Source organism: Ovis canadensis, chromosome 5, assembly GCF_042477335.2.
Source record: "Ovis canadensis isolate MfBH-ARS-UI-01 breed Bighorn chromosome 5, ARS-UI_OviCan_v2, whole genome shotgun sequence".
NCBI lineage: Eukaryota > Metazoa > Chordata > Mammalia > Artiodactyla > Bovidae > Ovis > Ovis canadensis.
The window spans coordinates 114,183,181-114,675,629 of NC_091249.1; the positions used below are offsets into that span (position 1 = coordinate 114,183,181).

A 492,449-nucleotide genomic window follows, 5' to 3' on the forward strand; every position below is an offset into this window, starting at 1 on the left:
AATAGTTTAATATATGAGTGAGTAACCTTAAAAGAATCATCAGAGAAATGGATTATGCTTTTCCTCTGTTCCAGCCCCATCCATCTCTACAGGATGTTGTTTCTTTTGAAATCAGCTGAAGATTAAATACGTTTAAGGGACACACTGCGGGGGGCACTAAGAGAGGAGAATCAGGCCCCAAGAGCTCAGATGCTTTGAAAATGAGTAACGGTAATTAAAAATAATATGTCTTGACTGCATGGAGCAGCTGTCTACCTCGGAGCTCAAAGAGCTTCCTTCATTATCTCCTTTATCCTCCTTACTTCTATCTAACCGTGACAGCAAGAATGCAGTGGACACACCCATGGTTTAGTTTTGGTTTGAGTTTGGGGGACTCTAGGCAGGAAAAATCTCTCCTGATACAATAAATTTTCATTCATGGTTACAACTGCAACATATGTAAATACACAGTATGTTTTTTAAAGTAATGGAACAAAAACATTAAAAATCACAAATGTGTAGAATCGCTTGAACTGCTGGGGAAGGCAGGCAGAGGAGCTTGAAAATATATGTTATGGAAATTCAGATACAAGAATAATTTGCAAATAAAAACAAAAGTAAGCAAGTGGGACCTGATTAAACTTAAAAGCTTTTGCACAGCAGAGGAAACTATAAGCAAGGTGAAAATACAACCCTCAGAATGGGAGAAAATAATAGCAAATGAAACAACTGACAAAGGATTAATTTCCAAAATATACAAGCAGCTCATACAACTCAATGCCAGAAAAAAACAAATAATCCAATCAAAAAGTGGGGGAAAGACCTAAACAGATATTTCTCCAAAGAAGACATACAGATGGCTAACAAACACATGAAAAGATGCTCAGTATTGCTCATTATTAGAGAAATGCAAATCAAAACCACAGTGAGACATCACCTCTCACTGGTCAGAATGGCTAACATCAAAAAGTCTACAAATAGTAAATGCTGGAGAGGGTGTGGAGAAAAGGGAACCCTCTTGCACTGTTGGAAGAAATGTCAATTGATACAGCCACTATGGAAGACGGTATGAAGATTCCTTAAAAAGCTAGGAACAAATCCTCCATATGACCCAGCAATCCCACTCCTAGGCATATACCCTAAGGAAACCAAAATTGAAAAAGACACATGTACCTCAATGTTCACTGCAGCACTATTTACAACAGCTAGAACAGGGAAGCAACCTAGATTTCCACTGAGAGATGAATGGATAAAGAAATTGTGGTACATATATGCAATGGAATATTACTCAGCCATAAAAAGGAATGCCTTTCAGTCAGTTCTATTGAGGTGGATGAACCTAGAGCCTATTATACAGAGTGAAGTAAGTCAGAAAGAGAAAGGTAAATATCATATATGAACAAACGTATACAGAATCTAGAAAGATGGTACTGAAGAATTTATTTGCAGAGCAGTAATGGAGAAACAGACATAGATAACAGGTTTATGGAAATGGTGGGAGAGGAGGAGAGGGTGAAATGTATGGAGAGAGTAACATGGAAACTTACATTACCATATTAAAATAGATAGCCAATGGGAGTTTGTTGTATGTCTCAGGAAACTAAAACAGGGGCTCTGTATCAATCTAGAGGGGTGGGCTGGGGAGGGAGAGGGGAGGGAGGTTCAAAAGGGAGGGGATATATGTATACCTATGGCTGGTTCGTGTTGAGGTTTGACAGAAAACAGCAAAATTATGTAAAGTAATTATCCTTCAATTTAAAAAATTTTTAAAAACAAAACATACCAAAAAAGAGAATAATTTGCTATATATCAGATAGTTTTTAAAATATGTATTGAAAATGAGATGACTTTTTCCAGTATCCAAACCAAGAGGCAAGGTGTCTGATTATAAAATTAGAGAATATTGTGCTTTCTTTTTTTGTCCCACTGAAACTGTGCTACCTTCTTCCTAGAATCCTGAGTCTTATGAATATTAATAAGACTTAAAATATACCCCTTTTTCTAAGAAATTCTAGCACTTAAAAGCATTTGCTAACATGTTATTCTAAAGAGAGGTTCTAATTTTTCAAACTGGTTTACTGAGAAATTGCAAGCTGATAATATTATGCCATCCTGGGAAGTAAACTTTTTATAAAATAAGTTTTAAAATGTGACCCCTCTAGAAGAAATTAGCTTAAAAATTTGTGTTCCATACTTATACTAAAATACTACCTCAAAAGTAAGAACTATGAATGTTAGGGGGCCTACCAGAATATAGTGAATCAGATCTGAAAATCCTTTTTTTTTTTTTTAATTTCTGGGAAGATTTCTTTATCCATCTCCTTCTCTTCCATTATCTAAAATATTCGTGCTCAGTTGCTTCAGTCGTGTCCAACTCTTTGCAATCCTATGGACTGTAGCCCACCAGGCTCCTTTGTCCATGGGATTCTCCAGGCAAGAATACTGGAGTGGGTTGCCATTTCTTCCTCCAGGGGAATCTTCCCAAATCAGGAATCGAACCTGCATCTGCCAGTGCCTTTTGCATTGCAGGCAGATTTTTACCTACTGAGCCAACTGTGCATGCTAAGTCACTTCAGTCATGTCTGACTCTGTGAGACCCCATGGACTGTAGCCCACCAGACTCTTCTGTCCATGGGATTCTCTAGGCAAGAATATGGGAGTGGGTTGCCATGCCCTCCTCCAGGGGATCTTCCTGACCCAGGGATTGAATCTAGATCTCCTGCACTGCAGGCAGATGCTTTACCATCTTAGCCACCAGGATGCCCCTGTTAATCTAGTGGCTGCTTCCAGCTTTTCTCTCCAGCCCTACTTTCTCCTTCTCCCAGCCCTATTTATTAGGTATATCTTCAGCTCATAAGAACAGCCACCAAATTATTCTCTATATGCTTTTTGCCTTTATTGGACAGAGATCATAAGATGCCATAAGGGGAGAAAAGATAAAAATTTTCAGAATCAGTGTTCAAGAGAAGAGCCCTCTTCTCTTAAAAATCCCTTGATGCTGTTACCACCAGTTTCCACGAGGATTTCTCTGAGTATTTTGAAATGTTATTATGATTTATTTTTCAAATACTACAGATCCCCTCCTGTAGTGGGATTCCAAGAGAAACAGCATTCTTCGTAAATCATCTTATCTATTACTTCTATTTTATTCGAAATAGCTGTAATTCCAAGTGTATCTGCATGGCTCATACAAGGCATTATTGGCCTAAGACCGACGGGTACCATGGAAACCTGAAGAGTCACTGGTGTCTTGCAATCAGTGCCTGTTTGATAAGGAATTTCAAAGAAATCCAAATCATCTCAAGACCTCCTTGTGATCTGGGCCAGTTTCCAGGCTAGTGTCTGGGGTAAGGAACCTTTGGAATGACCTAGCAGCAGTCCAGAATCTTGTAAGTTCTCACTAATTCTGACAGCTGTGTTTGATCCCATGCCTCGTTCTTCGTCTGCTGAGCAGTTGTGGACCCTTCTCCTTCCATGCAGCTCCCACCATCTGCAAATGAAATCATCAATCAGTAAAAACCCTTTATTGAAGTGTCACTGTATTCCAGGCACTGTGCTTGATACATTACTAATAATAACACCAGCAACAAAGAATAAAAGAGATACCCAAGATACCCAAGCTTATATTCTAATGACTCCTGGGGAACGATCAGGTAGAAGAGTCAAGTAAGAGAAGGGTTAACTAGTCTGGATATGAGGACAGGAGCCCAGGAGGACTCCAGTCTATGCTTTTTTAGGTCTCTTTAACTTTATACTTCATATTCAGAGCTGATGCCAGCTACAGGAAAGAGTGTGTTGTCAAATGAGCTCTAATTCCAGGATTCATATTTACTATCGGGTGACTTAGGCAAGTTATCTGATTGTCTCAGCTTTCATTTCCTCATCGGAGTCCTGGTATTGAACAACGGCTCCCTTACCAGATGGCGAGGACTATTAAATAGGAAGGTATCTGGAAGGCACTGAACACAATGGATGGCTTCTATTGGTGACTCACTAAGAACATGGCAGGTTTAGCATGTATTGAGCAGCCTTTTTTGGACCAGGATCATTGCCAGGTTATTGCTCACGTATCATCTCATTATTTCTCCAGAGCAGCCGGAGGGTAAACCTCATTATTCTTATTTTATAAGGAGACTTAGAAAGGCAACTGGCCTAATTTTATACAGCTAGCAAGTTGTGGGATTAGATTCAAAGTCATGTCTTTTCATTTCACACCCAGAGGTTTTTCCTTTATACATTTTTTGAGGAGCACACGCTGTCTTGGAAGAGACATCCATCTCCCAGAGAACTCTCACAAGGTACTCAGTTATTCAGTCCAGTTCTGAAGCCCATGGGTCAAAGCTGTGCAGCTGCTGAAGCAGGCCCTTGTCAGGTTTGTGTAGCAAAGGAGGGTTAGGCTCCTCCCACAGGATGAGACAGACAGCTTTCATGCTTCTCCCTACAGAGGACATGTTGCTGCAGTCTGCAGAATGAGAAGGGAAGAACTAAGCTGATTGTTCTTTGTACAGTAATGAGTGGTGGATTCCCAAAGTTAATGGTACACCAAATGTGATGGAGCAGTTGGCATAGCTGGGTACATGGAAATGTTTCTCTGTATCTGCTCCTTAGGAAAAAAGAAAAAAAAAAAACCCTCATACAGCATGAAAGATGAGAGAGTAAGCGTTAAGGACCAGAAGTCTATCAAAGAAGTGAGAAGCCTTGGAGATCAGTGCTTAGCTCTCCTTTCTCAGCTGTTCTCTGAACTGAGGCCAGGTTTCTCCCTGCATTTGCCTTGGGATTGAGTCATATGGTGAAATGTAGATGTGTCTATTTTAACGTTAATGAACTCAGATCTGGTGCTTGTATTCATATTAGTAAATTTCTTGAGTCAGAAGAATCCCTGGTGGCTCGGTGGTAAAGAATCTACCCGCCAAGGCAAGAGACACAGGTTCGATCCCTGTGTCTGGTCCTGGAAGATCCAACATGCCACAGAGCAACTAAGCCCATGCTATTGAGCCTGTGCTGTAGAGCCCAGGAGGCTCAGCTACTGAAGCCCTCACACCCTAGAGCATACGTTCTGCAACATAAGAAGCCACTGCAATGAGAAGTCGTGCAGCTGGAGAGGAGCCCCTGCTTGCTGCAACTAGGGAAAAAGCCCGAGCAGTCGTGGAGATCCAGCATAACCAAAAATAAAATAAATAAATAAGATGAAATCATTTTTAAAAAGAAGAGTATTGGAAGCAGAATCTCTAGGTAGGTAAGTTATCATTTGGATGCATTTCGGCACCGTAAATCACTATCCATCATTCATGGGCAAACAGCAAGCCGGCAGTATTCTGGGTCCATCTACCACAAGATGATGGAGATTACTAATTGTTCTACCTTCTTTTCACTTTACTCTGATCTTATTTTCCAAGTCTTATCCATCATTGATGACATTTTTAATCCACAGTACAGGAAATTTGATTCTAAACACTATGTACTTCTTTGTACATGTTTTAGCATTACAAACAACATTCTTTGGAACTCTGATTTAAATTCTTTTAAGATCTCCCCCTCATTAGCCCTACAGTCACTCAATTACCTACAGTTTACTCTGCCCTGGATCCATTTTGGCTTTACTCAATCTTTACTCAACAGTCTTTGAAACAAAGTTTTAAATTTTTAAAATATTCTACATGCAAGTATTGTTTGAAACCAATACCCTTTGACATTAGTGAATAAACAAGGATGCATTCTGCTGCTGTTCATGATTTTAACTTTTTAATAGAATTTGAGGTATTGCTGATGAGTATGTGTGTATGCTTGGGGGAGGAGGGGGGCTGTGTGTGTAACAAGGTTCAGAAAACATTAAAATCCCCAGTGCTTCTAGGGAAGATGATTGTGTCTTTAATATATGACCTTTGTTATTCCCAATCCACAGTTTCTGAAATGCTGTTCTCCAAAGCAACTAGTCTTAATCCAGACTTTTTGCTCCCTTGAAAACTCATCCAAGTCAGTTCACAGACATTTTACTTTCTCCCTGCTTCTTCCAAAACAGCACTTAAACTGACATAATTTTCCACTCTGGGTGTCATTTAACAATCAGAAATGAACATCTTCTCTGAGGTTCTTAGTCTTGAAAGCCTTAATGCCTTCCAAAAGTGCTGCTTTTTTTCCTATCACCTTTATAAACATCTGTCAATTACATTAATACTGACAATGCTGCTTTCATGTATAACTTTCATGAACTTCTCCCACCTTTCTAAGTGACATGGTACTTGGCTCCCATTTTTTCCTGCAACCCATATTCTCTGCTTTCATCCCAAGTAGCATATGATGTATGCATGAATTATGGGCCACTTGAACCTCGTATTCTTACTCTGCCTCACATCAGTGATATCCATCTACCTCGGGACATTTGCACTTTAAGGGGAATCAGATTGTCAAAAGGCAATACTCCATGATCAAAGTACCGAGTTCACTGACTTTTTTTGAACAAGAGCCTCTTTTCTCTTATTCCATCGCCGCTCAATCAGCCCTACAGTCACTCAATTACCTACAGCTTACTCTGCCCTTGATTCATTTTGGCTTTACTCAATCTTTGTTGGCTTTACTGTCTGTGGGCTACCTTTTTCAGAGATCCACTTTTCCACTTAAAGTATCCAACAATATGCTCAGACCTATGAGGTACAGAGGAAAAGTAATATGTACTCCCTGTCCGTGTGCAGTTCACAACTTAATATGGAAGGCAAGAAATTCCTACGTGGATGCTTATTTCTCCTTTGGGGAAATGACAATAACTTTTGTTATTCGGCTCATGTTCATGTTGAGCTCAGAAATGACACAGTCATCATTATAGTCACCTCCCTTCTTAATTTCAAACTGCACCTCCATGTTAGGAAACACTTGTACCTAAACTGGGTAGACTGGGAGAAAATGGCCTCAGTTTGCCCTCTCTTCTTATATGGGATCTTACAAAATTTTCTTGCATCTATTCTAGAAAGTTATTCTTACTTTAATTATTCTGAGTACTGGTTTTAAATTTGTGGTGAATTTTGAAATAAGAGCAAGTTAAAAAAACATGACCACTTGAGATGGTTAATTTTATGTATCAACTTGGATGTTTGGTCAAACACCAATCTAGATGTTGCTTTTTAGATGTTAACATTTAAATCAGTAAATTTTGAGTAAAGCAGAATATTTTCCATATTGTGGGTGAGCATCATCTAATCAACAGGCCTTAAGAGGAAAAAACTGAGGTCTCCAAAGGAATAAGACATTCTGTCTCTAGACTGTGATTCTTGATTTGATAGTATGTCAACAACATAATTCTCATTGCTTAACTCCTCTGGAAATAAAAAAGGCTAATTGCAACATTAATACTCAAATATTTGGCAAAATTGAACGTGTTGCTTCCACTTAAATACACCGAATTTATTTGTGTATGTTGCTTCTTCTTAGATAGCAGCATTACCAAGCTAAGCAAATAGCTTCAAATATTACAGAAAGTAATTTAAATGAAAATACAATTCAAAAATTCACATCAATCACTCACTTATACATTGATTTACCAGTGAGTTACCAATACCTATTTTTTCAACATATTAAGGGGTTTCTGGTTTTTTTTTTTTTTTCCGGGTTTTTTTTTTTTTTCCTGTTTTGTTTTTAAAGAAGTATCAGGAAAGCTGTAATATACAAAAGAGAAAGGACGTTTCCACTCTCAGTCAGTGCCAGTCCCCTGAAGAATAAGAAAGACAAGGGTTTGCTATCTCAGAGGGAAACATGACTCTGGCTAAGGATGAGTCATATCTCACCATAGGGATGACAAAGGGGTACATTACTTTTCCCTGATAGTGCAATGAAGATTTGAGTAAAGGAAATACTAAAAAAAAAAAAAAAAAAATCAAGTAGTAAAACACACTGTAATTATATACAGAACAGATTTCACTCAAGATAGAAGGGCAAAAAATTAAGCCACAGTAGGAGGATTCCTGGGAGTAAATTGAATGGGTTCAAGTCTGAAGTGCCTGATTATTTTCATAACAAGTTGTTTATGAAATTATCAGGGTCCTTATGGGTCAACTGGCTGTTGCTGAGTATCTGAACAAGATTGAACAGATTTCAGAAGACAAGAAAGGTGAATCTATTTTTTAAAGGAAAAATTGGATAATTAGAGCAAAAAAACATGTTAGCTTGGCTGAAACAAATAGTGAGAGGAAATCAAAGCCAAAATGATTTGCAAGATCCTTACTGATAACACAATGGATATTAAACCTACTTGGTTTTTTAAATTATAAATAATGATCTAATCTATGTTAAGGTAAACAGGCCTAGTATTTTAAGGCAGAGCTACAGATTCTAATCTCTTACAAACTTGCATAATATTCTGCATGATATTCTTCATAAATGTTCAGGCACTCAGTCGTGTCCGACCCTTTGCGACCCCATGGACTGCAGCACGCCAGGCCTCCCTGTCCATCATCAACTCCCGGAGTTCACCCAAACCCATGTCCACTGAGTCAGTGATGCCATCCAGCCATCTCATCCTCTGTCCTCCCCTTGTATTCAGATACAAGAATAATTTGCAAATAAAAACAAAAGTAAGCAAGTGGGACCTGATTAAACTTAAAAGCTTTTGCACAGCAAAGGAAACTATATTTGACTATCGGGCAGATGCGTAACCAAAAAAGTACAACAGAGTTAGGCCTGAGCCATAGAAATGCATACAAGTCTTTGTCCTTGAGGGAGAGGGAAGGTCTCTGAATGGACGTGATGGAGGAAGTGGTGTTTGAGGGTCGGTGTGCCCTCAGGCTATTGAGCAAGAAGAATGGCGTCAGGCCCAGCCTGAGTACTCACAACATGAAGTCTTTACCCTCTGACCTGGTGCAGCCCCACCTTCCTCCCTGGTATTTAGAACCATGTGCAGCTTTTATGATGGCTGTCCTTTGTGCTCACAGAGGGGTTTTGTTTTGTTTTGTGTGCTTTTAGGTTTAAGCCATGTCAGGTGGTTGAGGTTGCTGCAAGTCTGCCTTTCTGCCTTTATTGCATTATATGGGTTAATAAACGGTTAAGAGTATCCGAGGGAGCAATTACCTGTAGGTCATTATCGATCCTGGAGGAGCCATCCAGGAATATTTCATTGTGACTGATACAAAGTTCAGGTATCCTTGCATTTTTCTTTGACTTGGATAATAGAGACAATTACACTTACCAAATCTAGAGGTGAAAGAAAACCCAGAAGACTGAATTAGAATTTTTACAGTCAGGATAAAATTTGACTGCTGATTAGAATAAACTTGGCTAAGTAAGTTGGAAAAGGTACTAACATGCTCAGGAAGAAAATTCAAATTAAGGGGAAAGAGAGCAGACTTGATTTTATATTAAAAGATACGGTGGACCATCTAGATTGTCGTACTGAGTGAACTAAATTAGACAGAGAAAGACGAATATTATATGACATCACTTTTATGTGGAATCTTTTTAAAAGGGTACAAATGAACTTACAGAAAAGAAATAGTCACAGATGTAGAAAACAAACTTATGGTTACCAAAGGGGAAGGGGAGTGGGGTGGTGGGGGGAAATAAACAGAGAGCTTGAAATTGACATATACACACTACTATGTTGAAAATAGATAATCAACAAGGACTTCCTGTATAGCACAGGGAACTCTACTCCACACTCTGTAATAACCAATACCTGAAAAGAGTCTAAAAAAGAGTGAATCTATGCATATGTCCAACTGACTCACTTTGCTGTACATCAGAAACTAAACATAGTAAATCAACTATCCTTCAATAAAAAAATAATTTTTAAAATACAGTAGAAAGTGTATTAGAGTCACAGCGCATAATAATTGTCCTATCTGCTATAAATTTTTTAAAGATTCTTTTGACCTTTGCAAAAAGTCACATTTCTAAAAGAACATTAAAAACTGGGGAGTACTTAGAACAGTGCCATGGAAACATGCAATGGACACGGGTCTGAGCAAGCTCCGGGAGATGGTGACGGACAGGGAGGCCTGGTGTGCTGCAGTCCACGGGTCACACAGAGCCGGACACGGCTGAGCAGCTGAACAATAATGAAACCAAACCATTCATGGCTCAGGGTTCTTCAGCTTTTCCTGTCTTATTTCCCATAGACTACTCAAAGCATCCAGATCCTACCATAGCATAAATACTAGGCCTATTTCTTTTGATTACTTTTAGAAGCTTATAAGCATCCTGTTCATGTATGTCCTGCTTTTGGTTATAAAAACCCAGTGACCTACTTAGACCGGTGCTTCTCAACCCATCTGTGGTGACAGACTGATTTTCATTTGTAATCCGTTGAAGAATGATGCTTTCATACAATACTCTAAAAATAACATAGAAGGTAAACTAAATTATAAAACCAGACAAAAACAAGTCCAAGTTGTTTATTGTTACATTCAATAGACATAAACTGTTCTGCCCAATTGTGTGTACAAGTTCCTAAATGCTTACTTTAGATGTCTTTACTTGTCTCATTACGAGCTAGTTAGAAACATTCCTGGATCAACACAGGGCCATGAGGCACACTTGGCGTGGCACTGGTGAACATGTATCTCTAATTGGAAAACGCTGGCAGAGCCGAAGAAGCAGAGCAATACAAACACATGGTGCTAAAAGTCCGAGGTCGAGGCTTGGGAACCTTGTCTTCTCTGCTTGCTCTTTTATTAAGTGAAACTCTCCAGCCCTCCAGTTTTCTCCCTTGAAAATCATGAGATTAGCAGATGATTTTAGCCCTCCTATCCACCTCTGAAAGCTTCATGTCTGAGGTTATGACTAAAGATCTAAAAATAAAGACTTCTGAAGAAAAATGAGCCAGGCTCCTTAACACGGAGAAGAAAAAAGTGGGAAATTCTGTTACTATGTTGTCGCTTGGTTGTAGCTCCACAACCTACATAAAGTTACCTATGGCCATAGACATAATGATTCTGCCCCTCAAATGACTACTTTAACTACCTGCAAGGAACTGGATTGACTGGATTGACTACAGTAAATTTTGGGCACATCTAAATCTGTTGATATCTCTCTAATAATTATAACTGTGGTGCTGCTATCAGTGGTCATGTACATGAAGGTTGATAATACTGAGAACCAGGATCACTAGTTCCATGTCTATCAAGCATAGAACAGAAGGGTATAGTCTTTCGATCCACTGTCAGTTATTTATATATATATATATATATATATATATATATATATATATATATATATATATATATATACACACACATATATGTAAGCCCCTTCCCTGTTTAGGGGCTTCCCTGGTGGCTCTGCTGGTAAAGAATCCGCCTGCAATGCAGGAGACCTGGCTTCAATCCCTGGGTTAGGAAGATCCCCTGGAGAAGGGAAAGGCTACCCTCTGCAGAATTCTTGGGCTTCCCTTGTGGCTCAGCTGGTAAAGAATCTGCCTGCAATGCGGGAGACCAGGGTTCAATCCCTGGGTTGGGAAGATCCCCTGGAGAAGGGAAAGTACCCACTCTAGTATTCTGGCCTGGAGAATTCCATGGACTGTATAGCCCATGGGGTTGCAGAGTCAGACAAGACTGAGCAACTTTCACTTTTCACTTTCCCTGTTTAGAGTGTGTGCTGCTCAACTCGAGGATAGTTTACCAAGACAGACTATATACATTCCTTCTTTGAGGATTATTACAAAGAGGACACTTTTTCTTTTCCTGAAAGGCTTGGCAATGACCAGTGGCAAAGCACACCAGTGAACAAGATGGACTCTAGCACTATGATTTGTTGTCACTGTGACATTATGATTTAAGCCTTGAGGAAAAATTGCCTGCTAACAATATTCAGTTTAATTCTCCTGGACTTCTATTCTGCAGTTCCTCTGCCTTTTCTCAGGCCCAGGTTAGCTTCTCAAGTTCTTCGTTCTGTTAAGTAGGTACCAAAAGTTTCTCTCTCCCACTCCACTTCTGATTCTGAGCTTAGATTACTTCCTCTTTCATATGCCTTCTACTAAAAATCAGTTCTGAAGATGCAGATGAGGTATCAGAGTAGGGAAATGCTTTATCACATCACTGAGTATTCATCCCTGTGGAGAAATTATTCTAGTTCAAACTTTCTTACTAATAGCACATCACAGCCCTCAGGACTCAGAGGTGAAAGCAGTCTACCTCTGCGTGTCTGCAAGAATCTTTGAAAAGGTGAACTCTTCTTCAGCTACAGACAAAAAAAAAAAAGAAAGAAAAAAAAGAAAAACTTGCTTAAATAATTTATCCTGCCAACTTCCACACAGTAAAAATAAAGTATCTGCCTTTTTTTGCACAAGATGAAAATATTGTATGGGAACAGCTCTACAAAGGGATTTAAGTTCACCAAATCTGACACCTAATTTCTTTCCTTTCAAGTGCCACAGACCCTTGGAATCAGAGTTTCCAATTACTGATTCTGTACTTGAGCATAGGGTGGAAGGAATTACTGCTCTCTGACTTAGATGAAAATGTGTTCCAAAGGTTCATCCAATTCAATTCAACAAAATGTGTCCTCGCACCTACTGAGAGCAATCCACTTTCGCTGAGTAATACACTCTAGAGCCTCCAATCTAGTTGAGGAGAAGGACCCACATGCACAGATTACTCTAGCAAAGGTCAGACTCTGGTAAGTGTGATGAAAGAGGCTCAGAAACCGAAGCGAATCAAGGGAGAAATTGATATGAGGAAGGATTCTTAGAGGCTGGGGCTTGAAAAATGAGTAAAACTCTCTTACTGTTTCTTACTTCATTATGGAAAATACAAATAAAAAGATAAAAATTACACAGAATCCCATCATCTGAAAATAATTACTTTTAACATTCAACATTTTTATCTATACATATATAAGCAAGAATATGCCTTAAAGAAAATATAATCATCAGTGTATACTCCTTGGTAGACTATTATTTCTCCCCCTTAACAGTAGACAATGAGTATTTTTCTATGTCATTAGCTATTACTCTACAATATGTATGGCTCATAAATTTCCCACTTCCTTTTATTTCTGGTCCGGATAATGGCTTCTTGGAGCTCGATATTAAGAGGGTTCTGAGACCATGTTCTAAGTGAGAAGAATGGCTTTGATCCATTTAGCAATGTCTCCACAATTCCAGGGGCTTCCCACGTGGTGCTAGTGGTAAAACAAACAAACAAACAAACAAACAAAAAAAAACCCACCTACCAAAACAACCATAAGGGACATGGGTTCGACCCCCGGAGGAGGGCATAGCAACCCACTCCAGTATTCCTGCCTGGAGAATCACCATGGACAGAGGAGCCTGGTGGGCTACAGACCAAGGGGTCACAACAACTGAAGTGACTTAGTACCCACACCACAAGTCCAGGTTAGGGGATCTGTGCTACAAACACCATATATTTTCAGGTTCATTTCTTTTTCTCTTTTAATATCACATGCCATTCTATCACATAATTGCATATATATTTGAACTAACATGTATTTGGACATTAAGGTCATTTCCAATTTTTCCCTGTTACACATAATACCATGATGAACATCCTTTTGCAAACATAGTTGCTCATTTGTATAATTATATTCTTAACAGAACTTTCTAAATTATTAATGCTGAGTCAAAACATATGCAAAGTTCCATGGCTCTTAAAAGCAATGCCAAGTGCAGAGAGTTTCAGTTCATTTCAGTTGCTCAGTTGTGTCCAACTCTTTGCGACCTCATGAACCGCAGCATGCCAGGCCTCCCTGTCCATCACCAACTCCCGGAGTTTACCCAAACTCATGTCCATTGAGTCAGTGATGCCATTCAGCCGTCTCATCCTCTATCTTCCCCTTCTCCTTCTGCCTTCAATCTTTCCCAGCATCAGGGTCTTTTCCAATTAGTCAGCTCTTCACATCAGGTGGCCAAAGTATTGGAGTTTCAGCCTCAACATCAGTCCTTCCAGTGAACACCCAGGACTGATCTTCTTTAGGATGGACTGGTTGGATCTCTTTGCAGTCCAAGGGACTCTCAAGAGTCTTCTCCAACACCACAGTTCAAAAGCATCAATTCTTTGGTACTCAGCTTTCTTCAGAGTCCAACTCTCACATCCATACATGACCACTGGAAAAACCATAGCCTTGACTAGACAGACCTTTGTTGGCAAAGTAATATCTCTGCTTTTTAATATGCTATCTAAGTTGGTCATAACTTTCCTTCTAAGGAGTAAGCGTCTTTCAGTTTCATGGCTGCAGTCACCATCTGCAGTGATTTTGGAGCCCAAAAAAATAAACTTCAGTTATCTGCTACATGAAATTAAAGACACTTACTCCTTGGAAGGAAAGTTATGACCAACCTAGATAGCATATTAAAAAGCAGAGACATTACTTTGTCAACAAAGGCCCATCTAGTCACGGCTATGGTTTTTCCAGTGGTCATGTATGGATGTGAGAGTTGGACTATGAAGAAAGCTGAGCGCTGAAGAATTGATGCTTTTGAACTGTGGTGTTGGAGAAGACTCTTGAGAGTCCCTTGGACTGCAAACAGATTCAACCAGTCCACCCTAAAGGAGATCAGTCCTCTTGGATGTTCATTGGAAGGACTGATGTTGAGGCTGAAACTCCAATACTTTGGCCATCTGATGTGAAGAGCTGACTCATTGTAAAAGACCCTGATGCTGGGAAAGATTGAAGGCAAAAGGAGAAGGGAATGACAGAGGATGAGATGGCTGAATGGCATCACCGACTCAATGGACATGAGTTTGGGTAAACTCCGGGAGTTGGTGATGGACAGGGAGGCCTGGCATGCTGCAGTTCTTGGGGTCGTAAAGAGTCTGGCACAACTGAGCGACTGAACTGAACCAAACTGATGAGAACAATTAAGTGTGGGAAATATTTTGCCGGCAAGGGAAGGCTTGTATATATAGCTGGAGATTGGAGTCCACATAGAAATTGCCCATGTCTATTTAATGTAAAACCCTAACATTGATTCCAAACCCTTCTCCTAACTTATACCTTCAGTAAATATGCCACCATAAAACTGTCTTCAGTGTGTGGATTATGGAGAAAGCAAAGAAAGGAGGCTGAATTCTGCTTCATGACTTGGGTAGAGCCAGAGGCAAGAGGATCATTTGATTTAGAAGGTGGCATGCAAATGATACCAAGTGCTTCAGAGGTTAGGAACTTGGAACCAGAAGGCCATGAGACAGTCAGTCCTCAGGGTTCACAGTTATGTTAAAGAAGTCCTGGGCCTTCCCATGGGATGAAAGCTTGAGTCAGTTTTGTTTGAGCCTCAAGATGATTAAGAGTCTCCTCTGAAGTCTAAGTTATAGTTTAAAATGGTTCTCAATCCTGGCAGAGTGTTAGAAATGCCGGGGGAACTATTGATATCAGCTCCCAGTATGTAAGCTACCTCCCAGAACTACTGAATCAGAACTTCAGGGAGAGAGATCCAGGTGCCATTAGTGTTTAAAATGTGCAGCTATGACTGAGTACCACTGGTTTAAGGTGTGAAAGAATCTTGAAGTAATCCCTACTTTTGAACTATGGACACTAGAAGAGAAGTGAGCAAAATGAATGTTCCGAGAGATGGGATCATGCATGCACACTTAGCCACTCAGTCATATCCGACTCTTTGGGACCACATGGCCTGTAGCCCGCCAGGCTCCTCTGTCCATGGGATTCTCCAGGCAAGAATACTGGAGTGGCTTGCCATGCCCTCCTCCAGGGGATCTTCCCAACTCAGGGGTCGAACCCAGGTCTCCTGCACTGTGGGCGGGTTCTTTACCATCTGAGCCACCAGGGAAGCCCAAAAAACTGCTAAATTGAAGCTCTGAGAAGATTATTCAATTCGGTAGTAAAATTGAGTGAATGAGAACAGAGACAGGCCTTCCATGTGACTAAGAGGAGGATACATTTTTGCTCTAAAAGTTCATTAGTGAAATACTGGGGGCAAAATTTAGATTAAAAGATTTGAAAAGTGAGCAAGGGAGAGGAAGTAGAAGGAAAGGCAAGCCAGTTTTTCAAGATAGTAAAAGGCATGATGAGACAGAAGATGGGCACCATGACAGGGAAAGAAGATGGAAATAACTCAAAAAAACGAATGCTAGAAGCATACTTTCATAAATGAAAAACAAATTCAGACCGTGAAAACAGTCTGACTATTCCTGACTCCACACATACTTCTTTATAGTCATAAGTGAAAGGACTGAGAACCATGTTTATTTGAAAAAGAAAAATACTCCTTCACTTTTCTCGACAGGAGAAAGAGGAATTGAGAACAAAGCTTACAACAGCACAAAATATATTTGGCTATAATTTAATCAGTACCCCCATTAATTATAGGTGTCAATAGTTTACCATTGAGTTCAATCTATCATGCACCTATAGCAGGTTTCATAATGTAGACAGCTAGACAATAATAACTCATTGAATTCAAGTAAGTGATTCATGCCAATGTGTGAATGGCTTGAGTTTCCAGACTCCTTGGAGAGACTTAACTTTTAAAATATAGGAAGTTTATTAGTAAAATTGAAGCAATGTGAAGAGGAAATATGAACACCTACACCAAAGTGTGCCCTCGGGCTGGACATGAGTCCTTCTTTGAAATCAGCTTCTGTAAAGCAGCCCTACCTTTTCTCTGCCTCCACTTCGGAGCCCCAGGTTATTTAAGAAGACCGTTTCCCTTGTGCTGGGTTCTGATATGGCTCTGATCCCTGCAGGAGATGATGAAGAGGGAAGGAATGATAGTAGCTATTCTAATGAGCATGTGAGTGGTACTTACAACTAGATTGAGAATTTTAATTAGGAATTTTATTCCAGTACTTTGCAGGGAAAAAAAAAAATAGATGTGGCTCCTTAGAAACCATGCGACTTATTTGTATCCCACTATGTCCGCATCTCCAAACAGCCCTGCAGAAATCTCTCAGCCACCCACGACCACTGGACTTGGCTTGTCTAGAAAGGGTTTCCTGTTTTCCTCTTAAAAAAAGGGTCACTGGATTTCCAGTTTCTCACTGTCTCCATTAGAGTCTTATAATAAAATTGGAAGAGCCCCTGGGGAGAATAAGGATACCCAACAGACCTTAAAGGAAGGACACTGAAAGTTTCCCACAGGGGGAAATGGACTTAGTGAATAATCAGTTAGCTGTAGTCAGCCTTTGCCTAAGGTTAGGAGAATTCCCTGTCAACCAAATCACAGGTGAGCCGTGAACAATTTGCAGGGTAAAGAGTAGAAGGCTCACTTATACATGTATGGAAAGAGGCCCTTCAGTTACCTAATTAATTGGAAGATCTTCCTTGAAGAGCAATTGTCAAAGGTAAAGTGATCTGAGATTTGATGAGGTCATTCTTGATTAGAATTTAAATAGAACTTCAGAATAAAACTAATGTCCACTATATCAGGGATATTGTGAGTCTATACATTATAGACTCTAAAGGAGCTTCTGTTTCTGAAATTTACAGTATTTTGCTCTTCTCCTTTTTTTTTTTTTTAAAGGTAATATCTCTTTATTTGGTGATTTTTTGAATAATCAGTTTCTTTTTTGTTTTTTTTTTTTGTTTTTGAGCATTCTTTTTTTTTTTAATTTTTAAAATCTTTAATTCATTAATTAAATACCTCCCACATCTGAGTACAATATATAGCTTATTTAATCTTCTCACATAATGCCATAAGGTAAATATTTATGTCCCTGTTTAATAGATCAGTTAATAGACTCAGGCATGTTGAGTAGCTTACTCAAAACCACATGGCAAATGAGTAACAGAACTAACATTTTGATCTCAGATTTATTTGCCTCCAAAGTGTGCCTTCTTTCATATATAAATAATATCAATTTTCTGCATGTTTAAAGGAGTTTCATAACTATATAAAAAGGGGCATTTCCTTTTCCACGCCAGCAGAATTTCTACACAGGGCTACACAAAGCAGTGAGCTAATTAAAAAGTTAAAGGAAAGCTGAAGGAAGCTGCTGGTAAAAATAAGGCTACATAAAGAATAAGTAACATCATATCTTAGCCTTAAAAGTGTATTTCTAGAGAGAGAGAGAGGACACACTCCATTATTCTGGGCTAAGAGTTACAAGCCATTTGTAATATCCTAGCTTTGACTCAAGAAATTACTTTAGGAACATTAGGCTAAATTTATGAGATTGACAGGGAAGCTCAAAATAAAAAGAGTACTCTTTGGATGACAACAGAAATAGATAAAGAATCCCTGTTCTTTCCTTCTTGTGACTCTTGGGAGAAAGGGATGGTAGAGGTTTAAGATTTTGAAATCATGATAGACAGATTGGAGGATAGGAAATGGCAAAAATTTTAGTAGAGTAAATAGATTTGAGACCAAAATAAATTCAGTTCTTTATTTTTCATAGACTGTGGGTGAATTCCATTTATGCTCTCAACACTGTGCCAGGTGCTGTGTCGGTGGACAAGGTAAGCAAGGCACAGAACTTTTTCTCAAAGAGCTTGTGCTACAACCAGCAAGCAAACAGTAAACATGATCATGCATAAGTTGGTGCAAAGGCAAAACTGCTGATAACAGAAGCTGTAAAACTCAGAGAAGAAATCAGGAAATTAGGACCAGACCGTGCATTCACTCAACTACTAGTTTGTCGAATATCTCCCATGGGCCAAGTAGTATAAGGTAATTAATAGCTATGGTTAACCAGCAGACGCTTTCAATGGGCGAAGTCAAGTGGGCCTTAGGAAGCATTACTACGAACAAAGCTAGTGGAGGTGATGGAATTCCAACTGAGCTATTTAAAATCCTGAAGATGACTCTGTGAAAGTGCTATACTCAATATGCCAGCAAATATGGAAAACTCAGCAGTACCCACAGGACTGGAAAAGGTCAGTTTTCATTCCAATCCCAAAGAAAAGCAATGCCAAAGAATGTTCAAGCTACCACACAATTGGCACTCATCTCACACACTAGTAAAGTAATGCTCAAAATTCTCCAAGCCAGGCTTCAGCAATATGTGAACCGTGAACTTCCAGATGTTCAAGCTTGTTTTAGAAAAGGCAGAGGAACCAGAGATCAAATTGCCAACATCCACTGGATCCTGGAAAAAGCAAGAGAGTTCCAGAAAAACATTTATTTCTGCTTTATTGACTATGCCAAAGCCTTTGACTGTGTGGATCACAATAAACTGTAGAAAATTCTGAAAGAGATGGGCATATCAGATCACCTGACCTGCCTCTTGAGAAACCTATATGCAGGTTAGGAAGCAAAAATTAAGACTGGACATGGAACAACAGACTGGTTCCAAATAGGAAAAGGAGTACATCAAGGCTGTATATTGTCACCCTGCTTATTTAACTTCTATGCAGAGTATATCATGAGAAACATTGGGCTGGAAGAAGCACAAGCTGGAATCAAGATTTCGGGGAGAAATATCAATAACCTCAGCTATGCAGATGACACCACCCTTATGGCAGAAAATGAAAAATTAAAGAGCCTCATGATGAAAGTGAAAGAGGAGAGTGAAAAAGTTGGCTTAAATCTCAACATTCAGAAAACTAAGATCATGGCATCCGGTCCCATCACTTCATGGCAGATACATGAGGAAACAGAGGAAACAGTGGCTGACCTTATTTTTTTGAGCTCCCAAATCACTGCAGATGGTGATTGCAGCCATGAAATTAAAAAATGCTTACTCCTTGGAAGGAAAGTTATGACCAATCTAGACAGCATATTAAAAAGCAGAGACATTACTTTGCCAACAAAGTTCTTTCTAGTCAAGGCTATTGTTTTTCCAGTAGTCATGTATGGATGTGAGAGTTGGACTATAAAGTAAGCTGAGCACTGAAGAATTTATGCTTTTGAACTATGGCCTTGGAGAAGACTCTCAAGAGTCCCTTGGACTGCAAGGAGATCCAACCAGTCCATCCTAAAGAAGATCAGTCCTGGGTGTTCATTGGAAAGACTGATGTTGAAGCTGAAATTCCAATAGTTTGGCCACTTGATGTGAAGAGATGACTCATTGGAAAAGACCCTGATGCTGCTAAAGATTGAGGGCAGGAGGAGAAGGGGATGACAGAGGATGAGATGGTTGGATGGCATCATCAACTCGATGGACATGGGTTTGGGTGGACTCCGGGAGCTGGTGATGGACAGGGAAACTGGAGTGCTGCAGATCATGGGGTTGCAAAGAGTCGGACACAACTGAGCGACTGAACTGAACTGAACCAGCAGAAGCTTTCAACGGGTGAGATCTTTGAGGTAAACTTCTAAAGACAGAAAACATTGAGTTAAGTAGATAAAAGGGAAATGAGTTTTCAAGAAGTAAAGATTTTAAAAGCCATAAACATTACAGATTTAAACACTTTTTCTATATACATTAGCTCATATAATTATCATAAGAACTCAGCTGCTTAGTCATTAAGTTGTGTCCGACTGTGACCCCAGGGACTGTATTCCACAAGGCTCCCCTGTCCATAGGATTTCCCAGGCAAGAATACTGGAATGGGCTGCCATTTCCTTCTCCAGGGGAAAGAACTCAACTTGGTAGATATTATTAGTGCTGCCATTTTACAGATAAGGAACATAGACTCAGAAGGTTTAAGCAACTGTCTCCCTAAGGCACACAAGAAGAAAGCAGTATAGCCAGATTCAGATGTAGCAAGTAAGATGTTTAATTAGCTTTGTTATGCAGCCTCTCAGGCCACCATATTAGAGAAGCTCTGCTCATGCAAAGAACACAGGATTAGCACTCCTTAGCAAGTCCATCATTAGAAGTTTGAGCAAAATCTTGTCTTAGACCCTGGTGGCTGAGATTAATCTCTAAGACAATAGTTCTCAAATGTTATTGGTGCATCAGATCACCTGGAAGGCTTGTTAAAACACAGATAGTTGAACTCTTCCCATAGAGTTTTCTATTCGGTGAGTCTGTTGTTGAGTCGCCAAATTTACATTTTTCAAACAAGTTCCAAGGTGGTACTGATGCTGCTGGTCTGAGGCATTTGAGAACCAGTGATTAAAAAAACAGCCTCCCTCACAAAACTTATGTCTGGGGCCTACTATCACTGAGCCCAAACACCTCTACTTCCGTATCACAAGAATTGCAAATTCGACATGTTTGGAGTTGAAATCACTATCTCCTCACTGAAAACCTGCTCTTATGCTTTTGCCATGTTAAGTGATGGCACAGATTAACACTTAATACTTTGGAAGCATCCCTGACTCTTTCCCCACCTGCCTACATCCAATCACTGTGCCATGTATATTGATTTTCTCTATTATTAACAAGTACTTCTTTCAACAGGCTTCCCTTGTGGCTCAGATGATACAGATTCTGCCTGCAATGAGGGAGACTGGGGTTTGATCCCTGAGTCAAGAAGATCCCATGGAAGGGAATGACTACCCACTCCAGTATTCTCGCCTGGTGAATTCCATGGACAGAAGAGCCTGATGGGCTACATGGAATCCATGGGGTTGCAAACAGATGCAGACACGACTGAGTGACTAACATTTTTTCCATTTTTCACTTCTTTTTTTTTTTTCAACAGATTTTTATTTATTTATTGCCTTCCTCCTTATTCTTTCAACAGGAATTGAAGCACTACTACGTGCTAGTCTAGGCTAGATTAAGACTAAAGATGCTGCTGCTGCTGCTGCTGCTGCTAAGTTGCTTCAGTCATGTCCGACTCTGTGCGACCCCATAGACGGCAGCCCACCAGGCTCCCCTGTCCCCGGGATTCTCCAGGCAAGAACACTGGAGTGGGATGCCATTGCCTTCTCCGAAAGATGCTGAATACCCCCCAAATATCACCAGTAGACAGTGTCCCTTTTTATAGTAAGGGAGGACATCTCTTTTACAGTCTTAGCAGTGTCACAGAAGAGAAGATATTCAAAGGGTTTGCGGAAGGGGGTAGGGGTCTAGGCTCAAGTGGTTTCAAAAGGGGCTTTCAAAGCAGAAAGTCACTTGGACTGAGCAGTGCTCATGACGAAATAGTTTATGATTGTCATCATAATGAGATTAGGGTCCTGATAAGTGAGCTATTTGCCTGGAGGAGGAGACTATTGTCTCAGATAAATCGATTTGCTGGAACTACTGGAGGCAAATAGCGAGACTATTTATCAGCTTACAGTCTTATCTTTTTGGGGGCAAATGTTTCCTGGAACACAACACTAACTCATGCTGATACAGGTAGTCTTTGTTGTCAGTCCCATTAATTATGTTACCTTGATGTAGGTGATCACTGTTCTCAAAGACATCCTGACCTAGATTTAAGAAACTTAAATTCTGGTAAGCAGGTGGACAATACTTCAGTGAAATACTTCCTGGTTAAAATTAAGTTATTTACGAGGTAGAACATATATAGAGAAGAAATATCTGAATATTCTTATGGAAATCTTCACAGCGGAGCTAGCACTGAGTTTGAATGGATAAGGCAATGAGGATGATCTAGTCCAGGTGAAGTAAGAGGGACATGCAAAGCCCCAGAGATATGAGATATCATGAAGCCATTCCCTTTCTATTCACACAGCCAAGCTTGAATTCAGGTCCTCCTCTTTCTTCAAACTGTTTAAAAGATCATCTAACTGACAGCTCCCAACCAGTCCCCAGTCTTGCACGAACACATACTAAACCACTCAATACTCTTCAGCTAGTATATCTGCAACCCAGGCACTTTATCTTCAGCCCACGGCAGGAGAGGTGTGTTTCACTCCTCTAGAGAGTTGAGGGAGATGGTCAAGGAAGCACTCTGCCTGCTACTCTGGGCGTGTGAAGCCCACAAGCGGTCCTCCTGCTGCCCAATCTGCCATAGGAAAGATGATGGTGTGCGCCACTCTGGGTTCGGGGGAGAGTCTTTTCTCACCTTGCTGACCAGTTAGCTTAAAGATGATCCAAATAACTATTTACCCGAGGTTTCAGAGGATAAAATACAAATTGTATAGAGTGGGGTCAGGGTGGACTTTGGATAACTTTGCATCTTTGTTTTACCTAATCCCCATCCTTTTTTAAAATAATTTTATTTATTTATTTTTGGATCTTTGTTGCTGCAGAGGCTTTCTCTAATTGCCGAGAGGTTTCTCTTGTTGCATAACACAGGCTCTGGGGTGTGCAAGCTTCAGTGTTTGTAGCACACAGGCTTAGCTGCTCTGTGGCACGTGGGATCTTTCTGGACCAGGAATCTAACCCATGTGTCCTGCATTGACAGGTGGAATCTTTACCCCCGAGCCATCAGGGAAGCTCCCTAGTCCCCATTCTTGAAGGTCCCTTCCTGGCTTTCTGCATGCTTGTCTCCGCACGGGTATTCCCTTCAATGGCAGGGTGTCTCTGCACAGACCACTTCTTTTTCTCTCCTCAGGTTACCCTCGTCTTGCCTCCCCCATTCTTGGAGTTTTTGCTTCATCTTTCTCCTCCCTTCTTGTATAGGGAATCTTCCCCAGCAATTGCCACATTACTGGTGTCCTCTTGGGTCTTCGAAATTACTATGGTCTTCCATTGTGTGCTGAGTGTTGCTCACTCTGAGCTGTGAATCAGCCATAGCCCTTCAATCCCTATTCACTTCTACTGCTGACTAAGGGGATGGGGGGAATTTCCACTTCTGAGAAGAGGTGAGAAAGGACATTGGGAGTGATCGTCATTTTGTATTGTAGCTTAATTTTTATTTTTTCTGTTTTTATTAAAAGGTATCTTTAAAAGAGAGAGAGAGAGATATCTTATCCCACAAGTATTATTCTCCAGCCAATAATACTCATGGGTTCTAGGTATGGCATTCATATCCTCTCTCCTAGAATAATGTTTAACCTTATTTTGTTTTGTTTTGTTTTTTAAAGTTTCTCTCTTCTTACCAACATGAATACATTGAAGATCCCTCATCCGTTAACCTGGCTTTGGAAGGTGTCACGTCCAATCATCTCTCCTTGATTCCTGGCCTCCTCTCTCTCAAATGCAATAGGAAAACACAAAGAGAGTCCTAAATATATCCTGCCATATAGCCAACCTACTTAAAACTGCCAAGTTTCCTTATTGCTCATCAACAGCAAGAAATCACAGGCTCCCCTGAGGGGTGGCCTCTGTTTCAACCAATTGATGCCATGAGCAGATTCAGACTCACTGTGGCAAATTTCCAAGAGAAGTCAGAAAAAAACCTGGGATTTAAAGCGGAATATCCCTATTTTTAAGCCTTAGATGATATCGATTAAAATAACACAATACTGAAACAGAAAACTCATTACAAAAACATTCATCTTGTGCTTCGGAACTAAAGGATCAAGTCAAACTTTTTATCAGAGCACAGACTGAGATGAGGAACTGGCCCCTGCCTCCTTTCCTGCCCCATCTCAAATTACTTTTCACAAACAATAAATGCAACAGAAATGTTAAACTGTTATTATTTTTCACAGTTTCCACCTCCTAGGCTATTTCCTTAGTCGAAAGTGCTGTTTCCTCTGCCTGGAGTCCTTTCACAAGTGTTGTCTACCTGAAAATTTCCTATTCATGTATCAAAACACTTTGGAGGTACAACCTCCTCTTTGAAGCCTTCCCTGATCAGCTCACCAAAATCATTCTCTCTGCTATAGTACCTGTGTACCTTATACACAGTTTTTATTACTATTATCTTCCTTTTTTTTTTTTTTTTTGGCAGGGTTATTTGCTCCAGAGGTGGTAAAATGAATTCAGTTCAGTTCAGTTGCTCAGTCGTGTCCAACTCTTTGCCACCCCATGAATCACAGCATGCCAGGCCTCCCTGTCCATCACCAACTCCCAGAGTTCACTCAGACTCACGTCCATCGAGTCCGTGATGCCATCCAGCCATCTCATCCTGGGTCGTCCCCTTCTCCTCCCACTCTCAATCTCTCCCAGCATCAGAGTCTTTTCCAATGAGTCAACTCTTTGCATGAGGTGGCCAAAGTACTGGAGTTTCAGCTTTAGCATCATTCCTTCCAAAGAAATCCCAGGGTTGATCTCCTTCAGAATGGACTGGTTGGATCTCCTTGCAGTCCAAGGGACTCTCAAGAGTCTTCTCCAACACCACAGTTCAAACGCATCAATTCTTCGGCGCTCAGCCTTCTTCACAGTCCAACTCTCACATCCATACATGACCACTGGAAAAACCATAACCTTGACTAGACAGACCTTAGTCGGCAAAGTAATGTCTCTGCTTTTGAATATGCTATCTAGGTTGGTCATAACTTTTCTTCCAAGGAGTAAGCGTCTTTTAATTTCATGGCTGCAGTCACCATCTGCAGTGATTTTGGAGCCCCAAAAAATAAAGTCTGGCACTGTTCCTACTGTTTCCCCATCTATTTCCCATGAAGTGATGGGACCAGATGCCATGATCTTCGTTCTCTGAATGTTGAGCTTTAAGCCAACTTTTTCACTCTCCTCTTTCACTTTCATCAAGACGCTTTTTAGCTCCTCTTCACTTTCTGCCATAAGAGTGGTGTCATCTGCATATCTGAGGCGATTGATATTTCTCCCGGCAATCTTGATTCCAGCTTGTGCTTCTTTCAGTCCAGCGTTTCTCATGATGTACTCTGCATAGAAGTTAAATAAGCAGGGTGACAATATACAGCCTTGATATACTCCTTTTCATATTTGGAACCAGTCTGTTGTTCCCTGTCCAGTTCTAACTGTTGCTTCCTGACCTGCATACAGATTTCTCAAGAGGCAGGTTAGGTGGTCTGATATTCCCATCTCTTGAAGAATTTTCCACAGTTTCTTGTGGTCCACACAATCAAAGGCTTTGGCATAGTCAATAAAGCAGAAATAGATGTTTTTCTGGAACTCTCTTGCTTTTTCCATGATCCAGCGGTGTTGGCAATTTGATCTCTGGTTCCTCTGCCCTTTCTAAAACCAGCTTGAACATCAGGGAGTTCATAGTTCACGTACTGCTGAAGTCTGGCTTGGAGAATTTTGAGCATTACTTTACTAGCATGTGAGATGAGTGCAATTGTGCGGTAGTTTGAGCATTCTTTTGCATTGCCTTTCTTTGGAATTGGAATGAAAACTGACCAAAACGAATAGCAAAGGTTATTTAAAAGAGTAAAGTAGCTTACCTAAAGCCACAAAATTAAAGCAAGACCCAGAGTGTACTCCAGTCCTGTCTATCTCAAAGTCTATACATTGCCCACTGCCACAGTCTACCTCCATTTCTGTATGTATTATTTGTTTATATCAGTTCCCCACCAGCCTTTAACTGGGACTAACTGAAAACAGAAATAGTACTTTATTCATCTGTGTCATCAGAACCTGGAATACAATATACATTCAATAAATGGCTGTTGAACTTAATTTAGTGAAGTCACTCAGTCGTGTCCGACTCTTTGTGACCCCATGGACTGCAGCCCACCAGGCTCCTCGGTCCATGGGATTTTCCAAGCAAGAGTACTGGAGTGGGTTGCCATTTCCTTCTCCAGAGGATCTTCCCAACCCAGGGATCGAACCTGGGTCTCCCGCATTGTAGGCAGACGTTTTACCGTCTGAGCCTTAGGTGAACTGCATTTCAAATGCAAACCATATCGGTCTTACTCAATACTGCTGTATCCTCTCTTCATGAGGTATTTATTGATTTAATTCTTGGTATTTATTTAAATTTATCTTCTTCATCTTGGATCGTTGAAAAGTTCAATGCGGTGGTTTTAAAATTCACTACCTTCCAAAAAGGTAATAAACCAAAAGGCAGGATTGTCATCACTTTAAGAGTGATGTCCTTGATTCAAGCAATCATTACCTGGGCACTTTTGAGAAGCAGAATATTAGCTCCCAAATTCCAAATGTTGAGTTGGCAGGAACTGGCCTAAATTGGGGGAAGAATCTTTCTTTGACATTTCCACTTTTGCTTGTTTATTCTGGCTGTGCTGGGTCTTCACTGCCGTGCGGACTCTTCTCTAGCTGCGGCGCGCAGGGGCTACCCTCTGGTCACGGCGCCTGGCCTTCTCATCGCGGCGACGTCGCTCGTTATGCAGCTTGGGCTTTAGGGCGTCCTGGCTTCAGCAGCTGCAGCTCTCCAGCTCAGTACCTGAAGCTCCCAGGCTCTCGAGCACAGGTTCAATAGCTGTGCCTTTCATGGGCTCAGCTGCTCCGTAGCATGTGGGATCTTCCTGGATCAAGAAGATCCTTGCATCTCCTGCATTGGCAGGCAGATTCCTTACCACTGAGCCAGCAAGGAAACCCCTGGGGGAAAATCTTAATCACTGGCTTCAAATTTACAAAAAAACCATAAGCTGCAATTGTCCTGCCTGCCCCTGTATGCAGAAAGATTTTTACAGATGGGGGTCAAACTGTAATTGTGTCTTTCTCTGTAAGATATTGATAAGTATATGTGCATTTTTCATCTGTAAGAAGATAGTCCAACTCACCCACAGTTGATAGGCATATTTTCACTTTGAGTTACTTCCAGCAGGAAGGAATATTTTCTGCTCAACCATTTATCTGTCTCCTCAAGTTTCCAGCAAGAGAAACTATCTATTTACATATGGTAGAACATTGCCTAAGGACAGAGTCTGGCTTGATGAAAAATCTCAGTGGATGGAAACTGTGAGCATAATCTCAAAGCACCAGGCTCAAACGCAATATTTAATTACCTTTTTTTTCTGCCTCAGCATCCCCGAGGAACCTCACATATTCTCCTCCATAAGGCTGACTAGAATTCTCAGTGTGGGAGGGAAGAGAGTTGGGGAGGGAAACCCACACCTAAGAAGCCCCATCAGGCTGTCAGGAGGAGGTGTGGAATTTTCCTACCTTGTGATTCTCATCAAGCACCCCCATGATGGGCTGACTCCTAGTCTCCTGTTGAGAATTTCCCTGTCACAGAAAGAGGTTTTATTCCAACTGAACATTCAGATACAGGGTTCCCTTAGAGATACTGATTTCCAAGACTGAACTGAAATGCATAAGAATAAATGACTACTGGGCTTCCCAAGTGGTGCTAGTGGTAAGGAACCCGCCTGCCAATGCAGGAGACCTTAAAGATGCAGGTTCTGGGGAGGGTGGGACATATGGAAAGAGTAACATGGAAACGTATATTACCATATGTAAAGTAGATAGCCAATGGGAATTTGCTGTCTGGCTCAGGAAACTCACACAGGGCTCTGTATCAACCTAGAGGGGTGGGGAGGGAGATGAGAGGGAGGTTCATAAGGGAGGGGATACATGTATCCCTATGGCTGATTTGTATTGAGGTTTGACAGAAAATAGCAAAATTCTGTAAAGCAGTTATCCTTCAATAAAAATAAATTAATTAAAAAATAATAAGAAGTAACAAACAAAAAGATGCAGGTTCAATCCCTGGGTTGGGAAGATTCCCTGGAGGAGGGCATGGCAACCCACTCTAGTATTCTTGCCTGGAGAATCCCATGGACAGAAGAGCCTGGCAGGCTACAGTCCATGGGATCACAAAGAGTCAGACATGACTGAAGCGACTTAACACGAACACACGCAGATTACTACTAAGAGATTTACTTTGAACTATTTTGAGAATGACTCCTAAAATGCTATAAACACTTCACCCCTGACATTTTGGTGAAAAAAGGTTAGTATTCCACTTCAAAAATAAAGAAAATGGGTTTTGGCGGAGGGGGGCGCTGTTTTAAGCTTAACTACTCTTATTAAAGTATCACAGCTGAAAGCCTTGCTTCTTTTTTGCTTTATTCATATGGACTGAGTAAGGTAAGCTTGTCCCTCATCCCACTCATTTAGTCACACAGACTGGCAAAGCCAGTGTCTCACTTTTTTTAATGAGTCCCCAAGAAGGAAATTATCCTAATAATCAGAGTCATGCCTGGAACACTGCATTTTCTTTGTTCCAAATTTTACAAACCAAGTGTCAAGCGAAGGAAGTTACCATGAAGAAAAAATTAAGAAACAGAAACTTCGGTTAGTTGGGAGAACAGAAGGGGGAGCTCTCATTCCTTGTGAGGATAGCACAGCAGGAAGAAGAAAGATTTCGTTTTCCTGGCAACGACTCAGCCAATGAAAAGCCAGGGATTCTGTGCTTACTATAGCCCTCCCAGCTTCCTTTTTCCTCTCTATGAAAGAGTTCTTCCTTCTCTTGCTGTACAGGGGAATTGCTTGTGGCTTACCATAGTTCAGTTCAGTTCAGTCTCTCAGTCGTGTCCGACTCTGCTACCCCATGGACCGCAGCACACCACGATAGTTGCAGGCACCAAATGGCAAATTTCTGCTAATCTCAAAACAAAGCCATATTTTTGGCTAGAGAAATAACTGGCAGTCTATTTGTTTTAGGTCAATACTTGTTCTTTGAAATTCAAATAAAATTTGGTTTGAACAAAATGGAACATGTTTCCAAAATGTCTCCAAGAATCCTGTGGACTGCTAGAAACTTAATCTCCCAGCTGCCACTTGGAGCAACTCAATCTGTCTCCAAATTGGTCATGACCCAAACTGCTGCTGACTCCCTAGACAGTGACCCCCATTTACCTCCATCCTTTACAGTAGTGGTTCTCACAGGGTGCTCCCAGAACCAGTGGCATCAACATTACCTGGGAACTTGTCCGGAATGCGAATTCTTGGGCCCCCATCCAGACTTCTGAGTCAGAACCCTTGGGGGCAGACCCCAGCAGACTGTGTTTTAACAAACCCTAACTGATTCTGACGCACACTAAAACCTAACAGTCTATGCTTTCGAGCAGAACTGCTCAAATTGTGACCCATATACATGCAGTGTCAGATGAACTAAATTTCAAGGTGAACTGCTAAATTTCAAGATCTCCGGCCACAGTCTGAATTTACCGAATCGGAATCTCAGAATGCTGGTTTAAAAGTTTTCATTCTCGTGCTTGCTGAAGTCTGAGAATCACAAATTTAAAGCATTTGTGGGGTTCTTCATCTAGTTTCTTTTTAGCTAAAGAGCAGATGGGCTGGAGACCTAGCAATGCAGTTCTTTTACACTTATCCCCTTTTCTCTTCTTATCAATGCATATGGTTGCTGCTAAAATTCTTGATGTGATGGTCGGAACACCACTAGAACGCTGCTGGTCTAGCCCATCCTGACAGATCATTTCTTCACACAAAGGAACATTTCTCTCAAGAGGCTAATCACATCCCCTAAGGATTCTGTGACAGCTAAAGAGGCTTTGGGAACACAGAGCACAAAGAAAGAAAACAAAATTTTTAAAAAGTACTTCTGGAGAGAGAGGGTTTGGACCTGGAGAAATAGGGTTTGTCAAACTGCACACAAATAGTGTTGATGAGTCTCAGCACTAGCTCAGCCAGAATGCCCTGTCACTAATTGAAAGATAGAAGAAATATTCAGACAGGAATTACCATATGTGAATATGCTGGGTTTGGTTTGACTTTGTAAATTGTATTGCATTTTATCAGACAGGATGGCAAATTTTCAACAGAAAGAGAAAATACAAAAACAATAAGATGAAAAAAGAATACACCGTGTCTCAAATTTTTGTCTCCATAAAGGCACAAAGTAGAAGCAATGTAGTCAGCAAAACACAGGAGGCCTTGCACACAACAGGAATACAGAGTATTGATTCGGAATGCTGGGAGGGCTGTTTTGAGAGCAGGCATTAGATAATCAATGAGAAAGATAAAGCAAGAAGACAAACCACTCATTAAAGAAAAAGTCAAATATCAGGATTGGGTCAGCATGGAGAATTTCAGTTGTTACATGCAGCTTAATGACGAGGTTTCATTGTTTAGTCACTCAGTCATGTCTGACTCTTTGTGACCCTGTGGACTGCAGCACGCTAGGCTTCCCGGTCCTTCACCATCTCCCAGAGTTTCTCAAACTCATGTTCACTGAGTCAGGGATACCATCCAACCATCTTGTCCTCTGTCTTCCCCTTCTCCTCCTGCCTTCAATCTTTCCCAGAATCAGGGTCTTTTCTAATGAGCTGACGTTCTGCATCAAGTGGCCAAATTATTACTGCAGGCCATTTCCTAGTAGTTAATTTCAGTTACAATAACCTCATAGTCAGCTTCATAGATGGCTAATAGAACTATCCCACCATTTAGTTGTTATAAAGGTTCTAAGAGAACTTGGAAAAAATCTGCCAAATCAAACAATATTTTGAACAGACAATTTACCTAAAGAACTGGTACATTTGGGCACAAGCTTGAATATTACAAGGTAGGTCTTGGTTTTAACTGTATCTGAGTTCCTTCAGCAGAAATCTGTGCACACATTAGGGGTACAATAAATAACCAAAACATAACCTATTATTGCGTTACCTGGTGGTTCATTTGGTAAAGAATCTGCCTGTTGTGCAGGAGACCACCTGTAAGGCAGGAGACACAGGTTCAGTCCCTGAGTTGGGAAGATCCCTTGTAGAAGGAAATGACAACTTATTCCAATATTCTTGCTTGGCAAATCCCATGGACATAAAGTCTAGCAGGATACAATCCATTGGGGTTGCAATGAGTTAGGCACAACTTAGCAAATAATCTGCCAGCAACCCAGTATTATTTTATGTTTATTGAAGTGTTAAATATATATTTATATACGTTCAACTAAAAGAAGTAGAAGTTTTCTAAACTTCCTCCTCTCCATTCTTTATTGAACTGTTTCTTTGATTCCTTGCCCCATTCTTTTCCATTCTTGCACGTTTCTCTAACATTTTTCAGTGCCCATTTCCTTATGCATTAAAAAAATTCTTTATTAACATTTAATATTATTTAGGAAACCAACAGTGTTTCTTGTAGCACATGATAGTAGAGTCTGTGGCCTAAGTATATGTAATCTGTTTTTATTAGCACAGTAATTTGGTTATTTGGGGTATAGAAATGACTAAAATTTGCATAATTCAAAGACATAAGGCAAAGATGGCCAATTAGGATACACAAATTAGTTTTTCTAGAACTCAAAAGTGACAGGAATTATTAAAAACAACCATAACAGCTAACTCAATTGCTAGTGGCCCGATGATGGAATGACTGCCTATAAATATGTGGTAGGCCTGCCAGAGCCTGCAAAACATGTGCACTCTCTCTTTTCATTTCTCTTCGATTATTTGCACAAGAAGACCTCTACAAACCTTTCTTTCAAAATATTCATCGTTAATTCAGTTTCCTCTGAACCTCCAATTCATTTCATGAGAGCAGCAGCTTCATATGCCCGTGATAGAGAATTGAAAACAGGGACACTGAAAACAGGGACTTTTACTTTTTTAGTTTTTAGTCGCTCAGTCATGTCTGACTCTTTGCGACCCCACTGACTGTAGCCCACCAGGCCTCTCTGTCCACGGAAATTCTCCAGGCAAGAATACTAGAGTGGGTTGCCATGCTCTCCTCCAGGGGATCTTCCCAACCAAGGGATCAAACCTGGGTCTTCTGCGTTACAGGCAGATTCTTTACCATCTGAGCCACCAGGGAAGCCCAAAGTGGGGGATGTCATAGAATAGTAAAAGTATTAGTTGCTCAGTCGTGTCCAACTCTTTGCAACTCCATGGACTATAGCCTACCAGGCTTCTCTGCCCATGGAATTCTCTAGGCAAGAATACTGGGGTGGGTTGCCATTTCCTTCTCCAGGGGATCTTTCCAACTCAGGGATTGAACCCGGGTCTTCTGCATTACAGGCAGATTCTTTACCGTCTGAGCCACCTGGGGGCAATTTGTCAAGGAATGAGAATGGGTACCCACTTTTTAATCCATCTCCCCTTAAGATATTGCTTAAGGATCTAGAATTAACATTCATTATTTTACACTGGGCTTTATAATCTAATCTTCAGAAAATTGTTACTTATCAGAGATAGTGAAACATTTATCATGACTTGTCAAGGCTCAGAACTCTTTGGGAAGAGCTTTCCACTTGCAGATACATTTCTTGTGGAAGAAAGCCCTCCTCCAAAGAAAGTTTTTCAAAAATGGATGAATAATTTTTTTATATGGGGCACAAATAAGTTCTGATTTCAACATTCTACATCTCCCCAGAGCTGGAAAGTTAAAGACAGTTCTACAATATTATACTTCAAAAGCAGCACAGAGTTTAGCTGCTAAAAGAATAAAATGGCTTTTGTCTCAGAAGCATACAACATCATGAATAACACTGTTATCCAGAAAGAATGAACTGATAGGCACCATTCTATGTTGTCACTAATAAAGCCAGCTTGATAGGGAACTGTGAATGCTGTCCTGCCCATTCCACCAAAGTTGTTGACGTTTTGCACAGAGTAGAAGAAATGTGCAGTATGAGATCAATAAAGAAGTAATTAAAAGTAAAAGGCTCTTAATGATTGTAAATGACGCTGAGAACATCAACTCGCATCTCGGTAACCTGGAGTTATGACTCTACAGCCGTGGTCTGTTAACATCTGCTGCTTGGGTAGGAATGTTTTTCTTTCAAAATAGCAATGCTACCTGAATCAACAGCTTCCCAAGGAACTATTTCATGGTATACAACCTTAGGTCTCAGACTTGAAAAAATCTCATTGATCTTTGGTGAAATCTCAGTTATATAAGTAGGAAGTTATTTTTAAAGTCATACCAGATGCCACAGTTCCTCCTCATCTCTCCCACATGGATATGCACTGTTTATTCAAAGTCAAGCCAAAAGCCCTGAAATAATAAAGTTAAGTAGGGCTCCCTGACAAACCTAGGAAACAAATCTGCATGCAGTGGATCTGTAAATATTCCCTTTAGTTTTATTACTTGACTGCTGGCTTTTGAGCTGCCCACACTCACACATACACACACACACACGCACACACACACACACACACACAACCTTCAGAGATTTTTCTCAGGAAGCACATGGTTTTTACTCTGAAACTGATGACAAGTCTTTTCCTTAATTTAAATCATTTTTTACAGTCTTCTTGGTGAAACTAAAACATTAACACATACTACAACCCTAACTCATCATTTTCCTGTAAGAAATGTGCAATAGTCCAAGCTGTCAGAAATAATCTTTTGTTCCAAAAGAGGTAACTAATTTAGTTAAATCAGAACTTAGTGTAAAAGGAATATTTATTGTCATACTTTATCCATGGTTTGAAGCGTTCTTTCCACTATACATATTTTTCTGTAATTTAAGGCTAGACTTTAATCACTGGTAAGGGGAATTTTTTAAAACTTCGATTATCAGGTCTCATTGATAAAGTAAGTCTCTGACTTCATTTAAGGTGTGTCAGAGATGAAACATCAAACCTGAATAGACATATGTTTCTCCAAAGAATGTATTTATTCACTGTTGTTTCCTTAGAATCTAGAATAGTAGTTAGGAAGTGTGAACAAATGAATGAATGGGGTATTGTATCTCCATTATAAAAAAGAATATGTTTTTAACCATCCCTCTTTTAATTTTTAAGTCAACTAGTGAGCATCCTTGCTTGATGAGCAAAGTCATAATTATTATTCCCCACTATGAAGCTTTATGGTATGTCACCTTTACCGACCCAAACATCTGTTTTATAATGAATAAACCCTATCCAATATTATTTACCATGTGTTTTCACATAGAATTACTAATACTATTATCTACTATATTTTCATATAGATCTATAATTGTATCTAAAAATAAGATTGAACAATTCCTCAATATTCTCTAATGCTTATATAATACCTAGAATAAGCTTCATTCTTCTTGCCAAGGCTTTCCAAGCCCTATGTGGTTATTTGTTTATACTTCCAACCTTACCTCCTGTCATTCCTCCTTAGCCTGTATACTGCAGCTCATTTCCTCTGTAGGAATTCTGCATTTCAATAATGGCAAACTAATTTATATTACAACAGTTAGAACTGGACATGGAACGACAGACTGGTTCCAAATGGGGAAAGGAGTACATCAAGGCTGTATATTGTCACGCTGCTTATTTAACTTATATGCAGAGTACATCATGAGAAACGCTGGGCTGGATGAAGCACAAGCTGGAATCAAGATTGCCGGGAGAAATATCAATCGCCTCAGATATGCAGATGACACCACCCTTATGGCAGAAAGTGAAGAGGAGCTAAAAAGCGTCTTGATGAAAGTGAAAGAGGAGAGTGAAAAAGTTGGCTTAAAGCTCAATATTCAGAGAACTAAGATCATGGCATCTGGTCCCATCACTTCATGGGAAATAGATGGGGAAACAGTGGAAAAAGTGTCAGACTTTATTTTGGGGGGGCTCCAAAATCACTGCAGATGGTGATTGCAGCCATGAAATTAAAAGACGCTTACTCCCGGGAAGAAAAGTTGTGACCAACCTAGATAGCATATTCAAAAGCAGAGACATTACTTTGCCGACTAAGGTCCGTCTAGTCAAGGCTACAGTTTTTCCTGTGGTCATGTATGGATGTGAGAGTTGGACTCTAAAGAAAGCTGAGCACCAAAGAATTGGTGCTTTTGAACTGTGGTGTTGGAGAAGACTCTTGAGAGTCCCTTGGACTGCAAGGAGATCCAACCAGTCCATCCTAAAGGAGATCAGTCCTGGATGTTCATTGGCAGGACTGATGCTGAGGCTGAAACTTCAATACTGTGGCCACCTCATGAGAAGAGTTGACTCATTGGAAAAGACCCTGATGCTCGGACAGATTGGGGGCAGGAGGAGAAGAGGACGACAGAGGATGAGATGGCTGGATGGCATCACCAACTGGATGGACATGAGTTTGGGTGAACTCCAGGAGCTGGTGATGGACAGGGAGGCTGGGCATGCTGCAATTCATGGGATCGTAAAGAGTCGGACATGACTGAGCGACTGAACTGAACTGAACTCTCCTGCTTGTAATAACCAGAAACCTTGAGGAAAAGAACTGCTGTTTGAAAGCATGGAGGAGTGATGGAAGGAGACCCAAACTTCAAAAGAAGGAAACCACATAACTGGTGGAGTCACACTTTTTTTTTCACTTTTAGCACTTCCCGTCTACAGCCTGGGGTGAATGGAATGCACGTAAAACGTTACTAGCTTGAAGAGTCAAAGGAGAAAATTAGAGGCTTCCTAGAAACTGAGAGGGAGAAATTCCGAAAAGGAAAAAGCTATAGAAGCGAAAACCCTCAAATACACATACAACCCTCCACTCAAATCCTTAACTGACTCCTAAACTGCAGCTATGTAGGGTATTGGAGGAGGGCAACAGCTAGGAGAGATTTCAGTGAATGAATACTACAAGGCAGTCGGATTTTGGAATTAGAGTTCTGCTGGGTAAGTTAGAGTGGCTTGATAAATACATGATGCTTTCCATTAAAGCACCAGAAGGACCCCATTTTAGGATTAACAACCGCAAACCAGGACTAAATAATCTGCTAGCAATTTAACTGCCTGATGGGAGAAAAATTACACCCTTCAGAAGAAGACAATTGAATCTAGAGTCTCTATAGCGTATCAATGCAGTATACAGTCTGCAATCAATACGAACAGATATATGAACAAATTTTAAAACGTGACCCATAGTCAAGAGGAAAACAACATTACTAGACAAGATAAAATAGATGTTAGAATTGATAGACAACTTCAAAAATAGTAATAATAAATATATTAGAGAACCTATAACAAAAATTTAATATACTAGGTAAAGAGATGAGGAAATTCAGAACAGATGTGGAAACAATCTAAATAAAACATTTTTGAAGTGGGGGGAAAAATCTAAAATAAAAACTTCAATGGATAAAATTTATAGCAAATTGGATATAACTGAAGAAAGGATTAATGAACTTGAAGACACTCAAAATAAATCACCCAAACTGAAGCATAATTGAAAACATAATGAACAAATCCTCTGTGAACTTGGAAAACATAGTGATTGAAATTCTAGAGAGAGAAATGTGAGGGAGAAAAAAACAACTAGATAGATAGACATGTAGATTTCAGTTCAGTTTTAAACTCAGCCCTATCTGAAAATCTAGTTTCTATAGGTAGTAGTTCTCAGTCTTTTGGAGGGGGAAAATGCTTCTTTCCACAAAGGTTCTTTCCTCAAGGTGATAACCAGTTTTATGCTGAAAGCAGTTGGCTGACCCTCTGCAGAGAGGGGTCCTCAGGCAGAGGGTCCTCTGACCTCTGCAATGATGTTCCTGTCCACCAGAAAGCAGCTGCCCCTTCCGACACTAAAGCGCATGTTTAGTGGAATTAAGGTCTGCAGTGAGCAGGACGGAGGCTGACAGAGCCTCCCCTCAGCTCGCGCTCCTACTGTCTCTCAAGTATCTCCCACGTTCTTCTTCCAGCCTCTTGGACGCTGGGTTCAATGCTGGCTTCTCCTGCTATGACAGAGCTGTTGACTCTAGTCACACTGGGATCTGGAGCTTCACAGTCTCCTTTCTAACCACTGAACAGAAAGAACAGTCTCGCTGATATTGCCCAGCCTCCAAGATGCTACAGGTACAACCAGGAGTAACCACTCTTCAGAGTCCCACATGGGAAGCAAGATGACACTTTCCCCTTGTCCCCCAACCTACCCTATCCTCTCCACTCCCAAACCCACTGGTACTCTATGCCTTTTAACCCTCTGGATTTTAGCTCAGAGAGAGGAAATCCTTCTTACTTTCTTGGCAACCTCTAAAAAATTCCCAGGCCAGAAAAAGGTATTATTACTTCTTGTACTTTATAGCCTTCTGTGTCATTAAGCACCATCTCTAGTCTACAGAAGAATGTCATATGCAGAGTTCTACGACTTTAATACCTAAGCTATTGAGAGCAGGAAAGGGATAAACAAAATTAGGAAATCCTGTCTTAAAACAATGGTCTGACTCTTGTGGTTGCTTTATCATCTTATTTTACAAGGCAGAAGCTATTTATTCTGTCTTTGGATTCCTTTTCCAGCAAACTCTGGTCTCTCCCTAGACATCTGGACTGGCGAAGCTGACTAGGACAAAGAAGAAGGGAGAAGTACAGCAATACTTTTATTACCCAATAATGTACTTTATTTGCAACTGTGCAATATGAACAGAGCTATAAGCCAGAAATCCACTTCAGGATAACTTTGCTAGTCATATGTGTCTTGAGGCCCCTTGCATTTCAGATGAAATTCCTTAGCATGAAATTCTCAGATTAGTGAAGAGTGCAGCTCTAGCCACAAGCATCAGGATAATGCTTTATGGAAGCCAAACTCCTACTTTCCCCAACTCTCTGAATCTGAGTCACCATAACACATTTAAGGTTCTCAGGATGAAAGTAAGAATCATTCAGAGAAAACAATGTCAAATTCCAGTATACTCTTGGTATACTCTTGGTATACTCTTGTCTCTGTCATTAACTATTACCTCTTCTGGACTATTATAAACTGCATCAGATTCCATTCACATCAAGCTTTGAATTATGGGTCAAATTATCACACTAAATTATGATTGTTTTTAACCCCCAAATAGGTGCTTATGGTTTAAAGAATTCTCACTTTTCTTTGGAAAGCATGTTCTCAGTTGACTCTAGTGATAAATTTCCAAATTTACTTATGGTAATCAGCAAAAGAGTTTTAACATAATGATTGATGGTATACTCATCCAGAGACAGGTGGGATTTAATTCAAAGAAGAAGTTTTTAAACTTCCCCATTTTGATTATATATATATATATATATATATATATATATATATATATCTGTCTCTCTCTCTCTCACACACACACAGAACAAATTCCCTCAGGAGCAGTGAATTTCAGATGTGTTGTCTCTGCTGGTTTATTAATGACATTGTCTGGTGGGCATCGATGAATCACACAAGGGCTGGAACAGATTCCTGTCTTTCCTTAAATGTCTTGTTCTAATCTACATCAGTATAGCCAGGTAGAAAACAACTCATGCATATAGACCTTGGGCTGATGTAGCAGCTGAGCTTTACTAAATATTTAATACACAGGGTTCTTTCTAATTTCAGAAGAAATATGAAGGCGGTGCTCCTGAAATCCCACAAGCTAGTCTCTCATTTTAAATCCAAATGTGAAGGGTTACGGTTCAAATGACTCCAAGCTGGCATTAGATGATTCAGAAGAAATAAAACCATTTCAAAGAAAATCACACTTTTTTTCTGGAAAGAGGAGATCTTTTAAAAGTGTATTTTATTTTCTACATAGTAGCCATAATATTTCCCATGAACGGAGCATGACATAAATCTAAATAGCACCATGGAAAACAGTCTTTCCTGAGGTATAATATCATTTACTGGACAAAATAGAACTATTAGAAATTTTTGGAAATCTTTTTCTATAATAAAAATATTTATATTATATTATTGTGAAACAACAGCCCAGCTTCTCTCTTCCATAAGCTTTCACATCTATCACAATGCGTAGTCTACTTCCATATAATTGCTTTTACAATAACACAGCATAAAAAATATTCACTGAACAAATACAGTAGGTTTAGCTGTAAAAATTGCCTAGGTCAAAAAAGAGAAAGCAGGACAAGTTTGAATCTCATCAAAATAGCTATATATATTAATTCTTTGGTCTTTTAACTCTGTTTATCTGGAAAACCAAGTGCCCCAAAGTTTATGCCAGAAAAATATTTTAAAGCTGGCTAGAATTATTTAATGAGAAAATCTGTTTCCTTAAGGTAATAGGGACTGATTAGGCATAAAACTGCCAGAAGATAGCCAGGTTTCTTTTTCTCAAAAGATTATCAAAGTACAGAGCCCAAGGCACCAACTAAAGCATGCAAAAAGGAGGATTTATTTAGGTAACATCAAGCCTAGCTATTCAGCTAATATCAGGGTGTTTGGGCAGGAGAAGAAGTAACATCCTACTGTTTGAAAAAAGGAAATGCTATACATTATTAGAAGCTTACATCTCACAAACAATTCCGGAACTAGTTTTCCAACATTTTTCTTAAATCACATTTAAGTCCCTGAATCTCATAAATAAGTATAATTAACATTAAAGGAACACATTTTAATGACATTTTAAATATAAAGCAGCACAGAAATCTGAGGCCTAGCGAGATAGGGACTTAAAATTGACTAAACTGTTTCAAGTGCTATGTCTTTAAATTAATTTATGTTGAACACAGTGGGTACCAGAGTCAATTCTCGTTGCTATGGCAACAGACACTGAAAATTTAAAGATACAGCAGCAGGCTCAATTTCTGGCAAAGAGGGCTATTCTACATTAAAATTACATACCACCACAACAGTTTTGATGAAACATGTTAAACAGACACACATGCAACCATCTTTTCTTTAAGACAACTTAATTAGTGTATGTGAGGTATCACATTTATCATTTTAACTAAATTTCTTCCCAGCTAGATTTAAAGAGGGAATTAAAATCTAAGTTTTAGAAGCAAGCAACTAATTATCAAAATGCTTCACTAGGGAAAGGAAAGATATCTAATCTAACCACGTAATAAAAACACCATAGAGTATCAGTCTATGATACTTGCTTTGCAAATGGGTATTTGGCTGGTGGGCCATTCTCATATGATAGAAACCAAAAAGCAACAAAAGAAGGACGTGCACTCAGATGAATCACTGAATTTTTAGCCTCATAAAATGCATCGTGTTTTCTTTAAAGAGTTTTTTAATTGGCTGTAAGATTGCTGGATTTGAAAACAATTGTGTTTTATGTCATTTCAATACAGTTTTTATGAGATCAAAGCTCCTCAAGTGTACCAAACAATCATACTCACCATATAGCCCCCAAAACAGTCACCTTGTGTGTATAAACCAACTGGAGGCAAGCAAGATGTGAGCGGCTGTCCATCAAGCTGTACGGAAGAGGAGAGGAAGATAGAGTTCTCGGGAAGTAGCAATCCTCCCTGTGTCTCCCTCCACTGGAGCGCAAAGGGCAAGGGAACTGATTGCTGGGTTATGGTTAAATGCACCCTGATAGCCCGGTTTTTCCCAGTCTGTCTTTAAAAATATTTATATAGACACACTCTCTGTGTGTGAATCAGCCATTTTCTTGCTCCTTAGTCTACCAAAGTGTAAACTACTCCTGAGTTGGCTCATCTTGAAGTGAAAGTCACTCAGTCATGTCCGATTCTTTGCGACCCATGAACTATACAGTCCATGGAATTCTCCAGGCCAGAATACTGGAGTGGGTAGCCTTTCCCTTCTCCAAGAGATCTTCCCAACCCAGGGATCAAAGCCAGATCTCCCGCGTTGCAGGCAAATTCTTTACCAGCTGAGCCACAACTGGTTAAAAATGATTCTCCTTGGGGTGTCCCTGATGCCAAGAGTTAATTCCATTTGAAACACAGAGATTTCCTTTTTTGTGTGTCCTTTTTATAATTTAAAATTAGATTATTTAATCGTACTTCATGTTTTCAAATCTTGTTCTAAGAAGGTACAGGAGATGCGGAGGGTTATAGATATGAAAGTATTATTTCTTTCTTTCTGAGTAGGTCCCGTGTACTGAAGATTTTCCTAACTATAAGACTTCTAAGTCAACAAGAGACGTGAAGAGTCTAAGGAATATTTATTCAGTTCATTGGCCGTATTTTTTTTTACAGTTCAAAGAAATGCCTAAAAATTTCATTGTATTGGCCATCCAAACTTTCCTCTTGCACAAAGACAAGAATTGAAAAGAAAGAAAACACTATTTGGATCCAAACGTGCAGTGTCCTTGGAATGTAGACTTTGAAAACAAAAATCAATGAGAATGTCTACATTTCAAATAAATTTCAAAGAGATGGAAAATAAAAGTATTTTAATATGTGAAACCCAATATTGTTTCACCTGTCTGAAATTACAGGCTATTAATTCTGTTGAAAACATGTTCATCGTCAGAATAAATACTACCCATGGTGATTCAAAGGAAAAAATATTTTCCATTAAAAACTATATCAGGTTACAAATATTAAAACTACTTCATGTTATATAAGTTTTCATTTGTTTCAAGTGGTTTGAAATAAAGACTCTGCTATGATCCAGTAAGTAGAGAACTACAAACAAGATTCTAATTATGTGTTTAAACCATCCATTTATATAATCTACAAGGAATAATGTGTGCCATTAAAAGCATCCTTCAGTTTTTAAGAGTCCTCTTTAGGTATTTATAGGCCCAGGCCTCCACTCCAACTGTTAAATCTTGCAATGACTTTTCACACATTCCTCTTTAACTTATCAGCAACAACATTTATAGACATGGCATAAGAAATTATCTGTATTTAATTCATACTTAAAAATCATTCATTGTCCATGTATAACAAATAACACAAAGATGTTCAACATTACTAATCAGGTGTTATAGTTGAAGAGATATATTGCCTCCCTTTTATCATTCCAGAAAATCAACACTGGGCTTCCCTGGTGGCTCAGTGGTCAAGAATCTGCTCGCCAATGCAGAAAACACATGTTTGATCCATAATCCGGGAAGATTCCGCATGACTCAGAGTGACTAACCAAGCTGGTGTGCCACAACTGCTGAGCCTGTGCTATAGCGCCTGGAGCCACAACTACTGAACCTACATGCTGCAGCTACAGAAGTCTGCGTACCTAAAGCCTGTTTTCTGCAACAAGAGAAACCACTGCAATGAGAAGACCACACCTCAACAAGAAAATAGCCACTGCCGCTTTCCAAAACTAAAGAAAAGCCTGAGCAGCAGCGAGGACCCTGCACAGCCAAACATAAATAAAAAAATAAAAAATTTAAAACATCAATATCTTTTGAACATCTGTCATGAGCAAGGCACTGTCAAGGGTACAATCTAATGGAGGAAGTTTCAATACTATGGCTACCTGATGTGAAGAGCTGACTCATCTGTAAAGACTTGGTTGCTGGGAAAGATTGAGGGCAGGAGGAGAAGGGGAAGACAGAGGACGAGATGGTTAGATGGCATCGCTGACTCAATGGACATGAGTTTGGGTAGACTCTGGGAGCTGGTGATGAAGAGGGAGGCCTGGTGTGCTGCAGTCCATGGGGTCACAAAGAGTCAGACATGACTGAGACTGAACTGACTGAACTGAATGGGGGAAGAAGACAGATACCCTGATACTGACCATGCAAACATGCTGAGACTAAGTAGTCAAAGTTTTTCCCTGAACATATCAGGAAAAATTTTCTGAACGACGTGAGGCATTTGTTTCTAAAGATTGAATATGCAGAGTACAGGGGCCTATATGGATGAAAATGAAGGACCTTCCAGGAAGTAAAGACAATACAAAGGTGCAACAGGGGAACATACATGCGGTTTCAGAGATCCTGGAGGGATCTATTGGTAGACTGAGGCTCTGTCTTAAAAAATAGTTTCAAACCCTAGTTTGATGTACACTTATTTTGTTCGTTAGGCAAGAAGATTCTGGAGCAGGAAATAGCAAGATGTAAGGTGTTCTTAGTAAAATTCACACGGCAACAAGTCTGTAGATGGACTGGAAAGTGAAGGTAGGAACCAAATACACATTAGAAGAGTTAGTCCAAGTAAGATTTTTAAGAAATGAACCTGGACTGGGGTGATAGCAAGGAAGATAGCACAAAGGGCTCTTAGAAACATAACAGAGGTAGGAGGACGAGGATCTGGTAAAGGCCAATTTGATATCCCCATTAGTAAGGGTTAAGAGGGTTGATATGTTAAAGAACATGAATATATCAGAGTAGAAAGTCTTATGTCACAGAATATTTTGAAAGCGAAGAGCAAATAATAATGCTTTCATTTTGTCTTTAAATAATGTGGTCTTCCTTTCGATTCCTCATCCTCACTCCTCTGCTAAATAGGAAAAGAATAAACTAAATAACCAGCAGTTCAAACCTTAATAAAACCTAATAATTTAAACAGTCCCTTTAGGTGGTACATAGTCTCCATGAGATTAAAAAAAAATGTTCGTCCTCTTAGATAATCTCACCCTCTTCTTTTAGCCATAAGTGGTAAATGGATATATAAGTGAGTGGATCTGTGAGTGGACAGCCTTCTTTACCTCTCTGTGCCTCTATTTCCTCTTCTGTAAAATAAAGATAGTAGCACCTGCCTTGATCTCCTAAGACGGTTGTGAAAATAGAAACTAAGATCAGGTATTGCTTCTGATTCCTTTGTAAATGTAAAGTGCTAAAGATGTGGCTGGGCATTATTACTTTTCCCTTCATACCTGTAGCTGTTGCTGAGGTATATAGCTCCATATATCCCTCATATTCTGGAGAAGGAAATGGCAATCCACTCCAGTGTTCTTGCCTGGAGAATCCCAGGGATGGGGGAGCTTGGTGGGCTGCCGTCTGTGGGGTTGCACAGAGTCGGACACGACCGAAGCTACTTAGCGGCAGCAGCAGCCTCCCTTGTGTTCACTTCTACACACCCAAAGCTGATCACTAAAAACAACCGTGACTTTCTGATCAGAAGAGAAGCTTGGAGCACCCCAGGCAAGCAGAAAGTACCAGTATCTCAGATGTGGCCATCAGTCAATGAGGAAAGGGAGATTGGTAGATAGTACACCTCAGTTTCCTTGCCCCTCGGATGGAATAACTTTAATTGCACCCTCCAGAGGGCATCCTGTAACTTCTCAGAGGGAACGGGGCCAGTTAACCACAGTAGTATCTTGCTCCATGCTAAACTCTTGGTTGGTTTCCTAAACTTCCCTGTCTAACTTACCCACTGGCCTACTGCTGTTTACTGGGATGCCCTTGACTAAACCACATGCACTTGAATCCTTGTCTCACAATATGCTTTAGGGAAAAATTCAAGCAAAGGTAGTATCCCTTGACCAAGTCTTGCCATCCTTATTTGCCTGGGAGAAATCTCTGAAGCCTGGAAGCCTAAATCACACAGGAATTCAAATCTGAAGTATTCCTGTTCCTCCCTTTTAATCTTTCAATTAAAAGCAGGATGACAAATTTTCCACTAATAAAATACCCTGGGTAATTTTATTCCCCCCGCATGACTCATCCTGTGGTCTAGCTAGCAGAGAGCATTCCTATACCATTTTGAAAAGGTCAGAGAGCTCTGAGCTCATTCTCCTAGGCACATACTTAGAATCAGCAGATTCTTCTGTCCAGACCTTTTTAAAAAAATCTCTTTTAAAGTAATTTTTATTGAAGTATAGTTAATTTACAATATTTTTAGTTTCAGCTCTGCAGCAAAGTGATTCAGCTATATATACATATATAGTGTTTTTAGACTCTTTCATTGCCAGATATTCGGAGAAGACAATAGCACCTCACTTCAGTACTCTTGCCTGGAAAATCCCATGGATGGAGGAGCCTGGTAGGCTGTAGTCCATAGGGCCGCTAGGAGTCGGACACGACTGAAGCGACTTAGCAGCAGCAGATATTACAAGATATTGAATATTGTTCCCTATGCTCTACAGTAGCTCCTGGTTGTCTATCTCCAAACCTGTTTTATATAGAACAATAACTTTAGCTAAGTAAGTAAAGATTTTCACCCTATGGTCTAAGAGCCATAGGATTTTAAAAGTACCAAGTTCGTCCCAAGGGTCATTATTCCAAATTTAATATTGCCTTCAAATTTGTACAAAAAGTAGTACTACCGAGTCTTCCTCTCTTGATGAATAAAGCACAAACACTTGCTCAAATTATGTTCATTTTAACTGGAAATCTCACTCTATGACGTTAGGAAGACCTACTTGGAAATTCTGGCTGCAGCTCTTACCAACTGTGCCACTAGGCACGTTACTTAACGTGCTAAGCTTCTCCTCCTTTATTCCCTAAATTAGAAAAAGTGAAAGTACCTAGATTTTACAGCGGCAGTTAGAAGCAAGTGAAATGAGGTTTTTACAGCCTAACATGCAGTAAGTACTTTTGTTAGTGTATTGTAAAGGGATCTGGTAGTACTTCATTCTCTTATTCAATTGACGTTTTTGATTATCTGTTTATTGCTAGACTCTGTGGTGAATAAAATATAATTTTTCTCTTATTCTCCAGGAGCTTATGGTCTACTGTGGAGACAGATATACTTTTTTAAGTGAAAAAAAATTCTAAAACATATACATTATATCATATTCAATATACTATTGCATATTAGTATTAAATTGAATGATTCTAAGAAGCTAATTTTTTCCTAAATAAAGGAACAGTAAAAGTACTATCTATAATTTCTCTGCTTAACAGACCTTAGTACTATTCATATATTTGTTCCTACTCATCCTGTGTCCAGCAGCGGAAATCTCTTAACTTTGTAATTCTTAGGAACCGTTCTCTTTCCATCACCAGAGTGTTAACATTTGATACTGAACAAAACGAGAATGAGAAGACTGCTCAACCCCGGGTCATGGTAAATGCGAAGAGAAAATTATAACCATGTAGGGCTTTGTAGTAGTCCAGAGAGAAATGAATTGCTAGTCTGCCTAACTTGTCATGTCATTCCACTAAAATTACCATCGGTATCATAAATGGATATCAATTGGCTAAGTGCTGAGGGGTCTGGGAAGTCTAACAGTCTCCTGCCAAAAATATCCAATGGTATGTTTTGTTGATCACGGTGCCAAAGCTCACCCTGCTTCCTGTTCTGCACACTTCCAGCATGTTTTGCCCTTGTCTGAGAGAGCATTTGAGTGTATATCGTGGGCTCTTGACCCAGCTCACCCCAAAGCTGCTAATTTCCACAGCTGACCCTCACATGCCATTCCTCAAATGGGGAGCACACAGCACACTTGCCTCCGGGGCCTCTCTCGCCCTTTCGAGGGTGAGCAGCTTGCCCCTGGCTGGGATGACTCATGAGAGGAAGAGTCTGTTGATGAAGTGGCTCAGCTCCACCAGCAGGTTTAGTGAGGTGTTCAGCTAAGATAAGAAGCGATGGAGCTGACACTCATAACTCAGCCACAACGTGTTCATCTCCTCACGCCTGGCTCTCAGACGTAATTTTTAAACGGCTTGTGCATATTACCAACTCTCCCCAAAAGAAGGATAAAGGATGTTGGTTAGCACTCGGAAGGTCAATCAAACCTTTCTCTTAACCCTCTCTTATCTTTGCAAAAGTGAAGGTTTAAAATTTTTAAGAACCATTTGCCTATCAGATGTGCATTTTTAATAACTACTTATTCCTACTCTGAGAATAATTGCAGCCTCCTTAATTTAGCTCTTCAAATCTCAGAGACATCTATAAGGACAAACACCACTTGACTTCTGCTTTTGAAGAAGTATTCTATTTTCTGTTTATGAAGGAGAAAAAGGTCAATTCTCAGCTAAACATCAAACTATCTTTATTTTAACTCTAGAAGATGCTTTTCCTGAATAATTTAAGAATAAAACTCTTACGTTTGGCAAGGCCTTAGGAATTAACTTTCCTAACATAATTGACCATTTCATGTTAAAAAATTCAATCAGTTATTGTGGTTGAGGAATACCAAAGAGCAAGGAAGAGGTGGCAAGAAACCAAGGAACCAACACCATTGTTTGGAATTTAAAACACACACACACACACACACACACACACACACAAGGAAATCAGGAAACAGAGCCCAGAGCGGCTAAGGTCCAGGAGTTGCCAGACTATCAGCATGGTCCTCCAGGGTGTTATCATCTTGGTCTGCCCCCCCAGGACCAAGACGATCCTCCATGGGGTCATCAATGTGACTTCTTTCTAAGAGCAGTGAAGGAGTTTCAGATACACACTAGCTCACTAGTCTGGACAAAATGAAGAACATCTGGAGAGTTCAGGCATGTGCAGGAGAGAAACATGATTAACTGAAACCGTTCAAGGTTATGATCAGCAGCTCAAGACTGGTGGCCAGCAAGAGGAAGAGCTGGAAGAGATGGCAGATGACAGAGACGGAGGAAGAGTGGCTGCTGGCTGACTTCTTTGAAAAGTACAGTTCCCACCCAGACAGCTACTATGACTTACTGTGTCTGCACTACTTGCGGTTGAGACCCATATACGCCATACAAACCCTTCATTTTACAAATTATAAAACTGAAGCTCAACTTTCCCCCAAGATAAATCCCTATGTGGTTACAGAGTTGGATTAGAATCCAAATTTCCTGCCTCTCCTCTCCATTCCCTTTTCACTCCGCTGTGACTGAAGCACATCTCAGGTCCAAATAGTTTACCATAGTTACAAATAACTACCTTTATTTACTGCTAAGTCGCTTCAGTCCTGTCAGACTCTGTGTGACCCCAGAGACGGCAGCCCACCAGGCTCCCCCATCCCTGGGATTCTCCAGGCAAGAACACTGGAGTGGGTTGCCATTTCCTTCTCCAACGCATGAAATTGAAAAGTGAAAGTGAAGTCACTCAGTCATGTCTGACTCTTCGTGACCCCATGGACTGCAGCCCACCAAGCTCTTCCATCCATGGGATTTTCCAGGCAAGAATAGTGGAGTGGGGTGCCATTGCCTTCTCCGGATTACTGAGTAGATGCTATTCATATGTTTCAGGTGTTATAGTAAGAACTTTATCTAGAATTTCCCATTTAATTTCATGATGATTTAAATGAGATGGACACACACACACACACATATATATGTAACCTGAATAAAGCAATGTTTAGAAAATTATATACAGCATAAAATGTAAAAATTGCTAACTAACAAAACCTCCACTTGGATCTATGTCTGTCTAAATTCCAGTAGAAGTAAGGGGAAGACTGTGGAGATCAGCTGTGGCCAAAAGATCTAAATCTGCACCCTCTCTTCGTCTCCATTTCTGCGGTCTTAGTTCTGCATCTTATTGCTGCTAAGACTATTGCCACAGCCTCCTAATCTGTTTTCCTCTCTTCCTTGTTAGTCCATCACCTACACTAAGATCAGAATCAAATTTTAAATTGTGTAACTCAACATAAAATTCTCCTGTTACATCTAAGACCACACAGTTCAGTTCAGTTCAGTTCAGTCCCTCAGTTGTGTCTGACTCTTTGTGACCCCATGAACTGCAGCACGCCAGGCCTTCCTGTCCATCAAACTCCTTGAGTTTACCCAAACCCATGTCCATTGAGTCGGTGATGCCATCCAACCATCTTATCTTCTGTCATCCCCTTCTCCTCCTGCTCTCAATCTTTCCCAGCATCAGGGTCTTTTCCAATGAGTCAGCTCTTCGCATCAGGTGGCCAAAGTATTGGCGTTTCAGCTTCAGCTTCAGTCCTTCCAATGTATATTCAGGATTGATTTCCTTTAGAATGGACTGGTTGGATCTCCTTGCAGTCCAAGGGACTCTCAAGAGTCTTCTCCAACACCACAGTTCAAAAGCATCAATTTTTCTGCACTCAGCTTTCTTTACAGTCCGACTCTCACATCCATACATGACTGCTGGAAAAACAGTTCATTTAAATAACTGTCAGAATGAGAACCAGAAATCGTATTTATTTTTTTTAGTTCTTTTAGATTTGGGGGTCCTTTTTATTCTTCCTTGCTAATTAATAGCAATATAATCACAAATTACAAATCACTCCATATAACATTTTGAATTCTAAGTGTAAGGACAGTTTCTGAAAGGTTATATAGTTAGAAGGCAAAAGTTGCAGGTCTCTCAAATGCCATTTGAAAGGGGTATGTATGATACTAAACCATTTCAAATGCCTAGAGAAGAATGAGTGATTAATTTTTTAAAAATCAGATAAGGACGTCACAAGAAGCAAAAATTATGGGACAACCTCTTTTATAAACCTGGATATAGGAATATTAGCAAAATTGACTTCAAGAAAATACTTGAGACTATGATTCTTTCAAGAAATGCAAGGATGGTTGGAGTTAGAAACCCTAGTATCGCAACTGAACATAGCCACAGATTAAAGAAGAAAAACTGCATAGTCACCTCAATAGAGAAACAATGTTTCCAAAAATTCAACACCTTATCATATAAATTTTTGAGCAAATTTTAAATGGAATAGAACTAATGATAGGAATTTAATCCTAGAAACCTAACTAAATAAATTAATAGCAGCTGAGTCATTAGGTAGAGGTCTGGAAGAAATTATATGCTGAGTATTTGGGGAATACTGTAAGTGATTTGTAAAAGGTACTTTTAACTAGGGGTTTTCTAGATACTACCTTACCTTAGTAACTAGAGATTAAGAAGGTAAAACTTTTTCACATTTTAAAATTATTCTCCACATTAAACATTTTGTTAAATGCTATCAGGTACTGTGGTTTCATCACTCTGTGAGGCTGCACATTCAGAGAGTTCTCCTGCCCATTGTAAGTCAGTCTTCAGTTTGATATCAATGGATGCAAGGTTAAAAAAAAAAAAAAAAAAAAAAAAACCAAGACAAGAGGTGAGGGAAGCCCAGACCACATGTTCATTTATGAGGCTATGCTGAATACTCTAAATGGGCTTCCCTGTTGGCGCAGAGGGTAAAGAATCTGCCTGCAGTGTAGGAGACCTGGGTTCGATCCCTGAGTTGGGAAGATCCCCCTGGAGAAGGAAATGCAACCCACTCCAGTACTCTTGCCTGGAGAATCTCATGGACACGGGAGCCTGGCTGGCTACAGTCCATGGGGTCACAGTCGGACACAACTGAGCAACTAACACACACACACCACACACTGAACACTTTAAACAGGGAAGAGCCACACAATCTTCTTTTTATCTCTGTTTACTCATTATTTCAGTGGTAAAAACAAACCATATAGTTTAATGTTTATTTTTGCCTTCCGAGCAACAAATTCCAACACAAAGACCACATTAAAATGTCAGGAATGTAATCTTCTATAAGGAGGAAGGAGAAAAAACCCACTTCTTTCCATTTATAGGATTGACAGGACCATAAACCTACTTTTAAGAAAGTTTATGAAAGTATATAATAGAATTGATTTGTTATGGGAGAAGAAACAATCATTCTAATTTGGTCATTTGAGGGAGTCTTTACATTGCTATCTATCAGTTCAGTTCAGTAGTCGCTCAGATGTGTCTGACTCTTTGTGACCCCAAGAACTGAAGCACGCCAGGCCTCCCTGTCCATCACCAACTCCTGAAGTCCACCCAAACCCATGTCCATTGAGTCGGTGATGCCATCCAACCATCTCATCCTCTGTCTTCCCCTTCTCCTCCTGCTCTCAATCTTTCCCAGCATTAAGGTCTTTTCAAATCAGGTGGCCAAAGTATTGGAGATTCAGCTTTAGCATCAGCCCTTCCAATGAATATTCAGGACTGATTTCCTTTAGGATGGACTGGTTTGATCTCCTTGCAGTCCAAGGGCCTCTCAAGAATCTTCTCTGACACCACAGTTCAAAAGCATCAATTCTTTGGCGCTCAGCTTTCTTTATAGTCCAACTCTCACATCCATACATGACCACTGGAAAAATGTTATAGTATATGGATTTTTAACCAGTGTGTTATGCCCTTTCCCAAGAAGGACATTCCCTGTGGTGCAGTTATTAGGAAGCGCAGCTTCTTCTTCCTCCGACATCATCCCCTGTTCTGAGGCTCCCTAAACCCCGCCAAGATGACTCTGTCATTTAGAAACTGGAAGCTAATGAAAAGGCCTGTCAGGATGCAGTGGGCAGACTCCCTGAAACGACTGTACCTGAACAGAAGGAGTCATTTAGGGACCATATAGACTTTACAGTCTGTACATTTTATTATATATTTATAGATTTTTAAATCTATAGTCTGTGGAACTCAAGATTTCACTTTATATTTTATATGTTCATTCCTGTTGTCCTAGTTTGTTTTGTTTTGTTTTGTTTTTTAATTCTAAGCACTCCTGTTCTCTATCAGGAATCTCCCACTTTAGACAGTAAGTCCTATAACTGTCCTATTTATTGGCCACCCACAGAATACCAGTGGCTAAGCCCTAGGGCAAGGAGACAATACTAGAATCAGTTCAGGCTGAACTGTCCTAAGCAGAATGTCATGCAGAGTACCCACTAAACTGTTTTGTGAAAGTGAAGTTGCTCAGTCGTGTCCGACTCTTTGCAACGCTATGGACTGTAGCCCACCATTCTCCTCCGTCCATGGGATTTTCCAAGTGAGAATACTGGAGTGGGTTGCCAAGTCCTTCTCCAGGGGATCTTCCCAACCCAGGGGCTGAACCCAGGTCTCCTGCATTGCAGGCAGACTCTTTACCATCTGAGCCATTAGGGAATCCCTGAGCAAACAGATTATATGAAGTCAAGGCAGGGGCAATAATCTATAAAAGTATAAATTGAGCTTAATGCAAAAAAAAAAAAAGGCAAGAGGAGAGCACTGTAGTAAAACGCTGTTAGCATGATTTTTAATTTTTTTGTATTTATGGCCTCCAAACATACTACGTGGAAAATGTGGGGGAGAATGAGTTAAGGAATCACACACATTATCAGGCATTTTTCCTATGACAAGCATCAGGCCAAGCAATAACAGCCTTCTTGCAGACTCACCACTTACAGAGGATCAGGCATTTTCTAAGGAATTTTTCATGTATATACCCACTTCATTGAGTCCTTGTGGAAACCCTGTGGAGTGATATTATTATTCTGCTCAATTTTCCTGTAAGGAAACAGGGGCACCAAAATGCTGGTTCACCAAGGACTCATAGCTGAGAAGTCATAGAGTAAAAACCTAAGCAATTTAACCTCCTGGTTTGCTTTTTTAACTACTATACTATGCTAAGCCACTTCAGTCGTGTCCGACTCTGTGCAACCCCATAGACAGTAGCCCACCAGGCTCCCCCGTCCCTGGGATTCTCCAGGCAAGAACACTGGAGTGGGTTGCCATTTCCTTCTCCAATGCATGAAAGTGAAAAGTGAAAGGGAAGTCACTCAGTCCTGTCCGACTCTTCACGACCCCATGGACTGCAGCCTACCAGGCTCCTCCATCCATGGGATTTTCCAGGCAAGAGTACTGGAGTGGGGTGCCATTGCCTTCTCCGACTATACTATAATTACCCATAATAAGAGCTAAAGTCAAAAATGCTTTCATTTCAGGTTCATTAGATGGGTACTTTCATTAGAAATAATAATTGTTGGTACGTCGCACTTTCTGACTCCAGAGCTGATGCAATTCTGGTTCCCTATGCAAACACTAGCCCATGCATCTCTGATATGTATTCTTAGATAGCCCTAAGATAGTTGGTCTCTGATATGTGTCCCGAGATATAAGGATACCCAAAAACAGACATATTCTCTAACAGGTCTCTAATCTGGAACTATAGATTTCATTTTATATGTCTCTTTGGCCTACAATAAACTTGATTTCAATTCCTAAAGATATTGACAATTGGATTCTATCCACCAGTATTGTCTAGGCAGATAATAGAAATGGATTCGACATTATATCTGTTAGGAATGTTTTCAGCTACCAGTAACAAATGTCCTGATTGACAATGGCTTAAACAAACTGAGGTTATTTTTCCACAACCGGAAAAAATAAAATAAAATCCAGAGTTATATGATTGGAGCTGCTCCACATTGTTACTGCTGCTCAAAACTGCTGTCAGGGATACAGGTTCTCCCTATCTTTAGGTCCTCAATTTAGAGTGTATTGGTCTCCATCAAGCTTGTTACCTCCTAATATCAAGAGAGCTATCACAGTTTCATAGCATGCTGTGTTCCAGGTAGGAAAAAGACGAAAAGTGGTTTGTACCAACTGCATTTAATCTTTCCACCATCTGACTTTAAAGTACATCTTTTTGCCCAAAATGAGTAAGTGGGGGTTTCTATCCCCTGGCAGATGGCAGTAGAGATGGATTTGAAAATGTGGATGGAGTTAGACAGCCACAGGAATCAATATGTAGCTTAGGACCTGCCAACTGGTGTGAACTCTGCCCTTCCCCTTCACCCTGAAGCATGATAATGGAGAAAACAGAGAAGGGACCTACATTCTCCATATTCTTAGGGACACAACTTTTTTTCCTCACTGCAACCCAGTGTTTCTTTGTTTATAGAGAGAAATGTTCATCAATTATTTCACTTGTCTCCAGCTCTCCTTTCTCTCTCTCCCTTCTTCTCAGCTCCCACCAATCTGAGAAGCTTTGGACTTGAATATCACTATTAATTAAGAGTATTATTAATATATCGATGCATGCATGGGGGGAAAGTGTGGAGGAATCTATATTCCTGTTTGTTGCTGGAGAATGACAGGGATCCTTCCCTCTCTGCATATACTTTCATCACCTGAGTTTCTCACAGAAGCATCTGTCATTCTTTTAACCTGTAAAAGCAGCAGAGATAGGAATAGACAGCTACTAAATTTTTCACTAGCTTCTCAAGTTTCAAGCAGAATAATCCCAGTTCAATTAATCTTTCTGAAGTTCTTATTTTCTAACTGACGATTCAGGGATAAGTTACAAAGTTGGTAAGAAAATAAGGGAAACTTTGTAGTCTATCCCTGAATCATCAACAAGTCCTTCAGATATTCCTTAGTTGAGAGCAAGCTTATAAGATTTAACACACTCAAGTCAGATCACTAAAGTGCTAAAACATTCATAAGCCTTCGTCCCTCTTGCAAACGAGATTGAATGGCTTGCCCTCTGAGGAAATGCCCATGTATCCTCAGAACGTGCTGACCTTGCACAAATAACTGTTTGCCTCAAACTGTCAGGGTACCACGGCGGCTGGTTTATTTTTCAAAAAATGACTTTATCAGACTTTAGGGCAAAGCTGATATCTTATAGGGAAACTTTTAAAATTCTGTACATCAAGCTGTATATATTTCTTTTGATTGATAAGCCTGGTAATTTGTCCTAGAGTTTTTCATTTCAGTGAGTTACATAATAGTACGTCCACCAGCCTTTGTCTTAATATGATGGAAGAAACTGTACATTTTGCCTAATTTTCTCTTCTGAGAGACACAATGTGACAGGTTCACGAAGTCACAGACTGTATAAAGGGTGAGGGTAGCGGGGGGAAGGCTGTCGACCACAAAGTTGAGTTGTGACTTACGTGCTCAGCGGTAAACTCACAAGGTCCACAAAGGTCATGCCCAAGAACAGGGCCCTGATTCTCTTTAGAAAGCTTCTGAACGGCTTTCCCATTATCTTTGATACTTATCCTATGACAATCTGCAGTAATTTTCGGTCTTTTTTACCTAATATTTGATGCTCTGTTTTTATGACACCTATGTAGACAGTGTAGATGAAAGTGTTAGAATATTTCCAGCAATTTTAACGATCCTAAAGTAGTTAAAAAATAATAACTAGCAAAAATGGTTTTCTGAGTGTCCAAAAGGATGTGCTGATGTTGGAACCCCAAATGCTGAGTTTCTTCTCATCAGTATCTTTGTCTTCACTCAGAAGCTATTGGTCTGCTCACCTAGTTCTGACAAGCTTGGTTAGAAGTGACCATAGAGAAGATGTTAATGAAAGCTACATATCCTGGCACTGGCCTAGGAACATTATATTATTTCTAATTATCCTGATAACTGTTTTAACAACCCTCAGTGGAAACATTATATACCCTCATTTTATAGATAAGAAACCAAGCTTGAGAGGATAACTCACCCAAACCAGTAAGGGCAAAGCTAGGCTCCAATACCTCTATCTCTGCTGCCCTAGATAATAGCTTCCCTGGTGGCTCAGAGGTTAAAGTGTCTGCCTGCAATGTGGGAGACCTGGCTTTGATCCCTGGGTTGGGAAGATCCCCTGGAAAAGGAAATGGCAACCCACTCCAGTATCCTTACCTGGAGAATCCCATGGACAGAGGAGCCTGGTGGGCTACAGTTCCTGGGGTAGCAAAGAGTCAGACATGAGAGCGACTTCACTTTCTTTCACTTTCTACTGTCCTAACGGCATATTTGAACAAGATTGCTGTTTACATTTCTCTGTGTTGCATTCCTGGCCTTCTGCTTTTCTCATGCCACCTTTTCTCATAAGATAAGTGATCTCATCTAAATTGATGGCTGCAGCAGTCACCTGGAAGCTAATGACTCCTGGAATTTCCTTCCAGTTCAACTTTCTTCCCTGAGTTCTGGATCTGAACATCAACAGTCACCTCCAGCTCAACAAATACTCAACTAAACTTCATCTTCTCTATCCCTGAACTTCCCTGGTGGCTCAGCTGGTGAAGAATCCACCTGCAATGAGGGAAACCTGGGTTCAATCCCTGGGTTGCGAAGATCCCCTGGAGAAGGGAAAGGCTACCCAGTCCAGTATTCTGGCCTGGAAAATTCCATGGACTGTATAGTCCATGGGGTCGCAAAGAGTCAGACACAACTGAGCGACTTTCACTTCCCCATCCCTGCCCCATCTCTGTTTCTCATTTTCTAGTCCTTATCTTCCTAATGAGTAATATCGGATACCTAGCTACCCAAGCCAGGAGGCATTCTTGACATTTCTCTGTCCTTCAATTCTCTCATACAGTTGAGAAATGAATCCAGCTGGATTCCTCCTCTTGAATGGTTCTTGAACTCTCAAGTACATTCTCCTCTCCATCCCCTCCGCCATCAGTGTAGTCCCCTCTTCTTAATATTCTGCCTACTTTACTGCAGCCAAGTCCAGGATTCAGATGCCACTCCAAATTCATCATGTGCTTTATTTTAAAATTGTTTAACTTTCCATGTAAATGTCTCCATCTCTTCACACTTCAAAGTCAGACAAGTAAATTTTCCAACTTGATTTCTTAAGTTGAACATAGTGACTGTAACTGTATCATTACTAATGGCTTCATATTTTTGTAATTGGAATTTTTCATTTATTTATCTGCTATTCTTGGACCATATACACTGTATACATGTATACACTGTGAATTTCAGAGTATCTTAATGTTTTATTGTACAATATGTTGTCTCCTATCTCAAGCCCTAAAATCCCAAACTCCAGATGGCTGCCACAGTGACCATTTCTAAGATATAAATTTTATTTTCTCATGGTCTTGCTTAAAATCTTGCAATGGCTTTTCACTGGTTCCAAGACAAAAATCCCAACTTGTTAGCTGCCATAAAAGAAAACTCTGAGGCCATTTTCTGGAAAGACCACCAATCCCACATATCAGCCCTATAGGACTGAACTAGAGTATGTTCAAAATGATGACTTAAAATCAAAGTAAAGGTACAGTTCTAGTCACCATATTAAATTTAATGAGTTAAGAAGGTTCTATTTGAAGAGATTTCCTGAAGAAGTATTCACATGTGAACGGCAAAATAAATAAATGCCAACAAGTCAGAAAATCGTGTCACTGTACTTTCAGATTTTATAAGATGGAAAAATTTACATGAGAAGTTAAATGAATTATTTTTTAAAAAATACAAGATTAGTCTGGAATTGTAAGAAATGCTGAATACAGCTTATAAGGGAAATTAAACATTAAGTGACTTAGACCACACTTACACAATATAGGAAAAACTGACAAAACTATGAAATATAAGACATTAAAAGTTCTTTAGTATCTAATTTAGAGGTCACAGCTGAAGGCTTCAGATCAGATTTTGCCTGAAGGTAGATTTTACCTGGTTTGTACATATTTTTAAATTTTCTGAAATTTAATATCCTTAGCCTGCTCTAAGTTTTATCCATAAACTGATGTCAGTCCATGAACTGTTAATTGTCTGCAACGAGCAACAATAGAAACTGAGCCTCAGCTTTTAGGAACTTCTATAGCAATTTAACAAACTGATCATATATCTTTTAATCCAAAAAGGTAGTTTTAAATGCACTGATTTGGTTTACCACAACCTCCTCCATCTCCTATTCTTATTTTAGCTCAGTTTCACTTGAATGCCAGATCCCTGATAGCATCTTACGTTAGGCTTTCTCTCTTACTCAACATAATTCATTCACACATGAGTCTGGAGACCTTCAGTGGTTATGGTAAATTTGCCAGAATCTCAAAGATCTGCATCTCAACACATTGGACAAACTCTGTAGCAATTGTCTGGTGACTTAAAATTTCTAAGCCCCTAAAAAGACAGATAGTAAGACAGATCTCTAACTGGAAGCTGTTAATAATACATCACATTATAGTTATATACGCACCATGGGCTACCTCTTTCAGGCAGACAGTGAGACCAGAATTCATGAAGAAGCAAGGGGATGTGGAAGGGATTAGAAAAAAAATTCATAATTGGGGAACATTTCTCAGACAGCAAGTATAAGTCCAAAACCAATTTAATTCCTCTTTTCTTGATTATCCATTCCTCAAACCAATGTGATCACTTGATTTCAGTTGCCAAAAGTTTGTTTCCCTATAACGATTTTCTTTACTACTTAGGCTTACTGAAGCAATTCATAGCTCTAAATGCTACAATACACAGGACAAAGCTCTGATCATCTAGAGCAATTACCTTACCCGTAACCAAGGCACATTCTGGCTTACCTAGAAATCTGAGGACAGGAATCTTCCCTAATGATTTCCCAGTCTTTTCAACTGTGTTAAATACAAGCATCATCATTTGACTTTTCTCCCTCACCTGCCATCCTCACAATTTTTGAAGACCTCTCTGCATACACACTGATTCCTCTCCAGCTTATTTTAAGTTTGAGAATATAGACTTGAGATTCATGACCAACCATATTAGCTGGAAGAAGAAAATCAAGACTAAGAGAGAATGGAAGGGTAATCCTTCAAACTTAATTCCAGATTTAAATCCATGAGTGTTTTGGAGAGGGATTATAAATTTTAATATTGAACAGTTATAAGAAACATGGGTTCTCAATTCAGAATGAAGTCACTAAAGGGTGAGTGTTCATGCGTAATACTTGTTTATATACTAACACACAGAAAGCACATGAGACATTTATTTAGTGAATAAATGGGTGTGTAAATTATCAATGAACATGCTGTAAAATTCGCCTGAAAGATTCCCAGTGAGGTATGAGGAAATCACCCCTCCTGTCTCAAGCCCAGACTCTGTACCTATGTACCTCACTTCTACATGCCAAACATTTGCTGACAGCTCTCCATCAGTTATTACAGTGCCAAAATTGGGTACCACAGGCCTGCTGCATTGAGGGTAAGTGGAACTCTGTTGTGCCTGTCAGGGAGCTTTGCCTGGGAGCTGACAACTACATGGAATTGACTGACACTTTCTGCAGGTGAAGAATCTTACAATATCACCCAACTTACCAAGGCAATCAAGAGAAGGGATTATGGTCAATTTAAAAAAATAACAAAGAAATTTTCCACATCTGGGTTCATGTTTTTTATATTCTTTTCCACTCAAAGGTCTGCCTCTAAAAAGCCATTATGTAGGAAAAACTAATTTCATTTTCATCATCAATGAAACAACCCATACCTTGAAGTAATTCTAAACCAGATAAGTTTAGGAAAAGTTAACCAGACTAAAATCAGTTGAATCAGTCCTGGCCATTAAAGGAGTAACAGATGTTATAGCCAGGCTGCCCTCACATTTTGCCAGAAAATCAAGTCATGAATTTAGACAGATTTCAAGATATTCAGCAATATTCCAAATGGAGTCATTTTGATCTTAACAACTAATACTGCAGAATTGCTGAGGAGGGGGTATGCATGGAGGGGGAAGAAAAAAAGATTGCTTTAGAGACAGCAAAGAATTTCAGCATCGGATCTTTTCAAATGAGTCAATTCTTTGCACCAAGTGGCCAAAGTATTGGAGCTTCAGCTTCAGCATCAGTCCTTCCAATGGATATTCAGGACTGATTTCCTTTAGGATGGATTGGTTGGATCTCCTTGCAGTCCAAGGGACTACCAAGAGTCCCAGGACTTGTCCTGGACCCTTTCCTTCTACTTACATTTCATTTGCACTTGTGCGGTGCTACGCTTAGTCGCTCAGTACATTAGCACTTACTGAATGCCTGATACATGCCAATGACAATGCTAAACACTTAACATGCATTCACAACAACCCTATGAGGTCAGTAGCATTCTTTACAAATGAGAAACTGAGGTCCAAAGGTAGATAAATAGTAAAGTAGCATGCAGGATTCAGCCTCTATCAACATTCGCTTAATGTCATAGTTTTCCCAGTATCCCCTATTGCTTCCCAACGAAGAGCTTTGTGTAGGGTCTGGCAGTAAGCTTTGGGTGGGCTCTTTTAACCTGTTTTAGCTCTGAATAGCTGTAAAGAATTTATCCAACTCCAACTCCACATTTCTCATTACCTGAGAAAACTGGGATGTTCAGATACGAACTGCAAACCTGGACTTCAGACTCCAGCAGGGGCCTACAGTTTAAGTGAGAGACAGCAGTGAAAGACAGAAAGGTTTTTGTGACGCTAATGAAGCTTAGGGGCTTCCCTAGTAAAGAATCTGCCTGCCATGCAGGAAATGGGGAGACATGGGTTTGACACCTGGGTCGAAAAGATCCCCTGCAGGAGGAAACGGCAACCCACTCCATTAACCTTGCCCAGAAAATCCTGTGGACAGAGGAACCTACAGTCCATGAGGTCACAAAAGAGTTGGACATGACTGAGCAACTAAATAACAGTGAAGCTTAACTTTCAGAACCCTTCACTTTTGTGGGCACTTTCTTGGCCTCGAGAGGCTTTGGTGAGGCAGTTTTATGACTCGGTGCTTTTGAAAATTAGCAAAATAAGTTATTTTAACTGCAGCCATTAATACCATTATCCCTTTCTGCTCCAACTTCTTCTTCATTACACTGTCCTATGTGTTTGGCAGTACTGGAGTAGCCATGAGCTTTTCGAGATTCGGCTAAAGGAAATTTGAGGTGCAAAGTCATTTAATATGGGTTTAGTATGGCTTGCAGTGACTTCTGTATATACATCGGTTTGTGATTTGCATCAGGATATACAGTCACGCTGATGCACAAATGTCTTCTAGGAATGGCTAAATGATGGTTTATCTGTAGGAAGGTACAGGGCCAAAGTTTTTATTGTGATTTATGTATGTTAGTAGTGGATAAGTGAGGTTTGAAAATCTACAGACAGAAATTCTTCTAATCATCAGACTTGCAGAATTGTGATAATAATAATAATTGTAATAATGGGAACCAATTTTCATCAATGATGTTCAAAACTGGTTTGCTCCTGTCGCAAATGTAAACAATACAGCATCTACAATTAAAAGTGGATATTTTATGGTCCAAAAAAGAAGTTCTCAGAATGTCTAAGTTTATAGGGCACAAACTGGAAGCAGTAATATAAAAAACAAATATAGCTGTATGTAAAGGCACATGCTTGATTAATTCCATTCAGTTCAGTTCAGTCGCTCAGTCGTGTCTGACTCTAGGTCACATCATAGTATATGAAATGCACTGTCTTGATGAAGACCAGAGGTTCCAGATGAAATGACATACAAAAAATGCTACCAAGGGAAGAAAATGCCCTGAAGAAAAAGTATTTCTATGACCAAGCACCCACATGTATTTATTCAATGTGTATTATGTAAGAGTAATTTGATTACACAATTATGCAGCCCATTAAACATAGCAGTAATTCTAGAGTACATTTAACTTGCTCTTTGTATCCCTTAATTTCAGATTCCTTTTGCTCTTTTTTCAGAATTACTGAGCATTCCAAAATTCAAATGTATCAAGGAGAAGGTATCCCAGTAGAAACCAAAATCATAAATCAGAGGGAAATACTTATGATATTCATTATCTGCTTTTTACTATAAATTGTTATGATTTATCATTTTAAATAAATGCTCATTTTCATATCTAATTTTCTATTTGAAATTTTATATTCTTTTCCTTATATGTGGTCCAAACAAATTAAGTTTCAGAGCATAGGAAATCTGAATCTGCCACGGAATGACACCAACTCCACAGGTCCTGGTTTAGCTGGCCTGCTGGGTGGAGCACATGTGACTTTTGGGAAGACAGGCTCAGGCCACGCTTATTTCAGGTTACAGTCCCGTAAGCCTTTATTTTAATGACACAATTCTAAAAGCTCTGAAAACCTAAAGATACATTTATTATTTGGCATCAAAATTTATTGGCAACAAAACCCAGCTGGAAATGACATAAGCTATTTATAACCTTAATTTATCTCATTTAGTATGAATATTCATATATTTTGTTGTTGGAGACATGAACATTTGAATTTTATATGATGCATAATTCCCACAGTCTGGGGATTTTACAGAATTTATTTTCAACATGAAAAGAAAATTTTTTCAATTCTGAAGCACATCTGGTTCCAGGGGTTGTGGGTGAGAAGTTTGGCATCTGTGCTTATTTTCCACAGTTGCCTCCCATTGGCAGGAACCTATGGAGTCAAGCAATCTCCTGAGGATTATGATAAAGTTTTTGACAATATTTGATGATATTTGACCAGTAGGTTCACAGCTATCCAACCCCTGCCCTGGGTTCCTAAAGATACTTTTCACAGGAGAAACAGTATTAGATGATGTTTGACTAGTAGATTCATGGATCTCCAATCCTGGCCCTAAAGGTACTATTCAAAAGAGAAAACTGATAGAGTGGAAGACAAAATTTTATCTTATTATTGAGGACTGATGTTGAGGGAACAACACTAACGATACCGGGATACAGAGCATTCAACTTGGGCTTGAAGTCTACCTTAGATCTACACCACCTCTAAACCCAAAGTAAAGGTCAGCACACTCAGGCACATACTATTAACAGCATGGGACCATGGGCAAAACCCTCCCTGTGAAAACATAAGATTATCTAAATATGTAACATATGTAAATTTAAATATTTTACCTGCTTTGTGGATTTGTTTGAGCTTTAAATGGCATAATACAGGTAACATACTTAAAACAGTATCAAACAAAATAGATAGTAACCACTTAGAAAAGCTAGCAATTTTTATTGTATTATAGATGTGGAGAGAAAGTGATGACAAGGTCCCAAGAAGGACCTGCATCCACTTACAGAGGCCACTGGCTCAGCGCTGTATTGCTAAGTTATCAAACAGTAGCCCTAATTCAAACAGGTATTTTTAAATCAATGTTCTTAGCTGATTTATTTACAATAGGCAAAAGCTGGAAACAACCCAGATGTCCATTAATGAATGGATGGGTAAACAAATGTGGTATATACACACAATGGGATTTTATCCAGCCTTAAAAAGAAATGAAATTCTGACACCTGCTACAACATGAACAAAACTTAAAGACCTTATGTGAAATAAGCAAGGCACAAAAAGATAAATACTGCAGGATTCCACTTTGATGAGATACCTAGAGTTGTCAAACTCACAGAAACTGAAAGGAGAATGGTGATTGGTAAGGACTAAAGGGAAGGGGGAGAGGGGAACTAGTCTTTAACTGGCACAGGGTTTAATTTGGGAAGAGAAAAAATTTCTTGGGATAGATTGTGGTGATGGCTACACAACAATGTGAACGTACCTAATGTCACTAAAATGTACACTTAAAACAGTTAAAACGGTAAGTTTTATGTTACTTTTAACCACAATTTTAAAATAAATAAATAAAGGTTAGCCCTAGTTCTTTTCTTGACCTGCCTGTGAAAGTCCTCCAGCCTTCTCATTAAATTGGGAGAGGAACCATAGATCAAATTGCCAACATCCGCTGGATCATCAAAAAAGCAAGAGAGTTCCAGAAAAACACCTATTTCTGCTTTATTGACTTCACCAAAGCCTTTGACTGGGTGGATCACAATAAACTGTGGAAAATTCTGAAAGAGAAGGGAATACTAGACCACCTAACCTGCCTCTTGAGAAATCCGTATGCAGGTCAGGAAGCAACAGTTAGGACTGGACATGGAAAAACAGACTGGTTCCAAATAGGAAATGGTATACGTCAAGGCTGTATATTGTCACCCTGCTTATTTAACTTATATGCAGAGGACATCATGAGAAACGCCGGGCTGGATGAAGCACAAGCTGAAATCAAGATTGCCAGGAAAAATATCAATAATCTCAGATATACAGATGATACCACCCTTACGGCAGAAAGTGAAGAGGAACTAAAGAGCCTTTTGATGAAAGTGAAAGAGAGTGAAAAAGTTGGCTTAAAGATCAACATTCAGAAAACTAAGATCATGGCATCTGGTCCCATCACTTCATGGGAAATAGATGAGGAAACAGTGGCTAACTTTATTTTTGGGGCCCCAAAATCACTGCAGATGGTGACTGCAGCCATGAAATTAAAAGACGCTTACTCCTTGGAAGGAAAGTTATGACCAACCTAGACAGCATATTCAAAAGCAGAGACATTACTTTGTCAACAAAGGTCCATCTAGTCAAGGCTATGGTTTTTCCAGTGGTCATGTATGGATGTGAGAGTTGGACTATAAAGAAAGCTGAGCACTGAAGAGTTGATGCTTTTGAACTGTGGTGTTGGAGAAGACTCTTGAGAGCCCCTTGGACTGCAAGGAGATCCAACCAGTCCATCTTAAAGGAGATCAGTCCTGGGTGTTCGTTGGAAGGACTGATGTTGAAGCTGAAACTCCAATACTTTGGCCACCTGATGTGAAGAGCTGGCTCATTGGAAAAGACCCTGATGCTGGAAAAGATTGAGGGCAGGAGGAGAAGGGGACGACAGAAGATGAGATGGTTGGATGGCCTCACCAACTCAATAGACATGGGTTTGGGTGGACTCTGGGAGCTGGTGATGGACAGGGAGACCTGGCATGCTGCGATTCATGGGGGAGCAAAGAGTCAGACACGACTGAGTGACTGAACTGAAATGAATTACCCCTGAAATTCATGAGGAGTTCCTCATGTGTGCTCCAGAACCATTCTGTTGCGCTGTAACAGAGTATATGTGAATTTTTTTCTGTTCTGTTACTACTATTCACTGAGCACCAGCATCTCCTGTTGGAGTACAAAGTCATGGATCCAAGATGTCAAAACTAAATTGGGAGTAAATTATCTCCTCCCAGCTATGCCTTCCACAAAGGGTGTATCAGTTCAGTTCAGTCGCTCAGTCATGTCCGACTCTTTGTGACCCCGTGAATCGCAGCATGCCAAGCCTCCCTGTCCATCACCAACTCCCGGAGTTCACTCAGACTCAAGTCCATCGAGTCCGTGATGCCATCCAGCCATCTCATCCTCGGTCGTCCCCTTCTCCTCTTGCCCCCAATCCCTCCCAGCATCAAAGTCTCTTCCAATGAGTCAACTCTTTGCATGAGGTGGCCAAAGTACTGGAGCTTCAGCTTTAGCATCATTCCTTCCAAAGAAATCCCACGGTTGAGCTCCTTCAGAATGGACTGGTTGGATCTCTTTGCAGTCCAAGGGACTCTCAAGAGTCTTCTCCAACACCACAGTTCAAAAGCATCAATTCTTTGGCGCTCAGCCTTCTTCACAGTCCAACTGTCACATCCATACATGACTACTGGAAAAACCATAGCCTTGACTAGATGGACTTTAGTCAGCAAAGTAATGTCTCTGCTTTTGAATATGCTATCTAGGTTGGTCATAACTTTTCTTCCAAGGAGTAAGCGTCTTTTAATTTCATGGCTTGCAGTCACCATCTGCAGTGATTCTGGAGCCCAAAAACATAAAGTCTGACACTGTTTCTACTGTTTCCCATCTATTTGCCATGAAGTGATGGGACCGGATGCCATGATCTTTGTTTTCTGAATGTTGAGCTTTAAGCCAACTTTTTCACTTTCCTCTTTCACTTTCATCAAGAGGCTTTTTAGCTCCTCTTCACTTTCTGCCATAAGGGTGGTGTCGTCTGCATATCTCTGGTTATTGATATTTCTCCCGTTAATCTTGATTCCAGCTTGTGTTTCTTCCAGCCCGGCATTTCTCATAATGTACTCTGCATATAAGTTAAATAAGCAGGGTGACAATATACAGCCTTGACGTACTCCTTTTCCTATTTGGAGCCAGTCTGTTGTATAGAAGTTACAATTCTTCTTCCTCAACATCTCAAAGAGTTTTTAGTAAAAAAAAAATTATAATTTTTCCAGTTTTAAGATCCACCAGTCTTCACTTCAAACCTTCCCACCTTGTACTCAGACACACTGAAATAATTACCACTATACTCAAAATTACTTTTCTCTTCACCTTCCATTTCATTAGTCTTGTGAATCTGATTCTCTGTTCCCTTAGGATGAGACATGGCTGATATTCTGACACTAGACTGAACCATTTTGGACATGCAGTTGATTTATATGGAATGATCTTCCTGGGTTACAGATAGCTGCTCTTCTGTGAACCTGAGTGGAGTTCCTCCTCCTAAGTCCCCAACCAACCCAGGCCTCCTTCAGGACCGCTCAAACCTGGCAAGGTCAGTGCATGGCACAGACTAGGTTAGTGCCCAGCACAGACAGAGCTTACACGACCTTACTTCATTACTCCGAGCCAGCGATCATTCTGATTAACCAATTCTGTGTCTTACCAGTTGATAAATATTTAACTTCCACTGAATGCGATATTCCCTTAGCTGGTTCCCTGGTCTCTTAGAGATGACCCTATTAACTCATCAGGCATGCTCTATTTCATTAGCTATCAGGGGCAAGCAAATCCAAACTGCAATGAAACACTACTACCCATTTACAGAATGGCTAAAATCAAAAATTCAGAAAATGCCAACAGTTGACAAGAATATAGAGCAGCTGGAATCTCATTCATGGCCAGGTAATATTTACTAAAATTGAACGTGTACACATTGGCTTAGCCCACAGCCCAGTGTTTTGGACTTCCGGGAGGCTCAAATGGTAAAGCGTCTGCCTCCAATGCGGGAGACCCGGGTTCAATCCTTGGGTCGGAAAGATCCCCTGGAGAAGGAAATGGCAACCTACTCCAGTATTCTTGGCCTGGAGAATCCCATGGACAGAGGAGCCTGGTGGGCTACAGTCCATGGGGTCACAAGAGTCGGACACAACTGAGCAACTTCACACTCACTCGTGGCCCAGTAATTCTATAGTAAACCTGTTTCCCTACAATCCTCCTTCTCATATTTTAACAAAGGGGCATTTAATCAGAGCAACTGTCTACCTACAAGGAGGCCAGGAATACTGGCTGCACTCCGGTCTCAGATCTGCAGTAGGAGAGCATTTGGACACACACATGTTTAGCTCATTTCTCGTGCCTTACAGGCCTCTCTATAGTGCATCTTTCCCACATCAAAGTGGAATTTTCCACCACCTCTCCTGCCTGGTTTCCTGATTTAAAAAATTTGTAAAAATACCAGCATCCAGTGTGGATTGCTGCCAAAGCTCTTTCTTCTTATGCTCCACTTTTTTTTTTTTTTTAATCAACCAGGTTCCAATGTTCACTCTTAGTTCCTTTCTCTCTTTCTGAATGAAAAGATGAAGCAGGGACAAGCATTCACAACACCTCAAAAAGCAGAATTCACACCTTACAGGGGTACCTGAACAACTTTCTTGTGGGTAGAGGCCAGAATAAATGTGTAACTTAACCGTTTTTTCTCGATACAGCTTTGCCTTCTTCCTACTTGGTAAGAACCTGTCTGGGATTTTGACATTAAGTTTTCTGGCAATCTTAGCTTTCAGTAGCAAGCTACACCTTCTGTGCCGTGTGTGTGTAGTCCCTCAATCATGTCTAGCTCTTTGCGACCCCATGGACTGTAGCCCACCAGGCTCCTCTGTCCATGGGGATGGATTCTCCAGACAAGAATACTGGAGCGGGTTGCCATGCCCTCCTCCAGGGGATCTTCCCAACCCAGGGATGGAACCCAGGTCCCCCGCATTGCAGGTGGATTTTTTGCAGTCTGAGCCACCAGGGAAGCCCCTATACCTTCTTCTAGTCTCTAATAATATTTAGCAGAAATATGAGGGAAACTGCATTGAGTACTCGAAGCCAGACACCATTCAAAACGAAACACCTTTCCCTTTTTAGATTATCCCACCAAAGATCGTGAATTGCCGTCTCGTACATTGATACCTTCCCCCTACCCACAGCCCTAGAACCTTTCTGGTCCTGTCTGATATAGCTATTTGGTTTATGAAACTTTGCATTGAATAAACATTTTTATGGAATCTTAGTCTCTTTTAGAATTTGATTCCTTATATCTCTTCTAGGATAAAACTTGAATGTATTCTATCTGCCCACATGACATACTTGCATGTATTGTCCTTCACACATTTGTAATAAAGCACGTTCCCATTTGAGACCCAGAGCCCTTCCCTTTCTGACTATTCTGAGACACATTTGCCAGTTGGCTGTCCACCAAGATTTAAGCTTCCCTCTGCATAGTGTTGGTTCGTCACTGGGCAATACTTCCCATTCCTTTTTGCATCTTGATGAGGTTGTGTGACTACAGCCTCTAATGGCATATGAAGAAAAGTGGTGAGTATGACTCTGGAGCCAAGGAACATAAGCAGTAGGTGCACTTTCTGCTTAATCCTTTCAAAACTCTCCTTTCACTGGCTGAATCAGAAAAGTCTGAGTTCCCTGCTGATGGAAGAGCTACGAGATGAAAGGCGCCTGTGTTTCAGAATCATTATGTGGAGGAAAGAATCTCGCCTACCTGAACCATCTGCAATGGACCATTATGCGAAGGAGAACCAGGTTTCCATTGTTAAACACGATTTAGGAGTTTACTTGTTATAGCTACTAACTTAATTCTAACTGAATAAAGCACTGAGGCGCACTCCATCCTTCACCTTTTCTTCTAGCCGGTATCAAGGGTGGCTTCATTAGAGTCCGTGGGTCAGAGATACCAAACACATTGTCTCAGCAGACATACATACAGCTATCTCTTCTTCTGAAGCTTGTCCTCTATTTGATCTTATTTCAAGCTCCGTTTTCAGAACAGAAGGATCTGGCATTCCAAAGACCAGTAGCTGACCAAGTCCTTTCTGATGGACATTTCCTAAATCACCACTGCTCACTCACCCCTCAGGGGATACCTCCCACCAGCCACCCCGTGCCAAGGGAATGATCTTTTCCAATGTTAAAACACATTCAAATCACAGTGGCCACAACAGACTCAATTTCCACTAAGTGCCAAAAATAAGTGTCTTTCTTGCCTTGAGTATTTTGAATATCTTCCAATAACCCAGCTGTTTAGATATTCACGGCAGCTGTTTCATCTTCTGATGGTTATAAGCTATAATTAATGCTCCAAAGGTATCAGTACCATACACAAGCCTTTACATAAATCAGTCACCTCCAGATATATCAGGCAGAACAAGACTGCTTGGACATGTTAGTCATCACAAAAGCTACATCCACATACGTAAGTTAGAGAGCAAAGTGTAATATTGGCTTCAACTCTAAGGTATGACCATATTCCAGCACCTTACTTTTAGAAATCTGGTCTCACCGTTTGAATTCAAAGTTGCTATGCAGGTGGTGCCAGTGGAATTTTCCCACCAGCCAACTGTGCCCGTAAGGGAGATAGGATTCGGACACAGTCTTACAAGCACCAGCTGTCATCCAGGGCTTCTGTGCATAGCTGTCCTCCCCTACACGTTGGCCTTCCAGAAGACACAGTGACTTCCATTAGGTAAAGTGCCACGACAGCAGTTTTTACAGGAACCAAGAGTCAGGCGTCCCTGAAACATTTTAGCAAATGGATCAAAATAGTCTGATGGCACAACTCACATTCTAAGGCCAAGAACAAGAATTACATGGTTTATTTTAAGACGGCAGGAGAGTTAAAAACAGATTGAAAAACATATGATATCCCCTCCAGCTCAAAGCTCCACAAACAGCAATGGCATTTGCAAAGTTCTGCGTGTCTTCTCAAATGTGGTTTCAGCTTTAATGTGTGTTGACATCTTTCTCTGTGTGCAGAATTAACTGGAAGAACAACAGTTTGTGCTCTTTTTTTTTTTTTTTTTTTTTGGTCCTTTTGCTCCAGGAGGAGAAGAACAGGGAAAGAACTCAGTAACCTGTATTTACATTGAGCTGCCATATATTGTGAATGGACCCTGAGACATAGTTTTCCTTGAATGACTCCAAATTAGCATAATGAAAACAGTTTTATCCCTTGAGTCACTAAATCAGTATAATGCAGAAGAGACGAAGTAACTATGACGCCTCCCTATCTCCTCTGGAGCAGAGGTAAACGAAATAAACAATGAGATGATTGGGGGGAAATCTTCTTTTCCTAAACAAATAAATAGTAAAGAAACTAAATGAGCGTCAAACTTCACAGAACCACGCAGAGAACTGGAACTTCAAACTGTAATTTTAAAAATAGTGGGAAGAAAAATGAAGGAGCTCTAACATGAAACAAATTTAGACAGAAAGAGAAAGAAATGGCATGCCAAGAACTGTACTGATTAGGAAGTGGGCAATTTAATTTCTTCAGGAGAGTAAATCTCCAACATGAATTAATCTGTTTCATGCTGAGTCCTGCTGGTTTTTCTTCTTCCCTCAATCACTGTTTATTTCACAAAATCAGCACTCACCTATCTTCTTTAATTATTTAATTTCAGGAGGATTTTCTCTTCACCAAACAGTTAGCACAGCTAAACTGGGCTCTGCATGTAATGTGTAAACACATTATAGTGGCCTGCCTAGGTGTGGGGATTATTTATTTCATCTTGGAGACAACAGTGTTTCAGGGCTCCATTTCCCCTCAAGTGACATCTCTCAATGACATTCCTGAATCTACTTTCCACCGTGTGCATCTTTCGTTGGCATTTACCAAACGCATAGGTGCTGATACAAAATCAGGAAAGACATGTATTCTTCCTAACGGAGAAGTGGGTCAGGGGATATAGATGGGTCAGGGGATATATATACACAAAATGGCGCTTATAGATGAAAATCGGCATTGATTTCTTTGTTACTAACATCTCTGTGGCTGTCTGAGCTCTTCTGCATTCTCATTTTATGCACAAGGGTCGGCGTAATCACAAGGTTTATTTGGATTCAAGGCTATATAACATTGAAAAAAAGCAAGACTGGTATCTCAATGGGCTTCTTTTGGTAGACTATTTAAATAAAGATTATTTGAAATATGGTACAAACATTTAGAAATAAACAGCTAAATATTCTCTAAGTAGAATCACATAGTGTGTTTTTCACTTTCCCTCAAGGACAAGCAGGACGCATGTAGCCTTTTCCTTCTATCTTTATTTCAGCTTCCTTACTGCTTCTGATTAGTGACCTCAATTGAGACTCATTGCTCATTGCAAAGGCTGCTAATAGATCGTTTGAGCCTGAATATGTTAGCATGGAATATTCCTTCTTCCCAGACAGAAGGCCAGGGTTTTTCCCCACCCCAGCCCCTTCTACCCAGAGTTCTAGATGATGACTGCCAGGTTATTCAAACTGATAATAGTGTTTCCCACCTTTTAAAATAGGCCTCCCTTTATCATGTCCTTTGTAATGACATCTGTAGTCTTTATATTTAATAGCAAGCTTTTGTACTGCCTCAATTTGAGCCAAGGCATTTTCCTATCAAATCCCATCACAGAAGAGCGGCTCATGAAACCAAAGGTTCATATAGATCTTCACAGTGAACTCTAGCCAGAAGATAACCTTTTAGATTACTAGCCTACTGGGATTACATTTATATTTTTCACTCGCGTGCTCTGTCACTTTTAGAGACCTGAAAATGCTATTCATCGTTGCTAGGAGATGGGTGACTATGGCAACAGTGTGGGACCGAGCCAGACGAGTGCCTAAAGCATCGCCGGGTTTCTGCTCTTTTTTGATTGCTAAATGACTCCACGGCAGTCCTGAGCAAGGGGGCCCCAAACCACTGCCTCTTCGGCTTGTTTCAAAAGATAATGCCACCTGATTCCTGCTCGCAGGTCAGCTCTCCTCATTTAACGAGTATCTTTTGGTGGTTAACTATACACCATGAGGTTGTCTGGAAAAGGAACAAAGCTGGATAACAAGGGAGATTATCACTATTTAACTGTGTTTTCATACTGCTATTAATTTAGTTCAGATCGAGGGCCATATGCTTCCCTTCATCATTCCACCGAATTCCTACTGACTTTCATAGAATTTCCATGCAAAGAACAACGGCAACATAAGGCTCTATTACTGGTTTGTTCATTCCTCAAAGATTGATGGGTGTTTTAGAGTCATAAATCATTATCCTTAAGACATCCTTCAATGTCTTCAGAAAGGAGCATTTTCACAGATCTGAAGGAGCCTCGCCACACAGCTGTAATAAGTATGAAACATCCTTTTTGCTTTAAGAACTCAGAAAAGACAAAGAATATTGACTTGCTTCTCTTACAATAGACTAAGAAGGCAACAAAGTATAGTCATAAATGGTCGTAGTGATATAGCTTTTATTTGGTCCTCTGCGATAACCTAGGAAAGGGTGCAATGTTGGGCGGGGGGGGGGGTGGGGGGTGGGGGGGAGCGGCACAGGGAGACCCAAGAGAAAGTGATATACGTGTAACTAAGGCTGATTTGTGTTGCTGGGTGGCGGAAACCAACACAACATGGTAAAGGAATGTTCCTCCAATTAAAAAATAAATTTAAAAATAATTTGCTTATTGGATCATGAAGTCTTAGTCTATTAGCCTGACATTTTTTATCACTCCTCAATAAACTGTAATTCCTTATTACCCACATCAAACCCAGATTCCTGGTCCTTCTCTACTGTGTTGCATCAACCCACCCAGCACAGCTTATTCTCCTGTGTAAGTCTTTCCGCTCATCAGATCAGAGGAGCTGGTTTTGTAACCTCTTCCCTCCCACTGCCACTTCTACTACCTTCCACACAGATTATCTCCATTTCTGAGTCTCCACTGCTGCCGTGTCGTAGAACACCTTCTTCATCTTGAATGCTCATTTTGGTTCAAATATTTGCCAGGGACTCTGGCCCCAGACTAGGTGCTAGAATCTAAAAAAAAAAACACATCATGAGAGCTCCCCATCATCCAAGAAGGGCAACACAGATCCACAAAATCAAGAGCGGACATCACTTCTGCACTGTTCCCTACACGCAGGACTCACTGCTCAGAATGCTGTTAGTATCACTTCCAGGTTGTGGATGAAAGATCTGCTTAACTGGTAAAGGGGAAATGATTTGCCTTAAGTCAGAGAGCCAGCTAGCCGTAAACCTGAGTGTAGAACCTAGGTCTGTCTCATCTTTCAAATTGCATTTGCATTAATGTTTTGACACAATGAGATACTTTCAATGATACAAACCTGTATCCTTTGAGGATAGGAACCACTAGGGAACAGAATGGTCCAGCTCCATTCGGAAGGGTTAGAAAATAATTCCTAGGGCTTAGAAAGGGTTAAGTTATAAATAAGGAGCTTAACAGTGAGCAGAGTAGGCAAAGGACATTTTTTGGAAAAGGTTGCACTTAGAATTTTAAGTCCTTTTCTGCTTCTTGTAAAATGAGCCCTCTCTTTCACCCACTTCCCTGTTCCAAAGTGCAACTGAGGGCCTACCTCTTTCATAATGCTGTCAGTCTGGATGTTAACCCTTGCTCACCTCAAACTTCTCTAAGCTCGGGTGGTAATTCTTTTCCATAAGCCCCCTTCCATCTTGACTTAGGTTCCACCTCAGGCTGCTCTCCATTATCTGAAGCGTGTAGATGCGGAGCACAGGAGACACACCTCTTACCTCTTCTGTATCTTCTAAAAACCTAGAGCTGTATCAGTAACATCACAGGTGATCTGCACATACTTATTGGCAGGAAGTCTTCATACCTGTATCATATTTAAACTGCAAATTCTTTCATTTATGCATTCTTTTTAGGTCCTTGTAACACCCAGGGAAGTGAGCTGGCTTGCTATTTATAATGCCCATTTTGTAGATTAAAGGAAACTATAATTCATTGGAAAACCCAGAATCACACTGGTGATAAAGAAATGATATGTCCAAGAAAAGAATTTAAGTGCTTTCTCCACTACCCAATTCTTAATTCAAAGAATGACTGATAGATGGATTAACTTCCAGGTTTTAGCAGATAAACTAAGCCTCATGTCCATGCTGTCACTACAAAACCTGACATGCAATTTTTCTGTCTTCACATAAGTGTCCAATCCCTTTTATCTCAGAGAGACCTGCAAAATATTTCGCTTAAGCCATTCAACCGTTTGATAGTTGAACCAAGAGCAAAAAGGCGTTTTGAAAATGTGCATAAAGTAGCATGGGAGCTACTCTTTTCCACATGAGATTCCTGGAAGAATCAGCTTAACAAGCCTCAGACTGACCGTAAACAGCAGGTGGGTATTTCCCAGCCATCTGCTGACTTCTCCAGTTGAGAGCCCTTGAGAAAGTCACTAACATGGTTGTGAATGGGATGAATGGTCCTGCTCATTAATCAAGGACTGCAGGAGAAAAAAAGAAAAACTTGATTCTCCCTGCTGAAGGCTGGGCACACTGTCAATGCCCAGAGGGAGGGTATAACACAGGGCAAAATGTCTCCTCTACTTTATATTTTGCTTTCCCTAAAATGAAAAGACCTTCAGCCAGTGGCCTCGGGAATATCCACTTTGAACAGAACCATGCTTTATCTCATTGGAAGTGAAGCCTGAAATCTTCTTGCCATTGCCAGCTCATGAGCCAGCAGGTAAACCATGTTATGAAGCATTCACTGAATCCCAGAGGGCTTCACAGATTGGCCGTCTGTCCTGCTCTTTCCACCCCCAGATCCAGACATACTTCTTCAACACTGACCCCTGGGACAGAATTCAAAGGAGGTGTGCCAGTTCCACTAGCCGGTGCTGCTGCTTAGACCCCAAAAGAGAGCTGCTCTGCAGTGTGTCTTCATGAACACTCTCCCTTCTTTCCCCATTTCTTTCTTTTTAAAAATTTCTATTGGAGGATAGTTTATTTACAATGTGGTGTTAGTTTCTGCTGTACAGCAAAGTGAACCAGGTATACATACACATATACCCGCTCTTCATGGAATCTTTTCCCATATAGCGCATTGCAGAACATTGAGTTGAGTTCCCTGAGCTATACAGTAGGCCCTTATTAGCCGCCTATTTTATATATAGCAGTGTGTACATGTCATTCCCAATCTAAAAGTTTATCCTCCCGCCCTTCCCCAGCTGGAACCTATAAGCTTGTTTTCTACATCCGTGACTCTATTTATGTTTTGCAAATAAGTCCATTTGTACTGCTTTTTAGATTCCGCATATAACTGATATTATGCAATGTTTGTCTTTCTCTGTCTGGTTTACTTCATCTAGTATGATAAAATTTAGGTCCACTCATGTTTCTGCAAATGCGGTACTCCATTCTTTTTCATGGCTGAGTAATATTCCACTGTATATATCTGGACCACATCTTCCTTATCCATCCCTCTGTCGATGGAAATTTAGGTTGCTTCTGTGTCTCAGATATTGCAAACAATGCTTCAGTCGACACTTGGGTGCAGACATCCTTTCAGATTATGGCTTTCTCGAGATACATGCCCAGGAGTGGAATGGCTGGCCCAGGTGGTAGTTATATCTGAAACCTCCATACTGTTTTCCATGGTGGTTGCACCAATTTACATTCCCCCCAACAGTGTAGGAGAACCACCTTTCATCCACACCCTCTCCAGCATTTATCACTTGGAGATTTTTGATGATGGCTATTCTGACCAGGATGAGGTGATACTTCATTGTAGTTTTGATTTTCATTTCTCTGATAATTAATGATGTTGAGCATATTTTCATGTACTTTTTGGCCATCTGTATGTCTTCTTTGGCGAAATGTCTATTTAGGTCTTCTGCCCATTTTTTTAGTGGGTTGTTTGGCTTTTTTTGACACAGAGTTGCATAAGCTGTTTGTATATTTTGGAGATTAAGCCCTTGTTGGTAGCTTCATTTGCAAATATTTGTCCCATTCTGTGGGTTGTCTTTTTATTTTGTTTATGGTTTCCTTTGCTGCACAGAAGATTTTATGTTTAGTTAGGTCTCATCTTTTTTTATTTCATTTATCTTCGTTCATTTATTATTTCATTCACTAGAAAGTGGATCCAAAAAGATATTGCTATAATTAACATAAAAAGAGTGTTCTGCCTATGTTTTTCCTCTAAGAATTTTAGTGTCCAGGCTTAATTAGGTCTTTGATCATTACATCAAGTTTATTTTTGTATATGGTGTTAGGGGGTATTCTAATTTCATTTTTTTTAACATGTAACTGTCCAATTTTCCCAGTCCCCATTCTTTCCTTACTTCCTTCACATTATTCTGTACAAACTGTTCTCCACCCAGCATATGGTTTTAAGAACAAGGATTTGTCATTTCTTTTATTGCTTCAAAGCCCCGTCTCCAAATCATCAGCTCCCTGCTTTACATATAAACAGGAGGTAAATTACATTTACTAAAATTAAGGCATCAAGTTCAATTTGAAAAGGAAAAATGAGCAAAAATTTTAAAAGTATGGAAAATAATTTTACCAGTAAACAAGCAAAAAGCTATAGACCATTTTTACCTATATACTTGGCGAAGATTGTTTTCAGTTTTTTCTTCCTTTGAAAAATTTATTTTGTATTTTGTACTGAGACTTCTCAGTGGTTCACTCAAGAGTACCATGATCCAGGGCTGCAAGAGGCACTTTGTAAGTAAAGCACCAGAAGTTATTCAGTCCTGATCAGATTCCTAGTGACACGCTGTTCTCTGCTTCATGATCAGATACCCACCCCAGGGATCTGGCTTCTTATCCCTGACTTTGCCACAGCAGCTTTCCAAGTCAGCCCTGTCCCTATCTCTTTTGGTCCTGGTGAAAAATCTCTCTCTGTCATTCTCTCAGCCATCCAATCCTCGACATCTGCACCGCAGCTCAGGGGAGTTTCGAGCTGACTCTGCACGCAGACTGCTCCCTCCCCATTTCAACCTATTTACCTTCTACTGGCCATGGAAACTATCAAAGCGTCCTCCTCACAACCACTTTTAAAGTGACTACCTAGTGCCTAATGAATCCTGATTTTTCTCGACCCTACTAAGCAAAAAATTACTCACATAAAATGTAATGTTTTTAAAATGCCAGAACAATCCTGGTTTTCTCAGTAAATGTATCCCAGTTTGGGGAGGGGGAGTGTCTTCAGAGGATGGTTGAAAATCCTTTCAACCTACCTGTACACGAGTTATTGGCAAAAAAGAATTAACTTGCCTCTTGAGCACTTCTGGAGAAGGAAGTGGTAACCCACTCCAGTGTTCTTGCTTGGAGAATCCCATGGACAGAGGAGACTGGTGGGCGACAGTCCAAGGGGTCACAAGAGTCAGACACGACTGAGTGACTGAGCACACCAGCACTTCAATTAGTTCTTAAAGTGCGTCTTTCTTGCACTGCCTTCTCTGCGCTTTTTTCCCATGCAGAATATATTCTTTTCTTCCTTGAAAGTCGGTGGCAGTAAGAAATGAGATGAAAGAAGCATATACAGTACGCATTTGTGTTACCTTGGAAACTATGGAACGTGCTTCTACCCGAGTTCCCTTTCCTTTGAGTTTCAAGCTGTTATAAACATTACTTTCCATAGACCACTAAGGATTCTCTTTAAAGTGACCTGGGCACTTTCAAATCAGACAAAGTCTATTTTTTAAAATGAAATACATTTTTATGAAACCAACTTTTGTTGTACCATGGATCAGTTTTTTAAATTTCATTGTCAGAGCCTCAATTTTATTTATGCCAAATTGGGAATATAAATCTTCTATAAATGAACCCTTAGAAAATCTAAGTACCACATTATGTACCTTTTTCAACTTCTTTTCTCTCCACTAACACATGCACAGACAGGGGAAGCCCTGAGTAATTCATATACTCTTTCACTTTCCTATTTAATCTCTGGTCGTGACAGTTACAAGCAGGGAGGATTACTCAAGGACATGTAACTGCAGGGAAAACAGGAAAAGCAAAGAGCCGATATAATCTTCATATCAGATAAAGAGCTAAAATATACTTATTGTTGCTTTGGTAGATTAATATTTCCAATTAATAATGCACTCCAAAGCATATATCTAAAAAATCTCACATTTTTAAGTTAGGAATCTTTATTGTTATTATTCACACTGATTCAATGCAACCTCTTAAACCTCACCTTGCTTCGTAAACATGACTTTAGTAATAGTTTCTATTTACCACTTTTTTCTTTATTTCTCAAAAAAAACTTTTTAAGTGGGTAGATTCATTCAGTAAAGCATTAAAACACATTCTCAAATGAACCTATGGTTGAAAATTTGATTGAAGAAAAATGCACAATTAGCCTCCTAAGCCTTATTAAGCGTAAGTCACTCAGTCGTGTCCGACTCTCTGCGACCCCATGGACTGTAGCCCGCCAGGCTCCTCTGTCCATGGAATGCCCCAGGCAAGAGTACTGGAATGGGCTGCCATCTCCTTCTCCACCTAACCTTTATTAAACTAACCATATATTCTAGCTATAATGTAATAGCCAGAACTTTAAATATTCAGTCTGCTGATGTGTCTCAATTTTGGGTTCATGATATATGATTATTCCACCTATATGATTGTGCAGGTTAACTTTGGCTGGTTTACTTTCAATTAGTACAGAAATATTCATATCTGAAGATTTGTTAGACAGTAACATCTGTCAACACTATATGAGGCGGTTCTTGGACAACCTTGTAATTCCTGCACTGTAGTTTCACTATCCTCTTATATTGACAGTTTCTGATTGCAGAAATAAATTGAAAAAAACTTTAAGGCAATTCATCTTGGCTCTGCATACTAAAAACTAGCAAGATGGGATGTGCAAAGTACATACCATCCTGTGATTAAAGAAGTTTAATTCAAAATGTTCAAAGCAAATTTTTAACAGAGCAAAATAAACCACGTTTAAATGTCATGTACTTTGACAACTTTTCTGTTTCCCACACCAAGATAATGGACTTTGAAGCCAGAGAGACATGGCTCCATTTTTTCGCTAGCGGCAGGATATGTGTGAAACTTACTTAACCTCCAGAGCTTTGTTTCTTTGATGGTAAAATGAGGTGAAGAGTTTACAGAAGTGCTTGGCAGCTGTAGATGCGCTAAAGAAGTGTGAGGAATGCCCGGCACATTTCCTGGCATACAATACCCAATAAATGTTAGTTTCCTTTCTCATTTCCAAAATACTTCAGTGGTATGTCCCTTAATTGTAATTCTGACCTTTCATTTTACATAAGTCCCTAACTTCGAGATACTTTTACAATTTCGATACCCGTCTTCTCAATACAGTTGACTACTAGCTCATTTTGTGATTTCAACAGTAACAGAGTCCTCAACTCCAAAAATACTTCTCTTAACTATGCTCATGCCTAAATCTTCTTTTGCAGGAGACAAAGGCATTTATTCCAGAACTACAGATGAATCCAAAATTATAAATCCCCCAAAGAGAGATAACAACACCATGACTTAAATTCATACCAGGTTTCATGTGACTGATAGCAGATACTTTCCTGTGATTAATGGGGGAGAGCAGAAGCGAGAACACCAGGGAAATGTGGGAACCTGGGCTGGGAACAGGGTCCACAGAGGAAGGAAAACGATTTTGAAGTTAGAGGTAAATTTGAAGACAAGTTTCAACCACCCAATTTTTCCTTCATACTAGATCCTGCAAAAAGAGACTTGATTTACAGCACAACTTAAAAAAAAAAAAGTTTTGGCTGATGGTGGTAGAAAATCCAGTTTAAATTATAGACTTATTTTGATCATGGTAATATTTTCTGTTTTTCCTGATCAACCCAGGGTATGTATATGATCAGAGATGGTAGAGTTAGAAATATGTCCGTGTCCACAGCATGATAGACTCTGCCCATGGGTGTTGCTGGTAGGTAGAGAGCTGTGTGCGTGTTTAACATTCATAATTTAGTGTTAAGAACTGGTGTTTTCAGGCTTGTTTTCCCTATACTTGGAGGAATAAATAAATGAACTATTGAGTCAAATGCACAGAGAGGCCAGAGAAAGTATTAGACAGCAAGGTTTTCAAATCAATCAGCGTTTCCAACCCTTCGCCCTCTGCAGTGTTTAGTGTCTCTACTGGATACTCTGAAATTGTCCTGGGCTCACCAGGCAGTCAAATAAAGAAAGAATCAAAGGAAGGAAGAGTTTTGTTTTGTTGTAAGCCTCACATCAGTGACTCTGTGGCATGCTTCAGCCCAAGATACATAACCCATTGCTTTCATCAAGAGCAGTAGCCTGGTTAAAAAATATATCAGGTGACTTAAGCAAATTCTGAAAGCACTGAGCTGTCAGGCTTGAGTATTTATGGTCTCTGATTGCAAACTTCCAAAGAACAAAAACCATGTCATGTATTGATATATTCCAAACCAGCACTCTGAATACTCAGGGAATATTAAACAGTTACATTTTATTGCAGAAGGCCTTTAAATGTCCTCTCTTACAGGCCAGGCTCCTTAAATGGTGTTATCTATTTTGTATACATTCTGAAGCCAGTGCCATCCTTGTGTTAAAATACTCTTCCCTTCACCCTTCCACTGAAGTTTAATAAAACCCATTCATGGGGTCGCAAAGAGTTGGACACCACTGAGCGACTGAGCTGAACTGAACTGAGCCATCCTTCATGCTGGGAAAGATTGAAGGCAGGAGGAGAAGGGGATGAGAGAGGATGAAACAGTTGGATGGCATCACCGACGTGAGTTTGAGTAAACTCCGGGAGTTGGTGATGGACAGGGAGGCCTGGCGTGCTGCGGTCCATGGGGTCACAAAGAATCGGATACGGCTGAGTGAATGAACTGAACTGAACTGAAGTCATCCTTCAGTAGGAGGCTAAATACAGTTTCTTCTTAGAAGCTGTCCCTGGTTTTTCGGCTCACGCTTACAACTTCTTTTGTAATTAAAGACAGCATGATAATTTAGTACTTTGCACTTTTATTGTCTGATGTTAATTCTTTTTTCTTAGCTGTGCTATCACTTCACCATAGTGAAGATCATGCTTTATTATTTTAATACCAACCCCATTCCCACGTATTCTCAGCCCATGGTATGTGATTTTTAAAAAATAGTAATAATTTGATCGACTAACTTACAAAGTTGGATAATTAAAATTCACATATCAGCATTTTGTTGTCTGGGTCCCCCATCTCTAAATTCTTACCTGAAGCCCTAACCCCCTGTGTAACTGTATTTGGAGAAAGGGCCTGTGAGGTGAGAGCAGTTAGCTGAGGCCACAGGATGAAGTCACAAGCCAACAGTGCCCACGTTAGAAGAGGAAAGTACCAGAACGCTCTCCTCCTGCCAGTTAAGGACGTCAAGCTGGGAAGAGAAGTCTCATCAGAAATCGACCCTGTCGGACCCTGACCAAGACTTCCAGCCTCCAGAACGATGAGAATAAATTTCTGTGTTTAAACCACCCAGTCTGTGGTATCTTTTTCTGGCCTCCCCAATAGACTTGATACATCATGAAAACAAGACAAAAGAGAAACCCATTTTGAGAAAGCAATATGCAAATCCAAAAGGTATGTTTTCAATTTCAAGAAAGAACTGCATTCAAAGCCATGAGAAATCAATTTCTTGGTTTCGATGTACAAGAAAGAAAACCTTTGTGCAAGAAAGAAAACCTTTCTGCAATTCTGGTAGAAAACTTGGCTTTGCAGTGACAGTTTCAGAAAAAGATCATGACTTGAAGAAATTCCTTATAAATTTATGAAGAAAACCAAGTTAAACATTAAAAAACAAAGCCACTAATTTTAAATAAAATCACTCCATGATTTTATATAATTTTTTTAAAACTTTATAAAACAATTCCATAGGAAGTACCTCTCAAATATTGGCATTAACGTCAAAGATCTTAAGATTTGTCTTCTTGAAGGCCCAATTCCAACAGTCCCTGGTCACCAGTAGGGGGCAGCAAGGCACACGTGATCCCTCAGTGTCTGAAACTCAAGGGAGCCTTGCCAGGTTAACCAGGAAGTGTCTAGGTGAGGCACAAAAGCATCAGATATGAAAAAAAAAAAAAAAAAAAACACCTCTTATAAGTCAGGGCTAAGCCTAGAAAGAGGAGACAGTAGGAACACACAAGTCAGAATTTTGTGTACACCAATGGAAACCTTTGGGTTGGAAATGAGAATGTTTATCCTTCTAGAAATCAATATATGCCAGCAATTTCTTAACGCCTCCACCAAAATCACTAAAATAGCACAGAAGATTGGAGTTCTCCTGCCCTGACTTCTCACAGTTAAATCTGAGAGATTTTCCTCTCTATTCATTGACTTTAAGCCTTCATGGAAAGCAGTTCTACAACATTTTGAATAGTTTGGCGGTCTACAATGACTATTGACTATTTTTCTCCCAGGAAAAGAGAAGAACGACTTTTAGCTGTGCATAACTGCAGAAAAATAATTTGGTCTAAAAGTAGTCTAGCCTTTGGCTATCAGAATATGCCCAGAGTTAGACTGTAAAAGAAATTAAGCTAGATCTAAAAGATATCAGGCAATACGAAATACTGAATTGTTTAATTTCTTATGAGTTTCACTATATTAATATGACACCCTTTTGTAGTTACCATGCATTTGTTAAATGTAGAGCCAGGTTCCTCTGTCCGTGGGATTCTCCAGGCAAGAACACTGGAGTGGGTTGCCATTTCTTCCTCCAGGGGATCTTCCCGATACAGGGATCAAAACCCCCAGTGTCTCCTGCGTTGGCAGGCAGATTCTTTACCACTGTGCCACCTGGGAAGCCCGAATGTAGAAAGAGTTGATAAATATTTTGCTGGGTAGTCAAAAAGGTTTTGAGATAACAGATCAGTTTTCTCCCCTAGCTGCAAAGTAAGACCTTACAGCTTTTCCTACTTGAGGTAACGTTACAGTGTTTCCATGAAGAACATTCCAGTGCTAAAATGATTATAGGGAACCAGAAAGAAAAGTGGTTTGGAGCTTATTTTCTGATAAATCTATATAAACTCTGACTTCCTTGTTCTTTCTCCACTGAGAAAAATCTACATGTTAATTGAAGAAGGAACTCATAGGGCCTGGACTCTATCTTAGGCCTGTTCACCACCTTTCCAATGGACTCTGAACTCTGTGTTTAGTGCCTATGAAAACAACAACAGAAGGATAAGACCCCCTACAGGCAGGGGAACCTTGAAGATTGTATCTAGGTTACTCATCGCCTAAGAGAAACCATACACTAGTCACCCCTTCCTCCAGACAGGCCATAAATTTTTCTGTATCTATCGAGTGTAACATCGGGTTTGTTGATTGTTGGCTAATCGTTTGACTGTTTGAGCACATGAGCACATAGCGCGTGAATGATGGGGTTATTCAGATTGTATTTTCCTTGGTTTATGTAAGTCTCAAGGAATCTGGAGTGGTGGGTTCAGACACGTACACATGGGGTAGAAAAGATTTTCATAAATGCTGGTCGGGGTCCTGGGCTAAGAGGAGACTCTGCCTTGGGCCCGCCGGTGTAATAAACTGCACTCCACTATCTGCATTGTCCTTCTGACAGTTTGTTTCCCAGAACGCATGGCGACAACATAATCATTTTAGAAGGATCAACTTCCACTTAGGACCGAGATACAAAAAAGAAAAGGGAGTAAGTAGGAGAGAGGCTGAAGAGAGAAGAAAAAGCAAGCCAGCAATCAAAGTACCAGCACATATCACCACATCCGACAGCGCCAGGACTGATGCTAAGTTTTCGGAAATGGAAGTTTATACATAGTGTCCCTTTTCTGGTCTCCGATACCTTTGCATCAGAAACATCAGCAAATTCTCCTGTTGGGATTCAAGAAAGAGATTTTCCTTCAAGACTTGATTTCTGCCTGCAGTGAATTTTTATGACCAAGTTATTAACCCCTGAAAAATGGGGTTTATAATGGAAATGCTGATAGATTCCTAATGGTAGCTATGCTGGTAGGCATCTATATATTAGCCTTAACAATGTCAAATTGTGAAACTAAAGCGATTGAAAATCTACAACCTTACGCTTGTGGAATCTCTGCTTCAGTAGTTTTTGATAGCTCCCTCATTTGAATGATATTTTCAGGCTGTTCTAAAGACTAGTGTCCTATATTTGTGAGAACGAGAGTTACGATACTATAGGGTTTTGTGAGCATCATAAACTTAGAACAGCGTATTTATTTCTGAATAGCCCAAGACTCTATGGTCTTTTTCTATTTAGGAAATTTACCTGCATAAAAATCTTGAGTTATGCAGCCAACAATTCTATAGCCTGAGCCCCTTCTCCTTTTCCTCCCATTTTTTTATACATTTTATTCTACTTTCTAGTGGCTCATTGAACAGCTGAGGGGGGTAACAATGTAATTTCATGAACAGTGACCATATATATATATATATATATATATATATATATATCTCCTTGACTTGGATGGATAAGCAGACTGCCCTCACTGTTAGTAGAATTACAGTTAGATGCCAGACCATTGGCTTGATCTCATTACATAACCTACTCCCTGCAACTGTCTTCTGTTATGGCCTGTTTTATGCGAGCTGACAGCCCGTATATAGATGTAGCAGTAAATACATTCTGCCACTGCTTAAACAAAAATTTTCCTATCATCATGTTTATCAGGATAAATGTGTTGCCAGATATATTCTTCTTCCTGAGTTGATATTAGCAGAGCTCGGCAAATGTCATCTCTCTGTTCTCAAGGGGCTCTTCTCAAGCTCTCATTTGGCATTTTAAAAACACTGAACACGGTTGAATGGATCCAGATGCATTCTCTAACAGAAGTTATGGAAACATGGAGAACAGCTTCATTCTATCAAGTATTAGATTATTTCAGGGCTATTCTGACATGGAGCAGGAAACTCAAAATACTTTTGCCCTAAACCAGTTGTAGCATACAGCACAAGAAGAAAAGTCAAATCAGTCATTAGAGAAAATTTTGAAAACTCATACATAAAATCTTTTGGGATGTGGGAAACCATTTCTCACTGATCTTGTGTTTTTTAAGAATGATTTGAACAAAATCATGTAAGCATCATAGATGGAGAAATATAATGCTGGTTCTGATTTCAGAGGCATGTGTTTAAAAGCTGAACACAGCACATATGGAAATAGCAATAGTACCCAGGATGCAAGCAATACATTTACACAGCTCCATTTCAAACATTATACTAAACAGAATTTGTGTGGATAGAGTTTTCCCTTAGCCTTTATAAGCCACTAGGAATAATGCAAGAATTTCAAGTACCCAGCCCCATCTTCCCATTTAAATCACTGAAAGGCTTACCCTTTCCTGCAAACCTCTAGCTGCGGCTGACGGCTGTAAGCCCGTTGTATTTCAACTGCCATCTGGCAGTCGAGATTCAAGCCATTGCTTCAGCCACAGTGGCCTGTCTCCTCTAGCTCTGGGGATTGCACTAAAATGCATGATTTAAATGTCTTCGCTGTCAAATTATTGCTATTCAGTTCATTAAGACAAATTTTAAAAAACCATAGGGGGGAAAGTTTCCCCTAGAGAGTATTATTTGTTGTAGGGAAGAGAAGTCTTGAAAATCAACAGTTGCTGAGACCTCAAATTAGTTTTATTCATAATGCTAGCTCTTCTAAATGTGAGGTAGCAGAACAATAATTACCAAATAAGCCAAATTCTTAACATATAAAAGGCCCGATTCAAACATTCGGGTAGGAAAGTGCAGTGTTTTGAACAATTAGAAGTTTATAAAAACCTTTGCCTTCCTCCTCACTCCCCTCTCAAGATCATTGCTCATTCATTTTGCAGTCATTCGCTGGGCCATTGTTCCATACCCGGCACTGGGCAAGGCAGCGGGGCTAGAAATGTAACTAAGACATAGTCTTTGCCTTCTGAACACTAGCAAGAGAACAGGCTTTGATTTCTGATCCGCTGTAAGTCCCTACTTCTTTATCACACACACGCACACACACAGCTCAGTTGACAGTGGGAACAAGGAGAACCACGGCTGCCAGCTTTGTGTAATCACGCCTGGTTTCTGGCAGGTTTCCCTGCAAACCACGGCATACACCCTCTGAGGGTATCTCTGGTTGTCCTCAACTCTTTACTCACCCAGATGCACCTGAGCGGTGTGACACACTCCTATCCCCAGTCGTAATTCACTTTGGCAGTAACTCAGTAGGGGTTGTTATGCGTGTGTAGGAGATGCGGGCGGTGGGAGAGTGTTTACAAAATTCTGTTTGGAAAAGGCCCAGAGCTGGTTTTGATTATACCCTTCCGCCTCCTTGAGAATCACTGTTCCACTGTGCAAAATTGAATAGTGCAAGGTGGGTGAGTTTCCATATGTGCCCTTGTGTAACTGAGAAAGACAACTCAGAGGCCATTCGTGAGCTTCACGAGGAGCTTTATGTATAAACTGGCCGACTTCACTTTCTGTTCACTAGGGAACACAGGCTTTCTGTTTACGAAGGGCAGATTTTCTCTCTTACCTTCTCACATCCCTCTCCTAAGCTCTTGGCTTCAGTATTTTTCGAGGCCCCATGGCAAACAACACAGACAATTTTAGGTATGGGATGTGGGGATTCTTATTCTGCTTCTGAGAGAATGCCATCAGAATATCTGGTGAAGCCCAGGTCTCCAAGGTTAGTCAGAGAATGAGACTCACTCAGACATCACTACCAAACAGAAGCTTGACTAGATCAGATTGAACCCACAGCAGGCCTGAGAAAAGAAAGCAAGGGGCAGAAGATGCCACAAGTTACTATACCTAGTTATTAAATTCTGAGCTCCCCGTTGGATTGTAGAAGCAAAGGCAGAGACCAACGAAAGGGAAAAAAATAACAAGGGAAGGAAAAGCTTCCACAGAGGATACTGGTTGATAAAGCGGAATGCAAGAAATAAACCGTGTCCCCATCACGTCTCCATTCTCCACAGTGAAGCCAGCAGATCTGACCATTTCACTCCTTTTCAAGATTTTTTAAAATCTGGACCATTTTTAAAGTCTTTACTGATTTTTTTTTTTTTACAATATGGCTTCTGTTTTATATATATATATATATATATATATATATATATATATATATATATATATATATATATATTGGCCTCGAGGCATGTAGGATCTTAGCAACCATACCAGCACTGGAAGATGAAGTCTTAACCACTGGACCACCAGGGACGTCCGTGTTTCATTCCTTCTGAATTCTTCTGTAGTTCCCATCTCTGTAGAAAAGCCAGCCAGCCAGACCATTCTATGAGAGTGCCTAACAGTTCAGGCCCTGTGTCCCGCCTGCCTGCTCTGACCCGTGTCCGTTTGTGTCTGGAAAAGCCCAATTGTTGCCATTCTGCCCACCACTGAGCGTGCAGGTTCCATGCCGTTTTTTGTCCACAGGCTTTCATTCTTGCCACCCCTTCTGCTGAGTGTGGTACCCACTCTCCACTTTTCCTTGTCTGGCTGATTCTAACCTACTCATCACGACTTATTATGATCATCTCCTCTGGGAAGCCCCCTCTTTCTCATATTCCATAGCAACCCAGAATCATTTATGTTTTTTCCCTACTTTATGTACATTTAAATGATCTGTTTCTGCATGTGTTTTTTCATCTGTACTGTGAGCTCCTTAAGGCTAAAAAGCTAAGTACAATGCCTGGGCATAATAGACTTCAAATAAGTTGGTGGTTTGGTCTTTTGTTCACTAAACTGAGAAACAAACATCAAGGGGAAAATCCTGTTTTAATATCCGGGCAAAACTTGTGGATAAGATAATGTTGAGCACATTAATGAAATTCTATGGATTTTCATTTCTAAATAACACAAAAATACAAAACCAAATAACATCAAAGCTCGCGATTCTCAAATGTATACCCCCCTTCCCGTGTCTCATAACCAGAGTAGGCGGTCTGGACTGGAGGTTAAGGTGAGCTCTAGAGACTGCTCACTGGCTTCACCTGCTCCACCACTGCCAGCTGAATATCCTTTAGCAAGCTGCTGAGACACTTCTGTCTCCGTTTTACCTCCGTGAAACAGGAGCAATAATTGTGTTATCATGAGATTTAAACAAAACGATGTATGTAAAACATTATTAAAGCTTATCACTATCACTGTGGTAGTCTTTATATTCCTTTCCCAATCTAGTTCCATCTGTTGTAATGACCAAATATTGAATGGTAACAAATGGTAAAAATATTGAATGGTGAATGCATAAATTACTGCTAATCCTCCCAACCCTGTAACGGAAGTATTGTTAGCTTCCATTTTATAGATGATGACAGAGAAACTCAGATTAAATATAATATATACAGTCTCACTACTAGTGATTGGTAGATCCAGGAACTAAAGCCAAAACAATCCAGAGCCAAGTACAGCACTTTTTCACAACAAAAAGATGCTTTCTCAGCATCATGAAAAATAGAACTGTGTTGATTTTATGAATTCTATAGTCTCCTGTGGTGTTGGAGAAGACTCTTCAGAGTCCCTTGGACTGCAAGGAGATCCAAACAGTCCATCCTAAAGGAAATCAGTCCTGAATGTTCATTGGAAGGACTGATGCCCCAATACTTTGGCCACCTGATATGAAGAACTGACTCATTGGAGAAGACCCTGATGCTGGGAAAGATTGAAGGCAGGAGGAGAAGGGGACAACAGAGGATGAGATGGTTGGATGGCATCACCAACTCGATGGATATAAGTTAGAGTAAACTCCAGGAGTTGGTGACGGACAGGGAGGCCTGGCATGCTGCAGTCCATGGGGTTGCAAAGAGTCAGACACGACTGAGCGACTGAACTGACTCATAGTCTCCTGGAATGTATCTGTATGATTTCAACCAATCTAGAAAATTTTCCACCCGAAGTACCACCTTTTTCACATCCTAAAGTTTGATAGTCCTTTAACAGGCAATGACATTTATAGTCCCACCATCAGAAATTAAACAATAAAGAGCAAGTATTCCTGAGAAGCACCACATTAATGCTCACCTCTACTGTAAATGACAAATATGAAGATCATTGTCCTGAAATCAATGTTACTAGAAAATATCAAAAGAAAAAAGGAAGTATACAAATTTACTGCTGAAGGCAGGAAAAAATGAAAATCAATTTTTAGTAGCTCTTTTTTAACCTTTTTTATTATCTCTGATGATTTGCTTAAAGCTATGAAAACCTTTTCATAAATATGCTCAACAGCACACATATTCACTCATCCCAATTTCCGAATATCTTGTCAGAGGATTCACAACTCATAAAGCCCAAACCTAGGTTTTAGCCCAAGGGTCCCTAGCTGTGGGGCCAGTGAGGTCAACATAAGGATTTTGCACCAGAGAAACAATATGGGGAAAGGAAAGATTAAAAATATCTTAAGGACTCAAATTCAAGCTGTCCCTATAGCTCACAGACTTGCTACCAACGTTACAGATTCTTCACTAATTTTGAAATGACCCATACGTTTCCATGTTATCATCAGGGTAAAAACTAATGACCCAAAACATTAAACTATATCCACCTCCCACAACTCTTAACACTTATTTATTATTCTCCAAAATGTGGGATAAAATTTGTTTTAAACAAGGCTTTCTTGGCCATATGTAACATTCTGCTGAAGCTAAAAAAATAAAAAATGGAAGTATAGTGTTGGACTTTGGGGATTATGTGAATTTTAATTGTCTAGGCAGACTTTATTTTGGGGGGCTCCAAAATCACTGCAGCTGGTGACTGCAGCCATGTAATTAAAAGACATTTATTTTTTGGCAGGAAAGTTATGACCAACCTAGACAGCATATTAGAAAGCAGAGATGTTAACTTTGCCAACAAAGGTCCGTCTAGTCAAGGTTATGGTTTTTCCAGCTGAGCACCAAAGAACTGATGCTTTTGAATTGTGGTGTGGGAGAAGACTCTTGAGAGTCCCTTGGACTGCAAGGAGATCCAACCAGTCCATTCTGAAGGAGATCAGTCCTGGGTGTTCTCTGGAAGGGATGATGCTGAAGCTGAAACTCCAATACTTTGGCCACCTCATGCGAAGAGTTGACTCATTGGAAAAGACCCTGATGCTGGAAAAGATTGAAAGCGAGAGGAGAAGGGGACGACAAAGAATGAGATGGTTGGGTGGCATCAACCAACTCGATGGACATGAGTTTGAGTAAACTCTGGGAGTTGGTGATGGACAGGGAGGCCTGGCACGCTGCAGTCCACGGAGTCGCAAAGAGTCGGACACGACTGAGTGAATGAACTGAACTGAACTGAGGAAGAGAGAAGCATCTGGGTTTCTTCTGTTAGGTGGAGACAGTTTCTTCTCTCCAGTTGATTCCTTTGCCCCTTCTCTCCCACTCCAGCTCGAAATACTGCACTTGCTACGGTATTGCCACCGAGGGCCCAGTGACTCACTGTGAGAAACATCTCTGTTTATCCATTCATTCCACTGGACAAACTGAGCAAATATGCCATCAGACTTACTGCTAACTTCTTTTCATTCTGTGTTGCTCAGAGACGTCAAAACTGAATAGGTTAAGAGAGAAGCTATTCAGCCCTTTGAAAGTCAGATGCTATCTAGGGAGAATCATTGACAGTCATGGTTTGCCACTGATTCAAATATAAGATACTAGTTTTCTCTGGCTTTCATTCATGTCCTTAACCTAACCACAGAGAGATGTGTCAAATGCTGTCATAACCATGGTAACTACAGGCCAAGTTACAGGAAAAAGAATACTCTGGGTATACCACAATTTTTGCAATCTTGAAATTATAATAAATAAGATTGTTCCATTTTTATTAAGCATTCCTGACTCTGCTCTGAACCAAAAGACAGATGTGTAGGAACGTAAGAAACAATGTAGCCATTTAGTAAGGGAAATGGTATCAAAACATGGGCTAGAATTTTGCTTGTGTTCAAGAACATTTAGAAGAAGCACTTACAAGGTCACAAAAGTAATCCCTCCAATTTAAAAAAAACAACAACACAGTTCAAAAAGCTACAGCAATCTTTCAATGAAAGAAGTATCAAGTAGATGTTTCCCCTCATTTTCAAATATATTTAGAATTCTGAGGGAAAATCTCCATGGATGATTTTATTATGCACCTGTTGTGGCCAACATCTGGCACCAGCTCTTGCAAATCCATCAATCCCACCTCACTGTGTCTCCTTTCAGCTTACAAAGAGACTGTAAATAACCCACAGGGTACAGCATGAATTTTATTTTTTTTCTCCTTCTTGCCCTCTTTTTCTTTCTTCTGGCTTTTCTTTCTGGTTTGTGCCTGTAGTAAGATGAAAGCAGCCCAGAAAACAGAAGTAATCTATTTGTACCATTCATAAACTGTAAAGGAAATGTGCCTTGTAAAGAAGGAATTATAAATGCAGTTAGAGGAAGTAAGATGAGAGAATTCAGATTCTTTTTAGAGAAAATGAGTTGTCTTTCATCGGCCAATCTTCCATCATTCATTCATTCATTCAACAAGTATTTTTTAACTAACCAAAAAGCAGACATCACTTTGCCAACAAAGGTCCATCTAGTCAAGGCTATGGTTTTTCCAGTAGTCATGTATGGATGTGAGAGTTGGACTGTGAAGAAAGCTGAGCGCTGAAGAATTGATGCTTTTGAACAGCGGTGTTGGAGAAGACTCTTGAGAGTCCCTTGGACAGCAAGGAGATCCAACTAGTCCATCCTAAAGGAAATCAGTCCTGAATATTCATTGGAAGGACTGATGCTGAAGCTGAAGCTCCAGTATTCTGGCCATCTGATGTGAACAACTGACTCATTGGAAAAGACCCTGATGCTGGGAAAGACTGAAGGCAGAAGAAGGCAACAGAGGATGAGATGGTTGGATGGCACCACTGATTCAACGGACATGAACTTGGGCAAATTCTAGGAGCATGGTGAAGGACAGGGAAGCCTGGCATGCTGAGGTCCATAGGGTCACAAAGAGTCGGACACAACTTGGTGACTGAACAACAGAAAAAGTACACAGTGCATAGATCATAGTACATAGTAGAGCACTTTAGGTCCTATGACGAGCCACACAGATTAAAATAGCCAATCTTTCTCTTATGCAAGAAAAGGCATGAACTCAAAGAGCTATTTTAAAAATCTGCAAGTCAGGGGTCAAGACCTGCTGCTGATCTTATTTTTGAGACTTTTATTTATGTAAACTGAGAGGAATATTTTCAGGCACCAGCACAGGAAATAAGGGGAAACTTTCTACCAGTAATTCCAAGGAAAGGGAGATAGATTAGATTCCATTACAAAGAACATAGTTATCTTCCAAATTATTTTGTGTTTTAGACTTTGGGTAAACAGGTCATTGACTAAAGTTCAGAATTTTATTTTTGTAAAAAAAAAAAAAAAGCACTTCATTGTCACACTTGTTATACTGAATATCTTTGTGTAACAGATTTTTAAAGCCACTTTTTCTCAATTGCCTAAAATCTTAATGGAAATTGTAGGTAAGTGAATAGATCTTTCACTAATCAGTCATTTGTGGGAACTTATTTGTACACATGTTCATACAATTTCTAGATAGAAGTTCAGGATGTGTCTATGGCTCTTAATTTCAAGTGAAGAAACTTGAACTAACTGGAGCAGAAATAGAGGAATTATTAACTCATGACAAACGAAAAAGCAGGAATGGCTGGACCAAAGGACTCACAAACGTCTCCAGGACTCCTTTGCTGTCTGATCTCTGCATCTTTCTTTGTCAGCCACTGCTAATTTCTCCTAGGGCAGGATGATATTTCCATGGCTGTAGGAGACTTGAACATCGGCAGCAAGCTCTGAGTTCAGATTAGCCCAGATTCACCATCAAAAAGAATAAATTCTTTTCCACCATTCTTGACTCTTTCTCACCCTAACCTTAGCCTGAAACTTTTCCAAGTTGAAGTATTAACCTCCAGCTCATTACTAAAGTCTGTAAGACAGTGTTGTGAAGAAAAGTGAAAGAAAGTGAAAGTGAAGTCGCTCAGTCATGTCCAACTCTTTGTGACCCCATAGATTGTGGCCTATCAGGCTCCTCCGTCCATGGGTTTTTCCAGCAAGAGTGCTGGAGTGGATTGCCATTTCCTTCTCCAGCCAATCTTTCTGACCCAGGAATCGAACCCAGGTCTCCCTCATTGCAGGCAAATGCTTTACCATCTGAGCCACCAGGAGAAGAAAGGAAGCCTCCGTTCAAACCACGTGGTGAACTGGGATTGGGGATGGGATCAGGGGAAGAAGAAGAGAAATTCTACAAAAGTAGGAGGAACTGGTCTTCCAAAAAGGGATGATGGACAGACAAGTAGTTAAAATGACTCCAGGAATGACTGGATATCTTAATACATTTTATGCTATTGTGATTGCATTTCTCTGGGCTCCATATTATCTGTACACGGTATGTGTTCATTTATAATTGATAACAGAGCTCTAATTTCCTTTTGTTTTTCTGTTCTGGCACAAAGTACATTACTTGTGATTGGAAATAATGGAATTCTTCTACCTGGGGTTTGTATGATTCTTTATATATTATAACATTTCGGTGAAAGGCAAAGAAGAAAAGGAAAGATATATCCATCTGAATGCAGAGTTCCAAAGAATAGCAAGGAGAGATGAGAAAGCCTTCCTAAGTATTGAATGCAAAGAAATAGAGGAAAACAATAAAATGGGAAAGACTAGAGATCACTTCAAGAAAATTAGAGATACCAAGGGAACATTTCAGGCAAATATAAGCACAATAAAGGACAGAAGTAGTATGGACCTAAAAGAAGCAGAAGATATTATGAAGAGATGGCAAGGATACACAGAAGAACTGTACAAAAAAGATCTTCATGACCCAGATAACCATGAGGGTGTGATCACTCACCCAGAGCCAGACATTATGGAATATGAAGTCAAGTGGGCCTTAGGAAGTATTGCAAACAATGCCAGTGGAGGTGATAGAATTCCAGTTGAGCTATTTCAAATCCTAAAAGATGATTCTGTGAAAGTGCTGCACTCAATATGCCAACAAATTTGAAAAACTCAGCAATGGCTACAGGACTGGAAAAGGTCAGTTTTTATTCCAAACCCAAACAAAAACAATGCCAAAGAATATCCAAATTACCACACAACTGCACTCATTTCACATGCTAGCAAAGTAGTGCTCAAAATTCTCCAAGCTAAGCTCCAACAGTATGTGAACTGAGAACTTCCAGATGTTCAAGCTGGATTTAGAAAAGGCAGAGGAACCAGGGAGCAAACTGCCAACATCCGTTGGATCATCAAAAAAGCCAAAGAGTTCCAGAAAAAAACATCCACTTCTGCTTCGTGAACTAGGCCAAAGCCTTTGACTGTGTGAATAGCAACAAACTGTAGAAAATTCTTAAAGAGATGGGAAGACCAGACCACCTTAACTGCCTCCTGTGAAATCTGTATGCAGATCAGGAAGCAACAGTTAAAACTGGACATGGAACAACAGACTGGGTCCAAATAGGGAAAGGAATACGTCAAGGCTGTATGTTTTCACCCTACTTATTTAACTTATTTGCAGAGTACATCATGAGAAATGTCAGGCTGGATGAAGCACAAGCTGGAATCAAGATTGCTGGGAGAAATATCAATAACTTCAGATATGCAGATGACACCACCCTTACGGCAGAAAGTGAAGAACTAAGGAGCCTCTTGATGAAGTTGAAGGAGGAAAGTGAAAATTTTACTGAAAACTCAACATTCAAAAAATAAAGATCATGGCATTCAGTCCCATCACTTCATGGCAAATAGATGGGGAAATAATGGAAACAGTGAGAGACTTTATTTTGGGGGGCTCCAAAATCACTGCAGATGGTGACTGCAGCCATGAAATTAAAAGACGCTTACTTCTTGAAAGAAAATTTATGACTGACCTATACAGCATATTAAAAAGCAGAGACATTACTTCTAGTCAAAGCTGTAGTTTTTCCAGCAGTCATGCATGGATGTGAGAGTTGGACTATAAAGCAAGCTGAGCACCGAAGAATTGATGCTTTTGAACTGTGGTGTTGGAGAAGACTCTAGAGAGTCCCTTGGCCTGCAAGGAGATCCAACCAGTCAAAATAAAGGAAATCAATCCTGAATATTCATTGGAAGGACTGATGCTGAAGCTGAAACTCCAATACTTTGGCCACCTGATGCAAAGAACTGACTCACTGGAAAAGACCCTGATGCTGGGGAAGACTGAAGGCGAGAGGAGACGGGGACGACAGAGGATGAGATGGTTAGATGGCATCACTGACTCGATGGACATGAGTCAGGAAATGGTGAAGGACAGGGAAGCCTTGCGTGCTGCAGTCCATGGAGTCTCAAAGAGCCAGACACGACCAAGAGTCTAAACAACAACAACAGCACTATATTCAGTTATTGCAGTGATATAATTGCTTAAAAAAAAAACTGCTTATAAATACCAGTAATTAAAAGAAACATATTAGAGATTTCGGCCATATCTAATAGAGTCTATTTCTTTAAACAGCTACAGTGAACTTAATTTTTTTTTAAGTGATTCTAATAAATTCAGACAGACCTAGTCTTACAATGCAATTTCTCTCTGCTGCTGCTGCTGCTGCTAAGTCGCTTCAGTCATGTCCAACTCTGTGCGACCCCATAGATGGCAGCCTGCCAGGCTCTGCCATCCCTGGGATTCTCCAGGCAAGAGCACTGGAGTGGGTGGCCATTTCCTTCTCCAATGCATGAAAGTGAAAAGGGAAAGTGAAGTCACTCAGTTGTGTCCGACTCTTAGTGACCCCATGGACTGCAGCCCACCAGGCTCCTCCATCCATGGGATTTTCCAGGCAAGAGTACTGGAGTGGGGTGCCATTGCCTTCTCCGGCAATTGCTCTCTATATTGTTGCAATCAAAATGTCTTGCTCAAACTACACTTACTACTATGATTTAAGGGGAGAAATTGTAGATAATTTGAGCTTTCTAATGGCAGTTTCTATTCAGGATCAAGTTGGAATTGGTTCAAATGAGTGAAAATTAGTTCCATTAGTTTCCTTTCCTACAATGTCCTTCTGCCATTTGTTTAATGCCATGAGTTATGCATCCTCTATCTTATTTCAAGTATGTTCATATGCATAGTTTCTATTTCCCATATCTGCTATTTTTAATTTCAGAAAGTCTAGATTAGATTCTTAAATTTGAACCTTGTAGCATAAAAATCTAGAAGGGGTCAGACAGCTGAATGTAATTAAGCTTGATTGGCCGATTCAACAGCAAAAACAAGCCAGATAAGGGGTTTAGTGGTTGTGCCAAGCAAGTAAGAAAGAAATCAAATTACCTAGTAGTTGGAATGAAACCCTTGAATTTGGAAAACTAAGACTGGTGATTCAATAAACTCACAAGTGGAATGTCAACATCTATTAAGATACTGCAATGTGCTCTCTTCGGGCCCAGTAAGATATAATACACTAGCTAGCAAGATCCTGGGAGGTGTGTTCAACTACAATCAACTTACTCCAGATTGACCGAGCGACTATAGCACATTTCACCATAGACACGGAGCTCCTGGGTCTCAGAATTCTGTGCTGCCTTTTTCAAGAAACCTTCACATATCATTCCATCAAATTCAGCATGCACACTGCTAGAACCTCCCTGGTGGCATCAGGGGCAAGGAACCTGCTTGCCAACACACAAGGCATAAGAGATACAGGTTCAGTCCCTAAGTTGGGAAGATTCCCTGGAGAAGGGCATGCAACCCACTCCAGTATTTTTGCCTGGAGGATCCCATGGACAGAGGAGCCTAGTGGGCTTCAGTCCATAGGGTCACAAAGAGTTGGACACGACAGAAGCGACTCAGCACACACAGTGGTCATGTGATAATTTTAGGTGGTGCACTGAACATTTTTCTCTACCATTACTCATTTTTTATACATTTATTCTAATATAAACAATAGGATTGTATATTAGGGAAAATGTAGAATTTATCACACCCACGTAATTTATTAGGACTAAGAGTGAAGAAGATATTTAAGGTTAAAAAAAAGGAATTCAGAGAAAAATATTTCATGTTCAATTGTTCATTCTACAAGAATTATTATATTAAGCAGATGGTCAGAGCTGACCTCTTGGGGAAGGTGAGATTTGAGGAGACTTGGAGAAGGTGAGGGAGTGAACTGTATACATATCTGGGAAAGAATGTTCCATGTAGTGGGAAGAGTTAAAAAATTAGGAGAGCCCAGTGTGTGTGAGGACCAATACAGAGGCCGTATAGCTGGAGCTAAGAAAGGAAGTCAAAGAGATTACATGGGGCCAGATCAGAGAGGCGGTGACTGAAATCTAACATACAATCTGGGACCCTGATTGGAGTGAAAGAGGACACGTTTCTTTGATAATCATGTGTGTCGTGCATGCTAAGTCACTTCAGTTGTGTCCGACTCTCTTGGTAACCCCATGGACTGTAGCCTGCCAGGCTCCTCTGACCATGGGATTCTCCAGGCAAGAGTACTGGAGTGGGTTGCCATGCCCTAAAACAGTACGGAGGTTCCTCAGAAAACTAAAAGTGGAACCACCATATGGGCCAGCAGTCTCACTCCTGGGCATATACCCAGGCAAAACTATAATTGAAAACAATACATGCGCCCTATGTTCATAGCAGCCAAAATAAGGAAGCAACCTAAATGTGCTCAGAAAGATGAATGGATAAAGACATAGAACATACATACACTGTGGAACATTGCTCAGCCATAAAAAAGGATGAAATAATGCTGTTTTCGGCAACATGGATGGATTAGAGATTATCATACCAAGTGAAGTAAGTCAGGAGGAGAAAGACAAATACCATATCATATCACTTAAATGCAGAATCTAAAATATGACATGAATGAATTTATGTAGAAAGCAAAAAAAGACTCACAGACATAGAGAACTGACCTGTGGTTGCCAAAGGGGAGGGGCATGGGGGAGAGCTGCACTGGGAGTTTGGGATTAGCAAATGCAAAGTATTATATACAGAAAGGATAAACAACAAGGTCCTATTGTATAGCACAGGGAGCTATATTCAATATCCTGTGATGAAACATAATGGAACAGAGTATGAAAAAACATACATGTGTGTATAGTGGAATCACTTTGCTGTACAGCAGAAATTAACACATTGCAAGTCAACTATACTTCAGTGAAGTAAATTTAAAAAATAAATCACACCAAACCAGCATGCTTAAAGGAGGTCTATCCGAGGCAAACTAGAACGTAGGTTTTGTCTACTTATAGGCCAGTGTGAGGACTTTGGCTTCTGCCGTGAGTAAAATGGAGAGCCGCTGAAGATGCTTTTAAAGGATTGTCCTTGTTGCTACGTTAAGGACAGACCATAGTGGAGCAGGAGTGAAAACAGACAGCAGGTGACAATTCAGGTGACGTGAGGAAATAATCGTTTGGGGCCACTGTTTTAGCACACGTGGCAACGTTAAATTCTCTTGATGCAGGATAATTCTGTCGGGTATCTAGAACAGGTGACGTCAGGATGAGGCATCATCCTGAGCTTGTTCCATACCCAAGAGACCCCCACCTACCTTCTATACCACTGGGCTGGGCGCTAGAACCGTAACGATTAAAGTCGTACACCTAAACTCGAGAATTTTGACTGGAGAGATGGAACATATATTTAAATAACACACACTGAACCCCCAAAGATTAGGATTTGGGAACACTCACAGCCTGATATTCTCCTCCTAAAGTTAGAGGAGGCAGGAGAAAGGACATTCTAGACAGGCTTAGGCAGATGACCTGTCTCAAACAACTCATACCATTTCTCTTCTGAAGCTTCTGATAAAACCTCCAGAGAAAGTGTGTCTAGTTTTAAAGGCTTAAAGAAATCTTCCTGGGCAATTCCAATATCAGTGCTTAGCTTGAGACCCACTGAATTACAGGATATTCTTTAGGGGCCTTGTGTTCCTCACTTCAGAATTAAAAATCAGTGTATAGTTATACCTCACTGTGAAGTATTAAATATGGAAAAACTGGGGTCAAATAAATAATAAAGTGACAAATAAAGTGGGTTGGGTAAAAATCTCAACTGTATAAGAAAACGTAGCCAGATAGAGAAACAGGTTATGGATGGGTAGATAGATGGATGGTAGGTAGGTGATTGTTAGGCTGCAGGTCTAGGCAGATGGTATCTATGTGCTAGTCAGGCCACAACAAGTTGCCACAAACTGAGTGGCTTATGCAACACTTATTTTCTCACCGTTCTGGAGGCCAGAAGTCTAGGATGGGGGTGACTTCAGGGCTGGTTTCTGGGGAGACCTCTCTTCCTTGGCTTCCACACAGCTGTCTTCTCACTGGGTCCTCACACAGCATCCTCTCTGTATGTGTAAGGACAGAGTTATCTCTTAATATCTCTTCCTCTTCTTAGAAGGACACCAGTCTTTCAGATCAGAACCCCATCCTGTGACCTCACTTAACCTTAATGACCCCACCAAAGTCCTTCCCTCTGAATACTGTTCGACAGATGAATTTTGAGGGGGACACAGTACGGTCGATAACAAGATACATCTTTTAACGTTTATATACCCCTCTGTATCTATAAACCTAAATCTATAAACCTGTCTACTGAATTGCTAGATACAGGCAATCCACTAGGGAATAAGTGCTTTGAACTGCTAGGTCTAAGCTAGTTGTTGCAGCTCTTCTGATAGGTAGCAAGCCTGTCACTTCGAGAGGGAATTGATTTCACTTTGACTGCTTTTAATTAACACAAACCGAAAAGAAATAAATCTTGTGTGTGTGCTTGTCCAAGAGCTAATTTTGGGAAAAGAGCTCTGACTCAGAATGTCTGCCAAGTTATATAGCCTGATTGCACTTCAGCAGAGAGTTTCGGGCAAAAGCTTCATCTCAGAGCCCTTTCAGTTCTAGACAAGTATGTGGCGCCTAATAGATGCACTAGCGTTTATTACTGGTAAAAGTAAATGTTTGTCTCCTCATCTTCCTTCAGCATAAGATGATAATTTCGGTGACCTCTGTCCTAACCACCAAACCCTGTTCCCCATTGCTATGCAGTGTGATCGTACAGTTCACCACCTTTTCCCCAATTTGAGTCTTAGTTCTCACTTTAATTAGTTTTTGTTTTACTAGAATGAACTGAACTTGTGACCTTTAAGCTCTCATTTTAAATTGATCTAAACCTTTTTGCATTATACATGCTATTTCTCTGTATTTCTTCAAACGAATCTTACAAACTGAATATTATCTGCATACTTAAAGGAAGGATTTTCAGGGCCTCTCTCGGAAGTTCTTCTGTCTTGCAGATAACAGTGATTCTAAAGTGTGTTCATGATAAATCTTTCCTTGAAAGGAATTTAGAGAATGTTCAAGTTGGCATGCATGTTAAGTTCCTCATTTTATAATGGAGGAAACTGTGGTCAGTAGAGATTCTACGGTCTGCTCAGAATTATTCGGTTAATTAATGTCAGAGCAAAATTCAGAACTCAGGGAACTTAATTCCCAATCAAAACAACATTAAATTAAGAAGAGGGTCATATTGAAAATTTTGAATCTCATGTTTTAAGAGACACTCATTTCCTAGATTAGAAATCTAGAGACCAATGTTTCATCATCCCCATTAATAGGTTTCCACTGAGAAGTATGTTCTTTTGCTCTCTTTCTTTTATCTGCAAAATGAAATAAACAGTCTTTTCAGCCACCTTAAAGGGATATAGAAATTCACAGTACAAGTATTATGTTCTTTGGTGTGCATCTCCCAAGAGTAGAGTTGATAAACACAATCTATATTACATTTTTTAAATGGAATGCACTGCAAAACATAGAAAGTCGTTCTTACAAAGAGCAATGTATAACCTGTCAAGAAGTGATATCCCAACCAAATAAAAGTCAATTCACAAATAGGCATTTCTGGAAATAGAAGTTTCAGTAGATTTAAGTCTTTAAGTATGTGACCTGATTACTGTAATGAGTGACAGGGAAAGCATGCTGATGGCGATGACAAAAATTAACATTAACGTGGTACAATATGCAGGCACATTTTCAAGCATCTAACATTCACTCAGCCCTCAGAAAAGCCAAATCATACAAATATCATTATAATCATTTTGTAAAAAAACTTCTTCATAAACGGCTTGGCTGCATGTGGGTAGGTGGGGAAGGGGGCATTTTTTTAGGATCAATGCACAAGAGAAATGCTCCAAGGGGTAGTTTTGGCAAGGAAACCTCTCTTTTGTATATGAATAATAGGGACTCTTGGCTATGTGGGAAGGACATTCAGCTCCAATCAGCTTAGTGAAAATGGTGCCCTCAGCATTTAGCCTCTGTATTTTGCGTCTGCTTGCTTTTGTGGTGGTTCTTGCTGGAGGGCTAGAGAGATTCAGGCCCAACTCCAGGCTTAGGTCTCATCGCTTTAGGAATCACACCTTGAAAAGAACTTTTTAGTTTCACTCATCAAAGTCGTAGTACTAAGTTGGAGTCTCACTGAACACATGCCTATCAAACTGGGCCCAGGCCCGTGGGCGTGGAGCTAGAATATGATTCACCAGAACTCTGCCATGCCCATTCCATCATCCTCCAAAGAAAGATTAGTTTGTGTCACTGGATGAAGGGAGAATGATACCAGAAAAGCAAACCTCAAAGCTGACCAATGCAGCATAGAAACGGAAGTACAAATAAGCAAAGGGAGAAAGAAATCATAAAATCCTGGTGAAGGAACTCCAGTAAGAAAGTCAGTTTGAGATGGCACAAAAAGCATACAGAAGAGAAAAGAAAATTTAGAGTACCATGTAAGGGATGTTCTTATCACTAATGGATATTAAAATCACAGTGGGGTTTAAGAGAAATCTGGCAGGTGGGCTTTGCTCTCATTCCTGGATGTTCCTGAAAGCCAAAGAATATATTTGATTGGGATCTGCATTAAATGAGCTGATAGAATGTACCATCAGCTCCCAAATTCAACCCAATCCAACAACCAAAACTGTTTTTGAAGCCCTATGTTAGATGTTAACTGACTGATTAGAAAGACAGGCACGGAACCTATTACGACTCAGAATAGACTATGATAAGAACTGTAACAGAATGCTGATAAAGCTCTTTGATGGCAGAATCTAGAGAGGTTATTGAAGAGGGACAGGAAGTCACAGGGGAAGACACCGTGGAAGAAGGCCTTGAAATATGGAGGCATCTTGACCTGAGAGATCACGGGGACTGTGTTAATGGAAGGAGAACAAAGCAAAGAGGGCAAAAGGAGTGTCTAGTGGTTTGCGAGTAAAACACTATAAAAGGAGATGAGTTTATAATGTAGTTGGTGACTAGAGTATGGATGTTATCCTGTGGGGTGTGGCTAAAATTGTTCAGGCAAGAGGGACAGTTGCAGCAGGCCTTCAGGTATCTCAGTGTCGTAGGCTGTGCAGGGTGGCTCAAGCTGTCCTATGAAAAGAATGTTCTGGCAGTAATGGTGTAAAACGTAGACTGGCGGAAACAAGCCAGAGGCAAGGAATCCCACTGAGAGGTTATGGTCAAATTCTGAGTGTAACGGTAGCGGAAAGGAGGGAAGTAATAAAGGAAAGAAATGGAAGCAAGAAGTATTTCGGAGCAGAATCAATAGGGCTTGTCAGTAATTGGTTGTGAGAACTGAAAGAGGAAGAAATAAAAACACATTTTCAAGACTTGGAATTTAGGAGAATGATGACACCGTTAACGAAGCTGGGTGTCACAGAAGGGAAGCGGGTTTGTGTGTGTGCGCCTGTGTGGTGTGTGTTAGTGGAGTGGGATGTGTCACAGAAGGAAACCGGGTTTGTACATGTGTGTCTGTGTTGTGTGTATTAGTGGAGTGGGATGGGGGTACGGACAAAGGAAGAATGATTCCACAGCAGAGAGGAAATAAATGATGATGGGAAGTTTAATGAGGCATTTAAAAAAGGCAACCTTCTACAAGATGTGAATGTTAAGATACAATTCATAGTATATTTAGACTTTTTCAAATGTTATTTATGTCTTCTCATCACTAGCTCTGAATTGGTTCGCATAAAATGAAAGTTTGAAAGTTTTAAACGTATAAATTAAATCTACTTGTATTTCCCTGACCATACCTTTTAAATGATCCTGAACCCCTGCCATCTAGATTTGCTGCTTTTCTGCATTAAATAAGCCTAAGCTTTTAAAATTCAATTCTATAATCTGCAAAAAGTTTCATTCATTTCCTTTTATTTCCAAAAAAAAAAAAAAAACCCAGATTCTTAGCTTATACAGTAGCTACTTGTTTTTCTCTAAAGATGCTGGAGAAGTAAATATTTAGTGAATGGTGCCCTTATCCTCTGACACGGACTCTCTAGTCTGCTTTTAAAACACCCAGCAATTTCTTTCATCTTAAGACTAGCCAGGAGGAGAGAAATAAGTTGGACGTGATCGCCTGAAATCAAACATTTCTGAAAAATGTCAAGCACTTGTTTTTGAGTGAGATTCTAGCTGGACAGGAAACGGCAGCAAATGGCCTGACAGCAACCTTTTGAGGGATGGTTTCAGTAAGTACGATGCCCTAGCAGATCTTTTTTCTTCGGGCTCTGCATTCTCAAATCAGGAATATTCCCTAACGAGTTCATCTCAGATTTAACATGATAAACAGCATGCACTGAGAAGAGAATGCATCGGGGAGCCTGAAGTGACTCTAGGTTAACTATCAAAGCTAGAAATGCTCATTAAAGCTGTAGCTTCCTTCCCCTAATTCAGGATGTCGGGGTATTAACTGCAGACTCTTGGTGAGTGGGAATACAGCTGCAAAGACAAATCAACCAAAAAAAAAAAAAAGGAAAAAGAGAGCTGGGAATAAGGGAGAATATGGGATAAATGGTCAAATAAAGATGCTCTTAAAGATATTTACACTTACAAGAAGGAATTATTCCACATGTTGCAGATCTTGCCTTCTCAATCACCTCTTCCCTTTTCATTTCATGAAGGTCTACTTTTTTTTCCCCTGCTTCTTACATGACTTTGAGTTAAGTCCTAATGACATTTCAGTTCAGTTCATTTGCTCAGTCATGTCTGACTCTTTGCGACCCCATGAATTGCAGCACACCAGGCCTCCCTGTCCATCACCAACTCCCGGAGTTCACTCAGACTCACGTCCATCGAGTCCGTGATGCCATCCAGCCATCTCATCCTCTGTCGTCCCCTTCTCCTCCTGCCCCCAATCCCTCCCAGCATCAGAGTCTTCTCCAGTGAGTCATTTACCAGTATTCAAAAAGTCCAAATGACTGGCTTCAAAGTGAACACGCTGTATAAATCTGCCCCATCAGATGAGGGGAAGCCTGCCTAGTGGCTTCTGGGTGAGGTCTCCTTGCTGTTGAGAAGAGGAGCACACAAAGGGAGGTCCATAACCCCCACCCCCTTTTCCTTTGAGACGGTATCAAGTCTCAACATGATGGCACCTAGAACTTGAGCCTTCATCTCCTCTCTGCTGTGCTAGTCAGAGGCACAGTCAGATGGCAGGGTAGAAACTAGGGGAGGTTGGGTCCTTGCAGATTTCATTTAATTGTTGAATTAACTGATGTAGATGTCACTGTGAAAATTTTTATACTTAATATTTCAGCATAAACACTGCAATATTATGTAAGTGTAACTTGGGTTGAGCTCCAAGCATTCTCATCACAGATTCCTCGTCCAGGATCCGTCAATGAGCGCGAGAGCACAGGAGCAGTTGCTGGCACTCGTATCCGGAAGTCGAAATTCCAGAAGGGCTCTTATGAGAACTCCTGTTAGCTCTGTCTTCCTCAGGAACCTATACTTGGCTAATTAACATACTGAATGACAGAAAAGGGCTTTTAGTGATAAAAATAGCAGCCTGTTGACAAGCATGATGCGTGTTAAAATTGGGCTCTCACTGGTGAAATTAAAAGTATTTAAAGTTTTATGGACTCGCTAAAATTATTTTAGAGATCCTTCCTTTCATGAAGAGAGAAAAAGACTCTAGTAAGATTAGAAGCCTATACTCCTTAGGACTTAGCCCCTGGCCAAATTTCTAAGCAAGCTAGTTTCTGGGCTTCCCAGGTGGCTCAGTGGTAAAGAATCTGCCTGCCAAACAGGAGACCCGGGTTCCTTCCCTGGGTCAGGAAGAAGATCCCCTGGAGAAGGAAATAACAACCCACTCCAGTATTCTTGCCTGGAAAATCCCCATGGACAGAGGAGCCTGGCAGGCTGCAGTCCATGGAGTTGCAAAAGAGTCAGACCTGATTTAGTGGCTACAAAACAACAGCAACATGCAACCAGCTGTAGGGATGGCAGAATCTCATCTCAGGAATCTCAGATATTGCCTTCAGTGATTCTCTCATACAAGATGGTGGGCTGAGGTGTTAGAGGGGTGGGAGGCAGGGGACTTATCTGAGCCTGAACAACAGATTATGTGAACTCCTTTCATTCAGTTGCTCACTAAGAAATGTTCAGCACTGTAAATATCTGCACGAGTGTCAGTGTATTTAGGTTAATTTTCAACACTACTCATTTTGGGGGTTACTTGTTTTGAGTTATAATGTATTTTATTTATTGTTTAAACCAGCGGATTCAGGATTTCCTATTACTTGCTGCTGATAGCATCCTAACCTATGGACACTTTCAACACCACCAGTTGATTCTAGTTATCTCTGTGACTTAGGTTGTAATGTGAGGCATGTGTTGTAGAAAAGGCTTTTTAACTCAAAAAAAAATGTATTGGTGGAAAAAACGTAATAAATCTGAAAATCAAGAGATAAGCTTGGAGACCCTGTCACGTGACAGTCTTGGACATGTCCTCCAACTTCCTTGAGCCAAAGAGGAAGCCAAAACGGAGCCAAAGTAGAAAATGAGAAAGGATAAGATGGACAGCCTGGGCTTAATCCTAGCTTTATCACTGACTAGCTCTGTGAGCCTCCTTATGCCTCATTTTTCTTATCTATACAATGGGATAGCACTTTTATAGAGTCATTACGAGACTTAAATAAGACATGTTCAACCCTTAGTACAACGGTCAGCTCATTCCTCTTCTTTCTAAAATTTTGCAATTTTACTTTCAATGTTGTACAATTCAAAGAAAACATTAGTGAAGAGAGATAAAACTAGTCTGTTCTAAATACAGTATCAATTGCTTGTGTTAGGCAAGGCCGTTCACTCCTTTATATAGTCAAACATTTATTGAGTGCCAACTGTAAGCAAGGCACTGGGCTAAACCCAGTGGATATCTCTGAGGAGTTGTCAGCTCTATAGAAAAACCAGGAATGTTTCTCTTTTCCTAAAAGTGAAATTTCTACTACCCAGGTATCCTCAACTTTCCCAATAGTTCTTTCTCAAAACAGGACTTTGATACAAATGTGGGTCCAACTTTGGATCCCTCACTCAATAAGGAAATTAACATTCATCAGTTTGCCAGTAGGGAGGATGATAATAGTGAAAAGCCTGCAGAGACTTAAGGGAACAGGGGACCATTGCAATCACAAAGGATTTGGGTGTTATTGCCCACAATCACAGTTACTCCAGTTCAGTTCAGTTCAGCCGCTCAGTCATGTCCGACTCTTTGCAACCCCATGAACCACAGCACGCCAGGCCTCCCTGTCCATCACCAACTCCCGTAGTCTGCCCAAACCCATGTCCATTGAGTCAGTGATGCCATCCAACCATCTCCTCCTCTGTCGTCCCCTTCTCCTCCTGCCTTCAAAATTTCCCAACATCAGAGTCTTTTCCAATGAGTCAGTTCTTTGCATCATTTTTGACCAAAGTTTTTGGAGTGTCAGCTTCAACATCAGTCCTTCTAATGAATATTCAGGACTGATTTCCTTTAGGATGGACTGGTTGGATCTCCTTGCAGCCCAAGGGACTCTCAAGAGTCTTCTCCAGCACAGTTACTTATAATCTGACAAAGCCAAGTAGTGAGACCTCCTACACTAATGAAGTGAACTGACAAACGAGGATTTAGGACTAGCTACTTCTTTAAAATTAGTGACTCTTGCTTCCTCTAGTCTTCAGAGGGCTCAGTTTAAATTTGCTTCTTGGCCAAGAAAGGCAATATTTTCCCCCTCTAATCACGAAAACACTGCTTATATTTTTAATCAGATGCATCTACTGTGAGTGAGAGCCCCATGAGTTTTGGCAAGCTGAATAAAGGCCCCGTGTGTTTGGAGCCCACGGTACTGCACACACTTGAAACACCATCTGTAGGCAGCTTCTTCCGCTCCAGCTTGTCAGAACGAGCGGCAGGAGAGATTCATGAGCAGAGATGCTTCGTTACGTGGCAGGGACACCGCCAGTATGAGTGAACATCTGTATCAGCTGAACTTGGTAGAAATTAAACGGTCCACTGAGTCTAGACACATATCCAAATAAGAATACCAGAGTCCTTAAAGCAAAACCTGTGCCTCTAAAACTCCTAGCTGATGTCTCCCAGTCTTAGCACTCACTGAAAGTACCAGGGTCTCTTGCGTGTAAATCTCAAACCTGTGAGTGCATCTTGGAGGTGACCCTTAGGTCTTTCCATTGTCAGTGTCTTAAGGGGAAGGTGAGAAGGTGAGAATCCGTGAGCCTTATCCTCGCCCTCAACATTCATCATCTTTTTCCATGAATTATCTGATGAATTTTATCATGAATTTTCCAATGAATTATCTCGGCATGGATGGCATTTAGAAATCTTCCCCTGAAACAATCTCAAAAGAAAAAGCGTATATGGTAGGAGGCTTTTTAACCAAAAATTTAAACTTTTTAATCTCAAAATCCTCTACTTCTGCACAAATTGAAACAGGCTGATCTCCCAGTGTGATTCCTGAGTTTAGGTTTGTTCAGAAAGCTGGCTGAAGAATTAAAAAAAAAAATTTATGCATGTATCCAGGATAAACTGGACAGGTAGAATGGTAGCCAGCCAATGAATCTATGTGGACTTATCCATGAGGCATATTGAGATGTCAGTTAATGATGGTTTCTGGGGAAACGGAGTCAGGAAGGGCTAGAGTCCATGGTTCAAAGAGTAACCGGTGCTCTAAGCCACGGTTGCCAAAGTATCAGAGTGAGCTCTGGGTCCAACCAGACTAGAACTAACACCTGACAGGCTCCTGACTTAAGAGACAGGAGTTTCCCAGCTATGAGTGGCGATTCTGGTTGAGAGAAGGATCTGAACTAGTTAGCATTCAGAGATAACCAAGATACCCAGTCTCCAAATAACTGAGTCAGCTGGTGTTAGAGCTCTCTTCCCAGTAAGTATTTGTGACGCAGACAGAGCGCCTGATGAGTTAAGTACATCACAGTGTAGACAGGGAAGAAAGCTGCAGTGTGGTGATCAGGCGACTAGGAGCTCATCTCAGGGACCCCTGCATACAGAAGCAAGATAAATTCCAAACCCCCACTGGTGGGAGGCAGAAGCATCTTATTGTAGGTATTGAAAGGTTTGGCCAGTATTGGCCCAGGGACTAGATGTTTCAAACTTGTCTGCAACCCTCAATGAATGCTGGTAAGCAAGATCTGGAGAGCCCTACCATTCGGCAGGGCTTTTTTCCTGGACCCCTCCACACCCACAAGCACACTGCCCTTGGCCTAAGTCTTTCTTTGTCTCCACGTTCTTTGTACTCGGCCACAGTCCTATCAGTTCAAATGTATTACATTTTTCACTTTGAGCTTCCTGACTGCGTCTATCCCCACCTGAGGAAACTGTCCTTAAAAAGTTATCCGTCATTCTAATTCCAGATCTCAGCCCATAATAATTATACTGACCCCACTCTCAGCAAGAACCTAATTACCCAGTGTAACCAGTGACCTCACACAGTTATCGGTAAATAGGAATAGTTAGGGTGAGGCCTTGCTGTAAGATGTCACAGTCAACATTTTGTTCTCAAGTAATTAGAGAAGAATAGAAAAATCTAGAGATAACACAGTGGATTGAATAATATCTCCATGAGTCATTGGCCTGCCTCTAAAAATAACTTGCAAAAATAAGTTCTGAGCTCTATAAATGTTTATCTATTTAGCAAATACTTGAAAAAAACTCAGAAACTTTGAGGATGAGGTCAACTCTTTATGTGTCTCTTTCCTGTTCCATGTGATCTGTTGATGATTCAACGTGCTTAACAGGGTGAGTTACTAAAAAAAAACAAAAAATATTGGTTTTAGCTTTGGTTCATTCACACCCACTCCTAAAGAGGAGAATGTGGTGTTCCTAAAAGAATCTCTCAACATGAGAGATTATGTTGACTCAGGAAAGGAGGTTGAGAAGAAGCTACAAAGAGGAATATCCGGGTAGCAGGTTTTGGGGGGTTTAGGGAAGAGGCAGAAACTGCACTCAGAGTATCTGGCAGGGCCCAGAAGAATGAGTTGGTACCCCCCTTAAGCCCTAGGAGAGCTGCACCCCAGACTGAATCCGACAGCCTCATCACAGATGCATCCCACGGGCAAGCAGCACAGATGAAGAGTCGTAGAAGGCTTATCCAGTGGTGGGGTCCCCGAGTCTGATGGGGAACAAAACTGAGAACACCCCGTCTCCTCTGCTGGACTGCTTCACACTGTCTCACTTCAGCATTGTTTTGAAGGAAAAACAATCACATTCATGACTGGGACTGAACTTCTAGCCATCTCTGAAGAATGGAGCTTTATAAGTGAATGTAATCCGGTTTTGAAAAAGGATTGTAAAAAATGTTTCATCCAAGTTTTGAGGATGGTAAGATTTATTTATATCCACTGCCCATGTTACAGACTAAAAATATCTTCCAACTTTGTGTGTATATAAGGACACAAATATACTATCCTGAAAGGTAGGTCAAAGACCTGGAAAAGAATTAAGAAATGTAGGGAGTGGAGTATTACTCAGCCATTAAAAAGAATGCATTTGATTCAGTTCTAATGAGGTGGATGAAACTGGAGCCGATCATACAGAGGGAAGTAAGTCAGAAAGAAAAACACTAATACAGTATACTAACACACATATATGGAATTTAGAAAGATGGTAACAATGACCCTATATGCAAGGCCACAAAAGAGACACAGATATAAAGAACAGTCTTTGGACTCTGTGGGAGAAGGTGAGGGTGGGATGATTTGAGAGGGTAGCATTGAAATGTGTATATTATCATATGTGAAGCAGATCGCCGGTCCAGGTTCAATGCATGAGACAGGGTGCTCGGGGCTGGTGCACTGGGATGACCCTGGGGGATGGGGTAGGGAGGGAGGTGGGAGGGGGGCTCAGGATGGGGAACACATGTACACCCGTGGCTGATTCATGTCAATGTATGGCAAAAACCACCGCAATATTGTAAAGTAATCAGCCTCCAATTAAATAAATTAATTTTTTTTTTAAAAAGAGAAATGCAGGGGAATGCCTTCTCCATGGCGCCCTGGCAGCTTAGCAAAGATCCACAGGAGGCTTCAGAGGCCTGGAAGGAGGACTTCAGAATCACCCAGAAGGATGTTAATGGGGGGAGCTGATGACGTGTTACTTCAGGCATCTTCGACCCCACTTTCTGTCTCCCCCAGAGGGTTGTCAAGACACAGGGTCTCGTTGCTCCTGATGAAGTGTGAGGGTTTCGGCCTCACCTTCTTCAGGTTATAATGGCAGCCTATCCCCTTACTGGCTGCAGTCCAGATTGGGCTGCCCAGTGATGAGGTGCCCACGGCCCCCTGCTTGGTGTGTGGGAATAGACCTTGGCAACTGGCATCTGTGACACTCTTCCTTCCCCTCTCGGTCTAAGTGGTAAATTCTCTAAATCTAAAAGTGGCTTGCTGTCAAGTCAGCGTCAGATCAGTCAGGTCTCGGCCCTGGCCTTGTGGTGTCGTCTGTGGTTGACCAGAAGGGTGGGGGGGTGGACTAGAAAGCACAACCAAAGTTTAGAAAAGGAGCGTGGAAAGCTATGCGAGAAATTCGCTTTATAGGAAAGTTCTTATCAGCAGTGGGAAAAATGCAGTGAAGGAAATGGCTCTTGTTTTTAACTCCCACTGTGTCTACACTCCTGAAATGTCTAAGCTATCCCTGGTGAAGTGGACACAGTAGCTCGGTCTCTCAAGTGGGTTGAAGTGGGGAATCACACCTGGATTCAGGAAGCTCCAGCAATAACCAGGACCAGAGGCCCTGATGCCTGCCTGCAAGCATCCTGGGTGTTCTCCCTGTGTCTTGACTTTCTCATTATTGCTTTTTCTGTTTGAATGTTCAGTGCAATAAGATAGAAATAGACTTTGTTAAAAGTACATTCTTTTTGTTTTCTTGTTCCTATATTCCAATGGGCATAATGAAGTTTGGATAACGACAGGAAAGGCTTTAAAAGCCAGGGGAGAGTACAAGTTCCTAAAACTGTGCTTCTCACTTGCCCACATGAAAAGAGTCAAACCTCAAGAGAATGGCTTGGATTTGTTTTTAATATTCTCTCTGCAGAAAACCCCAAACCATGCAGGAGGCATATTCACAGTGAAAGGGCAGCACTATAATCGTCACACTATTAATATTTGCCAAATTCATAAAACATGCCAGACTTTGTGTTATGTGCTTTACTAAAAAGCAAAATCAAAAACAAAACAACAAAAAACACAAGGAACAACCTTATTTTAATCCTTATGACAATTTTGTGGGATAGTTGTTAGTAGACCCTCTTACCACATTCTTTCACATCTATTCAGTTTAGCTGGTGGCAAGAGTTGAAGAACACTAGAAATTTAGATGGAGAAAAACCCTAGAATACACATACACATTCATATAAATAAATAGACATATATTTTGGCATTTGACTTATCTCAAGGAGTAAGATATAAGAGAGATATATGTACTTTCCTAGAGGAAGCGTAAACGCATACTTCTTTTCCGTATGAGGCGGTATTCCTTCTTCTGAAGTATAGTCCCATATGCTTTTACATGTTGGGTGACTAATAGTGAACTTCTTTTACGCTTTCATTATTCCTTTAGAAAGATTAAGTTGTTGCCACCACTCAGCACAGATTTGTGGCAAAGTTGCTTTCACCTGCACTGAGAAACTAACAATAATTCTTAATCCAGAAGTTACCACTGCTTCTGTACAGACCACCCCACTCCCCAGCCCACCAGCAACAGTGGCTGATAGATGTTACTACAAAGTGAATGGAAGCAAAAAGGAAACGAAGCCAAACAAACAAAGCCTGTGAACATGAATTTTTCCAACCTGCCTTTGGCACCCTGCTGCTGCTGCTAAGTCGCTTCAGTCGTGTCCAACTCTGTGCGACCCCATAGACGGCAGCCCACCAGGCTCCTCCATCCATGGGATTTAACCTCCTTTCAATGCTCTGACATAACAACTGAATGATAAAATATCTCATCTGCCATTAAGTTGTTACAAAATGTCCTTGGTTTTAAATCAAATGTCTCAGAAAAGCACAAGATATTCAATCATTCATTCATGCACTAGCAAACATTTCTTGAGCCCTTATTATATTCCAGGTTCAGCCAATTAAAATAAAAATTAAAAGGAAGGAACAAAACACTAGGAACTGTTGCTGAGTTTGGATTATTGACAGTAGGTGCAAGGCCATCTTAAGAAGCCTAAGAAATGAGAAGATACCCCCAGAAAGCTTAAGACTCTGCTCTCAAATCCAGTGAATTTATAAGAAAACTCCTACGGCTCTAGAAGGAAAGCTCCATGTGTCATGTTCTTACTGGGAATTCCTCCGCCTTCTATTTGTCACTGGGTAGAGGAAAGGCAACGTAACTTCATTAATGAATCAGGTGGCTAGAGCACTTAAGTATTCTTAGGTTGGCCAAAGGACATAGGACGAATACATTGCTGCTGTTCCAAATAGTTGCCAAATGTGGTGATATGCCAGATTTCCCAAGTGAAGAGAATGTACAGTTCTTCAGCATATTAATAATAAAAGTGCAAAAACAAAAATGTTGGTGTATTAGTCATTTTTTAATGCGCAAGTCATTGTGCAGAGCTTTGCTTTCAATCCTAACTCATATAAAGAAGGAATGGTGTCTTCTTACCCTACACAATAAAGGTGAAACTCATTTTCACTAGGGGACTCTATCTCTTTATGTCCTTACTGAGCTGCCTGGGCAGCCTTGTGAAGATGAGTAAGACCAGAACTACTTACATATATGACTCCAGAAACACAGGCCCATGAAGAGTCACTTACACATGTGGAAACAGAGACATTCAAAATACAAATTATCATCAGACCAACCAATCTGAGCAAGAGTCGGTAAGTGATGGTGACTTGGCCTTCAGGAGCTAATGGGTTTGAAACCACACACACTTCGGTGCACTCACACATGTACCTAGAATTATTGCCATTTTTCAACATATAGCTTAACATATACTACTCTCTACTCCGATACTCAAGTTTTTAAGATATGTATTTCTATTGCCTAACTTCAGCACTTAAAAGTAATAGGGAGATTTGGTTTCTTTTTCTTATTTAGAAGTAGAAGGGAAAAAACATAGTTCTATTTTATTTTTAATCTTGAATATTCTTTCAGTTCAGTTCAGTTCAGTTCAGCCGCTCAGTCGTGTCTGACTCTTTATGACCCCCATGGACTGCAGCACGCCAGGCACTCCTGTGCATCACCAACTCCTGGAGTTTACTCAGACTCATGTCCAAAGAGTTGGTGATGCCATCCAACCATCGCATCCTCTGCTATCCCCTTCTCCTCCCGCCTTCAATCTTTCCCAGCATCAGGGTCTTTTCCAATGAGTCAGTTCTTCGCATCAGGTGGCCAAAGTATTGGAGTTTCAGCTTCAACATCAGTCCTTCCAATGAACATTCAGGACTGATTTCCTTTAGGATGGACTGGTTGGATCTCCTTGCAGTCCAAGGGACTCTCAAGAGTCTTCTCCAACACCACAGTTCAAAAGCATCAATTCTTCGGTGCTCAGCTTTCTTTATAGTCAAACTCTCACATCCATATTCTTTAATGACATTAAAATAATTAATTAAGGCTGCTTGAAAAGCAAATAAAAAAGAGAGCTCTACTTTCCTTGGAATATCTGGGTCCTCATGTTGGGCAGATTATATGATTCTTCATGTTAAGTCTCAGAAACGAAACTATCATTTGAACTTCAGAACAAGGGTCTAATTTGTTTCTGAACTGCAGTCCAGCATTAAATATGACAGTGCCAGGCATCATATTTGATTTTGGTCTGAGTCACATTATTTACTGGAATTTTAGAGATTAAGGAAGATAGAAATTGATTCATGTACACCAGAAACTAGAGATGTAGTAACTTGTTACAGAAATGTGATTGCTTTAATCTTTCTTCCAAATGCCACTGTACACAAATTGCATACATATTTAATACAGATTTAAACCAATAGTTAGGCAATATTAACAAATATTTGCTAAAAAGATTATTATTTCTGCTAAATCTGTTAAATGATCCAGCCAGCTAAATGAGTAATTTTTCAGAATATTTATACATGTCAAGCCTCGTATATAACCAATACAGTACAGTACATTAATTCTCTAACATGTCTCCATAGGTCAATGGAATAATAAACCCTAGTCGTTCATTATAAAGATAGAATGCTGATGCAATTTTCTTGTGACTCTAAACCATATGACTTTCACCCTGAAAATATTGAATAATTTATACTTCAAAGATAAATTATCAACACATAGACTGTGCTTCCTAGCATTGTGAAATAACAGTGAGGCAGTGGTCACAAAGCTATATTTCTCGGCTTATGTTATGTTATGCATATCAAAATAAACCCTGGGACTTCAAGAAAACTTCAGAAGGCTTTAGAGCCTCTTATATCTGTGCCTCTTTCTTCGGTTCCAGTTTATTTGGTTTTCATAAGATCCTGTTTGTGAGATATCCTGAGAGCCTTTTCTGTAGAGTGCCTTTAGTTTTCTTGATCTAGTGACATGAAAATGAGATGACTATAAAGGATGTGGTGAGAGGGAGAAAAATACCATTCATTTGAGATAATATAGAATTTCTTGCTCTAATAAATTATAGGATTAATGATTTTTGGACAACAATTCCAGGACCAAAGAAATTCTTTAAGGGCTGATAGAAAAAAATTCTGATTGTTTCACTTGTCCTCAAGGTTCTAATTATAGTGGACAAAAATTTTACTCTTCAAAAATAGAGAAGTAGCAGTTTAAATTGCCTCTAATACATCCCCTACAAATAAAATACTAGCATGAAGGAGAATCACGGAGTCCAATCCTAGCACATCTTACTATGATGGAAATGAAATAGATTTCTAAACCACTATGTGTAATTTTCAGAGAAAGCGATGGCACCCCACTCCAGTACTCTTGCCTGGAAAATCCTATGGACAGAGGAGCCTGGTGGGCTGCAGTCAATGGGGTTGCTAAGAGTCGGACACGACTGAGCGACTTCACTTTCAGTTTTCACTTTCCACTTTCATGCATTGGAGAAGGAAATGGCAGCCCACTCCAGTGTTCTTGCCTGGAGAATCCCAGGGATGGGGGAGCCTTGTAGGCTGCCGTCTATGGGGTTGCACAGAGTCAGACATAACTGAAGCGACTTAGCAGCAGTAGCAGTATATGCAATTTTAAGTGTATTCTTTGACACGTATTGTTAAACCAGCTTATAAACATTCCTTCCAAACATTTATTGAACATCTACTATGTACCAGACATACTGGTAGCCTCAGCAACACATGGCTTACCTCTACCCTAGCACTTTTCACTTATTACAAGAATGATTCATTCTCTTACCTGCCTTTTCAAGTAGACTTACATTTCTTAGGGCTTAAAAGCAAAATCACCATCAACACAGTCCTTGCCCATAACAACTTCCCAAAGGAGGAGATATCTGAACAAAATTTTGAAACTCACTAATGGAAATTATACTGTTACTAATAATTGCAATATTAAGAAAGAGGATGGAAAGGAGATGGGGGAATCCAAGGGGATTCCTAATTGCCAGTGTTTCTTTTCCTGTGTAATCCTTATCCTAACTCAAAGAGGTAGGTAACATTACAGACCTCATTTTACTTATTAGCAAATCAAGATGCAAAGGCGTGAGGTCACTTGATCAGAGTCGTCTGAGCAGCAGGAGTGAGTGCGTGGAGAGAGGCAGCGGAGGGGGACTGGGGTCGGTGGCCTCTCCATCAGGGGCATTTGAACATGAACACCCCAGTCTTTGGAGGCCAGCGTCTGCAATGCAGACATGGATTAAAGAGTCCTTCACTTACATGTAATGGTCACATCCTTTAACGTATATAACGAGGACAACAAGGAAGAATAAGGTAGGGTGAATAGAATAGTTAAAGAAGACAGACAGGACTGCATCATGAAAACCACCAAAGAAGGAAATGATGTCAAGAAAGACTGATTGAAGTGTCAGATTCTGCAAGAGAGATGAAGTAGGGTGAGAGGGGAAAGGACACGATCATCTGAGATCTAGAGGTCTATTTGTACAGTCATGGAAGTGACTTTTCAAGCTCAGAGCTCTGGAGAAAAACAATGGAGACATGGAGTGAAAACTTTTCTCTCAGGAAACTTGGATACAAAGGAAAGAGTCTAGAAGGAAGGGCAGTGTAAGATACAGACATTTGTGCGTTTGAGACAGGAGCTGTGTAAATATGCTTATGCACTGAGGGTAATTCAGCAACTTCCAGCAACAAAGGGGAGAAATGAAATGGAGAAAGGGAGTGACTAACACAGGCCGCTGTGGGTCATGGGATCCAGAGCAAAAGGGGAGACATTAGAAAGAGCTGAAGCCCCTGCAAAGAGAAGCCTCTGACATAAATGTGGACGAGTTATGCCAAAGCTAAATAATCAAACCACATGCTGGAAAGACTGCACACTCTTCATGTTATAAATGACGGTGGTGGTTTAGTTGTTCAGTCGTGTTCGACTCTTGCAACCCCATGGGCAGTAGCCCTCCAGGCTCCTCTGTTCATGAGATTCTCCAGAAAAGAATACTGGAGTGGGTTGCCATTTCCTTCTCCAGGGGATCTTCCCAACTCAGGAAATGAACCTGGGTCTCCTGCATTGCTGGCAGATTCTTTACTGACTGAGCTACTTCTAGAAATAGCTAATCTCCTAATGGGCTTCCCAGGTGGCATTACTGGTAAAGAACCCGTCTACCAATGCAGGAGGCTTAAGAGACCTGCATTTGATCCCTATGTGAGGAAGATCCCCTGGAGAAGAGCATGGCAACCCACTCCAGTATTCTTGCCTGGAGAATGCCATGGACAGAGGTGGCTGGGGGGCTACAGTCCATGAGGTCACAAAGAGTTGGATACAACTGAAGCTACTTAGCACAGCTTACACAATTTCTTAGTATACACAGGGCTTCTGGAACTCCTCAAAAACATGACCAACAATCAAAAAAATAGGTATATTATATGAGCAGACAGTTCACAGGAAAGCAAATATAACTGGCTTTTACACCAATATACAAAAAAATACTTAACCTATCACTGACTCGATGGACGTGAGTCTGAGTGAACTCTGGGAGTTGGTGATGGACAGGGAGGCCTGGTGTGCTGCGATTCATGGGGTCGCAAAGAGTCGGACACAACTGAGCGACTGAACTGACAACAAGAAAAATGCAAAGTATAAAAAGAAGCTGCTTTTTACCCACAAGATTGGCAAAAATGCAAAAGTTTGACAACTTTGAATTTCTGTGTTACTGTCAAAATCTTAAGAAAGGGACTTTTGCAATATATAAAAACTACAAATTCATCTACCCTTTATCAGCAATTCCACTTCTGGTAGTTTGTCCTATACTGAACTATAAAAAAGATCTCAGCCTATCAGGATACTTTTCATTTTTCAGATTCTGGAACCTCTTGGAACCCAAAACCCATGTTATTTGAACCACTTCTTGCTTTTTAACAAGAGTATATTATGTCACTCCCTTAAAAAATAACATATCTACAAGGCTATTTATTACATTATTTATAATAGTAAAAGATTAGAATTTTCCTGTGTCCATCAATATTGAACTGATTAAATAGCTTATGATAGAGACTGTGTAGCTGTAAAAAGGAAATTATATACATGTAATTTATTATACATGTATAATATAGGCTAGACTGTTTAAAAAAATTTTTTTCTGTAACATCTTAGAAAATCCCAAATGAAACTTTGGATGAACCCAATAGATGAAGAAACACAAAATGAAAGTGAAAGTCCCTCCGTCCTGCCCAACTCTTTGCGACCCCATGGACTGTAGCCCGCCAGGCTCCTCTGGCCACGGAATTCTTCAGGCAAGAGTACTAGAGACGGTAACCATTCCCTTCTCCAGGGGATTTTCCCGACCCAGGGATCGATCCCAGGTCTCCTGCCTTGCAGGCAGATTCTTCACGATCTGAGTCACCAGGGAAGCCCAAAGAAACACAGGCGAAAATCTTTAAAAAGGTTACCAAGAGAACAAGAAAGGGGACATGATTAAAGGGAACAGAAGTGAGAATTAGGCTTCTCAGCTTATAGATTTTTACATAAACCTGATTTTTAAATAATATAACCATGTTAGTTATTAAAAAGTAAGAAATGCTGAAAGAAAACTGAAACAAAATCTATTGTCTGCACTCCTAACCTTTTTCAAGACCTAAGCAGAGAATGCAGCACCAAAGTGTAATGCTCCAAAATATTTTGTCCCTATTAGATATGAAGTGCTCTGTATAAGGGAATAACATCAAAGCTTAGGAATGAGTTTCTTTTTAAATAAAGTATAGTAGAGCCAGTTTTCTCCAATACGCTCATGCACTTGATGGCCAATGTGCTTTCCAGACCAGGAGAGAAAGAGGAGGGATTGCACCTGCTTGCTGGAATTTGGAAGTGATGTTCCTTTGGTCTTTAATGGTCTGCGGGGCAGGGCTTCTCTGCAGCCCGGTGACTAAGACTCCATGTTTCTACTGCAGGGGGCAGGGGTTCAATCCCTGGCCCAGGAACTAAGAACCCACATGCCATGTGCTGTGGCCAAAAAATGAAACTTAAATTAGTGGCTACAGGGCAGTCTGTAAACTGGATGTACAGGTGGGAATGTGATTCACATGTAAATAGTACAGCCACATTGACTGTAGAATGGCAACAAGATTAGCAAATGCTGCTTGAGTGTACCAAAAAAAGAAGAAGAAAGATATTTAATCTACAAAACTCAAAATTTTGGTATCAGACTCTTACAATGTGAGAGATAATTCCTACCATCTAAACAGGAATTACAAGTGCTGAAAGCTTAGCTAGTACTGAATCCTACATATACCATGTTTTTCCTGTCCACATGCACCTATGCGTTCGTGCTTAGTCCCTTCACTGGTGTCTCACTCTTCGTGACCCCAAGGATGGTAGCCCGCCAGAATCCTCTGTCTATGGGATTCTCCAGGCAAGAACACTGGAGTGGGTTGCCATTTTCTTCTCCAGGGGTCTTCCTGACCCAGGGATTGAACTTGTATCTCCTGCATTGCAGGCAGATTTTTCTTACCTACTGAACCACCTAGAAGCCCTACATATATGCATGATAAATTCTAATTTATAAATCAGGCACAGTAAGAGATTAACGACAATAACAATAATAAGGAATAATTATAACAACATACTGTAATAAAGAAAAGTTAGACGACTGTGGCCTCTTGCTCTCGAAATATCTTATTGAGCTGATGTAACGCTTCTTCCACCTTAATTAAGCACTTACACGCAGCCATGCCCGTGACTTCTGCAGTTTGAGGTTCGAAGGCAAAGTCAGCACGAACTTCTTTTTCCTTCTGCATAATTTCACAGACAGAAGATTCCTCCTTACCTTGATCTTACTCATCTCAGCATATGTTTTCTTTCCTCTCTTCACTAAGCCGAGAATGTCCACTTTTCACTTACAGAAAGCACTGTACCACTTTGGCATACCTGAATTGCCTGCATGGCTACTCTTGCACTTTGGGGCCATTTTTAAGTAAGTAAAAGTTACCTGATCATGCAACTTAGCACAGCTGCACAATTTAAAACTAAGGAATCATTTACTTCTGAAAGTTTCTATGTAGTATCTTCAGTCTGTGGTTCACTGTGGGTACCTGGAACCACAGAAAGCAAAGCTGCAGATAAGAGGGGACCTCTATATTTACTCTTGAAAGCACAAAGTTCCGCAGACCAAATAATGTTTTCAGTCTTACATCCAAATAATTCTGAGGGAGGGGAAAGGAATCACTTTTCATTGAAGTTGTTTGTACAGCAGTCCCAAAGAATAAGTGCTTTAACCCTGCTGCATAATACTCTCAGTTAGCGGGATTTCTGCAGCAGACATTTTCCTCCAGAAAGTGCAAAAGAACGAAACCAAAAAAAAACGCATCTCAGTATGTCCGAAGGCTTGAATTTGAGGTAGCAGCCTTAAGTTAGAGTTGCAAATTAACTTAGCTTTGTAGACCCAAAATCTGAAAGAAATTGAATAGTAAATAAATGAGAATTTACCACCCCCCCTCAAAAAATGGAAAAATTGATCTACAGCACCAGTTCGAATATGGTTCCTTAAACTATAAAAAGAAGGATTTGGGCTAGATTAAGTCTACAGTTCTCATGAGTTTAAATATTCTATGTTTAAACATTCTGAGTTTAAATACTTTTCCTCTTCGTTGAGCTAGGTAACAAAGCTACAGGTGATCCTAACTCATGAGCCCTACATCTCAAGTCATGCTATTTCCTGCAGTGGACAAGAAAGTATAAGGTTTAAACCTTCATGCCAAGAAGAATTTTCAGAAACATATTTTTGAATGTAGGGGAGCCCTTCACAAGGCAGAGCTCTGAGAAATAAGAACCTTCTTTTTGTTCCAAGGTTTTCTAGCCTTCAGAAGCATTATCGTTGTTTATTAGGTTTCTTTTCACAGCCCAAGTCAAGAAATACCATTATGAGGGGAAAGACATCAGAGTCGTCTAGCCGTGTTCCTCTACAGTGGTCTGCAACTTTTGCCTTTCCTTAATTGAATATTGCGAAATCTGAAAAAGCACAGCTGGAAGAAAATAGGTTTTTATCTCTTTATTAACTTTAGATGTTTTTCACAGGAAGAGAAAGAGATTGTTGGCAGCAAATAATGAAAACACAAGGGCTGCACTGAGTACTGGAAGAACTGCTCCTGAGACGATAAAGGTGAAATGCAGATAAGGAATGTCAGGATGCAGCCTATTTGCTTTTTTTATTTAAAGAAAATTGTGTTTCCATTCCATTCCTATCCATCCTGGCTATGAAACAAACTGTCAACCCAGAGATCTGGAAGCTCCAGTTAAATAATGTAAACTTAATTACTTCGGTCCCTTTTAAGTATCTAATGCATGCTACAGATGATTGCACTGTCATTTTATGACTGGGAGGTACAAAGTAATAAGTCCATTTTTAAGAGATGTGGCCTTAACAGAACTAGTATTTTTAATTTTAGTGTCCATAGTATTGGAGAAGGGGAAATTGCTAAAGACAACTGGCTGCAGAAATGTGTATACATTTAGTCATTGCAAGCACTAAATCACTTAGGGTACTTCTTTTAATGTTACCTGTTAACAGAACCAGAGTTTCCTACCATAAATGGGAACTGTATAATAGTCATACTGTTCATAGGTGAGAAAGGAAGTTCTTGAGCCATCTCTGTGCCATGCAGTCCACTAAAGCCACAATGTCAAATATTTCATCCATTTTAAGATACATTTTATCACATTTTAACATGTATCAAATCAAAATGCATCTTAGGGAGTGAATCCGTTTATTAGGCAGTGTTGTATTCTTTCCTTTCAGCATAAAATAATGCTACATTTTCATGGTCAGGATGAATGGTAGGTTACTATGATTTTGCTGTCTCATATAGTAAGAACCATTCATAAGAGAGAATTACTTATTTCATGGAATGGACCAAACAGATGAAGAATTAAACTCAGCATATGTTTTATCCTAGTACTTAAGGATACTAATGACAAACCACACAATAGAGACCACAACACAATATTCTGTGGCAAGCTGAATACTGGCTTCCTATAGAAATCCACATTCTGAACCCTCAGAATTTATACTATATATTTTACCTATCAAAAGGAACTTTGCTGGTGTGATTAAATTAAGGATGTACTCTGTGGTGTTGGGGAAGACTCTTGAGAGTCCCTTGGACTGCAAGGAGATCCAATCAGTCCATTCTAAAGGAGATCAGTCCTGGGTGTTCATTGGAAGGACTGATGCTAAAGCTGAAACTCCAATACTTTGGCCACCTCATGAGAAGAGTTGACTCATTGGAAAAGACTCTGATGCTGGGAGGGATTGGGGGCGGGAGGAGAAGGGGCAATGGAAGATGAGATGGCTGGATGGCATCACTGACTCAATGGACACAGGTTTGGGTGAACTCCAGGAGTTGCTGATGGACAGGGATGGCTGGCGTGCTGCAGTTCATGGGGTCGCAAAGAGTTAGACACGACTGAGCGACTGAACTGAACTGAACTGAATGGGAAGATTGGGCTTCCCTGATGGCTCAGATGGTACAGAATCTGCCTGCAATGCAGAAGACAGGGTTTCATCCCTGCGTCAGAAAGATCCCCTGGAGAAGGAACAGCTACCCACTCCAGAATTCTTGCCTGGAGAATTCCATGAATGGAGGAAGCTGGTGGGCTGTAGTCCATAGGGTCAGGGACAGCTACCCACTCCAGAATTCTTGCCTGGAGAATTCCATGAATGGAGGAAGCTGGTGGGCTGTAGTCCATAGGGTCATTAAGAACTGGACATGACTGAGCGACTAAGCACATATCATGACAGAGAGATTGTCCCGGACCATCTGGGTGCATCCAATGTAATCATAAGCATCTTTATAACAGGGAAGCTGGAGGATTAATCATTAATAGAGACACACACTTAAAGCATGGAAGAAAAGGTTAGTGGGGAAACCAGCTCAATATTGTAAAGCAATTATCTTCTAATTAAAAAAAAATTTTTTTAAGAAAAGGTTAGAGGGACGTACCTTGAAACTGGATGAAGGGCCCATAAGCCAAAGAATGAAGCAATCCTTTAGAGGTTGGAAAGGACAAGAGAACTGATTTTCCTCTCAAGTTTTCAGAAGGAACATAGCTCTACTGACACTTTGATTATATCCTGTTAGACTCATTTCAGATCTCTGACCTCCAGAACTGTAAGAGAAATAAATTTGTGTTGTTTTCAAGCCTCTAACCTTGTGTTTGTATAATTTTTTATAGCAGCAGTAGGAAACTGATACAATCCTCCGTAAGAACTATCCTCTGAAAAATACAAACTATGTTTGCAGTCCTTCCAATTAGTCTCAAATACGTGCACATATTAGTAATTTTATTCCTATTTTATAAAAAGAGGCAGAGCTCAAAAAAGATGAAACAATGAATGAATAGAAAGATGAATGGATGAGTGAGTATATAATAAAGCAAAAAGAGCAACATGCTAAGTGTAAAATCTGAAAGTAGATATATGATTGCTTATTGTACATCTTTTCTTTTAATGTTTCTAAAATTTTATTGGAAGGGGGAAATGATGCATATTTGACAACCCTGAAATAGAGCTGATGTCATTCTGTTAAAAAAAAAAAAAAAGCTTTAGCCAAGTGACTCCAAATAAATTTCTGCATGGCTAGTATCATGCAATTGGATTAAATTGCAACTTTTGTATTAGTGCTCATTTTCATTTATGAAGTTTTTAATATATAAAGTAGAAAACCAAAATGAAAAACTGTGAGTTTTTTTCATTAAAAATAGTTTTTCTTTTTTTTAACTAAGGAAGAAGTTTTAGGATGGTAAAAGAAATCACACGGAAAATGTAACAATATGGACAGAGAGATATGCTTGCTTGCATTCTTATGTTAGCAAAAGAATTAGAAAACAACCTTAGTGTTTCCTAGTCCTAGAGAAAAATGTGAAGTAGAAACATGCCTTTAATTCTCTTCTGTGTCCCCACCAGTACTCACTCTCTTGACTTCCTTCTTGTTCTCTCTCTACAAAAGGATTTGCTCTGTATCACAGCTGGAAAATGAACGTGTAGCTCTTCCTCAATCCAGGTTGTTCTTTAGCAAGATGGTTTTCTTCTAACAGGCTTCTCTTAAAATTTTTAGTGCTTCCAGTACCTACATGAATGGGTTCCAGGTCCTACGATATGCCACGCGGGTTCTCTGAATTTCTGAAACAAGAAGCCAGGCTTGTTTCCAAAATCAGGTCATGAGGTTAGAACTGAAGGCTGTACAAGGTCAGTAGTTTCTGCTATCTGGTTAATAAGTGATATCCTGTAGAAACTGTGAAGTAGGTGATTGTTTCCTGATCATTTCCATGTCTTCTCATTCCCGCTATGTCCAGCCCACAGCACTGCGTCTGAAAGTTTAGGAAAAGCAAAACGCAATTAATAGGAACAATAATGTACAAAACCTTTATCCCACCTTTAAATTCAAGGACTGATTTTAATTATCAGGCTTATATGTCAACTGGTTAATTGTATTTAAATTTTTTCACATTCCTGCTACTCATTTCATATTATCTATTATCCTCTTAAAATTGCCTATAACCTACAGTAGAGTATTTTCAGAAATTAACCAATTAAACAAAGCCACAGACCATTAAGTAACTTAATTGTTTGTTCAATGGATTTTGCCAGTTTATTTTAGATTATCCTATTTCAAAAATTCACTTACCTCTTTCCCAGCTGCAACCTTGGAAGGTGCAGAAAAGAAGAAAAAAGTTCCCGCTGTGCCAGAAACCATTAAGAAAGAGCAAATGAAAAAATAGGGAGACAGAGAGGTTTAGCAACTTGTCCAAATACAGATTGTAAGGATAGCGGCAAGAGAGGTTCCATGGTATTACAGTTAGCACTGGACGCTGAACCCAACGACTGGGGTTCAAATCTCAGTGGAATCTTTCTCCATTTCTTGTGCTTCCCAGGTGGCACAATGGTAGAGAATCTGCCTGCCAACGTAGCAAATGCAGAAGGTATGGGTTCAATCCCTTAGCCCTGAAGATCCCCTGGAGAAGGAAATGGTAACCCACTCCAGCATTCTTGCCAGGAAAATCCCATGGGCAGTGGAACCTGGTGGGCTACATACAGTCCATGGGGTCGCGAAGAGTTGGACAGGACCGAGCATGCACGCAAGCACGACAAGAAGGATAGAGGCAAGGATTTATGTGTAAGCATCAAACTCCAGTGTTGCTGTCTCCTACAGTAACCTCTTCCATTTACAAGCACTCCATAACACTGATTAGCATTGGAAGTGAATTAGCCTTTCCACTGAAAACAAGATAAGCTTTATCTCTCAACTGTATTTTAAAAGAAAGGGAAGACTGGACTGTAAAAACAAAAGATATCAAAAACCCCAGTGCAAATCCAGGACTTCAACCAATACGATTTACAGGAAAAAGCATGGTTTGGGTTCATTTAGGATATCAACATAAGGGTTATTGGCTTGGAGTTTAAAATTTTTATGAAAATAATTAATAAAAAAACACAGAGGATGTATTTTCATGAGTCACACAGACACATTCATGTACAGCTAAATTATGTTAACAAGTCTCTGACTGAGCAGAGTATGTTACCAAGTTGTCATGTTATTGAACCTTATCAGTAAATAGTAGTGCAGTTCCATACAGTTCAGTTGCTCCGTCGTGTCCAACTCTTTGCGACCCCATGAACTGCAGCACACCAGGCCTCCCTGTCCATCACCAACTCCCGGAGTCCACCCAAACCCATGTGCATCGAGTTGGTGATGCCATCCAACCACCTCATCCTCTGTCAGCCCCTTCTCCTCCCACCTTCAATCTTTCCCAGCATCAGGGTCTTTTCCAATGAGTCAGCTCTTCACATCAGGTGGCCAAAGTATTGGAGTGTCAGCTTCAGCCTCAGTCCTTCCAGGAATTCAGGACTGGTTTCCTTGAAACTGGACTGGCTGGATCTCCTTGTAGTCCAGGGGACTCTCAGGAGTCTGCTCCAGCACCGCAGTTCAGAAGCACGGCTTCTTCATCGTGGCAGCTTCTCTTCTACGGAGCCCAGGCACCAGGACATCAAGCCTCAGTAGCTGTGGCGCACAGGCTGGTTGCCTCACAACAGGTGGGTTCTCCCCAGACCAAGGATCAAACCCATGGCCCCTGCACTGGCAGGCGGATTCTTTACCACTGAGCCACCAGGGAAGTCCTGTATCAAATATTTTAAAATAAATGTCTCATTTTAAAAATTAATCTGCATATAATTGCTCCTGTTTTCCTTTGAGTGCACTTTAAAGCAAAACTAGAATGGTGAAAACTACCTTAGCTGCTCTATATTTAAAAAAAATTGTTTTCCAGATGTTTATGATAGATATATGAGATATGTCTTTCACCCCTCTCTTTAACTCATTGCAACATCTCCTCTACTTTTTCTGCAGGGCCTTACCAGTGCAGATACCAAAAACAAAACAGGAATATAGAAATCCTACAGAAGCCCTAAACATTGTGCTTAAATTCACAAAATGTACATCTTACTGACTTTTTAAAATCAATGTTTCTCTCCTTAGTATCAGTGGCTCAGCACATCCGTTTAGGAGAACTGGGCCCCAGTGGATAGAGTCTGGATCTCAGCAGGTTCTCCTTCTACTGGAAGCAGGAAAATTCAGGATGAGCTATTAGGATGCAGGGTGGGGTGGGGGAGGATGGAAGACAAAGGGGAGGGTCTGCAGAGAAAATAGGAAGGGTTCCTAAGCCTGCAGGAACTGATGGGATAATTTGCTTCCGAAAAAGAGATCTTTGAAGATTCTCCTGCTTTATTGTTGCCAGCAGGCTCTTCTGTTGAAATACGATAAATTCCTGTGTGTTTAAACCTCAGAAAAGCAATAGAAAAAGACAGAGACATTGGCATATTTCTCCCTAAGACACCAAACCGTACAGAATGGCAGCCTGAGTTACGGTAGAGAAAAGTGGCACGCTTTGCACATGGCATGGCCTCAGACAGCCTCTCATAAATTTAGTTATGTGGGTGGTATCGATACGCTCGTGAGAGCCAATTACATAGAGCATGATAAACGTGATCAGAGTTTATTGGTAAAGCACTTAATGGAGCAGAAGTCGTTTTTTTTTAATGTCTGAGAAGTAGTTCATCTGTTACATGAAGAAATGTGCATGGGTCTAAAAACACTCTGAATCTTAATAAAATGAAAAATGCCTCTTTTTTTTTTTCTGAGGAAACAACAAAACTGAGGGACCGAAAAACAGGGCGTGAAATGCTGTTGCTATTAGTTTCATGAAATGGAAGATTTTAAGCTAATATTAGATTTTAAAGCATACACATTTCCACAGATGGTATTCTTAAACCCTCCAAAAATGGCACACTTTTGTTTAAAAATCTGTTTCTTGAGGGTTTTTTTTTTAAATTCAGATTTGTATCCCTATGTGATTTAGGCAAAAACTGAGAAACCTTTATTAATGCCTAAAATATGGCTCATCTCACTCCAGTGACATGAACGTCAAAACAAAAACAAAACAAAACAAAAACCAGACATTGCATTTTCCATCAAATACAAATAGAGATTATCTAGTAAATGCAGTTTTTTCCAGGAGCTTATGTGAAAGTGATTTGTGTATATCTGACAGAGATCTGGGCATTTTTCAGTGTGTGTGTGTGTGTGTGCGTGCGTGTGTGTGCGTGTGTGTGCGTGTGTGTGCGTGTGTGTGTGCGTGTGTGTGTGCGTGTGTGTGTGCATGCGTGTGTGTGCGTGTGTGTGTGTGCACACACTTACACATAGTTTAAAACAACATTGCTGTTCTGCTGTCAGTATTCTGGCCTCCAGGCAAACTGGCAGACACACTACTTAGCAAGCCACGTCAGGCCATGAAAAACACAATGAGCTGCCAAACAAAGAGCAGACGTGCAGGACCACATCCTCTCTTTCCCTCTCCCCTGCTGCCTTTGGGGTTCTTCAATGCCGTTCACGTGAATATTCTTCCAGAAATTCCGCAGGCTTTAGCTGTCTAGCTATCCAATAGTGTGTACCTGCCCACCTGCTTTCCATTAGCGGAGAGTCTGCCTCCAAGCGTTCTCATGAGCCTGTCACCTTGACAAACTTCTGTGCTTCCCCTGATCCTTCTCAGGGATGGATAAATTCCCAGCTGCGCAATATACTCTGAGACAGGATAGGATGTCGTGTTTTATGCATTTCAGCGTGCTCTGAGTTGGAATTTAAAAATAAGAGGAGATAGGGCAAAGCAGAAATTCTCAAAAGTTTTGGTCTCTTGAAAACCATGGAGGACTCCAAGGAGCAAGGTCTATATTGTATTAGAAAGTAAAGCAGACATTAAAAAATTTTATTTATTTATTCATCTCAAAAAATAACCATAGTAAACCCATTACAGGGTAACACTAATAATGTATTTATGAAAATATATCCTGTATTTCCACAGTGAAAGAAATGCAATGAGAAAAAGGTCATTATTTACATTTTGGCAAATCTCTTTCATGTCTGATAGAATGGCCAGAATTAAATGCAAGTTCTGACTTCTCTTAATCAAATAGCTCTCTTGTTGTAGCTTAACCTCACAATTGTGGAGTGTTATACTTTGCATGGCATCCCTCAGGTGACCCTGGATCTCATTTTGAGAGACCTTGGAATAAGGAACTTAAGAATGGAACTGCTGAGAGAACAGTGCTGTGTCTGCTAAAGGCGAACAGAGAATAGAATCCTCTTGAAGCAAAAGTAATTCCAAGGACTCTCCAGTGATTCCTTAAATTATCTCCATCATAATATAAACTGAAAACTAGATGGAACTCCATTGCATAACCACTTGGACAACAATTATATTAAAATTTAAAGGTATAAGTAAATATAACCAAAAAACTTCTATTTTTTTTGGAGGGGGGCAGGGGGCAAGTCACATGACTTGTGGGATTCCCTGACCCAGGATCAGGCCTGTGTCCCCTGAGGTGGAAGGTCAGAGTCCTAACCACTGGAGTGCCAGGGAATTTTCATCAAATTCTTAATATTGACTTAATGTGACAGATGATTTTTGCTGAAACAAAATCGCCACATCTAACAAGAATACAGTATTGATCTGGCAGCACGGTTCTCCAGCATGTATGTACTACCATTTGCCACGTGTAACACACTTCTCTCTCTCTTTTTTTCATTGGAACTCAGATACACAAAGTTAGATGAATTGTCTTTAGCTCAGGACACATTCTCGTCATTGATCTCTTCATGTTCCCCTTTCATTTAGTTGTCTAGTTAATTTGTACAGCTTTATATGTTTCCTTAGTTCCTCAGCAGTCCACCAGATTCCTCTGTCCATGGCATTCTCCAGGCAAGAATACCGGAGTGGGCTGCCGTGCAGGCAAATCTCCAGGAGATCTGCAGGAAGATCTCCAGGGGATCTTCCCAACCCAGGGATCGAACTCAGGTCTCCCACACTGCAGGCAGATTCTTCACCAACTGAGCCACCAGGGAAGTCTTTACATGCTATAAGACACAGTAAATGCATAACTCAAAATAAAACTTAAGATCTTGACAATAATTTTCTCTAACAATACAGTCCTCTCACTCTATTCCCTAGGCTCCTCCCATCCATGGCAACTTTCCTAAACGCTACACTTGTCATCCTTTTTGCTTTTTAAAAAATATAATTTTATTTTAATACACAGTTTTATGTACTCTTTTAAAAGGTTTATGTATTTCTAAAACATACTTATTTTAATTTTACAGTTTATAACTTCATAGAAGGAGATATTTTAACATTTGGAGACTTTGTTCCTTTATTATTAGATTGCAATATCCATCCATATGATATTACTCTGTGATACTTCACTTTATCCATTTTAACTACCATATAATATTCCATTGAATTAATATGTATAAAATAAGTCATTTATTTTACCATTTTTCTCTATTCAAACTATGGCAAAACTGATAGCATATCTGATGTTACATGTTCTTCTCTTGAGTCAAAAACATTATCTAATAAGAGAACTTTATTGGGCATTTACTATATGTGTTGTTGGTCTCTCAGTCATGTCCGACTCTGCAATCCCATGGACTGTAGCCCACAAGGCTACTCAGTTCAGTTCAGTTCAGTTCAGTTGCTCAGTCGTGTCCGACTCTTTGCGACCCATAAATCGCAGCATGCCAGGCCTCCCTATCCATCACCAACTCCCGGAGTTCACTCAGACTCATGTCTATCGAGTCAGTGATGCCATCCAGACATCAAATCCTCTGTCAGCCCCTTCTCCTCTTGCCCCCAATCCCTCCCAACATCAAAGTCTTTTCCACTGAGTCAGCTCTTCTCATGAGGTGGCCAAAGTACTGGAGCTTCAGCTTTAGCATCATTCCTTCCAAAGAAATCCCAGGGCTGATCTCCTTCAGAATGGACTGGTTGGATCTCGGGTCCATGGAATTCTCTAAGCAAGAACACTGGAGTGGGTAGCCATTTCCTTCTCCAGGGGAGCTTCATAGCCCAGGGATCCAACCTGGGTCTCCCACATTGCAGGCAGATTCTTTACCATCTGAGCCACTACAGAAACTCATTTAATATGTGGCAGACAATATTCCAAGATCACTACACATATCAGCTCCATTAAAATTCACACCAATCTTATCAGATTAGTACTATCATTCTCTGCATTTTACAGACAAGGATACTAACAATAAAAGCGTAGAGTAATTATAAAAAAGATACTGTTCAGATTCAAACCCAGGCAGTCCAGTTCCAGAGCTGAATATCTAATTAAACCATAAGTATTTCCCGTTGGTTTACAAAAATGACTTGGGACAAACAAAAGCAAAGAAATTAATGTTAGTCTTCAATTATACCTGATCATTCTTACAATAATTATTTTAAGTTAGAATTGAAATAAAAGTGAGCATTTTAATATTTGTATAGTTTTCTGGCCATTCTAAAAATGTGTCTGTAGACATTCAGTTCAGTTCACTTCAGTCACTCAGTCGTGTCCGACTCTTTGCAATCCCATGAATCGCAGCACACCAGGCCTCCCTGTCCATCACCAACTCCCGGAGTTTACTCAAACTCATGTCCATTGAGGCAGTGATGTCATCCAACCATCTCATCTTCTGAGGTCCCCTTCTCCTCCTGCCTTCAATCTTTCCCAGCATCAAGGTCTTTTCAAATGAGAGAGTTCACATCAGGTAGCCAAAGTACTGGAGCTTCAGCTTCAGCATCAGTCCTTCCAATGACTATTCAGGGCTGATTTCCTTTAGGATGGACTAGTTGCATCTCCTTTCAGTCCAAGGGACTCTCAAGAGTCTTCTCCAGCACCACAGTTCAAAAGCATCAACTCTTCGGTGCTCAGCTTTCTTTATAGTCCAACTCTCACATCCACACATGACTACTGGAAAAACCATAGCCTTGACTAGATGGACCTTTGTTGACAAAGTAATGTCCCTGCTTTCTAATATGCTGTCTAGGTTGGTCATAACTTTCCTTCCAAGGAGTAAGCGTCTTTTAATTTCATGGCTGCAATCACCATCTGTAGTGATTTTGGAGCCCCCCAAAATAAAAGTCTCTCACTGTTTCCACTGTTTCCCCATCTATCTGCCATGAATTGATGGGACCAGATGCCATGATCTTAGTTTTCTGAACGTTAAGCTTTAAGCCAACTTTTTCACTCTCCTCTTTCACTTTCATCAAGAGGGTCTTTAGTTCTTCTTCACTTTCTGCCATAAGAGTGGTGTCATCCACATATCTGAGGTTATTGATATTTCTCCCTGAAGTCTTGATTCCAGCTTGTGTTTCTTCCAGTCCAGCGTTTCTCATGATGTCCTCTGCATATAAGTTAAATAAGGAGGGTGACATATACAGCCTTCACGTACTCCTTTTCCTATTTGGAACCAGTCTGTTGTTCCATGTCCAGTCTTAACTGTTGCTTCCTGACCTGCATATAGGTTTATCAAGAGGCAAGTCAGGTGGTCTGGTATTCCCATTTCTTTCAGAATTTTCCACAGTTTATTGTGATCCACACAGTCAAAAGGTTTGGCATAGTCAATAAAACAGAAATAGATGTTTTTCTGGAACTCTCTCGCTTTTTCCATGATCCAGCGGATGTTGGAAATTTGATCTCTGGTTCCTCTGCCTTTTCTAAAACCAGCTTGAAAATCTGAAAGTTCATGGTTCACGTATTGCTGAAGCATGGTTTGGAGAATTTTGAGCATTACTTTACTAACATGTGAGATGAGTGCAATTATGCAGTAGTTTGAGCATTCTTTGGCATTGCCTTTCTTTGGAATTTGAATAAAAACTGACCTTTTCCAGTCCTGTGGCCACTGCTGAGTTTTCCAAATTTGCTGGCATATTGAGTGCAGCACTTTCACAGCATCATCTTTCAGGATTTGAAACAGCTCAACTGGAATTCCGTCACCTCCACTAGCTTTGTTCATAGTGATGCTTTCTGAGGCCCACCTGACTTCACATTCCAGGATGTCTGGCTCTATGTGAGTGATCACACCATTGTGATTATCTGGGTCGTGAAGATCTTTTTTGTACAGTTCTTCTGTGTATTCTTTCCACCTCTTCTTAATATCTTCTGCTCTGTCAGTCCATACCATTTCTGTCCTTTATCGAGCCCATCTTTGCATGAAATGTTCCCTTGGTATCTCTAATTTTCTTGAAGACATTCCTAGTCTTTCTCATTCTATTGTTTTCCTCTATTTCTTTGCATTGATCACTGAGGAAGGCTTTCTTATCTCTCCTTGCTATTCTTTGGAACTCCGCATTCGAATGGGTTTATCTTTCCTTTTCTCCTTTGCCTTTCACTTCTAGTCTCTTCACAGCTATTTTAAGGCCTCCTCAGACAACTATTTTGCCCTTTTGCATTTCTTTCTCTTGTAGACATTAGCTTGAGAAATATTTTTGCATCTTTTTTTTTTAGACATTAGTCTGAGAAATAATTGTCGTGGTCTGGGCACGGGTTGGAAAAGAATTTCCAGACATGAGACAGAATGACAGGGAAAATAAAGTTTATTAGAGTGGGAGACGCTGTTAGAACAGCGAGCCAGCTTAAGGGAGAACTGACGCTGAACAGGGGTCCTTAGTCCACCTTTATTCCCAGGGTACAAGGAGAGGGATAGGAGACTTGTGGGTAATTTGCTGATTGGATGAGGCGTGCATGCTGGGTTGGGGAAAGTAGGGCAAACACCTTCTCCCTATGGGGTAGGAGGGGAAACAGGTTATACTGTTCCATTAATAGTTACAACATGGGACAGGGAAGGATGATCAGGGTCTGGTTTTTCTCTTCCTGCGTTCCCAGACCCTCCTTGGCTTTATCTGCTCTTTCGTCCTTGGCTCACCACAATAATGCTACCAGGGAATGATTGTTGAAGCTCTGCTTCTGTCCAGGACTTAAGTTAAATTCACTGTAAGTGGTAGAAATGCAACTGAAACTAGATAATAATAAGATAAATCACTGGCTCACAGATTTGGGAAGGATGTGGAGTTTTCAGGGAGAAAAGAAAAGAAATGTTCTGGGAGAAATAGATAAAGCCATGAGGCAGAGATTTCAACATCCTTCTTGTAACAGTTGATAGAACATTTAGATACAAAGGAGAAAAAAGGAAAAAGCAGAAAAAAAAAAAAACCTACCTGAATTTAAAGCACAATCTCCAGGTCTGAGACATTTATAAAAACAGTCCACACAGCATTTCTTTACACTAAGATCAACTAGTCCGTCTTCATGCTAAATGCATCTTTTACCCCCAGATCATTCAGTAACATTACAGGTGGTCATTTGAAAAATATTGGCTCACTTTCAAATGTTGACTTCATAGACCCTCCAAAAAGGGGCATGAGACACCCAAGATTCTAGGGACTACATTCTTAATAGTTACTGCTCTGTAAGAACAAATCGTTTGCTTCTTTAGTTCAACTAGAATTTCCCAGTTAGTAGGACAGTAACTACCACACAGTAGGTACTCCATAAATATTTGTTGGATAAAGAATGAATGGATGAATGAATTACCCCTGTAGACACTTGGCTGAAATTTCTTTACCACTCTATCTTTAAGAATAAAAAGTACCTGCTGTTTAAGTATTCATTTCCTATCTCCAAACTGATGAGCTCTAAATCAGGCATGTTCTAACGCTCCCAATAAAAACAGTAGAGAAGAATTTTAAGATTTAAGTTATCAAGCTAAATAATGGATTAATTGCAATTTACAAACCTCTGATAAAAACACTTACTGGACATTTAATAGCTAACAATTATCTGTGACCATATTAAGATAACATATTTTGTCCTCTTTTTAAAATATTGTTTGCATGTAAAGTATGTCTATCTATCACACAGTCAATTATCTCCCACAGCATGAGACCATTCCCAACATACGCACACGAGAATAATAACAGAGTATTTGGTTTGTTTGAAAGCGATAGGTACACTAGAATATTCTACCTTATCGAAATACCTTTAATGTCCCAGTGTTAATGTCTTTAAGACTGTAAACTAGCAAGAGTGTGTGAATGCTCCAGTATATTGTACTGATTCAGTGACTTAGAATGTTAAATGATTTGGATAATCTTTCTTTTTATTTTGTTTTCCTCCCAAATGTAGGGGGATGGGGAAGCTATGGGGATTGTTTCTTGTCTTAGCCTGAGCACCCCTGTGGAGAGGATCCAAGCATGAAGTTTCCTTTGAAGTGAATGGAATCTCCATACTCAGATCAGCTCGGAGGATACACAGAGGAGAACAAGAAACTGGCCGCATGAAAACAGACACTAGCATTTAAATGAGGGTAGGCTTAAAAGAAAATGTATGCGTCAAAAAATGCCAAGATTGGAAAACTAAGATACAAATTTTCAGCAGTCCTAGGTCAAACCATCTTGTATTAGAAGCTGGTCTTCCTTAGGTCTAACACAAAGGAAACAACAGTAGCAAATATTCAAAAAACTTAATGATTCGGTTAGCAATAGGGAAACATCAAAACAGCACAGATGCCAAGTATTCCTACTGTGGATATAATAGAAGTCTGGCAACATCCATGGATTGTATGTGCCCTACATCCTGATTTTCACTATGTATTTAATACTAGCAGGTTGGTAAAGTAAAAAACAGAACAAAATTAACCATCACAAAATAATATTCCAGCTAAGAAGTCAAGCATAAATCTTGCTGATATGAGTAAATCCAATGCAGGAAATATAATCTTCTTTGAATGTAAAATGTATCTGCCATCTATAAAGCCAAAATAGAAATCAGAATCAGAGTCATTTACACAGTATCCATCATCTGTCAATCAAGAGTTAGTCTCTTTGAATAATACCACTGTTCAAGACTCTGTGCTCAGCTGAGTTTAAGTCATGGTTTCTGATTTTGACATTTATACCTAAAAAGACAGCTAACTATGCAAGGCAATATATGCTGAGCACCAAAAATTCTTTAAGAGAAAAGTATCACGGCCTGGAGAGGCTTCCTAGACAGTTCTTACGTGGTGGAGAGCGCTTAGCTGGGCAGGGTGGAATGTTGAGGTCCTCTGATTAGAGGGAGATGCCCAAGCAGAGCCTTAGATACAAGCCAGAAGAATGTGCTTGGAAGATAGTGTTACAGGAAGGGGGACCCCTTCCAGGGCCCGAAACTGGGCTCTTGTCTAACGCTCGGAAATGAATTGTCTGAGGAGACACATGTGCTGAGAAAGCAAGACATTTTATTGGGAAAGGGCACCTGGGTGGAGAGCAGGAAGGTAAGGGAACCCAGGAGAACTGCTCTGCCACGTTGCTTGTAGTCTCCAGCTTTAAGGTGATGGAATTCGTTTCTGGGTTGTCTTCAGCCAAGCATTCTGACTCAGGGTCCTTCCTGGTGGTGTACGCCTTGTTCAGCCAAGATGGATGCCAAAAAGAAGGATTTGGGAAGGTGGTCGGACACTTAGTGTCTCCTTTTGACCTTTCCCGAACGCTTCCAGTTGGTGGTGGCTTATTAGTTCCGTGTTCCTTAGCAGGACCTCCTGTCGTAAAACAACTCGTGCACAAGGTTACCACGGTGCCTGGTCAGGCTGGGTGATCTCAGTCAGTGTGCTCCCCCTAACAACCGGAAGAAGACCAGTTGGAATGAGAGCACATGGTCCTGTCAGGGCCTGCTGACAGACGAAGAAGGAAAGGAGGGCTGAGGCCAGAATATAGAGGGCTCCCTGCCAGGTCTCTCATAGCCAGTCAAAGAGCCATAGACCCTCACAGTGAAGGGAACAGTGGTGATGGTCAGGTCCAACTTACCACATAACCCTGGGTTCCTTCTTTAAGACTCCATTACAAACGACCACCTAGCTTCTGCTTCAAGAATGATGCAGAACTGATGGGCATATTGTTCTGCAAACAAAATCCTTAATTTGTTTAGGTTCTTGGTTTTTCTCTTTGTGTATGTCATGAATTCGTATATGAACCCCCAAATTGTGTTAAAGGTGCTTTAACCGTTAAAACACAATTTGGGGATTCATATTATATTATACAAATTAGCCATGCCACACTTCAGGGAATGCAGATGGAAATCGCCAGGGAACATATCACAGAAAAGCAGGCATTAAAGAGAAAACCACAAGCCTAAAATCGCTTGTGCCAAAAACCCACGGTACCAAATCCAGACTGAATACCTGATCTAATGGCAGCTTCAACCTTCCCCAGATCTATACTCTTAAACCACCAGTCCAGAATTTTCTGCTCAGCATCACTGAGATAATCATGTGAGCCTCTGCCCTTCAGAGGCAGAAGAGGTAATCTGCGTGACAGAACTCGCCTTTCCGTCCAGAGACAGTGACCTGGCTGGAAACGATTCATTCTTTTCTTTGGCTAATGACATCACTGCCCCACCCTCCTTCCATAAAAACTTTCCATTTTGTGTAACTCCTCAGAGTGCCTTTGATTTATTAATAGATGAGAGGCTGCCCAACTCATGCAACATGGAATAAAGTCAATGGATCATCAAATCGTATCAATGGGTTTTGAAGAACGGGCAGTATTTAGGAGGCAGAGAGGAAAGGGATGGATGCTGGGCAGGGAGTTTTAGGGCAAAAGTGAAAAAGAATATGCACTAAGGGGAAAAAAACTACAGAGATCAGTCTATTCAGTGCAAAGAATTTTCACTGAGAAGTCAAAGGAACTTTGGAAAGATGTCGAAAGAGTTTGGATTTGTTGATGTAAACATGAAGTTCTACAGTAAAATCAGCATCTAGGTGTGAGGACAATATGGTGAAAGTCATATTTTAGGTAAACCAGACTAATGGTAGATAGATTTAGAGCAAAACTGAAGGCAGAAATATCAGTTAAACGTCTTTAAAGAATGTGAAAGGGTTAGTCGCTCAGTTGTGTCCAGCTCTTTGCGACCCCATGGACTGTAGCCTGCCAGGCTCCTCCATCCATGGAATTTTCCAGGCAAGAATTTTGGAGTGGGTAGCCATTCTCTTCTCCAGGGGATCTTCCCAACCCAGGGATCAAGCTCAGATCTCCCACTTTGCAGGCAGATTCTTTACCATCTGAGCCACCAGAGAAACCCCAAGAACACTGGAGTGGGTAGCCGTTCCCTTCTCCACGGAATCTTCCCAACCCAGGGACTGAATCCAGGATTTCCACATTGAAGGCAAATTCTTTACCTTCCAAGCCACCAGGGAAGCCCCTTAAGACTCTTAGAAAGTAATAAGAATGAATTAGTGCAACCACTTTGGAAAAAATTTGGCCCTGCCTGGCACAGCAGCACAGGAACAGCAATTCTGCTCCTTGGTGTAGTCCCTAAAGAAGCTCTTCACGTACGCGTTAGAAAACCTGGATGGGACTGTGTGCTGCCATATTGTTCGTATCAGTAATATCTTGGCAATCACTCATTCCTTAAGAGTTGAATCAGTGCATTGTCACATATTAACACAAAGCAAAGCAAATGAGCGAACTACAGTTCCATCAGTGACCTGGGTAGAGAATCTGCCTGCCAATGCAGGAGCTGCAGGTGCCACAGGTTTGATCTCTGGGTCGGGAAGATCCCTGGAGGAGGGCTTGGCAACCCACTCCAGTATTCTCACCTGGAGAATCCCAGGAACAGAGGAGCCAGGGGGGGTACAGTTCATAGGGTCGCAAAGAGTTGGACACAAGTGAAGTGACTTAGCACGTGCACACACACACACACACACACACACTTCCATCACCATGTTAGAACCACCAGATCATAATGCTGACTGGGAAAAAAAGACAATTCACAAGAGAATTTTATATATAATCTTGCTAATTATATAATACACACTTAAATGTATTTATATATTTATGTGTGTATGCATATATAAATTCTCTTATAAGAATTGTATATATTAGTTAATTAAACAGTTACAGATTTATATGTTTATGTGTGTATATATATATAAATTGTCTTGCGAATTATTTTAGTAGCATGTTTTAGTTTTATAAATTTCAAAGACACATGAACAACTATACTTTCATTGAGGAATACATACAACTGTGGAAAACCTACAAGGAATGGTAATGGGATGGTGTAAAGTTCAGGGTCTTATTCCCCCCTGGGGAAGGCAGGCAGGTGAGACTGAGGAGGACCACATAGGGCCTTTCTGAGATTTTGACAAAATCCCACTTCTTAAATGGGGCATGCGTGGTATTAAACAAAAAATAAAGCAGAAGTTTGCACATAAGAAAACGGTTTGTTTGGGGTCTTAAGAATTGCAATTCAGGGGACAGATTCGGGCAACCCACAAAGAATGTCCCCAGGAAGAAAAAGAGTCAGGGCTTATAAAGACAGAAAGCCGTGAGGCTGTTGAATGTTGCCTGGCGAGAATTGTTAACGGACTCTGACTTGAGTCAGAAAATATTTAAAACAGCTTTAAAAAATCACAGGTTGTTTTAGCAGAGAAGTCTGATAAGCAGATCGACGGTCATCAGTTATTTTAGGGTAAGAGTTCAACAAGTATTGTGAGTTTCTGGAACTGTTCTGATGATTCAGTCAGAAGGTCAAGTTCCATCCAGGCTGAGACACAGGTAAATCTCACTTCCTCAGAGGCCTCCCAGCTCCACTTTAGAGGACTCTCTTAGCAATACCAACTCCATTTTTATTTTCTTTCAAAACAGATATGTTTATTTTGTCGATATTTAACTGTATAGGTCCATTTTATACATACTTTGGTAAGTGGTGGCACATTTCACAAGCTGAAAATTTGAAAACAAATAAGGACTTGATCTAAAATGGTCATGTTGGGCCTATGAGGAAATACACGTGAGATGTGAAATTCATGATCCATTCCGGTACGATCATATAACATCAGTTAATATCCAACTAGCACTACTGGTGCAGAGGGCAAACGGTGCAAATCAGCAGCAGCGCTATTCACAAAAGCCAAGACACGGAAATGACCTGACTGTCCATCAACAGATGAGCAGGGAAAGATGTGGTTCCTACACACAGTGGGGTGCTTGTCAGCCACAAAAAAAGAATGAAATAACACCAGTTTCAGCAACATGGATGCAACTAGAGATTACCATACGAAGTAAGTCAGAAAGAGAAAGGGAAAAATGGATATATGTGGAATTTAGAACAGGACACAAATAAACCTATCTATGAAGCAGAAAGAGAATCACGTACATAGACTGGTGGTTGCCAACCAGGAGGGGGTTGGGAAGGGATGGAGGTGGGGTTAGCAGATGGAAGCTTTTATACATAGAATGGATAAATAACAAGGTCCTACTCTATAGCACAGGGAACTATATTCAATATCCTATGATAGACCGTAACAGAAAAGAATACTACAAATAAAAAAGAATATTATATATAACTGAATCACCTTGCTGTATAAGAGCAATTAACACATTGTAAATTAATTATACTTCAATTAATTCTTTTAGTTATGGAAAAAAGCATCTAGTGGGTATGCTGCTTTTTTATTGTTGATGTAAAAAATTACTGCAAACTCAGCACCTTGGAAGACACAAATGTTTTATCTGTAGGTCAGAAGTCCAAAGCAGGTCTCACTAGGCCGAAACCCAAGGTGTTGGAGCGCCATGTTCCTTTCTGGAGGCTCTCGGAAGCCTTCATATTCTTAAGCATTGATGTTGCTGGCAGACTGCAGTCTCTCGGGGTTGCAGGAATGAGCACCCTAGAACCAGTTTCCTTGCTGACTGTCAGGAGTCATTCTCAGCCTCCAGACCCACGTGGCTTCCAAGTCCGAAGGAGCAGCTGAGTCATTCTCCTGTCTCATTTCTCCTACGTCTTCTTCCCTCATTGAATCTTTCTGACCAACCTTCCTGCCTTCCACTTTGAAGGACTCATATGATTAGGCTGGGTGCACCCTGATAACCCAGGAAAATCTCCCTAAGTCATTAACCTTAATCACATCTGCGACATCCCTTTGCTACATAAAGTAACATACTCATGGGCTCCAGGGATTACCGTGTAAACATCCTTAAAAGCCACTGTTCCGCCTACCACAATGGAATTTTTAAAAACTGAAAAAAACAGAGCCACATACTTATTAATATATACCATGGATTGACCCATATTCTATTAGGTAGCTCAGATAGTAAAGCGTCTGCCTGCAACGTGGGAGACCCGGGTTCAATCCCTGGGTCAGGAACATACCCTGGAGAAGGAAATGGCAACCCACTCCAGTACCCTTGCCTGGAAAATTCCATGAATGGAGGAGCCTGGTGGGCTACAGTCCATGGGGTCGCAAAGAGTTGGGTACAACTGAACAACTTCACTTTGTACTTTGTATGGATTGGTGACTCATGGAGCAGCCGTGGTAAGAAAGGATGAGAACTATCCTTGAGAGAGTATATTTTTCTAATTTTCTTTTCTGGAAAGATAGCAAAATGCAGTAAGTGAGGGACATAGCACAGTGCCTGACACATAGAAAGCATTCCACAAATAGGCATCTCTTGTAACTCACATTCCTCAGTGATCAATAATCCCACCTTCCGATGCCTTCTCTTAAGCAGTCAAACAATAGTCCAGTCCTCCACTTGCGTGGATTGACAGGAAGGGCTGCCTTTGGCCATGTTCCCCTTCTCGGGCGATTCGAGGACCACTCCGTGGCCCGCAGACCATGGCCGGGGGTCCCCTTGCCTCTCCGTCTGCACTGCGACCCCGGGTTGCCCTGCAGATCACACCAGCATCATTTCCCCTTTGCTGCAGCTGTTTACACACGTCTCTGCCAGCTCCTACCTAATCAATGACCCAAGCCTTTCCCTTCATTCACTAAAACTCAGCAAAGCTAAGATATGGGGATGAGAAACCACATACAATGTAGCCAGGAAAAATAAACGTGAATATTTGCTATTAGGATTCACAGAGTCTACTTCCTGTAACCCAACACAGGGACACCGCCACCCCCTTAACCCCCCACCGCTGACCATCTCTCTCTGATTGCTCTGCTGCTGGGACCAACGTGGCCGCCACTGACCAATCCCCCCAGACCTGCTTCAAGTATTCAGGCGCGCAGTGCCTCAGGTGTCCTTTCTGGATGTTCAGGCCTTTATCTCAGGAGGATGGACCCACCAGAACACCCTCCCAGCATAGCAGCCTCCTCCCACAAGGGCCAGAGTTTAGTACCCAGCTTCTCAAGCATCAAGAAAATGCTGGCATTTAAAGAGTTGCTTGTTGTAGCCATCAGTATTTCAGAAACACAGGGGTCTAATCTCAAAGCATCTCTTTGTGTTAATGCCTGTGTGTCTTTCACAAAATAATCTCATGTTATTTCTGAATGAGGTTTTCAGGCCTCGAGGACAACCCCTCACTCTGTTTTGGAAAAACTGAGACCCCCGAGAGGAGAAGCAATATGCGTGTCACATAATTCGTTAGCAACATATGCATGATACTGAGAGTCAGGTGTTCTGACTTCCTGTGTGCTCCTTTGAAACCCTTTTTTTTTTTCCTAGTTATGCTAAAACACAAAACTTTTCCATGCTATGAAGTTTTCTTTTGCTTCTAAATATGACTGAAAAGTCTGTGTCACTCTTCACACATCCGAGGCTTTTCTTATTGAAACCAAATCTCCAATTCCATCCCACTAGGAACTTAAACAGAGATGCAAATCTACAGCTGCAGAATGAAAATAAAATAAAATATGATGGGAAAGAAAGCTATTTGTGTAGCAAATGTGTTTCATTTTCAGTTTTCAAGTCACTGAAAAGAAACAGAATGCTATGACAAAGGGCACAGATTATGCCTTTTAAAAATAACATTTAACATTTTTCTAACAATAAATGTATTATATACTTATTTTGGAAAGTCCAGAAAAGTATATTTTTTTTCTTATTCAACAAAATTGAGATCATACACTCAAGTGTTTTTGAAGAGTCTTTTAGGCCTACTAACTTCATCTACATGTATTAATAACTCTTTGTATATTTTTCACTTAAAAAAAATACATGGGATATCTACTTTTTAATTAGGAAATTAAATTACTCTATCTGGTGAGGAATTCCCTAAATTAATTTCTTGTTTTAAAAAAATCGAAGTCTATGGAGCAGTACTGGAGACATTCATTTGCAGAAATTTCTAGTGATTCAGTGGCTACTGCAGCCCTTGTCTCTGCCATATCAACCTCTCATCCTACTAGTAACTTTCCAAAAAAGGCAGTGGAGAACAGCAGTATTCACTTAGCCTTTGTGACTTGGTTGTCCTTGAAAACTCTACCGTCCAGTCAAATACTATTAGCCTCTTCAACTTTCCCAGTAAATCCATTTCCTATTAATTGATTTCCTTCTTATATCCCCCCCATTCCACCTCCCTCCATCATACTAAATTGTGTATGGGGAAAGTTTTTATAGCTTACATCATAATAGTACACATAAAATCTATTACCTGTTCTCTTTGGGGTCAGATTTATTTTCATTTCACAAGCATACTCAAAGTATTAACTACTTATGTGATATTGCTAGTAGCATTTCAATACTCTTTTTAGAATCAAATATTTGGTTCTTCATTAGTGCTGACTCTACATAAAATTGATGATCCTGGTTGTCTTTGTAATTATTTTGTTTCTAAACCTTGGACTTTACAGAGAGAATTAATTATAACATGTATCTGTTTTTTAACTACTAAATTGGATAATGGTTTAATAGCTAACGGTATTACTTGTAGAAATTTAAGACTTAATAAGATTCAATTTCCCACAAGTCTGTTTTCCTGCAGTGATCTATGGCTTTGATTTTAGTAACAAACCCACTAAAATGAGAGTAGGCCATGGGTTTTGTGAGCCAGCCTTGCTATCTTAGCCAGAAAGCTGGGGAAAGAGAACCTAATCTGGTATGAAAAACTTAGCATGTCAAAGCAAATGAACAGTTTTCTTGATTCAAAAGCAGTAAAACAAAACAAAAAACAAAACTACACCTAATAGGTAGATGAGCTCATATTAAATAGCATATTAATGCACAAGAATGCTTTATTTTTATTTGCAAGGTAAACACTCTACCAATGGCTGCCCTGACTACACATAAAACTACTTAGGCAAATAAGTGAACCTGTATCCTCACACCCCACTCCCAGAGAATCTTGATTATTTGGTCTGAAGCAGCGTTGCGGGGAATTTGAAGTGCCCCAGGTAATTTCATTGTGCAGTCAGGATCAAGAATCACTGTGCTTATTCAAGTGGGGAGATTGGAGTTGATAAACAAACACCACCATGTATAAAATAGATAATAATGAGAACCTCCTCTTTGGCTCAGGGACTGCTCTTCAGTGCTCTGGGGTGACCAAAACGGGAAGAAAATCCAAAACAGGGGAGATAATGCATATGTATGGTGGGTTCATTTTGCTGTAAAAATTAATGCAACATTTTAAAGAAACTATAATGAAAATTAATCAAAAACAAACCAAAGCAAAAAAGAATCACTATGCTTAGCCACTAAGACTGAAATTTATTTTTGTCCTATGAATAAAGGGATTGTGTGAAATTAGACGGACCAGTTCCTAGGGAATGTGGTGCATACATGAATCATAATTAGGCCCTTTAAGTGTCAACCACAGCCTGGGCAGGGAACACCTGTAGAGCCAAGATTTAAAAATGAATGATGCCCTTTATATCATAACGATAACCCATTCTACTCTCTGGGAAGCTATCAAAAGATTCTTCTAAAAATTTTTCAAGTCTATTTTAAAGTGCCACAAGATAGAGTAAGATATTCGAGAAGGCTCTGTGTACCTAACCTGGCAGAGCTTGCTGCAAAATATTTTGGCATTTTATTTATGTGTGAATCAGGCAGTGAAAGAAGGGAGAGTGGGAGTTTGCCTGAAAAAACAGAAGGCTTTCACATTTGCATTCTATCAACGAAGTTTGACTAAAAACCAAGCTACTGGAGGTGATGGAATTCCAGTTGAGCCATTTCAAATCCTAAAACATGATGCTGTTAAAGTGCTGCACTCAATATGTCAGCAAATTTGGAAAATTCAGCAGTGGCCGCATGACTGGAAAAGGCCAGTTTTCATTCCAACCCCAAAGAAGGGCAACACCAAAGATCTTCAAACTACCGCACAACTGCACTCATTTCACAGGCTAAGGTTATGCTCAAAATCCTTCAAGCTAGACTTCAGCAGTACGTGAACTGAGAACTTCCAGATGTACAAGCTGGATTTAGAAAAGGCAGAGGAACCAGAGATCAAGTTGCCAACATCCACTGGATTATAGATAAAGCAAGAGAATTCCAGAAAAACATCTACTTCTGCTTCATTGACTATGCCAAAGCCTTTGACTGTGTGGATCACAACCAACTGTGGAAAATTGTTTAAGAGACTGGAATACCAGACCACCTTACTGTCTTCTGAGAAATCTTTATGCAGGTCGAGAAGCAACAGTTAGAACCTTACATTTTCTTGGGCTCCGAAATCACCGCAGACAGTGACGGCAGCCATGAAATCAAAAGACACTTGCTCCTTGGAAGGAAAGCTATGGCAAACCTAGACAGGGTATTATAAAGCAGAGGCATCATTTTGCTAACTAAAGTTCGGATAGTCAAAGCCATGGTTTTTCCAGGAGTCATGTTGCATGTAAAAGTTGGACCATAAAGAAGGCTGAGAGCCAAAGAATTCATGCTTTTGCATTGTGCTGCTGGAGAAGACTCTTGAGAGTCCTATGGACAGCAAGGAGATCAAACCAGTCAGTCCTAAAGGAGATCAACCTTGAATATTCATTGGAAGGACTGATGTTGAAGCTGAAGCTCCAATACTTTGGCCATCTGATATGAAGAACCAACTCACTGGAAAAGACCCTTATGCTAGGAAAGACTGAGGGCAGGAGGAGAAGGAGATGACAGAGGATGAGATGGCTGGATGGCATCACTGACCCAATGGACATGAATTTAAGCAACGCTGGGATATAGTAAAGGATGGGGATGCCTGGCATGCTGCAGGTCATGGGGTCACAAAGAGTCAGACATGACTTAGGGACCAAACAACAACAAACTGCTTCTTTTGCACTTTTTACATCTTGGGATCTGTTTGATGCATAAATTTCTTAAAAGTCTGTGAGTGGTGGTCAGTTGCTTCAGTTGTGTCTGACTCTTTGTGACCCCATGAAATGTACATGGTCCAGCAGGCTCCTCTGTCCAGGGAATCTCCTGGTAAGAATACTGGAGTAGGTTGCCATGCCTTCCTCCAAGGGATTTTCTGGACCCAATGTCTCCTGCACTTCAGGTCAGTTTTTTTACTGCTGAGCCACCCCTTAAAAGTCTAGCCTCATTCAAATGATAATTTATGTACTTAGAATGCCCTTTCTAGCCTTGGTTTTCTGCATACTTCACAGCTGGTCAGAGTGTGGTGACCCCTCTGTTTTCAAAGGAAACTTCATGTTCACATTCCCTCTACAGGGGTTAGTATAGGAAGACAAGAAAACAGTCCGCTGGTATTTCTGGAAGTTAATGGGAAAAAAAAAAGTTTCCTCCTATATATATCACAATAGGTAATTTAATTAGTACACAGAGAGGAAAGGGTTTGCTACTTCATACTCCTATAGTTTTTTCTTAACACCATGAAATTAAAGACATGCCAGTGTTCATGGTATTCCTGATTACTTTCAAATAAGCAATGCAGTATATTATTTCTTTTATGTGCTTTTATAGCACATGCTGTGCAAGATAATTGACTCCACGACAGATGTCTGTATTTCAGAGGAAAATTTATTTGTGAAAGAACAGACATATATTACTAATTTAACATGGGGCTATTCATTAAGTGGCCCACAAGGTGCTTTTTGATGACTTGCAAATTGAAATTAATATTTTTTCTCTTGTCATTCTGAATGTGCATAAGCAAAGTTGACTGCTTGATACAACCATTTTGAAGCTTGTTATACCATTTGGATGTAACTTTCTGTTCTCAATAAAGGTTGGGAACTCTTAGATTTTATTGGAAGCGCTGTGTAATGAAGAAGGGTGCATTTTTATTTCTTTTCAGGAAACTCTACAGGCCAGCACATTCCTGCAACTGCCCAGGTTGAGTTTTGACCATTGGACCCAACTTTACAATGAAATGACTCCCAGAAAAGTCTAAAAATAAGGAGTATGAGAAAGATTCTCCATGGATCTTCATTTGCTCTGTTACTTGTGCTCAAAATTCTAAGACACTGTCTCTTCCAAGACCAGCAGTTGTAGGCACCAGCATCTGAAGACCCTGATGCTCTGGGGTGGGGTGGGCTGCCTTGGAGAACCGGCAGAGTTTGGTGGCCAACACTGCTATGAAGGTCAACTGAGAAAGCGGGAGGTTTATGGACAAATGTCCATCTGCATCAACTTTTAACACAGCCTGAGACCAATTCTGCTGCAGACAAATGAACTCGCTCAGCTTCTTTTTTTTCCCTACCAGAATTTTTCCCAGGGGAAAATAGGACTCTTTATCCCTACTAGCTGCCTGGATATTTTTCACAAGATTGTATGTATTCTTTATATAAAATTACGATAACTACTAGATACAGGGGGGTTACCATATTCAGAGAGGATGTAGGTTCCATTTCAGAGGATGTTTCTTCTAGTGAGAAGAGAAAGAATAACTTTATGCTGGTCTCTTCAAGCCTCTTGAACTTTCAAAAGCTTAGCCTCTTGGGCACTACAGGAAACAAGAGAAGGAAAGGAGATTTTACAATTAAATAGGAAGCAGTCGTTCCAAAAGAGAAACTGGGACACTAAGGACCGGTTTTGCGGTGATGCTTCTTACAGTGCAGAAGTGGACCCCAGGCCAGCGGTTCCCAGAGGCTGGGACAAAGGAGTCTTCTCCTCACTTTTGAAGCAGTGGTGGTGGCTGGCTGACTAAGTACATGCCAGGCTCCAGCGATCAGTGGCTGGACTGTGTATAACCAGCAACGCCCTGAGGCTGTAACCCGCTGGCATCCAGACTTGCTGGTGGCTTCCTCGGGCACATTGGCTCCCTGTGAGCGCAGCTGAAGCCGTGGCAGGATCTAGCAGGACCTCAAGGGTGTCAGAGAAGGCTGCCCAGAGGTAACATTGGTGGTGTTGTCCCAAGCGTCCTCCTACACTTTAAGGTAAAAATGTGGTCAACCCATTGGACAGGAAAATGACCTTGACATTACAAATGCACTGAATTGAACTTAAGAATAACAACCACTACAATCTTAGGACTCCAGTCCCTCCCCATTTCCTTCTTTCCTCACCTAGAGTGACTTATTTAAGCGCGCGGGGGCGGGGGTGGGGGGGTGGTGGGCAGATCCCAACTGCTTGCTTCAGTTAATAACCCAGGGCAGAGGAGACTAATAAGTGTCTTCAGTTCAGTTCAGTCGTGTCCGACTCTTTGCGACCCCATGGAATGCAGCACGCTAGGCCTCCCTGTCCATCACCAACTCCCAGAGTCCACCCAAACTCATGTCCATCGAGTCGGTGATGCCATCCAACCATCTCATCCTCTGCCATCCCCTTCTCCTCCCACCTTCAGTCTTTCCCAGCATCAGGGTCTTTTCCAATGAGTCAGTTTTCGCATCAGGTGGCCAAAGTATTGGAGTTTCAGCTTCAGCATCAGTCCTTCCAATGAACACTCAAGACTGATCTCCTTTAGAATGGATTGGTTGGATCCCCTTGTAGTCCAAGGGACTCTCAAGAGTCTTCTCCAACACCACAGTTCAAAAGCATCAATTCTCCGGCGCTCAGGTAAAGGTACTGGCAAAGTGTGGCTCTTGAGTTAAATTTGTTAATTTGTGTGTGTGTGTGTGTGTGCGGGCTGGGGAGTCAGTAATGCGCAGCGTCTGGCTACTTGGGTATAAACCCTTCCGACTGGAACATTCCAGATCCCTGGCGCCCAGTTTTGTCCTGCTTTGGGGCGCGGGGAAGGGGAAAGGGATTGATTCCTGGGTTCCATGTCTGCAGTTTAGGGACGAACATGGTCATAGAGTGCGCGCTGGGCGTCGTGCGGGATGAAAAGGGTTTTGAAGGGGAAAAAAAAGCCAAGGATGTACAGAAGTGGGAAGCCAAGCTAGGCAAGGGCTCCCGGCTAAGGCCAGGGGTGCGGGGAGGGACGGCGCGAACCAGGTGGCCAGGCACGTGCACGGGAAAGGAGGCTGCACTTTTCCCGCGGGGTCCACCCGGTGGCCCCGGTTCGCCGGTTCCGCGCACTTTCTTGGCGGGAGTCCCTAGCCCGCGGCGGGAGCAGGAGGGCGGGGGCGGTGGGGGGGGGGGTGGTTCTGAGGGTTCTTATCCCTCTCTCGGGAGCAGTCGTCCCAGCCCCGCGCCGGGCGGAGGGAGCCAGTCGGACATTTTCCGCGGCCTCGCTCCGGGCAGCCTGCGCGGCCACCTCGCCCGGCGGCTCCTCGGGCCTCCGGGGACTCTCGGTCGCGGCCTTGACCCCTCTCCCTGCCCCGGGCGGGAGCCCCGGCTGGCCGCCGCCTCCGGGCCGCGAGTAAGTGCCAACCCCCGGGACGGAGGCCCCCGCGGGGAGGCCCCCGGGACGCGGCGCGCGAGCCCGCGGGGACCGCGTTCCGCAACCCCCTGCGCGCGGGAGGACGGGGCGCGGGGCGGGCCCGGGAGCCGCTCCCCGGAGCGGAGTGCGCGCGGCGGGCGGAGTCACCGGGAGCCCCCGCCGCCCCCGCCGCCGCCGCGCGCTCGGCCTGTCCCCGCCCCGGGAGCCGGAGCCTCGCGAAGAACTCCGCCCGCCGCTCGCGCTTCCGTCCCGGGCTGCGCCCGCCGCCGCGCAGGTGGGTGCCGCGGCCGCCGACGGGCGCGCGGGGCGCGGGCGCGGGTGGGGGCCTGGGAGGGGGCCCGCGAAGTTGCGCGGATGCCCGCGGGCGCCCGGAGCCCGCTGTCTCGGCTGCCCGCGCGCGCGGGCGTGGGTTTCCACCCGGGCTGCCCGGGGGTCGCGGGGGGGCCCTGGCGCCGCGCCCGGGGAGGGTCTCGGGGACCGAGCGCGCCTCGCAACCGCTGCGAGTCCCCCCCCCCCCCGACTTCTCCGACCAGCCCTCGGCACCCCTGGGAGCCGAGGCCGTGGGCGAAGGGTCACCCTCCTGTCCGGGGCTCCTTCCTTCGTGCTTCTCCTGGCGCCCTCGCCCCTCTGTGGGCGAGATAGTTCTTTCGCCCTTTTCTGCCTCCTACCCTCAACTTGGAGAGCTCTCCCTGCCGGTGAGAAAGGCTCCCCGGCTCCCTGATCGCTATTCCCCCTCCACCCGTCCCTCGCCCCGGACTGGCTTCGGGTGGAAGCGCGGGGCTCAGCCCAGTGGCTGCCCGAGGTGCCCGGGTGTCGGCGAGAGCCAGGAAGCGGTGGAAATTCGCTGCGCTCTGGTCTCTTGTCCTTGCCCAGCTCCGCACGCCTTCCTGCCCGTTTTCTGCCAGCCGGAGAGGATAACACGCCCGCGAAGGGTGATTGCAGAGGCGGGATGGAAAGTAACCACAGCTCGGATACTTGGAAACTAGGCAATGAAGCCTGCTTCTAAGTCTCCTTCCCATCAAGGTGGCCTTGGGACGCGACCTTTTCTGGACACCCTGTGTTCTCGTCTGTAAACCGTGGGTCCTCTTTGTCCGCTGCTGAGGGTCGGTGTGAGGATGATTCAGATGTGTTCCTTGATTTTGAGCCATGGTCCCTGGTCTTCTGAACGTCCTGTGTTCTAGTTACCTGAGTTCAGGTCCTTCAGCTGAGACAAGATTGATTTTATGTCCCTGACTGCTTTGGGTCAAAACTCGTGTTTCTCGATCTGATATTTAGTGTTCCGAATTGAAATCATCTCTTCCTCACCCAAAGGTGCAGAGCTATGGATCTTACATATTTCTTCTGTGGTCATAGGCTTTCAAATAGCAGAAGGTCGTTATTAGCACACGTCTTTGGAAATAAGTTCTGTGCTTGCTTAGGGTGCTTGACAGTCTTTAAAACCTCTTTTTTTCCATCTTAGGTGCAAATTTAAATTTTCTTTTAATTTCAACAGTTCAGGAAGTAGACTTATTTTAGTGAAGTAAGTTCAGAATTTAGCTCAAACAAGCTACATGTGCACTATCATTTGTAAATTTTCCATTTAAAAGTACAGGCATAAGAAGCATTGTTAACACCACTCTTACTTATGAAGAAAGCAGTTAAAAGGCCTAAGAAGTCAGCTTTAGACTTGAGGTTCAGTAGCTGTGGCCCGTTGTTTATGAATTCCTGATTCAATAGGCATTTCATGAGTTCCTATATTGTGCAATGCATTGTGCTATGTGCTTCTATGTGCTTCTTTCTATTAACGGCTATGTCAAAGCCTTTGATTCTTAAAGAGATGGGAATATCAGACCACCTGACCTTCCTCCTGAGAAATCTGTATGCAGGTCAAGAATCAAAAGTTAGAACTGGGCATGGAACAACAGATTGGTTCCAAATCGGGAATGGAGTACGTGGAGGCTGCATATTTTCACCCTCCTTATTTAACTTATATGCAGAGTACATCATGTAAAATGCTGGGCTGGATGAAGCACAAGCTGGAATCAAGATTGCTGGGAGAAATATCAATAACCTCAGATATGCAGATGATACCACCCTTATGGCAGAAAGTGAAGAAGCACTAAAGAGCCTCTTGATGGAAGTGAAAGAAGAGAATGAAAAAGTTGGCTTAAAGCTCAACATTTAGAAAACGAAGATCCTGGCATCCGATCCCATCACTTCATAGCGAATAGATGGGGAAACAATGGAAAGAGTGGCTGACTTTATTTTTGGAGGCTCCAAAATCACTGCAGATGGTGACTGCAGCCATGAAATTAAAAGATGCTTGGTCCTTGGAAGAAAAGCTATGACCAATCTTGACAGCATATTAAAAAGCAGAGACATTACTTTGCCAACAAAAGTCCCGGTAGTCAAAGCTATTATTTTTCCAGTAGTCATATATGGATGTGAGAGTTGGACTATAAAGAAAGCTGAACGCCAAAGAATTAATGCTTTTGAACTGTGGTGTTGGAGAAGACTCTTGAGAGTCCCTTGGATAGCAGGGAGATCCAGCCAGTCTATCCTAAAGGAAATCAGTTCTGAATATTCATTGGAAGGACTGATGTGAAGCTGAAACTCCAATACTTTGGCCACCTGATTTGAAGAACTGACTCACTGGAAAAGACCCTGATGCTGGAAAGGATTGAAGGCGGGAGGAGAAGGGGACGACAGAGGATGAGATGGTTGGATGGCATCACTGACTCAATGGACATGAGTCTGAGTAAACTGTGGGATTTGGTGGTGGACAGGGAGGCCTGGCATGCTGCAGTCCATGGGGCTGCAAAGAGTTGGACACAACTAGTGACTGAATTAACGGATAGAATATATTCCTTGCCCTAGAGAAACTTTGAATCTAACTTAAATACTAATGTTTTTATTTCATATTTTATATAAATATCATATATTCTAATAACTACATATGGCAGAGTAGTCAAGAATACATTACTGAAGGCCCTTTAAGACCACTTTTTGGTGAATATACTCAGTAGATTGGAAACAGTAAGTTTAGTTAAGCTGGTGTTTTCTGAAATAAAATTTCAAGTGCCTCTACATCATCAAATGGGAGCCATCCTTGGAAATAAAATCTATATTTTTAGAATGAAAGCTCAGAAAAGCATCCATATATGCGTATGTAGTAATAAATGTTAAAAACTCTTAAAAAGCCTTTCCCTTCTCCTTAGCTCTTCCCAACCCAGGTATCGAACCCAGGTCTCCCACGTTGCTGGCAGATTCTTTACCAACTGAGCCACAGGGGAAGCCCATTAAAAACTGTAGAAATTTCAGTTCTAACTTTAGTCAGTGAATCTATGATGTCCATATACAATTTTTTCTCAAGTCCTTGAAAAAGGAAATTATAATGCCTAGGGAAAAAATACAGAGATTAAAATAAGTTGAAACTTGAACACTTTGTGGCCTGGTGGGCCCTGGATTGGTTCTAGAATTTGGCTTAAAAAGTTACAAGATTTGAAAAAAGAAGGTTGCAAGATTCTTAGACATTTTTTAAGAAACCATTTAAAAAAGGTTTGACTTGACGCAAAGAATGGGCAGGAATCCCACTTGGAAAAACCAGATGGACCATCAGGTTGTATTTGGTGTGACTTGGTGACATTTCTGATTCTTTTCCTGCTCCTTGGAAGAATTCACCCATCTGCAGGATATGTGTAGAATTTCATAGACATGACCTACCAGTACTTGGCTTTGAGTGGAGAAGGACATGGCAACCTAGCCCAGTATTCTTGCCTGAAGAATCCTATGGACAGAGGAGCCTGATGTCCATAGGGTCACAAAGAGTCGCGCACGAATAAATGACTAAACCACCACCATCGCTTGGCTTTGAGAGCTTGGGCTCAGCCCACACAGGGAGGCAAGGCGGGTTTCTGGGCAGCCTGAGGAAGATGAAGTTAACTGTACACTTGGCCTTATTGCTCAGTACCTGCATTTTCCTATTTGTGAGCTGAGGTTAAAGATTGTGTCACTGCCCTGGACCTGTGTGATTTGGTGTAATGGTCATGAATATCAAGCCAGAAAGCTTCTTGTGCGTGTAAGAACTTTCTCTCGCCTTTTAACTCCTTCAGTTAGTAAAAGCTGATTGTGGAAAGCACGTACAAATAGCCAAAGAGAAGGGCTGTCTGCATTATGTTGGTAGTTGGTGGCCTGTGCTCTCAAGTCTTCTGAGCGTTCAGTTCAGTTCAGTCGCTTAGTCGTGTCCGACTCTTTGCGACCCCGTGGACCGCAGCACGCCAGGCCTCCCTGTCCATCACCGACTCCTGGAGTTCACCCAAGCTCATGTGCATTGAGTTGGTGATGCCATCCCACCATCTCATCCTCTGTCATCCCCTTCTCCTCCCACTTCCAAGGGAGAAGTTGGCAGCGTCTTGTCTCTACAGTTTTCTGTACTGATGTAGAGAATGAGACCTTCTTCTCAGCCAAGGTTGCGCAGCTAATGGCAGGAGTAGAACTGTACTTTCAATAGCCTGAAAATAGCTCTTTGGTGTGTCCTTACCACGCGTGGTCTCTCATCATCCAGTGCGCATCAAAAATCTCACATTTATAAATCGTGTATGGTTAACAATTTTGGCTTTGGGGTTTTGATGAGCCTGGGTTTGAGTCCCGCCAGGCATTTACTAGTCTTGTAACTCTGGGTAAGTTACTTTTAATCTCCCAAATTCTCAGTTTCCTCATCTGCCAAATAATAGTAATAAAGGAAGTACTTAGCTCAAAAGGCTATTGTAAGGATTAAATGAACTAATCAATGTGAAGTGCTTATTAGCATATTGCCTGTTACTAGTTTCATCCCTATTATGCAGGTAGTTATTTTAGTGTTCTGGGGGGAGGAGAATGACAATTCAGAGGTCCAAAGTTTTAAAATAAATACGTGCATAAAAACATGAATACATCGCCACCTTCAGTATTTTGAATTAGCCATTCCCAATAGCTTCCCTGGTGGCTCAGGGGTTAAAGCGTCTGCCCAGAATGTGGGAGGCCTGGGTTCGATCCCTGGGTCAGGAAGATCCCCTGGAGAAGGAAATGGCAACCCACTCCAGTACTCTTGCCTGGAGAATCCCATGGAGGGAGGAGCCTGGTAGGCTACACTCCATGAGGTCGCAAAGAGTCGGACACGAGTGAGTGACTTCACCTCACCTCACCTCAATGGCTTTATTAATTTATTTAACAAGGGTTTATTGAGCTCCTACTATGTATTGGGGCTTCGTAGGCACTGGCATGCAATGGGATACAAGCCAGTTAGTGTCACTTTCTTAGGACATAAAAGTTTGGGGCAAGGTACAGACTTTAAACAGAAAATCACCAGTCTTGGGTGATTGGTGTGTGGAGTAGTGCAGAGACCCACAGACAACAGACAGGATGATAGTGGAGGCCTCAGTGGATAGGTGTCGTACAGTGGATCGCCTGATCCCAGCTGGGGTTGGTGGTGGTCAGGGAAGACTTCCCATGAGCGTACTACGCCCTGGAGAGTGAGTGATAGTCTGTGCCCGAAGAAGCTGGAGGACTGAAGAGTGTCCCAGACCAAGGCGAACAGAGCCTCGTGCTTGGAGCCGAAGTCGGGTGGATAATGTCAAAGCATAAAGAAGGGAGAGTTGGAGCGGCCTGGCAGCCGGAGAACCCAGGCTTCGTCTACAGGGATCAGTAGAAACTCAACTGCAGCCCAGCGCTGTCAGGTTGGGAAGCAGCCAAGTGTTGCCAGACGCCCTGATTTTTAAAGAGGAGCTTAATATTCATATTTCGTGAATGTGAAATGGCCGAAATGTTTTTAAAACTTATCGTGGGGGCCAAAACAGATGCATTTTGTAGTTGGTATTCAACCCGGGGCCACCACTGTATGGCCTGCCTTTTAGGGAATGAGAGAAGTTTAGTGCAGCAAAGGAAAGCATCTCAGAAGAGGCGATGGACGAGCCCGTAGGTAGGGGCAGACCCGCTTCCTTCAGGGCCTCGTGGCGCTGGCCGAGGAGGGCTGGCTTAATCCCGAGCGCAGCGGATGGCATCGAAGCCTGGAGCGACAGCGCTGATGAGGTTTGTGTTTACGAGGTGCATCCTGGCTGTGTCTGCGTGTGTGCGCGTGTGCATGTGCTCCATCATTCAGGTCTGACTCTCTGCGACCCCATGGACGATAGCACGTCCATGGGATTTGCTAGGCAAGAAGACTGCAGTGGGTTGCCATTTCCTACTCCAGGGGATTTTCCTGACCGAGGGATCGAACCCACATCTCTTGTGTCTCCTGCATTGGCAGGCAGATTCTTTTTTACCACTGTGCCACCTGGGAAACCCCCATTCTAGCTACTGTATGGAAAAATGCCTGGGGAGAGGCTATAGTGATAACTGTTTTGAAAGCTGTCACAATGGTGCTATTAAGAAGTCCATCTAGAAGCAGATACTCAAGCAGGATTGGACACAGATGGGTAGGTTGCAGAGATGTGTTTGAACTTCCGCTATTGGGAAATAGCTCTCCCTTAGTCCCTCAGGTATCCGCACATCTTGTGAGCAGAGGCGCTGACTGTTTTCATTCCAGACTATCTTTTCAGGGACTTTGGTACAGCATATAGCTATGGAAAATAGAAGTAGTCTTTGTCTATGGAGCAAAGCATAGGTCAGTTTACTGTGCGTTATAGAAGATTTGGTACACTCTAAGCTCAGGAATCCCCTCTCTAGTGCAAATCACTGGGTGGATAGGTATTGCCTGCCCTCTACCCGTCATACTGTAGGAATTGTGTTTCATAGAACTGGCATAACTATGCTAATACTCCTGCGACTGGTTTTTTGTTTTTTTGAGTAATGTAATCCTTTGTCTCTGACCTAATAATCTCATTCCTTGTGACAGCAGCCCTGAAACTGTAGCACGCTTATTTGTTAGTACTAGCCACGGAACTTAGCCAGGGGCCACATTGTTTAGACTTGTTTCAATTAATTAATATGAAAAAATGTTACTTCCTCAGTCACTCTAGCCACATGGCAAATGCTTAATAGCCAAACGTGGCGAGTGGCTACTGTAGCGGGCAGAGCAGATAATAAAACAGTTCCATCCTTGCAGAAAGGTCTGAAAGGTCTGTTGGATGTTGCTGGTTTAAAGCTTCAGACTTTTTGTATTCTTGGATGAGTAGAGACAGACGCTGTTGACTATGGCAGCATGGAAATGATGCCTGTTAGGTGGTGTTAGATTCATAGAGGTGCCTTTGTACAAGGGAAGTATTTCTGCGTGAATAATTAGTACGGTATTTAGCTCATACCTGCTGAGGGGAAAATGTAGAGAATTGTCTGCACTGTTGGCTTGGAGACTGGGCGGACTGGGGCCGTGTGGCTATGCGAGTTTTCCATACAGGTGGCATTCCTCAAAATCGCATGTGACCATGAGCTACAGGTCTGGGCTGAAAGGAGCTGGAGCCTCTGAATGCTGCCTTCAGCTCCATCTCCAAGCTGTGCGTAACGGGCAAGAACAAGAGTGGCACGTGGGCAGCGAGGTTCCGGAACCCAGCCGGTCCAGCAGCACCCAGACAGTGCCTGCTGCCACCCAGCTGTGCTGCCTGCATGCAAGGACAGGATGAGGGGACAGGGAGATTTCCACCTGGCTCCTGTTCAGGGAGTTTATGAGGACGGCCTCAGGAAAAGAAGAAACTGGACTCAGGAAAAAAAAAAAAAAAACCAACCCACAAAAACACAGAAGTGTAAATCACAACCTTAAATGACACAGCGGAGGTGGGGAAGTGCCAGGACCCAAGAAAAGCAACAGATCTGCATTCCTATCAGATGCGGGCAGCTTGTGTTGAGGAGGGCGTGGACCACAATCTTTGGGAAGAGACAGCACAACTTTCTTCCTGTCCTCTGTAACTATCAGTCTAGTCAACAGCTGCGGCAGCCGCAAGGGACACATTTTGACCCATATTGAGGGTGCCCTGTTGACTGCTGGTGCTGCAGTTACAATGTAAGCAAAACAAGGGACAAGGGTAGGAATTCTAAAGAGTACAGGTGGAGACCCTTACGGAAGAATCAGGCTGCTGCTGCTGCTGCTGCTGCTGCTGCTGCTGCTAAGTCGCGTCAGTCGTGTCCGACTCTGTGCGATCCCATAGATGGCAGCCCACCAGGCTCCCCCGTCCCTGGGATTCTCCAGGCAAGAACACTGCAGTGGGTTGCCATTTCCTTCTCCAATGCATGAAAGTGAAAAGCGAAAGTGAAGTCGCTCAGTCGTGTCTGACTCTTAGCGACGCCATGGACTGCACCCTACCAGGCTCCTCCATCCATGGGATTCTCCAGGCAAGAGTACTGGAGTGGGGTGCCATTGCCTTCTCCAAGAATCAGGCTACCATCTGCTATTTCTATGAGAAGTAATCACTTTTCAGAAACTTCAGATATTGTGAATTTCACGTACCTGTGCTGGAAGGAATTTGCTTCATGATGGTTGTTATTTGTAGCACGGTCACATTTCACTTATACGAAGACTAACTCATGTTTTTAAAAAATCAAAGCTTTAGACTGTTTTAAAGGTCGATCTTATTGAGTGCTTATATTCACTACCCAGAACCTGCTAAGGATGCCCCCTTGTAGAACTCTTTTGAGGAAAGCTTTCATAAAGAGGAAATGTTAATTTTGAAGTAGAAAGATGATCATTTGCATGTAACTGGAGAAGGAAATGGCAACCCACTCTAGTGTTCTTGCCTGGAGAATCCCAGGGACAGGGGAGCCTGGTGGGCTGCCTTCTATGGGGTGGCACAGAGTCAGACATGACTGAAGCGACTTAGCAGCAGCAGCAGCAGCAGAGTCCCTCCATAAAGGTTTCAGATAGGGAGGTTTTGCTCCATTTAGTGTTTTAATGCTACTTTGCTAAATGTTTTATTTTTTAAAAATTATGAGTTAAAATATTTTATTTTGGTAGGAGTGGAAAAGTTTGGAGACCCCCCCCCGGCCACGTTCTTCCCTCCTCTGCCCCCCAAATATGGCCACATCAGTCTTCAGTGTGCTTTCCTTTTCCTCTCTCCTGCTTGTTTGCCATGGTTCCTAACCCGGCTTCAGGCTTGCATTGACTTGTGCCTCCGTTCTCTTTATACAGACAGCGTGACATTAGAAATCACTGTTGTCTGTTGTATTTCTGAAGACCAGAATTCCACCAGTTTCACGCTGCCCCTTCTCAGGCTGGGTGTGGTAAATCATCTTTGGAAAACTGGCTCCAGCAGCGAAACAAACCAGGAGACCTGCTGTTTATTGCATGAGTCACTGACGGGTTCACGTGAAAGGAAATGATACCAGATTGCTTTTCGCCCACGTCACTGTTAACATCTTATTTTAAAATCGGCCTGAAATAAGGAAATCAAAATAAAGTGATCAGCTCTTTGTTTCCCCTAGAGGATTTAGAGGGATCTGGGTTCTGACGTTAGGTTATTATAACAGTAACCCTGAGGTCACATATTCGGCTTCGTCCTTTAACCTGTGACTTCCTGACGTGCTCAGAACTTTTGAGGGTGTGCATTTTGTCAAGTTGCACACCAGTAATTTTAATCAGGAGCAAAGTAGGTTTGTTCTATTATAAACCATTTTCTCCATGGCCAAGTTGCCTCGCTTAGCTATTACTGCATGCCTAATCGACCACAGTGAAATGTCTTTAAAACATTTTCCAGGGGACTAAGGACTTTGGGGAGAATTTTTATAAGGGAAAATGCCGAGGAGGAGAGTCTGAAGGGTTTCTTTGCATAGATAAATGTCTCCAGAGAGACTGATGAGTCAAGGAGTCTGTTAATAGGATATGTAAATGCAACCTTTCACCTAGTTACTGCCATTACCTAAGTCATAACTATGTAGTTTTAGCAAATTGTTTGAACTGGTTCCGGTTACTTAATAAAACAGAGCGAGCGTGTTGGTCCCATTCTTTTCTAGTCTGCAGTCAGCCCCACTTCAAAGTTTGCATTGCCCTGGGCTTTCCCTGTCTCCTTCTGTGTTTTTAATAGCAGCTTGTCATCCTGTTAGAGTTTTCCACTAATTTCTTTGTGTTTGGCTTTCGTTAAGTGTTTGTGGAAAGTTTTTACATCTGTGTATTCAATATTAACTTCTAGCTTTATGTTTCTGATAGGGTAGGGATCCCTGGTAGCTCAGCGGTAAAGAACCTGCCTGCAATGCAGGAACCACAGGAGACGCAGTTTCCATCCCAGGGTCAGGAAGATTGCCCCGGAGGAGGGCATGGCAACCCACTCCAGTGTTCTTGCCTGGAGAATCCCATGGACAGAGGAGCCCGGTGGGGCTACAGTCCATAGGGTTGTAAAGAGTCGAACACGACTGAAGCGATTTTGCACGCATGCACACATCACTTATTCAACATCACTTATTCTGTGCCAGCCATGTTCCCAGGGCCACTCTTGACCCTGGAGATCCAAGAGGGAGCAAAACATTCGTGATCCGTGGCTGTCGTGGAGCGTAGATTCCAAGATGAAGAGAGTCATTAATTAACTTTTTAAAAAGCACAGCAATTAATAATTGCATGATTACAAACAGAGGTAAATGCTCTGAAGAGAGCGGTAGGTTTTGTGGGTTTGTATAACAGGAACCGCCCCCCCACCAGGAAGTGATGTTTGCATGATAACAGAAGCATGAGTAGGAGAACTGAGGAAAAGTGGGGAAAAGAGTGTTGCACACAGCAGAGGGAAGTTAGTGCTGAACCCCCGAAACAGAAGGGAATAGGCTGGAATCAAGGAACTGAGGACTTAGAATTCGGGGGAGAATGGAGTGAGGTGAGGCTGGATACTCAGGCTGGGGCCAGTTAAGAGTTCGGTCTTTATCCCAAGGACCGTGGAGAGTGTTGAAACGGGTTGCTGACCCCATGAGATTTTTGTTTTGGTAGGGTCATCTGTGGGGGAGTGAGTTGGAGGGGGGCCCGGGTGGCAGTGGAGAGTGGTGGGTGGCGTCTGAACTAATCCAAGTGGATTGACGAGGTGCTAAGCCTGCTGTATGTACTGGGAAGTGGCAGTGACCATGGACTAGAAGTGTTTCAGGGGATGACATCAGTTATACTTGGGAATAAGATGGGATTTCCTTTTATTCATTCAACAAATATTTAGTGAGTTTTAAACTTTATGCCAAGCTTTGGGACTATATCTATGACCAAGATACACAAGATCCCTGTATTCATGGAATTGACATATTAATGGGCATGGTAGCTAATCAGTAAATTTAAAAATATATAAATATAATATAATATATACATATAAATTAAGTATAAATATAATAAATATATAAATATTCAGTTCAGTTCAGTCACTCAGTCATGTCCAACTCTTTGCGACCCCATGGAATTCAGCATGCCAGGCCTCCCTGTCCATCACCAACTCCCAGAGTTCACCCAAACTCATGTCCATCGGGTCGGTGATGCCATCCAACCATCTCATACTCTGTCGTCCCCTTCTCCTCCTGCTCCCAATCCCTCCCAGCATCAGGGTCTTTTCCAATGAGTCAACTCTTCGCATGAAGTGGCCAAACTATTGGAGTTTCAGCTTCACATCAGTCCTTCCAATGAACACCCAGGACTGATCTCCTTTAGAATGGACTGGTTGGATCTCCTTGCAGTCCAAGGGACTCTCAAGAGTCTTCTCCAACACCACAGTTCAAAAGCATCAATTCTCCGGCGCTCAGCTTTCTTTAGAGTCCAACTCTCACATCCATACATGACTACAGGAAAAACCATAGCCTTGACTAGACAGACCTTTGTTGGCAAAATAATGTCTCTGCTGCTTTTTTATAAATAAATATGTATATACATTATTATATATATAATTTCAGGTAAGTCCTGTAAGGAAAAATGAAGCTGTGTAAGGAACTTGAGAATGACAGAGGAGGTCCCCTCATATAGGATAGTCAAGAAGGACCTCTTTGAAGATGTGGCATCTGAACTAAGACCCAAATGAAATGGGAGAACTCACAATGCACAAACCCTCTTCCAAGGAGAGGGAAGAGCAAGCACAAGGTCCTGAGGTTGGCATGGGGACCCCTCTCCCCCAGAGATTCCCAAGGAGGCCAGGGTGTGTAGAAATACAGGCGGAAAGAAGAAAGATGTCAGGGATGCCTTGCCAATGCTTGAAACGTAGAGCGTCTGAATAGATTCATTACATTCTCTTCGGTCATAACCAGCTTTTCAAAACCGCACAACTCCAGGTTGCTTGGCCACTCACCGGAGTTTAACACTGCTCCTGGGACAGCTTCCTTCTTCACACTTTGCTAAAAACCTGACAGAGATGTCTGCATGTCGAGTCTCTCGATGGTGAACCCTCTATGAGCTCAGTGGAAGAGCCCGTCTCTTACTTTAAGCCCATTTCAGCTCTCCCTGGACTTCTCAATTAGTCACTTGAAGGCCTTCCTCGTGTTTGCTGAGACCTTCCATTTACTTGACTGTTTTTCTCCTTGAAGTTTCGTGTATTCACCGTGGTGCTGTGCTGTGCTTAGTTGCTCAGTCGTGTCCAACTCTTTGCAACCCCATGGACTGTAGCCCGCCAGGCTGTTCTGTCCATGGGATTCTCCAGGCAAGAATACTGGAGTGAGTGTCCATGCCATCCTCCGGGGGATCTTCCCAACCCAGGGATGGAACTCAGGTCTCCTGCATTGCAGGCGGGTCCTTTACCAGCTGATCCACCAGGGAAGCCCGTGCACCGTGGGCTTAGTCGCTCAGTCACGTCTGACTCTTTGCAGCCCCCACGGTACCTCTTTCCTAGTAGTCTCTCCATCTCTTCCTTCAAGGCCAAGTTCAGAAGTGATGTGTCACCTTTTCTACCAGTTTCTTCTGGTCTGCTCCACCTGGCCTGGGTCACGAAGGTCCTCCGCCTACTCATTCTGTGTGATGTCATTCTTTTTCTTCCTGGGGTCACTTGAAAAGGCACCACTTCTAAGTGCCACCGTCGTTCCAAATGAAAATATTTAGGGTTATATTCTTCCCTACTAGAGAAAAAATGATGCAAACAGCAGCTCTGCCCTGGTGTTCATGTAACACTGGCCAGAACATCCAGCTGGCCGAGGTTTAGTTTCCTTGCCTGCTTACCGATTTCTTCCCCAGCGTGGTTGTACGGAGGAAGGGAAGTAAAACATGGAAAATGTGTTTTAAACAAATGCAGGACCTCTTTAACATTTCAGAAGGACGTATTTCCTACCCTCGTCTCTGGGTTTTTCACATCAGTTCGCACCAGGGTGGAATCGTGTGTGCTGCAAGGGTTCTGGGAGGTGTCTCGAGCGCCCAGCCACACCCTGCAAGCTGGGGACAACTCAGGCCACGGCCTGTGTGTTCATCTCCTGGGGCTGCTCTAACAAAAGTCCACAGGCTAATGGCTTAAACCTCAGAAACTGACTGTCTCAGAGTTCCAGAGGCTCTGAGATCAGTGTCCTGGCAGGGCTGCTTTCCTCTCGGAATGTGAGGGAGAGCCCCTCCTTCTCTCTGAACTTTTGGTAGCTCCAGCCATCCCTTGGCTTGTCGATAGAATTCTCCCTTTGTCTTCACCTGGCCTTTCTTCTGTACCACACTGTCTTTGTTTCCTGTGTTTATTAAGGACACAGTCGTTGGATGATAGCCCATTCCTGTGACCTAAGCTTGATCACCCGCGTAGACCCTATTTTCAAATAAGGTCACGTTCACAGGTACTAGAAGTTAAGACGTGAACATCATTTTAGGGCTACGATTCAATTCATATTGACCTGATTCAATACACATACGGGAAAGGGCAGCCGCAGACTTGCTAAACTAGCTCTGTATTACTGGAATGACTCATAGAGGAGCTGCATTAGGTATGTTAGAGCGAGTTTCCTGTATGATACGGGGCGAAATAAATGAAATACTTGGTAAAAAAAACTACGTGTGAAATGCTTATTTTAGAGTACTGCAAGTCCTGTTCATTTCAAATTGGTATAACTTAGAGCACAGAGGGCCCATCAAGAGAAGGAACAAAAGAACCCAATAACCTTTCTTCTGAATTATGATAGTACATCGGTTGTTGTACTGATGTGAATGAAAAAACTGTGCAGTCCATGTGTGTGTATTCATATCATCTTTATGTGAACGTTTTTGTGTGGCAAATTTTATTGCTTCTATTGATTTTTTTTTTTTTTTGGCCCAGCCTGCTTCTCTTTGACTTTCTGGAAGGCTGCATGTGGTCCTATGACAAACTGATCCCTTCTCTGCTAAACACCCAGAAGAGTCTGCTGTTTTTCTCTTATTGGATGCTCCAGCCTTGTGGATAAAACTCATTTCGCTCTTAGACTTAAAAAGTATCATTAGTATTTTTTTTTCATCAGTTTTTTTGTTGTTGTTGCTGTTTTGTTATTTTTTGATAGTGCATGGGACAGTTTGATGCATTGTTAATCTGTTGATGTTGGAGGACACTTAAACGCATCCTAGTAGTTTCACCGGATTTGACATTGCAGTGTTACATTTTATTTGGTGAACATGTTAATCTTCATAGGCTTTCTTATTCTGGCATGTAAAATAGCCTTTACCTTAGGAACATTGAGGAAGATTCCTGAAGCTGGTGTGGTAGGATTTTACTGTACTACTTGGCTGACCGATTTAAAACTAACCATTTTTTATTTCCTAACAGTTTGGCACAGAAGCTTCTTATAGTAAGTCAGTGAGCCTTGGTGAATACTTGACTTTTACCTAGAAAAGTGGCTGTTTTTTGGTCAACTGGAAGAACATAGCTCCCGTGTTCTAAAAAAACATCTGACATACAAAGTTTTTAATTGTTGCATTTCCATTAATTTGCTTCATTCTTATTGCTGCATTGAGATTTTCACTAAAGGAAAAGATAGCCATAAGTTGTTAATTCTGCTTATGTAAAAAAAAATAAAGACAATGAATTGTGGAAATACAGTCCTTCTTGATGTGTTATCGAGTAGGTATCAAGTAGGAGAAAAAGAAAATTTTGATCTTGCCCTTCCACATGCAGGAGGATACCTTCTTTCTGAATCAACAGAAGGGTGAAAGTCTATGAAAAGGGTAGAAAAAAAGGAGAGTAAATTTATTGCTGCCTTAATCTTCATCATCTGCACATCTTGACTCTTCCTTGTTCTTTTTTAATACTATTGTCTATTTGTGTGATCTTGGCTGTACCGGGTCCTCCTTGCTCTGTGGGCTTCTCTCTAGCTGCAGGGCACAGCCTTCTCATCACATGGCCTTTCTTGTCATGGAGCAGGCGTTCTAGGGCACACGGACTGCAGTAGTTGAGGTTCCTGGACTCAGTGTCTGTGGCCCCCGTGCTCTAGAGCACAAGCTCAGTAGTTGGGGTGCCCAGGCTAAGGCATGTGGGACCCTCCCGGGTCAGGGGTCGAACACGTATTGCTCGGACTGGCTGGACAACTCTTTACCCCAGAACCACCAGGGAAGCCCCCTTCCTTGTTCTTAAGTAAACAATGCTTCTGACAAATGTTTTCCCTCAAAAACATAAATACCAGAAGGTCAAAATAGTTACTGAAGTGATAAGATCAACCAAAAATATGTTGAAGAGAGAGTGTGTCAGATAGAAAATTTCATGGCTTGAGGAGTGAGGTAGATGGTGATGCTGGGGGCGGGGAGGGTTAAGGCAGGATATTTTAAAAGGTATATTTGTTCCTGGAGTCAGGAAAACACCGTGTTTCTGACTGTTTCCATTTTTTTTTGCTGTTTCTGGTTTTGCAATCTTCCATTGTTGTTCCAAGTCAAAATATTTATGTGCATGTTCTTTCTCCCTAAAACATGACCTTCAGGCCACACCTGGGACTGTCTGTGTTTTGTGTAATATCAGCATCCAGTGGAATTTTTGGCCCTGGGGTGCTCAGCCAGTAGGCTCCAGCACAGTCATTCATTCCCTGGTACCATTTATCCTACTTGATGAACTCCTTACACATTTTCCTGAGATGCAAATATAAATATATGCATATATTTATATACATCAGTTCAGTTCAGTTCAGTCACTCAGTCGTGTCCGACTCTGCGACCCCATGGACTGCAGCACGCCAGGCCTCCCTGTCTATCACCCACTCCCGGAGTTTACTCATGTCCATTGAATCAGTGATGCCATCTAACCATCTCATCCTCTGTCATCCCCTTCTCCTCCTGACCTCAATCTTTCCCAGCATCAGGGTCCTTCCTGATGAGTCAGTTCTTCACATGAGGTGGCCAAAGTAATGGAGTTTCAGCTTCAGCATCAGTCCTTCCAATGAACACTCAGGACTGATCTCCTTACTTATGTACTTATAAGTAAGTGTATATATATAATATATACTTGAAAGCTGCAGGGGCCTTTTTGAAGAGGCTAAGTATATGGACTTAAGAGTCAGCCTTGGGCTCAAGCCCCAGGTGTGACATCACCAGCTGTGTGACTCTGGAGAAGTGACTCACTCTGTGCCTCACGTCGCCATCTCTGAAATCAGATCATAATAACAGTAAACTGGCCCTTTGGTCTTTATTATGGACCAGAGGCTGTTCTAAGCATATCACGTATATTTAACGGCTGATTCTCACAGCAACCTTGTGAGGTGACTTATGTTATCACCACTTGCAAGTAAGGAAAATGAGATAATTTGCCCAAAGTCACATAGTATTAAGTACTGGGGCAGAAGAATCTGCAGACTCTGCCTTAGGGCCCTGTGTCACCCGGAAAGCGACGCGATGACCGTGTAACGCCCTTAGATCGGAGCCTGGCACAGAGCAAGCGCTCAGACAGCTGCCCCTCCCTCCTTCTGCTGTACCTACCTGTTAGGATGGCTGCTCTCACTCCTGTTCTTACTGCCCTGCGGTCCACGGGGTCGCCGAGGGCTGGCCCCGCCTGAGCGGCCGGCAGCACCCGTCGTTGGTCCGTGTTGCGTTAGTTTCAGGGGTACAGCACGGTGATACAGTCTTTTTCAGATTCTTCTCCACCGCGGAGGCAAGCAGACCGGCGCCTGCGCTCCCCTCGGGGCTCAGACTGGAAAGAGTCGGCCTGGCATACCGGAGACCTGGGTTGGATCCTCGAGTTGGGAAGATCCCCTGGAGAAGGGAAGGGCAACTCCAGTGTTCTTGCCTGGAGAGTTCCACGAACAGCAGCGCTCGGCTGGCTGCAGTCCATGGGGTCGCACAGAGTCGGACACGACTGAGTGGCTGACACTTTCACTTTTCCATCATAGGTTTTTACAAGATACCGCGTGCAGTTCCCTGTGCTGTGCCGTAGGCCTTTGCTGTCTGTTTTATATAAACTAGTGTGTGTATGTTAATCCCAAACTCCGATTCATCCCCCTTTTCGCTTTCCTCTTTGGTCACCATAAATTTGTTTTCTGTATCTGTGACTCTATTTCTGTTTCGTAAGTACCTTTACTGCTCTTCATATTGTCTACTCTGATTCATACCTAACCGCATCTTAATAGTGGTTAATAATTTTCCTGAACACTCTCTACAGGCTGTGAAAAAATGGCACTAATAGTGTCTCGTGTTTTTTCTACCAGTGAAGTCAGGCTTAGATTGGTTCTCAAAGGGGTTTATGCTTGTTTTTAAACCTAACATTTTAGCAGGGCCATATAATAAAGTATTTTGGAACATTTCAAAGTTGCAGCTATGCAGGGCCCCCCCCCCCAAAAAAAAAAAACACACCAAAACTGTAGGGCTTTGGTTAAACTTTTTTGGGAGTTATAAACTGCTAGTGGCTGTTTAGATTTTCTCCAAGAGAAGTTAGGCTCTGTTACATTTATTTTTTGGTGCATTGTATACTTGATTCTAGGATGTAGGGTTTGAGGGTGGTTGAGAACTATTATCACCTTATAGCATTTTTTCTCATTTCTGAAAATTATCTATTTTATCATTCTATTATAATACTCATTTAAAAAATGAAAATAAGCTGATTTCCCAGTTGGGAATGAACTTGAAAATCTTTGTCATTTTTTTGCTCCATTCTGAGCAGGAGAAGGGCTTCCCAGGTGCTGCTAGTGGTAAAGAACCGGCCTACCAACCCAGGAGACCTTAAGAGATGCAGATTTGATCCCAGGGTCGGGAAGATCCCTTGGAGGAGGGCAGGGCAACCCACTCCAGTATTCTTGCCTGAAGAATCCCATGGACAGAGGTGCCTGGCGGGCTACAGTCCATGGGGTTGCAAAGAGTCGGACGTGACTGAAGTGACTTAACACGCACAAGCAGGAAGAACATAGAAGATAAGGAGAAAACAGGCTCATTGCTGGAGGCGTGGCCTTTCTGAGGTCTAGTCACCAGCTGTGTACCAAGCAGTTTTTTCCGGGTGGCGTACTTGGTGCTGACGATGTCTCTGTCTCCCTCCCACAAATGCTGTGTATGTGCACCGTGATGCCTCGTGGCTAAGTCTAGAGTTTCCAACCTTGGGGACATGGAGGAGGAGAGGCTCGGGAGGGACCGTTTAGCACCCCGAGAAGAGGACATTGACGTTGACACTGCTGTCAGCTAAATTTTGAAGCCTTTCGAAAAGAAGAGTACACCGTATGCCCCGATTTTATAGAGGGAAGCCTAACACCAGTTTAAAAAATATAATTCCAGGAAGGTTTATGATCCGAGTGGCTGGAGGACCCCTCAGAGGCTGCAGTGCACTGGACGGTCTGTGGCTGGATTTCAGAGAAGCAACATTTGTGTGTTCTCATTCAGGTAAACTAGGGACACCGATATCATCATGATTGCTTCCATTGATTGAGGTACTTTTGTGTGGAGAAGAAAAACAGCTTTCTAGTGTTAGATGTTACGAGCCTATCTTGGCCTGGCTTCTCACTGGCTACGTGACCTTTGGGCAGATGACTGAGCATCCCAGGGCCTCAGCTTTAGCATTGTTAAAACCGGGGATATGCTGGGACCTATTTCAGAGAGTGTGGTGGCTCTAATTATTCTTTGAGTGATGTCTATAGAGTGTCATATGCCTAAAAATGCATGAAAGCGGCAACAGAAATGCATACATTCTGTATGCAATTGCATGCAAACATGCAACAGATTGCATGCGTGTCTGGCATGCGGTTAACTGCTCAGTTACTGTTAGGTGTGTTTATTAGATGTTATGTGCTTTCCCTGGAGTACCTCTGCTGCATTCTGTAACCCCACAGTGTAAACCATTGTCCCAGTTTTACAGAAGAGAAAATTGAGGCTCAGAGACGGCCGCTTCGTTTTGAATGTGACGGTTTGTGAGAATGGTCTTTCTGTTACCCCCCCGCCCCTTGCCCTGATGGTTGGGCTCTGCTGTCAGCCATTAATACCTGATTTGTGAGACAGAGCGCAAGTGGGTTGTGATCTTTTTTTTTTTTTCCTCAAAATTGTGTGCTAGGATGCTTTTGATGTTCACATGATACACACAGTGTCCTCAAACTTTGGAAATAGTTCCTTTTCCAAGGAAAACATCCTCCATTTGACTTGTGTCTGTCATAATTTTGCATACATCGATGCCAGTGCAGAATACATGTCAGGTTATAGCACTTATGAAGTTATAAAAGAAAACAAATTTGCAAATTAAATGCGAACAAAACTATACAATCAATAAAAATTCAAGTAATCACATTAATTTATGCAACAGATGTGCTGTTTTGCTGAAAGTAAGCTTTCAATTTTGGGCTCATCCATACTCAGGATGGATTTTGTTTGATCTGTGCCTAGTTTTCATTTTATGATACTAGGTAAGTGTTAGTCACTCAGTGTTGTCCGACTCTTTGTGACGCCATGAACAGTAGCCCACCAGGCTCCTCTGTCCATGGGATTTCTCAGGCAAGAATACTGGAGTGGGCTGCCATTTCCTTCTCCAGGGGATCTTCCCAACCCAAGGATCCAACCCTGGTTGCCTGCATTACAGGCAGATTCTTTACCATCTGAGCCATCTTTAGCAGCTGAGCCCTGCTACTCATATTGTAAACCTTTGAATATCTGTAATTTCATATGGTTCAACCTAAAAAATGTCTTTTAAAATAAATATATAACTTGGTAGTAATCACTGTAAGGTGTTATTTGTTAATTCAGAATAATAGAACTTCAGGAATACCAGTTTTAACAGTTGTTACTTGATAAAACACGAGAAGCTGTTTTATTCTCTTTGGTTCAGTATTTAAGTGTAGACTGCGCCTTAGTCTTGGCTCTGAGCTTAGGGTCTGGAATCAGACTTCCTGGGTTCATCTTGCTGCAACAGTTTGTTTTACATAAAAATTTCTGTGAGTTTTACCTTTCTTTCTGATAAACTAACACTGCTGGGTTAACAGGTATGGAGATGCGAAGTCCTTGCTTTGTGTTGTATTTCATTGCCATTTACACTCAGTGTGCAGAAGAGAGCCCAGTTTCCCACACCCCATATCAGGAATTAGAAAACATTCCCCATGAAGCGCCAGGAGGGTAAATACTTTAAGCTTTGCTGACCACATGCACACATACAGTCTCTGAAGCAACTATGTAGCCCTGCTGTAATAGCAAGAAAGCAGCCTTAGGCAATACATAAAACTTTACCGATGGACACTGACATTTAAACTTCATACAGTTTTCACATGTCTCAAAATATCACTCTCTAAACTTTTTTCCAACAATTAAAAAACATGAAAATCACGCATTCTTAGCTTGAAAGCTGAACAGAAGCAACAGCAGGCATTTGACTTGGTAATTTGGTGAAATGTGAGGCATTTTATGTTACTTTAAGAATTTTTATCAACTTTTTAATTGTAGTAAAAACACACACACATTACAAAGTTTACCATCTTAACCATTTTCAAGTATAAAGTTCAGTAGTCATAATATATAACAGATGTCCAAAACTTTTTTATCTTGCGAAACTCTGCCCACTCAACCAGTTCCCACTTCCTCCTCCCCCTGGCCTGGGTAACCACCATTCTACTCTGTGTTTCTATGAATTTGGCTACATACCTGATATAAATAGACTCATCCAGTGTTTGTCTTTTTGTAACTGGCTTATTTCACTTAACATAACGTCACTTAGAACTTTTTGCAGGCATGTGTTCCTTTTTTTGGGTGTCTTGCTAATTCTGGACCAAATAGAAATGTTTTAAATCTAGTCTGATCTGTTGGGATTGTGAATGTCCTTTATGTTTTGTAGCTTTGGATTTATCTTAGAGCACACATACATTTTGCAGGAAAAAAAAAAGTGCTGCAAGAATTCTGTGTTGGACATTCAGGTTGTTCCTGCTGATATCTTAGGGTAGGACCCTTAAACTATTGAATAATCTTATTCTGACTCATTTATTGAGCAGTTATTTACCAGGTCCCCTGAGGCCTGACTGCGATTCCCTGGGTCTGGTAGATCCCCTGGAGAAGGAAACAACAACCCACTCCAGTAGTCTTGCCTGGAAGATCCCACGGACAGAGGAGCCTGGCAGCTACATACAGTCAATAGGATTGCAAAGAGACATGACTGAAGGACTACACCTTCTCTGTGTCAAACTTGTTTATCCTCTGTTGTATTAATAGAAATTTGGTTTGCTCCAGTATATCCTTTTTATTGAGTACTCAGTTGCCATAACTTACTGCTGAGGTTGGACAATTAGTTATTCCAGTTTTGAAAAACTGCAATCTATTAGAGCAGAAAGTTTCTGCAGGCTGAAAATTTATAAGAAATAACAAAGCAGTATTTAGCAGAAAACATTTTTTTAAGATGAAGAAAATGCTTAAAACGCACGTGAAGAGTTTAAGCCTACACTATTATGTTCACTTTTCACTTTCCTGCATTGGAGAAGGAAATGGCAACCCACTCCAGTGTTCTTGCCTGGAGAATCCCAGGGACGAGCGAGCCTGGTGGGCTGCCATCTATGGGATCACACAGAGTCGAACATGACTGAAGCAACTTAGCAGCAGCAGCAGCAGCAGCAGCATTATGTGCCAAAATTGCCATTTTATGAAAAAAAAAAATCAGTGAAAAAATTAACTAAATAGCTTTGAAAAAGTTATCATTTAAAAAATTTAAATGTGATACAAATTTACTGAGTGATATTAAGAAACTGAACATAAACTAAGAAGGAAAAAAATCAACCAGAGTCAATTACTGTTAGCATTTGAGTATATATCCTAACAAATAGGTGAGCTGATAGTATAGAATAGAATCATATTCTGTTTACTGTTTTATAATCTGTCATCTGTTTGCTCACTGTTTGTATTCTAATCTAATTTGTGGGTCAATGTCTGTTCCCCTTTTTTCTTCATTTTAAGTGATCTGGTAAAAAAACAAACTAAGTTTTCTTATTTTTTCTTTTTCAGTCATTTCTTTAGTTCTTATCTTTTTGACCCTCCACCTATCTTAGTTTTTAATGCACCTGGTTGAGTGTGTGTGTGTGTGTGTGTGTGTGTGTGTGTGTGTGTGTGTGTAGCTCTTTGTAGTATGAAGTATAGCTGAAGTTTAAGCTCCTCTTCAGCTTTCTTAAAACAATTTAGATAACAGCCTATTTCTTCCCTGTTAGTTTATGACTTCTCTTTTATCACATGTGAGTACAAAGCATTCCTGGGAAGTTTAGAAGTTTATTCTTCCCCACTGATGTGTTTATCTATACTTTAGCTACTGCATTGATCTTATTTTTGTAGCTTGAAAATAGATTCATATCCTTTTTCTTCCAGTTAGCTTTCCTTTTGTTTATTATTCCTAATCACCTGTTCTTACCCAGTGCTGTGTATCAGAGTTATCTGGGAAGCTGTGGCAGTGTATACGTGGTCTTTACAAATTGCAGTTTAGTGAGTCTAAGGAGGGACACAGCAGGTGTAGTCCAAGAAAACTCTCTGGTGGGTTCTTGCAAGGGTCCATATGTAAGAAGCTCTGTTCAGTGGCATGAGAATTGTTCTACTCAACCTTGATACTTTTAATGGAGTTGCATTACACTTAGCAATTAATTTTGGGAGAAATAACATTTTTGAGTCTTTCTTCTTCTCATACTGGCTAGCAGTGTGTATTTCCCATTGTTCCACGGCTGCTTTTATAGTTCTCAGCAAAAATTTTTCTCCTTTTGTTTGTTTGTATTCCACACATTTCTTATGAAATTATGCCAGTGTTACTTGTTTCTTTCTTTGTTTTTTTTAAAATGTGTATCAGTTCTGTTTCCGTCTTGCTCCCTCATATTTCTAATTTGTTTTTGTGAGTATGCAGAAGAAAGGGGAGAAAAGCGGGAGCTGTATACAGCAATGTCTTTATGTGAAACTTCATCTTAGTTGAAATGGATCTTTTTCAGAATTAACACGTAGCCATAAAAATTGAAGACGGAAAAGGTGAAGCAACATATGAATTGACTTATAATCTAGAGAGAAAGGAGATTTTATATTGATTGGAGACTGTTCTAGTCACTTTTTCACTGAGACCTTCTTGACTAGTCTGTCTAAATTTGTAAACCTTCACCTCTAATTCTTGATTGCTGTACCTGGCTCTCATTTTTTCCCATAGAACTTATTAGTGTCTAACATGTATAATTTACTTTAAAAATTTCCCTTTATTGCCTACCTCATTAAAATCAAAGCTTCCTTGGGCTGGGATTTTTAGCACAGTGCCTAGAGTTTAGCAAATGCTCTATACATTTTAGTTGAATGAATAAAACGTTAGATGGAAAAAAAATCAAGTATTTAAGTGAAAGTTTCTGAAAATAGTGGCTTAAGTGTGTGAGTAAGGGTGAGAAATCTGATTCTACCAGAGAATTTAACAGTTAGTCCAAATTTGGCTTTTTCTTCCCAGAAGAAATCTGTGGGTAAAAAGCACGTTAAGAAAAGAGCTTTGCAGCTAAGAGGTGAGAGATTTATATTTGAATATGTGAGGAATGGGGATGCCGCTGTTCATTCCCAGGGGCCCTGTTTACCATGTGGAAGTCTTTTCCTTTTCTCTTCGAAATGGAGAGGATGTTGGCTTCACCTCTTCTTTTACTTTCTCTGCAAAATAGAGGTCACTGAAGTGATCTTTCTCCATTTTTATAGGTGAAAATAAAAGAGGGGAAAAGTTGTTTTGCTAGATTAGAGACGTTATGGGATGGTTGTTTATGTCTTCTGTGGTGCTCTAAATGCAAGGTCATCTGCCAGATTTCTGCCTGCCCTCGAAAGACCTGCAGTCATTTATTCTGTGGGCAAAAGTGTGTTAATTATGACTCAGCATTTGAATGGCATCGTGCCGTTTAGGTGTGAGCAGACTGGGTATCTTCTTAAATATGTACAGATATTATGTAATCTATATTTAAGTATAATACAGACATAAAATAAACATATTTAGGTATATATTATGTATATACCACACTGTAATATAAAAGGCAATACAGATCAAGTAGCTTGTAGCAAAGTAATATTTCAGTATGTGAAGTGCTTAGTTCTGACTACACAAGAAGATGGGGCTAAGTATTCAGAAGCCCCTGGGGGACCCGCCACTAGATTGAGTAAGTTCAGAGGCGAAAGCCTGCATCACAGAAAATTAAAAAAGAGACTTGGGAGGACTGCCTTTCAGGTGCTCAGTTCCCCACATGGGTTTTGTGTTCGCTGTTTAGCATCTGATTCGTCTTCCCCTTGAACCTTGCATATTGCTCCCCTGCAGCCTCCTTGATTTTACCCTGTACTTGTGTTTATGTGTTTATATTTGTCCTGTCTCCTTTTTTAAGGTAGTGGCATTCTCAAAGGCAGACGGTTTGTCTTATACTTTATAATTCCCTAGGGCACTCTGTGCAGTGTTTCAGCTGTACAAGAAGCACTCAATTAATGTTTGCCTCACAAGTAAACAAGAGGGAAAATTAAGGTTTCAGGAAGGAGATTGTTATATTACAAAAAAATCCTATTGAGGAGTCAGAATAATCAAACCAGGCATTTGGTCTCTGTGGTGTTTAGACTGAAATGAAAACTGGACCCCATATGAATGGATAAAATGAGTTATGGGATGCTCGAGTAAATCACTGCTATTGTTTCCTTCTGGTCTGTGGCATTTGGTGCCAGGAAAATTCTAGACCTGTGGTGATTTAATCTTGCCAAATTAGAAACCTCTGAAATGAGTCATTCTCATTTTTATTCATTTTGTTTTTACATGGGAAATTATATAGACAAACAGCCCAGTGAATGAAGCTTAGTTTTCCTATGGGTGGTGGTCCTTGGTACGGTTCCCATGGGAGTATTTTGTCTGTTGATGCTGTACAGGTCAGGTTTATGTTGTGTGTTTGGACGGAGTATTTTGTGTGAATGTGAAATCAGGCAGTCCCTAGAACTCACATGTAATGATAGCGTGGATCTAAGATCAGAGCAGAAGAGAATTACCTGTTGTGGAAATGCCCTGTTCTTACCATCAGAAGACCCTGGGCTCCTCTCTGTGCCTCCAGCTTGACTTCCATAAAGTGAAGGGATTGAAAGAGGTAATCTGTAAAGCAAGTATTCATCGGACCCTATTGGATCTAATACTTCTTTTTTATAGCATGTATTTTTTTTAGTTTTTTTTAAATTATGTATTTATTTTAATTGAAGGCTAATTACTTTACAATATTGTGGTGGTTTTTGCCATACATTGACATGAACCAGCCATGGGTATACATGTGTCCCCCATCCTGAACCCCCCTCCTACCTCCTCCCCATCCCATCCCTCAGGGTCATCCCAGTGCACCGGCCTTGAGCGCCCTGTCTCATGCATCGAACCTGGACTGGTGATCTATTTCACATATGATAATATACATATTTCAATATAGCATGTATTTTTTAGTGCCCTCTTTATTACATTGAAATGAAATTCACATATAATATAACTTGCCTACATGCATAATTAAAATACATGTTTACATAAAATCTCTAACCATAACATAAAAGAGTGATACAGATCAATCGGTTTATAATAAAATAATATGTATTTTAATATGCAAATATTTAATTATTACATGGGAAGACATAATGAAGTGTTCAGAAGCTTGCGCCTATTTGTAGAATAACAGTGCATAAGAAGGTTACAAATGCAGATGGGTCTTGATGTGTTGCCCAGTCAAATACTGGGAATGGCACTGCTGGTTGGTGATGCTATTTTTCCAGAATGATGAACAACTCTTGGAGAAGTTCCACATCAGACAAAATAACCGTCTTATCTTGATTTATACAATTTCATTTCTAAACACAGAAGTTTTAAAACCATGCAAAAAATTCTTTGTATGCAAAATGGAATTGAGTTCTAGGCTTGGATAATCATAAACAGGCATATCACTTGCATGGTTCATGGGACGCTTGTAAGTTTCGTAGAATGTGGTAGGCACTTCATCAAGAACTAATAATGCACCTCGCATGATGTGGCTGAGGACTCCTGTCTGCTCAGGCCAATAGCTCTCTCCCCACACCAAACCGATGACCAGGTTTCCAAACTGCTCTCTTGGGTGCAGTGCTGGTTCCATGGAAAGCCATTGCTCTGTTGTTGAGTCACTCAGTGATGTCCAACTCTTGTGACCTCAAGGACTATAGCCTGCCAGGCTCCTCTGTCCATGGGATTCTCCAGCCCAGAATACTGGAGTGGACTGCCATTTCCTTCTCCAGGGAATCTTTCCAACCAAGGGATCAAATCTACATTGCCTCCATTGCAGCTGGATTCTTTACCACTGAGCCACCAGGAATTCTCCACACCTGCACTTTCAGTGTTTTGAGTCAGTGAATCCTTCGCTGTGGGATCTATCCTTTGCACTGCAGGGTGTTTAGCAGCATCCCTGGCTTCTACTTTGCCAGTGTGCTCACTTAACTGTTCCAGCCAAAAATGGCTCCAGAGATTACCACATGTCTTCTGGGGGAGGAAACGCCCAGATTGAGAAACACTTCTCTGAGGTCTTATCCAGCTGCAAAAGATGTGAATTTAGGACACAGTACTATTCATTAATATGGACAAAACCATTGCATACTACAGTAATTAGTTCAGTTCAGTTCAGTCGCTCAGTTGTGTCCGACTCTTTGCAACCCCATGGACCACAGCACACCAGGCCACCCAATCCATCACCACCAACTCCTGGAGTTTACTCAAACTCATGTCCATCAAGTTGGTGATACCATCCAACCATCTCATCTTCTATCATCCCGTTCTTCTCCCATCTTCAATCTTTCCCAGCATCAGGGTCTTTTCCAATGAGTCAGTTCTTCACATCAGGTGGCCAAAGTATTGGAGCTTCAGCTACAGCATCAGTCCTTCCAGTGACTATTCAGGACTGATTTCCCTTACCACAGTAATAGGCATTATTAATTTTTCTGCCCAGCTGTGCTAGTAATGGATGCTTTTGCTAATACCTCATTCTTGTGTTTCTGGTCATTTAACATTGGGGTTATTTTATAGCCTGGCGTTGCAGGGATGGGAAGTATGTACAGCATAGGAGGATACATTTTGAAGTATGAGAGCCTAGGGAAAGAGAATTTCAAGAAAAACTGCCACAGGAAGGTCCTTTAATAAGCAGAAGTTCACCGAAATTCCTTTCTGACAAGATTGACATGTATGTTAAAGGTTACAAGACAGAATTTTAGGTGTGAAAGAAATGTCAGAAATTCGATGGATACCTTCTCATCTTATAGATGAGAAAAAAACTGAATGCTGAAGTGCAGTCACAGCTTGACTGTGAACCAGGACTTTAATCCATGTCTTGGATGTCCCCCTGACATTATGATGCCTCTCAACCAGGCTATATTTGTAAAATAATTTTAGCTTTCTGCAAGCACGAACTCTTGATAGGAAATAAAAGACAAGATAATGGTTTTCTTTAAAATCTTGATCTCTAATGCAGGCCAGGAAACATAAGTGAGAAGGTTAGCTATTATATACTGAGTCTTGCATTCACACGTTGAGCCCAGAAATGTTTTCAATACTAATGTAATTGCAATATTTTTATGGTGTTTTTGTGGACTAGGCATTGTTCTGAGAATTGTATCTTCTAATGCTTACAACAGCCGTATCACATAGACGCTGTTACTGTTATCCAGCTTACGTGGATGAGGTGTGAAGAGTCTCGGAAGCTTGTCCAAGGTCATAGGGCTCATCAGTGGCTGAGCTGGGGTCTGAAGCCATGCGGTGTGTTGCCCATGTCCACGCTCTTGTCTGCTGCCTATTCAAGTCTACTTGCTTTAAGCCTTCAGCATGGAACTGATGAAGGCTGGGTTGCTGCTATAGCTTGCTTGTGAAATTGACATTCTTAAGAGCTAAACATGCAGAGAATTTCAAACCTGAACACTTTCAGAACCCAGTATATTTTCCTCCAAGACTGAATCACTCCTCACTGTTCTCCAACATTGACGCCAAAGGTGACCGTGCTCTTTATAGAATGTAAAAGCTTCTTTCATCGTGTCGGTATCTAAAGCACAGTAACGCAGACCTTTGGCATGAAGTTCATAGCAGAAAGGGCCAGGATCCGAAATGAAAGGATTATATAAAGTCGTTTTCCTGATTTGTTTCACCCTCTGTGACTCCCCCAGAGGAGGGAGAGAAGATTTTGAAATCCTTTATTGCAAAATGAGTTTGAAGTAGACACAAATAATATATATGATTGACAGCTATAAAGAAGAAAGGAAAAAAAAAAATCCAGCCCTTATTTTAGCAAGACGCTTGAAGGAAAAACATCTATATTTATTGAGAAGTGGATGCAAACCTTTCAAACATAGTATTTAAAAATTAAAATAGCATTGCAGGGTTTAGAAATATTTCCAAAGTCAATATTAGGTTTTTAAGTTCCAGGTAGTAGAAAAGGCAGAATCAATTAAATTTTATATTCCCAGGGCTTGCTCTCTTTCTCTCATTTTATTTTTTTGCTGGTGATATTGGCACAGGCAACACAGTGACTTCTTTTTTCCACTTAACTCTTATTTTTAAGAAGCTGCTCTTGTGAAAAAAGCATTTCTTTTTAAAGTTTTCCTTCTTTCTGTTATTCTCATCATATTGTTTGGTTGTAGCTGAAACTCGAATGTGCCTTCGTTTCCAAGTTTTTATTTCCTCATTGGTAGCACCGCTTTAACAGATTCTCACAGATGGAGACTTGGCAGGAAACTTGTACATCAGGGTGTGTTTGTGTGGGGAGTGTGACGGCAAGAAGGGAAGAGGCTCAGATGAAAAGCAAGAAAGCTTCTCATTCAGTGTAATCTTAGCTGATGTCATGTATTACTCAGTTCATCCATTTGCCTTATACAATGAATATTCAAATTTCTTGTCATGATCAGGATTGGTTACATGTTTTGTAGGACCGAGTTTGAAATGAAAATGTGGGTAGGCTTGCCAGATTTAGAAAGTGAAAATAGAGGACACTTGGTAAAATGTGGCTTTGTTTCAGCTTTATTGAGGCATAATTGACAAATAAAAATTATATTTAAGGCATATAACCTGATGTTTCCCTGTATGTATTATGAAATGGTCACCACAGTCAAGTTAGTTAATGTATCCATCACTACATCTTGCTGAGTATGGTGAGACCATTTATGATCTACCCTCTTAACAAGTTTCAAGTGTACAATACTCTTTGCAAACCAGAATTACTGGGAAGATTGGGAAAAAGAAAATCAGTGGCAGGGCACTTTGCAAAACTTTTCCAAGTAATTTTAATGCCCAGGATCAGTTGAGAAGCTAAAGTGTGGTTGCTGGCTCAGTAGCATTAGCACCACTCAGGAGCCTGTAGGAAATGCAGATTCCTGGGCCCCCTCCCAGTCCTGTTGAATTGGAAAGTTGGTGGGATCTCCCCAGAAATATCTGTTTGTTTTCACAAACCCTTTGGGTAAATCTAATATACTTTGAATTTGGAGCTTTTGCGATACACAACTGGAAATTGTTAAAAAGCGTATTAAAATTGTTTTAAAATATACTTCTGCTACTGTCTTCCATAGTGGCTGTATCAGTTTACATTCCCCCCAGCAGTGCAAGAGTATTCCATTTTCTCCACACCCTCTTCAGCATTGATTGTTTGTAGACTTTTTGATGAGGCCATTCTGACAGGTGTGAGGAGGTGATATCTCATTGTAGTTTTGATAGGAGACAGGGATCAAGACCATCCCCGTGGAAAACAAATGCAAAAAAGCAAAATGGCTGTCTCAGGAGGCCTTACAAATAGCTGTGAAAAGAAGAGAAGCGAAAAGCAAAGGAAAAAAGGAAAGATATAAGCATCTGAATGCAGAGTTCCAAAGAATAGCAAGGAGAGATAAGAAAGCCTTCCTCAGCGATCAATGCAAAGAAATAGAGGAAAACAACAGGATGGGTAAGACTAGAGATATCTTCAAGAAAATTAGAGATACCAAGGGAACATTTCATGCAAAGATGGGCTCGATAAAGGACAGAAATGGTATGGACCTAACAGAAGCAGAAGATATTAAGAAGAGGTGGCAAGAATACAGGAAGGAACTGTACAAAAAAGATCTTCACTGCCCAGATAATCATGATGATGTGATCACTAATCTAGAGCCAGACATCCTGGAATGTGAAGTCAAGTGGATCTTAGAAACATCACTACAAACAAAGCCAGTGGAGGTGATGGAATTCCAGTTGAGCTATTTCAAATCCTGAAAGATGATGCTGTGAAAGTGCTGCGCTCAATATGCCAGCAAATCTGGAAAACTCAGCAGTGGCCACAGGACTGGAAAAGGTCAGTTTTCATTCCAATTCCAAAGAAAGGCAATGCCAAAGAATGCTCAAACTACCGCACAATTGCACTCATCTCACATGTTAGTAAAGTAATGCTCAAAATTCTCCAAGCCAGGCTTCAGCAGAACGTGAACCATGAACTTCCTGATGTTCAAGCTGGTTTTAGAAAAGGCAGAGGAACCAGAGATCAAATTGCCAGCATCTGCTGGATCATGGAAAAAGCAAGAGAGTTCCAGAAAAACATCTATTTCTGCTTTATTGACTATGCCAAAGCCTTTGACTGTGTGGATCACAATAAACTGTGGAAAATTCTGAAAGAGATGGGAATACCAGACCACTTGACCTGCCTCTTGAGAAATCTGTATGCAGGTCAGGAAGCAAGAGTTCGAACTGGACATGGAACAACAGACTGGTTCCAAATAGGAAAAGGAGTACGTCAAGGCTGTATATTGTCACCCTGCTTATTTAACTTCTGTGCAGAGTACATCATGAGAAACGCTGGGCTGGATGAAGGACAAGCTGGACTCAAGATTGCTGGGACAAATATCAATAACCTCAGATATGCAGATGACACCACCCTTATGGCAGAAAGTGAAGAGGAACTAAAGCTCCTCTTGATGAAAGTGAAAGAGGAGAGCAGAAAAGTTGGCTTAAAGCTCAACATTCAGAAAACGAACATCATGGTATCTGGTCCCATCACTTCATGGCAAATAGATAGGGAAACAGTGGAAACGGTGTCAGACTTTATTTTTGGGGGCTCCAAAATCACTGCAGATGGTGCTTGCAGCCATGAAATTAAAAGACACTTACTCCTTGGAAGAAAAGTTATGACCAACCTAGATAGCATATTGAAAAGCAGAGACATTACTTGGCCAACAAAGGTCCATCTAGTCAAGGCTATGGTATTTCCAGTAGTCATGTATGGATGTGAGATTTGGACTGTGAAGAAAGCTGAGCACTGAAGAATTGATGCTTTTGAAGTGTGGTGTTGGAGAAGACTCTTGAGAGTCCCCTGGACTGGAAGGTCCAACCAGTCCATCCTAAAGGAGATCAGTCCTGGGTGTTCATTGGAAGGACTAATGCTAAAGCTGAAACTTCAATACTTTGGCCACCTCATGGGAAGAGTTGACTCATTGGAAAAGACGCTGATGCTGGGAGGGATTGGAGGCAGGAGGAGAAGGGGACGACAGAGGATGAGTTGGCTAGATGGCATCACCGACTCGATGGACATGAGTTTGAGTGAACTCCGGGAGTTGGTGATGGACAGGGAGGCCTGGCGTGCTGCGATTCATGGGGTTGCAAAGAGTTGGACACAACTGAGCTACTGAACTGAACTGAATAGTGAGCGATGTTGAACATGTTTTCTTGTGTTTGTTAGCCATCTGTATGTTCAATAAAAAAAAAATTACTTAAAAAAGGAAGATACTACTCCTAGATATCTGGGGGACTTAAAGAACAAATCAGAAGATAAGGCAAGCTGTTAGAAGCTGCTCCCTTTCCAGGATCATGGGGGTGGGAAGATGGGGTTGAGAACTACAGCAATGAATACAGGAATGAAAATGAAAGTCAGTCAGTCGTGTCTGACTCTTTGTGACCCCATGAGCTATATAGTCCATGGAATTCTCCGGGCCAGAATACTGGAGTGGGTAGCCTTTCCATTCTTAAGGGAATCTTCCCAACCCAGGGATTGAACCCAGGTCTCCCGCATTGCAGGCAGACTCTTTACCAGCTGAGCCACCAGGGAAGCCCATAGGAATGAAGGGATCAGCAGTCATTTCAGAGACAAAACTGGTGGAATTTTGTGATTGACTAGTTGGATTGAGGTTGAAAGAGAGAATTGGTCAAAGAGAATACTTTCTGAGTGGATTAAACCATGCCATTAAATGGGGCAGGAATATCTTTAGACAGTGTAAGCTTGGGGAAATGATGAAACTATTGAAAACAAGGTGCCCTTAATCATTCAGGAAACATTTTGCCTAGTTGAAAATTTGGTTCTAGAATTTTGGAAGCAAATAGAGATGAGGGTGTGGGATTGGGAATTTTCACTATGGTTATTTACGTTTCAAAATCATTCAAATGATTATATATGCATTTATTTTTAAACATCTCCATTTCATTTCAGATTGAGCCAAGGATGATGAATTTTTAACAAATCTATAATCTCTTATATTTGGATCATTTGTATGAAGTTATTTGTAGTAGTTAATAGAATCTGTAGAATATGTTGGCAAAATTATAGTAAAAGTTAATTTTTTATAGGCTTACTATTCCATTCTTGTGTCAGGTGTACACCAAACACATTCATTTTCACAGAAAGAATTGAAGTGGGGAAAACAAGAATAAATTTCTTATTGCAGCTGTTAAAAGAGGCAGTTTTGTGTCATGATTAAGCCTATAGGTTCTGGAACTGAGTTCCAATCGCTTAGAGGAGGTTTAACTTGGGACATGTTACTTAAATTCTGTGTGCTTAGCTTTCGTCATCTGCAAAATGGTTAGCTTGATGTTACCCATCTTATAGGGTTTTTCTGTAAGAGGTGAATGAATAAGAGTAAAAGTACTTTGTAAAAAGTACTTTGAGAAGTGGTTCGCATTTAGTTACTAATCTATAAATGTAAGCTCTTATTAATATTGGAAATTTTTCTCAGTGTCAGTCTTATTTTCTAAATTGTTGTTATTGATAATTTCTGGCATTATGTGATTTTTTTTCAGCTTTTTGAACTTTTGAACATTGAAGGGAAAGATTACAAACCAGTGGATTTCTAGGGATTAAATTCTGAAGCATTCATGGGGAAAATATAGATATGTACCCAAAATATAGTATACTTTCTAAACATATAGAAGTTAAACTGTACCTTTTCATTTAGAAATGAGCTAGATTTTTGACTCCAAGTTGAGGGTTGGGGCAACGAGGCTCCAAATTCTTTACAATTTTAAATTGTGCTTCATTAATAACACATTCTGAGCATAGCCAGGAGCAAGTCAATAATTTACTCTGAACAGGAATAAGTAAGTTACTACTCTTTTGATGCATAATATGAAGGTTATGAATATATCGTAACAGGCTCTGCATCTAATATTATATGAAGGAAAGCTACCAAGCAATGTGTGATTTTAATTAGTAATAACAATGGTAATTCCCAGCTGATGCATTTGACCCTCGCAGTACAATGAGAGGAAGGTAGTGCCTCTGCAAGCGTCGGAGATTTGTAAATTAATTCTGTGTCTAACCATTCTTGAATTGTAATGATCTGAATTTCACTTAAAATCTTCCCTTACTTGAGAAATCATTACGCTGGTGTCAAGGCCAAGGAGAAATTCTTCATCTTTAACATTTTACTTATCCTCCTCGAAACAGCGATACCGTTCACATTTTCAACCTCTTTCAGTTGGTTTGGGAGCTGGCAGCAGAGGGTTGGATGTAGTTCAGGATACTGTGTCTGGTGCTAATTCGCTTCAGTTCCTGTCTTGACTCTTTGCGACCCCATGGCCTGCAGCCCACCAGGCTCCTCTGTCCACGGGATTCTCCAGGCACGAATGCTGGAGTGGGTTGTCATGCCCTCCTCCAAGAGATTGTCCCAACTCAGGGACTGAACCCACATCTCTCTTGTTTCCTGTGTTGGCAGGCGAGTTCTTTGCCGCCAGAGCTACCGGGGAAGCCCGTACTCTGTCTCGGCCCGGTCAGACCCACAGAGATCTTTAATTTAGGCCTGTGTCCAGGAAAGCTCTAAATATAGCTGACTCTCTCCTCTGCTACTTGGAGTTCTTATGTTCTAGGAATGGCCCATGGTTGGGACAAACTTCCTAGACTCAGTAAAAGACATTGAAAATATGCCGCTTTATGGTCTAAAGACCCCAACGAGCTTTACTCCTGGAAGGGAACTATTGTGCAGCTTTCAGCAAGGAAGCCCATATTTCATGATACTCTTGCGGGGGCCAGTAGCTGTTTTTGAGATGTGGCTTTCTTTGATGAATGAATGGAAATGTCTTGACACAGGTAAATACCCATCTTGGATCTTCTCAAGAAATACTGGATATTTCCAGTATCAATTGATAGCTCCCTATCTAAGCAATTGTAATTCTCTGTCTTGATTTAACAGGATTTATTAAATGATACATATATAGGCATTTCAGGGGTCCTACTGGCATTGTTGACAGTAGACAAAATAGGTATGCTAGTTTTTTATTTAAGAAATAAAATTGTATCACATCTGTGAAAAACCTTTTGCTCCTTCTCAGTGGAAAAATACTTGAGGGAAGTCCTGTTTCCGTTAATCTGTACTTCCACAGTTCTGATTGCCTTCAAACAAATCACTGGACCTCAGTAACAGAAATTATATGTTTGATGTCGTAGATGAGAAACGAACAGATTTGAAGCAATTTTCTTTTATAATTTAATCACATAATTCAGCCTACACTGAATTGTTTGTTAACAAAATGTGGCAATTTATGTGTTAAAGATAAAAATTTATAAGAAGAAACTGCCCACATACTTCACTTAAAGGGTAATTACCCTTCATATACTCCATAACTCACTAGCTTTGATGAAGGTGGCAGTGAGTTATTACAGTCTTTGCTTTGTCAGAAAGACTTTAATAACTTCATCATACTACCGGTGTCTTAAAGTTATGGATTGTACTCAAGGCCTAATAACTCTCTTTCTTTTTGATAGGAACTACTTTTCTCTTTTCAAGTGGTCAGTTATTCACAGTTAGGATTTCAAAAATGGTGACTTTGCATCTCTGGACTATTCCTCTACTCATAGCAGCAATGAAATGCCTTGTTTGTGTTTATATAATTTTTAAAAACTACTCACTTGTTAATGTGAGCGGAATCCCCACATATAATTTTTTTTTTTTTACATAAGGTGTAATTCATTTGTAACTACTGAGTAACAGATGCTAATGTCTGTATTATGGGCCGGTTGTGTTACATCTGGTTTTTATGATGGTATGAAATCAGATACTGTGTTCAGAGGCTCATCGTTTTATCTGAAGCATACTGCTTTGTTTTTATTGCATTGGGCTGGAATTCTTCCAATTAAGTGATTGTTATTTTAACACTAGAATCGTGAGCATTGTGGTGGCATTATTAAAGTAAGTATGTGTTATCAGGAAGTGTGAGGTGAGAATGTGTTAATAGTGGGAGGGGAACATATCACTTACAAGAACAGAACAGTTTGGTGGTTAAGTGCCCTGATGGGTGACACTCAAGGGCAGAAGCTGGAAGGTGTGGGAAACAGGAAAAATATTTATAGATGTCTTTGCTGAAGAGTGATACACTTTGCTAGAGGGAACTTGGCTAACCCTGGCATTATGGGGAGATGAACCTTCCCCTCATAGGTATGAAAAGTACTTTTATTTTTAACTTGGGCTTTTAAAGCATACAATGAAAGGGAATAAAATAGCTGTTTTGCCATTAAAAGTTCAGAGACTGAATTTGATGGTCTTGATTTTTAAAAAATGAAGAGACCTGTTTATTGCAAGTTGGAATTTTTAAAAGCAAAACTTGTCTAGCAGTTCCACTTCTGGGTATATCCTCAAAGTTTGAAAGCAAGCATTTGAGTGGATATTTGTACACCAATGTTCATAACAACGATGTTACCAATAGCTAAAAGATGTAAGTGACCCACATGTCCATCGATGGCTGAATGGATAAACAAAGTGTGGTATATACGAGCAATGAAATATTACTCAGCATTAAACAGGAATGAATTTCTGACACATGCTACAGCCTGGATGAATCTTGAAGGCATTATGCTAAGTGAAATAAGCCAGACGCAAAAGGACAAATATGGTACTATTCCACTTACACGAGGGACCTGGAGTAGTCTTAATAAAGATAGAACATAGAATGGTGGTTGCCAGAAGTGGGTGAGTGTGGTGGAGAATGGGGAAAATTGTGTAAAGGGTACCGAGTCTCAGTTTTTGAAGGTGAAAAAGTCCTGAAGATGAATGGTGATGGTGGTTGTATGACAGTGTATTTAATGCAGCTGAACTGTGTACCTAAAAATGGTTTAAAATGGTACATTTATACTATGTATATTTTCAGTTCAGTTCAGTCACTCAGTCGTGTCCTACTCTTTGCGACCCCATGAACCGCAGCACGCCAGGACTCCTGTCCATCACCAACTCCCGGAGTCCACCCAAACCCATGTGCATCAAGTTGGTGATGCCATCCAACCATCTCATCCTCTGTCGTCCCCTTCTCCTCCTGCCCTCAATCTTTCCCAGCATCAGGGTCTTTTCAAATGAGTCAGCTCTTCTCGTGAGGTGGCCAAAGTATTGGAGTCTCAGTTTCAACATCAGTCCCTCCAATGGACACCCAGGACTGATTTCCTTTAGGATGGACTGGTTGGATCTCCTTGGAGTCCAAGGGACTCTCAAGAGTCTTCTCCAACACCACAGTTCAAAAGCATCGATTCTTTGGCGCTCAGCTTTCTTTATAGTCTAACTCTCACTTGTATATTTTACTGCACTAAAAAAAGCCAAACTTACTAAAATTGGTAATATAAAGTAATGAAATGCTCCCAGTTAGAGAATAAACTAATGAGACAGATGTAAGTGTTAGCTAGTTATTTGTATTCATAAATATTCTTTAGTCATCTTTAGACTAAATTTGGGGAAAAGAGAGTTGCCTTATATTGTGTATGATCTGGGGAGTGATTTGCCCGTATTTAAAAATACTGTCTTTCAGTACTTGACGTCATTGGAACATGGAAGATGCTCAATAAATATTTGTTGACCGATATTTGTTTATTCAGGAAATTATAGCCTCGTGTATGGAATAATGAACTTAACTGTTACCCATCAAGTCTACTTACAAGCTCAGTGAACCGGTAGCAAATAACAACCTTTAAAATACAGGCGATCGAAACTTAGATTATGGAAACTAGTGTGTCTTACTTATTATAAAATATGCCACACAATTTTGCTGTTGATATAAAAACAATTTTGATAATTGTCTCGAGAAATGGACAGTTTTTTGCCTGAAAGACTGCTGAGGAATCTCTAGGGCTAGTATCTGGGTTTTATATCTGTACAAAGATCACGGTGGATCTCATATTTTGCTATGACAGGATCTTCTTCACTGAAGCCTCTGGTTCATCTGAGGTCTTATTTGACTCTTGTCCTGGGATCCAAGTAGTAGGGTAGAAAGAGTATCGAAATAGAATGGGATTAGGTTACCTGGGTCTTCCCAGGTGTCTCAGTGGTAAGGAATCCGCCTCCCAAGGCAGGAGACATAAGAGATGTGGGTTGAATCCCTGGGTCAGGAAGATCTCCTGGAGGAGGAAATGGCAACCCACTCTAGTATTTTTGCTTGGAAAATCCCATGGACAGAGGAGCCTGGAGGGTTACAGTCCCTGATGGGGTTGCAAAGAGTTGGACACGACTGAGCGCGCACGCATATGCGTAGATAACCCATCATTGCTCACTCGCCTGCTTTCGCCAGGTTGAGAAGTTGATGCCACTCTATTCGTTTCTGTGGGTAGAGTCTATTTTAAGCCTCTTATAGGAACATTATTTTCATTATTCTGAGCAGCTTTATTCTAGTTATTCAAAACATTATCTCTAGTATAAGAGGTTATCCAGTTTTATTTTTGTGAGTGACTATATTCCCCTTCCCCCATGGTTTCTTGAATTATATTTGTTCAAAAAAAGCACAAAGGTGACAGTATTTTAGAAACTACCCATTATTGGGAGTTGCCTTGTAGCCTAGGATTTGGGGCTTTGACTGCTATGGCTCTGGGTTCAGTCTCTGGTCGAGGAACTGAGATTTCCACAAGCCACCTGGTGCAGTCAAAGATGAAAATGTTACCCATTATTTGACCCCGTAGAGTCAGGCACTGACACCATTTGTTTGCATGTCAGCAGTTCTACTGTTCTGTCCATGAGTATATGCACATACACGAACCAGCAGAGACACAAAGCTGAGAGGCATAAAATTGGGATTGTAACGATTATTCTGTTTTATAACCTGAATATTTTTTCACTGAGTATTAAACGGTAACATTTTCTCATGTCACTAAATATTCTTTCACAGCTGCTTTCTAAGTAGCTACATTCGCTTCTATTTTATGCCTGCACCAGTCCGCTATTACTAGGATTTTAGAATATTCTTCTTTTTCTTGCTATTATATGTGACACTGTGATGAAAATACTTTTAATCTTTTGCCTATCCCTATTTTTAAAAATAAATCCCTAGGTGTAAAATTAAGTAGAAAGATATGAACATTTAAAAAGGCGTTTGATATATATGCGCCGAATTGTCCTTCAGAAAGACTGTGCAAGTTTATACTTCTATATAAACCATGATATTAGTATAAACTATACGTGATATATGATCTGTATCGGACCACCTATTGCCCATCCTGGAATTAGTTATTTTTAAATAGCACCAATTTGAGACGTGAATAATTATTATCATTTATTTTAACTTGCATTGGTGGCGACCATTTGTATATGATTATTTAGCAGACGTGTTTCTACATGTCATGATTAACCTGGTATGTTCCTTTTTTCTGTTTGTGAGATGTATTTGTATGTAAAAGATATTAGTAACCTGGTTGCATATTATTTCTTTTGTTATTTTTTTCCTAATGGATTTCTTTGTTTTTCAACATTTTGCCAAGTATTACCAAGACGAAGAGAAAAAAAAAAACCTTTTAGGTGGATGGCATAACTCTGTTTGGGGGCTGTTGCTGAAGGCCAGATAGGTTAAGTAAATGACCTTTCTTCAACCTTGGGTGAGAAAAACTTACCCTGTCAGTCAGTTTTAAATCATCCTTAAAATATGTAACCAGATAACTTCAGATAACTTGTCTTTATGTAGGATATGCTAGGAGTCTCTTGAGGGAAAGTACGGCTGTAGTCAAAATTTCCATTTGGGTGTTCTCCGTTAAGCCAAGTATTGCTGAAACGCAGCAACAGTTGACATTTTTACTAAGCAATATGCAAACATTGGGAGAAGTTTTTCCCATCCTCATAAGGAAGATAATAATAAACTAATTATTGAGAATTTCTTACAGCAAAGTATTTGAGCAACTCTCTGGCCCTATTTTCCATGAATGAAGATTATAACCATATGTTGTTTGGGAGTTATAATTTCTATTTCAACATACTATTATGGGATTTAAGAAATTCACTTCAGATGTATCAAAGTTAACATTAGTGTGTGTATATCTGTGGGTTTGTGTATATGTTAAAGGATATGTGAGGTGGCAGAAGTAATGCCAAAATCACAACTTTGAGAAAAACCTTCAAGGTCAGTGGAATCTGTGTTGTCATAAATTGCTCTCCAATTCAATAGTGATAAAAGACACGTGAAAAGACTATACGGTTACTTTCAAAACAAGCATTTACCAAGTTCCAGGAAATGAATGTATTTGTATAAAAAACACTTGACAATTGCAAGAGCCTTTTTATCAGTTTACCAAACAATTGACTATTAAGATCTCTTTGCTTGCGTAAGCTTTCAAAAACATATCATATATGGTCACCCATTTGCCATTGACTGGTGTTATGAAGAGTTGGAGAGGGCAACGTATTACTATAATTTTATGGCAGATTTAGTTTTGGTAATTTGAGATCTCTTTGAAATACACTCAAAGTGCTCCCTATCTAAAGGAGCTCTGCAAACCATAATTTTGTCCAGTGAAGGGTTTGTAACACATAGTTACCACTGGTTTATTCTTCTTGCAAATCAGAGTTTTTGAGGTTTTTGGTAGTCTCATACTGGCTGATAAATTGATTGTGAGCCGGAAATGTTCTTTGTTTAGCAATCCTAGAAAAAAAAAAATGGTACCACAAAAGTCTCCGGTGGCAGATAAGAGTGCTGCCAAGTGGAACAGTATGTTGTTTGGGGATTATAATTTATATTTCAACATAGTATTATGCAATTTAGGAAATCCATTTCAGATATGTCAAAGTTAACATTGATGCGTGTATATATGTGGATTTGTGTATATGTTAAAAGATATGGGAGGTGGAAGTTATATGGAAATCAATTTTCTTTTCTCTAAAAAGAAAGGTCCCTCTTCGCATCATGGTCGGGAGCCTTAGTCCTCACAGGAACTGAATACATATACTTTTTTTCCTTTCTACACTAAAATAGTGTCTTAGACCTCTTTCTTCTTTCTTCCTTTTAAAATTATGTAAGATGCCTTCTCTGAACCCGTACATTTTTTTCTGGAACACCTGCTTCTTTGCTTTTAAAATTCCTAGAAGAAATACATAGATAACATATTTAAATATCTATATGAATTAAATCTAAAGTGTCTAGGTGTTTCTGTTTTTAATGTTTAAATCAAAGCTTCTTGTAAGTGGAAATTCAAAAAATTTTGAAATTATTGGGAAAGCTTTTAAAAAGTTGTTTAGCGTGGTATTTTAAGTATATCATGGGGACTTCCCTAGTGGCTCAGATCGTAAAGAATCTGCCTGTAATGCAGGAGACATTGGTTCAAGCCCTGGGTCAGGAAAATCCCCTGGAGAAGGGAATGGCAACCCGCTCCAGTGTTCTTGCCTGGAGAAGTCCATGGACAGGGAAGCTTGGTGGGCTATAGTCCAAGAGGTCACAAAGAGTGGGACACGACCGAGTGACTGATCCTTCAGGTATATTATATACACATATATACCTCACTATATTAAGTATGTAAGTAAGTACTGGCTGTATTTTAAAGCTCATTTTGATTAAGTGATATAATAGTATCCTTTCTCATTTAAAAAACCAACTACTAACTTTTAGTAGTTACTAAAAGATTTTAAAAGAATTTTGAAAATATTAAATGAGTTAAGTAATTATAGCAACACCTTTATCTTAGATTTCTATACAGAATTAATTTATCAATTTTGTAAAGTGATTAGAATTAGAGCAGATGATTTTTACATTTAGAACTTAAAAATTCAGCAATATGTTGTATGGAATATGTTGAATTATAGTTACCCAAAAATTTCTGATTTAACACATTAAATGCGTATTTCTTTCTTTTAAAAAATTCATTAAGCATATTCATATACCCACTGATCTCTTCACTGGGGAACTTTAAATAAAGTTCATTATTTATTTAATACTTTTCAATTTAGGATATACTTGAAGTGATTTATTTATCCTTGGCCAGTTGCCACTTGAGACTCTTTCTGTTTTATGAAGCTAACTTAAATGATCACTTAAGCAGAAATTACTGGTATTCAGTTCAGTTCAGTCACTCAGTCGTGTCCAACTCTTTGTGACCCCATGAACTGCAGCACTCCAGGCCTCCCTGTCCATCACCGACTCCCAGAGTCCACCCAAACCCATGTCCATTGAGTCGGTGATGCCATCCAACCATCTCATCCTCTGTATTCAGTTCAGTTCAGTCCCTCAGTTGTGTCTGACTCTTTGCGACCCCATGAATCGCAGCACGCTAGGCCTCCGTGTCCATCACCATCTCCCGGAGTTCACTCAGACTCACGTCCATCGAGTCTGTGATGCCATCCAGCCATCTCATCCTCGGTCATCCCCTTCTCCTCCTGCCCCCAATCCCTCCGAGCATCAGAGTCTTTTCCAGTGAGTCAGCTCTTCGCATGAGGTGGCCAAAGTACTGGAGCTTCAGCTTTAGCATCAGTCCTTCCAAAGAAATCCCAGGGTTGATCTCCTTCAGAAAGGACTGGTTGGATCTCCTTGCAGTCCAAGGGACTCTCAAGAGCCTTCTCCAACACCACAGTTCAAAAGCATCAATTCTTTGGCGCTCAGCCTTCTTCACAGTCCAACTCTCACATCCATACATGACCACAGGAAAAACCATGTTTTATTTTATTTCTAGTATATGGAGGATCGTGCATCCCTGTGATGACTGGGTTCCATGGAGGTGGCAGGGGGAGGCCGTCATCTTGGAGAAGTCTGGGAAGGGTCAACCTGGAGTGGAGGTGGGATTTAGGCAGATGGAAATGTTTTCCTGGAATGAATTGGCAGAAGTACGTTCTTACCGATTTAAATACATTTTTGACCAATTGAAGGGAGGCATTACTAAACTAAGGGCTGAGTAAAGTATTTCACATACCCTGTAAGGAGTAATTAAATCAGAGGATCTTTGCTACTTTAAAATCAGAGAGAAGATATAAATATATACTTTCAGGAAAAGTTTAATTTTTGTATAAAACTGAAGGCATTTTGATAAAATATGAAATTTAGTAAAATTTACAATAATTTATTTGTATTACTCCCCACCAAAAAATTGTGTATGAGTTTTGTTTTTTTTTTTAAACTCTTTGCCTGTTTATTTGATCATCAGGTATTATAGAACAGAGGTCCTAACCTCCAGGTTACCACTGGTACCACCTGCCAGATCAGTGTTGGCTTTAGATTAGAAATTAAGTGCACACTATTTACAATAGCTGGGACATGGAAGCAACCTAGATGTTCATGAACAGGTGAATGGATAAGGAAGTTGTGGTACATGTACATGATGGAATATTACTCAGCTATAAAAAGGAACACACTTGAGTCAGTTCTCATAAGGTGGATGAACCTGGAGCCTGTTATACAGAGAAAGACAAATACTGTATATTAATGCATATATATGGAGTTTAGAATGATGGTACCGACGATCCTACATGCAGGGCAGCAAAGGAGATGCAGGTGGAAAGAACAGACATTTGGACTCAGTGGGAGAAGGCGAGGGTGGGATGATTTGAGAGAATAGCGTTGAGACATGTACATTGCCATAAATAAAACAGATGAGATGAGCAAGTTTGATGCATGAAGCCAGGCACCCAAAGCTGGTGCGCTGGGACAACCCAGAGGGAGGGTGGGGAGGGAGGCGGGAGGGGGTTCAGGACGGGGGGGACACGTGTGTACCTGTGGCCGATTCATGTTGATGTGTGGCAGAAACCATCACAATATTGTAAAGTAATTTTCCTCCAATTTAAATTAATTAATTTAAAAAGAGAAATAAAGTGCAGAATAAATGTAGGGTGCTTGTAGCATCCTGAAATCCACCCTCTCCACCCCTGATCTGTGGACAAACTGTCTTCCACCAAATCAGTCCCTGGTGTGAAAAAGGTGAGGGACCACTAACATAGAGGATAGAAACCCAATTGTATATGAGTTGAAAGCAAAAAAAAAAAAAAATTGAAGATCATTAGCTTTAAAATTACATACCTATTGATCAGATAAAATGTAAACATAAACACTCTGCTGTTATTATTTTTTTTTTTTTTGCTTGGTAACCATGTGCTTCAAAATCTGGCACCATCCTTCCTGGGATTTGCAAGGCCTAGTTCCAGTGTGTTGTTTATTAGGCTTTGCGGCTCTTCTCAAAATTAAGCAAGTGTTTATCTGGTTCCTTCAAACATTTTCAAGCCAAAGAAGATACAGAAAAATGGTTGGAATGGAAGAAAGGTTATCCTGCTCTGATGCTTCCTCTGTTTCCTCTTTTCTGCTGCCCTTTTTTTTGTCTTCACATACTTGACAACACTCAGAACTTATGGAGATTTTTGTGGGAACCAAGCGAGACAAGGGGAAAAGGTTACAACTGCTGTCTGACCCCTAATACTGCGGTGCTCAGTTTTTTGAGTACTGCTAGCAGTTTGAAGTTAAAAGTGCGTATCAGAGCAACTCCTGACCGCCGTAATTCGTGTGTGCAGACTGCTGTTAGTGTTGTTACTCTCTGCTTTGTATCAGGCTTGCTAGCTAATTTCCTTGTTTATTAGCTAAGTGATTTTCTTAATGGCTAACCTTTTGACAAACGAAGAAATCTTCCCTGCTCTGAGAGGGAAACCCGAGTTTGAAAACTCATGTTGAAAGGGAAAAGGAACATCTGTAATGCGTGCTGCTGCTGCGTTGTTGATGTGGGGGGAAATCTGGTGACTGACCTTGATTCTTGACTGAAGTCACAAAAATATGCATGATTTGGCCTTTTGCCATAAGACAAATAGCAACAGTCTCCAGTTAAAGCAGGGATTCAATTTCCTTTGTTTTGAGTGTGGAAAAGGGAATCATTTCCAAACCTTAATATCAGCGGGCTTCGTGAATTATTTTTTTTCCTGAAATAGTTTAGATACTCCATTTCAACAGAAGCACTTTGTTTGAATTCATATTTTGTTAACTAGGAGTTATTTTGTTCAATTTATACCTGTAGAGTTAGAGGCCTGCAGTGTCGTTTTTAAGGGAGAAACGTCTTTTTAATAAGTAATTAAACAAAACCCCCAAACCCAGGGGCATCAACAGAAACTCCTGAGATCTGAGAAAAGATTTCGGAATAGGGCCCCTGGAAGGGACACTGGCAATTATACTGTGGAGCCAGCTTAAGATTTCTGCAAACAGGTTTACATTGGCTCAAATCCTTGAGAACTGGAACCTCTAGAACTAGTCGTCTGTGACCCCACTGACCCTTTAGGAGTTCAGTCATCAGGCGTTGCCCTGGATCCATATTAGGAACCACATTTGTAGGTAAATAGTCTAGGACTCTTACAGACCCATCTCTGCCCCTACACCCAAGAATCTGAATCTGTCATGGCACCAGAATGTGTCTCGGAGCTTGGACAGTGAGATTGGGTATTTGCAGTTCCACACAGTAGAAATCCATCTTTTAAGTAAGGCAAGAAAATGTGAGCTTCCCAGTTTTTAAGTAGGAGACACCTTTGCTATTGCAAACCAGGTTCTGATTCTGCTACCTTTTTATTTTTGTTCATTGAGCACCATCGTCAGCCAGCTAAGTTTAGAGAAAATAGCAAAAGAAAAAGCATCTCTCCATCCTTGCATTTGACTCTCCTTGCACTTTTCCTCTTTTCAGTTCCCTTAGTTTCCCCGTCCTATTCAGGACCTCTCTGCTTATAAACTGTGTTTCCCTCACTGAAAAGTGGCCACTTTCTATATAACGAATCTCTGAAGTAACTGGGTGATTTTAAACAAATAACCTCCTTCCATGAGGCTTACTAAGAAGACCTGACATATTTTAGTTACCAAGGGATTTCTCCGCATATTTTCAGAATCTCTAAAACAAACAAATAGTAATAATAAAGACTACCCCCCAAAGAGACTGCTGATGCACATACACACAATTATTGTTAAGGAGACAATCTAGTGGGCAAGGTAGATTCCATTGCTGTGTTAATCTCATGGTAAGTAAGGTTTTGACTAGCTGTGTGCAGATCTGATTTCTGGAAACGTCTTCTTACTTGTAAGATGGCACAGGATGTTACCTCCGTCATAAAGTTGTTATGAGAATTAAATGCATTAAGACGCATCAAGCACTTAGCTTCAGATCAGTTCAGTCGCTCAGTTGTGTCCGACTCTTTGTGACCCCATGAATCGCAGCACTCCAGGCCTCCCTGTCCATCACCAACTCCCGGAGTTCACCCAAACTCATGTACATTGAGTCAGTGCCTGGCTGTATGAAGTGCCAAGTGGCCAGTTATCTAATAATTCCTTATAGAATCTATTAGTAGAAAACTGATAGAAAGCCATTCACTTCATTGCCAAGTTTCCAAACGTTAAATGAGATAGACTTGTGAACTCTAGCACAGGGCCTCTTGTTTGGCTTCTTCTACCCAAACAGACTTATCGAATGTATTAAAGATTCAAGGGGACTGTTGGATCGGTCCCCAGAAGACTGTTGAATGGTAGGCGAGAATGTCCTAAGTATCCCTGGAATCACACTGAGTCTGTTCCTTTCGTCGGAAATGGAGAGAGGAACAGCCATATAATGTAGGATATTCTGTGTGTTCTTTTCTCTCATAGTAGACACGGTACTTTCTTCTTCTACTGTGAATGTTCTGAATTATATGACCATTATTAAATCTGTGTTCAAATTAATTTCTGACATGGTAAGTGTATTTCTTTTTGAGATACCACATTTTTAGACATTTAGAATATGACCTCACCCATTTTACTTTGGGAATACCGTATGTGAAATAATTTTGAAGGGCATTTTATTTCCTAGGATGCATTTTCAGCAGGTGGCTAATGGCTTTTGACCTGCTGTAGCAGCATACAGACCTGAATGTCAGACAGAGTATGTTTTAAAAGCTCCATTTTCATTTTGCATAATGAAGCGCAGTAATTCTCTTTGAGATTGCCTTGCGTATTTTTCCAAGTAGTTATTGATGGAGATGTGTCAATTTGGTAGGAGAGAGAAGAAAAAATTGTGATGTCCCAACATGTAGGTTTGAAGACTATTTAAATATATTCAGATTGGTAAAAATGCAAGTATTTTCATAAATAATATCAGATCCAATATAGTTATAGGTTAAAAACCATATAAAGTACATGGTGTCAGCCTTCCACCTTTCCCGTATCTTTGGGCCATTGCTATGAAAAGTCACACATTTTAATCCACTCACTTTTCCATTTGGAATTTCCATTTTCTCTTGAAACGTATACAGTTTATTCCATGGGCTGTTTTCATACAGTCTTTAAGAATTATCCATACTAAATAATAATTCGCAGCTCTTATGCAAAAGCAGACTATGGCAATGATCGCTCAGGGTACCCAGGTTGGCAATGTTAGGTCATTGTCAAGGTTGGTTTCAAATTCAGTATTGACACAGGCTTTTATACAATCACAGTCTTTGCAGTCCTACGCCACATCGTTTATACATTGAATAACTCTCCAGTTTATACTTAGTTGGTTTTTTGAGGTGAAGATGTGTATGCAACTTGGTTAATGCCCAGAGGCCTTGTGGAGGGGGTGACTGTGAGAAAATGAGAAAATGGCAATATAAAGAGTTATAGTTCCCGTATGAACATATTAGAGCTGGCATTTTGCCACCGAACTATATGATGAGGGAGGAATATGGTTTGTGTACTTTGCATTTAAGACTTAATATCTGAGGCTGAGTTCTAATTTATTTATTCCCTTAGGTAATTACTGGTTTTTGAGATGCAAAAGAAGTATATTATTGGATTTTTTTTAATGGTTAAACTTGTATCATACATGTCCTTTCTTTAAATTTAGGCACTAAAAATTCTCACACATCAAAGTAGCTTGTGCTTCTCATTTGCAGCTAGAGAGTTAATCATCTTTCAATAATGCTTTGAAGTTAGCTTTTCTTCTTCTTCTTTTTTTTCTTAGCCCAGCAGGAGTTCATGAATAAAACTAACCACTCTGATAGGTATAGCATATTATTCCTCTTGCCTATGGGTCTTGCTAATAAAAATTCAAATTCTGGCTAGTTTGCTGGAATCAAATCAAGGTGGTATATGGCATACTTTTCTTCCTTATGAAGACCTTCTTGCAGAAAACAGAAGGGGTCGGGGTGGGGAGGGAAGAAAGCATGGGGTGGAGGGACAGGACAAAGCAATTCAGGGTTAAATATATTTCAGCTTTTCTGTCTATGTTGTGATAAGTCTGGAGGTTTTTACTTCTCATTGCCCTGGAATCCTTAAAAATAAAATTCCTATTTAGGACTAACCTCTGAAAAATTCCTATTGTTTAGTTAATGTATGTGAATCTGTGGTTGTGTGGTTGAGGCAACAATAACAACAGTGGCGCTAACTTAATTTGATAATGTATACGTGTGTATTTTTAAGTGCAGCTAGATGGGATGCCTGTCAGCTGAAAAATAGAGTAGGTGGTGACTACTAGGTAGGTGATTGCTAAAACAATCTGAAATTCTGGCGGTTGCTAAAATCGTCAGCTTGCTTATAAGATGACCTCATCACTAAATCAAATACGGTTTGGCATTTTAACAAACGTTTTCCACCAACATCAGTACAGAAAAGAACTGTGCCAGGATGCTTCCTTCAGAAGCGGCATGAGAATTTAGAAACTAGAGAACATATCGGAACCGGAGTGATGACAGCACAAGGCATCCCATCCCAGAGTCAAGCCCCGGTGGGAAGGCCTGCAAGGACAGTTCTTGTTCTGTTGCTTACTTAGTCGCCAAGTTGTCCGCCTCTGCGAACCTGTGTAGCTTGTCCGGCTCCTCTGTCCATGGGATTTCCCAGGCAAGAACACTAGAATAGGTTGCCGTTTCCTTCTCCAGGGGATCTTTTGGACCCAGGGATCGAACCCGCATCTCCTGCATTGGCAGAAAGATTCTTTACCACTGTGCCACCATAGTGGAATGCAAATAAGGAATGGCACCCCACTCCAGTACTCTTGCCTGGAAAATCCCAGAGACGGGGGAGCCTGGTGGGCTGCAGTCCATGGGGTCGCGAAGAGTCAGACACGACTGAGCGACTTGACTTTCACTTTTCACTTTCATGCATTGGAGAAGGAAATGGCAACCCACTCCAGTGTTCTGGCCTGGAGAATCTCAGGGATGGGGGAGCCTGGTGGGCTGCCATCTATGGGGTCGCACAGAGTCGGACACGACTGAAGTGACTTAGCAGGATAGCAAATTACTTGTATATGTGACAGTAGATAGGAGTGTGGTCTCAGATAGAGACACCCAAGTTTGGTTCCCAGTTCTGACTATTTGGTCACTTTGGGCAAATAAGTTATTCTTTCTGAGCATCAGATTTCTTACCTGTGAATACGGGTGGTGATGGTATCTAATCATATTATTATGCTGCGAAATAACAAATATTTGAAACAAAATAAACATATTTAAATAAAGAAAACTATTTAAGAATATATTTACAAATATTTAAAACTTACAACAAAGAAGTGTAATTTCAAAGCCTTAGAAATCGGTCACATTTATGTATTTTGCAAATAATGGGACACCTTGTTACACAGGCCACAGCTGGCCTCAGAATTCTGCCTGACTGGGAACAGCAGGAAGCTTCTCCTATTTTGTAGAAGTTGGCACTCAGCATGCAACGTCTGTGTTCTCCCTGAGCCAGTCCAGTGCTACCTGTCTTCCTTCTTTTTTCGGTCTTTGCTAACAGTCTCCCTAAAGCAAATATCAATTCAGTTACTTGGAAAAGTGGGAATGGAGAGATTCCTGCTTGCTTATCTGTAATCATACTTTTCAGACACCGTGGTGAGTACTTTGCAGAAGATTGTGTGGACACTGAGATTTATATTTCTAGACCTATTCTCTACCCCAAGCTCCATTCATTAGTTACTTTATTACTTTGACTCCAATTTATGAACAGATGTCCACACTTGCTGGTCACTGTTCAGGCTCCTTCAATCACACTGGGCTTCCTCATGTTCCTTGAACATTCTGAGCTCATTTTTGCCTTGGGATCTTTGTTCTTGGTGGTCTCTGAGTCTGGAAGGACCTGTGATTTTATTTTATGCATTCTTCTCCTTGTTCAAAGGCCATTTCTACTGAGACAGAGATGACAATTCTAAGTCATCTCCCATCTAGTTATATTCTCCCATCTAGTCAGTTTCTTATCCTGTCATCCTATGATATGTTTCTTCAGAGTGTTTTTCCATATGTATCAGATTATGTTGTTCATTTAATGGCTTGTTGTTTTATCTCCTGACCCAGAACGCAAGCTCCGTGAATTCAGCGCCCTTTCGTGGTTCAGTCAGCACTCTATCCTGGTACCTGCCTCTGTGCCTGGCTCACAGGAGTGCTTGGAACAACGTTCAGAGGTATGGCTATTCTCTCCTTTATTTTGTAGTTAGATGCGATGCCCAGGAAGTTTCAGTATCAATAGCTTGCCCAAGATCACAGGGGTTAGAGGTGGCCGAGCTGGGATTTAGATTCAGTGCTGTGTTCTAAAATCCTGTGCCACAGTGTCTGCATTTCCTTAGCTGAAGGTCAGGGATGTCAGTGCGAGGCACGGTGCCCTGTTGGTTCTTGGAACTTCTTTTGAATCCCAGGGCCAGCAGTTATCGCTTTTTCTACAGCATTGTCAGAGACGCGTTGGTCCTGATGACTTTATATTCTGGTATCCTGAGCTTATCTTCTCTTCCCTTTTCTTCCTTGACTCAGTGCCCAAGACATGGATGATTAATATTTTATAAGAATGCATTCAATCTTTTACTGCTTGGGAAAACCAATGAAACACCAGATTTTAAAGACGCTCCCTAAGGGCTGGAATCCACGGGTTTGAACACAGATGGAATTTTCCACCGGGCCAGTGTCCGTCTTTTTTATTTCCATGCTGGTTTTTTTGTGCATTTTTTTTTTAACTTGACAATGGTTACAGCTATATGTTTCTTTTTCTGAGTTTGGGCTAGCAGCACAGGTAATGCTTTGGTTGTACTTGGCCCCTGCTGAATAAATAGTTCCACCTCCATGCTTTCTGCCCCATTGCCAGACCCCCTTGCAAGATTCGGTGCAGAAGCTGGGCTATTTATGTTGTCTTAATCAGATATACTATAGAATAAACAGGCAGTCTTGCAATGTATATCGTTCAAATGTATAAATTGTTTCAGCTTTTGGAGGAAAGAGGAAAAAAGAAAAATCAAACCAGGACAGTGGATTAAAAAGGGATAATCCCCTACATTTCATAAGTGACACCCAGCAGATTATAAAGGGGGCAGTTATTGGTGCTCTTTACACTAGGACCTTTGGTGTGTGTTGCTGTATTTGACCTTTTGGAAGCTATTGACATCATTTGGGAACTTCAGGTAAATGTGCCTTAATCAGTTGAACAGAAGGGATCTTAGCTTTGTGGAACTAACCGGTTGATTAGTTTAAATCCAAACACACCCAGGCCTGCCTGGTTGCTCTTTGTGACACCCTGGCACAAAAGGATTTCATTTGGGACCCTTGTAACCCGCATCTGTGTCAGACCCTTTCAGCTCTGCTGGTCTTCTTAGGCTGTAGGCATCATCTTTAACCTCTCTTAGGCTTCCTTTTGTTTCATGAAAACAATATCTGTTCTTGGATTCATACAAACACGTTACTTTTTCTCACAGCTCTGTATTTATATCCCAGGGAAGAAGGTCTTTTCAAGTTCCACTAATTGAGAGACAAAAATGAGAACTTATCTCCAACTGGCTTCTTTAGAAAAACTGTATTAGAATTTAATCCAGTGTTTCCTCTGGGAGTTAGAATCAAAATTAGAATCATGAAATGGTGAAATAAATTCTTGGTATTAGAGTAAGCCATCATCTATAATTCCTTTGACTTTCAGATTCAAAACATTGGAGGATTTTATAATCAGTGTTTAGTTTTGGGAAAACATTAAAGTTAATGGGCTCATGGGTGAGTTTAGTGGTGGTATAAAGCTCTAGTCCTGGGTGTTTAAATGAAAGCAAAGTTTAAATTCTTTAAGGATAAAACTTTGAATAATTTCAGGCTATTACATGGACGGATGAAAGTACCCATCCATTGGACACTCACTTGAGCTTGCTCACAGAAGAGGGCAGATATTTCTGTGGCAGAAATGAAAGTATTGCTGTAGAATGCTTTCCTAGCACAGAATGTTAGACTGGAAAAGATCAACACCCTCATTTTCAACAACAAAAAACTAGGGTCCCCATTTAATTATTGAAGCTCTTGCTTGGTCAGTTTCTGCTTCCTCGTCTCCCAGTTGCAGCACTGTCCTGGAATACAAATGAAGCCTTTCAAAGAAGGTGGTATAATCTGATTCTCTCTGGTTTTGTTCATTATTATTAATTGTAATAACTTTTTAATTGAGAGGCTTTTGATGTGCCAGTACTTTATACATTATCTTTATAACTACAGCATGAGGTCGTACTACTGTTCTTCTGTTATTGACAATGAGAATCTGATGTTTAGAAAAGTCAAGGATTTTCCCAGAATAATTGAGCCAGTGAGATAAGATACTTTTTTTTTTTCCCTTAGAAAAAGTAGGTTTGTCGCTGGATATAGGGAAGAGAACTGGGTAATAAGAAACATTTCTTCCAAGCCTCATGAGTTGCCTTGAAAATATTATGGTGATGTGAATGACTCTGCCATGGGTCATTGGTAAGGAAGAAAAAATCTGGCCTCAGTTCTTCGGAAATAGTGGATTTGCTGGGAGGCAATGTGAGAGCACCCCCTTTCCGGCTGTCATCAGAAGCAGTAGATATCCAGGGGAGGAGCCTGTTGGGGTACCAGAGGACCTAGAACCTCTGTGGTTCAAGATGAATCATTGCATCATTTTGAGACTCTGTTTTTATTTTCATTTCTGAAGGTAAAATTCCAGTTCCTACCTTACCTACCACACTGGCAGACTGGCTGCTGTGGCTGACTGGTCAAGGCTTTAGAAATCCTGGCCACATATCCCCTTACAAGTGGCACTTTTAACTTCCATTTGCTTCTAAATGGGCACTTGCCAACACGAATTTAGTTTAAGAAATAAGCTCAGAGTCTTGTTGAACCCTATCAACAACCCGACTCGATGGACATGAGTTTGAGTAAGCTCTGGGAGCTGGTGGTAGACAGGGAGGCCTGGCGTGCTGCAGTCCTTGGGGTCTCAAAGAGTCACACACGACTGAGCGACTGAACTGATCCGGACTGATACTTCAATTTAAGGATTAATATGGTTTGTCGATGAGATTTACAATACTTTTGACAGTCAAGGGGAGATTTCTTTCGTTTATCTCTGTTTCCTGTGAAAACGGTATTTTTACCTTCGAACTTTTGTTTTAAGTCTGAAAAATTGTAATGTTATGTGGATGTCTGTGAAGCCTGCGGTTCCACTGGGAAATAAGAAGCGACATTTAGGACAGATGAAAGATCGGTGTGGTTCTCCAGCGAGAAGCCGCCCAGGTTTGCTGGAGCTCCTGCTGTTACTCGGCATTTCGGCCCGGCTCGCAACCCCATGTTGTGAGTGGCCTAGTGTGGGCGTGTACTTCACAGGGCCTGTCTATGCGTTCCTGGGGAATCCAAGGAAAGGAGGTAGTTATCAATTTGATCTTCTCTAAGAAGGCAGTGAGACTGCACCGATGGAGAGATTTAGTGGAGTGGCAAGAGGAAATAGAATCCTCGTGAGAACATGACATAATAGGCTGTTTTTGTAGAATAAGAGGAGAATGAAAGCTCAATGAAGCCTGGATTTAGGGAATGAACGTTGGCAACACGAGGCCTCTTTTCCCTAAAGTAAGTATCTTTAATAAGATATAAAACCTGGCCACCTGGGACCGTTTGTCTTATTGACACTTGATTTCCTGCCTGAGGTCTTCCGTATTCCCATCAGCCTTTCTAGTGGTTGGAGACCTCTTGGCCTTCTCTTATTTTTGGATAGGCTTTTTTTTTTTAAAATGATGTATAAATTATTTAATTAAACATATATAAAAAGAACCAGTGCAATGAAAAAAATCAGATTAATTAATAGACACAATTAAAAAAACAATTACAGTATTAAGATTAAAGTTGAGAACAATCAAAAGTAACTTTGGGTTGGTGGGCCGCAGAGTGGGTGAGCGCTCAGCGCAGGAGCTGTGACCCAGAGCTGCTTGCTTAGCCTCAGCATTCAGCACGGGAGGGACTTGGAGAGACTCCTTTCTAAACTCTACCTTAAAAAAATAAACCTAACAGGCTAGCTTTCCTGTTGCATTCTTACTCTGTAGCCATCCCATCTCTGGAGCGATCGATACATACCTGCTCCCTTTGGTGTGCCTGTAGTCCAGACAACCTGTATTTGCCTTTCCCAACCTCAGTTTCTTTAGACAAGTGGATCTTCTCCCAGGAAGACTTGCTGGAAACAGCTTGGAAGTAGTCTGGCTGGTGGGTTCGGGTTTAGGCCACTGCAGCTGTCATTGGTCTTCCCTGAGGGCAGGTAAATCAGGATTGCAAGTTCAGAACGCATTTAGATGAATTTCCATCTTTTTCAGTTACACTAGTAATTCATATCCATCATTAGAAAAACTTTTAAAAGTTTAAAATTATGTAATATAAAAATTGGAGGACTCTCTCAGTCTGTAATTAAAACTATCAGAAGTAACCACTCCTAGAAATTGGGTGTATATCTTTTAGGCATTTTTCAATGCATTTTCAAATAAATAAGTACATTTATTATAAAATTTGAATCATATGTATTATGTATAGATATATTTGTAGAGGTATATATATGTGTGTGTGTGCTCAGCACTCAGTCCTATCCAACTCTTTGCAACCCAATAGACTGTAGTTCACAAGGCTCCTCTGTCCATGGAATTTCCCATGCAAGAATACTGTATGTGTATGTATGTGTATACATATATAGACACACACTATTTTCATGAATTTCAAGGTAAACTTTGCATATTTTGCTTCTCAAATTTGGTATCTCGGACAAAACAAGTGAAAGGATGGAAGTAATTCCTTTTGTTGGAAAGTCTTTTCACTTTCCCTACATTAAGGAAAAACTGAATTATTATGTTTTTCATGAGAGTTGACCTTACTATTCTTCTTTCAGAAGTCTCCCCAACCTCTACAGTAGTGAAGAGTCCAACTTGTTGGTTAGGTTAAAATTCCCTACATTTTTCCAGATTGTGAATTGGTGCTGTGGTATTTCATTTTGCTATTTATGTAAGCAGTATTATTGCTATACATTTGTACAGTAGTTACTCACGAGGGAAGCATTAAAAGCCAGGCTTAGCTTCATCTGAATCAAAATAGAGATAATAGTTTATTTGTAATAGCTTTGAAGAAGCTGAAGTTGAATGGTTCTATGAAGACCTACAAGACCTTTTAGAACTAACAACCAAAAAAGATGTCCTTTTCATTATAGGGGACTGGAATGCAAAAGGAGGAAGTCAAGAAACACCTGGAGTAACAGGCAAATTTGGCCTTGGAATACGAAATGAAGCAGGGCAAAGACTAATAGAGTTTTGCCAAGAAAATGCACTGGTCATAGCAAACACCCTCTTCCAACAACACAAGAGAAAACTACATATGGACATCACCAGATGGTCAACACCAAAATCAGATTGATTATATTCTTTGCAGCCAAAGATGGAGAAGCTCTATACAGTCAACAAAAACAAGACTGGGAGCTGACTGTGGCTCAGATCATGAACTCCTTATTACCAAATTCAGACTCAAATTGAAGAAGGTAGGGAAAACCGCTAGACCATTCAGGTATGACCTAAATCAAATCCCTTATGTTTATACAGTAGAAGTGAGAAATAGATTTAAGGGCCTAGATCTGATAGATAGAGTGCCTAATGAACTATGGAATGAGGCTTGTGACATTGTACAGGAGACAGGGATCAAGACCATCCCCATGGAAAAGAAATGCAAAAAAAAGCAAAATGACTGTCTGAGGAGGCCTTACAAATAGCTGTGAAAAGAAGAGAAGCGAAAAGCAAAGGAGAAAAGGAAAGATATAAGCATCTGAATGCAGAGTTCCAAAGAATAGCAAGGAGGGATAAGAAAGCCTTCTTCAGCAATCAATGCAAAGAAATAGAGGAAAAGAACAGAATGGGAAAGACTAGAGATCTCTTCAAGAAAATTAGAGATACAAGGGGAACATTTCATGCAAAGATGGGCTGGATAAGGGACAGAAATGGTCTGGACCTAACAAGCAGAAGATATTAAGAAGAGGTGGCAAGAATACACAGAAGAACTGTATAAGAAAGATCTTCAGACCCAGATAATCACGATGGTGTGATCACTCACCTAGAGCCAGACATCTTGGAATGTGAAGTCAAGTGGGCCTTAGAAAGCATCACTACAAACAAAGCTAGTGGAGGTGATGGAATTCCAGTTGAGCTGTTTCAAATCCTGAAAGATGATGCTGTGAAAGTGCTGCACTCAATATGCCAGCAAATTTGGAAAACTCAGCAGTGGCCACAGGACTGGAAAAGGTCAGTTTACATTCCAATCCCAAATAAAGGCAATTCCAAAGAATGCTCAAACTACTGCACAATTACACCCATCTCACATGCTAGTAAAGTAATGCTCAAAATTCTCCAAGCCAGGCTTCAGCAGAACGTGAACCGTGAACTTCCTGATGTTCAAGCTGGTTTTAAAAAAGGCAGAGGAACCAGAGATCAAATTGCCAACATCTGCTGGATCATGGAAAAAGGAAGAGAGTTCCAGAAAAACATCTATTTCTGCTTTAATGACTATGCCAAAGCCATTGACTGTGTGGATCACAATAAACTGTGGAAAATTCTGAAAGAGATGGGAATACCAGACCACCTGACCTGCCTCTTGAGAAACCTGTATGCAGGTCAGGAAGCAACAGTTAAGACTGGACATGGAACAACAGGCTGGTTCCAAATAGGAAAAGGAGTACGTCAAGGCTGTATATTGTCACCCTGCTTATTTAACTTCTATGCAGAGTACATCATGAGAAATGCTGGGCTGGAAGAAGCACAAGCTGGAATCAAGACTGCCAGGAGAAATATCAATCACCTCAGATATGCAGTTGACACCACCCTTATAGCAGAAAGTGAAGAGGAACTAAAGACCCTCTTGATGAAAGTGAAAGAGGAGAATGAAAAAGTTGGCTTAAAGCTCAACATTCAGAAAACGAAGATCATGGCATCCGGTCCCATCACTTCATGGGAAATAGATGGGAAACAGTGGAAACAGTGTCAGACTTTATTTTTTTGAGCTCCCAAGTCACTGCAGATGGTGATTGCAGACATGAAATTAAGACGCTTACTCCATGGAAGGAAAGTTATGACCAACCTAGAAGGGCATATTGAAAAGCAGAGACATTACTTGGCCAACAAAGGTCCATCTAGTCAAGGCTATGGATTTTCCAGTAGTCATGTATGGATGTGAGAGCTGAACTGTGAAGAAAGCTGAGTGCCAAAGAATTGATGCTTTTGAACTGTGGTGTTGGAGAAGACCCTTGAGAGTCCCTTGGACTGAAAGGAGATCCAACCAGTCCATCCTAAAGGAGATCAGTGGGTGTTCATTCCAAGGATTGATGCTGAAGCTGAAACTCCAATACTTTGGCCACCTGATGCGAAGAACTGACTCATTGGGAAAGACCCTGATGCTGGGAAAGATTGAGGGCAGGAGGAGAAGGGGACGACAGAGGATAGGATGGCTGGATGGCACCACCGACTCGATGGACGTGAATTTGAGTGAACTTTGGGAGTTGGTAATGGACAGGGAGGCCTGGCGTGCTGCGATTCATGGAGTCGCAAAGAGTCAGACACAACTGAGCGACTGAACTGAACTGAACTGAGACGTGAGTCTACAGGGCAGAATGACAACCTTCATTTTTATTGTGTTCAGTTCAGTTTGTTGTGTTGGGAATATCTTCAGGAGGATCTGCCAAGTTACTTGATTATCCTTGCAATTATAGTATTTGTAGTAGAAAAATTAGACTATGGTATTGTTTAAAAACATGTCAATCTAATGCTCATACAGAAAAAAACACAATAGTTTTTATGGTCCAGGTGATAAGTTATATACTTATTATAGCGGTGCCCTGATCAAATAGGCATGATATATCATTACAGACTCAGTTTGATGTCAAAACACTGTTATTTTAAGCTATTGCTTTAAACTTGGTATTTTGAAGAGGGGTTGTGTTCTTGTGAACAAGAAGATAGATGCAGACGGGGACGAATAGTTCAAAGGGAAGATTTAAATTATGTATAGTTGTGGGGGTGGTTAGAAGTAGTTCTGCCTGTGATAGAAAACTTGATCAGGAAGACTGTGGAGCAGGGAGACGGCAGATTTCTTCTGACTTCATCTGGGTGTCCTAATTAGGTCTTTCGCTGGAGGTGTTTTCTGGAGAAGTGATGTATTGGCGGGGATTTAGTGGAGCTCGGAAATGAATGGACCGGGCAGCTGCCACCTCCTGGAGAAGTAAATATAGAGCCTGGGTTGTCATTGTTATCAGGACTCTGACCTCCGAAGACACAGATGTGAGCTTTCTTTTCAAAGGGAGTCAAGTATTCCCCTTCAAGGAAAAGGATATTTGTAACGTAATAATATCAGTGCTTGTTAAGTGAGAGACCCATCTATGAATACTTATGCCGTTGCTACCTGGGAGGATTATTTATTGACCTGTGACTCCAGCAGAGCTTCAGCTGTGAGGCGGATATTGCTCTTGGGGTCGTGACATGGCATTTGTTATTCAAAAGTCACGTTGCGGTGAAGGGATCCCGAATTCGTTGAGAGTCCCCTCGCTCCGTGTCTCACGCGCCGCTTCTGTGACAGCCTTCATCCCCTGCTTAGCAAACCCAAGCCTGGAAGCTCGAGCCCCAGGAAGTTGTTAAAGCAATTAAAGGCTTCTGTCTCCCAGCACATCGCTTGGTTACCATAGTATCCTCTGCCTCCAAGTCTCTCCTGATGATGTCAGTATGCATACAGGGGTTGTTCAGAGCATCTGCGTGGGGATGAGTCACCCCGCAATAAAGCCCCTCGCCCGGCGCTCAGTTTCCAGTTCGATTTCAGACGTCCCTAGACATGGAAGGTAAGTGTCTCGGCGTGCGTGTCGGAATCACCGGACGCCTGTGTTCTCTTTCAGGTGTGCGCGTGGGATCTTGCTTTCTAAGACATGCCACTGACCGAGAACACGGCCAGATGCCTAGAACAGACTTACAGTTTGTACTTCAAGTGTGTGTACGTGTGTGTGCACGTGTGTATGCACACACACATGGGGTGGGCTCAGGAGAATAACCGAATGCACAGGGTAATGCTGGCTGGCTGCTCTCTGTTAGGCAGCAGTGGCAGACACAGTACAGCTTTCTGCTTCAAACGGTTAGAAATACATACATTTCTTTAAATATTTTGACAGATGTCACAGGACAAATGCGGTTTGCTCAGAGTGTGAATTATGTTATTTTTAATTGATACTTCATATATTTTATCCAGTTTTGAATAGCATTAACATTTGAAAGGTCTAAGAGGTTATGGGAAGATATTATTAGAAAGAAGGACCAAGTTATATTGAGAATTTGCATGTTAGAGAAATTAAAACTCAAACTGTAAAACAAAGGTTTGATTACAGGGCGGGTATATGAAGTTTAAAGTTTATTGATAGCTATCGTTTCAGACTAATTTTGTATTTTGAGTGCTTTTCAAGATATCTTGCAATTTCATAATAAATTACGATGCTCCTGTTATTGTGACAAAGGAAATCAGTGCATCATAAAAGTTCTCCTTCAACACATACCCGTGCTTGTTAAGGATAAGCAAACTGTGTTCGGCTTTATGCAAGAATGCTGTAGACCCACTTACAGCATTCAAATAGAGGAGCCAGAATGAAGATGTCCCTTGCAAAGTTCGTCTTCAGTTTCAAGTTTTCTGGCACAGTGTGCCCATAGGTAAACACTTAAGTGATGGATTTTCTCTGCTGCTTATGTCTGAATCTCTCCATCCTGAGAGTTCTGTCCATATGAAATGTTAGCTGTGCATATATTTCCTCCTCTTGGTTCCCACAGTGTATTCTGTGACGAATGTAATACTGTGTCTAAATGGAGGTGATAAGTAAAGGCAGTTTCTAATTCATTAATGGATAGCTTTGCAGGAGAATAAAGCAAAGTGGAGTGGGTGGGTTGAAGACTCTCCTGTTGCTTTAGGTAGCTGAATCTTTATTCTATGTAGGAGGTAGACAGGTGGCTCTTTTGAGAGATCCGTAAATGGTTTAGATTGTCCATTTCTAGAGAAACGTTGATTAAAACTGGCAGTTTTTCTTTCCTGTGCTTTTGGAGTCCTCTGAACTAAACCCTGCTCTCTGCCTTTGCCTTGTTTTTGTGTGATGTTGTGTTAGTGGACAGAGGCTGCTCTTCATTCTCCTTTCTTTAAAGAATCAGTGGAAGATATGGTTGTAAGAGTATCAAATAAGGTTAAAGATGAAAATCTAAGTTACTTTAAGGGTTTAATCTATCATCTCAAATATCATAAACGCTTACTTATGAATTCTTTTCTACCCTAAAATGTGTTAAAATGCTTTGATTTTTAGTTTCTTTATTGTTTTGAATATTTAATGCTACTTATGTATTTGATACTACTTGCATATTCTTAGACACATCACCAAACTCTTTCTGGTGTAAGAATCAGTGCAACTTCCCTTGTAACTCTGTCGATAAAGACTCTGCCTGCAATGCAGGAGACCCAGGTTCGATTCCTGGGTGGGGACGATCCCTTGGAGAAGGAAATGGCAACCCACTCCATATTCTTGCCTGGAGAATCCCATGGACAGAAGAGCCTGGCGGGCTGCCGTCCATGGGGTCGCAAGAGTTGAACACAACTTAGCAACTAAACCAACACCATGTATTTGAAAATTTTCTAGTTAATTTTTAAAATTCCTGAAAAGTGGAGAGAAATTTGTGACACTACCCATTTTAGACTATGGTAGTTAAATAGTAAAGAAGTTAAGCTAATTGAAACTGTTTCTGTATCTTTTAAAACCTTTTCATTGAAACACTTTCATAATGTTTGTGTTGGAAAGAAGACTCTTATATTCTGGGCTATGTTACATCAGGTTTTTGCTCTTGTATTAATGTTTTGGATAATGTAATCTATCAAGTAGCTAACTCTTTGTAATAAGAAAAATACTTCTGCAGTTTTGAACCCGTAAAATATGCATGTATTGAATATATCTCCATCCTCCTGCTGATAACCAGTATGAGTAGCATTTTATATAGAGTGCACTGTAAAGACTACAGTCTCCTTTTGCTACCATTGGGAAGTGGTTCCAAGCAGTTTGGGGCAGGGTAATTTTAAAAATTGGTTTAGCAGAGTTTTCATTTTATTTTTATGTCCTGATAAGCCTGTTTTAAGTTTTACACGTAGTTGAACTTGTTCCTGCCGATATATGGAAATGACAGGTCGTACACTTTCCCAGTGTGAGACGATGAAACACAGTAGAAAAGGATCACTTGGCTTCCAGTAGAGAGTGAAAGTGTTAGTCCCTCAGTCGTGTCCACCTCTTTGCGACCCCATGGGCTGTAGCCCACCAGGCTCCTCTGTCCATGGAATTCTCCAGGCAAGAGTACTGGAGTGGATTGTCATACCCTTTTCCAGGGGATCTTCCCCACCCAGGGAGCGAACGCGGGTCTCCTGTGTTGCAGACAGATTCTTACCATCTGAGCCACAGGGAAACCAGGAATGAGAGGAAGCTGTCTGAAGTACACGGGCCTGGAAACGAGCAATTTGTCCAGTGAGAGGAGAGGAGCTCAAGCTGTAAGAGGTTGGTTTAAGTGCTTAGCCTGATTTTTTTTATGTTCGTTTAATGTCCGAGCCAGGATGGGCCTGGATTCCTGCACTTAAACAGGTCGGTTTTCATTTACAGGGTCTCACATGCCCCAGCTGGAGGAATACTTTTTCCTAGTCCACTTTTCCTTTCTCTCACAAAAGGAGTGATAAAAATAGTATAATAACTAGGAAAGTGTATCATTTTTCTCCTGTTGCTATAAAAAATTACTGCCAACTTGGTGAATAAAATTTGTTGTCTCAGAGCTCTATGGGTTAGAAGTCAACGAGGTCTCGATGGGCTAAGGAAACGAAGGCTTGGGGCTGTGTTCCCTTCTAGAGGTTCTAGGAGAGAATCCATTTCTTTGTCTTTTTCAGCTTTTAGGGACCTCCTTCATTCCTTGGCTTACAGCCACCCTCCTTCAGTCTCAGCAGCCAGAAAGTACAGACTGAATTCTTACCTGGCTCTCTCTCTGGTTCTTTGAGCCCAAGGAGGGCACTTCATTTTAAGGGACCCATGTGATGAGACGTGGCCCAGCTGCATACCTCAGGATAATCAGCTCATTTTAGGGTAAGAGCCTTATCCTTAATCACATCCCTGTCATGTAGGGTGACATACTCACAGGTTTCAGGCATTAGGATTCCAGGCATTAAATGGTCCTCTTTTATGACCGTTGTTCTGCACCGCCCCCTCGGAGACTGCAGAATTTATGGCTGATTTATCAACATTAAGAGCTTCCCTGGTGGGTCAGCTGGTAAAGAATCCACCTGCAACAAGGGAGACCTGGGTTTGATTCCTGGGTTGGGAGGTTCATAAATCAGAAATTTTGTATTTAAACTCGTGACTGCCTACACAGGCCATGAAATCTTGACCTCATTCAGGGGATGCAATCATCCCCAAGGATATTAAAACGCCTCATGATCATTAATGAGGGAAAATCACATTAGGAAGAAATGTTTTACTGAGTCAAACGTTCAAGATTCTGAGGGACAGATGTGAGCCTTATAAAGTGACACTGTTCTCAGCTTATTTTAGTGAGAGGCTCACATCAGATGAAGTTAATTAAAACAACTGATCTGGGACTGTGAAAATTCCGTTAGTTAACTCCTGTGTGAATGAGCTGGGGTTTGTTTAGAAGCTGAAGAGGGTAATAGCTAGGCCACTAGGGACCAAAATGTGAGATCTGGTAACCCTGAGTTTTGAATAACACTGCCGTTCATTGATCCAGCATTAAGCCATCTGACTCACAGGACCCAGCAAATGAGCCTGGCTGGCATGCCCTCCTTGATTTCCTAGGAAAGGCACAATCTGTTACCCTAATCAATATTGCTAGACTTGAGGCCAACAAAATAGTCTCTGTAATTGTTTATGTCCTGTATTTATCTCGAGTTTTAGCCAATTCCTGGCATATGAACCCATCTGTACTAAGCACAGATAATTTATATCTAGTGGTAGTTTTTAAACTTTCTTCGATGAACACTAGTGGCAAAAGACGCAGAGGATAACATACTCACGCATGTCACTTTGAGACCGGAAACCTGGAATTACATCTTGCTGTGGTTCTCTCAAAGAAAGGAGATGGAAGGGAAACCAATCGTTTGCTTTCTTAGTTTTGGAATAACTTTCTGGAGGAAAACTAAATAGTATTTTAAGACCCTTATTTCGAAGAAAAGGGCTTGTGGATCACCACACATTTCTTTGCAAGAGGTAATTATTTTGACATTGATTCTTTTTGGTAATAGAGAGGTAAAATAAACTTAGGATTCTACATGAAAGCGAAATCTGATTTTATGTCATCATGGGCTTTGTCGATCAAAATATCATTAAAGGAAAACTTTCATGTGACAGTGAACTTAAGAATTAAAATCAATGTTATACAGTTTGACAAATGACATAAACCCCAAATACAAATAAATAAAACCCAGCACCTTTAAACCTTTAAAAAATGTATACAGAATGTTCAAATTAATGCTGAATTTTCCCAGCTAAGTTAGATAAGTAGAGATGAAATCTCTGTTTCTTTAAAGGAAAAAAAAAAAAAACAACTACTTCACAGAGCAGCTGCCTTCTCTGTGATAGGAGAGACTGTTTAATCTTTAAATCATTTTGAACTGGCTCGGTTGCTTTACTGATCCTTTACCTTTGTTAAGAATTATCTTTAAAGTTTATCTTTGAAAAAAATCAGAGATAAAGGAACTAATGGAGATGAGAGTTTTGAGGTTCTGAATTGTATTTGGTCAGTGGGTGGTGGATAAGATGGAGGGAGACTTCAGAATCAGAAACTTCAAAGGTTGTTATGATTTCTCACTGACTGTTTTGAACACTAGTTCAGGGTTTTATGTCTCGGGGGCTTTTCCCGGTAACAGGAGTAAAGGCAATTAGCAAATAAATGATGGAACTGGGAGATCTCCCTAGGTCTTTCCTGCTCTAACGGCTTTGCAGATCAGAGTAGTGCAATCTCTGTTCATTTTCCACACTGACCTTGCATTCCCTTGTTTTCCTTTAGTTTTGGGGTTTTTTTAAATTGCTTTAAATTGACTACCATTTTTTAAATGGGTCAAACTTGTAAAAAGAAAAGCCATGATTGGAATTATTTAAGGAGAAAATTATGCTATTTTAATTTGTGGAATGCCTCTATTTCTGCCTGTTTCTGCTCTGGATGTGAGGTCTCTATAACAGGACCAGTTTTTTTTTCATTAACTCCTCTGAAAGAGTCAGCTTTGGAGTGAGGATTAATAGAAAGAAAGGGTATCCGTTTGGCATGCAGAATCTGCGGCAGGGGGCAAATAGAAAGCAGGGCAACAGTCCTTGACATGGCACCAGGGGACCGATGCTATCTTCTGCGTGGGGAGGAAGGATGGCGGCGGGGGGCGGCGGAGGGGATGCGTTACCATGGCCACTGCAGCGTGGGACCAGCCTGGAGGTGGGGAGGCTTAGTGAGAGTTGTGCCCCCCGCCTGGTACTTCCTGTCTGTCCTAGAGGGCTTTCTCCACGAAGGGTACGAGACAGGGAAGGCACCCGGAGACCCTTCAGGCAGCCTTCAGGATTCATAAGTTTTGGAATGAGCTCACCAGCCCAAAGAAAGAAAGAAAGTGAAGTCGCTCAGTTGTGTCCAACTCTTTGCGACCTCATGGACTGTAACCCACCAGGCTCCTCCGTCCATGGAATTTTCCAGGCAAGAGTACTGGAGTGGATTGCCATTTCCTCTCCAGGGGATCTTGCTGACCCAGGGATCGAACCTGGGTACCACCAGCCCAAAGGCTTCTATACATTCAGACCTTCCATAACAAATACATATCATAATTTAGAGGAATGTGACTTATCAGTTGGAATATCAGAGCACACCAGGAGTCAGGTGGCATGGTTTCCCTTACTGGCAAAGGTCAGGCTTGTCCTCTTCAATCAGAATGCAGTCTCAGTAATTACTGTTGAATGCCCTCACGTCCTTCATGGTGCACCAAGCGCAATGCAGAATTCATCAAAGGGCAGCAGAACCTCAAATTGCAAGGAGTTACCGGTAAAGAACAGAATAACATAATGAGAATAGCTTTCTTATCACTTCATAATTGTTTTATTTTTGTGTTAATTTTTTCCAAGTGGCAAATTCCAGTTTGCCTGGTTGGGACTTGATAAATTCATTTTATTTGCATTTTACTAAAATGTAAACTTCTCTAAAATTGTATATGTGAACTGATATATTTACTTGATAACAGACTTATTGTTATCCTGCTAAGTTTTGTACTCCCTTACTTATCTTTAAGTCCCATTTGCCTGACTTTGAAACACTTACCTTTCTCTTATGTTCTGTCATAAAATGTCATTTTCGTATGCACTCACATACGCGGCAAACACACCTAGAGTTACTTTACAGTGGACGAGTCCTGACCTAGTCCTTCTCTTTACTCTTGTTTCCATCTTCCTGCAGCCTCCCGATAACATTTGTTTTAAGCACCTCAAATCCTATTTCATGAAACCCTACTGAGTACAAAGCATCGTGTACGCAGCGAGGCCTCTGCCCCTCCCTTGCCCCCGCTGCAGTCCCTTGCCTGTGTAGTTATCAGTGTTTCCTTCCGATGGGTAGGAGGCTGGTAAAATTAAAGGGTACAGTGGGCAGAGGGAAAGGATGTGGTTGCTTATGGCGAGAAGCTGAAGTTGGAATTTCTGTATCAGGAAAAGGAGAATGGAAACAGAGCACTGAGATTGTGCTGGAAAATCAGAGCCTTGTTAGGTCCATCGGACCAAGAAAAGAAGCAGCAGCAGCAGAATTATTTCATGTTTTATTAGGCCTTTTATGGTGAGCAAAATAGTTTGCAGTATGTACACACAGAAACTTCTGCACTGAGTTACCAGTTTACCCTTTTCAACAGATGAAAATTTAAGTTTATAAACCTCAGAACTTGACGTTTCTTGAACATTACTACAACTACGTCACTATCCTGCCGATTCTCTGGGCATCATTTCTCTATCTTGGGTGCTAGATTTTTAAAATAAGTCCGTATATTTTATTTAGAAACAGACTGTGTTTTCTAAATAAATCTTAAAGAGGAAGATGTTCTTATGCCAAGATTCAAATATAGTGAACTTGATAATTATCTAGAATTCAGTTCAGTTCCGTTCAGTTCAGTCACTCAGTTGAGTCCAACTCTTTGCACCCCCATGAACTGCAGCACACCAGGCCTCCCTGTTCATCACCAACTCCCGGAGCTTACTCAGACTCATGTCCGTTGAGTCAATATTGCCATCCAACCATCTCATCCTCTGTCGTCCCCTTCTCCTCCCGCCCTCAATCTTTCCCAGCATCAGGGTCTTTTCCAATGAGTCAGCTCTTCGAGTCAGGTGGCCAAAGTGTTGGAGCTTCATTTTCAGCATCAGTCCTTCCAATGAACACCCAGTACTGATTTCCTTTAGGATGGACTGGTTGGACCTTCCAGTCCAAGGGACTCTCAAGGGTCTTCTCCAACACCACAGTTCAAAAGCGTCAATTCTTTGGCACTCAGCTTTCTTTATAGTTCAACTCTCACATCCATACATGACTACTGGAAAAACCATAGCCTTGACTAGATGGACCTTTGTTGGCCAAGTAATGTCTCTGCTTTTCAATATGCTGTCTAGGTTGGTCATAACTTTCCTTGCAAGGAGTAAGCGTCTTTTAATTTCATGGCTGCAGTCACCATCTGCGGTGATTTTGGAGCCCCCCCAAAATAAAGTCTGCCACTGTTTCAACTGTTTCCCCATCTATTTGCTGTGAAGTGATGGGACCGGATGCCATGATCTTCTTTTTCTGAATGTTGAGCTTTAAGCCAACTTTTTCACTCTCCTCTTCCACTTTCATCAAGAGGCTCTTTAGTTCTTCACTTTTTGCTATAAGGGTGGTGTCATCTGCATATCTGAGGTGATTGATATTTCTCCCACCAATCTTGATTCCAACTTGTGTTTCATCCAGCCCAGCATTTCTCATGATGTACTCCGCATAGAAGTTAAATAACACACTGACAATATACAACCTTGATGTACTCCTTTTCCTATTTGGAACCAGTCTGTTGTTCCATGTCCAGTTCTAACTGTTGCTTCCTGACCTGCTTCCTGACCTGCATATAGGTTTCTCAAGAGCCAGATCAGGTGGTCTGGTATTCCCATCTCTTTCAGAATTTTCCACAGTTTATTGTGATCCACACAGTGAAAGGCTTTGGCATAGTCAATAAAGCAGAAATAGATGTTTTTCTGGAACTCTTGCTTTTTCGATGATCCAGCAGATGTTGGCAATTTGATCTCTGGTTCCTCTGCCTTTTCTAAAACCAGCTTGAACATCTGGAAGTTCACGGTTCATGTATTGCTGAAGCCTGGCTTGGAAAATTTTGAGCATTACTTTACTAGGGTGTGCTGCTGCTGCTGCTAAGTCGCTTCAGTCGTGGCCAGCTCTGTGCGACCCCATAGATGGCAGCACACCAGGCTCCCCCGTCCCTGAGATTCTCCAGGCAAGAACACTGGAGTGGGTTGCCATTTCCTTCTCCAATGCATGAAAGTGAAAAGTCTAAGTGAAGTTGCTCAGTAGTGTCCGACTCTTAGCAACCCCATGGACTGCAGCCTACCAGGCTCCTCCGTCCATGGGATTGTCCAGGTAAGAGTACTGGAGTGGGATGCTATTGCCTTCTCCTTTACTAGCGTGTGAGATGAGTGTAATTGTGCAGTAGTTTGAGCATTACCTTCTAACGTTTTAGTTCTGTGATGATTTTTCCAGGTAGGTTGAACTGCTGTTGAAAGACTGATTGTGCAAAACTAGAGATGAAATTTGTCTAGACTTAGTAAAATGTTGAAAATTGGGAGAATCATTGATTTTTCTGGTCAGTATATTTTTCACTGTACCAATCTCCTGTATTGATTTGGTTTGCAATCTATGGTCTTCTGTGTTGTGTAGATATTTCACTACTTTATCTGTCTGAGGTTTCAATATTTGGATTTTTTTTTCATCTTTACAATAATGTCGAAGATATGTCGGGTTTAGTGGTTTTTCAACTTGGGATTTGGCAAAAAAGTAAAGATCATTCTTGATGAAAGCTTTCACTGAGTTGCAAAATGATGTGTACTTTGACTCCTTGACAGCCAGTAATTATCAGATTTCAGTTACTTTTCAGAGGTATTTATCCTGAGTTGAAGGCTTCCCCTACTGATGACCTGAATCATGAATTAATTCTCATGGTCATCCAGTCATTTGCTTCAGCAGTCTGCTAGCCTGTGTAAGATTGCTGTCACTGCTGGACATACATGTTTTTTTGTCGCAAAAGTAATATGGAGCTCAGAGAACTAAGGTGTTGCCCGGCTCCAGGGACTTAAATGAGAGTGGGAGAGATGAGAACACAAGAAGTATGGAATCAGACTGATTCAAACACCCCTATTTTTGGCCCCGCTTCACAGCAAAACTGCTCCTGTAGGAGTGCAGTTCACCTCCTAATGATCAATGCAAAGAAATAGAGGAAAACAATAGAATGGGTAAGACTAGAGATCTCTTTAAGAAAATCAGAGATACCAAGGGAACATTCATGCAAAGATGGGCTCGATAAAGGACAGAAATGGTATGGACCTAACAGAAGCAGAAGATATTAAGAAGAGGTGGCAAGAATACACGGAAGAACTGTACAAAAAAGATCTTCACGACCCAGATAATCATGATGATGTGATCACTAATCTAGAGCCAGACATCTTGGAATGTGAAGTCAAGTGGGCCTTAGAAAGCATCACTATGAACAAAGCTAGTGGAGGTGATGGAATTCCAGTGGAGCTATTTCAAATCCTGAAAGATGATGCTGTGAAAGTGCTGCACTCAATATGCCAGCAAATTTGGAAAACTCAGCAATGGCCACAGGACTGGAAAAGGTCAGTTTTCATTCCAATCCCAAAGAAAGGCAATGCCAAAGAATGCTCAAACTACCACACAATTGCACTCATCTCACATGCTAGTAAAGTAATGCTCAAAATTCTCCAAGCCAGGCTTCAGCAATACATGAACCGTGAACTCCCTGATGTTCAAGTTGGTTTTGGAAAAGGCAGAGGAACCAGAGATCAAATTGCCAAAATCTGCTGGATCATCAAAAAAGCAAGAGAGTTCCAGAAAAACATCTATTTCTGCTTTCTTGACTATGCCAAAGCCTTGACTATGTGGATCACAATAAACTGGAAAATTCTGAAAGAAATGGGAATACCAGACCACCTGATCTGGCCCTTGAGAAACCTATATGCAGGTCAGGAAGCAACAGTTAGAACTGGACATGGAACAACAGACTGGTTCCAAATAGGAAAAGGAGTACAACAAGGCTGTATATTGTCACCCTGCTTATTTAACTTCTGTGCAGAGTACATCATGAGAAATGCTGGGCTGGAAGAAACACAAGCTGGAATCAAGATTGCTGGGAGAAATATCAATCACCTCAGATATGCAGATGACACCATCCTTATGGCAGAAAGTGAAGAGGAACTAAAAAGCCTCTTGATGAAAGTGGAAGAGGAGAGTGAAAAAGTTGGCTTAAAGCTCAACATTCAGAAAACTAAGATTATGGCATCTGGTCCCATCACTTCATGGGAAATAGATGGGGAAGCAGTGGAAACAGTGTCAGACTTTATTTTTGGCGCTCCAAAATCACTGCAGATGGTGACTGCAGCCATGAAATTAAAAGACACTTCCTCCTTGGAAGAAAAGTTATGACCAACCTAGATAGTATATTCAAAGCAGAGACATTACTTTGCCGACTAAGGTCCATCTAGTCAAGGCTATGGTTTTTCCAGTGGTCATGTATGGATGTGAGAGTTGGACTGTGAAGAAGGCTGAGTGCCGAAGAATTGATGCTTTTGAAGTGTGGTGTTGGAGAAGACTCTTGAGAGTCCCTTGGACTGCAAGGAGATCCAACCAGTCCATTCTGAAGGAGATCAGCCCTGGGATTTCTTTGGAAGGAATGATGCTAAAACTGAAGCTCCAGTCATTTGGCTACCTCATGCGAAGAGTTGACTTACTAGAAAAGACCCTGATGCTGGGAGGGATTGGGGGCAGGAGGAGAAGGGGACGACCGAGGATGAGATGGCTGGATGGCATCATGGACTCGATGGACGTGAGTCTGAGTGAACTCCGGGAGCTGGTGATGGACAGGGAGGCCTGGCGTGCTGTGATTCATGGGGTTGCAAAGTGTCCTACACAACTGAGTGACTGAACTGAACTGAACTGTCTTCAACGCACTCCTTTCAAAACCCACCTCTCCAGTAAAGCTGCTTTGGTCAGGATCACGAGTGGCTTTAATCACAACCAGGTCTGTTCTCAGTCCTCTCAGCCTGGGGCTTGTAGGTATCACTTGAAGCAGGTGGTCTGTTTCTGCTCTTTCAAGCACCGTCTCCTCTGGTTTTGCTTCAGCCTAACTTGCGGCTTTTTCCAGTCTGCTGGTTCTTCATCTTGCTGACTCTGAAAGTGGGTAAATTCTAACTGAAAGCCCCGGTCCTGGTCTCTTCCCTGTTGAAACTCACTCTTCCCGTGAGAGTGGGCAACTCATGCAGTCTCTTTCTTGGCTTTAAGCTCCATAATACACTGACAGTTTCCAGATTTACATTTCTGATCTGAACCTCTCTCTTGCACTCGAAACAGCATATTTCCACTTGGGATTATCTAATAAGCATCTTAAATATAACATGTCCCAAACTCCTGATGATTCCCTTATGTCCAGCCTACAGCCTTTACTGTATCAGTTATCCGACAAATACTCTTACCATTTTGAGATATGCCTTTCCAGGTGTATGTGGGCGTGTATTTTTTATTCCTCACTACCACTCATGAGATAGTTTTGTGTGCATTGTTTTCTTTCTCTGACTCCTTCTCACCCCCTTTACTATGAACATGCTTTATATACCCTTATATATTCTTTGGAAATCTAGTTTTCAGTAGCTACTTTGTTGTACCATCATTTACTAACTAACATTTTCTGTGAACATTGCATTGCCTTCCATGACTTACTACTAAAATTTAACCTGTGACTTGTAAACCCATTACATTTAGTATCCCTGTTACAAAAAAGAAAAAAAAACAGCTTCATCTGTCTGGTTCTGCACTATCCCAGCCTGGTCGCCACAGACCGCATGTAGCTGTTGAGCGCTTAAGCGTGGCTGGCTCAATAACATGTACTATATAAAATGTAAAATATAGATCTCAAAGACTTAGTTTGAAAACAAAATCTTAATATTTTTTGTATTACTTGTTGAAATATTTTCTTTTATTAGACTAAATAAGATATACTTTAAAAATTGACTTCATCTTTGTCTTTTAACTTTTTAAAATGTGACAATGGCACCCCACTCCAGCACTCTTGCCTAGAAAATCCCATGGACGGAGGAGCCTGGTAGGCTGGAGTCCACGGGGTCACGAAGAGTAGGATACGACTGAGCGACTTCCCTTTCACTTTTCACTTTCATGCATTGGAGAAGGAAATGGCAGCCCACTCCAGTGTTCTTGCCTGGAGAATCCCAGGGATGGGGGAGCCTGGTGGGCTGCAGTCTATGGGGTCTCACAGAGTCGGGCACGACTGAAGTGACTTAGCATCAGAAAATTAAAAATTATATGTGTGGCTCACGTTATATTCCTGTAGGACAATGCTGTTTCAGTCGCTCAGCTCAAAACCTTTGGAGTCATCCTGTCTTTTCTTCCTCATATACTCCACAGTCTGTTAGTGCTGCATTCAGAATATATCCAGACTCTGACCACTTCTCACCACCCGCACTATGCCCATTCAAGTCCAAACCATCGTTAGATTTTGCTTGGATTCTTGCAATAGCGGTTGACTTGGCTCCAGGCTCCTGCTGTCTGATCTCAGTATAGTGGCCAAATTGATTTTTGAACCACATGTCAGGTCATGTCTCTCCTCTCCTCAAAACCTTCCAATGGCTTCTCATCTTATGCACAGTAAAAGTCAAGTCCTAACAAAGCTGATGCCCATCTATCCCTTGGACTTTATTTCTACATAATTCTTCTTGTCATAAGCCAAACATGTACCCCACTTGGATCTTATATTTCCTCTTCCCAACCTGGAGTGCTTTTCCCCCAGGTAGCTGCCAGGACCTGTGCTTTTATTTCCTCCAGGTTTTTGCTTCTCTGTGGAGCATGTGCTGAATCCCTTGTTTAAAATTAGGAGCCTACATTGCTCAACATCACACCAACAGTCCCTAACTCCTTTTCTTGCTTTTTCCTTCTTCTTTGCATTTGTTAATATCTAACAATATATATTTCACTTTGTTGTAGTTCAGTTGCTAAGTTGTGCCTGACTCCTTGCAACCTCAAGAACTACAGCATGCCATCCCCCATCCTCCAGTATCTGAGTTTGCTCAAATTCGTATCCATTGAGGTGATGATGTTATCTAGCCATCTCATCCTCTGTTGCCCCCTTCTCCTTTTTCCCTCAGTCTTTGCCAGAAGTAGAGTCTTTTCCAGTGAGTCGGCTCTTCACACTAGGTGGCCAAAGTATTAGAGCTTCAGCTTTAGCCTCAGTCCTTCCAATGAATATTCAGGGTTGATTTCCTTTAGGATGGACTGGTTTGATCTCCTTGCTGTCCAAGGGACTCAAGAGTCTTCTCTAGCATCCCAACTTGAAAGCATCACTTCTTTGGCACTCAGCCTTCTTTATGGTCCAACTCTCACATCTGTACATGACTACTGGAAAAACCATAGTTTTGACTTACAGACCTCTGGCAGCGAAGTGATCTCTTTGCTCTTTAATACGCTGTCTAGGTTTGTCATAGCTTTCCTTCCAGGGATCAAGCATCTTTTAATTTCATGGCTGAAGTTACTATCTACAGTGATTTTGGAGCCCCCCAAAATAAAGTCTGTCACTGCTTCCACTTTCCCCTCTTCTATTTGCCATGAAGAATACCATGATCTTAGTTTTTTAATCGAATTTGTTTTCTGTCTTTCTCCATCGGAGCATAATTTCCCTGAGGGAAAGAACCTTTGTTTTATTCACTGCTATATCTATAGCTTTAAAAACAATGCTTAGCACATATTAGGTGACAGTATGTATAGTGTGCGTAGTAACTACTTGTTACTGTGTATAAGTATGTATCTATAGTATGGTAACTACTTGTTGAATAGACGAGTAATTGAATTTATTAGTACTACAAGTGTTGTAGTGATTTGATAAGAATAATGATGGGTGTTTGGGGGCATAAGGCCACTACTTCTTCCTAAACTGAAATTAACTAGAAGGAGAAAAGACTGGATGGTCAGGGTAGGGCATTGTTGAAGAGGGACTTAAATCCTAGGCCAAAGTGTCTATATTTACTTCAGTGGAAAATAAAGTGCCATTGAAATTCTTTAAAGTGCAGATTGAAGGTTACTCTCGTAGCTGAGAGGGTAGACAGATGGACAGACAGTTAATAACAGTGCATGAAAGAAACACTGATCAGATTGTGGAGAGAGCATCAAACGGATGGTGCAGTCATGCGGTTGAGAAAAGGAAAGGTCCCACCTCGCCCTCATCCTTCCCCTCCTTCCCCTCTCCCCTGCTGAACTGCTGCCTACTTCCTCGCTTCTCACTCAGTTACACTGCTGCCCACGTCTTCACTTTCCACCCTCTCATTTGCTCTTTTCAACCCGATCCAAACCTAAAACTGTTGCGTAAAAAGTCACTAATCTCCATCAAATGACTCAACATAAAATGCCCTTTTCAGACCATATCCCAAATAACCTCTTGGGAGCATTTGACCCTGTCAATCACCATTCCCAAGAGGTGGGTATTGTGAGGAAGCCTGATGAACTGTGACGCATCCCTGCCTTTCCACGTGCTGGCCCTGTTTGCTGTATTCTTCCTCTCTCTTCATTTGTCCCAGTGAAAGCCCACGTATCCCTCTCAGAGTCTCCCCCTAAATCCCAGCAAGGTCAATTCTTCCCTCCTCGCTGCCGCCAGTCGTGCACCTTGTTCATACATCTCATTTTACGTGTGCCTTTGTGTGGCATTCGGTTACTTACGGGGTTGGACGCTTGGTAAGACCCTAAGATCCTTTAGGGCAGGGACTGCTTTATTCACCTTTATACTCCAACTCTCAACATATAGTAAGCACTTGATAAACGCGTATGGAAGAATGAATTCATTTTGTTATGATGCACATTTAGGGCTCAGTTCCGTTCAGTCGCTCAGTCGTGTCCGACTCTTTGTGACCCCATGGACTGCAGCACGCCAGGCCTCCCTGTCCATCACCAGCTCCCAGAGTTCACCCAAACCTACATCCATAGAGTCAGGGATGCCATCCAGCCATCTCATCCTCTGTCATCCCCTTCTCCTCCTGCCTTCAATCTTTCCCAGCATCAGGGTCTTTTCCAATGAGTCAGTTCTTCACATCAGGGGAACAAAGTGTTGGAGTTTTAGCTTCAGCATTGGTCCTTCAAATGAACGCTCAGGACTGATCTCCTTTAGAATGGACTGGTTGGATCTCCTTGTAGTCCAAGGGACTCTCAAGGGTCTTCTCCAATACCACAGTTCAAAAGCATCAATTCTTTGATGCTCAGCTTTATGTTCCAACACTCACATCCGTACATAACTACTGGAAAAACCATAGCTTTGACTAGACGGACCTTTGTCAGCAAAGTGATGTCTCCACTTTCTAATATACTGTCTAGGTTGGTCAGAGCCTTTTTTCCAAGGAGCAAGCGTCTTTTAATTTCATGGGTGCAGTCACCATCTGCAGTGATTTTGGAGCCCCCAAAAATAAAGTCTGCCATTGTTTCCATTGTTTCCCCATCTATTTGCCATGAAGTGGTGGGACCAGATGCCATGATCTTATTTTTCTGAACGTTGAGCTTTAAGCCAACTTTTTCCCTCTAACCTTTCACTTTCACCAAGAGGCTGGTCAGTTCTTTTTTGTTTTCTGCCGTAAAGGTGGTGTCATCTGCATATCTGAGGTGATTGATATTTCTCCCAGCAATCTTGATGCCAGCTTGTGCTTCATCCAGCCCAGCGTTTCTCATGATGTATTCTGCATATAAGTTAAATAAGCAGGGTGACAATGTATAGCCTTGACGTATTTCTTTCCCAATTTGGAGCCAGTCTATTTTTCCATGTCCAGTTCTAACTGTTGCTTCTTGACCTGCATGCAGATTTCTCAGGAGGCAAGTAAGGTGGTCTGGTATTCCCATCTCTTTAAGAATTTTCCACAGTTTGTTGTGATCCAGTTTGGCATAGTCAATAAAGTAGAAGTAGATTTTTTTTTTTGAACTCTTACTTTTTTTGATGATCCAGCGGATGTTGGCAATTTGATCTCTGGTTCCTCTGCCTTTTCTAAATCCAGCTTGAACATCTGGAAGTTCTCCATTCACGTACTGTTCAAGACTTGCTTGGAGAATTTTGACCGTTACTTTACTAGCATGTAAGATGAGTGCAATTGTGCAGTAGTTTGAGCATTCTTTGGCATTGCCTTTCTTTGGGATTGGAATGAAAACTGACCTTTTCCAGTCCAGTGGCCACTGCTGAGTTTTCCCACTTTCCTGGCGTTTTGAGTGCAGCACTTTCACAGCATCATCTTTCAGGATTTGAAACAGCTCAACTGAATTCCATCACCTTCACCAGCTTTGTTCACAGTGATGCTTCCCACTTGACTTCACATTCCAGGATGTCTGGATCTAGGTGAGTGATCACACCAACATGGTTATCTGGATCATGAAGGTCATTTTTGTATAGTTCTTCTGTGTATTCTTGCCACCTCTTCTTAATATCTTCTTCTGCTGCTAGGTCCATACCATTTCTGTCCTCTACTGAGCCCATCTTTGCATGAAATGGTCCCTTGGTATCTCTAACTTTCTTGAAGAGATCTCTAGTCTTTCCCATGTTATTGTTTTTAGTCTTTCCCATTCTGTTTAGTGCTCATAAATCTTGATATCATCAACATTTGTGTATGCTCATAGCTTTTCTCAAGTTTCAAAACATAACTAAAATGTTGAACTTGGTATGAATCTCTGAACTTACTCAGTAATCCTTCCTGCCAGAAATTTGTTGCTGGTGAGAGAGTGAAGACAAAGGAGAGCTTTATTCCTTTCTGCTCACTTGCACGTCCCAGTCATAAGTTCAGTTCAGCTTAGTCGCTCAGACATGTCCAGCTTCTCCCGAAACCTCCAGAGTAGAAGTGCCAACTTTGTTATGTTTGTATTCTTTCATTTTCCATTTCAGTGATGAAATAAGGTGAGTCTTAGAATAAATTCGTTTATGATAACAATAGCAAATAGGAAAACAAAGTAGACCAACAGTGAAACCACCCAGTATCGTTTGAGAGAAAATGGAACTGGGTGCCTGTTGCTAGAAAAGTTCTGAAGTTCTTTATTCTTTTTAGTGAAATAAGTGTTTATAATGATATAAGAATGTATTGATAAATATAGTACTGTGTGATTATCAAGTAAAATACAAAATTACATATTTGTAAATTTTTTAACTTTATTAAATTTGTGTGGGATTACTATTGTGCTTAGTCACTCAGTCATGTCTGACTCTTTGTGATCCCATGGACTGTGGCCCACCAGGCTCCTCTCACCATGGAGATTCTCCAGGCAAGAATACTAGAGTGGTTAGCCATTCTCTTTTCCAGGGGATCTTCCCAACTCAAGGATGAAACCCAGGTCTCCCGCATTGCAAGCAGATACTTTACCATCTGAGCCATCAGGGAAGCCAAGTATTTAGTTGTCTAAAATATTTAGGTGCCCAAAATATTTGAATAATATTTTAACTTTAAATTTTCACATCTCAACTTTGATGTATATAATCCTTTAATATACTAGAACTGCCTTCGAGAAAGAATATACATAGACTGTGGCAAAATAATTGTTTGGAGAGAATGTTCATGTTGTCACTAGATTTTATTCTAAATTGACAGTACTCTTTTTTGATTTGTTTTGTTTTCTGGCCAGTACTGTATATGGAAATGTCTCCTTTCACTTACGAAAGAAAGTACGTGTTATGTCTCTTGTACTCTGTGAAAATGTGCAGCTCTGGCAGTTACCCTGGATGGTTTTGCTGGAGTAATTAAAACACAGATGGAGCTCATTTCTTTCCCAAGTGTTTGATTGGCAGATACTTTGTGATCAACACTTCTTTCAGCTGAACACATCGGCACCATCTGCCTTCAGTTGACTTAGTGACTGGTTGCAGCAGAGTTTCCTAATCATCACGTGGGCCACTTTAAATAGCGTATATTTCTCTTGCTGAAGCCATCAGATGACTTATGAAAAAAATTACGTACAATATATAAGAATTTTCATGAAGTTGGTGTGCAACTTAATGAAATACTCAAATTTTTTTGAATCTACTATTCCCTTGCTCTGATTAAAATATTTAAAGCATAACATAAATCACTCATCTTAAAAAGTTGACATTTCTAGAGAAAGTTAGCTGATAGGGCATAGTGAGGTTGTTAGAGATTATTTCAGATCAGGGTCCTGTGTTTTGAACCATCAGTACAAGTACTGCTGCTGCTGCTGCTGCTGCTGCTGCTGCTGCTGCTGCTGCTGCTGCTGCTGCATCGCTTCAGTCGTGTCCAACTCTGTGCGACCCCATAGACGGCAGCCCACCAGCCTTCCCCGTCCCTGGGATTCTCCAGACAAGAACACGGGAGTGGGTTGCCATTTCCTTCTCCAGTGCGTGAAAGTGAAAAGTGAAAGCGAGGTCACTCAGTCGTGTCAGACTCTTCGCGACCCCATGGACCACAGCCCACCAGGCTCCTCCATCCATGGGAGTCTCCAGGCAAGAGCACTGGAGTGGGTGCCTTCGCCTTCTCCTAGTGCAAGTACTAAATACAGATAAACATGCTGTGCTACACTGTCCCCAAACCCAACACAAATGGCACAGAAGGGTTTGCTAACCTTAGACATTTTTTTATATTTATTACTTTTGGAAATAGTTCTTTATTACTGTGGGAAATTACTTCTTTATTTAAATATCAGGATAAGAATTAGATAGAAGTTTAGGTTCATTCAGTTTTGTGCAAATAAGTGGATGTAGGTTGATTATTTTGTGGAAAAGCATACATTCAGGATATTGGAAACATGGGAAGAATGGCTTTTTAACAAGAAGAAAGAGATAATTATTTTATTTCTCCTAGAAATGTGTTTTGAAATGTGTACTTGTGCAAACATATAGTTTAGAGTTATGAGGAATACACATTTATTAAGCATAAAACATGAATTGTTTATATAATTAATTAATGGAAAACTTTTCTGTCCAAATGGATACATAGTTATGACTGCCAAGATGCAAAATATGTTATGGAGTACTTATGTGGGAAACTGAATGAATACGACCGTTCCTTCCAGAATGTTAGAGCAAAGAATGAAGGAATTAGATTCAGAAGCATTCTGAAGAACCCTGGAATACACTCACTGCCTTTGGTTTCTTTGGAAACACAGTTATGGTAAAGGGCAGGAGTGACTTGGGACTTTGGCAAGAATTTTAAGATGAATTTATGAAGCTTATCATTCCACGTGAAGTGAAAAATAGGATGAATTTTGAAGGTGAACCAACAGCAAAGAAGGAAAATAATTACGAATGCATAGAAATGTATCATCTCCTAGTGCCAGAAATCTCTAAAGATAAACTTTGAATTAGCTTCTTATTTTGTTTGCATATGTAATCACCTCTATTTAAGCTTGGAACTTTTCAAGGTAAGGAATGGGGTTGGGAAGAAAGAATTTTAACTTTATTTGAAATGCATTTCAGTTTATTTGGTAAACATTTATCCTACGATGTCTACATTCTCCTGAGGGGAAGGCTATGACTAATTTTCATACAACAGACTAGGATGTGTCCCATAAACAGGGCACTGCAGAAGTTCGAATAAGGGAGTTCCCAAATCAAGAGGAGCCCCTGACGACAAGCACATAAATATATCCGCTCATTCACTTGGTTCTCCTGCTCTAACTTTCTGTGTCTTCTTCCCCAACCTGTTTCTTCTTTCTGTGACAGTTTTATTGTGTCAACATTTGCTGTATAGTTTTGCATTCGTATACACCCTTCTTATATTATGATTGTTTAATACAAATAGAATTGACGCTTTTGAACTGCGGTGTTGGAGAAGACTCTTGAGAGTCCTGTGGACTGCAAGGAGATCCAACCAGTCCATCCTAAAGAACATCAGTCCTGGGTGTTCATTGGAAAGACTAATTTTGAAGCTGAAATTCCAATACTTTGGCCACCTGATGCAAAGAGTTGACTCATTTGAAAAGACCCTGATGCTGGGAAAGATTGAAGGCAGGAGGAGAAGGGGACGACAGAGGATGAGATGGTTGGATAGCATCACTGACTCAAGGACATGAGTTTGGGTGGACTCCAAAAGTTGGTGATGGACAGGGAGGCCTGGGGTGCTTGTGGTTCATGGGGTCAAAAAGAGTTGGACATGACTGAGCGACTGAACTGAACTGATATAATATGGATCCCTAGAGAACTTTATCCAGTGTCATTTGGATAATAACTAACATTTATTGAGTACTTACTGTGTATCTGGGCTTCCCTGGTGGCTCAGCTGGTAAAGAATCCTCCTGCAATGCAGGAGACCTGGGTTCGATCCCTGGGTTGGGAAGATCCCCTGGAGAAGGGAAAGGCTGCTCAGCCCAGCATTCTGGCCTGGAGAATTCCATGGCCTGTATAGTCCATGGGGTTGCAAAGAGCTGGACACGACTGAGCGACTTTCACTTCACTTCACTACTGTGTGTCTGTCGCTTTTCAAAATACATCCTCATTTCCTCCTCAGCTTATTTTGCAAATGAGGAAACTACCTAAAATAACTCACTTAAATCAGTAGAAGGGTTGGGGTTCCTCTAGACAGGCTGACTCCAGATGAGTGCAATTCCAGCGCTGTTTCAACCCACGCAGCTCCTAGAATTGCCCTGAGTGTAAAGAGTGAAGTGTCCCCTCTACCCCCAACCCCGCTGGATTAAAGCCAAGAAAGGGGCCACAGAGGCTGAGAAAGACCGCCTCCAGGGGAGACATTAAAATAAAAAGGGGTCAAGGAGCTGAGAAGGGCAGCTACAGTGCAGAGAGGCTGGGTGGGGAGAGCCTGTTTATGCTCAGCTTCCCTGGCACAGCGCCCACTTGCTGGCACACAGACTGCCTGCCAGGCTTGCCCGTCAGCTCCCGCCACCTCATGCCACTCTGTGCCCCTCTAACCTGTGTCTATGGGCTTCCCTGGTGGCTCAGAGGGTAACGTGTCTGCCCACAATGCGGGAGACCTGGGTTCGATCCCTGGGTCAGGAAGATCCCCTGGAGAAGGCAATGGCAACCCATTCCAGCACTCCTGCCTGGAAAATCCCATGGACAGAGAAGCCTGGCAGGCTACAGTCCTTGGGGTTGCAAAGAGTTGGACACGACTGAGCGACTTCACTTTCTTTCACTTTTCGCCTATGTCTATTCTGAAGGCCAATGGGCAGCTGAGAGACAGGTAATGAAGAATATTCCCAAGTGGAACACAAGTTTCCCTTCATTAATTTTTTTTCCAATAAAAGGATTTCTGAACACCCGGACTAGGTATGGAATGAGGTGTCCAAAACCGAACCTCCTCCTTCAAATATGATGGAAGGCGCACAGGTCTGAAAGGGCGTTTCCCTGTCTAAGTCCCAGGTCTTACATTAACTTGCTCTGGTTTCTATATTTCCTTGTGGGAAAGGAGGGAACTGGGTTAAAAGTTCTAGAGTCCCTACCAATTCTGAAAACAACGTTGCTGGTGATAAGGGGTTAATATTCTATCTGAGCAGACATGAGAAATGCATGTAAACAGTTAAATATAGGGAAGAGCTGACATCTGTTGAAAGAAATATGAATAGAGGTTGCCCATGCGGATGTGGAGATTGATCGGAGTGGAAGTTGCTTGCTGATATGGTGGTTGCTCATTAAACTGTATATCTAAGGTGTGCATTAGAAATAAAGCACACTCAAAAATAAAGCAAAGCAAAAAAATATATAATGATACATAAGGGCTAAAAGTTCTCGGGAGGTGCTACATTAGGAAGCTGGTCAAGCCCAGTAACAGAGGCTGGTTTATATGTGTAAACTATTATTTTGCTTCCTTAAATATATTTTTTTAATTTTTATTTTTACTTTATTTTACTTTACAATACTGTATTGGTTTTGCCATACATTGACATGAATCCACCACGGGTGTACATGCGTTCCCAAACATGAACCCCCCTCCCACCTCCTTAAATATTTTTGTTTCATGAAATACGTTTGAGATTTTTTTTATTTTTCTTTTTCCTTTTAAAAGTCTTTTAAAAATTGCATCACATTTTCCTTTGTCCTTCCTTTTTTCTTTTTTTAAAATTAGCTGCTGCCATTTCTTCAAATGACCCTTCTTAGTTTCTTTCTTTTTTCAAATCTGGCAGTGACTGTGTGAAGCTTACCCATCTAGACAGTTCTTGGCACATAGCTAGCACTTCATAAATATTAGTTACACAGAACCCTTGAGTTTATTTCACTATTTGTGCTTCAGCATGCTACATGTTTTTCTGTTTAATCAATTAATAATTCACCTACTTTTTAACATCCTTTTTGTATAGAGATATGTTAGTATACTTTTGAGTACTCATTAAAAATTTTCCTTGGTTCTTTCTTATGTAAAATTCTTGTCTTTGTTAAAAGTCTTGAACAGTTATTTTACTGCCTCCTGTCACCCTGGTGGTCAGCTAATTTATCCGGGGATGCAGAGAGCAAATTAAGAGTGATGGTGCTTGAAACGGATTCTTTTGTTATATCCTGTCTAAAAGTTAAAAGAGTGATTGGCCATGTATGATCTGCTGTGTTAGGTGACACCAGTATTGGAATATAATATAATTAAAATGCATTATACTAAAATGTCCTGCATTAAACGAGATGGAAAGATTGAAGGAAGGAGAAGAGACGTAAGAAGCTGGAATAATGCTCATCCTAAATAATGAAATATTTGGCCTTCCCTGATGGTCCCGTGGCTAAGACTCCATGCTCCCAGTGCAGGGGGCCTAGGTTCGATCCCTAGTAAGGAAATTATTCATAGATCCCACATGCTGTAACTTAAGAGTTCTCTTGCCCCAACCAGCTGAGACCTGGCATAGTCAAATAAATAAATGTTTTTAAAACATGAAGTATTAAGTTTGTTAAGAAGTGTAAGATAAGGGAGGGCTGATCATTTTCTGCATTGCTTGTGATGTCCCTTCCGTTCTATACTATCCCAATGCCGTTGACATAGTTGACGAATCGCGGCTTCGCTTGTTTGAATTCATTTTGGGCCATTCTGATTTAATGTTGATTATTTTGGGCATTCTTTTTCTCCTCAGTCCCCTAAACTCTTACAAGTTCATTCTCAGTGTTGCTTACTTCCAAATTCGAAAGGCAGACTGGCCCTAGAGAGTGAGGGTGAGAACAGAAACGGAAGCAGTGGTCTGCTGTGCTGTGCTTAGTTGCTCAGTCATGTCTGACTTTTTGCGACCCTATGGACTCCTACCAGGCTCCTCTGTCCAGGGGATTCTCCAGGCAAGAGTATGGGAATGGGTTGCCATGCCCTCCTCCAGGGGATCTTCCCAATCCAGGGATTGAACCCAGGTCTCCCACATTGCTGGCAGATTCTTTACCATCTGAGCCACAAGGGAAGTCCAGCCTATCCCTTCTCCAGGGGATCTTCCTGACCCAGGAATTGAACTGGGTTCTCCTGCACTGCATGCAGGTTTTTTTGTTTGTTTGTTTGTTTTTTTTTTTTTTTTTCACCTGCTGAGCTACCAGGGAAGCCCAAAACAGTGGCATAGGGTATGAGGAATTGGGATGTGGCAGATAAAACTGAGGTGGGCAGGGTGGACCGTGGTTTGGTCCTGGAAGGCAGTGCCTGACTTCCCATTCTCCAGCAGGTAAAGGTAGGCTGGATCCATTTCCTTAGGCAGGCAAGAATGAGGAGGATTGAGGCTCAGTAACTTATGTGATTATAACCCTGTCTCCCAGGAGAGCTAACTCCAAGCTGGCCAAAAGGTTTAGTGGTTTAATTTGTACTGGTTTTGATAATTAGGGGTATCTAACCTAAGAGTGTTGATAGAGCACAAATAGACAATGGTAGTAGTGGTGTCTCGGAGAAGACAATGGCACCCCCCTCCAGTGCTCTTGCCTGGACAGTCCCATGGACGGAGGAGCCTGGTGGGCTGCAGTCCATGGGGTCGCTAAGAGTTGGACACGGCTGAGCGACTTCACTTTCACTTTTCACTTTCATGGATTGGAGAAGGAAAAGGCAACCCACTCCAATGTTCTTGCCTGGAGAATCCCAGGGATGGGGGAGCCTGGTGGGCTGCCATCTATGGGGTCGCACAGAGCCAGCCACGACTGAAGCGACTTAGCAGCAGCAGCAGCAGTAGCAGTGTCTAAAGTCATGGGAATAAAGGGATGGGATTAGAAAACTTCATAAAGAAAAAAAAAAACATGTTGCCAGTGTTCTTTGTACAGTATCATTTCAAATTCTTGATTCTTTATAGTATAGTTTGATGGGAGGCCAGATTAGGTTCTAAGCCTCAAGATTAATGAATTCCCAAATGGATATTAACACCAAGTTCTTTCAAATGAAGAGAAACAGAGCATCACTTACATTTTTAAAGAATCCTGGACTATTAAAATCTAAATGCCAAAGTTAGATTACAAAGCTGCAACATATTATAAATGTTTACATTAAATTCGTTAGACTCCTGTTAACATAGTTACAAAGTATGGTGCCTGAATATGTAATGGAATTTGAGGGTAACACTAGAAATCCAAATTTATGGTTTCCCCCTAGCCAATTGCTTGCTCTTTTCCCACTGCCAATCTTACAAAATTTCTGAATAATGAATATTTAAAATTTTCCAAATAGATGTGATAGAAGTTATTTTTATAGAATTGTATAATATTTAGAACCAAACATTCTCAAAAGTTATCTCTTTGAAATAGAAAAATTGAGGAAGAGAAGAATTGAATGAAGGTTAGAGTCACAGAGAAGACAGAAAATATTTTTAAAAAGCTACTCAGAATTCCTAGATCCTCCGCATTTAAAAATTTTATCACCAAAGCGGAGAATTTTAACAGTATCACAGTTTGTTATAGGCACGAATAAAATAACAATGTTTGCTTAGCAATGCTGAGTTGAAATAGAGTCACAAATTGCTATAAAGTCCTACTACACTGGAAGGAAGAAAAGTTAGAAGAGAATTAAAATAATTTTTTAAAACAAAGTAGGGATGAATGGTATATTACACCCCCAATATTAAAAAGTACTAATCTGAGGTTAAAATACTTTTTCTCCTTAATAGGTTTCATTTTGAGTATCTGATTGTCATGTTGACCTTGGGTGGGAAGTAATTAGACACGCAAGACTGAGAAACGGATTGGTTCAGCCTTCTTGCATCTGTGACTTGCTTCCTGGAAGGAACACTGGAGCAGATGTCAAGCTACAGTCAGGGTGAGCAATTAAAGTCAAGTAATCTTAGGGCACCCTGGACTAAGATTTATAGAGTTTGGATCCTCTCTTTCCCATGGGCCTGTTTTCCAAAAAAATGGGTATGAAGGATGAAATGGAAACTAACCTAGAAGGAATCTCTGAACTCTGGTAGTCCTGAGATTAAGTTTACTATAAACCCTAAGATCCCATGCTTACTCGCTTTTAATGGACCTGTCCTCACATTTAATTTGTAAAGCAGTTTCTGGCCTTGTGATAACACAGCCGCAAGAAGGGACTGACTGTATCTCGGATAGACTCTGACCATGCAAAAGATATCAGTTCCACCTCCTTCTCTCTTAAGGAGGAATGAGCTTTCATTATTCTCTCTCTTTTGTGTGTGTTTCTAGTTTACTAAGCCTTAAGTTAATTTTACTTAACAGTTATTTTATTGTGGTTAGGAGCACTGGAAACATTTAAAATGACATTTGGTTTGTTAAAACCCCACAAAGCTAGCAGATGGTTGAGGGAAGCAGCACTCAGGATGCCACTTGATCCTTAATTCAAGACCATACTGGATGCTGCATCTGGAAGAAGAGCTGTGCCAAGAACATTGCTGTTGAATGAGAGACTGTTATTCATAAATATTTAGGAAAAATCAGAAGCAAGTGTTCATGAGCATAGTTCATTTCAGTTCAGTTCAGTTCAGTTCAGTTGCTCAGTCGTGTCCAGCTCTTTGCGACCCCATGGACTGCAGCATGCCAGGCCTCCCTATCCATCACCAACTCCCAGAGTCCACCCAAACTCATGTCCATCAAGTCAGTGATGCCATCCAACCATCTCATCCTCTGTCATCCCCTTCTCCTCCTGCCTTCAATCTTTCCCAGCATCAGGGTCTTTTCTAATGAGTGAGTTCTTTGAGTCAGGTGGCCAAAGTATTGGAGCTTCAGCTTCAGCATCAGTCCTTCCAATGAATATTCAAGACTGATTTCCTTTTCGATGGACAGGTTGGATCTCCTTGCAGTCCAAGGGACACTCAAGAGTCTTCTCCAGCACCACAGTTAAAAAGCATCAATTCTTTGGCGCTCAGCTTTCTTTATAATCCAACTCTCACATCCATACATGACTACTGGAAAAACCATAGCTTTTACTAGATGAGCCTTTGTTGGCAAAGTGATGTCTCTGCTTTTTAATATGCTGTCTAGGTTGGTCTAGCTTAGTATATGAAATGAAAGAAATATCCCATTGGAGGAGGATTTTGCAAACACTTCCAAATCTGTAGTATTTGGCTCTGATGGTAAAAAAAAAAAAAAAAATCTGCCTGCAATGCAGGAGACTTGGGTTCAATCCCTGGATTGGGCAGATCCCCTGGAGAAGGGCATGGCAACCCACTCCAATATTCTTCACTGGAGAATTCCATGGACAGAGGAGCCTGGGGTGTACAGTCCATGGGGTCTCAAAAGAGTCAGACACAACGACTGAGCGACTAAGCATAGCACAGTATTTATTCATGTAACATTTTAATAAACCTTTGGAGACTAGGCTTTTATAATGTAAATTTTATAGCTCTGTGGCTTTATTTTATTCATTCGGTGTACGAATGGAAGTTTTCATTTGTAATAGTCCCTGAAATAGTCATTATGTGTTTAAACCCCTCACACCAAAAGTAGAATCTCCAAGTTTTTGTCTTTAAATATTTCCCCAGTGCTTACAATATTAAAAGGCTTAGTATAATTGATTGGTAGCATGTATAACTGTGATAGCTGGCATCTGGTGACTTTTCCTGTTATTCTTTTTGTTCTTTTATTCTAACCACTCCATTTGTGAAAATTTTTATGCTTCCTGCTTAATACTTGCTAAGAATTATTTTTTTCCCCCAGTGAGGTAAAGAAAGAGGCTTCAAAGCAGTGTTAAATACAGGTGACAGCGTTTTCTAATTAGTTTTATGAGCACAGAAATAAATCACTTAAAAATTCATGAGCTCCTTTGACCTCATTTTTTTCATCGTAAGGAATGTAAACTTTCTGGAGTAAGGATTCTCTCTAGACATTTTTGTGTTTTAACCCATGTAGTTAGCATATTGTTGCAAGATCTAAAGACCCATGTCTAGATGCCAAATTAGACTTCAGGAGACCCTGAAGGATACTGAATGGTCAGGAAATAGGAAGTCATCCACTCCTGAGGTCGGTCTCCAGTTTGAGGACTGGCCTGTGAGGATGTTCTAATATGGAAAAGACTTGCAACTGGAGAGGAAATGCCTTTTTACTGAGCATCAGTGCTCAGTGGCAGACCTGCCGACTCCTGGCCTGTAATGTGTCAGCCTTGTGTGGAAATGACCAGGAAAAAAAAGAACCTTAATTTAAGCTATTTTCATATATGTGCATTGATTGGCTTATAGTTTTATTCTCCTCATCAAACATTTCCTTTCAGAACTCCTTAGAAGAAATTTTGGGTAGTGGATCTCCCTAGACGTGAGTGGTTTTGGATTCTCTAATAAAGTCATCATTCCTTCAGGATTTCAAGTTTTAGATCTATGCTTGCAGTGGGAAAGTAAATGTTACCCAAATCAAATAAACAGTGGAAAATTCTGAAAGATATGGGAATACCAGATCACCTGACCTGCCTCTTGAGAAACCTGTATGCAGGTCAGGAAGCAATAGTTAGAACTGGAATGGAACAACAGACTGGTTCCAAATAGGAAAAGGAAAAGGAGTACATCAAGGCTGTATATTGTCACCCTGCTTATTTAACTAATATGCAGAGTATATTATGAGAAACACTGGGCTGGATGAAGCACAAGCTGGAATCAAGATTGCTGGGGGAAATATCAATAACCTCAGATATGCAGATGACACCACCCTTATGGCAGAAAGTGAAGAGGAGCTAAAAAGCCTCTTGATGAAAGTGAAAGAGGAGAGTGAAAAAGTTGGCTTAAAACTCAACATTCAGAAAACGAAGATCATGGCATCTGGTCCCATCACTTCATGGCAAATAGATGGGGAAACAGTGGAAACAGTGGCTGACTATTTTTCTGGACTCCAAAATCACTGCAGATGGTGACTGCAGCCATGAAATTAAAAGACACTTACTCCTTGGAAGGAAAGTTATGACCAACCTAGACAGCATATTAAAAAGCAGAGATATTACTTTGTCAATAGAGGTCCGTCTAGTCAGGGCTATGGTTTTTCCTGTGGGCATGTATGGATGCGAGAGTTGAACTATAAAGAAAGCTGAGTGCCAAAGAATTGATGCTTTTGAACTGTGGTGTTGGAGAAGACTCTTGAGAGTCCCTTGGACTACAAGGAGATCCAGCCAGTCCATCCTAAAGGAGATCAGTCCTGGGTGTTCATTGGAAGGACTGATGTTGAAGCTGAGACTCCAACACTTTGGCCACCTCACGAGAAGAGCTGACTCATTTGAAGAGACCCTGATGCTGGGAAAGATTGGAGGCAGGAGGAGAAGGGGAGGACAGAGGATGAGATGGTTGGATGGCACCGCCGAATCAATGGACATGAGTTTGGGTGGACCCTGGGAGTTGGTGATGGACAGGGAGGCCTGGGGTGCTGCAGTTCATAGGGTCGCAAAGAATTGGACATGACTGAGCGACTGAACTGAACTGAACAAATCAAACAGATTATCAGTAGTTCAAGACAACAGGCTCAGAAGAGAATCAATAGCAAGCAGTCTTCCTAAGAACCTGACCATTTACTGTTTGCTTATGTATAAGATAACCTATCAAATACCAGATTTTAATGTTAGCATTCTGTACTGGAAAGACCATTTAATGTGGATTTATATGGCACTGGCCTGGAGTTCAAGCTCCAGGAGAACAGACTGTGTGAACCTGTCAAGTTGTGGAACCTCTTTCAGTTTCAATTTCACCACCAGTAATCAGAGTACATATGAGAATAACTCTATTTTCTAGTATTGAAGTATTATAAGACATATATGAGCTAATTTATAAGAGTTATTTGTGCATTGTAAAACCTGGGTTTGAATGCTGACTCTATCACTTTCTGGCTTGTATTTTTGGATAAATTACCTAATCTGTAAAATTTTATTTTCCAAAATTTAAAATGAGGATAAGTACACAATGTTTGCAGATTGATTGTTGTAGAGGAGCAGCTCAAAAGATGTTAGTTGCGGTTACCTTTTTTTTTTTTTTAACTAACTCTCTGTGACTATATTTAGTATAGTCTAGGGATTATGGCCGGAGAAGGCAATGGCACCCCACACCAGTACTCTTGCCTGGAAAATCCCATGGACGGAGGAGCCTGGTAGGCTGCAGTCCATGGGGTCACTAAGAGTTGGACACGACTGAGCGACTTCACTTTCACTTTTCACTTTCATGCATTGGAGGAGATGGCAACCCACTCCAGTGTTCTTGCCTGGAGAATCCCAGGGACGGGGGAGCCTGGTGAGCTGTCGTCTCTGGGCTCGCACAGAGTCGGACACAACTGAAGCGACTTAGCAGCAGCAGCAGCATCAGGGGTCATAGCATCTGGTCCCATCACTTCATGGGAAATAGATGGGGAAGCAGTGTCAGACTTTATTTTTTGGGGGCTCCGAAATCACTGAAGAGGTGATTGCAGCCATGAAATTAAAAGACGCTTACTCCTTGAAAGGAACGTTATGACCAATCTAGATAGCATATTCAAAAGCAGAGTCATTACTTTGCCAACAAAGGTCCATCCAGTCAAAGCTATGGTTTTTCCAGTGATCATGTATAGATGTGAAAGTTGGACTGTGAAGAAAGCTGAACGCCGAAGAATTGATGCTTTTGAACTGTGGTGTTGGAGAAGACTCTTGAGAGTCCTTTGGACTGCAAGGAGATCCAACCAGTCCATTCTAAAGATCAGTCCTGGAATTTCTTTGGAAGGACTGATGCTCAAGCTGAAACTCCAATACTTTGGCCACCTCATGCGATGAGTTGATTCATTGGAAAAGACTCTGATGCTGGGAGGGATTGGAGGCAGGAGGAGAAGGGGACAACTGAGGATGAGATGGCTAGATGGCATCACCGACTCAATGGACATGAGTTGGAGTGAACTCTGGGAGCTGGTGATGGACAGGGAGGCCTGGCATGCTGTGATTCACGGGGTCACAAAGAGTCAGACAGGACTGAGCACCTGAACTGAACTGAACTGAGGGATTTAAAATAATGACAGAATTTTGTTTAAAGTTATTCTAAGTCTATCCCAACAGATGTTTATTTTTACTTGAAAACCTGGTACTCTGCTTACTTTCCCGTAAATTTCCCATAACTCTTAAACGGTATGTAGAATGAGAAATTTGCTTCCTAAACAAATAATGTCCCCTCAATATGTAGTGTTTTAAGTTTCTGATATAAAAGACTAAGAAGGAATGGGTGTCTAGGATACTCTCAGGTTTGGGGGTTGTTGTTTTTTAATTTTGAGAGGAAAAAAACCTTTGAGGGCCCTGTGGGTTGCTCATGCTCTCTCTAGAGAACGTATTTGAGATGCAGCAGCGATTACTTTACCTCTTAGAATCCATTTGAAGAGTCAGCCTCAAACCTTTTTCCTGAGGTAATGGGGTTCGCACTCTGTTGGGACTTTAATCCTTGAGGATACAAATTTGTTTCTAAATGTTCTAGCTAGTAATCCTATGCTCCTGAACAAGTTTTACCTTGTAACTGACACTCTTGGAATGGAAAACACAGACCTTGGACCTCTTTCTGTCGTCCTGATTAGAAACTCCAAAGGCTTCAGCCGGAAGTATTCCGTCTTGAAAAACTTCAGCTGCTCCTCGTCTTTTTTCTTTGATGTTGGTGTCATTGAGGGAATGTGATGGTACCTGAATTTAAGAGGACAGTAATGATGCTTTCCTACCCCAGTCAACAGTACATGAAAAATTCTCCTTTTAATGTCCTTAATTTTTTCCCTACTTTTAAAAGAAAAATATGCTGAGATATTTTCAGTTTAAATATATCCCTTGATAATTAAAAATGTTCTGAGGCAATTTGTTCGGTTGGAATTCATTACAAAAGGCGTGAAAGTCAAGAACCAGTCTGTTCTTTTCTTTTCTGTCCTCTTTCAACAAGCCAGCTGTTAATCCCTGGAATGGTGATATAGGTAGGTTGAAACGTTATGAGCCTTAGAAAATAAAAACATAAAATATTAGTAAACATGTTTTCAGACACCTTCCTGATTATATTCTATTACTCTCATTCTCTTATTTTAAATTATATCCTAATATCAATAATGAACATTTTGAATAAATATTACTAATTTTAGAAAACGTCTGTAAATTTGAAACATCCCGAGTCTGTTTTTATGAAGCATACTTTTCTGTAGCTAGGATTCAATGGAATGTAAAATATAAATTACATATCTTTTGAAGGTCAGTATGAGTTTAATATAAGAACTGCTCAGACTACACTGAATAATTTAGAAAAAGTCTCAATTTTTTTTTCTAAAATGTTCTATTTATCACCCTTTTTTCTTGGATGTATTTTACTGACTCTGTGTTTACCTTGTCTTGATGATGTCTGGTCATAACTTTGAATGTCGGTTGTGTCTGTGCTGTGGCAACCAGGGAGTGCAACCTGGGGAACACTGATTTCAGCACTGGAGCTCTGATTTACTATCCACTCTCTGACTGTCTAGGGTAAGTTAATACTTAGCCTTTCTGAGCCTCAGTTTTCTCATCTGAGAAGTGGGGCTAGAAATACCCTCTTACATGAGATTGAATCGTGTCTAATGATGTCTGGCATATGGAAAGCTCTCAGTAAGTTCAGTCCCCTAGTTCATAGTGGATGAAAATAAAAATGCATATGGTTGGGTTTGGACTTCAGCTGTGACCTCAGTTGTTGACTGTTGTTCATTTCTTTGTTTGCTTTTTAAAAATAAGTGAATGAAGCTATGTAATTTCCAAAGTAGATATGGCTTTCACCCTAGGCTTGAAATATGTATGAGTAAATCAACTGCATTTACAAATAATAAACTCATACCTCATAGAGTTATTTTAGAGATTCCAAGATATATAACAGTTCAGAGACCAAAGCACATGCTATGTTTTTTTCTAACAGAAAGATGAGATCTTTCTGAAAGCACATGCTATGTTTTTTCTAACAGAAAAATGAGATCTTTGTGATAGAGCCTGGGTACTCCAAGCCTGGCTAAAAGTCATGTGTGCAAAGCATTTTCCAGGTATGCCAATTTCGGTTGATCTTTATGTATTTCATTAGAAAAAACTAAGCTTTAAATGATTACTATTAATAATCAAATTAGCTGGACTTAGAAAATATATTTGAGAATATATTCATATAAACAGCTGCCCCTTTTGGATCTTTACTATGTATTCTTTAAAGAGCAAAAAATTAGCAGTTAGGAGTTTTTAGCTTTTAGAAAATTGTACTTGTGAGAAATAATTTTGAATATACCGTATCTTTTATTCAAATGTAGACAGATTGTTCATGTGTATTTTACCTTTAGAAATCTCAGAATCCAGAGAAGAGTAATTAGTCCTTCTTTCTGGGCTCTGGCATTGGACCAGCTCAATATTCTGCAATATGTATAAGTTTCTTTTTATATACCTAGCAATATATATAAATTTTTTCAGTCTATTCGGCCAATATTTCTGTGTATAATCAGAGCTTATATCTAGCTGGCATGCACTGGTATGACTGTCATAGTTGTGCGGCTGGCTTTCCTTCTGATTGATCAGTACCTATGTAGTAGCTGTTGTACAATTGTTTTGAGTATTACCCCTGCCCAGAACTATTTATACCTACATCCCTGTTTTCTCATGTAAGACTAATATCATCTTGTTATGCATTCTTTCTTCGTGTTTTACTCCAGGAAGGTTGGAGTCACCAGAGTGAGATGGTTTTTAGCTTTTGGCTAGATCTTTCTGTTGAAGAGCTGCAGCATCTGCTGGCTTGTGGCTTAATTTGTCACTGTACTGAACTTCAGGACTTTATATAGGGTGTGGCATGCCAGCTCTGAAATGTGTTATTAGGCCCCCTTTGTCATGGTTTATTGATTTTTTTCAGAGTATTTTTAGATACAGACTCATAACTACTCATATGTCCTTCTCCATGACTTGCCTATTACCGGAAATTCCTCTGATGAGAAGACACGTTGGAAAGTCCATCATTACGCTTGAGTGGCAGAGGTCTTTGTAGGGGATTTGCTAATGCTAGAAATCAGGTTCACGTCATAAGGAGCATTTAGATCATCTTAGGTCTCATCCTAACTGGTCATTTGACACCATCAAATGCCAAGGTTGCCAAGATTGTGGCCCAGTCTACTGCCCCTGTTACGTTGTCTATTTTACTGAATGATATTCTCTTTCTGTTAATTAAGAATATTGTAGCCCATGGCAACTTAAGTATTTTTGCTTTGAAAAAGATGGAGGCTGAGGCTAAAAGAGTCTCACAGATTTAATAGGAACAGTGCTTTTAACAGGGCTTCCAGGTGGGCTAGTGGTAAAGCACCCATCTGCCAATGCAGGAGACGTAAGAGACACAGGTTCAATCTCTGGGTCAGGAAGATCCTGTGGAGGAGGACATGGCAACCCACTCCAGTATTCTTGCCTGGAGAATCTCATGGACAGAGGAGCCTGACGAACTCTTCTCTGTGACCAACTATAGTCCATGGGGTCGCAAAGAGCCAGACATGACTGAGCTACTGAACTGAACTGAGCTGATAGTCCATAGGCTGGCAGAGAGTGGCACACAACTGAAGTGACTTAGCAGGCGGGCAGGTGCTTTTAATAGATATTAGATCTCTCAGCTCAGTTCAGTTCAGTTCAGTCTCTCAGTCGTGTCCGACTCTTTGCAACTCCATGAATCGCAGCACGCCAGGCCTCCCTGTCCATCACCATCTCCCAGGGTTGACTCAGACATGATGCCATCCAGCCATCTCATGCTGGGTTGTCCCCTTCTCCTCCTGCCCCCAATCCCTCCCAGCATCAGAGTCTTTTCCAGTGAGTCAACTCTTCGCATGAGGTGGCCAAAGTACTGGAGTTTCAGCTTTAGCATCATTACTTCCAAAGAAATCCCAGGGTTGATCTCCTTCAGAATGGACTGGTTGGATCTCCTTGCAGTCCAAAGGACTCTCAAGAGTCTTCTCCAACACCACAGTTCAAAAGCATCAATTCTTCGGCACTCAGCCTTCTTCACAGTCCAACTCTCACATCCATACATAACCACAGGAAAAACCATAGTCCAAAAACTAGATGGACCTTAGTCGGCAAAGTAATGTCTCTGCTTTGAATATTCTATCTAGGTTGGTCATAACTTTCCTTCCAAGGAGTAAGCGTCTTTTAATTTCATGGCTGCAGTCACCATCTGCAGTGATTTTGGAGCCCAAAAGAATAAAGTCTGACACTGTTTCCACTGTTTCCCCATCTATTTCCCATGAAGTGATGGGACCACATGCCATGATCTTCCTTTTCTGAATGTTGAGCTTTAAGCCAACTTTTTCATTCTCCTCTTTCACTTTCATCAAGAGGCTTTTTTAGCTCCTCTTCACTTTCTGCCATAAGGGTGGTGTCATCTGCATATCTGAGGTTATTGAGATTTCTCCCGCCAATCTTGATTCCAGCTTGTGTTTCTTCCAGCCCAGCATTTCTCATGATGTACTCTGCATAGAAATTAAATAAGCAGGGTGACAATATACAGCCTTGTTGTACTCCTTTTCCTATTTGGAACCAGTCTGTTGTTCCATGTCCAGTTCTAACTGTTGCTTCCTGACCTGCATATAGGTTTCTCAAGAGGCAGGTCAGGTGGTCTGGTATTGCCATCTCTTTCAGAATTGTCCACAGTTTATTGTGATCCACACAGTCAAAGGCTTTGGCATAGACAATAAAGCAGAAATAGATGTGTTTCTGGAACCCTCTTCCTTTTTCCATGATCCAGCAGATGTTGGAAATTTGATCTCTGGTTCCTCTGCCTTTTCTAAAACCAGCTTGAACATCAGGGAGTTCACGGTTCACGTATTGCTGAAGTCTGGCTTGGAGAATTTTGAGCATACTTTACTAGCATGTGAGATGAGTGCAATTGTGCAGTAGTTTGAGCATTCTTTGGCATTGCCTTTCTTTGGGATTGGTGGCCACTGTTGAGTTTTCCAAATTTGGTGGCATATTGAGTGCAGCACTTTCACAGCATCATCTTTCAGGATTTGAAACAGCTCAACTGGAATTCCATCACCTCCACCAGCTTTGTTCGTAGTGATGCTTTCTAAGGCCCACTTGACTTCACATTCCAAGATATCTGGCTCTAGATTAGTGATCACATCATGATTATGTGGGTTGTGAAGATCTTTTTTGTACAGTTCTTCCGTGTATTCTTGCCACCTCTTCTTAATATCTTCTGCTTCTGTTAGGTCCATACCATTTCTGTCCTTTATCGAGCCCATCTTTGCATGAAATCTTCCCTTGGTATCTCTAATTTTCTTGAAGAGATCTCTAATCTTTCCCATTCTGTTGTTTTCCTCTATTTCTTTGCATTGATTGCTGAAGAAGGCTTTCTTATCTCTTCTTGCTATTCTTTGGAACTCTGCATTCAGATGCTTATATCTTTCCTTTTCTCCTTTGCTTTTCGCCTCTCTTCTTTTCACAGCTATTTGTAAGGCCTCCCCCGACAGCCACTTTGCTTTTTTGCATTTCTTTTCCATGGGGATGGTCTTGATCCCTGTCTCCTGTACAATGTCACAAGCCTCAGTCCGTAGTTCATCAGGCACTCTATTTATCAGATCTAGGCCCTGAAATCTATTTCTCGCTTCCACTGTATAATCATAAGGGATTTGATTTAGGTCATACCTGAATGGTCTAGCGGTTTTCCCTACTTTCTTCAATTTAAGTCTGAATTTGGCAATAAAGAGTTCATGATCTGAGTCACAGTCAGCTCCCAGTCTTGTTTTTGTTGACTGTATAGAGTTTCTCCATCTTTGGCTGCAAAGAATATAATCAATCTGATTTGGTGTTGGCCATCTGGTGATGTCCATGTGTAGACTCTTCTCTTGTGTTGTTGGAAGAGGGTGTTTGCTATGACCAGTGCATTTTCTTGGCAAATTAGATCTCTGACTCTGACTTTTTGGTGATCTGAGAGGGTTTGCAAAGTAACTCAGATGCAAGTAACTCTCTTGATTTATAGTTTAGAGAGAGTTCAGCACAGGTAACTTACTAGCCCAGGGATGGATAAGTTTCAACTTCCATGTCAGATATAATCAATTGGGATTTGGACTTTTGGAAGTGATAGGCTTGATATTCTTCAGTTGTATCAAGGTCACATAACTGATCTGTTGTAGTGTCTGGACTGAAATCTAGTTCTTTTGGTTTCTAATCTCATTTTCATTTCTCCTAGTCATTTTATTATAAACCTCATGAAAACCTTTATACTGAATACATTTTTATAACCTTGTAATCCATTGTGCAGGCATGAAAAGTTAAGACTCTGACATTTTTATTATATGCAAAGAAAGTGAAAATTATCTTGTTAAAAATATCATGGTTATTATTCAATTTGGAAAATGCAGAATTCATGTGAGAAAGAAAAATACAGTTTCATATGCACATCTTTTTAAGCATGACCCTTCATTATTAAGCTCTTTTCTTACAAAATGTGCCATCAGCTTTTTAAAGGACACATTTCAACAAGGATTAAATCTTTGGGGAATTAGCCTGAATTATTTATAAGTACAGGCATACCTCAGAGATACAGCAGATTCAGTTCCAGACCACCACAGTAAAGTGAATATCACAATAAGGTGAGTCACACAAACTTTTTTGTTTCCCAGTACATAAAAAGATGTTTATACTTTACTGAAGTCTATTAAGTGTTCGATAGCATTATGTCTTTAAAAAGTACATACTTAATTTAAAAAGTACTATATTGCTAAAATATGGTAACCGTTATCTCAGTCTTCAATGAGTCTTGATCTTTTGCAATGGTAACTTAAAGATCACTGATTGAGTGAAGTAAGTCAGAAAGAGAAAACAAATGTTTATTAATGCATACCTATAGAATGCAGAAAAATGGTACTGAGGAACCTATTTGCTGGGGAGGAATAGAGAGACACAGACATAGACAACAGACTTGTAGGCACAGGCTGGGAAGGAGAGGGTGCGATGAATTGAAGTGAGTGGCATTGAAACACTCATCACCATGTGTAAAATCGATAGCTAGTGGGAATTTTCTTCATAACATAAGGAGCTCAGTCTGTTGCTCTGTGACAAACTAGAGGGGTAGGATGGGGTGGAGGTGGGAGGTCGGTTCAAGAAGGAGGGGACATGTATACCTGTGGCAGATTCATGCTGATGTATGGCAGAAACCAACACAGCATTGTAAAGCAAGTATCTTCCAATTAAAAATAAATTTTAAAAAATTGACAAGTTAAGGATATCAATTTAAATTTGAATTAAAGTTTTAAAGAACCTAATTCTCGCATCTTAAGTAATAATAAAAACATGAGTTTGATATGCTAAAAAGGATTACTGATCATAGATCATCATAACACATACAATAATTAATAATGAAAAGCTTGAAATATTACAAGAATGATTCAAATGTGACACAGACACGCAAAGTGAGCAAATGCTGTTGGAAAAATGGTGCTGATAGGTTTGCTGGATAGAGGGTTGCCACAAGCTTTCAATCTGTAAAAAATTATCTGCAAATCATGGTGAAACAAGGTAAGCCTATAATTGCCAAAACATGCGCATATATATGTGTGTGGATAGAAATATATTTATCGATACAGAAGAGAAATGTTTGTATTGTGATGTTATGTATAATACAACTGTATTTCATACCATTTTTTAACCCTGAGGATATGGTTTGTGTGTTTCCCTGGATATCATTGTTGGCACACAGCAAATATCTAACGCAAATGATGACTCTTTTCCCATATCGTACTTCTCTTAAGTAGAAAAAATTTACTGCAGTGCTCACGTGGTAGAATTTTTAAAATCTGTTAAGATGCTATGTGAATTTCATGGCATTCTGCTATGGTATTATCCTTCTTAAAATAGAACTAGTCTCTTCCTCACTGTCCCCCTCTCATATACACTACACCTTCCTCCAGCCATTTGCCTTTCCTGAGACATACTCTGTTTTCACCTTAGTAACCAGAGGTACCAAAGTCCTACATCCCATTGAAACCCAGGCTTTAAAGATTATCAGCAGCTGTTCCCTCTTTTTTTGCGGTTCTCTGTAGCTTGAAAAATTGGGAAATGTCCAAATTAACCATGATCACGACTTTCCAAACTTTTCTGTGTCCTGGCATTTGAGTTCTACTTTGTGTCTAGCCCTGAGTTAATTATTTCAGGGATATACAGTAATTCCTTTTAAACAGGAATAGTAAGATATTATTGGAGCTAGCATCCTCTTAAGGCAGGCTTGACACTAACCCTTGCTCACACCTAGGACAAAGTCAAGCCACTGCTGCTAAGTCGCTTCAGTCGTGTCCAACTCTGTGTGACCCCATAGATGGCAGCCCACCAGGCTTCCCTGTCCCTGGGATTCTCCAGGCAAGAACACTAGTGGGTTGCCATTTCCTTCTCCAAAAGTCAAGCTAATCCAGTGTATTTTCAGGGGCTTTCATGTTCTCTTTGTTTCCAAATATTATCTCCAGTTTCTCTTATTCTTATATACTGCCCTTGATTCTGTAATTATATGCCAGCTTTCTTGTACGAACCAGTTGGAATGCTAAGTCATGGGAAGCTCAATCATATAAAAGTGTGTAAGCTGCCCAACTGGACATATAACCAACTCTAGACAGGCAGGAGACAGAACAGGTACGGGACCAGGGACGTAGGCTTTGCGTCAGTTGGTCCTGACGTGAAGCCTTTTCTTTGAGACACTGTGTCACTGAACAAATTAAAGTCACATCACTTCACTTAGGCCACTGTGTTCTCATCTATACAATGGAGGTAATACTGTCCCATCAACTGTATTGTCAGATTAAAACAAAAGCCTATGAAAAAAATTGAGCCACTTGCTTAGTTTTTAGTCAGTGAGAATGTCAGTTAGTGTAACAACAAAATGGCAGCGCAGTGGACGACAGGGGGCGGGCAGGTGAAGAAAGGAGCAGATGAGGACTCTGAAGGCAGATGGGACGGGATGGTACCTTTCCGCGAAATCCTTCCTGTTCACCTGCTGTGAGCAGAGGGAGCCTAGCAGCTCTGCCTGCTATTACACTCTGCAGGCGCCTGCAGCTTCCCTTCCCATCATTGATAAACATTTTAGCTTGTTTTTCTTTGATGATATTATAAACAGGGATTCTCCTTGTCAAATTAAGTATTTATTAATTGACGGTTTCTTCCCTCAAGGAGCTCTTAGGTAGAAATAATATGGACACACAGGAAATGAAGTACGGAGCTTGTTCTCGAAAGATTATCAGTGCTACAGGCTACTGGGGAAGGGGATGAACACATTGTGGAGATCAAACCTTGTACGAATGACAACTCTTCTTTTCTTGATGTATCCATTGAAAGAAAATGGCATAAAAGTATTTTTGACATAAGGATTCAGTAAGTTTAATCCTGGAACAGCTACTATAGAAGTCATAATTTTGTCAGATCTTGTTTGTGAGATTTTGGTTTCATAGAAAAAAAAATTTTTTTTTCAAGTGTTTGACTCATTTGCCATCAGTACTTGAAAGGCAGCTAGAGACTTGGCTTCTTCACATTCCAATGAGTGGAGCCCAGAACTACCAAGGCAAAGGCCTCTTGCTCTGGTCCCCCAGAAACCCACATTTTCTGGCAGCAGTTTCTGCCCGGAGCTATTTGTGATCATCTGAAAGTCGCTCAGTCATGTTCGACTCTTTGCGACCCCATGGACGGTAACCTACAAGGCTCCGCAGTCCACAGGATTTTCCAGGCAAGAATAGTGGAATGGGCTGCCATTTCCTTCTCCAGGGGATCTTCCCAACCCAGGGGTCAAACCCGGGTCTCCTGCATTGCAGACAGATGTTTTACTTTCTACTAAGCAGTTATAATACAATGGCTAAAGTACAGTATTTATATGTGTAGGTGTTCATGGGACCAAAATGAAGAGGTACTGGTGTGTCCTTATTTTCATGACAATTCTGATTCCATAGAGAAAAGAATCAAAGGCATATATAACTAATTTAATTACTGAATGTGTTTGACATTAAAGACTTCTTATTTTTGTTTTTGAAATTTTTGATCAAAGACGGATTTGAAATGTACTCTTTAATTTCACATTGAGCATTTGGTTAAACAAAAGATTTTTTGAATATGTGGAAACTCTCCTGAGTTTACTCAACTTACTGACTCACTAGGCATGTGATGATTTTTAAAAAAGAGAAACATCTCATTTCCATTCTACATTATTTAGGCAATCTTTTCCCCTTCGTTTAGGAACATTTGGCTTGAACCTGAGTTTAATAGAGTTTGCTATAATATCATAGTGTTACTGACGACCTGCTATGTCCTGTGCTAAGTTTTAGAGGTATAATAGCGAATGAAACACAAAAAATCCCTGCTTGCATAGAGCTTATAGTCAGAAATTAAGGCCTGTTTTTAAAATACTGCAATGAGACCAAGCATTTCGGAGCAGTGAAGGGAGATGGGGAGGCTGAAGCACAGGGAGGTTGCAGTGTGAGATGTGGAGGTCAGCGAAGACCTTGCAGAGACGGTGACAATCGAACAAAGACCTGAGGGTGAACAAGAGCGGAAACCACTTGTGTGGGGAAAGTCCACGTGTTGTGTGAAAGTCCCTCAGTCGTGTCCGACTCTTTGCGACCCCATGGACTATACAGTCCATGGAATTCTCCGGGCCAGAATATTGGGGTGGGTAGCCTTTCCCTTCTCCAGGGGATCTTCCCGACCCAGGGATCGAACCCAGGTCTCCCGCATTGCAGTTGGATTCTTTACCAGCTGAGCCACCAGGGAAGCCCACTTGGCTCCATGCAGCAAGAATATTCTAGGCAGAGGAAGCAGCAAGTGCAGAGACCCTGAGCGTGACAGAACAGCAAGGGGCCAGCAAGTGTGGAGGCTGGTGAAGGAGAACCTGGTTTTGTAGGGCCCTGCATGCCTGTGGCAACCCACTCCAATGCTCTTGCCTGGAGAATCCCAGGGAGGGGGAGTCTGGTGGGTTGCTGTCTGTGGGGTTGCACAGAGTCGGACATGACTGAAGTGACTTAGTAGCAGCAGCAGCAGCATGCCAGCGGAAGCGTGCTGGCTCTTACTCTGGCCCGAATGAGAGGCTCTGGGGGGTGTCAGGTGGAGGAGTGCTATGGACTGCTATAGCTTCAAAGGCTTACTGTGATTGCTGTGTGTTGAGAACAGATTGCAAGGTGGCAAGGGCAAAAGCAGTGAGATGAGTTACGAGGCAATTACAGTAACCGGGCACCAGAAGATGGTATCCGTCTACTCACCATGCATTTCCTGCTGTGGGTATTGTGTACAGACACTGGGGCAAGAGGCCAGTTTGGTTTACTTTTCAGCCTGTGTTTTTTTTTCCCCCTTGTAGTTCAGATCTTACATAGAAGGAAAAGAGAGAAATCAATGACTTCATTTTTCTTTTTTTTTGGCCATTACTGGTAGTAATATGAATCTTGCATGTTTATGGCAATTGATCGTTTTCATGCCAGCCTTATGAGTCTGGCGCTCACTGTGGCCTGTTGAATGGATGCCAGTTTCCAGGTTTATAAGACATGTCAGGGTCACCCAGCTGTCCCTTCTCTTTGGGGGTGTGCATGTTGACCTCAGTGAATACATACAAGCCAAGCAGTGACCATAATCATCTCTTCTAGCAGGATGGGACTCGGGTACATGTAATGAAGTAAGCTGCTGCCTCATTAAAGAGTATACCTGTCATTGGTGGTGGCTGGGTTGTCAAGCTAAAACAAGCTCTTTGTTATTGGAAATGAATCTATAAATTGTTCAAAGGAGATTCTTTATCAATGAGAACACTGATTTTAATTTTCTCCTGTTAAGTGTATCTTTTCTTTTAATAGGATTCACATCTCTAAAGATGAAATAGAAGTATAAGTGTACCCAAACTGGAAGAATATCCCCCCCAATGCAGGGGGAATTATAATGCCAAAAGGTATTTAATTTTTGCCGACTAGCAACACTGGGTACAGTGTTTCCTTGTATATGTCAAAATACTTCAACTGAAGATGGTTTTCTTATATGAAATTTAAATAATGAGGCTCATGACATTTTACTTTAACCCACATTGAATACAATTAAAATATTCAAGTTATATCAAAGAAAATGGCATAGATAACTTTCCTGTAATTTAAATTTAAAATGTGTTTTAAGTGTTTCAGAGAAGATGGGAGATTGTAGAAATTGCTATATGTTATAATAGTTGAGAAAGCAGAGTATGTATTTTGTATTCAGAAATATATCATGTACCAGCTGTTGCAAAATTTGAATGGAAAAAAAACTATATGGGCAAACATACCTTTGTAGTCAAAGGGAATAATATATCACTTGAATTGTGTTCTTGAATTACCATTTGTCTACAAGATTAAATTTTTGAATGTAACAGCAGTAAAATGCAAAAAAGGCAGGTCAATACAGCGATGTTTATGGAAAAAACTTAAGTGCTCAGGATAGGAATTTGAACTTATGGTTCACACAATAGTTCTCCATTCCTTTCTAACAAATATGATTATTGAACAGATTAATAGTTTATGTTGAAAACCCTACTTTTTGAATGAGCTCTCAATCATAATATTCCCCATTAAAGATGTATTTATTTTTATTTCTTTTGGTTGAAATAGCAGTATGCATAAAGTACAGTTGATGTTCTGGCTTTCAATCTGACAAGCTTTTGCAGTATGAAAGCACTATAGTGCTTTCAAAATATTCTTTTTAAACTTTGGGTTGGGAATGATTTCTGGGGTATCTGAGGGATTGGTACCATGGGGAACATTTGAGATGCTGGTTTATTGTTATTATTCTCTATTCCTGTTCATTTTTTTGTGGACCCCACTTCCTGCCCTCCTCTGTACTTTTCCTTTCTCTTTTCTTGCTGATTTAATTCCTCCTTTCAACTATATTATCAAGTGCCTACCATATGCTGAGCATTATTCTAGGAGCTAGAAATACACCTCTCCACTCTCTAGAAACTTACTGTCTCATGAGGAGGCTGAACAATGTACAACTTAAATGAGGGAATGTGTTCATTGTGAATAGCTCAAGGCTTGGAGTGGTGACAGAGCAGTGCAGTATTGTAATGTGTGTGTATGTGCATGTGTGTGTGTGCGCGTGTGCGTGCTCATTTATGTCCAACTCTTTGTGATCCCATGGACTGTAGCCCACCAGGCTCCTCTGTCCATGGGATTTCCCAGACAAGAATACTGGAGTGGGGTTGCCATTTCCTTCTCCAGTTGTACTGGGGGTGCTGGGGGCAGCACAAAGAGGACCACTGACTCCATACAGAAACTGAATCCTGAATGATAAGGAAGAGCAAGCTATTTTTTCCTTCTCGTGTTCTTTTTTTCCTTTACTCTGGCCCATAGATAGATGGGGAAACAATGGAAACAGTGACAGACTTTATTTTCTTGGGCTCCAAAACCACCGAAAATGGTGACTGCAGCCATGAAATTAAAAGATGCTTGCTCCTTGGAAGAAAAGCTATGACAAACCTAGACAGCATATTAAAAAGCAGAGACGACTTTGCCAACAAAGGTCTATCGAGTCAAAGCTATGGTTTTTCCAGTAGTCATGTGTGGATGTGAGAGTTGGACCATAAAGAAGGCTGGGCGCCAAATATTTGATGCTTTTGAACTGGTGTTGGAGAAGACTCTTGAGAGTCCCTTGTACTGCAGGGAGATCCCACCAGTCCATCCTAAAGGAAATCAGTCCTGGGTGTTCATTGGAAGGACTGATGCTGAAAATGAAGCTCCAACACTTTGGCCACCTGATGCGAAGAACTGATTCATTAGAAAAGACCCTGATGCTGGGAAAGATTGAAGGCAGGAGGAGAAGGGGACGACAGAGGATGAGATGGCTGGATGGCATCACCGACTCGATGAACATGAGTTTGAGTAAACACCCAGAGTTGGTGATGGACAGGGAGGCCTGACATGTCGCATTTCATGGGGTCGCGGAGAGTTGGACATGACTAAGGGACTGAACTGAACTGAACTGAACCGGCCCCCAGACTCGCAATAGCCTGGCCTCATCCACAGTTTTCCATGTACCCAGAGTTGAGGCCAATGGCAAGCCAGCCCTCTTCTCTCTCCTCAGGGATGTGCTGTGCTGCCCTTGCTTTATACGCCTTCACGTTCTTACTCCCTGTTAAGAATTCACTAATCATTCTGTATTTTAGAAGGTTGCTTATGTCCTCTCCTTCCACTAGCCCCTTGCTCGATCCCCCTAGCAACCACGCAGCATGTTGAATTTGCCTCCGTTGTAGGCCTTCTCACATTGCCTTGTAATATTTGTTTTCCAACCCTTTCTAAAATGCCATCACCTCTTGCCCCATTAAAAACAAGGTAAGCATCATTTCTGTTCATCTTTGTTTTTTCAGAGGCTTACACAGTGTCTGAAACAAATAACGTTCAAACGTTGTGTTTTTTAACCAAATTAATAGTTTAATTTTATAACTTTAACCCACATATATATGCCTTTCCTTCCTAATACCTAGGTGATTAAATGAAAACAAAACGTAAGGGGCTAATTCAAGTAACTTAATGTATTCTTGTCAATTACATAAAATGTAAATGAGTACCTTAATAACTAGTTTCCTGTCGTTTGCTATTTATATTTTCCTCAAAGAGAGTAGGATGCTGAGCCACATTTAGAGTTAATCAGAACAAACATCAGAGACATGTAGAAAACAGCTCAATTACGATGCACTTTAGACTGCACAAGTGAAATTAGATAAGTCCTTTGAAGGTTTGTATGATTCATTATGATGCAGTTGATTATGTGGCTTACCTTAAGTTATAATGTAACACTGAGGAGAATGCCATGACCTAAAGAAATCCTTTATGTGGATAATGCCATCATGCATTTACAGCAATCAGTATAGATATTTTCATAGAAAAATTTTGAAGTATTTTAAAGCAACATTTAACAAGAAAATACGTTTTGAAAATTTAGTTGGCCGTGCTTTTGTTTGTCTACTCCTGAGATGGAAAGAAATGGAATCACAAGTTCATTCTTATGTGCCATCTTTTTCGTTACTTTAAAAAAGTACATGAGTATCATCAGTTTACACATTAGAAGTGGTTGCCTTTAAACAACATGGTGTTTTCCCAGTGTTTCTGGTAAAGTCTTATTACATTTGCAATTCATTTCACTATTTTTAGCCATATAAGTCTTAAAGACTGACTATTATGTTCTTTGGACCTGAATTGCTCCCTCAAAGGGGGAAGACATAGACAACACAAAGGCTTAAGTTTGTTTTTGTGTGAAAATTGCTACGTTTAAAGACCGTTTGCATATTGTTCTTTCTAAAATGTCAGTTATTATTACTAGATACTAAAAAGTTGAATTCAAATGAATGTAATAGAAAAAAGGGAAGGAAGTATATGAATATGATTTAATAATTTCCTAACTTCCATTTTCTTCATATATGACAACAAAGCTTTCTTAAACACCTAAGGTTTTGGTTGAAAATAATTCTTATTATTTAAAAGAGAAACATACACTATTGTAATTGTACTCTCAAGGTAAATGTCTGGTTTTCTTTTGTTTTTATTTTATTGTTACTTCAAAGAGAATGTTTGCTTAATAGTGAATTTCTGTTTGTAAATAAGAGCAGTAAAGAAGAAGAAGAAAATAGTTTGGAGAGGCAGAGACTTGCAGTTTTTACCTCCTATTCTAATTCTTTAGTGATAATACATATATTATGAATGTCCTTTATTCGTGATTTAAAAATCTTGATTAAGATGGAATACTTTCTGATTTTTTACCTTTAAGTATTCTTTAAGATGAAAAGTTGACAGTGATGGATTGACTAATATGTAATAAATATAGAATCAGAGGTCTAGAATAATCCTTGAAATAATCACCTTCAACTCCTTGAATCTCAGAAGAAGTACACCTGAGAATTTGAATTCCTAAAGATCTTTAAAGAAAATTCCATTACTTTTTAATTGTGATATATATCATCCATACAGATGCACACAGAGGGCTTGGACAGATTAAAGAATAGCTATAAACACCTATGGAACACCATCCAGGCTGAGAAACGGAACTTTGGTAGTATCCCAGATACCTGCTCCATGGGAAATGCCACTCACTTTCTATCAAAACTAGTTCCAGTTGTTTTCAGAGTTTATAGTCAAGGATTCCATGTAGAATCACTGGGATTTTTTCCCTCTCTCCACTTTCAGAGATTTATCACTGAAAAGAGTTTGGTACATATACACAATGGAGTATTACTAAGCCATTAAAAAGAATACTTTTGAATCAGTTCTAATGAGGTGGATAAAACTGGAGCCAATTATACAGAGTGAAGTAAGCCAGAAAGAAAAACACCAATACAGTATACTAACACATATATATGGAATTTAGAAAGATAGTAATGATAACCCTGTATGCGAGACAACAAAAGAGACACAGATGTATAGAACAGACTTTTGGACTCTGTGGGAGAGGGAGAGGGTGGGATGATTTGGGAGAATGGCATTGAAACATGTATACTATCATGTAAGAGACGAATCGCCAGTCTAGCTTCGATACAGGATGCAGGATGCTTGGGGCTGGTGCACTGGGATGACCCAGAGAGATGATATGGGGAGGGAGGTGGGAGGGGGGTTTAGGATTGGGAACTCATGTACACCCGTGGCGGATTCATATCAATGTATGGCAAAACCAATACAGTATTGTAAAGCAAAAAAAAAAAAGTTAAATGCCATAGAAAACCTGTCTAGGCAAGAGGTATTTCCACCCTTCCTTCTTTTGAAATGCGTGTAGTGGCTAAAAGTAAAACTGGGTCAGTTAGGTAATTGTGCTAGTTGATGCATTTGGTTAGATAAGGTGGGAGAGAGCCTCTTTTTTTTCCATCTTTAAAATGCAGAGGCTGAAGATGAAAAGCTACAGATGTTTGGGTGGATGGGGTGGAGAAGAGAGTCTTGGATTGACATGAATTAAATCCAGATTTCACGGTGATTTAACAAATCCTGTAGAACTACTATCAGTTGTTGAAATTGCAGAGAGGAAGACAGCTATATACTAGAAGGCAGTTTTCAATTAATCAGACATCAAACAAATGATGTCATAGTAACGCAATCAGGGTTTTTAGAAGGAAAAAATGCCCACTGCCATTCTTGACTACACACTAGATCTTTAAATATACAGCTCAGTTGCTCAGTGCTCTGCCCATAAAGCATGTTGCTTTTGACAAATACTGCATTGTGTTCAAAACTTATTTCTTATTCTGCTTTCTCACACTGGGCCATTTGTTTGGTTTTCTTTTACTGTATTTTGAATTATTAATCACTGAGCAGATACTTTATTCCCATAAAAGGAATTATAAACATCATCGAAATGGTGCTAAGGATAAAAGAGCAGATGGGTGCTGGTTTTGCAGTTAAAAAAAAAAAATTATTCCCCCAGGGAGAGCTGTTGGCAAAGTATAACAATCTGTAATTAGATGACTGGAACAGAAAGAAAAAAGGAAGGAAAGAAGTAAATTAGTCATATGCAGGTCTATGAAAATTTTTCTACCGAGAGGAAAAAACATTGCTTTTAAATATATGCATTTATTAAAATTACAGTGTAACCAGTTCTTCCCCTGTTAAATTTAAAATTATGCCCCCCCCCCAAGTCATTCTTTGTTTCCACTCTCCCTTGCTCACTGCTCTGACTCTGTAGCGGATCTATTTAATAATCATTGCTGCCAGGATAAAGCTGTCATCAGCCAGCGAGGTGACAGTTCACTAAGAGAGATGTTTCGGCATTCTAAGACTTAGAGGACATTAAATATGGTATAAGACAGAACAGATCTTCTTTCTTTTGACCTATAAAACATAGATGCTATTGTGAAAAATAACACTTCACAAAATATCCTCAGCCAGGAGCTCTGGATAATATCCATCCTCAAGGTTGGTACTGTATTTTATTGCTGTATTTTTTGCCTCCTGTTCTTTACATTTGGAAAAGAGAACCAGGGGGATTCACTGGACTATATATCAATTTTGAAACAACTTGTCTGGCTTCACAGGGTGCTGAAGGGGGTGCTCCATTTTACTGTTGGAGTTTAGTTGCTAACATGTTCAATAAAGGGTCAGGGGCGTTGCCATCACCTTGTCATCACATGGGGAGAAGAACAAGAACTAATCAGAATTTTTCCTGGTTCCCTCCCTGGATGTCTTACAACCCCATCTGTGTGACTCTCCTTTACTTTTCTTGGGTGAGGTCTCTGGTTGTTAAATTCTCCCCCATCTCATATACAATCTGTTAGCATATCCTATTGTTTCTATCTTCAAAATATATCAAGGTTTCAACCACTTGTTATTTTAACCATTCAGCTGTGACCACCTGGATTGCAGCAGAAAGCAATAATTTTACATACTTTCCTTGTCTAAGCAAGAAGGGCGTAAACCCTTCCCTGGCCCTTCCTTTGGATCTATTCTCAATAAAGGGGCCATTCAGTTCAGTTCAGTCGCTCAGTCGTGTCCAACTCTTTGCGACCACATGGACCGCAGCACGCCTTCCTGTCCATCACCAACTCCCAGAGTTTACTCAAACTCATGTCCATTGAGTCGGTGATGCCATCAAACATCTCATCCTCTGTCGTCCCCTTCTCCTCCTGCCTTAACTCTTTCCCAGCATCAGGGTCTTTTCAAATGTCAGTTCTTTGAATCAGGTAGCCAAAGGATTGGAGTTTCAGCTTCAGCATCAGTCCTTCCAATGAACACCCAGGACTGATTTCCTTTAGGATGGACTGGTTGGATCTCCTTGAAGTCCAAGGGACTCTCAAGAGTCTTCTCCAACACCACAGTTCAAAAGCATCAATGCTTTGGTACTTAGCTTTCTTTATAGTCCAACTCTCACATCCATACATGACTACTGGAAAAACCATAGCTTTGACTAGACAGACATTAGTGGCCTTAAATGGATCTTAGGGGTCATAGTGAGCATTTTAAAATGGAAATCCAGTCATGCCATTCTTCCCAGACCCTGCGGTGACTCTCCAGTTGACCCAGGGAACAAGCTAAGGTCCTTGAAGAGTGGGTGACCTATGGGGACCTACAGTACCTTCTCCATACCTGCCGGACCTGCTCCCCTTTCTTCTTTGACCGCAGTCACCTCCTCGTAGCTGCTCAGCTCCAGCTCTCTTATCTCCCTGGAGACACCTGCAGATATCCACCGCACGCATTCCTTGCCTGCCTTTGAGTCTCAAACCATGCCCCCCTTACCAGCCTGCAGCTTCCTCCTCACCCAGTGGACCTCTCTCCATTACCCTTCTTCCCATTTTCTTTTTCCCATGGAGGAGAGTCACCTTTTCACACACCGTGTTAGTGACTTATACATGTTTAATGTCCATTTTCCTGCTGGACTGTAAGCTGCACAAGGTCCAAGATCTTTATCTGTTTTGCCACTGATAGATTTTTGTTGTTGTTTAGTTGCTAAGTATTGCCAGGTGCTTTTGCGACCCTATGGACTGTAGCCCGCCCAGCTCCTTTGTCCATGGAGTTTTTCAGGCAAGAATACTGGAGTGGGTTGCCATTTCCTTCTCCAGGGGATCTTCCTGACCCAGGGATCAAACCCGCATCTCGTGCATTTGCAGGCGGATTCTTTACCACTGAGCCACCTGGGAAGCCCTTGGTACATTGTAAACCCCATAAGTTATTTATTGAATAAATCAACATGTATAGAATAAATGATGTCCTTCCCACTTCTGATTACTTTTCTACCTTCCAGAGTCTCACAGCCACCCTTATCTGTAACTGACAAATGAGTCTACTGTCTGTGTGGCATCCTAAAGCACATACCGCACTGAAGCTTAGAAAGTGAGCCTCAAGCATAAGTAACTTCTAACCATTTTAAGTGGTCGTGACAGCCTGTTTCTGTCTGTCAGAAAATCCACGAATCCTTCATTGTCTCTTTTAGCTCCAAAAAGGAATTGCTAAAGGACAAGAAACATTTTCAGTTTAGACTTAATAGCCTTCTTGGTTTGTGGGCAACTCTTGCCTGGAAAATCCCATGGGGGCTGCAGTCCATGGGGTCACTAAGGGTCGGACACGACTGAGCAACTTCACTTTCACTTTTCACTTTCCTGCATTGGAGAAGGAAATGGCAACCCACTCCAGTGTTCTTGCCTGGAGAATCCCAGGGACGGCGGAGCCTGGTGAACTGCCGTCTATGGGGTCGCACAGAGTTGGACACGACTGAAGCGACTTAGCAGCAGCAGCAGCAGCAGCAGCAGCAGTAGTGTAATACAGGTGTCCTTTAAATTATAGATGGGAATGAGGAATGAGAATTTCAGAATAAATGCAAATAGTATAAGAAAATGGACTATAATCCTCTTGTTTCAGTCCAGTTGGGCTGCTACAATGTAATACCAATGATTATGTGGCTTATAAACAACAGAAATTTGTTTCTCACTGTTCTGGAGGCAAGAAGTCCAAGATCAAGGCTCCAGAAGATTTGCTGAGAACCAACTTTCTGATTATAGATGACCCTCCTGACATTGCAGCTCACCTGGAGGAAGGGGGGGGCGGGAACTCTCTAGTGTGACTCTTTTATAAAAGAGCACTAATCTCATTCTGGGGGCCTCTGCTCTCAGTTCAGTTCAGTTCAGCCGCTCAGTTGTGTCTGACTCTTTGCGACCCCATGGACTGCAGCACGCCAGGCCTCCCTGTCCATCACCAACTCCCGGAGTTTACTCAAACTCATGTCCATTGAGTCGGTGATGCCATCCAACCATCTCATCCTCTGTCTTCCCTTTCTCCTCCTGCCCCCAATCCCTCCCAGCATCAGGGTCTTTTCAAATGAGTCAGTTCTTCCCATCAGGTGGCCAAAGTATTGGAGTTTCAGCTTCAGCATCAGTCCTTTCAATGAACACCCAGGACTGATCTCTTTTAAGATGCACTGGTTGGATCTCCTTGCAGTCCAAGGGATTCTCGAGTCTTCTCCAACACCACCAAAAGCACCAATTCTTCAGCACTCAGCGTTCTTTATAGTCCAACTCCCATATCCATACATGACTACTGGAAAAACCATAGCCTTAACTAGACGGACCTTTGCTGGCAAAGTAATATCCCTGCTTTTTTTTTTTTTTTAATATCCCTGCTTTTTAATATGCTGTCTAGGTTGGTCATAACTTTTCTTCCAAGGAGCTAGCATCCTTTAATTTCATGATTACAATCACCATTAGCAGTGATTTTGAGTCCCTGAAAAATAAAGTCTGTCACTGTTTCCACTGTTTCCCCATCTATTTGCCATGAAATGATGGGACAAGATGCCATGATCTTAGTTATCTGAATGTTGAGTTTTAAGCCAACTTTTCACTCTCACTTTCATCAAGAAGCTCTTTAGTTCTTCTTCACTTTCTGCCATAAGGGTGGTGTCATCTGCATATCCGAGGTTATTGATATTTCTCCCAGCAGTCTTGATTCCAGCTTGTGCTTCATCCAGCCCAGCATTTCTCATGATGTACTCTGCATATAAGTTAAAGAAGGAAGGTGACAATATACAGCCTTGACGTACTCCTTTCCCTACTTGGAACCAGTCTGTTGTTCCATGTCCAGTTCTAACTATTGCTTCCTGACCTGCATACAGATTTCTCAAGAGGCAGGTCAGGTGGTCTGGTATTCCCATCTCTTTCAGAATTTTCCACAGTTTTTTTGTGATCCACACAGTGAAAGGCTTTGGCAGAGTCTAGAAAGCAGAAGTAGATGTTTTTCTGGAACTCTGTTGCTTTTTTGATGATCCAGCAGATGTTGGCAATTTGATCTCTGGTTTCTCTGCCTTTTCTAACTCCAGCTTGAACATATTGAAGTTATTTACCTAGGGCCTCACCTTCAAATACCATCACATTGGAGATTAGGATTAAAACATGAATTTTGAGGGAGAAAGATGTTTCTGTGTATTGTACCTTTCTATTTCATAGATTTGAAAATAAGATAGCAGGATTAAAGAATGGAAGTTTTTAGGAGAGAGTTTGACATTAAGTAATGACCACGAAAATATGGAAAACTGGCCATTATGACAATATTTTTTATGACAATATTTTTAAGAAAGCAGCAGTTCTATATATCATGGCATAGTTAAGAAGTGTTATTATTTGAGTCAATATACTAGAAGATTTTAAGTGAATTTGCTTGATAACATTTGAAGACTGTAAGGGTTCTAAATGAGTAAAGATCTCGTAAATTAATGAAAAGATATAGACCAACAGAAAAAATAGTGGATATATATGTTAGTATCCATGGGGGTCCTGAACCAATCCCCCATGGATTCTGAGGGATGACTGGATATTCGTTGTGTTCAGAAGTGTTGATATTGATGGATAAAACAAAGTCTAGAGAAAATAAATATTTTGTTGGAAATTTTAGACATAAAATGTATTGACTTGAACGTAGTGAATTTTTAAAACTGACAATTAAAAAAGAAATTTCTGTACAAAGTAGTTTAATACCTGGGGTCTTTGATCTTACTGGACAGCGGTAGTGCTGTGTAATTTGGGATAGGGTTCAGCTGCATATAACAAAACATATGAACTGTCTTGAATAAGAGAGAACTTAATTGCTGTCACAAATGAAAGAATTTTGGGGATAGAGTGGTATGGCTTTTCTTTCTGTTTATTAAGGCCCCAGACTCCTTCTGGCTTAGCATTCTTTAATCTTTACGTTATAAACCCTGTCATTTTGGTCCAGAACAACTGTTAAGCCTCCAGTCAGCAGATGCTGCTTCTAACTAGCAAGAGTGGAGAAGGGGCAAAAAAGGACAGACAACCAGCAATCTGCCACATGGCTTTATCCATCTGTAGTTGAGGCTGGGGCATGCTGTCCTTTAATTGAGCATCAATACGGCAACTAAAAATTAGATTCTTGTGATGAAGGTGGCAGGGAGAAATGGATATTGTTAGGTTACAGGAGGACATTTTCACTAAATAATTAAACTGGTTTAATTGTTGGAAAGTTAGAAGAAACACCTTCTTTGCTTGATTTTACCTTGTCCCTTTCAGTATAGGAATAGTGTGTCATTGAGCTGTTTTTAAAAATTATTTTTTAATTGAAGGATAATTGCTTTACAGAATTTTGTTATTTTCTTCCAAATATCAACGTGAATCAGTCTTGGGTATACATACGCCCCCTCCCTCTTAAACCTCCCTCTCATCTCCCTCCCCATCCCACCCACCCTAGGTTGTTTCAGAGAACCTTGTTTGAGACAATTTTGTCATTGTGAATAGTAAACAAACTAGGATAGAAATAAGAAATAACACACATAATGAGCTTCATTAAAATTCAGTTATTTAGAGTGAAATTACCTAATTCTTTCAGGCAACTCATGCTAGCAAATTGTACTTAGCATAATTGCAAGGTTAATACTATCTCTTTTTTTCTGGATTAAATGGCTTCAATTTGCATCTATTATGGCAGTTGTCCTCTGCACTTGGAGTAATAGCGCACTACTTATTTATATATTCTATGGCCCAGAATCGAGCCTTGTTTTCTCACTCTCCACCTGCTCACTGTCAACTCTTGCATGTGCGCACACATACACACACACACACACATGTAGTATATGTGTGTGTATGGGTGTTCATAATCAGAAACTCACTGGGATTGTGTTTTTGAACCTGAAAATAGAGACTTATTAATTTGTCTCGAAAAATAAACAGAAATAATAGTATCCAACAAAATATTAACAAATAAGACGAGGAGAACTTGAACTATCAGATATCTAAAGTTAAAATCTGATGCTAGAAAGGAGAGTTAAGTCAATGGAAAAGAATAAACATCTGGAAAATATGTTTAAATCTATATAGGTACATAGCATGTGTCAAGACTGTCTAGAAAGGATTTCATTCAGTTATACTCATAATTGAGTAATTATTTGTGATAAATAAAACTTGTCTCCTATTGCATGCAATACAGAAAAATATATTTCTGGTGGATTCAAAAGTTATTGACAGAAATTAAATGATGATTCAACTAGCCTCAGGATGGAGGAAGGACTTAAAAATGAGAGGAAAAACATGAAGGCTAAAATATTGATAATTTGATTTCACAAAATACAACTGAAATTTTTCTATATGTGTATATGCATGTACACATATGCATAGAAAGGAGACTGATGCAAGTTTGTTAATAGAAATTACTTTAAGTAAATGGGATTGATGTGGAATGTTGGGTCATGTGGTCTTTCACAGTTTACTCCAAGTATTGCTATGTTAAGTCAACAACAGTGTAATGAATTAATGCATTATTTATTAAATCAAAACAATTACAAATGTGAGAAAAAGCAAGCAATTAATTCACAGGCTTGTTGAATGACTTTTATGAGTCAGACTCTGAGCCAGACATAATTTCCGCATCAGATCTGCACAGTGTTACCAGGTTTTTAAGTAGCTCTGGTTTCTAGAACTGTGGTTGCTTACATTTGATATGTATATTTAGTGTAATGACTTGATTTTTTTCTCTTTGCAAAGTTACTATTAAGTTGAGGGTGCATCTCAAAATGAATGGTCCAAGCAAATAGGCATTCAAAATTAGTAAAATTAAAAATCTAAACCTCACAGCTTATACAAAAATTAACTCAAAATGGATCACAGAGTTAAATAAAAAACAAAACTATTAAACTTGGAAAAAACATAGGAGAAAATCTTCAGCACCTAGGGCTAAGTCAAAAGTTCTTAGACTTGACATTAAAATCAGCATGCATAAAAGAAAAAATTGATACATTAGACCTCATCAAATCGGAGGAATTTTACTCCACACAAGTCCCTGTGAAGATGTAAAGACATACAAGAGACTGGAAGAAAATATCCGTAAACCACATAATCTGACAAGCTCTCACAGTTGACAAAAGCTCACAGAATTGTTTGTGGTAAAACCAAGCAATCCAGTTAAAGAATGGACAAAAAGGTGTGAATGGACATTTCACTTAAAAAGATAGATAGTCAATTACCACATGAAGAGATACTTAAGAGCACCACCCACTTGGGAAATGCAAATTAAAAGCGCAATGATAAGATAATTTTTTTTAAAGGAATAAAAATTCCTACCTTTTTAAAAAAAAAAAGCACAATGAGATAATATTACATACCTATCGCATTGGCTAAAACTAAAACTGACTGATAACACCAAATGTTGGCAGAGATGTAGACGACCGGATCCCTCACACTGCTACGGCAAATGCACAGAGGTGTAGCCACTCTGGAAGAGAGCAGGCCATTTGCTCAGCACTATCTTGTGACCCTGGCATTCCATTCTTGAGCATTTATTCCAGAGAAATGGAAATTTATGCTCGCACAAAACCCTGTACGTGCCTATTCATAGCAGCATTATTTGCAGGAGCCTGAAATGGAAAACAACGCAGATGTCCTTCAAAAAGTGAATAGTTGTACAAACTGTGGTACATCTATACTATGAATTAAGACTCAGCAGTGCCAAAGAATGAACTGTTGATACTTGAAACAGCTTGGATGAATCCCAAGGGAATTATGCTAAGTGAAAAGCCCATCTCAGAAAATTACCCGCTATAAGATTCTGCTTTTATAACATGCTTGAAATAACAGACTTACAAGAGAGAGAGAGAACAGATTTCCTTGTTGTACTATCAGACTAGAGTTCTGCAAGATGTTACTGTCAGGGGAAACGAGGTGAAGGGTATATGGAAATTTTGAATATGTGAGTCTACAATGATCTTTAAAAAAAAAAAAAAAGATGAAAACATAATGGTTTCTTAGCTAAGGCAAGAGGGACAAAGGGTCCCAAGGCCTGTGTGTCACAGAGCTTAGATCTGAACTCAAGTCTCTCTGACTTTCAAGTTTGTCTGTGTTTTCATAGCACCTACCATCTTCCTGGAAAGTCCCACTTAGGGTAAATGGCAGTATTTTTACCTGCAGGCTTTGGAAGCCACTTCTCCAGACTGGCAAACAATTGAGATCAGGTGTTAGATTGTAGTCAAACTTCTCAAATGTGTTTTACAAAAAGTTTCTGGCAGTGCCTCTCAACACAAGACCACTTGGAGATCTTGATAAAATGCAGATTCTAATTCGGTCAGGCTTGGGTGGGACCTGAGACTGCCCATTTCTAAAAAGCTCCCAGGTAATTCATCCTTGAACTATAATCCATGTTGTAATCCATGGACCACTCACTGAGCAGCAGGGATGAAAGGAGCTTCCATCATACCTATTTGTCACTAAAAGGGTGCCTGACAACAAACAGCATTTCAGATGGGGTTAGGATGCTGCATTCCAGTGGCGCATGGAGTGAGAGAGGGAAGAATCTATTGTCTGGGTGTAGCTTAAGCCAGGGGATCTCATCCATAAGTGAAGACAGTTGACAGGCGTTTTGCATGGGAAGAGAAAAACTTGAGTCAAAGTCACCCAAAGCGGTGCTTTGTGGTCAGCTGCAAGAGTGACAGCTGTTTATTGTGCATGTGGTGTCTACTTTTTTCATTCACGTGGAAGAGAAATTACTGATAAGGCAGGCAGTTTATTGTGTCCACAGCCTAGACTGTCATCCGACCTGACAGCTCCATTTCCATCCGTTTAAGTATTGGGGGATTTGATTTGTTCTGTTATCTAAACTAATTAAGATCAGAACAGCCACAGCTTCCGTTTATTCAGGGGTACGCAGGTTTCCCTTTTGTATTAGTGAATAGAAGAAAAACATTGTACCAAAGAGGTTTCGATGCCCTTCTTTCAAAGTCGTCCTTTAATTATTAATGCTTTCATCAGGCTTTATGAAAGGTGCCATGTTTCCTGAAGTAACTAAAGCTTGATAGGGCTTTATGTTATGATGGGAATTAATAAATGAGTGATGAGAATGGGGGAAATGAGGTGTGAAATTGCGTGGTATTTCACAGGGTGAGCTGCTTTTGTGATCTGTATTTTATCATGTCCTGGGTCCCATTTGGTGGAGGATTTGCTCCTGGATCAACGAGCCCTTGGGCTGTCATTGTTTCTTTAAAACAACAGGCATGAAGGGTGGAACACCATCCAGCCCTGCCTCTAGGCAAGCTCTCCTTTCTCAGAGGGTTGTGCTGCCTTGCTTCTTAAAGCCAAGTGGTTGCCATTTGCCTTTTCCTTCCCTTTGAATTATCTCTGAGGGTGGAACGAAAGATACACAAAGCTCTCCTTGAGAAGCTCACTTTCTCTCTAGCCTCCGCCCTCCAATCTTGCCCCCAGCCTCCTCCTTCTAGCCTCCACTATCACAGCCGGAATGATTTCCTACAACACACCTCTGATGCCATTAGCTACAGGATGCTCAGAGGTTAAAGCGTCTGCCTCCAATGCGGGAGACCTGGGTTCAATCCCTGGGTCGGGAAGATCCCCTGGAGAAGGAAATGGCAACCCACTCCAGTATTCTTGCCTGGAGAATCCCATGGACGGAGGAGCCTGGTAGGCTGCAGTCCACGGGGTCGCAAAGAGTCGGACACGACTGAGCGACTTCACCATCACCACCATCACCAAGGGCTAAACAGCTTGCATGGACTACATGTCCTTAGCATCCTCTTTTCAGCCTCATTCCCACCGCTTCCCCTTCCGGCGTTCCTGGCTGTCCTTGTAGTCCTTGGAACTCAGCTTTCTCCCGCCTCAAGATCGACCTGTAAGCTGCTTCCTCTGCTTGAGACGCTTCCTCTCCATTGGCCACCTGGTGAACACCTGAGGTTTTCGCTCAGTTATCACTTCTTCCGTGAAGCTGCCTTAGTCAGAGCTGTTTGGTTTCAGGGGATAGGAACCCACTAAAATGATCACAAATAAAAACATTTACAGAAACGAAAGAGCAGGCCACTCCATGGACATTCCCTAATAAGGCAGCCAGTATAGCTAGGATTTGGGGGCTTCAAAGAGGACAGTCAGGAATCAAGGGTGCCTGTGCGGAGTTGCCTAGCCTCCTCCCGCGTCTGCTCCGTTCTTTTGATTTGCAAAGTGATGTTTTGGCTTCTCTACCCTGTGTCGCTTTGGGTCTGATGCTATGTGAATTCCAACTCAGTGAACTTCTCCTTTTCCCAGTTTCAAATTTCCAGGGAGATTTGGATTGGCCCCTGTAGGTCAAGGGGCCAATTAGCTATGGCTTGGGAGTGGGGTCCCACCTCATCTTTCAGAGGCGAAAGGTGTTATTTGGTTTTGCTACTGTGATTCCACCACGAGTAGAAACCTCTTTCTGCCAAGGCCCACTTTACTGAGCTTTGAGCTTGTATGTACAGTTTTGCTCATCCTTCACTCAAAAGGTACAAGGTTCCCAGATTGAACGACACAGCATCTCATTTCATGTGAGGAAGCCCTTCTCCAGATTCTGGGGTGGTTTTCCCTCTCAAGGTTTCCTTGCCGAGTAAGAAGAGCAAGTTGGAATCCCTGCTCTCACTGGGATTATTGTAAAATCTTTTTTTTTCCCCCCTTTTGGTTGGTGCAGGGAACTCAATTCTTTGTTTATTTGGAGGAAACTTGCAATAAAATTTAAAGGGAAATTGGATTTTTTTTATCCTTTGTGCTGTGAAATTTTATCTACTTGAGTAAGCTAAAGATAGTAAAATTACATTTAGGCTAATATCATTCTGCTCTCTAAACTACTTCCTAAGACTATTCCAGTGAGAGTGCCTCAGATGATAAGGGGCCAGATTTTTCTAGGAAAACTTATTTAAGTAGAAATCCTAAAGAAACTCAATTAAAGCTGAAATCGGTTGGAGAATTATGGAGTTTTTTTTTTTTTCTCTTTAAATACATACCACATCTTACAAATTCTCTCATGATGCCCTATTTTAAGAGTTTATCTTGGAGAATACCAGTTCTGTAATAGAAGAAAACACAGTGAAGGTTTTTATTGATGATTACCAGTGAAAAATATCATTTTTGAGGGGCCTACTCCAAATAGCCTGCATGATCCTGTCAGCAAACCTCTTATTTCATGTTGGAATTTGCATAACATATAGAGTGATTTCCTGCTGTGGGTGTCAAAAGAAAGCTATCTTGGGGAAAAAAAGAGCGGGATAGATTTTTTGAATTATCATCTCTTTCTCTCCACATAAGCTTTTCTCCTTCTTTTTTAATCTTTTAACCAGGAGCCACAGAAGTTGATTATGTTTACTTTTCCTGCTACAAGAAGATAATACTGATATCGGTTATGCTTGCTGCTTATGATTATTTTGGGGAATCATGTGAATATACTTTATAAACTGTGGCATTTTAGAAAGATGAGACACTTTTGAGGCCTTGTATGTGCAGTGAAGGGAACAAAGGTGCCTGCCTAACACATGGGTCCCGCCCTAAACGGTTAACCCTTAGCCTGGGAGACAGACAGATCCAAGCTCCTTGCTGGGACATCCTGAGTCAAAAGATTTGGAGTAGGGGGATTGCTACTGTTTTAAGCACCCCACCCCCTTCCCCAGTTAATACTGGGCAAACTTGGGATATACTGACCAAAGATTTTACTTTCATTTTCATTTGTGAAATGGAGGATGAAACAAAATATGCCTATAGCCATTAGATCATGACAGGGTATTATGAGTAAGGCAATATTCCTAAAAGTACCCACATGGAACCTGGAACTCAAAGTATAATTAATAAACGGTAGGTCTCCTTCCTTTCAATAAAATTAAGAAGGCATTGACCAGACCCCAAGGGAAGTACTGGAGAAGGAAATGGCAACCCACTCCATTATTCTTGCCTAGAGAATGCCGTGGACAGAGGAGCCTGGTGGGCTGCTGTCCATGGGGTCGCACAGAGTCGGACATGACTGAAGCGACTTAGCGTGCATGCATGCATTGGAGATGGAAATGGCAACCCACTCCAGTGTTCTTGCCTGAAGGATCCCAGGGACAGAGGAGCCTGGTGGGCTGCCGTCTATGGGGTCGAACAGGATCGGGCAAGACTGAAGCAACTTAGCAGCAGCAGCAGCAGCAAGGGAAATACAAATAAAGTGTCCTGGGGGTTCAGAGCAGTAGGAAGAGGGCTTTCACTTGAGATGAGGAGAAGAGGCGTCCCCTCTGCTGGTCTGCCCATGAGAAGTGGAGCGTATGGTGGGCTTAGGGGACTGATGCTGGCATTCTATAGAACTTGGTCTGGCTTTTTCATTTAATAGCCAAGTAACCTGGGAACACATCAGTTAGCCATGTATGCATCCGTTTTCTCATTTAGATAATAAGGATGATAATCAAACCTAACTGATAGGATGTTGTCAGACAGTAAAGCACTCATCCATCCATCCATTCAACAAATATTTCTGAGGACCTGCTCTCTGTTTGACATTGTTCTGGATGCTGGGGATATAGCAGCGAATAAAGCAGCAGCAGAGTATTACCATGTGGTCAGTGCTCAAGAAGTGAGAGGTGTTGTTATACTGTAATGAAAGTCTTCCAGTCCTGTAGTGTGATGTGTATGTTATAGCTATGACAGAGATAGACATTTCTAGAGCTTTCGTTATTTGACTGGAGCCACAGAATCATCACCAACTCAATGGACCTGAGTTTGAGCAAACTCCAGGAGATAGCAGGGGACAGAGGAGCCTGGAGGACTGCAGACCATGGGGTCACACAGAGTCAGACACAACTTAGGGGCCGCACAGCAACAGGAACAACAGAATGAAAGTCATAGGTCTTAGTTGGAAGGGACCCCAGGGCTCTTAGAGGATATTGTTGGTGTTTCCCACTGTTTACACATTTGGTAGCTGTTCATACACAGTGTGTGCCTTTATTTGATTTTCTAGGCCATGGCTTTTAAACTGATCTTCACCCAACCTGCAACGGAAAAGATGTATTCTAGAGTTTTCACCAAATTTACTAAATCTGAATCTAACTATGTCCACTAAATGTGAACCCCGAAATCTACATTTTAAATTTTGGGTGATTCTAAAGTTGCAACATTGTGTTATGGGATTTCAGGAATTAAACTCAGATTTAGGAAGACCCAAATGGAGCTTCCCTGATAGCTCAGTTGGTAAAGAATCTGCCTGCAATGCAGGAGACCCCAGTTTAATTCCTGGGTGGGGAAGATCTGCGGGAGAAGGGATAGGCAACCCACTCCAGTATTCATGGGCTTCCCTTGTGGCCCAGCTGGTAAAGAATCTGCCTGCAATGTGGGAGACCTGGGTTCAACCCCTGGGAAGATCCCCTGGAGAAGGGAAAGGCTATCCATTCCAGTATTCTGGTCTGGAGAATGCCATGGACTGTATAGTCCATGGGGTCACAAAAGGTCGGATATGACTGAGCGGCTTTCACTTTCACTTTTTACTTTCAAAGTGACCTCAATCCTGAAGACGTTCTGCTATCAACAGCTTCCTGATTTTGCATCTGACCTGGCCCATCTAGACCTGAGCAGAGAGGCTTCAGAGGGAACAGCGACCTGGAGAGCAGAGGTTCTTCAACGAGGAAAAGCTTTAAAATCATGCATTTCTTGTCTTACTCCCATAGTTTAACTGAGAAGGTCTGGACTCAAGCATTGATATAAGATCTAAGTCAGAGGATTCTTGGGCTAAGAAGCTTTTGGATTTGCTTACCTAGTCTAATTTTGCTTCACAAACATCTTCCAAGATATTCCCATCTCCTAGTTTGCTTTTCAACCTTTCAAAAATACTTTGGAGTAGCTCACCAGGTTTTGATACTGCAAGATTGCAGTGTGATGTGAGCTCAGTTGTATCCGACTCTTTGCAACCCCTTGGAAGGTAGCCCTGCCAGACTCCTCTGTCCATTGATTCTCTAGCTATGAATACTGGAGTGGGTTGCCATTTTCTTCTTCAGGGGATCTTTCTGACCCAGGAATCAAACCAGCATCTCCTGCACTGGCAGGTGGATTGATGCTACAGTATATTGGACTTTTTAGAGCAGTTTTTTTCTGATTGATCCTCACGGGACCAAGTTTTTGAATATGCAGGGCCCTTTCATGGTTATTGTCTTCCTTTGTCCTCCCAGAATCCCTTTGAGGTAAAGAGGACAAGGGTAGATTTTGTTGTTCTCCCTTAAAAATTTGTAATCAGAGGTAGTCCTGGAAAATCTGTGTCAGAACAAGCTTCAACATGATACACAGACTTGGATTAGCATGCTTCAAGGGGCAATTGAAGAATGTTTCTCTTTTTTTAATATAAATATATTTATTTTAATTGGAGGCTAATTACCTTACGATATTGTATTGGTTTTGCCATACATCGACATGAATCCGCCACAGGTATACACGTGTTCCCCATCCTGAACCGCCCCCCCCCTCCCCGTACCATCCCTCTGGGTTGTCTCAGTGCACCAGCCCCAAGCATCCAGTATCATGCATTGAACCTGGATTGGCGATTCATTTCATATATGATACTATACGTGTTTCAATGCCATTCTCCCAAATCATCCCACCCTCTCCCTCTCCCACAGAGGCCAAAAGACTGTTCTATACATCTGTGTCTCTTTTGCTGTCTCACATACAGGGTTATCATTACCATCTTTCTAAATTCCATATATATGTGTTAGTATACTGTATTGGTGTTTTTCTTTCTGGTTTATTTCACTGTGTATAATAGGCTCCAGTTTCATCCACCTCATTAGAAGTGATGTATTCTTTTTGATTGCTGAGTAATACTCCATTGTGTATATGTACCACAGCTTTCTTATCCATTCATCTGCTGATGGACATCTAGGTTGCTTCCATGTCCTGGCTATTATAAACAGTGCTGCGATGAACATTGGGGTACACGTGTCTCTTTCAATTCTGGTTTCCTCGGTGTGTATGCCCAGCAGTGGGATTGCTGGGCCATAAGGCAGTTCTATTTCCAGTGTTTTAAGGAATCTCCACACTGTTCTCCATAGTGGCTGTACTAGTTTGCATTCCCACCAACAGTGTAAGAGGGTTCCCTTTTCTCCACACCCTCTCCAGCATTTATTTCTTGTAGACTTTTGGATCGCAGCCATTCTGACTGGCATGAAGTGGTCCCTCATTGTGGTTTTGATTTGCATTTCTCTAATAATGAGTGATGTTGAGCATCTTTTCATGTGTTTGTTAGCCATCCATATGTCTTCTTTGGAGAAATGTCTATTTAGTTCTTTGGCCCATTTTTTGATTGGGTCATTTATTTTTCTGGAATTGAGCTGCAGGAGTTGCTTGTATATTTTTGAGATTAGTTGTTTGTCAGTTGCTTCATTTGCTATTATTTTCTCCCATTCAGAAGGCTGTCTTTTCACCTTGCTTATAGTTTCCTTTGTTGTACAGAAGCTTTTAAGTTTAATTAGATCCCATTTGTTTATTTTTGCTTTGATTTCCAATATTCTGGGAGGTGGGTCATAGAGGATCCTGCTGTAATGTATGTCGGACAGTGTTTTGCCTATGTTCTCCTCTAGGAGTTTTATAGTTTCTGGTCTTACATTTAGATCTTTAATCCATTTTGAGTTTATTTTTGTGTGTGGTGTTAGAAAGTGTTCTAGTTTCATTCTTTTATAAGTGGTTGACCAGTTTTCCCAGCACCACTTGTTAAAGAGATTGTCTTCTTCATTGTATATTCTTGCTTTTAAAAAATAGTGTCTTTTTTTGTTTTGTTTTGTTTTTTGTTTTTGCAAAGTAATAGTAGGTTATAAAAGTGAAAATTAAAGGAGTAATAGAGGACTTAAATTTTTTAAAAAATAAAAAAAAAGAATGATCGTAAAAATAGTAAAAATAAAAATATGTCTAGGACTTTCTCTGGTGGTGTTGTGGGTATTGTGGGGTCAGTTCATTTTCGGATAGTTCCCTGGTCCGGCTTATATTTCTCCAGATCTATAGCCCCCTTCCTATGTAGTCGGTACTAACGACAGGGTTTTAATCTATTGCACCTGTCACTTCCAGGGCGGTTCCCTCTGTTTTAGCTTCTGTTTGCTGGTCTCTTCAGTGTCTGATTTCCGCCCTGACACTCAAAGGGGTCTGTGGTGGACACTTATTTTAGGCTCCCTTGTTCAGTTGTGCTGTGGGGAGGGAGAGATGCTGCAAACAAATACCACTGGCATGTGCTCGCAATGTCTCAGCCACACTGGGCCTGCCCCCGCTCACGGCGCGTGTGCCCTCCCTGCCCCTGCCCACACTGCTCAGGCTCTAGGTTGGTCCGCCGGGAACCGTCCGAGGCTGGCCCTGGACTGCATACACCTCCCAGGTCTGAGCCGCTCAGGTTCAGGCACTCGGGTAGTCCTCAGAGGTGCAGACTCAGTTGGGCCTGCGTTTTGAGCCCTTCCCAGGTCCGAGCAGCACAGGTGATGAGGTGTTTGGCGAGCGTGGTTGCTGAGACTTATCGCCTCCCCGGTCCCTGCCGCTCCGTTTCCTGGGTGTACAACTGGCACGCCTTCTCAGGTGGATGTTGACCGTCCAGAACCCCAAGAAGTCTTAGTTAGCAAAGAAGCCTGCTTAGTTTTGTAGATAATGTCTCTCTGGGGCTGCGATTGCCCCCTCCCGGAGGGGGATGGTCTGCAGCCAGCTAGTTCTGTTCAGTCCTTTGTTCTGTGCGCTGGCAGTGACTTAGGGCTTTTCGCATGGTAGCTATCCCACAGTCTGGTTTGCTAGCCTAAGTTAGTTTGCTTAGATTACCCTCGGGGCATTCAGGCCTGGTCCTTACTCTAAGCAGTGCAGCCTGCGCCCCCCTGCCCAGCCGCTGCTTGCTAGTGGCAGGTGCAGGAGTCTGCGCTGCTTCTCTGCTGGGGGAGTTGCTGTTGGGCTCGTAATCTGTGGGTTTTAATTATTTATTTATTTTTCCTCCCCGTTAAATGTTCTCTGTGCCTCCAAGGCTCGCCACAGACTCGGCAGTGAGAGTGTTTCCTGGTGTTTGGAAACTTCTCTCTTTTTAAGACTCCCTTTCCGGGTCGGAGCTCCGTCCCTACCTCTTTTGTCTCTTTTTTTGTCTTTTATATTTTTTCCTACCTCCTTTCAAAGACAATGGGCTGCTTTTCTGGGTGCCTGATGTCCTCTGCCGGCATTCAGAAGTTGTTTTGTGGAATTTACTCAGTGTTTAAATGTTATTTTGCTGAATTTGTGGGGGAGAAAGTGGTCACCCCGTCCTATTCCTCCACCATCTTAGGACCGCCCCCCGTGAAGAGTGTTTCTTGACCACTAGTTGAATCCACAGTTATGGGATATTCAGGTCTACTGCTATTACTAAAGCTAAAGGGATGTGAAAAATCTACCACTTTCCTCCTCTCAATTAAATTATAGTTTCATCAAAATACAGTCTAATTGTATTCTAGGTAACAGGGATTCCCATTGCAATTCTGAACAATTAGTTAAAGCCCACATATTTAAATCTCTAAACAGTCCTACGAGTTCAGTGGATTTAGATAAGCAAAAATCTAAAACAGTGTGTATGGAAATATTTTACCAAAGATTAAGTGTTTTTTGTTTATGCCTCACTAATCGAAAGCATTGTTCTATTTTCAAATATCCAGTTACACCTTTATACTTCAGTTCAGTTCAGTTCAGTTCAGTCGCTCAGTCGTGTCTGACTCTTTGCAACCCCAGGAATCGCAGCACGCCAGGCCTCTCAGTCCATCACCAACTCCCAGAGTTCACTCAGACTCACGTCCATCGAGTCCGTGATGCCATGCAGCCATCTCATCCTCTGTCGTCCCCTTCTCCTCCTGCCTCCAATCCCTCCCAGCATCAGAGTCTTTTCCAATGAGTCAGCTCTTCTCATGAGGTGGCCAAAGTACTGGAGTTTCAGCTTTAGCATCATTCCTTCCAAAGAAATCCCAGGGCTGATCTCCTTCGGAATGGACTTAGGTTAACACAGTTAAACAGAAACTAACCCTTTTCCATTAAAAGAGATAGTGTATATGCCAAGGGCAGAAGCAGTGGCGCTTTGCTGATACTTTACCGACAAAAGCTGCCCTGAAACACCAACAACAAAAATACGTGGTGCTGCGTTTTACCACTGTCATACTATTTATCGTTAAACATTTAGTTGTTTTCCTAAGAAAGATGAGTATTGAAAACATTATTTTAAGCCTTTATTTGATATTAAAAACTATTCCTTCCTGCCTTCTGCTTTCTTTTGGCAGATGACATGAAAGAAAAGTACCCAAATTGTGGATGTTCTGGTGCCTTTCAGTTGAATTTTTAAAATTCTACCTCCCCTAGTCCTATTTTTGACCTCTAATTCCTGAGTTCTTAAAGACAGTGTCCTCCCTAGAAATATTGAAGCTGAGTCATAAATTTCAACTTGTATAGTCTGAAAATGGCCATCAGATAATATGGCTGTAATAAAAAACAAACAAATAAAAAACTATCCATTTGATTCTACAATACAAACTTCAGAGAGTAAGAGTCAATGTATTTTATTGACTTGTACAGATGGCAGAATCCAGAAGAGCGAGCACTGATTCTGGTGGGCTGTGTGTCCGGGGCTCTTGTCAGAAGACCGGGTGGGAGAGGGATTCGTCGCAGAGGTGGTTTCTGCCTTTCATCAGAGCAGCCCTGGGGAAGGTCTCTGAGGTTGAACCATTGAGGTTGAACCGTGAACCATTGCCTCACAGTTCCCAACAAATGTCCTCTGCCATCACTGCCCTTCATCACCCCTTATCTCGGGCTCCTGCCACAAGATCACATACAAATCTCAGCTGCTCGTGGTGCCTTGTGAAGTCATCCTAACCTTCAGGGACCTCCCCTTCTCTCAGCACTTGCTGCTTATTACTTCCAACACACAGCCTTCAGCGTGTGTGCCTTTGGTTGTGATTTCCTCTTCAATTATGTTATTCATGGATGGCTCAGTGGTGTATTTCTAGACTTTTATCCAGGACGCCAACAAAATGCTTTTCTCAGAAAGAGGTTATATTGAGGGGATGTCCCTGGCATTTCCAGTGGTTAGGACTTCACCTTTCAATGCAGGGGGTGTGAGTTCAATCCCTGACCTGGGAGCAATGATCTCATATGTCTCGCAGCCAAAAAAAAAAAAAAAAAACCAACAAAATACAAACAATATGGTAACAAATTCAATAAAGCCTTTTAAAATGGCCCACATTTTAAAAAAATCTTAAAAGACATTATGTTGGGAGTCAAAGAAACACCTGACTGGTAGACAAGAGATGTGTTACCCCTGGCTCTGCTCTGAATTTGGAGAAGGACCTCTTGAGCAAAGCATTTAACCTAGCTTCATTTCTTTCCTTGGCTGTGAAATGAGGAAACCGAACTAGATAATCTCCACGTAATCTACTTTGAAATTGTATTTCTGGGACTTCAGTTTCAATGCAGCAGGTCGAGAACATGATTTTTCATCTTCTTGGCCTCCCCAAATCCCTCCAAAAAGGATGGTAAAAGAGTTTTAAAAGTTATATACCCCTGGGAAGATAAAGGGAAGGGAGAGACTCCACAGCGAGTGAGAGATTGATACATTTTGGGAAAGCGGAGAGGAGAGGATTGATAACAAGCTTAGTATAAGAGAAGCTGTTTCATTTAAGTGCCCTGGAGAGGCAAGACCTGTGAGAAGCAAGCTGACCAACTTCAGCCAGCACATGAAGGGCTCAAGCCTTAGTGATTCCAGTGCCATGGAGAGTAGGGATGCCACGTGGGGCTAAAATCAGGGCTTTAATATGAGAGTTTGCTCCAGGCTCCTCTCCCTGCCTTGCTCCCAGAACATTCACAATGTATTTCATTCTCCCAGAAGATGGCTGACTCTGCTCTAGAAAATTGAAACCCCCAGGGTTGATGGGGAGTTAGGGACATGTCTCACTGGAAAGGGAGAATTTTAAAGAAAAGGAATAAAAGGAAGTCGGCTGGAACAGTGTAGAAAGGAATAGAAAGTAGAAAAAGCTAAAACTAGAAAGTAGGAGAAGTTGAAAATTGAGGAAATCTCTTAAGAAGGACAAAAACAGACAATAGAAAGGAAATGGTAGGAAAATTTGAGGGGCGTTCCATCAGGTCCAATATCCAAATAGAGGAATTCAAAAAAAAAAGAGAGAGAGAGAGAACTCAGATAATTGAAGAAAAGAGATGGTCAAAGAATATTTAAGAGTATGTATCAATAGAGTAGTTCATAAGTCTTCAGGTTAAAATGACCTAGCAAGATGAATGAGGGGTACCCAGGGAAATGAATGAGAAAAAGACTCATTATACTAGGGAACGGCAATAACATTTCAGAACAGAAAGGTAAAGAGAAAAATTTTAAAGCTCCCAGACTGGGAAGTTATTTAGAGAGATTATCAATGTTAATAAAGTATGAAAGATTAGAATGGTACCTGGTTTCTCAACAATAAGATTATAAGAAAGAAGATAGAGAAGTAATATCTTTTACATTTTTAGAAAAAATAATCTTCGTCTTGTAAATCTATATTCAGCCAAACACAATGAAGGATGAAGCTAAAATAAAGATACTCCAACCATGCTGTAGTTCCTGCACTGCATAAAAATAAAAAGATATATGAGAAAGTTAACAATCATAAAATAGTTACTTGGTTCAGTGGAGGAGAGTGTTTATATAGCTTTAGCAATTTAAATATTGATTTTACCAAAAATTATGATATGTGTGGAATGAGAAGGGGGCTATAATATCCCCTTCAATCCATATCTTCAAAAGTAGAAAGTCAATAGATAATGAATAGATGTCTCTGTGAACTGGTAAATGAGAACATCAGCACATTTGGAAAAATGAAGATAAATACCAGAATAGTCTGCTAAAAGAGTCCCAAAGTGTTATAGCTGATGAGTAGGACTTGCGGTGGTTGGGCCGAAGACTGCTGTTATATTGCAGGTTTTTAGTACCATTTGACTCTTAACTATGTGTGCATACTACTTTTATTTGAAATCTCTTCTTAAAAAGTTTATATTCTTTTTCTAAAAGTTGACGTATATCCCAGTTTGGTATATAAAATTTTTCTTAAACTTTACCGTGAGACCCTGGAGAACTGCGTGATGTATTTCTTCGTATCCCTTGTTCACACTCATTTCCTTAATGTACATTATGTCATGTTGAAACGGGTAAGATGATGCTTCAGTCTCGCTGATTTCTTTTAAGATTTTTCTTATGTATTTTTGCCTGCACTGAGTCTCTGTTGCTGTGCACAGGCCACTCCCTAGTTGCGGTGCACAGACTTCTCGAAGTGGTGACTTCTCTTCCTGTGGAGCCCAGGCTCCAGTAGTTGTGTACAGGGGCTTAGATGTCTCTTGGCATGTGGGATCTTCCTGCACCAGGGATTGGACCTGTGTCCTCTGCATTAGAGGTGGATTCTTAACGACTGGACCACTAGGGAAGCCCTGGATATGAATAGAAAGTGAAAAAGAGCTTTTTACCTACGTGGAAATGAACATAACACCTTGAGTAGAAGTAGACTGGAGTGTATGTTGAAATTCACAACCTTTGTTCTCTGTAACTCGTAAATTTCTTCATTGCCCCCCATCCTGCTGGGTAGCTGGGAAGTAACTAAATTTGCCCATGAGAGTTATGTGATTCTTCTGCTTTAACATTGTCTTTTCATATACATCTTTGGGCAAAAAAGATGAGCTTGAGCTTCTAAACTCAAGTCCCTATGAAGAGGACTGTTCCTTCTTTTGCCTTCTGCCTTCTTCAGGGAGTGTCTGGATTCAGATGGATGGAAATAGTCTCTCCAAACATTACTGGTCACTGAGTAGAAGGCATAAGGGTAACATAGAAGGAAAATAGGGAAATAGTGTGGTTGAATTAGCAAATGGCTTTCGAAATGTCAGTTTGGATTGATTGACGTAACTCACTTCTGTTCTTTCATTGGTTAAAGGAAGACATAGGGCCTTGGGTGCACAGGACTTCTGTACTACCCAGCTTGGGCAAGTGAGCTGTGTTTCTTTCACAACAGATACTGTACCCTACACGAATAACACTCATGCAAAATTTTGATACGAAGAATAGAGAAAAGAGAAATGTATGGGTAGAAAGAAAAGCAAGAGTAACCATTGAATGCCATTAATTCTCAGATTCAAATAAATTAGTTTGTGGGGAAAATGTGAGGGGTCAGAAAGCTCAAAATACCTGATTTCATTTGGGGAAAGCAAAAAGCAGAATAACGTACTGACTGCATTGGCGTGGAGCAGTTTGATTGTGGGACTGAGAGAAATTGAATCAATGTGTGGGGAGAATTAATTCCCAGTAATCAGATGCTCTTTCCAGTTAGTTTAGGAAATACTACTTTCTGTGCATAAAAGTGTGATTTCCTCTCCTTAGAATTTTTCTGTCATTTTCTTAAGGCTCACTTTCTCACTAGGAAGAAAATTCAGAAGGTTTCAGGAGTGAGTAAAATGCTTAGGTTGTGTGCATATGTATTTTGATTATGTATTAGAACACATTGAATAATTAAACTTAAATATTTTAATGATATCTCATTTGCTATATCCTTGGAGGATAATTGTAACTCAGAAAAGAATTTCCCCTCTAGTGTGTTCTGTTTTTACATAACAAAGGCTGCCTTAATGAACCTTTATCTCACTACAATGTAATACCAATGGTAACGTTTTAAATATAAAAATGAAAGGGAGGATTTATCACAGTTTTATTCTTTTAGGCAAATTAATACTACTTAGTCCACTTGTTTTTCTGATTTTACTTTATTTATTTTTTCTTGTTTTTAAAAAAATTTTATTGAAGTATAGTTGATTTACAATGTTGTGTTACTTTCTACTATACAGTGAGGTGAATCCGCCATACTTACACATATATCCAATCCTTCTTGACATTCGGTTAAGATAAAACTTACTGATAAAAGTCGATAGCAAACAATTTTTTCTGATATTTTGTTAAAAGAAGATGATATAATTACAAAGTTTCAGAAGTAAAAATAGACCATCTTAAAGTCTAAATCAGAATGAAACAGTTAAAAGTATGTTTTTTAAATATCTTAAAACAACTCTGTGATCTTATTCAAAATAAAGAGCATATGTGAGTACTCGACTATATTTATGGAGGAAAAAGTTTTATTTTTTTTACCTTTATTGATCAAAGAATTTAAAGCATATTTTTCTATTGTACTGGTGGCTCAGATGGTAAAGAATCCACCTGCGATGCAGGAGACCTGGGTTCAGTCCCTTAGTTGGGAAGATCCCCTGGAGAAGGAAATGGCAACCAACCCCAGTGTCCTTGCCTGGAGAATCCCAGGGACAAAGGAGCCTGGCGGGTTACAGTTCTGCGGAGTAACACAGCCTGCGGAGTCACAGAGTCAGACAGACTGAGCGACTAACACTTTTTCACTTCACTTGTATTTAACACTATCATTCTTTCATCCCTGCCATTCAACTTTTCTTTTATCATAGATGAAGAAATTGTGAAATAAAATACAACATCCACCATGCCAAAGGAGCATAATTAGTCCAGTATTTTGCTAGATGTGAGCCAGGGTGACCAGTCTAGAAGCTGCCTTCCCGGTTGGTATCCATCCCTGAATCAACCGCGTGCTCGTGTGTCGACCATTATGATACTGAAAACAACTAGCCAGTCAAGCATGGGCCATTAATTTTGAATGTGTTGATAGAGACATAAATTTCCCCCAATCATTTTGAAAGATAAAATGGTCAGTTTCCTTAAGGATGTTTTGAAATACTTCCAGACTGGTTATGGGATCCACTGATAATTTTATAATTTTATTTTCTCAAAGGAATTTTAGAAGGTTTAGTGATGACCTTGATATATTTTTAAGTAACAATGAATATGATCACTGCTAAATCTACACCTTTGTACTTCAATAAATAGTATATTTGAAGGCTTATGGTCCCGTTTTTTCCTATTTTTACCAAATCTTTAGGAATATGTCACTTCAAAAGAGGCAACAGTCCTTTGGTAGAATTACTGGACTGGAAGTACATTGTTTTCTTTATCCACAGAATTTTGCATGTTGTCATGAAATTCTTATATCATGATCCAAGTTTTTTGTATCTTTATGACTTCTTCACTGTTTGAGAGATGCAATTGTATGATAATAGAAAGTTGTCAAAATGTGAAAGAAAAATTTTAAAAATTAATGCACATATACTGACTTAAAAATTCCATTTCAAAAGCTAAACAAATTGCATTTCAAAAGAATCACCTTTCAATCAGGTAATTCACATAATCTCTATTTAGAAATAAATATTAAATTCAGCCGAATCAAGTAAATAGCAGTAAAATTGATTACTCATTTAGCAGTTAGTACTTGTGTAATACTAAGTAGTCATATAGCATATTTCATCTTTAAAATGCTTTAGCAGCAATAAGGTAAATCTCTTGTCAATGCTAATAAGAATCTGTTTGTCTCATTTCAGTCCCAGGCACCAAGTTGGGTCTGCCGTTTTATATTTGTTTGTTCTCAGAAAATGTCTGGCTGCTTCTGGAATATAAATAGCCTGTTCTTTACCTCCAGGGCCTGGTTTCTTTGGGCTCTTGGTTCCACAGATCTGCCTCTGTGTAGTTTCCTTAAGTCCTGCTTCACAAACTCGAGCCATGACATAAAACACCCGTCAGTGCCAGCGTTCAGTAAATATTTCCTAATAATCTTGACGTCACAGTGGTAATTCCCTTGAAATATAAATTGTTATTCATAATAAGTAGTGTGCATTTCAAATGACTTAGGTTAAGAGTTTAGTTCTGTTTTTGCTGAATGACAGAGTTTCTGTTTTTGCTCTTACTTTCTGCATTAGAAAAAGTAAATTTGGGGCTTTTAGCCCTGTTTTTATTTTGTTGTTGTTGTTCCTTACCTATGGCTCAGTGGCACAGAATCTGCCTTCTAGTGCAAGAGATGCAGGTTTGATCCCTGGATCAAGAAGATGACTTGCAAAAGGAAATGGCAACCCACTCCAGTGTTCTTGCCTGGAGAATCCCAGGGACGGCGGAGCCTGGTGGGCTGCCATCTATGGGGTCGCACAGGGTTGGGCAAGACTGAAGCGACTCAGCAGCAGTAGCCAGTATTTTTGCCTGGAAAATTACATGGACAAAGAAGCAGGGGCTACAGTCAATAGGGTTGCAAAGAGTTGGGCATGACTGAGCATGCATTTTTTTTTCCTTGTTTTTCTTAACTCTTCAATGATAATTGTTACTAAAAATTCAACTTTTTGTTATGATATAAAGCAAGGTTAGGGCATATAATTTCAGTAATGGAGACAGAGGTGAATAAGATCAACTGGGCTTGCTTGGGCCTCATTTCCTTGGAGTGATACCCCTGGGATGGCACCCAGTGTGTCTCTCATGCCCAGAGGATCAGGGCCTCATCTTTTTTTCAGCTCTTATTTCATTTCCAGGGTGTAGTGCAAATCACTGTGGGAAACCTTGTAAAGAAGATTAAAAACTGAGGAAGAGCAAGCTAGTCTATAAGCACCTTGTTAAAATAAACCACTTCTTCCTAACCTCAAGACAGCAAGAAACAGTTTAACAGCAGTGAAATAAATTCACCACCTGTTTGTGCAGCAGTATCAAAGACTTCTAGCAAACATAAGAATGCTTTGATCCTTTTCAGCCAGAAGAAAATTATGAAGCTCAGCATTGATAGTTCATGGGGAGTTTGGGGACACTGATCAAAGAAAACTGTTATTATTATAGATGAGAAATTAAAATATCTGAATATAAGCTACTTCAGTACATCATACTTCTTTCAATGGTGAATTTCATATTTAGAAATTCAGATAGTCTTATGATTAAGCTTTATTTCATTGTGGCTTCTGTACCCCAAAATAAAAGACAGTAAAATGTTTTTCAGCAATTGTGTTTCTTTTGTTAATGGCTTTCAAATTGTATAGTTGAGATGGATTCAGGGGGCAATGTATAATGTATATTTTATAGAAGCCTCTAGGTTACTATAAGCTCAACTGAGCAGAATTATATAAATGAAAGTTTTGACATGCTTTCATGATCTTTAAGAAAAATTCCTGTAAGTTTTTTGATTATGTAATAGTATTATATGATTATAAATTCCACTTTAAGTATTATAATTGTATAGCTGAGAGGCTTAAAGGCAAAGATAACAAAACTTTTATAATAGCAAGAGGAAATTTATTGTAAGGATTTTAACATTTGAAGTGGAAAACATAAGACTCATTTGAAAATTTGTCCGCTATGGGAGAAAAAATGCTTCTGTGTAAATAGCACAAGAAGCAAAAGATAAAGTTAAGTGTTGTTTTTGAATGAAAACGTAGACATTTCCTGTAGCTTTTTTACTTATCAAGAATGAGAATACGGATTTTGTAACTGCATGTTTTGGATCTGTGCCAGGTTCATGTGCAGTTAATAACCCTTGCCTCTGAAGTCATAGGGAGGCATTTAGCAAAATATGTATTGAAGTGCTGCAGGAAAAACTGTGGCTAAGGACATGGAGGCATAAACAGGAAAAAAACAATCCCTACAAAAAGAGGACATCTCATTTTTAAAATTTATGTTGATTAGTTGCAAGAAAAACCGAAGGAAAGACCGCTCGGCACCTTCTGACCACATCCCTCTAAGCCCGGTGCCTGGCACTGAATATTTGCACTTAAATGTGACACCCTCCCACCCTTCATTCTATAGCAACTTCCTCTTAAAAGCAGGAGAAAATAATAATGCAAAGGCCCACAAAGGAAGCATTAACAAAGTAACAGAAAGATCTTTCTTTTTTTTTTTTTAATTTATTTATTTATTTACTTATTTTTAGTTTTTTATTTTTTAAATTTTAAAATCTTTAATTCTTACATGCATTCCCAAACATGAACCCCCCTCCCACCTCCCTCCCCACAACATCCCTCTGGGTCATCCCCATGCACCAGCCCCAAGCATGCTGCATCCTGCGTCAGACATAGACTGGCGATTCAATTCACATGATAGTATACATGTTAGAATGTCATTCTCCCAAATCATCCCACCCTCTCCCTCTCCCTCTGAGTCCAAAAGTCCTACATTGGCCAATGATTCATACTTTACTGGAAAAAACAAACAAACCAACTTTTGAAATCTGGTAATGTCTTGGATATTTCAAACTAGTTCCTTAAAACCTTCACTGAAGAGGAGGGTTTATTAGTTTTTGAATTGGCACGTTATGGAGACAGCCGATAAGTCCAGGCCCTCATCCCTTGCTGTGAGTTAGGACAGAAATCCCCACCTTGCTCAGTGACTGTAGGACTGGGTTCCTGATCTCCCCAGCCAAACAGGAATGTTTAAAGGAAAAGTGTTCTGTGCTCTGCTTCTTACGCTGAATTCTTTTTTGCGTTCTGAGCTTATAAATAAATAAGATATCTGGTGGGCAAATGAGCCTCGTGAAAGGAGCCCCTCTACTGCTCTGACATCGTGGCTTTTGCTCTCCTGCGCTGCGTGATAGTCTCTTGAAAACTTCCAAAGTGCATCCTTAGAACGAGAGGATGCGGGCTGCTGGGAACACAGGGATCTGTTTTCTCTTACATTAAAATATGCCAGCGCTGATTTTAGATACATGTGCTATGAAGTAACACTTGAATTAGTCAAAGCTGAGAAACTTAATTAAGAATAATGTCTCTTGTTTTTCCCCCCACGGAAATATTTACAGGCCTGAGCAATTGGATGACTAATGGACATATTTATAGGGCATCTGGTACAGATCATGGCAACCAAGAAATAAATAAATAAATAGAATTTGTTGCTGTTGGCAAGTTCTTATTGCAGTAGAATCATATGCTGAATGGTACCCTTGAGCTTGTTTAACATATATATTCTAATAGGTACCCAGCCAATTTTGACTTGCTGGAGAAGGATACTTAAAATTGGCTCACATTTTAGAAGAGATGAATTCCAAACAAACCCACAGGCAGAGAATGCCATTCAGTTTCATGTGCCTTGTTAATGAAGCTGGTGCTGTTTAGTTGCTAAGTCATGTCTGACTCTGTGACCCCATGGACTGCAGCCCACCAGGCTCCTCTGTCCATGGGATTCTCCAGGCAAGAATCCTGGAGGGGGTTGCCAAGAGGGCCTTAAAAAAAAAAATGAACAGAACCTTAACAAAGAAGGAAAAAGACAATTAAAAAAAGAAGAAGGAAAGGGAAAGCAAAAAGAAAGGAAGAAGGAAAAGAAGCAGTTACTTGGTATATCTAAGTGTGGCAAGTGTTACGCTATGTTATGTTATGTGAGAGTGAAGTTGATTTTCTTACGTGAAGAAAGGGTACACCTCTGGGGTCACAACACAAATGACTCTAGGGTAGTTAGTAATGTTAATGAGAAAAATTGGCCAAGTGTAAAAAACGAACACACAAAAAAAATGGACAGGCAACAAGATTGCACCTCAGGGTTGAGTGGCGGTTAAAACAGCTACTCTTGGCCTTAGGATCTGAGAATAAAGAGGGCGCCGTGGGGACCGTGGGGACCATGGAGAAGGAGGCTCAGATTGCCAACTGTGCCAGGAAGGGAAGACGCTGGGTTTAGCTAACTGTTCCCATGTGGGAGCGCAGGTCCAGGGATGCCGGATTTTACAGCTCTTCAAGAGACACGCTTTATGTGGAATCTTTTCATTTTGAAATGTTTACTCAGAATTCAAATTCAGGGGAAGAGCTAGGAAAAATTCGCTCAAGCCAAACAAAACCTCTTTGGGCACCAGATTTGGGCCTTTGTCACAGATCTCCCGTTTGTCCTTTCTGAGTTAGCTAAATGAAGTATGTTTGTAAAGTTGTAAAGGAAGTGTTCCTGCTTCCTAACATCTGAATTTAAAAAAAAAAAAAGGCTAGGTAACATTTATAGCTGAATGGCTGTGGCGTCAGATTGCCTGTGGGTTATATTTTGGCTGTGTGCCCTGGACAAGTTTACCAGTTCTCTCCATCTCTAGTTTTCACTTTAGCAAAATGGGAATGATAATGGTACAGATTTAACAGAGCTTCTGTCAGGATTCAGATAAGCTCATCTTTATATAGTGCTTATTAGTACAGTGCCTGGCATATAGTAATGGCTCAATAATCATTATTATTATGATGATGTCACAATAAAATGATATTCAGAGGATGTCCTTTCTGCTGTACTTGAAGAAAGCATCCTCTAGGAATGTGGAGAGGTAGTTTTATGTTAAAGAATATGAGTTAAGTCTGACATAAATCCCAGCAAGATCCTCTATGACCCACTTCCCAGAGTAATGGAAATAAAAACAAAAATAAACAAATGGGACCTAATTAAACTTAAGAAACTTTTGCACAATGAAGGAAACTATAAGCAAGGTGAAAAGACAGCCTTCAGAATGGGAGAAAATAATAGCAAATGAAACAACTGACAGTTGATCTCTAAAATATATAAGTAGCTCATGCAACTCAATACCAGAAAAATGAACAGCCCAATCAAAAAGTGAGCCAAAGAACTAAACAGATATTTCTCCAAAGACAAACAGATGGCTAATAAACACATGAAAAGATGCTTAACATCACTTGTTATCAGAGAAATACAAATCAACGCCACAATGATGTACCATCTCGTGCCGGTCAGAATGCCTGCTATCAAAAAGTCTACAAACAGTAAATGCTGGAGAGAGTGCAGAGAAAAGGGAACCCTCTTACACTGTTGGTGGGAATGCAAACTAGTATAGCCACTATGGAGAACAGCGTGGAGAATCCTTAAAAAACGGGAAATAAAACTGCCTTATGACCCAGCAATCCCACTGCTGGCCATACACACTGAGGAAACCAGAATTGAAAGAGACACGTGTACCCCAATGTTCATCACAGCACTGTTTATAATAGGCAGGACATGGAAGCAACCTAGATGTCCATCAGCAGATGAATGGATAAGAAAGCTGTGGTACATATACACAATGGAATATTACTCAGCTATTAAAGAAAAATGCATTTGAGTCAGTTCTAATGAAGTGGATGAAACTGGAGCCTATTATACGGAGTGAAGTAAGTCAGAAAGAAAAGCACCGATACACTATATTAATGCATAGATATGGAATTTAGAAAGACAGTAATGACGACCCTGTATGCGAGACAGTGAAAGAGACACAGATGTAAAGAACAGACTTTCGGACTCTCTAAGAGAAGGTGAGGGTGGGATGATTTGAGAGAATAACATTGAAACATGTATATTACCATATGTGAAATAGATGAGCAGTGAAAGTTCAATGCATGAAGCAGGGCACCCAAGGCCGGTGCTCTGGGACAACCCAGAGGGATGGGGTGGGAGGGAGGTGGGAGGGGCTTTCAGGACGAGGGGACACATGTGCACCTGTGGCTGATTCATGTCGATGTATGGCAGAAACCACCACAATACTACAATATTGTAAAGTAATTAGCCTCCAATTAAAATAAATCAATCAATTTTTTAAAAAATGATGTGAGTTAAGAAGATAGATTCTGGAGTCTGCCAGCCAGGATTTGAATCCTTGTTCTACTGCAGTGTAATCAGAGCAGAGTTAATTAATTTTCCTAAAGCTTTAGATCTCTTATCTATAAAATGGGAATAATAATTGGTACTTAAAAGTTATAAGAATTCAGTGAGATAATATGCATGAGGTCAATGCCTAGTGTGTAATCGATAAATGTTACTTTCTGTTATGATTATTCTTTTCAAAATTATTGTATGAAAGGAAATGTATCACTTAAAAAAAATTGAGGTGTAGTTGGAGAAGGCAATGGCAACCCACTCTTGCCTGGAAAATCCCATGGATGGAGGAGACTGGTAGGCTGCAGTCCATGGGATCGCGAAGAGTTGGACACAACTGAGCGACTTCAGTTTCACTTTTCACTTTCATGCATTGGAGAAGGAAATGGCCACCCACTCCAGTGTTCTTGCCTGGAGAACCCCAAGGATGGGGGAGCCTGGTGGGCTGCTGTCTATGGGGTCACACAGAGTCAGACACGACTGAAGTGACTTAGCAGTAGCAGCAGCAGTTGATTTACAATGATTCAGGTGTAATTATATAATTTTATTTAAAATTAAGCTTTATCTTAATGAACCATTTTATAGCAGTTGTTTTCAACCAGGGTGATTTTTGATTTGACCTTCCAGAAGACATTTAGCAATGTCTGGAGACATTTTTGGTTGTCAGTACTGCAGGAAGTACAACTGGAATCTAGCGGGTAGAGTCCTGAAATGCTGCTAAATGTCTCAGGATGCACACGACAGTCCCCTGCCACAAACAGTTATTCATTCCGAAATGTTGCTAATGCTGAGCTTGAGAAACTACATTACAGCTGAAACTACCATAAAATTTAGTTTGTAAAGTTCTTGCCAAGCAAAAGGAGTGCTAGTTGTATTTCAAAATATGGCCTAAACTCAGCAATTGACACATAAATTGAAATCTGTAGAATTACATTCAATATTTTAAATATAAATTTGTATGTATATAAATACCCCTATTTTCTTCTGGTTACAAAAATGATATAATCTTGTGAAAGTTAGAAGAATGCAAAAGCATATAAATGGGTAGTGAACAACCCCTCCTTGCCTTTTTTTTTTTTAAGTATGGTTTAAAAAAAACCTATGATTGAAAACCATCGGAAATCGAATTGAGATACATTACTTCAGAATTTTATTTTAAACTTTTTATTTTGTATTGGGGTATAGCTGATTAACAATGTTGTGATAGTTTCAGGTGAACAGTGAAGGGACTGAGCCATACATATGCATATATCCATTTTCCCCCAAAGTCCCCTCCTATCCAGGCTGCCAAGTACCACTGAGCAGAGTTCCATGTGCTATACTGCAGGCCCTTGTTGGTTATCCATTTTAGATACAGTGATGTGTACATGTCCATCCCAGACTCCCTAACTATCCCTTCCCCCTCTTTAAGTCTACTTCAGCATTTTAAATACATGTGTATACTGTTCTATAATTAGATTTTTTAAAGGTTATATTTTACTTTTCTCTTCCTGAAAAATTCAGTCCTACAGCTGTTATGTGGGGCAGGCAAAGTAGGCATTCAGGACAGGTGACCTGGCATGGGATATAGAGTTCACCTGAAGTAAGGAGGAAATCAGTGTTGGAGCTGATGGCCTGGTTGGAGGGCCATGGCCCAACAGGCTGAGCAGGGCACCCATGTGTGTAGGCAGTCCAGTGTAAAGTATCAGCAAAGGCCAAGTGGAATGAAAAACACAAGGAGCTAGCCTAACGGGGTGACAACTGAGGTAATTCAGGCATCAAAGTAAGTGATGTAAATAAAGTTAGTAACAGATTAAAACCCATTGAATAAAATAGGAAACTTTGTATGCATTATGAATAACAGATAAATGAATATAATGAAAGTCTGATGAGAAATGGAATATTTGTAAGTCAAAAAATAACCTCTCCATCAAATAAGTATTAATTCAAAAGGAAAAAATGGTAACTTGATAGTGGAAAAGCCTGGAAGCCATCACCTTAATTATATGATCAAAGTTAACATGATCAGTAATGAGACAAATCAAAATTGCAAGCCACATAATAAGATGCTTATCTCCTAGTATTCATGCCCTGGAGTAGTCTTCATCCACAATGAGGTCGGCTGACTTGTAGAATGGATAGCATATTACAGAAGTGGTGCTATGTGCCTTCTGATGCTAAGTCTCAAAAGGTATTGCTTACTTTGGGAGAAGTCATTGTAAAGGCACTCTAGTAGCCCTAGAGAGAGGGCCACATGGTGAGGAGATGTTGTTTTTACCATCATGCAATCGAATCCCCTCCAGCCCCACTCAAGCCTTCAGATGACTGCAGTCTGTGCTAACATCTTGCTTGCATCCTCGTGAGAGAATTACCCAGCTAAGCTACTTCTTCACCCAACGCACAGAAACTTTGCAAAAGAATGTTAATTGTTTTCAATGATTAAGGTTTGGGGTAATTTGATATGCCACAATGGGCAACTAATACAGATGCAGTGAGAAGAGTATAGCGTCACTTCCGTGATATTCCTGCCAGAGATGCACAACCTGAATCTAGTCCTAATAAGCAGAAAACAAACACTAATTGAGAGACCTTTTGCAAAATAATTACGCTGCAATCTTCAGTAGAGTCACACACACAAAAGTTAAAGACAGAAACTGTCCTGGAGTGAAGAAGACTCTATAGAGACTTGACAACGTTACTTGCAATGCTTGATTCTGAACTTGATTCTTTCCCTATGAAAGTGAAAGTGAAGTCGCTCAGTCGTGTCTGACTCTTTGCGACCCCATGGACTGTAGCCTATCAGGCTCCTCCGTCCATGGGGTTTTCCAGGCAAGAGTGCTGGAGTGGATTGCCATTTCCTTCTCCAGGGGACCTTCCTGACCCAGGAATTGAACCCAGGTCTCCTGCATTGCAGGCAGACGCTTTACCGTCTGAGCCACCGGGGAAGCCCATTATTGGGACAGTTGGCAAAGTTTGGAGATAAAGGAGTAGATGATAGTAATATGTCACTGTGAATATTTTGATGACTATTGTGGTTATACAGAGGATGTACTTTAGGAAATGTAGACACTAAAGAATTCAGGAGTGATGAGGCCTCAGGTTAGCAATTGATTACTCCCAAATGGTTAAAGAAAAAAAAAAAGCTTTTGTACTGTTATTTGCAACATTTCTGTAAGTTTGAGATTGCTTAAACATTTTTTATTATGTAGAAAGAAAAGTGTCATAGAATGTGACCTTGCCTATAAAAAATAGACTCATCTGTCCTTTTCAACGGGATGTTACAACCCACCCCTCAAATTTTACCGATGTCCTATTGATGGACATTTAAATTGATTCCCGTTCTTTGCTATTATAAACATCCAGTTAACTGTTATTATAAACAATGCTAGTAAATATCCTTATAAATATATTTGTGCCCTTGGTTCAATATTTGCCCAAGAATAAATCTCTGGAGTTGAATTCCTAAGTGAATGGATATGCATACTTTAATCAGTTTAATGATAAGTCATTGTAGGGAACCACATAAAATCTCCTTAAAAGAAAACAAAATTTATAATTTGGTCATTATTTTCATTTGTTCTTCTCCCCACTAGAAAGTAATCTCTGTTGGAATGGAAACTTTTATCTGTCTTGATTATCACCGTTCCCACCATTAAGATAGTCCTAGGCATTAAATAAATGTTAATATTTTTTCCAACAAGAACAATAGCAAACGTTTATTGTGTGTCTGGCATTATTCTAAGGACATAAATTCATTTATTCCTTGTAACAAGCTTATGAGATAAATGGTAGGAGTATTCCCATTTTGCAGATGAGGAAACTGAGGCAAACAGAGGCTAAGTACTTGCCCAGTTTCACCAGGCTAGTCAACAGTGGAGGCAAGAGTCCAGGCCATGTTTCTGCAGTTTACAAGTTGTTGTTGTTGAGTCACTAGGTTGTGTCTGACTCTCTGTGACCCCATGGACTGCAGCACACCAGTCCCATCCTTCATTATCTCCCAGAGTTAGCTCAAATTCCTCGATGATACTATCTGTTAGAGGCTGTTGGCCTCTATGCTGTAATGGTTCTCTCTAGTTGATAAATGAATCAATAAGTGAGTGGCCAATATTTTTATTTGATTCTTTGAACAATTACTCATTTAAACTATTGTTTTGGATTTTCTTTTCTTCGTTTCGAATAAAACTGGAAAAGAATGGACTGCTTACTTTGTAAAAGCCAAATTAGCCTTATGGTCCTCTGTACTAGGCTGTACTTACCACATAACAGTACTGTTCCTGGAATTAATATTTGTAGAAGTATAAACTATACATCATTCTTACTAAGAATTTATTTATAATGTGCAAACAGAATATTTGCTCTGTATTACAAATAAGATAGTAAATCTGGGTCTGCAGCTTAAGTCTAGGAGGCAGAACCTTTACTACTTGCTTGTCAAATATTCCCTGCTCCCCATTGGAGCTCTGTGCACTGTTCATGAAATACACACTCCCCATCTCCCGTGGCATAAACTCAGCCTCACTCTAAGTGCTTGGTCAGAACCACCCTCTTCCACCGAAGACTGTTTTACCTATCTCTTTTCTCCTACCATCCTCTTGAAGGTTGAATTGATCTTTCTTTCCTCAAAATTCTGAGTCTCTATTATAGTAGGGATTCTCTGGTGGCTCAGATGGTAAAGCATCTGCCTGCAACTCAGGACACCCAGCTTTGATGCCTGGGTTGGGAAGATCCCCTGGAGAAGGGAATGGCAACTCACTCCAGTATTGTCACCTGGAGAATTCCATGGACAGAAGAGCATGGGGGGCTAGAGTCCATGGGGTTGCAAAGAGTTAGACACAACTGAGTGACAAACACTTTCACTTTTATATTACTCTCATAGGAATGCTACATTCTAACTATACTTTATATTATTTGTGTCAAGTCCTCATCTCCCTTCACATAAGTTCAGTTGCTCAGTCATGTCTAACTCTTTGCAACCCCATGGACTGCAGCACGCCAGGCCTCCCTGTCCATCACCAACTCCCGGAGTTGACTCAAACTCATGTCCATTGAGTCGGTGATGCCATCCAACCATCTCATCCTCTGTTGTCCCCTTCTCCTCTTGCCTTCAATTTTTCCCAGCATCAGGGTCTTTTCAAATGAGTCAGTTCTTCGCATCAGGTGGCCAAAGCATTGGAGTTTCAGCTTCAGCATCAGTCCTTCCAATGAACATTCAGGACTGATTTCCTTTAGGATGGACTGGTTGGATCTCCTTGCAGTCCAAAGGACTCTCAAGAGTCTTCTCCAACACCACAGTTCAAAAGCATCAATTTTTTAGTGCTTAGCTTTCTTTACGGTTCAACTCTTACATCTGTACATGATGACTGGAAAAACCATAGCTTTGACTGGACAGACCTTTGTCAGCAAAGTAACATCTCTGCTGTTTAATATGCTGTCTAGGTTGGTCATAGCTTTTCTTATAAGGAGCAAGTGTGGTTTAATTTCATGGCTGCAGTCACCATCTGCAGTGATTTTGAAGCCCAAGAAAACAAAGGCTGTCACTGTTTCCATTGTTTCCCATCTATTTGCCATGAAGTGAATGGGACCGGATGCCATGATCTTAGTTTTTTGAGTGTTGAGTTTTAAGCCATCTTTTTCACTCTCCTCTTTCACTTTCATCAAGAGGCTCTTTAGTTCATCTTCACTTTCTGCCATAAGGGTGGTGTCATCTGCATACCTGAGGTTATTGATATTTCTCCCAGCAGTCTTGATTCCAGCTTGTGCATCATCCAGCCTGGCATTTCACATGATGTACTCTGCATATATGTTAAATAAGCAGGGTGACAATATACAGCCTTGACGTACTCCTCTTTTCCTATTTGGAACCAGTCTGTTGTTCCATGTTCAGTTCTAACTGTTGCTTCTTGACCTGCATACACATTTCTCAGGAGACAAATCAGGTGGTTTGGTATTCCCATCTCTTGAAGAATTTTCCAGTTTGTTGTCATCCACACAGTCAAAGGCTTTAGCATAATCAGTGAGGCAGAAGTAGATATAATTCTGGAATTCTCTTGCCTTTTCTATGATCCAAGGGATGTTGGCAACTTGAATTTTGGTTCCTCTGCCTTTCGTAAATCCAGCTTGATCATTTACAAGTACTCGGTTCATATACTGTTGAAGCCTGGCTTGAAGAATTTTGAGCATTGCTTTGCTAGCGTGTGACGACAGAGGATGAGATGGTTGGATGGCATCACCGATTCAATGGACATGAGTTTGAGCAAACTCCGGGAGTTGGTGATGGACAGGGAGGCCTGGTGTGCTGCAGTACATGGTGTTGCAAAGGGTTGGACACAACTGAGCAACTGAACTGAACTGAACTGAACTGACGTAAGTGCAATTGTGCAGTAGTTTGAAGATTTTTTGGCATTGCCTTTCTTTGCGATTGGAATGAAAACTTACATTTTCCAGTCCTGTGGCCACTGCTGAGTTTTCCAAATTTGCTGGTATATTGAGCACAGCACTTTCACAGCATCATCTTTTAGGATTTGAAATAGCTCAGCTGGAACTGCATCACCTTCACTAGTTTTGTTTGTAGTGATACTTCCTACGGCCCACTTGACTTCACACTCCAGGATGCCTGGCTCTAGGTGAGTGATCATACCATTGTGGTTATCTGGGTCATTAAAATCTTTTTTGTATAGTTCTTCTGTGTATTCTTGCCACCTCTTCTAATATCTTCTGCTTCTTTTAGGTCCATACCATTTCTGTCCTTTATTGTGCCCATCTTTGCATGAAATGTTCCCTTGACATCTAATTTTTTTCAAGAGATTTCTGGTCATTCCCATTCTATTATTTTCCTCTATTTCTTTGCATTGATCACTGAGGAAGGCTTTCTTATCTCTTTGCTATTCTTTGGAACTTTGCATTCAGATGCTTCTATCTTTCCTTTTCTCCTTTGCCTTTTGCTTCTCTTTCCTCAGCTATTTGTAAGGCCTCCTCAGACAATCATTTTGCTTTTTTGCATTTCTTTTTCTTGGAGTCGGTTTTGATCACTGCCACCTGTACAATGTTATGAACCTCCGTCCATAGTTCTTCAGGCACTCTATCTATCAGATCTAGACCCTTAAATCTATTTCTCACTTCCACTGTATAATCATAAGGGATTTGATTTAGGTCATACCTGAATGGTCTAGCGGTTTTCCCTACTTTCTTCAATTTAAGTCTGAATTTTGTAATAAGGAGTTCATGATCTGAGCCACAGTCAGCTCCTGGTCTTGTTTTTGCTGACTTTAGAGAACTTCATCTTCGGTTGCAAGGAATACAATTAACCTGACTTTGGTATTGACCATCTGGTGATATCCATATGTAGAGTCATCACTTCTGTTGTTGGAAGAGGGTGTTTGCTATGAATAGTGCATTCTCTTGGGAAAACTCTGTTAGCCTTTGCCCTGCTTACCTGTTACTCCATGTATCTCTTGACTTTTACTTTTGCATTCCAGTCCCTTTTGATGAAGAAGACATCTTTTTGGGGGTGTTAGTTCTAGAAGGTCTTGTAGTTCATCATAGAACCATTCAACTGCAGCTTCTTCAGCATTACTGGTCAGGGCATAGACTTGGATTACCATGAAATTGAATGGTTTGTCTTGGAAATGAACAGAGATCATTTTGTCTTTTTGAGATTGCACCCAAGTACTGCATTTTGGACTCTTGTTGACTAGAAGGGCTACTCCATTTCTTCTAAGAGATTCTTGCCTGCAGTAGTAAATATAGTGGTCACCTGAATTAAATCCACCCATTCCCATCCATTTTAGTTCACTGATTCCTACAATGTCGATGTTCAATCTTGCCATCTCCTGTTTGACCACTTCCAATTTACCTTGAGTCATGGAGGTAACATTCCAGGTTCCTGTGCATTACTGTTCTTTACAATATCTGACTACTTCCATCACCAGTCACATCCACAACTGGGTGTTGCTTTTGCTTTGGCTCTGTCTCTTCATTCTTTCTGGAGTTATTTCTCCACTGATATCCAGTAGCATATTGGGCACCTTCCAACCTGGGGAGTTCATCTATCAGTGTCATATCTTTTTGCCTTTTCATACCATTCATGGGGTTCTCAAGGCAAGAATGCTGAAGTGAATCATCTCCGTTAATAGAATATATTCTCCTTTAGTTTTATTCATTTTCGAAAACCCCAACATATACTATTTTGTACAAAAAGTGAAATTAAAGCATTTTTTTTTATTGTTGTTTAGTTGTTAAGTCACATCCATCTCTTTTGAGACCTGATAGACTGTAGCCCACTGTCCACAGGCTTCTCTGTCCATGAGATATCCCAGGCAAGAATACTGGAGCGGATTGCCATTTCCTTTTCCAAGGGGTCTTTTGGACCCAGCAATCACACCCAAGTCTCCTGCATTGGCACGCAAGTTCTTTTCCAGTGAGCTACCTGGGAAGCCCCATGTTTTGATTAGAGAATGAATTATATCAAAGAACTCTATTTTGAATTTTTTTAATCCTAAAAATACTAGGATTTGAATATTAGGTATACATATATATATTTGTTGTTGTTGATGATACATGCATACACACACACATACATTTCAGAGTCATCAGGCATTGTAAAATAAGAAATAGAAAGATTAGACATGATGTTTTTCATATGATGATTTGTATTTTGTCTTTAGTTTACAAAATGTCAAGAACCAAGAAGCATAATTAGCTTTCATTTCTGTAAGACCTTTTTTTTCCATTCATGGCTGCCAATACCAACTTTGCTTTTACCCACAACTTCAGTTGCCTTTTCTTTCAGTGGGTGGTTCAGGGACATCAAAGGTAATAAAATCAAAGAAATAAGTGGAATCTCTTTTCAAACACTAGTAGTTAAGGATGTGTTCCTGCTAAAGAATGTTAATACTAAATTTGTTTTCAAGTGTTTGTATAATTCTATATCTCCCTGCCAACTAGAAGAAGGACTGTCCTTGAATCCTGTTCTGCATGAAATAGAAAAAATATAATCCCTTCTTCACATATATTTAAAGAGGAAAAGAACTTGGGGAATGTTAAGCATTGTCATTTCATAGGACTGTATTTCGTTGTAAACAAAAGCAATTGCATAGCCTTCAGGCAGTTGTTTCTCTTCTTTCCTTTACCCACAGGATTGGACAAAGCTAAAGGCTTTTGTTCCGAAAGCTCACACAGCAAGCCAAAGAGAAAGTTCAAACAAATATCATCAGTCTTTTAAAAATGTCATTGCTTATGTAAATTAACTGTGGTTCTTGGTTGCTGGGGAGCCTCAAGCATCCTTGCATAGGTTGGATAGTCAATCATGTTTTATTTATAGTTTATGTAACCTATGTTTCTTTTAGAAAGCAATGACCGTGAACTCTTCTAATTTCAAGTTTAGGTCATACTTTCTGTTTGTCTTAGTTTACTTTTTGTTTGATTTTTTGTTTGTTTTGTTTAGATTAGATTCACTCTCTTGTGATTTCCAGGGAATGATTTAGATGCTAATTTATTATTGTGGAGCACTTCTGTAAGATCTTACTGATTTTTTTTTTTTTTACCATTATTCATCTGGCCAGTGGATTTATTTGTGACTCAGAACTTAAAGAAATCTTTTCCTTTAAAGTATTTTCCTATAAAGTATCTTTATATTGTGAATGATATATTTTAAAGTAACACCTTGCTAAAATATACATACTTGATACACAGTCTGAAATATATTCAGAATAAGAGTAAAGTCAAAACACACACCTTTTAAAATTTAGCCTAATTGAGTCCTCTTCACAAAATGTTGAGATATTGCATTAGTTCTGTATGGCCTGATGTTTATATTGTTTTAGATCATACTCTCTGTATATAAAATTCATGTGGGGGTTGGCTGAGATTCTCGTTACTGCTTCTAATTGCATTGCACTATAAGTCTCCAAACTTTATTCAGGAATGAATATCTTTTGGGAGGCATGCCTTCTAAGTAAGGAATTACTATTTGTATGTTAGATGCAGGATTTTTAAATAGGTGCTTACATTTTATATTTGGTGTTAGCTATAGATATTTGATTTGTTTTAAAAATGATTCTGAGAACTTCAGTGATTACTTCTGTGACGATCATTCTTGGCAGGGGTTATCCTTCTCCTGAGATGTGTGATGTGTGTGTATATATATGTATGTATGTATATATATATAGATATGAACATGCCTTTGTTCTCAAAGTCTTCTCCTATCTGATTACTCTCGTATATAAACTCTCCTTTAGTTTCTTTTTTTCTTTCTTTTCTTTTGCCTTAGCCTGTCATTTGTATGAAAAACTTCGTTACATTCAAGAACCAAGAAGCATAATTAGCTTTCATGTCTATAAGACCTTTTTCTCCATTCGTGGCTGCCAATAGCAACTTTGCTTCACCCACAACTTCAGTTCCCTTTTCTTTTAGTGGGTGGTTCAGGGGCATCAAAAGTAATACAATGAAAGAGGTATTAAGTGCAGATATTAAAACCAGCAGAGGTATCAAGTGCATTTTCCATTCTAGAAGGGAGTGAGTGACATAGCAAGTGAAGAGAAGAAATCCGGAGGCAGGGGTGAATGTGAGGGGAAAGGTGGGGGGAACGAAGTCGCAGAGAAGAGGAGAAGAGCGGGTGTGAGAGAGGAGAAAGCAGGAAAAGGCAGAACTGGGGGGCTAAGGGGGTTTGTGAAATCTGAAGGAGGGCGGGTTTGGGGGCGGGGGGAGGTCAACAGACCCGCATTTTCACCAGGCTTGGGCTCAAGCTTGCGGAGCGACGAACGGATGAAAGCACCTCAGCTGGGATTTGCTGAGGGGACGCACGTCGTCATGTGTTTAGTCATCCATTATCTGCTTCTATTTTCTGCAGGTTCCGGACGATGACTGACGCGGGTTTGTGTGGGAGCCCTCCCCGCCCCTGTCCCGCCCGAGCGATAAGCATCCCGCGCGTCTAACTCGCCGCCCCTCGCCGCCGGCTCTGAGGGGAGGCGCGCTTCCGCTCGCGGACCTGACAGAAGTCCCGGCTTCCCGCGGGCGCTGAGCGCGCGCGGCGCTGCTGTGTGGCTGCCGCGGGGACGCCCGCCGCGCCCCGGGCCATGAAGTAGTGGCTGCCGGCGGCGCCGCGGCCCGGTCCTCCCGGCGCTCCTCCCGCCCGCCCGGCGCCGCGCCGTCCGGTCCTCCCGGCCGGGCCGGAGCGCCGAGGACATGGCTGGCTTTCGGAGCCTGCTAGTTCTCCTCCTCGTGTTTCCCAGCGGCTGTGTGGGCTTCCGAAGCCCACTTTCTGTCTTTAAGAGGTGGGTGTTTGTTTTTTTGTTTTTGTTTATTTATTTCTAAACAGGCGACATGTGGTTTGGATGGTTTCTGTGCATGCTGTTGAAAAAAAAAAAAAGGAAGAGTGTTGGAGAAATATACGTGGTTGATTCACTTGGCCGCAATCCTTGGGAATTTTGACACAGTTAAACTTCTTGTAAAAGTTCCCCCTTACAGAAAAAAAAAAAAAAAGCCCCCTCGCCTCCACCCCCCTGTCCTCTATAGCCAAACTGTCCTGGCTTTCAGAACTCCCAATTAGAAGTTGTGATTTCCAATACTCATCACTCCCTCTTGGGGAGACAATTTGAGAAAGTACAATATCGTCATTTAGGCTGGAATGCCTTCTCGTTTGTAACAGCCTGAAGAATGAGATATAAAGGTAGGTAACTGGTGGGGAGAAGCAGATCACAGACTCTAAGAGCTCACAAGAAAGCATTGAGCCGTATATACTCTTCATAATTACCATGTTAAATATTTATGCACTTGTACATTTGTAATTCACATCACAGGCTCCCCCCCCCCAGGACCCCCCGCCACCCCGCCACCCCGCCATCATAAAACTCTGCCTTCTAGCGATGTTATTGTTGGTTTTTTTGTTTCTGACTAGTAATATCGGACACTCATAAAAGGAGTCACAAAATTTTTTACTGGCTTTTAGTAATATTTCTGCCTTGAGAAGATTGACAGGCCTATGATAATTCTGATTGACTAATACTGTACTTTCATTAACAGAAACATATATATTTTGACAGGTTTATATTGAATCAAGTTTTGAATGTAGCCTGCTTGGTTGCTTTGATTATGTTTTGCTCACAAGCTGGGTGCATGTTGCTCTTGGACTATATGATGCAATTCTGAGAATGTTATAGAATATTATGTGGTAATTACATCTTTTCATTGTGTCTAAGTCAACAATATTTAGTCTTAAAGTCATAGAATTCCTTTTTTTTCCTCTTCCCATGTCCAGTTAAAATCCCATTATGTTCAAGGATGTTGAAATTGTCTTCTTTTTTTAAGGTTTAAGGAAACTACCAGATCATTTTCCAATGAATGTCTTGGTACCACCAGACCAGTAATTCCTATTGATTCATCAGATTTTGCATTGGATATTCGCATGCCTGGGGTCACACCCAAACAGGTGAGAGGAAGTCTGTATTTCATTATTTGTGTGTTCTATATACAGTCTGTAATTAAAGAAACTGCATTTACAGCAGGAGTAACTTCTTTGAAAAGTAAGCATTTTGTTTCAAGATTCCTCAAATAGGGCTAGAATAAGTATTGTAAAGAGGACTAAATTTTTTAAGGTAAATCTTTCAGTTAAATTTCTTTTTAAAAATTTTACCTGTATTATTTGTGGTTTGAAATGGAACCTTGAAAATTTAAGTCTCAGTGGAGTAATCGCCTTGGTAATGCAGCATGTAAGTATGTATTAAAATATGAAAAAAAATTCTAATAAAGGGAAATGATATTGAGCAGCTGCATCTAAGAGATTAAGTTGTTTAAATACCCCTCTATTGCAGCCACAAATTGAGAAATGAAATCATGTGTTTACTGCCAAGAATTTGGAAAATACATATTCCACACTTTTAAAAGTTAAAAAAAAAAAAAAGCTGTTCATACAGGTGGCTGATTGTGAGTTTTCTTTAGCTTAATCTGCTTGTCATAGGAGAGATATCTGATGAAGTAGAAGCAAAACTACCATGGTGACTTACAGAGCATTTTGAGTAGAACTGGATTGTGGCTGTGGCTTTCCCTGTTTTGGGGATTCAGAGGATTCTCAAACCCACAGCTGTCATGTGTGCAAAGTGTTTCAGTAGGCATGAAAAGGCCAGAATTAATTACGCTTTTCAGCCAGGCAGCGCCGGGATTTATGTGTGTCATTAAAAGGTAGGCTTCGTTTATAAAGGGCTGCAGAGAAAGGGGAAGACCTGGGTGTTGTAGAGCTGCCATGGCTGATGACTCATTGCTGCAGATGACATTCTGGTTTTTTAATTTTCTGTCTATTTTAAAGTACAGAGAAAATAAAAGTATTCTACAGACTGGGGAGAATTCTTTTGAAATTGATGTTCAGAAGCTCTAAGAAAATACAGGAGGTCTTTTTTGGAGGACTGAGGATTAATGTTTGTTTATTTGAATACCTATGTATGGTTTAAGTATCTGTAAATAACTGCTGTTGTCAAATTGGCCCTCACCCTTCACCCTTGCCCATCCACAAGTGACCAGGCAGGTGACTTTTCTGTATGTTTAGTTATTAGCATCCTGGCCTTTAATTTGGTACGGTCTGTCTTTAGTTAGTACTTAATAAAAAGAGATATCATCAGATTGGGAATAGGAGAGAACGGTGATATTTACTCACTTATGAAGTGTGCTTTTTCATGTCTGTTCTCACTTTCAAAAGTGATTTTCCCCCTATATTTGCTTAAAATGACTTTGTAATACTTTTTTAAAATACTCGCTAATTAGTCTTTAAGCACTCTTTTCCTACAGGAATATCATTATTTTCTCAAATAATCACTTGTTGTAGTTCATTATTATTCTGTGTTTTTTTTCCTTCTCATTATTTTACAGTAAAAACATTTAAATTATTTAGCAGTAATAAAAATAGGTAACTGTTTGGAGTGAACATTCTCAGAAAGAGTTCCTAGAGGAATTGATTATAAAAGAATGAAAAGGAACTCGATTTGCATAAGATAAAATGTGTTATCTCAGTTTTTATAATCTTACAATGATCAAAATAACTGGAAAAAAGAAGATATATTAATGAGTAGAGTACAGCTTGTTATTTTGCACTCTCTGCATTCAGCTTTGCTGTCTGTGTGCAGTGAACATTTGCTGGTTGCCTTTCCAGCATACCATCCCTCATTGCTTCTTCTCTGAAACCATATCCTGCCTACCCAGGATCCAGAGATGGGGCACCTGGACTAGGATTAGCAGATCACTGCATTCCAGTTCCCCTTCCATGGTGACTGATTCAGAAGAAGGTGTGGGACCTAGACCAATCCAGTGAAACCTTAGGACTTTGGCTGGGAATGCATTTTTTTTGTTGCGTGTAAGCAAAAGGCATCTATCTAGTCTTAGGGTCTGCTGAGTTCTTGAAAGGAGCCAGGTCTAGAGTAAAACTAACACCATAGATGGCAATGCAGGTTCTCAGTGACATTGCTACTTACGGAGTTATCTCTTGTGTTAGCCTTTTTCGTTTCAACCAGACCGAGTTGGATTTTCTGTGACTTGTAACTGAAACCACCTAGCTGGGCAACTGATTTGATTGTTCTGTTTGGTCAGCTCAGAACTGGTTGTTGACTGTTTCTTCTACTTTCCCTGGCCCTCTCTATTGACTACGTGCCACAAGTATTTACTGACTTGATCTGGCTGATATATGTGTGTGTATATATATATATGTCATACGCCTCATACACCTTCATGCGTGCATGCATGTTAAGTTGTTTCAGTCATATCCGACTCTTTGTGACCCTATGAACTGTAGCCCTCCTCTGTTCATGGCATTCTCCACTCAAGAACACTGGAGTGGGTTGCCATTTCCTTCTCATGGGATTTTCCTGACCCAGGGATCGAGCCCTTATCTCTTATGTCTCCTGCATTGACAGGCAGGTTCTTTACCACTAGTGCCAGAAATGATAATTATACCCATGTTGAGTATACCCAAGGAGAGATGGAAACAGAAACGCTTTTCTCCTAAACTTTGTGTTCTTAGTGAGGAAGATCTAGAATTGTGATGAGTACTTTTGGTGAAACAAGTATTCTTTTCTTAAAATGCAAATGAAACTTAAGTTTAATACAGATCCTTAAGAGGAAAGAGATAAGAAGGTGAAGAAAGAAAAAAAAAGAAGAACTACTAGAGGATGGAAATAAACTATGAAAAGGAGTAAGAACAATTGGCCAAAATACATGGAGAAAATGATAAAGGACAAAAATAAAAGGAGAAAGAAATCAAGAAAAACCATAGTATGAAGACTAGAACATACAAGAATCATATAAGAAAAAAGGAGTAAGAAAAATGTGGAAACAAAGAAGGGCCTTGAGAAGTTAAAATGTGTGTGTGTGTGTGTGTGTGTGTGTTTTAATGGCAGAAGATCAAGAAGAGCAACAAATGTTAAGAAAAGAAGAAACTGGGAAGCTAGAAACTGAGTTGGTAACTAGGCAGACCAGGTTTTTTGAAGAGATATATTCACCCAACAGATTTTTTTTTTAACAAAGAAAATCTTAAGTTTTGGCAATAACAAATGATGCATCAATTAATCTGATTTAAGTGTTTTCCTTGGGGAACTTTAGATTGTTAGGCAGGTTTGGATAGAGAAACAAGCAGATATTGAGTAGAGATGGAAAGAACCTTAGCTATAATACAGGTAGCACATCTAATTAATTCTGTTGATGCCATACAGATCTAGATCAATGTCTTACTAAATAATATCCAGTCATGTCAGACCTCTGAGATGCAGTCCATTCAACCATTCCATAGACTTCAGAGCAGCCGTAAAAGGCTTAAAAGTTGCTCCCATATAAACCAGCTTCAGAGAATCTAAGTAGTTTATTATTTATTTCTATGTCAATTTTATATTCAAAGTGGGCTATTTCTTATGACTTAAAATTTTAAAAAGTAATTTCTTTCTTCTTTAATAAATTTCTTGTTAATCAGTGTTTTTCAGGCATTGGCAAGATGAGGGAGATGAGCAACCAGCTACTAAGTAGCCTAGAACAGAGGTAAAGTGGGGCTTCCCTGATGGCTCACTTGGTAAAGAATCCACCTGCAGTGCAGGAGATCCCAGTTCGATTCCTGGGTTGGGATAATCCTCTGCAGAAGAGAATGGCTACCCACTCCAGTATTCTTGCCTAGACAATTCTATGGGCAGAGGAGCCTGGAGGGGCTACAGTTCCGTGGTGTCGCAGAGTCGGACACAACTGAGCGACTAACACTTTCAAGTAGAATCTGGTGTCTGATGTCACTGACTTCCAATCCAGATCCTTGAAGTGGTGGTATTTTGAGACTGTTTCTTTTAGCACATTTTCTTCTTCTTTTGATTTTCATTCTAACCAGGGACGCTGTGGGTTTTTGCTGTCACCAGCTCTCATATCAACAAACAAAATAGTTTGATAAACTGCCAGCTCATGATCACTGTAAGGTGCTATCATCAATTTGATATGTTAACTCTCCCATGGAGGTTTGATTATAAAATAGCTAAAGCATAATTACAGTGATTTTACATAAAGTATATCATCTCAATCTAAGCCAAATCTAGTTGGCTAAAATGTAGGCTTTGGAACCAGGCTGACAGCATTTTTGTTACAGCTCTTGTGGTGTCAGTTCAGGAATTTTCTTAACTAGCTGGTCCTGCCCCTTCTTCTATAGACACAATAATAATAGTACCTACCTAGGATAATTCTGAAGACTGAGCAAGGTTGTACCAGTGGCATTGTTTAGTTGCTCTGTACATGCTAAGTTCTCCCAAAATATGAGTTCATGTCGTTTTGTGAAAGAACCTTAAGATGAGAAAGAAATTACCAGCCTTTATACTTTCAGTAATTGTTTCATAGGGTAGATAAGACATCATAGTAATAAGAAAGGTGGCCAGTGAAGAAAAATAGGAGGTTTGAACCTGGGTGAGAGAAATCTGGGAAAATAAGCAAAGAAGTAAATCTTTCGGTGTGCTTATTCTTGAGTAATTCCCATTAAAAATGGCCCTTATGATCAGGGAAGGAACACTGAGAATGGATGTTTTTCTCAAAGTTCTTATATATCTTTTATGCCTAGAAAAAAAGTTATCAAAAGCAGTTCATCAGTATGAAACTTTAATTTTTTTCTGTATTTATTTGAAGTCAGCCTGGATTTCTTCACTCTGCTTGGAACTTTGTACATGGACCTTACTAAAAAATTACTCTTGTCTAAGTCCTTTCAGATCCTGTGTTTACATAGCATTTATTTATTTGTTGTTTGTGCCGCATAGGTTCTCTGAAGTCTTGGTTTAAGGATTCACAAATGTAAATTAATTTGTAAAAAAATATAATTTTATAAAAGTTAAATATTTTCTCTTGAACCTAATAACTCTAAATCATGTGATAATTGAATTTCTTTCCATCAGGATGTGTTAGGCTGTCATTTTCTTCCCTTATGTTGGAAGCGATTTGAGAACTATGAAGGAAAACACTTTTTCCTTTCTGAACTGCTTGCAAATTCTGGTCTCATTCTGTGTTTATCTTTTGAAGAGTCACAGATCATGCTTGAAAATGAGAAGATGGTCTTCCTCTGTGCTCCTGAGCACAAATATCTATCACCAGGAATGAAAGAAAACCGAAGAGTTCTGAATTTAAAAATCAGACACTCTAGAGCAACAAGTTGAAAAACTTGAAATTAGAGCCTTAAATTTTCACTTGTTTCAAAATAATGGTGAAAGAATGTAGTCATTCAAATGGAACCAGAATGAAGAAAATACTTCCTACAGAATTTTCTCAAGAGCTTCTCAAAATCCTTCTCTTTGTTTTTGCTTTTTTTCTCCCCCATGAACAACAAACATTAGAAAATGTTTACTAATATATTTTAACTTTTTTATTTTCTAACGGAAGAAAGGAAAAATTTCCCACTGCCGCAAGGCATGTGCAATCACATGATAAGCACCTAGCTCTCATACGCTTTTCTTACTGTACTAGTTTAGGAAATCAGTTTTAAAATATCAAGCTGTTATCATAACATCACTTATAAACAGCATTTCCTAAGGATATGTGTTTATCAAAGAGGTAATACATAATACAAGGTAAATGCAGAATTGTGGTGCTTTCATTTTCTTATGTTGAGAATGCTGATTAAACTTTTTCATGTAAAGTCATTTAGTTGTACAGAAGTTTGGCTTATGACTGATTTGGGGGTATATTGTAATAGGTTAAATCTAGGTATTTTAAATTCAGTCATTATAGGGGAAAAGTTTCCCCAGCCAGAGCTTAAAATTGAGGACAAGGTAGGAAAGGAGCCCAGAAAAATGAAGCTTTACTGGAATAATTTTTAGTTCTTTGGGGTTTGTAATTTACTTGTCTCCTTTCTAGTTATTATTATGTAATATTTGCATTAAAAAAATAAAAACTCTTGTTTTCTTTTGAGCACAAAAATAAAAGGAAGGGAGACACTCCACCCTTCTGTGTCTCCATTTTCCCTCACAGGCCAGTTTGACTTTCAGATTAAGCCTTATTGCACAAAAGGAGAAAATTAACGTCAGCCTCTGGGCATCAGCCTTAGGTTAGCTGTTCTCACTGTAGAGAATGGATCCGAAGCAGCTGGGCAGCGCCCAGGGGCGATTCCCACCTGACTTGAGAGCTTGAACGTGCAACCCTGCCGTTGGTTTCCTGACCACCTCTGAGTGTTTGGCAGTCACGTTCCTTTCTACTTTTCATAGTCCTCTGACCTGCCCACCACTACACGGCATCCTCTTCTGACCCAGTCTGTACACTAGAACACACATGGCTGATGGGATTTGACTGAGAGAAGCTGTCTGGACAGTATTAAGCATTGTGAGGCCAGGATTGTGAAACACCTCCAGTAGCCCGTCCTGCACCAGGGCATTTCTGTTGCAGTGAAGAAAAGACCATGGGTGAAAACTGGTTGCATTAAGTCATTGTCTTAAAATGAACAGTATTCTTGCCTTTTAGTGTTTCTTTTTCCTCTGTTCTTCGTTATTTCTCTCTTTATGAAAATCTAGAAGCATGGTGATCTTGCTATTGAAGAAGGGAAATCAAGAAATATCCAAATTCTGGACTAGTATGTGTTTTTTATTTAGAAAGACTTAGGCAATGTGTATAAAATGCCAAGATTTGGAAAAAGAGCAGCAAAAGAGATTAAAATGGTATGCCCTTCCCCTTCCCCAAACCAAGGAAGAACTATTACTTCTTTCACCAATAGAGAAGCTAATGGCAAAGAAAATTCAGTGATTATTAGAAAGGAAGGTCACCAGGCCCTTGTTTTGTTTGCTTAGCTGTGTCATATTGTTTTTTTCCTCTTTCTTTTTTGGAAGTTCAGGATTGGTATCATGTAGGATGCTAATTGTCAAATTCTTAAATTGTATTTGGACTTCCCTGATAGCTCAGATGGTAAAGCATCTGCCTACAATGTGGGAGACCTGGGTTCAATCCCTTGGTCAGGAAGGTCTCTTGGAGAAGGAAATGGCAACCCACTCCAGGATTCTTGCCTGGAAAATCCCATGGACAGAGGATCCTGGTAGTTATAGTCCATGGGGTTGCAAAGAGTTGGGCACAACTGAGCGACTTCACTTTTCACTTCACTTAAGTTGTATTTATTTATATAATTCACCTCTTGCTTTATTAGCAAGCCTCAATTATACAAATAAATAGAATACAAAAAAATGGCTCTTGTAAACAGCTAAAGTCTCATATAGTTCATTGCTAATTATGTAAGTTTAAAGTATGATGCTTCCTCCTTATTTTTACTAAAACCTATTTAATGTCCACTTAGGGAAGATTGAACTATTAATGAGGTTTGCCACCATGAAAATAATCTAAACATGTCACATATCTGAGTTCAGTCTTGTAAATATATATATATAGATATATATATACACATATATAGAGAGAGACAGAGACCAGTTTTTTCCTTTTTTTATTAAAAATGAGAAACAGAAAGGAGACTTCTATTTTCAGTTAATGTTTGATATTTTCAAATTAACAGGATACCTAAGGATATTAGAAAAAATAGCTACTGTATAAGAGTCTCCCTTGTAATCACCTATTTTCTTAATAAGATTTAGAGTCCTTTTTTTTATTGGTTAATTTTTTAAAAGAGAAAACATTTACTCAGTGCTCATTATGTAACACTACTGTATTAGTCATTTTACAAGCATTGTCTTACTAATTCTCATAAAAACTTTGTGTTCAGGGTACAAATATTCCAATTCTTTTATATGAGAAATTGAAACTCAAGTAGATTAAATAAGCTGTCCATAGCCAAATAGCCTGTAAATTAAAGAACAAGGATTTAAATACAGTTTTACTTGAATTTGAGATGCATGCTTATTTCATAATTCTCTGTTGCTGATCTGTTAATGGCCTCTGTTTCTCAGAAAATGTTACCACTATGTATTTTTCTATGTGCATTCATGTGTACACACACGGAAGTATTTTTTTATTACACATATATTATAAAATAAAAGCTTTCTTTAGTTAAAAAAAATCAAAATATAAATTACTGGCTCCATCCTAAATTGTTCAGTAACTTTAAAAAAATCGCCAGTCTATGTCTGACGCAGGATACAGCATGCTTGGGGCTGGTGCATGAGGATGACCCACAGAGATGTTATGGGGAGGGAGGTGGGAGGGGGATTCATGTTTTGGAACACATGTAAGAATTAAAGATTTTAAAATTAAAAAAAATAAAAAACTAAAAAAAATATTCTCATGTCTGTCTAGAAAGAAATGATGCTAATCTGAATTCTGATAAAATATTCCTGATAAAGGCTATTAAAAGACATATTGCCATTAACCTAGTTCAGTTTAACACAATTTTGAATTATCCCTGTCTAAATCTAAGCCAGAGATTAGAAAATTATTTCTTAAAGTGTCAGATAGTAAATATTTTCAGCTTGCCAGTCAGCCATAAGGTCCCAGTTGTAACCTCTGTAGTTAGAAAGCAGCCGCAGACAATATGTAAATGATTAGCTTGGCTTTGTTCCCATAAAAAACTTTATTTACTGAAGCAGACAGCTACCCATAGACTCTTGTCCTTTGATCCCCGATCGAAACCACTACATATGCCATTTAGGCTAATAAATGGATTTAACCTTCGACATCTCATGAACTGTGTCTTCTGACTTACAGAACATAGAGAATAAAAATACCCATGTATGGTTAACAGCACTATGATCTTTGTTCCATAGTTAGCTATTCAGTTTTTATAAGTAAATGGTAATAAACAAGAGTTCTCTTATTTGGAATACTGTGTATCTTACTTCTCCATCTCGCTAAGTGGCAATTCCTGTCTTACGGTTTCTCTAGACCAAATAGACTGGGGTCTTTCTTGGCTCCTCTTACTCACACCACTTAAATCATGTGCCAGAAAATCCTGTTGGTTCTGCCTTCCAAATACGTCCAGAATCCAGCCCTTTGTCCCCACGCCCAGCTTTCCCACCCTGGCCCCTGCCCCAGCCTCTCATTCCTGGATCTTGAAGAGAGCTCTCCTTACCTCCTAACTGGCCTTGTGCTCTTATATCCTGAGAGCCTGTGCTCCTTCCTGCAGCCACAGGGATCTTATTAAAACAGAAATCAGACCACATTGCCCTTCTCCAAAGCTCTTTTAAGAGCTTCCCATACCCCTCACATTTAAAAACAAGACTTTATTTTGTTCAGTCGCTCACTCCTGTCTGACTCTTTGCGACCCCATGGACTGCAGCACACCAGGCTTGCTTGTCCATCACCATCTCCCAGAGCTTGCTCAAACTCATGTCCATTGAGTTGGTGATGGCATCCAACCACCTCATCCTGTCGTCCTCTTCTTCTCTTGCCTTCAGTCTTTCCCAGCATCAAGAAATCTTTTCCAATAAGTCATCTCTTTGTAGGAGGTGGCCAAAGTATTTCAGCTTCACCATCAGTCCCTCCAATGAGTATTTAGGGTTGATTTCCTTTAGGATGGACTGGTTTAATCTCCTTGCAGTCCAAGGGACTCTCAAGAGTCTGCTCCAACACCACAGTTCAAAAGCATCAGTTCTTTATGGCAACCTCCAAGGGCTTCCCTGATAGCTCAGTTGGTAAAGAATCCACCTGCAATGCAGAAGACCCTGGTTCGATTCCTGGGTCGGAAAGATCCCCTGGAGAAGGGAAAGGTTACCCACTCCAGTATTCTGGCCTGGAGAATGCCATGGACTGGACTGTATAGTCCATGGGGTTGCAAACAGTCAGACACGACTCAGCGACTTTTACTTTCCGAAGTTCTTTATTTCTCCTGCAGTCTTTTTCCACTCCTATGTCTCTTATCCCTTATTTATGTTATAATTATTATGGGGATAAGACATGTAACAGAAATAAGGGATGAAAGACTAGAGCTAGATCAGAACTCTAGCACTGCAGCTTGCAGCTTGCGAGATCTTAGGTGAGCTGCTTAACATTTCATTTCAGTTCAGTTCAGTCGCTCAGTTGTGTCCGACTCTGCGACCCCATGAATCGCAGAACGCCAGGCCTCCCTGTCCATCACCAACTCCCAGGTTCACCCAAACTCATGTCCATTGAGTTGGTGATGCCATCCAGCCATCTCATCCTCTGTGGTACCCTTCTCCTCCTGCCCCCAATTGCTCCCAGCATCAGAGTCTTTTCCAATGAGTCAACTCTGCATGAGGTGGCCAAAGTATTGGAGTTTTAGCTTCAGCATCAGTCCTTCCAGTGAACACCCAGGAATGATCTCCTTTAGGATGGACTGGTTGGATCTCCTTGCAATCCAAGGGACTCTCAAGAGTCTTCTCCAATGCCACAGTTCAAAAGCATCAATTCTTTGGTGCTCAGCTTTCTTCACAGTCCAACTCTCTCATCCATACGTGACCACTGGAAAAACCATAGCCTTGACTAGACGGACCTTTGTTGACAAAGTAAAGTCTCTGCTTTTTAATACGCTGTCTAGGTTGATAATAACTTTCCTTCCAAGGAGTAAGCGTCTTTTAATTTCATGGCTGCAATCAACATCTGCAGTGATTATGGAGCCCCCAAAAATAAAGTCTTACACTGTTTCCACTGTTTCCCCATCTATTTCCCATGAAGTGATGGGACCGGATGCCATGATCTTCCTTTTCTGAATGTTGAGCTTTAAGCCAACTTTTTCACTCTCCACTTTCTCTTTCATCAAGAGGCTTTTTAGTTCCTCTTCCACTTTCTGCCATAAAGGTGGTGTCATCTGCATACCTGAGGTTATTGATGTTTCTCCGGGCAATCTTGATTCCAGCTTGTGCCTCTTCCAGCCCAGCGTTGCTCATGATGTACTCTGCATAGAAGTTAAATAAGCAGGGTGAAAATATACAGCCTTGACATACTCCTCTACCTATTTGGAACCAATCTGTTGTTCCATGTCCAGTTCTAACTGTTGCTTCCTGACCTGCATATAGGTTTCTCAAGAGGCCGGTCAGGTGGTCTGGTATTCCCATCTCTCTCAGAATTTTCCACAGTTTATTGTGATCCACACAGTCAAAGGCTTTGGCATAGTCAATAAAGCAGAAATAGATGTTTTTCTGGAACTCTCTTGCTTTTTCCATGATCCAGCAGATGTTGGCAATATGATCTCTGGTTCCTCTACCTTTTCTAAAAACAGCTTGAACATCTGGAAGTTCACGGTTCATATATTGCTGAAGCCTGGCTTGGAGAATTTTGAGCATTACTTTACTAGCATGTGAGATGAGTGCAATTGTGTGGTAGTTTGAGCATTCTTTTGCATTGCCTTTCTTTGGGATTGGAATGAAAACTGACCTTTTCCAGTCCTGTGGCCACTGCTGAGTTTTCCAAATTTGCTGGCATATTGAATGCAGCACTTTCACAGCATCATCTTTCAGGATTTGAAACAGCTCAACTGGAATTCCATCACCTCCACTAGCTTTGTTCGTAGTGATGCTTCCTAAGGCCCACTTGACTTCTCATTCTAGGATGTCTGGCTCTAGGTGAGTGATCACACCATCATGATTATCTATTTGGTACAGTTCTTCTGTGTATTCTTAATATCTTCTGCTTCTGTTAGGTCCATACCATTTCTGTCCTTTACCGAGCCCATCTTTGCATGAAGTGTTCCCTTGGTATCTCTAATTTTCTTGAAAAGATCTCTAGTCTTTCCCATTCTGTTGTTTTCCTGTATTTCTTTGCATTGATCACTGAGGAAGGGTTTCTTATCTTTCCTTGTTATTCTTTGGAACTCTACATTCAGATGCTTATATTTTTCCTTTTCTCCTTTGCTTTTTGCTTCTCTTCTTTTCACAGCTATTTGTAAGGCCTCTGCAGACAGCCATTTTGCTTTTTTGCATTTCTTTTCCATGGGGATGGTCTTAAAACCTGTCTCTTGTACAATGTCATGAACCTCCGTCCATAGTTCATCAGGCACTCTGTCTATCAGAGACAGAGTGCCTGACTATCTATTTCTCACTTCCACTGTATAATCATAAGAGATTTTTTTTAAGTCATGCCTGAAACTCCAGTACTTTGGCCACCTCATGCAAAGAGTTGACTCATTGGAAAAGACTCTGATGCTGGGAGGGATTGGGGGCAGGAGGAGAAGGGGACGACCAAGGATGAGATGGCTGGATGGCATCACTGACTCAATGGATGTGAGTTTGAGTGAACTCTGGGAGATGGTGATGGACAGGGAGGCCTGGCGTGCTGCGATTCATGGGGTCGCAAAGAGTCAGACACCACTGAGCGACTGAACTGACTGACTGACTGAATGAATGATCTAGTGGTTTTCCCCACTTTCTTCAGTTTAAGCCTGAATTTGGCAATAAGGAGTTCATGATCTGAGCCACAGTTGACTCCCAGTCTTCTTTTTGCTGACTATATAGATCTCCATCTTTGGCTGTGAAGAATATAAACAATCTGATTTTGGTGTTGGCCATCTGATGATGTACGTGTGTAGAGTCCTTCCTTGCGTTGTTTGCTATGCCAATGTGTTCTCCTTGTAGAACTCTGTTAGCCTTTGCCCTGCTTCATTCCGTACTCCAAGGCCAAATTTGCCTGTTACTCTAGGTGTTTCTTGACTTCCTACTTAACCTTTAATGAGCTTCAATTTCTTCATCTTAAAATGGGGATAATAACAGTTCTCACCTGACAGGATTGTAGTTAAGTGAATTATCTGTAAAGCTTAATACCACTCAGGAAATTACTAGTTACTGTTACTTTTGCCCTAAATTATATTTACAGAAGATGAGTTAAGGCATGTTATCAAGTAATTACTGCAAGGCACAAAAGTACCTTAGAAGAGTTGAGAGAAAGAATTACAAAGGATCAAGCTGAGCATGAAGAAGGTGATTGCAACAATACTTTAGTCAGGACAACAATTAAAATTTTCTAAACTATATTATATAAACACATGTGTGCTAAGTCGCTTCAGTTATGTCTGACTCTTTGCGCCCCTATGGACTGGACCTGCCAGGCTCCTCTGTTCATGTGATTCTCCAGGCAAGAATACTGGAGTGGGTTGCCATGCCCTCCCCCAGGGCATCTTCCTGACCCAGGAATGGAGTCCACGTCTCTTACATCTCCTGCATTTTCAGGGGGATTCTTTGCCACTGGCACCACCTGGGAAACCCTGTACATGCAGATAGAGTCTGCATTTCTTTCTTTCTTCTTCAGGAAATCTTTGTGGAGGCAGTAGAATTTGCAATGGCACCCCACTCCAGCACTCTTGCCTGGAAAATCCCATGGACGGAGGAGCCTGGCAGGCTGCAGTCCATGGGGTCGCTGAGAGTCAGGCACGACTGAGCGACTTCACTTTCCCTTTTCACTTTCATTCATTGGAGAAGGAAATGGCAAACCCACTCCAGTATTCTTGCCTGGAGAATCCCAGGGACGGAGGAGCCTGGTAGGCTGCCATCTATGGGGTCGCACAGAGTCCGACACGACTGAAGCTACACAGCAGCAGCAACAGCAGTTCGTGAGTAGAGAGATTTGGAAACAAACATTTGGAATCCCTATAAAAAGCACCATCCTAGAAATAGTGCTATAAACAGATGACATAATCAGAACGTCAACTTTTATAATTTTGTCTTTGAAAGAATCTGGTAGGTACAGTTAACTAAGAGAAGAGTTACATACCTTTAGGCACCAAAACCATCACTATCAATCATGTAAAACAAATATTCAAAATGAAATTGATCAAAATACATTTATAAAGGAATGTTTGATATATCAAATAGACTCCAAAGAGGAAATGTGTAAAGAAGTTGAATATTTTAGTCAATAGAATAATTTAATATATTTAACACATAGTAAATGTAATTTAACATATATATATAATTTTACATTGTAGAAAGAGAATATACATTTCTGAATATATATAAAATATCCTAAAAATCACATAGCTAGAATTAAGAAACTTCAGCTTACTACAGTAGAGTTTTATACCTCTTATCCTCTCTGTGATAACCAATAAAACTAGAATAGACCATGGGGAGATGCTTTGGAAAACAGCTACTTAGAAATTAAGGACCATTATTCTATACAATCCATGAAAAAAGCAGAAAAACAAAACTAAAATTATAAATTATCTATAAAGCGTTGGCAAGGCAAATATTTTAATAACAAAACCCATGAGACCCAGATAAAGCAGTATGCAGAGAAAAACTGATGGCCTTAAATACTGCATTGGAGAAGGAAATGGCAACCCACTCCAGTGTTCTTGCCTGGAGAATCCCAGGGATGGGGGAGCCTGGTGGGCTGCCGTCTATGGGGTCGCACAGAGTCGGACAGGACTGAAGTGACTTAGCAGCTGCAGTAGCAGCAGCATGAAAGTAAGTTTAAATAGATAATTCAACTTAAGAAAACAGCAGTTAAATCAGCAAAAAGAAAGATTAAAGATAGAAGCTGATATTTATAAAATAGGTCAAATAATAATATAAATGAAATAATAAACCACTTATTTGAATATCCATTAAAATGGATAAGCTCATGGCAAGCCTAACTAAAGACTAAAAACTACAAAAATTATATATTATTTGTAAGTATAAAGAAAACATTTTAGATATTATTTGTACCTCTGTTGGTATGTTTTATAATCTTGAGAAAATGGTGCTTTTCTAGAAAATAATTAGCTATCCAGATTGACCTAAAATATATTTAAAAACCTGAACAGACCACTAACTATAGAAGACACTGCTGCTTCTGCTAAGTCGCTTCAGTTGTGTCCTACTGTGCGACCCCAGAGATGGCAGCCCACCAGGCTCTTCTGTCCCTGGGATTCTCCAGGCAAGAACACTGGAGTGGGTCGCCATTTCCTTCTCCAATGCACGAAAGTGAAAAGTGAAAGTGAAGTTGCTCAGTTGTCTCCAACTTCGCGATCCCATGGACTGCAGCCCACCAGGCTCCTCCATCCATGGGATTTTCCAAGCTAGAAAGATAAAACAAAACAAAAACAAAAAAACATGTATACATACACACAAACTTTTAAAGGTAAGAATTATTTAACCAAGAATAGATTGAGAATGAGTAAAAACATGACAGAGAAAAGACTAACATGCCAAATACATAAAGCAGTCCCACAGACTACTGAGAAGGCAAGCCACCCGAAAGCAATGAAGGATATTAGTTTTAAATTAACAGAATGGAAAAGGCTTAAACCCTGTTAATCATCATAAAAAAGAATCATAAAACTAAAGAGAAAAAATACCATATTTTTAACTCATTAACATGGCAAAATATGTTAAAAAGAGCTATAATAGAGCTTATAAGGATTAAAAGACATGGGCAGGCTCATACATTGTTGGTGGAGAATGCATTGCCACAATCTTTTTAATAAAATTATCTGGCATTATCTTTTAAAGTAAAAATATTTGTATCCTTAAAATTGTGGGAGATCATTCTATAGAATATTATGCAATAAAGGGAAGTGTTAGTCACTCAGTCGTGTCTGACTCTTTGCGACCCCGTGGACTACAGCCCGCCAGCCTCCTCTGTTCATGAGATTCTCCAGGTAAGAATACTAGAGTGGGTAACCGTTCCCTTCTCCAGGGGATCTTCCTGAGCCAGGGATCGAACCCATGTCTCCTGCACTGTGGGCAGATTCTTTACTGTCTGAGCCACCAGGGAAGCCCTTAGAATATTATGCATTAAGTGTAAAACTAAGATGGGTCTGTTGTCTTACCTTAGAACAACTGTCACCGTGCATTAAGTGAGAGAAGCAAACTGCAGAGTCATGTGCAGAGTGTGACCCTGTCTTAATAAAAATAAATAATAAAATGTCTATATATATGGGTCTGTTTGGATATACGTTTTTGTACAAGCATGGAGGAAGTTGGAAAAAGGCACTGTAAACTTGTAAACGCTGGTTCCCTTGGAGAGGCAGTGGAGGAGTATGACAACAGATTTTCTAGTACATATCCAAATTATCTTATCATTAAAAGAACGTCTATTTTATAGTTGCTAAAATTTAACAGAGAAACAAACAGTATCACCAGGAAAAAGAATGCCAACAAAAAGAATCATCTACTTTCTTGGTATAAACCCCTAATATTCCAGAAATCTCTAGAGGGGTTTTCCACACAATGCCTCTAATTGATAAATTTTTAATTCCTATTTCTCTGCTTTGCAACAGTGCTGTTAAGAGAGCCTGATTAATGAAAGAATTTAGGAAATTTGGTACACGTTTAGAAACAAATAGAGCCAGATTTGTAGGGGGTCATTCTTCTATTATAGTCAGTCTGAAGATATTTGTGGAAAGCAACCATGCATATCTTTCCACATTAGCAAGAAAAGTGATGCTCTTTGCACTTATTAGCCCCCAGAAAAATCCTCTTTCTTCACTTATTTTCAGATTTATGTAGTCTGAATTAATATTTCAGTAACCCTATTGAAGAGGAACATTTGGAGCCATTCCACGTGAATGTTGTATTCTTTAAGCAGAAGTGCAGAACATACTCTTTCCAGGCACAGATTGCTTTTCACAGATAAGGTATTCTACTTAATCATGTATAAAGGGACAAATCTGATGTACACCTTTAAGGCATGGCTCTGTCTTAGCATGCAAAAGTCACCCCCTCCAACAAACCTCAGAGCATTTTTGAAGAGGAACATACATAAAAACAGGGAGTACATTGGCTCTGTATACTGCATCATCCTCCCAACTCAGCTAATACAGTATTAAATGAAAACAGTTGCCATGGCAACATCGATTTACAAAGGGCAAATGATGTTTCTGCAAGATTAGAGTATTTCCTCTCATGGATCTCAGAGGTGCACACAGTTAACACTTTAACACCCTTATTTAATAATTTTATGTAAGACTGAAAAAACTTTACTAGATTATTTTTAAATATTTTAATTCAGAAATAGAATCCAAAACAGAAAAGCTGCAGTCAAATTCAATGCAGGCAGAAAAATATCACTACAATATTTTAGTCTTTACTGTTTATGAAAATAAAAGTTTTTCATTTTGTGGTAAGCTGTACTGATCTATGGTTAATCATTTGCTTCCAGCTGAATTATCCTTTTGCTATGAGGATGCGAATTCTGTTTACCTTACTGTTTCTACAATTGATATTGTTAGCTATAATATTTAGCTTCCCCATTTTGGACATGTTAAAATACTACCTTCTTCTCCTTAATGTATTTTTCATAGATGCTAAGGCAGTATTCACAGATATTTTACTGGTGTGGTTTCATCTACTTGCCTTGAACTTTAAAGGCAGACACAGTAGATGCAGCAAAGAAGATACCTTGGTAGCCTGGGCAAATGCAAGAAAGAAGTGATTGTAGTGTGGTCAAACAAGTTTAGAAGTTAACAGATTGTCTCTGTATTGTTTTTCTGCAGTCATAACCGCTCCATAATACAAAATGGGGAAAATTGTGCTCAAGGGTGAGGAAATTAAGTTCCTGCCCTGAATAGTTCAGAGTTGAGAGTAAAAAATTTATCTTACTCAACATGAATTCTTTGACTCTGCTAGAGGTATATAGTGTTCTATCTTCTACCTAGAGTTTAGTTGATCAGCACAGGGAGCCTGAGTCTAGAAGCCCACGGCTGTTAGGCGTAAGGGGACTTTTAGTCCTTCAATCAATTGTAGCAGGAGTCAGTTGAAATAAATAAGGTACTTCACACAGTTACTGGCCACATTATTCTCTTTTCACTTCTGTTTGTGGTGACCTGAAAACCTTCTGCAATAGCCAAAGAAGTTTGAAGTGCCACTGCAGCAAATAAAAGCCAAATCTAGCACTCTTTTAATGCTTCCAAGTGTGCTGCCATTGGAAGACTCCATGTCACTTATTTCCTCACTTCCCACAACATGTATTCCCCAAGACTAAAAAAAAAAAACCATGTCAGTTGTCCAAAAAAAATTGACAAATATATGAGTCCAAGCTTGTTTTCTTGTATTTTTAAAATAAAATGTCTAAAACCTATGTATTATGGTCTAATACATTTGCAAACTTGTGAATCACTATGTTATGAAGGAGGACATGAATTAAATGGAATGATTGAGAGTCTTCATTGTGATGTCAATTCAAGAAATCATTGATTTAGAATGAGTTTTTTAAAGTATATTTGAAGCTAATAATGAAATCCAAGCGTATTATTGAAAATATATAAGTATTAGTAGAGTTAACTCAGGCATATATAAAATTTTATAGAAATTTTGCTCAAATATTGAAATGTAAACAAGATTGAAATGATTTTTCCAACTCTTCCTTTTCTAAATATCTGTCTGCCAAACCATTTTCTGAATTCATTTTTAAACATAAACTAAAGTTTTATAAAATAATCTAACCAACATTTTATTATATTTTATAAAATAATCATTGTAATACTCATGTACAGCAGTCACTATAATGCACCTAACCTATTGTGTAATGCAAATGAATAAACGAGCCTCGTTAGCCAGCCATTATTTACAGTATTACTTTTGTGGGCCTGGGGGAGAAATCTGAATTCCATCTGACTATTAATCACTAGAGGAACAAATCTCCATTTCATGACTCTTCACTGAAACATCATCTCCACCTGCATCTTTCTTGAGATAGACTGTCAAGTTCCTTAAGAGGAAAGACTTACCTGTCTTGTTCATCATTCTGTTCCCTGAGCCTAAAAATGATGCTGTGTTCCAATAAAGATTATTTGATTAATTTTTTTAGAAAGGAGGGAAATTATCTTCATATCAAGAATATTTCCTGTTCTGCCCCAGTATTCCTAAGCATGTGCTTGGACACACACACTCACATACACACACACACACACACACCAGTGGCTGTAGCATTTTGGGTGTCTCTGTGTGCGCACACACACACACACACACACCAGTGGCTGTAGCATTTTGGGTGTCTACACACACACACACACACACCAGTGGCTGTAGCATTTTGGGTGTCTCTGCACGCATACACACACACACACACACACACACACCAGTGGCTGTAGCATTTTGGGTTTCTCCACACACACACACACACACACACACACGTGGCTGTAGCATTTTGGGTGTCTCCGCATGGATCATGACTTAGGAGTCCTCTGCTGCTGTGCTTTTCATATGGAAGAAATATTCTGAGCTTCAATGTTTTCATTTTAACTACTACCTAACTTTTTATTCCTGCATGATATTTTCATTTCTGTCAGCTTATTTGAGATATAATTTACCTAAAAATTCACCAATTTTAAGTCTACAACTTGATGAATGCTGGCAAATAATATGCAGTTGTGTAACTGCCAGGAAGACATGATAAAGGACGTTTGTTTCACCCCAGGCATTCCCTCATGTCCCGTCGTTCCCCCCATGCCTTTCCTCATCCCCATCCTGTATCCCCTGGGAACTGCTGATGGTTCCATCACTGGTTTAGCCTTTTATAGATATACATGTAGATGTAACGCAACAGTGTGTTTGGTGTCTGGCTTCTTTCGCTTAGCATGCTGCTTTTGTGATTCACCCACGACATTGTGTTTATCAGTAGCTCATTTTTATTGCAAGTCGTAGTTGTGGGGAAGTCTGGGCTCGAGTTCAGGCAAGACTGGCTCTAGATCTCGTGCTCTTAAACCATTCCATTATCTTATTGCTGTTTTTCATTCCATGCGATTTTCTTAATCGTCTCTGGTCATGCTGTTCTCCTATTCAGAAATCTTCAACAACTCCTTATTCTAATCAAATACATTTCCTAGTCCTTTTTTTTTTTTTCAATTCTCTGCCCTGTGGTCCCCATCTGAATCACTTTTCTTATTTCCTGCTTTTCTTTTTTCTGAGTTCCCTATTTCCTACCACACTCAGCCTATTTATTATTCCCACCAATAGATGCCTTTGAATCTGCTGAGGTTATTCTTTCTGCTTATTGTAATTTGTTTGCCCTGAATCTTTCACCTATTTGTGTGTGTGTAATTTCCATTTTATTGTCCTTTCATAGTAACCAATATTTCTTTCAGTCTTTAAGGACTTGGATCCTTACATGGGCTTTGGTGGAGGACATGGGGCTGCACCCAGAGGTCTGAATCAGGGTGCAGGTGTTCGATCCTTCCGGGCTTCCCAAGAGTGATTCCTGACTACTTTGCTGTGAATGGCACAACTCAGGCAGTAATGTAGTTTCACACACAGCTTGGGAAGCACATGGGCATCAAAAACACTCACTTCAGAAATGTCCCTGATGGCTGCGGCCTCTACGATGTTCCTAATGAGGAACTTCTTAATGGCCCTATCCTTGGGCACGTGTCGGGCACAGCTGGTGCAGCAAGTAGGCTGCACGTGGCCATGGCCCTTTTTGGCATGACCTTTGTTCCTTCTTTTCTTGGTCATCTTGGGAGTGCAGAGGTGAGAGCGGCCTTCTTCACGTAGTGAAATCTTGCCTCATTAAAGTACAGAATCTGGGTCCCTTTCCCCATGAACCTGACTGGTCTCCTCAGAGAGATCTGGTCTAGTGCTACCATAATTTATACTGTTCTGATAAACCTATTGCATTGTCACTTGCTGTGATTCATTCTCATGTTTTAAATCTGTTCTGCTTAGAGAAAGGCTCTCTGAAACTAATGACTGCATCTTATTCAATCTTGGTGCATATTTTTGTCAGTTAATGCTCATGCTGAGCAAACAAATATAATCTACATTGAAATGAAGCCAGCTCATACCTCTCCTACAGACAAGGTATTATTTTCACAGTGTTTTATATCATGTCTTGCACATGAAAGGTACCCAGTGAATATTTGTTGATTAGTAGATCTTCCTTGATTCTGTACCTGTTTTCTTCTGCTCCTGGGGACACATAGGAAAGCAAGTGGGGTGATGACTCCTATGATATACTAAGTGTTGTCTGCCTAGCTAAGGCTATATGCCCAATTCCATGCAGAGTGCCTAATAAATATTTATGAAGAATGGGCTGTGTTCTTCAGTCAAGGCACAGAGCACATTGGCAGGTACAGACTGATTCGGTAGTTAAATATCTCATCTCCTTGCTTAAAATGGTTGGAACCACATTAGACTGTTTTACCTCCTTAGTGGTCTGTATTCTAGGTATCTACGATTCTTTTCATTTCTTCTTTTGCTCTGTCTTCCAGATTTTTGCCTCTTTGTCCTGAGCCAGTGGCTTTCTTTATTCCCTGTCCTTCTCCATTCCTGGGTCCTTGCTGGGTCCTTGCCGTGCTCGCTCTCCCCTCCCTGTTTGCCCTGGGTAACGCCTTCCCAGCTTTCAGGTCTCCACCTAAGCCTCGTTCTCTTGGAGGACCTTTCCTAACCACCCCCTCTGTCTCTCCTCCCCACTCCTGCCTTTCAGAGAGCTGTCATAGCTCCCACAGCTCCACCTGCCTCTGTTTCAGAATATCCTCACAACTGCGATTTTTACCTTTGCTCATGTCGTTATTCCATTCATACTTTTCTTTCCTCATCAGACTGAAGACTATGTAAGAGAAGGAAACACATCTGTCTTTGCTCACCGTTGTATCCTCCAGGTCTCGTCCAGGTCACTAACGGAAGCCTCAGCATCCATTTGTGGGATAGACAGACTGTGAACGCATGGCTGGAGAATGAGTGGATTTCCACTGCCACTCCCCCATGAACAGTAGTTGCTGTCTAGTCCCTAAATCGTGTCTGCTTCTTTTGTGACCTCATGGACTGTAACCCGCCAGGCTCCTCTTTCCATGGAATTTCCAAGGCAATAGTACTGGATCAGTTTGCCATTTTCTGCCCCGGGGGATTTTCCCAACCCAGGGATGAACCTGCGTCTCCTGCATTGCAGATGGATTCTTTTGCTAGTGAGCCACCAGGGAAGCCCCTTCTTGTTACAGACTTTACCTGATTTGGTAGCAGCCATCTCTGGGTTTGGTTCCAGACTCCACTGGCATCCCCCTCCCACTGTATCCTCATTGCTCATTCTCAGTTCCATCCGAGTGTTCTTCCTAAATGACTACACTCATGGTTTTATGCCCCACATCTCAACTCATTCATCTTGACTGACGTCACATCTAAACAGATCAAATCTAAGTTCTCATCATCACCCAAGCTCTTTTATTATCTGGCTTAATTCAGATTTACCCAACTTCCTTTTTCAGATTTCCCTAAAATGTCACCTTTGTGCCTGTTTGTCCATTCACCAGCTTATTTCTGCTTCCACCACGCTTACTCCCCTCTCTGGGTTTTGTTCAAATGCAATTTTTTAGCTCAGGTCCTCTTCTTACCTTTGTTTATCTGACGTCTTCCCCTTTGGAGAGACTCTACTTCTCTGCCCAGGGCCTCTCAGATGCTAAGAGAAGACTTGGTCACTTCGTTTTGTTTCTGAGCTTCTGTTTGAGCATTTTTTAATGTGTTAAGAAATGCCGAAGCACCTGCATTGTATAATACGTGCTCCACTGGCCTCTCTCAGTGTGCTTTCCACTCCAGCCTCCTCTGGGCGACGGAACTCTATGGGTGCCACCCATAGGCTCCTTTGCTCTCTGGCTTCTCTGGCTCTCAGCCTTCAGTCAGTAGGAGGAACTGCCAAAGATGGGAAAGCAATAGGATGACATCAGAGTATTTATTTTCTTGGTTCCTATTCTTTATTTGATATTTGTTTTTCTTTATTTATTTGTTTGGCTGTGCCTGGTCTTAGTGGTGGCATGTAGGATCTAGTTCCCTGACCAAGGATGGAACTGAGACACTCTGCTTTGACAGCATGGAATCTTAGCCACTGGACCACCAGGAAAGTCCCCAGTTCCTTCTCTGTTGAGCAAGTGACTAGCGTTCTCTCCCTATGTCATAACTATGTCATCTCCTATGGTAACAATTTTTGGATTTGGAGACTCTCCTTCTTGACTCATACATCTTTGAGTGGTAACAGCTTCAGTTCAGTTCAGTCACTCAGTCGTGTCCTCCTCTTTGCGACCCAGTGAATCACAGCACACCAGACCTCCCTGCCCATCACCAACTCCCGGAGTTCACCCAAACTCATGTGCATTGAGTCAGTGATGCAATCCAGCCATCTCATCCTGTGTTGTCCCCTTCTCCTCCTGCCCCCAATCCCTCCCAGCATCAGGGTCTTTCCCAATGAGTCAACTCTTCGCATGAGGTGGCCAGAGTATTGGAGTTTCAGCTTCAGCATCAGTCCTTCCAATGAACACCCAGGACTGGTCTCATTTAGGATGAACTAGTTGGATCTCCTTGCAGTCCAAGGGACTCTCAAGAGTCTTCTCCAAAACCACAGTTCAAAAGCATCAATTCTTCAGTGCTCAGCTTTCTTCACAGTCCAACTCTCACATCCAAACGTGACCACTGAAAAAACCATAGCCTTGACTAGACAGACCTTTGTTGGCAAAGTAATATCTCTGCTTTTTAATATGCTGTCTAGTTTGGTCATAACTTTCCTTCCAAGGAGTAAGCGTCTTTTGAATTTCATGGCTGCAATCACCATCTGCAGTGATTTTGGAGCCCCCAAAAATAAAGTCTGACACTGTTTCCACTGTTTCCCCATCTATTTCCCATGAAATAATGGGTAACAGCTTCAGTTCAGTTCAGTCACTCAATCGTGTCTGACTCTTTGCGACCCCATGAACTGCAGCACACCAGGCCTCCCAGTCCATCACCAACTCCCGGAGTTCACTCAAACTCATCCATCGAGTTGGTGATGCCATCTCATTCTCTGTCATTCCCTTCTCCTCCTGCCCCCAATCCCTCCCAGCATCAGAGTCTTTTCCAATAAGTCAACTCTTTGCATCAGGAGGCCAGAGTATTGGAGTTTCAGCTTCAGCATCAGTTCTTCCAATGAACACCCAGGACTGGTCTCATTTAGGATGGACTAGCTGGATCTCCTTGCAGTCCCAGGGACTCGCAAGAGTCTTCTCCAGCAGCACAGTTCAAAGGCATCAGTTCTTCGGCACTCAGCTTTCTTCACAGTCCAACTCTCACATCCATACATGACCACTGGAAAAACCATAGCCTTGACTAGACAGACCTTTGTTGGCAAAGTAATATCTCTCCTTTTTAATATGCTATCTAGGTTGGTCATAACTTTCCTTCCAAGGAGTAAGTGTCTTTTAATTTCATGGCTGCAATTACCATCTGCAGTGATTTTGGAGCCCCCAGAAATAAAGTCTGACACTGTTTCCACTCTTTCCCCATCTATTTGCCATGAAGTGATAGGACCAGATGCCATGATCTTCCTTTTCTGAATGTTTAACTTCAAGCCAACTTTTTCACTCTCCTCTTTCACGTTCATCAAGCTTAGTGCTTTATAAATTCTAGGGTATTTCAACCTACCTTACATACTTCTCTTCACCCAGCCAGCGGCTGTGTCCTTGGTTCTTTGGCTCTTCAGTTGCCCTCTTAATTTGTACCCTCTGTTTCCTAAGGGGATCTTGGCTGATATATCTTAAGTAGTAAACACAGAAAAGGAATACTTCCATTGTAGAAATGATGCCATGCCACCTGCCCTATACAGTGCCATTCACAAGAAAATGGCAAGATCTGTAAAATATTTTAAGTGTGTGCATTACAAGTGTTAAAATCTGAACATGAGTTAAAAGGTGTAAGATAAGTATGCCCTTGTTATCTTGTCTGTATCCCCCACTTTCTGCTTAATCATGTTAGTAGTGAGGAACCTCTCAGTATTAGGCCCAGCCAAGGGACCCATCTGGGACCAGATCATCCTTTCTTTGAACTATTGTCACTCATCAGCCCTTAACCCAAAGCTCAGTTCAGTTCAGTCGCTCAGTCGTGTCCTACTCTTTGCAACCCCATGGACTGCTGCATGCCAGGCTTCCCTGTCCACACCAACTCCTGGAGTTTACTCAGCACTTCACTATTTCCTAGTGGTGAGCTTTGTTTCCTTCATTAGATTCTAAGAAAAGAGCTTTTCCTTTCAAATGTTATCTCCCAGGAGTAAAATATATAGAATCAGTTTGCTGGCTGTTACATTAATTGGTTGGTAGGTTGGACAAACTGTATCTTCTAGTTTTAAGCATTTAAATAGAAAATTTCTAATATATACAGAATTGTTGAGCTTGTATAATGCGTCCCCATGTACCCATCAGTGGTTATCAGCACATGGTCATTCTTGTTTTATCCATAGTCCTCTACTTGATTCCTCCCCAATGCGCGTGCACACACACACACACACACACTGAATTATTTTCAGGTATCTCCTAGACATCATTTCATTTCATAGTACTTTGTTATGTATTTTCAAAAGGTGAATACTTCATTTTTAAATGTAATCACAATCACCATTATTACCATTATATCACCAAGTATCTAGTCAGCATCAAGTTTCTTTGATAGTGTATATTTTTAAATGTAGGTTTGTTTGCATCAGAATTCAAATGTGGTCCACATGGTAAATCTTAATCCTGTCTCTTTTAGGAATCTTGAGATTCCATTTGTCTCTTTTTTTTTTCCTTTAGGGTACTTGTCCTAAAGGGTTTCCTACATTCTAGGATTTGCTGACTGCATCACTCAAGTATCATTTAACATGTCCCTCTGACTTTTGTTTGCTTATACTGATACAGCCAAAGGCTTGAGCAGATTTATGTTAGGGTTTTGGCAAGAATATTTCATAGGTGATGTTATATAGTACCAACAGAAAGCATATAATGTCTGATTGTCTCTCTTCTTACGATGTTATTCTTATTAAGTTAGGAATTGTGAGATTGATTAATTCACTGTAGAGTTACCTATCAACCTTTCATCTATGGTTTTAGCAACCGTGGATATTTATCATTGCCTGGGTTCATTAGAAGTCACATATCATGAGTATTCTAATTCTGTCATTCCTCTGGAATTTGTCATTGGAAATATTTCTATAAAAAGAAAGTTTACCCCGTAAACTATTCGATCACTCTTGAATTCAGTTTATATTGTTTATAGTTTATATTCTATAAACTGCTGGATACAGAAGAGTAAGTTTTCCTTTCGCATCAACTAAGGGCCACTGACTAGATAAACCTAATTATACATTGATGATAATTTAGGGTTACTTAGTTTTATCGTACTTATCATGCTGTATGTTTATATGAGTATGTGTATCTGAGAAAATATAAGAAAACAAAGCTGAATTTCATTGTAAAACATTGAATTTACTTTTTCATTTGTGTTAAGAAGTTTCCAAACTGGCTTAAAGAAGGATGCACTGAAGTGCTGTATTTATGTCTATAATGTAAAATGAACTGATGATAAGTAAAAACATATTTGGAAAATGGACATTTGCAGTTTCTACAGCTGTTTGCTTCATTATAATAATAAGCCCATTAGCTTTATGACAGGTGTTCACCCCAGGGAGTTTCAGTGCAAAGAGAAGTCAACCTTTGTAGCATCATTCCTTGTCTTGAATTATTAATATTGTCTCTCAATGGAAGTTGGAAAATTACAGTGGTTAAATTGGGTTCAAAAAAGCAGGAATAAAATTCTTGAAGGGAAAAAATGAGTCAATGCTCTGGAGCTATTTTTGTAGAAATAGGTCCTTTATGAAAGGTTATTAGTGATGTAGCATGGCAAAATTCAACAAACTAATTCGGCCAACATTCGCTGCAGACCTAGTGCTAATGCCAGGTTGTCTTTGGGAATACAAATAAGAATAAGTCAGGGTTTCAGCTCTGAAACACAGTCCAATAGCAGGAGACAGACTAGCAAACAGGGAGCCTTATTGTAATGGCCTGATGTTGAAATAGAGGTTTATGAAGTCAAAGGGAAAAGCAGAGAACATTCCAAAGAATATTTTTATATTTGATTATATAGTTCCTCTTAGCAGTTCAAGGCAAGGATGCAAATCTGTTGTAATGTTTTCTTTATGAGTTGTAAGTCTAAGGAAAATGAATAAGTCACGGAATTGCTACTTGGTGGGGAGAAGCAGAATGGCTTGATCGTTATATTTAAATATATGACTTCATCCATAAACATAAGTACCCTCCGCTGGTTATACCTGTTATTCCGAAGAAAGGAGTTCAGTTTTCAGAAGGCACAGTTGCCTTTATTTAATTTAGATTTGAACTAGCTTTCCATGTCTCATTTCCCTCGAGATCGTCAGGCTTGCCAAACTGGGAGTTTGTATTTTATCCATTTGTGATCCCTAAATCTAAATGCCTTGTCGCATCTAGTTAAGAGATGTAGCAGAAAATGTCCAATTGAAAATGCAGTTTTGACCTAGTTATTTTATTAGACAGTAAGACAGGGTTCCAAATATTCTGAACCATTGCAGATTAATATGTTGAAATGGACCAAGTTGCCCACAGATGATCTACTTCTAGTTAAATTTAGAATTTTGAAGGCTTTGTTTTTGCTTTCAGAAATGTGTTTGTCAGGACATATTGGTTGCCTAGCCCACATACATCTCCTCCCTTTCTTGCTAACAGAACCCCAGTTTTGTTCCAGCATTGGCCTCCCTTAGCCCAGAAAATGAATCTTGATTAGGCTTCCTTGCAACCGATTGGTTTAGAGACGGGCCTGTGACACAGTTCTGGCCATTTAGATGTGAAGGGGCTTCTGCTGGAGGTGAAGTGCTTTGGGGAAAGTTTTGCTTTTGAAAAGGACTTTAAGGAAGAGATTCTCCCTCTGCTGGCCTTGGGGAACTGCTCTGTGAGACTGTGATACTGGAAGCTGCTGCAACCCATCTTGTGACCATGAGGAAAGAATTTTACAGATAGAAAGCAATATATTGAATATGGCAAAGCTGGAAGATGGAAAGAACCTAGCTCCTGGATGATATTGTTGAGCTGCTGCATGAGATAACCATTCTTACATCTGTCCTACTTCTGGACTTATTACGTGAAAGCCTACAATCTCTGTTAGCTTAAGCCATTGGTCTTCTGTCATTTGCAGATTTATTCTTAGTGATGATTAGCATTTGATTAGACCTCCTACATGTGACTCAGGTGGCATATATTTGATTTACTATGGCCTTTGTGATATGTCCTGATGACTGTATGCTCAGTTCACTCTAAGGGAAAAAGGGTTTTCTCGTGTGTGTTGCTGTATTGCTTTCCTAAAAATCTTTGTACCAATTTTAAGTGCCACAATAAAATGAAAAAAACTAATCATCTTTCAGGCCAAAAATTCTGCTGATAGGTAGCATGAGTACATAAAAATACTTGAGCTTTATAAGATGATTTGCATATTTTACATCTTTTCTTCTTCAAGAAACTTATCAGTCAGTCTTAACACTTTGCTGATACCAGTTATCAGTGCATAACAAAAAGTAAAAATACAATTAATACATTAATTTATAAATTATTACTTGCTTATGTGTGAAGCAGTCTCAGTTTGCACTCTAGTCTTCAAGTATGCAAAGAAAATAGAATTTTAATTTTTAAAGTTGATCTTACCTTTTTCAGCCCCTGCCTGACCCTCTGGGTTGCAAGGGAAGAAAGCCTTAATAGTATCAATTGAAGGTATCCCACTCTCTTTGGGGTGAAGACAATCTGCTCAACTTTTGATTAGGCTGTTTCCCCTCCTCCCTTTTTCATTTGTGAGGGTAATATCTTGAGTGTACAGGAAAGGGTTGATCTTATATGAATGGCGTTGGACAGTGAGAGAACCCAGATGAACAGGGCCTATGGACTCTGTTCCTTTTATTGGTGTGAGCTCTGCCACCTCATCTGTGACTGTGAAATCAATTTCTCCTTAACCAGACACTTTCTTTTATCTCCTCCTCCTGCCTGGAAGGGTAGTCTGCTATGTCATGTTTTCTCTTGTCTTAGCTAGCGCTAGCCCTGCCCTGTTTCTTGGAGCCATGATAACAGAATGGCTGCTAGAGAAGCAGATGTGGTTTATTTCGAAGAGGAGTGTGAATCAGTTAGTCGGTTCATTCACTCAGTCGTGTCTAATGCTTTATGACCCCGTGGACCACAGCATGCCAGGCCTCCCTGTCCATCACCAACTCCTGGAGTTTACTCAAACTCATGTGCATTGAGTCAGTGATGCCATCCAACCATCTCATCCTCTGTCCTCCCCTTCTCCTCCTCCCTTCAATCTTTCCCAGCATCAGGGTTTTTACAGATGAGTCAGTTCTTCACATCAGGTGGCCAAAGTATTGGAGTTTCAGCTTCAGCCTCAGTCCCTCCAATGAATATTTCCTTTGACTGATTTCCTTTAGGATGGACTGGTTGGATCTCCTTGCAGTCCAAGGGACTCTCAAAAGTCTTCTCCAACACCACAGTTCAAAAGCATCAATTCTTCGGCACTCAGCTTTCTTTATAGTCCCACTCTCATATCCATACATGACTACTGGAAAAGATAGGCAAATATTAATGAGATAACTATGGCAAGATGTATGAGAGCAGACCCCAAAAGAACAGAAATTGTGAATACCACTTTGGTATCTGATGGAAACTGTGGATACCACTTTGGTGATTCATTTTAAACTTTAGGAGAGTAGAATACAACTCATTTAATAAATGAGCTGACAGAGCCGTCCAAGTCTAGAGCTTCTCTTTCACCTCGCTCTCTTGTGCCCAGATCAGATGTAAACCACTTAGTAAGAAATCCGGTGTTTGGGGGATAGTGATTGGGAAGCCCTTTTTTGTTCTGCAGCATCTCCAAACAGATTGGATAGAGTCAGTTCCCAACCATCTGTGCCAAAGGGGAGAAACATGCAGGGGAGCAGTTAGGTTGGCAAAAGGTTCAGAAAATGGACTGCTTTCATATTACAGGAAATGTAGTGAAAAGCATGAACCACTGGCTTTAAGCTGGGGGGAGATGAGTGTTCAGGTCCGCAGCAACGCCTGTTCAGAGCAGGAGTTTCCTCTCACGTAACCCCCTGGCAACCAGGAAGCCAACCAGGATGCAGCCATTGTCACCACCTGTTGTGCTTGGGAGATTAATTATAGCCCATTATTAGTGTGCTCCCTTTGCTTCCTCTTAAATGAAAGCGTGTGAGCGCTCCAAGACAGATGTTCCCTCACCAAAATATATTTTTTTCCTTCCTTGTTTGCTTGCACAGATTTGTAATTCCCACAGAAAAGTTCTTGCCAGGAAAGAAGCTTCCATTGGAACTACTTGGCATTGAGAATCTTGTCATCGTCAGCCCAGTGTGATTATAGTTTAAAAATGCAAATGGGATTCTGGGATAAATCAACTGAAGGATAAAATTCATAAGAAAAAGTGATGTTGTATAAAATCCTAATTAGGTGGCATCTGTAATATAGGTTTCAGTTCAGCTTTTCTTAAACTGTATGTTTATTGCCAGCCAGCCAAAGAGGAAGGTACATACAGAATTCAACCAATATTTATTTATAAAGCTTCCAATATATGCCAGGTGTTATTCTAAATACTTAGGATGCTAGCAGACATTATTACAACAAGATTGTGTTGTAGATTGTTGTGAAATTGAAAGTCGCTCAGTTGTGTCTGACTCTTTGCAACCCCATGGATTATACAGTCCATGGAATTCTCCAGGTCAGATTACTGGAGTGGATAGCCTTTCCCTTCTCCAGAGGATCTTCCCGACCCAGGGATCGAACCCAGGTCTCGTGCACTGCAGGCGGATTCTTCACCAGCAGAGCCACCAAGGGAAGCCCTTTACAATAAGATTGTGTTGTAGATTGAGACAAACATCCAAAAAGTTGGTGAGGATGGAGCATAGCTTAGATGGTAAGGAACAAAGTAGAGAATTTTGGAAAGCACTCTCTATTTAGTCATTTGGGAGTGTTTTAACATAAACTCTGGTTATTCTGCCAGAGCCTACTAAGTCGAGAACATATATCTCATTTATATGGTAAGAGAAAGACATTAGGAAAAGGAAAATTAGAATAGCCTGCATTCAAAAGTGAGAGTTTAAGGAATTTTATCTGTAATTAAGTGTCTTTAAATTCTGATGTCAGAGAGGTAGATTTTTTTAAGCCTGAATTTTTGACACCAGAAAAATTATACTTGCTTTGCCCACTTTTCTTTTGCCTGAGCTTTCTTTTATTCTAGGAAAACATTGACAGTACAAACACCACTGAGTCAGTATAAACTGACTTTGCATGTATTAAAATTGCTTTGGGAAATAGCAGTTTGATTCTATTATCTGTCTGGATCAATTAAAAAGAGGCCAGTTAGACAAGAAAGCTTTCTCTTTCTCTCGTAACCAAAATTCTTGTCTAACAGGCCTGATCACTTTCTGTACTTTTCTCTTGTTGGCCTGACAGCTCTGGTGTCAGCTCCTGAGGTTTTCTCTACTACTTTGCAGAATTCAAGCTATTTGAATGCTAATAGGTACTATGTAAAAATATAGGGCTTAATGGGTCCTATGTAGCTTGTCTCCATCAGATTTAAACTGTGCATGGTCTGAGTTAGGAGGGATACTACCTGCTCTGTGGGTAATCACTCTAAGGCAGAGAGTCACCGTTGCCACCATGAGATGGTTGCCCTGCTTTGGTTATTGTCACAAAGGATACCTGAGGAAAGTTACCAGACACCTAGTTCACAGTATAACATTTCTAAGGCCCACTACCAGAGAACAACCAACTTGCAAATAGCCACAGATACAAGCAAAAGGGCCATATTCAGGTGAAGCTCGGTCATGTTGTCTGTTTCTACATCTGTTGTATCATCACAGTGCATAGTCTCCTTTAGAAAGTAGTCTGCGGGGATTCTTTAAGCCTGAACAATAAAAGGCGCGTGAGGATATTATCCAAACAGGATCAAGTGATTGTGCTCAACACTCGAATCTGAATGGTACCTCTGGTTTCCCAAAACAAAAATTACTGGTTTTATGTGAATAGTTTTCATGTGCAATAATATACAGGTGGTTTTGTCTGTCCCATGTTAATTTACATAAGGAGCTAATTTTATTAACTACTTGTTCTGTAGACTACACTGCGTCTCTGTCTCACAAATGACTAAATCAAAATAAAGAACATTTTGTTCTTAAATGTTGTAAGCGAAGTGTTACTGATCTCTGTTGTCTATGTGAGACCTCTTGGCTTAAGATGGGTAATAATAGAATAGAATGGGAGTTCTTTAGTAATAAGTGTTTTCCTTCTTTTTCATTTCTACCACACTACCCTCTTTTGTCAGGAAAATGTGCTTTTCTTGGATAGTTCCCAACAGCAGCAGTAAAGAGGCATCAGCAATATCATATCCCTCCCGATTCAGATTTGGCTGATGTGCCATAAAAGATAGCAAGGGGAGACATGGCTATGTACATTCACGTTATCTCTCTCTTTTTGTGCATCTGAGCCTTATGTGAGCAGTCTGAATCTGCAGTATTTTACAGATAGTCCCCTGGCACGGAGCGCAGATACAGCGTTCTTCCTACAGACTGAAAAAGAGGACTCGTGATGATGATGTATGGAAAATTGTGAACGGTTGCACTGGTAGTTTAGGTTGAGTTATAGAAGCATCCTTTCTAGGACAGTGTGTTCAAATGAAAAAAACTATTATAATGGCAGTTAGGTGCTGTATTTGTGTCTCCAGAATGTTCGAAAGTGTTGGGGAGAAACATTGATCTGAATTACGTGTCGGTTTTCAAATTGCTTTACCTTACGAAAACAAAATGATGACAAAATTAAATAGTTGTGGCTGTAGTTCGCCGCAGTTTGTCAATAAGCTCTCATGAAATGTTTGCAGGTACTCTTGAAAATTTAGAGGACTTGGGCTAAAACTTCTTAAATTTTATTTCTTTGATTTCTTTACTTATCCCATTAATCAAATGAACAACGACACTGTGTCTGAGAACTGACATTGCCTTTTCAAACATTAGAGCGATTTGAAAAACAACCTTTTTGATAGCTATCTTTCTGTAGTGGAAAGAGAAGTGCTTTAGTAAACTGGGGTCAAATTCTATTTTGTAAGTTTCTTAAGAATTATTGCTTTTTAATTGCAAGTGACCTTCTTGAACTTCAGTTTTCTCATCTTTATTTATTTACTTGCTGGCCATACTGCATGTCTCGTGGGATCTTCGTTTCCCTTCTGTAGATCGAACCCAGGCCCTTGGCAGTGAAAGTACAGAGTCCTAACTACTGGACCACCACAGAATTCCCTCCATCTTTACAGTAATGTCTGTAATGCCTACCTGGTGATGTTATCATGATAAATCATTATGATGGAAGGTTCTATTAACAGAGTGAAGTTAGAAGGCTCAATAAATGTTCTACCTTTTACAAGGTATCATATGCTAAGTACTGATCATATGTTTAAATCAGTTGAATATTTTGTAATGTTGAATGATAGAGATTGTGGGGTCTATTTACCTGATCAGAATACTGTTAGATATCATTTTTGGTGTTCATCCTGAAAAATATCACAATTGGTTACTTGTATCACTGATATAATAATTTTATCAGTTTGAGAGATGTATCAATACAGTTTTTTTTTAAATATTGTTCCCTCACGAGGGTTTGCTTTAAAAAAAAAAGTTTCTCATCAGAGAGTTGGTTGTAGATAACTATGTGATTACATGTCAGTGTGGTCTTAAACTGACCACTCACTGCTTACAGCCTAGAGTTGAAAGTACTATCCATTCTTGGTGACCTGCTATAGAAATTATCCTATATTGTTGAAACAGTATTTTGTAATCACCTAAATAATCTTTCTCATCCCCTTATGATAAGCTTATAGTAGTTTGGCAAAGGCCATTGTCTAATCCATTCTTAAAGAAATTACATATCTTATAAAAAAGTTCCTCATTTATTTAAGAAGAGTCTTAAATTTTATTTAAAATATAGGACTTGCTACTGCTGCTGCTAAGTCGCTTCAGTTGTGTCTGACTCTGTGCGACCCCATAGACAGCAGCCTATCAGGCTCCGCCATCCATGGGATTTTCCAGGCAAGAGTACTGGAGTGGGGTGCCATTGCCTTCTCCGAAAATATAGGACTTAGTCTCATAGAAAAATGGAGATACGAAGGTTGAAAGACTCCCCAGAATCACAGTTTAACAGGGTTAAAACTTCATGGCAAGCAAGTGACAAGAAAGATGCGTAGTTATTTCTAATCATCTGGAAGACATACATTTGAAGATTTTTAGTCCTAATTCTGACCCTGATTACTTGGCTTTAAGTGGATCGATAACCTTTCTGTGAAAGTCTTCATTTCTATTGAAAAGGTGCAGTGCCTATTAGACCTCCTCACAGCATAATTGTGAGAAGAAAATAAAGTAACACAAAAGCGTGCTTACTTTTATACTCAGCCGCCCTAAGGGAGACAGACCTTGAAGATCTGGCTTCTCCCATTGAACCATGTAAGTGACCCTTAGGAACATTTCTTCAAAGAACTTGAGCTTTCAACTTAATTCTAGGAACCAAACTGTGGCATCAGAATACTTCACAACAAAATCACTGATACTTTTTATAGTTGCAGAGAGAAGAATAATTATTTTTCTGTTATTCTTTGTTCTATTGAGCTGTGATCTTCAGAGCTTTCAGCTGAAGGCTAATTATTGATCTGATACACATTGTACTTTTTAATGTGCTCATTCTAAAAAAAAGAAGAGTCTTACCTTTTTTCTAACAGAATTATTCTTTATCTTGAAAATGGGGCATATGATGGAGCATGGTAGACCATTGATGCAGTGTCTAATATAGACTCTCCAAAAATAATTTTGTAGGGTACTGTTTATTCTGTGGAGGACCTTTGTCATCTTTTCTCTCTTTTAAAAAAAGAAACCTCACTTTAACACAATAGAAAAGAAACATTTGAAATCTGAACACATTCTTATTATTAGGGAAGCTCTAAGCAAGAAATAAAAATCTGTATAAGAAAGACATTCTCTAGCTATTCAGTCATTTAAAATTATGGAACTGATGATAAGGATGATAAGAGCAAGAATTACTTGTGGTTCTTATCCATTTTGAGTATAAATAGTAGTTCTGTTTATTCTGTATCAGTCCATCCTAAAGGAAATCAGTCCTGAATATTCATTGGAAGGAGTGATGCTGAAGCTGAAACTCCAATACTTTGACCGCCTGATACGAAGAACTGACTCATTTGGAAAGACCCTGATGATGGGAAAGATTGAAGGCGGGAGGAGAAGGGGAAGACAGAGGATGAGATGGTTGGATGGCATCACTGACTCCGTGGACATGAGTTTGGGTGGACTCCGGGTGTTGGTGATGGACAGCGAGGCCTGGCATGCTGCAGTCCATGGGGTTGCAAAGAGTGGGACACGACTGAGCGACTGTACTGAACTGAACTGACTGAACCATTATTAGTTACATCTAATTAGTTAGTTTATTAGTTTTTTGTTTTTAATCGAAAGAACCAACTTGCTGAATTTGACATACCTGTCTACTCCTGTAACTTGTCTATTCCAAAAACAGCTTGAGGGTGGCTTATGATAAAATCAAAGGTAAAATAAAACCCCCAAATTAGAAGTTCAAATTTAAAAGAACTTCTCTTTGGTTTGCTTTTCATTGCAAGCTTTGGTTCCTTTCTTGTTATAAGTGTTTACTTAGCGACTTTAAATTTACTTTTGATTGGCATTCGCTTCTAAGTCATTGATTGTTTGTATCGCTTTGAGTGACCTGTAGTGCCTAAGGCACTCTGCTTGTGTTCAGATCCCAGCTTCTTCACTCGTTAATGCACATGGTCACTGGTTAAAGTGGGAAGGATAGTTTTGTTTTGTTTTTCAGTAAAAACTATTGCAAATAAGGAAGGAGGTCCAGCGTGAGTTGAGTTCAACTTCGCTGCAATGAAAAGGAAAGCCCCTGAGGGGGCTAAGGTGGTTAGTCCAGGTGACTAGCCCATCTGGATTTGTTGATTGGCACGTCTCCAGAGGAAAAGCCAAGTGGTCCGATCGTTATGACAGGAGGCAGTGATGTAAATTAGGGCAAGGCAGCCAGCGGCCGAAAACTGGGGCGGAATTATCTCCTTGATGTGAAAAGACAGTTCTGGGTGGAAGATTTACAATGCACAGAGGCAGAGGAAGGATTTACAGTCGCCAGCCTTCTAAAGTAACTGCACTGAAAGGGATCCAGGGGTCGATCTGCATACTGCTAGGTTTTGGCTAGAGTGATTGGTAGTTACCTAGACCTTGGTCTGCCTCATCTGTGAAATGAGGATAATAGTAGCACTTGTATCGTGGGAATGTTTTAAGGATGGAAGGAGTTATACAGTACATGTAAAGTGCTTCGAGCAGTGCTTGCTCATAAAGCTCTCAACAGATGCTAGTCACTACTCCTACTATCTTTAAAGGAGTATCTCTGTATCGCATTAGGGCTTCCCAGGTGGCACTCGGGGTGAAGAATCCACCTGCCAATGCAGCGGACCTGGGTTTGATCCCTGGCTCAGGAAGATCCCGTGGAGGAGGAAATTGCAACCCACTTCAGTATTCTTGCCTGGAGAAATCCCATGGGCAGAGGAGCTCTGACGGGCTACAGTCCATGGGGATTGCACAGAGCCAGAAACAGCTGAGCACGCACACACCTATCGTATTGGATTGTTTTTGTTATTAAATGGTATAATACACATAAACCATTGAGAACCATGCCTGGCACATAAGAAGAATTCAGTAACTGTTGGCTGGAAGTAGTAGCAGCAGCAGCTATGTGTGTGTGTTAGTCGCTCGGTCGTGTCCTACTCTTTGCAATCCTGTGGACTGTAGTCCGCCAGGCTCCTCTGTCCATGGGATTCTCCAGGCAAGAATACTGGAGTGGGTTGCCATTCTCTTCTCCAGGGGATCTTCCCAACCCAGGGATCAAACCCAGGTCTCCCGCATTGTGGGCAGATTCATTACTGTCTGAGCCACCAGGAAAGCCCATAACAGCAATGATAGTAGCCACTAATATCTTTCAGTCCTGAAATAGTCATAGCTCAGGATGATCAAATAGAAGGGAATCTTGAGTTTATTACTATTTCTGTTAGAACAGAATAGGTCTATTTATAACATTAGTAATTCAAAGATAGGAAAATATTCATGAGTAATCTTGTATGTGACTGTAAGATCTTTAAGCATTATTAATATTTTGCTAGTATATTTCTTAAGTTCTGGATACAGAAGCTACATCTCCAGCATTTATGTGGCTTAACCTTCTTGCTGTGAAGCCTTCAACATCTCCCAGCCTGTTTCCTTCTAACCAAAATAAAAGTGAACCTACGTAATAATAAAGCCTGTTAAGAAATGAAGCAGTTTGTTCAACTAGAAGAAATAGTGTATACAAAAGTAATGATAAAGACTGAATCGTATTTCTGTAATTTTTATAATTTTAAGATATTTCTTTGATGTGTATTTGAATCTCCTTGCAACACAGAAGTGAAAAAAGAGGTTCAAATTTCACAGTTGTGGCGCTGACCAGTAGGTTTAAAGAAACTCAGATGATCTCTGTCCATGTTTGTGGAGTCTCTTGATTCCACCACTGTGCAGTAATAATCCATAAAGTATGAGTTATTAAATGGGTTCAGTCTCTATTTGTATTGGGTATATTACCAATCACAGCACATAGTTCACTGCATATGGATTCATTAAGAAAGTGAATGCACGGATCAACAGATCCCCATTATCCTTACTTCGCAGTTTTTATCAATAAAATCTTATTCTCAGTATATTTAATAGTGGAAAATAGCAACTTAGATAAGAGACTGATAACTGGAAAAGAAAGAATAACTTGAATTAACGTTGATTTCTTCTACGTAAAAATTTTAAAGGGAGAACAACCAAATATATGTATTAAAACCACTCTTTATTCACAGTGTCTTTGAAATTAATATTTTAATTCTGTTTAATAATTTAATAAAATAATTCTGGAAATTAAATATTTAATTATGCATATAGCAAAGAAGGTCAAAATTAATTCCTACATCTTAAAATCAAATGCATTGAAATATTTTACTGTTTCTGTAGAAGTGTTTAAAATGTTGCCTTTTAACTGTGACAGTACTAGAAATATTACTCATAAATTTATTTTAATAAATAGGATTTAGCATCATTTTACAAATAGGATTATATATGGGATTTTATAAGTAGCATTTAGAAGAGAGTCATAGAAAAATGTTTAGAGTACCTGAGTTCTAGACTTAGCCCTTGCATTCACCTGGCACTCGACATTTGACAGATAACCTCACCTCACTGGACCAGTAGTCCTTTTTCAGTCACAGAGCCCATGCTTTTACAAGTTATTTCTTCTTCATTAGCAGCAGTTTAATTTGAATTTGTGTCCTTCTTTCTTTCACAGTCTGATACGTACTTCTGCATGTCAGTGCGTTTGCCAACGGATGAGGAAGCCTTCGTGAGTAAGTGTGAATCGGATGGTGCAGGGGGGTGGGCCATGGGAGGAAAGGCAGCTATTTGAGATCAGTGAAAGCTTCTCTTTGATGGTTATGAGTGCATTAATCTTCTACTGTCAGTTTCTGAAACGCGTTGATAATGCCTAATACGGAAACACTAGTAGAGAGCCACTGAGGCAAGCCTACGAACTGTATCTGGAGAGACTCAGGAGGAATGGTGGTTAAGGGGCTGCATGCAGACGTCAGTGGCCGCAAGTACCACGTGACCCACTTATAGAGGACTGGCTTTCTGTCTGTGGCTGGATGCTTCATTCCGCACCACTCAGTGGACCCCCTATTTGCCTGCTGGTTCATGCTGTAAATCGACTGCACTGAGATCAGCATTGGGGGATGTAAGATTTTACCTGTCTGACAGGGGGATGGGTAGGAAGGGATGGAAGAAGCAGAGAATAAGAGAAGGAAGAGCAGGAGGGAGGGAGAGGGGGAGGACAGACTCTGCTGTCTGTAGAGTCAGAGGACACTTAAATGACAGCTCCTTCCCCAGCCGAGCCTTTCAGTCAGGCGGGAAATGTGACCGAGCACCATCTGTTTTCATCTGGGTAGTTTTAATTTAAACATGCTTCATGACAGACTTTCAACTGTTTGGGGAAGATGTGTGATTGGCAAATTATTCATGGATTTGCTCCCCTTGCCTTACTTTTCTGTTTTGAAAAGTTGATTCTGAAGAGAAAGTGCTGGTAATGAGAGTTTGTACTTTGGTGCCTTGAAACTAACCTTCAAGTGGACTGTCTGAAATGGCGATTATGTGAATCACAAAATGTGTATAGTAGCCTTGGGGCCATCGGAGGATGAACTTTCACGAGGCATTCTTCACAGAAAAATATATTACAGATCTTCAAAGCCAGAACAATGTGCATCAGTTTTGTTTTTTTTTCACATAATTTAGTGGTAGTCACAACAGAAAATACAGCCTGTATCAACACTCTCTAAACAAAACTTGCTCTATAATTAATTCCTAGAAATAAGTCAGACCTTGGAAAGCTGAGCATTGCCTGACTGACATTCCTTTGTGTAATCTTTGAATATTATTAGGAAGAAAGTTAGAAAGTTGGTGCTTCTAGATCCTGAACTTTAAAAGGGACAAAAGTAAGTTTCTGATTGTCATGCTTTGAGTAACACTAGGGCTTCCCTGGCGGCTCAGACGCTAAAGAGTCCGCCTACGGTGCGGGAGACCTGGGTTCGATCCCTGGATCGGGAAGATCCCCTGGAGAAGGAAATGCCAACCCACTCCAGTATTCATGCCTGGAAAATCGCATGGAGCCTGGTGGGCTACAGTCCCTGGGGTTGCAAAGAGTCGGACACGACTGAGTGACTTCACTTCACTTCACTTCACTTCACTTCACTTCACTTCAAAAGTGGTTTAGGATATAAATTCATAATTAAAGTACTAACAGTAAAGCTTTCTTCAATCATATCCACATATTTGACAGCCTAGGAGAAAATAATGTTTGCTAATAAAAAGAAACTGTACCTGAAGTTTTTCTTTACTAATTTTGTATTTTCTTTGTCCGAGTTTGGAGTAGACTTGATTGCTCCTGTTTTTGAGGAGAAGGCCATTCCACATGCCTATGTAAATATGTTAGTCGTGTTTTAGAGCAGTAGTACGAGTTTCACATTAATAGGTTCTTGGTTTGTTTCTGGAGGTAGTGGTAAATGATGTCAGAGCTGGTGACTCGAAGGCCTATAAATATATATCCTGGAATGTGTTATTGCACCCCTAATAGAAATGTGTTTACTTTCACGTAACTTAAAGTTGAAAGTACAAGTCAGTATATTCAGTCAAGAAAAATATTCACAGGAAACACATAAAGGGCTATATTAGAACCAGGGCATTAAATGTTTGTCTATTTTTCTTAGGCAACTTGAAGGATCTTATGAGAATTATAACTACCAGGTTGGCCAAAAAGTTCTTTTGGGTTTTCCATCAGGTGTTAATGAAAAACCCAAATGAACATTTTGGCCAATGCAATATCTTCAGTATTTCTTCTTTATTGCTGGGAGGACTGCATGAAGACTAATCATTTTGTCACCTGTTCAAAACATGATTATCTTCAGTGTTAATCCTTTCATTTACCACCCCCAGGAGATTTTTGGTTGCCATTGTTTATATAATTCAGCAACCACAGAAGTTCAGGTGTAGGCAAAATAGAACTGGAAAACTGAAAACCAAAGAGAAGTACCAATTATTTATATATTTGCATGTGTAATCTCATTAATTCTTAGGATGACACTGTCGGCTGTCCTGTTTCTATAGAGAAACGGAGATAGGAACGTCTGTGTCTGTGGTTTAATCAGGTCTTGGGACAATAGTGGTCCTGTTAAAGGAATACTTGTTCCTAGAGTCAACCCGCCACCAGCCATCATTTACTGAGGACTTGCCAGACACTACGCCACTGAAAACTACGCATATTTAAGCTATTTTACAGAAGAAGCAAGAGGTCAGAGAGCTTAAGGAGCATGCCCAAGCCTTTTACTGTATGTGTGCTGCTTCCCTGAAAGCCATTCAGATCATAATAGAGGTAGGTGTGGGGATGATGACGCAGGGAATAAAGGAGAGAAGTTGTCAAGCGGATAGAAGGAGCTGAAATACAGCAGAAGCGCATCGCTGTCTTCCTCACATGAGAAACAAGTATTCCGTAATTCCTTACTGGGGATACTCTGGGCAGTTCTGCAAAAAAGGTAAACTGCAAACTGTCTTACAAAATAAAACCCAATACACATGAAGATGTAAAGATTTGGAGAAGGAAAAGGGCTTATATGTTGGAAGGGTAATTATACATAATGTATCCTAATTCCCAAAGTGAAAGGTAATACTTGTGGGGTAACCAAGGCTTTTCCATGAATGAAACTTTGGCCTTTTTGTGGGTTGTCTGAAATTCTGGGTCTCAGGGCACCTTATCATAAGATTAAATGTGATTAAAAATGAAGATTTGTAAAGACCTATAAAACTTTGTTCATTTAAGACACTTTTAAAAATATTTTGTATTTATATATTTAATATAGTTTATTTTCATGTTATATATTTTAAAATATTTTAATGTGAAATAATATTTGGTATTTAAATTTTTATATTATATATATTATATTTTGTTTTCATTGTGCTATAAAAATGTTTGAATGCTACAGGGCAGGAATAGAGACACAGACATAGATAATGGACTTGCAGACACAGTAGGGGGAGGAGAGGGTGGGACAAGCTGGGGGAGCAGCCTTGACATATATGCACGACCATGTGTAAAACAGCCAGCCAGCAGGAGCTGCCTGCAACACAGGGAGCCCAACCCAGTGCTCTGCGATGACCTAGAGGGGTGGGATGGGGGTGTGTGCGCGAGGGAGCCTCAAGAGGGAGGGTTTATATGTATACTTACAGCTGATTCATGTTGTACAGCAGAAGCTAGCACCTAATTATAAAGCAATTATAGTCCAATTAAAAAATAAATTAAAAAAATTTAAAAGCCAGCAGGCATGGTAAGGACTCAGAAACTGCTTGCCTATTACATGAGTGGATACTAAAAAAAGTGTTATGTTTGCCCATTTTCTAAGGCAGTGTATTGAATAGTAGATAGTTTACTCTTTTGTCTTAAATTGTAATTGTTTGAATATAAGGGAATAATTGATTTCTTTCTTTTTAAGAGAAACCACTTGTTCATAAATCAGCAAATTTTTTAAAATCCTATTGTGTGCTGGATTTATTAAAATCCGGTTATTGGGCTAGCCCTGGGGATGTGGTATGTTACAAATTCAAGGAAATCACAGCTTGGCAGAATTCTAGGAGACAAGAATACAAATGTTACATCATAGGGAAAGGACTTTTTCCCTTGCTTTTTAAATTTCTGAAGAAATTCCCAAAAGGCAGACTGTTTATAAGGATTATAACAAACTCTTCTGATAGTGGTAAAACCCCAAATTACGTTTGAGTAATTTTTAATTTTGGCTTTATGCTTATGCAACTAATTATGTAACATGTAAATAAACATATTTCTTAATTTTGAGAGGAGACCATCACAGTTGTCGTGGAATTTTATGTGCATATGCCTGTAATATGTACATACAAGCCTATCCAACATGCTTGATGTGTTTATATGTTGGCATTGAATTACTAAATATGAATAAAAGTAGGTGTTTGAAACTATACTCTAATGAAGATAAGTATAATTTTTATATTTTTAAGAAAATCATTGCTTCCCCTAGAATATTGCTTTTGTTTTTGTTTTTTAATAAAGAGCCACAGAATTGGAATGGGTGAGGGTATGAGAAAATCTACATTTGACCACTGAACTGTGATGCTGTCTAAAAGGTGTTTTATAGACACTCAGAAGAATTGGCTCTGACAGCAGCCCATTCAGCCAAGAAATTTGACTGTCATCTTCATCCACTTGCTTTCCCTCACATGGATGACCAGTAAATAAATGTGTCTTTTCCTTAGTGAATGATGGCAGGTCCCTATCTATCAAATTGCACTATACAAATGAGACAGAAGCATCGAATTTAGAAATAGACAAAAATTCATCTAATGATGCATTGCTTTTCATTTTCTTGGGCTTTTCTGTTGAATGTAGAACACGGCAGAATTATACAGTTAGATTGGAATATTTCCAAATGGGAGCTTTCTTAAATAAAGCACTTGTTAAGATGATATTGGGGTACTTCAAAAACTGCAGGCACGGTCTAATTTTGACCATGTTTATGAGTCAGCTACATAGTATGATGGTAAAGACCAAGGTCTGGCAGGGTGCAGTGCTCATTTACCCATATTTTTTGGCCTTGACAGCAATAAATATTGAATAGAAGGGTGTGTGTGTGTGAGTGTCCATCCCCATACAATTACTGTGTCACCTTTCTGCTCCCAATTAGTTGACTACACATGCCCTCCCTTCTCTCTTCACCTAGGGTTTTCTCCAACATGAATAATTTAGTCTCCGTCTTCCACATGACCATCGGGTACCTTCCAGCAGGCACCCTCGGAGGCTATTCTAGTTTCTTAGTGGAAGCCACTTGGAGAGAGCTGAAATAGCACAAATAAGATGCAGTGTACTGGAGGTCTGTGATGACTGGATAAAATCTCATTCGCTTGCTCCTCATCATGAATGAGAAACTGTTGCTATATACTCTGTCTCAGCATATTTCTTGAATGTCTTCTATCATCTGGTTACCCAAATACCTGCATTTCCAACATGACAACCCCCAAACCTCTGGAGTTTTGTCAGGTAATAAAAAAAAAAATTAGGAGGAGTAGGAACCATTTCATTATATTTTATGAAACTGAGAGTTAGAAATGTCTTCAATTTGATGCATCTGGAGGTCTCCAAGAAGTAAATGACAGGTTGACAAAGCTGTTTTAATGCCGTAGTGTCAAAATGCCACCCCTCCTCACTCCCCGGAAAATGGCCAATTCTTAAAGCCCAGGGTTGAATCAGGTTTGCTGTGTAAAACGTCTTTCAGTGTCTGCAGCTTCTTGGCATTTTGACAGTTGTTCGAAGTAGCCATTTCAGCTATTGCAGTGGGGACAGTTTCAGTGGCCAACTCTGAAAAGACCAATGTGAACTATTTCAGTCAGAAAAAAAAAGAATCTCATGAGAGAGATGGCAAGGTTTGATGTGGATCTGGGAAGATGGTCTGTTTGGATCTGCAGAGGGAGGAGAATGTTCTAGCTGCCAACCATATGAACGTTAAATTTTTGGAGCATATTGGGCTCACATATGAGCCTCACCTCTTGCAGGCTGCATGGCCATGGGCGGTCACTCAGCCTCTCTTTCCTCCAGCCTCATCTGTTAAGGGAGGAAGAACCAGACCCACAAGGCCGTTGTGAACCGTAAGTGAGCCATGCACAATGTAGAAAGTGAAAGTGTTAGTCGCTCAGTCGTGTCCTACTGTTTGCGACTCCATGGATGTGAGAGTTGGACTATAAAGAAAGCTGAGTGCTGAAGAATTGATGCTTTGGAACTGCAATGTTGGAGAAGACTCTTGAGAGTCCCTTGGACTGGAAGGAGATCCAACCAGTCCATCCTAAAGGAAATCAGTCCTGAATATTCATTGGAAGGACTGATGCTGAAGCTGAAACTCCAATACTTTGGCCGCCTGACGCGAAGAACTGACTCATTGGAAAAGACCCTGACGCTGGGAAAGATTGAAGGTAGAAGGAGAAGTGGACGACAGAGGATGAGATGATTGGATGGTATCACCGACTCGATGGACATGAGTTTGAGTGAACTCCGGGAATTGGTGATGGACAAGGAGGCCTGGCATGCTGTGGTCCATGGGGTTACAAAGAGTAGGACACAACGGAGCCACTGAACTGAACTGAACTGGACTGTTGCCCACCAGGCTCCTCTGTCCATAGCATTTCCCAGGCAAGAACACTGGAGTGGGTTGCCATTCCCATCTCTGGCCGATCTTCCTGATCCAGTGATTGAACCCAGGTCTTCTGCATTGCAAGGAGATTCTTTACTGTCTAAGCTACCAGTGAAGCAGGGTAAGCCTTCAGTCAGGGTTAGTAGGTGTGGTTAGTAGGTAAGAAGGGCAGCCAGTGAGAGCTCAGACTGGATGTTGGAGGTTGTCTTGTTGGAATCATGGCAGGGTGTTGGAGACTGCTGGAGGATTCTGGAAAGGCAATAAGGGGACTGTGAGTTTGCTTTTCTGGGAAATTAATAGGGGGATGTTATAGAGATGACATTACAAAAACAAGGCTTAATGAAACTTATGCTGTTTTATCTTGCATAGCCTGACTGATTAAGTCTATTGATTGTTTAGTTGCTTCTGGCATATACCAGAAAGTGTCCTTTTAAAAGGTATATCATCTAAAAGTTTAATTCTTTTTGGTGCTGAAAGTCTTTTATTCGGTAGTAAGGATTGTTTCACTTGAAATTTGCACTTGATTTATAGGCTCTCTCAGGTGTCTTATTTCTTGGTTAATTTGGCAACAGTCGCTTAAAGTCCTCATAAAACACGTTAAGGATTCTTTCTGAATTGTACATAATGATCCAGGCTAGCTAGAGCTAACGACAACTTTTCTATTAAACTTTCTGATTAAAAATGTTCAAGCAGAGGTCTTTATTTTAGTGTAAAATTGCTTTATGGTATGCAGGAAGCTGGCAGGTGATAATATAATATGCCATTGCTGTGGGTTTTCAGCAAGCTGCCAAATGGACTCTGCTGCTGTGAGCTTTACAATTGTCTGAACCTTTCTCGCCCAACTGCAAGATTATGAACATTAAAGCTGATCATATCCTATACTTAAATTACCATTTTTGCATTATCTTCAGTTCCTATGAATGGTTCTTGAAGTATAATCTTTATTTGTTTTGGAAAGCAAATGTTTATGGGAATGATATTAAGGGCCAGGAATTTTAATTATGACAACTTTTGTACATTATTATTTCTTGAACCTTATGCCTATTTTTCTCAATATTGAAAATGGCTTGAAAGCAGTAGGATTATTAGAAAACTGACTCTATCACAGACGTCAATCACCAGGGGCCCTATTTGTATGCTTGCTTCAGACCTGTGCCCTAAAATGAGTTTAGGTGATACAGCTAATTTTGTCTGATGTAATATAGTGTTCCAGTGATCTCAGTGATTAAATCAATGATCTGACTTAATAAAACAATTCTAAAGGGTCAACTGATTTTTGCCTTCAAATGGTTTTATAAATTTGTTTTAAAAGAAATCTTGTTTTTACTGTTTACCCTGTACATTTGAAAGAGCTAGATAATCCAAGTTAACTAAAATAAGTTAACTAAACTCTTGAGGATGCTCACATAATAGAACATAGTCAGCCACTAAAAGTGTTGACTGCTGTCAGGATCACCTCTCATTCACCTGTGAAATTTTGCAAAGATGAGCTTGCCTGGAACAGCCTGTGTAGATTCAGATAAGATACTGACGGGATAAGAGGCAGAGCTGATCTAGGGTTGACCATGAGCACCTGTATTTTAAATCAGCTCCATAGGGTAATTCTAAAGCATAGCACTAGCTGAAAAGTACTGTTGACGAAAATTGCTTAATAGCATGTAGAAATATCCACAGTATGTGAAATAAGCTGTTTACTGTGTATAATATGATTCCACTGGGAGAAAAAAAGAAACAAAGTTAACAGTTTTCTCCGACGATATATACAGGCAATAATTCAGGAATGCCTAATCTCTGGAGATTCAGACTTGCATTTGAGTCAGTTCTTCTTTATATGAATTGGTTAATTATCCATGTCTATAGCATTTCTTAGACATGGATAAGTAGAGTCCCATGGACTTCAAAGAGATCAAACCAGTCCATCCTAAAGGAAATCAGTCCTGAATGTTCATTGGAAGGGCAGATGCTGAAGCTGAAACTCCAATACTTTGGCCACGTGATGCGAAGAACTGACTCAATGGAAGAGACCCTGATGCTGGTAAAGATTGAAGGCAGGAGGAGAAGGGGACGACAGAGGATGAGGTGGTTGGATGGTATCACTGATTCAATGGACATGAGTTTGAGTAAGCTCCAGGAGTCGGTGATGCACAGGGAGGCCTGGCATGCTGCAATCTCAAAGAGTCTGACACAACCGAGCGACTGAACTGAACTGATTGACTGACTGATAGTATTTCTTTACTGCCTTCCTTTGCTCCCATTTCTGGTGGCATTTGGGAGTAGGTTATATGTGTACATTGTTATCTTCTAAATTGCATATTGCTTTACTTGGCTATGTGGGTTCTTTGAAATATTTCCACATCCTGAGTCTGGCAAATACATCAGAATTTGACATGCAGACCTGGATATCCTCTTTGGAAAGGAAAAATGGAGAGAAAGCCAAAAATACTAGACGAAATACTCTCCTAGATCACATTTTTAGAAAATGTTATGGCCCTGATTGTAGTCTGATGTGAGCTAAAAGAGTCCATACATCCTGAACGAGCTCATGCAATTAGAACAAATTTTGCTTAGAACTCCAGAAAAAGGCCTAGTTCTCTCTCTGCTCGGGATGCCCACACATGTACTTTCAAGTCTTTTCATTTCAGATGGCACTATTCTCCCGGAAATCCTCCAGCCTATGCACTTCACGGCATCATCACATTTCCTTTAATTAATGTTCTTGAGTCACTGTTTCTGGAATCTCAGGCCTTTGAACGTATTTGTTTTCTAGCCCTTACTGACACTTCCTTGCCTGTAAAATTTTCCCTGGTCTTATCCATCAGGCAGTCTGAACTGCTCACACCTACTGGGATAGAAGAACCACTTCCACTTAAGCAGCTGTCATCTTATTATTGAGTTTAGAAGAGTCAGTGGCACTTTTAATCTTATTGGATCTAATCTTCCCTTGCATTCGCACAAGGCTGTGTTTTTGCCTTTTTGTCACCATCTCAGGGCTGCCTTTGTTTATTCTGCCTGTCAGAATCGCACACTTAAAGGTGCAGTTGTTTTCATTATTATCCTCTACCTCTCTTTCCCTTGGATCCTTTATTTCTTTCCGTGTATGTTCGGAGAAGAAGAAAGAAGGGGGAATTTAAGATGTGATTTTTAACTGTTTTTCCATAGTCTTATTTTGTGCAGTGTTAAAATCTCTAGCATAGTTGTCTGTGTATCCTATGCTCATGGACCTTATTCTTATTCCCTTGGGTTGGAGGGTCTTCTCTTGCAAAATCAGGACTAATAAGTAGGAGTGGGACAAACCTGGGAAATGAACCTGTCAGCCTGATCTTTTTCCAGCTGACCTCTGCCCAGTACTTCCAGCAGGCCCTTCAATGAAATCGTCCAACTCTTGCCTTATTTTTGCTCTGTTTTATGGCATCTACTGTTTGATTTAGATTTACACTTGGATATGTTTCTTTTTGCTGGACGTGTGTTTCAACTTGGAGTGAGTTTTGCGTTGAGTTTTAATTATATGAATAGTTTGACAGTATATTCTTTCTTCAGGAGTTGGCGAAGATGGCTAGTTGTTTGTTTCCACTCTGTACCAATAATTTTCTTGGCATTTAAATTAGTACCTGAGTTTCTGGAGAATGTATAAGTCAGTGAGAATCAGTTTTTATGAGAGGAAACTCTGAGGGATTTTATTTTCAGTTCAGTTCAGTCTCTCAGTCGTGTCCCACTCTTTGGGACCCCATGAATCGCAGCACGCCGGGCCTGCCTGTCCATCACCAACTCCCGGAGTTCACCCAGACTCACGTCCATCGAGTCGGTGATGCCATCCAGCCATCTCATCCTCTGTCGTCCTCTTCTCCTCCTGCCCCCAATCCCTCCCAGCATCAGAGTCTTTTCCGATGAGTCAACTCTTCCCATGAATTGGCCAAGGTACTGGAGTTTCAGCTTCAGCATCATTCCTTCCAAGGAAATCCCAGGGCTGATCTTCAGAATGGACTGGTTGGATCTCCTTGCAGTCCAAGGGACTCTCAAGAGTCTTCTCCAACACCACAGTTCAAAAGCATCAATTCTTCGGCGCTCAGCCTTTTTCACAGTCCAACTCTCACATCCATACATGACCACAGGAAAAACCATAGCCTTGACTAGACAGACCTTTGTTGGCAAAGTAATGTCTCTGCTTTTGAATATGCTATCTAGGTTGGTCATAACTTTTCTTCCAAGGAGTAAGCGTCTTTTAATTTCATGGCTGCAGTCACTATCTGCAGTGATTTTGGAGCCCCCCAAAATAAAGTCTGACACTGTTTCCACTGTTTCCCCATCTATTTCCCATGAAGTGGTGGGACCAGATGCCATGATCTTCATTTTCTGAATGTTGAGCTTTAGGCCAACTTTTTCACTCTCCTCTTCCACTTTCATCAAGAGGCTTTTTAGTTCCTCTTCCCTTTCTGCCATAAAGGTGGTGTCATCTGCATATCTAAGGTTATTGATATTTCTCCTGGGAATCTTGATTCCAGCTTCTGCTTCTTCCAGCCCAGCATTTCTCATGATGTACTCTGCATATAAGTTAAATAAGCAGGGTGACAATATACAGCCTTGACATACTCCTTTTCCTATTTGGAACCAGTCTGTTGTTCCATGTCCAGTTCTAACAGTTACTTCCTGACCTGCATACGGATTTCTCAAGAGGCAGGTCAGGTGGTCTGGTATTCCTGTCTCTTTCAGAATTTTCCACAGTTTATTGTGATCCACACAGTCAAAGGCTTTGGCATAGTCAATAAAGCAGAAATAGATGTTTTTCTGGAACTCTCTAGCTTTTTCGATGATAAGTCAGTGAGAATCAGTTTTTAATGAGAGGAAACTGTGAGGGATTTTCTTTTACTAGCACTTGAAGATATTGATTTGTTTCTCATTATAGAAACTGAAATCAAACATATCTAGGAAGAGTTGAGTGTGGAACAAATGAGTGGTTCTGAAAACAGTATGTCAGAGAAGAAAAAAAAATTAGAAAATGGCTCAAGAAGTTGTACTTTGAATAACGTTTGCCCTTTACAAAGGACAGTGAGAAGATCCTCTTCATAAGCAGCGGCCCAGCACAAAACCGGCTTTCCTTGCTAATGAAAAGCTGCAGGGACTGTGTGTTGCTGTCTTCGTGATCTGTTCTTCTCCCAGCAAGTCTCCTCTCTGTCCCTACCTGAATCTTTTGCTTAATATTTCATTTTGTAAATTTAAAGAGAGCCCACTCTTCTTCCAAAAAGGTTTTCCCTTTGTTTCACAACAATACACATGCTGCATTAATATAAGAAAGAACACAGGGCCTCCTGCATAGCTCCTAAGAGCTCAGATCTTTCCCTTAAACTATCCTGGACCTTTTCTGTGGTTCCTGCTGTCACCTCTGGTGGTTTTGTCTATCCCCATGGCTTCAGGGCTCAGTTTTTGAGTGGTTTCCAAATATGTAATTCTTTGACCTCTCCCTTGAATAAGAGACATGTAATTCCAGTCTTCTACTGGATCATTCCACCTGAATTTTTAGCTGAGACCTCAAACTCACACTTTCATTTTACAGTATAATCCTTGATAAAATGCATGTGGCTGTGTTGGTTTATCACCAAAATTCCCAGAATGACTCAGTCATAAGGAAAGCTATTCATATAATCCACCCATAACCAAAGAATCTAAGGGGACTGGGAACCATGTCATCATCTACATCGATTCTGAAAAAGCAGAGCAGTCAGCCTCTTGTTTGACAACCCATCATAGACTGGCATAGGGATAGATATTGAAAAAAACAAACAAACAGTGAGAGGTAGGTTTAGTCAGACTAAAAAGTTATAGTAACACAGAGAATGATAGAAATCATTTGACAAAAATTAATATAAAATAACAAATTGCATCATATACCAAAATAAGTGTAAGGTGAGTAAAAGACAAAGGCCAGGTATTCCCCAGGGTTTTTAAAATTTGCCTCCTTCGAGGACCAATCCCTTGGGAGAATTCTGGAAGGGAGGAAGGAAACCCTGCAGTCAGCTTGAGAGTGAGCCTACGGAGGTGGAATCCCGCTTCTGTTTCTTTGTTAATTTAGACTTGGTGGTGGTATGATTTTCTGCGGTTTGTGTGAACTGTTGTAATTTCTAATTGCTTCTTTCCTTCCGCAGTATACTCAGTTTCCTAGGCTCGCTGCATTCTTTGGTAATAGGAAACACGGCCTCAGTTTACATCAAGTCCATCTCCCTGCTGTCCTGGCTCGGTTGTCTTTTTAGATAGTGGAATGAAAATCTCAAGATGTGATTTTTAGACTTTAAATTCTTGTTTTCAGGGCAGTAAATGAAAGGCTCTTTATTTCCCATGGAAGTTGTGAGTCGAGGTGGCTCATGGTGGGCACCTTGTGCTTCCTCACCAAGCACCCTGTCCATGCCATTGTGCTCTCGTTGATGTAGAGCAACTCTTATTGTATAAATATACATGTCTCAGATACACGGCTCCACAGTAAGTGGTATTTCATCAATTCCATAAGATAGAGAAAAAGAGCTAAGATACAGCTTTGTACATGCCCAAGACTGTTTAGCATTTGTATCTGTAAAGATGACTTGAAAACTGCCCACTAGGGCAGCATTTGGAATGTGGATGAAAGGGGATAAGCCAACCCCAAATGTGGATGAAAGGGGATAAGCCAACCCCAAACCAGGAAAGAGCTCATGCTGGGCACTGATCGTACTAAATAACTTATCCCTGATTTCTCTGTTTTAGCTCTGAGCTGACTTGTTTATTTTAATGGCCTTCAACTGCTGTTCTCGGGACAGGATGAGACACAGCACTGTGTCATTTTCAAAACCCAATGCTTTAACAAGTGCGCGGTATTCATTCTGGACATTGTTATTCTTCTGTATTTTTGGAAAGATATATTTTGCCACTTTTCTTTTCTAGTAACTTGTTTCTCCACGTCACAATCTGGTGACTATTGTTATTCTAAGATGGTAATAAATTTGTGTTGTGGATCCTTCTGCTGATGCTTTGACCGCTCACTGGTTCAGTGCAGTTGCAACGTTGAATGGTACTCAGAATTTGGCCAAAATCTGCAGGGAAATATACTGTGAATATGTAGCCTGGAGCTTTCATCTTGTACCCACATGATCTCTCATCCCTTTAAAAGAGAGTTTTAATAAGTGCGTGTGGGTATATATGTAGTGTCAGCATCTTGTTTTCTCTTTTGCTAACTAATAGTTTACTCTCCTACTAGATTAAATGATCAAATCATGGTCATCTTAAGGAATAAATAATTTATATAACCAGAGCATTCTGTCATAAGAGCATCAAAACATCTGTATTAGACAGCTTTTCAAAATATTGAATGCTGGGGTCTCTTGTGACACTTGTACACAGAAGTATAACTTATATTCAAGATCATGTATCATTTTCTCTTAACAGTTGACTTCAAACCCCGTGCCAGCATGGATACTGTCCATCATATGTTACTGTTTGGATGCAGTATGCCAGCGTCCACTGGAAATTACTGGTAAGGGATGGATGGGTTCATAGTACAAAGGTGTGTAGAAAATGTATTTTTTGTTAGTACAGAGTGCATCTTTGCAAATATTTTACAGCTGATTAATAAATAGGCAGAATATTTCTTTTTTAGGAAAGAGTTGTTCCTTTGCAGCTCGTGGTTATCATGGTTCGATTTTCACAGTTCTTCAGTCTGCTGTGGCACAGCCATCCGTCTTTGTCACTGGCTTAATGAATATATGCTCATTGTCAGAGATAACGTGTCAAGGTGAAGACAGCTTGTAGAGAAAAACTGAAACCGAGATGATGGACACCCTGATGTGTTTTTTTTTTTAAGTTCATGATTCAACCCAAAGAGTACCATGGATCTGTTTGTTGAGTCCTCTTATCCCATATGCTGTGCTAGTTGGCCTGTATACACCATTTAAAATGGAAATGAAAATTTTGGCTAAGTGTCTCTTCAAGGAGCTATTACCCTGCTTCAGAGATGAGGAGTCTGAAGCTCAAAGAGTCAGTGACTTGCGCAAGGTAACACGGCTGGCTGGAGTCACACCAGGACTGAACCCTGGGTTGTCTGGTTCCAAATCCAAAGTTATTTCTGTTTTACCACACTTCCTCCCATTTATTCAAGTAACTGTTGCAGTTTTAGAATCTATTTTAATCACTGCGGTGAATCTTAATATCATGTCATGAACAGTCAATAAACATCTATTAAATGTCTGTTATATGCCAACACTGCAGCAGGTGCTGGGGGATGTTCTCAGATAAACAGATATATTTTCCGCCCCCAGAAGCTTACAGCATAATTGTGGTGAGATCTTCCCTTTCATTTTATCCTCTGGGAGTTCATGAAGATCAGTGATCTTTGAAAATAGCCGTGCATTTTCAGCCTCATATTTTGCACCTCTAGCCGGAATCACTGTTTCGTATTTAGCAGACCAGAATGACCAGTGTGTCCTGCTTTGCATTTGGAAAGGGACCGCTCTTGCTCCTGCCCCTGCATAGTCACAGAGACTGATAGACCTTTCTCTGCGCGCCCTAATAGTCATCAGGCTAATTCAAGGCACACAGCAGCTACTTTCTAGCCACTTTTATAATAAACAATTGTAATATGTATTTGGAACTGTTGAAAACACAGGGCAATTAGTGGAAATCTCCCTGGACCAAGTACCATCAGAGCATTTGTTAATAGTCTTAAGTTATTTGAGGAAAGGGGCGTATCACGTAGGAAGCCAGCTCACATGACTGGGTGTATGGAAAAATGGAGTCAGCAAATCACAGTTAATACCCTGTGACATCAACATTCCAGATTTTGCTCTTTAGTAAATTTTTGTGAATAAAATCCTGGGGATTAAAAGATTATTCTGTGACAGCTTTTTCTGAATCTTGTTCAGCAAATCATGTATTCTGGTTTTTATGTTTTAAAAATATTTCTTGTGAAATGAGCGATATTTACCTTTGAATTAGAATTAGTGAAAATAGCTAGAGGGTATGTAAGCTTTTAAAATCTGCTTTAGCTTCACCGTAATTCAAGAGAATGAGTGAAAAAAAGCACTGAAATATTATCATGGCTTTAATTATTAAGAAAAATTATATAAAATGAACGAAGCTTGGTTCACCATTTTCACGTTCAGGGAATATCAAAAGAAACGTATTATTTTGACTCTTTTAAAATATTAATATCCTTAAATGTACTATTTTGAAATTAAGTTTATAAAATATATTTTCCAAAAGACTTCCAGGTTGGGGAAAAATATTCAAAGAAAAATGTATGTGAAAGTGAAAACAGCCATTTTGAGAAAAGTAATTGCTGCAGTATTTTTTTGTTTGTTTGTTTGCTAAAATTATTACTTGAAAGGCATCATGTAGAGTAAATGTGTAATGAACTATCTAGACTCTGTTGGTAAATTATTTATTCCATGTGGGCTGGCCTTGATTTTTTCACTGTAGCAAGGGACTGACACTAGATCATTTGCAGAATTCCTCTGTGCTCTAAACTTTCATAATTCTATGAATATAAATTGCATGCAAATACTGAGTCAGATTGGGAAGGCATCAGTATCAGGAGTTGGAGACATGAATGAGTCATACCGGTTGACTCATCTCAAGCAGGCAGGCCACTGTGTTTTGCCATTGAGTTGCATCACTGAGTAATTAGAATTCTTAACAGCATTATACCCACATCATTTCAAATGGACTTTTAAAATCTGTCTTGCAGCCCATATTCCCTGTGAATCTATAGGTTAGTTATAATTGACGTTCTAACCATATATCATGGACAATAATTGATGCTTTTAACCAGCTCAAAGTGTTCATCTAGCATTTAAAAGTAGGATTTTTTTCACTTCATAAATGTAGGCTCTGTTCAATATGCAAGCTAGGAAATGTACTTTAAATAAAACTGTTTAGTGACTTTGGCTTTCTCAGTCTAGCCCTATTCTCCATTTAAAAATGAGGTAGACTTTTTATCCCCCAATATTTGGCAAAATCCACGCATCTTTTTGGCTTGCCTGGTGACTCAGATGGTAAAGAATCTGCTTGCAATGCAGGAAACCCCCAGTTTGACCCCTGAGTTGGGAAGAGCCCCTGGAGAAGGGAATGGCAACCCACTCCAGCATTTTTGCCTGGAGAATCCCATGGTCAGAAGAGGCTGGTGGGCTACAGTCTGTGAGGTCGAAAAGAATCGGACATGGCTGAGCGACTAACACTACCATTTAGTGCATTAGAGCTCACAGCTGAACTTTTCAGTTGCTTCACAGAAACATCCCCTACACCCTACCCCTGATGCCCCTCAGGCTCAGACAGTCAGCAGATATTTTCCAACTGCTTAGCGTCTTATCCTCCCACCTGAATTATAATTCTAATAACAAAAATCTATCAGTGGCAAAAGCCTTGCATTGTTTTTCTGCATTGTCTGAGTCATGGAATTTATCACACTCATTTTACAGTTGCAAATCTATTCTTCAGTTGCTCCAAGATATAGACAGTACTTAAATGAAGATTCCCAAACTTTCACATATATTTTTGGTTATGATACCAGCAGTGGTTTTTAATGTGTAAGAATATCAAGAACTCATTCACACTCTGAGGAAATCATTTTGAGAATACAAAACTGTTTTAGTGAAAGAAGATAAAGTGAAGAGGATATTTAATACCATGATGAGATTAAAAATCCACCTTTTAAGGCAAGAGAAGGAAAATGTAAACAATTGTTTGTTTTCTGGGCCCTTTGGTCTCCCCCCTCCACTCTAGTGTGCATTGTACACCTGCTTGTGTATTAATCAGACCTCCCCCGTTGAAATTGGGATTAAAATACCTGGTCAGGGGTAAAGACTAGTTTTTCTTCTCCTGGCAGTTGTCATGTACTTCTTTAGAAAATAACTTTCCTTTCTCAGTCCCATCAGGGCTCACAATGACCCACAACCCACCATGTACCTGCAGACATCTTTGGTGAACTTTATGTCCAATGCCAATATATCATTTCCCTTAAAGACAGAGATTGGTATAGAACTGATGGTCAGACAGTCTGGGAGATGCTGGGCCTATACCTAATGGAAATCCTGAAATACTTACTTACGAACCTTATCTATGTCACTAGCAATATTATTTGTGTTCTGCCTGTTTTACAAGGTAGTTGTTCATTACCCTTCCAGATATGTGCCTGAGCCTCAGATAAAACTAATGATGATTAGACAACTTGAAACCATTCATCAAATATATAGACCTGTAAGATCAATGATTGTAATAGTGTCATTCTAGATATGGGAAGAAGCGACAAGAGAAAACCGTTTCCTGGACTGTAACAGACTAGGAAGACAGATGGGCCAGAGGCTCTGGGCTGTGGGTTGCAGGGTGAGGCCCAGTAATAGCACCTTGAGAAAATGTTTTCAAGAAAATGTTTCTTGTTATCAAGAAAATGTTTTCCTGATCTGGGAATGAACGTTCTGAGCATCATGGGACAAACCGGTCACAGAATGCCTCCCAAACCTTGGTGCAAATTAGGACTGAAAGAGGAGGGCTTGTAAAATAAAGAATATTGCCCACCATCTAGTTCTACGGGATTCAAGTCATTGGCCATTGCAGTCACTCCCCTGCAGTACACCCTGAAAGGAATTCAGGGCGAAAGTCAGGACCCTTGTGAATGGTTGGGACCCTTGCAAAGTCAGGACCCCAGGAATTCAGGGCGAAAGTCAGGACCCTTGTGAATGGTCGGGACCCTTGCAAAGTCAGGACCCCAGGAATTCAGGGTGAAAGTCAGGACCCTTGTGAAAGGTTGGGACCCTTGCGAAGTCAGGACGCCAGGAATTCAGGGTGAAGGTCAGGACCCTTGTGAAGGGTCAAGACCCTTGCGAAGTCAGGACCCCAGGCGAAGGCCCCTTGTGCTCTGGGCAAACTGGCACAACTGGCCCTCAGATAGACATTTTGGGGAGGAGGGAACTTTATGACTCAGTTTCTTGCATCCTCCCATACTTAGAAAAGCATTTATAGCATTAACTAAGATGTCTGTTCCTCACAACTAGCAGCAACCTTGTCCTGAGTTGTGTGCTTGGTTGCACACACTCCCTGCAGCAAAAGCACGTATGTACTGACCTCCCCACCTACCGTTCCCAAGCAGTTCTCAGAGACTGCTTTCTGGGTTGTAAACCTCAGTTTGGCTCCAAGAATATTTTCCATTGATTTCTTAGGGTCACTACTTTTTCAACTTATAAAAATAATTTATTTTTACGGTTTGGAAAAAATATTTTGTTCCATTTAGTTTGGTTAATTTCATTAATTTAAAAATGTGTTTCTTTATTCTGTCACATATAAAATTATATAAAGAGAAAAAATGTGAAAAGGAGTGCTAGGATTGAGTCCAGCTGGAGGGGTTATAGCAAAAATTAGTGTTTTACACAGTGTCTTAGACCACCTTCTTTACCTTGAGCCCTGTTAAACTGTTTAATTTCCTCATGGTTCTAAGTTTAATAAAGAACTCCAGTTGTTCTATTTCTTTAAGTTTTATGTGTTACATTTCTCTTTATTTTATATGAAGTTTATTTTTAATTGGAAGATAATTGCTTTACATTGTTGTATTAGGGCTTCCTGGTGGCTCAGATGGTAAAGAATCTGCCTGCAATGCAGGAGACCTGGGTTTGATCCCTGCCTTAAGATTCCCTGGAAAAAGGAATGGTTACCCACTCTAGTATTCTTGCCTACAGAATTCCATGGACAGAGAAGCTTGGTGGGCCACAGTCTGTGGGGTTGCCAAGAGTCAGACAGGACTAAGTGACTAACACTTTCACTTTTCTTTAGGGTTAGGGTGAATTGAGAGAGGGACACTGAAACATGTGCGTTACCATATATGTAAAATAGATAGCTAACAAGAAGTTGCTGATAACACAAAGGAGTTCATCCTGGTGCTCTGTGACACCCTAGAGGGGTGCACAGGGGGGAGAGGTGGAAGAGAGGTTCAAAGAGGGAGGGGACAAATGTATATTTATGGCTGATTCACACTGTTGTATGGTGGATTCCCTGTGATTCGTTTTTTTTGTTGATGCCCAAAACATCAAGTTCAGATCTCCTCTCTTCTCTGTTTGTTAGCTAGGATTTCCCCCTGCTTTCACGCTAGTGTTTTATTTTCACTGCCAGCAAGTTGGCAAATAGGTGTGTGTGTAATAAACATTTTCCCCCGGAAATTATGAAGTCATAATTCACCCCCTGTCTTCAGGCAGCACTTTTAATATGAGGGCCAAGAGCCATTCTGATGATGTTTCACTGTGGTGCTGCCCTCCTTTGCTCTCTGTAATTGCCTCTTTCTACTGTTCATTAAAATATATTTACAGTTGTATTAAGTTTACATGAAAACAGTAGACACAGCATGAAGCAGTTTTCATTATGTAGTCATTTTAAAGTTTGTTTTTTTTTTCCTCTGCACATATTTCAGTCTTTTGTGTCTCATTCCAAATTAGCAGCTCACACTGGTAATGTGTCTAGTTAATTATATGCATGTGCATTTAAATTGCATACATTGATGTGAACCTTTTAATATACTGTGGGGTGGTCCCTTTATAGTTAGAGTGGGCCTGGTGCTCAATTGTAAATTAACATACCTCTTGAGGATGCACATAACCAGCTGATGGAAAAGCAGCCGCTCTGCTGGCCCATGGCAGGAAGGCAGCAGTACCTATTAGAGGGAACTCTCATCCCTTCCTTCCTAGACTTTTAAAGGAGGAGACAGCTGCATCTAGGGACCAAGGGGGAGTAATGGCCCCAGGACGAGTAAGCAGAGCAAGAGCTCGATTGGCTGGACCACATTTGTACTTGCAGGCTTAGGTCAAAGTGCAGCAGTTCCAAGCTCCCCAGACTTGTTGGCTGATTTGGAGCCATAACTGAGCAGATACTGTCTGGGGCTTTTAGAGGTCAGTAAGTGAAAATGAGGTCAGAAAAAGAGGTGCTGAAAACTAGGTAGTTTAGATATTAAAAGATGTATTCCCACTCTCCATGAAAATATGGTAAATTTTAGATCTTGGAAATTCTATGTATCTATTCAATCCATCTAGTCAAAGCCATGGTTTTTCCAGGAGTCATGTATGGATGTGTGAGTTGGACTGTAAAGAAAGCTGAGCACTGAAGAATTGATGCTTTTGAACTGTGGTGTTGGAGAAGACTCTTGAGAGTCCCTTGGACTGCAAAGAGATCCAACCTGTCCATCCTAAAGGAAATCGGTCCTGAATATTCACTGGACGGACTGATGCTGAAACTGAAACTCCCATAGTTTGGCCACCTGATGTGAAGAGCTGATTCATTAGAAAAGACCCTGATGCTGGGAAAGATTGAAGGGGTGAGGAGAAGGGGATGACAGAGGATGAGATGGTTGGATGACGTCACTGACTCAATGGACATGAGTTTGAGTAAGCTCTGGGAGTTCATGATGGACAAGGAAGCCTGGCGTGCTGCAGTCCATGGAGTTGCAAAGAGTCGGACATGACTGAGCAACTGAATTGAACTAAGCACAGGACTTAGGGCTCAAGACAATTTGTGACTGCAGATCCCAAGATTGTGTGTTCACAATATTGGGTGATTAAAGTAAAGGGGCTTCTTCTGTATTGCGCCTTGTACTTTGACATGATCATCTATGTTGAGTTAAAATGATTGTTTTCAGTCTTAGGAATTAATATTGGATTTGAAAACTTTCTAATGACGCTTATGACCAGCTACACTTTACAAATCTAAGGGTGCTTCTACAGGTTGTTAAATCTCTTTTGGAAAGAAGAATTCCGGCTGGTTAAATGAGGCTGTTTCCAGCTGTTCTAACGTGGACTCATTCTCGCTGAAGCGGTAGCGCTTTACCATCCTATGAAGCTTTAGCTTGAATTCCTTTCAACTGCTTCTATTTATTAACCACCTGCTGTGTTTTTTTTAAATGCCACTGTCTCCACAAGGTTACAGATGCTGATGAGGGGAGAAAGAAAAGTAGCTAAATACAAATATACATAGAGAGAAGGCTGTATGTGAGACACCCTGCTTGGTTACTCATTTAAATGACTGGTTTCTTTTTTAGGGGGATGTTACTTCCCAGATAAGTATACAGCTTTGTTGCCTCCCTTATGATGATAATGATTTTTTGGTTGAGGGTGGTATTTGCCTATGCTGACATTAGGCAGCCTCTCCGCATCCTAGCTACTTGTCATCTATAGGCTATACAGCAAGATTCACCAGGTGCCCCTCTTTGTTTCTTTTGCCATAGTGTAGCTTCTAAAGTTTAACATACATAATATATTGTCAGTATAAATAAAAATAACAGTCTTCAAAATCTGTGCCATCCTTGTTCTAAGCACTATAAAATGTGTCTTTGATTGTAGCAGCAAAGTTAGACATAAGTTGCTGCTGCTGCTGCTAAGTTGCTTCAGTTGTATCTGACTCTGTGTGACCCCATTGACTGCAGCCCACCAGGCTCCCTATCCCTGGGATTCTCCAGACAAGAACACTGGAGTGGGTTGCCATTTCCTTCTCCAATGCATGAAAGTGAAAAGTGAAAGTCAAGTTGCTCAGTCATGTCCGACTCTTAGTGACCCCATGGACTGCAGCCCACCAGGCTCCTCCGTCCATGGGATTTTCCAGGCAAGAGTACTGGAGTGGGTTGCCACTGCCTTCTCCAGACATAAGTTACTGCTAGGCTAAAATTAATTGCATCCATTTCCTTTTTCTACTTTAAGATTTTAATAGATTCATGTTATTTTGCACATCCGAATAGTATAAAGAATCTTCATTAAAATATAGTTGGCATCTTGCTCTAAGTTCTAGTCACCAGTAATCATATTCCTCGGCTACTTTTTAGGTGCCTGTGTTAGAGGTGTCGATAGCAGTTCCTTAACAACTGGTCACTTCTTAGTGGACTAGTGTCAGTTTTAATAAAATGGAATGGCATGGTTGTAACCATCTTGATAGTTTCAACAGAAACTAACATCATGTGATTTAAAACATTAGTATGTTTTCACAAGATGATTGTTTATAGTCACTAGGGTAGCAGTGTTATGTTGTTGTTCAGTCGCTCAGTCGTGTCTGACTCTTTGCCACCCCGTGGCCTGCAGCACGCCAGGCTTCCTTGTCTTTCACTATGTCCTGGAGCATGCTCAAACTCATGTCCATTGAGTCAGTGATGCCATCCAACCATCTCATCCTCTGTCATCCCCTTCTCCTCCTGCCCTCAATCTTTCCCAACATCAGGGTCTTTTCCAATGAGTCAGCTACTTTGGCCCTCCATCAGGTGGCCAAAGTATTGGAGCTTCAGCCTCAGCATCAGTCCCTCCACTGGATACTCAGGATTGATTTTCTTCAGGATTGGACTGGTTTGATCTCCTTTCTGTCCAAGAGACTCTCAAGAGTCTTCTCCAACACCACAGTTCAAAAGCATCAATTCTTTAGTGCTCAGCCTTCTTTATGGTCCAACTGTCACATCCATACATGACTCCTGGGGAAAACCGTAGCTTTGACTAGACGGACGTTTGTTGGCAGAGTAATAGCTCTGCTTTGTAATGTGCTGTCTAGGTTTGTCATGGCTTTTCTTCCAAAGAGCAAGCGTCTTTTAATTTCATGGCTGCAGTCACCATCTGCAGTGATTTTGGAGCCCAAAAAAATAAAGCACAGTACAGTTACATTTAATATAGAGCTGGAACTTTGAAATGAGAGCATCTTGGGTTCAAATCTCAATTCTCCTACTTGCTAGGTGTGATAAACATTGGTCTGTTTCCTCGTCTATAAAATGGGGCTACTAATCCTGCCTGCTTGGGCCAACAGGAAGAGTAAGGGAGGGGGTGTAAGTAATATGGCTGGTTCAGTGCCTGGCACATAGAAGTACTTAAAAAGTGGTAACTATTATCATTACTCATTTATTAATATGATATTTGTTAACCACCCACTATGTATCAAGGGCATTCTTAGGCACTGAGAATTTGATGTGAATAAAACACTTATACTTCTGCTCTTGTAGACTTTATAGCCTCTCTAATCTGATGATAGAGAGGGGTAGGGTCAGAGTGGGGAGTGAGGGTGATGCCTGGATATTGTGATGCTATTTTTCAGACTGGTTCCTTTTAAATATTGCTTCTATTTAGCTTCTGCATTAAAATGAAAGTGTCAGTTGCTCAGTCGTGTCCAACTCTTTGCAACCCTGTGGACCGTGGCTCCCCTGTCCATTGGATTCTCCAGGCAAGAATACTGGTCCTCTGTCCACGGAATTCTCTAGGCAAGAGTACTGGGGTGGGTTGCCATTTCCTTCTCCAGGGGATCTTCCCATCCCAAGGGTTGAATCCAGGTCTCCCTATTGCAGGCGGATTCTTTACCTTCTGAGAATTATCCTTCCTACTGGGCTTCCCAGGTGGTGCTAGTGGTAAAGAACCCACTTGCCAGTGCAGCATAGGTAAGAGACTCGGGTTCAATCCCTGGGTCAGGAAGATCCCTTGGAGGAGGGCATGGCAACCCATTCCAGTAATCTTGCCTGGAGAATCCCATAGACAGAGGAGCCCTATGGGCTACAGTCCATAGGGTCACAAACAGTCACACACAATGAGCAGGCATGCAGGCATCCTTCTAATTACTGTGTTAATGTATACCCTGCATTGCAGGCAGATTCATTACCATCTGAGCCACCTGGGGGATTCCCTGGTTGACGTATATCCATTGCACTAAAATTCACATAGGATTTGTCTTAATTGGGAAGTATGTGCTGTGGGTTTATAAAGCAGTTGATGAAATTGAATTCCTGATTCATGCTGGATGCAGTTTTGAAAAATAAAGACATATCATATATGTCTTTGATATCATATCATTGATTTTATAAGTGTTTCTTAAAGAAGCTTCTAACTTTGGATTCATTTTCCTGTGATTCTCTTTAATACTTAATGCATTGAAATTGAAATTGAAGACCATACAGACTTAACTTTAGGGCATGACAATTGTGTTAAAAAAATTTTTTTTCAGACAAAGGTAGAAATGATTTATCAGTTCTGATTTTCCCTAAATAACCTTGGATTTTAACTAGCGTTTAACAGATAGAACCAGAGGAGTACTTTAACAGTCATTTGTGCTTTATTAGTATAATTCAAGATGACAGGCTAGCACTTTTCAGAGCTTGGCATAGTCTGGAAATATTCATGCCATCTGAATGGTTCCCCATGGATTAGAGGTGAAAAAGTTCTACAGCAAAGATCCAAGAATCCAGAGTAGTTTTATTTTCAAATGTTAATTCTTATCATTTTTCCTATGAATACTAAGAAACCACTAGGGAGCTATGAGAATCTTTTTACAATTAATTGGTCTAATCTAGAGGCGCCTTTAGGAGAAGCCCCTAGAATTATAAGAATAAGAAACCTGGTCGATGAGGCCTGAAATTACAGCAGCCATTGATCAAGGGTTACTTTGCTTCCTAACCTTAATACCCTTCTTCTTCTTAATAAGAATTGTAAAAATTCTCACTAGTTTTATAGGACCCTTTTTGGAAAGTCCACATATGCAATACTATCTTTATCTTGTTGGTCATTTTATTAATATGTAGAGAAAGTGTGATAACTGTTTTCATTTAAAATGAGAAATGTAAATTTGACCATGAAAAGGTGCAGAGTTTATCCAAACGTTCTGTTACTCTTTTATGTTATCCATTGCAGGGCTCATTTCTCTTGGCCTCTTGTTTTTCCTCTTCACTTAGTCCTCTCACACATTAAGTTTTAGAATGAATTTCACTGTCCCCAAGCCCTCCAGTGAGACATTCTTTACTCAACCTTGAATTATATATAATTTTTAAAAAATCATAAAATAGGATTTTAAACTCAAATCAAAGTTTGCTTTTGGAGCTCTTCTTTTACCAGACCTGAAAAGACCATGAAATATAAAATCATTGTCATTTTGCAAACAAGTCAGAAGAATTTATTTTATCTAAAATCGATGTCAGGATTACATACTCAAATTGCAACTTAGTTCGGGTACGATAGTAATCATCAAAGCTGATCTTTATAATACCATGAAGTCTCTGCGCATAAGTCAGTCTCATAACTAGAGATATAAAGGAGGGTGACAGACAGAGCTTTGAGTCATGATGTAGCTGTGTGACCTTTTGACAGTTACTTAAACTCTCTGAGCTTTTTCAGCTGTAAAGTATAACCTACCTGGAATGTTCTTATGAGAGTATGAGCTGCTTGGTACAAAATACCAGGCAGATGATAATTCAAAATTGCTTTTTCATATCTTAGTTAACTTTTCAACTAAAGATTTTTTAAATGTTATACTTGACAATACAATAAAACTTAGGCCAATTCAATGATCTATGTGTTTGTATATAAAAAGTTAAAAATTGACTTAGAAATGAAATTCTCCAGACATTTTGTGAATATTTACTAAATGCCTTGCAAGGCTGCAGGTGCTGGGAGTACAGGGTGACAGAGAGGAACAAAACCTCAAAGTCTACACAGTCTGGTTGGAGAGGAGATAAGCAAGCAGATACTTAGGAGGCCTGCTGTCCTTAAAGAATGCAAGTTGGCGGGATTCTCATCAGCGGAAGTGTCCTTGAGGAGGAATAGTTTAATTGAATCTTGGATGAGAAAATGAGTACAAGATTGTTAGGCAGAGAGTTGGGGAAGGGGTTTTCCCAGAAGAGAGAACAGTGGGGGAGAGAGATTAGAAACTACCAGAAACTTGGCATGACTGAAAAGGGTTTTGTTTCCCCCCCACACCCCCCACACCCCCGCCGCTGATATAACAAGGGCCCAGATCATAAAAGCCTCCTGTGTTATGCTACAATGTTAATTTTAATTTTGGTGTTATTTTTGGGAAGCATGTGAAAGAATTTATGCCAGCAAATGACTTTAATCAAACACATAGCTTAGATATCTTTGACTTCGCTTAGAAAACTTTACTAAACCAGTTTTTTCTGGTATATTTCATTCTAGTTCTTTCTAGTCATACACTGACCTGACTTTCATATCAGAGGAAACAATTATCTTGTTTAACCTGAGACTAGCATCACATGGATGTTAGGCACTTGCATATTTATGACCTTTCTTGAAAACTGTGAAAATTGCCATGCAGATCTTTAAATTTTAGTAGCTCCCAGCAGTGAAATACCAAGTACACCACATCTGACAATCTCATTTCTTAATCTATTATAGCGTGAGGCCACGGAGGGAAATTCTGCTCTTGGGTACCATCCAACACCCCAAGCATTTTAGCACAGTTGGCACAAGGCTGTCACAGACACTTGTTCCAATGCACGTCTCACGTGGTGAGGCTGCTTCATCATAAGTATATTGTTCTTGACAGTGAACAGTAAGAAACCACTGGTGGACGTGTTTTACACTGCACGTCACCCAGTTTCTTTCTGCAGCCTGATTTAGAGACGCAAGAACATTTGTTCAACATAGCCTTATGGAGACGTCCTGGTTCTGTGGCCTTGATTCAGACAAGTAACAGTCGTCTGCATGTACTGCCTGTCCTCTGCCCCCACTTCTGGCTGTAAGCAGGAAGCACATTAGGAATCTCAGCCACTGAGGATGGCTTGGGTGTTCTCTGGGATTCTAGGCTTAGTTTCTAACCTGTTTAGGAAACCTTCACTTCCCTTCCAGGCCATAGGCAGTGCAGTTTTTCTCCTGTGTGAGCCAGCCTCCCAGCCAAGAAGCATTTTCCTCGTCCTTGTCCTTGACAGTCCTCGGATCTGCCTAAATTCCTGACTCTGACCTTGCTTGGTGCCAGTTTCTCAAGACACAAATCTATAAAAGCAACATGAAAGTATCACGTAACAGTGTTTTGAACAAGTCAAATTATATAACAGAACCAACTAAGAGATGTCATGTCATGGGGAAAAAATGTGTGGTTTGGAGTCAAACAGCCTGCCATTTGTGAAATTGGATCTCCCAGATAGATACCAACGTGCTGGTTACTGCGCTGGGTGTCTTACACGTGTCACCGCCACAGCGCATCAGGGAGGTTTCCACGCAGAAACCAGGCCTTTGAGGGCTGGTGCGCGTGTCCCGGGTACATGCCTTTTACGGGGAGGCTGTGGGATTCAGCTCCAGATACATCTTTCTGCCTGTGCTTCTTTGACCATGCAATGCTGTCTCTCAAAAGTGTCTTTAGATAAGTGAATGTTTTATTAAGTAATGCATTACCCTGGTATAGTGCTTTGAGGTTTATGAAGTACTTTCATTTATGTATCATTTGATTTACAGAACAATTCTGGGGTAAGTATAACGATCCCTGTTTCACAAGACAGAAAACTGAGGCTCTGTAAGGTTAAGTGATTTGAAGCAATTTATAAATGGCAAAACCAGTATTCATAAACTTTAGAAAAAGCCACAAGAACTGTCGGTGGGGTGTACTTGCATCGTTCCCCCTGCTAAGGGTAGACATTGTGTCCTGCTTGTTACTGTGGCCAAAGGCCTATTAATTACACTGATCCCCGAATGGGAAGTGCGTATGTTGTTTAAGTCCAGTTCCAGATTTCCACTGCGTTAGCTTTGGTTTACACACTCTTCGTGTAATGCTTACTTTTCTACCTGAGTACCTCGAGTACATTCCAAGGATGGACATACTGAATATATATCTGCCTCACAGGACTGTTTCACATTGGGCGACTAACAAACAAATTTTCCTTTATATGTGCTTGTTTTCACATATAAAACTGTTCTTTGCTCCAGCCTTCATTACGATCGTAAAGCTGATGTGGCTATGATGATGGTGTATTGATGGTGTATAATGATGGTGTATTGTACTTTTCTTGACCTTAGTTGCAAATACCTTCCTCTCCCCGCTCCTCCCGTGGGGAGAGATCTATGCATTTTAGTAGCTGACTCTTTCTTTACAGTTACTTTGTTTTCTTCTTCAGGTTTTGTGATGAAGGCACCTGTACAGATAAAGCCAATATTCTCTATGCCTGGGCAAGAAATGCTCCCCCAACGAGACTCCCCAAAGGTAAACCTGAGGCCTCTTGGATATTCTTATATTAAGCTGCTTAGTTTTTTATTCCAAAGTATTTTTTGTTATATGTTCTTTCCAACAGCTGTTGGCCATGTTCTGTGTTGTAATTTCACACTAAAAAAGTACCCTTACTACCTGCTTTGTATTGAATAGGTTTCATTTAGGTAGTTATTCTTCCTCTGCCTCTCTTTGGTAAGTAATTTGCTCACACAACAGTTTAGATAGAATTAGAAAATAGCTGAGTATACCTCAAATCACCTTTGGCCGGAGGCACATTGGTTCTTGACAGCAGGAGCATTCCGTGAGCCAGGAGAGCCAGGAATTAAGTAAATCGCCATTTCAGCAAACAGATTTTTTTTTTAAACAGTTCTGGAGCCTGGCTATTTAATGTGATGCCAAACCTCAGCTGGCTCTCTGAGTTCCCCTCTAAACTGTTCATAGCATCCAGGATGTGAGAGATTTACCAGAGTCCCCTTTGTTACTGAGATCTCTCTTAGGATCAGAGTGAATGTGCAGTCCTGATACCAGAAGGACTGCCGTGGTTCAGGGATGGAGGGGTAGCATCTTGCAGTGCCTCCCTAACTGCTGCCTGCACTAATTTTTAATTTCTTAAATCTTTTTAGACAGCTTTAAAGGTTGCCTTCTATTTATAGTTAGTACAAAATATTGCCTAAATTCCTCTTGTCATGTAAGGCTTGAGCCTTGAGCCTCTCTACAGCCCTACATTTTGATGTCTGTTTTGCTTTACTTCAAATGAGTGCTAGAATCTTCTCTAGAGTTTTTTCAAGCTGCTGCTGCTGCTGCTGCTGCTAAGTGGCTTCAGTCATGTCTGACTCTGCGTGACCCCATAGACGGCAGCCCACCAGGCTCCCCCGTCGCTGGGATTCTCCAGGCAAGAACACTGGAGTGGGTTGCCATTTCCTTCTCCAATGCAGGAAAGTGAAAAGTGAAAGTCAAGTCACACAGTCGTGTCCAACTCTTAGCGACCCCAGGGACTGCAGCCCACCAGGCTCCTCTGTCCATGGGATTTTCCAGGCAAGAGTACTGGAGTGGGGTGCCATTGCCTTCTCTGTTTTCCAGGCAGCCACTACCAAACAAAGTTCAGAAACTAATAGGTAGGTTTGTCATAAATTTGTTGATGTTTTTAAGATACATTAGCAGAGAAGGTAAGACTTTTTTCTCTCTATCTGTAAATATTTTCTCTGCAGAGTTTTTTGTTTTTGTTTTAGCTTACTAGCAAACTCTGCTAATAAGACTCTTAAGAACCCTTCAGATTCCAATAATTTATTGACATTGTAATCTAGTAAGTAGTTGGTTTCTTCAGTGATATTTTTGCACAAAAATACAAATATTTTTGTTTTCACATGGGAAAAAAACAATTCCCCTGAGATGATCTTAAGAAGTCTAATTCCCTGTATTCAATCAAAGTAAAAATGGATATGTAAGTAAGTGAGAGTCACTCAGTCCTGTCCAACTCTTTGCGACCCCATGGACTGTAGCCCACCAGGCTTCTCTGTCCTTGGAATTCTCCAGGCCAGAACACTGGAGTAGGTAGCCGTTCCCTTCTCCAGGGGATCTTCCCAACCTGGGAATCGAACTGGGGTCTCCTGCATTGCAGTCTGTTTCTTTACCAGCTGAGCCACCAGGGAAGCCCAAAAATGTGTATAAGTATATGCAAAACAAAGTGAAATAATAGGTTTGTGCGTGTCTGTTACGTAATCAGCAAGGACAGAATTTCGTTTTCTTTATTTTGTTTTGTTTCTTGAAAAATGAATGAGTTGTCCTCTTAAAGTATAAGTGATTACACTAGTTCTGAAGTAGAGACTACAAATAGACTTCCGTCAGAGTTTTGAGGAGAAATAATAGATTACATCAGAGATTTTCATTGAACAGCTGGTTTATTGTTATTTTCATCTAGTTGCATATGTTACATACTATTTTCTTTCCATTTGGATTTCATAGATCAGCAACCTTTGACTAGCTCTATTTTAGAGTTCCATTTCTAAAATACAAATTTATCTTCTTTTGAAAATCTTCAGGTGTTGGATTCAGAGTTGGAGGAGAGACTGGAAGCAAATACTTTGTACTCCAGGTACACTATGGGGATATTAGTGCTTTTAGAGGTAAGTTTTGAAATGTTGAAACTAAGCTCAACTTTCATTACTATATTGTTTAGACTATATGCACTAACTATTACCTATGTAATAAAATGAAGAATTAACTATACCCTCTTCCCACTAGGAAACAGTGTCTAGTGCAGCCTAGAAGCTGCTTCTGTGTCCTGGAATTTGGGACTATTGGAGTGAAAAGTGTTAGTCAGTCACTCAGTCATGTTTGACTCTGCTGCTCTGTGGACTGGGGACCTCCAGGCTGGAATAGTGGAGTGGGTTGCTATTTCCTTCTCCTTGGGATCTTCCCAACCCTGCAACTCTGCATTGCAGGCAGAGTCTTTACCGTTTGAGCCACCAGACATGAGTTTTATTTGAAAGTTACAGTCTCTTACACACATTTTCTCTCATTCATCCTACTGTGCTTTCTCTTACACTGACTTTAGGGTTCTCTTCCTTTCCAGAGTATTATCTTATCCACTGTTTCCTACTAAGAGGTTCCTTCTAAGCAGCAGCATTAGAAAGAATAGAGACTGGTAATTAATTTCTGTTCCTAGAAGCAAGTCACTGGAGAGTCACTGGGTTTCGTGATGGCAGGGAAGTTCTCAGACACGCGGGTTCACGTCAGTGCTGTCTGTAATCCACACTTGTCTCTTATCTGTTGTCAACTCCACTGATGTTCAGACCCCTCCCCGTCCACAGAGGCTTCTGAATATTGCCTGGGACTCTTGTTGGTCCACCTGTATGACTAGGCACTTTGCTCGAGTGCTCCTTTTCTTACCATAGACTCTTTAACCTGAGGATGGGGCCCTGTTGCCAAGGCAGCCGAGACCGTAATTATCACTCCTTCTGCTGCATTTAATCAAACTCCAGCTGCATTCCAGGTTCACACTTTGGTGTTCACAGGAGTGCAAACATTAAGCAGTCTTCTTGGCGTGTCAGCCTTCCGCTTGCCTTGCCGACATACGTGTTTTCTCGAGTTCTCTAATTCAACATTGTGTTTCTACTAACTAACCTCATACATTCTGCTCTCTGGATACATTAGCTTTCTATCCATCAATGAAGTGTAGAAGTACTGTGTCCACCTCCGCCTATGAAACACCCCGAAGGCCTTTGCTGAGCGAGCACCCCGTGGTGAGGATGTCCACAGGTTCTCAGCATCAGGGCTGGGACAATAAATACAGTCTTCCTCTGGAAAAGGATGTTGGAAAGAATAAATTTAAATCAACTATGTGCTTCAGTTAAAATTTTTAGAAAGAATAAATTTATATAATAAAATTATAATTAGTATTGCCATCAGATGTATTATCAATTAAACAAGCTCCTGTGGACCAGCTCATGAGCCTAACTTCCAAGTAAAACCTGTTTTATATTTAAAGTATGCTGTGAGTTATATATAAATAGCTTTCCATTTTTGGAACAGAACCTAAAATCTTATGTTGTTAATTATAGCACTGAGCCAAGGTTTTGTTGAAAACAGAGGAATAAATAATGTTCATGTTTAAGGAACAAAGACACAAATTTACTGCTCTAAAATTTGCCATGTGGGTATCAGGGGAACAGGCTGATTCTAAGACTGCTGACTTCCAAAGCATTGACAAGACTATTATTTTCCCAAAGAAATAGGGAGGGCTTTCCCCAATCACCACAACTAGAGTAGTTGGTCATACCCCACAGCCCTCCAACCTCAAATCTATCCTCTATAGAACTCTAGACTTCCAGCCTAATTCCTCTGAACTTCGTAGTACTTCCTTATAGATACTGCACTGATACCCCCAGGGCAAAGGGAAAATACATCATATACTAGTTTTCAAAACATATTACTATAATAATTTAATTTAACTTATTACTGATGAAGAATTACTTTTGTTTTGTAATTTATGTTCAATTTGGTATCATGAAAAAGTACTGATGTTTAATTTATAAATATATCATCATTATTTACTATAAGGGACTGGAAACTTTTATATTGGTTTTTCATTTTTCACTTTTCTGAGAAACGTTTTTCAAAGAGATAGTACATATGAGGTAGAAAGATTACTGGTCCTATAACTTACAGATCTTATAATAATGTAATAGAAATGTAAACAAAAAATTTCACCCATGTAATTCAGTCAGTAGCATTAGATACTATCTTGTGCCTTAAGCTATACATGGATGGCTTAGAATAGCAAGTAAACAACATGAGAAAATATCAAATCTCACTAAAATAACAAGGGAGCATTTTGCGTTTATACTTAATTGGGTGTGAGTGCAGATTGAATTATAAAACCCAGGGCTGCCAGGGTTTAGATGAATATGCTACAGTTTGGGGAACTCTGTGAATTAGTACAGTGTTTTGGAAGGCAGCTTTATCATATTGTATACATTTTATATAAAACATTAAAATCTTGCTCTAGGCTTCTGTCTTCAACTAAAGGAGGGGTTTTGTTGGATTTTTTTGGTTTTGTTTTCTAAGGAGCTACCTACCCACAGTTATTTATATACCATTAACTAGTAATATGAAAACCTGGAAAGTTGATGAAAGACCCTTAATAGGGGACTAATTAAATAAATGGTATAACAACAAAAATAGCAACTCATAAATTTTTATACAGACTACATAAAGCCATAAATATGCTTGTATGTTTTCAATGGTTATAAGGAACAGGGAATAAAAGGAAGCCATCAGTAAGCTGAAAGACAGGATTGTGTGATTTTTTTCCCTTTACAATGTTATGATTATCTTCATGTTTTTAAATTCTTCTCATATAAACACTGTGTTAAGTATCTGCCAGTTAGCACACTATACTTCTACTCATACCCTCCTAATTAAAGTGTTAAAGTAAATCTCTATGTGCCTGATTAACTATAAGAAGTGACTTATACTTTAAGAAGATTCTATATAGTGATCTCACAGTTAGCCAGATGAATCTAGAAGTGGAATTGTAGCATCATATCTTTTAATAATTAAAAATGAATTATATATGTTCTGTATATGTATACATATATACGTAATCATCTTAGTGAAGATTCAAACTTTATGTTAAAACTATTAATGATATTTTTTAGGATATAAATTATAAATCAAAAGCAGATTAGCACCACAAGGAAATCACTGCACTCTGCCAAAAAGTGAGAAAATGTTTGGTTTAAGCGTATGAGCATTTTTCTACACAAGGAAGGTCTTGGAGACTTGGGAAGCCTGTGTGTGTTAGTCGCTCAGTCGTGCCTGACTCTTTGCGACACCATGGGCTGCAATCCACCAGGTTCCTCTGTCCATGAGATTTTCCAGGAAAGGATACTGGAGTGGGTTGCCATTTCCTTCTCCAGGGGATCTTCCCAAGGGATCGAACCCCGGTCTCCTGCACTGCAGGCAGATTCTTTACCGACTGAGCTACAACACAAGGAAGGTTTTAGAGACTTGGGAAGCCTAGGACATGTCTTTAATCATGCATCAACAGTGAAGGTAAAATGTCTTCTGATGTTTGTTGGAGAACGTGCCTTGAAGCCAGCTGGGTGCGTCTTGGATTGGGATGTCTAGTAGTGGGGAAAGATTGATCTGCGGGATCGCCTGAAATATTTGTTTTGGTTTGGTTTTTTGTTTTAGAAGTAGAGCAGAATGTGACGCTGTAAAAGCAACAGTTAAAAGGGCCCAACTTCATTAGATGCTACGCCAGTCTTATGTCAGATCTGGGCTAGTGTGGGGTATGCTGATCTTCCTGCCCCGAGGAGTCTAGTACATTCTCGAAGGAGAGACCAGCGCAGGAGCAGGATGTTTTTAGGCAGAAGTAGAAATGCATCCCAGACACAGGGGCTGTGGGGTGGCCAGCGGGCAGGTCTGCCTGGAAGGGCAGGGGGATGGTGTCTGGGAAAGACTTCTTAGAAGATGGAGCCTTTGCAAGGATTCACACTGCGGATGGGGACTGCAGCCATGAAACTAAAAGACGCTTGCTCCTAGGAAGGAAAGTTATGACCAACCTAGACAGCAAATTAAAAAGCAGAGACATTACTTTACAACAAAGGTCCGTCTAGTCGAGGCTATGGTTTTTCCAGTGGTCATGTATGGCTGTGAGAGTTGGACTGTGAAGAAAGCTGAGTGCTGAAGAATTGCTGCTTTTGAACTGTGGTGTTGGAGAAGGCTCTTGAGAGTCCCTTGGTCTACAAGGAGACCCAACCAGTCCATCCTAGAGGAGATCAGTCCTGGGTGTTCATTGGAAGGGCTGATGCTGAAACTGAAACTCCAATACTTTGGCCACCTCATGTGAAGAGCTGACTCATTGGAAAAGACCCTGATGCTGGGAAAGATTGAAGGTGGGAGGAGAAGGGGACAACAGAGGATGAGATGGTTGGATGGCATCACTGACTCAATGGACATGAATTTGAGTAAACTCTGGGAGCTGGTGATGGACAGGGAGGCTTGGCGTGCTGCGGTCCATGGGTCTCAAACAGTTGGACACAACTGAGCAACTGAACTAAACTGAACTGACATGGTAATCAGGAGCCTACAGTCAGGTGGGGGCTGGGAGGAGATGTGTTCCAGATGGAGTAAAAGTGTGTGCATGGATTTGGGGTGAGGAGCCTCAGGCCCACCAGGAACTCTTGGCAACAGCCTTACTGGAGTGTGAAATGCCAAGGGACAAGTGGCAAGAAATGAGGAGATGGCTGATAGGTGGGGACCGGACCACACAGATCCTGTTAGGGCTGTTCTGAAACCACTCAGTGTGCTTCCCAGTGGTAACCTGATCAGATTTTCACTTGGGTCCTGGGCTTGAGTGCATGACAAAGCCCCCAGCCTTACGAAGAAAGATTGGGGCGTTAGGAGGCCAGGGCGGGCCTGGATGGGGCTCTGGAAGGCTTGAATGAGTTTTTTTTTTTTCTAATGTAAGCTTTAATTTTTTTTTTTTTTTTAGAAAGTTATGTTCTGTAGAAAACAGAATGTAACCCCATTAGAACAAGCATAGTCTTTGGTTACGTGATCAAACTCTAAGACCAGATGGCCTGCTCATTTGGCACTTGCTCATTTTATTATCCTCACCGAGTTTCTAAACCTCTCTGCTTTCCTCATCTGTAAAGTGGGATCATGGCTTCTGACTGAAGCAATCTGGTAAGCAATGCGTGTTGGCCGCTCTCATAGTTTCTATAACAGGCTTTAAGGTGAGATAAATTCCCCTAAAGGCCACCTTTTGTCCTGGTTACCCATAATATAAAGAATATGTGGGTTACTCTTCAAGGGTGTCAGCATTTCTTATTATATTTAGATGCAGAACTGTGTTTATGTTGGTCACAGTGCCAGTGGAGGTTTCCTAGCGGGGCCCGCTTCCTGCTCCCCACAGGAGCTCAGTCGTACAGAGGTAATCTACAAGACCAAGTCCCCTGCCCTTAAGGAAATTAGAATAGCGGAAACTAGAGATTCCTCCTGGTCCTCTTTCTTTCTTTAGTTTTTTCATTGCCAAATTTTTTCTAAATAACGTCTTATTCCAACAGAGAAAATTCTCCTGAGATTGTTGCAGAAACTTGCCACTTTTCTTCTAGATGTTTTGGCCCAAGGGAATCTTAAGAGACCTGGGCCTCTTCTTTGCAGAGTTTCTGACATTAGCTTACTAGTCTCCAACAATAACTCTTCATTTCTCAAATCAGAAAACTCTTGCACTGACCAGCTCAAGTTGGAGCTGATATAAAAAGGAGGCAAGAATTTATTCTCAGGTGCCTTAACTCTGACTGTCTTTGACTTGACAGAATTTCCAAGCTATAAACTGTTTGTCCCTAAGTGCTTGGTGCCTATAAGAAAACTGACAGGTATTATCAGGGATAGAGACCGCACATACACACACACACACACACACACACACCCAGAGCTTGCTTCTACCCCTTCCTTACAAACCTCAAAGTGCACCTATGTTTTAGCATTTTCCTGGGAGCACAGCAGAAAGGTTCATTTTCCTTAGAGTGTTTAATGCTTATTTTCTAAATGAGGTGAATGAAGCCTAGGGCTCCTGTTTTCAATGCTCCATTATATAAGAGGGAGCTCTGAGAAGTTTCATCTCCAAATATCTGAGGTTATATTAATAAAAATCACAAAATCCTAGCTGGAACCCTTAAAAAACAAAGCATTTTTGGTAACCAAGCTTTCCAGAAAAATAAGATTTTAACACTGTAAGTACCATAACCTTGAAACATTTTGGACAGAAATATTTCCCAAATATATTATGCATCTCATCAAAGTGAAACAGGTGGCAGATGTTATGTACCTGATGCTCTGCCCAACACAGCAGACTGGCAATAAATGTTAGTTTATTCTTATCCTTTGGGGGGGTATCATAATTCGGGGCTATCATTCTGGATATCAACTACTGTACAATAATTTCCTCCCACATTTTAGGAGTAGACACAGATTTTTCGTGTTACTGGGCTTCCTGCCTTCTTCTGTCTGTTTCTATTCGACGTAGTCTCCTCAGTTGTCAAGCTACCGCTTCAACTCGTTTTGATTCAGACAGAGCAGCGCATGGAGGCGAAGATGAATGAGAAGGAAAGTCTCCCCTCATCCGGTGAGGGCAAATGAAAATAAAACAGTAACTGTGATCCCCGGATCTGGTACAGTCAGTGCAGTAAGAGACGGGGGTGAGAAGCAAACAAGACCACACCTCGTTCAGAAAAAGATTCTGTGTTCCCAGATTGATCTCCTCTAGGCATCCTTCTCTCGCGTTCTAAATTGACGATGTGGAATCTCTGCAGCCAAGTTTTATATAATTGTAAATTTAGAGTAAACAGACTCTGAATTGAAACCCTTAGAGGGCGTTCTTTGAATAAAATCATGGGAACACCGGTGCCTGGACCTGGTAGCCTTCAGATTTGATTTCTTCTTGCCCTCGTGTGTTGTTCCGTCCTGGCTGTGATCCGTTGCCATGTGGCTTCCCTGGTGACTCAGATGGTAAAGAATCCGCCCGCAATGCAGGAGACCCAGATTCAATCCCTGGGTTGGGAAGATCCCCTGGAGAAGGGAATGGCTACCCACTCCAGTATTCTTGATAAAAGTTCCAGGGACAGAGATGAGCCTGGCACGGCCAGTCCATAGCGTCGCAAAGAGCTGGGCACGGCTGCGCGACCAACGCTTGCGCTTTTCTGCGTAGCTCGGTTCCAGACAGGTGGGTGTGATTAGACGTAGGTGTTAGTAGACATGCGTCATGCCTTTATGAAATGCACACTCTGTGCTCACACACGTGCACACACAGCGGCCTCCTTTTCACCACAACCGAGGCAGTAGCAGAGTGAGCATGAGGTACAGGGGACAGTGGCAGGGAGAAGGGAAAACAGAGGACTCTGGAGGGGTCTGATTCCACGGAGACTCCTGCCGTGTATCCGCCTCTTACAAAACTACTGTTGGCAAGCTGTTGGAAAAAGCTTTGAAATTGTGAGCCCAGGGAAAATCCCTTGCTAATGCATTTTTGAACAAGGCGGAGCGTAGATCAGTGGCAGGGCAGCTGCACTTCAAATTATGTCATTGCAGTAGAACGCTTTTGAACCGTGGTGTTGGAGAAGTCTCGTGAGAGTCCCTTCGACTGCAAGGAGATCCCACCAGTTCATCCTAAAGGAAATCAGTCCTGAATGTTCATTGGAAGGACTGATGCTAAAGCTGAAACTACAGTACTTTGGCCACCTGATGTGAAGAGCTGACTCATTTGAAAAGACCCTGATGCTGGGAAAGATTGAAGGTGGGAGAAGGGGGTGACAGAGGATGAGATGGTTGGATGGCGTCACCAATTCAGTGGACATGGGTTTGAGTAAACTCTGGGAGTTGGTGATGGACAGGGAGGCCTGGCGCTGCAGTCCATGGGGTCACAGAGAGTCGGACATGACTGAGCGATTGAACTGAACTGAGTAGAAGACTACTCTGGCTTCAGTGGAAACACTGAAATGCTCTCGACTCCTGTTTCCTGATTGAGAATCTGCTGGGACTCTGGTGGAAGGCCACTCCCCGTGCTTCCTGCACTGTCTTCTCTCTCAATCTGTTGAAGCAGCTTCCTCCTGCGTCCTTTCCAGGGAGACACACCATGCCTGCTTTTACTCTCTCCCCTGCAAAGTGAGGGTTACTGTGGCTCGGGGTATTTAAACCCACGTATTTTCAAGAGTTCTGGGTGACTTTCCATGTGTAAGAATCTCCCTTGAAATTCCGAATGGGGAGAGGGTGATTAAAGCTTCCCCTCCCCAGGGAGAAGCCTGAAAACTGTTGTCTCTATACCGAAGGAGATGGAGATGACCTCTTTCTAGCATTCAGCCTGGCTTTCTCTAAATAAGACCCTGACATGCACATGTTCCAGCAGTCCCTTCTGATCCCAGTCTGATCCCTTCTGGCATATAGGAGGTTAGTTCTCAACGTGATCTTTTTCCCCAGGGTGCACATGTTTCCAAGTTCAACTCCAGGTACAGCAGCACCCGTGGTTCCAGGAAGGGTGCTCTTGACCTCAGTTTCCCTTTTCACTCTCAACCCTGGGATTCCCATGCCATTCAGCAAGTCTCCTTTCTTCCTTCCCACCTCTCATTTTCTGTTTCTCTAATATTCTTTGAGGTAGGGGCCCAAACTTTCATGCACATGCTTTGGGAAACATGCCATTTGGAATTAGGAACATTAAACCCTTTTGAAAGATATTCAAGCACAGAAATCATATATTACATTATGTCACCTTTGGGAGTCTGAGACCCTGTCCGTAGTCAAATATGCTAAGATTCCTTTAACACAGTGTTCAGGTGGTCACACTGCGAGGGTTAAAGACAGACGTAATAAGTAGCATCACATTCATTCTGATCAGATTTTGCTACCAAATGTTAGCCAGGAAAACTTTAGGCTTCCAGAGCTTTTCAGGCTTCAGAATTGAAAAAAGTTCCAGTAGGGGAAAAGGGGGATTTCCCTGGTGGCTCAGATGGTAAAGCATCTGCCAGCAATGCAGGAGACCTCGGTTCAATCCCTGGGTCAGGAAGATCCCCTGGAGAAGGCAATGGCAACCCACTCCAGTACTCTTGCCTGGAAAATCCCATGGACAGAGGAGCCTGGCGAGCTACGGTACATGGGGTCACAAAGAGTCGGACACGATTGAGTGACTTTACTTACTTTCCAGGGGAGCAGGAAGCCTTAATTAGTTAAAAGACTAACAAGAATTGAAGGACTCTGGATATATCTGAATATTTTGTCATTAAAATAATCTCTCCCAAACTTTATTGTTCATTTTTTGAAAAATACAGAAGACCATTAAAAAGAAAAGTAAAAAGTCACTCACAGTACCTATTTTAAAATATACACATAATATGAAGTGGCATTTGCACATATCTGTATGCTAAAAAGCCATTGAATTATACACTTAAAGGGGTTAATTCTAAGGTATGTAAATTATATCTCGGTAAAACTATTGAAGAGAAGGTATATAGATGAAAAAGAAAAAAATCTATAATACCTTCTTCAATCCCATCTCCTTTTCTACCCCCCAGCCCTACCTACAGGTAACTGCTATTTATATCTGCCGGTTTTCTGTATGCTTATCCCTTTTACATTTCTGTATGCTTATCCCTTTTACATTTCTGTATGCACACAGAAACCACAGATATGTGTGTCTGCACTTTTTTTCTTTTTTGGACAAAATTCAGATCGCACTCTGCACAGATCTGCATCTGCCGTTGTTTTTAACTTAACAGTGTACCCTGGGCGTATTTCTAAGGCAGCACATGTAAGGTGCTTTCATTGTTTATAGTGACTGCCTAATATTCTGTTGGGTAGCTATGTTATCATTTATATATCCTTCTCCCGGCAACCCACTCCAGTACTCTTGCCTAGAAAATTCCATGGATGGAGGAGCCTGGTGGACTACAATCCATGGGGTTGCCAAGAGTAGGACACGACTGAGCGATTTCACTTTTTCCCCATTAAAGACATTTACATACTGAGTTTTTTGTTATCACAAGCAATTCTGAGTTTTGAACGTTAATGTTAGAAATGTTTTAGGTAACCATGTATTGCTACTGCAGGGTAGATTTCTAGAAATGGGATTTTAGGGTTATAGAGTATTGAAACCTTAAGAGATTCCACCAAATTACCTGACAGAAGGATTTTTTTCAATTTACAGTCCATAGTGAATGAGCAGTCCACGGTGAATATCCTTACCTGCACTCAGTTCAGTTCACTCAGTCGTGTCCGATTCTTTGCATCTTCATGGACTGCAGCATACCCGGCTTCCCTCTCCATCACCAACTCCCGGAGCTTGCTCAAACTCACATCCATCGAGTCGGTGATGCCATCCAACCATCTCACCCTCTGTCGTCCCCTTCTCCTCCTGCCTTCAGTCTTTCCCAGCATCAAGGGTCTTTTTCAATGAGTCAGTTCTTCGCATCGGGTGGCCAAAGTATTGGAGTTTCAGCTTCAGTATCAGTCTTTCCAATGAATATTCAGGACTGATTTCCTTTAGAATGGACCAGTTTGATTTCCTTGCAGTCCAAGGGACTAACCTGCATCTGATGTTTTCATAGTTGAAACATTTTACCCAGTGTTTACTTAAGTCAAGGAACTCTTTTTAATGTTCCATTAAAACAATTAGAATTAGCAAAAAGTTAATAGAATTACCTCTTAAAGTACATAGTACTCTGTGTCAGAATTTCTCAGAATCTTATCTATCGACTACTTGTGCCAGAATCTCCTTGGGGTGCTTTTTAAAATGAAAATTCCTAGTTCCAACCAGACCTACTGAATCAAATGCACAAGAAGTCGAGGACTGGCAGTTGTGTACTGGAACTGTCTCATATTGACCAGAAAGAGGCAGTTGTTAATTTTCAGCTATTTAGTGAGCTCATTGGTAAGTGTGCATGTGTGCTTAGTTGCCCAGCCGTGTCAGGCTCTTGGACACAACAGGCTCCTCTGTTCGTGGGATTCTCCAGGCAAGAATACTGGAGTGGCTTACCCTTCCCTTCTCCAGGTGACCTCCTGACCCAGGGATCAAATCCAGGTCTCCTGCATTGAAGGTGGAGTCTTTACCAGCTGAGCCACCAAGGAAGTCCATTGTTAAGTATAGCTGTGTTGAGAAACAAAGGCAATAAATACTCAAAGATCATCATCCTCTAATTATCTTACTACATTTTACTGTTATCTTCACTCTGGTTGGTGTTTATGTCTATTGATCTGTATGGTGGAAATACTATAGAATGGTGTGTGAATGGCTCATCTTTTCCCAGCCCAGTGCTCAGTAATATCCCATTGATAGCTTGAAATCAGTCATGGTGGGAATATTTACACCATTGAAATTGACAAACGCTACAAACCAGTGCTTCATAAATTATCCTGTTGGTTGTTTAGATTTAAGAAAATAATGAAAACCATGTTAGTAGTGCAGATTATTGTGAATAGCCAAAATATTTTACGAAATATTTTTTCAATTCAAAAACTACTATCCAACACTGCAAAGATTTTGCTTACTTTGCTGATGAGCAAGTGCAGTTTCAGCCTGTCTCTTTGTCATTTCAATAAAGCAGGATATCAACAAACATTCTTATCTGAAGGACTCACTCATCATTTATAACCATAGGTGAGCTAAGAAAAGTTCAGCAAAAATTAAGGAAATAATTCTGTGAAATCCATCTGGTTATATGCAATTTGTGATAAATAGTATTATTTGTTTTATTATTTTTATAAGTTGTGTCCTCCACATCTTTTATGTTAATAAAAATTATAATAAATGTGTATTTACACACACATGTATATTTTTTTCAGACAGCCTGTGTGTTATCAGCACACCCCCGAGTTCAGCATTCTGAAATTTTAATGAGCTCCCCAGTTGACTTTTATGCAAACTACAGTTTGACAACTGAGTCTCAAATTTTCCTAGAGGATTAAATTTACTTCTAGGGTTTTTTTTCCCCCTGTACTCCAGGTATGTCAGGGAAATCTCCTGAGGCTTGGGCCATGAGCAGAATAATTTGCATTTATCACAATAAGTATAATTAAATCTCAATTCTCTTAAGAAAAGGGGAGCTCTGAAAGAAGATAATGCATTTAATTACCATTTGGTTATTCTACCACTTTTTCATTTCACTTAGAAATTTGAAGGAGAGTTTATGTTTATTAACATTTTCAGAAAAGTTGGTGTTTGGATTTTAAGATGCCATTCTAGTAATATAGAGAAGACACTTTGAATGCATGTATGACTTTCTTGGCGACACCCCTTCCTATATAGGGATGCAAATGTTCCTTCTTGACACTTAATCAGGATAAACCTTTTCAAAAAAATGAACAAAAATAAGTTATATCCTTCCATTTTTTACATTTTTTTAAATTTTTAAGTGGAATATATGGGGTGTCAGAGACTAGAAAATAAGAGAATGGCAGAGACCATGAGACCAACTGTGAGAGACAAATGATTGGCAAGAAGGTACTGTTCAACCTGCATGAAACTCCATAGCTTCTTAGGCATTTTCAAAAGGGATGAGATTGGATCATGGCTGGAAAGGCATTGTGGAAAGGGAAACCATGACTTTTACTTTCTTCCATAAAGGGTAAAAACCATAGATCTTATATCTTATGTACTAATTCATTTTTAAAACATTTGCTTTTAACACCAGAGACTGAGCCTTTGGGATGGTAGAAGTGTGACTGGAAGAGACGTCTCCATCTAGCTCAGCCCTTCCAGTTTACAGAAATGGAAATCAATACTCAGAAAGGTTAAGTGACTTGCCTGAGGTGGTATAGCTACTAGTCCAGTGGTATTAAAAACTAGAAGAATTTAATTTGTGTTGAATTTCTAATTTGTAGTTTGTCAAAGTTCATGTCCTGACTCCATAAAACAAATAGTGGAGTCAGTCCTTCTTCACGTCCTTTGAACCACTAGGAACAAAGAGGACGTGAACTTTAACAAACTGCAAATTTTAAATTCCGCACAAATCATCCTTGCCCAAGAGAATAAATATGAATAGAGGCTGGAGTGTTCACCTCATCTCATGTATCCCTTCTCACTCTGACATATGAAGGAATCTGCTTCCCTTATGGAGGGGTAATTCTGCACCAGGTTGCTTGATAATCCCTCTGATTTCAGAAGAATTATAATAGGATGTTCTTCATGTCCTTCTGTAAGCGTCATTATACTCAAGCAGCTTGTTGTGAGTCACAGGAATGACTTTAGGACTGTTCAGTACCTCTCAAATGATCCAGACGAAGTCTATTTTCCTGCAATATTTTTTTTTGGCTTTTGTTAGTCTCATCACATAAATGTAAGCTCCCTGATTCTGTAGCTTCCTGAATTTCAATTTTGTTATTCATCTTCAGTTTGGAAGACTAATGGTCCTTATTCATCTCATTCATTCAGTGGAGCACCTGTTTATTTTAATACCTAAATATGGTCATTAAGTTTCAAGACTTGCATTTTCATTCATTTGGTTATGAGAAGATGCAGAAAGCCCTGCAGTATTATTGCTTTTTAAAGAATGTATTTGGAGTGTTCTTTATTCCTTAAAATGTGTTTTTTAAAGCAATGTAATGTTGAACAATATAATATTTAGCTTAAGTGATGTCTTTTAGGAAAAAAAATTTCCCTAATACTATTTAAGCTTTCATATTTTGCCTTTATTTTCTAGTTGTTTTCCAAGACAGGCCTATACTTTGCCTTCGTGTACCACTTTGCAGCTCATGCTGTTTTAATCACCCATAATTATTAACACCTTTTTGAACCAGGTCAGGGGTACATAGCCACTAATTAATTTCAATTAAATTAATACCAGATAACCTTTCATTTTTAACCAAAATAAATTAAGAGGAGAAATAAAGTTATTTGCCCATGGGCTCACACCAAAATTAGGAGACTCGAGGCATTTTTTCGCGCACTCCGTGAATACTCAGGCTGGTGTCCACGGCCTGTCCCTTACTGGTCCCCTCATTGCCTCGGCATGTTTATGTCTGTTTACTGTGTTATAGGAATTCTGGTAAGAGATGGAAGTCATGAGACAGAAATGCTAGCATCTGTGCATTCCGTTTCCTGCTTTCTATTAATTCCTTTCTGGTAGTTGATGGTCTTGCTTATAAAATGCAAGAGATACCCTAAATAAGTACATTACCAAAAAGACATTTAATGAAAGCTATTCAAATATTGCTTTAATGACATTTAAAAATAATCCTGTTAGAAAAATAAAAGTCCAACCTTTCATAGGCCTGGAAGAGACCCTTCTCACCTCCCTCTTTCTGCCAACTGAAACATTCCTCTCCTCTTCGTCCAATTTGGAAACCCTTCATCCTGCTCCTTATTTCTTCTCATTCTAAATGAATTCTTCTTCTGTCCCTCTTTGGAAATTTCCTGAGTCTGTCTTCCTGTAGGGATGTCACCCTCCTCCACACTTTTCTAGCTCCATTTCTTTGCAAATATTACATATCCTTCTTTTTCCAACTAAAGTGTAACACATCACCTATAATGGCAGAAACGAGAATAAAATCTAAGTAGTAACTGCAGATCCTTCCAAACAAAACCTTTATCTTACAGTGTGAAGATTTGCTTATGGGCTCAGGAAATTTTGACTGATAATTTGGGTCACTGAAGGGTTTCAGTGTTTGCCCTACTAGTTCTTAACTCACAAATGCTTCATAAAAATTATTTTAATAATCCTCATGCCACATTACAACTTGAAGATATTGAATGGCTGAAAATTAACACTAAAATATATAAGCTATAATATTCAAAGTATATTTCCTAATTAATACCACAGACTAAAGGCATGCATATTTATATGTAAATTTGGATTTTTAAATTGAAGAACCAAAATACAATGCACAGTATAGTATTTTAAGTTGATGAAGATAATTGCGTTGCAAATCCAGCCACTGATTTTAGCTTGAAGTTCAAAAAACATATATTCCAACTAAATTACAGCATTTGGGCCACATGAGCTTCCTGTTTGCGAAAGAAAATAGGATGGTGTTGCTGCTAGGTTACCCTGTCTCTGTTTATCATTTATGAGCACTTAGAGGTTTCAGTTAAATAAAGAAGGGAGAACACATTATTGCAGAAAGTAATTGAGAATTCCAGAGAAGGTGAAAGATAAGCCTTTATGTATAGAAAAACATACCTTCAAGACAATTCAAAAATTCATAATGGAGCATCTTATATGAGACATGTGATTTTAGCTTTATATTTCAAATTACATTTCTTTAATTAAAACCCTTAAAGTTCCTTTTCATTCCATAACTTATTCTTCCTTTCTGTGGTTCCAAGACTTGTGCAGTTACATTGTGCCCTCAGTGGGGAGAACAGATAATTGAGAGATTGCAAAAAAAAAAAAAAATTAAGATTTCCACTTTAAAGATAAATATATATTTAAAACTGACATATGCATATGAAGTCAAAAGAGTTTGATAGGACTTTTCACTGAGAGAAAGGGGAAATAATAAAATAACTATAAGTAACCAGGTATACGGCTTCCCAGGTGGCACAGTGATAAAGGAGACCCACCTGCCAATTAAGAGATGCAAGAGTCGTGGGTTCAATCCCTGGGTCAGGAAGATCCCCTGGAGGAGGAAATGGCAACCCACTCCAGTATTCTTGTCTGAAAATCTCATGGACAGAAGAACCTGGGGGGCTACAGTCCATGAGGTCGCAAAGAGTCTCACACGACTGAACACACACAGGCAGGTATCATATTTAAAAGCTGCCAGCCAAAGCCCATGGAGCTAGTGGACAGGCTAGTTAAAGGTGTGAAAAGACAGCGTCTTTGGAAAGACAAATGAATGTTTAAATATTCCGTGTACACCAAGTAAAGATTTAAAACTTAATGCCTCAGGAAGGGGCCACAAGTAGAGAGCTTTTTGCTTCTTGATCTGAATGGAGTGTGTTAGTTTTCTTAAAATTCTCAGGCTATACCTTATGATTTGTGCCCTATTCCGTATATTATAGTTCAACAAAAAGTTCAAAAAACAATCAATCATTTTAAAAACTCCATGCCATATTTTTAAAAATTCTGTATTTACTTAGGATTGGGGGGTTTCTTTTAATTTTACTCTCTTAGAAGTATGGTTCTAGAGCAGGCTCATCATTCTGAGAGAAGAACCAATGTGAACCCTAAGCTTCGCCATGGAGTCTGTTCTCTGCATTCATAAGAGATGGAAAGAGGAACGTGCTCCGACATTTGTCCTGCCGTAGCATTCTCTGCACACACAGCTATTATAAAAGCTTGCTGGTGAGCCTGCCTGCCTGCCTTCCATTTGATCTCTTTTGGGAACAGCACAAGCCATCATTTGTGAAAGTCATCTTCTTGCAGGATGGATAAATGCATTTTCTCTTCTTTGCCACAGGAAAAATGGAAGCTAGTAATTTCTAGTCCCACGGCAGTGAATACAAAATCAAAGGAGGCTGACTCACTGCAGTGACAGCTTCAAAAGGAATTCCTTTTTGAAGAGTTTTTTTTTTTTTTTTTGTAGTGCTGGTTTATTTAGCACCGAAGCTTGTCTCTAAGCCAGCTTTTAGCAGCCTCCAGGAACACCTCTGTGCAGTTTCTGTCATGTAGTAACAGTGCCCCCATTTCAGCTATATTTGCCCACCAGATACACGTTTGCCGTGACAGCTTAAGATGTTAGTGCTTTTTGAGTGGAGACAATTTTATATCAATGTATCTGTAACTGGAGAGTCCTAAGATGATGAAAATATGCTTTCAGTGAATTCTCTAGGAGAAATTTGGTGACTGAGATCTTATTTTGTGGAAACTCTTAACAAAAAAACTTTGATATACGCCTGTTTGGGTTACTTTGGAGAGTCATCATTTTACTGAGTACTGTTAAGTGACTGCAGGACCTGCGTTTATAGTCCAGGAGTACCAAAAACAACAATAAAGGAGTTGTGTCTTATCTTCATTAAAACCAGGGTTCCATTCAACATGCCTGGGCTCAGAATTAACACAGGACCCCGATCCGCTGTGCCCACCCTGGCTTCCTCTTTGCTTCTCATTCTTGTGTCATCTCTGCTGCCGAAGGGTTCCAGATGTACAGAAATAACCCTTTCTATATAACAGCACAGTCCAACTATGTGGAAATAACTTAAAAAAAAATATGGCTCAACCGACAGAAATGACAGCAATCTGCTCCAGTGCCAAGGAAGCTGGTTGTGTTGCATCTACTAAGAGACCTCACTCTCCACTCTCCTAAGGGATTCTCCAAGTAATTTTGAGTATATGAGATGTTCCCTGACTATTGAAATGAATCCCCAAGTAATCTATTCCTCGCCACCTTTGGGAGCCATGATTTAGTCTCAGCAAAACAAAACATCATCTGTCCCATTCATTTAATGGTGTTAATTCAGAACAAAGAACCATAAGGTAAAGATCAAGCCAGCATTCAAACTGTTATTAAGAAATCTGTGAACATACATTATTGAAAAGTTATTGGTGTGTCTTATACCCTTAAATCATTTTTTTTCTGTTAATTCAAGACAGGCAGAAAAACAGAAAGAGATTGTTAAATTCTGTTCCGAACACTCTGAGAGGGTGGGAGGGTATGAGACAGTTTACTGTTTGCTCACACGTTTTCTAAAATATGCTTTTGATATTAAAGATCTTAGTTATTTGTTTTTTGTAAGACTTGACAGTGGTTCCAGGCATGCTTTTTAGTACTTCCATGAGGAAAGGATCCATCATCTAAAACTGTGGTAGGGATAGTAGATAATGGGTGTGCTTTATCCCCTACCTTCTGAAGAGTGCAGTGAATTGAAATCCATGCTATGACTGTCTTTCTGAAGGACTTTTCCAATTAGTGGGATGTTGTTGTAACAACACATTGGTTCCCTTAGGATCAATGATTAACCTTTTTTTTTTTTTAATTGAAGCAGGAAGTATCCAGGACAAGATGAGCTCATGAAATATATCTCTTGAGGGAAAGATTAGGAGAAGGCAGCAGACTTTTAAGGACCTAAGATGTAATAGGTTATTATCATGCATTATTCCACATCCTTACTACTTAGCTATGAATCCAAGCAGGAGCTAAAAGCTATTATTAGAAAAGCAAGCTAAATAGTGTGGAATGGATAACCTCATATCCCATGTATCCACTTCCCATTAAGAGAAATGAACTTCCTACCTAAGTGGGTATCCTTAAGTACCACTGGTTACTTATCCATCCTTGCTTAATTCTTATATCTTAGTTTCAGGGCATTTCATAGATAAAATTCCTTGGACGTCTCTAAGAAATAGAATTCTTTTTTTTTTTTTAAGTAAATAATGTTTACTAAATACTGACTTTTGAGAATTAGTATCGATTAGTATTGATACCCAGATGTATCACCAGTTAGCTGAATTACTCTGGTCAAGATTCAGTCTCAGTTGATACTTTCCCCCTGTCTATAAAGTGCAAGAGTTGAATTCCATCATCTCCCAGGTGCCTTCCTATTCTGAAATTCAATGAGTCTATATATTTGATAAAATGTCTTGCTGTGGTTATACATCTCTGCCTAAGCAGAGAACAATTTCCCAAAAAGAGAAGCTGAAACCCTTGTGGAGCAGTCATCCAGTTTTCATCTATCTCAAGATTAGATTCTGATTAAATGTTATTTTCAGTTTTCATCCAGAGCCTGGAAATACTTGTTTCTTTCATTATCAGACGATTCTTTAGAAGTCTTAACCAATGGACCACCAGTACTTCTATGGCTTGATGGGCTTCTAAGACATTAGTAGACTTGATTTTACTTGATTTGCTTTTTAAAAATGACTCTTTAACATTTTCACTGTTAATATCTTCACCATTACAAAGAGTTCCAGTATATACATATGACATTATAATGGACTGTAATGACATAAAATGAAATATACCTCCCAATGTCATCTAATCCCTATTTAGTGAATGAAGTTTCATCACTGTTTCTTTAAATCAATCAAGTTAAAAGTATTTCTTAATGAAAGAGAACAGCAGTCATGAAAGATCCCTTTAACAGGGATATCTTGCATTCAATCTTCTGTAAATACAAATCATTAATAGCTGAAAGTCAGGTGTTCACCAGTGTACCTTGGAGAGAGCATGCACCCACAGCCCAGTACAGTAAAAGAGAGAACGATTTGTTTTTGAAAAAGACTAAAATAAATAAGTAAAAATACCTGGAAAGAAGAGCTGTCAAGATTTTTGCATGATAATGGCTGTACAGGACAAGTGGATAAATGTAAATTAAAAGAACAATTTCAAAATCAGTATAAAAATTGCCTTAATCCTGTTGAACTAACTTCCTCTAGTCCAGAACTTAGAAACAGGTTATCTTGAGTCTGGTCAAGGGGATCTTTATTACTAAAAGTCATGGAAGGACTTTGAAATAGTGCATTATCAACTTCTTCAAGGTCCTGTAGTCCCTAACGCAAGAATTTCATTTTAGCCAGACCATGATGTTTTTGTCTCACTGACATTCCACAGTATCACTGATGACTCTGTTCTGTGTCTCCCTAGTTTGTACCTTTATGAATCAACATCTCTGTTTCCATTTTCAAAATGCCTATTTTGTGCAATATCTTTAGCATGCCATTTCAATTCTAATTCTCTTTGCTCATTTGATATTCCCATCCCCTCCTTTGTTCCGTTCCTGTTATTAAGTTGGAAAAATGTGATGTGCTTCAGTTTCTTCAGTTAAAGAAATTCCTGACCTATAGCTTTGAAAATATATTTCTTAAAAGTAAAAAATTATGTTCTGAAATTTTTTAGAATCTACCAATTAAAAAAAAATAATGGTCATAGTAACTTATATTTATTGGCTATTTTCTGTGATCCAAATAGAGTGCTACATTCTTTACGTAGGTGTCTCATTTATAGTCTGAAGTTTCTTAGTGGTGTCAGTATTGATCATGAGTACTAGTCTACCAGATATTAAATAGATAACTTTTCAGATCCTACTCCTTTTAAACAAAGGAACTCAGAGAGGACCTAGTGGAAACTGGTGATGATTTTGTAAGGCGCTATAGTCAAATAGCTGTGTGTGATGAAACTGTAAAGATTAATTCTAAACTTTCCACCCAACAAACCTTACATATTGTACATTGGAAATGTGCAACATTTATGTTGAAATATAAGTCAAGAGAATAGTCCTCACTTCCTGTTCTAGCTTTCATTCAGACATTCAATCCTGTGATTTCAGGCCATTTCAGTTATTTCACCCATCACTGTTCAATCTTAAGCTGTGGTGTTACATTTCCCAGGTCTTCTGGCATGCTTCAATTTTTCCATCTATTCCTCACCTCTCTTCTGTTTACTTTTACCCTAGTCACAGAATTATATTTCTCCACTAGCTTTTTCAACCAGCATATGATTTGGATACTCAAGTTCATTTTCTGTACCTTTCTTAACTATCTCAGTCCTGATTGCATTTTTTTCATCGTGTGTGGTAAAATATTAGCAGAAGCACCGATGTGTTTCTTTATGATAATAAATCTTTAAAGCGTCATCCGTTTTAAGAGACAGACTTCATTTATAGCCTAGTGAATTGAAATGAACTAAATCTTATGAGGCTCCATATCTTCTGGCTGAAGTGCCGTGTTACAATAGAAGGGCAAGCAAAGTCAGAGCCCACTGGAAATCATCAGTAAAATACGCAAAACCAGCGGAAGTTTCTGAGTTCAGAAGTAAGATCAGTGTGGAAGTTATGGAAATGATATTGCATAACTGTGGCTAAGATCATGTTGAAGTTATAGAAATGATATTGCATAACTGTGGCTAGGATCATGTTGGAGTTAAAAGGTCATAATCTCCACACCAAACGCTAGGCTGAAATATGCTTCTCTCCAAAGCTGCCGCTTGCAGTAGGAATAGCTATGGAACCTGGAGCCCTCCAGACCTCCAGACAGCCTTGTTTGAGGGAGTTCAGGTTACTCTTGCTGAAACTTCTCAATGTATGTATATGCAAACACATAGGCTCCTTAGGTCAAACTAGAGAAAGTCAAACTGGAAGAATTCATAATGATTTACAATAATAAAATTTGATTTTGAAGTAATGAATATATTTTCATAGCCATTGATTCAAACAATATCAAAAATGTATATGAATATGCTTTATAAGTATTTTCTTTACTTTGTGATAACTCTTAGCATGTTGCTCAACTAAAATATCATCATTAAAATATTTATCCATTACTAAGTTAAAGAATTTCCTCAAGTTACTCAGCTGGTCTTATGATTGTTTCCCCATGGGTAAATAATGATATATATATATCTAAAGTGTGATGTTTCTATCTAAAGCATAAAACATAGTATCTAAACACTCATACACATAGGCACACATGCACACAGCACTTTTTTAGAATGCCTCATTTTTTGCTGACTCAGTGGATCAAATTCACAAGATAAACTTGATGGAAACAAATTCTTTCATCCATGACTAAGGAACTCTGTTTAGTGTGATTTTTAAGTCTGTTTCTTCACCAGTTTTCCTTCTGTATGTTTTGATTTTGGAGCTTTTTGTTAAACAGGTAAGATTTTCACTTTGTGTATTCGCTAGCCTTCTAACCATATAAGATTTTGTTGTTGTTTAGTCCCTGAGTCGTGTCCAACTCTTTTCTGACCCCATGGACTGTAGCCCACCAGGCTTCTCTGTCCATGGGATTTCCCAGGCAAGAATACTGGAGTGGGTTTCCATTTCCTGCTCTAGGGGATCTTCACAACCCAGAAATCAAACCCACATCTCCTGCATTGGCAGGTGGATTCTTTACCACTGAGCTACCTAAGAAGCTCTATACAAGATATACATTCTATGAAACAAAACTTAAAAGTCTCAAGAATCAATTTTCCCTAAAGTCATTATAATACCTAAGTCAGAAGTTCAGGATATTTTTCTCCAGAATGTGTTGAGCTTCTCATATTACTGCTTGATTTTTAGCTGATTAGTTATTTTGTGTGATATCCTTCCTTGACTGTCTTACAGAATATGGCATTGATTGATCACTTTTAAATCTCTGTAGGGAAGCCAAATAGCAATTACATAGCAATTTTTAAATTTCTTATCTTTTAATTTGGTGAAAATTTTGATGTGTGCTTAGAAAATGTCTTCAAATTACAAGTTATTTTTAACTTACTTTCATGCTTTTGAGTAAAAATCTACTCAGTTTAGACAATTCTAATCAATAATGTTATCTAAGAGGATGATCAGTTACTGGCAATAGCTGGCATGTTACTGTTAATAACATTCCTACTACTTATAATTTGGTGACATATTTCAGCTTTAATGATAAATTATTTAATAGTTGCCAAAATGTGTTAATTAACTGATTTATTTTTCTCACGGAGTTTTTTTGAAGTCATGGTAAAGAATATTAGCCAAGTTGAACATCAAAATGTGATTAACTTGATTTTTTCAAAGCAAGAGTATAATATAAAACCAAGAGACAGTTCTCATTGCGCTTAGAGCCTTTTGCTTGGTTGGACATTAGGGGAGTGGGAGAAATTCTCACCTGGTATTATTAATTAAAATAAAAATTTACAAAACCCGACCACTCAGTAATGAATGAGTCATCTGTAAGCGCCAAGTAATGTGCTAAGTGGACACCTTCTATGATCCTGTCCTCCATTGCTTAAAATCTTCCAGCAGCTTCTTGGGAGACAGAAAATGAAACCCAGAATCTTAAGATACTCTGCATGGCCTAGGCAGTCTCCTGCCTCTTGGCCACTGTATCCTTCCTAGACCTCAGCAGGTAAAACAGCTACCCAGGGTCATCTTATCCTGTGGAGCTCGAGGCGTGATTTTATCATGCTTAAGTGCTTGGTTGGTATTTTGTTTCTCCGTGTCCCTCCTACCCCATTTCCCTGTGTCTCCACTCCCACTAGAGCGGAAACACCATGAGGGCAGGGGATCTGGACCTGCTGCTTGTCACTGTATCCCAACTGTGAAGAATATAGCAAAGCTCAGTATATTCACTGAACAGATGATCACCGTTTCTCGAAATACCCTTAGACAATAGATAGTTTTTTATATACAGGATAAATGTTTTCTGAAAACAACTCAGCTATTTAGGTGAGTCTCTGGAGTGTGGAATTCATTTGGTATAAATGAATGATATACTTTCCACTGTTCTTTTTTGATCACTGGAGATACTTAGGTAATTCTGAGTGAATCCAATGGCTAATCATTTTGAAAATAGGACAGAGTAGGTGTATCTACTAAGTCTCAATCAGTGCACTTAGGAAAACTTGTTCTCAACAGTAAACAATTTAAATAAATCAAACAGCAATATTCAATTCTCCTTTCTATATGTATGTATAGATGTATGCCTTTCTGATGTATGGCAAAACCAATACAATATTGTAAAGTAAAAAAATAATAATAATAAAATAAAAATAAACACATAACAGATTAAAAAAACTCAGTTGAAATTTTTTAAAAAAGAATTCAATGAAATTATTATGAAAATAGGATGTCACTGAAATTGATTTAGGAGAGTGGACAAAGTCTCTTTGTAAATTGACACTAATGTGGTGTTAAATGTAAAATTAAATATAAAATGTTCATCATTGCATTTATTTCTGTACTATTTTTGTGAAGATCAAGCTTAATACTGTACAGTGAAGTTTCCTTTGTGTTTTACTACTGAAGTATTAAGCATGACTTTTTATACTGTGTCTAAACTTTATCTATAGTAAATCAACATGTCTATCTTACTAGTTAAGTTACCTGTTATTATACATTTTTATGTGAGGTTATCTTTGCTTTTCTTATGAGAGTTACAGATGAAAGGAAAATTTTTTCTTAAAAAAATTATATGCTGTTATTTATTAGTATACTTCACTTCCTAATTTCTAATATAAATCTATCATTCTTGTACACACTCAATAGTTATATTAAAATCAACTCAAAGTTGAGATACAAGGTTTTATAATTCCTTAGAACAAAATGCTTAGAAAGAATTTAACATACACAGGAATGGAAGGAATGAGTAAGTCTGAGTTACTATTCATGGTGTCTGTGGTTAAAGATCAGCAAGTTCAAAAGAGTTAAGAATTTGGATGGGTGATTTACATTTCTGTCTTCTTTCTACCTGAGAAAGACAAAGGAAGAAAGAAGAGAGAGGATGTGTAAGAGGTCTCTGAAGTGTCCTTGGCAAAGGTACAGAGATACTCAAACACTTTCCACTAAAGTTAGGGTATAAAAAGAATGAACATCAGGTTCCTATTTAGAAGGTAGGATTGAGTGAGGCTTAGAAAGGTGATTCCTATACATAAATTTGAGACATTACAGACTAAAAAATGGTAATACCTTGAAAACCTATATTATGGACTGATTCAGTTTTTGAAAAGTAGAAAAGCTAACTGTTTGGATCCCCGTAGAACAAAACCAATTTAGTTCACGAGCTTTTCTGCATGTTTCAACAATACAGATAGTCTGTTGAGAGTGGGCATAGTTTTCTTTTGTGAGCTGGTGACTAGAATTTTAGTGTGTCTGCTAGGAAGCAGATAACCGGTCAGTTTGATGAGTCAAGAAAAAGCTACAGACTACTTGAAATGATAGTTCTGTTGTTACTCTGTGATACATTGGAATTAAATGGATTTTATGAGTATGAAAGTACTCTGTAAACTGTAAAACACCATACAAGTGAAATATGTAGGGTTTTTAAATTTAGTATTGAGTTATTAATTAACATTTTTAGTTTGAAATTCATTATTCATATTTAAGATGTGTATTTTGTGTGTGTATTTTCAGATAATCACAAGGACTGCTCTGGTGTTTCCTTACACCTCACACGCCTGCCGTAAGTACCTCGGTTATCCTAGCTGAGTGATAGCTGTTAAGATCTTCAAGAGCTTAAAAGTGGGAAATCCACTATGCTAGTTATCTACTTCTGTATAACAAATTATTCTAAACTTAGTGGCTTAAAACAGCAAGCATTTATTGTCCCGGTTGCCTGTGGCTAAGGGATTTGGGCACAGCTTAGCTGCGTGCTGGTTGTCTGACACAAAGGCCACAGTGAGAATCTCGGTCAGGGTCTCAGCCATCTGGAGACTCGACCGGGGCAGATTCACTTGCGGGCTGTCTCATGCTACTGTTGACAGAATTTGGATCCTTGCTAGCCATGGGCTGGAGAACCCCCCTCATTTCCTCCTCGTGTGGGCTCTAAACAGGGCAGATCCCAACATGGCTGCTGCTGCCTGCCCCTCACCATCAGCCAGGGGAAATGCAAGAGGGTGTCCAAGGTGGAAGCCAGAGCACTTCTGTTTTCTCATCTCAGAAGTTACGAATGTGTGTCCGATAGGTTGAGGAAGTGGTGACCACAGGTCTTCCTACTTTGAATCCAATGGACAAAAGAAAAATTACTGTTGCTATATTCTGTTTGTTAGAGATAACAAATTACTGGGTCAGCTTACTCAGCCCAACCTGCATCAAGGGAAGACGATTGAACAAGGGCAAGGATGTCAGAGCTGTGGGTCACTGGGAGCTCTATCGTTCGGGGTCCTCCAGAGAAAGTGAACCAGTAGAATGTATGAGAGAGAGAGAATGAAAGAGAAAGAGAAACTGAAATGTACCTTAAGGGATTGGCCCACACAGTTGTGAGATCTAGCAAGTCTAAAATATTCAAGGTAGGATGGAAGGTAGGAAATCCTGGCAGGAACTGATGTTGCAATCTTGGGTCCAAAAGCATAATCCCTTCCTCTTCTGAGAACCTCAGTCTTTTCTCTTAAGACACTCATCCACATTTTGGACCATAATCTGCTTTACCCAAAGTCAGTGGTTTAAATATTAATTACATCTTCAAAAATACCTTTATAACAACATCTGGGCTAGTGCTTGACCAAATATCTTGGCACTACAGCCTACTGACTTGACATATAACCACTTGACATGTTAACCACTATAGGAGCCATTTAGAGATTGGGCTTCCCAGATGGCACTAATGGTAAAGAACCCCCTGGCCAATGCAGGAGACTTATGAGATGCCAGTTCTACCCCTGGGTCAGGAAGATCCTCTGGAGGAGAGTATGGCAACCCACTCCAATATTCTTGCCTGGAGAATCTCATGGACAGAAGAGCCTGGCAGGCTACAGTCCATAGGGTCACAAAGAGTCAGACACAACTGAACTGACTTAGCACACACACACATGTAGAAACATTTACCATGCCACAAAAATGTGTATTCAGCTATTTGCCCAAGAAAATAAGTTAGTCTCAGGGAAAATATATATATTCTACCTCATTCCCCACATATTAGTTTAATTTCCACATGAATCATATTTTATAGATCAGTGAATTGAAGTATACCTTATTTTTCCAAGGCAGTTGTTTTGATGTTTTCCAATAGTTGAAATAAATGTTATTATTTTGTGCAGACAGCCTTTAATTGCTGGCATGTACCTTATGATGTCTGTTGACACTGTTATACCACCAGGAGGGAAAGGTGAGTAATGATCTTTTAGAATGTACCATTACCTCATTACCTACTCTTAAGGATGGATTTACAGAACATCTTTTATAAACACATGAAATGACCAATATTTTTGAGTCCCTGAAAAGTAAACCAGTTCTTTATTATCCTCAAAGTTAAAATAGGTTTTTGTGTTATTCCAAGCCAGCAGTTTATTATTTTCCGGTTTTATGCCAAGAATTGAGGTCTATAGGGAGGTAGTGAGTGATATAAATTTGAATATAATTCTTGAGTATTTTACAAATAAATCATCCATCCTTCAGATGCCAAAAAAAAGTTCTTATCATACCGTGGCATAAACTTATAGAGAATATCAGATTAAGAATCAAAAGCTAGCAAATCCAGTCTGAACATAGATTTGTAAAATGGGTATAATAGCTGATTTCTCCTAAATTTCAAAAAAAAAAACTATTAGAATGAGTATAATATTATTTATTACTGTAAATATCTTATTCTTTGGTGGGAGTGTCATAGTATTCATTTGTTCTTACTGGGGATCTGTTAAAGTTAATGACAAGTATGATCTTGTTACTTTTCACTGTCTAATTTTAAAAAGGCATTTATTGAAAACTCAACTATGCATTAGACTATAAGGAAGGAAAAGTATATGAAATGTTTCCTTCTCAACAGGAACTATCAATCTCATTATCTTAGGTGTTTGAAATAAATTTTTCAAAAATCCTTCTGTTCTAAAAATAAAAACCAATATTTAAGCTTTTTCAGCTGCATAAATTTCATGATGAAGGTATCAAATTAAGCCTGGGTTTTCACTGACAATGTATGTTGATTTGACTCTAGTCATTTTATGAGTGAAACAGAATATAAGGGGTTCTTAGCAACCCACTCCAGTACTCTTGCCTGAAAAGTCCCATGGACAGAGGAGCCTGTTAGGCTGCAGTCCATGGGGTCGCTAGGAGTTGAACACAACTGAGCGGCTTCACTTTCACTTTTCACTTTCGTGCATTGGAGATGGAAATGGCAACCCACTCCAGTGTTCTTGTCTGGAGAATCCCAGGGACGGGGAAGCCTGGTGGGCTGCCGTCTATGGGGTCGCACAGAGTCGGACAGGACTGAAGTGACTTAGCAGTAGCAGTAACTCATTTTAATAAGAAGCTGGCCTATAATAAGTGCTTAATACCTCTGAGTACATGAGTTTGTGTTTACTCAAAAACCCCATGTTTAACTGTTTGTGGATACTCTGTACATACTTTTAGTCAAGAATAGTGTTATTTTCCAGTTGAATAATGACTTTTTTCTGTGTTTTCATTTCTAACAGTGGTGAATTCTGATATTTCATGCCATTATAAAAAGTATCCAATGCATGTCTTTGCCTACAGAGTTCACACTCACCATTTAGGTAAGAACTTTACATAGTAAATGATATGCCACTGTGCTTGCTAATGCTCTAAATGTAAAATGTGTAGATTATATCTGACGTGAAATCTGTATCATCTGTTTCAGTGGAAGAGGTTTTGTGCAGTACCTTAAAATGCTGCATGTGTTTTCAACATATTATTTTCATTAAAATGCCGAGCATTCAGGTTTCTGAAAATATTTATATTTGATTTTGCAATAAGAAAACAAATAATGCGTTTTATCTGTCTAATACTTTATGCAATTATAATTTGTGTTCATTACAGGCAAGGTAGTCAGTGGATACAGAGTAAGAAATGGACAGTGGACCCTGATTGGACGCCAAAGCCCCCAACTGCCACAGGTGTGTGGAATCTAGTACAATTTTGAGAGAAAAAAATTATTAATCAGCAGGTAGTAATTTGTAAAGCCCTTATAGAGCCCTTGAGAATTTCTCTAGAATCTAAACATCTCTAAATCTACCTTTACTCTATGTCTAAGCTGTGTTTAACTTCTTTTTTTTAAATTGTTTCCAATTGGATGGGTTCCTTATCAGTTCTCTGAGTATTTCTAAGCAGGGTGGTGAAGCGTGTCTGTGAATGTGTGTGTATTCATCCTCTCAACCCAGGGTGCCCCAAGCCTCACGTTATTAAGCGTGAGCTTCTGGGTTTTGTTGATAGCTTTAATGAATCATTGTCTTTGTCTTCTTTGCAGGCCTTCTACCCAGTAGAGCACCCAGTGGATGTTAGTTTTGGTGACATACTGGCAGCAAGATGTGTGTTCACTGGTGAAGGGAGGACAGAAGTCACACACATTGGGTAGGACGCCACAGATTCCATTATTTAAAAATACTTTATTAGGACAAGGCGTGGTTATAAGTGACAGTTATCTTCATGAATGAATGGCGTATTTTTCCTCTATTATAAACAATTACAGCAAACCCTAGCATTTTATGATTTTGGGACTGATTGAGTTGGTCAAACTGCAGAACATGTGCTTAGTTTGTTCATAATTCCTATCTTCCTGCTTATTCAAGACCTTTAGGATCACACCTCTACATATTATAGTTGCCACAGGAGTATATATTACTTCCTGTATATCTTAATAAAGAAAAATGTAATGGTTATAATTTTTTTCTCAAGTGTCCTTTTGCCCTAGTTCAAATTTAGGTGAATATATAGGTTTTGCATATAATGAATATATAGGTTTTCCATTAATTACTCAGAACCAGGATTTTTTTTCCTACCTGTTAAAATCTTTATGTATTCATTATGAGAATGTTCAACTTTTAAGTAAGCTTCAAAATACTGAGCTGCTTTGAAATAAGTATATTTTATAACACCAAGTACATTTTTCTTTTTTTTCTTCCAAGTACATTTTTCAAAGCACTATGAACTCTTTCAAAAAGGGTTTGCCTAAATTAAAAATGAAAGATAAAGTCTCTTATCACGTTTTTAGAAAAGAACCAAGGAGCCTCCTTTCCATTTTAAACTAGGTTATAAAATATTTACTGACACCACCTAGAAAATGGAGCTTTAAACCATTTATCTTTTGATCAAAGAGGAGTTACAGAGAGTAGACATCTGAAAATATGCATTAGATGCACAGATGATTCTTATGATGACAACGCTAGCTATTGGTTGTTAGGGGATACAGAAAAGGTACCAAGGCAGGTGGATGAAAAAAAAAAGCATTTGAGATGGTAGAATAGGATTTTCTATGTCAGCCTGAAAGGATTTTTTTATTAATAAGCATCAATTTTGAGACTAATAATAAACAGAAAAAAGTTACCGATTTTTATTAAACAAGGCAATTTTAACAGATTTGCTTTTAGATGAATTTGCTAAATTTAAGACAGAGATGTGAGGAAAGCAATACAATTACTGAATTGCATAAAATGGTAACAAAAGGACTGACAAAGTAGATATAATAAGATTTGAAAAAGTCTAATCATTCACTTTACTAACAATCTAAATACATGAAGTGTAGTGTCTCTGGAACTTTATTTAAATGCCATTCGTTATTTTATTAACCTTTGAAATAAACAAAGGAGTAAAACAAGTCCCTTTAAACACATTCTTTGTATTAGTTTTCAAGTTCAAGTGTGAAATAAGTAGAATTTTTTTTTTTTTTTTTTTTTTTTGCTTAGAGGTACCTTTACAATTTGGGACGGTTTGTAACTTCTGCCAGATTCTATCTTTTGAGTATCCTCTGTGTAACAATATCAGCCATGGAAATTAATGACTTGTTATAGTACCAGGATGAGAGGCCAAAGTGATCTCTAGGGGCCTCTTTCAGTTTCATGAGTCCGAAATAATTCTAGTCTTTTTTTAAAGTGTACATTTTGCTTTAAAATAATACCTTAAAATGACTATACCAATCTATCTTTCTGTAAATGTCCTATGGGCTAAAGGAAATCCCACTTTGTAATATAAACAAAGTAGAAAGGAATTATCGGTAATTAACTTATGGGTCAATCTGTATTCTGAATATTTAATTTATACTAAGAAAGCAGGAAATTTTGGGTAAATTTAAATATGAATGAAACCCTCATAATAATGCATAGCATTCCTATAGCACTTAGTATGCTTTTCAGTAATAACAACAATGCATCCATTTTGTAAAATAAAGAATACCACCTCCATAGGGTACTATAGTATCACAATTGAGAATGTAACCAATAAAAAGAGAAAACTAGTCTATTTATAATGTGTTTTAAATTAAACGTGTTGTGTTTGCTCAATCATATCCGACTGTTTGCGACCTCATGAACTGTAGCCCACCAAGCTTCTCTGTCCATGGAATTCTTCAGGCAAGCATACTAGAGCAGGTTGCCATTTCCTACTCCAGGGGATCTTCTCAACCTAAGGATCGAACCCACGTCTCTTGCGTCTCCTGCATTGGCAGGCAGGTGGATTCTTTACCACTGCGCCCCTTGGGAAGCCCATTTTAAGTAAATGATACACTGTAAATCTCTCTCTCTTCTCTGTTCCCATCTAACCCCCAACCCACGTACACAAACATCACTCCCACTAGCACAGATTTGAGCCCTGAGCCTAAAGCATAACTTAAACACAAGTCTCACTTATCCAGAGGTCTTATGGGGCAAGAAGATGTCCCCTCCATGCGCTGGAAGAACAGTGGGCTCCCAGTTTTTAACCTGCTTGTTCTGTAGCCACCTGGAAACTAGGTTTACAGGAAAATTGTACCATCAGTGGCCTTACCAGTAAGATTTTCAGTTGAGTGATTCTTCTGCCCAGTCCTAGTTTAACTCTGCATTAAGCTAGAAATTTTAGAACTGGAGGAAGCTTAGGTAGAGCAATCAGAGTTAACTAATAAGAAATCGTTAAAAAATTCAGGGCAGTTTTTAACCAGAGGTTCAACTCAAAATACAACCATTAGAAACAAGTGAATTTAAGACAAAATATATCAATAAACTTAATGATAACATTTTAACCTAGATACCTATTTCTTTTTAAATATTAAATATGAGTAATATATCTTAGGCAAATTTCTCTAATGTATATATTAACAATATAGTACTAATTAACCTACACAGAAGCAATATTTTGTGCCTGACACTGCATTGTATATTTTATATTCAACATGAGGCTTCTCTTAGTTCATTTCAAATGATTAGTCAACTTTAAACATCCAAAACAAGAATTTAATTGAGTGAGCCAAATAAGCTAATTAAGTCAGTTAATTTGCCTAAAAGTATATATGTGAAAATTTAGAATTAATTCTTGAGAATTGGTAGGTAATATTTACCAATTTGATCAATTTTGTTGGGTCATATTTTTCATTTGGAAGATTTCATATACATTTGAGAAGGTCTAATAAATATTTGTAGTTACCAAGCACAACACTTTAATCAGCGTTTAAAGTATATTATATGCAAATAAAGTTATATGGTCAATAGCCTCTTAATATACAAGTTTTAGGGCTTCCCAGGTGGCGCTAGTGGTAAAGAATCTGCCTGCCAATGCAGGAAACAAGAGAGATATGGGTTGGCTCCCTGGGTCAGGAAGATCCCCTGTAGAAGGAAATGGCAACCAGCTCCAGTATTCTTGCCTGGAAAATCCCATGGACAAGAGCCTGGCGGACTACCGTCCACAAGTCACAAAGCGGCAGACACGACTGAGCCCGCGTGGGTGCATAGTAGTGTACAAGTTTTAAAGTACCAGGAAACCTTTTAAGGAACAATTCAGAGCTTTGCAAAATAACTTCTTTAAAGTTTCCCTATTTCTTTCCAAAATGAGTCTTTTACCATCATTGGCTACTTTCAAGTCTAGCATGGCACATGAAGGCATGTGCAGGGCTAGGGACGAGGGAGTCGCCAGAGTGGTGTGTCACTGTCTGAAATCTAGTCACGGTGTTCTACAGTATTTGGGATTTTATCATGGATGCGTTTCAGAATACTTGATACTTTCTTAAATGTCTACTACATATGTTTATAATATGAAATTATATATTTGTTTAAAACCCTGATAGATGGATAGATGAAAGAAAGAGAAACAGACATAAATATGAGAAATGCTGTAAATTGAGTTCATAATATTGACCTGATGTGGCAGTATAATGTATAGGGTAACAGGTTATGCTACCTATAATAAATTATAGGCATCTATTAAGACAAATGACTTATTCTTCATTCAACAGATAGTTATTGAGGACCTACTATTTTCAGGCTAACCACACACTGTCAGAATTAAAGCTAGCTGGTGTAAAAGAAGTAATTGTCACTTACGCACCTTATTATGCATGAAGAGGAGAGAAAAGCAGCCCTGTAGTTTGGGGATCTAGGTGATACCAACCGTCATCATTCAGGGAATCAACAGTGGTGATAGAGACTGTGGAAAGGGCCATTTGGTGGGGCCAGAGGAGCAGTCAGAACACGGTCCTCCTCCACACTCACTCACGTTAACAAGCTTGAGGTTGACAGAGTCGAATTGCATATGTTATTCTCTATGGAAAAGAAGGTGGATGTGTTACAATTCTTCGTTAGGAACATAGAAAGCAACTTGGCTTAAAGTCAGATCTTTTGAGTGAAAGAAAGATGAATGTCGAATAATATAGGCAAACTGTGTTGGCTGATACTAAGGATCATTTGAATCCTAACATGTTTAAGATATGATAGTTTCTCGGATTGGAGCACAAAGTTCCTTTGACTACAAGTTCAGTTATTGATGGAAAGAAAGAAAGTATGGCTTTTCTTTTCCTTCAGCTGTTTAATGAAATTTTCTTTGTGAAGATTCTTATTTAATCAGCTCAATATTGTATCACAGGGTCAGTGCCTCAAGTGAGCTATATTTGGTGAACTGATGAGGCAGTTTTACAAAATCGCACATGTTTAGAGATGAACATGGGCACAATATTCCCAAGTGGATAAAATATAGAAGGATCATTCCATGGGTTAATTGCAAGTTTCGTTTATTATTATATAAACCTATTTAGTTTTTTCCTTTCCTTAATTTGGGAAGGTTTCATTTCGCTTTCCTGCTCTGCACCATGATTTCAGGGTTTTCTGAACCAGGGCCACATCTTAAATTCCTTTTCCCTCATTTCTCTGTCTTAGTCTATATACCCTTTTCCTCATTTTGAATGGGGGAGGGCAGATAATATAATGAGAGGCTCCAGCTTATTACTTTGGCTCCAGCCCTTCCTTTTATAGCACATAACTTTCTGACCAACTCCTAACCTGCTAAAATATAATTCTTAGCAATGGTGTTTTGACGCATGAAGATACGTGTAGGGAACAGGTATTTTTTGGGGATTGCACGTCACTGTTTGCTTATATTTCATGGGAGAGGCATTTACCCTGACAGGTATCAGATTCGGAGGGTGAAAAGCCAAATTATTTTCAAAGCATAAACAGAGCTTCCCATGACCATTCCTGTGGTCTCTCAGGGGCTCTCCATTTTCAGAGCTTAGAGAAACCACATCCCTGTTTGGAAAAGATTTTTCTTCTTTTTTTCCCTTCCCTTGCTGATGTCATTACTGTTGCTATGGAGAGGAAATAAGTGTTGCGTGACATTGCTGGAAAAATCAACACTGACATGTTTCTGTACAGCAAATAGTCCATTTCAGAGCTTGTTTTTTATTAGTAGAGGCTTGCTAAAAATTATCAGAACCAGTACCAAAAAGGAAATGTTCCTTTGCCGGAACCACCTTGGTTTATAAAAGTTTTGCGATGGTGTACCTAAACATTTCCTTCCGAATAATAGAAAAGAGTATGAAACACACGATAACCCATGTGAAAAGAGGAAGAAGAAAACATGTTTTATAAACTATCAGGCATGATTTATATTATTTGAAACGTTTTTTCTTGGAAATGACCACCCCACTGTTTAAAAAATCTATTTTTAACCTTGAATTATTCAATTGTCTGGCACTACCCCATTCAGATCTGAGCTCTTGGACAAGATTAGGCCTGCTTTCCCTTTGTATCATTCCTCAGGCATTCTTTTCTTCCCTACTATAGAAATCAAGGTGCCAAGTCAGATATCAGAGATATGTTTATGATGTCCTAGTATCAACGCATGATTCTTGATTCATCTCACCCTCAGGAATAAGGCAGTAACCAAAAGCGAGATCCCGGACTCTCGTGGTTAAATGGAAAAAGCCATTTTAATATAAGCTTGTAAATAATATATATTTCTGTTGAACTGTTCTGAATTTTATTGTTATAAGTAAATAATTAAATTTCCCCATGAGAAAAATACTTTGCTTTATCAATGAATTTTAACAAATAGAAGAAGAACTAAAAAATAAAAGGCTTTAGAAGAGAAAAGAAAGCCTCTCGTTGCAATTAAAATGTCATTTCCATCTGTAGTATTTGGTGATATCCATGGAGTGACTGTGAAAGGATACTCCATTTTTAAGTGGAAAAATGCCATTGACAGTATGCTGTTGATGTTGAAAACTGTGATGGGTTTTAATGAAAGCTATAAAATAAATGCACAATATGTCCACCTTCGAGTCTACTGCTGGCAGGTTGACCAGTTACATTTTTCTTGCATGAAGAATGTGTTTTATGTGAATGACTAATCTGTTGTGTCTGTGGGTTTTTGTTTGTTTGTTTGATTGGTTGTTTTCTTTCTGTTTTGTTTTCTGCTTGCAGTGGCACGTCTAGTGATGAAATGTGCAACTTATACATTATGTATTACATGGAAGCCAAGCATGCAGTTTCTTTCATGACCTGTACACAGAATGTAGCTCCGGATATATTCAGAACCATACCAGCAGAGGCCAATATTCCAATTCCTGTGAAATCCGATATGGTTATGATGCATGGACATCACAAAGGTAAAACTGATGCTTAATTTAAAGCAACATATGTTTTTATATTTTTCATTTTCTTATGTGTTTTGCTTGACTATATGATTAATAGTTCAAATCATTCTCCTTCTGTCAGGCAGTTGCACGTGTTCACGCAATCTACTTCTCTCTTTTCCCCCTTTTCTCCTCTCCCTCCCCTCCTTTCCCTATCAAACAGTTAAAATGAAAACTCTCAGCTAGTGATGAAACAGATTCGTTTGGGACCAAGTCTGTAAATAAAGATCTTTCTTCATGTAGTTCGTGTTTCTAGTTTCCTCACTTCATTTTTCCCATAACCAGTAATGAATTATGTAATTTGTGAATTTCTATACCATGTTCTAAAGAGTGCCACCGTTTGTAGATGGAAATGGTTATCATCTCTGATCATACCTGACATTATCTGTTTAATGAGTCTCTTCAAGCTAAGAACAATTCTTGATTTATGAGGCATTACTAGCCTTAGTCTTTTTGAGCACCTTCTCAGAATTGTTCTTTAACTTACTGTTCATCTGCAAAATGGTCATAATTGTCATTTCTTCAGTTTAAAATTGCAAAACCCATACTTTTTTATTGGATGAACTATGATGAGACTTGACTGAGTATTACAAGTTCAGTCTTAATGCCAGAAAAACTCATCTCTTTCTATAGGAAATTTTATAAAAGAAGTTAACGTAGCAAGCAGATCATTTATTAAAATTCCAATATATTTAAAAAATGTTTGGGAACGCATATAAGAATTAAAGATTTTAAAATTAAAAAAATAAAAAACTAAAAAAAAATGTACTTTTACATGTTCTATAAAATATCCTAAGTTCAATTTAGAAAATAATATAAGCAGTTTTATTAGTGCATCTTCAAAATTCTGTATCATGTCTGTATCACTGCAGTGGTTGTTGACTCTGGTGTTAAGCCAGAGTCTGGCGCTTGGTAGTCATGATAGAGCTTTTGTGAATCAGGAGGGCATTTCTACCATATGAATTCTTAATACTATTGTTTTTATGAAACACAGGATCCTGAAAATATTTTTATGTTGATAGTATATTTCCAAAAAACTATGTACAGTATGTGATATATACTGTAAATTTATGCTCAGCTCTTTTGATCCCTTATAGAAACAGAGAACAAAGACAAGACTTCTTTACTACAGCAGCCCAAACAAGAAGAAGGAGGAGTGTTAGAACAGGGTATGTATGCTCCCTGCTATATAACTAGTCATATAAAAGTATTCACTATCCAAATAGGCAAACAAAATTTACAGTTACTGAGATATTTTAGGTCTTTGTTTATCAGCCTAATGCCTCCATATTACTGATTTTATATAATGTATAATTCAGGAGAAAATAATCAACTGTTACACTTTGGCTTTGACAATTCATTAATATGATTTAGTCCCATTAAATTTTTCTGTCTTTATTTTATCTTATTTAATATTGGCACTTTTATATAGAGTGCAGTAAGTGCAGATATAATCATTAGAAACAATTAGTGGGCTGCTTTTGAAACCTTATGACCTTTAACATTTAAATTCTTATATGTTTTGTATGGTTGTGTCCATTTGCTATATTTGAGGTTCAAGAAAAAAAGAAATTGAGTTAAACCGTATCTTGCCTCTCTTTTAAGTCGTTCTTCTCTCCCAGGTAAGGTAGGAGGGATTATCATCTTAAGCAATTGTTGTTTTGGGTTAAGTTGCCATCTGATGAGTTAAGAAGGCTACATTCTTCCTCTGTTCTATTTACTTAAAGTGGTAATATTTGATGTTGTAAGTTGTATACTGCATGTGCTGGCACTGGAAATTTATTCTCCCAAATCTTACTTTCTTGCAGTTGTTTCGGAGATAGTACTTTGTGTTATGTTATGCTGAAGTATGTTATCAAGTCGTTTTTGGCCTAGATGTAATATATTTTAAAACACTAGTTTAATGTTAATGCAAACACACTTCTAATGACAACATAAAGTATATAGGAAATGGGATTTTTCCACTAGCAGTTATAGAAATTTGTGACTCTTTGGATATTGAGAACCACTATAGGAATTATTCAAAATGTATTTTATTAGGTCTAGGTCAAAGATAACCCACTCCAGTGTTCTTGCCTGGGGGGATGGGGGAGCCCAGTGGGCTGCCGTCTCTGGGGTTGCATAGAGTCGGACACGACTGAAGCGACTTAGCAGCAGCAGCAGCAGCAGGTCAAAGATACACTTATAACAAATGTACTATACGCTAATAATATCACACAAATAGCATTGCAAAATTAAAAACTCAGGCTTTTTAAAGAAAAAAAATGCATTCTGAAAGGGGAGTAGGGTAAACTGTAACATAAAAATTTTGAAATTATACAGAGTATGTTCCATAACATCTCATTCTAGCAAAGTGACCTAAAAACTTAGCTCAAAGTTGTTTCTATTTTGTATTAAATAAAAAAAGGAGATGACTTTATACTAAATAATTTATGCTAAATTATTTAGCATATGAACTCAATAGTTCATACTGAACTATTGAGTATGACTTAAAATAACCAAGTTTATCAATGCTCTGTATATATTTTGTAAGGAAATCAATAATTGTAGCCTAAACATAGTAGTTTTAAGTGTTTACTCTGTCCAGAAATTTAATCAGACTTAAAATGAATTATTTTGACATTGCACACACTGTTTGAACTGTATGTCTTTGAAAGAATTGGAGTCATCTTAGAACACATTTCCGAACAGCAACATATTGGTAGAGTAAGGAATGAGACTCCCATTTAGTCCAGTCAGCTTGTAAAATATTTCAGTCAAAACTGAGACTGGACTGTGTTTTCTTTTTGAAGTTGAGTTGATCAAGGAAAACTTTGAAACCCCTGAAAGATTAGAAACCTAGAGGTCTTATTAACAGAGTAACCTTAAATATTAGATTTAACCAGTTCTTTTCAAACAATAAGATTTCAGGAGGTGCCATATATGCCTAGAAACCAAATGCTATGATATACTTTTATATATTGCTGTTTGTTTACCCTTTTGAGTTTGATAGCATATACATATAATATTAAGAAGTTTAAATACATGCTTATTATATTTATATTGGGCTTTATACCCAATATAGTCTAAATGGTTTCAGAGAAGAATTCTAAGGATACATAAATTATTTTCCTGTAGTTGCCATTTTATTCTACTTATGAATAAAAATGCTATTAAGTTATTTAACTTGGGAGGAAGAAACCATTAGGCTGACTCAGTTCATACTGCAGGTAAAAAGCTATGGTATTTATATGTTGAAATTAGTGGGTCCATCAGAATGTCACCTCCTAGATTATGTGAAGACAAATACTTCACCAAAAGCCATTTCAGTGGCCAATGTAGCCTCTCTATTCTTCTGCTGGTCTTTGGGGGATCACCAGCCTGAAGACAATTTAAAGAGAAATATAGAAATATTTCAAATGTCTATTTGTACACATCATCCATTTGATTCACTAATGAGATCAATCTATCTCCTTGCAATACACAGGGCAAATCTACTCATTACTGAGAGAGTGCCCTATTTTTCTCAGAGATGTTTGTTTGCACAAAATATCTATTTGTATTCATTCCCTGGGGTGTTAAATTGACCAAGTAGCTGATAGGAGGGCTCTAATTATTCAAATAAATTACACCATGTAGGCTGATTTTAAAAGAAAGTCCTCAGACTTAACCCTTTACCTTATTTTGGTGTTCTGGCTGGAACAATTTATGTTCAAATACTCCTCCTAGTTGTATTGATTCTTTCAATATTTTAAATCTCTGATAAATAAAAGTCCTGAGTTATTTCAGTTGTGCTAGCCATAAACTAACAGACAGCATTGATGTTGGTCACATGGATATAAAACTCCCACTGGAAATATAACAGTTAAGGAGCAGGAAAGAAAAGACCCAAAACATTAGAGGACATGTACCCAAAGGCAAGCTCTGAACCCATCAATGGCTAAATAGAGAAAGTCCTACCTGGATAGTGCAAACAACTTTTTTTCCTGCTTCCTGTCTTAATACGTTGGCAAAGCAGACAGAAAGATAAAGGTCATGATATATAATCTTAAATGCTATGTTGGAAAGAACGGATGACCTTTATTGAGGTAGTAAAAAAAAAGAGGAGGGGTGAGACAGAGAAATACTCATATGCCATAGGCTGCAAAAAAGAACTGTACCCATGCCAGAAATGGACAGGAAGTGGTAAGTACCCCCAGCATGGAGAGAAAACAAAAAAAATCAAAGCAAACCAATAATCTATTTAACACATGTTTATCTAATACTGTTTCCCCAGGAAAAATATAATATTTTGTTTTCTTTGAAATTCTAATCACTAAGAATGTTAGCTATTAATTTTTGCCAGAATATTCATCCTGGTTAGAAATTAACTAACAAGGTTGCAAGTTTGAAAGCGACATCTGAGCTGTGTGAATCCTTGTAGAGTTGCCCAGCCTGCTGCAGGATCCTTGTCTGCCTTTGCTCTCTCTTGAACAGAATTTTGACCAAAGGCAAATGTATCTCAGACTCCATCTCGAAAGGTATAATTATGGAAACACCAGAGGAACCTCATTATATGCACATCTTTATCTATCAGGTTGTCCTGGATCATGCAACAGTGGAAAACATTTTAATGAGGCTTTAATTAAATCTGCAGGGATTTTTTAAAATAATGTTATTTGGCTCGGGGCTGGTGAACTGGGATGACCCAGAGGGTTGGTATGGGGAGGGAACTGGGAGGGGGCTTCAGGATGGGGAACATGTGTACACCCATGGCGGATTCATGTTGATGTATGGCAAAAGCAATACAATATTGTAGTAATTAGCCTCCAATTAAAATAAATTTATATTTAAAAAATTAAATAATAAATTAAATAGAGGTAAGGGATCCTTAAGGGTACTTTCAAGTATACCTAAAATTTATATGTCAACTGTAGATTTGCCACACTCAGTAAGTTTTTATTCCTGTCTATATACATTTGAATGATATTGCTACATACATGGAAAATACATTTATTGAAACTTTATGTAGATATGTTCATTCCATGTGATACTCCTTGTGTAAAGTGTGGACAAACTGCTTTAATTTTACTGGCTCTGCAAATGTAGTAGAAGTATGATCTCAGTCAAGTTACTTTACATATCTGCGCTGCAGTTTCCTTATCTATAAAATGGCAGTAAATAACTGACTAAAACCTCAAAGTATAGTCAATCAAATAAAATTGTGTGTGCAAAAAAAATGTAGATTAAAAAAATAAAATAAAAATCATATTCATTATAGAAGATATGGAAATTATAGAAAGGTATAAAGAAGTAAATAAAAATCATCCATAATCCCTAGAAATATGGATGTATATGTACACCCTGTATGTGAATTATGTATTATACATATGTACATACATTATTTTTGAAATATTTAGATCATAATGTATGCAGATTTTTCTATCTTCTTTTTAAAATACTGTATCTTATGTATTTCTTCCAACTATAAAAAGTATTGGCATGCGTGACTTTCAGTGGTTGCATAATATATGTAAATTCGTGCCCATAGTGCTTAAAAAATAGCCATTGTCCATAGGTAAGCTTATGTGAATGAGTGAATGCAGAAAAGCACTAAGGGATATTCAAAACAAACGAAAATGTCACCATGCCTTGAAAATGTTAGTGAAGAATTCCCTGTGTATGTAATAAGGACAATGAGCTAAACAATAAAACCCAATTAGTGATTCTGGGTGGAGGAAATGAATCCTAGATTGTACAGAGTGAGAAAGGTGTTGAGATTTTCCAGAGCAGACACATACAAATGTATTCCTTCCTTGTATGTTCCAGTTGGCGCTTTTAGAAAACTGAGGCATGTTGTTTCCTCTTTTTTCTTATGCATTATGATTCTTTTCATAAACGTTCTCTATACCAAAGGTACAGCCTGAACCTTCTGGCAATATTGTTTATGCAGGGAACGTGGGCTGAAACTAAGAAGAATGCCAGCTGTTAGGAATTCTGAATTTTGAGTGTTTCTCTCCTTTAACATTCAAAACATAGTATTGAAACTTACATTGATTGTATTGATTGTATTGGGAAGATTTTAGGCCTTAAAAAGAAACTCAAGGCAGAATTGAAAGTCAAATCTACAATAGTGGTGTGTCCTTCTTATAGTACATTATTCTCCGGACAGCATTTCTTTTTCAGCAGAAAGAGCCTTTAGTGTGTTTTATTCAGTTTGCTCCAAACCCTTCTCATTGTAGTCTTCATGCCCTCATATAATCAATCTTTCTACTCAAAGGTCAGCTTGGGCTTCTGTATTCCCAAGGCAGGAGGAATATGACAAAAATGCAATTTGTAGAGGGAGACCAGTCCATGGCCCCAGACAGTTAAAGGTCTTCAGACACCTTCTGTGAAGCAGAATAATTTCACAGTGGTTTTATGCTAACAAAAATGAATTACCATTGGCATGTTTTATCAAACAAGCAGAATCAAGGGAACAAGGTTGCAAGTTAAAAAGACAATAGTGTGCTGTGAAGCTTATTAAAGGAACAGTTGATACACCATTTATGAGAAGAGTGAAATACAGGCTGGGCTTAGTGGTTAAAATTTAATTCCTTTGTTGTTCAAAATAGGACCCTCCTTTCATTCCCTAATAAAGTCCCAATGATTTTAGTAGCATCTTCTTAGGTAATCCCGAGCATTCTCAAAGCAGTTTGCTGTTTTAAGGAAAAAACGAGTCTTGTTTCTCTTTCCAGTCACTAAAAATTTATTGGTTTGTTATGATATATGAGCAGCTCGCAAATTTTTATTTATTGAACTCATCTATCAAATGCAATTTTAAATACCCCCCAAGGCTCTGGGACGCTGAGCGGATGCTCTTTTGCATTGGTTTCCTAATAACAGAATAAGCAGATGTGGATAATCGTTTGTAACCTAGTTGGCGTTTCCAACATAGATCAGTGTGTATGGCGGTCACAAAAGGCATCTCCTAACTTCTCTTTTTATATTTGTCTTATTTTCCTAAAAAAACAAAAACAAGGTAAAAAGCCCCTTTCTGCTTCTGATCGTTTCACAATCAGATGAATCCTATAGAAGGAAAATGTAATAAAGTTGACTTCACCTGTGATCCTTGAGCTAGTTGCCATGATCTTGTGTTTTATGTCTCTGAGGCTAGGAGGACAGATATTGTGGGTTCAGTTCAGTCGCTCAGTCGTGTCCGACTCTCGCGACCCCATGAACCAAAGCACACCAGGCCTCCCTGTCTATCACCAACTCCCAGAGTCCACCCAAACCCATGTCCATTGAGTCAGTGATACCATCCAACCATCATCCTCTGTCATCCCCTTCTCCTCCTGCCCCCAATCCCTTCAGCATCCGGGTCTTTTCCAATGAGTCAGCTCTTCACATCAGGTGGCCAAAGTATTGGAGTTTCAGCTTCAACATCAATCCTTCCAATGAACACCCAGGACTGATTTCCTTTAGGATGGACGGGTTGGATCTCCTTGTAGTCCAAGGGACCCTCAAGAGTCTTCTCCAACACCACAGTTCAAAAGCATGAATTCTTCGGTGCTCAGCTTTCTTTATAGTCCAACTCTCGCATCCATACATGACCACTGGAAAAACCATAGCCTTGACTCGATGGACCTTCGTTGACAAAGTAATGTTTCTGCTTTTTACTATGCTGTCTAGTTTGGTCATAACTTTCCTTCCAAGGAGTAAGCGTCTTTTAATTTCATGGCTGCAGTCACTATCTGTGGGTTAGAAATAAGTAAACAGTCAGTAAGCCAAATCACCTTTAACCAAAAGGGAAAGTGTCAGCTCTGCCTGAGTCATAAACCAAGATATGAAACTCTAAAAAGAAATGCTTTCATTTATCATTCCTTGTATCCCTCTTATTACAGTTGTTGTTGCATGGTTATAATCTCATTAGCTTAGTTACTTGGCATATTTTGTTAAATTGCTAATGAATATCCTATTTATTCTCCATGTACCATAGAAATCACAGAGCAATAAGCAGTAACAAGAACTGTTTGTTTTAGGTAATGAAGTACTAGTGATTTCTGTGGAAAATGGGAGTTTATATTCTGAAAGATTACCAAGAGATTCTTGATCATTTTAAAAATAATAAAATGCCTGCCAGAATTAAGATTCTATGTGTCTAAAAGTAGGGGCACTTATTTTTTAATCCAATCATCTTAAAATATTTTTTTTAAGTATGGGGTAGTTTTAAAAAGGATGTTTCTCTCTCGTTTACTGTGATCTCACCGTATTTCTCAAAGTAAACCAGAGAAGTTTCCATGCTGGTGGAAGGGAATAGTGAGTGGTCCCAGCTAAATAGAAGAATGTCTGTTGAGCTGTGAAATAGTTAATGCGAGCAAACCGCTAACAGACTTGGAGTTTACCTGGCAGTGCTTTAGATTTCCTTGCATTGTGCTGCATAGTTTCCTGACGCATTAGCTGCTCCTTCTCTTGTGTTTCCCAAACATCGAACCCACTTAGACAAAGGACTGAAAGACCTAGAGCCTTTCTGCATTTCTTAAGATAAGAATCAAAGTTTGAAGTGAGGAGAAGAAGGAAATGGAACTCGCTGCAGTCTAAAATCATCGAGGAAATATTTTTTATCTTTACTAATGCAGTAGCCAGAGTGGCATTTTTAAAACATTATTCATTCCAGAATCATTTATTGAATATCTGCTGTGATGGGAACAGTACTAACCACTGGAAATATGATAATGAATAAGAAATGAGAGGGTTTTTTTTAAATATAAAATCATGTTTGTAGCTTGCCACTTGTCCCTTCTCAGATAATTTAAATGTACAAAAAAGTTTTTTAGAATACCTTAGAGAATTTTATTATACGTGTAAGATATATTGCCAGTGGTAAGTGAAAATTATTAAAAAGAATAAAAATAGAAAACTCATACTTTCTGAAACCAAAAACCAGTCATTATTCTTTAAGCCAGCATTGTGCAAATCACTGTAGTATATGTATGTATTGATTAATTTATTAGAGTCTTATACAGTTGTAAGAAAAAGACAAGGTAGGATAGGACAGAAAATTAACTTCTTCAATTAGAGAATAAATCTTGAGCACCTATTCTCAGAAGACTACTACTTTAGAAAGAAACAGATTAATATGGTAGGATTGACAGGTCTGAGGTGAATTCACAGAGAAGAGTTTGGCTGCTGCAGAACAGATAGGGGAACCTGGATCCAGTACCCTTAAAAGGCAGGCCCCTCGGCCAGGCTGTCTCCTTCAAAGCCCAGTTCAGCATCCTACAGCAGTGCGCCTTAGTACCGTGCCATTGGTTTCCTCATCTGAAATGAGTACTTCATGGAGGCTAAATGTATTCTGTAGTATGAAGTACCTGGTAAAGTGACCTGGTCATGCTAAGCTCTCAAAAAATATTAGCTGTTACTACTATTACTGTCTTTTGCAGTTTATAAAGTACTTCCTCATATGTTATCTCTGTCAGGAGTAAGTAGGGTAATTATACATCCCAGTTTTTCTAGGACCAGTTTATGGCTAGAATAAATATTAATAACACCCCTTTCTTTCTCAAATGTGTCCCAGTTGGAAATTAAATTATATGGTCCCCTTAGCAGCGGGACCCAGAGTAGAGTTAGGAAATACTGTCCTGAAACACATTGGTTGACAGAGCTGAGGAAAAGGATTCATAACCAGGGAGTATCGAGGGGAGGCAGGCTACCTTCAATCATAAGTCATTTGCACAAACATAGAGCATTTTTAATACCAAGTCCAAACAGATTTTTCTGTCGAAGGCAGGCTTGAGGATTTGCCCTGAAGAATAAAGGGTAGAGTCTTTCAACATGACAGTTACAGGGTGATAAGCATCTCAGATGAGTAATTGTGGTAGGGAGGGAAAAGGTGATGTTGACATACAGCATCAGTGAATCAAATGACTTCGTGATTCACTGGTGAGAGAAGAATGAATCTAGTTTTCTGGATTGATTGTCCTAAAACATGGTTTAATACTGAGACACTATTTTTTTTAAATGTTAAGTATGGGAAGAAGAGGAAGAGCTCTTGTTTGGTCCTGTTGAGTTCAAAGTCACATTGAAGTGGATATTCAATCCAAGTGGAAATTTCCAGATGACAGTTTTATATACTACTAGGATCTCGGTACTAGGAAATCTTCAGATTTCAGAGTCATTTGTCAAATGTAGCAGCTTAAGCTTTGTGAGTATCTGAGACTACTTAACAGAAAGAGGTCTTCAGTTCAGTTCAGTCGCTCAATCGTGTCCGACTCTTTGCGACCCCGTAGACTGCAGCATGCCAGGCCTCCCTGTCTATCACCAACTCCCGGAGTTTACTCAAACTCCTGTCCATCGAGTCGGTGATGCCATCCAATCTCATCCTCTTTCATCCCCTTCTACTCCTGCCTTCAATCTTTCCCAGCATGAGGGTCTTTTCAAATGAGTCAGCTCTTCACATCAGATGGCCAAAGTATTGGAGCCTCAGCTTCAGCATCAGTCCTTCCAGTGAACATTCAGAATTGATTTCCTTTATGATTGACTGGTTGGATCTCCTTGCAGTCCAAGGGACCCTCAAGAGTCTTCTCCAACACCACAGCTCAAAAGCATCTATTTTTCAGCACTCAGCTTTCTTTATAATTCAGCTCTCACATCCACATGTAACTATGGGAAAAGCCACAGCTTATGGAAAAAACATACAGACCTTTGTTGGCAAAGTAATGTCTCTGCTTTTTAATAGGCTGTCTAGTGTAGTCATAGCTTTTTTCCCAAGGAGCAAGTGTCTTTTAATTTCATGGCTGCAGTCACCATCTGCAGTGATTTTGGAGCCCCCCAAAATAAAGTCTATCACTGTTTCCATTGTTTCCCCATCTATTTGCCATGAAGTGATGGGACCGGATGCCATGATCTTAGTTTTTCAAATGTTGAGTTTTAAGCCAGCTTTTTCACTTCCCTCTTTCACTTTCATCAAGAGAGTCTTTAGTTCTTCTTCACTTTCTGCCATAAGGGTGGTGTCATCTGCATATCTGAGGTTATTGATATTTCTCCCGGCAACCTTGATTCCAGTTTGTGCTTCATCCAGCCTGGCATTTTGCATGATGTACTCTGCATATAAGTTAAATAAGCAAGGTGACAATATACAGCCTGGATGTACTCCTTTCCCGATTTGGAACCAGTCTGTTGTTCCATGTCCAGTTCTAACTGTTGCTTCTTGACCTGCATAGAGATTTCTCAGGAGGCAGGTCAGGTGGTCTGGTATTCCCTTCTCTTAAAGAATTTTCCACAATTTGTTGTGATCCACACAGTCAGAGGCTTTGCTGTAGTCAATAAAGCAGAAGTATGTCCAGGGTAGAAAACACCAGCATTTCCATATGTTGGGCAAAATAAGAGGAAGCAAAGGTGACAGGTGAAGACCTGAAAAGAACATACTAGAAGGAGAGTTTCTGAAGGGACCTTAAAAGTGCTACGTGCCACCAGTAGGTCAGGATGGAGAGTCTGTTGGCTTCGGCAACTAGGAGCTCTTGGGTGATTCTTGCCATATAGGAGTGAAGTAGGGAGTGGAAGCAGAGACCTTCAGTTTAGGAAGAAAGAGGATGTGAGGAAGAATGAAGCAGCACATCATCCCACACTGTCCAATATGATAGACGCTAACCACGTGTGGTGATTGAAATTTGAATATAAGTGAATTTAAAGTAAGCAAACAAAACTTAAGGCTTCCCTGGTAGCTCAGTTGGTAAAGAATGCGCCTGCAATGCAGGAGACCCCAGTTCGATTCCTGGGTTGGAAAATCCCCTGGAGAAGGGAAAGGCTACCCACTGCAGTATTCTTGGGCTTCCCTAGTGACTCATCTGGTAAAGAATCTGCCTGCAATGCCGGAGACCTGGGTTCAATCCCTGGGTTGGGAAGATCTTCTGGGGAAGGGAAGGACTACCCACTCCTGTGTTCTGGCCTGGAGAATTCGACGGACTCTATAGTCCATGGGGTTGCAAAGAGTTGGACACGACAACTCTCAATTCAGTCGTATTAGTTGCATTACAAGCACTCCATTGCCCCTTGCGTCTAGGAGCTATCCTATAGCACAGGTAAAGACTGTTTCCATTATCACAGAAAGGTCTTGCCGATGGTGCTGGAACTTGTTGCAGAAAGAGGGAAAATGGAAAAACTTGAAAGACATAGTGTGTCAAAACAGGTCTCTTCTCACCTCCATGACCACGCGAGATAAACACACACGGAGTGTGTGTGTCTATAGCCTGAGTCAGATCTTTGGCAGAGAAGTTGTGTCAGAGAAGGAAAGAAAGAGCAGATAGGAAAGGCTCTCAAAGGCTCAGAGCTGGTACCCGGAACACTGGAGTGGGGATGGTTCTTTCTCCAGAAATAGACTGAGAAGCAAAAGAAAGAACAGATACAACCTTTTTTGGCAAAATCAGGAAGCAAATGATGAATGTAGCCTTGATGACTTGTTGAGAAAACAGAGGCTGTAAACGTAACAGGGGACTCTTTCTTCCATACGACAGTCCCAGTACTTCAATAAGAAATGGAACTGATTCTTTAAAATTTTTGGTAAACCGTAGATTGAAGCAGATGCACGTTGCAACTGGAGTTTATATCTTTGTCATTAATAATTATAATAACTACAGTTTAGTGATATCTACTTTATGATATCCGCTGGACTGGGCCTTTTACATTAACTATCTTTGTTAAATCCACAAAACCATTTTAAAGGTAGCTGTTGTTTTCTATTTGTAAAGGTTAAGTAACTGGCTTAAAGGCACAGAGTAGCTATTAAGTGTCAGGGGTTGGATTCGAGCACTAGTGTGAAACGCAGACCAGACCCTGAGTAACAACAATACAGAACAAGAGCAGAGAGCTGTGGCTACACATAGCAGCAACCCCTAATCTCGCTGTCCAGGCAGGCTTCTTGCATACAAGGGACGCCTAAGGAATGACTGAAGGTTGAGGCCCTGGGGAGAGAAAATGTCTGGGAAGGAGAAACAGCATCTTCTCAGAGTTGACATTCAAGCAAGTAAAGTCCAATGTGGCTATAATAAAAACTGAGAAAAAAAAAAAGAGAATATTGAGAGATGATACTGGGGTAGAGACCATGCAACGTCCTCCATTTATAGTCTGTTCCATCCGTCGTACTCAAGGTTAGATAGATTTCATAAGTCAGGATCTTAATATGACTAAGAAAAATGGTTAGCATTTCCAGATTTCATATATTTCAGACACCAGAAGAGAAAAAGGCTGGGGGGAGGGGTGCGGGGGGAACACCTTCCTGGTCTGTGTATGAGTGTAGGAGATAGCCATCTAGTGGTCTCCTGCATGTAATCTCTAGAAGTGAGTTGCTGCTCTGAAGCAGTGTTGTCACAAGGCCAGTGCGTTTGTGTGCAGCCAAGCCTGTAGTACATTGCTAACTTTTTGTTTTCCTAACCCACTGATCATTGTAAATGACCATTCCAAAGGAACCAAGTGCTCTGCATTTGGTATTTTATCACAGCTTTTAGATTTTTGCTGACAAACCTGAATAACCATGCCTAGTTCTAAGCCTGTGTTCCTTCATCAACGTTAGCCTAATGTCATGGATTCAGGTTTTAAAATTGTGTTATCTGTCCCTGAAATCATCTTGTTTTTAGTCGCTATGTAAAATGTTTCATTGCACAATAGCATATTGAGCTATTTATATTTAGTGTGTGGGGTAGGAGAATTTCTCAGTAATAGATTTATTTCTCTTCTGTGAGGCAGAATGCCACTGTGGCCTACCACAATCAGGTGCATTGTGATTTGCTTTGTTCATTTTACTGATATTGGTCCTAATACGTGGTAATTATTTTCTGATTGAAGATCTCACCTGGGAGAAGTTGCTTTCATGAGCAAGAATTGAAAGCCTACTTTGAATCATTAAACCAAGATTATTTGCAAATATGCACCAATATATTTTAATAATATATTCTTTAGTAGAATGTATCCTGGTTAAACCAGTTATTATTTTTGTTTTCTGATAATCATAAAAAAAGATTTGATAAATGTTATCTGATCATGCTATAAATGTAATTAAAGCTTAAGCAAAAGGACTCCACAATTATAAGTTTTATTAACAGTACTTAACATAGGGTGAGGAAAAGGAAAAACTGTGGGTTATCTTGGGTTTTGGGTTAGAAAAGCAGCTTTATGATTTCATTGAAAATATAAATGTTTCCTATTCACACAATTGACTGAATGGATTGAATGGACTTGAAGCCATAATTGTAAATGATGAAGATTAAAATGCTTCATGAACCTTTCATAGTTGTATTTTGAATCTGTCATAATATTTTATAAATTGTTTTCATGAAGCTATATTATCATATCCACATTGACCTCTTAGTACAGGAAGATATGAAATAACATTGCAGTGATGAATCATTCCAATGATACTAGTTTGTTAAAAATCTTCTCTTTTGCTAGAAACTGATTTAAAAATATTCTTTAGTCACAAAATTATTAACAGGAATTTGTTCATTGCTTATTTAAAATGGACAACTGGAGCTACTTAGAACAGCAGCAACACAGCTAACAAAATGATAATAAAACGTTGGTTTTCCAGTTGCCAAGTGGATGTTATATTTTTTGTGTTTCATAGCACCTGCTCAAAAATATACATTTTATTTTTGTATATTATGCTTTAATAGGCTTTTAAAGACAACTTCAGAGGGTTTGCCTGTTTTCTGAGGTAACTGTGATAAGATTTTATTTTGAAAAACTGATGAATTCTGACTTTTAAATCAATCCAACAGCCTTGTGAAAACCATTATTGAAACATGCCATGTAGTCACATATGCATGATTTTATTTCTGCTATTTGCTAATAGAGGTTATTTAGTGTTATTGGCTGCTGAGATAACAGAAGCAAATGGGTGGTTTATGAAATGAAATGTGAAGCATTATTATTTTTTCATTGTTCTGGAAAATCATTTTTTTTTCTCCCCATGCTTCAACATCTGAGAGCAACCTTCTCTCTCACTTATCATCAGGAATCAAGAGATGATATTTTTAAGGCACAACATTTTGTAAATTTTGAAGTCTTATCAACTCCCCATCCCTTCTCTCTTCTCTTTTTTCCACAGGTGATTTCTATTCACTACTTTCCAAGCTGCTAGGAGAAAGGGAAGATGTTGTTCATGTGCATAAATATAATCCTACAGAAAAGGCAGAATCAGAGTCTGACCTGGTAGCTGAGATTGCAAACGTAGTCCAAAAGAAGGATCTTGGTCGGTCCGATTCCAGAGAGAGTGCAGAACATGAGAGGGGCAATGCTATTCTTGTCAGAGACAGAATTCACAAATTTCACAGACTAGTATCTACCTTGAGGCCCGCAGAGAGCAGAGTTCTGTCATTACAGCAGCCCCTACCTGGTGAAGGCACCTGGGAACCAGAACACACAGGAGGTGCGTTTAGGTGCTTCTTTTAAAGAATACAATGTGAGATACTACGATCCACATTAGCAAAATCTGAAGGGAATAAAAATTAATGGGTGAGAAAACTCACCAATGAAAAGGAACTTACCATTAGAAAAACATGATTCTATTTGGATTATCAGATATCACTTTTGTTTGAGTCTTTGTTTTGGTCCAATCCTACATACATTCCATTTCAGCCCAATTGATGAGCCAGAATTACCAGGACCCAAACTCTCTGGATCATATGGGGAAGGGCGGCATATGGAATTCAGGAGAACCAATCCTTAACCACCTCAACATTGGGAATGAACCAAAATTTCAAACCTAATACATAAAGTTCCAGTGTGTGAAATGGTTATACACCACCTTCCTTTAAGGTAATTTAATTCCTCTCAGAGGAATCTTACACTTCCAACATTCTCATCCAATTGACTTGTAAAATGTAACCCTTTTTATACTTTGATTTCTTAAGTTCCATTATCAATTATCATCTTAATTGGAAAGCTGAATGGTTATATCTGAAGGGACCTCCAGCAAGTCAGTAACTATCAGATTCATCTTCTAACCAGGATTGGCTTCTGTAATTCGAGGACAATACCTTATTCCCTTCAGGTTTCTGTGCCAGCAAGCTATGGATGCCTCATCTTTGTCTCTAATTGTGTTGTGGCTTCTGTGATATTGATCATGTTTCATGTTACTTGCTAATGTGGAAAGCCAGATCCTACAGCATGTGGAGATAATCTCCAGAAAAGTAACGGGTGTGTGTGCATGGCAGCGGTCCATCCGTGGGCTGGAATGGCACAGGCTGCCAGCATGATGTTTTCAAATACAGCTTTGCAGGAAGCCATAAATTATTCAACACCCAACTGATTTTTATTTATAATTGAAAAACAAATTAGCATGCCGTGCCACTTTCTCACACACAAGTTTCAAGCATTGTCCATTAGGACTAGCCTAATAGTCTCTATGAGGTGTTAACTGGAACCCAGATTTTTAACCTCTTCATATTTAAATGGGGTCAGCCCTGCTCTAACTCCTTCTAAATGTACCTAATAAAACTGTTTCCAAAGAGGTGGCCGCTGAACCTCCCCTTGCATCAGAATCACCTAAGATGGTTATGAAAAATCTAGACTTCTGAATCCTCCCGAAGAACAACTGAGTTGATATCTCTGAGCACAGGGTCTAGGAGTCTGCAGTTTATGATGCCCTTATCTATTTCGTAGACAGACTGGATTGTCTGTCTGAACCTCTGTATTAAGTACAGTAAATTGTAACCCGAACAATGCGTAAATATAAAAGGGCTTCTTTGGTGAGAATACAATTCTGTTCAAGTTTGAAATGTTAGAGTTCCAGCATGCTTTATTTCATGACTTATCTTTTCTAAACTTTTTTTTACTGAGGTGACATTGGTTTATAACATTATATGTCTCATGTATGCAGCCTTATATTTCTACCTCTGTATACCCTACAGTGTGCCCACTACCAAAAATTTAGTTTCTTGCCTTTGTTACTCTTCAGTTTGAAATAATACCATGATCATTTATAGACATCCTAAGTGTCAGTGTGAAAATCATGATTTGACTTAAGGAATTATATTCCTAAGACCTACTAAGTTTTTCTAAGAAAGAAATACTTAAAACACTCAAAATACAGTTACTGGCCAAGTCTCCACATTCCTTTCGAGGTGGTAAAAATGGCACTCCTCTCGAGTGCCTAGAAGAAAAATATTTCTCCAAGTTTCCTTTCATTTTAAGGATGTGGGCGAATGTCACTGAAATAAAGCAATGAGTTAGAGAAACATAAAATACAAATTCTAGTTATAGGAAGAAAATGTGCATGTATTTCCTTCTGAATGATTTGTTTTAGTGTAATTTCACTACTCTGATTCCAAATTTTTATAAAAATTAAATGCAAAATAGCAAAGCCCACATTTAGATAAGCTATTTCTAAAATCTTTTCAGTTTTCTTTCACTGTTTACTATAGCACAATGTAATATCTGACTTTAATTGAAGAAAACAGTAAGTGGTATAATAAGTTAACAATAATTATTATTATATTTGCTATCATTAGTGTCATGTTGGAGTAAGATTTCAAAAATTTAAACACCAAAGTAGTAGAACTGAATATTAATTATTTTAGCTTAAGCAGCATCCATGAGAGAATTTTCTTACAATATGTAGGAAAGCTGCAAAAATTGACACTCTAAGTTGATTAACAAAATGTAACTTAGCAGTGTTCTATCATAATGAGAATGTGTGGCTCTTCAACTTACTGGTCACTGACATTGATCTGCCTTGATGTTTTCCTGTAATATATGATGTACAGTGTGACAGTGTGCACCCTAGTAAGTTGGGAAGCAGATACACTCCTTTTTAGTACACTTTGTTTCTCCCATTAGTTTGATGTCTGTATTAAGACAGCATTCATAGAGAAGAGAGAAAATCATAGTCTCTTTTCTGGTTGCCTTCTGGAAACTAGACTCTTTGAAAACTAAATTTAAAACTACTGATAGCTATTCTCTTCCTGTTGAATTTAATTGGACTACTATTTGCTAGCATACGGAAGCCTGATTTGACATATGTCGTACACCTTTGGACATCAGAAAACACGTCTGCATTTGTGTGGTGCCTCCCACAAGATGAGAGCCTGTGCAGTCTTTAAATATTCTTATGGTGCATTTAAAGTCTACTTCGTTTCTATGGGCAACTTTTTCTTGGCTCAGAAGCCATACTTTTAACATACTTCAGTCATGCTGGCTCTAGGTTCAAGTCTTATAGAATTCCCAGGGTTCAATAAAGCATTCACTAGGCTAAATTTTCATTTCTGGAGGAGAGGAGAATAATGAAAACAAAAATCTATGACAAAATCATTTATAGAAGCATAGAAAGGATACATGCCGTGTATCCAAAATGCCACAGTTCAGTCAACCAGCATTCAGACCCAGGCAGATTTGCTCAGTCTTGGTTTTTAATTACTTTATTACTCTGTCTCACAATAAAATAATAGACAGATAGATAGGCTGTTTTTTTCCAGCCTTCCCATCATCTTATCTACAGCCGTAATAACTCTAGGTGTAGATTGCCTTTGGTCATACTTTCTCAATCAATATCCAAACAATTTGACTAAGGTGAAGATTCACCTGCAGTTAAATTTTTGAAAGAAAAGGAAGTCTGCTAACACTTCTGAGCCTCTGGCTATGTCTTAACTCTCTTACTCACTTCCCTCCCACTAAATAAGACATAATTAATCTGGTTTTCTTTCTCACTTAAGCATAAATATTTCTCTTATAGTCTTAGTTAATTATAGTTACTGTTGGCACTTCTGATGAATAACAATCCCTGACCAAAATAAGGCATCTTTTCATCACTAAAAGCAAATCTACTCATGTAGGAAAAGCAACAATTTTATTTTGTTCTTGTTGAAATCTACTGATTTCTATAGGATCTTCTCAAGATTAAATATAAAGAGCCTTGTTACAGTAAAGTTAAGTCATAGCCTAGGTTTGACATTATATTTTTTCCTTAAATTTTTTTGTCTAATTCTGTTAGTCCTATGTACACAGATAAAGGAATGCCCTTTTAAATGCTTGTTAATAATTTCATATGAAAGCAGCATTGATTGCCAACATTAATCTTTCTGGGAAAGACATAATTCATTAATCTGCATAGTGATTTATTGATACAGTTTTAGTTTTAATGTTAAATTTTTTCTGAAAGTAACTTTTTAAAAATATATGGTAGAATATGAGGCTGTCCATTTACCTTTATTTATAATGAATGCAGGGATTCTTCTGAAATAACCCTATCATTTGACATCTGAATTTAGCGCAGCTGACGCTTGGAGTTGGGAATGGCTTGCCCAAGGTCATATGTAAGAAATCTGTATTTAGTTTTCAAATTAGGACTGTCGGTTTACAACAGAAGTCATATATGCTAATGAATTACTTCTTAAGTAAAGTCTAAGAGGAATCTGAACTCGAATTTCTAACTTTTCCATGCTTGAAAATGTCAAGTTTAATTTAGAACCCAAATACATTTTATCAGACAGTTTTTAATAAGGATTTGAAATATTTTTGAAGGTTAGAAAATAATCACCCTTGCTATTGATGGCCAGAGTCTGGCCCAAGCCTATCGTTCTTTTATAAATACGGAAAATAACCTGGGGTTCTGTCTGAGCGTCCTATAATTCTCTTGTAAAGATGGGCAGGGGCTTGTGAAAGCATTAATATTCATTCCATATGCATACACCACTAGTCCTCCATGACTGCTTTGACTCTTGATCACTTCATCTTAAAGAGAACAGCCTTTAACTGCGTAATAATGAAAAAAGATGACGACACTGGAAGCAGAAACATCGATTCACAGAGCTAGTGTTCACAGCAAAAACCGTGAACTCAGTTTTCCTTTAACTGTTTGGGAATTTGTAATTAACACAGAGACCTAGGTTTTCAGGTCCTGAAAGTTTTGAGGTCTTGGCTAGGTAATCTTAATGAATGTGCAGTGATGTTTGTAATGAAATTTACAGTAATTTAATATAATTTCTCTGAGTGTTCTTGCCATGCACAAAACAGTTCTTCCTTTGCACTGACTCAGTACTGAAAGAGCCAAGTTCCTCATGTTGCTAACCCTCATGTATTTCCTCACGTATCACCTTTACTGTTTTGAAAATTTACCAAAAGTGTATAAATGTGCCCTAGACAGTTATCCTGCTTTCTCATCTTGAAAGTTTCCAACCAAAAGGAATTCTTGTAAGTGACAGAATAGGTTGTTAACAACCTATCAGTCAGTGCTTTTTGCAGATTTTGAGAGTTTACCAATCTAAAGTCAGTGATAATATGGGATTATTCACAGCTAGATTGAAGTTCTTTACAAGTATTTCATGTATTTTATGAAATCCTCATTTGAACCCAGAATAGTATATTTATTTAGGACAGCGCATATTTTCTATCAGAAGTAGCATCTCTAAATCTTCATGAGCGTCTCGCTTCCAGTCCTTGTTGTAGACCACTGGATAAAAAAGTTCCAGGAAACATGGCATTTGTTGATTGCCATCAATGAAAATAATTAGCCAATTAACTTTTTTTATTGAGTCTCTTCATGGTGTCTTCAGCACAATGCTAGGGGTAAAAAGACGTAGTGCCGGTGAGCTATAAGATGCTAAGGGTGTTTAAATGCTAGTTGACAACATAAGCAAGTAGGAAGTGGAGCATAGAGTTCAGTTTAGTGCATTTACTAGGCCAGTACCATGGGCCAGGCCCCAAGCAAGACTCAGTGACAAAACAGTGAATAAGACAGGATCTCTGCCCTCACAAAATTTCACCTGGTTGAAGTGGTGTTGGGCTCTGAGAAGCGGATGAAAGCAATTAAATATCTCAGTTGTTATGCGGTTCAAGGTTCAAGATCCAGAATCTTCAGGAGCTGCTGATTGCATGCAGAATGGCCACCAAAAGGACCAGCTGTAACTGAGATGCAAATGAATGAAGTATGGTCTGAGATTCATGCCACTTTAAAATGATTTAAAATAGTTTCTTTGGGGAATCCATCTATACATCTCTACTTATCATCCATAGACCCTGTTTCCTGAGTTCACTTTCAAAAACACACTTTTATCCATGCCACCCCGTGCTTGAAAGCCATCGGTGGCCCTGTAGTTTGCTTCCTTTTCTCCTTCTGTGACAAGCGTGATAGATGATTAGTGCTATTCATCCAGGCAGCCCCACTCATATCCACTGCTGTGCCAATTTAGGCATGCCAGCTGTAAGTCTGCCCCCTTCTCCCCAGCTCAGGAAGACAGCAAAATACATATGATTAAGAATGATATTCTCACGTGCTCTAGTATATTTCAAAGGTAAATTATCCCCAAGCTCTGGGCTTTACTCCTATTAATAAAGTACTTGCAGCATACCTCAGAATTAATCATAGTATAGATCAAGACACCACAGCATAGAGCTACTCTCATTCATTGTTAAATCCATACTCTTCCTTGTGCTTGACAATATATCTTCCAGTCTACACTAGGTCTTGGGGTCTGTTTAATCCTGCTTCTCACTTCCAAACCCCGACCTGACATACACAGATGTCTTTAAAGATATACAGATTACTTAAAGATCGTGAAACACATTCTGCAGTTATAAACATCCTCACTTTTCATCTTTCTGACTACCCGCTTCTGAATTAGATAAACCTTTAAGTGAGAATCCCTACCCTCTCCCAGCCAAGCCTCAGAAAAGATGATGGGCCCTTTCCCTGTATTCCTGCACCACACTGTGTCATGCGTATTTGCTTTCTGGTTTTTTTCCCCTCATTTTATCCTATGAGACCCTGCAGGCTCCATACCATGCTGTATTTGTGTTCCCAGAATCTAGCATAATACCTTACATAGACAGTACACTTAGGGGTTATTTGTTGAAGATGTATCACCAAAAGTTATAGGCAAAACTGTTCTAGTCATCGTATTGATTGTGATATATTTGTTAATTTTTATTTAAAAAAAATTAAACCTACAAAGGTAAGAACATTTGGAGTGGAAAGGTACTATTTCCTTTTCCTGTAGTTAAGAGAATTACTTTAAAGTGTTGATTCTCACACTGGCATCCTCTCAAGTTTTCAGAAGCTGATTATATGAGCCCTGGGTGTCCCTTTCTTCCTCCAATCTTGAATGTCCATCTTTGAGAATCACTGCATGTTGCCACATCCTCCAGTGTACGGGCAGGAGAAAGGGACTCAAATTGCTTTTTTACTTCTCAGCATCTCTCCTGAAGCATTGCAGAGAGAAGGAAATGTTGCCATTGATACAGAGGATTTCACAGTATCTTCTTAACTTTCTATCCCGTTAGTAGAGCTCCTCTGTACCTCACACCTCTTTACTCATGAGCATTTTTATAAAAGGGATTAGCACAATTGAACTTAGATATTCTCTTAAGTATAAGTTCATTCTGAACAGAAGTGAGAGTAATTGGTAAATCATTCAGTCATAGAGTATCTGTTATTTTTTCCTTTCTCATGTTAGGAAACAGTGAAATATAAACCATGAAAAAGTATCTCTCCATTCCCATTGTTACAGGAACACTGAGGCTGGGCAAAATGAAACTGGTATCTTACATAGTTCCTGTACAAGGGATTATCAATGATGGTTTCTTATAGGGTCTAATATATATTGAACACCCACAGTTTACACAGAAGTTAGATAAGAGAGAGAGAGACAGCTGTGCACACACACACAGACACACACACACAGGCTTATTGCCCAAGAATGCTATTCATTTAAAGGCTTTGCGTTAAAATGATATTTTCCATATTACCATATTTTCCAAAGATACTAGTTTAAAGTAAGAATCTTGAAGAAGGTAGTCTCAAATTTGCTCCTTAATGACTGAAGGATAAGCTGGTTTTATAAGGCATCTTATCAACAGGAAAAGAACCTTTAGTCCCCAAACAGGTTCACAGTCACTTATTTATTCATCGCCCAGGAGGCTACACTTTCGCACGTGCATGTGGTCTATGTTATGTAGAGCACGCTTGTATTTGTTTGTTTGTTTGTTTTTTGCATCTACTGACATAACTGCATGAACTTCTTACAATCATTGTGAATCTTCGTGGAGTTATACTAACTCTTTCTTACACTAAATGTATGGGTTTCTCTTTTAGATTTCCATGTAGAAGAGGCACTGGATTGGCCTGGGGTGTACTTATTACCAGGCCAGGTTTCTGGGGTGGCTGTGGACCCTCAGAATAATCTTGTGATTTTCCACCGAGGTGACCACGTCTGGGATGGAAAGTAAGTAATCATTTTTCCTTCAAGAAGTAAATGAAATTAAAAACAGCATGCGTTGCTTTCCATTAAACTAAGAATAATGGTGAGAGTACTATGAAGGTTCTTTTTGAACATAATGTTTGTGAACGTGATGTGTTCTTTTAATATATGATTGTGATACACAGGAAAGAGGAGGTCTTCTGCATTTGAAAACGATTAAGATAGTTTCACAAGGCTAGTTTACAGAAGGAGGGCAAGAAGTCTGTGATTCTGCCTACTTCCCTGGTGGTTCAGATGGTAAAGCGTCTGTCTGAAATGCAGGAGACCCGAATTCGATCCCTGGGTTGGGGAGATCCCCTGGAGAAGGAAATGGCAACCCACTCTAGTACTCTTGCCTGGAAAATCCCATGGACAGTGGGGCCTGGTAGTGCGACTCTTTCGCAAAGAGTCGAAGATGACTAAGCAACTTCAATTTCACTTTCTGCCTACTTAGCGTTTTGCTCTCGCCTCCTTGAAGCCACCTCCACACTCCTAAGGAGAGAAATATTAAAGAAATTAGGACAGTATGTGGCTGAGGCATTTTAAGACTTCAGAAGAAGTGCATCATGATAAATGATCAACTCAGAAAAGTTACTGGTTGACTGCAGCAAAGCACTTCCTTATCTCCCTGTCTCTGGGTATTGAACTGTCTTGAGGCCACTGGACTCTCACTTTCCCTGAGGCTGCTCCGTGGCAGTGATAACAGTGCCTCCTGGGGAATTCTGTGGTTGGAGCCGCGTGGCCACCATATGTATAGAAATAGTTAGTACCTTCCCCTCGCATGTTCCTGTAGGTCATTTCTATTACATACATGTGCTCTTTTCATGAGCACTGGAGACTTAACAACACCGAGACTCATGCTCCTGCTTTTCCCTTGGAGTTTCTCTTTCCAACCTTTTATTCTGTCTTCCAGTATCATCTCATAGGGATTTTTGGTTTAAAACATGTCTAACATTTATTGAGTTGTTTGCCATGCCTCTGTTACTGTTCTAAATGTTTGCATGAATTAACTCCCAGAAGTTAGGCACGGTTGGTATCATGATTCACATTTTACAGGTGAAGAAATCAAGAGAAGATAAGTGTTTTGCCCCGTGTCTCACAATTAGCCCAGCAAAGTCAGGCTTCAGTTGCTGTCCGTCTGACTCAGAGTTGGCCCACTTACCCACTTTGTCCTACTTGATTCCTTTTAGAGGATTGTGAGCACATTTACGGGATTGTATTTTTCAAAGCTGGCTCCAAAGTTTATCAGTTTATCTTAATTCTCCTAAGTATTGAAAATCCATTTATTCATCTATTTTATCACACATTTTCATATAAAGGTGAATTTTTAAATGTCTTGTGAGTTTACTGTAATGAATCTTCTTCTTCTTTCAAGTGTACAGCTGATGGCTTTCATTTGGAAAGTGAGGAGCCCCACATACAGTTCAACTGTGATTTCCCTCCATTTTCAGAGATGCTGATTAAACTTAGGCTAAACCTGCACTGTCACACACAGATGCACGTAGTTTTCTTGGTGCAGCTGAAGATGAAATTCATTCAGCATTTCAGGGTAGGTTGATAGCTTTGATACTGTTTAATTATCCTTTGTAATTGTCACACTTGAAAATGGAATCTAAGAAAGAGATCACTTCAGAGTTCAAAGCCATCAAGCTCAGCATCCCTGTTTCTACATCTCTGTTACATCATCTTAGTCATTATTGAACATCTAATGATATTTTAACAAGTGCTTTCAAAAGCAAACTGTTACTATTCACTCTAGCATATTCTTCATTTTAATGAATATTACTATATTTTCTGCATGGACTTCTAGCCACATTTTATCAGACGAGAAAATTATAGCACCATTTTCTTCCATTGATAACTGTTTCAGCTGGCTAAAGCTAAATTGGACGAAGTCCAATTTCCCATTTTAATGTGATATTCATTCCAAGTAAATAGCAGAGGCTGGAATAGTTTAATAGGGAAAAAAAAAAAAAGGGATCAGTACAGGCCAGCCTGGGGTAAATGACCCAAGACTGAAACAAGAGCCACATAAGAACATTTTCTGGGACATACATGGCAATCCCAGCAGAAGACCTGAATTTTCTGGCTTTGTGCTTTCATCCAGATAACCTGCCAGTATCGTGGGTAAATAGATTCCAGGTCCATCGCCAAAGCCCTGGTGCGTTCACCCTGATGAATGGCTCTGACAAAGCGGTCTTCTTAAAAATTTAAGACTTCACAGCAGGGGTGCTAATTTACACCATTAAGTCTGGTTCTTCTTTCTCCCTCGTCTTTATCGTTCAGGTGTAAGAATATTTGTCATCCCTCTCCTTTTGCCTCTCCTGTATTTCCTGTTGGCCTCTAGCAGCCTTTGCCACCCATGGAAATTCTCTTCGGGCACTCTGATCTCTGCTTTAAACACTGTCTGCTTCATTACTCACAAAGAGATTTAGAAGTGGACTACTCTGCTAGTAGTTTTGTAGGTAAATAGATTTGGATATGCTGATTCTGCTCGTTGAACAGTTGTGCATGACCATTCTTCCTGTATGTGCAAGTGAATTATATAAAATGGGCAAAGTAATTTTCTTCTCACTCATTGAATATCCAAAGATTGTACAAAGAAAAAGACAGTGCTTCCCTGAGGAATTTCTTACATGCTGGTGAGAGGCAATGGAAGTGGAAACATGGGGAGGAAATTACATTCTTATTGCTACCACGGTTTGTTTAGAAAGATGAGAAATTCTGTATTAATTTTCCTCAGAATCCCATCCTTAGCCTTCTCATGTGCACAAAACTGTAAGTTCCATAAGGTCGGTCAGTCAGTCAGTCCAGTCGCTCAGTCATGTCCGACTCTTTGTGACCCCATGGACTGCAGCACGCCAGGCCTCCCCATCCGTCACCAACTCCTGGAGCTTGCTCAAACTCATGTCCATCGAGTCGGTGATGCCATCCACCCATCTCATCCTCTGTCATCCCCTTCTCCTCCTGCCTTTAGTCTTTCCCAGCATCAGGGTCTTTTCAAATAAGTCAGTTCTTCGCATCAGGTGGCCAAAGTATTGGAGTTTCAGCTTTAGTATCAGTCCTTCCAATGAACATTCAGGACTGATCTCCTTTAGGATGGACTGGTTGGATCTCCTTGCAGTCCAAGGGACACAGAAGAGTCTTCTCCAACACCACAGTTCAAAAGCATCAATTCTTCAGAGCTCAGCTTTCTTTACAGTCCACCTCTCACATCCATACATGACCACTGGAAAAACCATAGCCTTGACTAGACGGACGTTTATTGGCCAAGTAATGTCTCTGCTTTTTAATATGCTGTCTAGTTTGGTCATAGCTTATCTTCCAAGGAGTAAGCGTCTTTTAATTTCATGGCTGCAGTCACCATCTGCAGTGATTTTAGAGCCCCCCAAAATAAAGTCTGTCACTGTTTCCATTGTTTCCCCATCTATTCACCATGATCTTCGTTTTCTGAATGTTGAGCTTTAAGCCAACTTTTTCACTCTCCTCTTTCACTTTCATCAAGAGGCTCTTTAGTTCTTCTTTGCTTTCTACCATTAGGGAGGTGGCATCTCCATATCTGCGGTTATTGATATTTCTCCTGGCAATCTTGATTCCAGCTTGTGCTTCATCCAGTCCAGCATTTCACATGATGCACTCTGCATAGAAGATAAATAAGCAGGGTGACATTATACAGCCTTGACATACTCTTTGATTGTTAAACACAGTTTGTTGAAGAAGGCCTTATTGTCTCTTACAGATATCCTTTGAAACTCTGCATTTAATTGGGTTATCTTTCCCTCTCCCCCTTGCTTTTTGTTCTTCCACTATTTGTAAAGCCTCCTCAGATAACCACCCTGCCTTCTTGTTTTTCCTTTTATTTGGGCTGGTTTTGTTCGCCACCTCCTGTACAATACTACAGACCTCCGTCCACAGTTCTTCAGGCACACTGTTATCTAAATCTGGTCTCTTGAATCTTTGTCACCTCCACTGCAAATTCATACGGGATTTAAGTCATACTGGCTGGCCTAGTGTTTTTCCCAGTTTTCTTTAGTGTAAGCCTGAATTTTGCTATGAGAAGGTGATTATCTGAGCCACAGTCAGCTCCAGGTCTTGTTCTTGCTGATTGTATACAGCTTCTGTGTCTTTGGCTACCGAGAATGCAATCAGTTTGATTTCGGCATTGGTCATTTGGTGATGGCCATGTGTAAAGTCATCTCTTATGTTGTTGAAAAAGAGTATTTTCTATGACTAGTGCATTCTCTTGGCAGAATTCAGTTACCCTTTGCCCTGCTTCATTTTGTACTCCCAGGCCAAACTTGCCTGTTACTCTGGGTATATCTTAACTTCCTACTTTTGCCTTCCAATCCCCGATGATGAATATAACATCTTTTTTAGGTATTAGTTCTAGAAGGTATTCTAGGTCTTCATAGAACCACTCAACTTTAGCTTCTTCAGCATTAACAGTTGGGGCATAGACTTGGATTACTGTGATGTTGACGGTTTGTCTTGGAAATGAAACAAGATCATTCTGTTATTTTTGAGGGTGCATGTTGATTATGACGGCTTCTGTATTTCTTGTAAGGGATTCTTGCCCACAGTAGATATAATCAGTTCAGTTCAGTTGAGTCATGTCCAACTCTTTGCAACTCCATGGACTGCAGCACGCCAGGCCTTCCTGTCCATCACCAACTCCCAGAGCTTACTCAAACTCATGTACATTGAGTCAATGATGCAATCCAACCATCTCATCCTCTGTCGTCCCCTTCTCCTCCTGCCTTTAGTCTTTCCCAGCATCAGGGTCTTTTCAAATGAGCCAGTTCTTCGCATCAAGTGACCAAAGTATTGGAGTTTCAGCTTCAGTATCAGTCCTTCCAATGAATATTCAGGACTGATTTCCTTTAGGATGGACTGTTTGGATCTCCTTGCAGTCCAAGGAACTCTCAAGAGTCTTCTCCAACACCACAGTTCAAAAGTATCAATTTTTTGGCGCTCAGCTTTCTTTATAGCCCACCTCTCACATCCATACATGACTACTGAAGAAACGATAGCCTTGAGTAGATGGACCTTTGTTGTCAAAGTAATGTCTCTGCTTTTGAATATGCTGTCTAGGGTGGCCATAACTTTTCTTCAAAGAAACAAGCGTCTTTTAATTTCATGGCTGCAGTCACCATCTGCAGTGATTTTGGAGCCCCAAAAAATAAAGTCTGTCACTGTTTCCATTTCCACTGTTTCCCCATCTATTTGCCATGAAGTGATGGGACAAGATGCCATGATCTTAGTTTTCTGAATGTTGAGTTTTAAGCCAGCTTTTTCACTCTCTTCTTTCAACTTCATCAAGAGGCTCTTTAGTTCTTCTTTGCTTTCTACCATAAGGGTGGTGTCATCTGCATATCTGAGGTTATTGATATTTCTCCCAGCAATCTTGATTCCAGCTTGTGCTTCATCCAGCCCAGCATTTCTCATGATGTACTCTTCAATAAATAAGCAGGGTGACAATATACAGCCTTGACATACTCCTTTCCTGATTTGGAACCAGTCTGTTGTTCCATGTCCAGTTCTAACTGTTGTTTCTTCCTGATCTGCATACAGATTTCTCAAGAGACAGGTCAGGTGGTCTGGTATTCCCATTTCTTTAAGAATTTTCCACAGTTTGTTGTGATCCGCACAGTCAAAGGCTTTGGCATAGTCAATAAAGCAGAAGTAGATGTTTTTCTGGAACTCTCTTGCTTTTTCCATGACCAGTGGTCATCTGCATTAAATTTGCCCATTCCTGTCCATTTTAGTTCACTGATTCCTAGGATGTCTGTGTTGATTCTTACCATTTCCTGCTTGACCATGTCTTTTCCTTGATTCATAGACCTAACATTCTAGTCCCTGTACAGTACAAAAATTTTTTTACCATCAAATTTTACTTTGATCACCAGACACAGCCACAACTGAGCATCATATCCACTTCGGCCCAGCTGCTTCATTCATTCTGGGGCTGTTGGTAATTCTCCTCTACTCTTCTCCAGTAGCATATTGGACACCTTCAGACCTGCAGGACTCATCTCTGGTGTCATATCTTTTTGGCCTTTTATACAGTTCATGAGGTTCTCACGGCAAGTATACCGGGGTGGTTTGCCATTCCCTCCTCCAAAAGGAGGAGTTATTATTATTTAGTAATAATCCCTAATTAATACTCCATACTCAAAGCTTTTTTGATATCACATCAATTCTCTTTGCTTCCCTGGTGGCTCAGCTGATAAAGAATCCACCTGCAATGTGGGAGACCTGGGTTCTATCCCTAGGTGGGGAAGATCTCCTGGAGAAGGGAACGGCTACCCACTCCAGTGTTCTGGCCTGGAGAATTCCATGGACTCCGTGGGGTCACAAAGAGCTGGACACGATTGTGCAGCTTTCACCTTCAGTTCTGTTTATGAGTACTGTTCCTCGTCTTTCCTGCCCAACAGCCTTGATCAGCCCTTACTCTTCTGCTTAATTATGCTAAATAAGCATGGCAACAAGAATAACAAGTAAACTGTTATCCCCTTTCTCAATTTGATTTCTGTTTTCCTCCTTGTCAGTCCCTTAGTTCAGTGTAGCTGCTCTATGTAGGTGTGCTAATAACTCAGTCATATGCAACTCTTTGCAACCTTGTGAATTATAGCCAACCAGGCTCCTCTGTTCATGGGATTCTCCAGGCAAGAATACTAGAATGAGTTGCTATTCCCTTCTCCAGAGGGTCTTCCCAACCCAGGGATCAAACCCTAGTCTCCTGTATTGTAGGAGGATTGTTTACTGTCTGAGCCATTGGGTAAGCCCGTAGCTACTGTAAGAGACAGCTAGCTGAAAGGAAATTTCAGGGTATAATGAAACTTTAAAGAGCCTCTTGTCTGCCCTAATGTTAGGGCAGCATGACAGCTAGGGCTTTTTAAAGTTTAAATGCCTCCCAGTAGGAGCTGGGTAGCTCCTGCCTCAGTAACCTTTGTTCCTGAGTGTCTATCTTAAAATCACCACCATGGTCAGAGGCTTGCCTCCTGGCCTCTCTTTTATTTATCTCAGCTATGGTTGAGGGTCTCCTCTGCAGGCCTCATGTCCCATACCCTCTTCAGTAAATCATGGGTTTTATCCCTTATTTTCAGGCACTAGAAGGTATTTCTATTATACCATTTGTCACTCTTCACATGGAGTTGGAAGGGATTTTTAAAGTTGTATTCCATCTGTAACCAATGAAGGCGAAAACCCAATGCATACTAGCTTAGAAAAAGAAGAAATTTATTAGTTTGTATAAATAAAAACTTTCAGGGTATGGTAGCTCAGATGATAGCACCAGGGTCTATTTAACACATCTTCTCCTGGTTAGTTCCATTCTTAGGCTCAGATTATCTTCCTCCTTGTTTGCAACTTCAGAATACCATCCGTGTCCTTGATAGGTCAACAAGAAATCCTTAAATTGAGTCATTTAGTGTTCTCCTACCTGACTTTAGGTAGGTAGCAGAACATGTTTCTTTCATCCTGAACCAGTCACCGTGGGCAAAGGAATGAAATCCACTCTTTGGCTTAGCCTAAGCTTTTTGTTTTATCTCTGTAATGTGAGAGTAGAGTTGATATTATCAAAAGTAAGTGGGGGTTTGGCAGAAAAACAACAAAATACTGTAAAATAATTATCCTTTAATTTAAAAAAATAAATTTAAAAAAAAGGCAAGTGGACTGAGAGCAAGGCTTAGAATGTTGGGTCAACTCGAGAAAAACAGGTTTCATTGTCACAAAATGGGGCAGTAGACACTGGGCACCCAGGGTAGCAGAGGCTCACGAGAGGGCGCAGCTCCAGGCTCCTGCCAGCATGTCTCCAGGCAAAATCTTCCACTGTCATCTGGTGTTCGAACTCTTTCAGAGGCAAGAAATTGCCTAGAATGAGATATACTTCCCAGTTATGGGACTCACCTAGATGTCATTCAGTTCTTCATCATGTTAACCTCAAATCTGTGTCCTATAACTTCCCCTTCATGACAGCCAAATGCAGAGTAAATTCACTCCCATTTATTCCTGTCAGTTATTTGCATATTTGAGGAAAGTCTCTTCTTCTCCAGACTAAATATCCCACAGGCCCTGAGCCAGTCTTCATGCTAACATGGTATTTTTATCCGAAGGCGCCCTGGTTTCTCAGTCCCTTAAAGTGTTTGGTTGAAAAGTAGCCACAGTACTTCATGCATTACCTGATGAGCAGCACAGTTAACTTTCCTTGATGTGTATTCTAGCTATCTATTAGTGATTGCATTCACTTTTCTTCAGCAGTCATATCACCTTGTTACCTTGTGTTGAATGTGTAATCTACTGATATCTCTATATTTCATAAAATTGTGCAGAAGTTTTTACTGGAAATTCATATTTATACAGTGACCACTGAATTCAGCATTTTATTCCAATTATATTTCACTTTGCTAGATTTAGCATTGCTTCCATTTTTACAGATACTGTTTTATTCTTAATTAACCAGAGAATGAGCTGTCCCTTCCAGCCTGATATTAGGTCTGTTTGATGAATTTGCCTTTCATATCTTCATACATATTGTTTATAAAGTTTGAATAGTTGACTGTTTGGTTTAACAAGTTTTGTCCTTAGAGATGTGGGCTTCTGGGAATCTTCTCCCATTTGCCCCCCAGATAATTCATCCAGAAACCATCTCCTCAACAATGTTGTATGGAATCTTCCCAAGTTTTTTTTTGTTTCAAAAATCTGCTTCCTAAGTTGCATAAAAATCAGTCCAAGATTTGCCTCACTAGTTGCCTGAAGTTTCAGTTAAGATATCTGCTTAAGATTCTGCTTCTGTATCTGTAAATTCTTTCATACCTTTAGAATTAATTAGACCTGGAAAATTGAACTTATTATCTTCACATCCATGAGAAAATTATAAGTTTACAAAGAGAATGTTTGTCCATAGTCTACCCTTCTGTCTTATATTGCCATTTCCTGTTGTACTTAAGCCAGTTTTTCAGTTTTATGCCACTTTCTCTGATTCTTCTTGGCTATGTGACTATTATTCCTGTCTCTTCTACATCTACAAATTAAATTTGATAACTGGAGGGGAGACTCTCCCAGTCCAGTGAGGTTAATCCTAATAAGAAAAAAACATATGTTTTTGTGGACAAGACACCCAGGTTTCAAACTTGGTTTCCGTTTCCTAGCTTTGAGGCCTGTATCGAGACATTTGAGTTCTGTGCCTCTGTTCCCTAGTCCAAAAAAATGAAAGCTTTAAAATCTTCCTCCTTCTCTTGAGTAACAGAAGTCAATTTGTTAAGTGAAATGTTCCCAGTGGCCTTACTGACCAAACAGAGCCTGGTGCTGTGATACCTGGTTCTTTGATATTTTCATCCTTATTTGGGATGTCTGTAGTGCTGGGTCCATCAGGGCATAAGTAGTCATACTGAGTTCTTTGTCTGCCCACCCTTTTTCCTCCTCATAGGGAATTTTTGCAATGTGTATAAGAAGTAAATGTTTTAAACATAGTATTAAATTATATTCCATTTAAAGTCTTTATCTTCGTATAGTATGTCTTTGCTTTCCTAACATTGAAGGTATGTTTCCCTTTATTTTCTCACTTGAAAACCTGTGGTCCTTTCTCCAACCTCTTAATTTATATAATTACAACATTATATTTTACTTCTGTCTTCAGTTGCTCTTATTTATTTTGCATTTCCCTTAATTTTGATTGATGGCACAGAAGTTTATTTTCTGTCTAAATTCTTTTGCATGTGAATATAGCAGTGCATTTCTTTTCAGCCTTATCTAAACTGTTTGATTAGCTGCTAATGTGCAAAATCATTAATGGGTGATTCAAACTGCTAAAATAAAGAACTGATGAATACCAGCCCGCAGGCCGCCATTCAGCCTTTTCCACTGAGTGCTTTTTCAGAGAAGCAAGCAGAGATCAGCAGTGCTCCAGGCACTGTGTGAAATGTGCAGGGTGTTATTATATTCTGTAAAAAGTTAAATGTGGTTGAAACAAAGACCTCTCTGCAGCATATAATGCGGGGTAGCTGCTTTAGAACACTAAATAAGCAGTTTGCTATAGCAACGGTGTATCCAGCTCTATAATCTGACATCCATTTGTGAACTGTTCAAGGGTTACTTTTCTTTGAATTACAAGAGAGTTTATAAATTACTTTATTTGGCAGATTTAATGTGAGTATGTGTGTTGTGTGTGTGTGTGATTTTTCCCATTTCAGAATTTAAAAAAAAAATCAATTCCTTTTATTACTTGCCCTGTGTATTTACCAGGGGTCAGCTGTTAGTTGTATGAAGCTCCAGCTATCCCAAGTGAAAGGATTAAGACTCATCAACCAATCTATTGAGTGACTGAATATCCCTTGATGCTGCCAGTTTAAACATACAGACATCTGGTAAAGGGTATCACAAAAGATTCTCAATGAAATAGTTGGACCTATGGTGTTGTGGTTAATTCCTTTAAAGCTCTGGTCTCCCCAAGAATTCTAGAATGTTATTGTTATTTATGTTACTGAAGTAAATGAAAATACTCAAATGATGCTAATATCAGTAAATTCAAAACCTTGCCTAGTCACTGAGATCCTTAATGGATATGGGAGAAATATAGTAATATTATTATTAATAACCATAGAACTGCATTCCACAGGAAGAGTGGTTAGTTTGAAGCATCACAAAGAATGCCCTCTGTACATGCTAATGACATGGGGCTCATTTGTGATCATTTAAAAACCCTAAAAGATAAATGATATTACTAGTTGTTACATTGTATATATATGATACTAAGAAAAAAACTTGCTAATTTAAGAGATCTGATATTTTCACACACCTAATATTTAATTATAAAAATCTGATTTATTTACTCCAAAATCTGATTTATTTACTCCATGGCTTACTTATATTGTTACTTATTTTTCTTTTGGCTCTTTCATTTGCTTTTCACATTTATTATAACATCGCCAAAAAATGAATAACAAAAGAGTATGATCCCCAAATTAGTTAATTTTGCATTTTTCCCACCACTAGAAATTTGACATTTCTGGGTTGTGAATCTAGATGCCCATCTACAGTTTGGGTTTGTGACAGCAGAAGATCAACTCCTTTTTTTTCTGTATTCATGATCAGTGTAGATCAGTTCCATTGATAAAGGATGTTTTATCACTTACCTGTGCATTAGCTACATGTCATTTGATATGACTCACAAAAGCAGTGAGTCTGGGTTTATTTATATTTTTCCTTGACATAGCTTGTTCTCTTAGAAGCCAATCCAGCATTACAGGTCCTTGACTTTGAGCTTACATGACTACCAGAGAATAATTTAAACTAGAATTTACATTTTTAAATACTTAAGTGTCTGGAAAAATAAACTAGAGCTATAAAAAAGCATAATTTAAGTTAGAGGAATTCAGCATATGCTTCTGAAGGTGTTGGGGTGGGGGAAATCTGCTTTCTCTCCACCAAGAAGTTGTAAAATGTTATTTCCTAAAATAGTAGGACCAGAGATGGAAGACCGATGGTGAATGTTTAAGTGAATGACAAGACAGACCAAAGAATACTGCAGCCTATTGCTTGGGGGAATCACGAACCAGTAACTATGTCAGGCTTCCTATATGGTTTGTCATTTTGCAAATAAGAGGTGTGGAATTAGGAATGCCAGGTTCTAGTTTTATCAGGATATACCATAGGCAATTGGACTGTCACTATTATTAGCTATCATTAGTGGGCCAGAACACCGCATGTCACGTGGACAGCATTTGGTATGAATTATGAGGACATGGTAACTTTCCATATTACTAACTCCTAAGTGGAGAAGTAATACAGTAGTTTATTCCATGCCCAAGTAAATAAACTGTAAGAATAAATGAAAATTTTAGGAAATACAAAATGGAAAAGGGTGTCTAAATATAATCATTGGCTTTTCCCAATATCAATATCCCGGTTATGATATTGTAGTCTAGTTGCTCAGAATGCTACCATTGAGGAAACCAGGTAAAGTGTACCTAGAATCTCTCTGTGAGCCACCAGGGAAGCCCTATTGTGTGTGTGTGTGTGTGTGTGTGTGTGTGTGTGTGTGTGTGAAGTTATGTCTGGCTCTCTGCAACCCCATGGACTGTAGCGCTCCAGCCTCTTCTGGAGAATACTCCAAGAATACTGAAATGGGTTCCATTCCCTTCTCCAGGGATTATTTCTTGTAACTGCATATAAATCTACAGTTACCTCAAATTTCCATTAAAAAGGTGAAAACAAATTTTAACTCCTTAAAGTCAGAGAAAACATTCTCACGTTGTTTAGATTACAGTTATGCCATTATAAATCATGAAACGTTTCTGAATAATGAGGAGTATGACTTCAGCCTTAAATAATGAATGAAGAGACTTCATCCTACTGTGTGTGTGCATACATGCTAAGTCACTTCAGTCGTGTCCAACTCTTTGCAAACCTATGGACTGTAGTCTGCCAGGCTCCTCTGTCCATGGGATTCTCCGGGTAAGAATACTGGAGTGGGTCGCCCTCCTCCTCCAGGGGATCTTCCCAACCCAGGGATTGAACCCATGTCTCCCGTGCCTCCTGCATTGCAGGTGGATTCTTTACCACTGAGCCACCAGAGCTCGTGCTACTACATATGAACGTAAAACTGTAGCATACTATGAGTGTTAGACATGCTGCACTTAAGTTATCCAGTATCCTAGACAAGTGGGAAAAAATTATCAATGGTTGAATTCAATACCTTTATTTTCTGTGAGAATGGTTATGATTTTTTAGTACAGAAAGTCACACCAAAAAGAGACACATATATATGAAATCTAGAAAAATGGTACTGGTGAACTTATCTGCAGGACAGCAATACAGACACAGAGAACAGACTGTGGACACAGCAGGGGGCGGTGAGGATGGGACAAATTGAGAGAATAACATTGTCTGTGCTCAGGCACTCACTCATGTCTGACCCTTTGCGACTCCGTGGCTGCAGCCCACCAGGCTCCTCTGTCCATGGAATTCTCCAGGCAAGAACACTGGAGTGGGTTGCCATGCCCTTCTTTATGGGATCTTCCCAACCCAGGGATTGAACCCAGGTCTCCTGCATTGCGGGCAGATTCTTTACCACCTGAGCCACCAGGGAAGCTCAAGAATACTGGAGTAGGTAGCCTGTCCCTTCTTCAGTGAATCTTCCTGATCCAAGAATTGAACTAGGGTCGCCTGCTTTGCAGGCGGATTCTTTTCCAGCTGAGCTACCCTGGAAGCCCAAACTTGTACTATGGCCAGAGGGAATTTGCTGTGTGTCACAGGGAGCTCAACTCCCTGCTTGGAGACAGCCTGGAGGGGTGGTTTGGGGTGGGAGGTGGGAGGGAGGAGGTTCAAGGGGGAGGGGACATATGTATACCTATGACTGATTCATGTTGATATACAGCAAAAACCAATACAACATTGTAAAGCAATTATCCTCCAATTAAAAGTAAATAAAAATACACTGAGAGAGAGGATAAACTGTTTGGTGTTTCATAGTACTAAGAAAGAGTTACTTGTGTTTGCCCATTATTGGTGTCTCCTGATTTATTAATATCTTGCATATTCTTACATTGATTCTAACTAATAAAATTGTATGTTTTAATTTAATGATGTCATAATTGTCTTACAAAATATGCTTTGTTGGTGATGTTGCTTCCATTTCGTCAACTTAGGTATTTTTTTTCTGCTGTGTGGTTTTAACTACACATAATAGCATATGTAAGCAGTATTACTTAAGTTTTAGTTGACAAAGCTGAATCAATATTTTTTATTCAGTTGAATGCATCATTAATAAGAACTACTTCAGGGACTTATTGTTATCTTTCAGGGAAAATGTACCCAAAGTATATGACAGTCAAGAAGCTCAAATAGCTATGTAGTGTTTATTTTTAATGGCAAAAGAGTATAATTTTGAAATTTTTGTTCTCCTACTGGGTCTCTGCATAAGTTCCATAAAAATACCAACCAGCTAATCAACAGGAGTATGATAGATTTGAGCAGTCTGTCGCCTTCCAAATTAAAAATATTTCTCCATAAATACTTAATGTTGTTCAGATTCTTTTTTTGCTTATATGGTTGAACTATAAAGTATTAGTAGTTTCTTTTTCACAATCTTGTCTGATTTTATAAAGGAAATTGTATTTTACAGGAAATTTATTGATCTATACAGTGACTTCATCTGGCAAAATATATATTTTATATTTTTATGCTCCCCACCCACAAACATATCTCAACTATGTGCTAATCAGTTAGTTCTTTGCTCTTGAAACATAAGTTGGTCTGTTGGTGCTTCATATATTTTTCTCTCTGTCACGTAAGCTTAGATTGGAAGGACTTGTCTTTGTGATATATCACAAATAATTTTTGAAACAGGAATTTAAATAGGTACAATGTCTGTGATAACTATCAATTTAAAGAAATATTACTAATAATTCAGGTAGAAATATAAATGTTCACAATATTTTATAATAATAAAAAGTATAAAGTTAAAAAGCAGAAATTGTCATTCATTTTAGTGTTTTGATTAATTATTACATAGAGGTCCATTTTTACTTACAGAAAAACTCTTATATGGAAAAAGTTTTATGTCTCTAAACACATTTTTGTTTCAAGAATCATGTTTTATATTTTTGAAATATTTTGAACACTCTGTTCTGTGTCCTTGTGACATGTATTTGCATGTTGTACCTACAGCAAGTAAAATAGCAAACACAGTGGTAATCACATGCTTCATCCTATTGTGTACACTTTCCTTACCGTTACACAGAAAGTTAAAATAAGTTAGACCTTCATTTGTAGTGTGAAAGAAAATAGTTACTGAATTTAAACATTTTGAGGAACTTTTGAGAATAAATTAGCTTCTTTGAGTTCTAGGCAGTGTTTCTCAAACTCTTATTGGCCGTGACTCACCTGGAGATCTTGTCAAAGTGTGGATTCAGATTTGGTGGGTCAGAAACCTTGCCCCTCCAGGCGGTTCCCAGTCGGCTGCCCCACTGACCTTGTCTAGTTCCTCAGGCGATGGTATATCTGTGATCCAAGATACTGAAGCATGAAGGGCAAAGAGTGCAGTCAGACATGTCTGAGCCCTTCTCTTGATTCCACGTTTAAAACCTCAAGTGAATAGTCTGCAATTGGCTTCGTCGTGAAGTCGCTCAGTCATGTCCGACTCTTCATGACCCCATGGACTGTAGCCCACCAGACTCCTCCATCCATGGAATTTTGTAGGAAAGAGTACTGGAGTGGGTTGCCATTTCCTTCTCCAGGGGATCTTCCCAACCCAGGGATCGAACCCGGCTCTTTCGCATTGCAGGCAGACGCTTTACTGTCCGAGCCACCAGGGAATCTGATTGGCTTATTCCCATTCTAATGCCTTTTTTTTTTTTTTTTTTAATAGCTCTTTTGATAGCAAGTTTGTTTACCAGCAAAGAGGCCTCGGACCAATTGAAGAAGACACTATTCTTGTCATAGACCCAAATAATGCTGCAGTACTCCAGTCCAGTGGAAAAAATCTGTGAGTTACATTGTGTGTGTTGTTATTAATGCTTGTGCTATTTGGTACAAAGTGTATCATTGGGTCTAGCCTTAGAAAGAGTATATTGTGCAGCAGTGGTGAGAAGACACAGCTTAAGAAAGCAGGAGACTGATAGAGCCATCCTTTCATTTTCTAAAGAGGTGGTTTTAAACCCTGACTGAACATTAGAATCACCTGGGAAGCTTCCAAAATTTAGATTCATATTTAGTCTGGGATGGGGCCCAGGTATCAAAATAGTAGTGTGAAAGCTCCCTCGGTGATTCTAATGGTAGTCAAGCTTCAGAGAAAATTGATACACATGGCTAATGAAGTGAGTTGCTGCTCAACTAGATCTGAAGATTAAAAAAAATTTCTTAAGTGGAGAAGTTACATAACCAAACTCAGCAGCTAGTCACCATTAAGAAAAAAGGCTTCTCTCTTCCCATCTCAAAGTGAAGATTAAACAAATGTCATTTTCAACTTTCCGTGGCATGCATAGTTAATTTGGCTTTGAAAGCTGCTCCTTATTTGGTCTTATTCCTAGATTTGGCTTCTGGCAGCCAAAAAAAAAAAAAAAAAAAATTGGCTGATATTCGTTGTCTTTGAAAGAAAGGGGCACCTGCTTACAGAGTGTCCACAACCATTGTGGCCTGGCAGCTTCAGGAGCTAGACCCTACTTTGTCTGCTTAGGCACAGGCAGAGCCAGCTTCTTTAAAAGGCGGAGAGCCATCCACTTTGAATACAGCTGATTATGGGGATGCTAACAATTAGCTTTTTATAGGATCCTGAGATGGTGAGTCAAGGGCCAAGTTCTAATACCAGCCCCACCACTCACTGTGTTTGCACCTGGCTCTTCAGTACTCTGGCCATCAATCGGAAGTATTCTCATTCCGGATAGGAGTTAAAGCGGAAGGCAGAGCAACTGCTGCTAAATCAACGTGGCCAACAGTGGTGTGTCTGTGTTGAAAGCAAGTCATAACCCTCGCATTTGATGACCAAAAGGGAGATCTAGTTCAGTGTATCAGTCAAGATCAAGGTGTTACCTTCTTGGCTCCTGAAAACAAAAATCTGTGATGCCAGTACTTTGCACAGGCTAGAAGCTGACACATGTGGCTTGTGGATTGTCGGATTTGACCCCAAAAACATTCAGACATTGTCCATGTGTTTGTTAGCTCTGTCCAAATTCCTTAAGCCTGTGAGTCTCTGTTCACATTGATTTATGATTCTCTTATCCAGGTCATCCCAATTGACTTGTTAAATAGATTAACTTTCTCTTATTATTATCTAGCATACCACTTAACTTTGCTTAGCTGATCACAACTCATGTCTGCTGGAAGGTGTTTTCTTTGTGTGTTACTGTTTTTAGTATTAATAATCACTCAAAGCTTTTCAGCCATATATTTAATATTTTATATTAATACAATGCTATATTATTTTGCAGCATACTTGAACTATTCAAACCATATAAATCCACATTTATATTTGTTTTATACACATTTTATGATTTTAGAACTTGTTTTCAAATTGATATTGTTACTTAATATACCATACTTTATAATAAATATTTGTAATTGATATGTATGCTTCATTTACATACTGTTAGAAGATTAAATACAAATTAAATTTTTTCACAAGGCAGTCTATTAAAATGGGTATTTTGATTTAACAATTCATTTTGGCCTTTTCTAGAGTCATACAGGTATACATTTATCAGTATATAAATTTATATTGCTGTTACAAATTAATTAGCAGAAAATTTTCATCTCATGTGTACTTTGGGAGTAATTATATAATTAGGATGGTTATTTGTTTTTTGCAGGTTTTACTTGCCACATGGCTTGAGTATAGATAAAGATGGAAATTATTGGGTCACAGACGTGGCTCTTCATCAGGTAATCTTCCATTTGGCATTTCAAATAGAAATTCCACTTGGTTATTCAAATAGAAGCTGGGCTTCTTTGGTGGCTCAGCAATAAACGGTCCGCCTGCAACGCAGAAGATGCAAGAGACTCGGGTTCGATCCCTGGATTAGGAAGATCCCCTGGAGGAGGGCATGGCAACCCACTCCAGTGCTCTTGCCTGGAGACTCCCATGGACGGAGGAGCCTGGAGAGCTACAGTCCATGGAGTCTACTGAGTGCACTACTGACCACGCACCTACGTGCATAGAAGTTAATGAGGCTGTGCTTTCAGAATGCTCTGGAGTTGTCTGGGTCTTTTTCTGTGACCCAGAAAGTTTATAACAAAAGAATGGAATGGCCAGGTCTGAAATGGTTCATTCAGCACTCAGTGCTCAGGGAAACTTGCACGTAAATGATCCAATCACCCTCCCGTGTGGGGCTGGCAGGAATCTTAGGGCAAGAGGTGAAGCTGCCCCCTACCAAATGTGTAGCTCCCCCAGCCTCCTTCTGAGCTTTCCGTATTTCTTTCCTCTGTCCCCAGGTCTTAGTTCTGTTGTATTTCTTTATGTGTTTTATGTATTTTTCATATGCCACCTAATCTTCTATAAATCGAGGCAAGATCTCTAGTGCATACATGTTTATATGTAAAACAGCAGTTTTTTGTTCTTTTTAAAGGAAGTTAATACTTACATCAGAGTATAGTCATAATGTTTTATCCTTAAAGGATAAGCTCATGTTTAATACCTGTTTGATGAATAGGTGGGAAAGAACTAGGAAAATTAGGATAAGAAACTAGAACTCAGTAGGCACCGCTAGCCTTCAGGCATCATCTCAGTGGACATTTATTGCTCTTGCATTGTCTGGGGTGCATCAAACTGGTAGCTGAGGAAGAAGTGGGGGAGGGTGGAAGGGCATCCACGTGCTAGTCTCTGCTCACCACTAGTGACCTGAAAGACCTTGGGCAGGTCCCTTAATCTCTGTGAGCCTCACTCATCAAATGAAGGAAGCACACCAGATCATTCCCAGAGTCCCATCCAGTTCTGAAAAGTACCTGCTTGTAAACACGTCTCTTGAGAGCTGACCCTCGAATTGCCTGAGTCAGGTAGGTGGGTGTCAATAAATAGCCATGCAAAGTGAGTGAGGCTTTCGTTCTTTTTTTGAAAAGGTGTTCAAACTAGATCCAAAGAGTCAAGAAGGCCCTCTGCTAACCCTGGGAAGGAGCATGCAACCAGGCAGTGACCAGAATCACTTCTGTCAGCCCACCGATGTGGCTGTGGATCCAGACACTGGAACCATCTATGTGTCAGATGGCTACTGCAACAGTCGCCTTGTGCAGTTTTCACCAAGTGGAAAATTCATCACACAGTGGGGAGAAGGTACTCAGTTAGACTCTTGATCTCGGCTTCTCATTCTTGGCCTGCATCACAAGGGACAAGAGGCTGGCCATCCCTCCTTTGGGAAGGAATGGGCATGGCCATCCATTCTTTGGGATATAATTACCCCTTGAGTGAGGAAAACAGGGCTTCCACATGCATCCAGCTGGTTGCCCACTCTCTCTTTCTCACTCACACACACACACAGAGTCTTATAGGAGGAAAGGAAAGCTTCTACCCTAAAGCTTTAAACTTTATCCAAACGGAGAAAATCTGTCATGTATTCGTGGGCAAAGATACTAACTGCTTCACCTTATTTTCCCCCTGGTTCCAGATATTTAGTGGCTTACTATAACGAATTTTGAAGTTTAGGAGACTTCAGAGTCAGAGTCTGGGTGATTTTACACATTGTAAGTCTGAGGTTTTTCTTCATTCTGTAGCGTCTCTGGAGAGCAGTCCTAAACCAGGCCAGTTCAGAGTTCCTCACAGCTTGGCCCTGGTGCCTCCCCTGGGCCAGCTGTGTGTGGCAGACAGGGAAAACGGTCGGATCCAGTGTTTCAAAACCGACACCAAAGAATTTGTGCGTGAGATTAAGCACCCATCGTTTGGAAGAAATGTGTTTGCAATTTCATATATACCAGGTATTTCATTTTTATTTTCTGTGTTTTTTCATACTGCTCTCCATCCTTAAAAAGTGTCTGCATGATCTTCATATGCTCATATGGTAAACCATTTTAAACTCAAGCACCACTGTTCTTTATACAGAAATAATGAACTCAAAAGATTTAGCAGCTGTTTGTGATGGATTAAAAAAGCATCCCCATATATTAATTTTCAGTTTTTGTTAATTTTGATCATTTGCTCTAGTTATTAAATGATTAATATTTTGTCTTCATGCATCATCAACAGATGGTATATGTTGATAAACTCAGTATTCAAAATACTTCTGCTTCACATTTTTTTACAGAGTGATGGCCAATCTTTTAAAGATAAATAGGTGAAGTAAGTAGGGGCTTATGTGTAAATGTTAGGAGAAATGATCAGTGAAATCTGTAGTTTTTTCTCATTTTCAAAATAGATTTTCTTGACTTAAAGAAAACCAGAAAAATAATTCAAACTTACAAAATAGGGTTTATTTAATTCATATTTTAAAAACTTAGCATTTCTTTATATCATGAATACTGAACAATTGAAAATATATTTCTAGAATTTATATATGATTTTTGCAATACATTCAATAAATACATCTATATAGGTATTAAAGATGCATTACTACACAGTTATCACAATATTTCTATTTCTCATGCTATTAAAGTTGCCTGTGGCTGCTATCAGGGTTTCCTTGGGGGCTCAGGTAGTGAAGAATCTGCCTGCAATGCAAGAAACTGGTTCAATCCCTGGGTCAGGAAGATTCCTAGAGAAGGAAATGGCAACCCACTCCAGCATTCTTGCCTGGAGAATTCCATGGACAGAGGAGTCTGGCTGGCTACTGCTCATGGGTTCTCGAAGAGTTGGACACAACTGAACAACTAACACACACATGGCTAATATCTTCTCAGGCAGCCCCCAATTTATTTAAGACATGGAATAAAGGGACTCAAGTGACTGAAATAGGAACGAGTTGGCTTCCCTAAGGAATAAGTGATTAAAAAGTAATAAAAGACTCATTAATGTTAATGAAAGATAAATTCTCATGTTGGTTTTTACCTCCTATTTAAAGAATAAGTTTGGCAAGACCATTTACTTAATCAACAAAGGACCATGTAGTAAAAGCTGTGGTGTTTCCATTAGTCATGTATGGATGTGAGAGTTGGACCATAAAGAAGGTTGAGCACTGAAGAACTGATGCTTTTGAACTGTGGTGTTGGAGAAGACTCTTGCAAGTCTCTTGGATTGCAAGGAGATCAAACCAGTCTATCCTGAAGAAAATCAATTGTGAGTATCCATTGGAGGGACTGATGCTGAGGCTGAAGCTCCAGTATTTTGGCCACCTGAAGCAAAGAACTGACTCACTGGAAAAGACCCTGATGCTAGGAGAGATTGAAGGCAGGAAGAGAAGGGGACGATCGAGGATAAGATTGTTGGATGGCATCACCAACTCGATGGACATGAGTTTGAGAAAGCTCCGGGAGATGGTGAAGGATAGGGAAGCCTGGAGTACTATAGTCCATGGGTCACAGAGCTGGACATGACTGAGAAACTGAACAACAACAAATTTACTCAAGAAAGAGGGTGATCAAGTTCATAGTGAATAAAAATAAACCAATATGAGAAGAAAAACATCAGGAGAAGAGATGAGAGGAAATCTGGTTAAAAAGAGAATCTCAGCAAAAGACGAAGTGTATTATAACTGGAATTCTCTCTACAGTGTTACACAGTAGTAATTGATGTTGATAGTGTCGATATTTTTTAGTAGGATGTGCTAAAGAACCCTATCCTGAAATCCTTAAATAAGATGAAAAAACCTTCAATACTGGTTTAGTATTCTGTATATTTTATTGTTTTAACTCTTTAAAATGTAATATTCAATCATCTGCAGTACTAATCAAAGCATCAGTTTCCATTTTTTTGGATAAACACTACTAAACTAAGAAATATGATTTATTGCAAAGAGTATTCATTGAATTAGTATAAAAATTGGTCTAATTTTTTAAATTAGGAAAAAATGTCTTTGATAATTTGAAATATGCATCTCATATTTCCAAGGGATAGTTGCTTAAAATCAGATCATTCTTCTATTTATACTATGACTTCACTTTCTTTGCTTATTTTTCTCTGATTCTACTTGTAGCTATAGTAGATATTACATATTTTTTTAAAAGACCTGATACCCTAAAGTGATTGCTTTCAATAACCTGACTCTTCCCATACCTATTTAATATATCTACATATATATTCCTCTACCTATGTCATCTCCTCTATAACTGTGGATTGCTGATTTCATAACTATGGATTACTGATTTCTACTGGCTTCCTCAGTGGGACAGGCCTTGCAGTTCTTGGTTTTCCTATTCCAGGGTTAGCCTCCTAACCTGTCTGCTCCTGATCTTATTACTCAGAGACGTCTACTAAGTATTTTGTTTTCCACGTTTGTTGCCAAATGTAGGGCTGACCCCATGTTTCTTGTTTGTGCAACGCCCACACATGTATTTAAAAACCAGTCTTATCCATATTTTAAAGGAAAGTTAACTGGATATGTTGTCACAGGTTTGCTCTTTGCGGTGAATGGAAAGCCTTACTTTGATGACCAAGAACCCGTGCAAGGATTTGTGATGAACTTTTCCAGCGGGGAGATTATAGATGTCTTCAAGCCAGTGCGCAAGGTATTCACATACACTAACTATGTGTCAGTTTTCTTGAGGATAAAACTAAAATGTGAATCTTGGAACTCAATTTACACTTCAGTCATTTTTTAAACATTTAAAGGCGACGTGATGGTTTTCTGGCTAGGTTGATGGGAATGCTGTATACTGTGTTTTATTTAGAAACAGTGCCCTTGTCTATTCCTAGATGCATTTCTTCAGATGCAAGTTAACACTATATGCAGTTCCAAGGTCCGTAGTAGACCTTTGTACATGATAGCAGGCTTAAATTCACTGCAGTTAGAATATTGCAAATGTAAGATATTTTACATTTTAGATATTCCTGGTTTCATCCAAGTAGAAAAGATACCACAATATGTTCAACTGTATAGTTCTCTTAGATTCAATAGAAATCTTGCTTGCTTTTTTTACTGTTATTTTAATGTTAATACACTGAGCAACAAGACTTGAAAACAGCACTCCTGGAATCAAGTTCTAGAGACTTGGTTTCTCTAAAAGACTCAAGTCTAGCTCTGGCCTCACAGTGGCATACCGTGGTTCATTCTAACAGTGCTTTATGCCAACATGGTGACCTCGGTGTGGTGTGCCCAGAGCCCTCTGTCTCCTCACTTAACTTCCCTGCAGAATAACTGTCAGAATGACCAGAGTATTCACATGTACCACCTGAATGTGCTCATGGTACAGCAGTTTTAGCTAAAATGCTGCAAATAAGAGCTATTTTTCAAAATTTTTAAAGATTTATCAGCTTCAGTGGGTCAAAATGCAACTTTTCATAAGCCACTGGATAAATATCTCCAAACTCAATTTCTTACAGTATTCTCTAAGACACCAAATTTGCTAGCTTAAAAAAAAAAAAGCTTTACAATACCAGTGTTAGAACACTGACAGCCTGTCTGGGATTTACTAAGCTTCATTCTTAAGGTATCTATTAAGCACCTATCTATGTCAGGCATTATACTAGATACTAAGGCTATGATAGTGAACAGGACAGGGCACAGCCTTTCCTTCAAATGGAGTTTTAGCAAAACTTACAGGATCCACGTTGAACCAAACTAAATCTGAAGTAAAGATTCCAGTACCAATTTCTTTCTTTCTTTTTTTTTTTAGTTTCTTTTGATAAATTGATATAACAAGCAAGACTTTTCATGCAAGTATTTCACCTAAAAAGCAATAAACAATCAAATGCCTGCTCATAATAGCCCTTCAGAAACAAATTCATTAGACTGATAATAGATGTTTTATTTCAGTAGTGTTTCAGATCCTTATTGATTATCTGATCTTCATTGCTTTGCCACTTTGAGCTTCTTCATATCTGTTGATAAAGTGAGGGATACTTCACTTCCTGTCAGAACTTCACTTTGTTTTCAGTGTTTGCTTGATTGTTCTTTAAATAATAAAATACTGTGTCAATTGGGATATTAACTTTTAATTCAAATGTGCATCTAGAGAGCAACACCAAGTGCTAAGCTAGAGGCTAGATTCTTAATAAGCTTTAGTGTCATAAAAATATAAGCATCCCTGAATGAAGGTTTCAGGAAGCCTTGTGCCTGAACATCAGTATTCATCAGACATCCCATGATGAGAAAGTCACAATATATGGGTCAGTACAGCAAACTGGAAAAGAGACTCTGACTCCAAGGCGAAATTTGCTTTTCCTTTCAATAAACAAGAGTTGCTATTACACCGAAACATAAAATGTATTCTGTGTTGACTCAGTAAGTTGAAACCCATCTGTGAATCTCTCAGACTTTTCATTTAGATTATCATCACAAAGATTAAGTTTGGGTGAGGAGACTAATATGGTGCAATATTATTACTTACTCTTATTATTACTTACTCTTATGGGGCTTCCCTGGTGGCATAGAGGTTAAAGCACCTGCCTCCAATGCGAGAGACCTGGGTTCGATCCCTGGGTCGGGAAGATCCCCTGGAGAAGGAAATGGTAACCGACTCCAGTATTCTTGCCTGGAAAATCCCACGGATGGAGAAGCCTGGTAGGCTACAGTCCATGGGGTCGCAAAGAGTCGGACACGACTGAGCGACTTCACTTCACTTCACTCTTATGTAAGAAGTGCTTTTTCCTTCAAGTCAAAAGTCAAGTTTTACATACTGAGTCTGTGCCACTGTTTGCTCCTGTCCACTGCTCGTGCCTTTATGTAGTTCAGACCTCCCTCTTCCATGACATTCTTTAGGAATGTTTATGTTGGAATCTACAGTCTCCATCTTTATCCCTGTGCAGCCGAACCGAGATGGTAGGACAGTAGAGAAAGATGATTCTACCAAACGGTGTCAGAAAGTTCTGAGGGCAAAAGATCTATCGTTGCTCTCCACATTCTTCTCCCATAATCACAGCAAAGACTGTGGTCCTGCCATCTGCCTTCACACACACCCTTCAGGCTGGAATTTTTTTGTCTTCTTTATTTGCACGGCTGCTCATGTGGAAGAGGAAGGAAATAATCCCCACTGCGCAATACTAAAAAAAAGAAAGAAAGAAAGAAAAAAGGGAACAGTAACCCCAGATTCATGTTATTTCTCCGACCCTAACTATGGAGATTAAAATCACAGTATTTGACAGTATTTGAGCCTGAGGTTCACACAAGGGAAGTTACCTATCCAAAGCCACACAGGACGTAGCACACCTGGATCTTAAACACAGATGTTTTATACTTTAAAATGTGTTTAATATTGAGGCCAGGGGACGTATTAAATCATAACATGAACCAATTTCTTATAGAATGATTTTACTTAATATTAAGTAAGTTTCAACTTATCTTGTTTAAAGCACACGTAGTTAGGCTATGGAGAACACAAATTCCTTATGAATTTTTAAAACAAAATACAAGCTGTTGAGGGCAGATTGCTCTGGGCTGTGTCACCAGATGCCCAGGAGGATGCTAGCATTCTTTCCTCTATAATTTGATTTTGTTAGGGAGAAGTACCTCAAGAGAAGATGTCAAAGTGTAGAGTAGAAGATCTCTAAATCTTTTCGATGCTGAAGTTGTAAAACTTAGCCCTAAATCTGACAACATAATGTTGTTTCAGTTGACACCGAGCAGTGAAATAATGCATTGAAAAGATTAGTTGAGTGCCTGTGACTGCAGTAGGAATAGGGGTCTCAAAGTCCCCTTCACTAAGCTTCCCCTGAACCCCTCCTGTGGCCCCAAAATATTTCCACTGAACTCTTGTTACCCTGGATCAGTGTGAGAACCACAGATAGAGGTTCACTGTTGTTATAGCCTTGAACTGATGGCCCTTCCAATGAACAGTTCAAACATTACCCCCCCACCTTTGTTCCTCCACCTATTATAATATCTTTCCCATCAGAAAATGTGAAGTACTTTACAACCATATTGTTGTTGTTCATTCCTAAGTCACGTCCAACTCTTTGTGACCCTATGGACTGCAGCGCACCAGGCTTCCCTGTTTTTCACTATCTCCTGAAATTTGTTCAAACTCATGTCCATCGATGATGTCATCCAACCATCTCATCCTCTGTCGTCCCCTTCTCCTCCCATCTTCAATCTTTCCAGCATCAGAGTCTTTTCCACTGGGTCAGTTCTTCACATCAGGTGGCCAAAGTACTGGAGCTTCATCATCAGTCCTTCCAATGAATATTCAGGGTTGATTTCCTTTAGGATGGACTGATTTGATCTCCTTGTTTGCAAACCGGTTTTTTAAAACGTGTTTTTGTAGATAAGAGGAACTCCCTGTGATTTTCCAGTCTTTTTGCCACCAATCAGGTGAACCCCAAATGATGATGAACATTTCCTGACTGGCTGAGGAGACTGCAACAAGGCAGCGTTTGGATTCCTGGCTCTCTGTCCTTCTCCTGTTCTTTTGTCAAGCTCATTTGATAGTCTGAAGGAAGGCGCCTCCTTGGCGTGGGCTGTCTCATGTTTTTCTTTTCAATGTGACCAATTGTTGCTGATTTTAAAAGACAGTAGTTTCACCAGAGCATGTATTCTGGCCCTTTCTCGGTGAGCTAAGAACAGAAGCTTGCCTCCTTAGCACCCTTACACTCAGCAAACCAAAGTGGACAGAGGCTGGCTGATAAGCCCACAGTCAGGATAATGTTCCTGTTCATACTCACTGATCATATTTTTTAGAATGGTGTACTCATTCTAGGCAGGCCTCCTGGCTTCAAAGGTGAAAATACCATCCATCTCCTGCCAACTGGTGGACACATGGCACCTTTGAAAGCTTCGGTAGAAAGATGGAAATGTCAGCTGCCCAGCATTTTCAGCCTGCTTTTCCAGGAACTAGCCTGGTGACCCTGAGAAAGTCACATAAGAGAGCTGCCCTTTCTGCTGTGTCCTCATGAGTGAGATGGCATGATGTTGAAATGAAAATGTGTGGTGCAGAAAGACATCGTAAAATGCCAGTGTAGCTGCAGCAGGCACAAAAGCCAGCAAATACTGGAGGGAACACTCCATTTGTGTCCTTTGCTGAAAGAAAATATTGTCAACACTGAGCTCCAGAGTAGGAGTATGCCATATTACTGCAGAGCTCTTAATATGCATTTCAGAAATAATCAGAATGCCCTGAATCTTTAAAATGATTCCTCTTCTCAGTAACACATAAATACTTTTTAAGGAAGTGTATCATAGCTTGATGGGAATTAAAAAAAAAAAAAAAAACTAATGCCTGGTCCTTTTTTGGAGAAGGCAATGGCACCCTACTCCAGCACTCTTGCCTGGAAAATCCCATCGATGGAGGAGCCTGGAAGGCTGTAGTCCATGGGGTCGCTGAGGGGTCCTTTTCAGTTGTCTAAATAAAGCCAGCAAATTTGACAATGGTCAAAGTTAGAAAAACTATGAGGGCAAAAGGGAAAAGTGAAAGTCGCTCAGTTATGTTAGACTCTTTGCAACCCCATGGACTATATAATCCATGGAATTCTCCAGGCCAGAATACTGGAGTGGGTAGCCTTTCCCTTCTCCAGGGAACCTTCCTGACCCAGGGATCGAACCCAGATCTCCCTCATTGCAGGCGGATTCTTTACCAGCTGAGCCACAAGGGAAAACCAAGAATACTGGAGTGGGTAGCCTTTCCCTTCTCCAGCGAATCTTCCAGAACCAGGTCTCCTGCATTGCAGGTAGATTCTTTACTAACTGAGCTATGAAGAAAGCCTGAAGGCAAAAATAAATATAAATAATTAGACAAATATAAACAATTAGATAAATGGCATAACACCAACTCAGCAACACTGTAAAAAAGTAATCCTTTTGTAAATGTTCGCTTTTTATAAGACTTGAAGTCAGTGTTGAGGCTGCCAGGGCGTTTCCCACCTCATAGAATTAGGTCTGGCGGAGGCGGTGTCCAGTGCGTGAATGGATGACTCAAATCTTTGGTCTTGAGCTGCTTCCATCGCTGTTTCTTTGGTTTGAGTCGCATGCGTGTGGTTCTCTCGTGTGCTCTGCTGTGCCTTTCCGCCTCTTCATGAAGAACCGGGCGCAGGCTCGCCCTTACCGTGTGCTTCTTGTTCCGGCAGCACTTCGACATGCCCCACGACATCGCTGCATCCGAGGACGGGACCGTCTATGTCGGAGACGCTCACACCAACACCGTGTGGAAGTTCACCTCAACCGAAAGTACGGCTTTTACAGCGTGATTGTCCACACTTTCCACTCAGGTTTATTGCTTAAAAACATGTGAAAACAAATGTGCTTGTCCTTCTCTTTTTATGGTTAGCAGTGTAGGAACTCAAGGTATGATTCCGTTCACTTCAGTTCAGTTCAGTCGCTCAGTAGTGTCCGACTCTTTGCAACCCCAAGGTATGATTGGCAGTTGTTAAAAGACCTCTTTGGTAGTCATTTCAGGGATTAAATGTCTTTAAAGTGGGAAGCAACATTTTTTTTTTTCCTGCTGGAAGTTATCCCCTCGTTTCCACAGATATTCCACAGGAAATTCTTGATGCCTGAAGCAATGTCTATTACATTGAAAGCCCACATTAATTCCTACTTAGCTCTACAGGGAGGAGCTGGCTCTGGCAAAGAAGAGAGGCTGAGGGAGGCATCACTTCCCAAGTGGCTCTTCGGCTCTCAGTAGCTGAGGAGCATCTCAGAAGACCAGTATCTGAGTCAGACATGTTTCATCCCAAACAGGAGGCACTCTGCATTTTCCCTTCAGACTTCACGTTGTTCAAAACACTGAACTGTCTTTTCATGAATTCACAAATCATGTCTGGGGACAGAAGAGCGTCTCAATCAGGATCAGGCCCAGCTAGTTTGGGGATTTCCAATTGTACTTTGGACACTATTTCTAATTCTTACAGGGTATTCTAAACTAGCCTCTAAACTAGCCTTTTTCTACTAAAAAACTTAAGCTTTCTAACTTGAACAATACCAAATACTTAAGAGGCCATAAAACTCAGTGTCCAGAAATGCTTTTAAAATATGTCAGGGTACAAACAGGGAGAGAAGATGAGGTTAAGGAGAAGAATTGAGGATAATAAATTTGAGGTATTGGGAGTTACAACAGATTTCTGTAAATAGAGAAAAAATAAAGACTGGTGGCCTTGATGAAGGTAAGAAATACTACTTATAATAAGGACAAATGAAAATTATAACAAGGAAAAAATACAAGATATAACAATGAGTCCAAAAACTTTAATCGTATAGCATACAGGTCTTGGGCAAGAATCCCTTAAAAGAAATAGAGTAGCCCTCATAGTCAAAAAAAGAATCTGAAATGCAGTACTTGGATGCAGTCTCAAAAACGACAGAATGATCTCTATTCATTTCCAAGGCAAACCATTCAATATCAAGGTAATTGAAGTCTATGCCCCGAACAGTAATGCTGAAGAAGCTGAAGTTGAACAGTTCTATGAAGGCCTACAAGACCTTCTAGAACTAACACCCAAAAAAGATGTCCTTTTCATTATAAGGGACTAGATTCACTAGAATGTGAAAGTAGGGAGTCAAGAGATACCTGGAGTAACAGGCAAGTTTGGCCTTGGAGTACAGAATGAAGCAGGGCAAAGGCTAACAGACTTTTGCCAAGAGAATGCACTGGTCATAGCAAACACTCTCTTCCAACAACACAAGGAAAGACTCTACACATGTTCATCACCAGATGTTCAACACCGAAATCAGATTCATTATATTTTCTGCAGCCAAAGATGGAGAAGCTCTATACAGTGAGCAAAAGCAAGATCAGGAGCTGACTGTGGCTCAGGCCATGAACTCCTTATTGTCAAATTCAGACTTAATTTGAAAAAAGTGGGGAAAACCACAAGATCATTCAGGTATGACCTAAATCAAACCCCTTACAATTATACAGTGGAAGTGAGAAATAGATTCAAGGGATTAGATCTGATAGAATGCCTGAAGAACTATGGATGGAGGTTTGTGACACTGTACAGGAGGCGGTGATCAAGACCATCCCCAAGAAAAAGAAATAGAAAAAGGCAAAATGGTTGTCTGAGGAGACCTTACAAATACCTGTGAATAGAGGAGAAGCAAAAAGCAAAGGAGAAAAGGAAAGATATATTCATCTGAATTTAGAGTTCCAGAGAATATCAAGGAGAGATAAGAAAGCCTTCCTCAGTGACCAGTGCCAAGAAATAGAGGAAAACAATAGAATGGGAAAGACCAGAGATCTCTCCAAGAAAATTAGAGATACCAAGGGAACATTTTATGCAAAGATGGGCACAATAAAGGACAGAAAGGGTATGGACCAAACAGAAGCAGAAGATATTAAGAAGAGTCGGCAAGAATACATGGAAAAACTGTACAAAAAGATCTTCACGACCCAGATAATCATGATGATGTGATCATTCAACTAGAGCCAGACATCAGGGAGTTCAAAGTCAAGTGGGCCTTAGGAAGCAAACTACGAACAAAACTAGTGGACATGATAGAATTCCAGTTGAGCTATTTCAAGTCCTAAAACGTGATGCTGTAAAAGTGCTGCACTCAGTATGCCAGCAAATTTGGAAAACTCAGCAGTGGCCACAGGACTGGAAAAGGTCAGTTTTCATTCCAGTCCCAAAGAAAGACAATGCCAAAGAATGTTCAAACTATCACATCAGGTGGCCAGAGTATTGGAGTTTCAGCTCATCTTACACATTGGCGAAGTAATGCACAAAATTGTCCAAGGCAGGATTCAACAGTACGTAAACAGTGAACTTTCATATGTTCAAGCTGGATTTTGAAAAAGCAGAGGAACCAGAGATCAAATTGCCAACATCTGGTGGATCATTGAAAAAGCAAGAGAGTTCCAGAAAAACATCTACTTCTGCTTTATTGGCTAGGCCAAACCCTTTGACTCTGTGGATCACAATAAACTGTGGAAAATTCTTAAAGAGATGGGAATACCAGATCATCTGATCTGCCTCCTGAGAAATCTGTATGCAGGTCAAGAAGCAACAGTTAGAACTGGACATGGGACAACAGACTGGTTCCAAATAGGGAAAGGAGTACTTCAAGGTTGTATATTGTCACCCTGCTTATTTAACTTGTATGCAGAGTACATCATGCAGAATGCCAGGCTGGATGAAGCACAAGCTGGAATCAAGATTGCTGGGTGAAATATCAATAACCTCAGATACGCAGACAGTACCACCCTTATGGCAGAAAGCTAGTAAGAACTAAAGAGCCTCTCGATGAAGGTGAAAGAGGAGAGTGAAAAAGGTGGCTTAAAACTCAACATTCAGAAAACTAAGATCATGACATCTGGTCCCATCACTTCATGGCAATTAAATGGGAAAACAATGGAAACAGTGACAGATTTTATTTTGTTGGGCTCCAAAATCACTTCAGTGACTGCAGCCATGAAATTAAAAGATGCTTGCTCCTTGGAAGAAAAGCTGTGACCAACCTAGACAGCATATTAAAAAGCAGAGACATTACTTTGCCAACAAAGGTCTATCTAGTCAAACCTGTGGTTTTTCCAATAGTCATGTGTGGGTGTGAGAGTTGGACTATAAGGAAAGCTGAGCACCAAAGAGTTGATGCTTTTGAACTGTGGTATTGGAGAAGATGCTTGAGAATCCCTTAGACTGCAAGGAGATCAAACAAGTCCATCCTAAAGGAAATCAGTCCTGAATATTCACTGGAAGGACTGGTCCTGAAGCTGAAACTCCAATACTTTGGCCACCTGATGCGAAGAACTGACTCATTTGAAAAGACCCTGATTGCTGGGAAAGATTGAAGGTGGGAGGAGAAGGGGACAACAGAGGATGAGATGGTTGGATGGCACCACAACTCCATGGACATGAGTTTGAGCAAGCTCCAGGAGTTGGTGATGGACAGGGAAGCCTGGCGTGCTGCAGTGCATGGGGTTGCAGAGAGTCGGACATGAATGAGTGACTGAACTGAACTGAACTGAATAAAGTCCTAGTTAGGGCTGAGTGCACAGAGGTGCCTGAGGACTGATGCCCTTCGGCAGTAGCTGCAGACTCCCCTGTAAGCACGCCTGTCCTACCACCTGTCTCCACAAAGAAAAACCAGAGGGTTTGGGCAGATAAGAAAGCAAGGAGAGATGGATAATTCTCAGTTGCATGACTGAAATCAGGCTTTTCAGAATAAAAATAAATGATTAAATACCCTTAAAGATGGAAAAAAATTTCAGAAGTCTAATTAGTATCTTCATTTTACGCATAGGAACATGATACTTGAACTCATTAAGACTTCTGTCTAAGCCACTTTAATTCCAGTATTCCAGTTCCACTCCAGGGGTTGGTACTAAACAGAGATGCATACCTGAGTCACCTGGGGAAGGTTTTCAGAGCAACATGGCCAGACCTCACTCATAATCTGCAGGAAAAGGAGGTGTTATAATATGAGTATCTTGGAAAGACTTCCCAAGTTGGTTTGAAATATCCCGATTGAGAAGCACTGCAGTACAGCATTCAGCTTTGAGAGAGAAGCCTTCTGCATAGTCCAGAAGACAACCAAATCATAAATCTGGAAAACAGTACCTTGGGAACGGTAACACTGCCATGGGAGGCTGAACAAGAGTCTTGTGTATCTATGTTGTAGTATTTAACTAGGCAAATCAGTTTGTCAGCTAGAAGACTGATAATCAAACGTGACAGATCCAGTGATCAGTCTGAGATGTCCACATGAAAACAGGGCTCCTTGATATTTCAGAAATAATACAGGATTATAGACTTCACTTGGAAAATCTTGTTTTATAGACAAAGATCTTAGAGATATTATTTCAGCTTTCCCTAGGAGGATTTTATTCAGGATTCTAGGATCTGGTACCTAATTAATTAGTGATTTGTAATATTAAACTTTTTGTAGTATAAAAATGTATTTGATGAATTAAAGAAATTTTTCTGCTGAGAAAAATGAATATCAAAATTAAGGTTTCAAATTTTTGCGGGTGGGAATTCTGATTTTTCTCTCTACTTGCTTTGCTGTGTTACAGAAATGGAACATCGATCAGTTAAGAAGGCTGGCATTGAGGTTCAGGAAATCAGAGGTTGGTCAGATTCCTCTTATGCCTGTGAAACCCAGGGCGGTTTGTATTGAATGCATTTATGGCTCTTGATTGTACTTAAAATTTTTCAGGTAAAAATATAATACAACACAGTAAATTATCTACTAACTTCTACTATGTACTTGAGCCTTTATGCCTACATGTTGCCACTGCTTTTTCTGATAAACTGGAATAGTAATAATGAGCTCAAATTCACCAGTTTCAAGTGATGAAAAGTGATCGGGGATGTAAGAAACCTACAAGTGGGCCAGAGACGTTTAGAGAGGGAAAAAGCCAGTTGGTCACTTCTGGAAGTATTTCAACCTCAGCCAATTAGAAAAATAACCTCCAGCACACTGCAAAAGGTCTTCGTTTATGGACTCTAATCATTAGAGTGAAAAATATCTTTGGTGAGTTAATAATATAGGGGCCTGAAAAGATTAGCTGCTCCCTAAGCTCTAGTCTTACTACCATTCAGTCCCCAACATTTACTGTGGGCCATCTGTGTGTAAGACACAGCAGGTTTAAGGGAAATGAAACTGTGCCTGACTTCAAGATGCTTGTAGCCTGTAAGGACTCTACGTGTATGCACACATACTTATATGCATATGCGAAAGTGGTAGTTGCTCAGCCATGTCCCACTCTGTTGGACCCCATGGACTATAGCCCACCAGGCTCCTCTGTCCATGGGATTCTCCGGGCAAGAATACTCCAATGGGTAGCCTTTCCCTTCGTCAAGGGATCTTCCTGACCCAGGGAACAAACCCAGGTCTCCTGCATTGCAGGCAGATTCTTTCCTATCTGAGCCTCTCTCTCTTTGGTGTATATTGGAAGGCATAGGGAAATAGAATGTGGTACTGGTAAAACTATCAGATTCATTTGGAATCCCAGTCAAATTATTTTCTGCCTTTCTTAGCTTCAGTTTATATTTATACATTTTCACTATTTGCAGGGATTTGACATGGTTATGTGTAGTTAAGAACTCACTAGAGGTGTTCCTAATGTTTAAGTAGCCAAGTGGCTCATTTCTTAGTTACTTTACAAATTATTCTCCTAGATATTAAGACTTAACCGCAGGCTTACTTGTTTTCCTTTCTCATGAAAGCAGGTGGAAAAGACATGAAAAGAAACGAGAAGCAAGAGGGAGTTTAGGGATTTTATATAGGCAGATAAGAAAATATAGCCGGCTCAAGGTTGAAAGGGGTAAGACAATATTATAAAATAAGTAAATAGCAACTGTTTGGCATTTGTAGAGATTATACCCAGGTGACACTACTGAGTGACATTCATACAACACTCATATTGAAAAAGTTCCTATTTTCTGTTACTGTTATATATAGAATTATTGATAAGTTCTGTTTGCCCTGAAATAGAGATGTTGGAAAAGATACTATTATAAATAATAGCCATCACTTATGGAGCACAAAAAGGGGCTATACAAAAATTACGTTTAATCTTTACACCAACCAAATGATAATTGCTCTTATCCTCATTTTACGTATGTGAGGAAATAGAGGAACAGAATTAATACTAAGATATTAAACGGTAAAACCAGAATTTAAGCCAGCCTGGCACCAAAGCTATGTTCTGAACCACTGTTACTGTCCTGTTGAGGAGAAATGAGTACCACCAATTCATTCACCTTAAGTTCTTCCAAGAATTACAGATTGGTGATAGTTGTAGTTTATTCTGAAATTGCTGGATTTCAAAGTAGCCTCACACCGTTTCTATTTAAATCAGTCGGTTCAGTTGCTCACTCGTGTCCAACTCTTTGTGACCCCATGGACTGCAGCACGACAGGCTTCCCTGTCCATCACCAACTCCCAGACCTTGATCCAAACTCATGTCTATTGAGTCGGTAACACCATCCAATCATCTCTTCCTCTATTGTCCCTTTCTCCTCCTGTCTTCAATCTTTCCTAGCATCCAGATCTTTTCTAATGAGTCAGTTCTTCACATCATGTACCCAAAGGCCAAAGTATTGGAGCATCAGCTTCAGCATCAGTCCTTCCAATGAATATTCAGGACTGATTTCCTTTAGGATGGACTGGCTTGATCTCCTTGCAGTCCAAGGAATTCTCAAGAGTCTTCTCCAACACTGCAGTACAAGAGCATCAGTTCTTGGGTGCTGAGCTTTCTTTATGGTCCAACTATCACATGCATTCATGACTACTGAAAAAACCATAACTTTGACTATACAGAGCTTTGTTGGCAAAGTGATATCTCTGCTTTTGAATATGCTGTCTAGGTTGGTCATAACTTTTCTTCCAAGTGGCAAGCATCTTTTAATCTCATGACTGCAATCACCATCTGCAGTGATTCTGGAGCCCTAGAAAATAAAGGCTGTCACTGTTTGCATTGTTTCCCCATCTATTTGCCATGAAGTGATGGGCCAGATGCCTAATCTTCATTTTTTGAATGTTGAGCTTTAAGCAAACTTTTTCACTCTCATCTTTCACTTTCATCAAGAGGCTCTTTAGTTCCTCTTCACTTTCTGCCATAAGGGTGGTATCATGTGCATATCTGAGGTGATTGGTATTTCTCCCGGCAGTCTTGATTCCAGCTCGTGCTTCACCCATCGCAGCATTTCACCTAATGTACTCTGCATCTAAGTTATGTAAGTAGGGTAACAATATACAGCCTTGATGTATCCTTTCCCAGTGTGGATACAGTCCATTGTTCCATGTCCAGTTTCAACTGTTGCTTCCTGACCTGCATATAGATTTCTTAGGAGGCAGGTAAGGTGGTCTGGTATTCCTATCTCTTGTAGGATTTTCCACAGTTTGTTGTGATTTACACAGTCAAAGGCTTTAGTTAGTCAATGAAGCGGAAGTAGATGTTTTTCTGGAATTCTCTTGCTTTTTTTTATGATCCAGTGGACGTTGGCAATTTGATCTCTGGTTCCTCTGCCTTTTCTAAATCCAGCTTGAACATTGGGAAGTTCACGGTTCACATACTGTTGAAGCCTAGGTTGGAGAATTTTGAGAATTACTTCGCTAACACGCAAGATGAGTATAATTGTGTGGTAGTTTGAACATTTTTGGCATTGCCTTTCTTTGGGATTAGAATGAAAACTGACCTTTTCCAGTCCTGTGGCCACTGCTGAGTTTTCCAAATTTGCTGGCATATTGAGTGTAGCACTTTCACAGCATCATCTTTTAGGATTTGAAATAGCTCAACTTGAATTCCATCACCTCCACTAACTTTGTTTGTAGCGATGCTTCCTGAGGCCTACTTGACTTTGCACTCCAAGATGTCTGGCTCTAGGTGAGTGATCACACCATCGTGGTTATCTGGGTCATTAAGATCTTTTTTGTATAGTTCTTCTGTGTGTCCTTGCCACCTCTTCTAAATATTTTCTGCTTCTCTTAGGTCCATACCATTTCTGTCCTTTATTGTGAAATGTTCCCTTGGTATCTCTGATTTTCTTGAAGAGATCTCTAGTCTTTCCCATCCTATTGTTTTCCTCTATTTCCTGGCATTGATCACTTAGGAGGGGTTTCTTACCTCTTCTTGCTATTCTTTGGAAGTCTGCATTCAGATGAATATATCTTTCCTTTTATCTTTTGCCTTTCACTTCTCTTCTTTTCTCACCTATTTGTAAGGCCTCCTCAGACAACCATTTTGCCTTTTTCTATTTCTTTTTCTTGGGGATGATCTTGACCACTGCCTCCTGGACAATATCACAAACCTCCCTCCATAGTTTTTCAGGCACTCTGTCTATCAGATCTAATCCCTTGAATCTATTTCTCACTTCCACTGTATAATCATAAGGGATTTGATTTAGGTCATACCTGAATGGCTTAGTGGTTTTCCTTACTTTCTTCAATTTAAGTCTGAATTTGTCAATAAGGAGTACATGATCTGAACCACAGTCAGCTCCTGATCTTGTTTTTGCTGACTGGATAGAGTGTCTCCATCTTCGGCTGCAAAGAATATAATCAGTCTGATTTTGGTATTGACCATCTGGTGATATCCATGTGTAGAGTCTTCTCTTGTGTTGTTGAAAGAGGGTGTTTGCTATGACCAGTGCATTCTCTTGGCAAAACTGTTAGCTTTTGCCTTGCTTCATTTTGTACTCCAAGGCCAAACTGGCTGTTACTCAGGTTTTCTTGACTCCCTACTTTTGCATTCCATTCCCCTATGCTGAAAAGGACATCTTTTTTCATGTCAGTTCTATAATGTCTTGTAGGTCATCAAAGAACTGTTCAACTTCAGCTTCTTCGACATTAGTGGTTGGGGCATAGACTTGGATTACTGTGATATTGAATGGTTTGCCTTGAAGTGAACAGAGGCCATTCTGTTGTTTTTGAAATTGTTCCCAAGAATGGCATTTTGGAGTCTTTTCTTAACTACGAGGGCTACTCCATTTCTAAGGGATTTTTGCCCATAGTAGTAGATATAATGGTCATCTGAGTTAAATTCACCCATTCCAGTCCATTTTAGTTCACTCATTCCTAAAATGTCAGTGTTCACTCTTGCCATCTCCTGTTTGACCACTTCCAATTTACCTTTAAATAGTTCCCACCAAAACTCTGAGACTGTACTGGTTGGCGTGTTGTGAACAGCCCAGCCACCTGTCTCACCCTGGTTGGCCAGTCACGGGGACCCGTGCTCACCCACTGACCACGTTCTCTCTCCCTCTGCACACCGCAGAGTCCATTTGGTCATGGAACTTCCCAGCAGTTCAAATAGTAAACTCAACTGAAATCTCTTGTCATGACAGTCCTGTTTTAATAGTTAGGAATACCCAAACCCAAATGAACTTGTTCTAGTCCTCTTTGAACCCATATGAGTCTCATTAAACTTTTTTTTTTTCAAGATTATTTTCTTACTACAGAAAGGAATATAAATCATGCTGGACCGCCAAGAGTTTTGTCTTTTATCACAACCTATAAGCTTGGCCTCAACCAGCTCTTACAAAAGAGAGAGAGAAACATCTTCCCAGATTAACAACCCTGTAGATACATGGTAATTGTAGATTTTGAAATTCCACTAACCTTTCATGACATTCATCCCCACTGAATGGTTACACAACTGATCAGTATTAGCAGAGTTTCTGAACCAGTATTTTGCTCTCAGGCAGTTTCAGGGATAAGAGAATTTGTGATGCTAAGAAACTTAGGAAAGGGATTGAAACTTTCAAATGAAGTTCCTAAGGGTAAAACAGACACACCAGTATCCCTCCAAAAGCATAGCCTTTACCCCCCTCCCACCCCACAGTGAAAGATGATGATGGTGAATCTGTCTTTAGAAAATAGAAATAAATTCTCTAATGCCATTGGCATCTTAGACCTTATGGAGAGCAACACATTGTAGAGGAAGCACAGTGCATTAAACAAACCAACCCAGAAAGGTGTAGAGGAATACCTTGTTTTGTTGCACTTTGCTTTTTTGTGTCTTTCACAAGTGAAAGCTTATGCAGCCCTGCATTGAGCAAGTCTGCCGGCACCACTTGCCAACAGCATTTGCTCACTTCCTGTCTCCGTGTCACATTTTGGTAATTCCTGAAATATTTCAAACGTTTTCAATGTTATTTGTTATGGTGACCCGTGATCACCATCTTTGATGTTACTGACTTCCTGAAGGCTCAGATAATAGCATTTGTTGCAAGAAACTTTTTTTTTAATTAAAGCATGTACATTTTTTAAGACAATGCTATTGTATGCTTAATAGACTATGGTATAGTATAAACATAACTTTCATATGCAATGGGAACCAAAAACATGTACGTGACGTGCTTAATTGCAGTATGTGCTTTATTGCAATGGTCCAGAACTGAACCTCAGTGGCTCCAAAATAAGCCCAGGATCTTATTAATGCTGTATGGACTTTCCATGCCTTCTCACATGTTACTTGCCATTATGCCATCGAAAACCTTCAGCCTTCAGTTCCATCTGTGATTAATGGGGTAGTAATTGTTGTGTTGGTGTATTTAGAATGTCTCTCCTTCCTGTCCCAGTTATTTCCATTCCAAAGGTCTCTGGGCTTCTCCCCTTCTGTAAAGGGGGAGAGACGCGCATGTGCTTGTCTGTGTGAGCTCACACGAGAGTGCACTTTCCTTTCTAAATGCGTTGCTTTAAAGAAGAAAGAGAACACCTCTTATGCATCAGTCTTCAGGATTATTTTTATTTCCAGGTATCTGCAGAGATGCTGGGAAAGCTTGTTTGAAGATATTTTTGTTGTCGATTTAATCTGTCCGGAGTCATGTATGACAGGAAAATGTCAATGAGCAGCCCCCACCTTCTAGTAGCGCCAGGTCCTGGCTAATCTTCTCCATTCCATCTTCATCAAGGATGCTCTGAATTACTGTGGGGTTTTAGTGAAAGAATTTAGGATAAAGAGTAAAAGTGACAGAATTTAGATTGTTCTTCATGCTTTGAGTGAAATTCTTAGACTCTTAAGTGATAACTATTTTTTAGGCTTTTTACTCCCCTTATAAAGTCATCTAAGAGCAACATATTGCTTTTTTTACAGTAGGAAATTAAAATTTTTTTATCCTCATTCTTTAAAATGTAGAGCGTCATTTAAAATCTAAACATACTTCACCTGGTTCCAAAAGTTAGAATGTTCCAGTATTTTTAGTAGATGACATGCAGAGTACAGAAGAGGTGTGGATATCAAGGATTTCTAAAGTACAGTGTGTGCATGTTAGCAAGTTCCCCACCTCATTCTCAGCACACTTTCTGTGAAAGGTAAAATGATTCTTTTAGTCTGTCACCTACATCATAGTTCTTCTTTCCTTTTACTGGAGCTCTGTCCTAGCTCAGGCTTACAAATGAAATGACATATGAGTTGGCACAGCCAACATCCACGGCCTAGGTAGATGCGCTAAGTGACAGGTAGAAAGTGCTATGTAATTACTCTGATTATAGTCACTTTCAAATAAGCACAAATCCTTCTGCCAAGGCAGCAATTTCGTGTCCTCCAATCTCCACCTCTTTGGCCTGTATTTTGTAATCCTATCATCACTTTATTGTTATTTTTTGCTTAAACATAGAACAATCTGTATACCTTTTCAACAATAATGAAGAAAAAGACAAAATAGCTAGTAGCCAGGAAAAATAAGAATCATACTCTTATTCTTCCTGGAAACTGAGACTTAGATTAAATTTGAACCATTTAGATCTATGAACCAATCCCTTTCCTCCTTTCCCACTCAAGTTTGAAGACCCACTTCCATGGATAAAAGAAGAGAAATAATGGTCTCCCCTTAATGACAGTGCAGGGAAGGGAAGGAGAACTCTGAGGCCATATGTGAAGTGGTGATCACAGTAGCACCCACTCATTGGCTTGGTGTGATGATTAAATGAGAAGAGTGCCTGAAACAGTGTATGTGTGCCCTAGATATCACTGAGACCGGTCAGGAAGCTTGCTCTGAATATTGAGGCAAAAAGCTGGAACCTAGCAGTGTGTATCGTAAACGGTGTTTACAATGTCTTAAGTAATTTGAGAAATGCTTCCTTGGAGAAGTATTTCCAATATGTCTACACATATTAAACTTTGATCGTGTTAAAACACTAATCCTTGCCACTTTGTCAAAATTACCATGAGGCCATCTGATACAATTTGTATCATAGGGCAAAAGGGCACACCAAGAAGCTGAAGTTCAGAAACCTTGTAAGCCTTTGGGCAAACACGGTTGTAACTTCTAGCTTCACACACAGGGTTCTGGGCAGACACATGTATGTGTTCTTGGGGACAAGAACATCCCAAGGTTCAACCTCATTCTGCATCAGTAGTTAAGATTCCTGCAATCGCTTACTTAGTTTTGTTGTTACCAGTTTCCCAAGTAGTACTTTAGGCCTGATATCTACCCAGGATCTGCCAATATCACAGAACAGCTGTGTAAGTTATTTTCCTCAACAACAAACGGACATACAGTGCATCCAGGTACACTTATAACTTGCTGGAAACTGCAGAAAAGAACTGGAAAGGACCCAGTTCCCTTTTTCCAATTCTGGAATTAATGCATGCAACTATGCATGTGAGGCACCAGTGATTCAGTGAACACGAAAGAGGCTCATAAACTAAAATCACAAGGAGATAAGTACTTACGAAGCACCTTAGGATAAACATTTATGCTCAGTAATTTCATGAAGGAGGTCGTTGTCATCCTCACAGTTATACAGAGCAGGTGTCTAAGGCCCACATCACTTAAGTAACTTGCCCAAAGTTACACAGGCTGGCTCTACAGAAGAACTGGGATTCGAGCTCAGATTCATCTGACTCCAGTATGCACACCAATTCTGGTCCCTTATACCATGTCGCCTGTTCATTTTAACTTTGAAAAAATGCAAAAGGAGGATACATCTTCTGTGGAATTATACCTAAAGAGGAAACAAAGGGTAGAACCAAATAAAACCAATTTAAAGGTGAAAAACCATTCCATGGGAATTTGCCAGTCACAGGTACCAGCTCGGTAGCTGCAGATATTGAAGCCTGAACCCCGCATGCATTGAGCTCAACAAGTTCTTCGTGAGCAGCCGTTAATCTGCCTGGGCAGGGGCGGTTGGGAGGGTTACAGAGTCTTTGAGTCAGTTGAATATTGTCAACTCTTCTTTCCCTGAAGAATCCGAGGCAGTTGTTGAAACCAAAATGGAGAACAAACCCGCCTCCTCAGAATTGCAGAAGATACAAGAGAAACAGAAGCTGGTCAAAGAGCCGGGCTCCGGAGTGCCGGCTGTTCTCATTACAACCCTTCTGGTTATTCCTGTGGTTGTCCTGCTGGCCATTGCCTTATTTATTCGGTGGAAAAAATCAAGGGCCTTTGGAGGCAAGTAAAACGAGCCCCTTGAATTTGGAACCTCCCTGCGAAAGAGTGTTTGACCTGATTATCAAAGTTTGGTTGTGACCTTTTTTTCAGTGTGTTTTTTTTTTAAGTGTTCTATACCTCTTTCAGTGTGATTGTCTGTGTTCCAAATATTGTCTATAGTTAGTATCAAAGTGGAAAAATGTACCCGGAGCTTCAGAATTTGGATAGATAAAAGCCCAACCCCCTATTACGGCTTTTTAGCATTGGTGTAAAGCCCTTAGATGTCTCCATATGAAACTGTGTAGATGAGTAGAGTCTGTATAAATTAGCTGAAGCGTCAGGAAGGAGGAGATCCCTGCTGTTAGAAACAGGCCCAGTCCTCAAAACGCCTGGGTCAGTCTTTTAGAAGTTGTCTGTTTTTCCCTAGTCGTGGGTCTAGCCCCTAGCTCTGTGACCTTGGGCAAGTTACTTAACCTCTCTAAGCCAGAGGTTTTTCATCTGTAAAGTGGGGCTACAATACTCACAAGGCTGTGTAGGGATTAAATGAAATAATGTACATACAGCATTTATCACAGAACCTGGCACCTATAAGTGCTCAATTAATAACACCAGTGATTATAAGGAATAATCATTAGTAATAAACTAATAAAAAGTCATAAAAGATACTTGTCTTAAACCTCACCTCTCCCAGGAAACCAGTTATTTCCACAGAAAACCATTTGACAGTTTTAAAAGAGTGGAGTGAAGGAGGGGAGAGTCCAATACTGGTGTCAGTGTTTTGTTGAATCATCATCATAGTATCAGACTGAGTAGCTGAGTTCCCTTCAAGGTATCCACATAAGTAAATAATCCAACTCGTGATTCTCACCTCTCAGAAACAGTCCCTTGGCGGGGTCCCCAGGTCCTGAGGCAGGAGGCTACAGCTGCATCTGGGAAGGTATTAATGGACCAGAATGGTGGACAGCATTCGATCAAGAAACAGCATCTGATCCAATTTCAGGCCAAGGCGACTGGCAGGGATTCAGTGCCCACGGCAAAGCCCTGACACAGAAAAGGACACAGAAAACAAAACCAAAGGATTTGAATTTATAATTTTTGAAAGGGAGTTTTTCTAGGACTTCTTGCTTGTCACCTGCAGTCAATAAAGCTCTTCAAAAATACAGCTAACTCTTCCCACCAAGGGCTGAGCAGAGGCAAATATAAGTAGATATAGTCGTTGTCTTCATGGAATTAGATGGAAGCTTCAAAAGAGCAAGAATCTTGTGTGTTTGCTTGTTTCCTGATATATCTCCAGCACAAATAACGGTTCCTGGCCCTGAGGATTTGATAAATAGTCACTGGGAAAAGGATGGAATAAATAAATGGAGCTCACAGAATAGATAAGACATAAAAAAGAAATGACATATAAAGGTATTAATAGAGGATGGTACATACAGTGATAAATATGTGGAGTATCAGAAATACATGAGGCCGGGGGCAGGGTATAGCACGAATATTGCTAATCAGTCCACTTAAAGGAGGAGTGGCTGGGGTGTCAAGAAGGTTTGGTATCTACCTCTTTGCTGTCAGCACATGTGCGTGGTGCTGCTACCAGAATATTGTTCACAGGAGTATGTTGGGAAGACTGAGGGACCCAGGTCGAACCATATGAAATTGCCATTCATGTTCAGTCATGTTTTAAAAATTACAGCTTTATATGGCTCAGTTGAATACATTTAATTCTGTTTTAATCCTAAAAGTATACCAGCCTCTCACCTTTTTTCCATTCATGTTCAATCATGTTTTATTTAAGAAATTACAGCCTTATATGGTTTAGTCTAATACATTTAATTCTAAAAGTATACCAACCTCTCACCTCTTTTCAACATTTGTTCCTGATAGATCTTATCCAGTCTATGAGGGTTTTAATAACCCTCGTGAAAGGCCTTCCACTTACTCAGCACACCCATATAGCTTGTCAGCGTCACATCAGACACTGTGCTGGGCACACAGGATGCAAAACTGAGGACCAGCCCGCATCCTTGTGCAGTCTGCAGTCTTCATTTGTCGGCTTGCTAACCGTCTTATCAACTTCTCCTTCCCTCCTTGCTTGTTTCTCTCCCCACCTCCCCTTCTGCCTTGGCTCTGTGCTCCACCACGCTGCCCCCACTCCTGTTAGAGGCTTCGGGGGAGGACCCTGAGCCTTATTTTCCTGACCATAGTCCGGAAGGGAGCGTTGGAAGCAGGGCAGAGAGCGCAGTGAGACACGCAGCACTCGGAGAAACCAAGTCCTTCTGGAGTTCAGCCTCCGCCTAAGGAGAGAAAGTCAGTTTTTCATGGAACAAGAATTTGGGTCACCATGTATGGCTGCAGATACTCAGGGTTTCAGAAGTTTTTTGCCTTCAGTCTTATGTAAAAAGCAAATGCTGTACATTTGGATCCAAAGCTTCCTTAATCAGGACATGTACTGTTGTTAATAGAAAGCCTAAAACCTCAGACCAATATTCCTAAATAGTAGTAACCAAAGCTTCCAAGGTTTTACAAATTATGGGTAATTTTTAAGTTTGTCATAATAAAGGTAACTAATATTTACCGAGCATTTCCTGTGTATATACCAAACACTGCTTGTAAACATGTCACATGCTTACGGAGAGGTAGGGATTGTCATTGGTCCTGTCTTTTCTTCAGAAGAGAAAACTGAGGCTCAGAGAAGTAATTTGAGATTGCACAGCCTATGAGAGACCTAGGTAAACTGAGGCTCAGAGAAGTGATTTGAGATTGCACAGCCTATAAGAGACCTAGGTAAACTGAGGCTCAGAGAAGTGATTTGAGATTGCACAGCCTATGAGAGACCTAGGTAAACTGAGGCTCAGAGAAGTGATTTGAGATTGCACAGCCTATGAGAGACCTAGGTAAACTGAGGCTCAGAGAAGTGATTTGAGATTGCACAGCCTATGAGAGACCTAGGTAGGAGTCAAACCCAGCTCTGGCCCTGGTATGCATGACAGTGATACGCTGCCTTTTGCCCCCTTAGAATTCTAAGAATACATACAGACAGGAGCCAGACCTTGTTATTAATCATTTAGGAATTAATTCCTTATTTTGTGTTGAAAGCTGGGCCCATGGATTGAGGAGGGTGATTGGGACTTATTTTGAAATATGCCCTCTTTCTCTAGCAGATTCTGAACGTAAACTTGAGGCCAGTTCGGGAAGAGTTCTGGGAAGACTTAGAGGTATGCGTGTGACCTTTTAGAATCCTTCCCATTTGATTCACAGTCAATAAGATCATGTCTTTTAAAAAGCAAGGAGATACTTTGTATTTTCTCTCTGGAAATTAGGCTCCTCGTGTGTAACACAGCATCCCGCGCAAATGCCAAATGCAAACCATGCACCAACCAAAAGTGTGTGACTAAGGCAGCAGGTTCCCCAGCTTCGTTTTCGCACCTTGCCATTCTGTGTCATCGACTTCTCCCTGCCTTTTTTATGTCCCCCCATTTGTCTTCAGCGAATTTTCTGTCACTCCTGTCGGTGTGTCAGTGTGTGTGGTAGTGAGGATGACCTTTTCATAAAGTCATCGTAATGAAGAGCTGCTCAAGGGGACAGCCATTCCCGAGAGCCTGGAAAAAGCAGGAGCTGAAATAATCCTGCAGAAATACACAATCCTGGGGAGCTTTGGGGTGTTTTGTTTGTTTGTTTTTTCCTTATTTATTTTAATGAACCTGTGGAGTCTATCTTTCTGACTCTGACGGATCAGTGTCTCTATGTCATTTTTCCCCCCTCTCTAATACCTGCCCTTTCCCATCCCCAGAAGAATTTATAACGAAACTGAAAATCATTTGTGCAGACCTTACCTCAATCCTCTGTCCCTGTTCGCTTTCTCCAGGAAAGGGAGGCGGAGGCCTAAACCTGGGCAACTTCTTCGCCAGTCGGAAGGGCTACAGCCGGAAGGGGTTCGACCGCCTCAGCACGGAAGGAAGCGACCAGGAGAAAGATGAGGACGCAAGCGAGTCCGAAGAAGAGTACTCGGCCCCGCCGCCCGCCCCCACCCCTTCCTCCTGAGAAACGGGGTTTTCTTTTAGGCTGACGAGATTTACCAAGGATGCCAGGTTCCTTTCCCCTTGAGCACGTTGAGCGTTTTGCGTATTTAATTGTAAACTGTACCCGTCTGTGTGGGACCGTACACCTTTTATTTACTTCCTTTGGGATTAGTTGGCTTCTGTTTCTAGTTGAGGAGTTTCCTGAAAGTTCATTCACCGTGCCATTGTCTTTATATGAACATAGGATAGAGAAGCGATCCTCTTCTTCCATCACACTAGTCGTTTAGGGATGGAAGGTTTGCTCATCTGCATTTTTGAGGCTTTTCTGTAGTTTGTAAATAACTCCGTCCTCTGCTTGAACACAGTATCCTCCCAATAGCACTCCCATTGCCAGTGTCTTTCTTTGGTGCCTTTCCTGCTCAGCATTCTCAGCCTGCGGCAGTGAAGAGAGACTTTGTGCTACGTGACCACAAAGCTGCTAAATCTCCTATTTTTTTAAAATCACTAACATTATATTGCAACAAGGGAAAGAAAAAAGTCTCTATTTAAATTGTTTTTTTTTTTAATTTCCTTCCTCAGTTGGTGTGTTTTGGGGATGTCTTATTTTTAGATGGTTACACTGTTAGATCACTATTTTCAGAATCTGAATGTAATTTGTGTAATAAAGTGTTTTCAGAGCATTAGCTGTCAGAGTGTATTTTGCAGTTTTTGCATATTTGCAGGGCTTGTATACAACTTTTGTAATAATTACACAAACCTAAGCTATAGTGAAACCTGTGAAACCTTTTCAATGTTTCAAAAGAAGTGCATTGTATTAAAATTAAGAAACCATTTTATTATGTAGCACATATAAATTAAAAACCAGCCCGAGTTTACATATATGTGAAAACCAGGCTTTCTCTAAAAATCCAAAGAGGATTTTTGCTTGTATAACAATCAGAAGGTAAATAATAAAAGGTGATTGTAGCTAAGAGGAAACCTGTGTCTCAAATTACATATACAAATTAATCCATCAGTGTAGGTTACTACTAATGGTTTTTGTTTTTAAAGAATAATTTTACTCCAAATATCCATGTATTTTATAGGAATATTCCATCTTACAGTGACTACAAATTACTTTTAAAACATATTTTTCATAATCTGTCAGTTCAGTTTAGTAAGGACCTGATAGCTTTTCTTTTTATAATAATCAGACTCTAGAACCTTTTCTTCAGAATGCCTACTTGCAATTCAGACATCTCAGTAGTGGCATATTAGAGATTAAAACAATATAGACTAACTTGCAAAAAAAAAATGGAAATGTCTTCTAGCTAAGTTATTTAAAATATCTAACAACCTAGATTCTTTTCCCTCATAATTGACACACACTTGATCTAACTGGAAGATTTCTTTCCTTGTCGAGTGAAACCACATTTTTGCTCCCTCTGACCTCTCTTTTATGCCCCTTTCACCACATTAGTGAATGTAGACTCACAACAGCACTGTCCTGACATATTGGGTAGCCAAGATGTTCCTAACGTTTCTTCCATAAGCTCTCATTAATAGACCCAACAAACGTATCGGCCAATCCAGTTTGGGTGCCTGTTCTCTATATCTTACATATTTGTATTTCAACATCAGTGTTAGTACAGTGCCCAAGAGGCGTAAGTTGACTTTGATGCTGTTCAAGTTTTCTTACATTGAGGAAATTAGTTGACTTGCACGAAAGCCATCTTTTCTGGTGCACTATTTGATCATCAGCTCTGTTAACTACATATCTTTTAATGTTATGTATGCCCAGTTTTGTTCCTGAACAGCTTTACAGTGGCTCATGGATGGGAAAAAAAAAATAGATCAAAATGATAAGTTATATGAAAGCAGGAAAGAAAAAAGGGAAAACAAAGATAAAAATGGAAAAATTTATACAAGAATAATTCTTATAGTTCATTAGAAGAATTTGGCTCTAAACTTTCTAGCAGCTCATTAAATAAAACTGGATTAGTTACATGATTCATGAGCCAATTAAACTTTTAGAGTTGCTAATAATAAGAGCAGAAAAATTTGTTCCCAAGTAGCTTCTGAAAGATAGCACCTTGTTGGGTAATTAAAAGTCTTCAACAATATCCATAGAGTAGACAAAAACATTTTTCAGGGCTCTTCTTACGTGCTGGTGCATGCTAAGTCTCTTCAGTCACATCTCACTCTTTGCGACCCTATGGACTGTAGCCCGCCAGGCTCCTCTGTCCATGGGATTCTCCAGGCAAAAATACTGGAGTGGGTTGCTGTGCCTTCCTCCATGGGATCTTCCCAACCCAGGGATCGAACACGCGTCTCTGTCTCCTGCATTGGTAGGCAAGTTCTTTGCCACTAGCACCACTTGGGAAGCCCAAAATGAAAGTGGTGCTGAACTGAGAGTCTTGCTTCCGGTAGAAAACCTGAGGATATCTTACAATTCTGTGCTGCACAGGGGACCGTGAACAGCCCAGCTGAGTGTATAGTCAGGACAGTCAAGATGGCCGTCCCCTTGCTCTCTGTGCGTCACCAGCTCGAGCACCTCACGGACCTCCCGACACCCTTGCCCCAGGCCCAGCGAATGCTAGTTCTAATCAAAGAGGCCGTGTTTCCCTGGTAACTGACTTTATTCCCTGCTATAATTGGCAACTGCCCCTTGCACCCAGAGCGAAGCCTGGCTGGCCGCCATGTTTTGTCTGACGTTTGCTGAGGTGTCGCTCCAGAACCTTCCTTGCTTCAGACATGTAAGCTCCCTCATCCATTAAACCTGTGGTCCCCAACATTTTTGGCATCAGGGACCAGTTTCGTGGAAGACAGTTTTTCCACAGACCGGGGGAGAGGTGGGACAGTGGTTTAGATTTCAACCTCTGCTCACGTCCTGCCATTTGGCTGGGTTCCTCACAGGCCACTGACCGATACCCGTCCTTGGCCGTGGTTAGGGGACCCCTGCATTGAGCCATTGACGTGTGCCTGGGCCCTTACATATGTCCCTTATTATAACACATGGCATTACATTGCTGAATATAAGCAAACAGCAGTATAAAAAGGAAAATTGAGAAAAGAGAAAACCTGCATGCCCATCCTGTCCTGGAACACCACACCTATTCTACCAACCTGGCTTAATTAGAGGGCAGACTAGGAATGAATGAACTCTGCTGACTTCAGGCACTCTCCACTGACTTTTGTCCTGAGCTGAACTTCAGTTATTGAGTTAGAGATTGCACTACCTGGGAAGTGCCTAAAGGAAGTGATTCCGTCACAGTAGAAGCACTGGGGAATTTAAGGAAAAATTGATTGAACGCTACCTCCAGAGATTCAGATTTGATTCGCTTACTATAGTATGTTGCTATGGGTCATATTTTTAAATTTCTCCAGGTAATTCTAATGTGCAGCCAGAATTGAAAACCACTGTCTTTAAGAATGACTGTTTTATTGATACTTTGCCAGTTGCTTCAAGTGGATAGCTATATTTTCATATAAATTATAGTTTGCAGATGTTTGGGAAAAGAAGATGAGGTCTGAGGTGTTTTGGTATGAGCATTAGTACTAAGATCTGAATGCCTCAATTGTTAAATGTTTTAAATTGGATAACTAGAATAGGCATAATGACTTATTAATAAGGTAAAGGGAAGCAACTGGGCTTGATCGTTTTTCTTTACAATAAATTATCCAGAGAATATTATTTGGGGGAGCTAAAAGAATAGCTTTGTCATTCATTGAGTTGGCCCTGAATGATCATATGCATAAAATCTTTCATTCTAAGCTTTCTTCTTAGTTTATTAACTCAGCATATTCTTTTTCAAAGTTCTCATACATCTTTAAAGTCTCACTCAGATGTTACATAAATAGTTAAGTAGCTGAAGGACAAAAGAAGCCACAGGCTTGGTATTTGAACTTATTCCCCAGACTGTCACCTACCTAGTAGCTCCAAATTAATTTAAGTCAAATTTGATGTAGCCTACATAGAGTACTTCTCACACATCAATGAATCTAAGAACCAACCAAGTACTTATTTTAAGAGGACTGACTGTTGGTCCCATTCCCAGACTTTTTGATTCACTCTATTAGGTGCAGCTTAGACAGCTGCATTTTTAAAAAGCATTCCTGGTGATTTGGATCCAGGTGTTCCATGGACTATATCCAAGAAATACAGTCCTCCAGAGAGTAGCTGAGCTGTAAAACAAAGTATTAGGTATACAAAACCATTTTCTCGAATAATGTGTTCTCTGTAGAATGATGGTTAGGCCCAGAAGTCATCCACCCCAGTCCCTCAAACCTAGACCACAGAAAGCTCAGTTGCAAATTATCTTCAGGGCCAGAACTTATCTACCGGAAGCTTCTTTCTGTCATTCCCTAACACTGATTGTCACTGCATGGGAAATAACTTAGATGCACAGAAAGGCTTCTAGGGGCCTTCTTAGAACCTTATTTAAAACAACATGAAGGATACAAATGATGTCTTCAGCAGGTTGCTATGCTAGACTTTGTGTATTTGGTTTTGTGTGGGTTTTTTGTTTTTTGTTTGCAGCAGTGAGGGACGTGGGAATAGGTGCAATCACATTTAAAGGAGGCAAGAATCAACCAAACACATTTGGTGTGTTTTTTTAACATCATGATTTAATTAAGGGAGCATATTCATTGTCGGAGAAGGCAATGGCACCCCACTCCAGTTCTCTTGCCTGGAAAATCCCATGGACGGAGGAGCCTGGTGAGCTGCAGTCCATGGGGTCGCTAAGAGTCGGGCATGACTGAGCGACTTCACTTTCGCTTTTCACTTTCATGCATTGGAGAAGGAAATGGCAACCCACTCTGGTATTCTTGTCTGGAGAATCCCAGGGACAGAGGAGCCTAGTAGGCTGCCATCTGTGGGGTCGCATGACTGCAGCAACTCAGCAGCAGCAGCAGCAGCAGCATATTCATTGTAGAGAATATATTGATGATGCTAAATATGATTCCTCAGTACAGCCTTAAAATGGTTGAAACACCAAAGCACAAAGATGTCAATTATATATCCAAACTGTTTTCCATGCTCCCAAACTGAGTACACACAGTACTGTCACAGGGGAGGGGTTTAGCAGTGAAGACCTGGCAGTGAAGTTGTACGGGTTGATATACCAAAGTTAGCATATGAAATAGGAGTTTATAAAAACAAGTTTGACAATAGCAAAGAGGACCCTTTCCATTTCTGAGCAAAAATGCATTTCATTATTCAATATATACCCTACTAAGTGAAAACACCAATATCACTTGAGAATGCTCCACTCATTATTATTTCCTCTATTATACTGCAACCTTCTCCATATCTTTTGAAAAAAAAATATTGTGTGGGAGCCGTGGGATAAGCATGCGTGTGGATGGAGTGGCACAATTGCGCTGGTTCTTACAACTCACTTCCAGATAAGGAGAAAGTGATATTCATTAGTATGGCCCAGTCTTAGACTATATGGAAAGACACTGAATTAAGATCAGAAAGATCTGAAAGTCCAGGTTCTAGAATTGAAGATTTTTTTTATGCCATTGTGTTAGTCAGACTTCTTTTCTTTGATCATTTTTTTGGAGTATAGTTCATCTGCAGTGTTGTGTTAGTTTCTACTGTCTGCCAAATAAATCAGCCACGCATACACATACTGTCCACTCTGCTTTAGATTCCTCACCCATTACAGAGAAGAGCTGTGTGAGCTGCACAGCAGATCCCTGTTCGTCATCTGCTCTTACGTGTAGTAGGGTGCGTATGCAGGTCCCGTCTGCCAGTCTATCACACGCTCCCCTGTGCATCCCCCCCACTCCCTGCAACCACAAGTCTGCCCTCCACGTCTGTGACTCTACTTCTGCTCGGCAAGCAAAGTCTAGTCAGACTTCTTCAGTCATTAATTACAGCTCAATTCAAATAGCCAGCAACATATGATGTTATACACACGGCTATACATAAAATAGATAACAAAAAAGGACCTACAGTGTAGCACAGGGAACTAAACTCAGTGTTTTGTAAAAACCTATAAGGGAAAGTAATGTGGAAAATAACACGTGGATCACTTTGATGCATGCCGGCAACTAACACAATATTGTAGATTCTGCATGCATGCATGCATGCTCAGTCAGTCGTGTCCAACTCTTTGTGACCCCGTGGATTGTCGTCCACCAGGCTCCTCTGTCCGTGGGATTATCCTGGCAAGAATACTGGAGTTGGTTACCATTTCCTCCCCCAGGGGATCTTCCCTACTCAGGGACCGTGCCTGCATCTCCTGCAGCTCCTGCATTGTCAGGCAGATTCTTTACCACTGAGCCACCTTGGATCAAAACAACTGTACTTCAATTCAGTTCAGTTCAGTCACTCAGTCGTGTCTGACTCGTTGCGACCTCGTGAACTGCAGCACGCCAGGCCTCCCCATTCATCACCAACTCCCAGAGTTTACTCAAACTCATGTGCATTGAGTCAGTGATACAATCCAACCATCTCATCCTCTATTGTCCCCTTCTCCTCCCACCTTCAATCTTTCCCAGCATCAGGGTCTTTTCAAATGAGTCAATTAAAAAAACAAAAAAACACCTAAGAAATAGGCTGAAGAATAACTCATGTTTATTAAGAATTAATAATGATATATAATAATCAAGAATTAATGTGTCAAGAAAAATAATTATCACTGATAGATTCAGGTAACAAAAAAGGCCAAGCATGGCTAGATGCCAAGACTCAGCTGATGCCATCAGGATTCCGTCTCCCTCCATCCCTCATGGATGACTGCCTCGGTTTGGCTGTCTTCCTTCTAGGATTCACTTTCATGCAGACTCTCCATGTACGTGGTAATGAAAGTGGCAATTAGCAGCTCTAAGTCTAAATCCTACCAGCAGTAACTCTGAGACAAATAGCTTCTCTTTCTACAGAGTTTCAACACATTGACTAACTGGCCTGATTTGCTTCATGCATCAACCTCAGAACCAGTCACTCTGGACAAGGAAAATATGATGCATCAAATCTAGATAAGGTCACATCTCACAGTAACCACACTACTTATTTATAAGGGATTCGTTTCCCTAGGAAAATTTCTTATACTATTGCCAGTTGAATCGGGTAGATTCTGGGGAAAAAAAATAGCAGATAATCATTATTATTATCTTAAGACCATAACCACTTAAAACATATTTATCAGACCAGAGGGTTTACTGAAGTAGCTGTGTGTGTGGTGGTTAAACTATTACATCAAAAAGGGACATTGAGTGATTAAGTCTACACCAATGTATTCATGAAGACAGTCTCAAAGGCTCACAAACAATATTGAATGCAAGGAAAATCTTCAACATTGGCTTGTCACGATAACGATGACAATAACAAATATACACAGGACCAAGAGCAGAGGTTTGAGGTCTCAAATCCATATTTACATGATGATTTCTACTCAACCAAGGTTTATGGAAACAGCTTCCAATCAATAAGAGAGATGGTTTCTTTAGTTATAAAAAAATGAATTATTGGTGTTCACTCAGTCCTTTTCATTCTGAAACAAAGCAAATCATGATGTTCTTTTTGTCCCCACTTTTTCCTCCAAAAATGTCAAAGCTACAGAAATACTGAAGCCTATTACAAGGAACATCTACCTACCCTTCACTCAGACTCACCAGGGGGTAACATTTTGCCATATTTGTTTTCCCTTTCTCACGTGTACATGCATACACGTGTTCGCCTGCACACACACACACACACACACACACACACACACACCGATAAAACTTCTGCTGAACCATTTGAAAAAAAGTTGTGGAGATCATAACCTTTAAACATTTCAACCATATCACCTAAGAACCTTCTCCATAACCACAAAAGCACTATTACAATCAAGAATTTAACAGATTCCCTAATATCAACCAACATGTAGTCCACATTCAAATCCCCAATGTCCCCTAAATGCCCCACAGAACTCTCTGATTTTGACCCAGGATCCTATTAAGATTCAGATAATATGCATTTATTATATCTCTGCTGTCTCCTTTAAAGTGACTTTTCTTGTCATTTTTTTCTTCCAAAACATGGATATTTTTATTTTTTAATTTTTTTTAATTTTTATTTTTACTTTATTTTACTTTACAATACTGTATTGGTTTTGCCATACATTGACATGACTTCACCACGGGTGTACATGCGTAAAAGTCCAGGCCAATTGTCTTTAGACAGTGTTTCTGAGAGAAAACACTTTAAGCCATCTGAAGATGGTATTCCCCGACAGCTTTTAGCCAATGGTAAACCTCCAATACAAGAACATTGAGTTTAGAAAATTTAGAGAAATAGCATATTTTATATATTACACTGGTAAATATGTATTTTATTATTTATATACGTTTGGTAAAAGGTAAAAATAAATATTAGTTATGAAAAAAAGAGCAATGGGTTTAAATAAATAAATATTTTTTAAAAATATAATTCCAGAGTAACAAGAATCTAAGTTCCAAGCCAAAAAGGTTCTAGTTGAAAGATGAAAGTATGCTCTGAAAACAAAGGCTGCAAAACATTGCATTAGTCCCAAAGGTCCTGGGGTAAAAGAACCTGAATTACAGACCAAAGTTGAGAAAACATTTTTAGTGAAGTTTTCAAGTTTTCAAGAACTAGGCATCCTATGTACATATACATGCACTAGGAAGTACTTTTGTATATGTACATAGTTACACTCTTTATTGTGTTACTTTCCTTAAAATAACTAGAATAGCCCTTTTATTATTTAGATAAATTAGAATAAATATGTACCTTTCAAGTAAATAAATTGATGATCAACCTATAGATGATGGGTTTCCAAAGTGGCCCTAGTAGTAAAGAACCCGCCTGCCAGTGAAGGAGACTTAGGAGACGCAGGTTCAATCCCTAGGTCGGGAAGATCCATGGCAACCCCCTCCAGTCTTCTTGCCTGGAGAATCCCCATGGGTAAATGAGCCTGGCAGGCTACAGTCCACGGGGTCGCAAAGACTCGGACATGAAGGAAGCGACTAAGCACGCACACTGTAAATGATTGGTTGATAGAGTGACAGTCATAGCCGGAAGGAGTGAAAGAGAAATAGAGGGAAAGGAAGATGAAAGAGATCCACATTTATAGATTGCTCATAAAGATCGCTTCAGGGTAATTGTTACCAGCGCAGTGAATGGCTGACATCTGGTGGTAAAACAGCAAAAACTCTGCGTGGATTTTTGTCCTCAAAAAAGCGGTGCTGCTCAGTGAATGCTGGCTCTGTCTTCAAGAATAATAATGTAAAGTGCTCCTGGTGACCTGCCTTGTATGAATACATCATGCTGTATGATCAGGCCTCTCAAGACGGTTGTTCTCTCGCTCTCTCTGCATCCCCTGCTGGACCAAGGCCTGCTCCATCTACACCCTGCTCGTCAGTGTGATTGCCCCTCGGCCGAGCTGGTAATCGCGCTAATCCTTGGGCAAGAATGGCTCCAGCTGCTAGCTTATTAAAGGGCAATGTCTGCCCTTGTGATGTGCATTAACCTGGGGCGGGGGGCAGGGGGCGGCTACGAGGTACACACCCCAGCTGCTGATTTTCTTAGTAGCTGATGAGCCAACCTGACATCAGTTCCCCTATAAATGGTAACCTCCTTCTTCCCAGGTAGTATTGACTGCTGCTATATCCTGCTGGCCATTGGCCGTCCACAGTAGGGGTGTGAATCTTTTTAGACAAATAGGATCCCCCTGGCTGGACAACCACACGGCTTGCAGGCCTGTGGGGTGTAGCCCAACACCCCAGTGGACAAGCCTGCCAGGAGGCTGGGGGAGACTCCTGTGAGCTCTAGGATGTCAGGAAATAAGGATGGAGAATGGAAAGTTACAGGGGTAATTCCAAAGCGGCTGCCCACTAGCTTGTGGGGCCCTGTGGCAGCTATATCTGCCATGAGAAATGTCTTTCTCCTCCATTATGTTGGTGACATCCTGTTAACCTCAGAGTCTCACATACAGGGCTCATCCAACTGCAGTGTGATGCCTGGCGAATGCAGACAAAATTCAAGGACCTGGATTATCTACAAAATATAGGCACAGCCCAAATCCACCACCCCTAAACAATTACAGACACAGGTTCTAGAAACATTAATTCAGGGACAGGCTTGTGTATTGGACGTGATCAGTTTTCCTGAGGGGTTTGGTTGAGGTCTGCGCCAAAAGCAAAATAATGAAAAGAGTACCCTTGGACTTCTGATCCGAGCCCTGGAAGGGGACAAAGCAAGCATCTAGTGTCTTGGAACAACAGGTCTATGCACTCTGCACTGTGATCTAATAGGTGGAAGACATTATAAAAAGCCGAGGGTGGGGTGATTTGAAAGAATAGCATTGAAATGTGTATATTATCATGTGTGAAGTGGATCACTGGTCCAGGTTCTATGCATGAGACAGGGCGCTCAGGGCCAGTGCACTGGGATGACCCTGAGGGATGGGATGGGGAGGAAGGTGGGAGGGGGGTTCAGGATGGGGAACACATGTACACCCATGGCTGATTCATGTCAATGTATGGCAAAAACCACTACAACATTGTAAAGTAATGAGCCTCCAATTTAAATAAATATATTAGTTGAAACTAAAAAAAAAAAAAAAAAAAAAAGCCCTGTGAATGTGTTTTTTAAAAAAAAACCTACCTGAGTCCCAGAGATAGGCCAAAAAAGAATGTGCAGGGTCTAGAACAATTATACGCTACATAGGGGACCCCCAGGACGTCGACAGTAGGCAAAGAACCCATTTCACAAGCCGTGAAGATCAGGAGTGAGCTGACAAAAAAGCCACGCACTGGTATTTCCAGCTGCCCCAGAACCCCGGTGCTGCTGGGTAATCGAAAGGGTGAATAGACCCAACAATTGAGGCAGAAATCTGCTCTCTCTACACGTGGACCAGGAGGCCACGTGAACTAGAACTGAAGATGCTGGAGCAATCATCCCAGTGCTGACACCATATTAACCCGGAGGCAACTCGTCAACACTAGTCAGGTTCAACTGGCGACCACCGAAGGACCACTGCCAGCTATCGGTCAGGACAGTAACTCACTTTTGCCCTTGCCACTGGGTCTACTGCGGGGAATAAACACACTGTGCAATGTCTCTGGGATGCAGATAAGTCCTAGTGGCTCGGGTACACTGCCCTGAGGGGCATGGGATTAGAAAGGGATTTCCCGGTTTCCTCCGTCTTCTCCCAGCCTCACCAAAGACTGGTGACGTAGTCTCTCTGGGCCCCCATGGGAAGGGCACTGTTATGTGAACTCTGTGGTCCGTTGTTAGACCACCCGTCCAGGATTCAGCAGGGGTTGTGGGCCCCGAGGATGGACAGGCCGGATGGTCCTGCAGGTCGGGACGCACACCACACAGGGGTAGTATGATCTCAGAAGGTTATTACCACGTGTATTTTGCTTCATGGCCATGATCTCCCTGTATGGTACGTTTCACCCCTAGCCTGTGAGTGCGGGGAATTTGTTTTGACTGAGCAACAACGTGGCCTCACTGTCAAATGAGTTTGATTGCAGGGTTTACACTGAGGATCTGTTGCTGCTGCTGCTGCTAAGTCACTTCAGTCGTGTCCGACTCTGTGCGACCCCGTAGACGGCAGCCCACCAGGCTCCCCCGTCCCTGGGATTCTCCAGGCAAGAGCACTGGAGGGGGTGCCATTGCCTTCTCCTAAGGACCCACTGACACCCTCTTCACACCTGCGAACAAGGCCTGATAGCAGCTGGCGCTGGAGCTCGGTGCTCCTCAGCCACTGTTGTCTGTGCTGAGCTGTGGTGTTTGGTGGAAGTGTGCCCCTGCATAGGGCTTCCCTGGTGGCTCTGCGGTAAAGAAACTGCCTGCTGATGCAGGAGACATGGGTTCTATCCCTGGGCCAGGAAGATCCCCTGGAGAAGGACATGGCAACCCACTCCAGTGTTCTCGCCTGGAGAATCCCATGGACAGAGGAGCCTGGCGGGCTACGGTCCATAGGGTCTCAAAACAGACACAACTTAGCAACTCAGCATACACATGTAACTCTACATAACTGACCCCAAGGGCATCTTAGAAGCGGGCTGGATCAGGATTGGAAGGGTCATGCGGGGTTTGTATGGTGGCGTGTACGCTCAGGTCGCTCAGGACAGCTGTGCTCTTGCATTTACAAACCCCGCTGATCCCCCTGTTCCCACACACATGAGTCGGCTCGTCCCCTGTCCCAGCTTGTGACTGTTCTAACCCTTAGGCCAGATGGCTCCACCTGCTAGCTTATTGAAGAGAAACAGCTGCCCTTGTGATCTTTGCTAACCTAAGGGTACGTGAAAACATGCCTCTAGCTGCCTGTTTCGCTGGTAACTGATGAGCTAAACTGACATCCATTGCCGCTTTACCTGGTAGCCTCCTTCTCCCCCGAATAGTGAAGATTGCTGCCATGTCCTGCCTGCTGTACACCGTGGGGAGGTTGCTCCAGGACCCTCTGCTTCAGATGAGTAAGATCTCCGCCCAATAAACCATTGAGGCCACTGTCACTGTCTCTGGGTCCTTACTTTGGTCTTGAAACTGTGCAACTATAAGCCTTGCAAGCCTGCAGGGCACAGCCTAACACATGCCCAGAAGCTGTCTCAAAATATCTGGAACACCAGGGTTCGCACATCAATCCTGACAGGATTGATGGCCACCGTTCTCCAACTTATTTTCTAACCAGAAAAAGAAAAATCCTGAAGTTGCTTAGCTGTTTTTCACATGCACTCTTAAGAAGGAGAAATAAACATACATAATGCCGTTCAAAAAATGACTGAACATTTATCTACTGCCTTTTAAAGAAAAGAATGACACCACTGCCGTCACCAGGCCTGGACCCACTCGGACTGTACGTTTGACCGTGGGCACAAAGCAGACCCTGGTGCGTTGCCAAGTGAGGGGGAGCCGTGGGGCCAGGAAAGCTCGCTGGGGCCCGGGGATACCTTGCAGCTGTGGGGAAGGATTACAAAGGGGTGGGCATGGCTTCCTTGGCAGCAGAAGTGGGCAGAGGAGGAGGAAGAGCGAGAGTGCAGGTGTCCCCGGCTGCTGCGCTCTGCTGCACCCTCTGGCAGCGGGTTTCAAGTTGTTTAAGGTCTACGTGTACGTGTGTCACGCGACCTAACCCACAGCTCTGAGCACTAAAAGCTTTTGTATTGTCACCTTAAATGAGTGAATTGTGTGGTTTGTAAACTATCTCAACAAAGCTCCTAAGAAAAAAAGAAGTGAAAGTCGCCGAGTCGTGTCCGAGTGTTTGCGATCCCATGGACTGTACCGTCCATGAGATTCTCCAGGCAAGAATACTGGAGTGGGTAGCCTTTCCCTTCTCCAGGGGATCTTCCCAACCCAGGGATCAAACCCAGGTCTCCCACACTGCAGGCGGCTTCTTCACCAGCTGAGCCACAGGGAAAACCAAGAATACTGGAGTGGGTAGCCTATCCCTTCTCCAGGGCATTTTCCCAGCCCAGGAATCCAGCTGGGGTCTCCTGCATTACAGGTGGATTCTTTACCAACTGAGCTATCCGGGAAGCCCTTCCTAAGAAAAAACCATCCCATAATCTCAAATTGGGTTAACCGTTGTCCAACCTCAAGGCCTGAAAACTCCCACAAAGATCTGGGCCACGTGAAAATGCATTCTCGGCCTCCCCAGCCATGGCATCTTCAAATGCTGACTTGCTCCTACTTACCAGGAGAATGGCTAAGTAATTTCCTAACTGCACACAGGAATGGGGGTGGGGGCGGGGGGAACGCCTCTGGGTTGGCTGCCTAGGCGCGTTCTGAACCCTTCCTCAGGGTGGTCTGCACCTTGCCTTCCTCGCTTAGGAGGTGGCTCCCAGATCCGGGGTGAGTTTTATTTGGAAGTCTGTGTCCCACAGTAGAATCTCCCAGCCTAATGGTGCCCCTTTATGGTGATTCACACCCCTCCCCCACCCCCCTCCCACCAGCAGGAAGATCTGCTTCCTTTTTTCAGTTTTTCCAGTTTGAGGAGACTCGGTCTGTGAGATTGAAACTCTAAAGGCCAGGCCTCTTCCTGGGGAGAGATGTGAAGCTAATGATGGAAAGAGCCGAAGAGGTTTGAGGGGAGAACAGAAAATACCTCGCTTCCTGCTGTTTCTCTGCCTTCAATACCCACTCTGCTTCTCAGGTTGTGCACGACCTTCCAGTTATTCGTCAGAGTTGAGATGAAACCCTTTCACCACTGCAGCCAAACACAGCGTCTCCCTCTGCGTGAACAGAAGCGTCTTATTGCTTCAGTAAAGCCCTGAATCCCAGTGAAATTGATCATTCAGGTATCTTAGAAAAATTAGGTATGATGCTAAGACTTTTAGAATCTATTCCCTGATAGGAACTGAAGGGACGATTGCAATTAAAGACTAATAACTTCAAGTTTGTGAGGCGGAATAGAAGATATTGCAAAGAATCTAATCTTTATTCTGTGTGTGTGTGTGTGTGTGTGTGTGTGTGTGGTGGAGGGGAGTTCTCCCTCCAGTTTTCAAATGCAAATTGAGGTGGAAATAGGTGATATTGGAACAAAAATTCTGTGGAAATTACATCAGGTTGTGAATTCCTTAGGAAAGACAAAGTACTATGTGACGGCAGAATGATAAGCGGCTGCAGAAACTGACACTCTGCCTCACTCTCCACTGGCAGATGAGAATGAGATTCTTGAGACTTTGCCTGCTTAATTCATAGTCCCTTAAACATGGTCTTCAGTTTAGTCGCTCAGTCGTGTCCAACTCTTTGTGACCCCATGAACCGTAGCATGCCAGGCCTCCCTGTCCATCACCAAATCCCAGAGTTTACCAAACCCATGTCCATCGATTCAGTGATGCCACCCAATCATCTCATCCTCTGTTGTCCCCTTCTCCTCCTGCCCTCAATCTTTCCCAGCATCAGGGTCTTTTCAAATGAGTCAGCTCTTCACATCAGGTGGCCAAAGTACTGGAGTTTCAGCTTTAGCATCAGTCCTTCCAATGAACACCCAGGACTGATCTCCTTTAGGATGGACTGGTTGGATCTCCTTGCAGTCCAAGGGACTCTCAAGAGTCTTCTCCAATAGCACAGTTTAAAAGCATTAATTCTTCAATGCTCAGCTTTCTTTATAGTCCAACTCTCACATCCATACATGACCACTGGAAAAACCATAGCCTTGACTAGATGGACCTTTGTTGGCAAAGTAATGTCTCTGCTTTTTTAATATGCTGTCTAGGTTGGTCATGGCTTTCCTTCCAAGGGGCAAACATCTTTTAATTTCATGGCTGCACTAGTTTGCATTCCCACCAACAGTGTAGGAGGGTTCCCTTTTCTCCACACCCTCTCCAGCATTTATTGCTTGCAGATTTTTGGATCGCAGCCATTCTGACTGGTGTGAAGTGGTACCTCATTGTGGTTTTGATTTGCATTTCTCTAATAATGAGTGATGTTGAGCATCTTTTCATGTGTTTGTTAGCCATCCGTATGTCTTCTTTGGAGAAATGTCTATTTAGTTCTTTGGCCCATTTTTTGATTGGGTCGTTTATTTTTCTGGAATTGAGCTGCCATAAGTTGCTTGTATATTTTTGAGATGAGTTGTTTGTCAGTTGCTTCATTTGCTATTATTTTCTCCCATTCAGAAGGCTGTCTTTTCACCTTGCTTATATTTTCCTTTGTTGTGCAGAAGCTTTTAATTTTAATTAGATCCCATTTGTTTATTTTTGCTTTTATTTCCAGAATTCTGGGAGGTGGATCATAGAGGATCCTGCTGTGATTTATGTCTGAGAGTGTTTTGCCTATGTTCTCCTCTAGGAGTTTTATAGTTTCTGATCTTACATTTAGATCTTTAATCCATTTTGAGTTTATTTTTGTGTGCGGTGTTAGGAAGTGATCTAGTTTCATTCTTTTACAAGTGGTTGACCAGTTTTCCCAGCACCACTTGTTAAAGAGATTGTCTTTACTCCATTGTATATTCTTGCCTCCTTTGTCAAAGATAAGGTGTCCATATGTGTGTGGATTTATCTCTGGGCTTTCTATTTTGTTCCATTGATCTATATGTCTGTCTTTGTGCCAGTACCATACTGTCTTGATGACTGTGGCTTTGTAGTAGAGCCTGAAGTCAGGCAAGTTGATTCCTCCAGTTCCATTCTTCTTTCTCAAGATTGCTTTGGCTATTCGAGGTTTTTTGTATTCTACACTGTTGGTGGGAATGCAAACTAGTACAGCCACTTTGGAGAACAGTGTGGAGATTCCTTAAAAAATTGCAAATAGAACTACCTTATGACCCAGCAATCCCACTGCTGGGCATACACACCGAGGAAACCAGAATAGAAAGAGACACATGTACCCCAATGTTCATCGCAGCACTGTTTATAATAGCCAGGACATGGAAACAACCTAGATGTCCATCAGCAGATGAATGGATAAGAAAGCTGTGGTACATATACACAATGGAGTATTACTCAGCCGTTAAAAAGAATTCATTTGAATCAGTTCTGATGAGATGGATGAAACTGGAGCCGATTATACAGAGTGAAGTAAGCCAGAAAGAAAAACACCAATACAGTATACTAACACATATATATATGGAATTTAGGAAGATGGCAATGACGACCCTGTATGCAAGACAGGGAAAGAGACACAGATGTGTATAACGGACTTTTGGACTCAGAGGGAGAGGGAGAGGGTGGGATGATTTGGGAGAATGACATTCTAACATGTATACTATCATGTGAAATGAATCGCCAGTCTATGTCTGACGCAGGATGCAGCATGCTTGGGGCTGGTGCATGGGGATGACCCAGAAAGATGTTATGGGGAGGGAGGTGGGAGGGGGGTTCATGTTTGGGAAAGCATGTAAGAATTAAAGATTTTAAAATTTAAAAAATAAAAAACTAAAAATAAAAAAAATAAAAAAAATTTCATGGCTGCAGTCACCATCTGCGGTGATTTTGGAGCCTAGAAAAATAAAGTCTGCCACTGTTTGCGCTGCTTCTCCACCTATTTGCCATGAAGTGATGGGACCAGGTTCCATGATCTTAGTTTTCTGAATGCTGAGCTTCAAGCCAACTTTTTCACTCTCCTCTTTCACTTTCATCAACATGGTGTTAGCATCAGCTATATCCATCAAAGGGGTAAGGGAGGTGAATGCTCAGCTGCCATCATTCATGAAACGAGGAGCCTTGCTTAATTAAACATCTGTTTGCTCTGCCAGGTAATGTAAAGAATGCCAGAGTGTGTAATCAATCACCCGATGCTTTCGATCGCTGCCTCAGCAGTAATTAACAAGGAGTGTGGTGGGTCAACAGCAAGTGCAACTCTCTGATGCAAAGATAATGTCTCGGCTTCCCCCAAAGGACACATATTACAAGGTTTCTTTTGAAGAGTTCTGACGGTGCATAAATGAATATTGAATTCCTACCCCCTGAACTTCAGGCTCTTATATCCAAAGGTCTACCCGACAGATCCATCTGCATGTCTATCTCAAACACAACCTGTTCAAAACTGAACTTACTTTGTCTTTCCCAAATCTGCTCCTCCAAGTCGTCCTCATCTCAGAGGCAACTCCATCCTTCCGGTTGTACAAACCCAGAAAGTTTACAGTCATCACAGACTCCTGTTTTCCTTAAATACTTACATTCAGTGTCAACAAATTCCAGGTAATCTAGCTTTAAAATATAACGCATACTAAGCGTTTCTCACATCCATTGCTACCAATGCTATCGTCATCTCTCACTTGAATTATTGCCAACAGTCTCCTAACCAGCCCTCCATTGCCCTTTCTCAGTCCATTCTGATTCCAGCTTCCAAAGTGATGATCTAAAACACATGTCAGGTCAGGTCACTTTTGTTAGATACTGTCAGTGAGCAACCATGTTATTCAAACTAAAAAGCAGACTCCATACAGTGACCTACAAATCATGAAACAATTTATTCTACCCCTTTGCCTCTCTGACCTCTTATTATACTTCCTCTTAGACTCTGTTCTGAGCATCCTTACTCAGAACTTTTCCCCTTACCATCCCTCAAAACACAAACTATCCCAAACACAGACAGCTCAGCATCTTTGCACTCGCTGGCTCTTCTCCTCTGGAATGCTCACCCACACCCCGGAGGCATCGCCTCCCTTTCTCACTTTCTTCAAAACTTTACCCATGTCTCTCTTTCTTTTTCACATTGATTTTTCTGCCCCGTGTTGTGCTCCTGACTTCCTCCATGCTTTTTTATGTTAGCCTGTAATTTGCTCTTTTTCACTGCTATGAAGTGTTTCACTGTATGAGTATGGCACAATCCACTTGCTCATTGTGTTGCTAGATACTTATGTTGTTTACAGTGTTTTGCTATTGCAAATATTCCTCTTTCAGTGCAGCTCCTGGCACAAAATTACTGGATTATAGGCCTGTGCATCTTCAGCTTTGTTATATAATACTAAATTGTTTTTCCAAAATAGCTAGATAGATTTATAGACTTATCAATAATGTATTAATTGTACTGTCTGTCCTCATCCTTGTCAGTATTTTAAACTATTTCCAATCTTTTAGGTTTTAAATAATAGTTCTACTTTGCATTTTTTTTCTGGCTATTAATAATGTTGAACCTCTTTTAATGAATTTATTGACTATGTCTAGATTTCAACAAAGATCCATCTAGTCAAAGCTTTGATTTTTCCAGTGGTCATGTATGGATGTGAGAGTTGGACTATAAGGAAAGCTGAGCACCAAAGAATTGATGCTTTTGAACTGTGGTGTTAGAGAAGACTCTTGAGAGTCCCTTGGACAGCAAGGAGATCCAGTCAGTCAATCCTAAAGGAAATCAGTCCTGACTATTCATTGGAAGGACTGATGTTGAAGCTGAACCTCCAATACTTTGGCCACCTGATGTGAACAACTGACTCATCTGAAAAGACCCTGATGCTGGGGAAGTCTGAAGGCAGGAGGAAAAGGGGATGACAAAGGATGAGATGGTTGGATGGCATCACTGACTCAATGGACTTGAGTTTGAGTGAACTCTGGGAGTTGGTGATGGACAGAGAGGCCTGGTGTGCTGCGGTCCATAGGGTCACAAAGAGTCAGACATGACTGAGTGACTGAGATGAACTGATACTTTATCAGGATAAGGGAATGCCCTTCTGAGTCTGCCAAGAATTTTTTATTTCACATGGTTGTTAACACTGAGCAAATACTTTCTCTGCATCTACTAGATAAAGTGTCTACAAACTATGACCCACAGGCTGAATTAAGTCCACAATTTTTTTGCAGGGAGCAGGGGGTACATAAAATGTTACTGGAAAACAGACACACCCTTTTGTTTAGCATGTAACATGACTGCTTCTACTACAATGGCAGAATTTTGTGATTCCAACAGAATGTATAGTCTGCAAAGCTGAAAAATATTTACTATCTAGCTAAGTCCTTTACAGAAAATGTTTGCCACCTAACTAGATGATTAAGTGACCTTTTTCTTTTTTTTAACATCTGATTATGTGGTTTTGCTGATTCTTCTCAAATCGCTCACCTGCATCAATTCTCTGCCCTTTCAGCTCTGGTCCCCAGGAGGCTGATCCTTACTGCTTTCATCCCAACCCCAAGCTCCCTGCCACTGGCTTCTCTTGGGGGGCAGGGTGGGCACCAACAAATGAGAAGCACTAGACCGAGATGGGAGAAGGCAATAGCACCCCACTCCAGTGCTCTTGCCTGGAAAATCCCATGGGCGGAGAAGCCTGGTGGGCTGCAGTCTATGGGGTTGCACAGAGTCGGACATGACTGAAGCGACTTAGCAGCAGCAGCAGCGGCAGCCCGAGATGAGATGGGAGGGTGGTCCTCTCCGAGGGTCAGTTCTAACCGTGATCGTTGCAGTTCGGACTTGTACAGTTCTGGCTTTCTCTATGATGAGGGTGCCTTTCTCTGTGATGACCACCACTGACGGTTAAATTTTCTTCCATAATTCATCTCTCACTGGGCACTTCCACTCTTTGCCCCCTCAGGCCTAGAGGTTTCTGGCTATTTCTGGTTACCAGATGTTCCACCGTTCATTGTGGGTTCTGTTCATGTTGAAAAAGGTCCTTACATTTTCTCCATTAAAACATTGGCTGTATTTCTACTCTTTTTTGGCCAGCTCTCTTAGAAATGCAGCTGTTAATTAAATCAAACTTGCATTTTGGGAATCCACTCAGTTTGGTCATACTGTGTATTTTTATAGATCACTGGAGTCAGTTTACTAATTTATTTTTACATCTTTGTATTCATGTTCATGAGAGAATGACCTGTTATTTTCCTTTCTCATCCCATCTTTTTCAGATTTTAAGATTATGCTATCCTCATGCCAAAGATATCAGGAGTGGTACTTCTGTTTCTATACCATAAAATAATTTGCGTAACATTAAAATTATGTATTCCTTAAATTTTGTTATAAATGTTTGGTAAAATCAGGTGGCTTATTATTTGCTTGGTCAATATGTTTATTATTGTCTTTATCTGAGAAATCTTCATAGAAAACTGTGGTTTCGTGTATTAACTCTTGGCAGCCTGTTTCTGAGCTCTAAAGAAGCCTGCCTTCTTCTGAGCTACCCAGTCTTTCTTCTGGGCAAGTGACATTTTGGGGTGGTTCCACTTCTTTTCAGCTTCTTTCCTAGGCTTCTTCTCATCCACTGGATTCTCTTAATTGCAGCATGAGCTTTCCTATACACCTCCCCCATTATGTCTGGAGTTACAGAGTCCGTTCGATATTGAGAGAATTGTTTCTTACAAGCATCCTCATCTTCTTCAGCCAGGCTATGCCTGTCATTTGCCATGTTTTACTCCATGGTGAGCTTTCAGTGAACCTCAGAACTGAGTTCTTTGCTTCCTGAATCATAACCACGGAATCATGTGATACTGTGAGGGATAGACAAGCCTCCATCAACAACTCCCTTGAGGGTCCCCAACTTTATTTCCAGTAGTAGACCTGGCAAGTCTTGCATCCAAACAACAGGTGAAGGCACCTGGCTGACCACCAGGGCTTCCTACACTGTACTCATCCACAGTCACCTCGACTTGGCCTTCATAAATCTTGCTGATACCAAACCTATTAAGAAGCCTGCAGGCCAGTACAATATGCAGCAGGGTTATTTGTCAGGCCAACCATCACACCTTATTTTGGGAGTTCGTGAGCATAAGCTGCGTATATCTCCTTTTAGACTGGTGTAAGTAATCTGACAAATGATACCTCGGTTGGCTACATGAACTGGCATTCTGTATTTGAGTGTGTTGTACTTATTTTTATCATGGATTACCAATCATTTCTGAGTATAGTCGTCAGTTTTGCCCTCTTGCTGTCCTCTAAATTTCAGTGGTATCTCTTGAAGTAGCCTTTATTCTTGACAACTTCAACAAACCCCATGCTGTGGAACAGAGCCTGGGGTTCACAGGTTGCCAAAGAGCTGGCTTATTTCTTCTTGAACCACATTTGCACGTTAAATTTTTCTAGAATTTATCAATTTTATAAAGATTTTGAAGTTATCAGGATTAAGTAATAATATCATTTGTCTTTTAAATATCTGCATTATATGGCATTCTGACCCTTTTATAATATTTTGTATTTATAAATTCTGTTTATTTTTTAAATTAGAACTTGCTAGATTTGTCTCAATTTATTAGTGTCTTCAAAAAAGCAACTTTCGGTTTAGTTCATCCTGTTATTATAAACTTATTTTCTATTTTATTAATTTCTATTATGTTCATGATTCATGCCTTGTTTTCCTTAGGCTTGGTCACTTATTCTTTTTCTACCACATTAAATTGGATGCTTAGCTCATTACTTTGTAAACTTTATTTTCTCCAATGTAAGTATGTCAGTTAGGTTCAGTTGCTCAGTCATGTCCAACTCTTTGCGACCCCATGAACCACAGCACGCCAGGCTTCCCTGTCCATCACCAATTCCCAGAGTTCACTCAAACTCATGTCCATTGAGTCGGTGATGCCATCCAACCATCTCATCCTCTGTTGTCCCCTTCTCCTGCCCTCAATCTTTCCTAGCGTCAGGGTCTTTTCAAATGAGTCAGCTCTTCGCATCAGGTGGCCAAAGTATTGGAGTTTCAGCTTCAGCATCAGTCCTTCCAGTGAATATTCAGGACTGATCTCCTTTAGAATGGACTGGTTGGATCTCCCTGCAGTCCAAGGGACTCTCAAGAGTCTTCTCCAACATCACACTTCAAAAGCATCAATTATAAGTAAGTATATAGGTCATAAATTTTCATCTAAGCACAATTTAAGTTGTATCCCATGACCTTTTAAAAACAATTTTATTAAGATATAACTCACATATCATACAATTCACCTAAGTGAATAACTCAATAGTTTTTTATATATTACATTATTAATCTTTCTAAATTGTGGCAAAATTGAGATAAGATGAAAGTTGCCATTTTCACCATTTACGGTTCAGTGACATTGATGACACTTCTCTGTGGTGCAGTCATCACCACTATTCCCAAAACATCTTCGTTACTTCAACCAGAAACTTTGTAGCCATTAAGCATTAACTCCCAATTTCCTCTCCCCTAAGCCCTGGTAAACACTTAAATCTACTTTCTATCTCTATGGATTTGCCTGTTTTGGATATTTCATATAGGTGGAATCATGTATGCAGGTCAGGAAGCAACAGTTAGAACTGGACATGGAACAACAGACTGGTTCCAAATAGGAAAAGGAGAATGTCAAGCCTGTATGTTGTCACCCTGCTTATTGAACTTATATGCAGAGTACATCATGAGAAATGCTGGGCTGGAGGAAGCACAAGCTGGAATCAAGATTGCTGGGAGAAATATCAATAACCTCAGATATGCAGATGACACCACCCTTATGGCAGAAAGCAAAGAAGAACTAAAGAGCCTCTTGATGAAAGTGAAAGAGGAGAGTGAAAAAGTTAGCTTAAAGCTCAACATTCAGAAAACTAAGATCATGGCATCTGGTCCCATCACTTCATGGGAAATAGATGGGGAAAC

The 492,449-nt window shown here is 40.3% G+C and overlaps 1 protein-coding gene and 2 pseudogenes across 46 annotated transcripts; 1 reads left to right on the top strand and 2 right to left on the bottom strand.

Moving 5' to 3' along the window:
- The first annotated feature begins 147,190 nt into the window (after positions 1-147,190).
- Positions 147,191-470,231, top strand: PAM (peptidylglycine alpha-amidating monooxygenase). 46 transcript variants are annotated; one of them, XM_069590192.1, is made up of 28 exons: positions 147,348-147,566; positions 166,078-166,182; positions 197,428-197,534; positions 295,943-296,366; positions 297,400-297,520; positions 335,573-335,630; positions 349,443-349,530; positions 363,871-363,956; positions 366,002-366,085; positions 390,706-390,754; positions 392,328-392,395; positions 393,699-393,779; positions 394,063-394,139; positions 394,490-394,593; positions 400,899-401,083; positions 402,208-402,279; positions 416,148-416,468; positions 424,128-424,257; positions 439,640-439,756; positions 441,576-441,648; positions 442,822-443,032; positions 443,470-443,670; positions 446,237-446,352; positions 451,841-451,940; positions 456,727-456,780; positions 465,350-465,553; positions 468,688-468,744; positions 469,395-470,231. In XM_069590192.1, the coding sequence occupies exons 4-28, from the start codon at positions 296,278-296,280 to the stop codon at positions 469,568-469,570; spliced, it is 2,922 nt and encodes a 973-aa protein (XP_069446293.1). In that variant the 5' UTR covers positions 147,348-147,566; positions 166,078-166,182; positions 197,428-197,534; positions 295,943-296,277; the 3' UTR covers positions 469,571-470,231. The 46 variants fall into 46 exon arrangements, with proteins under 46 accessions (XP_069446326.1, XP_069446337.1, XP_069446291.1 ...); XM_069590197.1 differs by lacking the exon at positions 166,078-166,182 and adding an exon at positions 268,157-268,272 and having other exon boundaries at positions 147,364-147,566; positions 468,691-468,744; XM_069590191.1 differs by lacking the exon at positions 147,348-147,566 and adding an exon at positions 147,827-147,861.
- LOC138931546 (small ribosomal subunit protein eS26 pseudogene) lies at positions 317,529-317,828 on the bottom strand (annotated as a pseudogene).
- Positions 470,232-489,978: 19,747 nt separating the features above from the next.
- Positions 489,979-490,846, bottom strand: LOC138441868 (large ribosomal subunit protein uL18 pseudogene; annotated as a pseudogene).
- Between the last annotated feature and the right edge of the window lie 1,603 nt (positions 490,847-492,449).

Excerpts from the sequence above, each read along its gene's own strand:
- PAM (XM_069590190.1), top strand. The coding sequence starts at position 296,278 with ATGGCTGGCTTTCGGAGCCTGCTAGTTCTCCTCCTCGTGTTTCCCAGC. Across the intron at positions 349,531-363,870 it reads GCGTCCACTGGAAATTACTG|GTTTTGTGATGAAGGCACCT; the intron begins GTAAGGGATGGA and ends TTTCTTCTTCAG. Across the intron at positions 441,649-442,821 it reads CAGACGTGGCTCTTCATCAG|GTGTTCAAACTAGATCCAAA; the intron begins GTAATCTTCCAT and ends TTTTTTGAAAAG.